We start from the raw sequence: 576,716 nt of genomic DNA on the forward strand, positions 1-576,716 counted from the left end.
ACATTTCCACACAACACATTTATCTAGGTCAAATATGACCTCAAGACCTTACATGTTCTATATCCTACTTACCCATAAACTCTGTTCATCATCACTTCTCTGGGGATGTGGATTCCCTATTAAAAATACTCACCTCATCAGTTCTGATATCCTACCATCCCTGCCCTCCAAGCATCTCGCATTTCTCTTAAAAATACCGTTTCCAGTCTAGCGATTCCCATCATTTATATATTTCACAGCCCAAGGTCCATATTTATCTATCATTTCTTCCCTCGGAGTCAAGTGGTAAGGTTCCCCACAGTTCGACTTCCTTTCCAAAGCGATTTGATTTCCCATCCTCTACGGACGAAGGACCTTGAGCTGTTCCGCAACCCTTAGAGGGCGCTTATCCCAAAGCTAGCTACACTTTGACATGATTGGGCCGGTGGGTACCTCCCCCGTCCACCTTTACCGATTTTTTTTCACTACTTGCCAGAACAATCTATGTACTGATTATAGTCCTTCAAAAAATTAGCCCGGAGATTTTCCAAACCAAATGGTTCAACCTCCCCCGCGGACTTTCCAAAGTATTCTAAAAGAAATGCTTACTGTACCACAGGGCTTCCCAAGCGTTAAGCATGATTAGACCCTATGATGGCTTGTACTACTGGAGGCAATTTTAACTGACGAACACCTAATTACACTATGATTTTTTCCAGTTACAATATAGCCAGTGTTTCCAGATTCAATTACACCGCTTACCATCCCCAGTTATTTGTTTAAACAGAGGAATGGATTCACATACATCCAGATAATTCAGTGTGATTTTAGTCTCCGTTTCCACTGATGCGATTTGCCATGCGACTTTGGACCCAAAGTCGCATTACAACTCGCAGCCCATTGATTTCAATAGCACCCATTCCAATCTATGTGGCTCAATGCTGCAGCGACCGATAAAGGTACCTGCACCATTTTGATGCGACTTCTGGATAAAAAAAAACGCATTCAAAGCCACACCACAGTCGCACTAAAGCTGCATTTCCAAATCGCACCTTGAATCAGGCCACATTGGAGTTGCACCAGTGGAAACGCAGCCCAAAAGCATAGGTGCTGACAACAACTGAAAATTAACATTTGTGAGATGGATAGGGAAGCTTTGCTCAACAAGAAAAGGCTTCATTAAGCACCTACTATGGATCTGGCCTTTATCACAGTATACAGCAACCAATACCAATAATTGGAAAAGATCTTCAAAAAGTATTGGCCCATTTTGAAAGAGCACAGAACTTTAGTAGCGGTATTGCCATCACGACCCAGACTCACCCACCGCAGAGCATCAACACCACTAACACACCCCGTCCACAATGCACTCGATCCCCCCAGGGAAGCGAATACCTGCCCAGAACCTGAAGGACTCCACGGATGCCAGAGATGCCCACCGTGCAAAACAAATAAACCGCAGCCTCGGAGAAAAACAACATTCAAGTCCCATGTACCCAATAGAGAATTCCAGATAAAATAACGTATTACTTGTAATAGCACCCATGTGACCTACGTCATAGAGTGCCGCTGCCGACTCCAGTATGTGGGCCGTATCACCAGACCCTTACGTGTAAGAACACGTGAGCACATCCAAAACATACGTAATGGATTCCCAAAACATAGTCTCTCTAGACATTTTGAGGAAAAACATCATAAGGATCCATCTTGCCTCACGTTCTATGGGGTTGACATTATTAAAGACCACTGGCGGGGGCAACAAAAAGATCCAGGTCTCACAAAATGAGACCCGTTGGATACACAGGTTGGGGTCTCTAGTTCCTAGAGGCCTCAACCTGGATATTCATTTGAACTGCTTTATTTCTAATTTTAAATGTTTTTTTTTATCACAAGTCACTTCTCTTTGCTGGCCTGCACAGGGTCCTGACTTTATTCATTCATCTATTTCTCCTACTAACGTGGAGGTTTCTTGGACACCAACTATTGGTGTCCAACAGCCAGGCTGAGCGGCGAAGAGGATCTCGGGACCAAGCGCGGGACTTTCGACGGGTCAGGTAAGTATAACAGGGGCTGGGGGGGGGGGGGCGGCATCATCAGATGTTTTTTCACCTTGATGCATAGATTGCATTAAGGTGAAAAACATTTTTGCTTTACAACTCCTTTAAGCTCTGTCAGATTGGATGGAAAGCGTCTGTGAACAGCAGTTGTTAAGCCTTGCCACAGATTCTCAATTAAATTTAGGTCTGGACTTTGACTGGGCCATTCCAACACATGAATATGCTTTGATCTAAACCAGGGGTCTCCAAACTTTCTAAACAAAGGGCCGATTTACTGTCCTTCAGACTTTAGGAGGGTCAGAGTAGAATTATTTCTGGCATCGGTAGGAGTAAACATCACCACATTTGGTATTAGATTAGAGGAATAGTGCCTCATTGTTGGTATCATAAGGAGGAATAGTGCCCTATTATTAGTGTCAGTAGGAAAAATGGTGCTCCATTGTTGGTGGTTGATGACAGAATAGTGTCTTGTATCAGTGGGAGAATCAGTGCCTCAAGAGCCGGGTAAAAGTAAGCAAAGGGCTGCATCCAGCCCCTGGGCCGCAGTTTGGAGACCCCTAATCTAAACCATTCCATGGTAGCTCTGGCTGTATGTTTAGGGTTGTTGTCCTGCTGAAAGGTGAACCTCTGTCCCAGCAGACACTAACAGGTTTTCTTCTAAGCTTGCCCTGTATTTGGCTCCTTCCATCTTCCCATCAACTCTGGGCTGTTGTTCCTCCGGCCGGGCCCCCCACCCTCTACGCCTATACCCATAGTCATAGGCATGTCAGTAAGTTACCTTAGGAATTGTTATTGCTCTCTTTCTCCCTCCTTCCCAGAACATAGATTCAGTATATCAATCTACCCTAAATCTTATTGCTTTGATATTTATAGACTTCTACCTCATATCTGCTCCTGAAGAGTGGCAGTAGCCACGAAACGCATTGAGCCAATAAGATGCCTCCTCACATACATGCTGCTACTGCATCACCTACTACCTCATACATCGATTGGAATTCACCAACCAATCACGGTCAAAACTACTATGGGGATATATTTTAAGGAAACTGGTTCTGTATAATAATTTTTACAAAATGTACCAAATATGCCTACTGTGAGCCAATAGACGCCTTTTCGCATATATATGGTAATACCATCCCTACCAACCAGTATACCAAGTGGACTGTGCCAGCATATGTAAGTTCTTCTTTTTTGCCATGGAGACACGCTTCAATAAATTGGCCTCCCCCTTTTTTACTGTTTTTATATATGAACCGAATATGTTATTACATTCTAATACCATTAATTGTTATATTTTATGTACTATTCAATTTTTGACTACTACACTAGGTATGCTATGTCATTATTGTTTCTGTTATATTTTGTATGCAATTAAAATACTGATTGCTAATTGTTGTCATGCAATGCTCTCATGTAATGTCTTTGGTTCTATCGGACTAGATGCCTGCCATATTCAATGGTTTCGTGTTTTCTCCTGGGATGCATGCTTCATTTAAAGTCCCACCCTTGTCTTTTTCTGTTCAATTATTGGGGATGGAGGTGCTCGGCTAATACCTGGCGTCTCATATAAAGTCCCAACCTTTTCGTTTTTCATATTCCCATCAACTCTGACCAGCTTCCCTGTCCCCGCTGAAGAAAAGCATACCCACAACATGAAGCTGCAAAAACCTTGTTTCACAGTGGGGAGGGTGTGTTCAGGTGATGTGCAGTGTTAGTTTTCCATCACACATAGCATTTTGCTTTTAGGCCAATAAGTTCAATTTTGATCTCATTTGACCAGAGCCCCTTCTTCCATATATTTGCTGTGTCCCCCACATGGCTTCTCGCAAACTGCAAACGGGACTTTTTATAATAGTCTTTCAACAATGGCTTTCTTCTTGCCACTCTTCCATAAAGATCAGATTTGTAGAGTGTACAACCTAAGCCCTGTACACACGATTGGACCTTTGTCCGACCAAATTCATTCTGACGGAATTCCATCGGAGGAAAAGAGAACATGTTCTCTATGTAAACTCCGATGGAATTCATCACAATTTCCAATGGCATTACTCCGATGGGGCATACACATAGTCGGAATTTCCGATGGAAAAAGTCAGTCAGAAATTCCGATCGTGTGTACGGGGCATAATAGGTGTCCTGTGGACAGATTCTCCCACCTGAGCTGTGGATCTTTGCAGGTCCTCCAGAGTTACCATGGGCTTCTCTGATTAATGCTCTCCTTGCCCAGTCAGTTTAGGTGGACAGCCATATCTTGGTAGGTTTGCAGTTGTGCCATACTCTTTACATTTTCGGATGATGGATTGAACAGTGCTTCGTAAGATGTTTAAAGCTTGGGATATTTTTTTTATAACCTAACACTTCTTCAAACTTCACCACAACTTTATTCCTGACTTGTCTTATGTGTTCCTTGGGCTTCATAATGCTGTTTGTTCAATAAAGTTCTCTAACAAACCTCTGAGGGCTTCACAGCACAGCTGTATTTATACTGAGATTAAAGGGTAAGTTTGCCTTTACAGAAAACACTCTAAGGTGAACTTACAGAGGTTCCCCCCCCCCCAGTTCCGCTGACCTGGACCGTGGCAATCTCCAGTTCTAAGCCCCGGTATATCCGCATGGAGTCTGGGGCTCAGAAATCCCCTGAGCTGCATGTCCAAAACATCTTTCTTCAGGGGGGACGTTTTGGAGCATTTTAATGGTCAGTGCCATCACACGGGCAGTGCCCACCAATCAGCTTCTTCATAGCCTGCCCTGTCAGCTATGGAGAGGATGCGTAGCTGCAGAGAGGATTTTTAACCCTGAGCTCTTGGCGTGGATATACCGGGGCTTAGAACCGGAGATTGCCATGGTCCAGATCAGCGGGACTGGGGGGGGGGGCAAGAGGGGGACCTGTGTAAGATCACCTTACAGATTTTTTTTGTAAAGGTAAACTTACACTTTAAATTACACACAGGTGAACTCTATTTACTATCTAGGTGATTTTTGAAGGCAATTCATTCCACTTGATTCTAGTTATGGGTATCAGAGTAAAGGGGGCTGAATACAAATACATGCTACACTTTTCAGATATTTATTTGTAAAAAAAAATTAAAACCATTTATCGTTCTCCTTCCACTTCACAATTATGTGCCACTTTATGTTGGTCTATCACATAAAATCCCAATAAAATACATTAAAATTTTGGGTTGTAACATGACAAAATATTGAAAATTTCAAGGGGTATGACTACTTTTTCAAGGCACTGTAACTCTCAAGCCCTGTACACACGATCGGATATCTGATGGAATCTAATCCGATGGATTTTTTCATCGGATGTCCGATGAAGCTGACTTTCATCAGTTTTGCCTACACACCATCGGTCAAGTATCCATCCGTGTTCAACACGGTGACGTAAAACACTATGACGTGCTGAGAAAAATTAAGTTCAATGCTTCCGAGCATGCGTCGACTTGATCCTGAGCATGCATGGATTTTTGACCGATGAAGTTCCACACAGACGATCATTTTTTTCTATCGTTTTTTTATCCATAGGAAAAATTTAAAACATGTTCTATTTTTTTTTCACCGATGAAAAACAAACCGTTTTCATCAGACAAACCGATCGTGTGTACAGGACTTCAGCGTGGCTAGAATTTCTCCTCTGAGTTTAAGACACTCTCTGCCATCCTGAAGTTGCAAGTCAAAGAAAGCCTTTTGGCACTTCACCAGTAAAAAGGGTGCTAGAAGGTACACCCATTGCTCTTCAGGCAGCTTCTTATGTTCAGCAACTCTCTCAAAAATGCTGAGGTAGGCTTTGACATTATGTTCTAGGGACAATTTCCATGAAGCGCTCAACACCTGTTGTTGAGATGTAGATATTGACAACTGTGCCACTATTTGCCTCTCGGGCAATTCCTGTATCTGCTGCTTCAAAGACAGGTTCACTTGCTGTTTTGCCTGTAAGGATGCCTGGTGGGCTACAGTCAGCTTTTGCATCTGTCGCACAGGAAAGTAAATCAACTCTTGCCGTAGCTGATTAGTCTGCTGCTGGTTAGTGTTTGCCAACAAAACTTGTTTTACCCCACATGCGAGCACCAAGTTGTAAGGGAGACAAACTCAACTGCTATTGGCAACGGTAAACCACACATGAGACAGGAATATCCAATTCTAGTCCAGATAGGTTTGTCCTGCACTTTTATTCAGCAAGACAGCAAACAAATACTGTTTTAGTGTGGGAGGGCTTTGTACAGCAAGTACATAGCATAAAATTTAGCATGAAAATCAGTTCCTGACTAGTGATGGCTGAATCTGATCAGGTTTGATTTGCAAAGGGTTTGGATAATTTTGCTAAAAATCTGGTGAACCCAAACTTTCCATTGAAGTCTATGGAATGATGAATTTTTTTTTTAAATACTGGCCATATCTAGGGCTGACAGGCAAATTACCAAAGGCATGGAAAATGGGAATTGTCATGAGAGACAATGTAAAATAAAAAAATATGTATATATTATACAGCTATGAGAAGGTCCTTTTATGCGGCTTTAAAGGACAACATTGAAAATACATAAATAATATAAAAAACATGGTTGGGGAATGCCTTAAAGCTGTATGTGGTATTACATAACAGTTTGATTTTGATGGATAGCCTAAGCAGCAGCCCAAATCTCATTAATTTATTAAAATTTTTAAAAGAGAAGTTTGGGATTTAAAAAAACAAACAAGTATACTCTACTCACCTAGGTGGATGCAGCATCAATCAGATGCTGTATCTGTCCCCCGAAGACTCTGCAGTGGGAACTAAGCGATCAAACACAGCTGATCACTAATTTCTCCCCCTCCACTCTGAGCAGAGAGCCATGACTGTCAGTGGATCGCTGAGAGGCTGAGCCAGGTGTTGATCAAGGGATCTGGGTGGATCCGACCATATGGGGGCCTTTTGCCCACTGTCAGCTGAAAAAGGGTCACAGGAGTGCAGAATATATAAACAACAATAACAAACAACAAAAAAGCTTTGTCTCTTTTTTTTTTGTTACTATCTTTTATTCCATTTAAAGCAGGGTTCCGGGCATTATTTTTTTATTTTTTTTGCAAGCTAAAATGAATCACATTAAATAGTCCCTAAAACATATTAATAGCTGCCCAATCATTCCAGAAATCATTGCAAATACTTGCCTTATATTCTCCAGCTCATGTTGTGGCCATATCCATCATATGTGTGGGCATGTGAAGCCCAGTTCCTTTTTCTTCCTGGTTTTCAGAGAGAGGTGCATGCTGGGCGATTTTTAGGCACAGTAATGCCCAGAGACTCCTGGGAAATGAGTGTCATAATTTCCCAGGAGGCAATGGGGTCTTAGGACAGGAAGTTGAACCACCTAGAACCAGAAACTAGGCAGATTACGAAATTTTCCTAGTAACAGCCAGATAGAACTGAGTAAAAAAAACTTTTTTTTTTTTACATTAAAGGCAAGCTGTTAATAGAAAGTTTATTTTTAGGGTGGAACTCTGTTTAAACAAAAAAAATAAAAAAAATAACACACTGTTACCAGAGCAATATAATGTTACCATTGTAACAATGTCCTACTCTGGTGAAGTGATTAGGGTTTATTTTTACACATTATTATTGCTTACAGCAGTGAATTTCAATTCATTCAGTTTGTTTTGTTGTGATTAGCTGTAATTGACCACAGCTAATCACATGGTACAGGTGAGCTGTAATTGGCTCTGTCTGTATGCCGTCCATCCGGATCAATTACATTTGACAGGTCAGTGGAAACTGGTTAAGATACTACAGGGGACACAGCAGTGTAAAACAGCCTAGCAGCAGTTTTTAAACCGGGATAATAGGCCACTGATGTATTCCTAACATTTATTTCTATCTATGGAAATAGGTTGCAGTGTTGGATGTGAACAGCACGCACCTCTCGATCTTGCACATATGCATTAACAACAAAGTGTGGCGCAATGCTACAAGTGGTGGCGGAGGTGCCTTGACTCCTGGGATTGATGACACTCATATCCTAGAAGCCAATGGACATGCGGACATGGCGTACCTCTCCACGGTGAGGGGAAATACAACCAAAAAAAAGGTATTTGCACTGCTCAAAAAGAAAAAAAATGCAATGAAAATACAGGAAGTGATCATGGGGAGCATTATACAATATCTGCAACTCTGCTTTAAGTAAAAAACAAAAAACTCACTTGTAGAGGCAACTTAAAAACATCTGTTGTTATACACACCTTTTATCAGGAATGAAAAAGCAGCTTAATAATTAGGCCCCTTTTCTAAAAAAGTTAGTGTTTCAAAATGTTTTGGGGGTATTTGTATTTATTTGCGCACCCAATGCTAATCTTTACCTACGTTGTAATTGGAATCTGATTGATGACCTTTCTTTCCTTGTACATATCGCATTCACTAAATTCACTAGTAAATCACAGATTAACTGAGCATAAAGTAATTACCCCTAATTAACATAAAGATGTTTGTATATAATGGTGCTGATAGTACCGATGTAGAACATTTGCATTCATTTAGTTAAATCATGACACCAAGGTGGATGCTTTTGCAGTTCAGACACGACTTTATGCATACCGAGGGAACAGCATTGACACTTAGGCCTTGTACTCACGGCAGGACATGTCCGATGAAAACGGTCTGCAGACCGTTTCCATCGGACATGTCTGGCCGGGGACTGCCCGGGGACTTCTGTTCGATGGCTATACACACCATCGAACAGAAGCCCGCGCGTAAACATTACGCGGGGCGTGTCCGCGGTGTCGCCGCGTCGATGACGCGGTGTCGCCGCGACAATGACGCGGCGACGTGGGCGGGCCGCCTTAAATATGCTTCCACGCATGCGTCGAAGTCATTCGACGCATGCGAGGGATGCGGGCGGCAGGACATGTACGGTAGGTCTGTACAGACGACCGTACATGTCCGGGCGGACAGGTTTCCAGCGGACTGTTTTAAAACAAGTCCGGGAAACAGTTGTCCGCTGGAAACCTGTCCGATCCGTCCCAAAATGGTCCGCTCGGGCCAACACACGGCCAAACATGTCTGCTGAAACTGGTCTGCGGACCAGTTTCAGCAGACATGTTTGGTCGTGAGTACGGGGCCTAACAATCACATACCTATTTTAAAGCTAGTTCACACAGAGCACAGTGAGTAATTCCAGTAAACTAACCAGAACAGTGGAATTTAGAGTAATAATGAGCAGCCAGCTGATTCTCTATTACAGCAAGGAGAAAACTGTTTACTTCAAAGTGTATTTAGTAATTAGAGACATTTATGTGTTATTAGATTTACATTCTAAGTTAAAACATTAGCTGTTGAGAATAACCTTTTTGTATGTATAATCATCTTTAAGTCACCTTTTATTTCAAAACTGGGCTCTGTTTTGTTTGATTTGTAAGGTGATTGTAGCCATATTGGTGCACAGTTATATAAGTACCGTATTTATCGGCGTATACCGCACACTATTTTGCCCTGAAAATCAGGGCAAAATCGTGGGTGCGCGATATACGCCGATACCCACTTTCCCGCCACGAGTTTGAATACTGCGACGACATATACCGAGCGCAGTACACTCGTGAATCTTCGGGCAGTCTCGGCGCCTCTAGCACTGACGTCCTGAGCGTACAGGACGTTGCCGAGCCTGCCCGAAGATTCACGAGTGTACTGCGCTCGGTATATGCCGGCGCAGTATTCAAACTTGTGGCGGGAAACGAGCGGGGAGGACGCGAGGACGCCGCGAGGACGCCGGACCCGCCGAAGAGGACACCCGACCCGCCGAAGAGGACACCCGACCTGCCGAAGAGGACACCCGACCCGCCGAAGAGGACACCCGACTCGCCGAAGAGGACACCCGACCCGCCGAAGACGGACGCCGGACCCGCCGAAGAGGACACCCGAAGCCGCAGAAGGACGCCGGACCCGACGAGGCCGCCGATGGACGCCGCGCAAGACACCAAAACTGTAAGTACAAAAAAACAAAAAAACTTTTTTTCCACAGGATTGGGGGCCACTTTAGGGGTGCGCGGTATACGCAGGAGCGCATTATACCGCGATAAATACGGTAATGTACATGATGCTTTTTTTATTTGTACTGACAGTTACCGTATATACTTAGGTATAAGCCGAGTTTTTCAGCACATTTTTTTGTGCTGAAAATACCCCCCCCCCGGCTTATACGTGAGTCAAATTTTTGTGCCTGATCTCCTGGACTTTGGGGACCTGGTACCCGGTCCTTGGCACACATATAGCCCCATTTCTCATCTACAAGTGTGCAAAGTTTGTTGTCTGGGGGACCTACGACTGGGGAGCACTGACTTTTCAAAGCCGGGCACCCCTTCTATAGACTCCCATGTTAAACGTCAGTCTAGTCATGGACACAGTGAGGCATGGGCATAGTGAGGCATGGGCACAGTGAGGCATGGGCATAGAGAGGTGTGGGCACAGTGAGGCATGGGCACAGTGAGGCATGGGCACAGTAAGGCATGGACACAGTGAGGCATGCACATGGACATAGTGAGGCAAAGTGAGGCATACAGATGGACACCCTAGGCTTATACTCGAGTCAATAAGTTTTCCCAGTTTTTTGTGGTAAAAAAGGGTGCCTCGGCTTACATTCGGGTCGGCTTATACTCGAGTATATACAGTAATATTTTTAGGACAATCTTTCAAGGCTTTATGACTTCTACTAGGTCAAAGACATCCTGATACTGCTCTGAGTATCAGAACTGCTTGGACCTCGAAATGGCACTTAACCAAGCAGTACTCACAGTAATACAAGAAGGGGATGGCCAATCGCACTAAAGGGCAGTCATGTCCTGCGTCAGTCCTAGGGATTAGCCCTGACCAATGCTTTACTCCAGATACCCATTCACTTTGATAAACTTGACTTATGACAGTCAGTCACAACACATTAGCTGATGCTTCAATGATCAGGCTAAATAAAGGCTCAATGGATCTCCTTTCACTCCGCTTCTCTGGAGGTGTCTCTTCTACTTGTAGCACCACTCATACTCTGAGCTCATGTGGTCCAATAACTACTGTATAGCTCATTGTTAGGGTTTGCATACACTTTAATAATATGGTGCTATGAGTAAGAAAAATTCACATCTGTACAATAAATTAATTAAAAAATCTGGTTGCTGTAGCTGGTGCATTACTGCTCTTTGCACTGAGTTCCTTTAATAAGTAATATTTTAGTTATCTGATTGTTGACGAAAAGTCCCCACTTTTTAAGGTAATTAATCTGTGCAGTCTACAGACAATCAGGCAATGTTGTTTTTCTGTGCTTGTTTTCGTCTGTTTGTGTGGATTATTTGTACTACAGGGACAGTTTCTCAAGAGGAGCAGATAAACATATTTACAAGCTGTTGGATGAATACAGAATGAAGCTTTTGTCTGAAAATGATGGAGAAAATATGCAATAACCAAATTAAGCATTTCAAATGGCTACGGATCCTCTTCAAAGGTGACTAAGATACTGACTGGCCATAGACAGAACCATTTTTAATCCAATCTGGCCAAGCTTCAACTAACCACACAAGGTATAGATGATTATAAAAGTTAACAACCACAAAAATGTTTAAGAGAAACTTCTAACCGTTCTTACCTGGTCAGATGGCTTAAAGTGGAGTTCCACCCATTTTTTTATGTTTGTCTGTGCTGCATGCTCTAATCTCATAGTGTTCAGAACGGACAATTTTATTTATTTTGTTGCTTGTAAATACCTTTATTTTGTAGTCCTTCATTACTTCCTCCTCCTTATTTGCCTAGGCTATTTGCAAGGGTTTCTGGGATAGGCATCATGTTTCCCAGTAGTCCTTGCAAACCTGACTGAAACCTATTACATTGCTTGTGCACTGAGCATGTGCGAGATATGCAAAGCTGAAATCCAGGAAGTCATGCAGTCTGGCTATATGATGCCCACACTTAAGATGGCCACGGTCTATTTCTAGATTATAAACTATCTAAATGCTGTAACAACCTAACAAAACGGACCTTAGTTTACAGACTAACTTTACTAGAATACATTAAGCTTGTGTATTACAGGGGTATTTATATTTAAAAAGTGAAATTGTGGGTGGAACTCCCCTTTAAGCTGAAATAGCATACTCATCCTCCTGGTGAATCCAGTGTTGCCCTGCTGTAACCTGCTGAAAGCCATTGCATGCTGGGTAACATACCACAATCTTCTTTGTGACAGCACCAGGAGGCTGACTGTCTCTTCCAGGTCCTAGCAGTCGACCTCCTAATGATGCTACTCTGTGCATATGCAGTGTGTTTGACACAGCCATGAAGCCTGCTGGGGTTGCGTAACATGGCTTTCCCAGGAGGCTCTTGATAAGAAGCACCTCATTATTGCTTTGTTGTACGTGCTATACCATGTACATCTGTTTATAAAAAAAACAGAGCTTGGGAATACCTGTGTTTGCAAATGACAAAAAGTAATGCCGGGTACACACGATCGGTCAAACCGATGAGAACGGTCTGATGGACCGTTTTTATCGGACCAAACCGATCGTGTGTGGGCCCCATCGGTTATTTATCCATAGGTTAAAAAAAACAATCTTGTTTTAAATTTAACCAATGGATACCTAACCGATAGAACAAAACCGATCGTTTGTAGGCACGTCCATCGGTTAAAAATCCAGGTATGCTCAGAATCAAGTCGACGCATGCTTGGAAGCATTGAACTTCGTTTTTTTCAGCACGTCGTTGTGTTTTACGTCACCGCGTTCTGACACGATCGGTTGTGTAGGCACGACTGACCATCAGTCAGCTTCATCGGTTAACCGATGAAAACGGTCCATCAGACCGTTCTCATCGGTTTGACCGATCGTGTGTACGCGGCATTATGCAGTGGAATAAAGTTCCTACAAGATGGCTTACAGTACATACTGATTTTGTGTGCTGTTCATTGGTCACCTACAAGGCAAGTAAGGTGCTGGTAGGTTAAATGAGAAGTACATCTGTAGCATATGGTTGTTACTAGTTACTAATATCCACCATATCACCCTGCTGCCAGACCTCCATATATCACTCTCAGAGACAATGCGCAGTCATTTGCTTTGTTTTGTTTTTGTTTATTTGGGGGATAGAACTTAGTTGGGGAAAAGGGATATGGGATGCCCATAGAACAGATCAATTTGCCATCATGGTTACTGAATTGGTTAAATTAATTTAGCTTTTTAAGAACTGATAGACTCTAATATTCACAGTCACTTCCCCTGCACAAACTCTTGCAAACTCTTGCGCCTCCTCTGCATGAACTCCTGCAGCCTGTTACTCCCAGGACTCCTCTCCTCCTGCACAAACTTCCCTGTGAACTATTAGCCTTTCAGTCTCATCATCTTCACTTTACACCAAGGAATACTCACTTTGTGCCTCACTCACCGACATTCTCCTGCCCTGAGTTAATGGTGAAGAACTTAACCGGACATGTGTTCCAATCACTTCTCCAGCCCTACTGTTCCAGGACACCAGGACACCTCTCCCATGACCGTGTAAGGACGAGGCTCCCTCCCAGCTCCCGGGCTCCTCCACCAAGGCGCACACCACCCCAAATGGGGATGGGCCTCTTGCTGTGATCTAGCACTCCATTTTTCACATCTCCCAGCCAACAACTCCCATCCAGTGGGCTGGACCTGAGCTTAAGTAGGAGGCCTGCCCCCTGCCAATTCAAGTTGTGGATTGGTCAGGGCTCCCTACATGAGCTCCCTGTCACTCCAGATCCCAGCCCTGCCCCTCTTCCAGAACATTCTCCTCTGGAAGCAGGGGAGGTGTCCAAGAACTGAAGCACGGGTGGTCACACCCATTGCTACACTAACCACTCCCTGCCCTAGATCAAAACAAATAGGCCTAGCCTGAAGCATAGGCCTGCCTAAATTTACCTGCCTGGCAGCTACCACACAAAAGTCCTCACTTCTAGCACCTACCTATGATAGAGGGTGCTACACATCCAAAGCTTATTTGGCTATACTTCCCCTGTGGATCACAGGAGTGCAGTGTTGGCTGACATCACAGACCCGGTCCAGGGTCGGGAAAGATTGCGACCATATGGTCGAGATCTGCCCACATGCATGGACCAGCCCCCAGTTCAGCCTCTCAGAGAGCAGCTTAGAGCATGAGCTGGCCACTCCTGTCCCCTCCACAGCCCACTGCTCAGGGAGCTCGGAGTGTTTGATCACTCAGTTCTCAGTTAGAGCCGGCAAGGGACTAGGTAAGAATGATTCTGAAATAAAGCAAATTCCCATACTTCTCTTTTAAATAGCTAAAATGGCTACCTCAGATTCTAAGCACTTTGTGTTCCCCGGGAGAAAAGTGCCACAAAATTATAAATTAAAATTAAATACATTTTGACAAATGTAAAGTACTGTATGTGCGGTCTAAAAACATGCATGTGTAATATGGGTCCACATTGGCTGGCTGTTGGCACCATGTGGCCTCTGGACCTGACCCACTTTTTCCTGCACAGGACAGTCACCAACCTGCTGTTTAGAGAAACTCTGCCATATTGTATCATCTTTTCCTGGCCTGAAGCATGCTAACACACATATTCCTGGCCTGAGGCCTGTTATCCAGAATACTTTAAAGGAGTTGTAAAGGAATTATTTTTTTTGCTGAAATGACTGGTTACAGGGTATAGAGACAGAGGGCCAGATTCACAAAAGAGATACGACAGTGTATCTCCTGATACGCCGTCGTATCTCTGTTTTAGGGGCTTCCTAACTATGCGACTGATTCATAGAATCAGTTACGCATAGTTTGCCCTAAGATCTGACAGGTGTAATTGAATTACACTGTCGGATCTTAGGATGCAATACCTCGGCCGCCGCTGGGGGGAGTTTGCGTCGTAAACCAGTGTCGGGTATGCAAATTAGTACTTACGGCGATGCACAACGGTTTTTCGCGTTCGTTACGTCGCTGCTAGTCTAGTTTCCCGTCGCAAAGTTAGTCGTCGTTTTAGCTGCCCTAACTTTACACAGCCCATGTTAAAGTATGGCCGTCGTTCCCGCGTCGAATTTAAAAGAAAAAAAATTCTTGCGTAAGACGTCCGGGAATACGAATGTATGCTACGCACGTCGCCGTTCGAAAAAATGACGTCACTTCGCTCAAAGCACGGCGGAAATTTCAAAACGGAGCATGCGCAGTAGATCCGGCGCGGGAGCGTGCCTAATTTAAATGGCTCACGCCCCTTTAAATTACGCGGGCTTACGCCGGAGGCCGCCGGCGTAAGTTTTCTCGCAAGTGCTTTGAGAATCAGGCACTTGCGATGAAAACTTGCGGCGGTGTAACGTATCTACAATACGTTACGCCGCCGAGATTCTACGTGAATCTGGCCCATAATAGTTAACTGATTCCTTTTAAAAATTATTAAAATTAGATAAAAATCAATCATATAATGTACCTGTAGTTTCAGTTTCGTTTTTGCATGTTTCCTGCTTCTCTGCTGCACAGAGCCAAAACAGGGCAGTAATGGTTTGGAAAACGAAACTGATTGGTGTTGAGGGGTTTTAGACACACAGTAATCACACCTCCTTGATTAGTGACCACAGAGAGAAAGCTCCCATGACTTTTTTCATCAGGAAACAGACAACCAGGAAGTGTTCAAAACAGAGAAGGATTAGAGCAAAAACGAACAATGAGGACATGAAACCAAGACTGCAGTAAGGTAAAGGAAGCTATTTAGCTACAATTTTTTTTTTCCTTTAGTGTCCCTTTAAGGCTCATGTACACATGACTTTTAAAAAACACCAGTGGTGCTGCCAGGCAGCTGTTGGCCATGTTTTTGATAAGCTTTTTTAGATGTTTTTTTAAAGTTTTTTGGTGTTTTTTCAGTAAAAACACTCCCTATAATGTAAAACGCCCAAATGCTTGTTACATCGTTTAGCAGCATTTTTTGTATTTACAGCTCAACAACCTCTACTACTGGACGCAAAGGCTGTCATTATTATCATCACAGTGGGCATGGTGTACAAAAAACACCCTATCGTGAAAGTTTATAAAATCTATTGTGGTTTGTATGAACCATTATTCTATCCATGGGCAAATTTTGATATTCATATACAACATCCCCGTCTTTGGGGAAGGAGGGATGAGGACATGGTAGGACCATATTAAAAGATAAGTACCACTTAGATCACAGGTGTCAAACACAAGGCCCGCGGGCCGAATCCGGCCCTCCAAGCCATTTCATGTGGCCCTCGCACCTCTCTTGCAGCTGCAGGAGAGCTCCAGCCCTCCTCTGGTCCTCCTCCAAACCCTTACTTTCTGCTTTCAAGCAATGCATCCAGCTTCTTCCCAACAGCAGCATAAGGAAAGGGGGGTGCACTGTGATGTAAGGGAGAGTAAGGGAGACTCAACTTCTGATGGTGGGGTGGCTCTTGACATCTAATGTAAGGGGAAGGGATGCACTGGACATCTAATCTTACAGATACAACCGGCCCTTTTGAGGACAATCATAATGCTGATGCCGCCCACGATGAAATTGAGTTTGACACTCCTGACTTAGATGGATAACAGTAACTATGGCACTGTTGCAGTAGGTAAAAAAAAAAAAAAACATTTGACATCATTTGACATGTATTAACAAAAGAGCTTGTCATTAAGTTGTTATTAATAACCATGCCTCTAAAATAAAATTCTGGTCTTGAGGATGACAATTGTATTTTTTTTTTATAGAATCTCTCAACTGAACTGTAATGAATGTTCCTTGCTTGTTCACATGTGTAACCTTTCCTTAGCAGCACAGCTTAGTGTTTCTTGTTCTTTCCTACTAATTTTATATTCCTCTGACCTTAACTTTCTTGTTTTTTCCCTTCTCTTCTTGTTTTTGTGATGTTAGTTGAGGTGTTTATTCCCCATCTATATGTTAAAAAGTGATGACTGCGGTTTGCTCCTTATCAACAATTAAAGATCTGCGCTCATGTATAATAGCATCAACTCTTGCAATCCAAACATTAATTCCAGTTAAAAATCAAAACAGCTTCCCAGTTGTTAAGATAAAAATGCAGCTTTTTGCAGGAATACTCACCTCCTACATGGAGCTGACCCTGGCAGAGGCACTGCTTCATCTCTCAGCATGGTCCTCTTTCAGGTTGAATGACACCTGGTGCTGTTCAACTCAATTTCTGTGAGCCCAGGGAATCATGGACACACACCTTGGGGTATATCAGCACACTGGCCTAGGCTCACAAGAAAATGATGCCACTTATGTCACTATGTGGGCACAATTCTCTGCAACATAGAATATTGCCCAACAATGCCGGAGGCACAAGAAACCCAAGGTGTCAAGTGATCAGCGAAAAGACATCGGAGAAATGGCATATATAAAAAAAACAAAAAATGGAATGTGTGGGAGGGTTTCTCCAATGAGGAAGGGGTGCTGGCCAACCTGGAGTTGAATTTTAAAGTGCTTTTGTCACTCCTACGAATTAATAGAAATAACTTTACAAATGTAGATACAGCATGGTACTGCTAGAGGCTAGAGTTGAGCGAACCCGAACTGTAAAGTTCGGGTTCGGTACGGACTTTGGGTTTTTCCCGAACCCGGACTCAAACCCGAATAATTGGAAAAAGTTTGGGTTCGGGTTCGGAGTTCGGGGAAAAAAAATGCGCGGAGGTAGCCCCAAATTCAATAACCAGACCCTTTAGGTCTGGTATGGATATTAAGGGGAACCCCGCCATCAATTTAAAAAAAAAAGAACGTGGGGTTCCCCCTAAGATCCACACCAGACCCCTTATCCAAGAACGTTGACCTGGCCGGCCGCAGAAAAGAGGGGGAGACAGAGTGCGGCCCCCCCTCTCCTGAACCGCACCAGGCCACATGCCCTTAACATTGGGAGGGTGCTTTGGGGTGCCCCCCAAAGCACCTTGTCCCCATGTTGATGGGGACAAGGGTCTCATCCCCACAACCCTTGCCCGGTGGTTGTGGGGGTATGCGGGCAGGGGGCTTATCAGAATCTGGAAGACCCCTTTAACAAAGGGGACCCCCAGATCCTGCCCCCCCTGTGTGAAATGGTAATGGGGTACACTGTACCCCTACCATTTCACGAAGGACGTGTAAATAGTAGTTTTCAGGAAAAAAAACATGCACCGTAGAACAAATTACTTTATTAATTAAACCACATAAAAATCCAGCGGTGAAAATACACGATCGATGCTGCTTCCTGCTCCAACGTTGTCCCTATCCAGTGCCAGGTGATCTCTCCAGCGACGGGTGATCGGTCCAGCGATGAGAAGATCCATCCATTCAGAGCACAGCTCAGCGAATGACGAGCCGATGCTTTGACGTTTCTTTTATAGGGGAGGCGGCCACGCGTCACGTGACCCTGTCCCCCGCTGATGCACACTCTGCTACATCACTGGGACAGCCCAGACACGCCCCTTGCGTCTGCACATTTTTTTGGGGGGGACCTCCTGAACTTTTTTTTTAAAGTTCGGGTTCGGAGAATCTGATTCTGCAGGGCACTCTGGGGACCTTTGGAACAGAATCACCTGCAGTATTGAATCTCTAAATATAGAAATTTTAAGGCTTACTTATGTCCCCAACACATCCCACAACTTCTCAGTAGAATGTTAAAGCTCCATGTTGTAATGTGGAATACATTAGGGAGATCTGCATTATGATATTGCTGGTGTACTGTACATGTGTCAGGGGCTCTAGAGATGCCATACAATATCAAATTCTCATATAAGGTACCCAAATGGTATCTAATAGAAAGCAATCTGCTTTTGTAAACATATTTCTATCAATCAAGATCAGTGCTATGAGCAATTTACTCGAGGTATTGACAGTATGAAGGATTGCACATTCCATCCATGTCTGATTTTTTTTTTTGCTCTGTAAGAGTGTAAGAGTATTTTCAATACATTATAAATGTTAAGCAGTATTTCAAAAACATGCCAAAATTGAGACCCTTCAAAGCTCCACCCATTTTGCTGACCTTTCCTAGAGAGCACAGAAACCTGCTCTGCAATATACATACAAATGAGGAGAGTTCATCACCTGCTGTACAGAGTGTCTATTATGCTATATACTGTTTACCAATGATCAGCAACAAATGTGTTTATTTTACTCTGTGCTGAATTAAAGGAATGCTGAACATCAACATGGAGACAAGGTGCTTTGGTCTTATATTGTCTTTGGTCTTATAGAAGCACCATCTTAGATGTATAGCATTTTTAGGGTGTGCACCCCAAGTACGTTTTTGTATTTTGTATAGACTCTGACCAGGTTTCTTGGGCTGGAGCACCCCTCCCCTCCTCATTACCTCCTTTTAGTGGCCACCAGTGCATTGGAGGAATCCCTTCAGTTCTCCCATATAGAGGAGTTTATCTCCCAAGGTTCTTTCATTCTATTACTTGGTTAGGACCCACTAATTCGGGGTACTTTGGTCGCAGTAAGTGGGCTTAGCACTATATGACAATATAGTGTGATCAAACACCCATATTTTTGAATATGTTCAGGTGTTTTTACCTAGCCATCTTAGATGTATAGCATTTTTAGGGTGTGTCCCTCAAGTATGTTTTTGCAGGATCATAAGTGGGTCCCCCGCAGCTGAGAAAAAGTGGGTGTGATTTTCATTGTGCTGAATACTGGCTTAACCACTTGACCAATGGGCACTTCCTAACCAGATAAATTTTCAGCTTTCGGTGCTCTCACAATTTAAATGACAATTACTCAGTCATACAACATATAAAAATGTTGTCCTTTTTTCACACAAATAGAGCTTTCTTTTGGTGGTATTTAATCACCGTTGTTTTTTTTGTTTTTTTTTGCACTATAAAAGAAAAAATATTGAAAATTCTGATAAAAAAATTAATTGTTCTGGTTTCTGTTTTAAAATTTATAAAATTAGTAATTTTTCTTCATAAATTTTGGCCAAAATGTATACTGCTACATATCTTTGGTAAACATAAGTACAAATTGATGTATACTATTTGATCTTTGTGAAAGTTATAGAGTCCACAAGCTATGGTGCCAATATCTGAAAATTGATCACACCTGAAGTACTGATCATTTCTTGAGACCCTAACATGCCAGAAAAGTACAAACACCCCCAAATGATCCCTTTTGAAAATAAGACAGTCCAAGGTATTTAGAAAAAGGCATGGTGAGTTTTTTGAAGTTGTCATTTTTTTCCCCACAATTCTTTGCAAAATCAAGATTTTTTTTCACAAAATTTTCATATTAGCAGGTTATTTCTCACACACAGCTTATGCATACCACAAATTACACCCCGAAACACATTTTGCTATTACTCCCGAGTATGGCAATACCACATGTGTGAGACTTTTACACAGCGTGCCCACATACAGAGGCCCAACATGCAGGGAGCACCTTCAGGCGTTCTGGAGCACCCAGGTCAATTCTGACATTTCTCTCCTACATTTAAAAATCATAATTTATTTGCTAGAGAATTCCAAAGAACCCCAAAACCTTATATATGCTTTTGTAGCAAAGACCCTAGAGAATACAATGGTGGTCATTACAACTTTTTATCTCGCACGGTATTTGCGCAGCAATTTTTCGAGCGTGTTTAAAACAAAAAAACAGTTTTGTGCTTAAAAAAACAAAACAGTAAAGTTAGCCCAATGTTTTTGCATAATATAAAAGATGAAGTTACACATAGTAAATAGATACCTAACATGCCACCCTTCAAAATTTCACACGCTCGTGGAATGGCGCCAAACTTCGCTACTTAAAAATCCCCATAGGGACGCTTTAAATATTTTTACTGGTTATATGTTTTGAGTTACGGAGGAGGTCTAGGACCAAAATTATTGCTCTCGCTGTAACGTTTGCAGCGATACCTCACATGTGTAGCTTGAACACCGTTTTCATATGTCGGCGGGAATTGCATATGCGTTCGCTTCTGCATGTGAGCACACGGGGACAGGGGCACTTTAAAAAATATATATAAAAATGTATTGTTCATTTTACTTTATTTATTTTAGTTTGACACTTTTTTCCCCCAAAAATACACTTTTTAATCACTTTTATTCCTATTATAAGGAATGTAAACATCACTTGTAATAGGAATATAGCATGACAGGTCCTCTTTACAGTGAGATGTGGGGTCAATAAGACCCCACATCTCACCTCTAGGCTGGGAAGCCTGAAATAAAAAAATAAAAAAATGATCCTGGCTTTGATCGTAGCCGTGAGTGGGTAGAAGCACTGGATGGTGGCGGGAGGGGGGGACGTATTGCGGGGTATTGCAGAGTATTGCACAGGGTATTGCGGAGTATTGCACAGGGTATTGCGGAGTATTGCACAGGGTATTGCGCAGTATTGCACAGGGTATTGCGGTGTATTGCACAGGGTATTGCGGAGTATTGCACAGGGTATTGCAGAGTATTGCACAGGGTATTGCAGAGTATTGCACAGGGTATTGTGGAGTATTGCACAGGGTATTGCAGAGTATTGCAGAGTATTGCACAGGGTAATGCAGAGTATTGCACAGGGTATTGCAGAGTATTGCACAGGGTATTGCAGAGTATTGCACAGGGATGGCTGAGAATGGAGGGATGGATGGCTGGATCTGTGACTGCAATTGTCACAGATCCAGCCCACAGCACTGCTGCTGCCATCCGATCACTCCCACTCTCCTATCACACTGTACCGACCGGTACAGAGAGGGAAGGGAGGAACCGGCATCATCACATGACGCCGGTTTGTTTACAAGTGATCGCTCCGTCATTTGACGGAGCGATCACGTGGTAAATGGCCGCTATTAGTGGCAATTTACCGCGATCCGTGATGCGCCGGGTCTTCTAGACCCAGGGGTTATGGATGATTCCGGGAGCGTGCCCCAGAGGGCGCACGGGAGCAAGATTCTATGAGGACGTCCATAGACGTCCTCCCAAAATAACTCGGCCGCGCTGTAGACGTATTTTGTCTACAGCGCGGTCGGCAAGTGGTTAAAGGGACACAGTGTGCAGGAGTTCAGTATAAATGACGCAAAGGTTCAGGAATAATTTCAACAAAGTTCCCAGAAGCATAACAGTAATTCCACAAATTGTCAGCTGATTGTGGTTTTCTCAATCACAGTGAAATCCCTTCTTTCTGAGATTGGTTGTGGCAACCAAACGAGTCATCTTCCTCCAGATAGTGAACAGGGCTAGCAGGACTGTAATTGGCTTTTAGTGTTGCTCACGAATATTCGTATTGCGAATATTCGGCTCGAATATGGCATATTCGAGTATTCGCGATATATTTCGAATTTCGCGGTGAATATTCGCAATTCCGAATATTCGCATTTTTTCAATTTTATTTTTAAAACAGATCACATCCCATCGACGTCTAAAAGCATTGCTGGTATGATTAGAGACCCTGGGCCGAGTAGCTAAGCTGAGGCGATCCTTTTATGTTGCCGAATTGAAAAAAAAAAAATTGCGAATTTTCGCTAATGCGAATGCGAAAATGATTGCGAATTTTCGATAACTGTGGTAGGAGAACTCTGATTGTCTCTGATGCAAAAGGGGGGGGGCTTTGTGTATGTTTCTGTTATGAATATTTGTATGTTTGATATTATTTTTTTTGTAAGAAGGAAAAAATTGCGCATACCTTAAAAAAAGGGGAGAATACAGCAGCAACTCAAAAATGTTATACAACATAAATTAATACAAGACAGAAAATGGAGTCGCTCTACAAGAATAAAAAATATGTCTAGTGACAAGACATGTGGGCAAATTATAAAATAAGCAAGCGCAAATAACTTGTGAAATACACAGTGAAACAAATATATAAAGAAATATAGTCCCAATAATAGAAAAATAATCTTTCATAAAAATGTCTTTGATATGTGAAGTGAAAAAAAGTCCAAAGCATGCAGCATGAACGTGTTCAATCTTCAAGGTGTTTGATTGACAAACGGCTGTGACAGATGGATAGAGTAAAGAATCACCACCAATGCAAAACACTTTTTATTTTCTATTGTAAAATATCAAGAATATTCTGAGCCAATCAGAGTGCTCCTTCCGCATTTGCCGAATATTCGCAATTATTTTGTATTGTAAAATATCAAGAATATTCTGAGCCAATCAGAGTGCTCCTTCCGCATTTGCCGAATATTCGCAATTATTTTGTATTGTAAAATATCAAGAATATTCTGAGCCAATCAGAGTGCTCCTTCCGCATTTGCCGAATATTCGCAATTATTTTGTATTGTAAAATATCACGAATATTCTGAGCCAATCAGAGTGCTCCTACAGCATTTGTCGAAATTGCGCAGTAAATATCGCATTCGCATTTTGCGAAATTTCGAAAAAATATCAAGAATATTCTGAGCCAATCAGAGTGCTCCTACCGCAGTTATCGAAAATTCGCAATTATTTTCGCATTCGCAATAGCGAAAATTCGCAATAATTTCATTTCGATAAAATATCACGAATATTCGAATTTAGCGAATATATCTCGAATATTCGACTATATATTCGAGATATATCGCGAAATCGAATATGGCGTATTCTGCTCAACACTATTGGCTTTAGCTGTGGTCAATTACAGTCCTCCTCCTCCTGGAAACAGGGTCTGCCCCCCTAGCAGAACTGCATCTCTTCTCCATCACAAAAGCTGATGATTGCAGCTACAGCAAAGTTAGAGAACTAAACAATGTTTCCCATCTTTTACAAGTGTGGGGGCACAGTGCCTCCCCCTCAGTGCAGGTGCAGCGTTGGGAATTCTGAAATTGGTATGCATTAGTGTCTTGCTGACATTTCCTTAAACTGCTGGGGAGGGAGTCGAGTGCCGGCAAAAGAGGCTTTGCGTGCCACTTGCGGCATCCGTGTCAGGGGTTGCCTGCCCCTGTTCTACACATAGCTTCTCAGGTAGGGGTGTTGACACACAGGCCCTGTACGATCTCCCCTTTGGTCAATGTCACCTGGCCACATCACCTGCCACAAGTTGTGGATTGTCTACTTGGCACATCACCTGCCACAAGTTGTGGATTGTCCACTGGCCACGTCGCCATGTCATCTGGCCACGTCACCTTCCACAAGTTGTGGATTGTCCACAATGCAATGCAAGCAATTACAGCTTTTTCTTATATTTTTTTAATGTTTTTTCATCATTTGCCATCATTTTTGAGATTTCTAATGTAAAAAAATAGGTCACCTTTAAAAACGCTTATAAACGAAATCGCGGCAAAACGCTGGTACAGCATTTAGCGTCTGAACCCATTTTTTTGCTTCTGGAAAAACAAGGTTAAACGCAACTGCCTAAAAACGGCAATAAATTAGACTGTGTGCATGGATACATAGGATAACATTGAATGTGTTCAACTGCCTTACATTTCATGGAGTGTGACTGAGCAAGGTTGGAAAGGAGAAAATATAAAACATCATAATCACTCTTTTAGGTTCCTTGTACTTACCAATTCAGATGTCCCTTACTTAGAAGGCATATGAGAATCCTGAAAGTGTGATGAGAAGCTCATTATAGAAGGGGCTGTGTTTGGCAGACCTCTATGTGAGTCTTTCATTTGGAGGTCATTTTCCCTCAGTAATTCAGGCACCTTTTTGTGTTGGGATGGAAAATTCTGAAGTGCGCCTATACCATTCACAAATGAGATTTATCACTATATTGATATAAAAGAAAGTAATGATGCGCTGACATCAACTTTTGCTGCTGTCAGTGTACAGTGTACAGCGTGTTCAAATGATACCAAATATACACACACAAAAAAGAGGTATCAATAAAGTAGCCAATATTATGTGCAATGTGAAGCAAATAAAATGACATAAGGCCAATATGTGAACAAGCCTGAAAAACAGTAGAAAAGGGTTTCCCTAAGCACAACGTCTCACGTAATTTTGCACTGTGTCACCAAAAAAATCCGAAAGAGTTGAAATTTTGGGCGATAGATAAGTACACACTCCATTGGAGGGGAAGTCATAAAGTCCAAGAAATAAGCAAAAGTGAATCCAGTTGGATACACGAAATGGGGACTTTAGCGCCCAATGGCCTCAACATAGATTTTGATTTAAATAGTTTTATTTCGGATTACTAATCATGGGAATTTTTATTTTATACTTTATATTTATTTTTATGTTGTATTTTATTTCAATTTTAAATCAATATGTATGATCCCACATATGTTTAATTCAACATGTAAATATGTGTGATTACAAACATTTTAAATCTGTACTGCTATTATAGTAATTTTTTATGGCTGTCTCTAATATTGCAGTATGATTGTGCCAAATGCACATAGAGAACAGTGTATGGTTGGCACTTGTTCTTTACCTGGTCTATATAATTATTGGCCACTGGAGGCAGCAACACTTCCTTGTGTTGGACAAGGGTTTATTTGCGATAGCAGATTTTTTATAATTATATAAGTAATTCAAGTTTCTTTTTCTTCTGTTTTGTATATATCTAATATGCACAGCCTGTTTTAATATTTGCCGGCAATGATGTGATAGGAGCCCCCTCCGCTGTTCTCCGTCAGTCTAGCCACTCAGCAGGCCAGATATAAGCTCAGCTGCTGCTGTCACTTGGCAACCCATGACTAAGTCACGTGCCGAGTGACGCAACGTGCAGGGGAGGAGCCTAGTGACGCGATCAATGGACACCTATCCATATGAGGAGATCGCCGCACTGAGCGGCATGAGAGGCTGCGTTTAAAGGCTGTATTTGATGAGGGGATCCGTGAGTGTATCTGCATCACTGTTATCCATGTTTCCTCTGTGACCCACAGTATTGCACCATATTCCTTTCTTTTTTCCATGAGTTGTGCCGCCCTGAAGCATTAAAGCGTCTGCCTGTGCTGTGCCATCCTGAAGCATTAAAGCGTCAGCCTGTGGTAGGAAGCAGTTGGAACTTTTCAGCATACTATAGGATTTCCTTCTCATTCCAAACTACTACTGTGAACTGGTTTGTGTGTATATGAGGGGGGGGGGGGTTCAGGTTTGTTCACATATTGGCCTTATGTCATTTTATTTGCTTCACATTGCACATATTATTGGCTATTTTATTGATACCTCTTTTTTGTGTGTGTATATTTGGTATCATTTGAACACGCTGTACACTGTACACGGACAGCAGCAAAAGTTGATATCAGCGCATTACTTTCTTTTATATCACTATATTTGGTTTTGTACACCTTTTTTTTGTATGCAGGTGTATCATTTGGACATTTTTGTTGTGCTTTTTCCTTTATAATTTTAATAGTAGTAGCGCTGTAGTACATCTTCACATATTTATCACTATATGAAATCTTTGATGTCCATGAGGACCATGTTGAATTTTAGCAACTAGATACTTGAGTTCCTTTCTCCTGAAGAAGCAAGTTTCATCCAAGAAATGCGTTAATGAAGGGAACACTGATTTATGATTATGTTCTGTTTGATATTATACTTTGTTTTATTACGTATTGCTTTTTTGACACACCCTTATAAGGGTGTTTTTTGACACACCCTTATAAGCTAGCAGTTACAATCTGTGATTTCATGGAGTATCTACAGTATATGTTCTTTATATATATATATATATATATATATATATATATATATATATATATATATATATATATATATTTATTTTTTTAATTATTGGGATAGATCCTTAAGCATAACATCTATACATTCCACAATAGTGAACTAATGAACAGTGTGAAAGATTGACTGTGGGATAGAATGTTGTCACTTAGGACAGTCACTGGAGTGAATGGAGAAATCAAGGGAGGTGTTGGAAGAAACACATTATTTCTCATTCTACTACAATTTAAACAAGGTTTTGAGTTCTGGTAGATGAAAGAGGACATGAGATTTACAGTTCCTGATGATTCCTTCCTGAAAATGACTTAAAAACAACATTGCATTTGCAACCATCACCATGCTTTTGCTAAATGAGGAATTGAAAATGTTATAACCCTCATTATTAGTCTCTGATTTAATATGCCTTATTAATATTTTTTTTTTACTAAATACCCCAAATACTTATCTGAATGTAATTATCTAATGCCCTGGTTCCTGGATATTCTTTGTCCTGGACTGCAGTGTAGACAGGTCCTTCTTCAGGTTCCCATATCATTCTGGTAGACTCCTGGTTTTTACTGCCAGGGGACTTTAATAAGCTAGTGCTCGGAACACCTGTAATAAATGATAGAGTATATGTGCCAGGACTTCCTACTAAACCAGTACCACCCTTCTACATGGTACTGCAAAGACATTTCTAGTGGTTACTAGAATATCTGCTTAATCACATGATATGCCATATGGCAAAACGAATATGCCAACACTTAAAATGCTGACATAATTCCCACCTCACAAAATGCACTGTCAATAGTAACTCCATCTTGTTGCATAATTATTCCGGATAAAGTATAAATCAAGAAAAAGGCAAGCAAAAACATAAGGCCTGCAGAGAACAAGCCTGTGGAAATTTGACATAATGTAAGCATTCCCCTCTGTTATGTTCCCTTAAACTTTCTAAACAAAGGGCCAGTTAACTGTCTTTTAGACTTTAGGGGGGCCGGACTTTGGCCAACATGAGTACAAAATGTCCCACATCAGTGGGATTAAACAATCCCACATCATTGATGTCAGTGGTAGGAATAGTGCCCCCTCATTGGTTTCACTAGGAGGAATTGTGCCACATCATTGTTGTCATTGGGCCCCAGTGTTAGTGTCATTGGTAGGAATAGTGCACCATCATTGATTTCTTTGGTAGGAATTGTGCCCCATTGTTGCTGTCATTATAAAATAAAATAAAATAGTGCCCCAAGGGCCAGATAAAAGCAAGCAAAGGGCCACATCCGGCCGCAGTTTGGAGACCACTGCCTTACACTAAACAAATATTGTACGCTTAGTATACAGGGAGGGCACACAAATTTTATTTTTATAAGTTCAGCTTTAACGCAGCAAATGCAGACTTTTGGTTAGCATGAATGCTAGAGTTAAAATCCTGTCTAAGTCTAATAATGTCACCTAATTAACATTTTATTAGAATTAACATTTTAGTAGAATTACATATTATTTTATTAGAATTACATATGCTTACATTTTTATGAGGGCGGCCCATCTTTATATTTTGCCAGAAAAGCTTACTTGGCTTTCGTTAAGATTAACAAATAGTCGCATTACACAAAATGAAACATTTTGTTGCTCTACTGTGCCATATATACAGAATGTTTAATTGCTTTAACGTGAAAAGGTTGTAGGCCATCACAGTGTGTTAAACAAGATCAAGTTAAGTATGTAACCTGGGATAATTATACATTTGTGCAGTTCTAAAGTAATTTATTTGTATTCAAAATAATATATTTTTCTTGAAGTACATATTCCTCTTGATTTATGAATACTTGTTTTCAATAAACATAATTAAACTAAGATTGTTTTTAAATGTTTGGCGTTATTGTCTTTCCAAGCACATTTGTATTTCCTTAAATTGTATCCAGGAGCCAAGATTAAAGTAAAAAAATCTGGAAAAGCGTTGGTTGTCTGCCAATAAACATGACGTACAGCAATCTGATTAAACCACTAAGAAAACATGTTGATTCCAGAGAAATTCAACTGAGAAATTAGACATTAAGTGCCAGGAGTTGTAGTGCTGGTAAAATTATAAAATCATAATTATTTAATGAGAATGTTTCTATTATTTAGTATATTGGAGGACAGCAGGGCGATCTTTGTATTTAGAACCAGTAACCCATAGGTATTTTCCACTTGGTTAAATGTCTTTCTCACTGCACAGTAGACACTCATACTACTATACAGATTTTAGATATTATCAACAATGTCAAACATAAGTCAAGTTTTATTTAAAGGTTGCCATTTACCAGAAGTCATAATTGTATTCATGGATTACGTGACCGCACAGACTCCCGACCGAGTGTTGGGGTGGGGATGTGGTTGCATAGCCTAGATACAGGCTGGAAGCAGAGCTGCTCCTGTGACAGTTCATTTTGTGTCCTCTGCTCTCTAGGCCCTAGGCGACGCCTTAACTTTGCTTACACCATCAAAAATACCTTGACTGGGAGCTCACAACAGACACACAAATATGACACACACTGCCCTTTAAAATGATTAGCAGACTGTATTGGCAGATTAAGATCACAACTATAACAAACAAAGCATAAATCAATATCAATGCACATAATTACAACAAAACAGGTACAATCCACCCAACAGGGGTACCTCTAAAACCAAACCCAGCATATACTGCAATACTAGGAGCGTAAACAGTAGCTCTTTGAACCTCAAGTGACCAAGAGGATTATAAGGAGATGTAACAGGATAAGTAACTTGAGTCCACTCAGACAAATAGGCTAGGTTTAGGCCTTGAAATTTAGCTTGATAACAGCAACCTAGTTCTGCCCCCAGGAATGCAGTGAGCTTCTGCTGGCAAAGATGGGGGCCTTTAAGCATTGGTGAACATGAACAAGGAGAGTGATGATGACTTGTCTCAGTGGGAGGAGGAGGAGACATTCAACAGTGATTTAGTGCAAAACTAGGCAAAACTAGGCTCAGTAAGTGGGCGAGATCCTTAGTTAAAAGCAGTTGGGGGGAATCAACTGTAAAGTAAATCAAGGTCAGTATCATGGGATACTGATAGCTTTGGGCTTTGTCTTTGGTGTTGATAGCTGCCGTCAAAAGATAGATGCAGCAGCAAGAGTAATAGGTATCTGGTGGCAAAGTGTTAAGGGAAAGAAAAGTGATGTGATACCATGGCAGCCAATCAATACAGTTAAAGGCTGGCACTTGGAGAAGCCAGGGAGAAAATGTCAGCACCATTGAGGGTATTCATGGAAGTCGTGTTGTTAGAACTAAGGTATTTTTTTTTTTTAATTCAATACTTTTTTTATTGTTTCCATACAAATACAAAACAGAAAATATAAATCCATATTTTACACTCAGTGCATTTTATGTGCATACAAAAAATTTATTACAAAAGCTAAAAATATCCATCAATCCCAACCCTCCCCTCCCTCCCTCCCTCCTATCTTACTTTTAAAGTGCATACACGTTTTTAATCCTGTTCTTTTCCTAAAATTGTTCTTTACCAATCTTTCCTTAATTAAAGTGAGCGGCCTATTTTACATAACCAGTGCTCCCATATTGCATTAAATTTTTTAAGGTTACCACGTCTAATCTATGTTCCCCTCTCCTTCCCTATTGTGCTGTTCATTACATTAATCCTACTGTGGGTGGATTTTGTGCTTGCCATTTTAGTGCTATCAATTTCCTCGCCTGGAACAGACATCTTATAGCTGCTTCTAATATATCCCTCTGCTCCATTCTCTCCTCAATGCATCCTAATAGGCAGACCCTGGCTTCAAGTTCCAGAGTGATTCCAAGGGTTGCATTTATAATGTCCAGAATCTTAACCCAATATCTATGCAATTTTGGGCATTTCCACATCATATGGATAAGGTCCCCTGTTTTTTGACATCTGGGACATTTATCATCTGACTTCCATCCAAATCCATATAATTTCTTGGGGGTATAATAAACCCTGTGGAGGAGGAATAAATTGGAGACCCGTTGTGACGGGGCTAGTGAAACTACTGTCCCCAGTTCCAATATCCTGTCCCATTGGTCATTCGTTATGAGGCCAATATCCTCCTCCCACCTCTGTTTGTTCCTGCTCAACTTCTCTTTTCCTATTAACTGATCACTGATCCGTTCATACAATTCTGAGATAAGACCTTTCAAGAACCCCGTCTTGATTAGTCTTTGGAGATGCGTGAGCTTTTGCCATCTTACCGGCTGTAGCTTAAATTGGGCTTGTAGTGCGTGTCTGACCTGCAAATAGGTATAAAACATGGAGTTTGGAATGCTATATTCACTACTTAGCTCCGAGAAGAGTTTTAATGTGCAACCTGTGTACAATTGTGCCACTCTGGTTATCCCACGTTTATCCCATTCTTTTAGTTTCCCCATGGCCAAAATTTATTTTAAGTTATTGTTTTCCCATAATGCAGAATATTCTGTTAGTCCTTTATAGCCCAAAGCTAATTTTTGCTTTTAGTTCCACTACAAGGATTATTGAAGCAACAAATATTGTATTCTGGTAACTATATGTGGTTAATGTCAGTAATATTAACATTGCTTGTATTTACATTTCTCTACATTTATGCGGAGATGCGGAGATGACACCTTCCAGCAAAGTTGACAGTTACAGGGTTGCTGACAACAATCAGAATTTATTCAGATGATTTCAACTTTTTTTCCCCCCCAAAAAAGAAAACTGCTGCTTTAACCGCTTGAAAATCTTAGCTGGATTTGTGCTTCAGTTTGTTTGTCACTTGCTATCAGTTATATACTACATATCCCCCAACACTTCATTCATGAAAGTGCTGGTGTCAAAAGTTTGCTTTGTAATGGCACACTTTTATGACTCTATTGACCTTGACATAAGGATAAAGTTCTTCATTTTCACCATATGACTGTACTTTTCAAATCTTATTGGACTCTGAAAATAACTGTAGCTTTATTTGAAAATGAGGGTTCTCTTTTTCCTGGTATCCTTAGCTTTGTGAATTGAACCGATTGCGGTAAATGCCCAATCATAGCAGCCCTTTACCATGTGATCAGCTGTGTCCAATCACAAACTTGCCAGTTATAGGCATTCATTTCCTCATGCATTGTCACAGCATAAGGAAAAGAGAGCAGCTGGCAAGTCTGACATGGCTTTTTACCTGGCATCCGTTTTTTTACCTGGCATCTGTTTTTTTTTTGACAGGCTCACTTTAATTGAATTAAATGGTCATACTGTTAATATTTATGTAAATATTTGTGTATTTAAAGAAATTTGTCTAGTACATTACATTGTTTCATAAATATATAGCTGTATATATATTTGTGCATTTTTTTTTCCAAAAAAATTCATTTTAGCTTACTAGCATTAAATAGTAGGTTTGACCTCAGCTCATGTTTAAGAATAAATTAATCAACGGGATGCCATCAATTCATCAATTGTCAAGTGTTCGTGAAGTATCCTAAAGCTTAAACCACAGAAAACAGACGTTATCAACAATCTCAAACAGAAAATTCTTCAAACTATGCCTTTGGAGCCAGAACCACATGTAAGATATCTAAACTTAATTTATTTAGCAAAAGTACAAATAATGTTGCTGTCCTAAGGGGTAACAACAAAGAAGTTTTTTTTTGTTTGTTTGGCTTTTTTTCTTTTTTTTTTTTTTATGTAGAGAAAGGCTACAGAAAATGTATGATCAAAAGAACAAGTTTTGATTAGATTTTCAATTTATTACACCTAACATTACCTCACCTCATCTATTTTAGCAGACCATTCAAATAACTATTAAAAGCCATGAAGCCTATCCAGGAACCATCACAAGGGGTTCTAAAAGTTTACAGTGACTACACAGGAATCATGCAATTATCCTCGTGCGAACATTACTAGTGGTGTTGTATGGGGATTCTAGCATGAAAAGGTGTACTTCAGTCAAACAAGGCATGGAAGTCCACAGAATCCATGAAGATAATCTAGAAAATCCATAAGGCATTAAACAAATCATTGTGACATAGGTCACTCCATCTGTATAAGATGGAAGACTCCTGGTGCCTTAGTATAACTGCTTTGGTGCAGAAACAATATAATGGGCCAGGGCATCCCTTTCATTAGATAATGAGCCTAGCATTATAGATAAACGAACAACATGAGGAATAATTATAATCCAGATACTTGAGATTTTTTTTTTAATCAAAACGACTTTTATTGAGCATAAGATAAAAGTAGGTAAACAATCGGGTCAGAAGTGCAACATGCACTACAGGTGCAGATATTATCCATTCGACAGTCATAAGGACATGCATAGTTGATACACATTGAAATAAGGGGATATGGGGAATTACTGTAGAGATACTATCCTAAACAGGTTTTATGCCCACACAAGTCCAGCAAGCATGGAGCAGCACAGTTCATTCTCCCTACTATAATGCCAGCATAAATTTGTGACTGAGGGGAACATCCAATGTATTGTATTTGCATCTAGACCATCTATTAAGGATTATGTAGCTCTTTTTCTGACATGAACTTGTAAGTAGGTGGATGTTACATGTTCATGTTTTTTTTAAACATTCTATTGTTTTCACTTGATGTCTATGGTTATATTTCTGTGTTGTACTGTTTAGTTGTGCTTGCCCTGTTGAGGTCATACTCCATGAGAGTCAATACTGCTGACCAGGTTTTCCTGGGCTTTTTGGGGAAGTACTGCCTTTGCTGGGTAAAACACATAAAAATGCAGGGAACCACCTCTCACGGTATGGTTCCAGGTCCCCCACTTAAGAAACAGAATGTTGCTATGGATTTGAACTACTTTTTGTACTTAACCATCCCCACCCCACAGCCCCCCATGGGACTCAAGCCCAGTCTAGTTCCAGGGGTATGGATTCATGCCACTGTTGAATGGACTTGAGGACTTAAAAGGACTTTATCACTTAGTTATGACTAGTTATGACTAACTCATGGGGCAATCGTGGGCAGACTAACTAAGAGGCACTTAACGAGAATATGTACAGGAATGTGTATTGAAGATTACATGTTTAACTGTCCATTTGTGCTAGGATTAGTTAGATGTAGTGCTGGCTCATTGTGTTCAGTGGAGCTGGGTGTGTTTTTGTTAGGTACATTTCAGCTTGCAACCAGTGTGGCTGTAATTATTGTGTTACGTAAATCTAGTGCGCTCACTGTAACCAATGCAGCTGATTAATTAGGTCAGTTCAGTGTTCTCAGCTGCTGCCAGTCTGATAGCTCCCTCTGCTTTCCAGAGAGTTAAGTACTGACCAGGTAGGTATGTTAATTTTTACTTTACTTGCACATTTAATATTAAACTTCTCAATGACCTTTATGTTTTACCAACGCATAAGTACCTATACATACTATAAGTAAGGATGAAAATCAAAAACATTATGAGATGGGGGAACAGGTGGGACGTATGTTGGCTGTGATAGCACAAGAGGGTCCGATAGCTATCGCAGCAGTTAAAGCGGAGTTCCCCCCCCCCCATTTTTTTTAAAGTTAGCAAGCTACAAATACTGCAGCTGATGACTTTTAAAATATGGACACTTACCTGTCCAGGGCGCCTGTGATGTCTGCACCCAAAGCCGATCTGTCCCTCGGCTCCTGGGTGCCGCCATCTTCAGAGTGAGTGAACTGACGTCACTATTTACTATTTTGTAACAGTAATCAGCTATGTCCAATGGTAGAAAGGAGAGTGTTTGACTAAAACAGCCAATCATCTAATAACCAGGGGGAAATGAAGAAAGAGCAATAAAGTATTGATGGGATTAAGGCAGTGTTTCTCAATTCCAGTCCTCAGGCCCCCCCAACAGGTCAGGTTTTCAGGATTTCCCTCAGATGAAAAGGCTGTGGTGATTACTAAGGCAGTGAAACTGATCAAATCACCTGTGCAAAATAATGGAAATCCTAAAAACCTGACCTGTTGGGGGGGCCTGAGGACTGGAATTGAGAAACACTGGATTAAGGGAATTAGGGGAAACCTTAATTAAAGAAGAAATATGTCTTTTTACATAGAGATTATATAGGGAAATTTGAAAAGATATGGAGAAGGTGGTCTGATATTTTGGATGGATGGCGAGATGGGAGTAGATAAATCTATGACCAATAGGGAGAGAGAAGGGGGGAACTTTGGGGTTAATTTTGGCTGGATTTTTTTTTCTGTGCGTTGTGTATTTTTAATATGTACAGTATATGGGTTGTATGTTGTGTGTATTGTTTGTGTATAAAAGCAATAAAATGATAGTCTGATTGAAAAAAAATAAGTAAGGATGAAAATGTAATGTTTATTTGAATCCCAGGGCAAGCATGGACCAACATCACACAAGAAAGGTAAAGTTCCTCCTGAAACTCTTTATGACGTTAGCATCACAGTGATATAGCATACTGTAATCACCTGTGCCATGCCAGTGCTGGTACTGAATTCATAGAGTAGTTTCCAAACTGCCCCCCTAAGCTAGCACAGAGATGGAGAAGCCTGAATAATAATGTACTTAATCCACAGAGATGTGTGCTTGCATTTGTGATGTTTCAAAATACAATTTATGCATTTTTGTTAGGTAGCAAAAATCACCAAAATACATGTGACCGTTCATTATATAGCCTAATATAATACAAAGTCATCAATGACTGTTGTGGTGGAAATGAAACGTTCTTGTTGATTCTGGCAGTCATATTATTTCAGACACATATGAATAATGCAATGTTCACTTATTACATCAACTATCCCTTAGTGAACTGTGTTGCAATAAATCTGAAGTTCCACAGCTTTTGTGAATTGTCTGGAGCTGCTTAGTCAACCAATTATTAACTAGTGGCATTACAGTGTGAACATTGTTACTTATCCAGTGACGTTGGCCTCTCATGTTTTTTCCGATGTTTGTCACTTATATGATATCTTGCCAGCAGTGTATAATCTGATCTGGAAACTATTTACCCAGTTTGTTATATCCATCTGAACAGCCAGGGATTTTGTTCAACCATTAATGGCTGTAACGTTTGTTTGGTACAGTTTCCCTTCTCTACATTTAGATAGATCTATGCCTCAGCTAGATTACTGGGTATCATTAACAATTGTCATGTTTTTGTCTTTTAAACATTGTATTGCTTTTCACCTTTGTTTAACCTTTTTTTTGTATATACAGTAAGAGCTCTTTCACACTGGGACGGAGGGGCGGTATCGGTAAAGCGCTTCTAGTTTTAGTAGCGCTGTACCGCTGTTATAGCGGCACTTTAGCACCGATATTCAGGTGGGATCAAGGCGCTTTTAACCCCCTAGAAGGAGTTAAAAGGGAGTTAAAAGCGCCTGTGTAACGCCACTGTCGAACCGATTTGAATGGACAGGGGCGGTGGTTTATACACCGCTCCTCAACTGCTCCAAATATGCTGCTTGCAGGACTTTTTCTTTATCCTTTGGTCCAAATACTAAATTGCTGCATTTGTACATTTTAATAGCCAATATAAAGGGAGAGTAAAAAAGCACTTGTGGATTTAATTAACCTTTTTTTTCTGGCTTATTCTGCTTTTAGGCCGCGTACACACGACCGGTTTATCCGATGAGAATGGTCCGACGGACCGTTTTCAACGGTCCACCGCTGAAGTGGCCTGATGGTCTGATGTGTGTACACACCATCAGTTCAAAATCCGATCGGGTCAGAACACGGTGACGTAAAACACAACGACGTGCTGAAAAAAACGAAGTTCAATGCTTCCAAGCATGCGTCGACTTGATTCTGAGCATGCGCGGGTTTTGAACCGATGCTTTTGTGTACTAACCATCGGTTTGGACCGATCGGTCAGCGGTCCATCGGTTCGATTTTAAAGCAAGTTTTAAAATTTTGGTCCGAAGGACAAAAGACCGATGGGCTGTGTACACGGTCGGTTTGGACCAATGAAACTGAACTTCGGTCCATTCTCATCGGTTTTGACCGATCGTGTGTACGCGGCCTAAGGGTGTGTGGCAGGGTGCGTGTCCTATGCCTACATATGTTTGCTAGTAGGTGTCCCTCATTCCTATCTCAAAATGTTGGGAGGTATGTGATAGTGGCAATTGAGAAACATGCTTGTGCAATATCTACATCAAGGTTTCGCTTGACACTTAAAGTGTGTTAATAAAAAAAAATCCAGCGCCGTAATCCTTCCACGAGTCCAACCTGCCGCTAAGAACGATGCCGCCTCCATAGGAGGCTCCCGGCCGAATGACAGCTCTTTTATAACCGAGGGGCAGGACCCAGGTCCCCAAACACTTTTTATGACAATAATTTGCATATTAGCATTTAAAATTAGCACTTTTGATTTTTCATGTTCGTGTTCGTGTGTTTGAACACATATTTTGCCTGTTCTCATGTTCTGCTGCAAACCGAATCGGGGGGTGTTCGGCTCATCCCTAGTTAGCAGTAAGTTACAGTAATCTACCAGGCAACATTTTTCTTGGAGACACTTGGGCCATGGGGACAAATACAAGGATGTCTGGTCATCCTGTTATAGATTTCTTTTAAATCTAAACCTTCACATTCAATGTGCATAGATATTTAGGAACAAATAAGCACAACAATTAATTAAAAGTATATAAATTTGTTGAAAAAGACGACAGTAATTATGTTTATGAACAAAAATTGCAAAGTGTATGTACTGTATCTTAAAAAAAAGTTGTAGAAATCTCACAAAATGGCTACACCCACAATGACTGAAGATTAGAGATGCTCTTGAACAAAATGCAAATCATGTATCTCTATAACAGCTTAAATCAGGGGAGGCCCGGTTAATCCCCGCTGCCACCTCCTATTCATGAATTCGGCCCCTTTCAGGATGCCAGGCGCATGAATTATAGTGGCGGGGTGTTTTTTTAAGCCCCTGATTAGAGCCAGAGGCTCTAGGTGGTTTCAAAATAGGGTGGGCTCTGGTCACAGAGCATTGTGTACGGAGCCAACACAGGTGTGTTAGAATAGCGAATGAATATTCACTATTCTAACACAGAATCGCCTCTCTGTTAATCAGAAAATGTGGTCCTGATACCCATCTCCCGATTGGCTGAAAGGACAGGCGATTCTATTGGATGCTGAGGAGGAGGGAGATGTACGGCGGAGGCTGTTGTAATGCACAGGAGGAGGAAGAAAGAAAGCTGCAGCTCGCAGAGACGCTACCCGCCCGCCCCTTCCTAGATGGGATAAGTGCGGGGCTTTGATGTCCTGACCACCCTTCCGAGGGGGAGTTGCCGCCGACCAACCGACCGGGGGGTGGTTGTTTGCCGCCCCCCCAAAAGAAAAAGACACCAGCCGCAATTGGCTTAAATATACATAAAGCTACTAGAATTTATACACTTAGGCTCGGATTCACGTAACACTTACGCCGACGTATCTCGGGATACGCCACATAAGTGTAAATGTGCGCCGTCGTATCAGAACTAGATACGCCTGAAAATAGGCTTCTTCCGACCAACGTAACTTTCCTACGCCGGCGTATCATGGACGCATATTTACGCTGGACGCATCTGGCGCTCCCATTGATTTCCTATTCAAGTATGCAAATGAGGGAGATACTGCGATTCACGAACGTATGTGCGCCCTGGTGCAGGCTACGCGCGGTGCGTGTAAGTTCAACGTCCGGCGTAAAATTATTCCACATAAAGCAGGTGTAACTCAGCACCAGACCTGCACAGGTCAGCTGGAGAGCAGCTGCAGCAGCACCGTTACGGACGAGCTGAGCAACCACACTTGCAGGACAGCACATCTGTATGCCAACATGCCAGGCAGGGCCGCCATCAGGAATTATGGGGCCCCTTACACAGCTTCAGGCATGGGCCTGGGGGGTGCTTCCGCGAATTGAGAAAGACGAACTAAAGAAAAATATATAGAAAAAAAGGAACTAAAAAGATTAAAAAAAGAAATTAAAAAATATCCAATTTTTTTTTTCTAAAAAATAAAAAAAAAGGGGGCTTGCCATCTGGGGTCCTGTGCTTACACACACCACATCCACCTCACATTGGATTAGCCCAAATCCACCATGCAGGACTTGGGAGCAGCAACACCACGCCAAGGCCCCAATGGTGTTACTGTCCATTCATACCACATTCACATGGTCGTGGGGATAACCTCTCCCCGACGACCCAGGGTGACACACCTTGCTGGCAGGCATGTCACCCACACATTCACACACCAGTCACACTGTAGCCTGCACTACTGACCGTGTGCATACAGTACAAAAAAACAAAAAGGGTTCATGCCATTGACCGACATGGCATGCCCTTACTGGAGGCCGGCACATCCCTCTGTGCACGACACTCCAAAAGAAAAAAGCTAATAACCTGAGCAAAAAAAAAAGGCACTCATTTGCCCTGTCATGGGCCACGCATGGTGCCACGGCTCCGGCTCCTCAGTTGCCTGGGGGGAGCCTCGGTTTGGTGGGCCTTTGCATCTGGAGGAGGATCATCCCCAGGTCTGCCACTCCTGGCAGGTGCTGGCTGCCTGCCCTCCAACGCCAGGGCAATGCGGGTGAGGAACGCATTAGTCTGCGCCTGCATCCGCAGCTGGCGGGTGGTGTTGTGGCGCTGGTGGCGCCTCGTCTGCCTCCCCTCCGCCTCAATGGCAGCAGTATTGGCCTTTACAGCCACTGCCAGGCTCTTTACCTCTGCCACGAGGCCTGCTGTTGTGGCCTGCAGCTCACCAACGCAGGTGACCAGAGCAGCGCAGTTACCACTGACATCCTGCAGGCTGTCATTTATCTGGGCCGAGGAGGCCAGGCTATCTGCCACACGGCACAGTTGCCCGGCTATAGCACCCATATGGCGGGTCTGGCGGGCCTGGTCCCTCGCAAGATTTTCCTGGAGGGATTCAGGAACACCCCTTGTCTTCCTTGTAGCCTTCCTGGGGGCAGGAGAGGCTTGGGGCAGTCTGTACGGGGAGGCCCTTGAGGGGGTTTCCCTGATGAGGGTGGACCCTGAGGGGGTTTCCCTGATGGAGGAGGAGGGTGAGGGGATTCCCCTGATGGAGGAGGAGGGTGAGGGGCTTCCCCTGATGGAGGAGGAGGTTTGGGAGGGTCCAGGGATGGGGATCTGCTCCTCGAGGTATACACCTTCCTGAAGGTCCACTTGCTCCTCCACAACTTCCTCTAGAGGAGAGGTGTGGGCACACTCCTCCGAGGATGGCATGGGTGGTCCAGCAGCTGACGACGGGCCCGCTCCCTCCAGCACATCTGTGGATGACACAAAGCATTCACATGTTGGTGGACCCACACACTTGTCACATGTTCCCTTGCACCCCCTCACATGCTACACACCGGATAGGGGAAAAAACACACTTACCTGTCCTCAAGGCCTGATCAATGGAGTCATAGCCCTCCAGGCCCTCCACCTGCTCACTCTCCAGGCACCTGGCAACCACCTCCTCATCGGCAGTGAGCCTGATGGTAGTGGCTGGTCCGCCTCCCGTGCCCCTGGCGTGCCTCCTCACCTTGGCCAGCTTCTCTTTGACCAGACGACGCAGGTCGTTGATCTTTTTGCAAATGTCCCTTGAGGTCCTCCGCTCATGTCCAAGGGCATTGACCTGCATGGCGATCTCCTGGAGGATCTCCTCCTTCCTGACCTTGCTGGTCGTGCCACTCTGTGCCCCATGGAGGTACACGTTGTACCTGGAGATGGCAGATATCACGATTGCCTTCTCCTCCGGGCTAAAATTATTTTTCCTCCTCTACCTCTCAGTCACAAGAGCAGACATCGCTCAAAGAAAACACAAAAAAGTCCTTAACACCAAATGCTGTTGGTGTACTTTTGCGCTCGACGGGCGGATGTCTGGGCGTATTTATGCTCTGGGCGTAGGCGGTGGGCCGGCGTATCTTAGGGGTTACGCCAGGCGTAGTTGTGAGCATGTGCAGAGGGGAGCGGGACATGCGTCCACGTCACGGCGCATGCGCCGTTTAAGATAAACCACTGCGACACGCTCGGACCATCATTTGCATGGGGTCACGCCCACTTACACTTACGCTGGCCTGCGCCTTCGAAAATACGTTACGCTGGTGCATCTTGGTAAGCAATGGCTTTCGGAATACAGTGCATGCCTCTCCGCACTGCTACGGCGTAGTGTAAAAAAGATACGCTACGGCGGCATAAATATGCGCCGATGTATGTAAATCCAGGCCGTAGATTTAAAAAAATAAGCTCTAGGAGCCCATACATTAACTAGGTTAAGAGTCCATATATAATACAAATACTGCAGCATCTTTGATTGTTTTGGATAATTCAGGTAAGCTTACAAAACTTAAGCGACCTCATCAACTATAGAAATAGAGCAATAACTTTGGCTGGTGTCACATATTTCCAATTAGACTACACTGTAGGTACTTTAATTTAGGATCTGCGGGATGGCATTGCTATTATCCTTCGGAAGAGATTATATGGCCATCCTTCATTTATTTTCCGCAGCTGATCTACTCTAGTGAAATGACTTGCAAATTACATTTCTGTTGCTTTTGTAGAGTGTAAATGTTTCTCTGAAAATTGTTGATAGTGATAACCCTGGGTACATCTACGTGTTACAATTAGGTTGTACTCTATGTTGCCATCTGTCAAACTATCAGACTAATACCTTAAAGCTGCTTAACTTATTTCTCATTCTCTTGCAAGGAAAAGCCTGAGTCACAATGGTGCCCTGGATTGGAATCTGTTTAAGACGAGATTATTATAGTGAGTCAGTACACCATTCAGATAAGGACTTCTGATCTTCTTTGGTGTGACGGTATCGGTATGATATCCCCGTCAACGTTCCCTTCTTCCCATAACGAAAATCACCCCAATATTCCACGAGGAGGGATATCCCTGGAATCGCCCAGAAAGCCACACATGAGACCAGCTTACTGCTTGAACAACACAGACTTTAATGTTATAACACACACAGCTTATATGTCATTTCCAAAACTGTTACAATGACAAATCTCCGCCCCCCTCACACTGGGGCTTCCATACAGATGACTAGGTAGACACGACGGGGCCGATGCTGAAACACATTTTCTTTAGACAATGACATCAATGACGCTGAGCACTAGCTGTACTGAATACATCAACCAGACCGCTCGACCCCGCATATAGAGAGATAATTACCACAATGAAGCAATCAGAATAATTAACACAAGCCACTTAAACCCAGCTCTCCTTCACACAACACAATAGATCAATTAACCTTTAGAAATAGTGAGGGGACATTAGCACATCAATAACCTGGCTAGCAGGGAGCAGTAAACTGAGACATATAGGTAAATGTATCACAATGGCCCCCCTTTTGCTCCCTGCTCCGGCAAACCCGGTTGGACCTTCCCTGGTCCAGTAGGGTTGACGGGTTCAGAGCTATTAGTAAGAGGTTAACTCCGTTTGGCATGACTGACCTCCCTTGGCAACTGCTTCAGACTCAGGTATGTCACCGGGTCGTCAGATCACACGCCGGTCAGTCCCCAAGTCTTTGTGCGATCTGCAAAGTCACCAGAAGTCAGTGTGAAGACAGCGAATGGGTCTGTGCGCCGCCGTCTAGGTGTCCCGCTATGGGAGGGGGCAGGTTATGGCTCTGAAGTGACAATCCCAGGAGATTCATAAAAAGAAAAAGTTATATTTGTTGAAATGCTGTAGCACTGGTGCTCAGAGTCCGGGGGGGGGGGGAGGGGAATCAGAGCCCCATAAGGTCAGCCACCCCCTGCTCCCTCCGCAGCCGCCGGTTCTCCTCTTGGAGCTTCTCCAGCTCCATCTCCAGTTCATGCTGCTGTGACCTCAGGTGGTTGTTCTCCTCCTCCATGCGGCTTATGCACTCCTCCAGCTCTATGTACTCACGGATCAGCTCCTGCTTGCTCATGTCCTGCAGGCTCTCCACATGGTCCTTCATCATCAGGAACTGGGTGGTGGTGTAAGGGGCCATCGGTGGGCCCTTGGCGAACATCTCGGCACGCATCTGGGACGCCCGCTGCGACTCCCTCTCCTCCAGTCGCTTCTTCTCCTCCCAGGTCAGCTTGTTATACGGCTTCCAGGACCTCTTCTTCTTGAAGGGTGGCCGGCGGTGCCTCTTTCTGCCCAGCTCCCTCCAGGGCCCCTCCGGCTCAGGGCTGTCGCCCATGACCAGCTGACAATGGTGTTCCCTGTTGTCCGTAATAACAGATTGTACCATGAGGGCTTCGTAAGGGGTGCCCAATGGTTCTTCCTGACCCAGCTCCTTTGGATCCCAAGTCGAGTCTACACAATGGGCTGCTGCTGGTGGGCGGTACCCAGGTTGAGACCAATTTGACCTGGTGTTGTCATTCATGGGGCAATTCTGCTTGAAGTGACCCAGCTGTTTGCACCGGAAGCAGCGTTGTTCGTTGCCCTCCTGGCGATGATAGCGAGGGCTAGATGTCACCGGTCTGTTAGGAGGTTGGTATCTAGCGGTTGGTGGGTGTGAGGGCACCGTTTGTGGTGGAGGTTGTTCCTGTGGTGTGACCTGGTTCGTCTTGCGAGTATCTGCATATTCATCCGCCAACTTCGCGGCCTCTGGTAGAGTCATGGGCCTGCGATCTCTCACCCAATCTTTGACGTCCGTCTGGATGTGATTGTAAAATTGCTCCAGGAGCATTAGTTGCAAAATGTCCTCTGCGGTGGTGGCCTGGCTGCTGTTAGCCCAGTTAGAGGCCGACCGGGACAATTGGCATGCCCATTCCGCATAAGAGTCTTTCGTGGTTTTGCGTGAGTCCCTGAACTTCTGTCGGTGGGACTCTGGGGTTACTGCATAACGAGCCAGGAGCACTTCTTTAACGCTGGCGTAGCTATGGATATCCTGATCTGGCACAGTCCGGAAAGCATCAGAAGCTTTGCCTGACAGTTTGCCTGACAATATTGCAACCCAGTCTCCTCTAGCTATTCGGTGCAGGTTACATTGTCGCTCAAAATCCGCCAGGAAGTTATCAATCTCACAGTCCTTTTCATCAAAAGCTTTAAAAGCGCTAAACGGAATCTTCCTTGCGTCTGCTGTGCTGTACTCACTGTTTGGAGAATGTGCGGCTGCTTGTTGGACTGCTGCCAGTTTTAACTGTAGTTCTGCGTCCCTTATTTGTTTATCCTTCTGTAGTTCTGCGTCCCTTATTTGTTTATCCTTCTGTAGGTCTGCGTCTCTTATTTGTTTAGCCTTCTGTAGTTCTGCGTCTCTTATTTGTTTATCCTCCTGTAGCTCTGCGTCTCTTATTTGTTTAGCCTTCTGTAGTTCTGCGTCCCTTATTTGTTTAGCCTTCTGTAGCTCCGCGTCTCTTATTTCTTTAGCCTCCTTCGCTAACAGGTCCATCACTTTCAGTACCACATCTGGCGTTGGGTTCGGGCCGAACCACGCTAGCTTCTCTCTCATTAGCTTGTTGGCTGGCGATTCCTCCTCCTGAATCACTGGTGTCTCCATCTCTTGTACTGCTGGCGTTGCTGCAATCCCGTCCTCCTGGTCTAGCTCCATTGATTCTGCTATGATGACCCGCTTGGTTTTGTTGCTAGCAATCCTTCCACGAACTTCCAGTAGTTCTTCCAGTGTCTGCTTGGAATCCGGGTGTGAAGGGGAATAGAAGGGAAAAATCCCACTGCTACCAACCAATTGTGACGGTATCGGTATGATATCCCCGTCAACGTTCCCTTCTTCCCATAACGAAAATCACCCCAATATTCCACGAGGAGGGATATCCCTGGAATCGCCCAGAAAGCCACACATGAGACCAGCTTACTGCTTGAACAACACAGACTTTAATGTTATAACACACACAGCTTATATGTCATTTCCAAAACTGTTACAATGACAAATCTCCGCCCCCCTCACACTGGGGCTTCCATACAGATGACTAGGTAGACACGACGGGGCCGATGCTGAAACACATTTTCTTTAGACAATGACATCAATGACGCTGAGCACTAGCTGTACTGAATACATCAACCAGACCGCTCGACCCCGCATATAGAGAGATAATTACCACAATGAAGCAATCAGAATAATTAACACAAGCCACTTAAACCCAGCTCTCCTTCACACAACACAATAGATCAATTAACCTTTAGAAATAGTGAGGGGACATTAGCACATCAATAACCTGGCTAGCAGGGAGCAGTAAACTGAGACATATAGGTAAATGTATCACATTTGGCAACTGTAAATATTGCACTTCTGGTTAAATTGAATGTTTGCGTGGAGCTTTAAAATTCTATGGGCCAGATTCTCAAAGGCGTTACGACGGCGCAACACCATTAGCGCCGTCGTAACACCTCATCTGGCCCCGGGTATCTATGCGACTGATTCTCAGAATCAGTTTCGCATAGGTACCCATTAGATCTGACAAGCGTAAGGCTATTACGCTGTCAGATCTTAAAAGTAATTTTTTTTCCCGCCGCTAGGTGTCGCATCGTCGCTTTTCCCCGTCGTCTATGCAAATGAGGTAAGTACGGCGATTCCCGAACATACGCGAGGTCGACGCAGCAAATTAACGTCGTTTGCGTAGCGTACCCGACGCGTAAGGTTGCCCCTGCTAATTAGCAGGCGCAACCAATGTTAACTATGGCCGTCGTTCCCGCGTCGAATTGAATAAAAATTACGTCGTTTGCGTAAGACGTACGTATACATCTAGGCAAATGACGTCGGGGCGACGTCATTTAGCGCAATGCACGTCGGGTAATTTACCCGACGGAGCATGCGCAGTACGCTCGGCGCGGGAGCGCGCCTTATTTAAATGGTGCCCGCCCCATTTGAATTGGGCGGGCTTGCGCCAAGCAATCTAACGCTACACCGCCGCAAGTTTACAGGTAAGTGTTCTGAGAATCAGGATGTAAACCTGTAGACCTGCGGCGGTGTAACGTAGAGCTCATATATTACGCTGCCCAGGAGCAGCGCGAATGTATGAGAATCTGGGCCTATATATTTATATTCTATACAAGAGTAGATTTGGTTTTGTGAATGGCAGTATCACAAAAGACTAACTATGAATTGCCAATGGGAATGTAATACACTATATTACCTGTGCAGGCCAGCCAAGTTCCTCCACCCCAAACTCGCTCATCAATGTCTTTATGGACCTTGATTTGTGCACCGGTGCGCAATCATGTTGGAACAGGAAGGGGCCATCCCCAAACTGTTCCCACAAAGTTGGGAGCATGAAATTGTCCAAAATGTCTTGGTATGCTGATGCCTTAAGAGTTCCCATCACTGGAACTAAGGGGCCAAGCCCAACCCCTGTAAAACAACCCCATACCATAATACCCCCTCACCCCCCCCCCACCAAATAATTTGTTCCAGTGCACAAAGCAAGGTCCATAAAGACACGGATGAGTGAGTTTGGGGTGGTGGAGGAACTTGACTTGCCTGCACAGAGTCCTGGCCTCAACCTGATAGAACACCTTTGTGATGAATTAGAGCAGAGACTGCAAGCCAGACCTCCTTGTCCAACATCAGTGCCTGACCTCACAAATGCGCTTCTAGAAAAATGGTCAAACATTCCCATAGACACAACCCTAAACCTCGTAGACAGCCTTCCCAGAAGAGTTGAAGCTGCTATAGCTGCCAAGCGTGGGCCAACTCAATATGAACCATACGGACTAAGACTGAGATGCCATTAAAGTTCATGTGCGTGTAAAGGCACGTGTCTCAATACTTTTTGGTAATATGGTGTAGTTAGATCCACAGCTGGAACTGCAAAGGTTTTCAGATCATGCTGGGATGGCAAAGCTTACATATCAATTGTTCATCTATTCACTTACCGTATGATTGTTGTAGTGCTGTGACTAACAGATGATTTATATGTCTCCTGGTATACAACGTGTAAAAGGCCCCTTGCACAAGGCGTTATAATTTAGTTGTTGACAGAAAGTCCCTGAGTTAAAAAAGTGTGTGTAAAGACCTTGAGTAACGTTGAGTATAGGTGCGTAAGCATATAAATGAGTAAAATTCTTCATTGCCCTTGTTGTAATACACTCATTTATACTCGCATAAACCTGCCTAAAGACCTGGAAATGCGCATATGCGCATACATTACTGTGCTGAAATGTAAAATTTTAGTTTTTTGTTTTACGGTTCTGTACTTAACATTGTATTACTGATCTTTACGCAGCTTGGTGTGTTGTTCCATAACAACAATGGGCCAGATTCAAAGAGACTTGCGCATTTATTACGGAGGCGCAGGGCAACGATTTTGCCCTGCGCCCCCGCAATTTTTTTGCTCTGCCCTCGATTCACGGAGCAGAAGCTCCGTAAATTGCGCGGGCGCGCCGGCAAAATGCCCGACGCAAGAGCACGCAATTTAAATGATCCCGTAGGGGGCGGGAATCATTTAAATTAGGCGCGTTCCCACGCCGATCGTAGAGCGCATGCTCCGTCGGGAAACTTTCCCGACGTGCATTGCGGCAAATGACGTCGCAAGGACGTCATTTGCTTCAAAGTGAACGTGAATGGCGTCCAGCGCCATTCACGATTCACTTACGCAAACTACGTAAAATTCTAATTTCTCGACGCGGGAACGACGGGTATACGTAACATGGGCTGCCCCTGCTAATAACAGGGGCAGCCTTGCGCGAAAACCGCCGTACGTAAACGACGTAAATTGCGTACGCAGGGCTCGGGCAACATTGTGAATCGGTGTTAATATGCAATTTGCATACTATACGCTGAGCACAACGAGAACGCCACCTAGCGGCCATCGCAAGAATGCAGCATAAGATATGCAGGCATAAGAGCCTTACGCCACGCAGATCTTAGGCTGCAGTCGGTGTAACGAGGTTCCTGAATCAGGAGCACTCGTTATGCCGCGGCAAGTAAGAAATTGCGCTTTGTAACCTATGGTTACACAGGCGCAATTGCTTCTTGAATCCACCCCAATGCATTTAATTTCAAATCAGTAAAAAATGTGGGCAGTATTTTCGCTGCAAATATGAGGAACTGCATGTAAAATATATTAACCACTTGGGATCCGCGCTATGGACGAAAGACGTCCACAGCGTGGCTCTCAAGTGCCGGGTGGACGTCCCTGAATGTCCTGTTGTTGTTGTTCCCCGTGCGCGCCGCTGGGGGCGCGCAGCGGGGAAACAACGTGCCCGGCGCATCGCTCGGGAGCCGATGCGTGTGCCTGGCAGGCGCGATGTCCACCAGACACCCGCGATCGTCGGTGACACAGCAGGACGTGGACCTCTGTGTGTAAACACAGAACTCCACGTGCTGTCAGGGAGAGAGGAGACCGATCTGTGTCCCTTTACATAGGGACACAGCATCGGTCACCTCCCCCAGTCAGTCCCCTCCCCCAAACAGTAAGAACACACCCAGGGAATACATTTAACCCCTTCCTTACCCCCTAGTGTTAACCCCTTCACTGCCAGTCACATTTATACAGTAATTAGTGCATTTTTATAGCACTGATCGCTGTATAAATGTGAATGGTCCCAAAATTGTGTCAAAAGTGTTCGATACGTCCGCCGCAATATCGCAGGCCTGACAAAAAAAAACGCAAATCGCCGCCATTACTAGTAAAAAAAAAAAAAAAAATCATAAATCTATCCCCTATTTTGTAGGCGCTTTTGCGCAAACCAATCAATATACGCTTATTGCGATTTTTTTTAACAAAAATATGTAGAAGAATACGTATCGCCCTAAACCGAGGGAATTTTTATTTTATTTTTTAAATTGGGGTATTATTATAACAAAAAGTAAAAAATATTGTGTTTTTTTTCAAAATTTTCTGTTTTTTTATGTTTATAGCGCAAAAAATAAAAATTGCAGAGGTGATCAAATACCACCAAAAGAAAGCTCTATTTGTGGGGAAAAAATGATAAAAATTTAATTTAGGTACAGTGTTGTATGACCGCGCAATTGTCATTCAAAATGCGTCAGCGCTGAAAGCTGAAAATTGGTCTGGGCACGAAGGGGGTTTAATTGCCCAGTAATGAAGTGCTTAACAGTGATAACTAAGGTCTCTTGCACGCAGGAGTAAAAAGTAGTATTGCTATTGGATTTAAATATATCTGATGTGATTCACTGATTAATCACTTTAAGGCTGTGCTGCACTATTTTGAGTCTTGAGTTTACTCACAACATCCAAGGAGCTGTCTGCCACTAGTGATGTCGCAAACCTAAAACTTTTGGTTCGCGAACGGCGAACTTTCGCAAATGTTCGCGAACGGGCGAACCGGGCGAACCGCCATAGACTTTAATGGGCAGGCGAATTTTAAAACCCACAGGGACTCTTTCTGGCCACAATAGTGATGGAAAAGTTGTTTCAAGGGGACTAACACCTGGACTGTGGCATGCCGGAGGGGGATCCATGGCAAAACTCCCATGGAAAATTACGTAGTTGTCGCAGAGTCCGTTTTTAATCCATAAAGGGCATAAATCACCTAACATTCATAAATTGTTTGGAATAACGTGCTTTAAAACATCAGGTATGATGTTGTATCGATCAGGTAGTGTAAGGGCTAGGGTTAGGGTTACAGACAGGGTTAGGGTTAGGGTAACAGATAGGGTTAGGGTTACAGATAGGGTTAGGGTTACAGACAGGGTTAGGGTTACAGATAGGGTTAGGGTTAGGATTACAGTCTGTAACCCTTACCCTGTCTGTAACCCTAACCCTATCTGTAACCCTAACCCTAACCCTGTCTGTAACCCTAACCCTAACCCTATCTGTAACCCTAACCCTAACCCTATCTATAACCCTAACCCTATCTGTAACCCTAACCCTGTCTGTAACAGGGTTAGGGTTAGGGTTCACAGTGACAGACCAAACTCCCCGTTTGAGTTATAGGTAGGGGGCGCTAGTTTAACAAATTAGTGTCTTAGCTAAATGACAAAAATAGTGTTAGACAATGAATCTAATCGATAAGTGATAGCAATTACAAAAATCATGTGATATCAATTAAAAAATAAACAAACACATATCAATCAAAACTAAATTGCAAAGACCTAGTTAGATCAATAGTGAAAGAAAAAAGATTCACGAGAGAACCTCTATTAAAGAGTGATGTGCTCCCAAAACCAAAAATCAAGAAAAAATTAAATCTTTTAGTGATAATGATAATGTCCATAAATTTCTGTAGTAGTGGTAAACCACTAAAAAATAAAATAGTGAATCTTGCAATGGACCAGAAAAAAAACACATGCAATCTTCTCATGAACAGCAGTGCTTCAAAATCCTTCCACCAAATCCGCAAAACGACACCCAAAAGTGTAAATAATAAATGCGCTTACCAAAGCGCTTTGACTCCTTTAGCTAAAAAGAGAGTCAAACACGCTTGTGCAGTTGTTAATGTCTGCAAACATATAGTGCGTCCTCCAGTGGTTGACACAGGCAAATCTTCTCCCAGTAATCTCAGGAATGGAATACAAAACAGAAAAACTCCATAGTGCAACCGGTTTTTATTTAAAAAATAATAAAACAAATCATGGGCCAAGTGGCCACTTACATTAAAAGGTGCCCATCCCGGGCCGGATCAGATGATGGGGGTACGCCTGGTCACGCTTTTTACTTACCCCCATCATCCGACCCTTGTGAGCTGGCGAGGCGAGAGGAGACACACGCCGCACGCAAACTGAGGTGTTACCTCCTCTATTCAAAGGCCCGCAGACCCAGTGCCGGGATGGGCACCTTTTAATGTAAGTGGCCACTTGGCCCATGATTTGTTTTATTATTTTTTAAATAAAAACCGGTTGCACTATGGAGTTTTTCTGTTTTGTATTCCATTCCTGAGATTACTGGGAGAAGATTTGCCTGTGTCAACCACTGGAGGACGCACTATATGTTTGCAGACATTAACAACTGCACAAGCGTGTTTGACTCTCTTTTTAGCTAAAGGAGTCAAAGCGCTTTGGTAAGCGCATTTATTATTTACACTTTTGGGTGTCGTTTTGCGGATTTGGTGGAAGGATTTTGAAGCACTGCTGTTCATGAGAAGATTGCATGTGTTTTTTTTCTGGTCCATTGCAAGATTCACTATTTTATTTTTTAGTGGTTTACCACTACTACAGAAATTTATGGACATTATCATTATCACTAAAAGATTAAATTTTTTCTTGATTTTTGGTTTTGGGAGCACATCACTCTTTAATAGAGGTTCTCTCGTGAATCTTTTTTCTTTCACTATTGATCTAACTAGGTCTTTGCAATTTAGTTTTGATTGATATGTGTTTGTTTATTTTTTAATTGATATCACATGATTTTTGTAATTGCTATCACTTATCGATTAGATTCATTGTCTAACACTATTTTTGTCATTTAGCTAAGACACTAATTTGTTAAACTAGCGCCCCCTACCTATCACTCATTCACTAAAATCTAACAAGGTTTTGTCCTCTTATATTTTTAGGGGAGCAGCTTTATATTATATATATTTTTTATTTTAAGTTGAGTTTATATGTTCCACACTATTTTGGCGCAAAAATTCATCCTCAAACAAACTCCCCGTTTAACGCACAGCAAACAACCGCAAACAGTCCATTTGCACAACCGCAAACTCCCCATTTACACAAGGTTGGATACCAAGCTAGCCATGTCCCGTTCCTTGTCCTCACTGACGTCGTTGAATGTCTCTTCCTCCACCCAGCCACGTACAACACCAAGGGTCCCTGAAAGGTGACAACAAGCCCCCTGGGATGCCTGCTATGGTTGGTCTTCCACTTCCTCAAAGCCACCTTCCTTCTCTGACTCCTCTTCTTCAGACTCCTCTCTCTCAGAAAGAAGATTTGCGGCCCAAGGACCTAGACTATGGAACGCTTTACCAACCAGCATTCGGTTGTAGGAGAATCACTTGGCCTTTAGGAGAAAGATCAAAACCCATCTCTTTCGAGGACAAAGGAGAAAGGGACAACGATCGCCCAGAGGCGATTCAGTTCGCATGTTGCTGCGCTGTATAAGTTTCTCACTCACTCACTGTGCGTTGCCACAGGTCCAGCAATCGACGACATCAAGGCTGCTTCTGGTGGTGATGATGAGCACAACTCTTCCTCTTCATGCTTATCTACGGCCTGATCCAGCACTCTTTGCAGGGCACACTCCAGAAAAATCGCATATGGGATGTGGTCGATGATTTTGCCTTGGGTTTGACTGACCAGGTTTGTGTCTCACTAGCTATCTCCCAGGGGCAGCAGGCCCAGGAGAACTGGAACCCTCCATGGAGATGGAGAGAACACTCAAGAAAGGCCTTTCAAACATTTATCACATCCCCAGACACCTTCTGGAAGCCTCCTTTCGGGGATTGGCTGGGGCAGCCATGATAAATATTCATACTGTTTTTTTGACTACCTGCCCTAAATTATGGAAGCTTCTCCCAGAAGCAGGTGCGAGGAATCAAGCACCCAGCTAAGAAAACCCTGACCAGACAAAACAGTAGATCAGTGATCCACTGCCTACAGTGAAGCCAAAAACTACCCTAACAAACTAATTAGAGCAGGGTAATACACAGGGGATACCAGGAGAGAGTGCCTGAGCATGAGGTACCAAGGAATTCTGGTACATGAGGATTGCATAGACCCATCATAACTCTCTATACACTTCATTGTACACCTGACATATAAATTATATACACACAGCTGCTACATACAGAGGTGATGCCAGTCCTCCTATTGTTGTAAATAAGGGGTGTCAAACTCAATTTCATTGTGGGCCGCATCAGCATTATGATTGCCCTCAAAAGGGCCGGTTGAATCTGTAAGATTAGATGTCCAGCGCATCCCCTCTCCTTTACATTAAATGTCAAGAGCCACCCCACCATCAGAAGTTGAGTCCCCCACTCTCCCTTACATCACAGTGCACCCCCCTTTCCTTATGCTGCTGCTGGGAAGCTGGATGCATTGCTTGAAAGCAGAAAGTACAGGGTCTGTGGTAGGACCAGAGGAGGGATGGAGCTCTCCAGCTGCAGGAGAGGTGCGAGGGTTTCATGAAATGGCCAGGTGTGTTTGACACCTGTGCTGTAAATTGTATGCATATGTCAATATATTCTCTGTATATATTCTGATATCTGTACATAATCTATATATATAAAACTCAACGTGTGTGTGTATGTATGTTCCAGCATCACGTCCAAACGGCTAAAGATATTAACATGAAACTTGGCACACATGTTACTTATGTGTCAGCAACAAACATAGGATAGGTGGTTTAACCCTTACCCACCCCCATTTGCCATGGTCGGGGTTTTCCTTTAAAGTCCCATTCAACTCTATGGGAAATACATGTTACTTCATAACTTCCAAACGGCTGTAGATATTTCGATAACACTTGGTCACATGTTACTTATATGTCCACTTAAACTATAGGATAGTTAATTTATCCCTTAACTACCCCCATTTGTGAGGGTCGGGGTTTTTGTTTAAAGTCCCATGCAAATCAATGGGAAATGTATGTTCCCACATAACTTCTGTATGCCTGGAGATATTTCAATAATACCTGGTACACATATTACTTATATGCCAAATAAAAATATATGACAGTTAAATTAACCCTTACCTACACCCTTATATAAAAGATGGGTATATTTATATTACTATGATTTTCCTCCCCAAAAGGTTAAGATAGGAAGACCGGGCAACGCCGGGTATTCAGCTAGTATATATATATATAGACAGGGCACAAAATTTCAAGTCCTGAGCTACTAGCCAGGCCTTAAGGGTTACTCACCACCAGTTACCACACCGACCCTGCCCTGCCCCTAATTCCACTCCTAAACACGCCCTCATAAATTATATCATGAAATTACACTTAAATGTGTTATGCAGAATTAAGTTACAAAAATAAATATTAACAACAACTTTATCAGTGCCCATCAGTGCAGCCTCACCTGTGCTCAGCAATGCAGCCTAACCTATGCCCAACAATGCAGCCTACCTGTGTCCCTCTATGCCGCTTCACCTGTGCTCACGCTCGCCAGCCCTCATTGCCCTCGCAAAATGTAAGTAGGCATGTGAAAATTTTGAGGGCTGTGTATATATATATATATATATATATATATATATATATATATATATATATATATTAGGGCTGTGCAAATTAACTTTTAATTCATCGATTAATCTTTAATTTTTTTGATCGATCAAAATCTTTTTGATCAATTAAAATTCTTTTGATTGGTACTCACCTCTCCGCCGGCTTCTGGGCCTTCAGGGAGTTCCGTCGGAGATCCAGTAACGTCACGGACACCGGCGGGGCTTGCCGTGTCCATCTGAAGGGCTCCTTTCCTGTGCCTTCATATCTGCATGCTGGCGGGACCTTACTATCTGCCACACGCAAGGGCTGTTACACTTCCCTCTATCAACCTGGGATTCTACAACCATCCACTGGGAGTTGTGATAGTTCCCTTCATGGGACATCTACATGCCGACAGACTGATGTTAACCTCTCCTCATCTGGATTCAGCAGTGGTATTGTTGTACACATTTTTATACCAGCATCATACTTAGCTACATGTTTTTATGACTGCTTTTGGTACCGTTTGGTATTACTCGCACCATTTTTACAGTTTATGTAGCTACATCGATTTTATCTCCAGTGCAATATTTATTTGGTTACCTACTTGAAGACTATAAAAGTTTTAATGCTATTCCCATCGAGCGCTGCCTTTGTGTGTTTTTTGTATCCTGCTCTCCATTTTTCCAGTTGTTGGTAGCTGCATTGGGAATCCGCCTGCAAGGAGATCAGCTAAAAGTAGTTGGATCTGTATGTGCGTTATAATTAATCGAAATTAGTCAATTAATCGATTAAAAAACAAAACGATTAATCGAACAGAAAATTTTTGATCAGTAACAGCCCTAATATATATATATATATTGGCCCGGATTCACAAAGCACTTGCGCCGACGTATCTCCAGATACGCAGCGTAAGTGCAAATATGCGCCGTCGTATCTATGCGCCGGGTCCACAAACTAAGATACGCCTAAAAACAGGCTTCATCCCACCGACGTGACTTGCCTACACCGGCATAGAGTGGGCGCATATTTACGCTGGACGCATTTGGCGCTCCCATTGATTTTCTATTCAAATATGCAAATGAGGGAGATACGGCGATTCACAAACGTACATGCGCCCAACGCAGTGCATGTAAAGTCATACGTCCGGCGTAAAGTTATGCCCCATAAAGGAGGTGTAATTCAGCAGCATCCATGCAAAGGGCTGCACCAGGGAACACAAGCCAGCGTATTTTACATAGTTTACGTTGGACGTGAATATGGCTGAGCGTAGGTTATGTTCACACCGTAGGCAGTGATCGGACGTATCTTAGGGAGTAGTTCCGACGTGATTCTGAGCATGCGCACTGGGATGTGTCCACGGGACGTATCTGTCTGGCGCCCGGCCCATCATTTGCATGGGGTCACGCCTCATTTGCAAGGCTCACGCCCACTTCCAGCTACGACGGCTTACGCCTAGGAAACCCAGGGCAGTTTTGGGAGCACTGGCTTTGTGAATTCAGTGCTTGCCTCTCTGCGCTGCGTCGGCGTAGTGTACAGGAGATATGCTACGGCGGCATAAATGTGCGCCGCTGTCTGTGAATCCGGGTCATTGTTTTTATACATCTCCCTGTAAATATTCTCCATCATGTTGGGTATCTTTTGATTAGTCTCAAATCATACCCAAGCCCTCTCCCACCTTCTCCTAGCATGTACAGCACCTGCAACTCATCTTCTCTCAGCACCCACTGTGTCTGCAATCCCCCTTATCTCACCACCTTAGCACCTGCATCCTCCCCCCCATTCTCTCATTACCGATTGTACCTGCACCCTTGCCCCCATCTCTTAGCACCCACACACTTGCAGCCCCCCCCCCCCATTCTCTCAGCACTCACTGCTTATGCAGCCTCCCTTCCCTCAGCATCCACCATGCCTGCAGCCCCCTTCCCTTAGCACCCATCACACCAGCAGTTCCCCTTCTCCAATTACTCCTGCACTCCTACTCCTATCTCCCAGCGCGCACCACACCTGCAACCCCTCTTTCTCATAGCACTCACTGTACCTGCATCTCAATATCCATCTTCACCCACCATGCAGATGGAGCCTCCTTCTCTTTGTACCCAATGTACTTACAGACCCCTTTTTCACTACCCATTGTGCCTGCAGCCCTCCTTATCTTGTCACTTAAGGTGCCTGCTGTCACCCTTCTCCCCGCAATTACCACACCTGCAGTCCTCTCAGCACTCAAGGTGTCTGAACCCCCCCCCCCCCCTTCTCCCAACACTCAACACACCTGCAGCTCTTCTCTCAGTACCCATGGTATGTACAGCTCCCTTTTTATCACCACCTATTATGCCTGCAGCTACCCCCCTTCTATCAGTACCCAAGCTACCTGTGCCTCTTTCAGTAACTATCACACCTGCCCCATACCTTCTCTCACTCACCACTGTGTCTTCACACTTTCCACTGCCACATATATACTCTTCCTCTTACCACTTCACTTAAGCATGCTTTATCCCCAATTTACCCAGGAACCTGCACAATATCAATTCTCACCTCTGTGCTTGTACAGCCTCCCACAAATGCATCTCTTATCAATGCACTACAAAAGTCTCTGCTGCTGCATCTCTTACCAATTCCAACTGCTCCTCTCCTGCTTCCACCAGCACCTACATGCTGCCCACCTTGGTCTCACCACCATGCTTTCACCCCCAGCACCAACATGCCTGCAGAAATTTCTGTATCCAATTAATCCCATACATTCCCCCACCCCGAGTTCTTATAACCATATCTGCAGGCCCCCAATTCCCCCACTATGCCTATGCCTTTTTGCTTTTACTATCATGACTGTACCCCCCTTTCACAATTGTACCTTACCCCTGCTCTCACATCATTCCTGTACAAAGCACCCCCCCCTGTTTCCACCTCCACTACCACTGTCTGACCTGACAGACCTTCCAGGCTCTGAAGAAAGGGGTGCGCCCCAGAAACGTTAGCCGTCCGCCGTTAAAGGGTACCATTGGATCCTCGGCATCATCAGGTCTTGTTGTCAGGAACCAAGAGACCGGTCTAAATGTCTGATAAAGCTGTATTCAAGCTCTCTTTGTGAGTAGGACTAATTTGCTTTTATTTTATCTAATAAAACCTCTTATGATAATGCACTAGGTCGGTGCGCCCTCCCTTTCTTTTCTCTTAGTTCTATGAACGCCCATGGTTCAGAGGAGGGCTACAAGATATGTGACTTTGTCCTAGGATTGGACTACATTACCCTATAGCAAAAACACCAGAGCGCAGGAGATTTTTGTATTATACCATCTCTCCCCTCACTCCACATTTGCACAAAGCAGCCACACACACATACACACATAACAGTGCATGGCTTCAGACGCTCTTCTCACTTTCACTGCTGTGTAACCCAATCCCTTTATTGCTCCCTTACCCAATCTGTGCACACTTCTATCCAACTCTCTCCCCATACCCCCCCTTTCATTGACACCCTGTGCCTCTCACCCTCATCCATCCTTCCAATTTTTAACACTCAGTTCTACTGATTCAAATTGATTTCATCAAGGTCCCAACTGTGGCAGATCTGGGGGGCCCAGAGCTTTTTTTCTCAGAAAATAGGTGCAGGAACTCAACCACGACCCGTTCAGATTTCACAAACAGTAGAAGGGTCTTAAAGGGGCATTAAATACCAGAATTGCATTACATACAGAGTGCAGAGTTCAGGGGGTTACAAAGCTGTCACTTGTAAACACAGAAACCAGACTTCTGTGTTTACAAGTGATTGTGGTGAACAGGCACCAAAGAGTCTGAGCCAAAGGTGGTGGAACTGAGTTCCCCCAAGTTCCCCCTGAAAAAAAGCCCTAGGGGGGCTACACCTGAAAGTATACCTGACACCCCGAGACTTTATGTAAAGGATCTAGTCCGCACAGCCTCACTGGAAGGTATCTGGAGAAAGCTGAATCGGATAGCTGCTTCCCTGGCCTCATGAGTACTGACTCTAATACAGGATCCTGGTGACTGTGTGCCATTGGGATAGTTAGACCAAGAAGTTACCCTCCTGAGGGGTCCCTACCTCTGGCCTTCCCTAGTCACTAATGAAAGAGAACTCTCATCATCACCTGTACTGAAAACTATCTTACAATCTTCACTGTGAGACTCTAGACTGTTCCAGTCTACCTGTACTTGTGCTTCTCTTACTGAGTGAGAAGTTTCCTCTGCAGACTGTTCTCTAACATTTTGGAGTATCCCAAACCATGACAAACTCTTTACTGGTACAAGTTTCTACAAGCAAATAAAGTATACAAAGACATCCCGTAGACCGTTCAATGAGCCAGAGTGAATGTATTGTTGCTGTGTGCCTCTGCAATGTGTGGGGAAATAACCTGTTACACTCAGTGGCTCCTACGGGGGGTAGTGCTACACATATTATATCTGGAGTAAATAGGGAGTAAAACATTTGATTGTCTCAGTGTTCTCCTGAATAATTAAAACATTCTACAAATCAATAAAATAACTAAAGGTAGTACACCAAGCAAGTCACAGTAACCACATGAAAAAGTCAATACACACACAGCAATGTAATTGTGCCTGAATATCAAGCAGTGCAAATATAAAAGTCTGCGAGCTACAACTCATTGGTACGTGCTTCATCACGCCCACGCAACTTTCACTGCACATTGCAGCTATATTACAATCCTTATTAACTAAGGCATTACCAAAAATCCCACTAACTCAACATAGATGATTGGTTACACACAGATTTAAAAACCCACAATTTAAATTTGTTCTTTACACCCACTTCTAGTTTATACAGGTTAAACACAATTATAGTTCAGAGGTATACTTCTTGCTTTAGCTAGACGAAGGACAGGTAATTGTATGCACCTTTTCCCTGTGGATAACTGTCCTAAAATACTAGAATTACACATGCTGGAAGAAGCTTGGGGTTACTTTCTGGCCATAGAAGAATCATATGTTATCATAACTTAAAGTGACACTAAACTCCAGTGTAAAAAAATATATTCCATTCCAGTATGTTTTCCTAAGTGCCTTTTATTGCTCTCAGCCTCCTCCATTTTCTGCATTTCTTTTACAATAATTTTTATTGAAAGTTTCAAAACTTGTGTACATGAAAAACTATATATCAATATACCGTAAACATACATTAAAGTGCAATTGGGATAAGCATATAGATATATTCCAGCAAGCAAACCTTATACATAATTTTGCTAAATAAGCTATCGCATAAGCAAAAAATGAATGACAAATAACAGGAGAATAGATATAATTTGGTTTCCCTTTTCGGTCCTTTGGATTCATAATGAAGAGGGAAGGGGAAAACACGACAGCATGATCGCGGGGTCAGCGTCTATACAGTATACCCATTAATTATGAAATTAGTGGAGGGTGAGAAATCTAGGCAATAAGTTGGAGCAACGAGAGGGGTACTGTCTCTTCTCCCTCAACACCTTAAGGGGAAGAGAGAGAAAAAAAAGTGCACTCCAAATAGTCTGAACATGTCTTGTTAATGCATCATAAGGAATCCGACAAGTAATTGATCCAGGGTTCCCAAAGATGGTCTGCTTATTAACCTCCCTGGCGGTATGATTCTGTCTGGAATTACGTACCAAAAGCAGTACATTTATTTTGCAAGGAAATTGGTGTTTAATACTGTAGGCCTGTAATTTTTAGAAATAACTCACTTAAATCTGACCAAGCAAGAGTCTTGTAGGCATCCCGGGTATGATTTTTTTTTTTAAAACAAAATTATAAATATAATAATATAATAAATAATTATAAATAATTATAACAAATAATAATATAATTATAATAAAAATTATTCAATAATGTAATCAACTCAAAATCACTGAAATTTGCAGTTGCAGAATTGTCGCTGTCATTATTTTATTTTTTTTATGACGAATTTCCCCGCAAATCGCTATCGCACAATTCTGCAAGTGATTATAATTTATTATCGCTGTTTTCTAGCTGATCTAAAACCATTTTTGACATAAAGGGACACTTTTGGACAATCTACAGTTTGCAGGCAGAAATGACATTTTTTATTATATAAAAGTACATGTAGGGCACTGGGCAGACCACTAGGGACAAGGGGGGTGTGTATTTTTTTACATACAGTACTGTAATCTATAAGATTACAGTATACTGTATGTAATGTGTTTGTTTACTTTTTTGAATTTGGCGCCGTTCTCCGTCCCCGTGCGTCGTAACGTCGCAGGGAACGGAGATCGGCGTCACACGGGGACTGTGAATCGAGCGAGGAGGTCCCGCTCGCTCACACAGCGGGTGGCATCGCTGGATCCAGGGACAAGGTGAGTAAACCAAGCCTGTGGATCCAGCGAAAGGTAAGCCCGTCCAGCCCGAGCGTGACTCGGGTTTGCCGATCCTAACATGTAAAACCAACCCCGAGTCGCGCTCGGGTTTACCGTCAGGGGGGTTAAGTAATGTTGCTGAGAGGTATTTATTAACCATGATCCACAACAATTTAGTTTTCACTAAACTGAAGGGGATCATGGGCGACTTCCAAGACCTAACTAATGTAATCCTGGCAGCCATAAAGATAAATGCTATAAGTTTCCTTGCGGGTCCCAGAGTCCATTCAGCTGGGAGTCCCAATAATGCTTGCTGTAGTAATTTTATAAGATTCATAAGATTCAGATTTTATAAGAGTCAGTGAGTAAGTATATAAAGTTATAGATGTGTATATATATTTCTATATTTTTTTATGTCCCTAATTACCTGCCCCCCACTCACAGTATCCCTGATCACAGCCACACCAGTTACAGTGTCCCTGATCATTTCCACACCAGTTACAGTATATCTAATCACCGTCACAGCAGTTACAGTGTCCTTAATCACAGCCACAGCAGTTACAGTGTCCTTAATCACAGCCACAGCAGTTACAGTGTCCCTAATCACCGCCACACTAGTTACAGTATCCCTAATCTTTTCCACATCAGTTACAGCATCCCTAAACACCGCCACACCAGTTACAGTATCCCTGGTCACCACCACACCAGTTACAGTGTCCCTAATCACCATCACATCAGTTAGTGTCCCTGATCACCACTCAGTCATGGCTGGTGAAGTTTTAGGATGGGGGGGGCAGACCCCACCCTTCCTTTTTGACCCCTCCCACTTCTCATAAGACCCACCCCTTATATATTCCACCCACTCCGTCCCCTGTATTCCACCCTGTCCCTTCTGGTCTTCAATTCTATATAACAAGTAGGGATGGGCTATCTGTTTGAGTCGAACATGAGTTTGACTCGAATATTGGCTGTTTGCTCGTTCGCCGAACAGTGAACAATTTGGGGTATTCACGGCAAATTTGAAAATCCGCGGAACACCCTTTAAAAGTCTATGGGAGAAAGTGCTAATTTTAAAGGTTAATATGCATATTAAATTGTCATAAAAAGTGTTTGGGGACCTGGGTCCTTCCCCAGGGGACATGTATCAATGCAAAAAAAGTTTTAAAAACTGATGTTTTTTTGGGAGGAGTGATTTTAATAATGCTTAAAGTGAAACAATAAAAGTTAAATATTTCTTTAAATTTCATACCCGGGGGGGGGGGGGGGTGTCTATAGTATGCCTGTAAAGTAGCGCATGTTTCCCGTGCTTAGAAAAGTCCCTGCACAAAATGTCATTTCTAAAGGAAAAAAAAGTCATTTAAAACTACTCGTGGCTATAATGAATTGTTGGGTCCCGGCAATACAGATAAAAGTCATTGGAAAAAAAAACAGCATGGGTTCCACCTTAGTCCATTACCAGGCCCTTTGTGTCTGGTATGAATATTAAGGGGAACCCCAAACCAAAATTAAAAAAAAATGCATGGGGGTCCCCCCAAATTCCATATCAGGCATTTTGGGTCTGGTATAGATATTAAGGGGAACCCTTGCACCATTTTTTTTAATGGTGTGGGGTTCCTCCCAAAAATCCATACCAGACCCTACAGGTCTGGTATGGATTTTAAGGGGAACCCCGCACCAAAATAAAAAAAATGGTGTGGGGTTCCCCCCAAAAATCCATACCAGACCCTTATCCGAGCATGCAATCTGACAGGCCGCAGGAAAAGAGGGGAAGACAAGAGAGCATCCTCCCTCCTGAACCGTACCAGGCCACATGCCCTCAACATGGGGAGGATGTGCCAATGTTGATGGGGAAAAGGGCCTCATCCCCACAACCCTTGCCCAGGGGTTGTGGGGGTCTGCAGGCGGGGGCTTATCGGAATCTGGAAGCCCCCTTTAACAAAGGGGAACTCCAGATCCTAGCCCCCCCATGTGAATTGGTAACGGGGTACATACATGTTCCCCATACATGTTCTCCTACCATTTCACAAAAAAGTGTCAAAATGTTAAAAAATGTTAAAAACCACAGGAGACAGTTTGGGACAAGTCCTTTATTAAAAAGAAAAAAAAGGTTCCAATGATGTAATCCACTCTCATGCAATACGGCGGAAAAAAAACACTGCTACAAACGATACCGCCTCATAGGAGGCGCCCGGCCAAATGACGCTCTGCCGGGTTGACAGCTCTTTTATAGCTAAGGGCGGGGCCACACGTCACGCGCGTGTGTGACCCCGCCTCCTCTCTGACACAAGGAGAAAGCTCGGGGTTACCCTTTGACATGCACGGGTGACCCCGCCCCCTCTGACACGTCACGGAAAACCCGCGTTGCGCAAGAGGGGGCAGGGTCACCCGTCATTATGTAACCCTGAGCTTTCTCCTTGCGTCAGAGAGGGGACGGGTCACCCGCGCATGTGACGTGTGTTCCCACGCTCAGCTATAAAAGAGCTGTCAACCTGGCAGAGCGTCATTCGGCCAGGCGCCTCCTATGAGGCGGTATTGTTCGTAGGGGCAGGTTTTTTTTTTCGTATCGCTCGAGAGTGGATTACATCGTTGGAACCTTTTTTTTATTTTTTATTTTTAATAAAGGACTTGTGTCACCTGTGGTTTTTAACATTTTGACACTTTTTTTGTGAAATGGTAGTGGTACATTGTACCCAATTCACATAGGGGGGCGGGATCTGGAGTTCCCCTTTGTTAAAGGGGGCTTCCAGATTCCAATAAGCCCGCAGACCCCCAAACCACCGGGCAAGGGTTGTGGGGATGAGGCCCTTGTCCCCATCAACACAGGGACATCCTCCCCATGATGAGGGCATGTGGCATGGCATGGTTCAGAAGGGGGGGCGCTCTCTTGTCCCCCCTCTTTTCCTGTGGCCTGCCAGGTTGTGTGCTCGGACAAGGGTCTGGTATGGATTTTTGGGGGAACCCCACGCCATTTTTGAAAAAAAATGGCACAAGGTTCCCCTTAATATCCATACCAGACCTGAAGGGCCTGATATGGAATTTGAGGGGGAACCCCCAAAGCTTTTTTTAAAAAAAAATTGGTTCGGGGTTCCCCTTAATAATCATATCAGACCCAAAGGGCCTGGTAATCGACTAAGGGGGGAAACCCCTCAATTACTTTTACCTGTATTGCCAGGACCCGACAATTCATTATAGCCGCGAGTAGTTTTAAATGACTTTTTTCCTTTAGAAATTAAATTTTTTGCAGGGACTTTTCTAAGCATGGGAAACATGCGCTACTTTACAGGCATACTATAGACACCCCCCAGGTATGAAATTTAAAGGAATATTTCACTTTTATTGTTTCACTTTAAGCATTATTAAAATCGCTGCTCCTGGAAAAACAGCTGTTTTTAAAACTTTTTTTGCATTGATACATGTCCCATGGGGCAGGACCCAGGTTCTCAAACACTTTTTATGACAATAACTTGCATATTAGCCTTTCAAATTAGCACTTTTGATTTTTCATGTTCGTATCCCATAGACTTTAACAGTGTTCGCATGTTCGAACAAATTTTTGCGTGTTCTGCTGCAAACCTAGCCGGGGGGGGGGGGGGGTGTTTGGATCATCCTTAAAGGAGTTGTAAAGGAAAAACATTTTTTGCCTAAAATGAATGTCTGCAAGGTAGACAGACAGACTAGTGTAAAGATTCTGCTAAAAAACGAGTAAATGCCTATTAAATTCCTTCATCTATATCACTTCCGGCATTCTAGTTTCTTTTCTCTCATTCACTTCCTGGTTTGCATCTCTCGTTCATGTAAGAACTACATTTCCCAGTATGAATTGTGGCACGCCCAGTAATTCACACCTCCTTGAAGTCTCTAAGGCCTAGTACACACGAGAGGATTTATCCGCGGATACGGTCCACCGGACCGTTTCCGCGGATAAATCCTCTCGAGGATTTAGATCCGATGGAGTGTACTCACCATCGGATCGAAATCCACGCCGAAATCCCCTCGCGATGACGTGTCGCGCCGTCGCCGCGATGATGACGCGGCGACGTGCGCGACGCTGTCATATAAGGAATTCCACGCATGCGTCAAATCATTACGACGCATGCGGGGGATTCATTCGGACGGATTGATCCGGTGAGTCTGTACAGACCAGCGGATCAATCCGTTGGGATGGATTCCAGCGGATAGATTTTAAAGCATGTCTTCAAATTTTTATCCGCTGGAAATCCATCCCAGGGGATAAAAATCCGCGGAAACAGATCCGCTGGATTGTACACACCAGGGGATCTATCCGCTGGAGCCGGTCCGCGGATCAATTCCAGCGGATGGATCCTCTCGTGTGTACGGGGCCTAACACGTAGAGAGCATCCTGACACACAGATGTAGTTCCCAGGAGGGGGTGAGCATGTTACTGACCACTGCAGTAAAGCCTCCCGTCACAGGGGTCTGTAAAATCAGACAAGCAGAAAGTGAACAGAAAAGGGAAGAAATAGAGCAACTTCTGAGCAAAAACGAACAATGAGGAAGTGAAAAGAGGAATGTCTGCAGGTAACGGATGCTTTTTATGAAAAAAATGTTTTTCCTTTACAACTCCTTTAATAACAAGCAATGGCTAGAGCCAGGTTAGGATTTAGATGGCCACTTCTGGTAGTTAGAGGTCCAGTTGAATGACAGGAAATGGAATTATTAGGGAAGGACTAAAGCGTAAATAGGCTGAATATGAGTTCCAGTGCCACATCACCATTTCTGCCAGTGAGAAGCCGCATTCCAAGCTGGTTGGACAACAGTTGGAGGCTCTCCTTATCACCACTGATCATCTCTCCAAGTCTCTGACACAAAGAAGGATGCCAAATTGTAATTATCTTCACAGGCCCCTTCAACTGAACATTGCTGCAACATTCATCTGGAGGTGTCTCTATTAATAATTACTGTATGTGCTGTATATCCAGGTACATGTGGACAATTCAACCAGGACTCCTATTGATATCTTTGCTGTTGTACCTGTGTTTACACTGGTTGTAATCACCATTATTGATATGTCGTATGTAAAGCTTGTATTATCTCCTTATTGGTGTTCATTTATATACTTATGGGTAATGTTATATGCTGGTTGTAGTAGTTCCTCTGCTTTCAATTACTTTGGTTAGATTACTGATTGAATTCCCAGGAAGGGAATCTCCTCTATTCACAGAGCCCCTGTCCTGGGTGGCAACATTGCCAACTTTATTATCAATCCCTCGCTTCTACCTAGTGAAGGTTTTGATTCTCCCATTTACTTACTGGTTTAGTGCAATATCCTGTTTGGGGAGGGCCACTTCTCATAACCCCCCCCAAAAAAGATCTGCATTTGCCATAATGTGTAAGCCATACTCGGACATTATGACAACTTACCGCTTAGTCTGTCATCCTCCAGAGATGCAAGGTTGGCACTCCATGTTGCCACTCCAGTTGAATTATCCTGGCACTTGGCTGAACTCTTGACATCTTGCAGAAACAGAGTGTTCACTACACAGCACAAATTTTGAAGGCAGCATACAATTCTGAAAAATGCTTGAACACAGTTAAAGAACTCTTTTTGGCAGGAGAGACATACAAAATGCAATTTGTATTTATCTTTTTGGGGGGGCTTCGGTTCTGCTTTAAACACTAACCCACGTATGGCTTATCCAATGAGTGCTAAGTGATTGGTCTATTGAGATGATTAAAGGTTCATTAAAAGTATGCATTTTAAGTTTAATTTTGCAAGTGTTTTCAAGTATGTTTTTGAGTGCATTTTTATAATTTTCCAAAGACAGACGGTACCTATCATAGTAAAATGTGCATTATATATGTATGTTATGACATATTTGCATACATTTCCATTAAAGCGGAGTTCCACCCTATTTTACAACTTCTTTGCATTCGTTTTTACACTGCCCCCTTAAATACATTTGGGATGTTTTATTTTTGTCTTTTAAAAACTCACGTTTTTATCTGTGAGTCTCTTATTCCCCCGCCGCGGCGGAATGGCCCCCCCCGCCGCATCCAGCGCTGCTATGCCTCCTGGGATATGTGTCTCTTCAATCCCAGGAGGCTGGGCTGAACATCGCAGCCGTGGTTATACATCTCGGGGGGCGGGAGGGAGGGAGGGCAGTGCCGCCCATAGAGGTGGTGTCCTTCCTCTTCTCCCTCTCCAACTCCTCCCCCGTCCTAGCTCCTCCACCCGTCCTAGCTCCGCCCCCGTCCTAGCTTCTCCACCCGTCCGTCACCGCCGCCCCCGTCCTCCTCCCTCCACCACCCGCCCACCTGCCATCTGTCTCCGATGCACGGAGATACAGATCATCAGGCAGAGAGAGCGAGTCTCACTCTGTCTGATAGATCTGTATGTGAGAGCACCGAGCATAGTACAGCCCCGCCTCCCTGTACAGCCCCGCCTCCCTGTACAGCCCCGCCTCCCTGTACATTGCAACAGAGCTCTGCACTGTGTGTTACAATTCTAGTGCAGGGAGGCGGGGCTGTACTATGATCACTGTACTCACATACAGATCTACACAGACAGAGATCCGCTCTGTATGCCTGATCATCTGTACTACTCCCCACTCTGCACATAATGTCACCGCACTGTCACCGCACTAACATCACCGCACTGTCACCGCACTAACATCACCGCACTAACATCACCGCACTGTCACCGCACTAACATCACCGCACTGTCACCGCACTAACATCACCGCACTGTCACCGCACTAACATCACCGCACTAACATCACCGCACTGTCACCGCACTGTCACCGCACTAACATCACCGCACTGTCACCGCACTAACATCACCGCACTGTCACCGCACTAACATCACCGCACTGTCACCGCACTAACATCACCGCACTAACATCACCGCACTGTCACCGCACTAACATCACCGCACTGTCACCGCACTAACATCACCGCACTGTCACCGCACTAACATCACCGCACTAACATCACCGCACTGTCACCGCACTAACATCACCGCACTGTCACCGCACTAACATCACCGCACTGTCACCGCACTAACATCACCGCACTAACATCACCGCACTGTCACCGCACTGTCACCGCACTAACATCACCGCACTGTCACCGCACTAACATCACCGCACTGTCACCGCACTAACATCACCGCACTAACATCACCGCACTGTCACCGCACTAACATCACCGCACTGTCACCGCACTAACATCACCGCACTGTCACCGCACTAACATCACCGCACTAACATCACCGCACTGTCACCGCACTAACATCACCGCACTGTCACCGCACTGTCACCGCACTGTCACCGCACTAACATCACCGCACTGTCACCGCACTAACATCACCGCACTGTCACCGCACTGTCACCGCACTAACATCACCGCACTGTCACCGCACTGTCACCGCACTAACATCACCGCACTGTCACCGCACTGTCACCGCACTAACATCACCGCACTGTCACCGCACTGTCACCGCACTAACATCACCGCACTGTCACCGCACTAACATCACCGCACTGTCACCGCACTAACATCACCGCACTGTCACCGCACTAACATCACCGCACTGTCACCGCACTGTCACCGCACTAACATCACCGCACTGTCACCGCACTAACATCACCGCACTAACATCACCGCACTGTCACCGCACTGTCACCGCACTGTCACCGCACTAACATCACCGCACTGTCACCGCACTAACATCACCGCACTGTCACCGCACTGTCACCGCACTGTCACCGCACTAACATCACCGCACTGTCACCGCACTGTCACCGCACTAACATCGCCGCACTGTCACCGCACTAACATCACCGCACTGTCACCGCACTAACATCACCGCACTGTCACCGCACTGTCACCGCACTAACATCACCGCACTGTCACCGCACTAACATCACCGCACTGTCACCGCACTGTCACCGCACTAACATCACCGCACTGTCACCGCACTGTCACCGCACTGTCACCGCACTAACATCACCGCACTAACATCACCGCACTGTCACCGCACTAACATCACCGCACTGTCACCGCACTAACATCACCGCACTGTCACCGCACTGTCACCGCACTAACATCACCGCACTGTCACCGCACTAACATCACCGCACTGTCACCGCACTAACATCACCGCACTGTCACCGCACTAACATCACCGCACTGTCACCGCACTAACATCACCGCACTGTCACCGCACTGTCACCGCACTAACATCACCGCACTGTCACCGCACTAACATCACCGCACTGTCACCGCACTAACATCACTGCACTGTCACCGCACTAACATCACCGCACTGTCACCGCACTGTCACCGCACTGTCACCGCACTAACATCACCGCACTGTCACCGCACTAACATCACCGCACTGTCACCGCACTGTCACCGCACTAACATCACCGCACTGTCACCGCACTGTCACCGCACTAACATCACCGCACTAACATCACCGCACTGTCACCGCACTAACATCACCGCACTGTCACCGCACTAACATCACCACACTAACATCACCGCACTAACATCACCGCACTAACATCACCGCACTAACATCACCGCACTAACATCACCACCGCACTAACATCACCACCGCACTAACATCACTGCACTAACATCACAGCACTAACATCACCACACTAACATCACCGCACTAACATCGCAGCACTAACATCACCGCACTAACATCACCGCACTAATGTCACCACACTAACATCACCGCACTAACATCACAGCACTAACATCACAGCACTAACATCACCGCACTAACATCACCGCACTAACATCGCAGCACTAACATCACCGCACTAACATCGCAGCACTAACATCACCACCGCACTAACATCACCGCACTAACGTCACAGCACTAACATCACAGCATTAACATCACAGCATTAACATCACAGCACTAACATCACCGCACTAACATCACCGCACTAACATCGCAGCACTAACATCGCAGCACTAACATCGCAGCACTAACATCACCGCACTAACATCACCGCACTAACATCACCGCACTAACATCACCACCGCACTAACGTCACCTCACTAATGTCACTGCACTAACATCACCGCACTGTCACCGCACTAACATCACCGCACTAACATCACCGCACTAACATCACCGCACTAACATCACCGCACTAACATCACCGCACTAACATCACCACCGCACTAACATCACCGCACTAATGTCACCGCACTAATGTCACCGCACTAACATCACCGCACTAACATCACCGCACTAACATCACCGCACTAACATCACCGCACTAACATCACCGCACTAACATCACCACCGCACTAACATCACCGCACTAATGTCACCGCACTAATGTCACCGCACTAACATCACCGCACTAACATCACCGCACTAACATCACCGCACTAACATCACCGCACTAACATCACCACCGCACTAACATCACCGCACTAACATCACCACCGCACTAATGTCACCGCACTAACATCACCGCACTAATGTCACCGCACTAACATCACCGCACTAACGTCACCGCACTAATGTCACCGCACTAACATCACAGCACTAACATCACAGCACTAACATCACAGCACTAACGTCACAGCACTAACGTCACAGCACTAACGTCACAGCACTAACATCACAGCACTAACATCACAGCAATAACATCACAGCACTAACATCACCGCACTAACATCGCAGCACTAACATCGCAGCACTAACATCACTGCACTAACATCACCGCACTAACATCACCGCACTAACATCACCGCACTAACATCACCGCACTAACAAAATGAATTTGACAGTGCACATGTCTGGTATATGTATACACACCACATATATAACAAGAGATATATATCATCTTGTTATGTAGATATATCTGCACAGGAACAAATTATTTCGTATATTTACTGGTTCCTGGAAGGAGGAGGGGAGGAGGGGAGGGGAGGGGAGGTTTGCATAGATAAGGGGCGGTAACTTCCTCTGACACTCCCATTGCTATTGAAAACTGATCTGAAACCATTACACTGCTTGTACAGCACTGAGCATGTGCGAGGCTGAAATCCAGGAAGTCATACAGTCTGGCTTCATGATGCCCACACTTAAGATGGCCCCAGTCAATTTCTGTTTTATAAAGTGTCTAAATGCTGCAACAACCTAACAAAACGGACCTTAGTTTACAGACTAACTGTAGTAGAATACATTCAGCTTGTGTATTACAGGGGTATTTATATTTAAAAAGTTTTTTTTTTTCAATTTGTGGCCGGAACTCCGCTTTAATCTCTATAGTAGATTTTTTTTAAAGGTAATGCAGCAGCAATATAAAGATTTGCTGAATGTAAATGTACAGATATTATTGATGCTCTAGAATATAATAGTAACGCTCTCAATATGCATTTTACTTGCAATTTTTCTATACCAAAATTGCACCAAAAGTATAAACAAGGGCCCGGATTCAAGAAGCAATTGCGCCTATGTAACTATAAGTTACATAGCGCAATTCCTTACTTGCCCCGGCGTTACGAATGCTCCTGATTCAGGAACATCGTAACGCCGACTGCAGTGTATAGTATGCAAATTGCCTACTAACACCGATTCACAATGTTGCGCGAGCCCTGCGTATGCAATTTACGCCGTTTCCGTACGGCGTGTTTAGCGTAAGGCTGCCCCTTCTAATAGCAGGGGCAGCCAATGCTAAAGTATACCCGTCGTTCCCGCGTCGCGATGTTCGAATTTTACATAATTTGCGTAGGTGATTCGTGAATGGCGCTGGACGCCATTCACGTTCACTTTGAAGCAAATGACGTCCTTGCGACGTCATTTGCCGCAATGCACGTCGGGAAAGTTTCCCGACGGAGCATGCGCTCTACGCTCGGCGCGGGAGAGCGCCTAATTTAAATGATTCCCGCCCCCTACGGGATCATTTACATTAGGCGCCCTTACGCAGGGCAAGTTTACACAGCGCACACGCAATTTACGGAGCTACTGCTCCCTGAATCACGGGTAGCGCAGGAAATTTGCAGGGCAAAAACGCTGCCCTGCGCCTCCGTAACTAAGGGGCAAATCTACCTGAATCCGGGCCAGGGCCTTTACCAAGGTTGTAGATTTTTACAAGTAAGTTAAAAGTGTTCACCAAATTGGAGTAAAAAGAAGATCAAAACCTAGAGATTTCCTGTCAGTGTATACACAGTTTACACCTCAAACACTGCGGTTTTGCTTGTTTGACTCTCAAGCATGACAGGCAAGGTGTGGGGGGGGGGGGGGCGTGCCCTGAAAGTAGGCAGCAAGGAGTATATGCTTTATCACACCAGATTTTACCCAGAATTATATTTGCTGTAAACTACTGAGATTAGAGATTTAGTGGCTGTCATTTCTTTTCACCTAGTTTTATGACGATAGCATGTTTTACTGCAAATAAATATGAAGCCAATGTGTCACACATGGTAATGCACCATGTTACTTCAGTGTCTTGCAGTGTCCCTCATTTTGAATGGCACCCCAAAGTGCTAAAGAAACACACTTCGCAATACTAGCACCTTGCAATCTTCACACAGCATTTTCCCGATTCGGTGCAGATAATTCTCTGCTCAAGCTGACAGCTGTCAAAAGAAAAGAAAAAAAAAACAGGTAGTCTGCCAAGTTTATAACAGGTGAGATAAAGATAAACATTGTAACATCTCCTTCTTTTAGATCAAAGGAATGAACTTCTGTCTGTAGATGAGGTCAGTGTAACCACTTTTAAGACAAAGGCCCAGATTCACAGAGTGTGGGCGCACATTACGCCGCCGTAGCACAAATGCTGTATGCCACGCTGGCGTAGCGAGGAGAGTCAAGCATTGAATTCAGCAAGCCAGTGCTCCTAACGCTGCGCCAGCGTGGCGTGGGTTTCGTAGGCGTACGCCGGCGTAGGTGGAAGTTGGCGTGACCCCATGCAAATGATGGTACGAGCGTGGTGCAGTTTTTTACGCCCGGCGTATCACGACCTGCGCATGCGCCGTGACATGGACACATGCACAGCATCCCTCTCGCCTGCTCACAACTATGCCAGCGCAACCGCCTAAGATACGCAGGCCCACCGCGTACGTCGAGACCATAAGTACAGCCAGCCAGACGCACATCCAGCGCAAAAGTACGCCCGCTTGCGTTCCCTGGTGCAGACGTACTTTTTTGACCTGTGTGGCAACATGTCAGATACTGAGTTTGACAGGGAGAAGAGGAAGAAGAATTTCCTTCCATCTTTGTATAAATTCTGTCAGGAATTCTGGGTCTTTGAAGGCCTCCATTATTTCTGCAAGTCCAAATTAAAAACAAAAACCTAATGTCAGTCAAGCCACTACTACTAATAAGCTTTAACACCATAGCCCACAAACTCATCCACTGATCACTAATAACGTCAAAAAATACAGTTACGTACCGTCGTATGACACGATCGTTACTTCCGCCTTCTTCCACAGACTGTGAACGCCGCTTTCACTTACGTCGTATCCCTTTATACACTGCGCACGCGTGATGCTCTGCACGTTAGCCCACCCCTGACGTTCGGTCTCGTCCTTTCCCCGCCCCTTCTCTATCGTTTAATGAGCAGCAACTATGGAGGACATGCAGGACATGCATACTATGGCAAACTCGAGCCAGGAGGCAGCCCAGGCCCAAGCAGACAGAAGAACCAGGCGGAGGTACAATGCCTCAAACATGTCCTTTCAGGAGATGGTTGAGATGGTGACCATCTTAAGGAGGGAGGACTATGATGCCAAACATGGCCCTCACAGGTATCCTAACAAAGTGAAGGCCGCAATAATGCAGAAAGTGGTCAGGAGTCTCCACGAGAAATTTGGGGAACGCCGCAGCAAAGAGCAACTCAGGAAAAGGTGGTCTGACCTGAAGTTGAGAGAGCCAGAGCAACTGGAGAGGATAAAAAGAGTCATTAGAAGAAGTAAGTAATTTTCCTGTGTAATAAATATTTTGGTTTGTTCTTTGTGGCATGTGGTTTTTCTTTCAGGTTGTACTGTATTTATGTTTGTTGGCACAATAATTGGTCGTCGGAGTCGTCTTTCATTCGATGACTTAAATAATAAAAGACGATCTTTGTGAGAAATGCCATCATGCCTAGTTCGCATGGGCAAATGGGAGTTTAGACACTGTATCAGACAAAAAGATTGTCTTTTTATTATTCCTGATGGAACGAACGACGACTCCTACGACCAATTATTGTGCCCACATACATGAAATTTGCGACATATTTTTTGTTTTATGTTAGATCAATTGTGGAATTAGTGTAGATGTGTTCCTAACTAGATTTTAATATTAAAAAATAAGTCAATATACAGTAAAAGGAGAGTCTGCTCAGCAGTTGGTTACACATGTGGACTCATTAGCACAATTGTTGGCCGCAAGAACAACCTATTTAGGGTGTCACACAGAGGTGAGGTGATCCAGTGGATACTTGGTTAGCTTCCATATACAAAACTAGACCAAAGATCCAAAGAATTTAAAGTGCTTTGGGAATGCATACAATCCTGTGTTCTGCTTAGAAGGGTTGTTAAAACCAACAATAGTCCCATCATTTGTAAAAACAATGATTTATATTTCTCTTTCAGGCCTCTAATCTATTTAAATCATGTTTACCTTTTCTTCAATCTCGTAGGGCGCAATGAAGCGGCAAGGCAGGAGGACCAAAACACACAAGCCAAACCCCCGCAGGATGTTGACAAAGGGGAACCTGCCACCACATCCGGTAAAGTATCATATACCACAGATTGGACGGATTGGACATGTATAGTGCCCAGCTGTTGATTGCAGAAGTGTTGTTCTGCAGGGCAGAGATCGAAGACATCCGTCTTGCATCAAGGGAGATTCGAGAGAAATCAAAAAGGGTGGAACAAAAACTCAAAAATTTGATCGATGTTCTGGGGAGGGTTTGAAATATGTTTTTAGAAGGTTTTATTTTTGTTTGTTTCTTAAAAATAAAAAACCTTGATTTTATATGTAAATGACCAGAAAAAAATAAAAATAATAAAAAAACTTGTTTTTATATGTAAATGACCAGAAAAAAATAAAAAAAAACTTGATTTTATATGTAAATGACCAGAAAAAAAAAAAACTTGATTTTATATGTAAATGACCAGAAAAAAAAACAAACTTGATTTTATATGTAAATGACCAGAAAAAAAATATTTAAAACCTTGATTGTATATATGTATCCGAATAAACATATTTGGATAATCAAAACTGTGTGGCTTGTTCTTATATCAATGCTGACTAATAAAATAACTCATCTTGATTTGTGGTGGTAACATTGACAATGATGGGTATTTAGTACATCCACAAAACATGGCACTATGATAACCTAGGAGAAAGCTACAATAAACACAAATTCTAAATTACTAAAATCAAACAAAAAAATTGACTGTTTCTTGCAGAAAAGAAAAGATTTTATTCAGCCAAGATCTGGCATTGGAATGGCCCCCCTCCCCATAAAATAATCAACATATGCTTGCCGCACTGCACGGGCGCTTTGGGGGGGCCAAGCCTGTATGGCTAGCCTCAGGGGCCGCCACCGGAGCTACATCAACTGCCTCATCAGGCAATGCAGTTAAATAGGTCGAAGAATGTCTTTTCAGAAAGTTATGCAAAATACAGCAACATACAATTATATGGTTCCACTTGTATTCTGCCATGTTTATGGCGGTCAAAAATAAACAAAATCGGCTGGCCATGATGCCAAAAGCGTTCTCAACCTCTGGCTCTGGCCAGCCTATAATTAAAAACCCTCCTCTCAGGGGTGAGGGCGCGTTGGGGAAATGGCCTCATGAGGTGGGTAACCAAGCCAAACGCCTCATCTGCAACAAATACGAAGGGCAGCCCCTCTTCGTTATCCTCCGCAGGTGGCAATCGAAGGTCCTCCGACTGAAGCCGTTGGGCGAACTCGGTCTGAGCAAAGACCCCGCCATCCGACATCCGGCCATTTTTTACCAACATCCAGGTACAAAAACTCATAATTGGCAGACACCACCGCCATCAGCACGACGCTGTGGAACCCTTTGTAATTAAAATAATGGGAAACCTGGAATGGGGTGGTGGCACGATGCGGACGTGCTTGCCATCAATGGCTCCTCCGCAGTTCAGAAAGTCCCAACGCTGCGAGAAGTCCGCTGCCACAGTCTGCCATTCCTGTGGCGTGATGGGGAACTGTACAGAAAAAAAACAAAGATTAAAATCAAACAAACATTGCTAACAGATTATCACAAAACATTCTTGGATCCTAAAAAAAGGAGATCATTAATTTCAAGTATTATTTTAAGAGCCAGAAATAATAAGGAATCACTAAGCAGATTAATCACCCCCTCTGATGGGCAAAAACAAAAAAAAACAGGTTATGGGGAGGGGGGGCCCGAGGTGAGTTGGTGACCTCAAAAACCACACCAAAAATAATAAAACGATGTGAATTATACATTTGAAAAAACAATCAAATTAGGGGGGGGGGGGTTGGGCATGGACTAGAATGGAGGCCAAAAAAAAGGGGGATATAGGGACATACAAAATAAAGCACTACAATGGAGGCCAAAAAAAGGGGGATATAGGGACACACAAAATAAAGCACTACAATGGAGGCCAAAAAAAGGGGGATATAGGGACACACAAAATAAAGCACTACAATGGAGGCCAAAAAAAAGGGGTATATAGGGACTAGGCTAGGTGTGTTTGGCCACAAAATAGAATGCTGGAGAGGTTGGCTATTGCAAATATGCATGTAGGCCCAAAAAAAAAAACCTTACAGCATGCATGGGGACAAAGAGAACATTCACAGCATAATACAAACAGGTTAATTAGGGACTGTTGGAAGCAAAAAAATATTAAGGCATGTAATAAATACATAGTTTGATAAATTAAAGGACACCACTTACCTTAACATAGTCCTCCTGCAGAACCTGAATTATGGCAGAACAGGTATCCGGGATTATGATGCCCAGAGCCTGGGGGGAGATGCCCGTCGAGAACTTCAAGTCCTGCAGACTTCTCCCTGTTGCAAGGTAGCGCAACGTAGCAACTAGCCGCTGCTCAGCAGTGATGGCTTCCCGCATAACAGTGTCCTGCCTGGTGATATATGGTGACACCGAAGCCAAAAGCTGCTGAAATACGGGGTCAGACATCCTCCGAAAATTCCTGAAATCATCAGGGTTGTTTTCTTGGATCTCCCGCAGCAGAGGCATATGAGAGAACTGGTCCCTGCGAAGAAACCAGTTCTTGGCCCACAAACTCATCCTCACCCTGTTCATGGACCGGAGCCGGGATACAGCACAAATCCCAACAGAAAGCACAGCACGATCTCAGCGACGAGAACGTACCCGCAACATGGCTAGAAAACAGTCGTCAAATCATAAAAAAAAACGCCCTGAAGAACAGAAAGGCCTCTGAAGAACGACCTGCAAAACAGGAACGTGCAGACAAAAACGCACTGTCAAAACAAATACGACCTGAATACAAGCACTGTAAGACAGATACGAACCCAAAAGCACAAACTGTACGATAGAAAACAAAATTTAAAGCACGAAGACTGAAAAGCGCGAAACGTCTCTCACTAAACTTTTACTTACACGCAGCAACACGATATCAACAAAAGAGGCCGTCTTCCACATGGAAATGGCCCTTTATAGTGCCGTCGTACGTGCTGTACGTAACAGCGCTTTGCTAGAGCATTTTGAAGAAAAACGATTGTTTGTGGGCAACGTTGTTTTTTAAAATGAAGTTTGAAAAACGTCGTTTTTTTCATGATAAAAAACAACATTTTTTTCCAAGACAAAAAACGACCGTGTGTACCCGGCATAAGAACATCACTTAATTTGCAGCAAGCTTTGCCTGTCTGAACATATATCTTGTGTAGAAACTTTCCATTTCTTTTAGATAAAGCTCATCAATACACCAAGTTTTTTTTCTTAACCACTTCAATACAGGGCTTTAAAACCCACCTCCATAACGGGCCTATTCTGGCACTTCTCTCCTACATGTACAAATAATCATTCTTTTGCTAGAAAGTTACTCAGAACCCCCAAACATTATATATGTTTTTTTAGCAGACAGCCTAGGGAAAAAAATGGCGGTCATTGCAACTTTTTATCTTGCACAGTATTTGCGCAATAATTTTTCAAACGCCTTTTTTTTGTAAAAAAAATGGTTTCATGAATTAAAAAATAACAAAACAGTAAAGTTAGCCCAATTTTTTTGTAAAATATGAAAGATGATGTTACGCCAAGTAAATAGATACCTAACATGTCATGCTTTAAAATTGCGCACACTCATGGAATGATGCCAAACTTTGTTTCTTAAAAATCTCCATAGGCGGCGAGGAGGTCTAGTGCTAGAATTGTTGCACACGCTCTAACGCACGCGGCGACACCTCACATGTGTGGTTTGAATGACGTTTACATACGTGGGTGGGACTTACGTGTGAGTTCTCTTCTGGGCGCGAGCTACCGGGGACAGGGGCGTTTTAATTATTTTTTTAATATTATTTTTTTTACACTTTAAAAAAATATATAAATTTGATCGCTTTTATTCCTATTACAAGGAATGTAAACATCCCCTGTAATAAGAATAATGTGTGACAGGTTCTCTTTAAGGACAGATGCAGGGTCAATAAGACCCCACATCTCTCCTCCAGGCTGGAAAGAATGAGATCGTGAAAAAAAATTCACAGATCTCATTCTTACTAGCCGCAAATGCGGCTTGTTTACTTACGGGTACCCGGGCGTGACATCATCACATCGCGCCCGGGCCTTCGACGGTCATAGAGATGACTGGTGACCATCTGGTCCGGGCCCCTGATGGCACGGGAGAGCCCGGAGAAGCGATAAGAACCTTGATATCCCCCAGCATCATTATTCCATCTATGTAGTACCCCCTTTTCCAGCGGAGATACAGTGCATGTAAACTTTTGGTTCTGTGTCCACCTCCAGCACTGCACTCACCTATACCAATCAAACAGGCAGAAGGAGGGGTCTGAGGAGGGAACATCCCTCTGGGCATTCCAAACCTTTTGGTGCAAACAGTGCTGGACAGCTGGGCTCACCATAACACCATCCACAATGCTACAATGCATTCAAGCTGCATGGGGCAGGGTCAGAACATCACTGGCGCTTCGGCCTTGCCCTTCCATGCTGGCTGTAAAATAATCGGTATGATTCTGCACAGCACGGCGCACCACTGCCAGCCTGCCTCCCCTGTGTTTCCATCACTCTTAGCGCCATCATGGGGCCCCCAATTTTGGAGCAGCGTGGGCTCACGGACCAGCTGCTTTGGAGAAAGTGCAGGGGCCCCCATGCAGTTGGGGCCCCTGGGCAGTGACCAGGTGAGCCCTCTCATTAAGACAGCCCTGGTGCTGTGTAATTTGTCCCCCTGTATCACCTCAAATACCTGGATGATCCTGCCTGTCTGGTTCCGCCGCCCCCCCTGTAAACGGACCACGGTTTATCATGGCTGCTGTGCCCTGACACTGTGTGGTCAGTTTACATGCCTCTGTCATTTGATCTCTCCTCTGTGCTCTCCTGTGTCCTCTCCCCCCTCCCCTCCCTGCCTTTCAGCTCTGTCCACTCCTCAGCTCTCCCCTCCTGCTGCAATCATAACTAAGTTATGAGCATGCCATCCCCTCTGTAAAATAACATTATGGGGTTGATTTACTAAAGGAAAATAGACTGTGCACTTTGCAAAGTGCAATTTCACTCTGCAAGTGCAGTTCCTCCAGAGCTTAGTAAATAAGGTAAAGCTTCACTTTGCAAAGAGTACCCAATCACGTGCAAGGAAAATAAAAAAAACAGCCTTTTTGCTTGCATATTATTGGATGATGGAATTCAACAGAGCTTTTCCTCATTTACTAAGCTCTGGAGCAACTGCTCTTGCAGAGTGCAACTGCATTTTGCAAAGTGCACAGTCTATTAGACATGTGCATTCGTTTTAGTCCAAATGCATTTTCGTCCGAATTTCAGGTTTTTTCGTTATCGTTTTAACAAACGATAACGAAAGCACAGAAAACTAAAACCGAAAGATCCGACATAAACAAATGCTTTATTTTCGTTTTCGTTGCGGTCGAATGTGCCTAACCTTAACTCTATTAGTCCAATATTATTCTACATAAAGAGAAAAGATTCGACATAGAGAAAAGATTCAAAATTATAGAGACATGAAGAAGAGTCGACATTGAGAGAAAAGATTTGACATAGAAAGAAAAGATTTGACATAGAGAGACATGAAGATTTGACATAGAGAGACATGAAGATTCGACATAGAGAGACATGAAGAGTTTTTTTTTTTTAAAGATTCTGTCGAATCTTCTTTTTTTTTTCTTAGAACATTCGACAGACACCATAAGCCTTCAATGGCAGATTCGACCTTAATTTGGATTTTCGGACGAATGCATTTTTTTAACGAAAAACCAAATAAATAAAAAACAAATTTCGGGAGTAACGAAATAAATTTATTTTCCGGACGAAAACGAAATTACGAAACAAAATATTTCAGTGTGCACATGTCTACAGTCTATTTTACTTTAGTAAATCAACCCCATTGTCTTCCTTCTTTTAAATAAAATAATAAATACACCCTTTTTGATTATTAAAGCCCCCCTCTGAGATTAAAATGCCCCCCTTACACCCTTTCTAGCTGATTCCTTTAATAAAAAAAAAATATCGAAACATTTGTTTATACTTGCGATTAGGGGGGCTGACCGGGACTATAGCCCCGAGTGGGCCCCCCCTAAAAAAACATGTCTGGTATTGGTTATTGACAAATATTAGCCCCGAATTCCAAGGCCTGGGGTTGGCTGAGAACTCTCCTATGATGGGTGTCACACTGTTTCAATGCTGGGACGTGTGACGTCCATCACAGGAGCCGGTCCAGGAGGCGGGACTTAGTGTGACTCTGCAGCCGTGCCGGGTAAGCGGAAGTTCCCCGCATATGCACATTAGATAACCTAGAGCTGCTTTCAGAGGCATAAAATAAAAACATTTAATTAAAAAAATGCCAAGCACCTCTAACAGCTGCATTTCTTCTGCCCATGTTCATGAAGCCTTTACTTCAATACAGGGCACTTTCACCCCCTTCCCGCCCAAGCCATTTTTCAGCTTTCAGAGCTGTCGCACTTTTAATGACAATTTTGCGATCATGCATTACTGTACCAAAATTAATATTTTATCATTTTCTTCACACAAATAGAGCTTTACAGGAAAAGGGAAATTTGGGACTTAAAATGAGGCAGGTAAGAACCAATTGAATAAAATGATGTTAGTACATTTATTGGCATAAAACATTGATAAAACATTATTTAATTCTTATCCATTTCTCGGTAAAAATAATCTTTACATGCTATGCTATCCCTACTGCACTTGTTCCACTTTCTATTAACAGTAGTGGATAGCTTCCCACATCACCTGCCTTCTTGGTCTCCTCACAGTGCCAATGGGAACCTGTCTTTCTACACTATTCCGAGGTATTAGCAACCAATTGGTCATATTTATACAGTACATGGCAATTTATTTTATAGATATTTTTGTAGCCAGTTTTTGGCACTATTACCTACCCCAATATGGTGGCCTCCATCTTTCTGGGGATAGTTATGTGTGCGCCTGATGTCCCTGCAGGTCTTACTTACCTCAGCTCAGGATAGACTTTCATGGTGGCTCTATTTTGCCGATATCGGAGATATCGGAGTAATGTAAGTTACTTCAGGTTGGATCATTTTCTCCCTCCCGACTCTCTTTTTTTTGTTTTATCATTTGGGCCTCTATTTAGATCACAATGCTGTATATACTATTTTTTTTTAAAGATTTGTTTAGCATTCGATCCTGATGAGTTGGATTGAACCAACGAAACGCGTCAAGCTATATAGGATGCAGCTCTTATTCCAGCACATGGCTCTAACTACATTATATTACAAGTTTTATCTTAATCTACGGTTCCATTACATTATGCCTAGTTTTATCACACAAATTACTTGATGATATGATACAACTTGTCTTGCATTACGGTCAAATGGTTTGTGTTATTTTTTATCCATGTACAATTCATTCATGGTGTGTCTTGCATACATGAGATGACTATTACCTATCAAATGTGTATGTACTCGTTATTACCTGCCTCATTTAAAGTCCCAAATCTCCCTTTTTCTGTAATTCTATAAATAGGGATGGAAATACATATCATACGTGGCTCATTTAAAGTCCCCATATACCCTACTTTTTTTTATTACAAATAGAGCTTTATTTTGGTGCTATTTAATCATCGCTGGGTTTTTTATTTTCTGGTAAAAAAGAAAAAATACCCAAAATGTTGAAAAAAAATAACAATAATTTTTTACTCTGAAAATTTTGTAAACAAGTATTTTTTCTCCTTCACTGATGTGTGCTGATGAGGCTGCACTGATGGGCACAGATAGGCTACACTGATGAGGCGGCATTGAAGGGCACTGATGGGGTGGCACTTATGAGGCCTAGTACACACGAGAGGATTTATCTGCGGATACGGTCCAACGGAACGTATCCGCGGATAAATCCTCTTGAGGATTTCCACGGATTTGGATCCGATGGAGTGTACTCACCATCGGATCGAAATTCGCGCCGAAATCCCCTCGCCATGACGTGTCGCGCCGTCGCCGCGATGATGACGCGGCGACGTGCGCGACGCTGTCATAAAAGGAATTCCACGCATGCGTCGAATCATTACGACGCATGCGGGGGATCCCTTCGGACGGATCGATCCGGTGAGTCTGTACAGACCACCGGATCGATCCGCGGGAGCCAATTCAAGCGGATAGATTTGTAGACATGTCTACAAATTTTTATCTGCTGGAATTGGGAAATTTCCGCGGATAAATATCCGCAGGAATGTACACACCATAGAATCTATCCGCTGAAAACGGATGGATGGATTCTATCGTGTGTACGGGGCCTAAGGAGGCACTAATACTGTATGTAGCACTGATGCACACTGGTAGTCGGCTCTCATGGGCACTGCTAGGTGGCACTGGTAGGCACGATAGGCAGCACTGATGGGCAGGCATGGATGGACACTGATGGGCAGGCATTGATTGGCACTAAAAAGCAGCACTCATTGGCATAACTGATGGGCACAGGTTGGCATCACTGATGGGCACAGGCTAGTGTCACTAATGGGCACTGTTGGGGTTGCATTGTAATTAGGGCAGATCAGTGCCCTAATTACCTTTTCACATCTTCCTTGTGAGGAGATGCAGCTGATCGGCGCTCCTCACTTCACACTCTGTCAGTGTGAGGCGGGGAGAGACAATAAATGGAAATTCCTTGTTTATATGTAATCGACTGTGATTGGATACAGCCGATCACATTGCCAAAAATCCGTGACCATTGGCTCTTTGCTGAGATCGGGGTTACGCCGTGTCCCAGGAACAAGGAGCGCCCGCGATCGTGCCTAATCTGGATGCCGTCATATGACGTTGTCCCAGAACGAGAGCCGCACCGCTGTGCCATTATTTGACAGTAGGCGGGCGATAAGTAGTTAAAGTTTGTTACCCCAGAATTTCATATTCTTGATATGTGGCTGCTGTAACATATATGAGAAAGTATCCTAGATTGTAAGCTCTAAGGAGCAAGGCCCTCTGATTCCAACTGTATTGAATTGTATTGAAACTTTACTGTCTGCCCTCATGTTGTAAAGTGCTGCGCAAACTGTTGGCGCTGTATAAATCCTGTATAATAATAAAAATAATAATCCTGTTCTCTTTGTATTGCTTCCTTTGTGTAAAATCCCTGGTATTCCTGCCAGTTCCTCTACTTTCCTATTAAGAAACTGACCACACTAGGCCGGAGAATACAATGTGGTCAGTTCTCTAGCTGTGCTGGGAACTCAGCCTGCTCTCCTCCAATAAGCATACTTGTCCTGACACCATCCCCCCCGCAGCCATTCACTGGGAAGTTCAGTGTACTGTTGCTTCTCCTCCCCCCCCCCCCCCCCCCAGGAGGGCACAGAGTGAGCAGAGGGTATGTGATCACTTATAGGAAGGGAGAAAAGATATTCATAATGTTTTTTTTTTTTTCATATCTATACACAAATGTTTTACCTTTTGTTTCAATTTTAGACTTAATGGACAGTTTTACAAGGTGATCGTTTACAATCACTTTGAAGTGGTACTACAATCTAAGGGTCAATTTACTAAAGGCAAATAGACTTTGCACTTTGCAAATACCCTTGCACTAATTTTCCCCAGAGCTCAGTGAATGTGATGAAGCTTTGCTTTCTAAAAAAATACCCAAGGAAAACAAAAATAACAGTATTTTTGCTTGCACATGATTGAATATGGAAATCAGCAGAGCTTAACCACATTTTCTAAGCTCTGGGGGAAATGAGTCAACTGCATATGCAAAGTGCACAGTCTATTTGCATTTAGTAATTCAACCTCAAAATGTTTTCATACCTTAACCCCTTCCCACTAAACTTATGCATATATGTGGCCTCAGGGAAGTGCGCTACTGTGTTTGTGTTGAGAGTGTGCTGCACAGAATTAGTGATGTTGTGAACATAAAATTTACTGTTCGCGAACAGCGAACGCGAACTTCCGCAAAACCCGGCGAACCTCATAGACTTCAATAGTCAGGCAAATTTTAAAACCCACAGGGACTCTTTCTGGCCACAATAGTGATGGAAAAGTTGATTCAAGGGGACTAACAACTGGACTGTGGCATGCCGGAGGGGGATCCATGGCAAAACTCCCATGGAAAATCACGTAGTTGACTCAGAGTCTGGTTTTAATCCATAAAGGGCATAAATCGCCTAAAATTCATAAATTGTTTGGAATAACGTGCTTTAAAACATCAGGTATGATGTTGTATCGATCAGTTAGTGTAAGGGTTACGCCCGCCTTCACAGTAACAGACCAAACTCCCCATTTACACAAGGTTGGATACCAAGCTAGCTATGTCCCGTTCCTTGTCCTCACTGACGTCATTGAACGTCTCTTCCTCCACCCAGCCACGTGCAACACCAAGGGTCCCTGAAAGGTGACAACAAGCCCCCTGGGACGCCTGCTGTGGTTGGTCTTCCACCTCCTCAAAGCCACCTTCCTCCTCTGACTCCTCTTCTTCAGACTCCTCTCTCTGCATTGCCCCTTTACATTACACAGCACCCTGAACCTCTGGACCCCTTTATATTACACAGCACCCTGCACCTCTGGACTCCTTTACATTACACAGCCCCCTGCACCTCTGGACCCCTTTACATTACACAGCAAACTGCACCTCTGGACCCCTTTATATTACACAGCACCCTACACCACTGGACCCCTTTATATTACACAGCACCCTGCACCTCTGGACCCCTTTACATTACACAGCCCCCTGTACCTCTGGACCCCTTTACATTACACAGCCCCCTACACCACTGGACCCCTTTACATTACATAGCCCCCTGTAACCTCTGGACACCTTTACATTACACAGACACCTCCACTTCTGGACCCCTTTACATTGTCAGTATACACTGTCCCCTGTCAGTATATTAGGAAGAGCGGATCTAGTCTAGCTAAACTCAATACAGTGTATAAATATATATACAAAACCTGGGATGCATATATATCCTCTACACACATTTAGCTAGATTCAGGTACCCTGTCCTAACTTTGCGGCGGCGTAGCTTAGCGTGTTTAGGCTACGCCGCCGTAAGTTAGCGAGGCAAGTACTTGATTCTCAAAGTACTTGCCTGCTAAGTTACGGCGGCGTAGCCTAAAGCGGGCGGGCGTAGGGGTGCTAATTCAAATTTGTCTAAGGGGGCGTGTCTTATGTTAATGGAGCTTGACCTGACGTTTTTGACGTTTCTTTAGAACTGCGCATGAGCCGGGCGCCTACATTTCCCAGTGTGCATTGCGGCTAAGTACACCGCACGGGCCTATTGATTTCGACGTGGACGTAAACTATGTAAATCCCTATTCACAGACGACTTACGCAAATGACGTAAAATTTTCGAATTTCGAAGCAGGAACGGCGGCCATACTTTAACATTGGCTACGCCACCTAGGGGGCATCTTTAACTTTAGGCGGCCTTTCTCTTACGTAAACGGCGTAAATGTACTGCGGCGGCCGGGCGTACGTTCGTGAATAGGCGTATCTACTGATTTGCATATTCTACGCCGACCGCAATGGAAGCGCCACCTAGCGACCAGCAGAAATATTGCAACCTAAGATAGGACGGCGCAAGCCGCCGTATCTTAGATATGTTTAAGCGTATCTCTGTTTGAGAATAGACTTAAACATAGGTCGGCGCAGATTCTGAGTTAGGTCGGCGTATCTACTGATACGCCGACCTAACTCTTTCTGAAGCTGGCTATGTAACTCTAACTGACTAGCCTGCCTGCCTGCTCTATCTAACTCCAAAAAATTACACTCTCTCTCTGTAAACCACCACAACATACATTAGATTACAGAGGAAAAAAAAAAAAAAAGCAGACTGATGGACTAGCCCTAAAAAGGACTGTTTGGGGTGCTGTCAGGACGCTGTCCTTACAGCAGAGATCAGATGAGTCTTTCAGGACTGGAGTGGACACTGAATACACTGGCCTAGCTATAGATTTCCCTATTAAATCAGCAGCAGCTACACTCTCCCTCCTCTCACTAAGACTGCAGCTTCAGAATGAATCTAAAACGGATGCTGTCCAGGAGGTGGGAGGGTCAGGGAGGGAGGATATGCTGCTGATTGGCTGGAATGTGTCTGCTGACTGTGAGGTACAGGGTCAAAGTTTGCTCAATGATGATGAATAGGGGCGGACTGAACATCGCATATGTTCGCCCACGGCGGAGAACGCGAACAAGCGATGTTCGCCGGGAACTGTTCGCCGGCAAACCGTTCTGTACATCTCTACACAGAATGCTCCCAGCAGAGAGACTGGGGCAGATTCAGTTAGAGATATGACGGCGTATCTCCTGATACGCCATCGTATCTCTGAGATCCGACGGTCGGATCTATGCGACTGATTCATAGAATCAGTTACGCATAGATCTCCCTAAGATCTGCCAGGTGTAAGTGACTTACACCGTCGGATCTTAGGCTGCATTCTCCCGCTGGCCGCTAGGTGGCGTTTCGTTTTATACACGCGACGAATATGCAAATGAGGAGATCCGCCGATTCAGAAACGAAGCCCGTCGCTTTTTTTTTACGTCGCTTGCGTTCGGCTTTTTCCGGCGGATAGTTACCCCTGATATATGCGGCGTATCCTATGTTAAGTATGGCCGTCGTTCCGCGCCGAGTTTTGAATTTTTACGTCGTTTGCGTAAGTCGTTCGTGAATACGGATGGACGTAATATACGTTCACGCCGAAACCAATGACGTCCTAGCGACGTTATTTGAAGCATGCGCACTGGTGAAAATCACGGCCGGCGCATGCACAGTACGATCGGCGCGGGGACGCGCCTGATTTAAACAATACACTCCCCCTAGCCGCGGAATTTGAATTCCGCCGGGAGATTTACGATCCACCGGCGCAACTTTAGAGGCAAGTGCTTTCTGAATACAGCACTTGCCTCAAAAACTTGCGCTGGCGGATCGTAAATAAGATAGATTACGTGGATCTAAAGAATACGCTGATCTATCTGAATCTACCCCACTGAGTCACAGACAACTGAGAGGACTAGGTACTAATTACTTGGTCGATGTGATAGCCTGTGATTGGCTATCACACTTATCAGTTGCTTTATAGCCAGCACATGTGTGTTTTTTCTTCTCATAAATGGAGAAAAATATACAGTGGTAGAGGAGAAAAGTGTAAAAAAAAGTGGGTGTAAAAAATAAAAAATAAATAGGTCAGAACACTGACCTTTCTTTGTATTGCTGGGAGGCGACAATTCATTATAGCCGCAAGTGATTTTAAATTACTTTTTTTCCTTCAGAAATGACACTTTGTGCAGGGACAGTTCTAAGCACAGGAAACAAGCGCTGCTTTACAGGCATACTATACACACACCCCAGGTACAAAATTAAAAGGAATATTTCACTTTTATTGTTTCACTTTAAAGGGGTTGTAAATGTTAGTTTTTTATTTTTTAAATAGGTTCCTTTAAGCCAGTGCATTGTTGGTTCACTTACCTTTTTCCTTCCATTTCCCTTCTAAATGTTTTTTTCTTTGTCTGAATTTCTCACTTCCTGTTTCTCCTCAGTAAGCTTGCCCCCATCATCCGAGCAGTGGATAGTCAGCCAGAACAGCTTAATGAAGAGCTTACTGAGGAGGAATAGGAAGTGAGAAATTCAGACAAAGAAAACAAAGAAAAAAAACATTTAGAAGGGAAATAGAAGGAAAAGGTAAGTGAACCAACAATGCACAAGGTTAAAGGAACCTATTTAGAAAATAAAAAACAAACCTTTACAACCCCTTTAAGCATTATTAAAATCACTGCTCCCGAAAAAAATGTCAGTTTTTAAAACTTTTTTTGCATTGATACATGTCCCCTGGGGCAGGACCCGGGTCCCCTGGGGCAGGACCCCGGGTCCCCAAACACTTTTTATGACAATAACTTGCATATAAGCCTTTAAAATTAACACTTTAGATTTTTCATGTTCAAGTCCCGTAGACTTTAACTGTGTTCGGATGTTCTAACAAATTTATTGCCTGTTCGCATGTTCTGATGCGAACCGAACTGGGGGGTGTTCGGCTCATCCCTACTGTACAGTGTGAATCAATGTTTTTTTTGTTTTTTTTGTGGCTGGAGATGTATGCAAGCAGCCTATATTACACTATGGAGACGCATATGAACAGAGGTCCTAATTTGACAGACGTGTGTGTACACATGTGTATGGCCCCCAAACACAGACAGTGGGCATTTGGGGCCACTTGCCCAAATCTGCACACTTCTCAATTTAGGACCTGCGGCTGCATTTATACAGCTGCTGCATCCTCATAGAGTAACAGGGGACTCCAGCTGCACAAACCACTCATTCACACTGTATAGTTCAAAGAACCGTGTAAATGAGCCCTTCATTTTTTTAAATATTTTTTTACTTGTTTTAAAAAATAAAATAAAAATGTTAAGATTTTTTTTTTTAACGATGTTGAACAGCATGGGTAAAATATCAGTGGTCTAAACAGACCCCTGACATATCACCTTTGAGACAGAGAAAGTAATTGAGGACACTGGTTTACTAAAGGAAAATAGACTGTGCACTTTGCAAAGTGCATATGCACTCTGTAAGTGCAGTTGCTCCAGGGCTTAGTAAATAAGGTAAATCTTCACTTTGCAAAGAATATCTAATCACATGCAAGGGAAATAAAAAAAGCAACATTTTTGCATGCACATGATTGGATGATGAAAGTCAGCAGAGCTTTCCCTCATTTAGTAATCTCTGGAGCAACTGCTCTTGAAGCGTGCAACTGCACTTTGCAAAGTGCACAGTCTATTTGCATTTAGTAAACCAACCCCATAGATTCTTCAGTCCCTTTCTCTGCAGCCTCAGTCACACTGCAGATGAATGAACAGGAGACAGAGGGGGTTGATTTACTAAAGGCAAATAAACTGTGCACTTTGCAAAGTGCAGTATTAGTCTGCAAGAACAGATGCTTCAGAGTTTAGTAAATGAGCGGAAGCTCTACTGACTTCCATCATCCAATCATGTGCAGGCAAAAATTAGCTTTTATTTTCCTTGCATGTGATTCAGTATTCTTTGTAAAGTGAAACTTTACCTTATTTACTAAGCTCTGGAGCACTCTGTACAGTAAATACACCATTCAGGCGCACAGTATAAGTCCAGTTAAATGCTGCTGCTAGAATCCATCCAACCGCATCTGCCCTATGGCATGTGCGACTCTCCATAGGGAAGATACGGATGGACGGATTCTAGCAGCAGCATTTAATCGGGCTTATGCTGGCCATACACTCTACGAAAAATCGTCCGAACGAACTTTCGAAAAAAACGAACGTTCGGCCGTGAGCGCAAACGATATTGCCATCATGTAATGACCGATAAATCGTTCAGTGGACATAAATAAAAAAAAATTGGTTAGTTTTTTTACATATGCCTAGTGCAGAAAGGTCGGACGGGAAACACATTAACCTTTCGATTTATCGTTCGTTCGGCAGAAAATTTCCAAACTTGTCCTTCGTTTTTTCGGCTCAAAAACGTCCCAACGATTATCGATTTTGTGCCCATTAACTGTTCGAAAAACAAACGTACTGTCTGAACGACCGATTTTCGGCCGATTTTTCGTATAGTGTATGGCCAGCATTATACTGTGCAGTTAATTATTAGCTACCAGCCACTCTGCATACACTGCCTGCGACTAAACATCATCCGTCCCTGCAATTTCGCTACCCTATTAGATTTTGTCTCTCATGTGACTTGAGAGTGGCACCTATATTCCCCCTCCTTTGCCGCGGGGGGCTGTTCATGAGCCTACGGTGGTCCACGGCCCTAACTGGAATTCCTCCTGAAGAAGCCGATGAACCCGTGAAACCGGTAGAGGATATTGCCACACTCCACCGCAACAGAAACTTCTCAGGGTCACCCACTAGTAGTAATTTGTTGTTCTTGGGTGGGGTTTGGCTTGTGTTTTTTAGAATGTTGAATAATTTTATATGTAATAAATAATTTTTATGATACTATATGTGTCAAGATTATCAGTACCGAGACAGTCTAATCAATCCCTTTTCTAGGTGACCACATATTGGTTTAGGCAGCATCAGCAACTGCCACCATGGGTTCACTTGGTTCAACCTCTTAATATTCAATTTGGATGATGGTACTTTTTTGAAAAATTATTATTGAGTCTTATATGAGGCTATACTCAAAATGTTGCTAATATACTGCAGCAGTTTGGCAGTGCGAATCGCCGTAGGCATACGTTGGCCACTTAAGCGCAATAGCAGCATGACACCAAAGCTGATGCGCGTAGCCAGCGGGCGCGATGTCTGCCGACCACCCGTAATCGCTTCACAGAGAGCCAGAATGGGGATCAAACAGATCCCCGTTCTGACAGGGGAGGAGAGATCTGCTGTTCCTAGTGATCAGGAACAGCAATCTCTCCCTACAGTCAGTCACCTCTGCCCACAGTAAGGCCCCTTTCACACTGATGTGTATTTTAGGCGTTTTAGCGCTAAAAATAGCGCATAAATAACGTCTGAAATACTCCTTCCCCAGCATTCTCAATGTGAAAGCCCAAGGGCTTTTTACAATGATGTGATGCGCTGGCGGGAGAAAATCACCTGCAAGCAGCATCTTTGGAGCAGTGAGAGGAGCGGTGTGTAGAGGTCTGCAAAGGCGCATTGTGGGCGGTATTAACCCTTTTTCAGCCGCTAGCGGGGGTTAATACCACACCGCTAGCGGCTGAATACCGCCGCAATTCCGCGGCAATTCTGGCGGTATAACGCACCCCCTAGTGTTAACCCCTTCCCTGCCAGTGTAATTTATACGGTAATCAGTGGCTATTTTAGGCTCTGATCGCGTCACTGGTCCCAAAAAAGTGTCAAACGTGTCCGAACAGATCACCGTCATTACTAGTAAAAACTAAGGGCCAGATCCACAACGAGCGGGCGCAACGTAACTTTTGTGATTTAAGTTACACCGCCGTCAATGGAGGTGATGAGGACATGACGCACGTGAAGGTGGGAGGTGCCGGAGCGCTCCATGGCTTGTGGTAGCGGGAGCGGGGAGCGGGGATCCGACGAATTCAGCTTCGGACCGGTGGATGCCAGTGTGAGAGGCTGACACCCCGGAGATCGAGTCGGAGACTCTGCCCTGCCCTGTCCGGCCCAACGCAGGATTCGAAACATAGACGGGACCTAGAAGGAAACCACGTGACCCGGAAGGAAGCCACGTGACCTCCCAGCATCGCGCTGGGTGCTGTCGGGGACCGGTGGACGCTGCGCTTTGGTCGGAACAGCGGGACACAGAAGGGGATGACCCATAGAGGGCAACCGAGTATCGGCAGCAACGGCAGCGGCAGCAACAGGTTGACGAGGAGGTCCTGAGGTTGGGTGAGACGCTCAGTGGAGCCGAGCAGGGTCGGGTGCCGTCCCGCCGCCCCCGCCCCCTCCTCGAGGTCCCCCCCCCCCACCCCCCCTGGTCTTGTGTGCTTAAGCTCAGGCTTTCTGTTGGATGCTCAGCCCAGGAGAGAAAAAAGAAAAGTGCAACGAGTCATTGTTGATCATGCTAGAGCTAAGACATTGCTATAGTCCCATACTACGGAGGAGCAGGATTATTCCCATTTATGTGGTGGTCATTTGTATTTACCAGTAATCACTAGCCCGGGACACGTACGTGATTAGATGGTTGTTAAGTCAAGGGCTAAAACTCTGGGCAGTGTCGCTGAGAAAACTACGCTGTAGAAATTTCACGTGTGTAAGGAGTAGGACCTGGTATTATGCTACTATGCGTAAAGTGACATATGTACCCAAAGTTTTGGGACTTGAGCTGTCCTAAACCCAGGGAAGAGACTCTGGGCAGAAATCTCATATGCTGTGGAACAGGCCCTATTCTAGCTATCTCATTTGTAAGGTGATCACATTTAAATAATTGCCTGAGACTTGAGTGGTATCCAGCCCTGGGAAGAAATTCTGCCTCAAAGTCTTATCTAATCAAGAAGCAGGACTCCTCATACATATATATATGAAGACTACACATATATAATATTTTGCGAAGTAGCAGGACCCCCCTTATATGTATGGGGGCCATATATATTTAACAACGCGGGGCATACAGGGCGACCAGCCCGGGGAAGCCAGTCAGGGCTGAGGTATCAGCTGGTTTAGGGACTCTGAGTGGAGACATATGGTTATCTGCTCTCAAGAGACACTAAAATCTCATCAGATCAAGGGGCAGGGTAACTCCTATGTGTAAGGTGGCCGTATAAATACAACACACACACACCGGGCTATATGCAGTGCATAGCCTAGCGAAGAAAATCAAAGCCTCAATAGATTAAGGAGTTGTAAAATCCCCATTCATAGGGTGGACACTGATATAAAATCTCACTGGATATCTGTGGAGTTCAACCCTGGGAAGAGACTCTGGGCTTAGAAGTGGGAGTGAACATGTTACTGTCGGCTCGGAAGTACTAAGGGATAGAGGAGTAGAAATCTATGCATGTGAAAGATGCTTATAATTATACAACCTGGCAGGATACATCTGATGTAAAAAACAAAGGCGACTGGTATATGCTAGTAAATGGTCGGAGCACATGAATAGGAGGGCAGCGAAAGGGAATACTTAGTCCATATTGATTGAATACATCTTTCTCGCGGCACCTGATTATCAGCTAATCACAGTAGTAATCTAATTGGGTATTGGACGTGCAATAGATAAGATTCAACGGGGAAACAGAGTGGAGAGGCCGCAGGGGTACCCCCACTCCGGGCTTTCCCTCTTTTTGGTGTCTCCTCCTTGTTTTTTTTTTGTCTCCTCTTTTCTTTGCTCTTTCTCCTGTTCTTTCTTGACCCCCTCTGCTCCTCATTTCTCCCCCCACAGATAGACCAGCATATTTGGCCGCTGAAGGGTTAAATACCCAAAACAGAGTACACGGTAATTAAAACGGCTGGACCTCTGAGAGCGAGGGGAAGGGGGGAGAGTGAGGAGGAAGGGAGGGGAGAGAATAGTGAGAAGGGAATAGATATTTCCGCGTGGAGGGACCCAGGCAAGGCTGAGAATAAATAAATCGCAGAGCGTAAAAATCCTTTTTCAAACTGGGGAAGAGAATCAGACCCTCCAATAAAATGAATAGATCGACGAGAGGTGTCACTATAAAACCAACTAAGAATAATTCGGGGAATAGCTCCATACAGCAATATATGACTCAAGAAGGGAGCCTTAAAAGCCCAGGACTCGCAAAAAAGACTGAAAAGAAGAACGATACAAAAAAAGGAGCAAGTAGTGTGGAGAGCTCTAAAAGTGAAACGACAATAGAAAGCGAGCAAGATCAAAATAATGCTGAAGAGCTTGCCCAAGACATACAGGACACACAACCCCCCACAAAGGCAGAGATGAACACAATGTTGCTGAGGATGGAGAATGTCATAAGGACAGAGATCAACAAGGTGAGAGCAGACCTTGGAGGGCTCCGCGAAAGAGTTGTAGAGACGGAAAGGAGATTAGAGGAACAGGACCAGGAAATAAACTTCCTGAAAGGGCAGGTAAAGGCCCTGACCGAAAGCCAAAGAGTGGTGGCTTATAGGATAGAGGACCAGGAGAATCGTAACAGGCGACAGAACCTTAGAATCAGAGCGATAGTAGAAGAAAAGGATGAAGACCTCAGGGATATCATGAACACAATTTTTAACCCCTTACTTGAGAGATCAGCAGAATCAAAGCCCCTCAAGATCGAGAGAGTGCATCGAGTGGGGAACCCCCAACAGACAGATAGATACGGACCAAGGGATGTGGTCGTTCGTTTCAGGAATTACGTCGATAAAGCAGAAATCTGGGGAAGGCTTAGGGGGAAACCCCCCCTGAGATATAGAGAGACTGAGCTACAAATATTTTCCGATCTGTCTAAAGAAACGCTGGCAAGGAGAAGACACCTGAAACCCCTCCTAGAGCTGATGCGGTCACAAAATATTAAGTATCAATGGGGTTTCCCGGCATGCCTTATAGGCATAAAGGGAGGTAAAACAGCACGACTAAGGTATCCGGAGGAACTGAATGAATTCTGCTCTAAAATGCATCTAACAACCCCTGACCTGCCGGATTGGGTAGTTTAGTTGGGTTCTGGGTCGCCTAGAATTCCGAGAGATTTGATGGGGTGGAGGCCGGGGGGGGGGGGAATGGGAGGGGGGGAGTTAATGGAGTGCCTCGAGCACCACTACGAAAGAGGAGCTGAGGGTGAAGGCGAGGAATCGCCTAACAGAGGCTCCCAGGCCAAGAATAGGCCAGGGCAGGGGAGGGAGGGGGGCTGGGATGGGGGGGGGGAATTGGGGGGGGTGGGCGGGAAACAGGAGGGGAGCTGGGGGGGGGCGGGGGAAGGGAGGGGGACCATCTGTACGACTCCACAAGAAACTTTAAACGCTTAAAAAAAAAAAAAAAAAGATATATGACAGATATTAAGTTCCTCTCATATAATGTAAAAGGGTTAAACTCTCATGTCAAGAGACATAAAATTCTCTGCGAATTAACACAATATAAAACAGATATTGCCTATCTACAAGATACCCACATTACCTTGGAGTCCAATATAAAATTATACTCACCTGAATATCCTATATGGTATTATGGGGATACAATTTCATCGCGATCTCGTGGGGTCGCTATAGGATTCGCAAGCAGAGTCCGATTCACATTGGTGGACAGACAGACAGATCCCGAGGGGAGATTCTTGTTTTTGAAAATAAAACTAGGGGGGGAGGTTTATACCCTGGAAAATGTCTATGCCCCCAATGTGAATTCGGTTAAATACATTAGTAAAATTCTAAGAAAATTAAAAGAATTTGAAGAGGGTCACGTAGTGTTGATGGGGGATTTTAATTTCTGCATGAGCCCGAGCCTCGACAGTACGTCCTATGTACAGGGGACTAACCGTGAGCATCTTAAGATACTGATAAGACAAATTTTACAAAATCAAATGGTGGATGTATGGCGAATCCTCAATCACAAGACCCGTAACTACACGTTTTTTTCACCTGTACATGGGACGTACTCGAGGATCGACTACATCCTCGTGGACCATAGACTTTTGGAGAATGTGGTCGAAGTAAGTTGTGAGATCATGACGATATCCGACCACGCCCCTATAACCATGAAAATAAGTACTTCTATACAAAAAGCTACTCCACCAGAATGAAGATTGGACGAGAGTCTGTTGGAGGACGAGGAGGTAGTTGAGAGGGTACAGAAAGAACTGGAACGCTACTTTCAGGAGAATGATAAGGAGGGTATCTCAAGAGCTTCCCTTTGGGACGCTCATAAAGCTTATATAAGAGGGATTTTTATTGTAGAAGGGGCAAAGAAAAATAAAATAAGAACGAGCAAATTAAAAACATTAAGGGAGGAGATATACAGGTTGGAACAGGAACATAAATTACAGGGACAAAAGAGGGAAATACTTCATAAGCTAACTATAATAAGACAGGACAGAGAGAGAAAGATATGTCTGGGGAAACAAACCTAGTAAAAACTTGGCCAGAATGATAAGAAAAAAGAAAACCAGGAATTTTATTGAGAAAATCAGGAATGGGAACGGTGACCTAGTATACGCGACAAATAAAATAGCAGAATCCTTTAGAAGCTATTATGAAGAATTATACGACGTTCAACAAAAGATCAGGGACCCAGGTGAAAAAATGGATAAGATCAGAGAAGTATTACAGCAAGCCAATCTCCCGAACTTAGAAGAGCATGACATAGTAGGAATGGAGGACACTATAACGGAGCAGGAAATAAGCGAGGTCTTAAAAAACATTCCTAAGGGGAAAAGTCCCGGGCCAGATGGCTTTACGTCTGCTTATATACAAAGGTTTAGCACCATCTTAATTCCTAGATTATGTCAATATTTTAATGGACTGGGAGTAGACTATGAGATGAGTAGAGAGGCATTAACAGCAACGATCACAGTGATTAAAAAAGAGGGAAAGGATAATACGATTTGCTCAGGTTTCAGACCGATCTCGCTCCTGAATGCAGACACTAAACTGTATGCAAAAATCTTGGCCGAACGAATGAAAGGAGTAATGACAGCCATTGTCCACCCAGACCAGGTTGGTTTTATACCTGGGAGGGAGGGAAAGGACAATGGGTTTAGGGCGCTCCTCCTCCTTGAGCAGATTAAAGAAAGAGGGATTGACGCTGAGAAAGCCTTCGACAGGGTAGACTGGGGGTTCCTGATACAAACATTAGAATCTATAGGAATAGGCCCAAGGATGATCAAGCGGATTAAAACCCTATATTTCCATCCCTGCGCAAGGATTAAAATTAACGGATCTTTATCCACACCCTTTGAGATGAAAAATGGGACTAGGCAGGGATGCCCCCTGTCTCCCCTCCTCTTTGTCCTTTCATTGGAACCCCTTTTGGCAATGGTTCGACAAAACCCAGAAATATACGGAGTAGAAGTAGGTGAAGATGAGCACAAACTGTCAGCCTTCGCCGACAATATTTTATTTTACATAAGCAGTCCAAGAGTTACTCTCCCGAAGTTAATAGCTACCTTAAAACAATATGGTGAGGTCTCAAACTTTAAAATGAATACAGCAAAAACGGAGATCCTGAACATTATTAATATTCATAAAGATGAAGAACTATATCTGCGGAAGAAATTTAACTTCTCTTGTCAAAGAGAGATAAAGTACCTGGGTATAAAACTGGCAAATACTCTCAAGAAATTATATAGAATAAACTTTATCCCCCTTCTTGACGAAATGAAAAGAGAAATTAAAACCATATATAATAGACCAATCTCGTGGTTTGGGAGGATAAATGTGGTAAAAATGGTCCTTATCCCTAAAATTTTATATAAATTTCAAATGGTCCCAATCTATCTGCCACCGTCTTACATCAAAATAATTAACTCCCTTATAATGAAATACATCTGGAATAATAAAAAACACAGAGTCTCTGCGCAAATTTTAAAACGGACCAAGAAAAAGGGGGGTTTGGCTGTACCCGATATCAGATTGTATTACAATGCTTCGGTCCTCTCAAGGGTTATAGAATGGGCTAAAGAGTCCCAGGACAAAAGATGGATAAGTATCGAATGCACATTAGCGAGGGCACAATTAAGGAGACTAATTTGGAACCCACCACATTATAGAACCTTACATACGTCAACACATGCAATTACACATAATGCTTTGAGGATTTGGGATAGATTACACAAACAATTAAAAACGAAATTTAACTCACCCCTTATAGACTTAAAAGAAAATGAATATTTTGCACCAGGGACAAAAGAGGTAGATGGCAATTGGATTAAAAATAGAACACAGTTAAAAGATATAACACTAAAGGGTAAAATTATGACTCTTCACGAAATTAAACTTAGGATTGAAACTGGGGCGCTCGACGAGTGGAGATATCTGCAGTTGGTGTCATTCGTCAAGTGCCTCCCACACCCTTTGCGGTCACGAGAGGAGTACACTATATTGGAACAAATGTGTAGTACCGAAAGCTCAAAAGGTAACATTTCCAAAGTATACAAATATTTGCAGAAAACGGATGAGTCGGACACGCTAAACTATATCCAAAAATGGGAGAGAGATTTAGGTGTCCCAAGGGGGAAAACGACCATAGGAAGAATTCTTAACTTGACCCACACTTCGGCGGTTGATGTAAGAACCGCCGAGATGAACTTCAAATGTCTGACGGGCTGGTACACCACCCCAGATAAAATTGGTAAATTCAGAGTAGGGGAGTCGGAGGAATGTTGGAGAGGATGTGCGGCAAGAGGAACGATGGCCCACCTGTGGTGGGACTGCATAAAAATCAAAACTTACTGGGGAAAAGTCCGGGCCCTGATAAAAGAGATAACTAAAAAAGAAGTAGAAGACAACCCATGGGTAGTCCTCTTTCATGGGGGGGAGGCGCCAGTGAACGAATATAAGGGATCACTGACCCCACATTTGCTGAATTCAGCGAAACGATTGATTCCCCTAAAATGAAAAAACTTGGAAAGTCCGCAAATATGGGAGTGGATTTACTCCGTTGAGGGTACATATAGGAGGGAGAAATTAAAATACGGTGTAGATAAGAACAAGGCAGGGAACAAGGATATTTGGGAACCATGGATTGAATTTAAAAAGTCTTGGAGTTTCGCAGAAAATCTGAGAGTGGAATAAGCACGCGGTAGTAACAAAGGGAATAAAATCACTAGGTGGAGTCGTGAGATGGTCGGGGGGGGGGGGGATGGGCCGATGGGGGGGGGTAAGGGGGGGTTTTCTATTGTGCCATGCTGTTATAATTCTTTTTATTCCGTATCCATTATGGACGATCTAGTTCCATTTAAGCAGAGAAATGTCAAATATGGAAGAAAAAAAAAAAAGGGGGAAAGAGAAAAAGAAGAAAAAAAAAAAAAGAGGGAATTATATATAAAAGCAGAACAACATGTACATAAACATGTAAAATTACCACAAATGATGCTAAACCTGAAGTAGAGACGGAATTATGAATAAAATCATGAGCAAGTCTCTTGCTGTGGTTATGTCTGAAGTGGCAAAAAAAAAAAAAAAAAAAAAAGGTACACCGCCACAAATTACACAAGTTAGTGCTCGATCCACAAAGCACTTACCTGGAAATTTGCAGCGGTGTAACTTAAATCCGTCCGGTGCAAGGCGGGCCAATTCAAATGGGGCGAGCTCCTGCGCCGGACGTACTGCGCATGCTCCCGACGCTATTATCCCGACGTGCTTTGCGTTACGTTACGTTGCGCCGAGTTTTGTGAATCGCGACGGGTAAAAAAGAGATGCGGCGGGAAAAAAAAAATGTAAAAAGAAATTTGAAAGCGACGCGGGAAAGACAGGTATACTTTTACATGGTGTACTAACTTTACACTTTGTAAAAGCAGCCCTATCTTTGCGACGGCCAACTAACACTTACGGCGACTTCACGAAGGGAAAATGCTTTGTGGATCTCCGTAAGTGCTAATTTGCATACCCGACGCTGGATTTCGACGAGAAATGCCCCCAGCGGCGGCCGCTGTACTGCATCCTAAGATCCGACAGTGTAAGTCCATTACACATGTCGGATCTTAGGGATATCTATGCGTAACTGATTCTATGAATCAGCCGCATAGATAGAAACAGGGATACGACGGCGTATCAGCAGATACGCCTGCGTATCCCTTTTGTGGATCTGGCCCTAAATTAATAATAAAAATGCCATAAATCTATCCCCTTTTTTCTAGATGCTATAACTTTTGTGCAAACCAATCAATATAGACTTATATCGGCCTAATCTGATGAAGTAATTAGTTTTTTGAAAAAAAGAAAAAAAACTGGGATATTTATTATAGCAAAATGTAAAGTTTCAAATTGTCTGTCTTTTTTCATTTAAAGCACAAAAAATAAAATCCGCAGATATGATCAAATACCACCAAAAAAGAGCTGTTTGTGGGAAAAAAGGATGTCAATTTTGTTTGGGTACAACATTGCGAACCACGCAATTGTCAGTTAAAGTGACGCAGTGGTGTAAAGCAAAAAATGGCCTGGTCAATAAGGGGGAAAATCTTTCTGGGCTGAAGTGGTTAAGCGGTCCCTCCATCACCCCCATGTGCAGGAAATTAGTGGTGATCACACCAGTGGCGGTGCGTCCATAAGATCGCATGGGCGCCATCCCCTCTCTCCAGCCACCCCCTCTATGACCAATGGATAGATTCATGAATTACAGCGGCGGGGGCATTTTTGAAGCACCTGATTAGAGCCATACGCTCTAATCACAGAGCCTTAATTACTTAGCAATAGCAATGCTAAAATTGAGTGGAGGGAGACACAGATCAGAATAAGACCGCCATCGGGCCAGAGGATCTATACTGCAGCCTGCAGCACACTATGCCCGAAGGCGGCATCCTCTCACATCTAGAATTGAGTAAATGTATGGACCGAAGACCAAGTAGCAGCCTTACAGATTTGAGCCATGGAGGCCTGGTGATGTACTGCCCATGAAGCACCAACTGCTCTAGTCGAGTGCGCTTTCACCTGAAAAGAAGGGATCTTCTTTTCTTAACCATAGGCCTGAATAATGACTTGTCGAATCCAACTTGCAATAGTGGATTTTGATGCTGCCTGGCCCTTCCTTGGGCCTTGCGGCAGAATAAACAGACAATCAGTCTTAGCTTAGCCGTAGCTAGCAGATAAATCTTTACAGCTCTTACAACATCTAGAGAGTGTAGACTCTCTTCCTCCGCAGACTGCGGATCTGAAAAAAAAGACGGTAGGACTATATCTTGATTCAGATGGAATCCTGAAACCACCTTAGGTAAGAAAGTTGGGTGGGGACGCAACATCACCCTGTCATCATGAATAATCATATACGGTTCTTTACATGAAAGAGCCGCCAATTACGATACCCTCCTTGCTGAGGATATGGCTACAAGAAAAAACTGTTTCTTTGTCAAAAGACTTAGAGAAACCTGGTGCAAAGGTTCAAAAGGTGGTTTCTGTAAAACAGATAATACCAAATTCAAATCCCATAGGCACACGGGAGACGTAACCTGCGGATTCAAACGGACCTGCCTAGGGAATGAGAGGCAAGTGGTTTTTGGAACGAATACTGACAAGGCTGAGATTTGGCCCTTGATAGTGCTCAAAGTCAACTTCATATTTAAACCCAACTGAAGAAAGGCAAGAATCCTATTAATGGCATACTTCCTAGGATGCCACCTTCTGGGTTCACACCAGGAAATATATGCCTTCCAGATTCTGTAGTAGATGAGCCTGGAGGCTGGCTTCCTAGCATTAACCAGAGTGGATGAACTGACCCTGAGAGCCCATGTTTCCTCTTACCACATGTTGAACGTGACCAACCACCTTAAACACTGGCGAAAAAAAACTGAGGTACTCTCCATTTGGGAGGGGTTATATAGTGGAGGAACTCAATTTTAATTGAGTTTGCCAGTGTCCAATCACCTGTGGTGACTACATAACCCATTAGGTAATTAAGGCTCTGTGTCCCATGGTGCATGATCAAGAAAGGTGACCTGCGAGAGCCATGCTTGGGGGGACCCTTCACTGACCAGCAATGTAAGGGTAGGATTGTGCTCAAATAAGCTACTTTGTTTATTATTTAATAATGTATCTCCTGTCATGTCATGTACCATGAGCTGTAGATATAATATTTTGCCAGTTAGGGGGGAGGGGGAGGGGTTCCAACGAGAACTAAAAATGATCTCCTGGCTCCCTCTTGGCGCTTGCAATCCACCCAGGTGTGTTAGATAAGTGAATAAATATTTGTTTTGCTAACACTGAACCGCCTCTCCGCCAATCAGGTCTTCGGGTCTGTTACCTGTCACCTGATTCGCTGAAATGACAGGCGCTGTGATTGGATGCGTGATGGGAGGAAATGCATGCAGGACACTGCTCGCCGCCGTCGTCCGCTGCCCCACCGAGACAGGGTAAGTGCTGGGCAGACGGCGAGCAGGCGGGGGATCCCACTGGCAGCATTCGATGGCACAGTGGCAGCATCCAATGGGCACAGTGACAGAATTTAATGGGCAGAGTGGCAGCATTCGATGGCACAGTGGCAACGTTTGATGGGCACAGGGGCTGCATTTGATGGGCACAGAGGCAGCGTTTGATTGGCACAGTGGCTGTGTTTGATGGGCACAGTGGCTGTGTTTGATGGCACAGTGGCAGCTTTTGATGGGCACAGTGGCTGCATTTGATGGCACCGTGGCAGCATTTGATGGCACCGTGGCATTTGATGGGCACAGTGGCTGAATTTGATGGGCACAGTGGCAGCATTTGATGGGCACAGTGGCTGTGTTTGATGGGCATAGTGGCTAAATTTGATGGGCACAGTGGCTGCATTTGATGGGCACAGTGGCGGTGTTTGGTGGGCACAGGGGCTGCATTTGATGGGCACAGAGGCAGCTTTTGATTGGCACAGTGGCTGTGTTTGATGGGCACAGTGGCTGTGTTTGATGGCACAGTGGCAGCTTTTGATGGGCACAGTGGCAGCTTTTGATGGGCACAGTGGCTGCATTTGATGGCACAGTGGCAGCATTTGATGGCACTGTGGCATTTGATGGGCACAGTGGCTGAATTTGATGGGCACAGTGGCAGCATTTGATGGGCACAGTGGCTGTGTTTGATGGGCATAGTGGCTAAATTTGATGGGCACAGTGGCTGCATTTGATGGGCACAGTGGCTGCATTTGATGTGCACAGTAGCAGCATTTGATGGGCATGGTGGCTGCATTTGATGTGCACAGTAGCAGCATTTGATGGGCACGGTGGCTGCATTTGATGTGCACAGTAGCAGCATTTGATGGGCACGGTGGCTGCAATTCATGTGTTTTTTTTCAGTGGTTTTTAGTTTGTTTGCTGATTGAGCACCAGCCGCCATTGGATCACACATCTGGTGAAGTAGAACATCCTGTGCTGGGTGACACACAGGTGCTGTGCACTCTTCGTCCTGACAGTTGTGCTCCCCATCCTTCTCCTATGTGGGCTGCTATACCGGAGATCAGCCGCTAGAGGGGGTGTGCTGAGCGGAGGGAGCGAGCGCACAGAACATAACCCCGAGCTGTCATTAGGTCCAAGGTACAGGCAGCTTATCTCCTGCGCTGTGCGCTCTGAGAGAGAGGAGAGCTCCGCTAAGAGGGAGGAGACCTGTTGTTGTGGAGTCCCAGCTCAGGCACCACTGATGTACAAGTGAAAGAGGAAGACAATCTATGATCCTAAGGATCGGAGAGGGCGGCCAGTGACCGTGCTACGTACGGCGAGGTGGAGAGGAGGAGGAGGAGGAGAGGGGAGGAAGAAGAAGAAGGAGGAAGAGGGCAGGCGAGGTATCCTCTCCACTACTCCCAGCACTAGGATCCCCGCTGTCCTCAGAGCCCACAGCCAGGGCTTCCGCCGCCGCTTCTCCTGCCTGACAGTTCGCTGCTGTGCGGCCCCCGGTACTCCGACCCTGCACCACCCCAGGAGGAAACCCGGGGCAGGAGGAGGAGGAGGAGGCATGGCTTCTACCACCTGCACCAGGTTCACCGACGAGTACCAGCTCTTTGAGGAGCTCGGCAAGTAAGACACATTCCTACACTTCTTATAATGTCTGTCTATAGAGAGGAGACTGCAAACTTACACACCCCACTATATACAATGTATACACTAGGCACTAATAATACACAATACAGTATGTAGGTCATGGATGGATCCCACCATATGCACTAATAGTAATATATATATATATACAATGTATAGACTATGCACTAATAATACGCAATACAGTATGTAGGTCATGGATCCCACCATATGCACTAATAGTAATATATATATACAATGTATTCACTAGGCACTAATAATACACCATACAGTATGTAGGTCATGGATGGATCCCACCATATGCACTAATAGTAATATATAATGTTATATGAAATATGGACCCCACTATATACACCAATAGTAATATATAATGTTATATGAAATATGGACCCCACTATATACACCAATAGTAATATATAATGTTATATGAAATATGGACCCCACTATATACACCAATAGTAATATATAATGTTATATGAAATATGGACCCCACTTTATGCACCAATAGTAATATATATATACTATATATACTACAACTCTTGACTTCTCATTGGTACGACACACCCCTCTGTATTCATAACGATATCTATACATAATAAATGACCTGCTATATCTGAGCTTCCACCGTTCCACCCGGTGGGCTATGTGTATTGCATACATGTAAGTCACCCTTTCTCAATCTTTTTAACATGGAGGGACCCTTGAAATAACTTTCGGGTCATAGGGAACCCTACGTAGTAATTGGTATAATTATAGCTCACTGTGCATTAGCATGATGGTCATGGGAAAGAATGGTCCTTACATTGGTGGCGATTGGGAGAGTCAGTGAGAGAAGGGTCCCGTTACGTTGGTGGTCACTGGGAAGAATGATCCTTGCACTGGTTTTCAGTAGGAAGAATGATCGTTACATTGGTTGCCAGTGGAAAGAATGATCCTTACACTGGCTATCAGTAGCAAGATAGATCCTTGTCTTGGTGGTAAGTGGGAAGAATGATCCTTACGTTGGTGGCCAGTGGAAAGAACGATCCTTGGATTGTTGGCCAATAGGAAGAATGATCCTTACATTTGTGGTCAGTAGAAAGAATGATACTTATGTTGGTAGCCAGTTATAAGAATGATCCTTACATTGACCATCATTGGGAGACTCAGTGAGAGAATGGCCCTGTTATGTTGGTGGTCACTGGGAAGAGTGATCCTTACACTGGCGGTCAGTAGAAAAAGCGACCCTTACATTGGTGGCCAGTGGGAAGAATAATCCTTACACTGGCTGTCATTAGCAAGATAGATCCTTGCGTTGGTTGTAAGTAGGAAGAATGATCATTCCATTGGTGGCCAGTGCAAAGAATGACCCTTCCATTGGTGGCCAGTGGGAAGAATGACCCTTCCATTGGTGGCCAGTGGGAAGAATAACCCTTCCATTGGTGGTCAGTGCGAAGAATGACCCTTCCATTGGTGGCCAGTGGGAAGAATGACCCTTCCATTGGTGGCCAGTGCAAAGAATGACCCTTCCATTGGTGGCCGGTGGGAAGAATGACCCTTCCATTGGTGGCCAGTGGGAAGAATGACCCTTCCATTGGTGGCCATTGGGAAGAATGACCCTTCCATTGGTGGCCAGTGGGAAATATGATTATTACATTGGTGGCCAGTGGGAAGTATGATTCTTGTATTGGTGGTCACTAAGAAGAATGATCCTTACACTGGTTGGTCTTTGGGAAATGTGGTGAGAAAAGGTGGTTAGTGGCAAGAAGGCTCTTTACATTGGTGGTCATGAGAAGAACTCATCCCCCCCACAGATAGCTTTTTATAGAGGGGCAGAAATTGCTTATTGCTGTAAAAACCCCTAGCAACCTCTGGAGGAACACTAGTTGAGAGGCTGATCTAAGCAGTCCCAGGCTCTCCTCAGTTTTACCACACCACCACATATTCCACCTCCTTATACCACAGCCAGGGTTCCATGGAGTCTTAGGGTTCCTCCAGAAGTTGCTAGGAGCTCATTGCGCAGAGGCAGTGCCACATTGATTTGCTGCCTTGCATTGCCTGCATAACAGCACCAATATCACTCATTAGGACAGACCTCCTACTGACCACCAATGTAAGGTGCATTCTTCCAACTGATGACCAATATAGCAGAGAATTATTTCCAAAGACGACCTCAGTTTGACAAGCAATGTAAGAGGGTTCTTCTCCCACTCACCAGCCCTTCTTTCACTGATGAGCGATAGGGAGCCTTTCACCCTCGCAACAGCATTGTAAAGGGAGCTCCTCTTCCACTGACCAGCTATGAAAGGGGGCCCTTTTCCTGCAGTTCAGGTATGCAAGGGGGGCCTGTTTCTTCACGAGAAGTAATGTATGGTAGCCTTCTCCCACTGACCAGAAATCTAAGGGAACCCCTTTTCCTATTGACCAGCTATTTTAGGTGGGCCTGTCTTTTCACTGACCAGCAATGTAAGGAGGACCCTTCTCCCATACACCAGATATGTAAGGGCTACTCGTCACTGACCAGCAATGTAAGGAGGACCCTTCTCCCATACACCAGATATGTAAGGACTACTCGTCACTTACCAGCAATGTAAGGAGGACCCTTCTCCCATACACCAGATATGTAAGGGCTACTCGTCACTGACCAGCAATGTAAGGAGGACCCTTCTCCCATACACATAGGCGTGCACAGCCTATTGCATTAGGGTGTGCACCTCAAACATTGGGGTGGAGCAAGGGGGATCCGGGCAGCAGAAAGAAGATGAACGGGGACAGAAGGGGTGGCAGCGGTGGCATTTATTGGTACTGATCCCCCTGTATTTTGCTCCTGTAGCAGCTGAATGTCGGGGAGAGGGAAAGGAGGAGAAGCCTACTTTCAACTGTTGCAGGAGGAAATTACAGATAGGTTCCACTATATCCCAGCCCTGCTTCCCTTCTTGACCAGATTCTGGGGGTCGGCAAGGAAGAATCGCGGTTTACCTGTCACCTGCCCACGATCAGCAGGTAGATCACGATTGACTGGTTGCCAACCCCAGGATTAGGGTGTGCCCAGGCACACCTGGCACACCCCTTGTGCACGCCTATGCCCATACACCAGATATGTAAGGGCTACTTGTCACTGACCAGCAATGTAAGGAGGACCCTTCTCCCATACACCAGATATGTAAGGGCTACTCGTCAATGACCAGCAATGTAAGGAGAACCCTTCTCTCATACACCAGATATGTAAGGGCTACTCGTCACTGACCAGCAATGTAAGGGGGGCCCTTCTCCCATACACCAGATATGTAAGGGCTACTCATCACTGACCAGCAATGTAAGGGGGGCCCTTCTCCCATACACCAGATATGTAAGGGCTACTCGTCACTGACCAGCAATGTAAGGGGGGCCCTTCTCCCATACACCAGATATGTAAGGGCTACTCGTCACTGACCAGCAATGTAAGGGGGGCCCTTCTCCCATACACCAGATATGTAAGGGCTACTCGTCACTGACCAGCAATGTAAGGAGGACCCTTCTCCCATACACCAGATATGTAAGGGCTACTCGTCACTGACCAGCAATCTAAGGAGGACCCTTCTCCCATACACCAGATATGTAAGGGCTACTCGTCACTGACCAGCATTGTAAGGAGGACCCTTCTCCCATACACCAGATATGTAAGGGCTACTCGTCACTGACCAGCAATGTAAGGAGGACCCTTCTCCCATACACCAGATATGTTAGGGCTACTCGCCACTGACCAGCAATATAAGGAGGACCCTTCTCCCATACACCAGATATGTTAGGGCTACTCGCCACTGACCAGCAATATAAGGAGGACCCTTCTCCCATACACCAGATATGTAAGGGCTACTCGTCACTGACCAGCAATGTAAGGGGGGCCCTTCTCCCATACACCAGATATGTAAGGGCTACTCGCCACTGACCAGCAATATAAGGAGGACCCTTCTCCCATACACCAGATATGTAAGGGCTACTCGTCACTGACCAGCAATGTAAGGAGAACCCTTCTCCCATACACCAGATATGTAAGGGCTACTCGTCACTGACCAGCAATGTAAGGAGGACCCTTCTCCCATACACCAGATATGTAAGGGCTACTCGTCACTGACCAGCAATGTAAGGGGGGCCCTTCTCCCATACACCAGATATGTAAGGGCTACTCGTCACTGACCAGCAATGTAAGGGGGGCCCTTCTCCCATACACCAGATATGTAAGGGCTACTCGTCACTGACCAGCAATGTAAGGAGGACCCTTCTCCCATACACCAGATATGTAAGGGCTACTCGTCACTGACCAGCAATGTAAGGAGGACCCTTCTCCCATACACCAGATATGTAAGGGCTACTCGTCACTGACCAGCAATGTAAGGAGGACCCTTCTCCCATACACCAGATATGTAAGGGCTACTCATCACTGACCAGCAATGTAAGGAGGACCCTTCTCCCATACACCAGATATGTAAGGGCTACTCGCCACTGACCAGCAATGTAAGGGAGGACCCTTCTCCCATACACCAGATATGTAAGGGCTACTCGCCACTGACCAGAAATGTAAGGAGGACCCTTCTCCCATACACCAGATATGTAAGGGCTACTCGCCACTGACCAGAAATGTAAGGAGGACCCTTCTCCCATACACTAGATATGTAAGGGCTACTCGCCACTGACCAGCAATGTAAGGGAGGCCCTTCTCCCACAGACAAGCTATGTAAGGAGGGCCTGTCTTTTCACTGACAATGTAAGGAGGACCCTTCTCCCATACACCAGATATGTAAGGGCTACTCGTCTCTGACCAGCAATGTAAGGAGGACCCTTCTCCCATACACCAGATATCAGTTATGTCAGGAGGGCTATTCACTGACCACTCTTCGCTGGCCAGCAATGTAAGGGGGGCCCTTCTCCCACAGACCAGCTATGTGAGGGGGGGGGGGGCTTCTCCCATAGACCGCTATGTAAGGGGGACCCTTCACTGACCAGCTATGTAAGGGGGACTCCTAACTGACCAGCAATGTAAGGGGGGCCCTTCTCCCAAAGACCAGCTATGTAAGGGGGACCCTTCACTGACCAGCAATGTTAGGGTATGGGGGCTCTTCCCCCGCTGACCAGCAAGAAATGGAAGCCTTTCTTCCACTGACCACATGTCCAAGGACACCCTTTTCCACTGACTACCAATGTAAGGTGGCATATCTCCATTGACTATCAATGCATAGGGGCACTCAGATATTTACCGCCTGCATTTCTTTTCTGACCAACATTATTACAGGATTCATTTTATGGCTATTACTAAAATAATTTTGCCTTTATAGATTAGGGAGGGTAAAAATGATTGTGCTCAAATAAGCTACTTTGTTTATTCTTTAATAATGTATCTCCTGTCATGTCATGTACCATGAGCTGTAGATATAATATGTTGCCAGTTAGGGGGGAGGGGTTCCAACGAGAACTAAAAATGATCTCCTGGCTCCCTCTGTGTTGGAAAAGGCTTCTCTAAAACGATTTTGCAGCAAGGTCTTTCTGTATATTGTTTGCAGTATCTTCCTATATATTGTTGCACGTATCACACAAGTCCAGGAAATAGGTCCTGATATGCCCAATGTTATCAGCATACGCAGAGTGTGTCTGTAATAGGAATAGCTACCAGATGAATGCAAAGTCATTTTATGGGTTTAGGCTGAAAGCACATAAGTGAACGCTTCCTGCGAAGGGAATCCCTGGCCTCAAGGTCCTCTTACAATGTGAGCAGCAGAGACACAAATAAATGTCACGGCACGTAGCTCTTATTCTCACAATCCACGACAAAGGCTGGAATGTGAACAGGTCACTTCTTGATCACAATGTAGGGAACGTAGACATTGCATTGGAGCCTTGCCTCGCTTTATCTCTACATATCGCTTTATCTCTACATATGAAATAAATCATTTCGGAGCTGCTGATTCAGTGGAAAGGAATGTAAGGCTGAGTGGAATTCTTTTCTCCTCCAGGCATTGATATTCCTCATACCTCCAGCAATATAGTCCCTGTAATTATGAGGAAGTTCCCCGCTGTCATAGGAGACGATGGCATTCATGCTGTAATCACAAGCACCTTCTTATCCTCTTACCTTTACAGGACTGTAAGAAATACCTTCCCAGATTTTAGCATTTCCCAAGGCAGCTAGGTTGTATTGGTTAATAGTCCGGGTTGTTATTAAACTGTATTGGCATAGGAATGGTAATTGCATTCCTGGGGGCAATCTACAGTCCATGTTCTGTTCATGGAGATTGTCATTCTTCCACCCCGTGTCCTGATCATAAGATTTGCTACATTGATCCCCCTCCCCTAGTTAGTATTTAGTCCACACTGATTTTGGCAGTAAGATTGTTATTATACCACACCCCTATTACAAGGGGATATCGCCAAAGGCAGCGTTTCCTTTGTTAAATAGAATTATCGAATGTTCGGTTATCAGCCGTGAACACCCATTTTAATCTTATTTTAGGCTTTTATAAAAAAAAAAATCCCCACCCCATGATTCTCCTGTGATAAGCATATCAGCGTAGACGTCTGCCAGGGATGCCTGTAGATGGGATGTAGTATAAGGGATGCCTGTAGATGGGATGTGGTATAAGGGATGCCTGTAGATGGGATTTATTATAAGGGATGCCTGTAGATGGGATGTGGTATAAGGGATGCCTGTAGATGGGATTTATTATAAGGGATGCCTGTAGATGGGATGTAGTATAAGGGATGCCTGTAGATGGGATGTGGTATAAGGGATGCCTGTAGATGGGATTTATTATAAGGGATGCCTGTAGATGGGATGTGGTATAAGGGATGCCTGTAGATGGGATTTATTATAAGGGATGCCTGTAGATGGGATGTAGTATAAGGGATGCCTGTAGATGGGATGTAGTATAAGGGATGCCTGTAGATGGGATGTGGTATAAGGAATGCCTGTAGATGGGATTTAATATAAGGAATGCCTGTAGATGGGATGTAGTATAAGGGATGCCTGTAGATGGGATGTAGTATAAGGGATGCCTGTAGATGTGATTTATTATAAGGGATGCCTGTAGATGGGATTTATTATATGGGATACCTGTAGATGGGATTTATTAAAAGGAATGCCTGTAGATGGGATGTAGTATAAGGGATGCCTGTAGATGGGATGTAGTATAAGGGATACCTGTAGATGGGATTTATTATAAGGAATACCTGTAGATGGGATGTAGTATAAGGGATGCCTGTAGATGGGATGTGGTATAAGGGATGCCTGTAGATGGGATGTAGTATAAGGGATACCTGTAGATGGGATTTATTATAAGGGATGCGTGTAGATGGGATGTAGTATAAGGGATGCCTGTAGATGGGATGTAGTATAAGGGATGCCTGTAGATGGGATGTGGTATAAGGGATGCCTGTAGATGGGATGTGGTATAAGGAATGCCTGTAGATGGGATGTGATATAAGGGATGCCTGTAGATGGGATGTGATATAAGGGATGCCTGTAGATGGGATTTATTATAAGGGGTGCCTGTAGATGGGATGTAGTATAAGGGATACCTGTAGATGGGATTTATTATAAGGGATGCCTGTAGATGGGATGTAGTATAAGGGATGCCTGTAGATGGGATTTATTATATGGGATACCTGTAGATGGGATGTGGTATAAGGAATGCCTGTAGATGGGATGTGATATAAGGAATGCCTGTAGATGGGATGTGATATAAGGGATGCCTGTAGATGGGATTTATTATAAGGGGTGCCTGAAGATAGGATTTATTATAAGGGATACTGGTAAATGGGATCCGCTCAACCAACAAATTAAATTCAAAATACTAACAATTACCTACAAAGCCATCCACAACTCTGCCCCCAGCTACATCAATGGCCTAGTTTCTAAATACCAACCTAATCTTTCTCTTCATTCTTCTCAAGACCTCCTACTCTCTAGCTCTCTCATCACCTGCTCCCATGCTCGTCTCCAGGACTTTTCCAGAGCCTCTCCAATCCTATGGAACTCCTTACCCCAATCTATCCGTCTATCTCCTTCTCTGTTAGCTTTTAGAGGATCCCTGAAAACCCTCCTCTTCAGAGAAGCCTAACCTTCCCACACCTAACAACTGTATTTTCATTTGAGTCCATCTGATCACCCCCCCACAGCTAACTACCCTTTGTTCCACTTGACCCTCCCTTCTAGATTGTAAGCTCTAACGAGCAGGGCCCTCTTATCCCTTCTGTATTGATTTGTATTGTGACTGTACTGTCTTCCCTGATGTAATCGCTGCGCAAACTGTTGGCGCTATATAAATCCTGTATAATAATAATAATAATAATAATAGATGGGATTTATTATACGGGATGCCTGTTGATGGGATTTATTATAAGGGATGCCTGTAGATGGGATTTATTATAAGGGATGCCTGTAGATTGGGATTTATTATAAGGGATGCCTGTAGGTGGGATTTATAATAAGAGATTCCGGTAGATGGGATTTAATAAAGTATATAAATACCAAAGTAAAGTGATGACATGCTATGCATAGGTTTCAGTAAGGCTTTTCCTGCTACCCTCTGATTGCAACACACTAGAATAGAAGGCTGAAGACACATTCAGAGAAAGCGCAAAGTTCACACTGAAACAGTCTCTGCAAATCGATTTATGGTAGATTGCTTTTCAGAAGGTGGCAAAGCAGGAGCTTCCTTAAAGTGGAACTAACCTGTATCCGATCACCACAAATCAAAACACTATTTAATTTATTTTTAATATTCAAAGCAAACTCCCCCATCCATCCATGTCTCCATGCTTTATTTTGCTGAGAAAATGCCCCCTACCAATTCTGGCTGTGGCCATCTTGAATAATGGCAGATGCTTCATGTAGCGTTTACTTCCCAGAATCTATCTGCCCTTAGCTCAGGCATGCAAGCAGGAGGTTGTTCTCAACTGAGAACACCACTCCTCCCCTCCAGAAGACACCTGGGTTGTATGCTATTGTTTGCCTAGGCCTGGAAACCAGGAAGTAACTGAAATGTAAACTAAATATGATAGTCTTTCCTATCTAACCTACTAATGCTAGCAGCGTAGGGGTTAAAAATTGTCATTGTTGACTGAGAGTGTAAAGTTCTGCTTTAAGAACAGGAGACAGTCCTGCCACCTCCTGAATGACTTTTTTTTTTTAACCACTTAATCACCGCCCCATAGCCGAATTACGGCTACAAGGCGGTTCCTTAACACTTGGAGGACGTCCATGGACGTCCTTCCAGAATCGCCTGGGGACTCCCCTGGGGCACGCACACGGGAGTGTCCGTGACTGCCGGGTCCCGAGGACCCGGCGCATCACGGATCGCGGTAAATTGCTGCTGATAGCGGCCGTTTACTACGTGATCGCTCCGTCCAATGACGAAGCGATCACATGTAAACAAACCGGCATCATTTGATGACGCCGGTTCCTCCCTTCTCTCTCTGTACCGATCGGTACAGTGTGAGAGGAGAGAGCAGGTGTCAGCAGCGCTGTGGGCTGGATCTGTGACTATTGCAGTCACAGATCCAGCCATCCCTGCTCAGCCATCCCTGCAATACTCTGTGCAATACTCTGCAATACCCCCTGCCCAGTACTCTGCAACACCCCCTGTGCAATACTCTGCAATACTCCCTGCGCAATACTCTGCAATAACCCTGCACAATACTCTGCAATACCCCCGCGCAATACTCTGCAATACCCCCTGCGCAATACTCTGCAATACCCCCTGCGCAATTCTCTGCAATAGCCCCTGCGCAGTACTCTGCAATACCCCCTGCGCAATACTCTGCAATATCCCCTGCGCAATACTCTGCAATACCCCGCACAATACTCTGCAATATCCCCGCACAATACTCTGCAATACCCCCTGCGCAATACTCTGCAATACCCCCTGCGCAGTACTCTGCAATACCCCCTGCGCAGTACTCTGCAATACCCCCTGCACAATACTCTGCAATACCCCCTGCGCAATACTCTGCAATACCCCCTGCGCGATACTCTGCAATACCCCCTGCGCAATACTCTGCAATACCCCCTGCACAATACTCTGCAATACCCCCGCACAATACTCTGCAATACCCCCTGCGCAATACTCTGCAATACCCCCTGCGCAATACTCTGCAATACCCCTGCTCAATACTCTGCAATACCCCCCTGCGCAGTACTCTGCAATACCCCCTGCGCAGTACTCTGCAATACCCCCGCACAATACTCTGCAATACAATTTTCAGATATTGGTACCATAGCTTGTGGACGCTATAACTTTCACAAAGACCAAATAATATACACCGATTTGGGTTATTTTTTACCAAAGATATGTAGCAGTATAAATTTTGGCCAAAATGAATGAAGAAAAATTACAAATTTGCTAATCTTTATAACAGAAACAAAGAAAAATTATTTTTTTTACAGAATTTTCAGTCTTTTTTCTTTTATAGTGCAAAAAATAAAAAACCCAACAGTGATTAAATACCACCAAAAGAAAGCTCCATTTGTGGGAAAAAAAGGACAAAAATTTCATTTGGGTACAGTGTGCAAGTTAAAGGAATGAACATACCATACCGCAAGCCAATCATTTATCTTGTGGTTAACTCAACAAGGGACACGGTCAGGATGTAAAGCATTGCAGTTGCGGCATTTTTACATCCTCTTTGATTTAAGATGGGTGGTCAGGGGTGGTAACACTCAACCATCTGTATTTGTTGGCCACTTAGGCCCCTTTCACACTGAGGAGTTTTTAGGCGGTTTAGCGCTAAAAATAGCGCCTAAATACCGCCTGAAAAACTCCTGCACTGCATTCTCAATGTGAAAGCTTGAGGGCTTTCACACTGAGGCGATGCGCTGGCGGGAGAAAAATAATCTCCTGCAAACAGCATCTTTGGAGCGGTGAAAGAAGCAGGTGTGTTTACCGCTCCTTCACCGCTCCTTCCCATTGAAAACAATGGGAAACCACGGTAATACCGCCTCTGCAGAGGCACATTACGGGCAGTTTTAACCCTTTTTCGGCCATTAGCGGCGGTTAATACCACACCACTAGCGGCCGAATTTTTAGCGGCGCTATACCGCCACCGCACGTCCTGCCTCAGTGTGAAAGGGACCTTAATCTCCCCCATCATCCATCCCCAAACCCCCCCTCGGCTGCCATGGTGAAAGAGTGCTTAGGGCTTCTTTACATGTCAGTCGTGGCATTCACTGTGCGATTCCACATGTGCAATAAGGACTCATTCACACCGTAATGCATGCATGTGGCAATGCGTTTTTTGTAATGCGTTTGCATGGGTTTTACATGCATTGGGGTTGATTTACTAAAATTGGAGAGTGCAAAATCTAACTCAGTTTCTAACTTTAGACTTTTCAATTAGGTTTTGTAGAAATCACCCCTGGAAGCTGATTGTTTTTTTATGCACAGCAGCACCAGATTTTGCACTCTCCAGTTTTAGTAAATAAACCTCTGTTTGTTTTTTGTTTTTTGGCCTTGTTTTCCTTGATGTGCCTTCCAGTGCATTGCATTTATGTGCATTTGTGCACATTTGCTTGCATTTGAATGTGTTGCACTGAAAAAAGTAGTACATGTTGTACAGTTTTTTTCAGCGCTGGGCAAATGCAATGCAGCATGCTGGTATGATTTGCATCCATTTTTTTTTCTGGTTGCCATGCATTGGGAATGTGCTCACTTACATTGTTTGTAATGCATTTGCTGTGCATTTTTGTCACATTTTTGTCACATTTGTAGTGCATTTTCTTTTCTATTCAGAACAGCATTTACATACGTTTGCAGTATGTTGTGTTGCATTTCAGTGGGAACAAATTAAGCTTTATTTAAACGCACATGACAGCACTGCAGTGGTGTAAACTGGGCTCATTGAAGGACATACATTTTTCTTCCAAAGGCATTTGTTGTGCGTTTAAAAACTCATTCAACTGTATACGGTGTAAATGAGCCCTTTAAGGAAATTCCAAGGTAATGAAGTGAGACACATGATTGACGGAAAAGATGTAAATGACATCCACCTCTATGTCCCCAACTCTCGCAAATCCTGCTGGTGTGACAGCCAGTGAGATCAAGGCACAGGCAGCTGGTTTGAAGAGTCTAGCAGACCAAAACAAGGCTAATTTAATAAACATTGTATTATTTCAAGACTGAAATTGTAACCTGATTGTGTTAGGCTGTAATTGAGAGGTCTGGAACTGCAAGCCCTTTCCTCCGCCTGCTCTCTTCTGGATGATAGTGCTTGCAGATGATGTGCATATATAGGTCAGGAGCTGAATTCAGTGCAATGCAAGCAACAGAAGGTACACAAATAAATGTGCCTAAAAATAGATCCTAAAGAGCTAGACTAGAGGTCCCCATAGACAGTAGATTATCGCCTTCTCATCCAACTAGTGACAGGCTGATCGATATGGAAGAATTGATGGTCTTTTCCCAATAGCTGTAGTTTTCCCTTGAGTCAGTGCTAGTGATACCCTATCTTTCTATTCAATATGCATAAACACGCTCTTCAAGGGATACAGGTGTGCATCTTAATGGAACGGTCCTTCTCAAAAAGGATGTTTTAGTGGTTGAGCCATGTATGTAAGTCAGATACAGTATCTCACAAAAGTGAATACACCCCTCACATTTTTGTAAAGATTTTATTATATCTTTTCATGTGACAACACTGAAGAAATTACACTTTGCTACAATGTAAAGTACAGTAGTGAGTGTACATTTTGTATAACAGTGTAAATTTGCTGTCCCCTCAAAATAACTCAACACCATTAATGTCTAAACCGCTGGCAACAAAAGTGAGTACACCCCTAAGAGAAAATGTCCAAATTGGGCCCAATTAGCCATTTTACCTCCCCGGTGTCATGTGACTCGTTGGTGTTACAAGGTCTCAGGTGTGTTAAATTTAGTCTCTCATACTGGCCACTGGAAGTTCAACATGGCACCTCATGGCAAAGAACTCTCTGAGGATCTAAAAAAAAGAATTGTTGCTCTACATAAAGATGGCATAGGCTATGATTGCCAAGACCCTGAAACTGAGCTGCCTCACGGTGGCCAAGACCATACAGCGGTTTAACAGGACAGGTTCCACTCAGAACAGGCCTCGCCATGGTCGACCAAAGAGGTTGAGAGCGCGTATTCAGCATCATGTTCAGAGGTTGTCTTTGGGAAATAGATGTATGAGTGGTGTCAGCATTGCTGCAGAGGTTGAAGGGGTGGGGGGTCTGCCTGTCAGTGCTCAGACCATATATCACACACTGCATCAAATTGGTCTGCATGGCTGTCATCCCAGAAGAAAGTCTCTTCTAAAGATGATGCACAAGAAATCCTGCAAATAGTTTGCTGAAGACAAGCAGACTAAGGACATGGATTACTGGAACATGTCCTGTGGTCTGATGAGACCAAGATAAACTTATTTGGTTCAGATGGTGTTAAGCATGTGTTGCAACAACCTGGTGAGGAGTACAAAGACAAGTGTGTCTTGCCTACAGTCAAGCATGGTGGTGGGATTGCCATGGTCTGGGGTTGCATGAGTGCTGGGGAGCTACAGTTCATTGAGGGAACCATGAATGCCAACATGTACTGTGACATACTGAAGCAGAGCATGGTCCCCTCCCTTCGGAGACTGGGCTGCAGGGCAGTATTCCAACAAGATAACGACCCAAACACACGTCCAAGACGACTACTGGCTTGCTAAAGAAGCTGAGGGTAAAGGTGATGGACCGGCCAAGCATGTCTCCAGACATCAATCCTATTGAGCATGGGTGCTCAACCTGTGGCTCTCCAGCTGTTGCAAAACTACAATTCCCATAATGCCTTAGCCTTTGGGAGACATGCTTGTACCTGTCAGCGGCTTGCAATGCCTCATGGGAATTGTAGTTCCGCAACAGCTGGAGAGCCACAGGTTGAGCACCCATGCTATTGAGCATCTGTGGGGCATTCTCAAATGGAAGGTGGAGGAGCGCAAGGTCTCTAACATCCACCAGCTCCGTGATGTCATCATGGAGGAGTGGAAGAGGAATCCAGTGGCAACCTGTGAAGCTCTGGTGAACTCCATGCCCAAGAGGGTTAAGGCAGTGCTGGAAAATAATGGTGGCCACACAAAATATTGACACTTTGGGCCCAATTTGGACATTTTTACTTAGGGGTGTACTCACTTTTGTTGCCAGCGGTTTAGACATTAATGGTGTTGAGTTATTTTGAGGGTACAGCAAATTTACACTGTTATAAAAAATGTACACTCACTACTTTACATTGCAGCAAAGTGTAATTTCTTCAGTGTTGTCACATGAAAAGATATAATAAAATATAGGGTTGTCCAGATACCGATACCAGTATCGGGACCGATACCGAGTATTTCCGGGAGTACTCGTACTCGTGCAAATACCCCCGATACCTAAATAGAATACTTCCCCCCCCTTTCCCCCCCCCCCCCCGCCGCTCCTGCCGCATCGTGCCGCCGCATCGAGGGACATGGCTAGAGGGACATTGCTGCATATGTGAGGGACATGGCTAGAGGGACATTGCTGCATATGTGAGGGACATTGCTGCATATGTGAGGGACATGGCTGCATATGTGAGGGACATGGCTAGAGGGACATGGCTGCATATGTGGGGGACATGGCTGCATATGGGGGGGACATGGCTGCATTTGGGGACACATTTAAAAAAAGTATCGGTATTCGGTATCGGCGACTACTTGAAAAAAAGTATCGGTACTTGTACTCGGTCCTAAAAAAGTGGTATCGGGACAACCCTAATAAAATATTTACAAAAATGTGAGGGGTGTACTCACTTTTGTGAGATACTGTATCTGTTTGATCTTTTTACCTAGATAGAATAACATTTCTATTTTTTTAATTTTTTTTTTGTAAGGGATTTCTTATTTAAAGATGCAGGAGCAACATACTACTGATCCTTAGATTTCTTGTCAGTGGAAGGAAACCTTTTCCCAGTGCAAGAGTTGGGGAGAGGAAGAATTCAAGATTTACCCCCCCCCCCCCCCCCCCCCATTATTCAGTGAACTGCCCATGCCTGTACAGTAGCTTTGCATAGTTTTCTATTGGGCCGTCTCTAGGTGCACTGAGGATTAGTGGCAGGATGTACACAGCCCCAGTAGCACAATTTAATGGTATGCTTCTGGGAAGGTAGGAAGGGGAGGGGGATAGATATGATTAGCAGATGGGGCAAAATGGATCAGTGCACTTTATTTGAAAGTGCACTTATTCTCTATGGAAGAGTACTGAACTGTTTACCGCTCTCAACAGGGAAGAAAGAATAGAGCAGCTGGCATGAACAGTGACGCCAACACTGCCTGCCCTGGTGAACGGCTCAGGGAAGTCTTAGGGAGCCCCTAAGAAATTGCCTGGTTTACCAACCCCAACCCCCTTACTGGCACTTAGCTCTAACCTAAGTCTTTTAATTGTCTAATGCCAACATTTCCACTGCCAACTCGGGCTCCCCATGTGACATATTAATGAAAACATCCAAGGGGCTCCATAAGAGAACAAGTCAGGGTCACTTAGGGAGCCACATACTGTAACCCCACTCTTACTACATAATAGTCCACTGTGCTGAGAGGTACTGTAGACGTGGAATCATCCTATAGCAGAGAACCAACTTATTCCACTGCAAATTATAAACCATGTGGATTGATTCACCCACTTCTAACTATGGGCAAGTGTTCTCAGAAATTCTAGGTGAAAATGATAGCTTGTTCGTGTATTACTGTACTTGTCTGGCATCTTTGATGAGTTTGGTATATCCGAATAACTATACGTCAATGTTATCTGCTGTGTCTAATGTTCAGTTGTAAAACAGGAAACCAGGATTGTCTTTACCGTCTGTCGTCATTCTAGGTCAGTACCTAAGGGATCTTACTTGAAACAGATGCAGATATTTAAGTGTCACTAAACCCTTGTAAAAAGGAAAAAAAAAAGCAGTGTACCAATTATATATTATGGGCCTGAATCACAAAGACTTACGCCGACGTATCTACTGATACGCCGTCGTAAGTCCAAATGTGCGCCGTCGTATCTATGCGCTGATTCTCTAAATCAGATACGCCTGAATTGTGGCAAGATACGACCAACGTAAGTCTCCTACGCCGTCGTATCTTGGGTGCATATTTACACTGGCCGCAAGGGGCGCTTTCGTTGATTTACACGTTGAATATGTAAATGAGTGAGATACGCCGATTCATGAACGTACTTGTGCCCGTCGCTGTAATCTACGTCGTTTACGCAAGGCGTTTTTCCGGCGTAAAGTTAAACCACCAAAAAACTGGTCTAAGTCGTGAAGGGTATAGACGTCGGAACTGCCGTCAGATTTTACGTCGTTTATGTAAGTTGTACGTGAATGGGGCTGGGCGTAAGTTACGTTCACGTCGAAAGCATTGAGCCGACGTATCTTAGGGAGTATTTGCGACGTGATTCTGAGCATGCGCGCTTATGCGCCGTTCGTTCGGCCATGCATTCACATGGGGTCACGCTTCATTATAATACTACACGCCCACTGCCTTGCTACTTTGAATTAGGCGGGCTTACGCCGGCCATTTTACGTTACGCCAGCGCAAGAAAGGTAGCAAGTGCTTTGTGAATACAGTACGAGCCTCTCTATGTTACATCGGCGTAGCGCATATCAGATGCGCTACGCTGCTCTAAAGATACGCCGATCTCTCTGAATCTGGCCCAAAATATATACCTCTACCTCCATGATTTGTTTTCTGGATCAAGCTTAAATTATGCATTAAGATTATTTGACCTGCCGCCTCAATCCTCATAGGCAATGGTCTTTAATTTCCAGTATTAGGACTCAGTGCAGGTTTGTCTCAATCTACACATCCCAGGATTACTTGTGTCAGCATTCAGCAATGCACATGTACCCCAGGCTGATTACCAGTTGGAGAAGGTTGTATGTGTCTAGCTTCGTGACTGTGCTGGTACAGTATATAAAATTGTAGACCATAACAGAAATGCATCAAGGAAGGTAGTTACGTTTTGACAATGTTGCCATTTGTCCCCGTTTTGAACGGTCTGTCCCTGGGAAACAAATGTCCCTGTCAGTGTCTCCCACAGGCAGCTAATGCAGAGGAATTAAAGTCACATCACAGATAATTTGTTTTTTCTTCAGCTCCAAAAACACTTGAACAGATACAGTGTCTTGCAAAAGTATTCACCCCTTGGCTTTTTGTCTATTTTGTTACATTACAGCCTTCAATGTTTTTTTTAATCTGAATTATATGTGATGGATCAGAACACAATAGTCTAAGTTGGTGAAGTACAATTATAAAAATATATACATAAAACTATTTTCTCTTATCGTCCATGGTCGGACACAGCTCCTTAAATCTTGACAAGTGGGTTATGTTCCTGTTCACAGGAGAGGACTAGGCAGAAACATGTTAGATAATTAAATACATGTTACTTTAACCACTTAAGCCCCGGACCATATTGCTGCTCAATGACTGGGCCCCTTTTTGCGATTCGGCACTGCGTCACTTTAACTGACAATTGCAACGTGGCTCTCAAACAAAATTGGCGTCCTTTTCCCCACCAAGCTTTCTTTTGGTGGTATTTGATCACCTCTGCGGTTTTTATTGTTTGCGCTATAAACAAGAATAGAGTGACAGTTTTGAAAAAGAAATGCATATTTTTTACTTTTTGCTGTAATAAATATATATAAAAAAATGATTTTTCCTCAGTTTAGGCCGATACGTATTCGTCTACATATTTTTCGTAAAAAAAAATCGCAATAAGTGTTTATTGATTGGTTTGCCCAAAAGTTATAGCGTCTACAAAATAGGGCATAGTGTTATGACATTTTTATTAATATTTTTTTTTTACTAGTAATGGCGGCGATCAGTGATTCTTTTCGGTACTGCGACATTATGGCGGAAACTTCAGACACCTTTGACAAATTTTTGGGACCATTGGCATTTTTATAGCGATCAGTACTATAAAAATGACACTGGCAGGGAAGGGGTTTACACTAGGGGGCGAGGAAGAGGTTAAGTATGTTCCCTGGGTGTGTTCTAACTGAAGGGGGGTGGGACTGACTGGGGAAATTACTGATCGCTGTTCATACATTGTATGAACAGAAGATCAGGCATTTCTCCTCTGACAGGACCGGGAGCTGTGTGTTTACACACACAGCTCCCGGTTCTCGCTCTCTGTAACGAGCGATCGCAGGTGCCCGGCAGGGATCGCGCACGCCGGGCTCGCGCGCCGGGATCAGGGACTTGCGGGGGGCGAGCGTGCGCGCCTCCGGCTGCGCGCTCCCCTATTGGCTGCTGGGTAGAGATGACGTATAGCTAGAGTTGAACAGCCCCGCCCTCCCTCCGGAACATAACCCTCCTCCCTGCAGCATGCAGCCTCAGTTTTTTTTGCCTAGCAAGGGAGAAGAACGTATGGGTCCCTTTGGGCCCAGCGTCCTGAGGAAATTTTTCTTTTTCTTTCATTTAATTTTTTTATTTTATTGAGAATTTTCTATCAACTGTCATGTGAGACAGGCTGGATATATAGATCCTTGTAGTCTCCTCAGTCTGGCCAGCGAGCGTGAGCACACCATTGCTAAAGAGGCTGGGTCTGCCACGACATACCCCATGACTCCTGGGGTGGCCGGTGAGCTTTTGCTCCAGGGTCCCCACATGACTGGGCTGTGGTGTAATCTCACTTACAGTGGATGGGGCCAACAGCTACTCCAACTCGGTTGTATGCCTGTCAGGAATGCGTCAGCGAGTCCTCGCATGGACGGGTAAGTACAGTCCTTCCCGCCTCGGCAGGTCGGTATGGCTGGGCATTCCTGGGGTAAGGAGGTCCTTCTATCCTCCTTTCCCTGCTCTCTGTCATGTTTCCCTCTATTGCGCTGCTGCTGCTGCCGGGGTGGACTTGTGGGGGGGCTTCTGTTCCCACCAGGGGACTGTGGGGTGTCTGGGCCTGTGTATTTCTGTGGGGGTGTGTTTGACTCAGAAAGGCCTTATTAGGCCTTCTCATACACGTCGCAACGTTTTGCCACCATTTTGGCGGCGCCAATGCCATTTTTTTGTAGTCTGCTGTTATCATTGTGAAATCCCATTGGTGGCCATTTTGTTGTGGTCGTGCTATGGCTCTATCTGGAGGTGGTTTGGACCTCTTGTGCTGGCTTCTACAGCGCGCAGCACAGATCTCCTCATGATTTTACAGCTTTACCTCACAGCTTTTTTTCCTCACACACATGCTGTGTTCTGAGGGTGGGCAGCGGCACTGAACAGTCTCCTCCTGTGGTTGGTGAGTTCCCTGGGTAACCCCCGGTCAGCACAGCAAAGAGGGTGGGCTTTATTCAGGTCTTGAATAGGTCCCTGAGAGCTGTCTGATTATGGAGTCAGTGTCTGATTCTTCTTCCCCAAACATGCCAGAGGTGGCAACTGGTGCTCCTGGTACCTGCGGTTCCCATGGGGGGTGCGTGCTGGCATAAGGGGGGTAAAAAGTGCCCCCTCTCCCCACCATTCCCTGGGGAATGCTCTGACTCAGACCGGGACCTGGCTGTGGCTCAAGTCCCTGGTTCTGTGTTGTCGGATGTAGTGGACCAGGACCTTCCTTGTGAGGGAGACTCCTCACTTGGGTCAGTACTGAACAGGGCACTTGTCAATGCGCTTGTTAATGCTGTAAGGCAGTGGTCCCCAACCTTTTTGGCACCGGGGACAGGCTGCGTGGAAGAAAATTTTGCCAAGGGGGGAGGTTGGGGATGGCATACAGGGGGTAAGCGATTTTTCGCTGGCAATTTGTCAGCGCATTATTTCTATTATTACATTGTAGTAATAAATAAAAAAGTTAAACCCACCATAATGCAGAATCAGTGGGAGCTTTGAGCGTGTCACTTGCCACACTGCCTGCCACCAGATGCGGAATGTCACTTGCCATGCTGCCTGCCACCAGATGTGGAATGTCGCTTGCCACGCTGCCTGCCACCAGATGCGGATTGTCACTTGCCATGCTGCCTGCCACCAGATGTGGTAAGGCCCCAACAGATGAAGGCAGTGCCCCCCTCCACAGATGAAGCTAGTGCCCCCCTCCACAGATGAAGTTATAGCCCCCCTCCTCCACAGATGAAAGTAGTGCCCCCACTAGGCCCTGTAGACATGTGTCCCGGTCAGTCCCTGCTCACACTCACCCTGTCACTGGTAGTGTTGTCATACTCTGGGCTCCCCCATTAACAATACTGTCCTCTGCCCCTATTTATATCATAACCCCACATTACAGTCCTCAGTCCCCCCCACACATTACAGTCCTCAGTCTCCCCCACACATTACAGTCCTCAGTCCCTCACATCACAGTCCTCAGCCTACCCCCCACATTACATTCCCACCTCCACTTTAATATCCTCAGCCCCCCTCACATGACAGTTCTTGGTCACCCCAATTTAACTTCTTCAGGCCTCCCCACACTCCAGTCCTCAGCTCCCCCCACATTACAGTCCTCAGCTCCCCCCCACATTACAGTCCTCAGTCCCCCCACTCCAGTCTCGGTCCCCCCACATTACAGTCTTGGTCCCCCCACATTACATTCCTCAGCTCCCCCCACATTACAGTCCTCAGCTCCCCCCACACTCCAGTCCTCAGTCCCCCTCCCACACTCCAGTCCTCAGTCCCCCCCCCAACACTCCAGTCCTCAGCCCCCCCCCCCACACTCCAGAGACAGATCGGAGGGAGGCACAGCATGTCTGGATAGGGACAGGAGAGGAGTTGCAGGGAGGGAGGCGGGACAGTTCTGGATGGAGGGCTGTAACGGACACATGCATGCTGCCGAGACACTTATAATCTTCGTGCAGGGGGACTACAAGGAACTGCATGGCTTGTCACAAGTGGATGTACCACAGTGTATTCTGAGCTCAAAGGGTTAATTGGACAAGTTTCTTTTCATTGTTGAATGCTAATGTTCCCTTCGCATACCTAATGAACCCTCTTTTGTGTGCAGGTAAACAGCCCCCCTGTGAGGTGTATGCTGATGGGGATTATGTGTGAGTGATAATTGTTTTAAAGGTTAATTGAATTCTATGTGCCTGGCCAGGAAATGTTAAGTGGGGTGAGGTGCCGAAGCGGCTAGAAACTGGCCAAGTGATTAATTCAAGGAGATGTCATTGTTTCAGGGGGTCTGTGTTGAAGCCCCCTACTGGGAAAAGGGGAGGGCGGAAACTGTCATTGTTCTTGTAACAGTTGTAACCAGATATAAGCAGGTGAAATATGCCAAATAAAGTCAGTCTGCTTGACCCTTCAAACGTAGCACGTCTCGTTTCTTGGAAGGGCGTTCGATGGGATATACCGGCGGTACCTGCATATCGCAGCTTGCCAGGGAAAAGGACGTCTCCAACGGCCGATACCCCTCACTACCAGTGGGTAGCCGTTACATTGGTTGGCAGTAGTGGGATGGTCCTTTTATCCAAAGAGCAAGTTCTGAATGGAGTCGCAGTACGCCAGGCTGAAAAGATCCACACTGAAAGATCTATTGGAGATTCGTGGTAGGAGCGCCAGCAACAGACCACGGAGGGAGCTGATAGCTGACCTGCTGGAGCTGGACGAAATGGATGGATCCATGGAAGGAACGGAGCCCCTTGCACCGGTCAGCGAGGAAGATGTAATTACTGGGATTGTACAGCGGAGATTATCCTTGTATCCAGAAACGTCCGTGGAACTTATCAACCAGCTGTTCCGGGAAGCAAGGGAAGAAATACAAACGAAGAGGGGACAAGAACTGGAACTGGTAAGAGCGAGACAGCCCATTACACCTGCAGTTCCTACCCCCCCACCTGCTGCTACAGGAAAGAAAATACCGTTCACTGCATTTAAAGCTTTTGTAGAAAGTGAGGAGGAAATCGATGGATATTTGGCGGACTTTGAGAGGCAGTGCTCACTACACCAGGTACCACCAGACCAATGGGTCACTATTTTGTCAGGGAAATTGTCGGGCAAAGCCAATGAAGCCTTTCGGGCTCTCGCTCCAGAGGATATTTTACAATACCAGCAAGTTAAAAAGGCGCTGCTAACCCGATACGCCGTAACGCCAGAAGCCTACCGCCGGCGCTTTCGGGAGTCCAAGAAGATGGCTGTGGACTCCCACATGGAATGGGCCAACCAGTTACAAAGGGTGGCATCCCTTTGGGTCCAAGGGTGCAAGGCCAACACCGGGGAGGAAGTATTGCAGCTGTTCCTAATGGAACATTTCTTTCAAGACCTGGCCGCAGACATACAAGACTGGGTACGAGATCGCCGGCCCGCTAACTTAAACGAGGCGGCTCGGCTAGCAGATGAGTACGCGGAGACGAGGAAAGTAAGCCAGGGTACTACACGGCTGGCTCAGAAGGTAGAACCGCGTACTCCAGCCGTCACCCCATGCCCAGAGTTTCGGGCTCCAGTCCCACCACGTCCTCAGGGGCCTAGCAACTACCCCCGGGATTCGCCTAGGGTGACGTGCCATCACTGCAGCGACACGGGACATATTGCTCGTTATTGCCCTTTGAGAGCTACAAATAACAATTGGAGACGCACAACACCCAACACAGAGGTCACTCCATCACGTCCCTCTGCGGACCACTGCCTGGAGACCGAAGGGGGCCCTGAGGAATGTCTGGGAATTTGGTATGAGGCAGACCCAATACAAGCGGCCTCTCCGGATAACCGTCAGCATCACCGTCAGGAGGTACGGGTGAATGGACAAGTAGCACAAGGCTTAAGAGATTCCGGGACTACTATCACTCTGATTCAAAAACATCTGGTAAAGCCAGAGAACGTGTCCACTCGCACAGTTGCCGTCCGGGTCGCAGGGGGTGCTGTATTTCGCGTACCCACCACCCGGGTGCACTTAGACTGGGGAGCCGGGTCAGGAAAGACCACAGTTGGTATCATGGACAACCTACCTGCCGAGGTGGTGCTGGGCAACGACATTGGCCCTCTGACTTCGGCTTATTTACCTACACCTGCTGCTGCTTGTCCCGGGACCACCCGCGTTGCTGGAATCAACCCACTTGCTGCTGAGAACCGGGTTAGACTCCCTTCCCCGACATGTACTGTAGATCCGGCACAATATCACAGTCTAAAATGGGAATGTGACAAGTTGGCCAGTGAGAAATCAGAGATGCAACGACACTATGTCATGTATTATGAGATGTCCCGTGGCTTGAACATTGAAATGCACAAACAGGCGGAAATTGTCAAGAGATTAAATGGGATTTGCATCCAGGTGGTGCCGTATCTGTCCCAAGAGCATCAGCAACAGGTTTTGGGAGCCATTGAGAGAGCAAAGCAAGTGACTGTTCCAGAATTGAATTCTATTATTCACCGTCACCATCAGCTACCGACCTGGTAAGCCAATGGGAAGGCCGACGGACTGTCCAGGCAAACGGAACTTTTACCCTAACAGCAGACCGGACATCCCCAAGTTGATCCGAAAAAGATCAATCCGGGTCTGCCGGAGTGTTCCACAAAGGGGGAGTAGTGTAACGGACACATGCATGCTGCCGAGACACTTATAATCTTCGTGCAGGGGGACTACAAGGAACTGCATGGCTTGTCACAAGTGGATGTACCACAGTGTATTCTGAGCTCAAAGGGTTAATTGAAAAGTTTCTTTTCATTGTTGAATGCTAATGTTCCCTTCGCATACCTAATGAACCCTCTTTTGTGTGCAGGTAAACAGCCCCCCTGTGAGGTGTATGCTGATGGGGATTATGTGTGAGTCATAATTGTTTTAAAGGTTAATTGAATTCTATGTGCCTGGCCAGGAAATGTTAAGTGGGGTGAGGTGCCGAAGCGGCTAGAAACTGGCCAAGTGATTAATTCAAGGAGATGTCATTGTTTCAGGGGGTCTGTGTTGAAGCCCCCTACTGGGAAAAGGGGAGGGCGGAAACTGTCATTGTTCTTGTAACAGTTGTAACCAGATATAAGCAGGTGAAATATGCCAAATAAAGTCAGTCTGCTTGACCCTCCAAACGTAGCACGTCTCGTTTCTTGGAAGGGCGTTCGATGGGATATACCGGCGGTACCTGCATATCGCAGCTTGCCAGGGAAAAGGACGTCTCCAACGGCCGATACCCCTCACTACCAGTGGGTAGCCGTTACAAGGGCCGAGGTAACAAACAGGTGATTGGCTGCTAGGATGAAGGACAGTCCTAGCAGCCAATCGCCTGTTTGATAACCTCGGTTAGCTCCGCCCTCCACCCAGAATTGTTCCGCCTCCCGCTGTTGGCTCTGTGAGGATTACAGAGCGAAGGCAGGAGGAAGAAAAGTCTCCTACATCGCGGTCCGAATGGCAGAGTGCCACGATAAGAAATGGGATGGGATATATCATTAATAAGGAATGGGATAAGCCGCAGAAGTCCTTTGTAGTTCCTCAGCGCCTGGCGGTTCGGTACCCCCCCTTTGAGGAGAGCCTCTTGAAAAGATGGGCTTCTCCTCTGGTAGTGGACCCCTCGGTTGCCTGGTTAATTAAGGTGACCACTCTCCCTATAGAAGGGACCCCTGCCTTCAAGGACCATACTGATAGGAGGTCCGAGGAACTGACCTGCTCCATGTTTACTATGCTGGGGTTTGCATTGCGGTCTATTGTGACTGCAATCCTGGTTTCTCAGACACTCACTGAATGGGCAAAGGTTTTGCACCAGACTGTAGAGGAGCACTGACTCCCTCTTGAAGTTATTAGGCTGGCGGACCAGCTGGTCCTGGGCCTTGTATATGTCTGTGATGCTACACTAAATGCGGCTCCCTTGATATCCAGAGCTTCTGTTTTCGGCGGTGGTTTTGCGCCACCTGATTTGGCTGAAATGCTGGTCTGCTGATCAAGCATCCACAAAAAGCCCTGGCAGATTTACCCTTCTAGGGTGGGAGGCTTTTTGGTACCTCACTGGACGACATTGTCAAGATTGTCACTGGGGGTAAGAGCACTCTCCTCCCTCAGTCCACCAGGGGGAAGGAGCCCCGCCATTAGCCGGGTCCTTCTTTTCCCACTCAGAAGCGGTATTTTTCATCAGTCAGGGCCCGTGGGTACATTTTTCCAGGCCGACAAAGGCTCTGCTGGGGGACAGAAACGTCCCTGGGTGTGTAAGCCGAATAAACCGGCACCAAAATCCGCCAGTGCATGAAGTCTTTCCCCCACCCGACTCTTGGGTAGGGGAACGGCTTCGCAGGTTCACAGCTCGGTGGACCTCTCTGCTCTCCGACCAGTGGGACTGCAAGGTGATCTCTTCGGGGTACAAGATAGAGTTTCTTTCCTCTCCAACAAACAGATTCATTCCCTCAAGTTTCCCTCTCCTTCCGGCTCATCGGTCTGCCCTGTTAGGGGCTGTGTAGGACTTGATAAAGTTGCTAGGTAATTTTACCCATTCTGAAGGATGAAAGGTTTCACGAATTTTATTCAAATCTGTTTGTGGTCCCGAAGAAGGACGGGGTCCGTCCAATTTTGGACCTCAAAGCCTTAAATGGCTTTGTGAGAGTACGGAGGTTCCGTATGGAATCCATTTTTTCGGTGGTAGCTGTGCTCCATCCGGAGGACTTTCTGGCGTCCTTGGACATCAAGGCATACTTGCATGTCCCAATATGCGCAATTCACCAGAGGTTCTGCGCTCCGCGATAGGGGAGGAACACTATTAGTTTGTGGCCCTTCCTTTTGGTCTAGCGTCAGCATCAAGAGTTTTCACCAGGGTGCTCGCACCGATCCTAGCTTTGCTGAGACAGCGAGGCATTGCCATTGTGGGCTACTTAGACAACCTTCTTCTGAGAGAAGATTCTGCCTCAGAATTTGGGGAAGATGTGTCTATAGCCAGCCAGACCCTCGAAGAATTCGGGTGGGTGTTAAATATTCAGAAGTCGGTCCTGGTGCCGACTCAGCGTTTGGAGTACCTAGGGTTGAATCTGGACTCCTTGGAAGCAAAGGTCTTTCTTCCCCTGAAGGAGTTGCTGATTCTTCAGTCTGCAGTGAAGATGTTGAAGATGTTGGCATCTCGCAAATGGTTGTCTCTCCGTTTTTACATGCGAGTCCTGGGCCTGATGGTTGCCTCCTTCGAGGCGGTACCGTATGCCCAGTTCCACACTCATGTTTGGCAGAAGGAGATGCTGTCCAAGTGGAACATATCTCCTTGGTCTCTGGATCATCAGATTCAGGAGAGCACCCTTGTCAGAGTCTCTCTCAATTGGTGGCTGAGATCCCCGGCTCTTCGGTCCTTTCCAGTGGACAGTGATTACGACGGACGCCAGCCTCACGGGTTGGGGGGGCGTCTGGGGGGTCTAGTCGGCCCAGGGTCGATGGACTCTAGAAGGGCACCTTCTGCCGATCAATGTCCTGGAACTCCAGGCGATCAGGCTATGCCTCTCCTCGTGGTCGAGGAGGTTGCAAGGTCACCCGATCAGGATCAGTCGGACAGCACCACGAGGGGGGCTTATGTCATCCATCAGGGGGGAACACGGAACTCGGCTGCAGCGTCTGAGGTCGCTCACATCCTAAGATGTGCGGAAAGAAGCGTGCCGACTCTGTCTGCCGTCTACATTCCGGGCATGAAAAACTGGCAGACGGACTACCTGAGTCGCCTGATGCTGGACCAGGAGGAATGGTCATTGCATCCGGAGGTGTTTCAACTCCCTTGCAGGAGGTGGGGCCCACCGGACGGGATCTCCTGGCCTCTCGTCTCAACCACAAGGTGTCGAAGTTCGTGGCCAGGTCAAGAGATCCCTGGGCAGACGCGTCAGACACGGGGTCAGTATCGGCTACTTTATGCCTTTCCCCCATTGAAGTTGCTTCCTCGGCTGCTCCGCAGAGTGAGGCCGAGGGGATTCCGATGACTCTAATCGCTCCAGATTGTCCTTGGTACACCGATCTTGTGCGCCTGGTGGCAGATGCACCCTGGAGGCTGCCAATGCGGGAGGACCTTCTGTCTCAGGGTCCCATACTTTATCCTGCTTTACAGTTGCTGGCTTTAACGTCATGGCTATTGTAAGCCAGGTATTAAGGGATCGGGGTCTTTCAGACTCGGTCATCTCAACCTTGCTGAGGGCACAGAAGTCTTCTTCTGGAAGGCCTACATCTCTTTGTGCGAAGAGATGGGGTGGCATCCACGGACGTATTCAGTTTCCAGGGTCCTGCTGTTTTTTGCAGCATGGAGTGGATCAGTAACTTGCTTTAAGCACCATTAAGGTACAGATTCCAGCCTTGGCTGGGTTCTTTCAGCGGCCTTTGGCGGGCCATTCTCTGGTGGGTACCTTTGTGCAGGGGGTTCGTCATATACTTCCCCCTTTTGTACCACCTCTTCCCCCATGGGTTTTGACTCTTGTGCTCTCGGTTCTTCAGGAACCTCCCTTTGGAAATATCAGAGAGTTTCCTCTCTTGACACTATCTCAGAAGGTGGCCTTTTTGGTGGCCATTTCTTCTGTCAGAAGGGTTTCTGAGTTGGCGGCCTTGTCTTGCAGGTCGCCATACTTTATCCTCCATAAGGATAAGGTGGTTTCGGCCTTTCGCCTGAATGGGGACATTGTTCTTCCATCCTTATGTCCTTGGCCGGCGCATCCTAGGAGGGTTGCGCTTCATTCTTTAGATGTGGTACGCGATTTGCGGGTGTACCTGTCTGCTACGGCTCTGTTTCGGAGATCTGACTCACTTTTTGTGTCGGTGTCTGGTCCACAAAAGGGCCTGGCGGTATTGTCATCTACCTGGAGCGGTGACTCCTTTCCATTGTCAGCCACCACTTCTCGGTGGATCAGGCAGACCATCATACAGGCCGATTCTCTTAGGGGGCAGGCGCATTCGACCAGGGCAATTGGTGCTTTCTGGGTTTTCCGACATCAAGCATCTGTCTCAAAGGTGAGCAAGGCCGCGACGGTCGTCCGTTCACACTTTTTCCTAATTTTAGAAGGTTAATGTGAGTGCATCTTCTCCTTCCTTTTGCAGGCCGCTATTTTAAGGTTGCAACTCCTTCGTTGAGGAGCTCTGCTTGTTTTGGGTGAAGTGAAATTGTTTTTACTGATACTGTTCCCACCCATGTTTTTTTTTACACTGCTTGGGGACGTCCCACTTGTCAAGATTTAAGGAGCTGTGTCCGTCCATGGACGCTAAGAGAAAATAGGATTGTTGTACTCGCCGTAAAATCCTTTTCTCTGTCGTCCATTGACGGACACAGCATCCCACCCCTCCTTTTTAGGTTTGTACTGCTTGTTACGAACTGAGGCTGCATACTGCGGGGACGAGGGTTATGTCCGGAGGGACCTGGGCGGGGCTGTTCAACTCTGTTAAAGTAACATGTATTTAATTATCTAACATGTTTCTGCCCAGTCCTCTCCTGAGAACAGGAACACAACCCACTTGTCAAGATTTAAGGAGCTGTGTCCATCCATGGACGACAGAGAAAAGGATTTTACGGTGAGTACAAAAAATCCTATTTTTCAGAAATAAAAAAGTAATTGGCATGTGCGTGTGTATTACATATACACACCTTTTTGAAAGGCCCCAGAGGCTGCAACTCCTAAGCAAGAGGCACCACTAACCAAACACTGCCATGAAGAACAAGGAACTCTCCAAACAAGTGAGTGAGTGAGTGAGCGAAAAACTTGTATAGCACTACACATGCGAACTGAATCGCCTGGGTTTTAATTTTTTTTCTGAAGGCCCGGTGGTTCACTTCCGTTCGGATATTGGTTGGTAATGCGTTCCACAGTCGAGGTCCTTGCACTGCAAATCTACGTTCTCCTTTGGACTTGTAGCGGGCCTTGGGTATTTGGAGTAGATTTTGGTTGGTAGAACGGAGAATGAGATTGGGGTTGTGGCATTATATTTATCACATAAATATTGGGTCACGCTTCCCTGTACACATTTGTGCGTCAGACAGAGCGCCTTAAATGTGATCCGGTCTTTTACAGGCAACCAGTGGAGGGACCTGAGGGAAGAGGTGATTGATTCCCAGGGTTTTTTTCCTGTTACAAGTCGTGCCGCCGTACTCTGGATGAGCAACCTGGTATTTTGGGAGTCTGAGGTAAAGGGCATTTGCATAGTCGAGCCTGGAGTTGATTATTGTTCCCACCACTACTGCTGTGTCTTCTTTAGGAATGAAGGGAACAAGTCTACGTAGATGGTGAGATCCGCTGACTACTGAACCTATTTGTGCATCCATTGTCATGTCGGAGTCAAATGTGACTCCGAGGCTTTTGACTTTGGTGCTCGGGGTGACGGTTTGTCCCAAGATTGGCAGGGGCGTCCATGTTATCGTAGGAAGTCTCTTTCGGTTAGCGTGGAGTTTGAGGTAACTCTCCGTCATCCAGTTCTCTATCAGAGTGAGGCATTTCTCTAGTCCGAGATAATGATTCTTTTGGCTGCTAATACGGAAGTTGGGTGTCATCAGCGTAGGAATGGTAGAGTAAATTCTGATTACTGATGATTTTGAGGAGAGGGGGGAGATAAATATTGAATAGTACAGCGACAGGGGTTACCCTTGAGGGACTCCGCATGACACGGTACGTTTTTTAGAAGTTAAAGGGCCTAGTTTCACCGTCTGGCATCGGTTTTCCAGAAAGGAGGAGAACCAGGGTAGATCTGAGTCTGCCACCCTAGCTACTTCTGCTAGGCGAGTCAGCAATATTTTGTCTACTGTATCAAAAGTCGCACTAAGGTCCAACAGTATCAGAAGACAAGATTCTCCTTTGTCTGCTGCTTCAAGAGCATCATCCCATATTTTGAGAAGTGCTGTTTCCGTCCCGTGACCTGGATGGAACCCCAGAGGTTGTTTTTTTTTAGAATGGGTTTAATTATGCCTTGTTTCAGGGAGGTCGGTACCATACCTTCCTTGAATGATAGGTTTATGAGGTGCGTGATAGCCGGTGCCAAAATATCGGCACATTCTTTCAGCAGTTTTGTGGGAATGATGTCATTAGGCGATGTACTGTCATGCAGGGTGACAATGATATTTTTGTTGGTGTCGATGGAGGTTGACTTTAGTGTACATTTAGTTGATTGAGGCATGTTTGTATTAATATCCCCTTTGAGATTTACAGGGGAGGGGCTGATGGTGTTTTTTTGCTGAATTGTTTCATAGATTTTTTCAATTTTGTTAATGAAATAATCCGATAATTAATTTAAAAAATCTTGTGACTCAAAATTCGGAGCCTCTAGGCAGACTGGATTCATGGTCCGAGCGACTAAGTTGAAGAGTTTGCGGGGACGGTTACGCGCTTTTGCGAGGATATTGGAAAAATTTTATTTTTTTGCTTTAAAGATTTCTTTGTGATATTTATTTGTAATTAATTTGTAAATGATGTGGTTTTCCTTTGTTGGGCTTCTTCTCCAGGCTGCTTCTGCTCTTCTGCGTTCTTGCTTCAACAACGTGAGACCGTCATTGAACCAACCAGAGTTGTTTTTCCAAGAATGGCAATGAGCTCTGTAGATCTGGTTTGGTGAGCGAGAGGTGAGCCTTGTAGATCACTGCTAGGCCTCCTCCTCTTTGTCCCACTCTGTTTTTGGTTAAAATACCATAATTCTCTGGCACAAGTTCTTCTAGAATGGTGTTACAGTCCAATGTTAGCCAGCTTTCTGTGATAAAGAGGCAGTCTATATGTTGTGTTGAATGATGAAATCGTGGATTTCCTGTCTGTGCTTTACTGCGGATCTTGTGTTGATCAAGGCGCATGATAATTGTTGTAGCTGAAATGGTGGGATCCTGTTTTTGACAGTCGATCGTTGATCGATTCTTAGCAGTTGTTCTTTCTGTAGTATTTTTTTGGTGGCATCCGGTAATGTTGAGGCGGTCCGGACCATTTGTGGTCCTTAGACCACAAATGGTTTTTGCTGAATATTTCATGTTAACCATGATCCCAAATGCGCCGAAGGTGATGAGATAGTTGGTGGTAATAGCGCTGGTGATAAAGATGGTGGTAACTATCTAGTGGCAAATGCTGGTGACGCTGATGGGTGACGATAGGTGGACCCCCAAACTAACCCCCCTAGTTGATCAAGAGGAAGGCGAAAAAAAAACCCGACCGAGCGAGGCCAATCTGCTACAGCGGGGGAGAAAAAATTCAGGTATTTGGTGAGTGGTGCATTACATGGCTGCATTTTTTTCTTGATACCTTCAAGGCAACTATGCATGCATATCCTGGTGGCTCCTATTTTAAATCTATTTGTTTAAACCTTGAATGTCTGCCCCCTTGTTCTAAAAGTCTGTGGTCAATTGTTTGAGGGCATATTATGAATCAAGGTTTGGTTTTGTGGGCATGATACAAATGGGTGGTTGGTGGTGGTGTGGTATTTCTGGGCGTGTTTTAAACTTTGGCATTGTCAGTAGGGTGTCCCATCTCAGGATTTTTCCTTTGAAAATCGAGTAACCTTAACATTTGTCCTACTGTAAGACCATGTAGGGCTAGAACAGTAGCCTTCAAAAGAGAAGTTCAAAGGTCTGATTTTTAAACTTATTCTATTTTTTGTTTTATAAGCCTATTGACACTTTAACATATACAGTAGTCCATTTCATAGTTTTCCAAGCTGTTGGGGTGAATTATGTATCAGGCAAACAACAAACTCCCTTTTTTTTTGTGTATGCACTTTTTTTTAGTAACCTCCAGTCATCTGCCCTCCATCTATCTATTAGAACACATGTGCTCCCACTGTGAAGACTCTCCAAATTTAGAGTTAGGGTCTGAAGGATACATGGTGCCTTGGCGGGGCCTGCAGCTTAAGCATGTATTTGCAAAAGTGTGCAACTAAACCCCTGTTTTTAATGCATACTGTTAGACAGGTTAATTTGGTTGGTCGCGGGCTGGTTGGTAAGTTGAGCTTGGAAATTCTTTGGTTGTATTTAACATGCTTTTGCCCTTCCAGTGCTCTTTGCTGAGAAGACCATTTTGTAGGTGGGGCAGTGACCTTTTTTTGTGATGTTGCATGAGAGCCTGGGCAGGGCTCCCTCCTGATACTGGCTGAGACACAGCAGTGGGCACCATTGACTCCCGCTGCTGTCAGTCAAAGTCAGTGAGCCAATGAGGAGAGAGAGGGGGTGGGGCCGAGCCGCGGCTCTGTGTCTGAATGGACACACAGAGTAGCAGCTTGGCTCGGGTGCCCCCATAGCAAGCTGTTTTGAATCCGAGTGGTGTGGCCTTGTGTGAAAGGATCTTTAGTGTCCGAAGTTTTATGTGTAAGAAGAAGCTTACTCTAGTATATTTAGTCTGACTGTTTTTATTTCCTGCAAAAATATCGGATTAAGGTTTATAATAAAAGAAGAAGCAACTCTTCATAGGTTTTTTCTTTTCTTTATTTTTTTAATATTAATAATGCTATGTGATCCACTTATTCTAAAAGTCAGCCAGTCTTCTCTGTTTTTTGTAGGTTTTCCCATTTTACATGACAACAATCCATTAAATGTCTGTTTAATAGCTAAAGTGGGCGTTAAGAATGTGAAAGATGAGATTGTTGTAATGCAGTCAAGTAAGCGAACAGAAGGCATTTTGTAGGAGAGAGTAGAATGTGTGTTGAGTAATCGGAGATTGGTTTACATTACCCTGTATCACAATTCAAGAAAGTCACCAAACAGCGTTTTGAACTAAACAAAGACCACGTGAATGGACCCTGATCACATTTTAGGTGTCGAGAAATGACTGGATAATAGTAATAAAGCAATAAAGAAAGCAATGATCATGTCACAATTCTTGTTAACGTTTTCCTCGGCAGGCAAAAAAACAAAGTTTTTCCAGACGGGATTCCTCTCAAGCCTGCCTTGCATACACGCGGTCAGGCCAAATACTGCCCGTCCAAAGCGCGGTGACGTACACCACGTACGACTGGACTATAAAGGGGAAGTTCCATTCAAACGGCGCCACCCTTTGGGCTGCTTTTGCTGATCCTCGTGTTAGTAAAAGTTTGGTGAGAGACGATTCACGCTTTTCAGTTTTCGTTACAGTGTGAGGAATGTGCTATCTCCATTCCGAACGCTAGTTTTACCAGAACGAGCGCTCCCGTCTCATACTTGATCCTGAGCATGTGCGTTTTTTTCCCCTCGGAAAAGCATACACACGAGCGGGTTTCCCAGCAGAAAAAAATGAAAACATGTTCTCTTTTTTTCCCCACAGTTTTTTCGGCGGGAAAACTGCGATGGAGACAGTTTTCCCGGCCAAAAGCTGTCATGGCAGTTTTACTGATGGAAAATTAGAAATTAGGCATTAGAGTCCAGTCTTCATCAGTTAGGAGCTGTCAGGACAAGTAAATTGGGTGACACCACTTTACACACTCATGTGTGCTTTGTTAGATGTATGGGGTATTAATACTTGTGGGACATATTAATGAGACAAGTGGTGGTGTCAGATGACTTCTGAGTAACACATTTCCTCCACAGGCCATTAATCCTAAATGCATTCTAGAGAATTGTGAAAGGCTATGAGAAACATTTCTCCATTATCAGATCAGTCAATCTTTTATTGATGAAACTATTTCAACAAACTTGTTTTTGTTTTTCAGGGGTGCGTTCTCTGTAGTGAGAAGATGTATGAAGATTACCACCGGACAAGAGTATGCAGCCAAAATTATCAACACCAAAAAGCTGTCAGCAAGAGGTATTCATAAAAATGTGCCTTATTATTGGATTTCCTTATTATTATTATTATTATTATTATTGTTGTTATTAAAGTGGATGTAAACCCTATATACACCCAGTGAAGTGAACAGCCTCAGATGTTACATAGAGATAAACCAAATCTCCCTACATAAGTTTTACATCCATATCTGCTGTCTTCACATTTATATACTGTTTAGAAAGTTCAGGTCATGTTAGGAGATTTTCTCTTCCTGGTTAACACAGAGTGTGATGTCTGGGCATACAGCCAAGATAGCTAAAATTGTTGATTGGAGGAAAGGCACACACCCCCTCTCATCATAGGCAGAGACTCTCAGGCCCCGTACACACGGTCGGACAAAACCGATGAGAATGGTCCGACGGACCGTTTTCATCGGTTCACCGCTGAAGTGGCCTGATGTGTGTACACACCATCGTTCCAAAAATCGATCGGGTCAGAACGCGGTGACGTCAAACACATGCGAGGGTTTTGAACCGATGCTTTTCTGTACTAACCATCGGTTTGGACCGATCGGGCAGCGGTCCATCGGTTCGGTTTTGAAGCATGTTTTAAAATTTTGGACCGAAGGAAAACAGATCGATGGGCTATACACACGGTCGGTTTGGACCGATGAAACTGAACCTCGGTCCATTCTCATCGGTTTTGTCCAACCGTGTGTACGGGGCGTCAGAGGTGTTTTGTAATAGGGTTAGCTCCCTGCTAATCTATTTATAGCAACCTCCCCTGACAGAAATGTCAGGCTGCTTTTATCTGATGTGTCAGAGAATTTGTCAGGAGTTATCAGGTTAATAACAGAGGAACAGTTCAGGAGAGAGCTACAGGACTTAGCTCTTTAAAGAGAGATAACAAAATACAGCAGATATACCGTATGTGCCCAGCTCAAATTTCATGAATTGGGTTTACATCCACTTTAAAGGGTCTGTTAACCAAATGTTTTATATTCCTAATGTGTATGTTGTACCATGTACATCCTGCCAGTCACCTTGCTTTCTTATTTCAAGCTGACCACACTTGGCATGGAAGTGCATCCAGAGAGTGATCGGTTTTCTTCTATGCATTCTACTTGGGAGCGCCCTCGTAGTTCATTTGCAAGCCCTGCAGCTTTCAAACTGACAGCCGATACAGATTTACGGGCTGAAAGCTGCAGGGCTTGTCTGCAGAAACCTAACATTGTACTCCTGATCCACTGATCACCATAAACCACTGATCATAATAAACGCACTGATGTCAGGATGTTTTCTACTTCCACTGGCCACAATCCCCCCTTAAAGTATGAAGGACAGTAAACTGGCCCTTTGCTGAAAAAGTTTGGAGACCCCTGCTCTAAAGGATCCCTTACAATAATTTCAGGTCTCAGGAAACCCTAACTAAATGCAATTCACAGGGGTCAATGGGAAAAATGCCTCTTACAGTAGGGTGACCAGACATCCCCGGTTTCACGGGACAGTCGCCAGATTGAGGACACTGTCCCCGGACCAAGTCTGTCCCCGGTTTTGTCCCCGGATTGGATTTGGGCTGGGACAATTTCAAAGACAGTCAGTGCAGAATAAAAAAAGAAAATTCTGAATTACACACCCCCGCTCTGCCGCTCCTACTAGCTCAGGGGGGTGCATTTTTTCCATTATCTGTGCCCCTTTCTGATGATCATGTGCTGGTCAGAGCGGAGGGAATATTTCTTCAGTTTCAGGTTCATGCTCATTCACCTCCGATCGCATGTTCTTCTGCCTTTGCCCAAGTCCCGGCCAGCCCCCTGCTTATTTCCTTGCCTTCCCTGGCGGAGTCATCTTCCTCCGCTCCCCACCCAATAGTAGCCGGGTAAGACTTGACAGGCTGTGAGGGGGGCGGCAATGGGCAGAGAGTCGCTGATTGCCACCATTACTAGTAAAAAAAATGTCCCAAGATTTCATAAAAAAATCTGGTCACCTTATCTTACAGTGTTGGTCAAAATGTTATCCTTATCACTGCTGTCAATGCTGCTGGTTTTACCAAGTAGTGTCGGCCCTGAAACTATACCGGCATCATAAAATGGGGAGTCAGTAAGCCCAGTAGTGTATTTAGGGTTTGTACTGCCCTAGGCCTGACTAAACTCGCGCACCCCCTAATTTAAATATGACACACTCCTTCCTGTTAAGGCCACACCCCTTGTTGTTTAAGACCCGCCCTGAAACATTTGAGTGGGGACACTAGTTCTGAGGGCCTGGGGGGGGTGCAATAAATTCCCTTAATTTGCATAGATTTCCTCTCACTTCCTGTTTGGCTATGAGACAGGAAGTGAAGGGAAATCTCCACAATGGGACAGGCATGGTAAAAAATAAACTGACAGGGGCTATAACCCTCCCTTACTATATCCAAAATGAAAAAAAAAAGTGTTGCCTATGGTTCTACTTTAAGCACAAATTTCGCACAAATTCTTGCAGCCAGTGTCGGCTTGGCTGGTGCGGTAATTTTACCCCGTAGGATCTTGACGCGTATATACATATATATACTGTTTACCTACCAGCATGTATTTGGAGATGACTAAGAAGATATAACCATGCCAATGGTGCAGCAGAAACATATAGCACACTGAGGAAGGTTTGTGGTCCAGAATGATAGGACAGTCAAAATTAAAAGCGGCAGCCCGGAATTCCGCCCGCCCGCTTATCAGAAACAGTGCGGCTGCTTTATGGGGGCACTAGACTTATTTGCCTAACAGTGTAGCACAGGGACTCTTTTCGTGCTGCCCCCCTGCAAAGTGCTGCCCTAGGCCTGGGCCTTGTTGACCTAGGCCAGGATACAGCATTGAGTAAGCCACAGCCCAAGCAACCTCTGGAGGAACATTAGGGTTCCATAGAAACCCTGGTGGAGGATGGCTGCTTTAATGGCTTGGACTGACAAAAAGTATTTTTCTTTGTTTTAATAACAAGGGCAGAAGAAATGGATATCTGCAATAGCAAATTAGCTGTCTCTGCCCAAGGTTAGATTAAAATGGTTGTAAACCCTTACAACACACTTTTTGCTACAGGTAAGCCTATAATAGGGTTTACCTGTAGCTACCCTGGATATCTCCTAAACCTCCACGGTTTAGGAGATATCCCCTGTATTTGCATGTGCCAATGTAATCGGCACATGCGCACTGAAGCATGCCGTGAGGTTGCTTTCAGTGACTGTGCCGTTATTGGCGGCTCCCGCGCGTATGCGCGGAAGTGATGTCATCGTGGCTCCAGCCAATCACAGCACCGGAGCCGTGATACCCGGAAGTAACTCCGGGATGTCATGTCTCCGGCTGGTGTTGTGTCAGGCACCGAAGCAGGGGCTTCGATTCCTGGTGAGTATTACATAATGAGCTAGTATGCTATGCGTACTAGCTCATTATGTCTTTGTCTTGCAGGTGTTAGTTTTTTTTTTTTTACAAAGTGGGTTTACAACTACTTTAAAGTGTCTGTAAACCCTTACGTATACCCAGTCAAGTGACTGGCCTTTAGGTGATACACAGAGATGAAACTAATTCTAAATAAGTTGTACCTGTTTTTTCTGCAGGCTTCTCTTTTCTGCATCCATTTGAAGTCCAGAATTTATGAAGCTTGTCTGAAATGTTAGAAAAAAGGGGGTGTAGAGCTGAAGTTACACTATGCAGAGCTCAGTGAGGAGAGCTCTGAGAGCTGATTGGAGGGAAGGGACGCTTCTCCCTTCACACAGCACGCAGGAACAGAACTGAGCCTGTCAATCAGCTGGAGGTCCCTCCCTGTCACCATTTTTTTCTTAGTGTCAGGAAAACCTGTGAGAAGTGACTCAGCTGATAGCAAGGAATGAAGTTTCAGAGAAAATTGACACTTAGTGCTCTTAATTGAGACAAGTTCACACTGTAGAGGGATATGCTTTGTTCAGAAACTATATTGTCAAAGTATGGGGACACCTTTACACGCACTTGAACTTTAATGGCATCTCTGTCTTAGTCTGTAGGGTTCAATATTGAGTTGGCCCACTGTTTCTGTAAAATTTATATGCTATTAAATAATTTTTTAACATACTTCCCTGGCCTGAAAGTCTGATCATCAATGTCCACTTGTTAGATATTGTTCCTCCCTAATTGAGTTGGCCCACCCTTTGCAGCTATAGCAGCTTCAACTCTTCTGGGAAGGCTGTCCACAAGGTTTAGGAGCGTGTCTATGGGGGTGTTTGACCATTCTTCCAGAAGAGTATTTGTGAGGTCAGGCACTGATGTTGGATGAGAAGGCCTGGCTCACAGTCTCCTCTCTAATTCATCCCAAAGGTGTTCTATCAGGTTGAGGTCAGGAGTCTGTACAGGCCAGTTAAGTTCCTCCACCTCAAACTCGCTCATCCATGTCTTTATGGAGCTTGATTTGTGCACTGGTCCAAATCATTTGGTAGAGGGGGGATTATGGCGTAGGGTAGTTTTTCAGGGGTTGGACCTGGCCCCTTAGTTCCAGTGAAGGGAACTCTTAGACCCCTTTCACACTGGGGCATTTTCAGGCGCTTTTGGGCTAAAAATAGCGGCTGTAAAATGCCTGAAAAACACCTCCCCTGCAGTCCAGTGTGAAAGCCAGCGTGAAAGCCTGCCCGTCCCAGTGTGAAAGCAGCCTTAAAGGGGAGTTCCAGGCTTTTTATATGTCTATTAAAAGTCAGCAGCTACAAAAAGTGTAGCTGCTGGCTTTTAATAAACAGACACTCATCTGCTCCACGGTCCATCGACACGCCGGCCGGAGCTCTGCTCCTCTCCCCCCCCCTCTCCGGCCCGGCGTCAGCTTTCGGCTTCACGGCCGGGCACTCACTGCGCATGCGCGAGCGGCGCTGCACACTGTGATTGGTCAGGCGATCGCCTGGGACCTGTCACATGTCCCAGGCGATTGCCTACAGGGAGGGGCCGCTGTAGGCGATATGACGTATCGCCTAAGCAGTCCCTGGGTGGAAGGAGGAAGTGGGACAGGAAGTCAAATGTGGCATGTAAGAGGGTAAGGAGTGGATTAAGCGGAAGTTACACTTTTGGGTGGAACTCCGCTTTAAGGAATTAGCATACCAAGACATTTTGGAAAATGTCATGCTCTCAACTTTGTGCGAACAGTTTGGGGATGTCCCCTTCCTGTTCCAATATGACTGTGCTCCAGTGCACAAAGCAAGGTCCATAAAGACATGGATGAGCGAGTTTGGGGTGGAGGAACCCCAAGCAAAGAGTCCTGACCTCAACCTGATAGAACATCTTTGGGATGAATCAGAGTGGAGACTGTGAGCCAGGTCTCCTTGTCCAACATCAGTGTCTGACCTCACAAATGCGCTTCTGGAAGAATGGTCAAACATTCCCATAGACACACTCCTAAACCTTATGAACAGCCTTCCCAGAAGAGTTGACGCTGCTATCGCTGAAAAGAGTGGGCCAACGCAATATTGAACCCTACAGACTAACGCCGCGTACAGACGGTCGTTTTTTGTGATGAAAAAAAACGTCGTTTTTGAAAACGCCATTTTAAATGACCGTGTGTGGGGAAAACGTTGTTTTATGTCTTCTGAAAAACGACTAAAAAAAACATGCTTGAATTTTTTGTGTCGTTTTTCAAAACGTCGTTTTTTGTGTCAATTAAAATGATAGTGTGTGGGCAAAACGACGTTTAAAACAACGTTTTTAAACCCGCGCATGCTCAGAAGCAAGTTATGAAGCGAGCTTCAATGGAAAAGAGTGCTGAACGTAACCGCGCTTTGCTAGAGCATTTTGAAACAATGGTGTGTAGGCAACGTCGTTTTTGAAAATGAAGTTTCAAAAACGTTGTTTTATTTCATGATTTAAAACGTCGTTTTTTTCATCACAAAAAACGACCGTCTGTACGCGGCATAAGACTGGGATGCCATTAAAGTTCATGTGCGTGTAAAGGCAGGTGTCCCAATACTTTTGACAATACAGTGTATTTCATGTCTGAGGTTTATAACCTCTTTAATGAAATACAAATGATTTAGGTAAACTTCAGGAACTATTTATAGTAATTGGGTGCAACCTACTGCAATAATACGCTTCTGATAACTCTGGTGTTGTGAACCAGGATCCAATATGCTGGAAATTGCCATCTGATTCCCAGTTGTTTTTAGCAGAGACAAACTTCCCACAGACAAGGGCCCGGATTCAGAAAGGAGTTACGACGGCGTATCTCCAGATACGCCGTCGTAACTCTGAGTGTGAGGCGTCGCATCTCTGCGCCTGATTCATAGAATCAGATACGCCTCACTGTTGCCTAGATACGAGCGGCGTAAGTCTCCTACCCCGTCGTATCTTAAGGATGCATATTTACGCTGGCCGCTAGGTGGCACTTCTGTTGATTTCCGCGTAGAATATGCAAATGAGCTAGATACGCCGATTCAGAAACGTACGTGCGCCCGGCGCATTGATTTACGTCGTTTACGCAAGGCTTTTTTCGGCGTAAAGTTACCCCTGCTATATGAGGCGTAGCCAATGTTAAGTATGGACGTCGGGCCAGCGTCGAATTTTGCGTCGTTTGCGTAAGTCGTACGCGAATAGGGCTGTGCGTAAGTTACGTTCACGTCTAAAGCATTGACTATTTGCGGCGTAATTTGGAGCATGCGCACTTGGATACTTTCACGGACGGCGTTCGTTAGGAGCGTCAATTACGTGGGGTCACGAGTCATTAGCATACAACACGCCCACTACATGCCTACTTTGAATTAGGCGGGCTTACGCCGGACCAGTTACACTACGCCGCCGTAACTTAGAGCGCAAGTTCTTTCTGAATACGGGACCTGCCACTCTAAGTTACGGCGGCGTAGTGTATCTGAGATACGCTACGCCCGCCGAAACTTACGCAATTCTATCTGAATCTGGCCCAAGCAGTTTAAAATGGGTGTGCATGTTACCAAAGAGGTGGGGAATGCATTATATGATGTTCTTAATGCTGCCATTCTGTTAATATGGATAATGGCTTATAAAGATAACCCCTTGCTCTAAATAGGAGATCCTATGACATGTTCTGTATACAGTCAGTATGTTTGTTTTACAAGCACACTGCAGCCATGCAGCCAGAAAGTACTGCTGTAGCTTAGGGCTCATTAGTGGGCAGTCGTCTGCCTGAAAGGCGTCCTGCAACATAGGAGTAAGATGCTTCTGCAGCATGTTGTGAAAAAAATAGGTCAGCGCTTAATTGAATCATATTCCTCTTCATTATTTACAAATGAACTTGCTCCATTAAGGCATGCTGTATTTAACAGTAGAGCTTCACAGAATCCTTCAGTGATAGGAGCACTCAATCAACAGCCAGTTTAATGGAGGATGTGTTCTTCTACAACAGGAATATGTTCTAGAGGCCTTGGATAGATAAGGATTTGTTCTGCTGATAACACTAACATTGTAATTTAATCCATCATGTGGTACACAATAAAAATATGCATAGTGCCAGCTGTCAGGTTAGGCCCCATGCACACGAGACGCTGGTAAATGCTGGTAAACGCGTGTTCAGAGGCAGTTTGACAGCTTTTTCAACTGCCCCTGAACACATTCAATGTTATCCTATGTGTCACAGTCTCGTTTATTGCCGTTTTTAGGCAGTTGCGTTTAACCTCGTTTTTCCAGAATCCAAAAAATGGGTTCAGACGCAAACGTTTTCCACGTTTCAGATGCAAAACGCAGCAAAACACATCGTTTATAGGCGTTTTTAAAGGTGACCTATTTTTTTACATTAAAAATCTCAAAAATGATGGCAAATGATGAAAAACCATAAAAAAAAAAAAACATAAAAAACTGTAATTGCTTGCATTGCATTGTGGACAATCCACAACTTGAGGCAGGTGACGTGGCAGGTGACGTGGCAAGTGGACAATTCACAACTTGTGGCAGTTGTCGTGGTCAGGTGACGTGGCAAGTGGACAATCCACAACTTGTGGCAGGTGACATGGCCAGTTGACGTGGCAGGTGACGTGGCCAGTGGAAATCCACAACTTATGGCAGGTGACGTGGCCAGGTGATGTGGCAGGTGACGTGGCCAGGTGACATGACAAGTGGACAATCCACAACTTGTGGCAGGTGACGTGGCCAGTGGACAATCCACAACTTGTGGCAGGTGGCGTTGCCAGGTGACGTGGCAAGTGGACAATCCACAACTTGTGGCAGGTGGTGTGGCAGGTGACATGGCAAGTGGACAATCCACAACTTGTGTCAGGTGGCGTGGCCAGGTGACGTGGCAGGTGACGTGGCAAGTGGACAATCCGCAGCTTGTGGCAGGTGATGTGGCAAGTGACACGCTAAATACAAGTACACTGCTGCTCTCTCAGCTGCTACTCACTCTGGTCTCACAAAATGGCTGAAATGGTTAAATAATACTGTTTTTTGAGCTTAGGGAGGGTCTTATGATGTTTCTTAACTAAACGTTTATAAACGCAAATGCGGTAAAACTCCGCAAAATTCGCGGCAAAACGGGCGTTTATAAACGCCGGTTTTAACGTGTGTTTAGTAGAGTTTGCACCAGCGTCCCGTGTGCATGGGGCCTAATGAACTAAGTGTGTCTGTTGTCCTAATGCATTAGAGGCGGCCTGGTGATAGGACCAAGAGATTGCAGTCTATCCACTGTCCCAGAAACCAATGACACTGGCGTGGAATAAGCATGGCATGCATGTCGTGTATATATATATATATATATATATATATATATATATATATATATATATATATATATATATATATATACTCTAAATAGGAATCCATCTTAAAAAACAGTAATGCCCTGTACACACGATCGGTCCATCCGATGAAAACGGTCTGATGGACCATTTTCATCGGTTAACCGATGAAGCTGACTGATGGTCAGTCGTGCCTACACACCATCGGTTAAAAAAACGATTGTGTCAGAACGCAGTGACGTAAAACACAACGACGTGCTGAAAAAAACGAAGTTCAATGCTTCCAAGCATGCGTCGACTTGATTCTGAGCATGCGTGGATTTTTAACCGATGGACGTGCCTACAAACGATCGGTTAGGAATCTATCGGTTACATTTAAAACAAGATTGCTTTTTTTTAACCTATGGATAAATAACCGATGGGGCCCACACACGATCGGTTTGGTCCGATGAAAACGGTCCATCAGACCGTTCTCATCGGTTTGACCGATCGTGTGTACGCGGCATAAGGCTTAAAGATCTATTTTAAAGTGGTATCCTAAGGCACTTTCTTAAAACCTGCGAGCAGGATTTCTAAATCCCTCTTGTAACATAGTTTTATTACCTGTTGATCCTGTCAGGAAGCCTGTTATTTTTCAACTTCCTTTAACAAGCTGTCCAGCAAATGTGACAATTAGGGCTCATTTACATGAGCTTCAACCTCTGTGGCAGATCGCTTTTCAGAGGGTGTTTGGCAGGCGTCGAGCAGGTGGTCTGCTACCTTTGCAGCATAAAGTGTAGTTGCTGGGGGTGGTAAAAAACATGAGACACAATCCCCTATGGAAACATAGTGGGAAGAAGAAGTGTTTCCCAAGAATCTCCTATAAAAAGGGGGTTCATGGGATTTTAATGCGCCCAGATATTATTAGTTACACAAAAAGCAGTCCATATAAAATCAATACATTTTATTTGTACAAAGCCTTAAAAACAAAAGAGGTACAAATCCTCTGAAAAGCACATTTTATTTTAGCACTTTATATCCAATACACAAGTTCTGCATAGGGGTGAATCCCAGGAAGTTTATGAATCTGGATCCAAAATTCATGGACTATTTTTTTAGTAACTATTAATATCTGGGCACATTAAAATCCCCATCTCCCATGAACCCCCTTTTTATAGGAGATTCTTGGGAAACACTTCTTCCCACTATGGTAAAAAACATGGCTCAACCACCTCTTTTTACTGCAATGCAAATTATTTAACACTGATAGGGTGCCTACAATGACCAGCTTCAAATTATTTAGGTAAAGTCTATATACCCCCCAAAAATGTTTAAAGTTAGCCCAATTTTTATATATAATATGAAAGATGATGTTACACCGAGTAAATAGATTCCTAACATGTCATGCTTCAAAATTGTGCACGCTCGTGGAATGGCGACAAACTACGGCGATGCTCTAAAATTTTTACAGGTTACAGGTTTATAGCTAGATTCAGGTAGGGGCGAGTAGCTTTAAGGCGGCGTAGCGTATCGTATTTACGCTACGCCGCTTTAAGTCAGAGAGGCAAGTACTGTATTCACAAAGCACTTGCCTTCTAACTTACGACAGCGTAGCGTAAATGGGGCCGGCGTAAGCACGCCTAATTCAAATGAGGATGGGGGGGCGTGTTTTATGTTAATGTTTGGTGACCCGACGTGATTGACATTTTTTACGAACGGCGCATGCGCCGTCCGTGTACATATCCCAGTGTGCATTACTCCAAAGTACGCCGCAAGGACATATTGGTTTTGACGTGAATGTAAATTACGTCCAGCCCCATTCATGGACGACTTACGCAAACGACATAAAAATTTCACATTTCGACGCGGGAACGACGGCCATACTTAACATTGACTAGGCCAGCTATTTGTTGGAATAACTTTACGCCGGAAAACGCCTTACGTAAACGGCGTATCTTTACTGCGACGGGCGCACGTACGTGAATCGGCGTATATAGGCTTTTACATATTCTACGCCAAACTCAACGGAAGCACCACCTAGCGGCCAGCGTAAATATTGCACCCTAAGATACGACGGCGCAGGCCGTTGTATCTTAGATAGGTTTAAGTGTATCTCAGTTTGAGAATACACTTAAACTTAGGACGGTGCAGATTTCGAGTTACGTCGGCGTATCTACTGATACGCCGGCGTAACTCTCTCTGAATCCAGCTATAAGAGTTTTAGAGGAGGCATAGCGCTAGAATTATTGCTCTTACTCTAACAATCGTGGCGATACCTCACATGTGTGGTTTAAACACCGTTAACATATGTGGGCGTGACTTACCTATGCGTTCGTTTCTGCGTGCAAGCTCAGAGGGACGGGGCACTTTAAAACATGTTTTTTATTTTTTCTTGTTTATTTTAATTTTTATTTTTATACTGTCCTTTAAAAACCGATGACCTGGAAAAATCGTTTGATCTCTTTTTGGATGAAATTTGTGTTCAAAACTGATCCAATGTGCAATTCAGATGCATTCTCATAGCAATGAGCCTAGAATTTGCATGTGAATCGCACTGCAGTGCTGAAAAAACGCACAGGACCCTTTTTAAATCCACAGCAAATTCACACTACCGCTGCACTGCATGTATGTGAACCGGCTCCACAGAAAGCCGGCTTGATTCATGTGTCATGCGACTCGGATGCCTTTCCACATATGTGAACGGAGCCTTACGTTCTACCCCATCCAGCCCCGCTGTTCTACAGACAGTCAATGCTTTAGTGATCACGGTAATATTGTACTACAGCGATTATTGATGGAGATGATGGATCTCTGTTGTTACATTGTAATTAGATGCAGCTGTTACATGCAATTAACAGGACACATTTACATCTGCTCTGCAACTTTAGCAGCAGCAATCCTGTAAAGTGAAAGTGAAAGAAAAGGTTTTTTAATTAAATTATTTTTTACTATTATGCCTAGAAACTGTAATTACACCTAATTAACTCCTTCTTCTTCTTTCTCTCGGAAGAGAAATACCATCTTATGTTCTGATAAATAGGAACGATTACAAAGTAACATTAGTCATTTTAAAATGATGACTTGTCAAACTGAAATAAAATCATTTTGATATTTTTTTTCTGTTTTGCCTCTAATGAATGCCTCTAATGAATGAAAATGCAACACACCTCACTTAATTCTGTTCAGTAAAGCCGCGTACACACGATCAGTCCATCCGATGAGAACGGACCGATATACCGTTTTCATCGGTTAACCGATGAAGCTGAATGATGGTCCGTCACGCCTACACACCATCGGTTAAAAAATCGATCGTGTCAGAACGCGGTGACGTAAAACACAACGACGTGCTGAAACACACGGTCCGTATTCATCCGATTCCCCAACCGCCGACAGCTCAGCTGGGATTTACGGATGATCCCCGCTGAGCCGATGGACACACACGGGGCGGATCAATACGGATCCGCTCCGTGTGAAAGAGCCCTTAAGGGCATTCCTATTGGACAGGATGTAGTAAGGTAGGTGGGTAGACCCCAAATCTGAAAAGTCTAGTAAAAAGACAGGGAATTAATTAAAGTGTCTGTAACCTTAACAAAATAATTCACTGTCATCCCCTCTTCTTTATCCAGTGTTAATGCTCAATGCAAGTGAAAATAGATGCCCCTAAATACCTTGTTTTTTTAGATCTTCAGGCCGGTCACGTGACTTTCCGGCCGCTTTGCTTTTCTGATCCGGGCTACAGCGGGAGGGCTGAGCTCTCCCGTTGCGGACACAGCACACACAGACACACTGGGCTAGATTCAGATAGGTGAGCGGATTTTTAGATCTGCGTAACCTATCTTATTAACATTACGCCGGCGCAAGTTTTTCAGGCAAGTGCTTTATTCACAAAGCACTTGCCTGTAAAGTTGAGCCGGCGTAACGTAAATTCCCCGGCGGAATTCAAATTCCGCGGGTAGGGGGCGTGTAACATTTAAATCAGGCGCGTCCCCGCACAGAACGAACTGCGCATGCGCCGTCCGCGACTGAATCCAAGTGCGCATGCTCCAAATGATGTGGGCAAATCGTCATGCTTTCGACGTGAATGTAAATGACGTCCATCTGTATTCGCGAACGACTTACGCAAAGAACGTAAAAAATTCAAAACTCGGCGCGGGAACGACGGCCATACTTAACATTAGCTATGCCTCATATAGCAGGGGTAACTATACGCCGGAAAAAGCCGAACGCAAACGACGTAAAAAAAAAGCGCCGGGCGGTCGTTCGTTTCTAAATCGGCGTAACTCCTCATTTGCATATTCCTTGAGTAATAATACGGAAGCGCCACCTAGCGGCCGGCCTGGAATTGCAGCCTAAGATCCGACGGTGTAAGTCACTTACACCTGTCGGATCTTAGGAAGATCAATGCGTAACCTGATTCTATGATTCAGGCGCATAGATACGCCCGTCGGAACACAGAGATACGACGGCGTATCAGGAGATACGCCGTCGTATCTCTTTCTGAATCCGGGCCACAGAGTTGACAGGCAGGGAGGGGGGGGACAGAGGAGAGCTGCAGATGATGGAGGGATGTAAACATAACACAGTGTCAGGGCTCGCAGCCGTGATATATCGTGGTCAGTTTACAGGGGGGCGGGCAGAAACTGGCAGGATCAGCCAGGTTTTTTTACAGCTTCCAGGGGGGCAGGTTAGACAGCACAAGCACTGCAGGGAACAGAATCCATTTTTTTTATTTTTTAGGGTTACAAACACTTGAAGCTTCTTTTGAGGGTCAGTTCACAACACAATTTCTGTGTTCCAAATGTCTTTCTGCATTGGCATGTTTGGTGCATTCTGGTACAATTTTACCTCCTTTTTCTTTTTTTCAATTGAGGACGTGTGTTTTTGGTGCGTTCCAGATGCATTCTATAGAGAAAAAATTAAACATGTTCTGCTTTTGTTAACTGCACTGGAACACACTGCACTGATGTGAACTACTGATGCGTCTCCATGCATTGTTTTGCCCTAACTAAGCAGATAGTTTCTGTTTCATGTCTTTGCCACCTCCTCCAGTTTCTATTTCAGAATGAAATAGAAACTAGCGCAGATCTGCCCCTAATTAACAAAGGGAATATGGCAGTTTTTCATATAGAAAACTGCTGCAGATTCCCATCAGGTGTGACTTATTGTATGAGATGTGAGCTGTCAGTAGATGGCTCACATCCTCCTCTGCTTGTGCAGTGATTACACTACATGAACAGAGCCTGCAAGGTTAGCAGCTCTCCTCTTCCTGTTATGATCCAAGCAGGGGGGCAGGGATGGTAGAGAGATCGGAGCATGCAGCTCAGACTGTGTTCTCTGTGCTGTATCTCACAGCCACAAAACAGGAAACGGATTGCTCCTAATTAACAAAGGGGTTTGCACTGCTTTTGTTAAAGCGGAGTTCCGGCCACAATTTCACTTTTTAAATATAAATACCCCTGTAACTGTAATACACAAGCTTAATGTATTCTAGTAAAGTTAGTCTGTAAACTAAGGTCTGATTTGTTAGGTTGTTACAGCATTTAGACACTTTATAAAATAGAAAATGACTGGGGCCATCTTAAGTGTGGGCATCATGAAGCCAGACTGTATGACTTCCTGGATTTCAGCCTTGCAGATCTCGCACATGCTCAGTGCTGCCCAAGCAGTGTAATACTTTAAGTATCTGTTGCATTTTTTATGTTTAGAAGAGTGGTGCACAATTCTGTTATTTCCCTCTAAGTGAGCATAGAAGCACATAGGTGAGTTTCTTGGTTATTTCATGTAATAGAAGACACTTGTGGTGCCTACATATAGACAGGACATTTAAATTGGATAGCAGCCAAGTGTTTGGCAAAGAGATGGGTATTACTCAGCCATATTTACATGATGTATTGATATCAAAGTCACATGACCTCATCCTCAGGTCAATTATGCAAAAATTGTCTGAGATACTTTGCTGAGTACAGTGTGTGGGGAACATTCCGGCCCTCACCACAGACAGGTTAGTCTGGAGGAAGAAGCGGTACATGGTGGGGTGCATGTGCAGTGTGTGTATTTCCTTTGTGGTGTGTGCAGTTCACTGCAGGTTTCCACAACTAATATGCTGCTGTTCTAGTTTTCACAGGAAACACATAGAAATATGAAAACATCTGTTATATCTTTGTGTCATATTGGGCCATTCTGCCTTTGCCTCTATTTGTTTATGAAATGTTTATGGTGCAGTGTAAATGCAGGTGTGACTATGAGAGGCATGTTGTATGTGCATCATGTAGCTAAAGGAACAGATGGGGCTCTTTTATGATATTCATATTTGAAACCTGAAGGGATTTACCCAGCGTGGGTATGTTTTGTACTTTAACCTCTTCAGTACCTGATGTAGACATTCAGGTAGCACAGTTCATACAAAAATATATACATTCATACAGCGTGTGTATATATATATATATATATATATATATATATATACAAAATATTATATATTTTTTATGTTTTTTTTTAGATCAAATTTATTTAAAGGTATCTTGTGTGGGTTGCCAGTCTCTGTAAACACTATTTAGAAAGCGTAATGATATGGAATGTCAACTGCCATTTTATTTACATGATTGGTAAATAGAAGTAAAACTACAAAATATATTTATGACCAGAGAAATTAACAAAGCTTCCTCAGCTATTATCATGGCACTAGAAACTGGTGCAAGTGGTGTGTGCCACATTAACAGTGCATATAGATCTGCTATGTGCTTCCCCCACACCAGTTGCTACTTTGTGAAAGCAAAACTGTTTTAGCCCAGGTTTAAACTGGGTACGATTTGGTAGGATTTGAGATGCGATTTCACATGTTAAATCGCATCTCAAATCTGCTGCATTTGCCGGCAATTGTCGGCAATGGCATCGTCCTAATCGGTGCGACGCCGCTGCACCGATTTCAAAAAGTAGTTCCTGTACTACTTTTTGCGATTTCAGGCCGCGATTTACATTGAACCCTGCACAGATGTCTCTTAAATCGCGGCCGAAATAGCGGCAAAATCGCGGCAAAAACGCAGCCGCGAAATCGCGGTAAAATCGCGATTTTACCGCGATTTTGAATTCGCAGCAGTGTGAACCTAGCCTGAAGCATAGAAAACTGCTGCAGATATCCATCAGATGAGACCTGACTTTAGGGGATGTGAACAGGTTGGTGGCAGACAGCTCTCATGCTTCCCTCCACCTGTGCAGTGAACACCAGTGGCAGCTGGTGGGTTCTCTTTTGGGGGGCGGGAAACAAACAACACCCACCCCCCCAGCACTGAAAGGGCACCCCCCCAACCCACGTGTGGTCCGCCACTTACCCTCTGGTGTGGCGGGGCTGTGGTGTCCTCTCCTGCTTTCCTGGAGTGCGGGCAGCAGCTGTGGCGGCTCTGTTGTCTTCTCTTCCGCCAAAGCACTGAATAACTGAATTCTGTGTTGCCTAATCAACTCCAACAAACAGTTTTGTCGAAAGATCCTATTTTCTTTAGAAAGAGCTATCGTTTTTTTAATTTTTAATTAAATTTTTTTTTAAGGGTAAGTTCACCTTTAAAAATAAAAATAAATGCACATCTTTTTTGCAGGTAAAAAATGTGCATTTATTTATTTTTTTACTTGGAGCCTGGGAAGCATTGCACTCATGCTCAGCAGATCGTCTGTGCCATGCAGGACTCCTGCAGACTCGAAGGGGGTTATCCTCAAAAGAGATACTCCGACTTAACTGCTGTTCAGTCTGTGTGTAACTTTGGAAACGACCCTCAAAAGGCTTTTTCCAAAGTTACACAGAAGATCCGGCATGTGTAATTGAATTACACTGCCTAATTTTAGGATGCAGTACCGCATCCGCCGCTGGGGGCATTTCGAGTCGAAATGCCGTTGCTAGTATGCAAATTAGCACTTAAGGCGATCCACAAAGCTTTCTAGCTTCCTTTTTGCGCCGTAAGTGTTATTTTGCAAGTGTAAAATTAGGGCTCGTTTTACAAAGTGTAAAGTTAGTCACACCTTGTAAAGGCCCATTGCAGCGACGGCATTTGGTATGCTTTCCCGAGGGAGAACTCCACGTCAATTTGTAAAAAACAAAACCGGCATGGGTTCCCCCCCAGGAGCATACCAGGCCCTTAGGTCTGGTATGGGTTGTAAGGGGACCCCCCCTACGCCGAAAAATCGACGTAGGGGGTCCCCTACAATCCATACCAGACCCGTATCCAAAGCACGCTACCCGGCCAGCCAGGAAGGGAGTGGGGACGAGCGAGCGCCCCCCCCCCTCCTGAGCCGTGCCAGGCCGCGTGCCCTCAACATGGGGGGGTTGGGTGCTCTGGGGCAGGGGGGCGCACTGCGGGCCCCCCCACCCCAGAGCACCCTGTCCCCATGTTGATGAGGACAGGACCTCTTCCCGACAACCCTTGCCATTGGTTGTCGGGGTATGCGGGCGGGGGCTTATCGGAATCTGGGAGTCCCCTTTAATAAGGGGGCCCCCAGATACCGGCCCCCCACCCTAAGTGAATGGATATGGGGTACATCGTACCCCTATCCATTCACCTGGAGGCAAAAAGTAAAAGTTAATAAACACACAACACAAGGCTTTTTAAAATATTTTATTATTCTGCTCCGGACGCCCCCCCTGTCTTCGTTATTAGCTCAATTACCAGGGGGGGCTTCTTCTTCCGCTCTCCGGGGGTCTTCTCCGCTCTCCGGGGGGGGTTTCTTCTTCCGCTCTCCGGGGGGGGCTTCTCCGGACTCCGGGGGTCTTCTTCCATCTTCTCCCCTCTTCCGCTCTTGACTCGGCGAACCCCGGTTCTTCTGCAGCTCTCCGGTGCCTTCTTCTTCAGCGCTGGCTGCCTGCTATGTTTGTGTGTTAGCTCGATTTCAAACAGGCAGCCAGCGCGGTCTTCTGTGGCGTCAGGGTCTTCTCTTCCTTTCTTCCGATGTTGCCTCGTCGCCTCTTGTCGCTGTAATGATGGAAGCGCGCCTTGCATCACATTTATATAGGCATCACCGTCCCATCATGCTCCGGCAGGTACCCACGTGGTGGGTGCACGTGGGTAGGCACCCACCACGTGGGTACCTGCCGGAGCATGATGGGACGGTGATGCCTATATAAATGGGATGCAAGGCGCGCTTCCATCATTACAGCGACAAGAGGCGACGAGTCAACATCGGAAGAAAGGAAGAGAAGACCCTGACGCCACAGAAGACCGCGCCGGCTGCCTGTTTGAAATCGAGCTAACACACAAACATAGCAGGCAGCCAGCGCTGAAGAAGAAGGCACCGGACAGCTGCAGAAGAACCGGGGTTCGCCGAGTCAAGAGCGGAAGAGGGGAGAAGATGGAAGAAGACCCCCGGAGTCCGGAGAAGCCCCCCCCGGAGAGCGGAAGAAGAAACCCCCCCCGGAGAGCGGAGAAGACCCCCGGAGAGCGGAAGAAGAAGCCCCCCCTGGTAATTGAGCTAATAACGAAGACAGGGGGGGCGTCCGGAGCAGAATAATAAAATATTTTAAAAAGCCTTGTGTTGTGTGTTTATTAACTTTTACTTTTTGCCTCCAGGTGAATGGATAGGGGTACGATGTACCCCATATCCATTCACTTAGGGTGGGGGGCCGGTATCTGGGGGCCCCCTTATTAAAGGGGACTCCCAGATTCCGATAAGCCCCCGCCCGCATACCCCGACAACCAATGGCAAGGGTTGTCGGGAAGAGGTCCTGTCCTCATCAACATGGGGACAGGGTGCTCTGGGGTGGGGGGGCCCGCAGTGCGCCCCCCTGCCCCAGAGCACCCAACCCCCCCATGTTGAGGGCATGCGGCCTGGCACGGCTCAGGAGGGGGGGGGGGCGCTCGCTCGTCCCCACTCCCTTCCTGGCTGGCCGGGTAGCGTGCTTTGGATACGGGTCTGGTATGGATTGTAGGGGGACCCCCTACGTCGATTTTTCGGCGTGGGGGGGTCTCCTTACAACCCATGCCAGACCTAAGGGCCTGGTATGCTCCTGGGGGGGGAACCCATGCCGTTTTTTTCTTTGAAAATGGGCATGGAGTTCTCCCTCAGGAATGCATGCCGCTGTCATTTTTTTTATCCCCGACGCAACTTTAAGCCGTCGCGATCCTCAAAACTCGGCGTAACGTAACTTCGCGCATGCGCAGTACGGCCGGCGCGCATGCGCAGTACGGCCGGCGCGGGAGCGCGCCTCATTTAAATGGGACTCGCCCCATTTGAATAGGAACGCCTTGCGCCGGCGGAATTTTAGTTACACAGCCTGAAATTTCTAGATAAGTGCTTTGTGGATCAGGCACTTAGGTAGAAACTTTAAGGCAGTGTAACTTAAATTGGATTTTTTAAGTTACGTCAGGTTTTTGTGGATCTGGCCCAGTGTATATAGAAAAAAATTCCAAATAGGAAAAAACACTGCGCTAAAAAATAAGTACCGGTAAGTATATGAGTGTGAAAAACTCCCACGATGATAGTGGGATATGAAGCTGCCAGTACCAAAAAACTGAAATACCAAATTTTACTACAATATATATAGCAAGATACAGCGCTAGGTGAATAAACCGCGACATACCTGATGTATGAACACAAGTGTGAATAAATAACTGAACATAAGTTGAACCAATATTACAAAATTAATCAAAATAAATATAAATAGTGAGAAAAAGTTCCAAATTTGTGAGTAAGGATGAAAAGCAAAAGGAACAAAAAAAGTCCATATGCTGTGATTCACATCGGTGCACATTAATTAAATGTGTGAAAGAGGAGTCTTCTTTCACCAATAAAACACCCGGAATAGTGATAATGTAGTCTCCTTACCAAAGGTAGATGACCGTTATCACAGCGGTCTCTCTGAGCACAGGGGTTTAAAGTCTCCCAAAAGACTCAATCCAGATGGTTGATAGGCACAGGATGGTAACTTAATGTCTCATAGGTTAAGAAACAAAAAAAGGCCCCATAGCGTAATACCGTTTAAAATTGTTTAATTCTGCTAAAATGTTGCACTTACATTTAAGCTGTTAAGATCTCGCAGTGAATACAACATGGAGGGACGCGGCGTCTCCTCGAGATTTCTCCTGTCCGTGGAGCTCCGTAGCTGTGTGTCTCCGTGTACAAAGCGTAATGACGTTGAATCGTGATTACGCTTTGTACACGGAGACACACAGCTACGGAGCTCCACGGACAGGAGAAATCTCGAGGAGACGCCACGTCCCTCCATGTTGTATAGCTAAAAATAGCCACTGATTACTGTATAAATGTCACTGGCAGGGAAGGGGATAACACTAGAGGGCGATCAAGGGGTTAAATGTGTTCCCTAGGGTGGTGTTTTTAACTGTGGTGGGAGGGGACTGACTGGGAGTAGAAAGAGATCGCTGTTCCTGATCACTAGGAACAACAGATCTTTCTCTACTCCCCTGACAGAACTAGGATATGTTTGTTTACATACACAGATCCTTGTTCTGGTTCTCTATGGAGCAATCGTGGGTGGCCAGCGGACATTGCGGCCTATTTCTCTTAAAGCAGCCGACGTACACCTACGGCAGTTTGAGCAGCCATGCCACCCTGCCGCCGTATAATGATGGTGGCTGCTCGGCAAAAGGTTAAGCATACACCTGTCCGAGTTCTGTATTTGTCTGCATAGGGATTCAGACGTGTTTCGTGCATCCCTGTGCAGGCAGTCCCATTCATGTCAATTGGGACACTGTGGCTGTACAGACACAGCCACTTCTCCCAAGTTGACATCAGGGTGGGTTCTCACACCCACAAAGATGATAAATTGGGAGAAGCGGCTGTGTCCATGTAGCTGCTGCGTCCCAATTGACATGAATGGGACTGCCTGCACTGGGATACATGGAACATCTGTGAATCCTGTGCTGGCAAACATGGCCTTGCATGGGTGTACACTTAAAGCGGAGCTCCGGTTTCCGCTCCTCCAGCTTCCTCCACCATGTCTCCTCTTCCGCCAAAGATATCCAATAGGATCGCCAATGTGTGTTAGCGCCCATTCACACTAAAACATTCAATTGAGGTGCATTAATTCACATATGTTAAATTGACTTTCATTACTAACCAGCTATAGCAGATCTTAACAAAAAGAAAATGAAAATTGAATGGGAATGTTATGTAGTTGATGTATAAATAGTCAGCCCGCATCCCATTTGAGTGGGAAGACAGAACAGCATCTCACCGTGTAACACATAACAACTTGCTAAATATGGCACTGAAAGTGCTACCTTCCTCCTTGGTTCATGAAATCACCCATTACTGTGCGTGGGGGATATGCTTCTGAACGTTGAAATGACAAACAGCATTGTCAGAAATGTGAGACAATTTGAAAGATGTCAGCGAGGCGGCAACTAATTACCACAGGCCCAATCTATGGACTGGAATATGTCTGCAGTGCTGGAGCTGAATAAGGTGCATATTTCCATGGATGGCATTCACCTCTGCATGTCGTTGGGGATTATCTCTGATTGATAAGCTCCTTACCCTGACTGTGTTTTGCCTATTTCTCCTACTGCCGCTGCTGTTCAGCGGAGTTATATTTAGAATCTGTGCAGATTGAGCAGGAGACTGCTTGCTGAGCCAGTACCTTTATGTTTTCCCCGTTCTTTTCCAGCTCCCCCGCGGCTATATATGTGTGTGTGTGTATATATATATATATATATATATATATATATATTGTTTTTTTTTTAGAACATATACCGTTTATATATATATATTATGAAAACTGTATATGCATCCTGCATGCGTATGTAGAATATATATGGCAAAATATACTTATTTATTAACATATGCATCTATTTCTATAGCAGAGAAAGAACAATTTGCATTTGATTTTGTTTGCATTTTGAATGTTCTATTCTAACCTGTTTTTCTTTTTTATATCCAGCATCACCCGTGTTTTGTGTTTGTTATACATATTTCCTATAGCGAACCTTTTTAAGCCTGAACTGCAACGCAAAATCAATGTACCGTATTCATTCCAAAGTGCCAATATATACAGAACTAGATTCTATTTGAAGAGGCACAGACACAGTGTACACAGCTAAACACATTTATTCCCCACACAACATGTACACTTACTTTAACAATTGCCACAGCACTCCAATAATACACGCATCAGCAAACCCAGTTCCCGGGCATGAGAACGGCCTGTGATTGGGCATCTTCAGTAGGCACCATCACGGCCCCCCATTGGCTCAATCCCCACCACGTATTCCACCTGCCATCCAACCTGGAGCAACTCTTCATCTCGTCCACGCCCCATCCTAGACACGGCCCCCCATTGGCTCAATCCCCACCACATGTTCCACCTGCCATCCAACCCGGAGCAACCCTTCATCTATTAGAGGCTGGCATAGCAAACTGTGTATGTGTTTTTTTTAAAACAAGCGCTGTAAATATTTGCCAGATTGTACGATTTTTGTTTAATCAGTACAGCTGTCGTTCGAAAATGCAATACAAATGCATTACAACACATGACATCACTTCCGAATTTTTATTTTGTTGTACGACAATTTTTGTGACTTTAGTATCCCACATATGTTGTTGGAAATTCCGACAACAATTGTCCGATGGAGCATACAAACAGTTGGATTATCCGACAAAAACCTGCCATCACACATTTGTTGTCGGAAAATCCGATTGTGTGTACGGGCCTTAAGAGTATATTATTAGCCAAAGCTAAGCCATCGTTTTTAATACGAAGAGTCTTCAAAAGGTTTCCGCACTTTTGTATCTTTAAAGCGGGGGTTCACCCTTAGAGGGCACTTTTCCCCCTTAGATTCCTGCTCGTTATTACTAGGGGAATCGGTTATTTATTTTAAAATATGTGCAGTACTTACCCGTTTACGAGACGCATCCTCTCCGTCGCTTCCGGGTATGGGCTTCGGGAATGGGCGTTCCTTCTTGATTGACAGGTTTCCGAGAGGCTTCCGACGGTCGCATCCATCGCGTCACGATTTTCCGAAAGAAGCCGAACGTCGGTGCGCAGGCGCAGTATAGACCCGCACCGACGTTCGGCTTCTTTCGGCTACGAGTGACGCGATGGATGCGACCGTCGGAAGCCTTTCGGAAGACTGTCAATCAAGAAGGAACGCCGGCTCCCGAAGACCCATACCCGGAAGCGACGGAAGAAGATGCAGCTCGAAAACGGGTAAGTACTGCACATATTTTAATATAAATAGCCGATTCCCCTAGACCGAACGAGCAGGAAGCTAAGGGGAGATTTTTTTATTTTTTTTAAATGGGTGAACTCCCGCTTTAATAGAGTTACAAAAAAGGGCAGAAACTTTTTGAAGAACCCTCATAGTATAGGAAACTTTTGAAACACTGGCACGATTTTATTGCTGTCTGGGTACCCAATGGAAGGGATGCAGCGTCTCTATTTATTCTGGTGAACCTTCTCAAAATGTTACAGGAACCAAGGGAAGCCAAGGGAAAATCTTTCAATGGGGACACCGGTTTAAGCAATTGAGGTTTAAGTTGGGATTTCCCCTCACTTTGCAGAGATGTCTGCTTATTTTCGTTGTTTCTACTGGACAAGAAGTTTGAGGAACTCTCTCTCAGGCCTCGTACACACGACCGAGAAACTCGACGGGCGAAACACATAGTTTTCCTCGTCGAGTTCCTTGTTAGGCTTGTCGAGGAACTTGACAAGCTTGCTTTGCGTACACACTGTCAAGCCAAAATCTCCTTGTTCTCAAACGCGGTGACATACAACACATACAACGGCAGGGGAAGTTTGATTCCACTGGCACAACTCTTGGGGCTGCTTTTGCTAATTTCATCTGTTTGCGTGTTAAATAAAAGTTTGGTAAGAGACGATTTGCACTTTTCAGTCTGTTACAGCTTTAAAAATGTGTTATCTCCATTACAAATGCTACTTTTACTCCGGTCTCAGACTTTAATCTGAGCAAGCGCGGGTTTCGTAGCATACAGATGTTCGAGTTTCTCGTTGAAAACCAGCCCGTCGAGGAACTCGACGAGCCAAATCAGACTCCCGTTGAGGAAATAGAGAACTTGCTCTCTTTTTGGCTCGTCGAGGTTCTCGACAGTTTCCTCGACGAAAATGTACACACGACCGGTTTCCTCGGCAAAAAAATATCTCCCAGCAAGGTTCTTGCTGGTTTTTGCCGAGAAACTCGGTCGTGTGTACGAGGCCTAACAGGCCACAGATAGCAAAAGAAAACCTGTCAGGGCTTCCATCCTTACCTCTTCTATTCAAAAGTAAGACAATGGCTACAGATACTCGTCTTAAAATATAGTACACATTCATAAGATTATTTACTTTATGGCAACTTCCTGTGTGTATATATAAAAAAAGGATTACTATAAAATCTCTGTACCAGGGCTGGATAATTCCCAGGAGCCAGGAAACTATTTCTTAAATTACATCTGGCACCTCGCTTTTGTTTTTCTCTTTGAGACTGTACCTTTGTTTCTATTGTTGCCAGAGAAAACAGTTTCCTGATCTGCTGGCTTCGGAGTTGTACCCAGCCTTCTCCACCCTTGCTGTAAGCACATTGGCAGCAAGTATGTTTACTATTAGAATGAGATAAGGCACAGTACAAAGGTCTGGATATTGCCTAATAGAATATCTATCTTCATGTGCATCCACTACTAGCACTGTACAGTATAAGTTATGTGCATTGCTTTTGATGAATTAAACATTGTCCTGGTCTGCTGGCTTCTAACTCATACCCAGCCTTCTTCACCCCAGGCTGTAAGCATATTGGCATCAGTCATGTTTACAATTCCTAATGAGATAAGGTAAAGTACACAGGCCTGGACTTTGTCTAATACAATATATCAAAGCATGTCTGACCACTACTGAGCTGCACCCACTAGCCCTACAAGTTGTTTTGGTTTTGATGAACAAAGGTTGTAGATGTATATTATTATTATATTATTTTACACTTTACAACTCATATCTATAGGTATGATTTAAGGATCGATGGACATACTGTAGTGAGTATGTATTCTAATTTACATGCTGCTTCCATGAAGTGGGTTAGGCAGTTCAGTATCCTTTCTCTGATCTTTTATAAATACCTCTTTTCGTTTGTTGATCTGTACAGGATTGTGCACACTGGTAATTCATGGAAGGGTTGATGTGTTGAAGAAGACTGCTGTCATTCATCTTCATTCATGCCTGCCAATTCTGTAAAGCTCTGCTGCAGTTTTTGTGCACTCACCCATACAGGTCAGCCCTATGAAAGACATGATTTCAGGAGGAATAACTTTCTACATGTTCCTGTGCATGCTTTAAAGTGGTTGTAAACCTCAGACATGAAATAGGAGCAAAGCTTATTCCTCTATAGCAGGGGTGCCCAATCAGTGCCCGGGGGCCACACGTGGCCTGTGCAGCCCTCTGATGTGGCCCGCGCAGCACTCTGATGTGGCCCGCGCAGCCCTCTGATGTGGCCCACGACACCTGCTCTGTGATGGAATAGAATACTGTTATTAAAGGCAAGTTTATTACTAAAATCACAGTGTATATATCTGGGCATATCTGTTCTGCAGTGGTTACTGGGCTGCTTTCAAACTGATCCGCAGGTGCAGAGCAGTTTACCTGCGGGTTACCTGCACTGAGCCATAGACTTCTGTTATTACCTGCGAGTTTGGTGAGCTTTCTGAAAGTGCACCAAACCTGCAGAATATAATAGAAGTCTATTGCAAAGTGCAGGAAAGCCAAAAGGTACATGGTGTTGCACCTGTGGTGTTGGTAAATCAGCCTTGGGCCCCTTTCACATGGTCAGTCCGACAGTCCGACCAATTGGACCCTCCATTCACCTCTAAGTAGTGGCAGACATAAACCAACTTGTGTCCTACCTCTAAATCCGCTAAAAATTATAGTGGGCTGTGTCCTTGTCTGCTTTACATATGCAGAGCAGACACAGACATGCCATCCACCCGCTCATTGTGGCCCGCGACTGGTTACCAAGTCGCTTAAGTGGCCCTCGCTCTTCAAAAGGTTGGGCACCCCTGCTCTATAGTGTGTACTTATATTGTGTCTCCATCCAGAGCACCAAGTGCCATTTCTGTCGGTTTCTTTGTTCCTGTGCTACCAGCATGAATCATATCTGAAAAGTTTTCTCTTGACACCAAGAGAAAAATGGTGATAGGGGAGGGATCTCCAGCTGATTGACAGCCTCAACTCTGTTCCTGTATGCTGTGTGAAGGGGGGGTGTCCCTTCCCTCCAATCAGCTCTCAGAGCTCTCCTCACTGAGCTCTGCAGTGTGTAACTTCAGCTGTCTGCCACTTTTTTTTCTATAAGCTTTATAAATTCTGGACTTTGAATAGATGTAGAGAAGAGATGACCGCAAATAAACAGAGAGCCTTGATTCTTTGAATGAGATAAGGCCACCTTGCTCATTTTGAAGATTTTTTTCCCTCAAGTTTCCAATTCACAGATTTTTAAATGTAACGTGAAATTCAATGGAAAAAAATGTATCTAAAAAAAAAAAGTTTATAAATATACAGTATTATGAAATGAAAAAAAAAGGCATTGTCTAGTAGTTTAAATATGATAGCATTTAAAGGATTCCCTTGGTGGCTTTATCAGCTAGTAAATTATTCCCTGATGCCTCATTAACATGCTGGTGAAGATCAACAAATGAGAAATGCAAGTTTGAGTTATATACAGTATTGAAATAATAACTCTCATTTGTGCTATGTATGACAACTGGATTGCTTTGTCAGTGGTGGATAATATTAGATTCAGCTGGAAAGTAATTCTTAGCTCTGAATGGGGTCTTGTCCTTTATGTAACCTCTTTAGTCCTCTCCAGCTGATTCATAAGTCATATTATGTACTAGTGATAATAGTGTTATGTAGGCTACACCAGGGTTTCTTATACTTTTTTTAATCAAGGCACCATTCAAAACTCTGCACAGTCATAAGGCATCCCATTCAAAGATGTAAAAACTCAACCAATCGTTTTACACATAGCAGCAGAATCCACACACATAGAACACCTAACATTAGAGGTGGTTCATTCTTAAGCCTGGTACACACGGGCTGAAAAAAAGAATAAAATCTCCCCGCTCAACCATTGTGGGAGACTGTCCTCCGCCAGAACACATTGGTCAATGCTCACAGACATTGGCTGCCAGTGCTGATCGGATGCCAGTTTTCCAGCATGCCCTTTCTCCAGCAGCCGGCTTCTGTTGGACAGGCTGGTGTACACACGGCTGGTGTACACACAGGCTGAATGTCAGACAGTTTCTGTTGAGCTGGCCTATATTAGGCCTGTGTGTACCAGGCTTTGCAAAGCAAATACACCTTTGCCCGGAGGGGGAGGGGCAACAAGGGTGCTGTACAGGTGCCAGAAGTCCTCCTTATCAAACGATGACATCATTTGTTAGGATGCTGGCAGCTGGCCCACGTACTGAGCAAAGTTATAATGCACACATTAGAAAAAGGGGCCTTTTGTAACAAAAAGATAGGCTTGATTCACTCACTGACTTGTTGTCAATTTCTGGGCAATTATTAGACATTTTGTCAAGGCACCCCAGGGTGCCACGGCACCCTGGTTGAAAAAAGCTTGGCTGCACTACACGTTTAAGAACAATGGTAGACAGGTTTCAAAGTGAATCTGTACTTTACCAAGGTGATACAAGCAACAGGCACACAGCACATCAAGCATCATCAGTAGCCTGATTCTACCTCCCCCACACTCCCCCGCTATTCCCTTCCATTGTCAGAGCCCCTAAAATTCCTATACAAGAATTGGCTGAAAGTCAGTACTTGTAAAGTGCCTATCACCCGCCTCACCGGATGGCACTGAGGCCAGGGGTTGGGCATTGAGTACTGATTTGTGAAAGGTGGCAGGGAAGGTCCTTCTTTGTCCCAATATCTAGAAGTTGCTAATTTTTCTCTGACCTGCAGCAGTGGATTAGGGCAGCATGAGAACCCAGGTAGGTCAAGAGCAGTTACTTCATTGTGCCTACTTTGTGGCGTGTATTTTTTTACTTATAGGCAGAGTACAGATTTGCTTTAAAAGTGAATTTCATTCTGGCATCACACAATATATGTTCAAGTCTAATAGATCACTTAAAGGGGTTGTAAAGGTACATTTTTTTTCCCTAAATAGCTTCCTTTACCTTAGTGCAGTCCTCCTTCACTTACCTCATCCTTCCATTTTGCTTTTAAATGTCCTTATTTCTTCTGAGAAATCCTCACCTGTTCTTCTGTCTGTAACTCCACACAGTAATACGAGGCTTTCTCCCTGGTGTGGAGTTTCGTGCTCGCCCCCTCCCTTGGACTACCGGAGAGTCAGGACGCCCACTAACACACAGCTCTTTTCTCTATCTGCAAAGTAGAGAGCGTCCTGACTCTCCTGTAGTCCAAGGGAGAGGGCGAGCACGACACTCCACACCAGGGAGAAAGCCTCGTATTACTGTGTGGAGTTACAGACAGAAGAACAGGAAGTGAGGAATTCTCATAAGAAATAAGGACATTTAAAAGCAAAATGGAAGGATGAGGTAAGTAAAGGAGGACTGCACTAAGGTAAAGGAAGCTATTTAGGAAAAAAAAATTGTACCTTTACAACCCCTTTAAATATACTGTACTACAGGCACTGTGCAAAAAATATGAATTTTCATTTTGGCAAACAAGAGCTAAATTGTGAAATTCATTAACACTGCAGTTTCTTTGCAATCTTTCCTCCTATCCATATGTAGGCTGCTGGTCAAGCATAGGTACATCCACTGTTTACATTATTTTACCAAGTCTGACTATCATTTTAACCTCAACCTTCCATACAACAACCTCATCTCAAACTCTGCATTGACTCTTGCCTATACTTTTGCCCTTATCCATTTAGCAACATATGAACCCCACCCTGCCAGCCTGTCCATATTTGACCCTGAAATCAGCTGCAAGGTGTCACATGACCACAAATTCATACCTGAAAATAATGTAATTATAAGTTTAGTAGTTCTAAAAAAAATAAAAATATGTTCAACAAGAGGTTGCGCTATCAGAAGGATAGTTCTAATTAAGGCTAGACTTATTTTTCAGATGTGTTAACTGTTTTTGTTTTGCAGTTCTGCTGATGACTGACATGCATTCATTTGTATGTGTTCTACTTATAGTAGCAAGGTCAGCTGGCCCTTTACAGAGAGAATTGGACTAGTTTTATTAGAGTGCCTTAACCACTTAAAGGGGTTGTAAAGACAAAAATATTTTCCTCTTAAATTAAAGTCTGGCAGTAGCTGATAAAGTAAAAAGTAATGTTTTACATTATAACTAGTTTGATACCTGTTGAAATCAAGCTGTTTTATTCACCTCCGTCACTCCTGAATCATTATTCTCACTGACTTCCTGGTTTGCGGCGCGCATTCATTCTTGCTACATCACGGCCTAATGGGAACTACAGTTCCCATTAGGCTTGGCCTCCATGCCTGTGAGGGATAAGAAAGCATTTTCACGCTGGGCTGTAGTCATAGGGAGGGGGTGAGCACATTCTGCTTTCCACCATGCAAAACGTCTCAGATGCTGGTGGAAAGCAAGAAGAGGAGAGACAGGAAATGGCATTTTCAAACCTGGATTACTGTATTTTGGAGGTCAAAAGGAAAAACCAGGTAAGTGATATTCAAATGCTCTAGCTTACAGCAATCAATTGATCTAAGAAAAAACAAACCTTTAGTGTTCCTTTAAGGACCAGACCAATATGCTGCTACATGACCCAAGGGGTTTTTACAATTCGGCACTGCGTCGCTTTAACAGACAATTGCGCGGTCGTGCGACGTGGCTCCCAAACAAAATTGGCGTCCTTTTTTTCCCACAAATAGAGCTTTCTTTTGGTGGTATTTGATCACCTCTGCGGTTTTTATTTTTTGCGCTATAAACAAAAATAGAGCGACAATTTTGAAAAAAATTCAATATTTTTTACTTTTTGCTATAATAAATATCCCCCAAAAACATAAATATAAAAAAAAAATTTCCTCAGTTTAGGCCGATACGTATTCTTCTACCTAGTTTTGGTAAAAAAAAATCGCAATAAGCGTTTATCGATTGGTTTGCGCAAAATTTATAGCGTTTACAAAATAGGGGATAGTTTTATTGCATTTTTATTATTTGTTTTTGTTTTTACTACTAATGGCGGCGATCAGCGATTTTTTTCGTGACTGCGACATTATGGCGGACACTTCGGACAATTTTGACACATTTTTGGGACCATTGTCATTTTCACAGCAAAAAATGCATTTAAATTGCATTGTTTATTGCGAAAATGACAGTTGCAGTTTGGGAGTTAAACACAGGGGGCGCTGTAGGATTTAGTGTTCACCTAGTGTGTGTTTACAACTGTAGGGGGGTGTGGCTGTAGGACTGACGTCATCGATCGAGTCTCCCTATAAAAGGGATGACTTGATCGATACGCCGCCACAGTGAAGCACGGGGAAGCCGTGTTTACATACGGCGCTCCCCGTTCTTCAGCTCCGGGGAGCGATCGCGACGGAGCGGCTATAAACCAATAGCCACGCCGTCGTCCCGGATCGCTCCCCGAGGGAATCCGACCGCCGCATGTAGCGGGGGGGGTCCCATTCGGACCCCCCACCCGCGGAAAGGCAGGGACGTACAGGTACGCCAATGTGCCTGTACGTGCCATTCTGCCGACGTATATCTACATGCGGCGGTTGGGAAGCGGTTAAAGGAGCTTGTACTGTTCCTGACAGTCCTGTAGACAAATACAAAGAAACACCAGGGCAAAAGCAGACTTCTGTACTACTTTGTAGAATGTTACTCCTTCCCTCTTCTTTACCACATTTGCAGGTTACTTTTTTTTACTTCTAACAAATACTTCTTTGTTTTGAGTAAAACTGCTGAAATGTCCGTCTTTCTCGCCTTGGTGAAAATGAAAAAGCCCCAGCTTCCCACAGCCTCCTGGGATACCCGTGCCACTGCATCCCAATAGGCTTGAGACAATCATTGCCACACTGTGCATTCACCAGGAACTAGCGTTGCACCGATACCGGTATCAATGTCGATATTTAGCATTTGCACAAGTACTTGTACATGCTCTGATACTAAAACCGATACCTTGTGCAGGGCCGGTTTCAGGGCGATTTGTAAAAAGAGTCTGAACTGAAAATCGTACCTGACTCTTTTTAAAATGGCACTGCGGCCGGCCCGCACTTATTTAAACAGGCTCCATAAAAAGACAGTTTGGTTCACATGTCATGTGAATTCAAATCGCATCCAATTCGCATATATGATTCAGGACTAAAGATAGGTATTGATAATTGTTATTGGCGAGTATTTGAGAACAAGTATCGCTACTTGTACTTGGTCTTAAAAAAACTGGTATTGGTGCATCCCTACCAGGAACTATTGTCACTCTGTGCATGCGTTGGAAATTATCTAGCATACTGTGCACATGTTGTGCAACATTATCAGGATGCCGTCGGGAAGAGGCAGCTGTCCCCCTTGTGGTGTAGAAAAGAAGATGATGGTGTGTAACCTGGTATGTGTCAGTGGAGCGATGGTATACAGCAGGCAGGGCTGGGCGATAAGACAAGATAAGATAGAATACAATATACAAAATATAAGGGGGGGGGGGGTGAAGTTCCTCTTTTTAGGTATTTCCGAGAATATCATGTTAATCATTTTACAGCCCAAAGCACTTTTGGTTTCAGTAAGGGCTAACAATAAAAGGAAGTATACAAGTCTTAGCTAGAATAAAAAAAACGGGAAATAAATAGGTCAGGGGAATAACTGAAGAGTTGTAGTAAGAGATAAAATAAGAAAGTTGTAGCATGTACGTGACCCTTCCCTCAGATGCTAAAACTGATATCCAATGTTATGCCACAAAAAGCTTTCTTAAACGGATTTTACAGGAAAATATATGTGTTGTATGTGTCTATAAAATATTTGAGTTTATGATTAAATATTCCTGTGTATAACTCTGTAAAAAAGATAATTGAATGACTGGCCTTCAACGACTGAAGCCTTGTACACACGCTCGGTTTACTCTGCAAGAACCAGCAAGAAAACTGCTGGCAGAGCTTTCTTGCCGAGTATACCGTGTGGGTGTACAAGGCTTTTAGGTTTCTCGTCAGGAAAACTGCCTAAAAGCTCGACGAGAAAAAAAGAGAACCTGCTCTATATTTTCTCGTCGTGATTCTTGGCAGTGTTTTCCTGACGAGAAACCCGAGAGTGTGTATACTTACCTGTCACCGTGCATGCTTGAAATGACTTTGACGGAGGGGCGATGAGGACGTGACGTGCGTGAGGTGGGAGGTGCCGGATAGCTCCATGGCCGTAGGAGACACCCGCCGCCTCGAGGCTCCGAAGTCTCCGATGTCATCACCGGAGGACCCGCAGACATCAGCGTGAGAGCGGGAGCTCCATCCCCGTCCAGGTCCCGACTTCACGACTTCCCCAGGGGACCAAGTTAGAGATCGAGTCCCCACGTGACACGCCAGCCAGCCAGTTGGAGAAGCCTGAATAGCTGGGTGCCCTGAGAGAGTTCCGGCTGGGAGGGTGCCAGCAATCCGAGCGGAGGTCATGCTGTGTGAGAGACAGCTGGATCCCCACAGAAACACTCTGGAGGCTCATCGGAGCTAAGCGGCCGGGCAGTGGCGTTTGGAGGAAATCTCAGGGTCTGGTGAGGCGCTCAGCAGAGCCGAGAATGATCGGGTTTCCCTCCTCCCCCCGATCCCCCCTGCTTTCCTAACACAGCCTATGTGACAATCCTCAGTGCAAACGTAGTTCATACCAATATGCAAGAGTTTTTTTTTTTTTTTTTTTGTGCAAGTGTTTTTTGTTTTTTCCCTATATAGGACTGTCTGGTGGAAAAAAAGAAAAAATATATATAACCGAACTATGTAGTCAGTAGTCAGTAGTCTGACATGCGATATATGGAGTTACTGGCGAAATAACAGGGGGGAATGATATTCATATCTATGAAGTGATTTATCTGCTCCTGCACTCCTATTTGTCTTCCTTGGCTAAAAGATATATTAATGGGACCTATCTCTCTTCTATCGCTGCTTCTTTTCTATCGATTGAAATTGAATTGAACTGAACTGTACTGAATCGCACGATTTATCTTGAATTCTTGAAATCACAGGGAAAAGAAAAAAAAAAGGGGGAGAACAAACCCAGATGTACAGGGTGAGGAAATGGGACTGTAATTTATAAGTAATTTTAGGGGCAGGTCGAACAGACTACAGGAGGTGAATTTGTACCTATGGTAGGGCCCCCCATGCCGAAGGGAAGGTACGGTAATTATATCCCCCCCCCCCAGGGGTGTGAGCGCCCTCAGCACAAAAGGGACCTCTGTGTAAAAAAAAAAAAGGGGAATTACATCCAGTTTCCGGACTACTAAGGAGGATATTACCTGTCAGAGCTGTATTGGAAGCGAAATTGAAAAGGATCTGGATATATACCTGCACTAATGTAGCAATCCGCTTAAGGCGATTTTTTTTTTTTCTTCTTTTCTGTGTTTTCTCTAGACTGCAGACGGCCTAAGATATATTAAGAGGCCGGCCCTCTGTTTCTATTGAATAGAACTATAAGAAGTAGCCCGGAGAGAAGCACACCTGTTTTGGGAGATGAACAGGGAGATAGCTTGGGTGTGGATTTGAATATTGATTTCCCGCTGATGTTTTTGCTGTGGTTGAATCTTCATTTTCCCAACAGGCCAGGGCAATGTAGCATCAGCACCTGGAGGGAAAACTCCTAGCGGTGAATGGGTTATTATTACACTAAAGATAACCCACAAGCGACGGAGAGAAGCGAGTAAAATCATAGGGCTGAAGAAAGAGGGACTGTGAAAAGAAAGATTAAGAACCTCCCTGACATAGGCAACTATCCTGCCCCAGGAACATATAGAAAAACGGGTTGAAGTAGCACAGGAGATAACTCTAGTAAATACTGAAGGCAGTATTACTATAAAAGGGTAATCTGGTAAATTTAGGAAACCGCTGCCCAAAAGCAGTAAGGGACCGTAAACTCTAAGGTTAATAGACAAGGTCGTCTAGAAAAACGGGTTTGACTGGTCGCGGGGGGTAATCTCTCTCTCGTCACTCTGCCCTTTATCCCCTCTTAGTAGCTTTATTTTCAAACTGGGGAAGAGAATTAGACCCGCCAACAAAATGAATAGATCAACGAGAGGGGGTACTACAAAACCAACTAAGAATAAACTGGGGAATAGCTCCATACAGCAATACATGACGCCGGAAGGGACCCTCAAAAGCCCAGGCTCTGCAAAAAAAAAAACTGAAAAAAAGACTGTTACAAAAAAGGGGGTAGGATCAGGTAGCGCCGAGAGCTCTAGAGGAGAAATGACACTTGAAAGTGAAGAAGAGCAATATAATGTACAGGAGATAGCCCAAGATACGCTCCCCCCGACAAAGGCAGAGATGAATGCAATGCTACTGAGGATGGAAAATTCCATGGAAAACATCATCAAGACAGAAATCAACAGGATAAGAGTAGATTTGGGGGGGCTCAGCGATAGAGTGGTAGAGACGGAAAGGAGAATTGAGGAGCAGGAACAGGAAATAAGCATCTTGAAAAAACAAGTAAAGACCCTGACTGAAAACCAGAGACTGGCGGTATATAGGATTGAGGATCAGGAAAATCGCAATAGGCGACAGAACCTTAGAATTAGAGGGATTGTAGAAGAAAAGGACGAGGACCTCAGAGACACTATGAACACAATCTTGAATCCTCTATTAGAGAAAGCAGCTGAATCTAAGTCCCTTAAGATCGAGAGAGTTCACCGAGTGGGGAATTTCCAACAGATAGAGAGATACGGTCCTAGGGATGTGGTGGTCCGTTTCAGGAACTATGTCGACAAAGCGGAAATTTGGGGAAGGCTCAGAGGAAAACCTCCCCTGAGACATAGAGATATTGAGATACAAATATTTTCAGACCTGTCTAAAGAAACGTTGGCTAGAAGAAGACATTTGAAACCCCTTTTAGACCACATGCGGGCACATAACATAAAGTATCAATGGGGTTTCCCGGCGTGCCTCATAGGCATAAAAGGGGGTAAAACAGCACGATTAAGGTTCCCGGAGGATTTGACCGAATTCTGCTCTAAAATGGACATAACAATACCTGAACTCCCAGATTGGGTGGATTAGTCGGGCATAGATTAGAAGGGGATCTGGGGGGGAGGAGACGGGGGGGGAGGTCAGGGGAGTATCTTGAGCACCACCACGATTGAGGAGCCAAGGATGAAGGCGAAGAGTCTTCTACCAGCGGCCCCTAGGCCAAGAGCGGGCCAAGGCGGGGGGGAGGGAGGGGGGGGGATATGCAGGGGGAGGGGTGGGGGAACAAGGGGGGGGGGTGAGGACGGCGGGGGAGAGGGAGGGGGGAGGGAGGGGGCCCATCTTAACGACTCCACAAGAAAATTCCTTAAAGCGCAAAAAAAAACAAGTCATATGACAGAATTGAAGTTCCTCTCTTACAATGTAAAAGGTTTAAACTCTCATAGTAAGAGATATAAAATTCTCAGTGAATTAACACAATATAAAACGGATATTGCTTATTTACAAGAGACCCATATTACATTGGAGTCTAATATAAAGTTGTATTCACTAGAATACCCTGTGTGGTATTATGGAGACACAATTTCATCTCGATCCCGCGGGGTTGCGATAGGGTTTGCTAGTAAAATTCGATTCACATTGGTGGACAGACAGACAGATCCCGAGGGGAGATTCCTGTTCTTAAAAATAAAACTAGGTGGGGAGGTATATACCTTGGCAAATGTATATGCTCCTAACGTGAATGCGGTTAAATATATAAGAAAAATTCTGAGAAAATTAAAAGAATTTGAAGAGGGCCACGTAGTATTAATGGGTGATTTCAATTTCTGCATGTGCCCAAACCTTGATAGTACGTCCGGTGTGCAGGGGACAAATCGTGAGCAGCTAAAGATATTGACAAGACAAATGACACAAAACCAAATGGTGGATGTTTGGCGAATCTTCAATCCCAAGGCTAGGGATTACACGTATTTTTCACCTGTACATGGAACGTACTCGAGGATCGATTACGCCCTCGTAGACCATAGACTCCTGGAGAGTGTGACTGAAGTAAGGTGTGAGATCATGACGATTTCTGACCACGCTCCTATAACCATGAAAATAGTTACCTCTATACCAAAAGCTGCTCCACCAGAATGGAGATTGGATGAGAGTCTGTTGGGAGACGAGGAGGTGGTCGAGAGGATACAGAAAGAGCTGGAACTCTATTTCAAGGAGAATGATAAGGAGGGTATCTCAAGAGCTTCCCTGTGGGACGCTCATAAAGCCTATATTAGAGGGATTTTTATTGCAGAAGGGATAAGGAAAAACAAAATAAGAACGAATAAATTAAAATCGTTAAGGGAGGAAAATCTCAGACTGGAACAGGAACATAAATCTCAGGGGCAAAAGAGGGAAATACTCCATAAACTAATTATAACAAGAGACGAATATAGAGCCTTGGCGGAACAAGAAACTAGGAAATATATAGACAGGACAGAGAGAGAAAGATATGTCTGGGGAAACAAACCTAGTAAAAATTTGGCTAGAATGGTTAGAAAAAAGAAAACTAGGAATTTTATTGAAAAAATCAGGAATGGAAATGGGGAATTAGTCTATGCTACAAATAAAATCGCGGAAGCCTTCCGTAGCTACTATGGAGATTTATATGGTGTCCAACAAAAGATCAGGGACCCAAGTGAAAAAAGGGATAAGACCAGGGAAGTATTACAGCAAGCCAATCTCCCGAAGCTAGAAGAGCATGAGATAGCAGGAATGGAGGAACTTATAACGGAGCAGGAAATAAGTGAGGTACTAAAAACCATTCCTAAGGGGAAAAGTCCTGGGCCTGATGGCTTTTCGTCTGCGTATCTACAGAGATTTAGCACTATTTTAGTGCCTAGACTCTGTCAATACTTTAATGGACTGGGATCAGACTATGAGATGAGTAGAGAGGCATTAACAGCAACGATTACAGTGATAAAAAAGGAGGGGAAGGATAATACGACCTGTTCAGGCTTCCGACCTATCTCGCTCCTGAACGCAGATACTAAGCTATATGCGAAAATACTGGCTGTTCGAATGAAGGGAGTGATGACAGACATGGTCCATCCCGACCAGGTCGGATTTGTCCCGGGAAGGGAGGGTAAAGATAACGGGGTCAGGGCTCTGCTCCTTCTTCAACAGCTGAGGGAAAGCGGGACCCCCGGTCTGCTCCTGTCAGTAGACGCAGAGAAAGCGTTTGACAGGGTAGACTGGGGATTCCTGATACAAACACTAGAAACTATAGGACTAGGCCCAAGGATGATTGGGTGGATAAAAACTCTTTACCAGCACCCATGTGCAAGGATAAAAATAAACGGATCCCTATCAGCCCCTTTTGAGATGAGAAATGGGACTAGGCAGGGATGCCCTTTGTCCCCCCTCCTTTTTGTGTTAACATTAGAACCCTTATTGGCAATGGTCAGACAAAACCCAGAAATATAGAGTAGAGGTAGGAGAAGAGGAGCATAAACTGGCGGCTTTTGCCGATGACGTTTTGTTTTTTATATGTAACCCAAGAGTCACCCTTCCAAACTTAATAGCCACCTTAAGACAATATGGGGAGGTCTCCAACTTCAAAATGAATACAGCGAAAACGGAAATTTTGAATGTTAATATCCACAAAGAGGAAGAACAATTCCTGCGGAAAAAATATAGCTTCTCATGGCAGACAGAGATAAAATATCTGGGCATTAAATTGGCAAATACCCTAAAACAAATTTATAGAATAAACTATATCCCTCTGCTCGACGAAATAAAAAAGGAAATTAAAAATATTTATAATAGACCTATTTCGTGGTTCGGAAGGATTAATGTTGCGAAAATGATTTTAATTCCTAAAATCTTATATAAATTTCAAATGCTTCCAATTTATTTACCCCCACCATATGTTAAAATACTTAATTCCCTTATTATGAATTATATCTGGAACAACAAAAAACACAGGATTTCGGCTCAAACCTTAAAACGGGCCAAAGATAAGGGGGGCCTAGCTGTTCCAGACATTAGAAGGTATTACAACGCTTCGGTTATCTCAAGGGTTATAGAATGGGCTAAAGAGTCACAGGATAAAAGATGGATAAGTATTGAAAGTTCACTAGCTAGAGCACAGTTAGGGAGATTGATTTGGAACCCACCACAATTTAGATATATACACATGTCAGCACACGCAATCACACACAACGCTTTGAGGATCTGGGAGAGAGTACACAAACAATTAAAAACAAAATACAGCTCGCCTTTTATAGATTTAAAAGAAAATAAATATTTTGCACCAGGGACAAGGGAAGTAGGTGGTAATTGGATAGGAAACAGAGTACAGTTAAAAGATATAACACTACAAGGTAAAATAATGACATTTCACGAAATTAAACACATGATAGATTTTAAAATGCTTGACGGGTGGAGGTACCTGCAGCTGTCATCATTCGTCAAACATCTTCCACATCCTATACGGTCACGGGAGGAGTACACCATTTTGGAACAAATGTGTAGCACTAAAAGTTCAAAAGGGAATATTTCTAAAATTTATAAATATTTGCAAAAAATGGACGAGACGGATACGTTGAAATACATTCAAAAGTGGGAAAGAGATCTTAATGTTCCAAGGGGAAAGACAACTATAGGAAGAATCTTGAATTTAACTCACACCTCGGCGATCGATGTAAGAACCGCGGAAATGAACTTTAAATGCCTGACGGGATGGTACGCCACCCCAGACAAAATGGGCAAATTCAGAGAAGGAGAGTCAGAGGAGTGCTGGAGAAGATGTGGGCACAGGGGAACAATGGCACACTTGTGGTGGAACTGCCCAAAGATAAAAATTTATTGGAAAAAAATCCTGTCCATGATAAAAATCATAACAAAAAAAGAAGTAGAAGATAACCCTTGGGTAGTTCTTTTTCATGGGGGGGAGGTCCCAGTTAAAGAATATAAAGCCTCACTGATCCCCCACTTGTTGAACGCAGCGAAACGCTTGATCCCGCTAAAATGGAGGGAGTCGGATACCCCACAAATGTGGGAGTGGATCGACTCGGTCGAGGATACATATAGGAGGGAGAAATTAAAATTTGGTACAGATAAAAACAAGCAGGAGTGCAAGGGCAGCTGGATGTCCTGGTTAGAATTCAAAAAATCTTGGAGTTTTGCAGAAAACCTGAAAGAGGATTAGAGAAACAGTCGGAATAAAGGAAATAGTCTCTTCAGGTGGAGTCGTGAGATGGTCGGGGTGGGGGGGGGGGTTGGGGAGAGGGGATGAGTATATATATATTCTTTCTTTTTTTTTTTTTTTTTTTTTTTCTGTTGTTTCTTTCTCTTTTCCTTTGTTTTCGGCCCACTGAGGATAAACACATGTAGTAACTCGGTCTGTGTGTTAAACGCTTTAGTCCTAAGTAGAGGGGCAATGAAAGGGTGGGCATAATTTGAGAAGGAGGAGAGGAGGAGAAGAGGGAAGGGAAGGGAAAGAGAGAGAAAGAAAGGAAGGAAAGAAAAAAAAAAAGGAAATAAGATATAAAAAGCAGAATAACATGCATAAAAACATGTATATAAACCACAAATGATGCAAAACCGGAAGTAGAGACAGAATTATGAATAAAATCATGAGCAAGTCTCTTGCTGGGGTTAGTCTGAAGTGGAAAAAAAGAAAAAAAAAAAAAAAAAAAAAAAAAAAGAAATGACTTTGACGCATGGGCGGTAGTTTCCTCGGCGATGACATCACAGCGTTCTTGCCATTCAAGAATCTCGTCAGGAAAAAAACGTGTGTACAGGCCTTCAGTCCACCGTCGCTTCCGTCGTTTTACTAAGTCGTTCGCGAATAGGGCTCACGTCGGCTTCATTGACGTTTTCCGTCGTGAGCTGGAGCATGCGCACTGGGCTATTTTTACGGCCGGCACATGCTCAGTTCGATCGGCGCGAGGGCGCGCTTAATTTAAATACAAGCCGCCCCCTTTGAATTGCGCGGCCTTACGCCGGGCCATTTACACTACGCCGCCGCAAATTACGGAGCAAGTGCTTTGAGAATACGGCACTTGCTCCAGTAAATTGTGGCGGCGTGGTGTAAATGGCTTACGCTACGCCGCCGCGGATTCTACGAGAATCTGGCCCCTTGAGTCTATAAAGCTGTCTACACTAGTAGAATTTTTTGTTTTAAAATATTTCATTTTAAAAAGGTTCATTCAATTTTCTAAACGTTAGGAGGGGTCAAATCAGTGTTTTTTATTGACCATAGTAATCAGAAAAATTTGAAGGAGCAAAACAGAAAACGTTTCTCGAACAAACAAATTCCTAATGCCGTGTACACGCGATTGTTTTTTCCGATGAAAAAAATCCGATGGACTTTTTTCATCGGAGAAACCGATCGTGTGGGGGCCCCATCAGACTTTTTTCCATCGGTGTAAAAATATAGAACATGTTTTACATTTTTCCGATGGAAAAAAAAAAAACGATAGTAAATTCCGATCGCCTGTGTGGAACTCCATCGGAGAAAAATCCACGCATGCTCAGAATCAAGTCGACACATGCTCGGAAGCATTGAACATTTTTTTCGACTCATCGTAGTGTTTTACGCCACCGCGTTTTGGCACGGTCGGAATTTAGTCTGATAGTGTGTAGGCAAGACTGATGAAAGTCAGTTTCATCGTGATTCAGACAAAAAATTCCATCAGATTTTATTCCATCAGAAATCCGATTGTGTGTACGCGGCATTACAGTTTTTTGTAGTTTTCATTTTGGAAATTACATTCAGTCGAAAATTGAATGTTAAAACCAAACACAATTTTGAAGTACTTTCGAACAACTCTCATCAAGTTAACAAATGTACTGAGCATTTTAGGTATGTATTTAGGGGGGCCTGCGTGGGAAGCTGCATGCAGAAGTATTTTTTACCTTACTCCAAAGACTTCAGTAGGGTAAAGTAAAACCTTCTGCCTTTTTAACCATTTTAAAGAGGTTCTAAAGCCTAAACATATTTTACCTTAATGCATTACTTGCATTATGGTAAAAAATGTTTAGGCATTAGTTTGGGCCCCTTACCTCCCCCCCCTTTTTTTTACTTACCTGAGCCCTCATTTGATCAAGCACCGTGCACATTTGCAGCTCTTCTCTCTCCTCACTTCAAAATCTCACTTGCTTTGCTGGGGAGTCATTGGCTGTCAATCAAAACCATTGACAAGGGAGCGGGGGCCGAGTCCCGCTCTCTGTGTCAATGGATGCAGCAACGGGGCTCGGGACTGAGCCCCCATGGGAAGTGAAGGAGAGTGAGGTGGGGCCAGGAGCGTCGGTGAGGGTCCTGAGAGGAGGAGGTTCAGGGCTGCTCTGTGCATTTCCATTGCACAGAGCAGGTTAGTATAGAGATGTTTGTTATTAAAAAAAACCTTTATAATCACTTTAGGGCGGATGTCAGATGAGTGATAAGGCTGGGAGCTAGGAAACAGCAAATTTTATATACCGTATTTATCGGCGTATACCGCGCACTTTTTTCCCCTTAAAATCAGGGGAAAATCGTGGGTGCGCGATATACGCCGATCCTCCTCAGAGACAGCCGATCCTCGCTGTCTCTGAGCGCCGCCGACAAAGCCCGACAAAGACCAAGCCGCACTCAGCTAGGCTCGGCCACGCTCGGCTCCGCCCACAGCCACGCGAGAGGAGCCGAACACACCGGAAATCCGGCTCTACACAGCTCGACCAAGGTGCCAAATTGAACGCTGCAACCCCCGGCAGACGGACGCAACGGACACCGACAAGGCTGGACAGACCCCGCGCAAAGCCGCAGACGGACGCCGGACAAGGCCGCCGATGGACGCCGGGCAAGACAGCAGACGGACACCGACAGGGCTGGACGGACCCCGCGCAAGGCCGCAGACGGATGCCGGACAAGGCTGAGCATCCAAAAAGTAATTTTTTTCCCTAAACTTCCCTTCTCAGGTTGCGGTGCACGATATACGCCGGTGCGCGGTATATGCCGATAAATACGGTATATAGCAAGTAAATATTAGCAAAATTGAATAATGTTGACACATACCCTTATGATTCATATCAAGTGCAGAATTTAATGATATGCCTTCTTTAAATGTTATTTAATTAGCAATCAGCATTTTAATATGATTAGCTGGCTAGTTTCTACGGTGCTATTTCATACGGATTAGCTTCCATAGGGTTGTTTTAATTGCTCAGTTTGAAATCACCTATTGTGTTTAGGATTCCTTTACAGGGTAACTACGGTTGTATCCAGCATCAGTTCTTGACCTACTTTGTGAATCATCCAATTGAAAATATTTGTATGTAGAGATTCCCTCGGGAAAATGAAGAGTAAGAGCTACCTCATTTCATCCAGCCTATTGCTAGCAGCAGTGCTAGATATATTTAGAATGTGTCACATATAGCAGTTTTGTGTTTCAGCTCAAATCAATTGGTAGGTCAGAGCTGTACTTACTAAAAAGGATGATAAATGTCTGTGAGGGTGACATACACCTTCAGGTGGAGATATCTGGTCACCAACAATGCTTCTAACATTAGCTGCACAGTTCATGGCCAGATAATCATATTGATTGATGGTGATGGTGGCTGTTTATAGTAGGTACTATACACCTACATTACAATGCATTGTATAAGTCTGAATAAAAACGTACTGTGTTTTCATCCTGATTCTGGAATGTCAGGCATCTCTGCTACAAAAATGTAACTCAGCTAGGAGAATTTAAAGCCAGCAACATAAATGGATTTGCAGGACCACTGGCTCAGCGAACTGCTTCATTTCTACAATGACTTGTGAATTTTATTAGGGTTTTATTAGGGTTTTCCACCTCATCTGATTTACGAATGTTCTATTACTATGCATAAACTTGTAGATTTAAAGTAAAATTAAATGAAGGGTTATCTATCATTTAGTCATACCGTTTTTTTTTAAATAATATAACTTACAGTGTCAGTTCACCGTACGCTGATCTCCATATTATAGGTGAAACTGATGGACCCACTGGCTTCATTTATCTTCTAAAGCCTCGTACACACGACCGAGTTTCTCGACAAAAAACAGCAAGAAACTTGCTGGGAGATATTTTTTTGCCGAGGAAACCGGTCGTGTGTAAATTTTCGTCGAGGAAACTGTCGAGAAACTCGACGAGCCAAAAAGAGAGCAAGTTCTCTATTTCCTCGACGGGAATGGAGAAACTTGCCTTGTCGAGTTCCTCGACAGCCTAACAAGGAACTCGACGAGGAAAACGATGTGTTTTGCCCATCGAGTTCCTCTGTCGTGTGTACGAGGCTTAAGACTAATAGACACTGTTATGGTTCATTCACACTGGGCTTTTAACATAATGATGCTTCTAGAGGAGTTTAGCGTTTTGCCTGTAGAAGCAGCTCAATGTTATCCTATGTGTCTATGCACATTGGGATGTTTACAGGCATATTTTAAGCCCAGCTTTTAGAGGCAAAAAAATGCTCCTAAACGCCTGTACAAAAATAGGAGCAATGTTGGAAAATGTATGTATGTAAGGCTGCGTACACACGGTCGGACAAAACCGATGAGAATGGACCGAGGTTCAGTTTCAATGGTCCAAACCGACCGTGTGTATAGCCCATCGGTCTGTTTTCCTTCGGTCCAAAATTTTAAAACATGCTTTAAAATCAAACCGATGGCCCGCTGCCCGATCGGTCCAAACCGATGGTTAGTACAGAAAGCATCGGTTCAAAACCTGCGCATGCTCAGAATCAAGTCGACGCATGCTTGGAAGCATCGAACTTCGTTTTATTCAGCACGTCGTGTGTTTGACGTCACCGCGTTCTGACCCGATCGTTTTTTGGAACGATGGTGTGTACGCACATCAGACCATCAGGCCACTTCAGCGGTGACCCGATGGAAATGGCCCGTCGGACCATTCTTATCGGTTTGGAACGACCGTGTGTACGCGGCCTAAGTAGTGCTTATCGATGGAACCATAGACAAATTCTACCCTGCTAATGCTGGTTATACACAGCTTGAATTTCGACTGATTCAAAAATCGTAGGTAGCCATGTCTGCACCACCAGTCTCAACAAACTTCAATCTAAAAATCGAAGGAGCCAGGTGGAACCCGTCGTTTTCCCTGACGAGATTCTTGGCAAGAAACTCTTGCCGCCGGAGTGTACTGACTGTCATTTCAAAAGAACCGCGGTTCTCTTGAAAGGAAAGAACGCGGTGACGTCATTGCGTATGACGAGCATGCGCTCGTCACATTCGATGCCGTGGCCGCCATCTTGCTTCTCCCTACCTATACCGTGGAAGCTTCCGCGCATGCGTCAAAGTCATTTTGAGCATGCGCGGGTTTCCGCGGCGACAGGTAAGTATACACACGCTTGGGTTTCTCGTCGGGAAATAGGCCGACAAAAATCTCGAGGAAAAAAAAGAGAGCAGGTTTTCTTTTTTTCTCGTCGAGATTCTGGCCAGATTTCCTGGCGAGAAACCTGAATGCCTCGTACACACGAACGTGAATCTCGGCAAGAATCCGTTTTCTTGCTGGTTTTTGCCAAGAAACCTGGTCGTGTGTACGAGGCCTTAGGTGCAATCACTGTTCAGATAATCTGCCAGCCGCAAGAGCAGCGCATGTCAAAGTACAAAAGCCGTCAGAAAGATAACTCCATCTATGTTGTTTAAAGTGGCTGATGGAAACTATTGATTTCTCTTGTTCAGCTCATGGGGCTGAACAAGAAAAAACTTAAGGTGTATGGTTAGCTTAAAAGGTCACTCACTCGTGACAGGTGGCTCCCAACATCACATCACTTGGGGGTTGATTTACTAAAGGCTGTGCACTTTTCAAAGTGTAGTTGTCCTCTGCAAGTACAGTTTCTCCAGAGCTTAGTAAATGAAGTAAGGCTTCACTTTGCAAAGAATATCCAATCATGTGAAAGGAAACAAAGAACAGCAGTTTTGCTTGCTTGATTGGATAATGGAAGTCAGCAGGGCTTCTTCTTATTTACTAAGCTGTGGAGCAATTGCTCTTGCAGAGTGCAACTGCACTTTGTAAAGTGCAGATTCTATTTCCGTTTAGTAAATCAACCTCATTTTCTCTTAGGTCCAGTGAGTAATACAAAAAACCTCAGCACTCAATTAAGCAAGAACATTAAATTGACCTATAAACATTTTGGTTAAAGTGGAGTTCCACCCATAAATATAACATTACATCAGTAGTTTTAAAAAAATGCCATTAGTCCTTTAAGAATTTTTTTTTTTTTTTAGATGCCTTCAAAGTGTTGTTGCTAGGCAGAATAGTTAATCTTCCCTCTTCCTGCACCTAGGTGCTTAAGCTTCACCGCACAGACTCCTGGGAATGTAGTGGGTGTAACTTTCCAGGAGTCTGTGCACTCCCCAGTCTCGAAGAATCATGTGACTTGGACAGTACAGGTGCTGAAACCTGATCTGAAAACTATTACATTGCTTGTGCAGCACTGAGCATGTGCGAGATCTACAAGGCTGAAATCCAGGAAGTCATACAGTCTGGCTTCATGATGTACACACTTAAGATGGCCCCAGTCAATTTCTATATTATAAAGTGTCTAAATGCTGTAACAACCTAACAAAACAGACCTTAGTTTACAGACTAACTTTACTAGAATACATTAAGCTTGTGTATTACAGGGGTATTTATATTTAAAAAGTGAAATTGTGGCCGGAACTCCGCTTTAAAAAGGAAATATTCTGATATATCGTATTCATATTAAAAAATGTGTAAAGCTACGTCACCATGATGAGACCCCTTTCTAAAGTTTCATTTATGGCAGCACCCAAGTTAGGAAGACATTAGGGAAATGAAATGAGAGCAGGCTTGCTGGAAGGTAGCTCCAACTACAGCAATACAAAAAAATGTCCAGACCCTCACAAGGCAATTGAAGACCCCAAGTGTGTGTCCACATATACGGTATTTAGAGGTGAACCGAAGAGAAAAACAAAACAAGGAAGAAGATACCTCAGTTTGTAAAATTTGACATTTTTTTTAGGCCCCGTTCACACTTGTGCAAGTTGATAACGAATGTGATGCGTTAAAAAAAGCCTAGATTTGCATGTCATCTGAAAGTCATTGTTTTCAAGACGGCTGTTCACATCTATGCATTGTGATTCCTCTACGAATGCGATGCGATAATAAAAGGGTCTTGTGCGAGTTTACAGCATTGCATTGCGAATTTAGTCTCCATAGACATCAATTTAAATCGTTCTAGAATCGCATTGTTGGTTCAGATGTGTGTAAATTCCACCACACTACTCTCCACAAAACCCAGGAAGTTAACACTTTTTTTTTTTTTACATTAGACATTAACATGATTCCATTGGCTAGAACATCAATTGCAGCCGTGTCCAACTCCTGAAATTCACGGTAAATTTGCGGTAAAATCACACCTCACACAGGACAAAAAAACTGAACAATTTTGCAACATATCACAACGCAGCAGTGTGAAACGAGCCTTAATTGCTTGCCGACCAGCCGCCGCTGTTTTACGGCCGGACGAGATCACGTAGATCTATGTCATCTCTCCCTGCAGCCAATAAGGGCGCGCGCGTGCCCCCGCTCACTCCTGACTCCAGCGCGCGTGCCCGGCGGTCGCGATCACCGCCGGGCACCCGCGATCGCTTGTTACAGAGCGAGAACCGGGAGCTGTGTGTGTAAACACACAGCTCCCGTTCCTGTCAGGGGAGAAATGCCTGACCGTCTGTTCATACAATGTAATTTCCCCTAGTGAGTCCACCCCCCATACAGCTAGAACACACCCAGGGAACATACTTAACCCCTTCCCCGCCCCCTAGTGTTAACCCCTTCACTGCATTTTTATAGTAATCAATGCATTTTTATAGCACTGATCGCTATAAAAATGCCAATGGTCCCAAAAATGTGTCAAAAGTGTCCGAAGTGTCCGCCATAATGTCGCAAAACTGAAAAAAAATCGCTGATCGCCGCCATTGCTAGTAAAAAAAAAAATATTAATAAAAATGCCATAAAACTACCCCCTGTTTTGTAAACGCTATAACTTTTGCGCAAACCAATCAATAAACGTTTATTGCAATTTTTTTTTACGAAAAATATGTCGATGAATACGTATCAGCCTAAACTGAGGAAAAAAAAGTTTTTTTATATATTTTTGGGGGGATATTTATTATGGTAAAAAGTAAAAAGTATTCATTTTTTTCCAAATTGTCGCTCTATTTTTGTTTATAGCGCAAAAACTTAAAACTGCAGAGGTGATCAAATACCACCAAAAGAAAGCTCTATTTGTGGGGAAAAAAGGACGCCAATTTTGTTTGGGAGCCACGTCGCAATTGTCAGTTAAAGCGACGCAGTGCCGAATCGCAAAAAGTGCTCTGGTCTTTGACCAGCAATATGGTCCGGGGCTTAAGTGGTTAATGATTTCCTGTACACTGGCCCATGAGTGCCCTTATGGTAAATACAACCTTGTGTGTGTCTGTGTTACTTACAGGCAAAGGTTTTGTTACCCCACCATCTAATTAAATATTTATTTAGGGTAGGTAGTCCTGCAATAGTAAATTGTATTCTACTATATGTCTCATGTGACACAGTGTTTTAATTTCATACCTTATACTAGGCATGTGAAACAAGTGTCCTAATTGAATGGTATTAAAAAAGGTCATATCTACTTAAAGTGCCCCTGATGCTATAAAAATAAAAATAAAAACTGCAGCAAGGCATACCTGTGAAAGAAGTAATCATTCCTCTATCCTGCTGTTAATTTTTCCAAATTCTGCTGCAATCCTGAGAAGTCTTCTGCTAATGTCTGCAGGAAAATCAGCACTTCGGGGAATTGTCAATCTCTTGGGTCCTCCACAGCTCACATTCATTTCTCCTGCTGACTAGTGTTGAGCAGAATACGCCATATTCGATTTCGCGATATATCACGAATATATAGCCGAATATTCGAGAAATATTCGCTAAATTCGAATATTCGGGATATTTTATCGAAATGAAATGTTTGCGAAATTTCGCTATTGCGAATGCGAAAATAATTGCGAAATTTCGACAACTGCGGTAGGAGCACTCTGATTGGCTCAGAATATTTGTGATATTTTATCGAAATTTCGCAAAATGCGAATGCGATATTTACTGCGGAATTTCGACAACTGCTGTAGGAGCACTCTGATTGGCTCAGAATATTCGTGATATTTTATCGAAATTTCGCAAAATGCGAATGCGATATTTATTGCGGAATTTCGACTATTGCTGTAGGAGCACTCTGATTGGCTCTGATGCAGAAGAAGGGCGAAGAAAATAATCGCACAATATTCCTATTGCCGAATAATCGCATTGCGAATTTTCAGCAAATGATCGCTTCAGCTACTCGGCCCAAGCTCTCTAATCATACCAGCAATGCTTTTAGACGTCGATGGAGATCTCTAGGATGTGATCTGTTCTAAAAATAAAATTGAAAAAATCCGAATATTCGGAATAGCGAATATTGACCGCGAAATTCGAGATATTCGTGAATACTCGAATATGCCATATTCGAGCCGAATATTCGCAATACGAATATTCGTGAGCAACACTACTGCTGACCTCCACTTCTCTACAGATGTTGGTGGTAAGTAGGAGGAACCAGTGAGGGCTGCAGGGGACCCAGAAGATTTACACTTCCTGAAGTGTTGGTTTCCCTGTCATTTTCAGCAGGAAATATCTCAGGACCGAACTGGTGTTCATACCCAATGGTAGCAGGAAATGTGTGCATTTATCTCCTTACACTATGCTTTAGTTGCTTTTGTATAGTGTCAGAGTTACACTATTTCAGAAACTGATTATAGCAATTTCATATGTACCATCGTAGTAATGATTTTAATCGTTTATCTCTGGAAAAGAGGCCTTAAAACATTTTCTGAAGATCTGAGCTACAAAATTACATAAGGACATGCTGCTATTATCAACTGGGGATTGCCACAAAGAAGGCGTGAGACAACTACATTCCATATTTTTACTTATTTAGTATATGACAATTAATAAAGATAGTAACGGTTATTAAAGGAGAAGTACAGCCAAAGCTTGTTTGAATGTACTTCTCCTGTGGATCATCGTTCTGCACTCCTGTGACCTTTTTTCAGCAGACAGTGGGCTGAAGTCTGCTGTCTGCTGACATCACAGAGCCAGGAGTCAGGATCCGCCCACATGCCTGGACCGCCATCCAGCTCAGCCTCTCAGCGAGCTGATGAGAGCCTAAATCGGCCTCTTCCGCACTCTCCACAGCCTAGTGCTCCAGTGAGCGAGGAGGAGGCAGAGCAGAGAGCGGTGACTGACAGTCAGCAGCTCTCTGTTCAGGGAGCACTGAGAACGTAGCGATCTGCGGTGTTAGATCGCTCGATTGTCAGTGTTATAGCTGTTGTGGAACAGATGCAGCATTGGACTGATGCTGCATCCTCCTAGATAAGTATAAATCTGCAAAAACCACATACTTCTCTTTTATTGAATGTGAGGTAAATATTTGTTTAATCAGTCATGCATATCTAAAACTTTAAGATGAGAGAGAATGCAAATGTTCACAATGTTTGTTGCATGCTTATTCAAACCTAATGAAATTGCCAAGTTAAAAGGAAATTATAAATTTGTATTATATTATTATTGTTTTTGCTATATAATTACTATTATTTATTGTATTATTGGATTATAGGTCCATTTAATAATCATTAAATGTTTATCCAGAACTTGGTGTTTATTTTTTAATGATGCTTTTTATAAACCTCTGCCAGCATTTTTTTTTTAAATGTAATTAGTTTTCTAGTGATTTGTGCCTATTTGCTTCCACCTCAGTAAAATACAAAAGATGTGCCAAAAGGGAGTCAAGCTTTTCTGTTGCCTGACAACAGCAAAGCAAACATGACCTGGGTTTTTCCCTGGGCTCATTTGTATTATTAAAATAGTACCAGCACTTGTCATGTGGAAGGTGAAGAAAATACAATGCAGATAAACCCCATGGTGGCTCCCTGATGAGTTTAATAGTGCTTTGTGTTTGTGACGAGTCAGCAGCCTGATCTTATTGATTTATGATATTCATCACTTTATTTATTGGTGAAATAGCCCAATAAAAGTTCCCGAAAATTGCCCCAATCCTTGCACACATAATATGTTGGTCTGTGTCTCTTAGAACAACGGTTCTCAACCTCAGTCCTCAAGTACCCCCAACGGGCCATGTTTTGGGAACTTCCCTTAGATAAAATAGCTCTTATCAATACCACGTCATTATTATTGATTTAAAGTGGTTGTAAACTCACATCGCAAAAAACAAAAAAACTAAGACCTGCAAGACAAAGGCATAATGAGCTAGTATGCATAGCATACTAGCTTATTATGTAATACTCACCTGAGATCGAAGCCCCTGTTGTGGTGCCCGACACAGGACAGCTGTGATGACGTCACTCCCGTGCATGTGCAAGGGGGCCACCGGTAATGGCACACTCACTGAAGCAACGGCACTTACGCGCCGTTGCCTCAGTGCGCATGTGCCGATTACGTCGGCACATGCAGATACAGGGGATATCTCCTAAACAGGTTTAGGAGATATCCTGGGTAACTACAGGTAAGCCTATAAAAAGTGGATTGTAAGAGTTTACAACCACTTTAAAGCAGCTGTGCAGAGTAAGGCTGCTTTCACATTGGGCAGCGGAGGTGGGGTGACGGTATAGCCACGCTATTTTTAGCGCCGCTATACCGTCGTATTTACCGCGATATTCGGGCGCTAGCGGTGAGGTTTTAACCCCCGCTAGCGGCCGAAAAAGGGTTAATACCGCCCGCATTGCGGGCGGTATTACCGCGGTTTCCCATTGATTTCAATGGGAAGGCGCCCCACTGGTACCCCACTCCTATACCGCTCCGCTCCTGCTACCGCACCGCTTCAGTGTGAAAGCCTTCGGGCTTTCACATTGAAGCCTGCAGGGCATGATTTTTTCATGCGGTATAGCAGCGCTATTTTTAGCATTGTACCGCATGAAAAATGCCTCAATGTGAAAGGGGCCTTAAGGAAAACCTGAAAACATGGGCCGTTGGGGGTACTTGAGGACTAAGGTTGAGAACCACTCTCTTGGAACAGAGTGAGGTTGATATACCAAAACTGGAGAGTGCAAAATCTGGTGCAGTGGTGCATGGTAGCCAATCAGCTTCTAACTTCAGCTTATTCGGTTAAAGCGGTGGTAAACCGCTGAAAAACAAAACAAAAACCCCTGCAATACAATAGCATAATGTGCTAGCATGCATTACATGCTAGCATAATATGAAATGCTTACCTTAGAACGAAGCCCCCGCAGCAGTACCCGGTCACCGCTGAGGGGGCTGATATGTCCCCCAGCTTGTCTTCCGGGTTCACGTGCACCAGGGTGGGGTGAATATCTCCTAAACTTTGCAGGTTTAGGAGATATTAATTTTACCTACTGGTAAGCCTTATATAGGCTTACCTGTAGGTAAAAATCACCAAGCGGGTTTACAACCGCTTTAAGCTTTTACAACAAAAAACTTGAAGCTGGTTGGCTACCATGCACAGCTGCACCAGATTTTGCACTCTACAGTTTTAGTAAATCAATCCCAATGCTATTAATAAATTATCAAAATGTTTTACCTGCTGCAGGTAACTTTGTCTACCCCACAAAAGTACCTAGAAATGCTGTAAGAGGGGTGAAAGGAAATGATGGAGGTAATTTATTTTTCAAAGGTGTTTAAAGATATAACCAGTTTGGGAGTGTTATGAAGACATGCTGTGGTCTGCTGATTGGTGGATGCTTTTAGGAGGGATTGCTGCATGCAGCAGGCATCTTTTTGGGCCAGTCCAAATTTTTGCAGGCAGAGAATCTGTGATAAAGAAACTGCTTTCAGGTGTCAGGTGGTTCTTTCCTGTTCTCTCTCTCTCTCAAACCACCTGGAACTGAGGAGATAGCAAACTGCACATGCGCAGGGATTTGAATTGAAGAGAGGGAGCGCCTGTGATGGTGGGGGTGAGCAGTAGTGATTGGGAACATCATGACAACATCATAGAAATAAGGCAGGATGCCACTGCTATATAAACATAGGCGGGGTCTCCAGGGGGCATTATTGACCTCATATGGAAATGGTCATTATGCTTGCATAAATGTTAAAGTGGTTCTAAAGGCTGAATTTATTTTACCTTCATGCATTCTATGCATGAATGTAAGAAAACTTCTGTATTCAGCACCCCCTCAAAGCCCCTTTTTACGCCCCATCATGATCTAGCGATGTGCACGAGAGCAGCGGATCTCTCTGCTCTGTCCCTCCTCAATGGGCAGATCTATAGCAGAGGGAGCCATTGGCTCCTGCTGCTGTCAATCAAATTATGTGATAAGGGAGCAGGGGGCAGGGCTGATTCACCCCCTCATTCCGTCTATGTATAGCTAGCTTTAGTGTATAATAAGCGTTGTTTTTAGGTACAAAAATACACATTTTTATCTGTGTTTTGTCTGAAATATGATTTAATAGACCTTGTTGCCTAAACAATTGTTTTCTTTAAAAATTGTACTTTTAATGCAGATCTGTTTAAACAGTGGTGATTTAGTTATGTAGTCCCAGATACTGAATCTGTCTTTGGTAGGGCCTGTGGTTCACTAGTTGATCACATTCCATAGCTGTTTGCAGGACTATATATGGTATAGCCCAAGGTGGTCCAGCTGGTTCGCCAGATGTGACCCTTATGGGCATATATTACTCAAAGTGATAATGTGTTGTCATTTAAGGGAAAAGAACAGACCAGATGTTGATATGTTCATGTTTAGAGACCTATATAAGCGTGGAATACACATAACATATATAATAAATACCCTATGCTAAAGCTTCATACTCACACGGTTTAGTATGTGTGTGTATATAAAATATATATATATATATATATATTACATTTTTTACCATTCCTTGTGATGTCCATGAGGATTTTACTGTTAGCAAACAATGTACGGTTTATGCTGTTAGCAAACAATGTAAGACTTTACAGAAATTATTTAACAAATTATGAAAAGCTGAAACTACTTTGATTCATTCTAACATAATTTGATCATTGTAAGAAACAGTGGCCCGGATTCATGTAGAATGGCGTATCTTTGTGCGGGCGTAACGTATCCTATTTACGTTACGCCTCCGCAACTTTTACAGACAAGTGCCTTATTCTCAAAGGGAAGTTGCGGCGGCGTAGCGTAAATAGGCCGGCGTAAGCCCGCCTAATTCAAATTGTGAAGAGGTGGGCATGTGTTATGTAAAATAACCATGACCCGACGTGATTGACGTTTTTCCGAACGGCGCATGCGCCATCCGTGGACATATCCCAGTGTGCATTGCTCCAAAGTACGCCGCAAGGACGTATTGGTTTCGACGTAAACGTAAATTACGTCCAGCCTCATTTACGGACTACTTACGCAAACAACGTAAAATTTACAAATTTTGACGCGGGAACGACGGCCGTACTTAACATTGGTACGCCGCATATAGCAGGGGTAACTTTACGCCGGGAAAAGCCTAACGTAAACGGCGTATCTGTACTGTGTCGGCCGGGCGTACGTTCGTGAATTCGCGTATCTAGCTGATTTACATATTTCTAGGTGTAAATCAGCGTACACACCCCTAGCGGCCAGCGTAAATATGCAGTTAAGATCCGATGGTGTAAGAGACTTACGCCGGTCGGATCTAATACAAATCTATGCGTAACTGATTCGAAGAATCAGGCGCATAGATACGGCGGCTCAGACTCAGAGATACGACGGCGTATCTGGAGATACGCCGTCGTATCTCCTTTGAGAATCTGGGCCTTTATCTCCAATCGGCTGTCATCCTGACCTTGGCTATAGCCAGCTTACAATTGTAAAATAGAAGGGACGAGGGCCATATTGGGCACGGTTTTCAGGTGCCATAATAAAATAGTTGATATGTGAATGTCTCTTTGGAATTTTTTTCAATAAATAGGTATAAAGAACCCCTCTGTCATAGGCATTTTTTCCGAGCAAACAGGACAATATAACATAATCAATGAGTATTTTATAAAATCCAAATCTTTCTGTGAAGAGTTTTATATGAATGCCAATACCAACAACTGTCCAGAACTTTGTTGAAGTTGAAAGTGTGGATATCATGTATGATTACTTACTCATCAGGCTATCATATCTGAAGAGTTGTGAATGAAACTAGGTTCTCCATAAGGTAAGGCTGTCCATACACGGAGCTACTTTCTTTTGGTTGCACGAAAGAAATTCACTTGATTCCCTCATCAACACAGTCAGTGTTGATGCAGAATCCTTCCTGCCGAGCACCTGTCTTCTCCTAGCGGGGAACGACCCCCCAACCCCCCCGCTGGAAGAAGACAATGGCTTGGCAGGAGGGATTCCCAACAGTGATTATTGCTATCGGATATAGCAGCTATAGCAACTGCTAGCGATAATTGCAGGTAATACCCGGCATGCTGGTAGTACCCAAGTTGAATCGATTAACGTGGTACATTCAGCCTGCCCATACATGGTTCGAATCTTATGCTGTTCCTACTGAATCAGCTGAAATTTGAACCGTGTGTCGCCTGTCTAATGCTAGCTTTTCTAGTTGTAAAGATGAACATACAAAGGGGAATTGGATAAGTAGTTGATAAATACTTGACTTTTAAGCATCCTTACACACCTTCTATTTATATATTATATATATATCTATATATATATATATATATATATATATATATACAGTAAAACCTTGGTTTGCAAGCATAATTTGTTCCAGAAACATGCTTGTAATCCAAAGCACTTGTATATAAAAGCATTTTTTTTACAGGGTATAAAAGAGAAGAGAGGCACCTCTAAGTATAGCAATAAGTTGCTAAATGTACCTTCATTAAATGTAACCAAATTGCTACACTTAGGCCCCGTACACACGTCCGAGAAACTCGACGGGCAAAACACATCGTTTTGCTCGTCGAGTTCTTTGTGAAGTTGCCGAGGATCTCGGCGAGCCAAGTTTCCCCATTGACTAACGAGGAAATAGAGAACATTGTCTCTATTTGGCTCGAAGAGTTCCTCGTCGGTTTCCTCGGCCAAAAGTGTACACACGACCGGTTTCCTCGATCGAGTTTCTGGCTGAATTCTGCCGAGGAACTCGGTCGTGTGTACGGGGCCTCAGAGGCTCCTCTCTTCTTTTTTATACTTATACTTAATGCTCTCAAACCAATGTTTTACTGTATATATATATATATATGTGTATATATATATATATATATATATATATATATATATATATATATATATATATATATATATATATATATATATAGTGAAACCAGTTCAGGTTCCCAATCCATAACTAAAAAATAAATAAATTGTGCAGTAAGTTTCTAGAAAAGCAGATTTTAAAATTGCCTAACGTTAAAGGGTACAATTTATCAAAAGCAAACATAAGTCCAGTAAGAACCAGCCCTCACAAATGTAGATAAAAGCCAATACATTGTTAGCCTACTGTGTGCACCTTGTGGAGATCTGTTATCTTGTGAAGGCCAGAAGTCTCAGTGACAAGGATTTAGCCAAATCCAACCTTTGTCCCTGTCTTACAGGGATTGATACTTATTTAGCTGTTTACTCACTGAAATGTACATAGAAACTCACTGAATTAATAGAAAAGATTAGTCATGTGATGTGTTTGTTAAAGATTTTCAGGTTTTTGTGGAGTCAAGATTTTGTCTTTTGAAGTAATGTGATATATATATATATATGTATGTATATATATATATATATATATATATATATATATATATATATATATATATATATATATATACAGTGGATATAAAAAGTCTACATACACCTGTTAAAATGTCACGTTTCTGCGATATTAAAATAAATTGACAAAAATAAATAATTTCAGAACTTTTTACACCTTTAATGCGATCTATAAACTGTACCTCTCTTTAAAATTTTTAAGGTGGAGGGAAGTACAAATAAAATAATATGGTTGCATAAGTGTGCACACCCTTAAGCTAATACTTTGTTGAAGCACCTTTTGATTTTATTACAATACTCAGCATCCCATCAGCATGGCACATCTTGACTTGGCAATATTTGCCCACTCTTCTTTGTAAAAACACACCAAATCTGTCAGATTGCGTGGGCATCTCCTGTGCACAGCCCTCTTCAGATCACCCCACAGATTTTTAATTGGATTTAGGTCTGGGTTCTGGCTGAGCCATTCCAAAACTTTAATCTTCTTCTGGTGAAGCCATTCCTTTGTTGATTTGAATGTATGCTTTGGATAGTTAGAAAACAACAAAAAAGTCTGGCGCCAGAAGACAAAATTTTGTGTGACAAAGGGAGAGACACTGGAAGTCCTGCAAGAACCCAAATGAGCAGCTATATGGGAGAACACATCAGGAGGGATGTGATAACAACATATGCAAACAAGAACAACCATATGAAAAGCGCTGTAATGGGGTCAAGTCTATAGTGGACAAGGATTAAAAGACAATCAAATAATTAAAATGTCAATTTAATAGTGCCATAAAATCATATGTTAACCTCCCTGGCGGTAAACCCGAGCGTGACTCGGGGTTGGTTTTTCATGTTAGGATCGGTAACCCCGAGTCACGCTCGGGGTGGATGTGCAGAGTGTGCAGCGGCGCGCCTTACCTTCTCGCTGGATCCACAGGCAAGTTACTTACCTTGTCCCTGGATCCAGCGATGCCACCCGCTGTGTGAGCGAGCGGGACCTCCGCGCTCGATTCACAGTCTCCCCGTGTGCCGCCGATCTCCGTTCCCTGCGACGTTACGACGCACGGGAGTGGAGAACGGCGCCAAATTCAAAAAAGTAAACAAACACTTTACATACAGTATACTGTAATCTTATAGATTACAGTACTGTATGTAAAAAATACACACACCCCTTGTCCCTAGTGGTCTGCCCAGTGCCCTACATGTACTTTTATAAAAATAAAAAATGTCATTTCTGCCTAAAAACTGTAGATTGTGCAAAAGTGTCCCTTTATGTCAAAAATGGTTTTAGATCAGCTAGAAAACAGTGATAATAAATTATAATCACTTGCAGAATTGTGCGATAGCGATTTGCGGGGAAATTCGTCATAAAAAAAAAAAAATAATGACAGCGACAATTCTGCAACTGAGCACATTTCAGTGATTTTGAGTTGATTACATTATTGAATAATTTTTATTATAATTATATTATTATTTGTTATAATTATTTATAATTATTTATTATATTATAATTTATAATTTTGTTTTAAAAAAAAAATCATACCCGGGATGCCTACAAGACTCTTGCTTGGTCAGATTTAAGTGAGTTATTTCTAAAAATTACAGGCCAACAGTATAAAACTCCAAATTTCCTTGCAAAATAATTGTACCGCTTTTGGTACGTAATTCCAGACAGAATCATACCGCCAGGGAGGTTAAAACAAAAACAGTCCTCTGTTGCATGGATGGTAAAACAACACTCAGCTTGCTTAGCAATATGATGGTGATACCTTTGCAGGTGTGCAGCACACCAAGTGGCGAGAAGGTATGCTGCAGTGGATGGAAGCCTTGTGGATCCTCTGTAATGTGCCCACAGTTGAAACGAGGGGGGAACACATCCAAATGGATTGTGCGGAGGAAAAGCCAAATGAAACTGATGGGTGGCCTGTGAATCAGTCGGCTAGCCCTGGGGGAAGAAATCACACCCCGACCGACACTGTGAGCTTGCTCTGATGTTTAGCGAAAACTTCCCGGGCGTGACGTCAGATGACAAGCTGAGTGTTGTTTTACCATCCATGCAATGGAGGACTGTTTTTGTTTTAACATATGATTTTATGGCAATATTAAATTTACATTTTAATTATTTGATAGCCTTTTAATCCTTGTCCACTATAGACTTGACCCCATTACAGCGCTTTTCATATGGTTGTTCTTGTTTGCATATGCTTTGGATAGTTGCTATGCTGAAAGATGAAGTCCCTCTTCATGCACAGCTTTCTAGCAGAAGTCTGACGGTTTTGTGCCAATATTGACTGGTATTTGAAACTGTTCATAATTCCCTCTACCTTGACTAAGGTCCCTGTTCCAGCTGAGGAAAAATAGCCACAAAGCATGATGCTGCCACTACCATGCTTCACTGTAGGTATGGCGTTCTTTTGGTGATGTGCAGTGTTGTTTTCGCGCCAAACATATCTTTTTAGGAACTATGGCCAAAAAGTTCAACCTTGGTTTCATCAGACCATAACACATTTTCCCACATGCTTTTGGGAGACTTCAGACGTGTTTTTGCAAAATTTAGCCAGGCTTGGATGTTTTTCTTTGTAAGAAAAGTATTCTGTCTTGCCACTTTACCACATAACCCTGACATATGAAGAATGTGGGAGGTTGTTGTCATATGTACCACACAGCCAGTACTTGCCAGATATTTCTGCAGCTCCTTTAATGTTGCTGTAGGCCTCTTGGCAGCCTCCCTGACCAGTTTTCTTCTCATCTTTTCATACATTTTGGAGGGACGTCCAGTTCTTGGTAATGTCACTGTTGTGCCATATTTTCTCCACTTGATGACTGACTTCACTGTGTTCCTTGGTTTATCTAATGCCTTGGAAATTCTTTTGTACCCTTCTCCTGACTGATTCCTCTTAACAATGAGATCCCTCTGATGCTTTGGAAGCTGTCTGTGGACCATGGCTTTTGCTGTAGGATGCGACTAAGAAAATATCAGGAAAGACCTACTAGAACAGCTGAACTTTATTTGGGGTTAATCAAAGGCACTCTAAATAATGGAAGGTGTGTACTGACTCATATTTAACATGAGTTTGAATGTGATTGCCTAATTCTGAACACAGCTGCATCCCCCGTTATAAGAGGGTGTGCACACTTATGCAACCACATTATTTTATTTTTTTATTTTTACTTGCCCCTGCTAAAAGATTTCAGTTTATTTTTTAATTGAGTTGTACAGTTTATAGGTCACATTAAAAGTGGAAGGTTCTGAAATTATTTTTCTTTGTCTCATTTTTTTACATCACAGAAACCTGACATTTTGTGTAGACTTTTTATATCCACTGTATATAGTAAATACATGTGGATCATTTTCTAGGAGTATTTATTCAAGAAGTATCCATATAAGCAGATAAAAAATGGCAAAATATAAGGCTACCCTAAGGCCTTTGTCACACTAATGACCCTGTTGCTGGTGATATTGTGACTGTTACTTTATAACCATTAATGGTTTATTGGGAAATGTTTATTTGTCTGTAAACATTGCAATAAAAAGTATGTGAACCCTTTTGGAATGATATGGATTTCTGCACAAATTGGTCATAAATTCTGATCTGATCACAACAATAGACAATCACAGTCTGCTGAAACTAATAACACACAAATAATTAAATGTTACCATGTTTTTATTGAACACACCATGTAAACATTCACAGTGCAGGTGGAAAAGGTATGTGAACCCTTGGATTTAATAACTGGTTGAACCTCCTTTGGCAGCAATAACTTCAACCAAACGTTTTCTGTAGTTGCAGATCAGACGTGCACAACGGTCAGGAGAAAGTTCATGACCATTCCTCTTTACAGAACCGTTTCAGTTCAGCAATATTCTTGGGATGTCTGGTGTGAATCGCTTTCTTGAGGTCATCCCACAGCATCTTAATTGGGTTGAGGTCAGGACTCTGGGCCACTCCAGAAGGCGTATTTAAGCCATTCTGTTGTTTATTTACTTCTATGCTTTGGGTTGTCCTGTTGCAACACCCATCTTCTGTTGAGCTTCAGCTGGTGGACAGATGGCCTTAAGTTCTCCTGCAAAATGTCTTGATAAACTTGGGAATTCATTTTTCCTTCGATGATAGCAATCCGTCCAGGCCCTGACGCAGCAAAGCAGCCCCAAACCATGATGCCCCCACCGCCATAATTCACAGCTGGCATGAGGTTTTGATGTTGGTGTACTGTGCCTCTTTTTCTCCACACAGGTGGTTATTTACAAAAGGAAAATCCACTTTGCACTGCAAGTGCAGTCGCTGTAGATCCGAGGGGGACATGCAAGGAAAATAAAAAACAGCATTTTAGCTTGCACATGATTGGATGATAAAATCAGCAGAGCTTCTCCTCATTTCAGATCTTCCCCTCAGATCTACAGCGACTGCACTCCCAAGTGCACTTGTAGTGCAAAGTGGATTTGCCTTTAGTAAATAACCCCCATAGTGTTGTGTGTTTCTTCCAAACAACTCAACTTTGGTTTCATCTGTCCACAGAATATTTTGACAGTACTGCTGTGGAACATCCAGGTGCTCTTGTGCAAACTGTAAACGTGCAGCAATGTTTTTTTTTTGCACAGCAGTGGCTTCCTCTGTGGTATCCTCCCATGAAATCCATTCTTGTTTAGTGTTTTACGTATCGTAGATTCGCTAACAGGGATGGTAGCATATGCCAGAGACTTTTGTAAGTCTTTAGCTGACACTCTAGGATTCTTCTTCCCCTCATTGAGCAGTCTGCACTGTGCTCTTGCAGTCATTTTTACAGGACGGCCACTCCTAGGGAGAGTAGCAGCGGTGCTGAACTTTCTCCATTTATAGACAATTTGTCTTAGCGTGGACTGATGAACAGCAAGGCTTTTGGATATACTTGTATAACCCATTCCAGCATTATGCAAGTCAACAATTCTTAATCGTAGGTCTTCTGAGAGCTCTTTTGTGCGAGGCATCATTCACATCAGGCAATACTTCTTGTGAAAAGCAAACCCAGAACTGGTGTGTGTTTTTTTATAGGGCAGCTTTAACCAACACTTCCAATCTCATCTCATTGATTGAACTCCAGTTGGCTGACACCTCACTCCAATTAGCTCTTGGAGATGTCATTAGTCTATGGGTTCACATACTTTTTCCACGTGTACTGTGAATGTTTACATGGTGTGTTCAATAAAACATGGTAACATTTAATTATTTGTATGTTATTAGTTTAAGCAGACTGTGTTTGTCTATTGTTGTGACTTAGATGAAGATCAGATCACATTTTATGACCCATTTGTGCAGAAATCCATATCATTCCAAAGGGTTCACATATTTTTTTATTGCAACTGTATACCTGGATGACTGATCTTGGGATTAGGAGGTGGGGAGAAAACCTTGAATTAATCATACACATTATCAAAATGATAGCACAAATGTATGAGAAGCTCTAATGTAAGACACATCCCTTTATTGTCAAATCTTGGATAACCATATAATTACCAACGATTATGCAAAATGAAAAGCTCTCCCATATAAAAAATGGAAAAAAAAAAATCATGATTGTTAAAGTGGTTGTAAACCCTTGTATATCCAGTGAAGTGACTGGCCTCAGGTGATACACTGAGATGAAACAAATCCTCCTACATACATTTTACCTGTTTATCTGGAGCCATCTTTTGTCTACAGTTGTTCAAAGTGCAGAATGTATAAAACTTGTCTGAGGGTTCAGAAAGTAGGGATTGGAGAGCTGAAATTACACTCTGCAGAGCTCAGTGACGAGAGCTTGAAGAGCTGATTGGAGGGAAGAGACACACCCTCCTCCACACAGGAACAGAGATGAGGTTGTCAAGCAGCTGGAGGTCCCTCCCCTGTCACCTTTTTTTCTCTTGGTGTCAGGAAAACTTGTCAGAAGTGACTTGTGCTGATAGCAGAGGATTGAAACAGCAGACAGAAATTACACTTAGGGGGTTATTTACGAAGGCACATCCACTTTGCACTACAAGTGCAAACAACAAGTTCAAAGTTCACTTGAAATTGCACTAAAAGTGCACTTGGAAGTGCTGTCGCTGTAAATCTGAGGGGTAGATCTGAAATGAGGGGAAGCTCTGCTGATTTTATTATTTAATCATGTGCAAGCTAAAATGCTGTTTTTTATTTTACCTTGCATGTCCCCCTCGGATCTACAGCGACTGCACTTCCAAGTGCAATTTCAAGTGCACTTTGCACTTGTAGTTTGCACTTGTAGTGCAAAGTGAATTTGCCTTTAGTAAATAACCCCCTAAATTATCTTCTTTGAGAGAAGTACATGCTATAGATGCTTTGTTCATATTCCATGTCTGAGGTTTACCACCACTTTAAATCTTGGATCGCTTATTATGTTTATAGCTAGCCCTTGACATTAAGTGAATATGCTTCAGTCCTGCTACAGTAATGGTTCAAGATATGTTCATTTGTCTTCTGCGACCTCTTGTAGGCACAGGTCAGCCTATCTAAGGGACAAATCAGTCACCTAAAATGAATTTTCTCAGATGATCAACGTTGCTCCTATGAGATAAGAAGTTGCTAGGAGGGTCTGTTCTGTGCATAGGCATGAACAATGATATGGTTGTGCTTACCATCCTCTCATATCAGTGGTGACATTGGGTATAGTACATGGTAGTTTTGGGGCACAATGAAATACCAGAGAGAACATGGAAATGTGCTCTGCATGGGTCTTTTTTTGTACCTGGCCAAAGCATTCCTTCAACATTTTACATGGATTGGTAAAAAGATGAGGGATGGACAGCCGCACTCCAAACCAAACAGGTTGTCTTTATTCAAATCAACAGCAAGAACACAGCAGATCACAGCAATAGGAACAGGAGAATACCGACGTTTCGCACTGGCTTCAGTGCTTATTCATGGCTTCTTGCTGTTGATTTGAATAAAGACAACCTGTTTGGTTTGGAGTGCGGCTGTCCATCCCTCATCTTTTTACCAATATTTGCCTTAGTGCATTGCCTGCACCCTTGGAGTCCTATATTTTTGAAACGACCCTACAATAGACCTACCTTGAGCGGTGATCTTCTCTCTCATTTTACATGGATTGCTGCATTTCCAAACAATATGTATCCAACAGAAATAATAAATGATTTCTTTTGTGCTACCATGGTGATGAAATTAAAAGAAACTTTTGTCCTGTTAAAACAATAACATTTGGGGGGTTATTTACAAAAGACAAATCCACTTTGCATTACAAGTGCAAACTATAAGTGCAAAGTGCCCTTGAAATTGCACTGAAAGTGCACTTGGAAGTGCAGTCGCTGTAAATCCGAGGGGGACGTGCAAGGAAAATAAAAAAACAGCATTTTAGCTTGCACATGATTGGATAATAAAATCAGCAGAGCTTCCCCTCATTTCAGATCTTCCCCTCAGATTTACAGCGACTGCACTTCCAAGTGCACTTTCAGTGCAATTTCAGGTGTACTTTGCCCTTGTAGTTTGCACTTGTAGTGCAAAGTGGATTTGTCTTTCGTAAATAACCCCCTTGGTTAGTGTCACGATCTATTAATAATGATTAAAGCGGAGTTCCATCCAAAAAAAACTTTGCAGAAATCAACAGCATTATGCATCAGCAAAAACATTTGGATTTTTTTTTTTTTTACTCACCCCTTCAGCGCTGTTGATGTGGGGTCCTTTGTATTCTGCCACTTCCTCTCTGTGGCACCTTACATCATTTTGCTCAGCGCCTGTGCTCCTGGGAGATGTGTGTCATCAATTCCCAGGAGTCAGTGGGCAGCACCGAGGGCTTCATTGCCATTACAATGGGGCGGGCACTTCCGGCGACGATGCCTGTTGCGACGGCAACGTCTGAAGTGTATGGCGCTGCACGCCGTAAATACTGCGCACGCGCGAGAATGGGCAGTGCATACTGGTTATTCAGCAGCACCGCAGCCCAGAAGTTTATGCTAGTGGGCTTTGCCTGCCCACAAGCAAGATGGGAACGCCCGAGCATAAGGGATATAAGGTGAGTTTTTAATTTAAACATTAACTAATGCACTGCTGTTTACAAAACAAGCCAATGTAAAAACAATATCATATGATAGTAAATGATATATTTAAAAACGATAAAAAATTGTGTTTGGTAACACAGCGTCAGGCCTCGTACACACGACCGAGTTTCTCGGCAAAAACCAGCAAGAAACTTGCTGGGAGATATTTTTTTGCAGAGGAAACCGGTCGTGTGTACATTTCCGTTGAGGAAACTGTCGAGAAACTCGACGAGCCAAAAATAAAGCATGTTCTCTATTTCCTTGACGGGAATGGAGAAAATTGGCTTGTCGAGTTTCTCGACGGCTTCACAAGGAACTCGACTAGCAAAACGATGTGTTTCGCCCGTCGAGTTTCTCGGTCGTGTGTACGAGGCCTAACTGTTAATGGGCAAACTATAGTCCATCATGTATAACCACTAAAATATTGTGTATTATACAGTAGGTGTTTGTGATATTGTGCTTTTAGCACGACAGCGTCGCGCTGATACTCGGCGACATGGTGCCGAGATCTCGCACTCACTGGAATAGTGACAGCACATCCCAGCAAGCGCGTCATAGAAGCGACGGGAGATCCGACTTGGATTCCCGCCAATTCTACACGTGTGCGGCGTTTATGAATCCTGAAGGGGAAGTCCCCGCCGGATTTTAAATAAAAATCCGGCATGGGTCCCCCCTCAGGAGCATACCGGGCCCTTAGGTCTGTTATGGGTTGTAAGGATAGCCCCCCTACGCCGAAAAAACGGCGTAGGGGGTCCCCCTACAATCCATACCAGACCCGTATCCAAAGCACGCTACCCGGCCAGCCAGGAAGGGAGTGGGGACGAGCGAGCGCCCCCCCCCCCCTCCTGAGCCGTACCAGGCTGCATGCCCTCAACATGGGGGGGTTGGGTGCTCTGGGGCAGGGGGGCGCACTGCGGCCCCCCCACCTCAGAGCACCCTGTCCCCATGTTGATGAGGACAGGGCCCCTTCCCGACAACCCTGGCCGTTGGTTGTCGGGGTATGCGGGCGGGAGGCTTATCGGAATCTGGGAGCCCCCTTTAATAAGGGGGCCCCCAGATACCGGCCCCCCACCCTAAGTGAATGAGTATGGGGTACATCGTACCCCTACCCATTCACCTGCAAGAAAAGTGGTAAAAACACAAATAAACCACACAGTGTATTAAAATATTTTATTTTTCTGCTCCGGAGGCCGCCCCCTGTCTTCTTTATTAGCTCTTTTACCAGGGGGAGCTTCTTCTTTGACGTCTTCGGGTGGGTGGGGGCCGCCGTCTGGTTCTCTTCCACCGCCGGGGGGGGGGGTGGCTTTTAAAAAAGCCCCCACCCCCCCGGCGGGTTTCCTCCGGCGTCTTCGGCGGGGCTCTTCTTCTTCCGCTATCCCGACGGGTCTTCTCCGCTATCCGGGGGGTCTCGCCGCTCTCCGCTGTTGACTCGGCGCACCCCGGTTCTTCGTCTCGCAGTCCGGTCCCTTCTTCCGTGCTGTACGTCTTCTTCCGTGCTGTGAGTTCTTCTTCCGCGCTGTGACGTCATGTTCTTCACTTCTCTTCTTCTCCCGATGTTGACACGCCGGTCCTCCTCGCTGAAATGACGGATGCGCGCCTTGCATCGGACCTATATAGGCCTCACAGTCCCATCATGCTCTGTACCTACCCATGTGATACTACGTGGGTAGGTATCACATGGGTAGGTACAGAGCATGATGGGACTGTGAGGCCTATATAGGTCCGATGCAAGGCGCGCATCCGTCATTTCAGCGAGGAGGACCGGCGTGTCAACATCGGGAGAAGAAGAGAAGTGAAGAACATGACGTCACAGCGCGGAAGAAGAACTCACAGCACGGAAGAAGACGTACAGCACGGAAGAAGGGACCGGACTGCGAGACGAAGAACCGGGGTGCGCCGAGTCAACAGCGGAGAGCGGCGAGACCCCCCGGATAGCGGAGAAGACCCGTCGGGATAGCGGAAGAAGAAGAGCCCCGCCGAAGACGCCGGAGGAAACCCGCCGGGGGGGTGGGGGCTTTTTTAAAAGCCACCCCCCCCCCCCGGCGGTGGAAGAGAACCAGACGGCGGCCCCCACCCACCCGAAGACGTCAAAGAAGAAGCTCCCCCTGGTAAAAGAGCTAATAAAGAAGACAGGGGGCGGCCTCCGGAGCAGAAAAATAAAATATTTTAATACACTGTGTGGTTTATTTGTGTTTTTAACACTTTTCTTGCAGGTGAATGGGTAGGGGTACGATGTACCCCATACTCATTCACTTAGGGTGGGGGGCCGGTATCTGGGGGCCCCCTTATTAAAGGGGGCTCCCAGATTCCGATAAGCCTCCCGCCCGCATACCCCGACAACCAACGGCCAGGGTTGTCGGGAAGGGGCCCTGTCCTCATCAACATGGGGACAGGGTGCTCTGAGGTGGGGGGGCCGCAGTGCGCCCCCCTGCCCCAGAGCACCCAACCCCCCCATGTTGAGGGCATGCAGCCTGGTACGGCTCAGGAGGGGGGGGGGGGCGCTCGCTCGTCCCCACTCCCTTCCTGGCTGGCCGGGTAGCGTGCTTTGGATACGGGTCTGGTATGGATTGTAGGGGGACCCCCTACGCCGTTTTTTCGGCGTAGGGGGGCTCTCCTTACAACCCATAACAGACCTAAGGGCCCGGTATGCTCCTGAGGGGGGACCCATGCCGGATTTTTATTTAAAATCCGGCGGGGACTTCCCCTTCAGGATTCATAAACGCCGCACACGTGTAGAATTGGCGGGAATCCAAGTCGGATCTCCCGTCGCTTCTATGACGGCTCTGTCTCCATCGCGGCAAGCCAGCTCGGCGCTGGCTCCCGCGATGGGGCTCGTAGGTGCTCAATCTCGCCGAGAAAGAGAGCGAGATTGACACAAAATCGGGTTCACCTACTGTACTTGCAGACAGTTCTTAGCTGTAAATCATTTTGCACGTATTTTGTTGCTGTGTTGCAGACTACAGTATTTGTTTAAATCTGTGGAGCTAATCTGTATCTTAACCCCCCTGGCGGTATCCCCGAGTGTGACTCGGGGTGGATTTTTTTTGCTATAATCGGTATCCCTGAGTCACGCTCGGGGTAGATATGCAGAGCCTGCAGCGTGCGCTGGCTTACCTTGTCCTGGATCCAGCGATGTCACCCCGCTGTGTGAGCGAGCGGGACCTCGCTCGATTCACACAGCGTCCTCCTGTGCCGCCGATCTCCGTTCCCTGCGACGTTACGACACTCGGAGGCGGAGATCGCGCCAAATTCAAAAACGTAAACAAACACTATACATACAGTATACTGTAATCTTATAGATTACAGTACTGTATGTAAAAAATACACACCCCCTTGTCCCTAGTGGTCTGCCCAGTGCCCTACATGTACTTTTATTTAATAAAAACGGTTCTTTCTGCCTGAAAACTGTAGATTGTCCATAGCAACCAAAAGTGTCCCTTTATGTCAAAAATGGTTTTAGATCAGCTAGAAAACAGCGATAATAAATTATAATCACTTGCAGAATTGTGCGATAGCGATTTGTGGGGAAATTCGTCATAAAAAAAAAAAATAATGACAGCGACAATTCTGCAACTGAGAAAATTTCAGTGATTTTGATTTGATTACATTTTTATTAGATTTATTATTATTTTTATAATTATATTATTATTTTTTATAATTATTTATTATATTATAATTTATAATTTTGTTTTTAAAAAAATGTCATACCCGGGATGCCTATTAGAAGCTTGTTTGGTCAGATTTAAGTGAGTTATTCCTAAGAATTACAGACCTACAGTATTAAATGCCAAATTTCCTTGCAAATAATTGTACCGCTTTTGGTACGTAATTCCAGACAGAATCATACCGCCAGGGAGGTTAATAAAAATGACACTCTGACATGCTAGGCCTTCTCTGCCATTTTGGCAATTGAAATGATAAGCCAGTGTGATTTTTCCACTAAGGCCTCATGCAGATGTGCTTTTTCACTGTGTTCCTATAATCTAATGCCCTCTTAACCCACATTACCACACACATTAGTTCATGTATAACAGCTCCCATTCACCTGTATGCTAATAACAGTTGGTGTTAAGCAGCAACCTCTTAGATTTAATATATAGCACTAACTTTATATTAGTAGCGCAGAAGTACATTTCTTTTCACCTGTATGGAGTGTAGGCTGTGCTGCCCAGTGTTGCACTGATAAGATATATTAAAATCAAATATATGCAATAGTCCTCCACAAGGGATTATAAAGTTGATCCGAGAGCCTTGTGTTTTTTGAGGTACAGTCATGACTTGCCAGCCATACACAGAGCGAATTTAATTTTAGTTCATCTGGAAGCAGACAAAATTCTCTCATTGAGTTGCACTGTCAGCCGTTTCCTACCTGATGTCCTTCAATTGAAAAATTGGAGTAGTTGGGCAGAAAAAAACTGTCAGATCAACAGTGCTTGCAACCAATCAGATGCTGGCAATGTCTAGGTATTTGACAGTTGATGGGGCCAACTAGTAGAACACAATAGCCGCAGGGGGAGATTCATTATTTTGTGCTGTGTAGCCCTAGTCCTGAAAAATAGTAATTGTATGTATACATTGATATATTTGTGCATCATACTTGTATCGCTTCCTCTCCACCTGCTCTATCCCATTGATGGCCGCACCAGGGCATTGCAACAAGTTGCAATGCTGAAGCAGGAATGGTAGCTGAAGCTTGTACGATCACTTTGAGATGTGATTGATACATATAAAAAGCGGCCCGGAGTTTGTAATGCTGTGGATGGGCAGAGAAAGACGTGTTCCGTGAATGACCAGTGCCTGGAGCAGAGAGAGAGAGCCAGTGAGAGGAATTGTGCCCCATTGCTGGTATAAATGGGAGAAATAGTGACCCATTATTGGTATCGATGGGAGGAACTATGCTCCACTGTTGCTGACAAAAAAGGAATTTCCTGAAGACATACGATCAAGAATAGCTGTAGCCCTTGTTCACACCGGGCCTATTTGACATGTCAAATCGCATGTCAAATCGGAGCCTATTGCCGGCAACGGCACCATCCGAATTGATGCAATGCCGCTTCCTGCACTACTTTTGGCGACTTCAGGGGGGAATTTTAATGACTCTCAAAACGTCATCTGAAGGAATGCCGCGCACATACGATCGGAAATTCCGATGGAATAAAATCTGATGGAATTTTTTGTCGGAATTCCGATGAAGCTGACTTCCATCAGTCTTACCTACACACTGTGGGCCGGATTCAGATACCTTTCCTCCGGCGTAACCTATCTCCGATACGTTACGCCGCTGTAACTTTGGGCACAAGTTCTGTATTCAGAAAGAACTTGCGCCCTTTTTTACGGCGGCGTAACGTAACGTAATTCAAATGGGGATGTTGGGGGCGTGTTGTATTTAAATTTGACTTGACCCCGCGTTTTTCACGTTTTTTTTAACGGCGCATGCGCTGTCTGTAAAATATCCCAGTGTGCATTGCGCCAAAGTACGCCGCAAGGACGTATTGGAATCGACGTGAACGTAAATGACGTCCAGCCCTATTCGCAAACGACTTACGCAAACGACGTAAAATTTAGAAAATTCGACGCGGGAACGACGGCCATACTTAACATAGGATACGCCGCACATATCCCTCATATAGCAGGGGTAACTTTACGCCGGAAAAAGCTGAACGCAAACGACGTAAAAAAAAGCGCCGGGCGGTCGTTCGTTTCTGAAATATACTAATATACTAATTTGCATATTCCTTGCGTAAACATACGGAAGCGCCACCTAGCGGCCAGCCCGAAAATGCAGCCTAAGATACGACGGTGAAAGACACTTACACCTGTCGGATCTTAGGTATATCTATGCGTAACTGATTCTCTGAATCAGGTGCATAGATACCACCTCCCGCACTCAGAGATACGACGAGAAAAATGAAGTTCAATGCTTCCGAGCATGCGTCGACTTGATTCTGAGTATGCGTGGATTTTTCTCAGACGGAATTCCACACAGACAATCGGGATTTCCCATTGGATTGTTTTCAATCGGAAGAATTTAAAACATGTTCTATTTTTTTTTTACTCGGATGGAAAAAAGTCAGATGGGGCTCACACAAGATCAGAATTTCCGATGAAACAAGTCCATCGGAAAATCCGATCATGTGTACATGGCATTAGACTGAAATGCCAGTTTGAAATCGTGCAAGTACAGCTGAACAATTTCAAACCCGCACTATAAAGACAGCAGTTATGTTGTGTAGGTGAGATTTAAACAGCCTTAAAGCTCTCTTTATCAACATTAACTAGTAAGTACCTCCCATATTTTCAAATGTTAGCAGCTACAGTTTCTATAGCTGTTGACTTTTATTTCATTTTTTAATTTATTTTTAAGGGTGAAGTTCCTGCTTAAAGCGGAGGTTCACCCTAAAAACATGTATATAACATTACATTCTGCATACTTCCAACATTTACAGTATGCTGTTTGTTTTTTTTTGCTGTACATACCATATTATTGCTATTTTCCACCCGGCTTCTGGGTACACTCTCCCGCGGGAGTAGGCGTTTTTCATATGCAGAGGCGCAGTGTCATGTGGGACTTCGCCCAGATATTTGACGTCTTGAGAAAAACTTCCCCTCGGCGGATAAGGCGCGTCATGAGTTTCCGAAAGTAGCCAAACTGCGAGTCGGCTATATACGGCGCCTGCGCAGTCAGCTCTACACGGCTCCTAGTTGGTGCGCAGGCGCCGTATAGAGCCAGATCGCAGTTCGGCTACTTTTGGAAACTCGTGACGCACCTTATCCGCCGAGGGGAAGTTTTTCTCAAGATGTCAATCATCTGGGCGAAGTCCCACATGACACTGCGCCTCTGCATAGGAACGCCTACTCCCGCGGGAGTGTGTACCCGGAAGCCAGGTGGAAAATAGCAATAATACGGTATGTACAGCAAAAAAAACAAAACAAACAGCATACTGTAAATGTTGGAAGTATGCAGAACATAATGTTATATACATGTTTTTAGGGTGAACCTCCGCTTTAAGTAACCGGTTAATGTTACGGGTATTTTCATGTTCTCAGAGAGCAGTCATTCCTATGTTGTTATAATAGTATTGCAGCTTAAGGGTATTTACATGCAGTTATAGGAAAAGCAATAGTGTGACTGGTATTTCAAGTGACAGTTACTCTATCCTTAATTACAGGGTTAAGTGAAAGCAATTGCTGCTAAGCTCATCATGATTCTAGAAGAGCTCACCAGATTCACAGTTGTTCTGTTCTTTGACACTCCTAGGACTCTAGGCCTTCACTAAAAAGCCTAATAACATAATTAGCACCTCTCTCATTTTCTAAACCAGCGAGACATTTCTGTTTAACGGTAGTAGTTAAATGACTAGGAAAAACATATACCACAAATTCAGCATTAAACCACATTCAGATTTATTAAAGCAAAAACATGTAATATATTGCAGCTTCAGCCCTGGTTCACACTGGGTACGATTTGGAACGATTTGAGATGCGATTTGACATGTCAAATCGCATCTCAAATCGGCGGCAATTGTCGGCAATGGCACTGTCCTAATCAGTGCGACGCCGCATCTGCGATTTAAAAAAATAGTTCCTGTACTACTTTTTGCGATTTCGGGACGATTTACATTAAATTGCGATTTACATTAAATTGCGGCCGAAATCGCGGCAAAATCGCAGCCGCAAAATCGCGGTAAAATCGCGCATTTTACCGCGATTTTGAATTCGCAGCAGTGTGAACCTAGGCTTACAGTCCATAGATGTGGTAACTGCATTCATTTTTTTACAGGCTTCTGTTCATTTATTTTCTCCTAGTGATCCTGCCAGTAAATGACGTCCTGTCCTAGTGTAACAACACTTGCTGTACTGTATCTATGAAGCAGAAGTGTTATCACCCCAGGAGAGGAAGTGTGATAGGACTCTGATCACCCCCCCCACCCTTTTCCTCTCCTAATGTCTGTAACATAGGGGGGGGTGCTCTATAGTTCCTAGAGTTAGGAACAATGGCAACTGATAATAGTGCAGCACAGAAAGTTATCATCTTAAACGATTTCTGGCAGGATCAACAGGTATTTTGTTGAACTTATCAAACATATAGTATACAACAAAAGCCATTTAAAGTGGTTGCAAACCCTAAAGTCCTGTACACACGGCCAGGACTCTCGTCAGGAAAACAAAAATTCCTGATGAGATTCCTGGCAGGATTTTCTTGCTGGCCGAGTGTACACACGTTCTTTTGAATAGCACGAACGTGGTGACGTCATCGCCTACGACGAGCATGCGCTCGTCACATTCGATGTTGTCGTCACCATCTTGCTTTACCCTACCTATGCCTTGGAAGCTACCGCGCATGCGTCAAAGTCATTTAGAGCATGCGTGGGTTTCCATGGAGGCAGGTAAGTATACACACGCTCGTGTTTCCCAGCAGGAAAACACTGCCAAGAATCACAGCGAGAAAATAGAGAGCATGTTCTCTATTTTTCTCGTCGAGATTCTGGGCAGTTTTCTTGACGAGAAACCTCAAAGCCTCGTACACACGCTCGGTATACTCTGCAAGAAAGCTCTGCCAGCAGTTTTCTTGCTGTTTCTGGCCGAGAAAACCGTGCGTGTGTACAAGGCTTGACATATACCCAGTGAAGTGACTGGCCCCAGGTGATACACAGAGATGAAACAAATTCTCCTACATAAGTTGTACCTGCCTATCTGCAGTCTTTTTCTCTCTACAGCCATTCAAAGTGCAGAATTTATACAGCTTGTCTGAGTTCCAGAAATCGGGGCGGAGAGCTGAAGTTACACTCTGCAGTGAGGAGAGCTCTGATAGCTGGTTGGAGGGAAGGGACACACCCCCTACACAAAGCACAGAGCTTAGACTGTCTATCAGATAGAGGCCCCTCCCTGTCACCATTTTTCTCTCAGGCCTCGTACACACGACCAGTGGCGGTTGGTGCTCAACATTTTTGGGGGGGCGCAAAAAACGAAAAAAATTATAATAATTGCAGCCTCACTGTGCCCATCACATGCAGCCACTGTGCCATCAAACGCAGCCACTGTGCCATGCCACCAAATGCAGCCACTGTGCCATCTATTGTCACCACTGTGCCATGCAACACAGCAACTGTGCCATCAATTGTCACCACTGTGCCATGCCATCAAATGCAGTCACTGTGCCATCAATTGTCACCACCGTGCCATGCTATAAAACAGCAACTGTGCCATCAATTGTCACCACTGTGCCATGCCATCAAACGCAGCCACTGTGCCATCAATTGTCACCACTGTGCCATGCCACCAAATGCAGCCACTGTGCCATCAATTGTCACCACTGTGCCATGCCATCAAACGCAGCCACTGTGCCATCAATTGTCACCACTGTGCCATGCCATCAAATGCAGTCACTGTGCCATCAATGGTCACCACTCTGCCATGCAACACAGCAACTGTGCCATCAATTGTCACCACTGTGCCATGCCACCAAATGCAGCCACTGTGCCATCAATTGTCACCACTGTGCCATGCCATCAAATGCAGTCACTGTGCCATCAATTGTCACCACTGTGCCATGCAACACAGCAACTGTGCCATCAATTGTCACCACTGTGCCATGCCATCAAATGCAGTCACTGTGCCATCAATTGTCACCACTGTGCCATGCCATCAAACAGCAACTGTGCCATCAATTGTCACCACTGTGCCATGCAACACAGCAACTGTGCCATCAATTGTCACCACTGTGCCATGCCATCAAACGCAGCTACTGTGCCATCAAACGCAGCCACTGTGCCATCAATTGTCACCACTGTGCCATGCCATCAAACACAGCCACTGTTCCATCAATTGTCACCACTGTGCCATGCCATCAAACGCAGCCACTGTGCCCCTCAATTGTTGCCACTGTGCCAATTGTCACCACTGTGCCCCATGATGCCACTGTGCCCCATGATGCCACTGTGCCCATTGTCACCACTGTGCCCCATGATGCCACTGTGCCCATTGTCACTCACCACTGTGCCCCATGATGCCACTGTGCCAATTGTCACCTCTGTGCCCTTTGTCACCACTGTGCCCCATGATGCCACTGTGCCAATTGTCACCTCTGTGCCCTTTGTCACCACTGTGCCCCATGATGCCACTGTGTCCATTGTCACTCACCACTGTGCCCCATGATGCCACTGTGCCCATTGTCACCACTGTGCCCCATGATGCCACTGTGCCCATTGTCACCACTGTGCCCCATGATGCCACTGTGCCAATTGTCACCTCTGTGCCCTTTGTCACCACTGTGCCCCATGATGTCACTGTGCCCCTTTCCCTGTAAAAAGCACTTACCTGAGGATTCCATGTCCTCCCTCAATGTCCTCTGCTGCTGTGGTGAAGCTTCAGCCAATCAGGTTCCTGATAACCAGAATCCGGGAACCTGATTGGCTGAAACGGCGCTTGTCTTATGCAAGGAGCGCAGATTGCCTGCGCTCCGAGTATAGACATCTGAGAGCCGGAGAAAAGCCTATCAGAGCCGCTGGCTTTGATAGGCAGTTCCCCTCAGCCAACCAGCTGCCGCTATTCGGGTAACCGGCGTCCCACGTCCGGTTATTGAATAGACAAGGCAGCTGGCAACCAACCAATAACATACATTTGTAATTTTTTTATTTTTTTTGTGACTGTGGGAGGGGGGGCGGCGCCCGTGCGTCCCTATGGACGGGCCGCCACTGCACACGACCGTTTTCCTGGACAAAATCCTTTAAGAAACGTGTATGTTTTTCGTCGAGAAAACTGTCATGGATCTCGACGAGTAAACCAGCCCGACAAGAAACACAACGAGGAAATGGAGACTCCTGACGAGAAAAAAAGAGAACTTGTTCTCTTTTTTTCTCGTCACGATCCACGACAGTTTTCTCGACGAAAAACATACACACGACCGTTTTCCTCGGCAAAAAAAGCTCTGCCACCAAGTTTCTTGTTGTTTTTTTTCGAGAAAAACGGCCGTGTGTATGCTTAGAAACCCGCGCATGCTCAGAATAAAGTATGAGACGGGAGCGCACCTTCGGGAAAAGTAGCGTTCGTAATGGAGATAGCACATTCGTCACGCTGTAACAGACTGAAAAGCGCGAATCGTCTCTCACCAAACTTTTACTTAACACGCAGTAACATGAGATTAGCAAAAGCAGCCCCAAGGGTGGCGCCAGTGGAATTAAACTTCCCCTTTATAGTGCCATCGTACGTGTTGTACGTCACCGCGTTTGAGAACGACAAGATTTTGTCTTGACAGTGTGTACACAAAGAAAGCTTGACAAGATTCTCGACAAGCCTGACAAGGAACTCGTCGAGGAAAACGATGTTTCTTTTACGACGAGTTTCTCGGTCGTGTGTACGAGGCCTCAGTGTCAGGAAAACTTGTCCGAAGTGATTCATGCTGATAGCAGGGGATTGAAGCAGCAGACAGGAATGATATATATAGTGCTCTAGATAGAAACAAGTACACACAAGGGATATAGTTTGTTCGTATTTTATGTCTGAGGTTTACACTCACTTTGATGGTATGATGGGAGAAGCAAATAAGAGAAAAGTAAATTAGAGATTCTCATTGTTAAGAGTTTATATACACCTCATATTTCCATTGGACATGGGATGTGGAAACGTCACACAATGGCCCTGCTATCTTTCCTTAAAGTGAACCTTTCTATTCACCAAGCATGTGCCTAGTTTTAGCTATAGGCGAGACAGCATCTAAGTGTAGGATTTGTCAGTCGTGATGAGTTTTGTCATTGCTGTCTATACCAAATGAATACTTCAAGGAAGTAGAGAAGTTACGGTTGCAGTACTCACTACATGGAGCATTGTTTCAACAGGCGTCCTTCATGAAGATGAGGTGATTTGCTAGCAGGTGACACATGGACATTGTGCTGGAACAGACGCTAGCCTGGAGTCTGGTGAAATGAGAATATTTATCCAGGCATCTTGCCATGTATGAAGGGGATTTGCAGCCAGCTACCTTATTAAAGCAGGTGGATAGATAGTAAACAGATGTCAGGGTTGGTTAGATCATTGTGCTAGGTTTCCAGGATGTCTCTGAAAAGTAAATAGGAAACATTTACTTTTGCTCTGGGAACTCGGGGTTAAAGACCCTAACTCACTTCAGCAAATTGATGGTGTTACAGTGACACTGAGGCAGCAAGGCATGTGCAACTAAGTAAAGCAAAGCAGCTTGTGGAGGTGCCTGTTGGTGCCAGAGAACATACCATACATCTGTGGTCAGACAGGAGGATTAACATCTGCTTGGCGCTTCATCACTCTGCTTTCTTTAGTTTGCCCACTTGGCATTAGCTGCTATTTACTTATTTTTCATCCAGTAATTCTTGCTGTCCAGATCTTTTATTTACAGTCTAAAATGTCCCTGCATGCCAATAATTGAAACCGTACCGTATATTCAATGTGATGTCTCTACATTTTATATTTTTCACTGTATTTGGAGGCATTTTTTATGAAATCAGTACAGTAAAACCTTGGATTACAAGCATATATCATTCCGGAAATATGCTTGTAATTCAGAGCACTCATATATATAAAAGAAAATTTCTCCATAAGTAATAATGTAAACTCAGATGATTCGTTTCACAACCATTTATTCATAGGTCTTTCAGTTTATAGTAGGGTTGTCCCAACACCACTTTTTTAACACTGAGTACAAGTACTGATACTTTTTTTCAAGTACTCGCCAATACCGATTACAGATACTTTTTTTAATGGCATGTGACGCACTGATAGATGGCACTGGCTGATGGGCACTAAAAGGTGGCACTGACTGATGGCTGGCAGTCTCACTGATGGATGGGCACTGATAGGTGGCACTGATTATGCAGCACTGATAGGTGGCATGCACTGATGGCTGGCTCTGATAGCTGGCACTGAAAGATGGCACCGATACGTGGAACGGATGGCTGGCACTGAAAGATGGCGCTGATAGGTGGCATGCACTGAAAGATGGCACTGTTAGGTGACATGCACTGAAAGATGGCACTGATAGGTGGCACGCACTGATGGCTGGCACTGATAGGTGGCACACACTGAAGGATGGCACTGGTAGGTGGCATGCACTGATGTCTGGCACTGAAAGATGGCACAGATAGTTGGCAATGATGGGCACAGATGAAGTGCCACTTATAAGGCTACACTGATGTGCGATACTGATAGGCAGCAATGATGGGCACATATAGGTGGCAATGATGGGCACAGATTAAGTGGCACTTATAGGGCTGCACTGATGTGTGACACAGATAGGCGGCAATGATGGACACAGATAGGTGGCACTGATAAGGGGGGCATTAATATAAGGTGGGCTGTGAGCTAATGGGGGTCTCCAAGGGGGGTGCTGCTGATCTAATGGTTGGTTACCACACATTATATCAGCAGTCAGTACCCCCTCTTAGAGACCCCCATTAGCTCAAAGCCCCCCCCCTTCCTTAGATACTTCCAGAGATCAGAGAGCCCCCCCCTTATAACAGCAGGCCCTGCCCTCTTTAAGACATCATTCATGTCTCACCAGCGTGACCCAGGAGCCACTGCAAGGAGGGAAGTGTAAGAGTTGAGCTGGGGGGGGGAAGGGTTGCTCTTGGGCTCCTCGCACTATGCAGACAGTGTGTGTAAACAGATCGGCAGATTATTACTCACATGCACACCGTTCCCCTGCAGCGCCGGCAGCACTTTCGCCTCCTCTTCTATCCCGCCTCCCAAACCGCTGAATGATGTTATGACGGGGCCGGCACTAGAAGGCATCTTTCTGGTGGAGCTCATTCCACCTGACAGGGAAGAGAATATGCCGGGTGCAGGAGGAGTGCACACCACAGCCATCTCTGTACGGTGAGGGATTTCCCCTGCGCGCCCACTGACTTCCTGTTGTACGCTGCCTCTCTCTCCCATCCCAGGTATCAGGTGAAGCATCGGGAGCATTAGCGCGAGTACAAGTACTCATGCAAAGGCTCGGTATCGGTTCCGATACTAGTATTGGTATCGGGACAACCCTAGTTTATAGTCATATATAATAAGATTATAGCAATGTGATAGGTTGTGTAACCATAAAATGTCCATCCACAAATAGAAGCCTCCACAAGGGGATTAGAAGCAAAATCCAGCAGGAGCTACAGAGTATAAAAGAGAAGAGAGGCGCCTCGAAGTGTAGCAATATGGTTACATTTAATGAAGATGTAACATTTAGCAACTCACATGGTTGATGATTAAAACAGACACATCTATGTATGCTTCCAGGGTAAAGCTGTCCACATAGACCATCCTCCACTCTGACGGCTCTCACCCCTGTCAGTCTGCAGTTGTGCCCGGGAAGACTACCCTGCAGTAGAGCGATCTGAAAGCGAGGCTTGAAGCACAGCATAGAAGGGACGACGTCAGTGGAAGGCAGTCTATGTGGACAGCTTTACCCCAGATCCCTGAGTACTTAGATATGCCTGTTTTAATGATCAACCATGTGAGTTGCTAAATTCCTTGTATATCAAGACATTGCTTGTTTATGAAGTCATTATTTATTGAAACATTTTGCTTGTCTTGCAAAACGCTCTCAAACTAAGTTACTCTCAAACTAAGTTACTCCCAATCCAAGGTTTTACTGTATATCATTTCTGTGTCAATCTGTTTTTTCTAGTTTATACCTATTGTTTGTGTTCACATCTAATTTTGGTAGAATCAAGTTATGAAATATGTGCATACATTAAGGTTATCCTTGTAGAATTGAACTAAAATACATTAAACATGTACAGTATCTCAGTATAAACTGCAGACTTAGGGAGGTATTAAGTCAGAAGCTTCAGACGGAATGCCAGAAGAATGTTTTTCATTAAACAGAATCAGATTAAAGAGACCCTGCTAAATGAAAATAGCTTGAGCTCTCCAAGTAGACAACTAGTGGAATGATTATAAAACAAAACTGTTTCTCATGGCAAACAATCAAACTTCAAGGCTAAATTCACCTTTGTTAAAAAAAAATGCACACATTTTCGCAGGTAAAAAAATGTGCATTTATAAAACACTAATTTAAAACAGGAACCAGCAAACCTTTGCACCTACAATTAGTGGATCGGGGTGCAATGTCAGGCTCCTGCAGACACTTCCTACAGTTCTCTGCCATACCTCCATACAGGCTGTCCTCTACTGAGCTGCAGGAAATATCAATAGATTACGATGGAACTGATCAGCATCCTCATAGTCAGGCCAGGTTCACACCTATGCGAATTGAGCGCGGGTTAATCCGCATCCAATTCGCAGGACATTTTAAAATACATTGTTTTCAATGAGGCTGGTTCACATATGTGCGATGCATTCGCACTGCGCATTGCCTCCAAACCGTGTGCGGTTTTTATGTCTTGCGGCTCAGGTGCGAATTCAGTCCCATTATCTTCTATGGGTACGCAGCTGAATTCGCAGATGTGTTAATTTCTCTTCAGTATTTGTCTCATTCAACTCAATACACTTCCCCCCTCCCCCTCCCCTCTCCCAGGTCTCCAAATTCACACCTGATCTGCAGCTAAAACGCAGTTGATCTGCAGAACACCTTATAGAGAATTTCGCAAAGACAACGGAGCTCCAAAACGCAACGCACTAGTGTGATTCAGGCCTCAATTGAGAACAACAAGTCCATCAAGTCCATGGTGGCAGACAGGACTTGCGGTTTATTTATTCACAGGCCACTGTGAATAAATGATTTGGCTGTGTGGTTGGAGCTCCGCACAGCCACGCCAATTTTAAATGTGACAGTGGCTGTGGGAGAGAGGCACCCCCCCTCCTGCTGTCACGGGGGGCACTCAGGGTGTGCTGGGGTCTGGTGCATAGCAGAATGTTACATTTTGCACCCTGAATACTGATGTAAAATGTTGCTAAAGGTAAACCTGTTCTTTCAGCTCTCTGTGCCAGTTAGGCCTCGTACACACGGCCGAGGAACTCGACGGGCGAAACACATAGTTTTCCTCGTCGAGTTCCTTGTCAGGCTGTCGAGAAACTCGACAAGCCAAGTTTCTCCATTCCCGTCGAGGAAATAGAGAACTTGCTCTCTTTTTGGCTCGTCGAGTTTCTCGACAGTTTCCTCGACGAAAATGTACACACGACCGGTTTCCTCAGCAAAAAAATATCTCTCAGCAAGTTTCTTACTGTTTTTTGCCGAGAAACTCGGTCGTGTGTACGAGGCCATAGACTCATGAGAGCTGCAATCTACAGTAAGGTGTACGTTTAATAAACCGTGATAAGCGGAGATCATGATGATCACGGCTGATCACTGCTTATCACAGAGCATTGCCGGTTTAATAAACTGTGATAAGGAGCAGAGAACACATTCTTCACTTCACATCACTTCACATCACAGCACATGGATGTTTTGTCACAAACGGCCAGTTTAATAAACCGTGATCTGAAGATTTCATAGCTCTTCACCTGAAATATCTCCCTTCCAGATTCACCAGCTCAGAGGTGGAGAATCTGGGAGAGAAGCTGGTGTGATAAGAGGAAGAAGGCTTATTTCTCCCTAATTTCAACACCAGTGGGTTAAAAATGAATATTAACAACAATATACGTGTGTGTGTATATGTGTGTATGTGTATATATATATATATATATATATATATATATATATATATATACACATACAGTATCTATATAACACGTGTGTGTATATATATATATATATATATATATATATATATATACACACACACATATATACCGTATTTATCGGCGTATACGCGCACTTTTTTTCCCTTAAAATCAGGGCAAAATTGTGGGTGCGCGATATACGCCGATACTTGCTTCCCGCACTGTGTTTGAACTTTGCAGCCGATCCCTGCTTCCCGCGCTGTGTTTGAACGCTGCCGCAGACATATACCGAGCGCAGTATACTCGGGTACAGTCGGCCAGGCTCGGCTCCCTTCTAGGTTATGCGAGAGGAGCCGAGCGTGCCCGAGTGTACTGTGCTCGGTATATGTCGGCGGCGGCGGCGTTCAAACACAGCGCGGGAAGCAGGGATCGGCTCAGAGACAGCGCAGGAGCAGCGGGGAGGACACCACGAAGGTCGCAGACGGACGCCAGACCGGACAAGGCCGCCGATGGACGCCAGGCAAGACACCAAAACTGTAAGTAATAAAAAATAAATAAAATTCAGGAATTTCACGTCCAGAGTAGGGGTGCGCACTATACGCGGGTGCGCACAATAGGCTGATAAATACGGTATATATATATATGTGTATATATATATATATATATATATATATATATATATATACACACACATATATACACACACATACATATACATACAGTATTTATATATATATGTCATTTTATATATATATATATATATATATATATATATATATGTTATCACATGTCTGAAAACATTAATTACATGTTCTTTTAAACGTTAGTTTCACTGTTTGAATTCGGCTGCACCATAATCTCACAATATCTCACGAGATTACAGGCAGTCCACCCACTTTTACACAGATCTCGGCTGTTTTCAGAGAAAAAACTTCACCTCTGTTCACCATCTGAGAACTGAAGTTCTCTGTTTATTAAACCGGCTGCAGAGGAGATAATTCTCCTCATGAGAACTGCCGTGAACTGCTGTGAACTGAACGGAGAAAAAACTTCACAGTTTATTAAACGGACACCTAAATGCTCAAGAAAAACGCACTGTGACTTATTTTATAAGTGTTATCTTAGTGAAAAGTGACATGCAATATGGTGTTTTATGAGAACCCTTCCCCTCACTCTGCATCAGGTACCTACTGTGGATGGAGATTTCCTTGTTCAAAATGTTTGATTTTCATCAGCAATTGGGTTACAGAGAACACTTGATCAGCCAGTTACAAAGACACAATACAGCATGGTGAGGCAATGAATGTTGGTTCTGGATTAACAAGTAATGAGGATCTCAAACCAGTTAGAGAAACAAAAGTGATTCTAAAGGTTACATTTTTTATTTATTTTTTAAACAACAAACATGCTATACTTACCCGCTTTGTGCAATGGTTTTGCACAGAGTAGTCCCGATCCTCTTCTTTTTGGGTCCCCCGCCGGCAGTCCTGGCTCCTTCCCCCTGCTGAGTGCCCCCAATAGAAAGCCTCTTGCTATGGGGGCACTCATGCAGACTTGTCTGACATTGTCTATTCACACACACAGCATGGCTCGGCCCTGCCCCAACTCTCTCCTCATTTAGCTAACTTGCTGTGATTGACAGCAGCAGGAGCCAATTGCTCAAGTTGTTGTGTGGGCCACGGAGAAGAGAGAGTCCTGGGAGAGCCACTGCTCTCGTGCACATCGCTGGATCGAGATGGGGCTCAGGTAAGTATAAGGGGGGGGGGAGCTGCACCCAAAAGGTTTATTTACATTTTTATTCAAGGTAAAAAACCTTTTGCTTTTAGAACCACTTAAGGACAACAGACTTTGTTAAGTCCCGCTAGGGTAACGAAGTCACATGAGATGAATAGTAGGACAAGAATAACAGCAGTCTGAATAAATCAAGCTTCCAAGTGTTGGTTTAGTAAAATAATTGGGGGAGGGTAAGGACCCTTTCACACCAGCAGCGGAGTCCGCCAGCTCAACGGGAGATCTCTCCGTAGATCTCCGGCTGATCCGGCGGATGACAGGTCACTTGCTGCTTACTAAGCGGGCAGGGGCTTGTCCATCACCGCTGTCTCCTATGGAGAAATCTGATGAAAATGGACAGCATGTCCATTTTCATCAGATCTCACCCGAGCCGATCCGCCATGGACGAATGGTGAGGTATCGCCATCTGTCTGATTTTAGCAGATCGGATCAAGTCGGATGTCAGTGGACATGTCACCGCTGACATAGAGAAGAATGAAAAAGGGGGCATCATCAGTGCCCACTACATGGGATTGTGCCTATCATAATAGTTAATTTAAAATTGGGTTATAGTTTAAAAAAATAAATATAAAAAAAAAAACTGGGTTTCAGTGAACACAAAATTGTGAGGTAGGAAAACAGGATTTGGGCGGGATTTGCATGTGTTTTTGAGCGGGAAGGTCGTGTGAGTTCAGGCGGGAAAAACACGTGTATTGATACACGTGAGGCAGAGGGGTATATAAAGCCCACAGGTGTGAGGGTCAGGGCACAATTTTTTTTTACCTCGTCAGGTTAAGAGCTCCCCATCCCCCCCACCCTTGTCGCTGCACCTTTTATGTGGTCTGTCACCCTTGAATCAAGGGGGGACTTGGTTGATATTTTATTTATGGCAATCACTTGAGTCTTATGACTGAGTGAGAATGTTTTGAAAGATTTGGAAAATATCTTTGAAATTAAATATTTATTTATTGAGATTTTAATAAAGATAATTATTTAAATAGATTTAATGTTTGTATTATAAATTATACCAATAAAGGTGCCGCGGCCAATTTATCACCATCTTTGATGGTCTTTGTTTGGTCTATTATTTATTATTATTGATAACATTGTATAGCCTACATTCCCATGGAGCGGCCGTTCAGGTCCGCTGAAAAAACTGACAGGCGGACCCAAACGGCTCGACAGTGTGAAAGGGGCCTAAGGGTGGAGGGGTAAAGGAAAGGGTTCCTGGAGGTCTACTGGAAAATAGTTTGGAGAGAAAAAAGAAATCAAGCTCAAAATGTAGACAACACAGGAGCAGAAAGGAGATGTAAAAATGTGGGCGAAGTAGAGGTCTACCTGCAGCTGCCGGATTTTAGCATCATTTGTGACTGCCTCCTTCAACTTTAGCATGGACCATAGATTGGGCAACCCTATTTTTGGTCTCTAATACGTTAAAGAAGTTGTAAACCCCTGTGGAAAAAAAACCCTGCAAGACAAAGGCACGATGAGCTAGTATGCATCAAATATGTAACTTGTGAACATGTAACCTGTGTGTATCCCTGCTCCCATGCAGCAGCCGCTCACTGACACCGGGAAGTTTGAGCAGCTTGATCACTTAACCGGAGCAAATTAAAAAAAGGGAAAATATACACAGATCTTTTTTGTACAGGGTATGCAGAATAGATAGGGATGAGTGTTGGGGGGGGGGGGGGGGGGAGAAAACATTTTTAACATTTAAAGTGTTACTAAACCCAGGACCCTGCATTCACTATATCTGGTCTCCTTCAGTACACAGAACATGGAAATGCAAATATTTTATTAAATATACACTGCTAAATACCTTTTCTCATCAGCATTATATAGAAGTCTTATGATTTCTATTAGTGTCTTGTTAAAGCTTGTAGGAGGAGTTTTCATTCTCCTCTGACTGTCAGATGAGGCTGTATGACACCTGACCCTCTGTCTGCACAGTGCTAATTGGCCCTGTGCTGATCACATGCACCCTCCCAAAAAAAAAAAAAACAACTCTAGCAATACACCGCCAAGGCTTTGTTCTATCAGGAGATGGGTTGGGGACAGTGGATCAGAGAAGACAGGATAAAACAACCTTTTTACACGATGCACAGGATTAACCCCTTAGGATCCACAGTGAGTATAACAAATATGCTTTACTGCATATACAGACTGATTTTACTGTTGTGACACTTTGGGCCAGATTCACAAAAGAGATACGACAATCGTATCTCCTGATACGCCGTCGTATCTCTGAGATACGATTGTCGTATCTATGCGCCTGATTCATAGAATCAGGTTACGCATAGATAGCCCTAAGATCCGACAGGTGTAAGTGACTTAAACCGTCGGATCTTAGTCTGCAATTCTAGGCCGGCCGCTAGGTGGTGAGTCCATTGCGGTCGGCATAGAATATGCAAATGACTAGTTACGCCGATTCACGAACGTCCGTTTTGCCCGTCGCTGTAATTTTACGTTGTTTCCGTAGAGATACGCGGCGTAAAACTAAGCATGCCCTCTAGGTGGTCTAACCAATGTTAAGTATGGCCGTCGTTCCCGCGTTGAATTTTAAAATTTCACGTCGTTTGCGTAAGTCGTCCGTGAATGGCGCTGGACGGCATTTACGTTAACGTCAAAACCAATGACGTCCTTGCGACGTCATTTAGCGCAATGCACGTCGGGAAATTTTAGGGACGGAGCATGCGCAGTACGTTCAGCGCGGGAACGCGCCTAATTTAAATGGTCCCCGCCCCATTTGAATTAGGCGGGCTTGCGCCGGGCGGATTTACGCTACGCCGCCGCAAGTTTACAGGTAAGTGCTTTGTGAATCAAGCACTTACGCTGTAAACTTGCGGCGGTGTAACGTAAATGGGATACGTTACGCCGCCGCAGCGTAACGCATTTGTATGTGAATCTGGCCCTTTAAGTATAGTGAGTATAGTGGCTTTTCTTCTGCATTAAATGAAACTATGGATATGTCTTTTTATATTCAAACAGTGGGCCACATATCTTGTTTTTATGTTTGTATTTTTCTGTGTATAGCCAGCGTTAGCTAGATATTCTTATATATTGCATTTGAGAGGGTCATATATAACTAAGCCTATTTAGCGGTATTGTACAAGAACCAACAAAGCGCGGTAACAAAGTGCCTCACAATCTTGGTACCTCATTGAGAATCCCCGTCCTCTTAATACGATAGCAATTATACAGAGATCAATATACAGTATGTCCAGGGCATTGTAAAGTGTGTTCTATTTTCTATACCTCCCATGCTATCTATTCTTATTACTGTACTCTCACTTTTCATTACTCAAAGGCAATTGTTCTGAGTCATTTGAAGTATGATTTCCTTTTGCAGTGTTTAGTAGTATTCTCCGGCACGCAGTGTCACGTCATGTTCCGGGTGTGAAATAACAGAACCTGCGCACACTACGAGTAGAAATATTATTAAATCATTTCCTTCTATAATCCCAGTGGCCTATCTCTAGTGCTGATATTTCATTATTTGCTGGCAATTCCTATTATTATGTTGTTCCCTAAAGCTATGGGAATTTTTCTGATCCCACTAAAATGAAATATTTTGCAGCAGCTGTAGTTAAATGTTATGGGAAGATCAAAGTGTTGTAAAGCATTTGGAAATGGTACAAAGATTGTCTTGATTTGTTTTACATTTATTGCTGGGTAGTTGGTTTTGGAAAATATAGTAGATAATGAATTATCTGTCTAAACTGTTCAGCAGAGAGCTCCACGGGCTTGCAATCTCTGGACGATGCCCCGTGCTGAATATTGCAGACAGTTACGTGATATTGTTGGACTCAAATAATTTAAAGGGAAGTATGGAAGAGCAAGTAAATAAACAATATACTCCAGGGCTCGACAAATCCCGGTCGCCAGGTTGCCATGGCGACTAGAAATAGTGAGCTGGCGCCATCTGGTGGTGAGCCATTGGTATTACAAGTTATTACCACCAGATGTGAGCTGGCACCATCTGGTGGTGGCCGTTGGTATTACAAGTTAAAGCGGTGGTTCACCCTAAAAACTACATTTTCTTATTCCACTGCCCCCCCACATTACAATCCGATTAAGGCTCTTATTATTTTTTTCATGCTGTACATACCTTAGTACAGCATATTCACCCGTGCATCCGGGTTGCGAGCTCCCCCCCCGTCGCGTAAGCCGCGTCACAATTGGCGAAAGGAGCCGAACGGCGATGCGCATGCGCAGTATAGCGCCGACTCGCCGTTCGGCTCCTTTCGCCAACCGTGACGCGGCTTACGCGACGGGGGGGAGCTCGTTTTTGGGCAAAATGTCAATCACACACATGTGAGGAACGCCCACTCCCACGGGACTCGCAACCCAGATGCACGGGTGAATATGCTGTACTAAGGTATGTACAGCATGAAAAAAATAATAAGAGCCTTAATCGTGATTGTAATGTGGGGGGGCAGTGGAATAAGAAAATGTCGTTTTTAGGGTGAACCACCCCTTTAAGCATTACAAGTTAAACAGCAATTCTAATGTACTTTTTCACTATTTTTGCAAAAAAATTACACTTTTTTTAATAAAAAAATAAGACAACAGTAAAGTTATCCCCATTTTTTTAATATTATGAAAGATAATGTTACGCCGAGTAAATTCATACCCAACATGTCACGCTTCAAAATTGCGTCCGCTCGTGGAATGCCGACAAACTTTTACCCTTTAAAATCTTCATAGGCGACGTTTAAAAAAATCTACAGGTTGCATGTTTTGAGTTACAGAGAAGGTCTAGGGCTAGAATTATTGCTCTCGCTCTACCAATCCCGGCGATACCTCACATGTGTGGTTTGAACACCGTTTACATATGCGGGCGCTGCTCACGTATGTGTTCGCTTCTGCGCGCAAGCTCGTCGGGACAGGGTGCGTTTTCTGGCTCCTAACTTTTTTAGCTGGCTCCTAGATTCCAAGCAAATTTGTCAAACTCTGATATACTCTCCTAGGTGGCTGCAGCATTGGGCCGATGCTGAAGCTGTCACCCGTTGCTTATAAGACTTTGAACTGAGCGATCACATGACTGCTGATCGCTCGGTTCTTGGTCTTCAGAGAGCTGGTGACTGTCAGTCATTAGCTTTCTGCTCTCCTCCATCTGCGCTCCCTGGAGAGCTGGGCTGTGGAGGGGGCGAGAGCTGCTGGCTCAGACTCTCAGCGGCTCGCTGAGAGGCTGAATGAGTTGCTGGTCAGGCATCTTGGTGGATCCCGACATTAAAGTCGGGATCCTCCAGAGTCTGGACTGGCTCAGTGATGTCAGCTGTGACCGAGAAAAATGTATGTGTGCCGCTCAGGCTCAGTAAGGAAGGGGTATGTAGCCGGTGGATGCGCAGCTGCTGTTAGAGTGCTAACAGGGGATGGAGCCCGTCTCCTGCGAGAGTTCTAGGAAAAAAGGGGTGGCCCCTGGAAGTCGCACACCTAAGGTATCCTAAAGAGGTGAATGGATAGGCAACCTCAGCCTGGACTCCGACCAAGCCACAACTCCAATGCGTTTCACTCTGCAGCCCGGAGCTTAGTCATGGTGCTGATGTCAGCTGACAGTGTGCTTTAACCCTCTCTCCTTTGAAGTGCACTCCTGTGACCCACAGGGGAAGTATGGCGAAAAGAGCTTTGTCCTACTTCTCCTTTAATATTCGGGTTTACCAATCTGGACACTGACCAGTCTGATGCTGGTGCATTCTTTATCTGTTTATTAAATAATTTGGTGACATAAACCTTTAAGGCCCAGTTCACACTGATGCGAGTTCATAACGAATGTGATGCGTCAAAAACATTCTAAATTCGCATTTCATCCATAAAGTCATTGGCCCAGATCCACAAAGAAATTACGCCGGCGTATCTATTGATACACCGCGTAATTTCTAAGATGCCCCGTCGTATCTTTGTTTTGTATCCACAAAACCAGATACGACTGAATGTGGGCTCGATCCGACTGGCGTACGTCTTAGTACGCCGTCGGATCTTAGGTGCATATTTACGCTGGCCGCTAGGTGGTGCTTCCGTCGATTTCCACGTCGAGTATGCAAATTAGCTAGATACGCCAATCCACAAACGTACGTCCGCCCGACGCTTTTTTTTACGTCGTTTACGTAAGGCTTTTTTCAGCGTAACGTTACCCCTGCTCTATGAGGCGTACGCAATGTTAAGTATGGACGTCGGGCCAGTGTAGAATTTTCCGTCGTGTACGTCGTTTGCGTAAAACGTTCGCGAATAGGGCTTTGCGTAAATTACATTCACGTCGTCTAGGCATTGAGCAGGCGTAATTTTATTTGAAAATCCGACGTGATACTGAGCATGCGTGCGCATGCGCCGTACGAAATAAGCATAATTTGCGTGGGGTCAAGCTTGTTTTACATAAAACACGCCCCCCTGTTCATCATTTGAATTCCGCACCCTTACTCCGGGAGATTTACGATACGCCGCCGTAACTTTAGAGGCAAGTGCTTTGTGAATACAGCACTTGCCTCTCAAAGTAGCGGCGGCGTAGCGTAACTACGATACGCTACGCCTGCCTAAAAATACGCCGCCCTACGTGGATCTGGCCCATTGTTTTTAATGACAGTCGTTCACATACATGCTTTGCGATTCCTCTACGAATGCGATAAAAAAGGGACTTGTGCGTGTTTACAGCGTTGCGTTGCGAATTTAGTCTCCATAGACATCAATGTAAATCGTTCTGGAATCGCATTGATGGTTCACATATGTGCGAATTCCACCACACTACTCTCCACAAAAAAACAGGAAGTTAACACCTTTTTTTTTACATTATGATTCCATTGGCTAGAACATCAATCACAGAATATCCAACTCCTGAAATTCGCGGTACAATAGCGGTAAATTTGTGGTAAAATCGCGGTATATTCGCACCTCACACAGGACAAAAAATGAACAAATTCGCAGCGCAGCTGTGTGAACTCAGCCCCCAAAAGCAAACAGTTATTATCCTATTTACCTTCCCCCGCCGTAACCATGTGATTGCTCCATTGAATTTTGTTTTTACTCCTCAATAAACATTTGTCATTGCATCAATTTTGGGAGTGCAGCCATCCTATTTTCATTCTTCCATTTGCCTTTAGCATTGACAGGGCGTGCACCCCATCAGATGCGAGTTCATTTGCAGCCTAGCAATTTCACCTGGAGCAGTTTTTTCATTTGTTAAAACATTTATTATATTGCAGCTTACCAATTCTGATGCTGCGTACACACGGACGTTTTTCATGAGGAGAAAAATGCAATTTTTTTAATTGGTCATCAAAAACGGGCTCCAGAGCATTTTTCTCGACGAGAAGAATTGCCATTAAAAATTTTGAACATGCTCTATTTTTTCTCTTAGTTTTTCTCATCGTAAAAAACGCTCGTGTGTAGGCTTTAACGACAGGGAAAAATGTGCATGCTCAGAAGCAAGGGAAATTTGCATAATCAGCCCAAAGAGTGGCGCCATTCGAATGGAACTTCACCCTTATAGTGCCGTTGTACGTCACTGCTTATTTTTTTTCACGATCGTGTGTATGCAAGGCAGGCTTGACAAGAATCACGTCGAGAAAAACGTATTTTTTTTCCATGACATGCAAAACGGTCTTGTGTACGTGGCATTAGCTGTGATGACTTCATTTGTTTTCTTTTTTAGGCTTTCTTTCTTTTCATCTAGCGATCCAGCCAGTAAGTCTGTTGTTTTTCAAAAGCATAAGCTCTCCAGCAGAATGTATCAGGGAGATATGACAAACCATTTAACACTGGGGTAGGGGAGCTTAGAATGATCAGCATTTATTTATTTCTGTAAAACCTTTGTCCCAAATGAAAAAAAAGCTTGTTAGCCATGGGATTGGCAAGTTTCATGATAAATGTTATGTCATGGTTGCGAGATGTTTTTCTTGTGGAATTTGAACATTGTTTCTTTGAAAATAAAGAATTTATAAAAAAAAAAAAAAAAAAGCCTTAACTACTTACTTATAAAGTATTATTAGCTAGAGTTTGTATTATTAGCTAGAGTTTGGTGTCAGTTTCTAGGTAACACCTTGCTTCCTCCAAACTGACTAAACTGTTGTCCACAGATACCCCATGTGCTCCTTCATCCAGAGTGGGGGGCACTCTAATAAAGGAGGTGTGTTACTGGCCATACCTTAGGAAGGCCATACACGTGGCTGCATGAATGTCGCTCCATTCCCCCATCAACACAACCATCCCTGGGAGCTAATATTTTCTCCTTGCAGGGAAGGGGGTGCCTCAGGGAAAGCTGTCCCCCACTGGGAGAACACAGTGATTACTGCTAGCAGCTATAATAAAATCTGACAGGCTTGTTGTACCCCAGTTGATCAATAGATCAACTTGGTTCATTCAGTTTGCCCATACATGGATCGAATCCCGCCCGGTCCCTGCTTAAAGCGGATGTGCCACTAAAAAAATATATTAAAAGCCAGCAGATACAAATACTGCAGCTGCTGACTTTTAATATAAGGACACTTACCTGTCCTGGAGTCCAGCGATGTCCGCAGCAGATGACGAGCGATCGCTCGTCACCCTGCTGCTCCCCCCTCCATCCACGGTGAGGGAACCATGAAGTGAAGCGCTCCGGCTTCACTGCCCGGTTCCCTACGGCGCATGCGCGAGTCGCGCTGCGCCCGCCGATTGGCTCCCGCTGTGTGCTGGGAGCCGAGTGTTCCCAGCATACAACGGGGGACAGACGGGAAACAAGGAAAAAACCCGTCTTTTGCCCGTATCGTAGACAGGTATCTGCACCCCCCTCCCCCCTGAAAGGTATCAAATGTGACACCGGAGGGGGGAGGGTGCCGATCAGCGCGACTTCACTTTAGAGTGGAGATCCGCTTTAACTGCCTGAGATGCGAACTATCTATTGTTGGTCTTTGGAAGAGAAAAATAATTCAGCCGCGACATCTAATGATTGGTAAGCTCCAATATATTACATTTTCGGTTTTGGGTCCCTGAAATCAAATCTGGACGCTGCCATTCTCAACTTGTTCTAGAGGTGAAGGCTCCAGGTCTGTCATCCTTATATGTGCTTTATACTTGAGTGAATCACTGACTTGGAACATGTATGAAGGTTGTATAGTCTGACTTCAATGGCTGCATGCTTGCTCCAGTCACTCACTAAGGGTAGTGAAGCAAAAATGGCACCACTAACAATACAGCCTTTATTAGTTAGACTTAAATATACCTATAGACGTAGGTAGTCTATAGATGTAGCGCCCTCTACCATAGGTAGGTGTTATAGATGAGTTTTTTTTTATGGTAGCTGCAAGGCAGGTACATTTAGGCAGGCCTATGCTGCATGCTAGGCCTGCTTGTTTTGATCTGGGGGGCAGGGAGTGGTTAGTGTAGCAGTGGGTGTGACCACCTGTCCTTCAGTTCTTGGGGGCCACCCCTGCTTCCAGGGAGAATGTTCTGGAAGAGGGGCAGTGCTAGAAATTTGAGTGACAGGGAGCTCATGTGAGGAGCCCTGACCAATCCCCATTTGGAGATGGCAGGGGGAAGGCCTCCTACATAAGCTCAGGTCCAGCCCACTGGATGGGAATTGTCGGCTGGGTGAAGTGGAGAATGGAGTGTTAGACTGCAGCAGGAGGCCCATCCCCATCTGGGTGTGTGCGCGCCTCGGCGGAGGAGCTCGGTGAGCTCAGAGGAAGCCTCTCTCCTTACACAGTCATGGAGGAGGAGTTCTGGAACAGAGGAGCTGGAGAAGCAGTCGGTACGCATGTCCGGGTAAATTCTTCACCAAGGACTCAGGGCAAGAGAAGATCGGTGAGTGAGGCACAGTGGATATCTGAAAGGCATGCCAGGGGAGCTGGGTGCAAGGCCAGAGGAGAGACTGTGTGGTTTTGTGTCAAATCGATGTGGCCTGTGGGCACAGGATTTGCAAGTCAGACTATCATTTGTTCTAAATGCAACTGATTCAACAATCCTTTAATGATGATGGCAAAAGTGATCTGTTCTATGTGTATCCATACCCCTTCTCCAACCAAGTTATAACCCCCCAAGTAAACAACAACAAAAGCAAATGACTGCTCATTGTCTACTGGAGAGTGATGTATAAAAGTCTGGCTGCAGGGTGAACATGGTGGATGTTAGTAACTAGTAGAAACCATCCGCTGCATACATATAAGATATTTCTTATATATATTTCTTAGCTTGCTGACGATTTGTTAAAGCAAAACAAAACTTTCTCAATCGGCATTAAAGCGGGGGTCACCCAAAAAAAAAAATTTAACATGACATTCAGCCGAGTTGTTTTTTTTTTTTTTTTTTAGTGCCATACATACCGTATTTTCACCGCCGCTTCCGGGTATGTAATGTGCGGGACTGGGCGTTCCTAATTGATTGACATCCTTCCGACCGGCGCATACAGTGCGTCACGAGTTGCCGAAAGAAGCCGGACTGCAAGTCGGCTCTATACGGCGCCTGCCCACCGACGTTCGACTTCTTTCGGCAACTCGTGACGCGCTGTATGCGCAGTGAGGCATGGACACAGTGAGGCATGGACACGGTGAGGCATGGGCACAGTGAGGCATGGACACGGTGAGGCATGGGCACAGTGAGGCATGGGCACAGTGAGGCATGGACACAGTGAGGCATGGACACAGTGAGGCATGGACACAGTGAGGCAAAGTGAGGCACACTGAGGCATGCAGATGGACACCCTAGGCTTATACTCGAGTCAATACGTTTTCCCATTTTTTTTGTGGTAAAATAAGGTGCCACGGCTTATATTTGGGTCGGCATATACTCGAGTATATACGGTATGTTTTATAGCATGAAGTAAATTTTGTTTATAGCGCAAAAAATAAAAACCGCAGAGGTGGTCAAATACCACCAAAAGAAAGCTCTATTTGTTGGGAAAAAAACATAAAATGTCATTTGTGTACATTGTCGCACAACCACACAATTGTCAATTAAAGTAACGCAGTGCCATATTGCAAAAAATATTTTTTAGTTCCACTTTAACTATAAGGCCCCGTACACACGGTCGGACAAAACCGATGAGAATGGACCGAGGTTCATTTTAATCTGTCCAAACCGACCGTGTGTATAGCCCATCGGTCTGTTTTCCTTCGCTCCAAAATTTTAAAACATGTTTCAATACCGAACCGATGGACCGATGCCCGATCAGACCAAACCGATGGTTAGTACAGAAAAGCATCGGTTCAAATCCTGTGCATGCTCCGAATCAAGTCGACGCATGCTTGGAAGCATTGAAATTTGTTTTATTCAGCACGTCGTGTGTTTGACGTCACCGCGTTCTGACCCGATCGGATTTTGGAACGATGGCGTGTACACACATCAGGCCACTTCAGTGGTGAACCGATGAAAATGGTCCGTCGGACCATTCTCATCGGTTTTGTCCGACTGTGTGTACGGGGCCTGAGAAAAGACAACTGAAGATTTCTTTGCTAAACATTTGTAGGATTTGTTTTTTTTAGGGCCAATTGTTTCTTGGGGCCGCTATGTGCCTATTCTCACACCCCCCTGAGTCCTGGACCCCTGTAATCTCCTATCTTTTGGTGTACATAGGCTGAGTGCATTCAATATCCCATGTAAAAGAAAGAGTAGTATTAATTCACAGAGAGAATTACTCTTTGCTGTGCTTACAATTTGATTCCCCAAAGGGAATGAAAAGCAGGGCAGAAAATATGCCAGTCCCTGTCTGATTGTATATCTGTTCTCATGAAGATTGAATTGGGGGAATGACAGATGGACATGCAGGAAAGTATACAGAGATTCTATAGTGACTCATAATGGCCTATGGTCAGAAGTTCAGTGCAGTTGTGTGGAAGATTGTGATCTGTGGCAATCTGTCATAGTTTTATTTTTAACACGTCACAACAACAGATGGCGATTAGAACAATTCATTCATAACATTTCATTCACAAAAGGGATTATTGCCTCTTCCAATGCGTGCTCGCAGGCTTTAACAAAATCCCACCAATGTTTGTATTCGTTAAGAGCGGAAGCATTTGCGGCATTGACCTTAATGAACCTCTTGAGTTCCACATTAAATTCCAGTAAGTGTTTGTCCTTTCATTGAAGAGTAGGATCAGAGAAAAGGAAATAAATGCTTAGAAATAGGGATTCATATTTCCAGGGACACTACACTTGTCCCTGGACGGAGGGACACGGATTGTGGACGGAGGGACACAGATTTCCAGATACAATGAGCTGGGCAACTGCCAAGTCAGGGAAAGGAGGGAGAGATATTTCTAAGGACATGATATCAGATTGATAGTGCCTTGAAAAAGTATTCATACCCCTTGAAATTTTCCATGTTTTGTCGGGTTACAACTAAAAACATAAATATATTTTATGTGATAGACCAACACAAAGTGGCACATAATTGTGAAGTGGAAGGAATGTGATTAATGGTTTACAAATAAATATGTGAAAAGTGTGGCGTGCATTTGTAGTCAGCCCCCCTGAGGCAATACTTTGTAGAACCACCTAAGTCTTTTTGGGGATGTCTCTACCAGCTTTACACATCTAGAGAGTGACATTTTTGCCTATTCTTATTTGCAAAATAGCTCAAGCTCTGTCAGATTGGATGGAGAGTGTCTGTGAACAGCAATTTTCACGTCTTGCCACAGATTCTTAATTGGATTTAGGTCTGGACTTTGACTGGGCCATTCTAACACATGAATATTCTTTGATTTAAACCATTCCATTGTAGCTCTGGCTGTATGTTTAGGGTTGTTGTCCTCCTGGAAGGTGAGCCTCCGCTCCAGTCTCAAGTCTTTTGCAGATTCTAACAGGTTTTCTTCTAAGATTGCCCTGTATTTGGCTCCATCTATCTTTCCATCAACTCTGACCAGCTTCCCTGTCCCTGCTGAAGAAAAGCATCCCCACAACATGATGCTGCCACCACTATGTTTTTACGGTGGGGATGATGTGTTCAGGGTGATGTGCAGTGTTAGTTTTCAACCACAGATAGCGTTTCGCTTTTAGGCCAAAAAGTTAAATTTTGGTCTCATCTGACGAGAACACCTTCTTTCACGTGTTTGCTGTGTCCTCCACATGGCTTCTCGCAAACTGCAAACAGGACTTTTTTTTTTAACAATGACTTTCTTCTTGCCACTCTTCCATAAAGGCCAGATTTGTGAAATGTACCTCTAATAGTTGTCCTGTGGAAAGATTCTCCCATCTGAGCTGTGGATCTCTGCACCTCCTCCAGAGTTACCACGGGTCTCTTGGCTGCTTCTCTGATTAATGTTCTCCTGGAAAAAATTGGTTCAACTCTGGTGCAGTGTTGCCAACTGTCTGTATTTTTGCTGACAGTTCGTAAAAACGGGCACTTTTCCCCCCGTTCGTAAATGTCCGTGGTTACGGGAATGTGCCAGTAAAAATAGCCGAGATCGGTTCTGCTTTGAACTGCGCATGAAGATTGGAGGCAGGGGGTGATTGGAGGCAGGGGGTGATGGTGGTTGTGGTGGCAACACAGAGGGGGATGGAGGCAGAGGGCAATGAAGCTAGGGGGAGATTGGAGGCAGGGGGAGATTGGAGGCACTGCAGAGGGGGATGGTGGCACCGCAGAGGGGGATGGTGGCACCGCAGAGGGTGGGGGAAGGAGACAGGGGTTGTTGGTGGCACAGCAGAGGGGGGTGGAGGCAGGGGACAATGAAGGTAGGGGGCCTGGGGGAGATTGGAGGCAGGGGGAGATTGTGGCACCGCAGAGGGGTGTGAAGGCAGGGGGTGTTGGTGGCAGAGGGGGGTGGAGCCAGGGGGTGAGGTGACTAAATAATTTGCCCTTATTATATCGAAAATAACAAAAATAAGTTTTTTTACCTTAATACTTACCTTAAATCACATTGCTATTTGCCTAGCGTACTTGTTTGTAGCCTAAATACTGAAATTTGCACCTAAAAATTTAATTTAGTAACTTTTGTGAAATGCCAGTAAAAACGTGGCTGTGCCAGTAAATTTCGGGTGTCGTGCCAGTAAATTTCAATCTGGTAGGTTGGCAACACTGCTCTGGTGGGGTGTAAGAGAATCTGCCCACATCCCTAAATAGCCATAGAACAAACAGAGACCCTCAAATGGGACTTTTTAGGGCAGAAACTCCAAGTGAGCATAGGACAATAGGGTATGATAAAATATATATTTTTAATATCCCAAAATATAAAGGGACACAGACTAGACCGTGTCAGGTACAATACATTTAAATAGATGCAAGATAAGCAACATATCCACATGCCGACCGTGCCATAGCCGAAAGACGGCTACAGCCTGGTCGAGTTATTCTGGGAGGACGTCCATGGATGTCCTCTCGTGCATCTCGTGCGCCCCCTGTTGCGTGCTCGCAAATGTGTCCGCGCTCGCCGGGTTCACGGAACCCCGCGCAACACGGATCATGGTAAAGGGGCAATGATAGCGGCCCTTTACCACGTGATCGCTCCATCAAATGACGGAGCGATCACTTGTAAACAAACCGGTGTCATGTGATGATCGGTACATTGTTGGAGGAGAGGGGAGAGAGCGGATGGCAGCAGCGCTGCTCTGGGACAATTGAAGTCACAGCTACAGCCATCCCTGCCCATACCCTTCCCATACTCTGCCATACCCTGCCCATACTCTGCCATACCCTGCCCATACTCTGCCAAACCCTGGCCATACTCTGCCAAACCCTGGCCATACTCCGCAATTCCCTGCAATACTCTGTAATACCCTGCAATGCTCCGCAATACCCTGCAATACTCCGCAATACCCTGTGCAATACTCCGCAATACCCTGCAATACTCTGCAATACCCTGCAATACTCCGCAATACCCCGCAATACCCTGCAATACTCCGCAATACCCCGCAATTCTCCACAATACCCCGTAATACTCCGCAATACCCTGCAATACTCCGCAATACCTTGCAATACTCCGCAATGCATACATTTTAACCACTTCCCGCCCGCTGGCCATCATATGACATCTTTGACTTTGTGCGGGGATATTTGAATGAAGCTACAGGCATCATTCAGATATCAGCTTTTTCAGCCAACGATTCCCTACACCATAAGAATGATCCTAGGGGCTGTTCCACTGTTTGATCGTTCTTACGGAAGGCGAGAGGGGACGTCCCCCCCCCCCCTTCCGCTGCCCTCCGGTGCTTCTACTGATTCACCGCTACGATCGAAGCCAATATAGTTTTTTTCAATTATTTCGGGCTTCCTAGCCTAGAGGTGAGATGTGGGGTTTTATTGACCCCATATCTCATTGTAAAGAGGACCTGTCATGCCATATTCCTATTACAAGGGATGTTTACATTCCTTGTAATAGGAATAAAAGTGATCAAAAAATGTATTTTTGAGAAAAAAAGTGTCAAAGTAAAATTAACAATATTTTTTTTAACGTGCCCCTGTCCCCGTGTGCTCGCATGCAGAAGTGAACGCATACTTAAGTCCCGCCCACATATAAAAACAGTGTTAAAACCACAAATGTGAGGTATCACTGCGAACGTTAGACCGAGAACAATAATGTTGGCCCTAAACCTCCTCTGTAACTCAAAACATGTAACCAGTAAAAAAAATTAAAGCGTCGCCTATGGGGATTTTTAAGTAGCAAAGTTTGGCGCCATTCCACGAGTGTGTGTAATTTTTAAGGGTGACATGTTGGGTATCTATTTACTCGGTGTAACTTAATCTTTCACATTATGTAAAAACATTGGGCTAACTTTACCGTTTTTTTTTTTTAGCACAAAACTGTCCCCCCCCCCCCCCCAAAAACGCGTTAGAAAAATTGCTGCCCAAATACCATGTGAGATAAAAAGTAGCAACAACCGCCATTGTATTCTGTAGGGTCTTTGCTAAAAAAAACATATATATATATATATATATATAATGTTTTGGGGTTCTATGTAATTTTCTAGCAAACAAATTATAATTTTTACAGAAATTTCAGAACGCCTGAAGGTGCTCCCTGCATGTTGGGCCTCTGTATGTGGCCACGCTGTGTAAAAGTCTCACACATATCGCCATACTCGGGAGGAATAGCGAAATGTGTTTTGGGGTGTAATTTGTGGTATACATATGCTCTGTGTGAGAAATAACCTGCTAATATGAACATTTTGTGAAAAATAAAAAAAAATCTTTGCAAAGAATTGCAGGAAAAAATGACATCTTCAAAAAACTCACCATGCCTCTTTCTAAATACCTTGGAATGTCTTCTTTCTAAAAAGGGTCGTTTGGGGGGGTATTTGTACTTTTCAGGCATCTTAGGGTCTCAAGAAATGAGATAGGCCGTCAGTACATCAGGTGTGATCAATTTTCAGATATTGGCACCATAGCTTGTGGACTCTATAAGGGTCCTTTCACACGAGCGGACCGTTCGTCCGTTCATTACAAGTCCGTTAACGGACTTGTAATGAATCCCTATGGGAACGCGTCCGTTAGCGGATGGAGCATCCGCTAGCGTCCGCGTCAGTCGGGATCCGGTTTTCCGAACGGAAGAAACCCTATTTTTCGGCGGAATGGACCGGATGCAGACGGACAGGCGGTCCGTCTGCATCCGGTCCCCCATAGGGGACAGCGGAGCAGAGACAGGGCGGTCCCTGCACAGTTTTCGGGGACCGCTCCATTCCCCCAACAGCTCAGCGGGGATTCCCGCTGAGCTTTGGCGGACACACGGAGCGGACCCAGAAACGGTCCGCTCCGTGTGAAAGAGCCCTAACTGTCTGCTGAAAACGGGTCACAGGAGTGCAGAACGAACTACACTACTGTGATCCACAGGAAAAGTACAAACGAGCTTTGGCTGTACTTCTCCTTTAATTTTTCTATTCATAGAAAATCCAGCCAGCCTTGATCTCCCTCAAAAAAAGGCCCTTTTTAATAAAATTGCCCCCAAACCATTATAGTTTTACTGTAAAGCCTTTCATGTAACACAGTGAAGTAAAAATAATAGTTTGGAGAAGTTGTATAGGTCTTTATATTACCCACAACATCAAATTTAGAATTTGTACCCTGTTGTGTTTTACATTGTTAGATGGTTGAGAATAAGTATCAATTTTAAGATTATGGCAGCTGTACAAGTTGCATACCTAGTGCAGCAAAAGAAGAGACTTGCAGACCCGTGTCAGGCTTGTATTGTTGGCTTTGTTTCCTTGTGAAAGCAAAGGCTTTTATTTGCAACTCGATTTTTGCTTGTCTTGTATAGTGATTATTTTATCCTTTCAAAATAATGACGGCGTATTATGCTATTAAGTTGTTTATCTTGTGGCCAATGCCTAAGCTGCTATGAAAAATGCTGGTGGTCTGGCATTATATGCAGTTTAGCTTGTCTTGACCTGCCAGTTCTTTTTTGTGGGATCCATTGAAAAGGTATAATGGAGAAAAGCTCCTTTTTGGTTTATTAAAGAAAACTTTAACTATAGAATACCCCCTTATCACCCACAGACATGGAAATGATTGAAATGAACCATTTTAGTCACTTTACAATTCTTTCCCGTACCACCTTTATCACCCAGGCTTTATGTGATCTTATTACACAAATGCCCCGTACACACGATCGGGTTTCCCATTGAAAAAAATCAGATGAGAGCTTTTGGTCGGGAATCCCGATCGTGTGTATGCTCCTTCAGACTTTTTCCAACAGAAAAACTGCTGGAAAAAGATAGAGAGCAGGTTCTCTTTTTTTCCGTCACGAAAAAATCCGCTCAGAATTTCCTATCGTGTGTACGAATTCCGACGCATGCTGGGGAAAAAAATCGACGCATGCTCAGAAGCATAGAACTTAATTTTCTTGGCTCCTCGTAGTCTTTTATGTCACCACGTTCTTGGCATTTAAAAGTTCACCAAACTTTTGTGTGACCGCGTGTATGCAAAAAAAAATCCAACTTCTTTCCGACGGGAATTCCGCTTGTGTGTACAGGGCAATAGACTAGGTTAGCTTTGGCTTCCTGTGGGCAGATGGTACAGGACACCTTCCTTTACACGTACATGAACTTTAATGACATTGCAGTCTTAGTCTGTAGGATTCAATATTGAGTTGGCCCACTCTTTGCAGCTATAACAGCTTCAACACTTCTAGGAAGGCTGTCCACAAGGTTTAGGAGTGTGTCTATGGGAATGTTTGACCATTCTTCCAGAAGCGCATTTGTGAGGTCAGGCACTGATGTGAACAAGAAGGCCTGGTTCGCAGTCTCCACTCAAATTCATCCCAAAGGTGTTCTATCGGGTTGAGGTCAGGCCAGTCAAGTTTCTCCACCCCAAACTCACTCATCCATGTCTTTATGGACCTTGCTCTGTGCACTGGTGCGCAGTCATGTTGGAACAGAAAGGAGCCATCCCCAAACTGTTCCCGCAAAGTTCGGAGCCTGAAATTGTCCAAAATGTTTTGGTATGTTTTGGTATGCTGAAGCCTTAAAGCAGAAGTAAAGTCTGCTATATATTTTTTACTTCAAGGCCCCCCCAGGTGGGTTATGCCATAATGTACTAGTATGCATAGCATATGGTGTCCTCCCGACATAGCCCTGGGAGCGATCCGGTAGGCCCCCAGCCCTTCCATCTTCGCGTCTTCCTGCAAGGTTCCGTGCCTTCGGGACAGCTGACAGAGGAGACCAATAGGGTCTCTTCAGTCAGAAAATACCCTGCTTCTCAGAGGATTTTAAGTACAAAGAGTTTACTTCCTCTTTAAGAGTTCCCATCATTGGAACTAAGGGGCCAAGCACAACCCCTGAAAAACAACCCCACAACATAATCCCCCCCCCCCCCAAAGGATTTGGATCAGTGCACAAAGCAAGGTCCATAAAGACATGGATAAGCGCGTTTGGGGTGGAGGAACTTCACTGGCCTGCACAAAGTCCTGACCTCAACAGGATAGAACACCTTTGCGATGAATTAGAGCAGGGATTGCAAGCCAGGCCTTATCATCCAACATCAGTGCCTGACCTCACAAATTCGCTTCTGGAAAAGTGGTCAAACATTCCCATAGACACACTCCTAAACCTTGTGGGCAGCCTTCCCAGAAGAGTTAAAGCTGTTATACAGCAGCTGCATGGACCAACTCAATATTGAACCCTACCGTCTAAGACTGGGATGCCATTAAAGTTCATGGCCGTGTAATGGCAGGTGTCCCAACTATTTTGGTAACATATTGTATATATACCAGAACTAGTGCCTGCAAGCAGTTGACAGTATAGTGGAGGTTCCTTGCTGGTTTGGGGCTGCATTTCTGCAAATGGAGTTGGAGAGTTTAGCAGAGGTAATGATTTTCTTAAAGGGGTTGTAAAGGAAACATATATATTTTTTAAAATAACAAACTTGTTATACTTACCTCCACTGTGCAGTTCATTTTGCACAGAGTGGCCCCTATCCACATCTTCTGGGGTCCCTCGACGGCTGTCTCTGGTCCTCCCTGCAAGAACTCCACACATTCATGCGAGCTCCCTCGCATTGTGTGGAATCCTTGCGGGCGTGCTCCCGTGCTACAGCGAGCGGCCATAGCAGCTCACTGTATCACTCAGCCCCGCCCCTCTGTGCGCCGCATCATTGGATGTGATTGACAGTAGCGCCCGCCAATGGCTGCGCTGCTTTCAATCCATCCACTCTAGCCAATCAATGGCCAGGCTGAGCGGCGAAGAGGATGTCGGGCCGAGCGGGGGACTTTGGAGGGGTCAGGTAAGTATAACGCAGGTAGAATGCAAAAAACGTTTTCCTTTACAACCCCTTTAATGCTAAAAAGTACAGACACTTATCCATCATGCATTACCATTATGTGTACTTCTGATAAGTCCCAAATTGATTCTTCAGCAGACCAACGGCCCCAAACATACAGCAAGTCAATAAAAACTATCTTTTAGTGAAAAACAAGAACAAGGAGTCCTGGGGGAGTATAGTTCCTTTAGAGCCCTTATCCCAACATAACTGGGCCTGTCTGAGATTTCATAAGAAGACAAAAACAACTGAGATAGCTTAAGGCCTCCTTCACACGTGTGTTTACCCAAATACACCGGATTCCAGTGGTGAGAATCAGTGGATTCTTGTGGCTAGAATGACGTGCTTGTGAATGCCAGTGGCTGCCTAGCCTGTAGAAAGTAATGACAGGCTGACAGCAGCCAATACTGTTCGTTTGTTGCCAAACACCAAGCGGTTAGGTGTCCAAGCCTGGATGCAGTCAAATGCAGTCATCTTATATTTGTAGATATCTTTAGTCTGCTTAGATAGGTTAGTTGGAAATGTAATCTCAATCTAATTAGAAAGTTTCAGTTTTTGGGAATATTAAATGTGTATAAAGTCAATTTCAGTAGGTTCATTTCTAGCTGTTTCTAGTTGTGTATTGTCTCTTTCTATGGCTTGTTTTATCTATGCTAGAAAAAGTTGAGATAAGATGGTGGGCATTATGTGTGGGAGAAGAGTGTGGAGGGTACAACACCAAGCAGTATATGCAAGCGAGAAATTTGGAGGATATGGCACCAGGCACCATTTGCAGGGAAATAATTCAGAAGGTATGATGGTGGGCAGTATACACAGGGGAGGATTGAGGAGGGTATGACAGTGGGCAGTATGTACAAGGGAGGAGTACAGAGGGTATGGGGAGGGGCGTGGAGGCTATGATGTTGGACAGTATATGTGTGAAAGGTTTGATGGCAGGCAATATGTGCAGAGAGGAGTGTAAAGAGTATGGCAGTGGGCAGTGCACCCAATAGTTTGTAAAGGTAGTGGTGAAAGAATGTCATGGCAGTGCACACAGTTAGGTTATAGAAGGTTGGTAGGGTAAGTCACACTTTTACTAGTTTATTACTTTTTTTTTTTAACGTTGAAGTTTTATTAGACCCCTGATGCCTCCCCTGTGTCTGTCAGATAAATATATGGGACAGGAAGTGTGTATTCTGGCTGTGTTGTGTGATTGCATATGTGGTCTATCTGCTGTGCTTTACCCATGAATGCTCGTATGGTGTCTTACCCAAACAAGAAAGCAGTGTGTATTAATTTGACCAGATTTTTAAAATGAAATCCGGGGACATATTTTTTCTTTACTAGTAATGGCAACAATCAGTGACTCTCTGCCTGTCGCCGCCCCCCTCTCAGCCTACTCTTCGGGCCCGGCTACTGCTGGATGGGGAGCGGAGGAAGATCAATCCGCCAGGGAAGGCAAGGAGATAGGCAGGTGGCTGGCCAGGATTTGAGCCAAGGCAGAAGAACATGCGAGCAATGCTAAACGGTCATGCGTCCGAAACTGAGGAAATATTCCATCCGCTCCAACCAGCACATGATCATCAGAAAGGGGCACAGATAATGGGAAAAATACAACCCCCCTATGCTAGTAGGCACGGCGGAGCGGGGGGGTGTAATTCAAATTTTTTAACTGATTGTCTTTGAAATTGCCCCTGCCCCCTATTAAATCCAATCTGGGGACAAAACCCAGGACAGACTTGGTCCGGGGACAGTGTCCTCAATCAGGAGACTGTCCCCTGAAACTGGGGAGGCCTGGTCACCCTAGTGTGTATGGGAAATAAGCTATTTGTGCATGCATAGGCCATTGATGTGTGTAAAGCCATTCACTTGTATGGGCTGCTTTGAAACCTCCACGTGCATAAGGCCTCAAGCCCTGTACACACAACCGGAATTACCGGCGGTAAAAAGTCAGCTGGGAATCCCGGGGGGAAAACCGAGAACCTGCTTGGTAACTTTCCCCCTGTACACACCAGAGGTTTTCCGGCTGGGAAAACTGTCATGAGAGCTTTGGCCGGGAATCCCGGCCGTGTGTATGCTCCACCACAGTGTTTCGAATAGGAAAACTGCCGGGTTAAAAACCGACAGGAATCCCAGCGGGAAAAAAGAGAACCAGATCTCTTTTTTCCCGCCGCCATTCGCTGCAGTTTTCCTGTCAGGAATACTGCCATGGAGTATACACACGGCCAGTTTTCCCAGCCAATAGCTGTCACGGCAGTTTTCCCAATGGGAAAACTGTCCGTGTGTATGAGGCATTAGAGTGCAAATTTCTCCCTGTGGAGGAAGCTGACAATAAACATGAGGTAATCTGGAAAGGAGAGCTTGGATGGGGAGTGAACACTGACAAGAAGTACAGACAGGCAGATAGGAGTATATTTAATACAGGTTTAATGCTGTTTAATGTGCCTGTAACCCCAAGTGTTCAATGGATTTTCTAAAATACAGGATATGCAGTATGAAGGTTAGCTCTGTGTAATGAAAGAGCCATCTCACTGCTGCCATAGATGCTGGATGTGAGGTGTGTGCTGGGCCAGGACACCAATGGGTAGTGTAGCTAAATTCAAGAAGAAAGGCAGAATTCTCCACTAACAAAGTTAAAGTGGAACTTAGACATTATATTATGTAGGGTGTTAATAGGATGGGCAATTACATAGACTAAAAAGTGTTTAACAATTATTTCTTCAGCAGATACTTGTGTATCAAGAGGCTTTGCTTCATAGGGAGCGATGTGCTTTCATCAGCTATTTGCTTTTATGTAAGAATTGCATTTTGCCTGTTTGCGGTTGTCTGAAGAGGAGGGGCAGTCACTAAAATGATCAAAACTAAAACCCATGAGAGATGAATACAGATTTGTTTCTGTAGTCTACTGTGTTCATATTTTCTATCCTTATTGAATGGCTGTACATCTTTAAAATGTTAATTCAAATTTTCCTTGTCAAAAAAGTTTTATTGATTGCACAATAACATGAAAGTACATTGTTACATATACAAGTATATATATAAGCTCTTTTGTTAAACAACAAAACAATAAAAATAATGTATGTAGGTAACATAGTATGTTTTGTTTGTGTTCAACTTCATCACACGCAATTAAAGAGGTTGCGCCCCCCCCCCCCCCCCCCCCAAGGCCCCCGTTTACTTACCTAACCCCTCAAAAGTTCCATGCCATGCACGCGCAGACTTCTCAGCCGGCTTCTCGGCTCATTCATTGGTTGATTGAAAGCAGCGCAGCCATTGGCACACGCTGCTGTCAATCACTTTCAATGATGCGCGGCGCTGGGGGGCGGGGCCAAGTGATACAGTGAGCGGCTATAGCCGCCGGCTGTATCACTGGAGCACGCCCGCAAGAACTAACCATCATGCGAGGGAGGAGCCAAAACAGCCGCCGAGGGACCGCAGAAGAACAGGTTCAGGGCCATTCTGTGCAAAACGAGCTGCACAGTGGAGGTAAGTATAACATGTTTGTTATTTTTTATTATCTTTAGTGTTCCTTTAATTAATTGCTCTATGTTACTTTATCATGTTAGTATGAATATTAGTATATTAATTGTAACTATTAATACCTAAAAACTTTGTATATATGTAAATCTATCATGTATTGATATAGAGCTGAATGATATAGATAAACAAATGTTATACATTAACTTAAAAAGAAAATAAAAAATAAAAAAGTTAAAGCGGTAGTATAGCCGCTGCTGTTTTTTTTTTTTCATACCTGAAAAGCAAAAGCCATAATGAGCTGGTATGCACCGCATACTAGCTCATTATGAAATACTTACCTTGAAACAAGGTTAGGGGAACTTACCTGGTCCACGCCGAGGGAGATGTCATCTTGTTTTGGTGTGTCTTCCGGGTATCGCCGCTCCAGCGCTGTGATTGGCTGGAGCGGCGATGACATCACTCCCGCGCAGACTTCTGTCTGGCAAGGTCCGGTGGTTGCCGGGCCTTTAGCCGAAGATCCCCGCTGCACATGCGCCGCTGCAGTCAGCGGCACATTGCGAGGGGAATATCTCCTAAACCGTACAGGTTTAGGAGATATTCTTTATACTTACAGGTAAAACTTATTATAGGCTTACCTGTAAGTGAAAGTGGTAGTACAGAGTTTACTACCACTTTAAGAGAAAAAGGGGGGGAAAGAAAGAATAGTGAGAGAGTAAGTTCACAATGTCGGTCCAGGTACCAGGGCGTGGTTCAGTATAGTTATTCGATTTAGAAATAGAAGTGTGGTTACACGGTTTTGTTAAATAATCAGTTACCATGGCTGAAAGACTGAATCATTAAAATTTGGGGGTAAATGAGTCTTTATCCATGGGTTCCACATTTTCTTGAATTCCGGAATATTGTTACCTTCAATAGCTGACATTTTAGCATTGGACATTGCAGAATTCATTCTGTTCTTAGTTTTGGTAATTTCCATGCTTTCGCCATTGTTTGCTTAGCAGCGGTTGAAAGTTGAACAAAAAGCTTAAATTGGGAGAATGTTAGATGATCTGGTTTCAGATCAAGTAATGCTATGGCAGGGTCTGGTGCTAGCGGCTTTTGGAACATTTTGGAGGCTAGTTCAAAGATTTTCCCTCAAAAGGATTGTGCTATTGGACATGTCCACCATATATGCATGTGTGTTCCTGGATCTGTGCAGCCCCTGAAAAACAGAAGGCTGAATGATTGGGAGTGTATTTAGCCACTCTGGCAGGTACAAGATACCAGCGTGTTAGGACTTTATAATTTGCTTCCATTGCCGTAACATTGGGCAAGGAAAATTTAGTAGTTAACCATATTCCGGTTAGTTCCAATTATCAAACAGAATGAAGGTGAACTCTTACCCTATACCAGGGGTAGGGAACCCCCGACACAGGTGCCTCAAGCAGCACACAAAACCTCTTTTGCCAGCACTCCAGCACAGGAAGAAAACTGTCCCTACTCGGATGGAGGGGCTCTCATGCTTAGCATGGTCAGTTTGAAATAAGAGAGAAAACGAACTAGCAGGATCACCAGGTATTTCATCCTTAGTAAGCAATACAAAGAGAACAGGATAGAAGTAATGGTACAACATACACATATCAGGAATATGAAATGTTGTGGTAATTTATTCTTTAACCACTAGAGTACCGTGCCATCGTCAAATGACGGCTCCATGGTGACTCTGAATATTCAACAGGACGTCATATGACGTCCTGTATTCCCTCGGCCACTGGGGGGCGCGCGAGCGTGCCGGCGGCGGCGCGCGCGCGCCCGGCGCGACCCTGAGATGCTGATGCGCGTGCCTGGCGGTCGCGATGTCCGCCAGGTACCCGCGATCAGTAACGACAGAGCAGGGACGTGGAGCTCTGTGTGTAAACACAGAGCTCCACGTCCTGTCAGGGGAGAGAGGAGACCGATCTGTGTCCCTTGTACATAGGGACATAGATCGGTCACCTCCCCCAGTCACCCCCCTTCCCCCACAGTTAGAACACAATACAGGTATACATATTAACCCCTCCCTCACCCCCTAGTGTTAACCCCTTGAATGCCAGTCACATTTATACAGTAATTAGTGCATTTTTATCGCATTAATCGCTGTATAAATGTGAATGGCGCCAAAAACGTGTCAAAAGTGTCCGATGTGTTTGCCGCAATGTCACGGTGACAGTAAAAAAATCGCAAATCGCCGCCAATACTAGTAAAAAAATTAATAAAATAAAAATGCCATAAATCTATCAGCTATTTTGTAAACGCTATAACTTTTGCGCAAACCAATCAATATATGATCATTGCGATTTTTTTTACTAAAAATATGTAGAAGAATACGTATCGGCCTAAACTGAGGGGAAAAAAAAGTTTTTTTAAAAAAAATTGTGATATTTATTAAATAAAAAAGTAAAAAATAGTGTTTTTTTTTTTAAATTGTCACTCTTTTTTTGTTTATAGCGCAAAAAATAAAAACCGCAGAGGTGATCAAATACCACCAAAAGAAAGCTCTATTTGTGGGAACAAAATGATAAAAAAAATGTTTGATTACAGTGTAGCACGACCGCGCAATTGTCATTCAAAGTGCGACAGTGCTGAAAGCTGAAAATTGGCTTGGGCAGGAAGGGGCGTAAGTGCCCGGTATGGAAGTGGTTAATTGAAGAAATTGCAAACTGGTCAAAATTCTAAGTATGCACTTTAGGTGAGCAAATCTTTACAATTTTTTTTATTTTTTGATAAAATGACCCCCAAAGATACCTGACATACATATTGATTAAGATGACTTAAAGAAGAAGGCAGCAAGCATGTAGGCTTATTGCTGTATTAATATGTGAGCCTGTGTGCCCCTTATTGTGATACAAAAAAAAAAAAAAGAGGATCCGTCTCTTTCAGGTCTGCGATGTGCAGAACAGTATGTTACAGTTGGTTGGTGTTTTGAGCGCGAGACCTTGTTTTTTTGTAAACTATATTGGCTGGTGTCATCAGTGCAGAAGCCCCTAAAAAATACCTTTACTGTATACTTGGTGTGCTGTACTGAAACATCTTAAGCTGGGTATACATGCATAGATTATTTTCACTCTACCCATAGGCTGCACAATATAATCTAACAGATTCCCCCATTCATGCTATAGAATCTCCTGCAATGACTGTTGTATCAGTTACTGTTCAGCCAGCAATTCCCACCCGGCTCCTTCGATTTTTCTAATCAAAGGATGCTGGGAGGGAGGTGGTTCACCAGGGCACGCACATGGCAAATTTTGGTTGGTTTGTTGCTCAGAAACCGGTCGAAATGTGTAGGGTGTGTACCCAGATTTAGAGGTACACACACTAGGGGAGAGCTTTGCTTATTTTTATTTAATAAAAAAAAAAAAACTCATATTAGGTCCCACAGATCAGGTGTTATATGTGGCTAGCTACACATCCGTTTTCTCACTTTAAGTGTCCGGTAATAGTAAAATGCCTCTCTCTCTTAAATTGTTTATTTTTTCATTGACAGATCACCAGAAATTGGAGCGTGAAGCAAGAATCTGTCGTCTCCTGAAGCATCCTAATATTGGTAAATAATGTTCAGTCTTGTAAACCATTCATTTAATTTGGAATTGTGACTAATGTGGTCATATATGGCTCAATCCTTCCCAATTCTGGTGTAAAGTAATCTGTGCCATGTTAGCTAATAATCTTGGCTATCTCTAAACACTCATTTTCCCTGTCATATCCTCCTTGTGGCCAGAGCCCAAAGCAGTAGTATTTTAGATGTGTTTCAGACAAATATGTTTTACAGTGGTTACATTCTACTTCCTTTCATGCAACATTCCCTTTTTTAATACAGTCTGGGATTTTGTTGGCCTTTTCATCAATGACTGCTAGTATTTAAAGTGGTTTCAAACCCTTACATATACCCAATGAAGTGACTGGCCTCAGGTGATACACAGAGATTAAACAAATCATCCTACATAAGTTGTACCTTTTTAGCTGCAGTGTTCTCTTCTTTACATCTGTTCAAAGTGCAGAATTTATAAAGCATGTCTGAGCTGTCAGAAACAGGGCCAGAGAGTTGAAAATACACACTGCAGAGCTCAGTATGCAGAGCTCTGAGAAATGATTAGCGGGAAGGGACACAGCCCCCCTTACAGGACACACAGGAACGAGCTGAGGCTGCCAATCATAGGCTGTGTGCTGGAGCTCCCTCCCCTGGTGTCAGAAGTGACCACGCTGATAGCAAAGTAATGAGAGAGCAGACAGAAATTACACTCGGTGCTCTTAATTTAGATAAATGCACAGTATAGAGCAATATACTTTGTTCATATATTATGTCGGAGGTTTACAATCACTTTAAGCCTTTTACGCCAGCCCTTTAAGAGGTTTTAGATACCAGGAGGTGGGGCAGGGTTTATGAACATGTGACTGTGGTGATTGGCTGTCACAGCAGCAATTAGGAGCTTTTTGTTAGTCGTCGCAGGGTGCGTGCTCTCGGCACAGCTCTGTTGGCTAATTGGTATTCAAATATGCGGCCACTCAGCTCCAAGGACCACCCGCCGCATATTTGAGTACTGTTGGTACCTGGGGGGTAAGCTGATTTGTGTTCTCAGCTCTTATTAAGTTGTAGCCATGGGTCCTGGAACCCAAAACTTTATAGAGCTTTCGTGCTATAATACCTTCAATCATAGGACCACATCTAATCTGGTAGCTAGACCTCAATAATTAGTTGGCTGTACTCAGGCATTTTTATACCGTATATGAACTGACCTTTGATAAGGGTTCTCTCACTCTCTGAGCCTGCGTCTCACAGAACACTTTGGGGTTTATTTGCTATAGCTCAGTGTTTCTCAATTCCAGTCCTCAGGCCCCCCCAACAGGTCAGGATTTTCAGGATTTCCCTCAGATGAAAAGGCTGTGGTGATTACTAAGGCAGTGAAACTGATCAAATCACCTGTGCAAAATAATGGAAATCCTGAAAACCTGACCTGTTGGGGGGCCTGAGGACTGGAATTGAGAAACACTGCTATAGCTGGAGAGTGCAAAATGAGGCTCACTTCTGCAGAGAAACAAATCAGCTTCCAGGTTATATTGCCAAAGTTTTATTGAACAAATTGATGTTAGAAGCTGATTGGCTACCATGCACAGCTTCACCAGATTGTGAGCTCTCCAGTTTTAGTAAATCTCCCCCTATGTGTGGTTAACTCTATTATTGGGCTATGGAGTCTTTCTGCTGCCGGCTGCAGTCAATCACAAGAGAGGAGGACCAGATGTGGAACCAGTTTCTCAGAATTCCCCATCAGGCTCCTCCCACCCCACAACAAACTTTTTGGCCAATTCGCCTGTCTGTGTGACAGGCACACTGACAAATCAGGGATAGCAGAGATGGGCTGTCCCCATTTCTACAACATTAGCACACCAAAGAATGGCACCAAAATGTAAACAAAGATCGGACATCATGGGCACAATTGCAAGGTAAGTATGCATTTGGGGGGCAAAAGGGGGGATAGATTAGCATTGTGGAGGAGGATAAAGAAACTTTGTATGAAAGTGCTTTTAGAACACAAATTGAAATAACTTTAAAATGTATAAACTTAATCCCAACTCCAGGCTCCCGTTAAATCTACCCTCCAACATTGCATGAATTAAATTCTTGTTTAGCTTTTCTCCATTCCTCTGGCTGCCAACACCACAGTCTGAGGCCTCGTACACACGGCCGAGGAACTCGACGTGCCAAACACATCGAGTTCCTCGGCCAGTTCAGCACTGAAGCCGCCGAGGAGCTCGGCGGGGCGAGAGCTCCCATAGAACAACGAGGAAATAGAGAACACGGCAGAATTCAGCCAGAAACTCGGTCGGAAGCTGAATTCTGCCGAGGAAACTGGTCGTGTGTACGGGGCCTGACACTTCGGAATGTGGGCAGGCCCTTGCTGTTGTCCTGTAAAGGGCATGACTTCTGTTCCTGCATTGTACATGAATATGTCAGAGTTGGTTTCAGTTTGATGTTTTCAAGCCATTACTAACTTGTAAAGTATCTGATCAAACCAATCTCAGTTTGATCAGATGCTTTTGAGGGCAGAGCAGAGATATGGGGTCTAATAGACTCCAGATTTCCCAGTAAAAAGTCACTATCACAAGGTATGTTCGTCATCCCTTTTAATAGCAATAAAGTTGAACAAATAGAATAAAATGCAAAGGCAGTGTAAAAAAAAATGCAAATAAAATAAATGAAAAAACATATTTTAAAGTGCCCCCCGCTCGCGTGCAAATGCAAACGCATACATAGGTCTCACAAGCATATGTAAACGAGGTATCACAATGAATGCCAGAGTGAGAACAATAATTCTAGCACCTGACCTGCCTGTTTAACTCTAAACTGGTAACCTTTAAATGTTTTTAAAGCGTTGCCTCTGGGGATTTATAGGTGCTATCGTTTATTACCATTCCACCACCGTGCGCAAATTTAAAACATGACATGTTGGGTATCTATTTACTCGACATAACATCATCTTTTTATATTTTACCCAATTTTTTTAATTTTTTGGGGTTTGTGTTCACTAAAATTCTTTAACCACTTTCCTACCGGCTGGCGCCGTTATACGTCGGCAGAATGGCACGGCTGGGCAGATCAACGTGTATATATACGTTGCCCTTTTAGACGCAGAATTGTGGGCGCACAAGCTCCGTGAGTGTGACCACGGGTCCCGTGGACTCGATGTCCGCCGGGAGTCCCGTGATCATCTCACAGGGAGGAAGAACGAGGAAATGCTGATGTAAACAAGCATTTCCCCATTCTTCCTAGTGACAAGGACACTGATCATCGCTCCCTTTAATCAAAAAGGGAGCGGTGATCAGTGTTGTGTTACATGTAGCCCATCCCCCCTACAGTTAGAACACATCCCTAGGACACACTTAACCCCTTCAGCGCCCCCTACTGGTTAATCCCTTCACTGCCAGTCATTTTTACAGTAATCAGTGCATTTTTATAGCACTGATAGCTGTATAAATGACAATGGTCCCAAAATGGCGTCAAAAGTGTCCGAGGTGTCCGCCATAATGTCGCAGTCACGATAAAAATATTATTAGTAAAAAACTAAATATTAATAAAAATGCCATAACACTATCCCCTATTTTGTAAACGCTATAAATTTTGCGCAAGCCAATCAATAGACGCTTATTGCGATTTTTTTCAGCAAAAATATGTAGAAGAATACATATCGGCCTAAACTGAGAGAATTTTTTTTTTATATATATATATATAGTTTTGGGGATATTTATTATAGCAAAAAGTAAAAAATATTGCTTATTTTTTTTTTTAAATTGTTGCTCTTTTTTTTGTTTATAGTTTAAAAAATAAAAACCGCAGAGGTGATCAAATACCACCAAAAGAAAGCTCTATTTGTGGGGAAAAAAAGGATGTAAATTTTTTTCTTTGGGGTCTCTGTTTTCAAAAATATATAATGTTTGGGGGTCCTAAGTACTGTATTTATTTAGCAAATAACACTTACTTTTTAACCCTGCAAATCGGTTGCAAAAAATGTGTGCGTGTTATACGCCTATACTGCAATTTGGGCTGCCTCGGAGAGAATAGGAACGAGCACCGTCAGAGGGGGGCGGAACGAGCACCGTCAGATTACATACAGCGAAAATCTCCTGTTTACTCTGCAGCCTCTGTAAAGGAAGTCCCGTCTCCTGGGCTGGTGTCTTGTCGAGCTAGTTCCCCTATCGATATAGTTCCCTGCTTGACTGCGCAGGTGCAGACAAAGCCCACGGAAATCTCCGAACCTGAACAGCTGCGTGGCTCAGGCGGAATCCAGGCTCATTCCTTACCATCCCTGTGGATTGGAGGATGTTAAAAAAAGAGCCAGGAGGCCGAGCGAGCGCAGCGAGGACGTGAGGCCGACTGGCCACTTACAGCAAATTCCACGTTGCCTGAACCTGTTGCTACAGCTGATCAGGTTCAGTGATTTCCGTCGCCTTTGTCTGTGCAGTCAAGCACGGAACCATATCGATGGGAGGAACCATATCGGCAGATCACCGGCATTGGACCAGTGTTCTGTCTATCATAGAAGCCGGTCCAGGAGGCGGGACTTTGTATTAAAGAGGCCGTCGCGTAAACAGGAGATTCTCGCTGTATGTAATCTGACGGCATGGCAATGGGGAGGCTGCAGATGGGCATTAATCAAGCTGCATTGATGGGCAATGATGAGGCTGTGTATGGGCATTAATCAAGCTGCATTGATGAGCAATTATGAGGCTGTGGATGGGCATTGATCAAGCTGCATTGATGGGCAATTTTGAGACTGCAGATGGGCACTGACCCTTAGGGCTCTTTCACACGGAGCAGACCGTTTCTGGGTCCGCTCCATGTGTCTCCGTCGGCTCAGCGGGGATCCCCGCTGAGCTCTCGGCGGATAGGGCGGTCCCCGCACACAGTGCAGGGACCTCCCTGTCTCAGCTCCGCTGTCCCCTATGGGGAACCGGATGAAGACGGACCGTCTGTCCGTCTGCATCAGTTCCGTTCCGCCGGACGGAAGAAAAATAGGGTTTTCTTCCGTCCGAAAACCGGATCCCGACGGACGCGGACGCTAGCGGATGCTCCATCCGCTAACGGACGCGTTCCCATAGGGATTCATTACAAGTCCGTTAACGGACTTGTAATGAACGGACAGGCGGAACGGACGTCTGAAAGGGGCCTTATTTTGCTTCAAATTTGTTTATTTAAAATGTAAGTTTTTTTCCCCTGAAACTTCCCTCTTAAAATGAAGGTTATATGCCTGTGCATGTTATATGCCGATAAATACGGTAATTCTATAGCAAAAAATGCTTATTTTAACATGTGAGAAATGTCAGAATTGGCCTGGTTTTGAATGTCAGTTCATTTGGTATTTCAAGTTTCTTTCTTTTATACAGTCCCAAGATTTTTACTAACTCACACAGCAGGTGAGTTAAAGATAGCTGTGATGAGCCTGGTTAACACTCTCTCTATATTTAGAATATGTAGAGCCGTGTGAACATGCACATGTTCAGTTTTCCTCCTTCATGTTCTTGCTTTTTAATGTCTTTCTGACAATTACATTTTCTTCCCTTTGGACTGCCAGTGTTTGTGCCTATTAGACAATCAGACAATGTGAGTATTTGGCTACATCATTAGAGGAATCTGGCTGCAAAGCCACAACTCTGCCATTTGCAATGCCAGTTTACACTGGCCCACAGCACTGGGTGTAGCTGCCATCTGCCCTATCATCTTTAGAAGCTCCAATTTGCATAGAGCTGTAACTGTATGTTTCATGTGGTGAAAGAACTTCTGATTTCGTTGCCAGCTATGTCGGGAAAAGTGTAGCATCTTTTTTTCCAGAGGCGTAAAGCCAACTTTTTCTAAAGCTAGTCAGTGATTTTGACATGTTGTATAAAAGGGAATACCTTTCAAAGTGTAAAACAAATAATAAGAAAGTAACAAATCTAAAGAAAATATACCATATAATTCACTTTTTCTGGTTGCTGCTAAATCCGTTTGTCTAGGGCAATTACTTAGGAACCTTTTTATCCACTGTAAGAAACAGAAAGTGATGATTTGTCCTTCAAAATGAATCATAAATCATTCATGAGCAATAAATAAGCTTTGATACAAGCCCTTACTGACCTCCGTAGCTGCAGATAGTCTGGAGCAACTCATCCTCAAGAGCTGCTATGAAGTCCTTTAAGTTGCGTCTCAGCATTCTGATTTTCCACTCTATTTGTGCATCTACCTGCTCTGTGTTGTCCTTAGACTGGCCAATCACGATTCAAACCATTAACCTCCTGGGCTCTTAAGAGGTTTATAACGCGGGGGGGGGGGGGGGTATGGGCTTAAGCCGTGATTAACTGTCACATCGGTCACATGGTCCAAAAACTTGTTGCGATCAGGAGCTTTCTGTTAGTCGATGGTAACTGTGATGGGAGCGTGCAGCAATTAACACAAATATGACGCTCCTCAGCGCTAAGGACCAGGCGTCGAGTGGCTGTATATTTACGTATGCCCGGCACAAGGGGTTAGTGGGCAGGATGAATGTATAAAGTTGATCGATCAATCAACTTGGGTACATCCAGCCTGCTGGATTCGCTTGCGATTATCACAAGCGGCTGCTATAGCCACTAGTGATAATCACTGTCTTTGCCCCACCAGCAGGAGGAGACAACTGCTCGGCAGGAGGGATACCTCTGTCAACACTGCGTGTGTTGATGGGGGAATCATGCACATTTCTTTTCTAGCAGGCTGCCAACTCACTTCTGGCAAGAGATTTTTTTTTTTTTGCGCTGTGAAGATTTATGATGAATTACCCCACAGAACTTAAACCTACAGAGATCAATGGGTACTAATTTTAAAGCATATTTAAAGTGATTGTAAAGTCTATTTCTCTTGTTGTCCATGGACGGACACAGCCTCTTAATTCTTGACAAGTGGGTTATGTTCCCTGTTTACAGGAGAGGACTAGGCAGAAACATGTTAGATATTCATATACATGTCATTTTAAACAGAGCTGAATAGCCCCGCCCAGGGATCGGTCCCTCCGGACATAACCCTCCTCCCTGCAGTATGCAGCCTCAGTTTCGTTCTGCCTAGCAAAGGAAAAGGACGTATGGCTCCCTTTGGGCCCAGCACCCTGAGGAAAAGATTTTATTTTATTTTATTTTTATTTTTGTTTCTTCTATCAACTGTCGGCTGAGAGACAGGCTGGATATTATAGATCCTTGTAGTCTTCTCAGTTCGGCCAGCGAGCGTGAGCACACCTTTGCAAAGAGGCTGGGTCTGCCATGACATGCCCCATGACTCCTAGGGTGGCCAGTGAGCTTTGCACATGACTGAGCTGTGGTGTTGTCTCACTCACAGTGGACCGGGTCGACGGCTACCTCCATTGCGGTCGTACGCCTGTCTGGAATGCGTCAGTGAGTCGTCCCGTGGATTGGTAAGTACAGTCCCTCCCTCTTAGGTGGGGTGGTACAGCTGAGCATTCCTGGTGTTTCGGTATCCTCCCTTTCCTGCGCCCTTTTTTCCCTCTGCTGTTCTACATGCTGTCGGGGTGGGGGGGGCGCCTGGTTGAGGGGACTGTGCGCCTGGCCTATGTGGTACTTCCGGGAGTCCTCTTTTCTGGACGTTTTGGGATGCTGAGCAGCCTTTCTAGGCTTTCACCTTTTTAAATGTTGTGTTTTGCCGCCGTTCTGGCGGCGCTGGTGATTTTTTTTTGGGGGATTTTCAGTTTCTATTGAAAATTCCATTGGCGGCCATTTTGTTGTAGCCGCGCCAGGCTCCATATGGGCGCTCGGCGGCCATCTTGCCTAAGTCCTCGGCCTATAGTGTTGACTCCTACGGCGCACAGCGCCGTTCTCCTCACACAGCACTCCACGGCTACCACATGTTTTACCTCACGGCTTCTCCTCACACACGCAGCGGTGTGCGGGAGTCAGTATCTGGTCCTCCTTCCCCCAGCATGGCAGAGGCAGCAGCTGGTACTTCTGTTTCTGCACTCACAATAGACTCTTTGTCGGCAGTCCTGGAGACATTTGTTGCCAGGGTGGAAGCGGCGTGCGGCGGTAAGGGGGGTAAAAAGCGGGGGCAAAGGTTTTGCGCCAGAGCGCGGAGGAGCACCAACTCCTGCCTGAAGTTATTAGACTGGCTGACCAGCTGGTCCAGGGCCTTGTCTATGTTTGTGATGCTTCACTAGATGCAACACCCTTGATATCCAGAGCTTCTGTTTCGGCGGTGGTTTTACGCTGCCTGCTTTGGCTGAAATGCTGGTCTGCGGACCAGGCCTCTAAGAAAGCCCTGGCGGATTTACCCTTCAAGGGTGGGAGGCTTTTTGGGTCTTCACTGGATGACATTATCAAGGATGTCATGGGAGGGAAGAGCACTCTTCTCCCTCAGTCCTCCAAGGGGAAGGGACCCCCCTGTAAGCCGGGTCCTTCTTTTCCCACACAGAAGCGGTATTTTCGTCAGTCAGGGCCCGCGGGTAAACCCTCCCAGACCGACAAGGCCTCAACTGGGGGACAGAGACGTCCCTGGGTGCGGAAGCCAAACAAGCCGGCACCCAAGCCTGCAACTGCATGAAGGCCTGCCCCTGCCCGACTCATGGGTGGGGGGACGGCTTTGCAGGTTCACGACTCTCTGCACTCCGACCAATGGGTCTGCGAAGTGGTCTCTTCGGGGTACAAGATAGAGTTTCTTTCCTATCCCCCAAACAGATTCTTTCCCTCAAGTCTCCCTCTCCTACCGGCTCGTCGGGCTGCCCTGTTGGGGGCAGTAAGGGACTTGCTAGGTTGCGGAGTAATTTTACCCGTTCCGCAGGACGAGAGGTTTCAGGGTTTTTATTCTAATCTGTTTGTGGTCCCGAAGGACGGGGTCCGCCCGATCCTGGACCTCAAGGCTCTGAATGTCTTTGTGAAAGTAAGGAAGTTCCGCATGGAATCGATTCGCTCGGTGGTAGCTGCGCTCAATCCGGGGGACTTTCTGACGTCCTTGGACATCAAGGACGCATACTTGCATGTCCCAATCTGCGCAAGTCATCAGAGGTTTCTGCGTTTTGCGATCGGGGAGGATCACTATCAGTTTGTGGCCCTCCCTTTTCTTCTGGCGTCAGCACCAAGAGTTTTCACCAAGGTGCTCGCGCCGATCATAGCTTTGCTGAGACAGCGAGGCATTCCCATCGTGGGCTACTTAGGCGATCTTCTGTACCGTACTCCCAGTTCCACACTCGAGTACTACAGAGGGAGATCCTTCCCAAGTGGAACAGATCCCCATCGTCGCTGGATTGTCAGATTCAGGTCAGCCATCTGGTCAGGGATTCTCTGAATTGGTGGCTGAGATCCCCGGCTCATCGGGCAGGGAAGTCCTTTCTCCCCTTTCAGTGGCCGGTGGTTACGATGGACGCCAGCCACTCGGGCTGGGGGGGGCATCTGGGGGGTCCAGTCGGCCCAAGGTCGTTGGACTCTAGAAGAGTCCTGTCTGCCGATCAAGGTCTTGGAACTTCGGGCGATCAGGCTATGCCTCTCCTCGTGGTCAAGGAGGTTTCAAGGCCGCCCGATCAGGATCCAGTCGGACAACGCCACGGCTGTGGCTTATATCAACCATCAGGGGGGAGTACGGAGCTCGGCTGCAGCGTCCGAGGTCGCTCACATCCTAAGGTGGGCAGAAAGAAGCGTGCCAGCTCTGTCGGCCGTCTACATTCCAGGCCTGGAGAACTGGCAGGCAGACTACCTGAGTCGCCAGATGCTGGACCAGGGAGAATGGTCATTGCATCAGGAGGTGTTTCAACTCCTTTGCAGGAGATGGGGAACACTGGATGTGGATCTCCTGGCCTCTCGCCTCAACCGCAAGGTGTCAAGGTTCGTGGCCAGGTCCAGGGATCCCTGGGCGGACGCGTCAGACGCGTTGGTAGCCCCGTGGGGTCAGTATCGATTAATCTATGCCTTTCCCCCACTGAAGTTGCTGCCTCGACTACTCCGCAGAGTGGAGGCTGAGGGGATCCCGATGATTCTAATCGCCCTGGATTGGCCCCGGCGTCCTTGGTACGCCAATCTCGTGCGCCAAGTGGCGGATGCGCCTTGGCGGCTGCCAATGCGGGAGGACCTTCTGTCCCAAGGTCCTATACTCCATCCTGCTTTAACGGCATGGCTATTGAAAGCCAGCTTCTAATGCCGCGTACACACCATCACTTTATGTGATGAAAAAAAATGACGTTTTTAAAAACGTCACTTTAATTGACCGTGTGTGGGGGAAAACGTTGTTTTATGTCTTCTAAAAAACGACCAAAAAAAATTGAAGCATGCTTCAATTTTATGTGTCGTTTTTCAAAACGTCAACTTTTACTTCACAGAAATTGACCGTGTGTAGCAAAAAACTTCGTTTAAAACAAAGTTTTTTCACCCGCGCATGCCCAGAAGCTACTTATGAAGCGAGCTTCAATGGAAAAACGTGGTGGAACGTAACCTCGCTTTGCTAGAACATTGTGAGAAAAACGATGGTGTGTAGGCAACTTTGTCTTTGAAAATTGAAGTTTCAAAAATGTCATTTTTTACTTCACAGAAAATGTCGTTTTTTTTCATCACATAAAGTGATGGTGTGTACGGGGCATAAGGGACCGAGGTCTTTCCGACTCTGTCATTCCAACTATGCTGCGGGCTCGGAAGTCTTCTTCGAGGAAGATTTACCATCGCACTTGGAAGGCCTACATCTCTATGTGCGAAGAGATGGGTTGGGGTCCACGGACGTATTTTGTATCCAGAATCCTGCTGTTTTTACAGCGTGGCGTGGATCAGAAGCTTGCCTTAAGCACCATTAAGGGTCAGATTTCAGCCTTGGCTGTGTTCTTTCAGCAGCCTTTGGTGGCCCATTCTCTGGTGGGTACCTTTGTGCAGGGGGTTCATCATATACTTCCCCCTCTTAGACCACCTCTTCCCCCATGGGATTTGAATCTGGTGCTCTCGGTTCTTCAGAAACCTCCCTTCGAGGACATCAGAGAGATTCCCCTCGTGACGCTTTCTCAAAAGGAGGCCTTCTTGGTGGCCATTACGTCTGTCAGAAGGGTTTCTGAGCTGGCGGCCTTGTCCTGCAAGTCGCCATACTTGGTCCTCCATAAGGATAAGGCGGTGTTACGCCCGCGACCTTCCTTTCTTTGGAAGGTGGTTTCATTGTTTCATCTTAACGAGGACATTGTGCTTCTGTCCTTGTGTCCTCGGCCATTGCATGCTAGGGAGGTCTCACTTCATTTCTTAGACGTGATACGTGCTCTGCGGGTGTACCTGTCAGCTACGGCTCCGTTTCGGAGGTCTGACTCACTTTTTGTGTCGGTATCTGGTCCACAAAGGGGCCTGGCGGACTCGTCAGCCACCATCTCTAGGTGGATCAGACAGACCGTCATACAGGCTTATGCTCTTAGGGGGCGGGCGCCCCCTTTCCGGTCACGGCACATTCGACCAGGGCAATTGGTGCTTCCTGGGCTTTGCATTTTCTTAATGGATGCAAAGAATTTTTTAATTGGACAAGTTTTGGAGAGCATGAGTAGACTGGCAGGAACACCAGGGGTTTCACACAAAGGAAGCAATACAAAGAACAGGATACCTTTAAACACAAGTACAGTGGAACCAGGAAAATGCTCGTAAGCCAAAGTACTCGCATATCAAAGCGAGTTTCCTCATTGAAGTCAATGGAAACGAAAATAATTGGTTCCACATTGACTTCAATGGCATGCAAAACGGCATGTGGCCAGAGGTGGGAGGGGTGCCGGAGAACCTTGGAAACATCTGGAAAGGGCTGAGAACACTTCGGCTGAACTCAGAAAGGCTCGGGAACGGAGTATTTCCGAGATTTTTAGAGCAGCTCCAAACGGTGCAGTTCAGCTCTGCTCGGCTCAGGCCCCTGCCCCCTCAGGCCAAACGCGGTATTGCACACTGCTTTGGCTTAAATCCTGCTCGTTTTGCGAGAAAACATTTGCAAACCCAGTCAGGATTTTTTTAAATGCAGTGCTCGTATTGCGAAACGCTTGTTAGCGGCGTTACATATAAAATATAGATGCGCTAATATTAACTTAAAAGGTGATAAAACGTACAAAGAAAAACTAATCAGGGAGAATACTCCATAAACTGTGAATTACTAATATGTCCTTAATTAGTGCACAGTGATTAGCAGGATTCCATGCAGGGAAAAAATCACTCTCTTCAATCTGAATGCTAATCCAGCCCTCCACCGCTGTGATCAGATGATACAGGCACTCACAGACAGGGATTGCATGAAAGAAAAGAGAAAAAATCTCATTGCGCAATATTCGATGACAGATCAAAAAATGTAATCAGAGCATTGACATATGCACTCACGAATCCCGGCTTTCAGTAAAGCATGAAAACGCCACTCAGTATGTTGTTTCCTCAGCTCGATCCGATGCACTCGGATTCGATCGCAGGCTCCTCCCTACGCATTACGTCACAGGCACGCGACTTACTCATGGGTTCATACGTTATGAGAATGGCTTGGGGTTTAGATAGCCTTCTCATTGACAGCGTTTACATTAGTGTGAGCAACCAAAGGGAAAGACAAACATCATTGCGGCAAAACTTTACTCACATAGCTGAATTCTAGTGAGATCAAATGTCGATGCATAGACACACATAATTTTAATAAACAAATTTAAAAAAATGTAATTGATATAAAACTTTAAAAACATTCTATGTTGTTTGCTATGCGGATGGTGCATTTGCATTTGCATTTGCATATGCAATCTACTGCCCTCTTGTGGCCAGATATACAACAAGCATAGAATAAGTAGATGAACATTTAAAAATACAATTAAATAGATGCATCAACACTATTCAATATTATCAATAAAACATATAAAACCATCAAAAATATGTAATAAAAATTGTACTAAAGAGTTAAAAGATTATTACTATAATAACAGTAATAAAAACCATCATAATGAATAAAAATCAATATATATTAATAAAATTAATTATTAATACAAAACCAAGAGTATGTTTACGAATTGGAAATGAAGCAATTTAAATCAAATTCGATATTAAGGCCATTGGGAGATAGAGTCTGCATCTCATGTATCCAGCGAGACTCAGTTTTACTTAATTCCCTTACTTTATGACTGCCCCTCCAGTGTGGAGTGTATTTGGCAATGGCCCAAAATTTCATTTCCTTGGGATTGTTGTGGTGGCATAGATCAAAGTGCCGAGACACATTGTGTTTGGGGAAGGCTTTTTGGATATTTTGGACATGTTCTCTGATGCGCTTCCACATTGGGCGCTTCGTGCGTCCAACATATTGGAGTGAGCAAGAGCACTCCAATACATATACTACCCCTTCAGTCCTACACGTGATCAGATCCTTTATGTTGTATTCCTTCTGAGTCACTGTAGATTTGAATTTAGAACATTTTTGTCCATTGAAATTGGTTTGCCTACACGCAAAACATCGTTTACATGGAAAAAAACCTTTTCCTTGGTAAAAAGTGAGTAAATTGTTTCTCATTGGTGGGTCAGGAATATTTTTTGCCACCAAATCCCTTAAAGTTGGTGCTCTTCTGTACACCACCCGTGGGTAACTCGGTAAAATTCCCTGTAGCTGTCTGTCTGCTTTCAAAATTGGCCAGTGTTTCTTTATAATAGCTTCAAGTTGCTTGTGTTGGGTGTTATAATTTAGAATTATGGGTAATTCAGTTTCCAGCCTTTTTGTCTTGATTTTGTCTTGTGTTAGAGAGGTACGTGGAGTTTCATACACCTTTTGTATTTGTTCCATTATAAAGTCCTTGTTATACCCTTTATCAATAAATTTTTTTCCGATCGTTTTAGCTTGATCCAAAAATACCTCAGGGTCTGAGCAATTCCTGCGAATCCTTAGCATTTGACCCTTTGGTATATTGATTAGCCACGGGTCATGGTGGCAGCTATCCACAGGGATATAGCTGTTCCTCTGGACCGGCTTAAAGTGTGTTCTAGTTTTTAGTTGTTGATTGTCTATAGTAATCTCTAAATCAAGGAACTGAATAGTGGTGTTGCTCAAAGTGTAGGTGAGTTTTATGTTCTTCTGGTTATCATTTAATTTCTCAAAAAACTGAGTTAGGGTATTCTCATCCCCCTTCCAAATGATGATACAGTCGTCTATAAATCTTCTGTAGAGTATGAGCTGCTCCGGCATACCTTCATATATGGACGACTCCTCCCACTCAGACATGTACACGTTGGCTACACTCGGTGCATATTTAGCACCCATTCCTATACCATTCAGTTGCCGGTAATACTCTGATTTATGCCAGAAGTAGTTGTGCTGTAGCCCATATGCAAGACATCTCAAAATAAACCTTTTTTGTTTTGATATGAGATGACCAAAACTGTTCAATGCCCATTTTGTGGCCCCAATGGCTTCTTCATGGTTTATCACAGTATACAATGAGGCCACATCAGCTGTGGCCAACAAGTAACCACAATTAGGTTCCAGTACTGTGCTCTCAAGGATCTGTATTAAATGCTTTGTGTCCCTGAGGTAAGCCCTAGTTTGGGGCACTAACGGCTGAATAAATCTATCCACATACTCCCCTAGGCGTGAGTTGATGGATTGAATCCCATTGATAATGGGACGTCCAGGGGGTTTCTCAGGATCCTTGTGGACTTTGGGAACAGTATATATAATGGGTACTCGGCACACCTCAGGTATTAGGTATTTAGCTTCTCTTTTGTTCAGCACTCCTTTTTCTTTTCCTCTATAGATCAAGTCAACTAGCTCCTCCTTGTATTCTCCTGTCGGATTGGAGCGTAATTTGATATAGGTATTGGTGTCCTCGAGTTGCTTGGCCAATTCTTCATAGTAATAGTCTTTGGCGAGGACCACAATGGCTCCACCCTTATCGGCTGGTCTTATTATAACCTCTTTGTTTTCTTCCAACATCTTAATACCCTTATGTATGGCCATGGGGTTCGGTAACTTCTTCACTTTAAGTTGGTCCAAATCTTTCAGTACCATCTTTGAAAAGACCTCAATATGTTGATTATTTACAACTTGCGGGTTGAACAGTGATTTGTTTCTCAACTGACTATGTTCAACCCTTCCTGGCATATTAGGTACAGCCTGATACGTTATTGGCTGTGTTAGCATGTATTTCTTGATGTTTAGTTTGCGTGTAAACTTTTTGATGTCTACATAAGTATCAAATTTGCTCAAATTCCGCTTAGGGGCAAACTTGAGACCCTTATCAAGTGTTATCAATTCTGTTGGGCTTAGGTCTATCCCACTTAGATTGATAATGCCTTCTCCTATTCTAGTTTTCTTCTTTTTGTGTCCCCCTCTGCATCCCCTCTTCGATTTGGGCTTCGGCACTCCCTTTGACGCGTGGGTGAGGACCTCTCCTCCCGGCGATACTCTAAAAAAGATGAGGAACGAGGATCCACATCCTCTCTATAACTAGATAGAGGCTCATATTGGTTGTGAGTCGGTACTGGACTTCTTCTCACATCATATTGGTGATGTTCATAATTTGGTGGTCCCCTTTGATAGTAGGCATGCGGCTGTCCCCCTGTATGATGGTATTGTGGGGGTGCATGATAATCTCTTGGATCTCTTCTATCCTGATTGTGATAGTAAGGATCATGGTGGTATCCTTGTGTGTTCCCACCCTGAGATCCCTGTTGATTTTTAGGGGGGTTAGATGGTTTTTGGTTCCCCTTATTCTTCCAATTAGGCTTTCTTGGAGATTTTGATCGGGGTTTACCATTGTTTTTATTTTTCCACCATTGTTTTGGTGTTCTTGGTTCATTATGTTCATCTCTTGGTGGTCTTGGTGGGTTAATGTGGTGATCCCTTGGATGTCTACTATGGTCATCCTCATACGATCTCCCAGGTTCAGGTGTTCTATATCTCAAATCCCTCTCAGGTGAGATAATCCGTACTTCCCTATCAGGTGAAGAGGATACTGAACCATCCCCACCTTGTTTTAAATTAAGTTGCCATTTAAATGTTTGATGTAGACGATAGTCATTAGTATCTCTAAGGTATTTCCTCCTTTTTCGTTGCTTTATTTCAAGGTCATTTTGTTCCAAGACCTTATTAAGTTGGCTCGTAAGTGTTGCAAAGGATGGAGTGTCTTTATGACTCTCCAAAGAAGTTTTGCACTCTGCTATTAATTTGTTCATATTAGCAATTTTCCGTTGTTTCCTTTTAATGAGGAATTGCAAAGCTTCCAGCCCTTTTTCATTGAAGAATTTATACCATTCCTCAATGGAATCATTATCCATTAACCCATCATTAATAGGAATATCCCATCTCAGTCTTCTTGGGACTATTCCTTCTTTAATATATTGCTCATGTGTTGTGAGATCCCACCAAGCACTAACTTTCTTCTCCATCAGGTGCCCGAATTTCCTAAAATTAGTATCCAGGTCACCCGTTTGAGAGATAGTTTTGGTGGTAAAAACTTCTTTCAGATCAATAGTACGATTTTCCATGAAATTAAAAATATCCATAATTGCTGCTAATAGTGATTGTAGGTGAAATAAACAAGTAATGTGAAAAATATACTACAGCGCTAATTAAATAATCAATTCCACGTGCACCTAAATAAAAAAACAAATAATATAGCTGCTATCTTGAGTGATACCAAATCCAAACAGTGAAACATATAAAATATAGATGCGCTAATATTAACTTAAAAGGTGATAAAACGTACAAAGAAAAACTAATCAGGGAGAATACTCCATAAACTGTGAATTTTTCACATTACTTGTTAGCGGCGTTACTCGCAATCAGAGCTTCCACTGTACATGGTACAGCATGCACATATCAGGAATATGAAATGTTGGGGTAACATATTCTTTAAATCCAAAAGAAAACCATATTATATTGAAGTTTACCAGTTCTTAGATGTGGTTTCTGTATTGGCTTTCTTTTTTAGGTTATTTGTTCAAGTGCACTTTGCACTTGTAGTGCAAAGTGGTTTTGCCTTTAGTAAATAACCCCCAATGTTACCATAGTAACATTGTACTACTCTGGGAAAATGGTCGGGATTTTTTATTTTTTTTTGCATTACATTTCTATAAGCAAAACATTGTACTGAAATAAACTGATTCATTCTGTTTGTTTTGTTCTGATTAGCTGTGGTCAAACCACATGGTACAGATGGGCTATGATTGCCCCTGTCTGTACCATGTGATCAAATTGACCAAACACAGCTATCAACACAATTGCACTTGATTAGCACTTGGGTGCTCACTCAGTACCAGCACATGCTAAGCAGCAAATCAAGCTCTGGTGTCCACCTGCCAGGTACCCGGAACTACGTGTCCCAGGCGTCAGGCCATATGATTTGCACATCCCTGTACACAACAGAATGTTTGCGCTTCACACTATGGCCCGGATTCACATACAGCGGTGCATAGTTATGCCAGATTAGCGTATCGAATATACGCTACGCTGACGTAGCGCAGAGCGGCGAGCACAGTATTCACAAAGCACTTGCTCCCAAATCTATGCTGGGTTCCCTCGGCGTAACTCGTCGTAAGTGGCAGTGGGCGTGAGCCATGCTAATGAGGCGTGACCCCATGTAAATGATGGACTGAGTGTCATAAAGATACGATTAACATCCCAGTGCGCATGCTCAGAATCACGTCGAAACATCTCCCTAATTTATGTCGTATCACTGCCTACGACTTGAACGTAACCTACGCCCAGCCCTATTCACGTACTACTACGTAAACAACGTAAAATACGACGGCTGTTCCCTGGTCCATACCTTTGCATGAGTCGCGCCTCATAAATGGGGAATAACTTTACGCCGGACGTACGACTTACGTAAACTGCGTATATTAATGCGCCGGGCACAAGTACGTTCGTGAATCGGCGTATCTCACTCATTTGCATATTCGAAGCGTAAATCAATGGGAGCGCCCCTTGCGGCCAGCGTAAATATGCGCCCACGATACGACGGCGTAGGAAATTTATGTTCGGTCGGATGAATCCTATTTTCAGGCGTATCTTGCTTTCAGAGTCAGGCGCATAGATACGACGGCGCATATGTGCACTTACGTGGCGTATCTCGAGATACGTCGGCGTAAGTGCTACGTGAATCCGGGCCTATGTATTTAACCATATCAGGTAGAGGAGAATGCTAAGAGTGTTTTCTTCCCTCTATCACACATTTTAGTCACATGCTGCCACCGCAGTGTCTTCATACTAAATGGCATACTGACAATGTGTTTATTTTCTCTCAATGTAGGGAACATTTGCAACGTCTCTGATTGAATGCTAAATGTGCTGCTAGGAGAAAGCTACCGTGTCTATTTTCTGAGTTGCACAAATTGTTCCTCATTGAATTCCTGCTGCGAGCTTAACTTTCAATACAGAATGTGGCACATATATATAATACAGAGCCAGGCAAAAGCGTTCGCTAAGTAGGGCAAAAATTACTCCACTCTAGGTCTTCCATATTAATAATTGATATGTGTTTTTTTTTTTTTCTTCTGCTGTAACAGTCTCTGGATTGTGTCAGAAAATAGGGGTCAGAGCTTGTTATTGCATATTGCATGAATCATCACTTAAAAACCCTGCAAAATACTAACGATACAAAGAATAATGTGTGCTGCGAATTGGATATGGGGATCATTTCTGACAGTCTGTGTATCCAATCACAAGCAATGGATGTAATGTTGTCAGTCATGATATTAGTATGTTGTCATGCACACAGAAATCATTTCAAATAGAACCATGGCTGTGGACATTCAAGTGTTTTCATATCTGAAAGCAGTGATAAACCTCTGTGTGTTTTTTTTTGTGTTTTTCTTCCTGGCACCTGCAAGGTAAAGCCATAATGTGTTAGTATGCATTGCATACTAGCACATTATTGGAAACGTACATTAAAACGAAGCCCGTCCAGCTGCAAGCTGTAACTGCTGAAAAGGCCTCCATCTTCACCCATCTTCCTTCCAGTTCGCGGACTCTGGCTGTGTAAGGCACCTTCCACACGGGGACGGATCCATTGGGGAAATCTCTTCGCTGAGCTGGCAGATGACAGGTCCCTCTCTGCTAACTGAGCGGGGAGGGGCTTGTTAAGTGCTGCTGCTTGTCTATGGAGAGATCAGACGAAAGCGGACAGCATGTCCGTTTTCATCAGATCTCACCCAATCCGCCAGGACGGATGGCGACGTATCGCCATCCGTCAGATTTTAGCAGATCGGATGTCAGCGAACATGGTCACCGCTGACATCTGATGGTCCATAGACAAGCATGGAGCGCCTGAACGGTCCGCCCGTGTGAAAGGGGCCTATGTGGCTGGAGCCGCAATGCGATCATCCCACGCATGTACATGGGAGCGGCAGTTTATGGCACAGGACTCTGAATGTAACTTCAGAGCGCATGCGCCGGTGACGTCATCGGAAACATGTACAGTAAATATCTCCTAAACTCTGCACATTTAGGAGATATTTACGGTACCTTAAGGTCTGTCCTTTTTTCAGGCAGACCCGATCGGACTACCCATTCTCTATGGATCGGTAAATGTCAGGGGAGATGTGAGTAGGTGGATCCGCTTGACGGAAGAGCATCCGTCTGAAAGGGGCCTTGCATTGACCTCAATTAAACCCTGATCTAGCCAACTTATCTTTATTTTTATAACTTTTTTATTTTATTTTATTTTTAACGCACACTTTTCTTTGTTTATACTTTTCTCCTCTAGCAAGGAGAAAAAGATACAATGCATATTTTTCTCCATTCAGGAGGAGAATACAAGAGGGGCAGGCTATAACATCAATCAGATGATTGCGAACAGGACCTTCTGGTTCACGACCGGTCATTCAAGGCCCAGTACTCTCAGTGAGAACTCTGGCCCATATTCTCTCTAAAAATCTGCGGGCTGCGCTTAAGGCACTTACACTCCGCTGTCCCAACTTACAGGAGCAAGTGTTGTATTCCCCAAACACGTGCTCCATAAGTTGGGACGGCGGAGTGTAAATGCCCCGGCGTAGCCTGGCGGATCTCCAAGGGGGCGGCTTGTATTCAAATTAAGCGCGCCCCCGATTCTAATGAACTGCGCATGCGCCGGGCTTCAAAAAGCCCAGTGCGCATGCTCCAGTTCTCGGCGGAAAACGTCAATGATGCCGACGTGTGCGTCATTGACGTAAAGTCGTATTCAAGAACGACTTACGGAAACGACGTACCCGACGAAAAAACACGACGCGGACCCGACGCCATCCGTAACATGGCCTACGTGGGACTTGCGGAAATTTACTCCTCATATAGCAGGACTAAATTTCCGCTTACGCAAACGACGTTATCGACGGTTACGCGACGCGAACTCGTTCGGGAATCGGCGTAGAAGGATCATTTGCATACGCAAATGAGTCCTTCACGTAAATGCCATCTAGCGGCGGCCGGCGTCATTACATTTAAGATCCGCCAGTGTAAGTGACTTACAGATGGCGGATCTTAAGTGTATCTATGCGAAAATGATTCTAAGAATCAGTCGCATAGATACACGGGCCAAAAAAGGGAGATACGATGGAGTATCCTGAGATACTCCATCGTAACTTCTATGAGAATATGGCCCTCTGTGCTGGGAGAATGCTGTGCAGCGTACCCTTAGTGGAAACACAGCGGTTCATATATGTGGCCCAGTGAATAAGGGCCCACTTTCATGAGGCCGCATACAGGTTTTCTGCACCCCTTGAATATTTTTTTTAGATATTCATGTTAAAAGAATACATATTTTTAGAAAAATCTGTAGTTTGTATTCTAAAGTATATGTATGTGGAATTGGCCAAATGTTGTCATTACTTGTGAAGACTCTGCTACACCGTAGTTGTGTGTTCACTGCTCTTTCTGAGAGTCTGCAAGTCTATGGTATTGACTTACTAAAGGCAAATAGGCTATGCAAGGGAATTTTTCCTTTAGTTTAACGAATGTGGAAAACAATACCCAAAAGGGAAAAAATATTATTTTACATTACAGGACACGATGTTCGTTTTAAATGATTGAGTTATGCAGCTACCATCAGGTGACTGGACACTAGCAAACAAATCTTTAAGGACAGCCCCAGCATAACCGTCCAGTGTATTAGGGCTTTAATGTTTTACTAAACCCAGGACCCTACATTGACTATATCTGGTCTCCCACAGTACACAGAACATGAAAATGCAATTAGTTTAGTAAATATAAACTGCTAAATACCCTTTCTTATCAGCAGTATATAGCATGCTTATAACTTCTATCAGTGTCTGGTTAAAGCTTGTAGGAGGAGTTTTCATTCTCCTCTGACTGTCCTATGTCCTGACTGTCCTATAAAGCTGCATGACCCCTGACTTTCTGTCAAGGAGAGTTCTGATTGGCCCTATGTTGATCACATGCACCCTCACCAAAAATAATGGGATTGCAGGCCCCACCCGCCCAAACCTACCTTCCCGGATACCAATGAAATTAGTACACTTGACAACTTTTAAGTGGCAAAAACTTGGCCGCGACACCTTTATTGATTTACCAATAGATTTCCATAAACTTTAATAAATCATTCAAAAACATAAATCATCATATACCAACGTAGCTGAAACACCTGCTCAGTTCTGAAAACTCGAGCAGTACTCCAAAAATTTTCTTTTATTTACAAAATAAAGTCCCCCCTGGATACCAGGGTGACCCATCACATAAAGTAGTCGCGACTGGGGTGGGAGGGAGGGAGTCCACGCTGCTTGCTTCAAACAGGGCCAGAGGAAGACCGCCGGAAGCTGCTGGTCCTTAAATAGCCTCCAGGCTCTTCCAGCAGCTTCCACAGCACCCTATTGGCTGATACCACCCGGCCTGCCGAGCTCCTTAGCAGGCCAGGTGCTGACATTAACCACATTTACCCTTACCACCTACTTAGCAGGGCTGAGGGAGCCGCAATCCCAAGAAAGTGGGCCCATATTGTGCCCCCTTTATTCATGGGATTGCAGGCCCCACCCGCCCAAACCTACCTTCCCGGATACCAATGAAATTAGTACACTTGACAACTTTTAAGTGGCAAAAACTTGGCCGCGACACCTTTATTGATTTACCAATAGATTTCCATAAACTTTAATAAATCATTCAAAAACATAAATCATCATATACCAACGTAGCTGAAACACCTGCTCAGTTCTGAAAACTCGAGCAGTACTCCAAAAAATTTCTTTTATTTACAAAATAAAGTCCCCACCAGGCGGGCTTGACCCCCAAGCCCGCCCCCCCCCCAAGCGTCGCGGCCTTCTCAATCATATTCTGTAACCCTAAATTAAAAATGTCCAAACCAACCTCCGACAAGTGGATCCCATCCCTCCTGTACAAACCTGGGTAGCCACCCTCTAAATCCACATGACGATAGGAGAAGCCCCCTAACTGTGGCATGAACTTCTCCAACGCCCTGTTAACCCTTTTCCTCATTTTCTCCATGACCCTCCTCTGTTCAGAGGAGAGCCATGTGAGCCGAGGGACTATCTCGGAAAATACCACTATCGTATCCGGGAAGGCTGCGCTGAAACGCTGCAAATCACCCTTTATTGCAAAAATTAAATCCAGCGTTTTGACTTTCCCTAAGTCATTTCCACCCAGGTGAATCAATAACACAGATGGCTGTGGCCATAACTGGCAAAGTTTAGAGAGTTGAAAATTCAATTGGGCCCATTGCAGACCTCTTATACCTCTCCATGAAACACTGAAATTGTCCGGGTGTAGCGACAAATTGGACGAGTAAACACGCTGATTCGCTCTTTTCTGAGCCCAATATACAAAGGAGTGCCCCAGAATCCACACTGTGAGCTGGGTACCTAAAATTAAATGAACAAATTAGGGCGAACATATAACTGATAACATTTTGATCTCCACCCACCCAATGCTTTAATGTCAACTTCCGGGACGCCGGACCGTGCGGCCTCCGAGGCTGCCCCAATTCTAAAAGAGTGGGATGAAAATTTGAAATCCTCCAAACCCAAGTTAGTCAAACACCTTTTCAGGATTGAATCAAATTGATATTTGGTAAGGGGAAGAGAATCAACATGAGTCAGGAAATACTCCCCCCCGGGCGGTCTAATCCCCAAGAAGTGTTTCACCACCGCTACTGGGCAAATAGACGACTCATCCTGCATTTTTAAATTTACCCATCTACCTTTTCCCACCTGGTCCGTCTTGGAGTGCTGTAGCCATATACGCACACCAAATTGTTCCACCATCACCTGTTCCGGACGTAACCCAGAACCACCATTTTTGCTGGCCGGTATCAGTTCCGAAACACGGAAGGCACCAAAAAAGGCCAGCACAAACGCTGTCTTGAAAAGTAATGCCTCGTATCTCGAAAAACACACCGCCTCCGTAGCCTTACACAGCCCTCTTAGGATTTCAAGCGAGATTGGCCTCCTCCCATCCGCCACCAGATTGGATCTTCTGTACCCCTTTAGGGCCTGCTTTACTGAAAAATAATAAGAACACGGCTTCAAACCTAGTAAACGGAAATGAAAAGAAATGCCGGCCAACACTTTAGTAATGTGACTGCTGGACAGATGTTGCCGCATTAAACTTGACAAAAATGCTAGGATCGCGCCCTCAGAAGGCTGACTAAACAAATGACCCTCTTGGCCTGCAAAAGCTATCCAGCTGTTCCAGGCTGCAGTGTAACAAGCCCACGTTTTGGGTGCCAGAGACCTCCTAATTGCAGCCGACACTTCCTCTAGATCATCTCCCACAGGTAGGCCGGGCATGGGAAACCGAGCGCATCCGCCTCCGGAAAAAGACTCCGAAAACGCTCCTCCTGCAGGCGAGACAGAGAATCGGCCAGATTATTCAACACCGCTGGGACATACTTAGCCTTCAGCCAGATGTTGAACTTGAGGCATCTGAAAACAACTTGCCGTAGGATCCTTATAACTGGCAAAGACTTTGATGACAAGCAGTTGACCGCATAAAGTACCCCTTTGTTGTCTGTCTCAACTAGTATGCGCCTGTTTGCGAATTCAGTTCCTCATAACTCCAACGCCACTAATATTGGAAATAATTCCAAAAGGACCTAGTTTTTAGTCGCTCCTGAAATCACCCATGACTCCGGCCATACTGCGCAACACCAGTGTGTTTTCCATATTGCACCGAAACCTTTTGAACCCGCCGCATCTGTAAACAAATGGAATTCGCTGGCGACGACAAAATCTGCTTGAAAGAAGGACCTGCCGTTGTAGCAGTCCAAAAATCTTGCCCACACTAGCAAGTCCTCTTTCAAGGGGATGGTCACCCTAATATGATCAAATGGCGATTTCTTTCCTGCAATGGAGAGATGCAAACGTCGAGAAAAAACTCTGCCAACCGGCATTATCCTGCACGCAAATGCCAGAACGCCTAGCAACGATTGCATCTCTTTCAGGCGCACCTTTCTCTTCCGGAGCACCGACGCAATCAATCCTTTCAACTTTTGTACTTTCGCAATCGGCAAACGGCACTCCATGCTTTCGGTGTCTAATTCGATGCCCAAAAAATCAAGCGACGTACTGGGCCGGCACGTTTTGTCCTCAGCGAGCGGAAAACCAAAAACCCGAGACATCGACTGAAATTTTAACAAAAGCTCCGCGCATAAAAAGGAATCGGAAGGTCCTATGAACAAAAAATCATCCAGGTAGTGGACTATACTGTCCGCTCCTGACTGCACACTGAGTACCCAGTGAAGAAAAGTTGCAAATGCCTCGAAATATGCGCATGACAGAGAGCACCCCATTGGAAGGCACCTGTCGAAAAAATACTGCCCTTCAAAATAAAAACCGAGAGAGTCGAAAGCTCTTGGCGAGACTGGCAATAATCTGAAGGCCGCCTTTATGTCCGCCTTTGCCAGTAGCGCCCCTGGGCCATGCAACTTTATTTTTGAAATCGCGTCTTCTAAAGTAGCGTAAGATACCCTACATACCTCATCAGCAATATCGTCGTTCAACGAATCTCCTTTGGGAAAGGACAAATGATGAATTATCCTATATTCGTTAGGTTCCCGCTTCGGTACTACGCCTAACGGTGAGACCCTAAAATTCCGAAAGGGGGGTTGCTCAAAAGGCCCAGCTATTCTACCTTCTTTCAATTCTTTGCACAGCTTGTCCCTTACTACCTGAGGGAATCGCTCCACTGACTTTAAATTACCCACTAACCTGCAACCCTCACCTGAAAAAGCGGGTAGCGGAAACCCCTGGGCAAAGCCCTCCTTAAGTAAACATGCCTTCTCCCTGTCTGGGTACCTGTCCAGCCACGGGCGCAGACTTTCCAGCCTCACAGGTGTGCAGGCTTTTTGGAAAAATATGCTGCGCCTGTGAAGGAACGGCCACAGCATTTTTCTTAAAGCATTTTACCGCTGGGTGCCCGCCAGCGCATATAGAGCATTCGTGCCTATACTTGCAAGCACTGTTCCAGCGGCATTGACTCTCATTAAAAGCAAAACAGCAGCCTTTTCTGAGAGCCGCTGCGGGAGTAGCTCCCGGGGGCTGCCTAGGAGCAGGCGGCTTCTGAGGTGCCATCAAATTCAGCCACAGGCCTACATCTTTCATACCCCACCTAAGGGACGGGTGGATTGATAATTTTTGACGGTAGGACTCATCATAAAAGAACCAACCCAGGCCACCGAAATTTTTGTAAGCTTCCAACACGTGGTCTAGGTGCTGGAAAAGCCCACCACACTGCTCCGGGTGTTTTTCTCCTAGCACACCTGCAAATATGCAAAAGGCCTGGAGCCAGTTGTTGAAGGACCTAGGTATCGACCTGCGCCTCTCATCTTCTCTTTCCTCCCGTTTGCTAACCGCCACTTCCTTGTTTGCAGGTAGTAATGAAAGTAAGTCTACATAATCACCTTTCCAGATCTTTTCTTTCAAGGCCAGGCTCAGATGGTACCCCAAAGGAGACACCTCACAAGGCAATGCCTCCTTCATAAACCTCTCTGGTACGCAGCCTCTAGGAGTCTCCTTGAAACCTTCAGCAGAGCCTATACCACTAGCAGTAGTTAACTGAGGAGTAACCACAGGAGCAACAACCGGATTAACAACAGAGTTAACTGATATGTTGTGAGGGGTTAACATTTCATTCTGACTAACAGGCATTTTGGCATTTAAAGATTGAATCAGTACTGATAATGAACCCACAAGCCCAGATAATAAAGTTAACTGGCTCAACTCACCCACTGCTGGGGGCTGGATCCCCTGCTGCTGAGCCGCTTGCTCCAGCAGCGCTGCAGGGCCTTGCTGTCTCCCTTGCGACCCAGGTGCCTGTTGTGGCGCCCCCGGGTGCTGAGCGCTTGCCTGTAGCGGACCTTGTTGCTGCCTGAGGGCCTGCGCCGCCGGCTGTCTACCTCTGCTGGCCTGTGGAACTGTCTTCTTTGCTTGACCCCGACGACCCCCCTTCTTCGCGGGGGACTGTGAAGCCGCGCGCTTCTTCTTTCTTCCACCCGAGCTCCTGGTCGCCACGCCCCCGGCCTCGTCCTCCGGCTGCTGCGGTGACATCTCTGCTTCAGCCACTGGCGGGGCACTCTCTCTCTCCGGCGGGGAGCTTCGTCTTGAACGAGGGAATGGGGCGGGAGCGGGCGGTACCTGTTCCGAGCCATCCATCACCATTAGCTCACCGCCCCATGACACGCCTTCTTCTTCCTCTTCAAAGCGCCGCGCCTCCTTCTCTGGACCAGCCGACAGGCATTGGCGTAGTCACGCTTCACCTCCGGCTCCGCCTGCCTTCTCGACGAGCTGTCTCAACAGGTCTTCCATCTTGCAGCAGGTAAGACGCCGAATCTTCAAGCAGGAGTCCGCGCTGCTTGCTTCAAACAGGGCCAGAGGAAGACCGCCGGAAGCTGCTGGTCCTTAAATAGCCTCCAGGCTCTTCCAGCAGCTTCCACAGCACCCTATTGGCTGATCCCACCCGGCCTGCCGAGCTCCTTAGCAGGCCAGGTGCTGACATTAACCACATTAACCCTTACCACCTACTTAGCAGGGCTGAGGGAGCCGCAATCCCAAGAAAGTGGGCCCATATTGTGCCCCCTTTATTCATTCTAGCGATACACACACCAAACTGAGCATGTGCAGAGTGCCTCCAAGGCTCTGTTCTATCATCTGATGAATTGGGGACAGTAAAATAATGGAAGGATCTGACAGCCTTTCTACACAATGTGCAGGATTAACCCCTTAGGTTCCACGGTGAGTAAAACAACCATGCTTTACTGCATATTCAGACAGTAAACACACCTAAAGCAGTAATGTCTAAATTAGGGTTGTCCCGATACCACTTTTTTAGGACCGAGTACAAGTACCGATACTTTTTTTCAAGTAGTCGCCGATACCGAATACCGATACTTTTTTTAAATGTGTCCCCAAATGCAGCCATGTCCCCCCCATATGCAGCCATGTCCCCCACATATGCAGCCATGTCCCTCTAGCCATGTCCCTCACATATGCAGCCATGTTCCTCTAGCCATGTCCCTCACATATGCAGCCATGTCCCTCTAGCCATGTCCCTCACATATGCAGCCATGTCCCTCACATATGCAGCCATGTCCCTCTAGCCATGTCCCTCACATATGTAGCCATGTCCCTCACATATGCAGCAATGTCCCTCTAGCCATGTCCATCACATATGCAGCCATGTCCCTCACATATGCAGCCATGTCCCTCACATATGCAGCAATGTCCCTCTAGCCATGTCCATCACATATGCAGCCATGTCCCTCACATATGCAGCAATGTCCCTCTAGCCATGTCCCTCACATATGCAGCAATGTCCCTCTAGCCATGTCCCTCGATGCGGCGGCGCGATGCGGCGGCAGCGGCGGGGGGGAAAGTATTCTATTTAGGTATCGGGGGAATTTGCACGAGTACGAGTACTCCCGCAAATACTCGGTATCGGTCCCGATACCGATACTGGTATCGGTATCTGGACAACCCTAGTCTAAATGCAGGAAAAAGTGATCTGGGAGGCATAAAAGTTGATTATGCTTCCCAGATCTCTTCTCTTGCTTTTAGAAAAGCTAAATGCAGGTGTGCCAGAGAGCCTTAGGGCCCTTTCACATGGGGCTGTCAGTGTGTGGGCTCTGCTTTGAGCAGGCAGATGATAGGTCTAATTCTGCACACTATGCAGGGACCGACCTGTCAGGCCTCGTACACACGACAGAGAAACTCGACGTGCTTGGCACGTCGAGTTCCTCGTCGAGTTTTGGGATGAAGCCGCCGAGGAGCTCGGCGGGCCGCCTTCTCCCATAGAACAACGAGAAAATAGAGAACATGTTCTCTATTTTCTCGTTGAGTTCCTCGGCGGCTCCATCGAGCCAAAACTGTACAGACGACAGAGTTTCTCGGCAGAATCCGGGTTTTGACCGAGTTTCTCGGTGAATTCTACCGAGAAACTCTGTCGTGTGTACGAGGCCTCAGAGCACCGCTCTCTCCTATGAGGGATCAGATGACGACAGACCGTAGAGTTCATTGTCATCCGATCTGCAAGACGGATCGAAAAGTAAGATTTTCCTCCGGCACACTTTGGCGGGTCGGATGTCAGCGGGCATGTCACCGCTGACATCCGTGGCTCCATAGAGGTGCACGGAGCGCCCATTCAGGTCTGCCTAAAAAACTAAGAGGCAGACCTGTACGGTCCGCCCGTGTGAAAGGGCCCTTAGACTGTGTCCTGTAATGTACAATTACAAACTTAGACCCAGATTCACGTAAAGCGGCGTATATTTGTGCGGGCGTAGCGCATCTCATATGCGCTATGCCGACGTAACATTGAGAGGCAAGAACAGTATTCACAAAGCACTCGCTCCTAAGGTTGCGCCGGCGTAACGTAAATTGTCCGGCGTAAGCCCGCCTAATTCAAAGTAGGAAGGAAGTGGGCGTGATCCATTTAAATGAGGCTTAACCCCATGCAAATGATGGGCCGAACGAATGGCGCATGCGCAGAATCACGTCGAATATACTCCCTAAGATACGACGGCTCAATGGCTACGACGTGAATGTAACCTACGCCCAGCCCCATTCACGTACGACTTAGGTAAATGACGTAAAATACGACGGCTGTTCCGTCGTCCATACCTTTGCATGGCGTGCGCCTCCTATATGGTGGAATAACTTTACACCGGACGTACGCCTTACGTAAACGGCGTAGATTACAGTGACGGGCGCAAGTACGTTCGTGAATCGGCGTATCTCGGTCATTTGCATATTCGACGCGTAAATCAATGGAAGCGCCCCTTGCGGCCAGCGTAAATATGCGCACAGGCTCCGACGGCGTAGGAAACTTACGTCGGTCGGATGAAGCCAAATTTCAGGCGTATCTTGTCTTAAGAATCAGGCGCATAGATACGACGACGAATCCGTGTACTTACGCGGCGCATCAGTAGATACGTCGGCGTAAGTGCTTTAAGAATCCGGGCCATCGTTTTTTTGAGTTACTTAAAAAATCTTTTTCTTGGGTGACATTACAGAATATAGTTCCTTATGAAGCCTCGTACACACGACCGAGGAACTCGTCGGGCGAAACACATCGTTTTCCTCATCGAGTTCCTTGTTAGGCAGTCGAGGAACTCGACAAGGCAAGTTTCTCCATTCCCGTCGAGGAAATAGAGAACTTGCTCTCTTTTTGGCTCGTCGAATTTCTCGACAGTTTCCTCGACGAAAATGTACACACGACCGGTTTCCTCGGCAAAAAAATATCTCCCAGCAAGTTTCTTGCTGGTTTTTGTCGAGAAACTCGGTCGTGTGTACGAGGCCTGAGTCACTCCTTATTGCTTGCTACAAAACTAAGGGCTGAAATTGCACTACACCACACCAATAGTGCATGCGCTACTTTAAAACACACTATAATCAGATCACATGGTATTTCTGTACCATGTGATCCGGTGCGGGCAAATGCACTGCGCTTGCGACCTGCGTTTGGGGTCTCGTTATCATTGCATTGACAGCTGCTGCAGATTGCAAGGGCAGTGTGTTTTGAAAGTGGTGTGGGAAACGCACACGAAACAAGGGTTTCCAACACCACCTTCTAGTGTGAAAAGGCCCCTGAGCCTTGCTTGGAGTGGGAGGGGTTATGCAAGGGCTGTCTTCACAGATTTATTTGCCAGTATTCATTTACCTGATGTAGCTGTAAAACCTAAAATGGTCTAAGACCAAGGCTGGCCATACATAGTGCAAATTTCTTTCCTGCAACCCATGGGAATTCTCATGATTCCCCCATCATCACAGACAGTGCTGTCAGGGGAATCTGCAATTGTCTTGATTATCGCTAGTGGCTTTAGCAGCCGCTAGCGATAATCGCCAGAGAATCCAACACGCTGGTTGTACCCAAGTTGGTCAACCTGGTAGATTTTAGCCTGTCCATCAACAGTTCCTGCTGAATCGGACAAAATTCAAACTGTCCATGGCCGGCCTTAGATACTGGGGTGGATTTACTAAGGACAAATAGACTGTGCACCTTGAAAATGCAGTTGCACTCATTTTCTTTAGAGATTAGTAAATGTGGTAAAGCTCTGCTGATTTCCATCATCCAATCATGTGCAGGCAAAAAATGCTTTTATTTTTATTTTATTTGCACCTGATTGGATGTGCTTTACAAAATGAAGCTGCACCATATTTACATTTACTAAGAAAGATGAGTGCAACTGCACTTGGAAAGTATAGAGTCTATTCAACTTTTAGTAAATCCACCACACTGTGTCTTGTAATGTAGTCCAAAGACAAAACTCCCATTTTTGCTTGCATATGATTGGATGGTGGAAGTCAGCAGAGCTTCATCTCATTGGCTAAGCTCTGGGGATAATTCCTGTACAAAATGAACAACTTACTTGCTTTTAGAAAAACCAACCCAAATGAGCAGTGAACTCTCATAGCCTGTTGCAGCTTTCGGTCCCCTTTCTTGCACGTGATTGGGTATTCTGTGCAAATTGGAGCTTTACCTCATTTACAAATTACTCTGGGGTAAATGCACTTGCAAAGTGCACAGTCTATTTGCCTTTAGTAAATCCACCCCGATGTGTTTTAGTTTATTATGTAATAAAATATTTTTAGAAGCAGTGTGATGTGTTTCTTTGATGTGACAGTAAGCCCTTTTGTGCATGAAGCTGCAGGTCAGTACAGCAGGAGGTCAAATGAGGGCACTTTTGGAAACTGTTAGACTTGTAACGATCTCATAAATTATTAACTCTGAGTGCATGCAGTATTTAAGAATGATATCATTAAATGCTTTTAGCAAGTCTCACAAACAATTCAGACCAAATGAGGGATGTGTCTGGCCAGTTAAAGGAAATGCTTTCCACTAGACCATCTGAAAGTCATTAAAACCCATTTCTCAAGGTACTGGTGTAGCTTTTACCAACTGTAAGAGCTGTTTATTAAAGTGTGTGGCCATAACTGTTATGCTAGGATCCATGGAAACCAATACAAACACTTTCAGTTAGAATGGTGAAGATAAACAAATGAGAATAAATGCTTTTCCCTTTTTTATTATTACATGTGCAGATGCCGCTACCTTGCCTACATTTTTGCTGTAATTTTTTTTTGTGGCTTTCTGTACAGAGAATTTCTGCCCACCGCCCCAAACCATCTTGCCCGCATGTTGATGGGGACAAGGGCTGCTTGCCGACAGCCCTGGGCTGTGGTTGTCGGGGTCTGCGAGTGGGGGCTTATCGATATCTGGAAGTCCCCTTTAACAGGGGGGCCCCCATATCCCATCCCCTCCACTCTATGTGAATAAGTATGGGTTGCATTGTACCCCTACCCATTCACCCAAAAAAAGTGTCAATAAGAAATAAAACCAGCACACAGGTTTTTGACAACCAATTAAAGCAGCTCCAGAATCTCTTCTCCCTCCGATTTCTCCTCCCTCCCGTGAAGTCTTCATCCTCCGGTTCTTCTCGCTGTGCTGATATCTTCTTCCTCTGGTTCTTCCTCTGGGTCTTCTCGCTGCACTGATATCTTCTTTCTCTGCCGGTTCTTTCTCCGTTCCTCTGGTTCTTTTCTCTCCACTGTCTTCTTCCTCCATTTCTTCTCCCGACGCTAGCTACCGCTGTAAATGTTAGCTCCGTCGTGTGCCATGACTTATACAGACATGGGGCGTGGCCAACCGGTGATGTCATCCGGGGACCCCATCTCCTTGTGCACTCACTGCCCCATCATGCCCCAAAGGAAAGGTTATTCCACCATGAGAGTCAGTGCTTGTTGGGGCCTATCAGCAACAAGCTTCTGTTTAATTTTGTAAGGCTTCTGTCTGGTTTTCTCTTCACATGTTTGCTAAGTTCTACCAGGTAGTTGTTGACAAGTCTGCGGACATCTGCTGTAGGTAAAAGGATCACGCCAGCGATGTCAGTTCGAGCAGCGGTTCAGCCTGTCCAAGCTTGCAGCTCAGACCTCTCCTACCATCAGAACAGCATGCTGCTGGTCAGGATAGCCAGCACGAGTGACAGCAGCAACCTTACAGAGACGGAACAGCAGAGCTTCCACGCACCGGATTGTAAAGATGTGCCTATTTTATACTACTACCATGTGTGTTTTACATGTGCGTTTTACTCCTTTTACCTCAATAAATGTTATATGCAGTCTACACGTAGAGCCGCCTGTATTTCTCTTTTTTTTTCTACATATTTTGGAGATCGCTTCTGCTCCCACCCAAGGCCAGACCTGAAAGACTGTAAACTGTTAGGCCTCGTACACACGACCGGTTTCCTCGGCAGAATCCATCAAGAAACTTGGTGGGAGAGATTTTTTGCCGAGGAAACCGGTCGTGTGTACATTTTTCATCGAGGAAACTGTCGAGGAACTCGTCGAGCCAAAAAGAGAGCATGTTCTCTTTTTCCTCGACGGGAATGGAGAAAATTGGCTCGTCGAGTTCCTCGACAAGCCTAACAAGAACTCGACGAGCAAAACGATGTGTTTCGCCCGCCGAGTTCCTCAGTCGTGTGTACGAGGCCTTACACTCTAATATTGAGTCCTAGAAATCTTAGGATCATGAAAGGAAGTTGCATGGACTTATAATGCTTTTCAGCATGCGCTACTACCATTGTATTTGTAATGCCGCGTACACACGATTTCGACAACAAATGTTCGATGGAAGCTTGTTGTCGGAAATTCCGACCGTGTGTAGGCTCCATCTGACATTTGCTGTCGGAATTTCCAACAACAAAAATTTGAGAGCCGGTTCTCAAATTTTCCGACAACAAGTTTTGTTGTCGGAAATTTTTATCGTGTGTACACAATTCTGACGCACAAAATTCCACGCATGCTTGGAATCAAGCAGAAGAGCCACATTGCCTATTGAACTTCATTTTTCTCAGCTCGTCGTACGTCTTGTATGTCACCGCGTTCTTGGCGTTTGGAATTTCTGACAACATTTGTGTGACCGTGTGTATGCAAGACATGTTTGAGCGAACATCCGTCCGAAAAAAAAACATGGTTTGATTTTCGGAATGTCCGGTCATCTGTACACGGCATTAATGTACAATTCTTCGCCTATAATGTATTTCCATTGCCTTTACTTTATATTTACAAACTTGTAACTATAACACCAAGTTTCAATTAGCAAATTTTCAGCACTTCAACAGATTGCATTACAGAATTAAAGTGTGTTGAATTGATTTTCAAAACCATATCTGGGAAAGCCATCTGGAATGTTTATTCCACAACTTTTTTTTCCAGGACTTTGAAAACGGCCTTTTTGCATCTGAACTATTTTGATTTTGACGAGCAGTGTACGAGAACTTGAACTTATTATGAAATGATTACGTTTCTGTAGTGGAATTCCCTCATTCCAGACCTCTGACCTCGAGAAAAGGATGAAATTTTTTTGTAGTTAAGGGAGTTTTGTAGGTTAGATATGTACACTTCAGTATGTTGGTACTGAATACAAAGTTATTCTAACTTTTTTTCTTTCAACCATCAAGCTGAAGGGGAAAAAAGATCACATTCCCCAATCCACAATTTGGAGGTGGATGGAATCCTCCCTGCTGTTCTATTGTGTTCCAATGGCAGGGAGACCACTGTCACAGAAACCTTTTCTAAAATCGCATGGATGTAAATGAGCACAATTGAAAATAATGGGCTGGATTCAAGAAGCAATTGCGCCTGTGTAACCATAAGTTACACAGCGCAATTGCTTACTTGCCCCGGCGTAACGAATGCTCCTGATTCAGGAACCTCGTTACACCGACTGCAGCCTAAGATATGCGCGGCATAAGGCTCTTATGCCCGCATATCTTAGGCTGCATTCTTGCGATGGCCGCTAGGTGGCGTTCCCGTTGTGCTCAGCGTATAGTATGCAAATTGCATACTAAAGCCGATTCACAACGTTGCGCGAGCCCTGCGTACGAAATTTACTTCGTTTCCGTACGGCGTTTTTTGCGTAAGGCTGCCCCTGCTATTAGCAAGGGCAGCCAATGTTACGTATACCCGTCGTTCCCGCGTCGCGAAATTAGAAATTTACGTAGTTTGCGTAAGTGATTCGTGAATGGCGCTGGACGCCATTCACGTTCACTTTGAAGCAAATGACGTCCTTGGGACGTCATTTGCCGCAATGCACGTCGGGAAAGCTTCCCGAAGGAGCATGCGCTCTACGATCGGCGCGGGAACGCGCCTAATTTAAATGATTCCCGCCCCCTACGGGATCATTTAAATTGCGCGCGCTTACGCCAGGCATTTTGCCGGCGCGCCCACGCAATTTACTGCTCCGTGAATCAAGGGCAGCGCAGTAAATTTGCGGGGGCACAGGGCAAAAACGTTGCCCTGCGCCTCCGTAAAAAAAGCGCAATTCTACTTGAATCCAGCCCAATGTGATTTCATGTCATGGGATCCTTTGCAACTCATGTCGCATCTGAAATCGGACTGGTATGAACCAGGCCCCAAAGGGAATTTAAAACAAGCTCTGTGCTAGCAATTTTTTTTTCATTCTCCAAGATCCTTAAAAATCACAACAAAGATTCCAAGGTCCCCATTCACACCTGAGCATTTTGTAGTTTGAAGCGCTCAACTATAAAACTCACTGCAACCAAAATCCAATGCTTAGCATTTGTCCCTGTTCACATTTTCATGTTCAGGCTTCTGTAGCTCAACACCTGAAGCTTGAAAAGGTACATGAGCTACTTTTGAAGCAGACTGGGGAATTTTTGATCCCATTGACTTTCATAGGAGCACATGAAAAAACAAGCAAAAACACTATATGCACTTTTTTAGATACTGTCGTAATAGGTCACTTCTATTGTAAGCCAACGCAACTGCCACTAGGATTGATTTTACTTAGTAGAGCTTCACCGAGTCAAAACAATACTGGTGTCATGGCTGACAGCTGCAGCCATACCCCTAGGTTAACCCCGGTATAACCACTTGCAGTCAACAACATACATGTACATTGGCGGCAGGTGGTTGAAAGGTGTTTCTGCATGTGGGACAATCACATCAGTCCCCATTAAAAGTTTACCCAATAACCAATGGCACATAAACTAATACAGCCTTTTTAACTTGCATGATTTGGACTGTGGAAATCTCACGTGGGAGTAGGCATGTGCAATTTTTTAAGTTACAAATACGTTTTCCGTAATTTTTCGTTATTTTAGTTGATTCGTTAACATACGAATGAACGAATGGTTTAGCGCAATTAATAACGAATAACGATATTTTCAAAATAACGAATATGGAATACAACAAAGATACGAAAGAAGAAAGAAACGAAAACATAGAAACAACGAAAATACCGAACCCAAAAAAAAAAAATAATTACGAAAAACAAAATGAACGAAAATGCAAACTTACTAATATTCGAAGACCGAAAAGAAAACGAAATGCCGAACAAAGACTAAAAAACGAAAATCAAAACTAACGAAAAATAAATTACGGATCTTCGGAAAACTGAAATGAAAACAACGAAAATGCAAAATAATGTAAATTAGCTTTCGTTAGTACTGAAATATTTCTGGACATTGACCAATAGCAACTGAGCGCTGTCCCTTTCCTCTGAAGAGGTTTGTTCCTTCCCCCAATGAGCTTCTTTCTCATTACCTCCTGGCTCATTGTGTCTTTTTCTGTGTTAGACTGCAGTGCATCTAATTTCTAGATTTGTATTTGTAATATCTGACATATTTTAGTTTTCTTCTACGTCAGACTTCATTCTAGACAGGGTGTGTGTGCTAACTAAGACAGTCAAGTCAATCACAGTAAAATCCGAATTACAAAATTACGACGAGTAGTGTGTCGAATAAACGTAAAATGTATTCTAACAGAATTACGAATGCAATAAAATCTACAAAAGTACGTTTTTACAATCAAAGGAAATTAGACATGAAAATACGAATGATCATAAAGCAACGAAAATATATTTCTTTACGAAAATACGAATGCGGCATGATGGAAAATATAATGTAAATACGAATAACAAAACAACGAAAATTAAACTAACGTAAAAACGAAGGAACAAATAAAATCATTTTAAAAATACGAACGCGGCAGAATACAAAATATAACGAAAATACGAATCTCGATTCAACGAAAAATAAACTAACAGAAAAAAACGGAAACGAAAAAAAGAGTGTTACGAAAATACTAAAGAGTACGAATACGATAACTAACGTCTTACGAAATTACGACTCGTTACGAATCACGATAAACGAACAGAAACGAAACAGAAATAAACGAAAATTTTTGCTGTGCACATGTCTACGTGGGAGCACCTTCAAGAAAACCCATACCGCAAAACATTAATCTAAAGTGAGTCTTGGACCTGCAGCTGAATAAAAAACATAACTGAATGCCATTTAGTTTGCTACAAAATGTGCATTTAAGCAATTGTCATGTTTTCTTTTTTTCTTATCAAATACAGTTTTCATCTTTTTTTTTCATCCTTTGCAGCAGCGTGGTGCTGATCTGCTGCTTCACTTCCTGTCTACATGCATGTACTCCAGCAATGACTGAATTGGGTTTCTTGGAATGAGGGTGTGGGGGTTCTGGATGGTGTCAACAATGGGCCATGTGCAATGTGTTTTGCCACGTCTACTTTTAGTCTACAAAAGTTTTCCTCGACCTTTTTACCTGGCAAATCGTGGTACTTTAGCCATGCCACATTGGTGGTCAGTGGGAAGAATGCCATGATATACTGGTGGTCAGTGTAGTGCTCCTAATAGTAGGCAGACATTGAGGATAATAGTTCTTACATTGGTTTTCAGTGGAATGGATGCTTTTAAAAATGATGGTTGTAGCAAAGAATTGCCCTTTACATGATCATCGGTGTCAGTGGTTACTTACCTAAGAATAGAGTCCCATGCTGTTGACTCTACCAATTGCCATTGGTGCCGGGCATTATCAGATGAGAGTTCAACCCACCTCCACTCAAGGAACCCCTAGCAACATCTGGAGGAACCCTAGATTTCCACAGAACCCTGCTTGAGAAAGGTTGGTCTACAGAGTGTATGCATGTTTAAAAATGTTAAAAGCTAGGCCCCTTTCACACAGGCTTTTCGATCAGGTCCGCCTGTCTATTTTTTCAGGTGGACTTAATCGGAAGCTCCTTGCAGGTCTATGGTTAGGTCTACCTCTGAGTACATCCAGGTATGGAAGCAGAGCATGCCCATGTAAAAGAATACATACCTTTTTAATTAAATTATCATATTAAAGGGTATATGATTCTTTATTGATTGAGTTTCCCTACCCTTCAGTTGTATGAGGTCAATGCAGAATTTAAATGGAAGTAAATGGAAGTTAGAGACAATGTAAACACTGCACCGGCCCTGTGTAGACTAGACACAAGTAGGGAAATTTGCCATGTTGCTGCCGCAGTACCACCACCTCAGCTCCCCCCGGGGATCATGCTTTCCACAGTGCTCTCAGATGCCAACATTGGTTGGTTATAATCTATCTAATGGTTTATCTACCTATAGGTAAGAGGGTTGGGACTCTACTCTATGTCCCCTCCTTGGATTATATATGTACTAAATTACCATTTAGCGCATTTTATTTCATTATATTTACAGATATACCCAGGCTATACTTGCTCCTGATGAGTGGAAGTTTATCCACGAAACACGTCAAGCTTTATACTGCTGTTCTGTCACAGTAACTATATCACACCATATGTGGTTTACCTCTGAGAATTAGGAATCAATGAATTTATACCCTGAAAACCAATATCATGTTTATCATGTTTTTAGACAATTATGTCTTAATGTATTGCTATTTTTTACTATATACAATAATTTGGATACAGCGATGCATATTATGTTATACCATAGGTACATTTACGTTTTATGTTATTTATCATATGATTTACCAATCATGCCTGTTATTATTTGTACAGTATCTATTGTTATAAATGTTCATTGCTCGGTATGCTCCGGTGTATCCAATAAATGTTATTTTAATTCATTAATTGATTCATTATATTCCAGTGGTGTGTTTCATTTTAAAGTCCCACAATTCCTATTTCCCCGCCCTTCCTCATTTCTCCCTTCCTTCCCCCTTTGTTCCCTTCCCCACTGATGCTCCCCTTCCTCCTACAAGTAATAGGGCTAGAGACTATGGCTTAGCTCACTAACCACTGTCTCACCTATAGTCCCATGGCTACTTTGTTATTCAGTTTTTACACACGTCCTATCCTTTTCCCTTCACGTTTTCCTTCTCCTCCCCTTTTATATAAGAGTCATAAGTAGAAGCCAGCAGGTGGTCTAACTCCCCTGGTGGCTTTCCAAACGTATACTTGTGGCTGTTCTTTAAATAGTTGGTATGTACAAGTTCCTGGCACCCCAGTCTGCTCCTTTAATACAAATATGCTCTTGACATGGTCATGCAGCTAAGATGGTATCTAGTTGTGTCTAGAAATATGCTTTTTGCACACAGGCAGCCTGCTTTTTCTAATAATTAGTTCTTGTACACTGAATGAGCATTTTAGGTGGAAACAAATAACTTATGGTTCATGCATACAGACAGTATAGCCATTTTTCATGCCTAGTGTACATTTCTCTATGCTTTCCCACACTCTGGGAGCCACTTGCCCCATGCACAGCCTGACATAAGTGGCCTTAGGCCCCGTACACACGACCGAGTTTCTCGGCAGAATTCAGCCAGAAACTCGATCGGAGCTGGATTCTGCCAAGAAACTCGGTCGTGTGTACACTTTTCAGCGAGGAAGCCGACGAGGAACTCGTCGGGCCGAATAGAGAACATGTTCTCTATTTCCTCGTTGTTCAATGAGGAAAGTCGGCCCGCCGAGATCCTCGGCGGCTTCAACACTGAACTTGACGAGGAACTCGATGTGTTTGGCACGTCGAGTTCCTCTGACGTGTGTACGGGGCCTCACTCTTGTAAACACAGATACTTTATTGCATCGTTTACCCATGCATGCATGTGTGACATCACATTCAGGAAATTCATCGGATGTGCATTCACAGGTAATCACTGATGAAAAGAAATATCTGTGTTTACAAGAGTACATGGAACAAGGGACCTGTAGAGTGTGGTAAAAGTATAGGGAAATGTACACTAGTCATGAAAAATGGCTATACATGGCTAAAAATAATGTACAGTAGCCATTAATGATCTTGCCTGAATTTGTCAGTTGATATATATCTAATCTAAAAAAAAAATTCACTGAATAGAGTGCTCTGTAGAAGTGTTGGAATGGCCTGCATGCCGACATTCCCTGCAGTGAGCTGATAATTGCTTATTTTAATTAAAACCAATTTCATTTACCACAAACAACCCTCCGGTGGTGTGTATGTAATTAGTTCATTATTGCTTTTATATCTTTAAGCAAAACCTGGCAGTGTAGTAATACTGAATATGTTATTGTCTTTATCTATGGTCTGCTAATGGCAGTATTATGCCGCGTATACACGACCGTTTTTCATGACGAGAAAAATGCAGTTTTTTAAATTGGTCATTAAAAACTATCATGTGTGGGCTCCATAGCATTTTTCTCAATGAGAAAAATGGGCATTAAAAATTTAGAACCTGCTCTATTTTTTCTCGCCGCTTTTCATGTTGTCGTTTTTCTCGTCGTGAAAAATGGTGGTGTGTAGGCTTTAACGACGTGGAAAAAAACGTGCATGCTCAGAAGCAAGTTATGAGAAGGGAAATTTGCATAATTAGCCCAAAGGGTGGCGCCATTCGAATGGAACTTCCCCTTTATAGTGCTGTCGTACGTGTTGTACGTCACCGCGCTTTGCTCCTGCCTTTGCTCGAGCAAGGCAGGCTGGACAAGAATCACGTCAAGAAAAACTTTGTTTTTTTCCATGACATTAAAAACGGTTGTGTGTACGCGGCATTAGACTCTTTAAATGTGATGACTATTTAGTGGCTTTGAAAATGTACTGCAAAACTGCTCTGTGACTTCAAAGTGTTTCTTCCTCATGTGTGTTTGCCTAGCTCTCCTGATTGCCTATCACCTGGCAGAAGAAAATCGTCATCAAAACACGCATAAAGCTGCATTTATGCAAACGCGATTAGGCGTTAATGTGTGTTTACACATGTTTAGGTGCATCAAGCATTTTTTCTGCCAAAATTCTGCTGCTCCCCAACGTGCAGGTAGTGTTTTTTTTCTGCCTCTAAACGTCTGTGTGGCATGGGCACATAGACTAACATTGATGGGTGTTTAGAGGCAGAAAAAGAAAATGTCAAACGCTCCTAAAAGTGGCATTTTTAATGCCCTGTGTGCATGAGGCCTTTTAATCATATACTAGTTGTATAAGATAATCTAGCATACTGGAAGATCGCTGTCTGTCTGTCATTATTGCCTTTTGACAAGTACTGCAAAGCGTTGTGATAGCTTTCCATTGTAATTTCAATTGTTTGGTCACTCGAAACTGGAAAATGCATTAAACCATAATTAACTGATGGAAATCTTCAGAATCACCAACAAATATCTAGCATAACAGCTAAGTGGTAGTCCAGTATGATTACATTAAAACATACCTGTCATATCTTATGAAGCAAAATGGTCCTGCAGATTACAAATCTGAACATCATTTGCAAATACTAAACAGTGAAGAGGGGGGGAGAATACAAAAAAAAAATAAGTGGGGGAGGGAGCTCTTGTCCAAGGTCTATAATAGAGCTTTAGATTATTGAGGTTTTTTGGTACTATTTATTAGAGTAGTTTGTGGGTTTTTTCCTGGGGGTCCTCAAAAGTTTGATCAAATATACTGTTGATGTTTAACAAAGGAGTAAGGGATTGTAATCAGGAGTGTATGTAGGGGGTGCAAAAATGGGGAACAAGGTTCATTTTCAAAATACTGTCTTTCTCAGATTTAAATGATTTGTTCAAGGCAGGTGTTATCCAGGTCCCTAAGTATTTGAGTGAGCTGTTTGTCCATTGCAGTAGAAATGATGCCTTTATTTACAGTGTCTAGTTTGTTTGGGGGCAAGGTAATGTTTAAAGCTACTGGGCTAGATCCACATAGCGAGTATGCCGGCGTATCTACTGATACGCCGGCTTACTTTCAAATTACCCTCGTTGTATCTTTAGTTTGAATCCTCAAACCAAGATACAACGGTATCTGGGTTCGATCCGACAGGCGTACGGCTTTGTGCGCCTTCGGATCGTAGGTGCAATACTTTGGGCCCGCTGGGTGGAGTTTGCGTCGTTTTCCGCGTCGGGTATGCAAATTCGCTTTTTCCGACGATCCACGAACGTACGCGCGGCCGTCGCATTCTCTTACGTCGTCTCTAGTCGGCTTTTTCCGGCGTATAGTTAAAGCTGATATTTTGCGGCGTATAGATAGACTTGCCATGGTAAAGAATGGCCGTCGTTTCCGCGTCGAAATTAGAATTTTTTTTTTGCGTAAGTCGTCCGTGAATAGGGATGGACGTAAGTCACTTCTAAGTTCAAAAAATGACGTCGTTGCGACGTCATTTCGCGCAAATCACGGCGGGAAATTTTCGAAACGGAGCATGCGCAGTTCAATCGGCGCGGGGACGCGCTTCATTTAAATGAATCACGCCCCCTACCCGCCAATTTGGAATCCGCCGTCAGAAATACACTACGCCACCGTAACTTACGGCGCAAAATCTTCCTGGATTTGACTTAAAGCCAGGTAAGATACAGCGGCGTAGCGTATCTCTGATACGCTGCGCGGGTGCAGATCTATGTGGATCTGCCCCTATGATTATATTCCAAGTTCAGTTTATAAATTTGATGAGCCAGTTTGGTATTGTTATTTCTACTCATGAAATAAAAAACAGTAAGGGCTCTTTCGCACTGGCAAACTCTGCCAGCGGATCCACCTGCTCAGCGAGGGATCTCTGCTGATCCCCGCTGAGCAGGCAGGTGACAGTTCTATGTCTGCTCCACTTATGCAGAGCGGACATGGACACAGCCTGCTTTCCTCTATGAGTCAGATGTAAACAGACCTCCTGTTCATTTTACATCGATCCAATCTGCCAGATGGATGCGCAATGGGACCCCCCATCCATCTGTTTTCAGCAGATAGGATCAGATCAGATTTTAGTGGGTGTAAATGGATCCTCTGTTCCATAGAGGGCAATGGATGGTCCAATCAGGTCCACCTAAACAACTGACAGACGGACCCAATCGGTTTGTCTGTGTGAAGGAAATAAAGTGTTTGACCCCTCTTTGCAAAACATGACTTAGGACTTGGTGGCAAAACCCTTGTTTGCAATTACAGAGGTCAGACTTTTCTTGTAGTTTTGCCACCAGGTTTGCACACATCTCAGGAGGAATTTTGTCCCACTCCTCTTTGCAGATCCTCTCCAAGTCATTAAGGTTTTGAGGCTGATGTTTGGTCACTCGAACCTTCAGCTCCCTCCACATATTTCCTATGGGATTAAGGACTGGAGCCACTCTTTTGTTGCCGTGTGTTTTGGGTCATTGTCATGCTGGAAGACCCATCCACAACCCATTTTCAATGCCCTGGTTGTGGAAGGAGGTTCTCACCCAAGATTTGACAGTACATGGCCCCGTCCATCGTCTCTTTGATGCAGTGAAATTGTCCTGTCCACTTAGCAGAAAAACATCCCCAAAGCATAATGTTTCCATCTCTATGTTTGACGGTGGGGATGGTATTCTTGGGGTCATAGGCAGCATTCCTCCTCCTCCAAACATGGCGAGATGAGTTGATGACAAAGAGCTTGATTTTGGTCTCATCTGACCACAACACTTTCACCCAATTCTCCTCTGAATCATTAAGATGTTCATTAGCAAACTTCAGACGGGCCGGTACGTGTGCTTTCTTGAGCAGGGGGACCTTGCGAGCGCTGCAGGATTTCAGTCCTTCACGGCGTAGTGTATTACCAATTGTTTTTTGGTGACTATGGTCCCAGCTGCCTTGAGATTATTGGCAAGATTCTCTCATGTAGTTCTGGGCTTATTCCTCACAATTCCCATGATATATGAAACTCCATGAGGTGAAATCTTGTATGGAGCCCCAGCCCGAGGGAGATTGACAGTTATTTTGTGTTTCTTCCATTTGTGAATAATCACACCAACTGCACCCTCTCACCAAGCTGCTTAGCGATGGTCTTGTAGCCCATTCCAGCCTTGTGTAGGTTTGCACTCTTGTCCCTGACATCCTTGGACAGCTCTTTGGTCTTGACCATGGTGGAGAGATTGGAATCTGATTGATTGCTTCTGTGTTTAGGTGTCTTTTATACAGGTAACACGCTGAGATTCGGAGTCCGAATCTCAGCTCGTTACCTGTATAGAAGACACCTCAGAGTCAGAAATCTTGCTGATTGATAGGGGATCGAATACTTATTTCACTCATTAAAATGCAAACCAATTTATAACTTTTTTGAAATGCGTTTTTGTGGATGTTTTTGTTGTTACTCTGTCTCTCAGTGTTAAAATACACCTACTATTAAAATTATAGACTGATCACTTCTTTGTCAGCAGGCAAATGTACAAAATCAGCAGGGGATCAAATACTTTTTGCCCTCACTGTAGATAGCAGCCTTTCCTGAGCAATGTTTGGAAGTTGCTATGACTAAAATTAAACCAAATTCAAAAATGGTAAGGAAGATTTGATCAGCCTGCCCTGAACTCATCCATCAGGAAAATGTCACCATTACATAGAAACGTGTACAATAATAGAAGCTATCTGAATGTGCCATCAAAGCACAGTAGAATACCTAAGTACTATTTTATTACTTTATAAAATCATATGCACCTGGAGTGTCAGTTTTATTTCAGATGCTTTTGTTATCTATTTTTAGTGGGTTTTTCTTTTCAGTATTCCGATATAGCGGTGCTTTGTGTTTCAACTTATCACCCTTGTTTAATGTGCAAGGACCTGTAAAATACTTAAGTGAGGAATGTTTACCCCAAGAACATTCCATGGATGACAGAGATATCTCTGTGATAAGTGGACTTGCTGAGATCTGCTTTCCCGCTATGCTATTATTCAGTTATGACAGTCTCGATTTGTTTAGTAATGACTACCTGCAGCAAAGACATGGGCAAAAAAACATTATCAGGCTGGGGGCTCCTGGATGCTATTTATTCAGAAAATAGATCTAGCTTGTAAATGCCATTTTACCTTTTTAGTACAACCAGCATCTTTTTATATATCCCTTTTCAATTTCTTTTTTTATCTTTAGCATATATTTTATATAACTTTTATAATGAATTCAGCATCATAAAATGCTGACAGTTTACAGTGTTCTGTACCCAGATTTGTAGACAGTAAAAACACAACCAGCAAGGTTAAATATGTGAAAAAATTATATAAAGAAATGCTCAAGAATAATACAATTTTGTATCAATGTAGAGAGACACTGTGCGGCTGATTTACTAGAAGCAAAAAAAAACAAAAATCTGAATTTTCCCTTAACTTACTGAATGTGATAAAAATTCCCTTTGCAAAGAAGATTTAAAAAAAAACTGTATTTTTGCTTGCACATAATTGGATGATGGAAGTCTTTTGAGCCTAACTTTAATTACTAAACTAAGGAAAAATTCCCTTGCAAAGTGAAAATAAATTTTTAAAGGGAACAGCCTATTCGCCTTCAGTAAATCAAGCCCTGTGTGTACATTTTTAAGTCACCTTTGTGATTTTTTAAATACATTTTTTATTTAAAAAAAAAACAGCATTACCATTCCACAGAACAACAGATAGCTCACGATCATGACAGAACACACACTACAAAGTGATTTAACATACCACGTCCCTAAGTGTACGTCTGTACCTTAGTAACATCAACATATATAATATTACATAGGACCTATGACGTGATCATCAGCGAGCAACACTGTTTCTAATATTTGTAATATATTTAACATAACAGAACTCAAGGGCATATCTAGGTCCAAGTGATAGAAAGTTGAAAGAAGGTAGAGATGAATGTGGGAAAGAGGGGGGAGGGGAATACGAATAAAAAAAGAGGGGCAGAGAGGAAAAAGGGACAGGGAGAAGACCCACTCGTCCCCCAAGACTTGTAGGATGATCTCTGTGAATCAAGTTGATGGAGATATTACTGCTGAGAGGCTTGGGGGGGTCTGTTCTTTTTAAAATAATGAAGGAGTCCAGACTTTCCAGTATTTCTCATTTGGCTCTTTCCACACCATAGCATAGTGCTGGAATCCTTTTTGAATTGTATTGTTCTGAGAACTTCCCTACCCATGTGCATCCTACAGTACTGAGGCTAGGTATAAACTAATCTGAGTGGCAGCCATTTTTTTTCTATCTCTCAGCTCACAAGTCGTAGCATGACCGGAAGCAGAAGTAATGAATAAAGTCTTCTGTGTTCTCTTTGTCACTGGGCAGACCCTGGACTGGAGAGGGGTTTGAAACTTTCAGATTAGGTCTTGATTGCCACCGGGCTGAGGTCTAAAAAATTAGCAGCCCTCAGGCTGGACAGATGGCAAAGACGGGAAGGACCTGTCACCATCTTAAGCCTCATACACACGGTCGGACTTCAAATAAACTTTTCCGTGGATTTTTGTTTGAAGGGCGTTGGCCGTGAACTTGGTATGCATACACACGGCAGGCCTTTTTAAACAAACTTTCCCCAAATCACATGTTTTTTCAGCTTTTTTCTGCTCTTTACTGCCACCCTTTGGTCAACTTCTGCTATTGTTGGTTGATTTTAACATTGGTTCTGAGCATGCATGCTTGTACTTTGCACTAAAGTCCGATGGATTTCTGTACACATTTCTGTACACACGATAGGACTTTGCACCGTTAGGCCGCGTACACACGGTCGGTACAAACCGAGGAAAACGGCCTGAAGTCCAGTTTCATCGGTCCAAACCGACCGTGTGTACCGCCCATGGGTCCGTTGTCCTGCGGTCAAAAATTTTAGAACTTGCTTTAAAATCGAACCAATGGACCACTGCCCGATAGGTCCAAACCGATGGTTAGTACACAAAAGCATCGGTTCAAAACCTGCGCATGCTCAGAATCAAGTCGACGCATGCTTGGAAGCATTGAACTTCGTTTTTTTCAGCACGTCGTTTGTTTTACGTCACCGTGTTCTGACCGTTTTTTGAACTGATGGTGTGTACACACATCAGACCATCAGGCCACTTCGGACCATTCTCATCTGTTTGGATCGACCGTGTGTACGCAGCCTAAGACTTTTGTTGCAGAAAAGTTTGTCTGTTTGTAGAGCGAACCTTTGTCCGATGAAAACCCCAAAAGTTTGTCCGATGGAGCGTACACATGGTCGGATTTTTTTTAAAACTTGCTCATTTTGAAGTTTGTTGTCAAAAAATCATACCGAGTGTGTGGGGCTTAACTCTAGTTATTTGTGCAGAAGGTGGTGCCACCTGTGTCTGGAACCCTACCACATGCTTTATAGTAGGATACGCTGACTTCCTATTACATGCACATACTGTGCATGTTTTATGAGCCACTGATCATCAGCATGTTTTACTCAATTAATCAACTGAACAAATGTCTGTAAAACATTATTTTTATTGTGCAAAATAATAAATATTATTAAAAACAGAAAATTAGCGACCCTCATTTGGCAGTTTACAGGTACCATGCTGTATCAGCCTGACCAGTAATATATTGGACAGGTAGTAACAATAACAATGTTTAAACCAGTTTATCAACTTGGGCAAAATACTGCAAGGATCATTTCCCAGCATCTTAATCAATAAAAAAAAAACATTTTCAGCTGCTGTACTCATGCAAAGACTCTGGTTGGCACAGTGGTATTTTCCACAATGCCGGGATACATGCCTTTGCGTCAGTTAAAATATGTTTTAAGAGTGAGTTTTTTTATTTTTTGATAGACATGCCTGTGATTGTTTTAATGGTTCACTTTCATGATTTTCTGTGACATGTGTGTTTTTTTATTGTTGCGTATAAAGAAAAATCAAATGAAGGTTCTCTGAAAATGATTGTAATTTAGATTGAATCAAAAAGAACTGCAACAGGTTTGGATTTAATGCATGGCAAATGTGCAGTGGACAGATTTCTAGAGGAAATAACGAAATACCCTCCATCACAGGAGCAAACGAGGATCAGTAAATCATGACGGATACAAATGATGGCCAATGATTATAACTTGAGCAATCTACATCCCAGCAGATACATGGGGATGAAGCAGTTGAAATGTGGCCAATGCTTGCTTTCACCCTTTTCAAAATAGATCTATATTGATGGTTACAATTCATTCCACCAAGCAGTGTCGATAACAGAGATAGGATATTTTTTTAGCATTCTTTTATAGAGGCCTACAGGGGGTGGTGACCTATCCATATTGCTACATACTGTAAAGGCCCCCTGAAAGGCAGATCAATTATTCTCCTAGTTTGTAGAATACATTTTTTGTGTAATACCCAAAATCCTGTTAAAAGCCTTGACACTTCCATTAGGTGCGCAGGATATAATAATAAATAATGAGGATTGAATCTTAATCTATTTTGTATCCATTTGAAAATCCATTGTCTAAGTTTAACAACATGTGAGAAGTAAATCAATATCACATTTTTAGAAATGATGTTCCAATTGATTACTTTAAGAAGAAAGCCTACTGTGTCTGGTTTGGAACAAGCAGTTGATTCACTGTGCAGTTTTCCTTGTGTTTTAACTGAAGTAATTGGAACCCTTACCCACACGATTCAGGTCTTCCAATTTTTAATTTTCCTATGTCCTTTTAAACATTTATTATTGGCCAAATGACCTATCTATGAATTAAAGTCTGGGGTTGCTCTGCTGTTTGCCTACACCTATTTAAGCAACACTGCATCCTTTAAATAAGACCAATATACATACTCTTTTTGCCTGGTGTCTTTGGTGTATTAATATTATAATATAGGGTTTATATAGCGCCAACAGTTTGCACAGTGCTTTACTTACCATCATCTTACTCTGAATAAAACAGTTTGAAAAAAAATAAAAATGTTGGTAATATTTTGAATTCGAGAGTCAGTGGAGGGATTGGCAGAGTGTGGTGGCAGACACTGAGTGTTTGGTAAGGTAGATAAGTTTGGCAGAGGACATACAGTAGTGATGTCACATATCTTCTTCACTCTGTTCTTTATCAACTGGTAAGCTGATCTTAAAAGGGGCACTCTTTTCAGAATTCTCCTGGGAGTCCAGTGTGGGGGTGGCTATGATGCCCTGAATCTACAGGAAGTTTTCTTAACCACTTCCTGCCGGCCGTACGACTTTGTACGGCCGCAGTGTGGATCTCAATTGCCGGGAGGCCATCCCGCCGCATCACTGAGATGCCGATGCGCGTGTCTCTCGGCCGCGATGTCCGCCAGGCACCCGCGATCGGCGGTTACCCAGACAAGGACGTGGATCTGTGTGTGTAAACACACAGATCCACGTCCTGTCAGGGAGAGAGGAGACCGATGCTGTGTCCCTTGTACATAGGGACACAGATCGGTCACCTCCCCCAGTCAGTCCCCTCCCCCTACAGTTAGAAAATTCTACACATTTAACCCCTTCCTCGCCCCTAGTGTTAACCCCTTCCCTGCCAGTCACATTTATACAGTAATTAGTGCATATTTATAGCACTGATCGCTGTATAAATGTGAATGGTGCCAAAAATGTGTCAAAAGTGTCCGACGTGTCCGCCATAATGTCGGAGTCCCAATAAAAATCACAGATCGCTGCCATTATTAGTAAAAAAATAATAATAATTCTGTCCCATATTTCGCAGGAGGGCAGGAGGGGGATATATGTGCCCAGTAAGCAAGTGGTTAAATAACACCAGGCTTTATTCAACCCAAAAGAGGAGGACTGGTAACCAGGTTAGTCTTTGGAGGACAACACTGCATGAGTACAGCAGCTGAAAATGTTTTTTTATTGATTGAGATGCTAGGAAATGATCCTTGCAGTTTTTTGCCTAAGTTGATAAACTGGTTTGAACATGGTTATTGTTGCTTCATGTCCAATATATTCTAGTCAGGCTGATACAGCATGGTACCTGTAAACTTTATGTCCCAAATGAGGGTCGCCAATTCTTCTGTTTTTAATAATATTTATTATTTTGCACAATAAAAATAATCTTTTACAGACATGTGTCCAGTTGTAATTGAGTAATTGAGTAAAACATGCTGATGATCAGTGGCTCATAAAACATACACAGTATGTGCATGTACTAGGAAGTCAGCATATCCTACTATAAGGCATGTGGTAGGGTTCCAGACACAGGTGGCACAAGTAACTAGGGTAAGATGGTGACAGGTCCTTCCCATCTTTGCCATCTGGAGTCCGGCCTGAGGGGTGCTAATTTTTTAGACCTCAGCCTGGTGGCAATTAAGACCTAATCTGAAAGTTTCAAACTCCTCACCAGTCCAGGGTCTACGCAGTGACAAAGAGAACACAGAAGACTTTATTCATTACTTCTGCTTCCGGTCATGCTACAACTTGTGGGCTGAGAGATAGAAAAAAAATGGCTGTCAGATCAGTTTATACCTAGCATCAGTACTGTAGGATGCACATGGGCAAGGAAGTTCTCAGAACAACACAATTCAAAAAGGATTGCAGCACAGTAAACAAAAGTCTAAATTTCTCAAAAATGAATGTAAAAAAATAAAATAAATGTTACATACATTTCCTTGTCAATCAAGGATAGAAGGCTTCTGCACCAATCGGGTGTAAAATTGTCTTGGTGTCAGTCTTTGGTATTAGGGGGAGGAATAGTGCCCCATCTTTGGTGTCAGTGGGAGTAATAGTGCTCCATCAATTTTTGTCAGTGGGGGGGGGGGGGGGGGGGTATAGCGCACCATCATTGGTGTCAGTGGGAGGAAAAGTGCCCCATTGTTGGTGTCAGTGGGAGGAAAAGTTTCAAGACCACTGCTCCAGACCAGTGTTTCTCAAATCCAGTCCTCAAGGCGCCCCAACAGGTCATGTTTTCAGGCTTGCCATTATTTTGCACATGTGATTTGATGAGTTTCACTGCCTTAGGGCCCTTTCACACGCACGGACAAACGGTCCGTTTATTACAAGTCCGTTTACGGACTTGTAATGTATCCCTATGGGATTGCAGACGTTAGTGGATGATGCACCCGCTAACGTCCGCAACCATCCGCCTCCGCAAAGATCAGCTTTTGCGGACGTAAGAAAACCCTATTTTTCTTCCGTCCGGCGGAACGGATCGGATGAATACGGACACACGGTCTGTATTCATCCGATTCCCCATAGGGGAGAGCAGAGGAGAGACAGGGCGGTCTCTGCACTGTGTGCGGGGACCGCCCTGTCCGCCGACAGCTCAGCGGGGATTAACGGAGGAATCCCCGCTGAGCCAAACGGGCTAACAGAGCGGATCAATACGGATCCGCTCCGTGTGAAAGAGCCCTTTGTGATTACAACAGCCGTTTCATCTGTGGAAAATCCTGAAAACATGGCCTGTTGAGGCACCTTGAGGACTGGAGTTGAGAAACACTGTTTTAGGTCATTAGCTGTAGTATTTTATTTTTTAAAGCAAATTTGAACATTAAATCAATATACATTTGACATGGTTCATACTTGTTTCACGGAGAATTATGTGCAACCTGGCCTTCTGCTGGTCATTTAGACATAAGATCATTTTGGTGAATGGCTGTATTCTAAATTTATCAAATGTATTTTCTTTTCAATATTTCACATTTTTGTATAGCCAAGGACAGATGGACATATTGGTAACGTCGGCCAGAAATCTAGGAGATGAACACATTTCCTTGAAGCCGCAAGCTGCAAATAGCACAGCACCAAAATAAAAAATAAATAAAAAAAAGTTGGCTGCCATGGCAAATGAATTCTTTCAGTTTAGCAACATTTCACATGTCCATGGTTAAATAACAACTGACAGTTTTATAATGCTACACAGCAGTACCTAAGATTGATACTTTAGCTCCAGTTTTGTTACAAAACAAAACAACAATCTTCTTCAGGAGAACTATACTCTATAGATTGAATGATCTTTGTAGACCCCTTTCACACTGCTGTGACTTGAAAGTCGCTGTATTTTGCAACAATTTTACCACTGGGATTTTACGCCCGCCATTTTGCTGCAATTTCGGGGAATGCCTGTGTAAGCTTAAGTTCTATGGACCTCAACTCACATCAAAGTCAGACCAAAATAATACAGGGTCTACTTTTGAAGTCAGTGCGACTTGAAGTTGCACAGATATGAATGGTACTTTGGAAATCATGGGGTATGACTTGTCATGCGACTTTGCAGTCCCAAGTTGCATAAGTGTGAAAGGGACCAATTTTTTGTCAGATTCAAACCCCTCCCTTGTCGGTTTTACCATGTTCTTTCTCAAACTGACTTGTACCTGGGAGGGTCTGCCAAACCACATGAGCAGTCTTGTGTTTAATGAGAAAATCTGCAGTGTCTGTATTTCTTTAGAAGGGGCCAGCCTCACAGTTTGAAAACCAATGCTCTGCATCAGTGTTTAAGGTCCGTACACACGATCGGATATTCCAACAACAATTGTCCGATGGATGTGTTTTGTCGGATAATTGACCCTCTGTATGCTCCACCGGAATTGTCGGAATTTCCGACAACAAATGTTGGATGGTCATGCTCTCAAATTGTCCGACAACAAATGTGTCCCGTTGGATTATCCGATCGTGTGTACACGGACTAAAATCCAAAGTACAAACACGCATGCTCTAAACCAATGCTAACCTTCAGACAACATTAGCAGAAGTTGCCCAAAGGGTGGCGCTAAAGAGCAGAAAAAACACGTAGTTTCGTGAATGTTGGCTGAAAAAGTTCTACCGTCTGTATGCAGAACAAGTTCACGGCCAACGGCCTTCGGACAAAAATCCACGGAAAATCTGATGGTGTGTATGAGGCTTTAGACTGATACCCAGGGATTAAACCAAGTGGTCCCCATGTATAGTGTTTGCTGCTTTGGTGTCCCTTGACTGTGACATAGCATCAGTTATTCTGTTGTATGTGTACATTACGTTTCAGAAGCTTTAAAATTCATGGTCATTAAACCTCACTTTTTTTTTTAACCAAAATGTTACAAATCAAGTCGCTTGAAATTACTGATTACATTCAGGATTCTACACACCAGATTAGGATTTAATTTGACAAGTCCTTTGTGGTGTATCCTAGTTTCTTGAAATTGGGTATTATTCTCTGTAGATCTTCCCCCGTAGGGGTTGCTGGTAACTGGCTCTCCTACTCTTGCACAGCCAGGCAACATGCAGTCTCTGCTTGCATCCAAACACAGGAAGTCAGTCCCTTGGTTTTGTTTTTATGTTTTATTAGGGGTAACAACTTGGATGGGGTGAAGGGATATATGGGATGCTCAACTTGAATACCGATATTAAAGTCTTGTTTTTTTGTTTTTTGTTAAAAATAACAAACATGTAGTACGTACCTGCACTGTTGCAGTGGATCCTCCTCTTCTCGGGTATCTCTTCGGTGCTCCTGGCCCCTCCCTCCTGCCCCCACAGCAAGCAGCTTGCTATGGGGGCACCCAAGCCAAAGCTCTGTGTGTTCATTCAGACATGGAGCTGCAGCCCGGCCCCGCCCCCTCTCTCTCCTCATTTGCTCACTGAATTTGATTGACAGCAGAAGGAGCCAGTGGAGCTTCACTGTTGTCTTAGCCAATGAGGAGGGAGCGTCCTAGACAGCCAAGTCTCTCATGCAATATCGCTGGATCGAGATGGGGCTCAGGTAAATATTAGGGGGGCTGAGGAGGGCTGCTGCACACAGAATTATTTTTATCCTAATGCATAGAATGCAATGAGATAAAAAAAACCTTTATAACCACTTTAACCACTTGAGTGACCGTAAGGATTTGCCCCTTAATGACAGGCCATTTTTTCAATACGGCACTGTGTTATTTTAACTGTCAATTGCGCAGTTGTGTGATGTTGTTCCCAAACAAAATGTATGTCCTTTTTTTTCCCACAAATAGAGCTTTATTTTGGTGGTATTTGATCACCTCTGCGTTTTTTATTTTTTGCAATATGAACAAAAAAAGCAACAATTTTGAAAAAGAATCCTTATATTTTTTATTTTTTTGCTATAATAAATACCCCAAGATTTAAAAAAAAAAATATGTCTTCATCAGTTGAGGCCAATATGTATTCTTCTACATATTTTTGATAAAAAAAAAATCGCAATAAGTGTATATTGATTGGTTTGCGCAAAGTTATAGCTACAAAATAGGGGATAGATTTATGGCATTTTTATTATTTTGTTTATTTTTTTATTATTTTGTTTATTTTTTACTAGTAATGGCAGCGATCTGTAATTTTTAGCAGTACTGCGACATTGTAGTAGACAGATCAGACACTTTTTTGGGACCAAACATTTATACAGTGATTAGAGATAAAAATAAAAAAAAACACTGATTACTGTATACATGTCACTTCCAGGGTTAACACTAGGGGGGATCAAGCGGTTAAGTGTTCCCTAGGGTTTTTTTTGTAACTGTGGGGGGAGTGTACTGACTGGAGTAGAGAGAGATCCCTGTTCCTGATCCCTATGAACAGCAGATCTCTATCTACTTGCCTGTCAGAACGAGGATCTGTTTGTTTACATACACAGATCCCTGTTCTGGCTGTCTGTGGAGCGATCGCGGCTGCTGGCCAATGTGCATCGGCTCCTGCGTCACGCTGTGGGTCCCCTATTGCTATTAAAGCGAACCGATGTACACCTACGGCGATTCGCGCAGCTGTGCCAACCTACTGCAATATAATGACAGTGGCTGGTTGGCAAGCGGTTAAAGATCAAAAACCAGGGACAACGTCCTTTCTTTGTACAAGGTCTTGAACTGTCCCGACACTGACACTAATAATAATAAAAAAAACTATTTAAGAACTAGGAACTCTTGAGTCCCTTAGCAGTATCACAAAGTGTTGTAGGTTGCATACAGAAATATCTCCACTGTAGACACTGATCCCAGTTCTACTGACTGCAGGAACTACCAGCCCACCTGACCACCTCTTCACCAGCCCACCTGGCTGCTACCGAAGATCTCCCAGGGCAAGGGAAAGGAAAGATTTAAGCACAATCCGGTCTTCCAGAAAGGCTTGCTACATGTGGCAATATTTCCCTTTGTAAGTCCCTGTCTGTGCTGATGTACTCACACTGTCCTCCTTGCTCCCGCTGCTTCTTAGGTAAGATTAATTTCAAACTGCACTGCTGTCAGGATCATCACAAAGCCACTCCTGGCAGGGCCACCAACAGTTTCCTTAGCAATCCATCTTCCACCCAACTCCCGACGTCTGACTCATCCATATTTAAGGGCCGGCTCAGCCGCCAGGCCATGCCCACTGTCTGACAATTGGTCAAGTTCCCCTAAGTATGCAAATCAACCCTCCTGGCCTCCGCCCACTAGCTGGTGTAAGCATACACTAATGCATCAAGCATAGGAAGGAACAGGCATCATCATCCAACCGACTGATATTTTCTGCAGGTATAATTTTAAACACTCGAGCCGATCCCACTAATGCGTCCAGTGGATCCACTTATAACCTCATAATAATGATGTTAAAAGAGCAGAAAGGAGAAATCTCCAATAGCGTTAAACCATTTATTAGCAACCATGGAGATTAAAATTGCACTTACAATTTTCTAAAAAGGGTGTGCATATGAATGTAAAGAAGTAGGAAACGCTGCCTGTTCACCCAGTGTGCGTTCCACCGAAACCAGAAGTGACTTAACAGAAGTCCTGCTCTGCGTGTTTCGCCATCAGTTTGCAGCATCCTCAGGTTTCCTGCTTCTAAAGACCTTGCACATTGATGGCAAAACACATAGGGTAGGACTTCCATTACGTCACTTCCGGTTTTCGGTGGAATGCGCGTTGCATGAGCGGCGGCATTTCCTACTTTACAGTCATATGCACCTAATTTTTATAAAGTTATAAGAGCAACTTTAATCTTTATGATTGCTAATAAATGACTGTACACTATGGTAGATTTGTTATACTGTAAGTGGATGTACTGGAGGCATTAAAGGGATCGCCTTGAGTGTTGAAAGTGATACCCCCAGAACATAATTTAATCAACCATCCATATTCAGGTTAATACATGATAATAAAATATTAAACCAAGAGAGCACATTAGTACATTCTTAGTTGCTGCTCCTATATTCCAATAATCAAACATTTTTTGATCTCACGTCGCTTCAGGCAAGATAAAGTAGATCTATTTTTTTCCCACAAAGAAATTGTCAATACTCTTCTATTTCCAAATGTCACCTGGCAGGTCCAATACAGATAGGGTAATCAGGCATTACAATGAAATCAGAGTACACTTACTCATGAAGCACTTTCTACCATTTATTTGGATAATGCCATAAATATATATAGACGTACAATTCTACTGATTGACAGGAAATGAACACAAGGCATACTTTTTCAGCATTAATTTCCTATGGCAAAACGTGCTTCACAAGGCCAGGCTGCTCTGTCTTATTTGTTATGTTCCAGTAATAGTGGAGGTCATGCAGGCAGGTAATGTAGCATAACAAATGGCTGCGTTTTCCCCAGTTAGACATTGGCTGTGTGGATATAAAAGGTGCATTTACGTCTGTGCTATAACCAGCTCCTAAAATGCTTGAATTTTATGATTTATTTTTTATGTGGGAAATAAAACGTACTTATAAACCCATTAATTTGTAGATAGGGCAGCTGTATGTAAGCTCATGAGGTCAGGAGGCCAAACATAACCATTACTGTTGTACATTCTTCAGAATAAGGCCTCTTGCACACAGGTGAAAAAAAAACACTTTAATTGAAACGTGTACATTTGTGACGTAAAATGTTTTATTTTAGAATAACAGATAACAACAGTTACAGTATTACAGATGACATCAAATAAAAATGAGATATATCATTGAAATACAAATTAATGCAATAATAATTGTACTTTTATAGGAGTTGAAGTATTTTACCATAGTAATAAGAGGGAAGACTAGTGGTACACCATATATTATTTAGAGGCATTATAGTCTTAAGTGTCTACCTATATGTAATTAATAGTTGAGACAAAAAGGGAAAGGTGAATTGGTACTTCAAATAACTATGAATAACATGGGTCAATTGATATGAAGATATGTTCTAATACAGGGGTCTCCAAACTGCGGCCCCAGGGCCAGATGCGGCCCTTTGCTTGCCTTTATCCGGCCCTTGGGGCACAATCCCTCCCACTGATACGAGACCCTATTCTACCATCTGACACCGACAATGGAGCACCATTTCTCCCACTGACACCACTAATGGGGCACTATTCATCCCTATGATACCAGCAATGGGTCACTATCCCTCCCCCTAATACCAGATGTTTACTCCCACTGATGCCAGGAAAATTTCCACTCCTGCTGGCCAAAGTCCGGCCCTCCAAGAGTCTAAAGCACAATAAACCGGCCCTTTGTTTAGAATGTTTGGAGACCCCTGGTCTAATCTAACCAAAATTGTCAATTCAATCCTATCTAAAAAAAAAACATATACTGTAATGTATAACCAAGTGAGTTAAAATGGATTAGGATTCTAGAAAAATAATGTTCTAGAAAAATAATATTTTAAAAATAATAAAAATAAATACTAATAAATAAAACTGGGAACTAATGGTGGGAGGGAGGAGGGTTGTGACATTTCTAGGTAGATTCGACATATTTTATTTCACTAGTATCCATGAAAAGGCATCAATACCAAGAATTTGAGTCAAAAGTATCTGGCGTATAGTATACGGTCCAAGGTTTCCATACGCTGTCGAATTTCTTCAACTCATTTTTGTCTAGCGCTTCTAATTTAGCATGTATAAATGAATGATTCATTCTCTTTTTCGGTTTCTGGCAACAGTACTACAGGTGATTTCCATGCCCTAGCTATCTTAAACAAAATAAATAATTTATGTTTTAATCCTGAGAAAGGGATTCTGATTTAATGTTAAAGCGAAGCTCCACCCTCCGCCTCCACTCCCGCTCGTCGGAACCCTCCCCCCCTCTGGTGTCATATTTGACACCTTTCAGAGGGAGGGGGACCCACTTCCGGCCACACAGTCTGCGGGTAGACTGCGGGCAGGACGGCAGATCCCGTCCCCCCGTTGTGTTCTGGGAAACACTCGGCTCCCAGAACACAGCGGGAGCCAGTCAGCACGGCGCAGCGCGACTTGCGCATGCACCGTAGGGAACCGGGCAGTGAAGCCGGAGCGCTTCACTTCCTGGTTCCCTCACCGAGGATGGCGGTGGAGGGCAGCAGAGTGACGAGCGATCGCTCGTCCTCTGCTGCAGACGGCGCTGGACTCCAGGACAGGTAAGCGTGCTGATATTAAAATTGCAGTATTTGTAGCTGCTGGCTTTTAAACATTTTTTCAGGGGGACATCCGCTTTAAGTAGGGCCGCCCTTGGATCTGGTAAAATAGTACAGTCAAAAATTTTAGAAGCGATCCTGAAAATCCCTTCCCAGAATTTCCGTACAAGTGGATATTGCCACCAGATATGGATATATGGATATATGTTCCTTTGTCTGGACAACCACGGAAACAGAGATCAGCGGGAAAGCACTTTATATGACGTCTCCATTGCCAACACATTTATAGATGAAGAGCTAGTGTTAGACCATATGCTTGTCCAGGTTTCATTGTCAATTTTACAATCTAGATCCGATTCCCATTTAGCAATATAAGAGGGTAAGATAGTATTCGATTTAGTAATCAGTTGGGAATAAACTGTTGAAGTTCGACCTTTGGCATGTGGATCTTTGAGGCATATCCTTTCAAATTGGGTAATATTATGTAAATTATCACTAAGGTTGAGGAAAGGACCATAAAAGTTCTTGATTTGTAGGTATCTGAAAATGTATGTAGTGGGGAGTAGTGTTGAGCGGAATACGCCATATTCGATTTCGCGATATATCACAAATATATAGCCGAATATTCGTGAAATATTTGCTAAAATCGAATATTCGTGATATTTTATCAAAAAAAAATTTTTGCGAAATTTCGCTAATGCGAATGCGAAACTGATTGCGAAATTTTGAAACATTCAATTTCACCTGCCCTTTGTAAAAAGTGTGGTTTTACTTAAAGGAACACTAAAGGTTCGTTTTTTATTAGATCAATTGATTGCTGTAAGCGAGAGCATTTAAATATCACTTACCTCGTTTTTCCTTTTGACCTCCAAAATACAGTAATCCAGGTTTGAAAATGCCATTTCCTGTCTCTCCTCTTCTTGCTTTCCACCAGCATCTGAGCCGTTTTGGTGGAAAGCAGAATGTGCTCACCCCCTACCTATGACTACAGCCCTGTGTGAAGGCGCTCTCTTATCCCTCTTAGGCATGGAGGCTAAGCCTAATGGGAACTGTAGTTCCCATTAGGCCGTGATGTAGCAAGAATGAATGCGCACCGCAAACCAGGAAGTCAGTGAGAATAATGATTCAGGAGTGCTGGAGGTGAATAAAACAGCTCAATTTCAACAGGTATCAAACTAGTTATAATGCAAAACATTACTTTTTACTTTATCAGCTACTGTCAGACTTTAATTTAAGAGAAAAATATTTTTGTCTTTACAACCCCTTTAATGGGCCCTGCGACTAACAAGGTATTAATAAAATGAATTCATTATTATATAGATTTGAGGGTTTACTTTGACCAATTTGTATATTGATTAGTTTAATAAATATTGAATAACCATAGATTTGGAAAATACAAGTAAACCGTTTACGTTGACATCTCTTAAATGTCTTTATGTTAAACAGTTATTATTCTCATTAAAGAGGTGAAATGCAAATGATGATGACACGGGACAAAAGATGGAAAATTCTTTGAAGATGTGATACACTGGAAAAACGCACAGAAACACTCCACTCTCTCCTATGACAACTGTGGTAGGAGAACTCTGATTGGCTCTGATGCAAAAGAAGGGCGGAGAAAGTATTCGCGAATATTCGGAAATCGAATATTCGCGATTGCGAATATTCGGCAACATAAAAGGATCGCCTCAGCTTAGCTACTCGGCCCAGGGTCTCTAATCATACCAGCAATGCTTTTAGACGTCGATGGAGATCACTAGGATGTGATCTGTTTTAAAAATAAAATTTAAAAAATACGAATATTCGGAATAGCGAATATTGGCCGCAAAATTCGAGTTATTCACGAATATTCGAATATGCCATATTCGTAACGAATATTCGCAATGCGAATATTCGTGAGCAACACTAGTGGGGAGGCCAAAAGTCTCACATAGTGGAAAAGGTCGAATTGTAGTTGTTAATGCTATGTGATATAAACACATAATACCAGCCTTAGTCCAAGCCTTAAAAGTTCTCGGAAATATCCATGCTGGATAAAAGGTCGGGTTTGTATAAAAGGAAAGAAGCGGGATATGTGGGGATTGCAAGCCGTGGGAGCTTTTTTTTTACCTATCTCATAGTGACAAAGAGTTTTTAGAGATTGGGTTCATCAATTTTCTATGGTCTGGAAGACTCAGCCATACGATATTGCTAGTAGGGAATGGGTTAAGAAACGTGTACATTTTATATACCGTATTTATCGGCCTATAACGCGCGCCGGCGTATAACACGCACCCCAATTTTAAGAGGGAATTTTCTGTAAAAACAAATTTTTTAAGATAAGCAACAATGTACAGTACCTTAGGGCTTCTAAGCAGGCTAGTAAATTACGTGAAATATATGCAATATTAAATAGGATGCATACCAAATAATTCATGCAATAGTGTGCACCAAGTGAATATATGACAAGTGCTCCTCCACAACAATGAATAAAATAAAATAGGTCCAATCACATTCGCAAATGAAAAAAAATGTACAGTACCTTAGGGCTTCTAAGCAGGCTTTAGCAGTCTGTGGTGAAGGGGAGGGTGAGGAAACCCTTAAACGCGGGCAGCGCTGTAGCGCTGGCCGAGACTGTAGCATGGCTTGGGGCTTCAGCAGGCTTCAGCAGTCTGTGGTGAAGGGGAGAGTGAGAAAACCCTTAAACGCGGGCAGCGATGTAGCGCTGGCCAAGGCTGTAGCGCTGGCTGAGACTGTAGCGTAGTAGCGTACCTATGGCATACCTCGGAGGGGAAGGAGGGGGACGAGCGCACGCCGGAAATCACCGCTGGAAATCACTGAGCCGTCATCTCCACTCGGCTCTCACTCGGCTGTCACGTCACACAGGCACAGTCCCGCCTCCGCCATCGGCATTGGACCATCTCATGTGACAGACAGAACACTGGTCCAATGCTGGTGGCGGAGGCGGGACTGTGCATGTGTGACGTGACAGCCGAGTGAGAGCCAAGAGGAGATGACAGCTCGATGATTTCCGGCAGGCGCTCGTCCCCCTCCGAGGTATGCTATTGGCGTATAGTGCGTACCCGTGATTTTCCCCCTATTTTCTGGGGAAAAAAGTGTGCGGTATACGCCGATACATACGGTAGATCTGAACACAGGTGCATTAATGTCTATAGGAAAATGCAAAAAACTGTGTGAGGATCTGTAATGCAGTGATGGTTCAGAGCCATAAAAAATAGAACATTTTACAATTTAAGTGTATTAAAGGGGTTGTAAAGGTTTTTTTTTTTTTTTTTCTAAATAGGTTCCTTTAAGCTAGTGCATTGTTGGTTCACTTACCTTTTCCTTCGATTTCCCTTCTAAATGTTTTTTTTTCTTTGTCTGAATTTCTCACTTCCTGTTTCTCCTCAGTAAGCTTGCCCCCATCATCCGAGCCGTTTTGGCTGGTGGTTAGTCAGCCAGAACAGCTTTTTATTTAGGATCTTTCTGCCAGTCTCTGCCAAAACATCCTAAATATCAGTAAATTATTACATCCATGGGCAAGAGGTTTTGGGCTTCCTGCTCACAGCCGTAAGAATTGTACTAATCATATAGGCATGGTTTTAGTGGCCCACGTTTTCCTGCATAAAGGATCAGCCAAAGGGGGGGCTGGTAAAACTAGGGCTGAGCCCCCCAACTGTTAGTGTGAACAAGCCCTAATGCACAGGTTTTACCCCCTTCACGACCTGGCCATTTTTTGCGATACTGCACTGCGTTGCTTTAACTGACAATTGCATGGGTGCGTAACACTGTACCCTAATAAAATTGATATCCTTCTTTTCCCACACATTTTTTGGTGGTATTTGATCATCTCTGCAGCTTTTATTTTTTTGCTTTGTAGACAAAAAACGACCAACAATTTTGAAAAAAAAACACCAATATTTTTTACTCTATTATAAAACACGTCCGATAAAAATATGTAAAAAATCTAATTTCTTCATCAATTTAGGCCAATATGTACTAAAAAATCCCAATAGGCGTGTATTGATTGGTTATAGCATCTACAAACTATGGGATAGATTTATGGACTTTTTTATGTTTTTACCAGTAATGGCAGCAATCAGTGATTTTTAGTAGGACTGCGACACTGCGGTGAACAAATCTGACACCAAGTGACACTTTTTTGGATACCAATGACACCAATACAGTGATCAGTGCTAACAAAAATGCACTGTCACTGTATAAATTACACTGGCAGGGAAGGGGTTAACATCAGGGGCAATCAAAGGGTTAACTGTATTCCCTTTGAGTGTTTTCTAACTGCGGAGGGATGTGTTTAACTGAACTGCTTAGCAGAAACACAAGATATCTGTCTTTCTTACTAGCAGAACAGTGGTCTGCCTAGTTTACATAGGCAGACCGCCGTTTTGCCCCTCTACGAATGATCGCCGAGATTCCAGCAGACATCGTGTCTGCCAGACCCGCTGATTGGCTCCTGCTGTGATCATGTGCGCATGCCCCAGACCCGGAGGAAGGAATCATGTACAGCTCGGTGATTTTGCTCTCAAGGGCCGCCCTGCCGCAGTAAATGAAAAGTTGTTCAGGAGGGGGCAGTAGTGCCTCCTAAAAGCCTGTCAACCGATGCTTTGCTATCCTCTGAAAAAGAGTCAAAGATCACTTTTCAGAGTGTAGTAAACAGTACCACCATTAGGTAAATGTAAGGCCTTATGGGTTGCATTAAAGGTTTAGTTAGTTGTGGTAACCGAAGTGTTCAGTTTAATGTATCATTTTAAGATTTTAAGGAGAGGATGGGCTGCTGTGATAGGACTAGGTCATATTTTGGGGTAGGGGCATTTTTTATAGTGAAATTGTTGGCACAAAGGGTTCTCTACCCAAATATGCTGTGCCAGGCTTCTAAATGTAACATCCTGTCCCTTTCTGTTTTATTTTTTTAACATTTGCAGACTTGCAGAAGAAACAAGCTGTCATTTGACATTCTTATATAAAAAAAAGCAACAATGGAAATGGTGACTTTGCGCATTGACTGGATCTTGTCGGTGGGTCTTTATTTTTCAAAACAGGTTTTCAAAACTGATAAGTAACAGGAAGAAAGTACAAAAATGCCAGTGTTGCTGGGCCAACTTTTGTCGCTAGTATTCTCTGCAGAGCTAAAAGTTTGTTCACCATACTAACTGGAAGGTTACATTTCATTATTATAGAATGGTCTGTCACCAGGCCTACAGCAAACACTCATCAGCGAGACTGGCACTTAGGAACTGTAATTTGGTTCTTGGAAGGAGCTAGCATTTACGGTACTTTGAAGTGAATTTGTTTGCTGGGACTTCTTCTGTAAACTGATCTCCTTCTCACCTTTGGAAGTGAGTTTATCATTTGTTCAAGTGTGATAAGCCAGTAATGGCCCGCTCTGATGGTAACGATATCATGGGGCTACAGAGTTCCTTCTGAGGTGAAATTATTTGTTTCCACCTTGTACTGTTCTCTCCAACAAATTTCAGAGCAGGTTTTACCTGACAGTTGTATTCTTATTTGCTTTGGTTTTCCCGTAGTGTAATTGTTATTGTGCTAAGAATTATTACTGTTCTCATTTTAATTGCTTATATGACAACTTCACTTTTGTACTCAAAAGTACAAATGTGACAATCTCTTATTGACAGTTTATAAGCCCCTCCAAAAAGAAAGAGGACTCCCGGTTAATTTTTTTGCATGCCAACTGATGCACACTACTTTTCTGGCTTACTGGACTGCATATTGTACCAGGCTTAAATGGTGACCACAACTAACTCCCATGTTTTTATGTTTATTATTATATTGGGAATAGGGGTAACAAAGAGCGTGGCTGCAACATTTGGCCAATAAGGCAATATAGAAACGACAACGTACAGTTTGGTAGTATACTTTGAAGATGAAATAGGAATACTGAGTGTTAGGGTAGACATTACAGAACATTTGGATGGACGGCTGTCGGTAATAGTTGGCAGGGGCCTTCCACTATCAATTGTGAAGTGTGTCATGAATCAGTAGAAGGTAGGACGTCAATTGGAGGGTCGCTGATTAATAGTCTGGATTGATACCATGAGATGTATTGAAAACATTATACAATAGACTGTTGGGTAAGAAGAGGCAAAGTGTTAATAAAAGATTCCCAGACATCAAAGGCCTCGTACACACGGGCGAAACACATCGTTTTCCTCGTCAAGTTCCTTGTTAGGCTTGTCGAGGAACTCGACAAGCTTGCTTTGCGTACACACAGTCAAGCCAAAATCTCCTCGTTCTCAAATGCGGTGACATACAACACATACAACGGCAGGGGAAGTTCGATTCCACTGGCTAAACTCTTGGGGCTGCTTTTGCTAATTTCATGTGTTTGTGTGTTAAATAAAAGTTTGGTAAGAGACGATTTGCACTTTTCAGTCTGTTACAGCTTTAAAAATCTCCATTACAAATGCTACTTTTACTCCCGTCTCATATTTTAATCTGAGCAAGCGCGGGTTTCGTAGCATACAGACGTCCGAGTTTCTCGTTGAAAACCAGTCCGACCAGAAACTCGACGAGCAAAATCAGACTCCCGTCGAGAAAATAGAGAACTTGCTCTCTTTTTGGCTCGTCGAGGTTCTCAACAGTTTCCTTGACGAAAATGTACACACGACCGGTTTATTCGGCAAAAAAATATCTCCCAGCAAGGTTCTTGCTGGTTTTTGCCGAGAAACTTGGTCGTATGTACGAGGCCAAAGAGTTTTTGGACCTGTGATTCATTATGCAAGGAGGCCTCCATCCATTCCATACAAAAAAACATAAGATAGCTTGTCTAAAAACAAATAGATAGTGTAGGGTTCTGCATAGATCTATTTATGCAATATGGTTTTTCGTGCTACCAAGGATATGATGGAAAGAAGTTAACTGACTCCCCTTTAGACACATCTAGTGGCTCACAGCACCTTGTAAATCAGTTTTCCTTGCCACAAGCTGAATGAAACAATGGGATAGATTTACTAAAGACAAATACAGTAGCTGATTTGCAAGGGAATCTTCCCTAGAGCTTAGTGAATATAGTGCAATTCCACTTTGCAAAGAATACCCAATCATTTGCAAGAAAAAGAAAAAAGAACAGCATTTTTGCTTGCACAATATTTGGATGATGGAAGTCCACAGAGCTTCGCTAAATTTACAAAACTCTGGAAAAAGATTCCCTTGCAAAGTGCAACTTATTTTATTTATCTTGCACAGTATTTGCGCAATAATTTTTGAAACACTTAAAAAAATAAACATGAATTAAAAAAATGGCAAAACAGTAAAGTTAGCCCAATTTTTTGGTATAATGTGAAAGATGATGTTACGCCCAGTAAATCGATACCGAACATGTCATGCTTTAAAATTGTGCACACTCATGGAATGGCACGAAACTTCGGTACTTAAAAATCTCCATAGGCGACGCTTTAATTTTTTTTACAGGTTACCAGTTTATAGTTATAGAGGAGGTCTAGTGCTAGTATTGTTTCTCACGCTTTAACACATGTGTGGTTTGAACGGCGTTTACATATGTAGGCGGGACTTATGTGTGTGTTCGCTTCTTAACGCGAGCTACCTGGGACAGGGGCGTTTTAATTATTTTTTTATTTCATTTTTTATTTTACTTAATTTTTTTTATTTTTACACTTTTTTTACATTTTAATATTTTTCATCCATTTATTCCTATTACAAGGAATGTAAACATCCCTTGTAATAGGAATCTATTGTGACAGGTCCTCTTTATGGAGAGATGCGGGGTCAATAAGACAAAAAGTTCACTGATCTCATGTTGACAACCGCGATCGCGGCTTTGTATACATCCAGGAACCTGGGTGTGACATCATAACATTGCGCCCATGCCTCCAACGGTCATAGAGATGACTGTGACCATCTGGTCACCGGAAATCTCTATTGTCATCCGGTGCTGGCTGATTCTTTCTCCGGGTCCCCGATGGCACGGGAGAGCACGGAGAAGCACCGGATGGCGTCACCTATAAGAATGATCAAGCGGCGGAACTTCCACTATAATCATTTTTATGGTGCACAGGATCACCAGCTGGAAATAATGATATGTGAATGATGCCTGTAGCTACAGGCATCATTCAGATATCCCCACTGAAAGTCCAGGACGTCATATGACGTCCTTGGGTTGGAAGTGGTTTTAAAGGCTAAGTTCACCTTTCTGAACATGTTACTCTCGTATCTAGGGTGTGTAGGGTGTATTTAGGGCGACACGCTGTCACAATTTGAAAACCATGCTTCCGTGTGGGGCTCCTGCGAATAAATAGACTACAAGTACCGTCAGCTATTGCAGCTGACTTCTTGAAGGTCTTGATGAACTACGAGGGCTCTGGTGAATATTCTCCTAGTTAAAGCGGTTGTATACCCGCTGACACTTTTTTTTTGTTCATTTACCTGTAAGGCAAAAGGCATAATGAGCTAGTATGCACCGCATACTAGCTCATTATGAAATACTTACCTTAGAACGAGACCTCAGTATCCCAGCCAGTCCACGCTGAGGGAGATTAAATGTTCCCTCTGCGTGTCTTCCGGGTATCGCGGCTCCAGCGCTGTGAGTGCACGCGGGAGGCTTCTTTCCGTCAAGGTCCGGCGTCTGCCGGGCTTTCAGCCGAGAATTCCTGATGCGCATGCGCCACTGAGGTCAGCGGCTCATTGCAAGGGGAATATCTTATAAACCATACAGGTTCAGGAGATATTCTTTTTACCTACAGGTAAGCCTTATTATAGCCTTACCTGTAGGTAAAAGTTATAAAAATGACTATACAACCGATTTAACTGATCTTCTTGCTCGCAAGTAACTGCCTGCCCATATTGGAGGTACAGCTATCCTAAGAGTCTGCAGGAGACTGAGATTGCAACCATGACCTGCTGATTGCAGGTGCAGTGCTCTGCAGGCTCCTTAGAAAAAAGAAGCACATACCAAACAAACATATAGGGGCATTTTTTCAAAATTGACTGCACAAGTTTGTTTTAACGTGACATGGTAATAAACTTTATTTAAAGGACATTTTGCTACAGTTGTTAACATTTTTGTTCTATTTTGTTTTTATTTTTCCTACAGTTCGACTCCATGAGAGCATATCAGAAGAAGGGTTCCATTACTTAGTCTTTGACTTGTAAGTATACCATTTAACAGGGTTGCTATTTAAATATATATATATTATATTTTTTGTTTTGTACACAGCTCAAAAGAGAAGCATCAGACCACCAGGCCTAGCTGCCATCATTGAACCTACCTAGCTAATCAACCTGTACACACATACATACACACACCCCTTTGGGTTATTTGAAATTGGCTTAGGTTCATGTGTTGCTAGGAGTATTTTCATAGTTAAACTTGAACCAAAACAACTTCAACCAAAACGTGTAATTTTTTTTTTTTTTAGGATAGAGCATAAGGGGCCTTTCACATGGACGGATAGAATGGTGCTTTTAGCTGCGGAATTTACCGCAGCTAGAAGCACACAATGCTTTCCTATGACATCATTCACACACTACGGTTACCTGCGGTGTTTGTTCCCCACGGTTTTGTGCGGATAGAAAAAATAGAACTGGATGCGTCCAGCTGTGAAATCCCGCAGCTATCGGCACATAAACGCAGGTAACCGCAGTGCACTTTGGTCAGCTGCGTTTGGTATGAATCTTGAGGGGGAACTCCACGCCAAATTTCAAATAAAAAAACAGCATGGGTTCCCCCTACAGGAGCATACCAGGCCCTTGGATCTGCTATGGATTTTAAGGAGACACCCCGTACGCCGAAAAAACAGCGTGGGGTTCCCCCCAAAATCCATACCAGACCCGTATCCGAGCAGCAGCCCGGCCGGTCAGGAAAGGGGTGGGGATGAGCAAGCGGCCCCCTCCTTAACTGTGCCAGGCCGCATGCCCTCAACATGGGGGGGTTGGTGCTTTGGGGCAGGGGGGCGCACTGTGGGCCCCCCACCCCAAAGCACCTGTCCCCATGTTGATGCGGACAGGGCCTCTTCCCGACAACTCTGGCCGTTGGATGTCGTGGGTCTGCGAGAGGGGAGCTTATCGGAATCCGGGAGCCCCCTTCTTTAGCTCTTTTACAGCGGCCCCCTCCCGGGCTTCTCATTCGACGTCTTCGGCAGGGGGGGGGATGTGAAGGTCTTCACCGCCATCTGGTTCTCTTCCGCCGGGGGGGGGGGGCGCTTTCTTCTTTAGCTCTTTTACATCGGCCCCCTCCCGGGCTTCTCATTCGACGTCTTTGGCGGGGGGTGCCCGGGCTTCTGTCGCCTACTGCCTTCTTCTTTTTCTTCTCTTCTTCTTCTATGTTGACACATCGCTTCCTCCCGCTGCAATGCCATGTGCGTGGCTCACACCGATTTATATAGGCCTCTTATGACGTTACAGTCCCATCATGCTCCGGGCGCCCGTTGAAACCAAGGACGTCACGTTGAAACCAATGACGTCCTTGCGACGTCATTTAGAGCACTGCACACTGGGATATTTTACGTACGGCGCATGCGCAGTTCAACTAAAACGAAAAAAACGCGGGGTCAACATAAATTTAAATAAAACACGCCCCCTACATCCCCATTTGAATTACGCGGCCTTACGCCGCAACACATACGTTATGCCGCCATAACTAAGGACGCAAGTTCTTTCTGAATAAAGAACTCGCGCCCAAAGTTAGAGCGGCGTAACGTATCGGAGATACGTTACGCCGGCCGGACAGATACGCTGAGGTATCTGAATCTGGCCCACAATGTTATAGACACTTTCTAATCCACTTATAATTGTTCAGGCATCCTAACTGCTTTTGCTTAGTTTCAGAAATGATATTTCTTACCTTTTTTTACAAGGTTAAAGGGTTTTGTCATGTGACCATCGTGATAGTGGGGGGTGGGTTGCAGGACACTGTGCAGACATACAGTGGGCAAGGTACAGGTTCTGCTTGAGCAGGGGACGTGTACAAGAGGCAGGCTTTGATTGGAAGGGGTGTGTGTATGTGCCAGGGGAAGGCTGCGATTGGTTGAGGTTGTGATGGCTGATCAAACTACCCAATATAGGCATGCTGTGTGTCTCAACGGTGTCCTGTACCTCTGAATGACCAGAGAAAGCATGTAAACTGACCACGTGTGGTCAGCTTACAAAAAAATAGGAATGGTAACTGGCAGGATCAACAAGATACTTCAGATGGAAGAAGTACAAAAAAGGGATTTATAAAATACACATATGTGAACACAGTAGGTGACCGCGATATTGTGTCAATCTCGCTCCTTTTCTCTGCGAGATTGACCACCTACGAGCCCCGTCACAGGAGCCAGTGCAGAGCCGGCTCGCTGCGATTAGGAAAAGCCGACATAGAAGCGACGTGGATCTGACTTGGATTCACGCCAATTCTAGCCGCGGCATTTGGTATGAATCATGAGGGGGAACTCCACGTAAAATTTTAAATAAAAAAACAGCATGGGTTCCCCTCCAGGAGCATACCAGGCCCTTAGGTCTGGTATGGATTGTAAGGAGAACCCCCCTACGCCGAAAAAATGACGTGGGGCTTCCCCCACAATCCATACCAGACCCGTATCCCCACACACAGCATACCAGGCAGCATGCCCTCAACATGGGGGGGGGGTTGGGTGCTCTGGGTCAGGGGGGTGCCCTGCGGCCCCCCCCCCCACCCCAAAGCACCCTGTCCCCATGTTTTTAAGGACAGGGCCTCTTCCCGACAACCCTGTCCGTTGGTTGTCGAGGTCTGCGGGCGGGGGGCTTATCGGAATCTGAGAACCCCCTTTAATAAGAGGGCCCCCCACCCTAGGTGAATGAGTACGGGGTACATCATACCCCTACCCATTCACCTGGAGGAAAAGTGTCAATAAAATAAACACACAACACAGGTTTTTAAAATAATTTATTAGTCAGCTCCGGGGGTCTTCTCCGCTCTCCGGGGGGTCTTCTTCTGACTTCGGGGGTCTTCTTTCGTCTTCTCCGTTCTCCGGTGTCGTCTCAGCACTCCCCGGTTCTTCTCCCGCTCGCTCTCCGGTGCCTTCTTCGGGGCTGGCCGCCGCTATCTTCTTTGAAGCTCTTTTACTCCACTCCTCTTTTACTCCACTCCTTTCCTGACCGGCCGGGCGGCGTGCTTGGATGTGGGTCTGGTATGGATTGTGGAGGAACCCCCCATGCCGTTTTTTCGGTGTAGGGGGGTTCTCCTTACAATCCATACCAGACCTAAGGGCCTGGTATGCTCCTGCAGGGGAACCCATGCGGTTTTTTTATTTAAAATGTGGCGTGATTCATACCAAACGCCGTAGCTAGAATTGGCGGGAATCCAAGTCGGATCCCCGCCGCTTCTATGTCGCGCTCGCTGGAATGTACCTTTCCTATTCCAGCGAGTGCGAGATGTCGGCACCCTGTCGCTGAGAATCAGCGCGATGCTGTCGTGCTGGAAATACATTCTCGCAGACATGTACTGTAGTTCTGTTTGGAAATGAAATTAAGACAAATCTAATACTATGGGGTTAATTTACTAAAGGCAAATCCACTTTGCACTACAAGTGCAATTGCTTTAGATCTGATCGGAAGATCTGAAATAAAGGGAAGCTCTGCTGATTTTATCATCCACTATTTTCCTTGCACCCCCTCGGATCTACAATGACTGCACTTCCAAGGGCACTTGTAGTGCAAAGTAGATGTGCCTTTAGTAAATAACCCCCCCCCCCCCGTGTATTCAGCAATGTGAAATCTAAGCTGACATGAGCTCAGATTTAAAACCCTTCTTTATACCTATATGGATCTTTTTCCCCAGAAATTATTTGAAGTATGATGAGCATATTGTTCTGGTTGGCATAGTAACACATTTTTCTAAGATGTTTTAAAGGTAGTGTGGCATTTTCCTGTCTGTAAATCGTTTTCTCAGCAATTTCCATGCTTTTCCTTGCTACGTTCCGAAGTTGCTAAAAAGGAAAATACATAAAAGAGAGTTGCTTAGAAGAAAACGGTGTTAAATTATGCTTGGAATGTGAGATTGGGACGCTGGTCCTGTTTAATTACTGTCCACCTGCGTCCTTAGAGGTTCTCAGGAATTAGAGCAGTTCTGGATCAACACCTTTACAAAGACAAATGTGCGAATTGTTAGCACAGGGGTGTCAAACTCTTTTTTATTGTGGACCGCATGAGCATTATGATTGTCCTCAAAAGGGCCGGTTGTATCTGTAAGATTAGATGTCCAGCGCATTCCCTCCCCTTACATTAGATGTCAAGAGCCACCCCACCAACAGAAGTTGAGTCCCCCACTCTCCCTTACATCACAGTGCACCCCCCTTTCCTTATGCTGCTGCTGGGAAGAAGATGGATGCATTTCTTGAAAGCAGAAAGTACAGGGTCTGGAAGAGGACTAGAGGAGGGCTTCAGCTCTCCTGCAGCTGCAGAAGAGGTGCGAGGGCCACATGAAATGGCCTGGAGGGCCGGATTCGGCCCACGGGCCTTGTGTTTGACACCTGTGTGTTAGCAGTATGTGAGTCATTTAGATGTTTACAAATAAGAATCAAAGCAGAACTTCACTAAACTGTCTTTGTATCTGAATGATCACATAAAGTAACTCTGCATGTACATGCTGAAACAGCATTGAATGCCATTCCGAGCAAGTCAGAACCAGGAAAAAAGTTTTCATGATTGAATGGGAATTCTTTCTTTGCTTAGAGTAAATTTTTATCAGTCAGGCCTCGTACACACGACCGAGGAACTCGTCGGAAAAGACACATCGTTTTCCTCGACGAGTTCCTTGTTAGGCTTGTCGAGGAACTCGACAAGCTTGCTTTGCGTACACATGGTCAAGACAAAATCTCCTCATTCTCAAACGTGGTGACGTACAACACATACAAGGGCAGGGGAAGTTCGATTCCACTAGCACAACCCTTGGGGCTGCTTTTGCTAATCTCATGTTACTGCGTGTTAAAGCGGGGGTTCACCCTATCGACAGGAAAAAAAAAAAAAAATTTTCTTTTACCTTTAAATCAGGCACTGTAGCGCGAGCTACAGTATGCCTGTCCCGAATTTTTTCCCCCCATACTCACCTTGTAGTCGTCCATCGAAGATACCGGGGAATGGGCGTGCCTCTGGAGACGGAGGATGATTGACGGCCGGCTCTGGCGCGTCACGCTTCTCCGGAAATAGCCGAAATAGGCTTGGTCTTCACGACGCGTGCGCATAGCCTGTGCGCACGCGCCGTGAAGAGCCGAGACCTACTCCGGCTGTCTTCGGGGAGAGTGACGTGCCAGGGCCGGCCGTCAATCATCCTCCCTCTCCATAGGCACGCCCATTCCCCGCGGGAGCCGGAATCTACGATGGACGACTACGAGGTGAGTACGGGGTTAAAAAAATCGGGACAGGCATACTGTAGCTCGCGCTACAATGCCTGTCTCGATGGTAACATCATGGGATTGTGGGTGAACTACCGCTTTAAGTAAAAGTTTGGTAAGAGACAATTTGCACTTTTCAGTCTGTTACAGCTTGACAAATGTGTTATCTCCATTACAAATGCTACTTTTACTCCCGTCTCATACTTTATTCTGAGCATGCAAGGGTTTCTTAGCATACACACCATCGTGTTTCTCGTCGAAAACCAGCCCGACGAGGAACACGACGAGGAAATTGAGACTCCCGTCGAGGAAAAAGAGAACTTTTTTTTTCCTCGTCAAGTTCCTCAATGGTTTCCTCGATGAAAAACGTACACACGGCGGTTTCCTCTGCAAAATAGCTCTCCCACCAAGTTTCTTGATGGATTCTGTCGAGTTTCTCGGTCGTGTGTACGAGGCCTCACCCTTACATAGGAGAGTGTGGGCATATATATGCCCTAACATTTGGAAAGGTATCATGTGCTGCACAGAAAAGGCTCCTACACACAACTATGTTTATGGGGTACAACTCAAGTTTTCTGCTCTCTTTACCCTAAAGTAGCGTACGGGTACTTTCTCAGTCAGTGCTTCAGCTAAATGTTTTGCAGCCGTTGTAGTTAGATTTTGATAAATTTTTCACAGTAAATGTTGCAGATAATCCATTCCTATGTATTATGCTCTCTGTACCCACCACATCTTCTAATTGGCGACAAAATGACAAACCAGGGAGAACACATTTTAGCCATCCTGTATCTCATGCCGCGTACACACGATCATTTTTCGGCATGAAAAAAAATGCAGTTTTTGGCATGTAGAAAAAACAACGTTTTTCCAACTTCATCATTAAAACTACGTTGTCCACACACCATCGTTTTTAAAAAATGCTCTAGCAAAGCGCGGTGACGTACAACACGTACGACGGCACTATAAAGGGGAAGTTCCATGCAGATGACGCCACCCTTGGGGCTGCTTTAGCTGATTCCGTGTTAGTAAAAGACGATTCACGCTTTTCTGTCTGTTACAGCGTGATGAATGTGCTAACTCCATTACGAATGGTAGTTTTACCAGAACGAGCGCTCCCGTCTCATAACTTGCTTCTGAGCATGTGCAGGTTTTTAACGTCATTTTAGCCCACACACGATCATTTTTTACAACCCGAAAAACGACATTGTTTAAAACGTCGTTAAAAAATGCAGCATGCTCGAAAAAAATTGTTGTCGTTTTTCAGAAGCCGAAAAATTATGTGTAGCCCACACACCATCATTTTAAATTACATTTTTTTAAAACAATTTTTTTTCATGCCGAAAAATGATCGTGTGTATGTGGCATTAGAGTCATGCAACAGTCAGGCAAAAAAGTTTTGGGGGACTTTAAATTAGGCACATAGGACCATGTGCCTCCATCCCAGGATATATTAAAAAGAAAAAGGGGCAGAAAGGGGTCCCACCAAACACCCCCCCCCCTTTTCTTTCTTGGGTACACACTAGAAGTTATTTTTGTTCAACCCAGCAGGCTGAACAAAAAAAAAAACTGAGCTCACAGATCACAATACTAAAATAAGCAATGTTAATCACAATCTCCCAAGCTGTGCTTTTGTGTTTTGAAAGGGGACTGTTCGCCCCGCCAGAACACACTGATCAGCGCTGGCAGCCATTGGCTGCTAGCACTGATTGGGTGCTGGTTTTTCAGCATGCCCATTCAACAGAAGCTGGTCTGACAACTGTACACATGGGCTGATATTTGGCCCTTGTGTACTAGGCTTTATTCGCAGAAGTATGTCACGTTCTGTTCTGTCGCTTGGTGAATGCAATAAAAATAACAATATGAGCAGAAACTTGGATCTTCAGCTATTATTATTGTATGTAAGAATATATAATGCACAAAATAAATGTATAGGTTTTTCTTTTTAACCTGGAAATTACAATGTAAAACCACTTGTTCAATTAATGAGAAAAAGTGTTTACTTTGAAAAGGTGATTATGTAAAGCAAGCATCATAATTTTCAATTGCCTCTCTGACATGTTGCAGTAATTGTAAAACATGTCTGAGGTTACTGTGCTAATACCTCTACGCTTGATAAAAGCCATTTACAGCCGTGTGTGAGCGATGCCACCATCTGATAAGAGCCCATCATACTTTTAAGCATTGTTCATCTCATTAATTCATTGCTTATGAACAAGCCGCCCGCAGTGCTTATTTTAATGATAATGCATGACAGTGCCGTATTGCTGCCATTCCACCCCCACACAACTGTTTCTGACTTAATGGTTACTTTTAGTAGCTGTGGGAATTAACCATGTAATAGTATCTTGTGATAGCATCCCACACTGAAATGAGGGGACCTTTAATTATGAATAGATAAACTCCACCAATAGACTCTGACTGCTATGGAATTAGTGTCAGCGATAATTGTTTTGTGCTTTAAATGACGACACTTGCCTCATTTGTGTGCTGCCCAAGTGCTGCTGCTTTGCTTTCATTTGCACATCCATGAATATTTAATGCTTAATCATTTATTAGAATATTATTTCTTCTGCTTTCCCCCCTTTTTCCCCTTACGTTGTCATAGCTCAGATGTGCATTATATTGCTACCAGTAAGGCCTTGTACTCACGGCAGGACATGTCCGATGAAAACGGTCTGCAGACCGTTTCCATCGTACATGTCTGGCCGGGGACTGCCCGGGGACTTCTGTTCGATGGCTATACACACCATCGAACAGAAGTCCGCGCGTAAACAATACGCGGGGCGTGTCCACGGTGTCGCCGCGTCGATGACGCAGTGTCGCCGCGATAATGACGCGGCGACGTGGGCGGCCCGCCTTTAAAATGCTTCCACGCATGCGTCGAAGTCAATCGACGCATGCGAGGGATAGCGGGCGGCAGGACATGTACGGTAGGTCTGTACAGACGACCGTACATGTCCGGGCGGACAGGTTTCCAGCGGACTGTTTTAAAGCAAGTCCAGGAAACAGTTGTCCGCTGGAAACCTGTCCGATCGGCCCGAAAATGGTCCGCTCGGGCCAACACACGGCCAAACATGTCTGCTGAAACTGGTCTGCGGACCAGTTTCAACAGACATGTTTGGTCGTGAGTACGGGGCCTCAGTGTTATCTTGAAATGGCAATGAACTTCTACACTCTTGCCCTGTGCACAGATTACATATACGTATAATAAACGTCTTTATTCATTGCAGAGTATGCTAACCATGCCAAACCCTTGTATTCCTCATCTAGAGTGGGTCACCAAGACTGTAGGCCTCCCTAGTGGTGTGCAGGGTGAATTTGAATCATCTTAGTGTAACTTCTATGTGGTGAATTCTGTATAATCCAATATTTTTTTAAAGCAAATTGGTCACAATTCATCAGGGTTGAATAAACTCATAAATTTGTATAAATACATACATCAAAGTGATTGTAAAGTCTATTTTTTTTTAATAAAGAAAATAACAAACATTTCTAAACTTACCTGCTCTGTGCAGTGGATTTGTAGAGGGCAGTCTGGATCCTCGTCTTCTTGGGTCCCTCTTCGCTACTCCTTGCCCCTCCCTCCTGTCAAGTGCCCCCACAGCAAGCAGCTCCGTGTGGCCATTCAGACACCTGACCCCCTGCTTCTCCTGATTGGCTAACTGACTTTGATTGACAGCCGTGGGAGCCAATAACGCTGCTGCTGTGTCTCAGCCAATCAAAAAGGAGAGTCCTGGACGGCCAAGGGGCTTGTGAACATCGCTGGACAGAGAGGAGGCTCAGGTAAGTATTAGGGGGTTCTGGGGAGGCTGCTACACACAGAAGGCTTTTTATCTTAAAGCATAGAATGCATTAAGATAAAAAAAAAAAAAAAATCACACCTTTTTTTATCCTTTTGGAGCTCAGTGGCTTGTGTCTTCTTATCTGTCTCAATAAAGGGGAGCTACTTATCCACACATGTTAATTTATATGACATGACCTACAAGTGCTGACTGATATTTCACTTTAATCACCCAAAATCTGTGTGTATTATCTGTTTACTATTTTAGACATCTAAGCTCTTATGGAAGGACCACACAGTGTCCATTAGCCACCCAACCATCCTACAAAGCCAATAAATCTTTTGACTCTATCCAACTAGAGACCTAAACTATTTGTTTGATATTTTTCACCTCCATAGTATAGTTATTTTGTTCTGTAGTACTTTTTTTGTAATATCATGTACGTACCATGTCTAGTACGAGGTTTTCCATCTGTTTTATATCCTCTATTCTATGCATCCACAATGATATTGAGTAAGTCGAGGAATTTCTCCATGATAAAGGGATGCAAGTTTGGCGGCATTCAAAACGAAGGATAAACTTCTTATAAATTTTAGTGGGCATGCTTTGATTTTGTCAAAGGAAGAAGACCAGGTCATTCCGTATATGATAATCTATATGATAAACTATCTGGAAAAGTTCTGACCATACTTCAAAAGGGTTTAAGTTTGAAGCAGGACCAAAAAATGTGGAGGATCTTCTTTCAAGCTGCAACAGTCAGCAATTATTTGAGGTATTTAGGTAGCATGTGTGAATGACTGTCAGTCTGTACTAGGGTTGTCCCGATACCACTTTTTTAAGACTTTTTTTTCCCAAGTACTCGCCGATACCGATTACCGATACTTTTTTTATGCCATGTGACAGTGGCACGTGTGTCAGTATTTTTTTTTATTTTTTTTTTTACAGTTTTAATATTTTTTGTTGTTTTTTTTTTTACAGTGCTTTCTTCCTTTTTTTTTTTTTTTTTTGGGGGGGGGGGGGATTGTGTCAGTGTGTTTTTTATTTACATTTTTATTATTTTTACAATTCAGAGAAAGGGACCAAGGACAGATTTCCCAGTCCCTTTCTCTGCAGCCTCAGTTAAAATGAATGGACAGAAGCTCCTCTCCATTCATAAACTGAAGCTTCATAAACACAGATTACGATGTTTGAGTTATGTGAATGAACAGAGTCAGTGATCACTGACTCTGTACATTCAGAAAAGGTAGGAGCCGGATTTAGCGGTGTTCATCAGGTATGTGACCCACCAAACGCCCTGCAATGCACTGCTCGCTGCACAGTGCATTATGCACCATGATTGGGCAAACCTTTGCCCAATCAGGGTGTAGTATAAGCTAGTTGTTAAGGAGCGGGCCAAGGAAGCCAGCCACGGCGTCCGAACAATCGAGTCATCCGCTGTCAATGGACTTCCACACTGACAGCTGAATAAAAAAAAATTGCCACGCCAAATAAAAATATAAAAAACAGTGTTGGGTCCCCCCCAAATCCATGCCAGACCCTTATCCGAGCATGCAGCCTGTCAGGTTAGGAAAGGGATGTGAGCGAGCACCCCCCCCTCCTAAATAATACCAGGCCCAAAGCATTTTGTCCCCATGTTGAAGGGGAGAAGGGCTTCCTCCCAGGTGCTTGTGGGGGGGGGGGTTTATTGGGAGTCTGGAAGCGCCCTTTTAACAAATCCAGATCCCGCCCCCCCATGTGAATGAGTATGGGGTACATAGTACCCCTACCATTCACCAAAAGAGTGTCAAAAAGTAATAAAAACACACACACACACACACAGTGTTTGTGCATGCACCAGTCTGTGATGTCCAAAGGGGGGCAGTTCCACCAGGTGACATCACTAGGTGGCCCTGCCCCTCCCTTTATATGAATTGTCAAACAGTGGAGCCTGCAGCAGGTGGGCAGCCAGGAGCATTTTCTTTTTCGCATGCGGAGTGACTGGCAGGGGGAAGGGAAGGGGGCTTCCAGATTCCGATAAGCACCCTGCCCGCAGACCCCCACAACCACCAATTATGGTTGTGGGAATGAGGCCCTTGTCCCTTATTAACATAGGGGGGACAAGAGCCCTCCCCGCCCCAAAGCACCCACCCCCCCCATGTTGAGGGTATGTGGCCTGATATGGTTCGGGGGGAGGGGCTCTCATTTGACTTTGACTGCACAGCTGGATAAGGGCCTGATATTGATTTAGGAGGGGCATGCCAATTTTTTTTTATTATTTTGGCGTCGGGGTTCCCCTAAAAATCCATACCAAACACTTTTTTTTATTTTTTTTACTAATTTCTTTAGAAATTTAATTTTTGCTACAGCATGTTCTATGCATGCTATAGATGTGCCACTTTTCAGGCAGACTAAGGGGTCCCCCCCGATTACTATATTTAAAGGAAGTTTTCGTTTTTTTTTGTTGCACTTCTGCTACTTTCTTGTGGCGTTTTGAGGAAAGTTGATAGGGCTGCAAGTGTCCAATTTGCACAGTTTGTTCAGCTATTATATATTAGCTCTTGAAGGTTTTGTTTGCAGGCAGTGTGATCAGGCCCTTAGGGATTAATCACTTGTATTTAATTAGTACCAGGCGGCAGCTCTAAATTAAAGCAAAATTATGCCCTGGCCAAAAAAAAAAAAAATTGAGTGGGGCTCCTTATGCTAAAGTTTTATAGGGGTAGAATCGATATCTCTATATATTATTTTTTGCTTTTTCCAAGCGGAACTTCACCCAAAAGGGGAACATTTAGGACATAATTTATTTGGGGGGGGGGGGTTCAGTGGGTACCTGGTTTTGATGCAGCGCCCCCCCCTCCTTCCCCTGTAGCCTTCTAGGACTTGAACATGAACAGTGGGCACCCAGCTGAGAAGCCACAAGCAGTCACAGCCGGCTTCCCATAGTTAGTATGCCAGCGCCATCGGGTGAGGACAGCGCTGAATTCTGGGACAGGTTCTGGGACAGGTAAGTGTACTAATATTAAAAGTCAACAGCTACAGTTTTTGTAGCTGCTGATTTTTTATTTTTGAACAGATGACTAGACAACCGCTTTAAGTGATAATTTATTTGACTGCTGGTAAATTGCCTATGAGCAGGTAGTATTCCGTTTTTGTGCAGCTTAGTATATTATTTAATAGTGCTTTTATGGGGTTCTTCCTGAATGAGCACCCTAATACTGTTAGGATTAATTGGTATGTATGAAACCAGAACTGCTACCCTTTGGGACAGTTCTACCATACTGTATGTATTCTGGAGGTTATTGAATTGGAAAAATAGGTAACATTTTTCAGGGAATAAGATTTAGATGTTTTTACTTTATTAAAGCGGTGGTTCACCCTGTTTAATAACATCCTCTCTATGCAAATGCGCTGCAAATACAAAGACTAAACGATTTTTTTTTTTTTTTTGAGTCCTACTTACCCGTTTCCAGGTCGTATTTACGACCTGTCAATCAAAATCCCCCGCGGGGAATGGGCGTGTAAGTCCATTCTCCCCCGTCCTGTCACTCGAATTGTGGCACTCCTCTGTCGACGCGCTGTACTCTAATCGCGCGACATCTCGGCACAACGGGGCGTGAACTTCTTATGCCGGCCGTTATTATGGCAACCATGCAGTGTTGACGGCGACGCTCGCCGTCAACACTGCACAATGCACGGGAGCGAGCGGTGAATGCTGGGAGGCCAGCATTCGCCCTCTCCCGGAAGAAGACCCTGTCGGCTTCAGTATGCCCACAGGTAAGATGGAAACGTCCATCGCCTCGGGATCAAAAATATAATATAAAGAAAAACAGCGCATAGCACGGCTTAAGGAGTGGGACACCCTGTTAGTGCAGGCTTAAAGGTAAGAGCTGGGGATTAGACCAGAAAAAAAAAAACAATATCCCGCGGAACCACCGCTTTAAAGCCAACTGCCACCATGTAAAACTTCTGGTCTCATGTTGAGAAGAATAGTGGACTGCTTTGGATGGAAGACAGGGTTAGCAGTATGCTAGGGTATTTGGTATTGTCCTATGTTTTTAAGGACTGAGAAAAGGTTGGAGAGAAACTGAATATGAGCCGGTGGAGGCCAGAGTATATTGTTAATAGAGATAGATGCTGTAAGCTTTGCCTGTAATAGGGCTGCCTGGATTTTGGGATATAGGGTTGCCTGGTATTTTTGGGGTATAGGGTTGCTTGGGATTTTTGGACTGCATGAGAAATGTGGAACTCCCAGATCTTCAATGGGTTTCATCTGATTCATGAAGGGTCATACAAAACCAGCACTTCTAGGAGTATTGATCTGCTGTGTCCTCCTCTGTGCTCAGTGGTTCCTCCTACAGACCTCCACATTACTACAGGACACAGTAATAATGCGAAGGCCAGCAGGAAAAAACACTGAGCTCTGCAGAAGATGAAGCAGATCAACATTTCTAAAAGTGTCAGGTTTTTTTAGGACACTTTGGTCAGAGGATTTCTCTTCAGTGGTTCAGCATTCAGATGTGCAGGCAGCAAAGGAAGGTAGTCTTTATTTTATTATTTTACAGTGTAACCATTGTTCAGAAAGTTTGGGTCAATGACAGAGAACCAATATAATTGCCAAAAAATTAGGAGCTGTTTTCAGCCACATGGACTACCTGGCGCTTGGCCCCAGTTTGTTTCTTCACTGGTGGAAAAAGCATTTCCTGTGTGATTTGCATGTTCATGTGAAAAACAAGCTTGATATATTTAGTTTGTGAAATTGTGTCTCGACGGTGATTAAAACAGCTTGCATTCCCCTTACAGCTTCTTCTAAATGTCTATAATTGTTCTTCGAAACTTCCTACTCCCTCTGTGTACCTAATCAGGGTACACCTTGTCACTGACAATGGAAAACATACTTTGGCAGTCTATTGTCTGTCAGCACTTACAGCACCAGCATGTCATTCTCTTGTATTAACTTGGCCAAAATGCTTACAGGCTAAATCTAATGTGCATGCTGAAGAACACAGGCACAATTACATCACTATTAAAATAAATAGCAGAAAAATATGAACTCTCCTTTCGGTCATTTATAGATCATACAAGATACAGTATCAGTTAACCTTTGCTTATTTTGTGATTATGATGTGCCATGAAAGCCATTCCTATTGATATAGGTAGGAAATATACATTTTTAACTATACAAATTGATATTTTGTCATAATGTAAAGCTAGGGGTAATTTGTTTGCAGAAATCTATTTCTAGGGTTATTTATGAAAGGAAAATCCATGTGCAAGCTAAAATGCTGTTTTTTATTTTCCTTGCATGTCCCCCTCGGATCTACAGTGACTGCACTTCCAAGTGCACTTTCAGTGCAATTTTAAGTGCACCGGCTGCACTGTATAGCTTGCACTGCATAGTTTGCACTTGTAGTGCAGAGTGGATTTGCCTTTAGTAAATAACCCACACTGTTACTAAGCTTATAGCCTAGCTGAAGTCACAGAAATAGGTTTGCAGTCCAATAGATATTGTTCAAACAACATTTGTTTGCATTGGGAACTGCATTTGAATTGCACAGGATCTCACTATGTGCTCCTGTGCGATTCACATGCAGGTCTTTGCAGTGCATGCACTACTTTTGGAAATCCACAGAAACGGAATTGCATGATACATTTTCACTATGCGGTCCAGAGCAGACAAACGCACTGCGTTTGGGGTGTCATTATTTTTGTACTTATTTAAGTGTATACCAAAACAGTGCTGCGCAATATACAAACATAATATTACGGTATGTGGCACTGTTTTGGTATATCTACTTGTTTTAAGTGTGGGTGAGAGCACTCATAGGGGTTGATTTACTAAAAACACATAGGCCCGGATTCACAAAGCACTTGCGCCACGTAAGTGCAAATATGCGCCGTCGTATCTGTGGGCCGTACCCACAAACTAAGATACGCCTAAAAACAGGCTTCATCCGACCGACGTAACTTGCCTACGCCGGCGTAGAGTGGGCGCATATTTACGCTGGACGCATTTGGCGCTCTCATTGATTTTCTATTCAAATATGCAAATGAGGGAGATACGCCGATTCACGATCGTACATGCGCCCGAACGCAGGCTACGACTGGTGTGCGTAAGTTGTACGTCCGCGTAAAGTTAAGCCCCATAAAGCAGGTGTAACTCAGCAGCAGACATGGAAAGGTCTGCACCAGGGAACTCAAGCCCGCGTATTTTACGTAGTTTACGAATATAACTAGGCGTAGGTTACGTTCACGTCATAGGCAGTGATCCGGCGTATCTTAGGCAGTTGTTCCGACATGATTGTGAGCATGCGCACTGGGATGCGTCCACGGGACGGCGCATGCACTGTTCGTTATACGTATTTGTCTGGCGCTTGGCCCTTCATTTGCATGGGGTCACGCCTTCATACAGTTACCATATTTGCATACTTGTTTATGATTGTTAACTTTAAAAAAAGTTGGAATACAGAGAATGCTTCATATTTATGTAATTAACCCTATCCTTGGAAAGATGTTGTAGCTTAAGATCTATATATGTATGGTACAAAAGGCTCACAAATTTGTTCTGCAAGGGACTTTTATTTTGCTTCAGTGTTTATCCACCAGAGATGGAGCTCTGACGGAGTCCTGAAACATTTTGCTGCAATCAAAGACTTTACCAGCTGCACTTTTTTATGCTGGGTTCACACTGGTATGACATACGCTCCGACTTTGGAAGCACATGTTGCATGACGTGTGTAAATCCATGATTCCCTATGAGAGTCGTCATAACTGGTCCAACACAAGTCATTCCGACTTTAAAAAAGGTTCCTGCACTACTTTGGTCAGACTTTGATCCTACTTCAGCCCATTGAATATCATTGAATTCGGATCAAAGTAGGATTCTTGTCCTAACCATCCGACTTGTGACATCCGACATGGTAAATACAGCACTAGTAAAAGGAATTTGTTACTCTAGAATTGTTTTTATTGGTCAAAAGACAAGTCACAAAGTAGCAGCAAAATCTTATCTTGTTCATTGAAGTCTGATGGAAGTAGGACCTACCGATGTAGGATCGATGTTGCAGGGCAAAGTAGGATGACAGTCGTTTAACAGTCATGTGACTGGCCGGAGCCAAGCTAATGTCACTCCTGCGCACGTGTAAGGGAACCGTCATTCACAGCACAGGATTCTGAAGGAACAGAATGGGTGCCCGTTCCTTCAGAACTATGCATTGGACTTTACTTTCTCTTCTAAATAAGGGTTTGGTTTATTTACAAATAGGAATTAAAATAAGGTAAGGGGAGCAAGGGTGATGTGGCAGGGAATGGGGAAATGTGTCTACTGTCTAGGCTAGCATATCCATTCTTACTAATACACACACTTGGCTATATTGGAACACTTTCCTCAGGTGGGTCCCAGAATTATAGCATCCATGTTTGTGGAATTAATGAGGACTTGCCTTATAGAGGATGCAAAGGCTCATCATGGTCTTTTGTCCCAGGCTCAGAGTTTTAGTCAGATGATTAAACAGGATGAGAATTATGCAATCCTAACATTCGTGCCCCAAACAAGATTGCAGCATGTGTGGGAGAAAAATTCCACCATACTAGCTAATGTGCTAATGACCTTTAAGTATTTATCCTATTAATCTGTGTCACTGCTCAGCAAGCCTTCATTTGTTGTTTTATGGTCTTCATCTTCCTTTTAATCTGCTTTTCAAGGCTCGAGGCATGTGTTAAATAAATGTTGCATAAATATAAATGTTATCAGTTCCTACAAACTACAGCCACATTTTTTTTTTGTTTTGCCAAGCCTGATTTACCTCACTTCCAGTCCCAAAGACACAACATGTGAAAAAGGATCCCCCTCAAACAAGTAGAAATCTTTCCCTTTCACAGCTGTTACCAGAACAGATTTCACATTCGGGAGGTTTCCTCTCACCTTTTATTTTAAAAACTGTTTTCACTGGAACTAAAATGGAGAAGGGATCTCCCCAATGAGCACACAGCACCACAACATACTGGTAGAGGTTCTAAATCGAATGTGAAATCTGTTTCTGTTGTTCAGGGGTTAGGTGGCCGCTTTTCTTTTTCTGTAGAAAAGTAACTTCTATAGGTAACTTACAGTGGAAGGGGAGTTTGTATAAAAGGTTGTTCTTTCCAAAGGACATTAACCTCCCTGGCGGTATAATTCTTTCAGAAAAAAGGTGCTGAAAGCGGTACCATTATTTGCAAGGAAATTTGGCGTTTTATATTCTAGGCCTGTAATTTTTAAAAATAACTCACTTAAATCTGACCAAACAAGATTCTAATAGGCATCCCGGGTATGACATTTTTTTAAAAACAAAATTATAAATTATAATATAATAAATAATTATAAATAATTATAACAAATAATAATATAATTATAATAAAAATTATTCAATAATGTAATCAAATCAAAATCACTGAAATTTGCTCAGTTGCAGAATTGTCGCTGTCATTATTTATTTATTTTTATGACGAATTTCCCCACAAATCGCTATCGCACAATTCTGCAAGTGATTATAATTTATTATCGCTGTTTTTTAGCTGCTCTAAAACAATTTTTGACATAAAGGGACCCTTTTGGTTGCTATGGACAATCTACAGTTTGCAGGCAGAAAGAAAAGTTTTTATTATATAAAAGTATATGCAGGACACTGGGCAGACCACTAGGGACAATGGGGGTGTGTTTTTTTTTACATACAGTACTGTAATCTATAAGATTACAGTATACTGTATGTAATGTGTTTGTTTACGTTTTTGAATTTGGTGCCGTTCTCCGCTCCCGTGCGTCGTAACGTCGCAGGGAACGGAGATCGGCGGCACAGGAGGACGCTGTGTGAATCGAGCGAGGTACCGCTCGCTCACACAGCGCGGTGGCATCGCTGGATCCAGGGACAAGGTAAGTAAACAGTGCCTGTGGATCCAGCGGGGCAAGCCCGAGTCTGACTCGGGGTTACCGCTCGCAGCATGAAAATCTAACCCCGAGTCAGACTCGGGAATACCGCCAGGGGGGTTAAAACAGCATAGAGCAGGGGTGTCAAACTAAAAAATTTTCGTGGGCCGCATCAGCATTATGATTGCCCTCAAAAGGGCCAATTGTATCTGTAAGATTAGATGTCCGGTGCATCCCCCTCCCCTTTACATTAGATGTCAAGAGCCACCCCACCATCAGAGGTTGAGTCCCCCACTCCCCCTTACATCACAGTGCACCCCTTTTCCTTATGCTGCTGCTGGGAAGAAGCTGGATATATTGCTTAAAAGCGGAAAGTAAGGGTCTGGAGTAAGACTGCAGCTGCAGGAGAGGTGCGAGGGCCACATGAAATGGCCTAAAGGGCCGGATTCGGCCTGTGGGCCTTGTGTTTGACACCTGTGGCATAGAGGGTGGGTAAAGTCTCTGTCGGTTGGAAGTAATTTCACTTGAGGTGCAGTAAGATCTTTCCACCCTGCTAGGGCTATAAAGTAGACCTCTCGGCAAAGTCCTTGTTTGACCCAGGTGCAATTGTTAAAGTAAATTAAACCTAACCTTCTCCTGTTTTATGAAAACTTACAGAAATGCTAAGGGTTCAAATACCTACATTTTTCAGATGGCTTTTATCACTTTGTATTCAGTGGCTATCACTCCAAATAGTTTGTTGGAAGAATGCCTGTGTGTACTGTACTTAGATATCTGGTGTCAGGCTGAAAAGAACATACCTACTGACGTCACATGCTAATTAATTGTTCCTTTATATACTGCATTACATGAAACCTGTTTGCAATACAGTGTTAGTGCCTGCAGAAAATCTAAATTGCTGAATGTTGATTGTTTTCTATAGCAATTACACCAACGCATTGCAATTGCAGTATGTAAAATGAATACATAAAACCATTTCTAGATTGCAAGCTCTAAGGCCTTGTACACACGGTCGGACAAAACCGATGAGAATGGTCCGACAGGCCTTTTTCATCGGTTCACCGCTGAAGTGGCCTGATGGTCTGATGTGTGTACACACCATCAGTTCAAAATCCGATCAGGTCAGAATGCGGGGGACGTAAAACACACGACGTGCTGAAAAAACTGAAGTTCAATGCTTCCAAGCATGCGTCGACTTGATTCTGAGCATGCGCGGGTTTTGAACCGATGCTTTTCTGTACTAACCATTGGTTTGGTCTGATGGGGCAGCGGTCCATCGGTTCGGTTTTGAAGCATGTTTTAAAATTTTGGACCGAAGGAAAACAGACCGATAGCCTATACACACAATCGGTTTGGTCCGATGAAAATGAACTTCGGTTCATTCTCATCGGACCAAACCGACCGTGTGTACGGGGCCTAAAAAGCAGGGCCCTCTGATCCCTCCTGTATTGATTTGTATTGTGACTGTAATGTCTTCCCTGATGTAAAGCGCTGCACAAACTGTTGGCGCTATATAAATCCTGTATAATAATAATAATTTGCAAGATAAAGAAATTTGGAATGTATTTACAATGCACTGCAGTGAGTTTTTTGGCGTTAAGATCAATAACTAGTAATAAAAACATATGCGTTACTAAAACTTTATATTCTGTTTGAGTTCTGGTTTCTTTTTTTTTTTTTTTTTAGGTGGCTTAAATTGCATTGGTAAAAATTGTGATTGTCAATCATATAATCAGAAGCAGATGATCAGAGAATATGTTTAGACAGCCCGTGAATCATTTACCACCATGCTATGCAAGATTAAATAACTCCCATTGAGTGTGCCTATTTCAAGAGAAAAATCAATGTCTAAATAGGAGATAAAAGCTTTGTTCAAAGGCCCTTTTAACCTTTGACAACCAGACAAAAGACATTACTTTGAAGCATTGCAAAGAAATAGAACGACTGCAGTGTAAAAAAATCCATTATAAATATAAAAATCTATGCAGCAGGATATCCATTTCTTCATAGTAGCACATGCTTCCAGTTGAGTTTTAGCATTGTAAGAAGAGAATGCTAGGTATAAGTACAACTTTGCAGCTTCAAAAATGGGAAAGAAATGAGTTACATCACATGTGCTTATTAGTTTTATTTAGATATATACAGTATTTAAAGAAGCATTAAACCCAAAAGCAAACATTTATTATATTGCAGTTTACAAATTCTTAGAAGTAATAGCTGCATTTGTTTTCTTTTTTAGGCTTCCTTTATTCTCACATAGTGATCTGGTCAGTAGGTCTTATTTTTCAAAAGAACAAATTATTTTGCAGATGTATTAGTTACAGGGACAGGACAAACCATTTATCACTGACTGGAGTGCTTAGAATGATTTGCTTTTATTTATTTATTTATGATAAAAAACTTTATCCCAAAAGCAAAATAACTGTTTGCTGTAACTGCCTATAAAGTGTTATCTGGACTTCAGCTTCAATTTGTTACTGCATTAAAATCTGCTAGTACACCTGCTAGTACACCTAGCATTCCCCTCCCCCCAGATTAACAATGCTGCTGTCCAATTGTAACCCCTGTGTTCCTTAGTGCAGTGGAGGCACTCTAATACCAGAGGAATGTTACTGGCTGGATCACCAGATAAAAACACAGAGGAAAAAGTCTAAAAAAAGAAAACCAATGCAGCCACCTTTTGGTTTTTGGTTTAATACTGCTTTAATTTCCAATATTTGTTATCCCTCTATAAATTTAACCACTTGTCGACGTGCCACAGTACATATACTGCGGCAGGGCAGCATGTGCAGACACAAACATGTACATGATGTGCTTGCACCAGATTTAGGAGCAAGCTGCGTACCCAGCGGATTGCGGTTTCTAGTACTCTGAGCTATGCGATCACGTTGTTAACTTTGCTATAATGAATTAAATAATTTATAACAGCTGTGTTGCCTATGCTGGGATTGGCTATCAGCTATCACATGGTACCTGGGCCAATCACAGCACCCTGCACCATGTGATTAGCTGTAGCCAAGCACAGATCACTAGTTTTGTGAATGGTTAACCTTTTCAAGACAGTTGTAAACGTTGCTGTTACAATGATCTTCATTGTAACAACAAACAAAATGTAAAAAAAAACTCTGCTTTCCAAAATTTCCAAATTCCAAAAAAAGTTTTCTTTTGGAGGTAATTTGTACTGTCCTAGTATTTTAGGGCCTCAAGAAATGAGATACGCCGCCAGTACATTAGAATTGATCAGTTTTCAAATATATATCAGAAAATCTAAAATTGTGTTGCACTATCAATACAAAGTGCATAAAGTCATGATAGCAATCATCTAATCAAGTGAAGAAGGTATATATATATATATATATATATATATATATATATATATATATATATATATACTGTATATACACGTACCATAGTTTGTTACTATAAGTTTCACACAAACCAAATAATATACACTTATTGATTTTTTTTTTTTTTTTTATCAAAGATATGTAGCAGAATACACAAGATACATGGTGCAGCTCAGGGCAATGCACCATGTATAGTTTGTCGGAACTATTGTCTGAGATGTTTACTTAGTGACAGCTGGTGTTTTTTTTTCAGGAGGCGCAGCACCTCCTCCCACCCGCTCGCTGTCAGAGGGTCAGTCCGGCACTTACCTCATCTAGGTGGCGGGCATCGGGCAGCGGCTCCTGTGTCCTCTCCCCCATCACAGCATTCGTCTCTGTAACGGAACCCCAAATGGGACAGGGGTTAACGCCATTTACGATATTCCATTCCACCAACCGACGACAGCTTATCTACACTCCACAATCCAGCAGACGAACACGACCCATAGGATTCCCCAGAAACGAGACACACACAGCTCTGTTCTCTGGTTCAAAACGAATAGCTTCTTTAATGGTAAACTCAGGCTCTTTATATACAGTCAGCAACCAAATATGAACAATGACTCAACTCCACCCACAACATTATACAATGCTTCCTAACGAGCCTCCAATACACATTTTGGGTAGACTTTCTGGCGCCAGGTCTGACACAATCCACATGAGCTAGTTAGCTGCAGCTGACAAGTCAGGCATCATGACTCCAGCTCTTCTCACCTGCTATACAATACACATTTATCATCAATAGAAATTCACACAATACAGTGTTAATTAGCATCACACAATGGAAGGTCTTTAGAAGCCAGACTAAGGTTAGTTTACATGACAGTAGCAGACTTAATTACCCCCTTAACTGTCTGTGTTCCCACATGAATGAGTCACTCTTCTATTGACCTGTTGGGTTCAGAATCAACAACCTGTAATTAGTTCTTGCAGACATTCTTGAATATATTGTGGATTTGTGGATTACATTACTGCCCCATCTCATGTAGTCCAAGATATCATTTCTCAGTCATCCTATGCCCCTAGTGGACATAGGATAACTTTAGACACAAGAGTCATCGTGAAGCTAAAACAGGTGTACCCCACAGCCTGCAAGAGCCTCTGGGTCCCACGGGCCCTCCCGTTACAGTCTCCTTCCCTCCTCCTAGGTGTCCAATAGGATCACCTGTCCTTTCAGCCAATCGCTTCCTGATTGGCCTGGGAGGAGGATCATTGTTACAATAGCAAATATTCATTCACTATTGTAACACACCTGGGTGGACTCAGTTCACAGTGCTTGCGCCCCAAGACCATCCTATTTTGAAGCCTATTAGATCCTCTGGCTCTAATCAGGTGCTTTAACCCCTCCCATGAAATCCATGCATCCGGTGTCCTGCAAGGGGCCAGACACATGGATAGGGGGGGCCTCTTAATAGACAGGCCACTCCTGCATTTACTTATAGACCTGTATTTCTGCCTGTGTGCAATAATGAGCACTTCCAATGGTAAAGCGCTAATTATTGCCTTCTATAATATTCCTTTATTACTTGACCCAAACCTCATCACTTCAAACCGTGCTCAAATTAGACCCATTCCTTATTGAAATCAACGAATGGCCACCTTAAGCTAGAAAATACTCTGATATCAGATAAATATTAAAACGCTTGTGCTATCCCGTGGTAACTGTATCTTGTATCAAATGAGCTTTGTTGTCTGTTTAAAATGCCGTCTTAGGATCAGCAGAACCAGGAAAGTGCCAGATGCATCTTGTCAAAGTGGATAATAAATTTAATAGAACCAAAAATGTGATGTTATTCGCAGCTTGTTCCAGAGTGAACCGTAATCACAAAATTACATGCTTGTTAATAGATGAGCATAGTGGAAATAGGATTGGTCATGGCTATTATTGTGTGCACTCTGTAAAGCATTGCCAATTTAAAAATAATGATGTAGGAGGAGATAACATACTGTTCTTTTAATCTGTATTTGTAAACTATGTGTAAAAAAAAGTATAAAATCTTTTTAAATCTATTTGTTTAAGAAAAATAGTGGCAGCACCAATCTTTGAGAAACCAAACTCATTATTCTGATGCATTGACTACATGCTTTACATTTAAACATATTCCTACTATCTTTAAACTGTGCTTATTAATACCAGTATCATTTACCAAGATCTGCCCTTAACTTTCTACAAACACTTGGACCAAAAAAATCAGTGGAAGATTAGGTAGCAGACTAAAAGGTTTCTCAGGATTGTCCCTTAAAGCGGAGTTCCGACAAATACTGCAGCTTCTGACTTTTATTAATCGGACACTCACCTGTCCCACGGTCCAGGGATGCGGGGGAACGAAGACCCGCTCGTCTCCCCCTCCTCTCCACGGTGCCAGCATTGTCACTGTGGGCGCCTGGCAGTGGCTTCAGAGCCAGGCACACACTGTGCATGTGCGAGCCGCACTGCGCACTGTGACTGGCCGGGCAATCATCTGGGACCTGTGACATGTTCCAGATGATTGCCGAGTGGGAGGGGGGAGAGGTTAACTTCCTTCCAGTGCAGCAGTGCCCCGGAAGGATGTGGGAGCTGGAACCCTCTAAAAAGAGGGTTTCTGCTCTCAGCCCCAAAAAATGATGTCAGGGGGGTCACCTTCCCTTAAAGCAGAACGGAATTTTTGGGTGAAACTGTGCTTTAAGGCTGGGTTCACACTGATATGACACGACTGTTGTACGGCTATCATCCTACTTTGCCCTGCTACATCTGACCTACATCGGTCCTACTTCCATCCTACTTAAATGGACAAGATAAGATTTTGCTCCGACTTTGACATAGTACGACTTGTCCTTTGACCAATCAAAACAATCCTAGAGTGACATAAATTATTTTACTGCTGCTGTAATCATCACGTCGGAGCATTTGTCATACCAGTGTGAACTCAGCCTTGGCCAGCCATTAATGGATCAAAATTTGGCCGGTTCAGCAGGGACCAGACAAATTTACATCCACGTATGGACAGGCTGGTTTTACAGAAGTTGATCTACCGATCAACTTCTGTACAGCTAGCCTATTGGGTTTTTACTGATTGATCAGGGGCACCGCCTATAGCCGGCATCACAGATCATTGTATTCTGACGGGGGGGGGGAAGTCTCCCCGCTGTTAGAACACAATAGCACAGAGGAGAAGATTCCCCCATCCACATTGATGTGTGGATAGGGGGAATCTGTTATTTTTTTTCCTTTCAACCAGTGGGTTCTAAAAAAAAATGATGCACACAGGCCGAATGTTGGGTGGCATGGGCCGGTTCAATAGACCCCAGCCAACATTCGGCCTGTGTGTACTGCAGCAGGTCCAGCTCGGCTTCTGTCAATGAGGCATGACGAAGAAGATCTGCTGATGGTCTCCCGATAAACGCTCTCAACCAATGGCTGAGAGCGTTGACCGGTGTGTTTTCGCGGGGCGATACAATACCACAGCACGGGAAGATCGCTGTACTAACATCGGATTTTCCAGCCCTGCTGGGTTGAAAGAAAATAAACTACTAGTGTGTACTAGGTTTTTTTAGGCACTGGGAGCTGCAATGTTGATGATTAGGCAGTTTAAAGGAGGTGAAGTACAAAGGATGGATCATGCAATGTTTTAGTAAGGGATCTAGTTATTTGTATGGTATACCTTAGTATTATAACACACGCATGTGATGCTTGCCTATATTTTTTTGTGTTTGCTTTTGGCACTTATGAATATATGAAAATGAAAAATGTAAATGAATTCTAATGAATCTGAAAATTGTAATATTGTTTTTTCATTATAACCAAATACAATTTTTGACACTAAATGCAGTGATCAGAAAATAAATGATCACTGCAATCAGTGACACTGTCACAGTGGGCTAGGGGGGTGATCTGGGGGGGTTATGTGACTGTGTGTACTGTGTTAGTGTGCTGTTGGTGCAACTCACTGTACTGATGTCTTCTCTCCTCTGGCTCCGGACGAAAAAGAGCGCCAGAGGAGAGATGACATCACTTCCTCCTTGCCTGTGTTTACAGTTCAGGCAGAGGAGGAAGCTGATTCGCTGGGAGCGATCGCGAGGGGGTGGCTAGAAACGAATAGCCGCCCTCATCCCGGATCGCTCCCACATAAGAACCGACCGCTGCATGTACCGGGGGGGGGGTCGCGATCGGACCCCCGGACCCGCGAAAAGGCAGGGACGTACATGTACGCCCATCTGCCTGTACGTGCCATTCTGTGGACGTATATGTACATGCGGCGGTCATTAAGTTGTTAATGAAAGTTAACTCATGTAAGCTCACTCTAAAAAGCTTTTTCTACTCTTTAATTATACTATAGAAATGCACTGTTTTTTTTTCAAATTTAGTTTAATTTAGGTTAGGTTTAGATTATGGAAAAAGTTAAACCATCTGTTTAGGTTTTCATCGTTACCTGTGACCCCATTGGAGAGATCTGCTCATGCTTTCTGGCTTAGCGTCAACATTGCAAGTAATATGAGAAATCTCTAATGGGAGGAGACAAACAGTAGTCAATAACTGAAGAACATTCTTGCCTTTCCCAGCCGTACACAAAATATGTTTCAAATATTGTTGCTGCAGAGATTTGCACCCACTGAGCCTTAAAGTGGTTCTAAAGGCAGAAGTTTTTTTTTACCTTGACCACTTAACCTCCAGAAGCTTTTACCTCTTTCATGACCAGAGCATTTTTTGCTATTCGGCACTGTGCTAATTTGACTGCCAATTGTGCGTTCATGCAACACTGTATGCAAATAAAATTGTTATCATTTTTTTCACACCAATAGAGATATCTTTTGTTGGCATTTAATCACCAAAATCAAATTTCTTCATAAGTTTAGGACAAAATGTATTCTGCTAAATGTCTTTGGGACTGTTGTAGTGTTGTGGAAATATGACACTAGCTGAAGCTGGCTGGGTGGTACACTAACTAACACTGACATCAGACATCAGTGACACTAATACAGTGATCAGTGCTAATACTATACACTGGCACTGTACTAATGACACTGGTTGAGAAGGGGTTAACATCTAGGGGTGATCAAGGGGTTGTGCCTAACAAAGTTTACTGTGTGTGTTATGTGCTTCTACTAAGCGATCATGCTGTTTTTATCCCTGCTTTGCAGGGAAAATCTCTGACAACACAGACAGCAGTAAAACCTGATAGAGGTTCCAACCCTTCCCACTTTATTCAAAGATAGGACACATGTTTTTTAAGGGAGAACATGGTAAAACAATTATTTAGCTGCTTATGTTTCTATTTCTCAACAGAGTTACTGGTGGAGAATTATTTGAAGATATAGTAGCAAGAGAATACTATAGTGAAGCAGATGCCAGGTAAGTTTACAGGTATTTAAGTCTTCCCTATTCTGTGCATGCATTGAAAGATGTTCCACTGAAAAGTAAGGAGTCCCCAAGTGTTGTAGTACCATTGTTTAAAGCACATAGGGCCAGATTCAGAGAGAACTTACGCCGACGTATCTGTTGATACGCCGCGTAAGTTCTAGGATGCGCCGTGATATCTATGTGCCGTATTCACAGTACAAGATACGCCTGAATTTTGGCTTCCTACGACCGACGTAAGTCTCCTACGCCGTCGTATCTTGGGTGCATATTTACGCTGGCCGCTAGGGGCGCTTCCATTGATTTACGCGTCGAATATGTAAATGAGCAAGATACGCCGATTCACGTACGTACTTACGCCCGTCGCAGGAATCTATGTCGTTTACATAAGGCGTACGTCCAGGGGAAGTTTACCCCTTATAAAGCAGGGGTAAGTCATGTTAAGGTATGGACGTCGGAACAGCCGTCGTATTTTAGGTAGTTTACGTAAGTCGTACGTGAATGGGGCTGTGCGTAAGTTACGTTCATGTTGTATGCATTGAGCCGTTGTATCTTAGGGAGTATATGCGACGTGATTCTGAGCATGCGCTGTTCGTACGGCCATGCATTTACATGGGGTCACGATTCATTTTAATACAACACGCCCACTACCTGCCTACTTTGAATTAGGTGGCCTTACGCCAGCCTATTTACGTTACGCTGGCGTAAATATGGGAGCAAGTGCTTTGTGAATACTCAGCTTGCCTCTCAATGTTAGGTCGGCGTAGCGCATATGAGATGCGCTACACCGGCACAAAGATACGACAATGTACCTGAATCTGGCCCTTGGTTTATATATTATAGGCCTTTTTGGTGATATGGAGGATAAAAAGGACAATACTTACCTTGTTACTATTAGCCTATTGATCTCTCATTTCAAAGGCTTTTAATGTGAAGCTTTGTGGATAGATTTACAGCCCCATTCACACCTGAGTAATTTTAAAGCATGATTTGAAGATTTAAATCACTGTACTGTACATGAGCTTCTTTTGAGTCAGTGCCATGTGTTTTGGCCCCAATATACTTTAGTGGGAGAAACACACAAAACATGTTTTTTGCACATTTTCTTGATTGGTAACTAGGTTTTTATTGGCTTAAAATAATTAAAAAAAACATACAAGCCTAAAATGAAGGTGAAAAAGCTAAAAAATGTCTGTATGTGGGCTAAAAAGAAAAATACCTGAAAAATGACCTAGACAGACATACAGTGGAACCTCAGATTACGAGCATAATCCGATCCAGGAGAATGCTTGTAATCCAAAGTACTTGCATATCAATGAGAGTTTAACCATAGAAGTCAATGGAAACGAAAATAATTAGTTCCGCATTGACTTCCATGGCATGCAATACCGCATGTGGCCAGAGGTGAGGGGGCGCCGGAGAGCCTCGGAAACACACAGAAAGGCCCGAGGATAGCTCGCCTGAACTCGTAAAACATCAAAAAGGCTCGACAACTAAGTATTTCCAAGGTTTTCCGTGCATTTTCGAAATACCGTTCGAAAATGCATTGAAAACCTTGGAAATACTCTGTTGCCGAGCCTTTCTGATGTTTTCCGAGCTCTGCTCTGGCTCCCCCCACCTCATGGCCAAACGCGATACTGAACACCGCTTTGGCTTGAATCCTGCTCATTTTGCGAGACAACGCTTGCAAACTGAGTCAAGATTTTTAAAAATACAGAGCTCGTATTGCGAAACGCTCGTAAACCGCGTTACTCGCAATCCGAGGTTCCACTGTAGTTCCTTAATTTTGGACCTGTTTACACCAGATATTGTGTGGCTACCTAGGCAGCTATTTCCAGCAAAGCCCCAACATATAGACAAGGGAAAGTTGCTTTCTGCAGTGTCAGTTAACACCACAGTGTTGCTTTGTAGAAAGTAAACTGTGCAATGCACTGTGCACTGGAATCATCAGATTGGCACTATGCCGCACAGTTCACACTGGCTATCAAGCATTCAGTGTAGCTCATTAGTGTAAGCAGCATTTTAAAGAAAAATATATGCCAACATCTAATTTGTAACTATGTTAAGAGTTGTCCTTTCCCTCAAGTTTAAAGTGGTTGTAAAGTCAGAAGGTTTTTTATCTTAATGCATTCTATGCAGCCGCCCCAGCGCCCCTTAATACTTTCCTGCGCCCTATCTCTGTCCAACAATGTCCACAAGTGTCTCAACCATCCGGGACTCTCCTTCCCCATTGACTGAGACACAGCAGTGGCGCCATTGGCTCCCGTGGCTGTCAATCAAAGTAAGTTTGCCAATCTGGAGAGAGAGTGGGGTAATCGCGGCTCCGTGTCTGAATTGACACACAGAGCTGCAGCTTGGCTCAGGTGCCCCATAGCAAGCTGCTTGCTGTGGGGGCACTCAACAGGAGGGAGGAGCCATGAGCACAGAAGGGGGACCCAAGAAGAGGAGGATCTGGGCTGCTCTGTGCAAATCCACTACAACAGAGCAGGTAAGTATGACATGTTTGTTATTTTCATAGAAAAAAAAACGAAACTTTACAATCACCTTAACATGGAAGGGACAACACTTAAAGGAACACTAAAGGCAAATTTTTAAATAACAAACATGTTATACTTACCTCCACTGTGCAGCTCGTTTTGCACAGAGTGTCCCCTAACCCTGTCTTCTGGGGTCCCTCGGCGTCTGTCTCGGCTCCTCCTCGCAAAAGCTTTCCACCTTCATGCGAGCGAGCCTATACACAAATGGTATAACAGTTCTAATAATTGCAATCTGGATTCTTTTGTAATTCAGGGTATCTCTGATGCTACAGACAAATATACTGGTGTGACTGCCATAGTGGAACTATCACACTGAAATGTCACCTTGTAAGCCTTGCATAGCTGTGCCAATAACACTGCAAAGCATCTATCCATTTTTTCCCTTTTTTTTCACTGTGATCAGGTACTGATATCACATTATGACATACATTGTTTTGTTTTTTGCTGCCTCTATCCATTCTGGAAGAATTCCCACCTACTTGTTGCTGGAAATGTTGCCACAGTGACAGAGATTGAGGGACAATCACCAATGGGGACAGCAAAAAATAAAATGATAAGGGTTCTGACATTCCTTGTGCTATCCCGACCTGAAAAAAAAGTTTTGGCTGCGCTTTTACTTTAAGTTTATTAAAAAACAAGCAGTTCCATGTCCACCCACCCTGTTTCTGTAGTTTTGCATTTTCTAACAGGAGCTAAGTATGGTCATGAATTTTCTTCTCTCAGCCATGGAGTTCTCTACTCATGACTTTGGTTATCTGTTAAGTGCATTAGAACGCAGTAGTCATTGATGTGACAATGATTCTTCAATCCATATGCATATATGGTACCTGTTACTTACAAGAATGTGTGTTTGTTATGTACATATATGTATATGTAATGATGATAATGTACCTGCCTCAGTAAAATACAAGGCTATTAGAGGTACCATATAAATATAATGCATAACACTGCTTTTCCGAGAGGGATTACATAGGCCTTGGCTCTAAAATCTTCTTATTTTACAGGAAGTACATTATCCCATATATTACACAAGTTTCCCTTTAAAGTGGAGAACAATTATTATATTCACTGGTGTATGTTTAGATATTTTCTTTACTTTATTCATTCTTTCATGAAATACATTCAGAGTTATGAGAAATGATTTGTACCCCATTCATTGATAACATTCATTTTTTTTTTTTAAATATCTGTTACAGGAGCATACTTTTCTTCTTATAAAACTTTTATTATATGGAAATCGCATCCTTATATTTGGTATTAAATTGGCTTGGCTATCGTCAAAATGTATTATTGTACCATATTTTACATATGTTCATAAAACTTGTGTAATATATGTATGAACATTTATCATATGCATATATCTATAATGTTAACATTACCTTGTAATCCTGTGCCCAATATGTGTTTTAGATCCCAAGCACTACTTGGTACGCCCAAGTTTTTTTTTTTACACGCGCCTGCTTCCAATCTATCTGGTCAACCATAAACAGAGGTCTAGTGGATAAAAGCAGACAGAGAACAGCGGGCTGTTTCCGTGTCCGCTCTGCTTAGTGGAGCGGACTCAGACCTGTCATCCGTCTGCTCAGCAGGAATCAGCAGACAGATCCCCTGCTGAGCAGGCGGATCCGCTTAATGGAGTCCACTTCAAGTGAAAGGGTCCTTAAACTTAGGCCTTGTACAGACGAGCAGAGATGTCCGATGAAAACGGTCCGCGGACTGTTTTCATCGGACATGTCTGCTGGGAGGTTTTGGTCTGATGTGTGTACACACCATCAGACCAAAATCCCCGCGGACAGAGAACGCGGTGACGTAGAAGACACCGACGTTCTCTGACACGGAAGGTCAATGCTTCCACGCATGCGTCGAATCAATTTGACGCATGCGCGGGATTTCGGGCCAGCGGACATGTCCGATGAGTTGTACTAACCATCGGACATTTCCGACAGACAGGTTTCCACCGGACAAGTTTCTTAGCATGCTAAGAAACTTTTGTCCGCTGGAAACCTGTCCGCTAGGCCAGGAATCCGGTCCGCTAGGCCGTACACACGGTCGGACATGTCCGCGGAAACTGGTCCGCGGACCAGTTTCAGCAGACATGTTCGGTCGTGTGTACGAGGCCTTAGAAGCTGATTGGTTACTATGCACAGCTAGCTGCACCAGATTCTGTGTGCACCAGTTTTAGTAAATCTCCACCATATTATCATTAGAAATTGTAATAGATTTAGTGAAATTATATTATATTTAAAAAAAAAAGTTCTTAAATGAGCAGTTTAATTAAAACGTTCATTTAATCAGACCAAAATGATTGGCCTTCATGGAAAATGTAATCAAATGCAGGTGCATAATTCTTTTCAGTTATTGTAACAATCATTTACACTCATAGAAAACACAAGGTTGGGTATAAACTGGCAGATCTTGCAGTTACATCCTGCTGTGGACTTGTTGTACCATAGCAATTATCGCCATGTGTTATCTTAATAAGCAATAAAATAATCACTTTTTATGTTTTCATGGGAAAGGCATTTGTCAGGCTCAGTACTTGAAACATTTGGACAGTGCCGGGACAAGATCATCCAGTGCCCAGGGCAAAGATGCCAAATTACACCCCTCTTCATTAGGTACAAGCTTATAAGGGGGAGGGGAAGAAAGAGCACAGCCTGCACCTCCTCCCGACTCTCTCCTACTTTCCTTGCCACTTCCAGTGCTGAGCTGACAGTGATGCTGCTGTCACTTTTTCTGTCAGCCTTACAGTAGAAGGAACTTGTGGTGCCCCCCATCCCTATAATACATGATATGCCCAGGGCAGCCGTCCCTTCTGCCCACCCCTTCTCCCGGCTCTGCACTTGGATCACTAATGCAAAATGTGCTGTACATGGTCTGGCTAGTCAGAGTATATATCAAAATGATTTAGGGTCCACGCACACTAGAGGTGTTGAGCGTTTAGCCTGTAGAAGCAGCTCAATGTTAACCTATATGTCCATGCACATTAGGACAGATTACAGGCATATTTTAGGCTCTGCATTTAGAGCCAGTCAAAAAAAAAAAAAAAATTCTGGTTTGCGTTTTTGAGAGGAATTTTCTTGCAGAAAAAAATGCTAAATCGAACTCCCATGTGTTTAGTGTTCAGTATTTCATGGGAATCACTGTATATATCCAGACTCCATTGCTGTCTCTTGTTCAGATACACAACGCAGCCTCAGTAGACCAAGACTGCCTTGTATTCTATATAAGCCATCATTGTTGTATAATGCTGAGCTATACCATCCTCACAGACCATTTTCACAGGTTTTCTGTATTGGTTTGTGAGCATAAATACTCTGCATTTGACATCAAACAAAGCACTCATTAACTCTATCAAGATTTAAAGGGGAGTTCCAGGCATTTTTAATGTTTATTAAAAGTCAGCAGCTACAAAAAGTGTAGCTGCTGGCTTTTTAATAAACATGCACTCACCTGCTCCACGGTCCAGCGACGCACCGGCCGGAGCTCCGCTCCCCCCCCCTCTCCGGCCGGCGTCCTCATTGTTAGTGTAGGCACCCGGCCGTGACAGCTTTCGGCTTCATGGCCGGGCACTCACTGTGCATGCGCGAGCGACGCTGTGCCCTGTGATTGGTCAGGCCTGGGATCTGTAACGTGTCCCAGGCGATCGCCTACAGGGAGGGGCCGCCAAAAGACGAGATGACGTATCGCCTTATCGGTCCCTGGGCGGAAGGAGGAAATGGGACAGGATGTCCCACTCCTCCTGAAGCCCCCAAATGTGGCATGTAAGGGGGCAAGGAGTGGATTAAGCGGAAGTTACACTTTTGGGTGGAACTCTGCTTTAAGGTTGTAATTCTGCAGTCTTTTATTTATGTATTTTTTTAATCTTTTAGAAGATTAAAATAGTTCCTCTGTTCATTTTTTTTCTGATGTTTCTCACAAAGTTCACATTTCCATAACCCTACTGTGATCAACCCTTGATTAACTGTGAAAATTGTTATTTTATTTAAAAAAAAACACACAACAGTGTTGGAAATGTACTTATTACTCATTAGCCCCTTTTTTTTACTAAGCATGGAATGTGCATGTTAAATTTCCTGTATGTAATTCCATGTATAGATAATAAGTACAATTTCATGTATTTCCTGATCACATGATAAATGACAGCACTGTTATATGTCTGATGTGTGCATGTTCTGTCCAAATACAATGTTATTCAATTCTGCCTGATACATGCAAATGTCTTTGTGTATGTTTTCTGTTGAATGTACATTGTTAATATTTTGCCTTTAATGTTTCCCCTTCCGTTCTGCCCTTGTATCTTCACAGTCATTGTATACAGCAGATTCTAGAAAGTGTAAATCATTGTCATCTTAATGGCATAGTTCACAGAGACCTAAAGGTCAGTATCTGGTGCTAAGAAGTTGCCTAATGCTGTGCTTAGGGTGGAAATGGCTGAATTGTATCTCTTTCTGCCTGTTCTTACTCTTCCTCTCTTAAAATGTTACATCAAGGTACGTGCATGACGTCTGCAGGCTCCATATTCATCATGGCTAGCAGTATAATTCGCTAATAGTTATTATAATTGGTTGGTGTTAATATATTGTGCATGATGTATTTTAAGAGTTAAGGTTTGCCATGACATTTTATGCAGTCTGCAGACTTCACCCCCACTTCTGTCCTCAGACATTGGGTTTATGATTGCAAAACAACTGGCAATATTTAAGAACTGGTTATTTCAATAAATAAAGCGACATTTGAAGTTATTGAAGTAATGTACTAAAAATACACCATTGTTAAATACAAAGCCATTTAAATACGCTTGCGGGTTTGCTTTGGCATTGTTCACATAATGTCCATTATTTTTATATATGTGTATATATATATATATATATATATATATATATATATATATATATATATATATATATATATATATATATATTATTTTATATATATATATATATATATATATATATATATATATATATATATATATATATATATATATAAAATACATTTTATTTTTATTTTTTATATAGCACAGATAAATTGAGGGTAATTTTAAAGAATGCCAGTTGTTTGCTTGTTGTAAATTTGGACCCATTCTTCTGAGTGTACAGACAGTGGGTGTAAGCTTGAAACTAACACACACCCCCTGGTGTTTGCATGCAGTCATTGCATTCAGCAGATCTTGGAAGCTGTGCTGCACTGTCATCAGATGGGCGTAGTCCATCGAGATTTAAAGGTAAGTGACCGCTTTATGAAATGTTATCTTTGATGGAATGGCAATGTTTGGCTACTGTTCAGCATGTGTGACTCTGCATTGTGTATCATTATTTTAGCTTTAGCTTTTCTGATTTGCTAAATTTGTGGAAGCATTGACTATAGTGTAACATATTTTTTAAACCACTTGAGTACTAACTTAGCCTGTGTAGGCCTCTTTATTACAGGCCATTTTTCACTTGTCAGCTCTTTGACAATTATTTGGTCATGTAACACTGTGCCCAATTGAATTTTATAATTTTTTTTGTGAGAATGAGCCTGACTTTGGTGATTTTTAATAACTTTTGGATTTACTACATAAAGGAAAAAAGACTGAACATTTTAAAAATAAATTTGATGTTTTGGCTGACTATCACCCTAAAATGCCAGGACATGGCAACAAAAAAATACCATTTTTTCGAAAGTAGATACCCCAAAGTCTATTTTTACCCCACACATTTTTGGAAATGAAAAAAAAAAAAAAAACATGCTGATATTCAGGTGGTGAAAAGTTGCCCACTAATGCCAAGTAGTAGCAGTAAATAATCCTGCTCTGAAATCTTTGTGGTCAGTGGCATTTTTAAACCCATACCCCAATCATTGGTGGCCAGTTCCACTTTGAAATCCAACATACATGATTCAGCAGGATGTAATCCTTCTTCCACAATTGTGAAACGAGGGAGATGACTCTCAAATATAAATACAGGCAGTGTTTACTTTTGTAGGTGCTGTGATTGGCCAACCCAGTGATCAAAAGGCACAGAGTCACTCTGATTGGTTGTATGCATTTTGCTTATGACCTTCACTGTCTAATGACTTCACAGGCATCACTGGTCACTCGTGCCTTTGCAAATAGGGTGCCACAAAACTGAGTCTGCCTACCTCTAATTATTGTATAGTAGAACTAAAGACAAAACTTAAAAAAAAAAATTGTATAGTATAAAGCCAGCCATAGACAGAGAAAAAATATTTCCTGCAACCACGAACAGTGCTGACGGAGGAATCCCTCCCACAGAGCCATTGTGTTCTCCCAGCGGGGGGGGGGGGGTGGAGGAAGCCATCCCCACCGGGAGAACACAGTGATTATTGCTAGTGTTTATAACAGTAAATAGCAATAATCACATGTAAAATCCAGCAGGCTGGTTGTACTAAAGTTGATGGATCGATCAACTTAGTACATTCAGGTACCTGCTGATCTGGCTGATATTCAAACTGTCTATGGGCAGCTTAAGGGAGGGTTATAAACCCTGTAAGGTTCATTTTTGCCAGCTGTGTGCCATTGGGCAGAATTCCCTTCACGTGCTGTCCCAAAGCCAAAACAGGAAGTGAGAGAAAATTCCTCTAAAGTGAGGCAATCCCTGGTTGTCACCAGTGTCATCAGAACTAGGGTCCCCATTGAAAGATATCTGGGGACAACCAATATTTGGGATTCCCTTTTACTTTCATTGATAATGCTAAACAGCACAGATAGAGAGGGTGATTCTCCCTAACAGGTACAGACAGCATTCTGACAGGTGTTCTAATCCAGTGGTTCTCAACCTCAGTCCTCAAGTACCCTCAACAGGCCATGTTTTGGGAATTTCTCTTAGATAAAATAGCTCTCCAAAATACCAAGCCATTGACTCTGATTTAAAGGGGTTGTAAAGGTTTGTTTTTTTTATTTTCTAAATAGGTTCCTTTAAGCTAGTGCATTGTTGGTTCACTTAACGTTTCCTTCAATTTCCCTTCTAAATGTTTTTTTTCTTTGCTTTGCCTGAATTTTTCACTTCCTGTTCCTCCTCAGTAAGGTGTTCAGTAAGCTGTTCTAAATGACTTTCCACCGCTCGGATGATGGTGGAAAGCTTACTGAGGAGAAACAGGAAGTGAGAAATTCAAACAAAGAAAAAAAAACATTTAGAAGGGAAATCGAAGGAAAAGGTAAGTAAACCAACAATGCACTAGCTTAAAGAAACCTATTTAGAAAATAAAAAACGAACCTTTACAACCCATTTAAAGCACCTGTGCAAGATAAAGGAAAAACTGCAAACATGGCCTGTCGGGGGTACTTGAGGATGACTGAGGTCAAGAACCACTGTTCTAATCTATCTCCAGTCTATCCAAAACTAAACAAAAGGTTTTGCCTTCAGTTATATTCTAAAATACAGTGGTAGTAATGTGGAAAAGGTGTCATTTTAATCCTATGTGCTTTCATAACACATTACGGTGTAATTTAATTATAACAAAAATGGCAAATGCACAGTTCAATAGTTTATACAAAATTAAGAATCCTTCTTACTTACCGTAGTTTTAGGATTTAATTAATATAAAGTCAAGTCTAGTGCTGTACAGCTAATCCTCAGATATATTTGAAATGTGTGATTCTGTTAATGGTTCCAGCTAGTAGTTTCTTTAATAGAATAATTTAAAACTGGAAAACTATTGAGATAAAGTTGTTTTAATAGGATTCTGAATGCTTGAAGGCATGTATACATGGTCGTACATAAATGCATACCTTGTCCAAAGCTCTGTTATTATAGTTACTGAAAGATAGGTAATGCGGTATGTCAGGGTGCCCATCTCTTATCTGATACATAGCACTGCCTATACTTGTACACTTTATATTATGGTTTCCTTACCTGAGGAGTGTGTCAATTCAGTTAACATATATAACAGACTTGAAAGACATGTTTGATGTCCATATATAGATGTAAAAAGCAGTAAGAAAGGAGGGTCATGGGTATTACATTACTAATCAAATTGCAAATTAAACTATTCTTAAAGTGTTAGTTCACCAGAAAAAATGCTAAGGTAAACTAACACGGTACACCCTCCCCACCCACGGCACTTTCTCCGTATTGCTGAAGTGGCTGCGCTGGCACTGACTGCTCATTATCGCCGGAGGTAAGTACAATGAGAATCAGGGGTTGAGGGATGGGTAGCCTGTACTGTTACTTCACCTTTGCATTTTTTTCAGAAAGTGTGAAAAAATACTTGAAATTAGCTAAAGTTTTGAGGTATACTATTTAAAACATAACTAAACCCCAAAACAACAATATATTGTAGTCTACCAGTCCTTAGAAGTTGTAGCTGCATTCATTTTCTTTCATCATACTTTCTGTTATTATCACCTTGTGATTTTGTCAGTAATACACTTTCAGTCCTACATGTTCACCCTTCTCTATCAGGACAACAGAGACCAGATAAAACTATGAAGCCTCTCCTGTTGTCCATAACATAGAAAGGCATGGTTCTTTAGCCCTCTAAAAACAATCTAAGGCCTTGTACAGACGAGCGAACATGTCCGGTGAAAACGGTCCGCGGACCGTTTTCATCGGACATGTCCGCTCTGAGATTTTGGTGTGATGGTTGTACACACCATCAAACCAAAATCCCTGCGGACAGACAGCGCGGTGACGTTGACGCCGCCACGTCTGCAAACCCGGAAGTTCAATGCTTCCACGCATGCGTCTAATCACTTTGACGCCATGCGCGGGTTCTCGGGCCAGCGGACATGTCCGATGAGTCGGACTGACCATCGGACATGTCCGACGGTCAGGCTTCCAGCGGACAAGTTTCTTAGCATGCTAAGAAACTTTTGTCCGCTGGAAACCTGTCCGCTAGGCCGGAAAATTGTCCGGTCGGCCCTACACACATGTTTCAGCAGACATGTTCGGTCGTGTGTACGAGGCCTAAGAGTCAGCACAGGCAGAGAGTACTGGAAGTTGTCAGTTCACAAAATTTCAGCACTCTACTTCTCCACCTTTTCCAATCAGGGAACGCTTTTAATTTATTCAGAAGATGCAAAGCATTCTCTGAACAGTGCCTGTGCGGAGAAGCCGCCTTCCTGTGTTAAGCATGGGACGAGTAAGCAAATGGAAAGTAGTGATGTGTACTTTAGTGATTTTTAGCTTTGAGGTGCATCAGCCAGGTATGGTATATGCATTTGGGTTAAGCTGAAACTCTCCATTTAGTATGGGGCAGTGCATGTTTTAGAAGGGCGGAGAAGATGCTAGCAAAGACATTTTAGTGGTTGTAAAGTCAAGATGTTTTTTACAATTTAAATAAAAAAATAGGTTTATATAAACCTGCTCTGTACAGTGGTATTGCACAGAGCATGGCCTCTTAATTCCTTGTGTGGGTGCTGTCTGCTCCTCCCCCCCTGTGTGTGCCCCCATATTAATATGTGTGCTAGTGATGTTGGACATAGAATGCATTAAGTTAGAAAATCCTTTTGACTTTATAACCACTGTAAAGACATGAGTTAGAGAATAGAGAAAGAGGATTACAATGGTGTCCAGGGGGCAGCTGGTTAGGTGGGTGTCACTGACATGTAACAAGTATGCAGAAGAGATGTTTGACTTCACTGGATACAAGCTTATTCCAGAACAGTTAAAGTAAACTAGTATCCCTGTACACCATCACAATTGCAAAATTGTAAGTATATGGGTGCATGTTTAGCAGGGATTAGCTCAGAATTTTATCATGTTTCCTGGGTCATGTATGTTGTTTGGAAAGGAGATTCTAACCTGGTACAACTGAGTTCTGAATCATGTTTGTAAATTGAAAGGAAGGATTGACAATTTCCTTGTTAATCCTGGAACCCTATACCTCCCTCTGAATCTTTCTCACCCCATACCTTCCCCCAAATTCCCTACCACCAAATACCTTCCATTGAGTTCATACCACCCTTTGAATTCCTTACCACCACATACCTATCTCTAAATCCCTATCACCCCATAATTATTTTTGAATCCCTACCACACAATACTTCCCTTTGAATTCCTTGCCACTTCATACAACTCTTTACATCCCTATCATCTCTCCATACCTTGCTTTAACCACTTAAGGACCTTGCCTTACAGTAAATGGATGTGACCTGACACACACTAAATAAAACACATGGCGGCCTCCATCCCTGATTTGGTATATAGAAAAGAGGGGTTTGTGGGACTTTAAATGAGGGAGCGCCATGTCAAAGGGAATAATAACATAACGATTAAGTTGAAGTACATGATTTATTTATTACAATCTTAAATATATGTCAGATATTTTGTATCAAATAGATAGGTAGTCACAAGGCTTACTCTAAATATGCTGCTCATAGCATGCAATACAAAAATAGAAAACAGACATGGCAGATATACATGGTAAAATGAATCAATTAAAAAACATATGAAATATAGACAGGTGACTGTTGGCATCTAGTGGCACTCTACGTGTTTCCTGGCATTTCAGCCATTCATCAGGAGTGTTTTAAAGCAGTATACTGGAAATAAAAATAAACAAATATAAATAATAATGCCTTATGAATAGGGAAGGACAGGGACTATGTCCCAACAGGATAGAAATAGTTGGGAGACTTACTATACAACCTCAAGACCTGGTCCGGTATCTGCAAAGGAAAAGGGGGGGTTTGGGCATGATGTCTCCCCCCGGGCTGAGACAGGGAAACCCTCCAAGGACGGGGAACAGTGCCCGGAGCATAACACGGTGGTCACAGCTTGATCCAAAATACTATGTGTGCACATTGAGTGCATAGTGTTCCTAAAACAAGTGTATGAAAAAAATATAAATTAAAAAATGTGAAAATGGGGTAGCAAGATATCAATGTGTGTCCCATAAGGGGAGTGCATGGGGAAATGTGTAAGGAACAAAGCCAAACAAGGGAGGAAAAACATACCAAAAGATGGTGACTAAGCTCCCAGCAATGAGGGTGCCCTGTGTGTAGGATCAGGTGTGTGGTTCCTTGTGATTGAGTCAAGCGAATGCACCTATAGGTGGCACTGATAGATGGCTCTGATAGGCAGCACTGATGAGTAGGCACTGGCAGGCATTACTGATGGGCACTGATTGGCACCTCTCGTGGGCATTGACTGGCACCTCTATTGGGCACTGATTGGCATACTTGGTGGTCCTGTGTGGGCATTCCTGGGGGTCCTGGGTGGGCATCCCTGAAGGGCACAGGTGAGCATCCTTTGGGGGTGCTGCACTGATAATCAATCAGCGCAGACCCCCTTTGTCAGGAGAGCAGCTGATCGGCTCTCCTCCACTTGCGTCTGTCAGTGCGAGTGGAGGTAAAGCCCATACACGGCTCTTTCTATTTATGTTGTGATCAGCTGCGTCAGAGGTTCTTTACCGAGATCGTTGATGCCGTGTGTCAGACTGACACACCGCACCAACAATCACTGCGCTGCGTGCCCCCCTTGGCGTGCAATCACGGCTTAACCTGTTGGACGTTACATGTCGTCCAGTCAGGATAACTTAACCACTTTGCGCACGTCATATTTCTAAAAAGGTTCCAGTTGTTGACCAAATCTTTGCTTAATTTTATTTTTTGGGGTGATGAATGATTGCTACTTAAAGAACGTTGGTGTGTAGAAAAAGACAGTGAAGTCTAAGACTAAGAGAGAGTGGACTTTGTAGGCACCGGACTTAAGAAATATAAATATTTTAATTTGGACAATACAAAACACAGATATACAGGACAATTGCTCAAAAAAATAATAAGAAAAAAGGAAAAGGAAATAAACAATGGAATACACAAAAGAGCTCAATTCCTATCACTTTCTAAAGACACCGCTGATAGCCACAGGGCTGGATGTATGAAATACACTATAAGCACTGGGTGGCGTTGTAACTTCGAAAGATGGTACAGGATGAGTTCTGATTAAAATGGGGTTCAGCTCGACATGTTTCGCGACGTCGTCGCTTCTTCGGGAGCGATAGCCGGTGTTTAATGAGATTGGAGAATGCTCAGCAGCGTCCAAGATGCAAAAATGTGATCAGACCATTTACCTTTTGAAGGTGGAGTCAGATACTATAGGTCATACCCACATTCACCATACACCATTGGGCAAATTAGAACTAGTTGGGGTATCTTATAAAAGGTATAATGGCCTGGGCATGAATGGAACAATTCCAGGGGCCGAAAAAACGCACAATTGTAGAGGCAATATTAGGACAACAGATGGCAAAGTGTCCACAAAAGTCCACTCCTAGCTTGGTTGGAAAATAAGTTTCAGGGGCCGAAAAAACGCACAATTGTAGAGGCAATATTAGGACAACAGATGGCAAAGTGTCCACAAAAGTCCACTCCTAGCTTGGTTGGAAAATAAGTTTGGAGACTGGAATACGGGTTTACTCAAAGACTGCCACTAGATGGCACTGCGGCAGTGATGAGGCTTATACTGAAGCTGTGCTCACATACAGAGGAGTCTTAGGCTGTGTGACGGCGTGCGGCCACGCTGGACGTCCGCCCTGGCTAGCATTCAACAAGAGCACCTGTTGAATGCTAGCCAGGGCGGACGTCCAGCGTGGCCGCACGCCGTCACACAGCCTAAGACTCCTCTGTATGTGAGCACAGCTTCAGTATAAGCCTCATCACTGCCGCAGTGCCATCTAGTGGCAGTCTTTGAGTAAACCCGTATTCCAGTCTTCAAACTTATTTTCCAACCAAGCTAGGAGTGGACTTTTGTGGACACTTTGCCATCTGTTGTCCTAATATTGCCTCTACAATTGTGCGTTTTTTCGGCCCCTGGAATTGTTCCATTCATGCCCAGGCCATTATACCTTTTATAAGATACCCCAACTAGTTCTAATTTGCCCAATGGTGTATGGTGAATGTGGGTATGACCTATAGTATCTGACTCCACCTTCAAAAGGTAAATGGTCTGATCACATTTTTGCATCTTGGACGCTGCTGAGCATTCTCCAATCTCATTAAACACCGGCTATCGCTCCCGAAGAAGCGACGACGTCGCGAAACATGTCGAGCTGAACCCCATTTTAATCAGAACTCATCCTGTACCATCTTTCGAAGTTACAACGCCACCCAGTGCTTATAGTGTATTTCATACATCCAGCCCTGTGGCTATCAGCGGTGTCTTTAGAAAGTGATAGGAATTGAGCTCTTTTGTGTATTCCATTGTTTATTTCCTTTTCCTTTTTTCTTATTATTTTTTTGAGCAATTGTCCTGTATATCTGTGTTTTGTATTGTCCAAATTAAAATATTTATATTTCTTAAGTCCGGTGCCTGCAAAGTCCACTCTCTCTTAGTCTTAGACTTCACTGTCTTTTTCTACACACCCACATTATTAAGGATGTGGCACCTTCATATTAAGGGGTGTTTGATTACCACCCCAGGGCAATCGTAATTCTAAAAATAACTTAAAGAACGTTGGCTATAATTCTCCTATGGATCACAGGAGTGCAGTTTGTCCTGCACCCCTGCCATCTGTCTTCAGCTAACAGCGGGCTAAAGCCCAATATCAGCTGTCATCACTCAACCAGTCCAGGCCCAGGATAGATTTTGATTTTACAGTCGAGATCCACCCAGAGGCCAGAGAGCCTGATTTAGCCCTTCCCACTTCCTCCAAAGTCCAGCGCTCCAGTGAGTGCTGGAGGGGCAGAACAGAAAATCCCTTACTTTCTAAAATAACTTTTTTTTGTTTCTTGTTGCGGTCTGCCACCCTTATCGGGGATTTTCCTAAAGCCTAGTACACACCATCAAAAAATATGATAAAAAAAACAGTGTTTAAAGCGATTGTAAGATAATCTGATCATTAGTACACAGCTTTCGAGAGCTGATAGCTGATAACGACAGTTCATGCAAAATTATTCAAAGGGACAAACCCAAAAAATCTGAAGACCAAAACCACACATGTTTGGAAACAAAAGAATACAGTACATTACAATACATTACATTACTTTCCAAGTTGTATTCTGTCATATGACAATTTTTGTAACTTTAGTAACTTCTTCCTTTTCTTTTAATCATTCTTTATTTGATTTTAAACAGCGAAAAACAGAAATTCACAGAAACCTACGAGGCATTCCTCTGGTTTAGCCCTCTCAATTCACCTGTAACAGGGATAACAACATAAAATTCACAACAACTCAAAAACATTTCCCCATCGTATAATTCTCCATATATAAACGAGGAAAAGAGAATACATCGTAATACATTTTAGATATTCTTATCTTATCCTAATTTCCTTCCCCTCTACCCGTCATCCAAGGTCATCTCTCTACTCTAATAACACCATCTTTGCCGTGATGCTATTTTTGTCCCTTTCCCAGCGGGATCCTCATGTCCTGCCCGAGTTGGGGCAATTAAACTGTCTCTCTCTGTTTCGCTTTATTTTACCTCCCTTATACCCCCGATCCATAACATAACCTATCAAAAAAAAAAAAAGAAAAGAAAAGGGGAAACCCCCCCTTCTGTTTGTCTCCCCCCCCGGACCCCACAGCGACCGCCCCCTCTTCAGTCCACATCCATCAGGGCCTTCCTACCTCTTCTGCCTTGAAGTCCATACTAAATCCTCCATTCTATTCAGGTCTTCCACTCTAATAAGCCACATCCTTACAGATGGGGCCCGTGTCTGCTTCCACAACCCTGGGATACAAGCCCGGGCCGCGTTTAACAGATGGCATACTACTGATTTCCTGTACCGCCTCACTGGCATCTCCACATCCTGCAGTATAAAGAAAGACCACTCATCTGGTAATTTTTCCTCACTAAATCTTTGAGTTATTTCCCGGACCTTTCTCCAGTAGCTTAGAATCTTAGGACATGCCCAAAAGATGTGCATTAGGGTTCCTCCTTTCTTTCCACATCTCCAGCATCGGTCTGTTGTTTCTGGGAAACATTTATTCAATATCTCCGGGGTCCGATACCACTGAGATAATATTTTATAATTCATCTCTTGTGTCTTTATACACATGGATGTTTCGAAAATATTCCTTATTATCTTAGTCTTTTGACCTTCTGTAAAGGGTCTTCCCAATTCCCGTTCCCACTTATTGAAGAAGGGCACCTGAGAATCCTCTATTGGGGTGTTTAATAGTTCACTAATTCTTGATAGGGGGTGCCTTAGGATCCCTCCCCCACTACAGTATCTCTCGAACATTGTCAATCTTCGGCCATATCTAGCTGGTGGTTTTAGAGAATCCAAGAAATGATATAACTGTAAAGATCTCCAGAAATCCAAATGGTAAGGCAAGTCTTCCTTTTCCATCTCCCGCCTGGTAATCCATATACCCTCCCTCAAAAAGTGCGATGCTTGGAACCACCCTTGTTCTATCAATTTACTAAAGGGTCCATTCATCAACCCTGGTTCAAACTGCGGGTTTCCCAGAATTGGAAAGAGCGGTGAGTCCTCCGTGGACAATACCCCCCTCACAAATAACTTATGTGCCACCCGCAGAGTGGGGCCTATCAACGGATGGCTCTTGGTATCTGATGGGAGCCCCCGATAACACCATGCCACTCGCTGTAAAATCCTGCCGCATTGGTCCTGCTCCAGGCCTGGTCATAACTTTTCTCCAGCATGCCGACTCCAATCAATAAGTCGGCACAATAATGCCGCTTGATAATATCTATAGATATCTGGGGCCGCTATTCCTCCGTCCCGTTTAGCCAATGAAATTATGCGGGCCTTAATTCTTGGGCGTTTGTTTGCCCATATGAACCCATTAATAAGAGACTGTGCCTGCCTAAAGAAAGATCTAGGTATTTCAATCAGGAGGGTCTGAAAAAGGTACAGAAATTTAGGTAATATACTCATTTTGATGCTAGATCTCCCAAGCCACGAATGGAACCCCCTCTGCCAACCATCCAGGAGGGCCCGCGTTTTGGACAATAAAGGCAGAAAATTAAGTTTAAAAACTTGTGTTAGGTCCGCCGGGATGGAAGTTCCCAAGTATGTAAGGGCAGTGTCAGACCATTTAAATCTAAATTTTGATTTCAATATCCTTAATTCTCTCCCCGGAATCGCCACTCCCATCGTCTCCGATTTATCATAGTTAATCTTGAAATTTGACAACTCTCCGTACACACTTAGTTCTTGTTCCAGATTGGGAAGGGATTCCATCGGGCTGGTCACACTAAACATCATGTCATCAGCATAAGCTGAGATTTTATATTCTGTACCCTTCAGAGACACCCCCTTAATACCAGGATTCAGCCGAATCCGACTCAGCAGTGGTTCGACAGTCAAGGCAAACAAGAGCGGTGATAGGGGGCAGCCCTGCCTTGTCCCGTTTGATAGTTTGAAGGGTGGTGATAATATTCCATTCACTCTAACCTGAGCCGTTGGTTGTGTGTAATTACTTGCAATCCATTGCAACATCTTTCTCCCGAACCCCATGTGTCTTAACACCGCAAACATAAATTGCCAGTTAATCCGGTCAAATGCTTTCTCTGCATCTGTTCCTAAAAAGACACATGGGGTTTGGGTGGTACCCACCAGATGAATCAGGTTCATAGTCTTAACCGTATTGTCACGGGCTTCCCGCGTCTGGACAAATCCCACCTGATCTTTAAGGACAAGTCCCGATATATTCTGCTGTATCCACCCTGCCAAAATCTTGGCAAAGAGCTTCAGATCTTCATTCAGTAAAGAGATTGGTCTGTAACTCCCACATTGGGAGGGATCCTTTCCTTCCTTAGGAATCACGGCTTTCACCGCCTTTAATGACTCGTTATGTAAAGTACCAGAATCTCCTAGACCGTTAAACAGTTTTACCATAAATGAGCCCAATTCGGGCATAAAAGATCTGTAATAATGGATGGTATAGCCATCCGGCCCAGGTGCTTTCCCTCCCTTCCCCTTTTTCACTACCTGCTGTAGTTCTTCTATCGTGATAGGTTTTTCCATTTCCTGGCTCATTTCTGACGTTAAGCTAGGGGTGCCTGAGGTTGCTATGTTATTACCTATTTCCACCTGGTCTTGAGAGCTTGTTTGTAGGTTATATAGGGAACCGTAAAAATCCCCAAATCTCCCTGCTATCTCTCTAGGCAACACAATTTTCTCCCCCTCTATACCCTGAATCACCGGGATATATGTTTTGGTCTGTTGTTCCTTTAGCGCACTGGCCAGTTGTTTCCCACTTTTATTGCCAAATTCGTAATTCTGTCTTCTACCGTTTTGTATTGCCCATTTGGCCCTCTGTAAGAGTAATTCTGTGATTTGTCTACGTGCTGCCCGTAAATCCCGTTCCAACACAGGGTCAGGGTTCTGTTTATGTTTTGTCTCCAGATTTGCAATTTCTGTGATAAGGGTTGTTACCTTTGTCTCCCTCTCCCTCTTTATCCTCGCCCCATGCTTCATCAGGACCCCCCTTATCACCGCCTTGTGGGCCTCCCACACCACTCCCAGATTACAATTTGGGGTCACATTAGCCTCGAAGTACCACTTTAATTCCTTCGTACCTCTTCTAGTACAGCCTCCTCCTGCAATAGACTTTCATTTAATCTCCAGGGCCCAACACCCGGTGGCCGCTAGTCCCCTAGAGCATATTTTAGAAGGATTGGGGCATGATCTGTCCACGTGATCTCTCCAATTACGACCTCCTTTACAGAATGTAATTGATTATGTGGAATAAAATAATAGTCTATACGCGAATAGCTTTTATGTGGAATGGAATAAAAGGAGTAGTCTCGTTCCCCTGGGTGCATCAGTCTCCATATATCTATTAACCTCGCCCGTTGCAACATCTGCTGAATTCTCTTCTGGGTTCCCCCCGCCACTGATGATCCACCAGAAGAAGTGTCCAACTTTGGATCCAGTGGCATATTTAGATCTCCTCCCATTATCAACTGTCCTTCCTGGAAATCTGACAGTTTATCTAGAAATCTTCTCAGGAAGCGATCTTGGTATGTATTAAGGGAATAAAAAGTGGCAAGGGTTGTCATCGTACCACCTATGGTCCCTTTCAGGGCCAAGTATTGACCCCCAGGGTCAACCAAAGACTCTGTCAGTGACCATGGGGTATTATTTGAAATTAAGATGGACACTCCCCCCTTTCTAGCCTCTGGATTCGTCGCATGATATGCCAACGGGAAGGGTCTGCCTGCAAGAAAGGAAGGGCCCCCCGTCCTAAAATGGGTCTCTTGTACCAAAGCAATGTTACATCCCCTTTTCTTCAGGTCCTGCACTAAGATCCTCCTTTTTTCGGGTATGTTTAGACCCTTAGCATTAATTGATATCACTACCAGTGGGTCCATCTCTGAGACCAGTAGAGTACCCGCAAGGGGTCCCTCAATATTCCAGAACCAACAGGGTCAGATCGAAGCACAACTGTAGGATCAGCGGGGAAGACAACACACAAAAAAAAAACCCCTCCCAAAAAACACACACAAAAAAAAAAAGAAGAACAAACCCCTATTCTAAACTGATATCGCCGAGCGGCAGGAGGGAGATCGTATACCCCCCCCCCTCAGGGATACCACCAAGCCAAAGCTTTGAACACTCTCAACCCCTGCACCCTATAAGTGTTGGCCTAACAGGGGAAGATTACACCCCGGTGAGGAATCCTCCTCGTCCCCCTATCCAGCTCCTTCCATCCACTCCTTCTAATATTGGGAAATGTAATCCCCCCAGAAATTATAGCCTTCCTCCCTGGAGGAGGCAGGGGAGAAGGAAAAAAAAAGGAGGGGAGGAGGGGAGAGAGGGGGAAACCCCCACCCCCCGATCAAGAAAAAAATAAGGCTGCCACCTCTGGTATCTCCTATAGTAATCACCATCACAAACTTTGCTTTGTGATGTCTGCCAAAAAAAAGGAAAGTAAATAAAGAACAAGGGGACAAAACGTTGTATCCCCTTATAGTGCCCCCCCACCCCAAGTGCCCCCTTCCCCTAAGTTCGTCTTTTACGCCTTATGTTTAGTCTTTAAACTTTAAACTAAGATCCCCTTCTTCCTTTTCAATATGAAACTAGCATGCAAAAAAACAAAAAAATAGACAATCATTCGTTTGATATTCTCATCGTGTGTACGAGGCTAAAGATTTTCTGTCCAGACAGAAAGTGAGGGATAGACCACAAATAAAAATTTGACAGAGATTTATGCAATCCAACTCTTGCCAAGTCAAAAAAATTGAACGTTTTGGCTGAATTTTGGCTTTACCTGCTGTGAAGCAGCAGCAATATTGAGTTTTTGTTAACCTCTGCTTTATACTGCTCACATTGCTATGCTAGTCAGTATTAGACAAGACTCCATATAGAATTTACCAGTGTGAGCTGTGATGGAAGTACATTTACTGAAAACCGCACACTTGCAAAGTGACACTCCTTAGGCAAATATGATAGTATCATCATTCAACTGAATAGAGTTTTGAGTAATGTTTTAATTGATTTTTTGTTATTGAAGACAAGTCACTAAAGCTGGCCATACATTGATCATAATTCGACCAGTTCAGCACGGACTGGTACATGTATGGCCACATGTGGATGGACAGAAGTCAGTCTAGCGGTCGACATCTGTTCAACCACCCTGTTGGAAAAAATCTGCTTAACCAGCGCAGCAGGCTATAGACTGCAGTGCTGATCTATGTATTCTGACGGCACGGAAGTCTCCCCGCTTGTCAGAATACGACACAGCTGGGAGGAATAATTAATCTACTTTGAATTTTTTAACAAAAAACGGACCCATGTATGCACAACATATTCATATTAAGGCTTACTTTTCCCCATGCTATTGTGTGTTGTGTAAAATGTATGTGAGCATGACTGTACTTAGAGTAGATTGCATAATTTGCCATATTGTAAATATTACCAAAATTAATGTAGCCAGCCTGGGGGGTAAATTAACATGCACAAAAACCTGTTCTCATTTAAGGTATACGTTCTACTAAGCTTGAATTAAATTATTTATTGGCTTCAACATATTGTGTGTATTTAGTAGCTATATATCAATTTATAACCTGTATTGAGTAGTCAAAAAATAATTATAACACAAAACAACAGAAAAATGGATTGTCAAAAAAATTTACTTTGAGCACAGTGGTGTTCACAGCTGTACTTCATAAATAATACATTTTATTTCCAAATGCTCTAAACTTTACATCAGTTCAAATAGCATACAGTCAGAAATCAACTTACTTTATCTGACTGCAATAACAGAAATCTGATGGGCTGCTATGGGTAAAATGTTTTTCATATGTCTTCACTGATATTTGCATTACATTATTGAATAAGCCCCCTTGAGATCTACTCTATTTTAGGTTTGGTTTATGCATGCAATTCTAGTTATTGTGATTATTTTATAGAATGTAATAAGCAAACTAAATATTTTTTTAGGGAATTATAATTAACTGTAGAAATCGCCAACAAATTTAAGTGTGAAGAACATTACATTCCCGTTGAAACCACATATCGTACATGACATTTACAGTAATAGATACATGTATTGATCTGTATGGATTCTTTTCTCTAATAACATTTTTTACTCCCATTTCTTTTTAAATTAAAGCCTGAAAATTTGCTCTTAGCTAGCAAATCAAAAGGTGCAGCAGTAAAACTTGCAGACTTTGGTCTAGCTATTGAAGTTCAAGGAGACCAGCAAGCATGGTTTGGTGAGTATTTGCATTTTGTTTTACTGATTCAAGTTCAGTCAATATTTTTTGTCTGTTGAGCTGCCCACAGGCCATAACCAAATTAAAGGGTGGGAATAACGCAGACACTTGGGTATGAGAAATATGCTTGGTTATGTGGTCAAGTAGTAGCCTGACTCATCCAGGACCCAGTGACATATGATGTTTTAAAAGAGAAAGCGATATATACATTAAAACCACATTCTTTTACTAAAGATCTTCTTGTGCAGACGGCATATTTTTGTTTGTTTTTCTTTATTAGCAAATGCTTTTAGAAGTGTGGTAATCATTTGGAGACTGTGGTTTTGGAGGCATCTATCAAAGCACATTGACCCTAAATGTCCAAATACCTCTTATCCATCCAGACCTACTTGTCAGCCTGCTGCTCTCGTAAAGGAAATGACAACCAGATTCTAATATGTTCTGCATCATGTGATATGTATATACTTAATTGCATGAGGCAGAGTGCAGAAGAATGTGCATAATGTTTTCCCAAAAATGTAAATGAGGTACCACGCTGACAAATAGGTCTAAGTATGGATTCTGTATTACGTCAAATTCATATTTATTTTATATATATATGCCTTGGATGCTTAGGTAAAAAGGCTCCAGAGTCTGAGGCCCCGTACACACGACAGAGGAACTCGACGTGCTTGGAGTTCCTCGTCGAGTTTTGGGATGAAGCCGCCGAGGAGCTCGGCGGGCCGCCTTCTCCTAGAGGACAACGAGAAAATAGAGAACATGTTCTCTATTTTCTCGTCGAGTTCCTCGGCGGCTCCATCGAGCCAAAACTGTACAGACGACAGAGATTCTCGGCAGAATCCGGGTTTTGACCGAGTTTCTCTGTGAATTCTGCCGAGAAACTCTGTCGTGTGTACGAGGCCTGAAACTACACTACTGGCAATGCATGTGAAATTGCTTTTAGGGTCCATATACACTGGGTACTTCTAGAGGTGTTTAGCATTTTTTTAAATGTCTTTAGAAGCAGCTAATGTTATCCTATGTGTTCATGCATATTAGGTAGTCTAGAGGCATTTTTAACCTCCCTGGCCATATGATTATGTCATATTTTTGATGCTCAAAGCGGTACAATTGTTTTACATGGAAATTTGGCGTTTTATATTGTAGGCTTGTAATTCTTAGGAATAACTCACTTAGGAATAACTCACTTAAATATGTCCAAACAAGAGTTTAGTAGACATCCCGGGTATGATAAAATTTGAAACACAACATCATAAATTATAATATAATAAATAACTATAAATAATTATAACAAATAATAATATAATAATAATAAAATGTATTCAATAATGTAATCAAAAACACTAAAATTTGCTCAGTTGCTGAACTGGCGCTGTCGTCACTTGCAGTGTTTGATAACGAATTTCCCACGAATCGCTATCGCTCTATTCTGCAAGCGATTCTAATTTATTATCGCTGTTTTTTAGCTGGTCTAAAACCACTTTTGACGTAAAGGGATACTTTTTGTTTGCTATGGACAATCTCCAGTTTCCAGGCAGAAAGAACAGTATTTTTAATATAAAAGTGCATGCAGGGCATTGGACAAAGCATTAGGGACAAAAGGGATGTGAAATGATTTCATACAGTAATGTAATCTGTAAGATTACAGTGTACTGTATGTGTTATGTGTTTTTAACTTTTTGAATTTGGCACCGTGCTCCGTCCCTGTGCGTCGCGACGCTCGCAGGGAACGGAGCTCGCCACTGTGATAGATCGAGTGGAGGAGACAGCCTGCACACACAGGGGGACATCGCAGGATCCTGGGGACAAGGTAAGTAACTTTGCCTGGATCCTGCGATGCAATCGCGAGTGATGGCTCTGGGTTACCGCTTTTGGTACTGAAAATTCATCCCGAGCCACACTTGGGAATACTGCTAAGGAGGTTAAGCTCAGCGTTTAGAGGCAGAAAAAAATACTTTGGTTTACATTTTTGAAAGCATTTTTTTCTGACAGAAAAAAACTCTAAGGCCCAGATTCACAGAGAGCAAGGCACACATTACGCTGCCGTAGAGTAACCAATGTACGCTACGCCAACACAGCGCAGAGAGGCAAGCATTGCATTCAGCAAGCTATTGCTCCCAACACTGCATCAGCGTGGCGTAGGTTTCGAGGGCGCAGGCCGGCGTAGGTGGAAGTAGGCGTGACCCATGCAAATGAGGCGTGACCCCATGCAAATGATGGGCCGAGCACCAGAGAGAGATGTATAATGAACTGCGCATGCACCGTGACGTGGATGCATCCCCCTGCCCCTGCTCACAACCACATCGGAACTACTGCCTAAACTACGCTGGATCACTGCGTACGGCGTGAACGTAACCTACGCCCAGCCAGACACACATCCAACATAAAATACGCCGGCTTGTGTTCCCTGGTGCAGACCTTTGCATGTCTGCTGCTGGGTTGCACCTCCTTTATGGGGAATAACTTTATGCCGAACGTACAACTTACGCGCACCTCGCGTAGACTGCGTCGGGCGCACGCAGGTTCGTGAATCGCCGTATTTCCCTCATTTGCATGTTTGAATGGCTAATCAATGGGAGAGGCACCATGCTCCCAGCCTAAATGTACGCCCACCCTACGCCGGCGTAAGCAAGATACGTCGGCGGGGTGTAGCCTGGTTTTAGGTGCATATCTGTTTGTGGGTCGGGCGCACAGATACAACGGCGCACATTTGCACTTACGTCGGTGTAACTTGTTATACGTCGGCGTAAGTGCTTTGTGAATCTAGGCCTATATACGCCTAATGTCTCCTAATGTTTTGTTGTAAAAGCGCTTATAATGCTCCTAAAAGCTGATCAACAAGGGCACAAAAATTCAAAATATGAGCTTTTTTTATACAGCGTTTTCTGGCAAGGTGACTGGCATTTTATTTTTTTAAGCCTATTATGACATTACAGTGCCCTTTAGTATGTGCTAGCTTATTTTATGCAGCTGTGGAATAATGACATAGCTGTAGCTGAAAAATCCCTTTTAACTGAGATAGGCAGTCTCCACAATCTCTCCCTATCCTCTGTTCCTTGCATGCTGGTTGTAAGCCAGAAGCCAATGAGTCATCTTGTGTGCATATTTACCATTCAGCAAACTCATTTGGCAGGCAGCACTTTACAAACTTTGCCTGAATATGAATTGAATGATCTCGGTATTGTTACATTCAAAAGTACTTTTTATCCCTTTACCACTGACATCTGTATACTTTTCTAAAACGTGGTAGATAGAAATAATGCATAACAATACAATATGGCTGTACTATATATGTTGTGTATTGTATTGTGTAAAGTGAAAAAATACAGATACCCAGTATATTGACTATACTAGGAAGGCAACCCAATTATAAGCATTAGTTGTGTTCATCTCCCTCCCCCGATCTACATTTTTCTCTTAGGCCTCATGCACTGGACGTTTTTTACAGTTACTATTAGGGCCATTTTCCTGCCTCTAAACTCCCCTGCATGTTAGCCTATGTGTCCATGCACACCTAGGCCCGCATTCACGTAGAATGGCGTATCTTTGTGCGGGCGTAACGTATCCTATTTACGCTACGCCTCCGCAACTTTGACAGGAAAGTGCCGTATTCTCAAACCAAAGTTGCGGCGACGTAGCGTAAATAGGCCGGCGTAAGCCCGCCTAATTCAAATGTGGTAGATGTGGGCGTGTGTTATGTAAATTTACTGTGACCCCACGTAAATGACGCTTTTTACGAACAGCGCATGCGCCGTCCGTGAAAGTATCCCAGTGCGCATGCTCCAAATTAACCCGCAAGAAGCCAATGCTTTCGACGTGAACGTAAATGACGCCCAGCCCTATTCGCGAACGACTTACGCAAACAACGTAAAATTTTCAAAATTTGACGCGGGAACGACGTCCATACTTAACATTGGTACGCCGCATCTACGCCTCATATAGCAGGGGTAACTTTACGCCGAGAAAAGCCTAACGTAAACGGCATATCTGTACTGCGTCGGCTGGGCGTACGTTCGTGAATTAGCATATCTAGCTGATTTATATATTTCTAGGCGTAAATCAGCGTACACGCCCCTAGCGGCCAGCGTAAATATGCAGTTAAGATACGACGGCGTAAGAGACTTACGCCGGTGGGATCTAATACAAATCTATGCGTAACTGATTCTAAGAATCAGGCGCATAGATACGACGGCTCAGACTCAGAGTTACGACGGCTTATCTGGAGATACGCCGGCGTAACTCGTTGGAGAATCCGGGCCCTAGACTTTTAGCTGCATTTAGTGGCAGGAGGATTGAGGAAGAACAAAAAAACACTACCAGAGCGTCCAAGAGCAGCACAGTTTTGGCAGAAAAAAGGCGTCTGCGTCTGAACGTGACTAAACACGTTTAAACGCTCTATGCATTTAACACTTCAGTATTTATTTATTTTAATAGTCAGAATAAATTCAAATTCTGGCCAATGGAATAAACGGCCAAAGGCTGCCTGACTCTGCTAAACTGGTTTAAAAAAACACAGCTTTTTACAATATATCAGTGCATGAGGCCTTATAAGCAACCTGTAAAAATTGTTTTCTTTATGACCTATTCTCACTGCCAGTACATTGTGGATTTTTGACAATCTCCCTATAGAATGCAGAAGCTATACTAGATAAATAGATGATTTACTAGCTAGCTGTCCATTAAAAACCCACACGATCTTTCAAAAAATCCCTTAAATTCATAGAAAACCTGTTCAGTAGATGGAACCATTTGAGCTCTCAAAAACACTAAGATCCCTTTCACACTGGAGGCGCTTTGCGGGCAATTTTAACCCTTGTTTGGCCGATAGTGGGGGTGAAAGTGCCCCGCTAGCTGTCAAAAAGTGCAGCGAAAACTACGGTAAAGCGTTGCTAAAAATAGCGGCGCTTTACCGCCGACGCCTGGTCGCTGGAGTGTGAAAGCACTCTAAAACATTTTAAATACACTCTCATAATTACTAACTGACCACACCAACATAAACAAGTCTTACAAATCCTAGCCATCTTCACATAATCTGTATATAATCTCATAGACATACTTTTTACACATGTACATGTCCAGTAAGTTACATACCTAGCGATGTACTGTATCTGTTTCCAGGTGCAATATACAGTTCATTAATGCAGACCTAAACAGATAATAAAAGATATTAGGGTGGTTAAGGGCCCTTTCACACGTACGGATCCCGTGAGGATCCGTTCCTTTAACATCAGCGGGGATCGATTCGTTGATCCCCGCTGAGCTGGCCGATGACAGGGCGGTCCCTACACATTGTCCAGGGACCACCCTGTCAGATCTCCGCTCTCCTCTATGGGGGGATCAGATGAACACGGACCGTCTGTCCGTGTTCATCTGATCCGATACGCAGTCCATCTGCAGAAACTGAGCATAGCGGAGACTGATGAGATCGGATGTCAGCAGAAGTTTATCTGCTGACATCCACAATCCCATAGGGATACATGTATGTCCGTTTTTTATCTGAAAACGGATGGATGAAACACGGACATATGGTCCGCATGTGTAAAAGGGCCATAAGAGTTAAATGTAAAGTTAAGTGTTGGGGATTACATGTTAATGTGGAAGTAAAGTCTAAGACCAACTATACTTAAAAATGTTCCCTATTTCTCCTCCTACCTATCCTGCATACAAAAAGCTGTGTACTTGCCTCTTTTTAATCCACTCTCGTGATCCTGCAGCTCCGGCTCCCCTGTGTTAGTGAACATCTGCTGCAGGGGAGAGGAGGAAGTGCCAACAATGGCTGGGTCATTGGAGCCCGTCATGGCTTCCAGAATTCACAGCTGCTGTTGACCACTTCCTTACACAGGGGAGCCAGAGCTGTGGGACCAGGTCACCAGACTGGACAAAATAAAAAAAAGGTAAGTTTGCAGATCTTTTTTAAACAGGGTATGCAGGGTAATGGGTAGGAGGAGAGGGAAGGGAATGTTTTTGAGAATAGTTAGTGTTAGACTTTTTTATTTTCAAGGGTAGCTTAGGAATATGTTTCATGGTAGGGGTGTGGTTTAGGGTTAGCTGTAGGAGGTAAGTTAAGATCACGCCAAACACAAGTATTTGGTCTGATGTCCACAAAGTTTAATTTTGATCTCATCAGATCTTAGAACTTTTATCTTGATAACTTCCAAGTTTCCCAGTTGGCCTCTAGAAAACCATAGGCAATATGTTATGTGAGCTTTAGTTAACAGTGAATTCCTTTTGTAACTCTTTCTTACAATTTGTCCTTTCCACGTTGGCACCTGATGGCTACTCTTCATTTATTTTGCCTTGAAAGAGTTTTTCATTTGTATTGTTTCATAGGCTTTGCTGGAACTCCAGGTTACCTGTCTCCAGAAGTTTTACGAAAAGACCCATATGGGAAACCTGTGGATATGTGGGCATGTGGTAAGCCATTATTTGTTGCAAGATTGTTTGTTGCATGTATCCTTACCTGTCAAATGTTTCCCCTCTGTCTGTTATAAGAACGGAAAAACTGCAGATTCTGTGGGTGGATCTGTTGTCTGGATCTCTGTGGGTGGAGTCATGAAGTCAGTAGACTCCCCGCCCTCCTCTACACTCCCCTTGTCAACATGCATTTGCCCTATATCAGGGAACAGACGATCAGTGACATTGCCACTGTGAAGAACGGGGAAGGTGTGTTTACACACACCTCTCTCCGTTCTTCAGCTCCTGTGACCGATCGTGGGACCCCGGCGGTGATCGGGTCCCGCAGTCACGGCTGGGCACTTAAAGGGGACGTACAGGTACGTGCCTGTGCCCAGCTGTGCCATTCTGCCAACGTAAATGTGCAGGAGGCGGTCCTTAAGTGGTTAATAGAGTAAATAAGGGGTTCTTGAGAGAGGTCTACCAAAAATATTACTCTCTCAGGTCTGATAAACTCAACAATTAGTTCCTCATACTGGGCACCTTCCGCTAGGGTCTTCTGATGCCCTTACAATTACTAATGCACGTGACAGTGATGCCCCCTCTTCCCCGTGACCTTTGCCAAACATATGAGATCTAATCCCAATATTTGTGGATGATGCCATCCTGATGCTCACTAACCCTTATGATTCTCTGTACACTATACAATCTAAATTTAGTGAGGACTGTTACTACAAACTCAATGCAAATAAGTCTCAGGTACTAGGCCTCTGTCTGGGCTAGTGAAGCTATTACGTTGTTTTGTATAGAGCATCTCTCCTCAGCTTTGCAGATATTTGATCTTAACTACAGAAAAGTTCTATCCCCTTTACCCCCAAGAACTTCATAGCTTACAATATTGTGAACAGTCTAGAGCTGGCAGAATAATGACTTTCAAAATGATCAAAACTCCCCAAATTGCTCTATTTATTTAGAACAATTTTATTCCTTTACCAGCCTAATTTTCTCTTCATAACAAGGAACAATCAACCCTTATGCCGCATACACACCATCACTTTATGTGATGGAAAAAAACGACACTTTCTGTGAAGTAAAAAATGACGTTTTTGAAACTTCAATTTTCAAAGACGAAGTTGCCTACACACCATCGTTTTCTCACAATGTTCTAGCAAAGTGAGGTTACGTTCCACCACGTTTTACCATTGAAGCTCACTTCATAAGTAGCTTCTGGGCATGCGTGGATGAAAAAACGTCTTAGAAAACGACGTTTTTTGCTACACACGGTCAATTTCTGTGAAGTAAAAAGTGCACTTTTGAAAAACGACACATAAAATTGAAGCATGCTTCAATTTTTTTTGGTCGTTTTTTACAAGACATAAAACGACGTTTTCCCCCACACACAGTCAATTAAAGTGACGTTTTTAAAAACGTCATTTTTTTTCATCACATAAAGTGATGGTGTGTACGCGGCATTACATTTGGAGTTGTAACTGACCTAGGTGTCCCTTTTCCACCAAATATAAATAAAGGATGGGACTCTCCATCTACTACATAGCTTCAACCTTAGGTCAAATACAATGCTGGTGAAACCCTTCTAGTGGTAAATCTGGCCACGTACAGAATTCTCCTTAATTCGTGAACATGATCCTCAACTACTTCTCATCATTAAACAAGGTTTTCCCATTACCCATACATCAAAGCAACTCTCAGAGTGTGGGATGACACACACATTTGCAACCATCTATCCCAATTATTATGCGTGTCTATTCAATGAACCACCTCTTTATCCCCAGTCTTGGTTTAACTTCCTGTAAACTTCATGATATCACCACAATCAAACTACTTCCCTCTCAAGGTGTTAAATATTTTGATCCTCTCCACAGAGAATTTTCAGTCCCTGCTTCTGGCTACTTAGATCAATTCTTCTCTAAATGCACACTGGACCATTGTCTGTTTCCTGTGTGTGTACACTTGGTTGTTGTTATTGGATATGCTGAAGACTTTGGCAATGATGTCTCTTATAAGTATGGGATGTGCTGTGTGTAATCTGGATTTTTATAGTCCCTGTTGGACATGTGCCTGAATTGAAGAAAAACATAAGCTGGACCATGACATTTTTTATGATCAACACAATATACACATTCTTCTCTAGCCCCAAGCGGATTTCTCTGTTCTATAATATACTTAACAACAGCTGTTTGATCTAAAAATCACATTGATTAAATGAGAAAATTAGCTGGATCTTGAATATACAGTATGATCAACCTTGGAAACTAGCAATATCCTGCACTTGTAGAGCATCTTGATGAACAAACCATTGGGAAGTTTAAAAACATAATACATACTGTACATGGCACCTTTTACAAAATCTCCAAATTCAATCACTCATGTCCCTCTAAAGCAGGGGTCTCAAACTGATGGTCCTCAAACTGTTGCAGAACTAAAATTCCCATGATGCACTGCAAGGCTGACAGTTACAAGCATGACTCCCATAGGCAAAGACATGCTGGAAGGCCGACAGTTTGAGACCCCTGCTCTAAGGGCTGGAGAAAGTACAGAGAGATGTGTTTTCTCTACCATATCTTCTGGTTCTGCAAATCCCTTTGCTCTTACTGGAACAAAATTGTATCCATGGACTCTGATATTACAGCTACTCCTGAGAAAGTTTCTTCGGCACTTGCCTTGCTACATTTGGGAATTTATAATTTTCCCTCTTCGTCCAGAACTTTTGTAACTCACCTCTTACTAGCTGCTAAACTGAATAACGCTAGATTATAGGATTCTACACAACAACCAAGCTTCCTCAACACCTTTAAAGATATAAACCTCAGATTTTCAATCAAACAAATGATTGCACTGATAAATCACTCATACAAGCATTTTACCACTTTCTGGTGCACCTGGCTAAACAATTGTTTTATACTCACATTAACTCCCCAATTAGGCATACTAGTCTTATTGTTTTCTCTGTGTTTATTGTGCATTAGTTACCCCTGTTCTTCTCCTAAAATTCCTGTTTGGACTGCAATCCTGATGTCACCCTTACTATTTAACACACCATTGTACATCTCAGTGTTCTTGACACACGCTTGATACCACTTGTTAACACTGCATGTCTACTCGGTCTGCACCATGTAACCTGTGATTTGTTTATTATATTTCTGTACCTGCAGTCGCATTATCTTGTATTATTAACCTTAACCTTATGATACCTTTTTGTGACCTCTAATATCCACTTGCCGACCTCCTCACGTATGTCAGCAGAATGGCACGGACAGGCACATCAACGTACCTGTACGTGCTCTGCTTGATGTGGGTGGGGGGTCTGATCGGGACCCCCCCCCCCCCCGCTACATGCGGCGGTCGGTAAGCCTCGCGGAGCGATCCGGGACGATGGCACGGCTATTCGTTTATAGCCGCTCCGTCGCGATCGCTCCCCGGAGCTGAAGAACGGGGAGAGCCGTGTGTAAACACGGCTTCCCGTGCTTCACTATGGCGGCGCATCGATCGAGTGATCGCTTTTATAGGGAAGACTCGATCGATGATGTCAGTCCTACAGCCACACCCCCCTACAGTAGTAAACACACACACAGTGAACACTAAATGTTACAGCGACCCTGTGTTTAACTCCCAAACTGCAACTGTCATTTTAACAATAAAGAATGCAATTTAAATGCATTTTTTGCTGTGAAATGACAATGCTGTCAAAAATGTGTCAAAATTGTCCGAAGTGTCCGCCATAATGTCGCAGTCACAAAAAAAAATCGCTGATCGCCGCCATTAGTAGTAAAAAAATAAAAATGCAATAAAACTATCCCCTATTTTGTAAACGCTATAAATTTTGCGCAAACCAACCGATAAACGATTATTGAGATTTTTTTTACCAAAAATAGGTAGAAGAATACGTATCGGCCTAAACTGAGGGAAAAAAATGTGTATATGTTTTTGGGGGATATTTATTATAGCAAAAAGTAAAAAATATTGCATTTTTTTCAAAATTGTCGCTCTATTTTTGTTTATAGCGAAAAAAATAAAAACCGCAGAGGTCATCAAATACCACCAAAAGAAAGCTCTATTTGTGGGGAAAAAAGGACGCCAATTTTGTTTGGGAGCCACGTCGCACGACCACGCAATTGTCTGTTAAAGCGACGCAGTCCCGAACTGTAAAAACCCCTTGGGTCTTTAGGCAGCATATTGGTCCGGGGGTTAAGTGGATATAGAACAAGTAAACTATAAAAAAAAAGCAGGAGAGTGAAAAGATAAAGGTGGACATAGAACCCCCTTATTACTGACCCAATCCTGGCAAAAAAATAGTTCCTGCAGAGTGGAATGATTACTTCCTTTCCCTTAGATAGAATCACCACCATTATCACCTCCCACCAATGCTAAGAAGTAGTAATAGAACAGACCTTGTAAGATGGCATATGGATAACATAAAATATGGATGAGGCAGAAGGTAACAGTTCTGCAAGTATGCACAAATTTAAATATGCAATTTCAGAGTGTTTGCATACAAATAAATAAATAAAAAATAAAGATACTTTAGTTCTGCCTTAAAGAAACAGGTTATTATATTCTATGCAGCATGTAACAGACTTGTTTTGCTTTTCTTGGTATTAGAGATGCTCAACTATTTCTATTATATTCATAAAGAGAATTAACCTGAAGGCCTGTTCATACAGAAATTATTGTTTCAAGAGCATATGATATAGCATTAATGCTAAAATCCTGCCTCAAATTTTCATAGTGAAAGCAAAAAAATCATAAGAGGATATGTAGTTTATTTAAAGATCAGCTTGCTTCCTACTACGCAAACACTGAAATACAAATAACTGTTCTTAGGCATTTCAGTTAATAAAGAGTAAAATATCACATGGATTTGTGTGTTGATGTTATAACCAATATGTTGGTCTTACTGACAATATCCTTTCATTATTCTTTCATGTATACCTAAATTAATTAATGTAGTGAAAAGCATATTTTATAATGAAGAATAGATTTGAGATAATGTCAGATAGACTTTGCTAAAGCCATAGTACAACAGTGGATTTTTTATTTGATTTCACTGTAAGCAATATTTATGTTATTTTTTATGTAAAATATACTTTTCTTAATCATACATCACAAGAGACAGAGGTCTTAATATGCATGACCACTTGGTTATGCTGCCACCTTCAGGTAAAGGGACACGTGTTATATAAAGACAGGAATCCCTGCCCAGGCATACCTTCCAGTTCCACTAAGCCACTGTTTTTTTTCTAGTGTCCTTAGATGATGGATGTGTCTCCCTTTGTCTCTCTGAAGATCTCTGTAGTAGACTTTGTTCCTGTAAACTCTGGCCTGTTCCTTACACACCTTGTGGTGCTTAATCCAGATGAATCCAGATCAGCACTATGGCCAGCAGGCCAAGAGGGATTGTACCTGGACCCCACATACAGGAATGGGGGCAGCCTACAATATGTGCTGGCCAGTGCAGTGTATCTGTTGACTTCACTAGCAGGGTGCTCTACATGTCTAGGGAAGTGATCCCCTTGGAAGGTAGACAAGTCCCTGGGTGCACTCGCCATGATGGATGAAGATTTTCATGGTATTTGTGCACATTGATGTCCTTATAGGTGTCTCCATGGGTGCCAATTTCTCCGGTCCCTGAACACAGTTCATTTAAAATGGAGCTCCTGAGCTACAGATTCCTGATGGCTCCGTAGTCTACTATATCGGCACATTCTGGCAACAGTTCTGCCACTTCTTCATCCAGACACAGGAAGTATATTGACATTGTCTACTGAGGGTGAGTGCCCTGTAGATGTTCTGGCTTAGGCTGACACCTTATGAATTATTATGAATCCTTTCATCAGATGAATTGTAAGGTCTTGATAATAGATGCCAACTGAGAAGGTGTACTGGAGAAACTCTTAGTTCAAAGAATGTTGTTAGTTCAGAGGAGCTGAAGAGCTGATCGACGTCTTGAAACTTGAGTGATGTGGCTGGCTCTTCCACACTGGTCTTTCCCCATTTGGGGTCTTCTCATAAGAATAGGCCATTCACCCAGAAGTTTTCACAGTATTGATGCAGCAGGGACTCCAGATGTGAATCTCTTGGTGTCCAGATTCAACAACAAACTTGACAGGTTTATATCCTCAACCAGAGATCACCAATTGTTTGTGGTAGATGTCCTGGTGATTCCTTGAGATCAGTTTTTCCTGATCTGTGTCTTATCTCCATCACAGCCTCTTGCCCAAGATAAAGGTAGAAGGCATTCCAGTGATTCTGATTACACACATCAGACATCATTCTGATTACAGACATCTTAAATCTCTTGGAAGAGGAGCCATTGGCTCTTCCAGATTGATCGTATTTGCGGTGACATCTTCCATTATGCTTTTTACAGTCACTGGCTTTATGACATGACTGCTAAAGCCCATGTCCTGAAAGACAGGAGAGTTTCTGACTTTGTCATTTCTACACTCCTCAGGGCTAGAAATTGATCTAGAGGGATTTTGCCTGGTGTGGGGCTTGCAGGTGTCATCCTCAACAATATGTCATGGGCTGCATTTTAGCCCTTTTCCAGTCTGGTGTCAAGATGACCCTCATTAAAGGAGAAGTCCAGCCTAAGCTTTTTAGGCTGTGCTTCTCCTATGAGTCACTGGAGTGCAATTCATTTCCAATCCTATGACCTGTTTTCAGAGGAGAGAGGTGTGAAGTCCGCTCTCCGCTGATGTCACTGCAATCAGTCGAGGCACCGCGTCATCCCGACTTCAGAAGTCTGGATCCGCTAGGTGCCTTGACTGATGGCAGTCTCAGCGAGCAGCTGAGATGGCTGCTCCCTGCCCCTTCACAGCTCAGCACTCCAATTAGCGTGGAGGAACAGAGCAGGAGAGATGCTGACTGACAGTCAGCAGCTCTCTGCTTGGGGAGGAGTGAGAACCGAGCCCTCTGCAAAGTTTGGTGGCTCGGTTCTCAGTGCAGAGATGCCGGGGGGACAGCTGCAACATTGGTACGATGCTGCATCCACCTAGGTTAATATGAATCTAAAAAAAAAAAAAACATACTTCTCTTTTAAGTATGGCATTAAGTATCCTCAAGGCACATATTATGGCCTGGGACGTTGTGTTTTCAGAGATTTTATGGCGTGTCATTCCCTAGTTAAAGCAGAACTAAACCCTTCTATAATTTTCAGCCAAGCAATCTGCTATTTTGGCCTCTGTTTGATCTTCAATTGCCATAATGCTGCACAAGTGATCACTTATGACACCAGCCATTTGATGGTTTGACAGTTTGGTTGAGAGCAAAACCAATGTGACAGTTACATTCAAGTCATTTGTCGGGAATGTAACTGTTTTTTTAAACTAAAAAATCAATGGGTTTAATTTGGCTTTAAAGTTTTTGTGCAGGATGTAAAACTTTTGTTGACAATTATCCTGAATTGCAGGGTCTCCGAGTTGGCTGCATATTCCACCAGGGAATTATTTCCTGGTTCTGTACTAGGATAAGCTGGAATGGAGGCCTCGGTCCTTATTTCTACCTAAGGTGGTTTATACCTGAGTCATGGCATTGTGTTGCCATCTTATTTCCAAAACCTAGATATCCTAAGGAAAAATGCTTCACACTTTGGATATTGTTTGAGCTGTTTAAGTTTATCTGAAATCTACAGCTTTTTTTCAACAGTCTGGTCCTCACTTTGTTCTTTCCGAGGGTTATTGTAAGTATCAGACTGCTTCTCAATCCACTATTTCTAATGGATTCCTCAGCTAATTTCAGGGACAAGTCCACCAGGAGTGTCAGTGATTCCTGGGTGTTTCAGCATCAAGCTTCTATTATTCAAGTTGTCTTCTTTCACACATTTATATGTTCTTTCAGGCAGATGTTCAATCCTCCATGGAACACAGTTTTAGGTGGAAGGACCTGCAGGCTGTTTGTAGGGGGTTCTCCCTGTTCTGGTTTTAAGAGTGTTGGCATTGTTGCTATGTTGCACACCCTTAATGCTCAGTGCTTTGAGACATCCCAAGTAGTCATGAACATCAATTCCTCTGTGTCCTGTGATGTACAATTGGGAAATTAGGATTTTTTTTTCACCTGTAAAATCCTATTCTTGGAGTATATCACAGGAGATTCCCCCAGTCTTGTGTCTGCTTTTTTTCTACAAAACTTGAGGATTAGTAGAGTTGGGACAGGTTATGTGTGGGTGGGAACTCTTGCCTTTTTTTGGGCCATTCACCTGAAGCAGCATAACTAAATAGTCATGAATATCAAGTCATCTGTGTCCTGTGATGTACTCCAAGAAAATGATTTTACAGATAAAGCAAAAATGTTAATATTCTGTGCCAGATATGTGAAGCTTTGTTAAAGAATGGCCAAATTATGTAATATAGTCAGGGCCGCCATCAGGGGGGTACAGGCAGTACACCTGTAAGGGGCCCGGATGGCAACCCCCCTTTATTTTTGTTTATATATATTTATTTTTTATGTTTTTTTTTTTATATATATATATCTTTTTTTTAATTAAATGGCCCAGAGGTTTGTTTTTTATTATTATTATTATTATTATTATTATTATTATTATTATTATTATTATTATTATTATTATTATTATTAAAGGGCCCACAGGTCCCCGATGGCAACCCCCCTTTTTTGTAATTAAAAAAAAAAAAAAAAAAAAAACGAATTTGTAAGTATATATATATTTGGCTACCCCCCCCCCTTCTTTATATATATTTTTCTTTATTTCTTATTTTTTTTGTAAGGTCCCGTCCCCCCCCGCTTCTCAATTCGCAGCATTACATAAACTTACATATACTTATATACATAGCCAAAACACCTTTACTAGGCTAATGTTTATAAAGGGGTTCTCCTTTTTCTGTTGCGTGAGAGGCCCCTTTATGAAGCATTTTTTTTTGGGCTAAAGGGTATCAGTACTCCTAATTAACCTAGTAGACAGGGCCAACATTATATATATATATATATATATATATATATATATATATATATATATATATATATATATATATATATATATATATATATAATTTGCTGTGAGGGTAGCAGGTCTGACCAAAAGTTAGACTTTGGGCATTGCCCCAACCTCCATACCACAGTACTATAGTAAGCCCCCAAAGACATACTAACAGTTCTGACCTTTGCCAAATGAAATGCATTAGCCTACTTTCACAGTATAGTTGTTCAACTTTCACAACGGCTTTCTTTGCATAGGAAATGCAGGGGGCTTGGACATCTGCTACCAGCTGCTCTTGGCTCTTGTATACATGCAAGCATTTATGCATACTTTTTTGTCTGGCATGTCATCTAGATAATAATTGAATGTATGACCACCACTCAGTTTACCTTCTGATAATTAATATACCCCATTTACATTGCAGTAGTAAACCCTCAGTGTTTTATTTGAGGCATACATTGATCACAATGTATGCTTCTAGCCAATCTGTTAGCTTGAAGATGGGATGGGGGAGGAGTATGGAGGAGCAGAGGACTGCCCTGACATCCTAGGCCAGGGGTGCCCAACCAGTGGCCCACAGAGCCCTCTGATGTGGCCAACGACCTCCTGCTCTGGGATGGCTGGTTGGCAAACCCAGATTGCAGGTTGCCAACCTGCCATCCCAGAGCATCAGTGTTGTGAATGAAGCCCGCCATAGAAGAAGCAAGCGACTTTTCAGAAAGTGCACCACACTTGCAGGATATAATAGACGTCTATGGCAAAGTGCAGCTAACTGCCGGGAAAGCCTCAGGTACACTGCGCCGCACCCACAGTGTGGGTAGACCGCAGACCATCAGTGTAAAAGCAGTCTTAGGCCCCTTTCACACGATTGGTCCAACCCAGTCAGACCCCCTATTCTATGGAGCAGAAGATGTAAGCAGACTTTTGTCCTTTTACACCCGCCTACCTCCAATCCGATTTGAAAAAAAAAACAGAAGTGAATCCCTCCCCTTCCATCTGTTTGGATCAGAGGACCCATAGAGTGTCTGTTTTGCATATGCAGACTGGATACAGACCTGTCATCTGCCCACTTCGATCATTGTGGCCCACAACTGGTTACTAAGTCGCTTAAAGGAACACTAAAAGCTAACTTTTTTTTTTTTTTAAATTACAAACATGTTATACTTACCTCCACTGTGCAGCTCGTTTTGCACAGAGTGTCCCCTATCCCTGTCTTCTTGGGTCCCTCGGCGGCTGTTTCGGCTCCTCCTCGCAAAAGCTTTCCACCTTCATGTGAGCGAGCTTGCATGGTGGAAAGCTTTTGCGCCGACTGTATCACTCGGCCCCGCCACCCGGCGCGCCGCATCATCCGCTGTGATTGACAGCAGCACCAACCTATGGCTGCGCTGCTATCAATCAATCCGTCCAGCCTAGCCAATCAACGGCCATCCTGGGAGCCGAAGAGGATCACGTGGACGTGTGCGGGACTTTTGAGGGGTCAGGTAAGTAAAACGGGGGTGCGGGGGGGGGGGACGGTGCCTTCGGATGTTTTTTCACCTTAATGCATAGGATGCATTAAGGTGAAAAAACATTTACCTTTACAACCCCTTTAAGTGGCCCTCTGCCTTCAAAAGGTTGGGCACCCCTGTCCTAGGCTATGGGACTGTATTATAGGAAGTATCACTTGTATTTAGAGAATACCACTTATATCAATTACTAATAGAACCAAAAATAATAAGGTGTAAAAAAGAAAAATTGTGGATAAATAAAAGCCTCTGCCAGCTGTTGTTAGAACAGTTAGAACAGTACCTCCTATTGGCACTCTAATGCCCCGTACACACAATCGGAATTTCCATTGAGATAAACTCAGACGGATTTTTCTGACGGAATTCCGTTCAAGCTGTCTTGCATACACACTGTCACACCAAATTCCGATCGTCCAAAACGCGGTGAAGTACAACACTACGACGAGCCGAGAAAAATTAAGTTCAATGCTTCCAAGCATGCGTCGACTTGATTCTGAGCATGCATTTTTTTTCTCCGTCGGAGTTCCATACAGACAAACTAAATTTCCGATATAATTTTTTTTCATCTGAAAAAAAGAAAACATGTTCTCTTTCTAAGTCTGTCGGAATTTCCGATGGAAAAACTCTGATGGGGCGCACACAAAAAATTCGGTCTGACTTTTTCCATCGGAAATTCCGATCGTGTGTACTCTTGCACATGATACTCCTGTTTGAGCATCTACTTTTTCAGAGTTTTTTTGGATGTATTTGCGCATATTTACATGCATTTTTGCGTTCGCGTAACACATCATTTACTGACAGCTTTTTTTTTCTACTGAAGAATGCACGGTGCTTTTCAGTCTGTTACAGCGTGACGAATGTGCTATCTCCATTACAAACCCTACTTTTACCGAAGGCACGCTCCCATCTCATACTTTATTCTGAGCATGCGCGGGTTTCTAAGCATACACACGAACGTGTTTCTCGATGTAAACCAGCCCGACGAGAAACACGACAAGAAAATTGAGACTCCCGACGAGGAAAAAGAGAACTTGTTCTCTTTTTTTCTCGTCGAGTTCCACGACAGTTTTCTCGATGAAAAACATGCACTGGCCGTTTTCCTCGGCAAAAAAGCTCTGCCACCAAGTTTCTTGATGGATTCTGTCAAGGAAAACGGTCGTGTGTACGAGGCCTAAGCTATATAAAGTGCTGACCCCTAGTGCAAATAATACAAAGTGATGAATAAATATAGTGCAAAGTCTACTAATTATTAAAGTTCAATCAATTTATATATATCATGCATATTTTATAAATCTTGTTTAACCGCTTGCCAACCAGCCGCCGTAGTTTTACGGCGGCAGGTCGGCTCGGCTGCGCAAAATCACGTAATATTACGAGATTTTGCATTTCAGCCACTAGGGGCGTGTGCACGCCCCCTGCTCGCCTCTGGTGGGCGCGAGTACCGCCGGTCACCTGCGATCACTCGTTTTAGAGCGTGAACCGGGAGCTGTGTGTGTAAACACACAGCTCCCAGTCCTGTCAGGGGGAGAAATGACTGTTCGTCTGTTCATACAATGTATGAACAGCGATCTGTCATTTCCCCTAGTCAGTCCCACCCCCCCTTCAGTTAGAACACACCTAGGGAACATAATTAACCCCCCCTAGTGTTAACCCCTTCCCTGCCAGTGACATTTTTACAGTAACCAATGCATTTGTATAGCACTGATCGCTATAAAAATGCCAATGGTCCCAAAAATGTGTCCAAAGTGTCCGACATAAGGTCGCAGTACCGATAAAAATCGCTGATCGCCGCCATTACTAGTAAAAAAACATATATTAATAAAAATGCCATAAAACTATCCCCTATTTTGTAGACGCTATAACTTTTGCGCAAACCAATCAATAAATGCGTATTGTGATTTTTTTTACGTAAAAAATGTAGAAGAATACGTATAGGCCTAAACTGAGGAAAAAAAATGTTTTTTTATATATATTTTTGGGGGATATTTATTATAGCAAAAAGTAAAAAATATATAATTTTTTTTTCAAAATTGTCGCTCTATTTTTGTTTATAGTGCAAAAAATTAAAACTGCAGAGGTGATCAAATACCACCAAAAGAAAGCTCTATTTGTGGGAAAAAAAGGACGCCAATTTTGTTTGGGATCCACGTCGCACGACCGTGCAATTGTCAGTTAAAGCAACGCAGTGCCGAATCGCAAAACGTGGCCCAGTCATTACCCGGCAAAATGGTCCGGGGCTGAACTGGTTAAATAAATCATGTAAAATCACCTTCCTTCGCTGTGCAGTTTATAAAGAAATGCATGTCAATAAGCTAAAAATCAATATTTCATATCACAATTATAAAGTGCTCCAATAAACATATCATTCTCTCAAATGTTAAGCCCGTTAAATTCCTTGTATATAAAGTGCAAATGTAGTGCCACACAATCAAATAGCAGTGCCAATTGTCAGTGCTTTGGTGCTCCACTAGGATAAAAGACTCACTGGAAGTATGATTTCTTAATTTTAGGAAGGTCAATGAGCACTTTGTAGATAATGCCATTCTTCACATATACATGGGTTACTTGTTTCTCCAAAATTGATTGATCATTCTTATACAGGTCACCTTATTTGGAATTCAAAATTCCTTATATTCTCCTGTCCACTTCACTAGGTTCTGTATGCAAAACACAGACCAACAGGGGACCTCATAGTGTAAAATTGTTTATTGAAATTTAAACATAGAGAGGATTAAAAAATTAAAAAGCTGAATACTCAGTACGTGATTAAATCGGCTGCAAAAAATCAATCTGTTACCCGTTTATTATATTTAAGATTTAATATCTCAAAGATATGATGTGGGTTAAATGAGAGTTCTTTGACCAAGAGTGAAAGCTTTAACACAATAACAACATTTATTGGTAAATAGTTGAAAGATTATCTAATACACAGCCATCTATCTATAGTCTACACCAAGGGAGAAAATATTAGGTTAAAATAAAAGAATTACATGAAGGAATACCGAGTTTATTTCTTAAAACATTAATCTACAAACATATTCAGTTACAAGCAAAAGGCAGACCTTTCCCATGATTACCCATTGCACCAAAATTCCATTCTGATGGCTGCTCTCCCATAACACTGAAGTTCAAATATCACTTTCAGGATACACTTAAGTGTAGCAATGATATACAATGGCTTTACTTAGAAAATTTACATCTGTTTTACAAATATTTTATTGTTGTCCTTATGCAGGTGTGATCCTTTACATTCTTCTGGTGGGTTATCCTCCCTTCTGGGATGAGGACCAACACAGACTGTACCAGCAGATAAAGGCTGGTGCTTATGATGTAAGTTTTTATTAGTTTCTGCCTTTGTGTGTTATTTGAGAAACTCCACAATTCACTTATCATCCAGGTGGTGGGATTTCACCCTTTGCATCTTCCAAATAGCTGTTTTTGCATTGGGCCACCAAGCAATTCTATCACAACTGTCAGCCTCTGGTCTTCCTCTAGACAACTTATCCCAGCCTTGAAAACCTATTGTTTTTCTTTGATAAAAATCTTACATATATTTATGTGTTTGGATGTATATATATATATATATATATATATATATATATATAAATATATATATATATATATATATATATATATATATAAAATGTGTGTGTGTGTGTGTGTATATATAATATATAATTTATTTTTTCCATGGTCATTTAGTTTCCATCACCAGAATGGGACACGGTGACTCCTGAAGCCAAAGATCTGATTAATAAAATGCTTACCATCAATCCAGCCAAACGAATCACTGCAACAGAAGCTCTGAAACATCCATGGATCTGTGTAAGCATATCATAAAAATAAACAACTAATAATGTATTTGTATTTTGTTATATATAACAATAGCTAAACTCAACCATAAAACTATAGGTGATATATTCTGTTAAGTCCAACAACATTCAAGACTATGGGCCAGATTCACAAAGAGATAACACGGTGTATCTCCTGATACACCGTCGTATCTCTGACTTAGGCCCGTTGTATCTATGCGACTGATTCATAGAATCAGTTACGCTTAGATATGCCTAAGATCCGACAGGTGTAACTGTGTTACACCGTCGGATCTTAACTGCAATTTAAAAATGGCCGCGGGGGCGTTCTCGCTGATTTACGTTGAGAAATATGTAAATCAGCGAGATACGCCAATTCACGAACGTACGCGGGCCCGACGCAGTGTTGTTACGACGTTTACGTAGCGGTTTTCCCGGCGTATACTTACCCCTGCTTCTATGAGGCGCAGCCAATGTTAAGTATAGCCGTCGTTTGCGTACGCCGATTCTCTAACCCGCTCGTCGCAAGTTACGCTCACGCCGAAACCACTGACGTCCTAGCGACGTCAGTGGGAGCAATGCACGCCGGGAAAAATCGTGGACGGCGCATGCGCATTTAAATCGGCGCGGGGACGCGCCTGATTTAAATAGTACACTCCCCCTAGCCGCGGAATTTGAATTTACGATCCACCGCCACAAGTTTGGAGGTAAGTGTTTTGTGAATTACCCACTTGCCTCTCAAACTTGTGGCAGCGGATCTTAAGTCACATAGATCACGCGGATCTAAAGATCCGCTGATCTATGTGAATCTAGCCCTATAAATATAAATTGATACAGCATTGTTGTGACACACTGCATAATTGTTATTAAAGTGGTTCTAAAGGCAGACGTTTTTTTTAACTTAACACATTCTATGCAATAAGGTAAAAAACCTTCTGCAAGCAGCTTCACCCAGCTTAGATGGGTGGGACTCCTCACACGAATGTGTATTAGAAAATATGAAGAAAATGGCTGCACACTGATATAACGAAAATCCTAGGTTAGTAAGCACAATGTAGTTGTGTGAAATGCGTAAACCTCTGTACCGGCTACTGTTCTTGTGGTGTGTGTCATGCATTTTAATGCAATTGCACAATAAAAGGACTTTTGTTATATCGGTGTGCAGCCATTTTCTTCATATATTATATTATTATATTTATAATTACCTGAGCCCGATCTCAATCAAGCAATGTGCACAAGAGGAAAGGCTCTCTCTCTCTTTATTGGCTTAGACACAACAGTGGGAGCCATTGACTCCTGCTGCTGTCAATCACAGCCAGTGAGGAGGGAGTGGAGAGGAGGGCCAAGCCATGCTCTGGAAGCAGGGACACACAAGTGCACCCATAGCAAGCACAATAGTAAAAATGTAAATGGTAGACTAAAGTGATGAGTCCATGAGGTGGAATATACCTTGCTGACTTAACATATATTAATCCAGCATATTTTAGAAAAAGATTGGATACAATTTGAGTAGATTACTGTGTAGGACTCTACTACATTGTTTTGGTAGATCTAGGAGAGGAGGCCGGACAGAGATTACACATTCAAGAAAATGTCTATACGTGCAATAATATGTACATTTTTTTTTCTGCTTCCTTATAGTCATGTGATGTGTTTATTTTATTTTTTTCCAGCAACGTTCTACTGTTGCCTCCATGATGCACAGACAGGAAACTGTAGACTGTTTGAAGAAGTTTAATGCTCGGAGGAAGCTGAAGGTAAGCACCATTCTTGTAGTGGTTCTAAAGCCTAAACAATATTTACCTTAATGCATTCCCTGCAAAAATTGTATCACGTGATCCAGCGCTGTGCCCATCTGTAGCGGCTCCCCCCGTTCTCAAAGACTTTGCTGAGGCAGCAGGAGACATTCGTTCCTGCTGCTGTCAGTCAAACTCTGTAGCAGCGAGCGGGGCTGAGCCACGCTGTCTGTCTATGTACGTAGGCAGTGTGACTCAGGAGCGAGCCTGCAGGTGTGACCCCCATTGCAAGCGGCTTGCTATGGGGGCACACAACAAGAGGAGGAGCCAGAAGCACCAGTGGGTAAACCCAAAAGAGGAGGATCAGGGATGCAGGAGGTAAAAAAACCTGTTTGTTATTTTTGTATTATTAGTTTACAACCAGTTTACAATTATTATTTTTTTTATAGGGCCAGCAGTTTTGACCAACAAGACTATGCTTTCCTTTTTACATTACTTGTATATATTACAACTTCATGAATTTCAAATCTATAGCCTTTAAACTACCAAAATAGTCACACATAAAGATGTAATTTTCCCAAACTTAAAGTGGAAAAGCTTGCAAATTTCAATGGTATAGACCAGGGATCTCCAAACTACGGCCCTCCAGCTGCTGCCAAACTACACATCCCATTAGGCATTTAAAATCTGACATTTACAGACATGACTAGGCATGATGGGAATTGTAGTTCCGGGGACCCCTTGTATAGACTGACTGGTTCGCCAGTGTAATGTCCCTTATAAATATGTATGCATTAATGAGCAATAGTTAAAATTTCATTTTTTTTTTCCATTTTAAATGGCTCAGTCATACAAAAATAAAAGTAAAGGAGTATGGGTCACGTGACCCATACTGGATCAATGGTGATGTGGTCTTTGGCAAACAGTTTTCCAGACTGAAATTCAAGTAGAGCCAGCCAACCACTGGTTCTGTTTCAACAGTATTCCTTGCTGTTGACAGATGCTAAAGCTCAGAGCCATGTGTGAAAGAAATCACTGTTAGTATAGAAGATATGTGAAGTTGGTGGTTGATACTGTCTACCTTAGTAAATGCATAATTGCAAAAAAAAATTTGAGTGGGCTGATACTTTAATTAGCTAATTGCTGATTTAAAAAAATTCTGTATTGCCGTGGAAAGAAAAATATTATTGTAGCAAAAATGCCATTTTCCTTTGTTACTTCATATGTGGAAACCTAAGAAGAAGAATTACCAAAGGTTTTATTTAATACTATAGTGTAAAAAAAAAATCTGTTTCTCCTCACTTAAAGCTGCAGTTTAGGTGTGTTTTTTTTCCATAGATACATTGGTCCGGCTTAGACCAGTGTAAGCATGTACATCTCCTACCTGACTGATCCCTGTTTAACTTGCATAACACTGTAGTATAAAAATTCTAATAGTGGAGCGCTTTCAATCTCTCCTTAAAGTGACATATATAATTTATAAAGTGACACATGCAAAGATCAAAATACAAAAAAAAAAAAATAACATAAAAAATATATATATGAAATGTGTAGTCCAAACATATGAAGTGTCCCATACACCATCCAATCCTTGTGCAATTGGTAGACGATTTCCAAGTACTTGCCACCAAAATTTTAAATTGTTCCACGTTAGTGAACACCCAAGTGTCCTTCACCACACCTTATGGGTATCTTCTCACCTGGTAATGGGGACCCCACTGATAAAAAAGGGTCAATTGCGCTCCTGCTGAAACTCAATGACAAACGGTCTCCCAGGAGTAGATGGACCAAAAAGGAAGCATAAAGAACCAAATAGTGCAGACTGCTATATCATTTTTATTTTAAAAAACTCACATTGCACTCACATGTTTAGAGATTTCACAGGCATGTCATAAAGTACAGGCAAACTCAATTTCTCAATAAAGGTGCCTAAACTCCGCCCAGCGTGATGATGTCATCGCCTGATGCGATGAGCCCGGATTGGCTTTTTCAAAGGCCATTTAGAAAGCCAATCTGGCACAGCGTGTCAGTAGGGGCAGTGACATCATTAGGCAGGGCAAAGTTTGGATGCCATTATTGGAAAATTAATATGATCTAGCAGTCTGCACTATTTGGTTCTTTATGCTTCTTTTTTCATCCATCTACTCCTGGGAGACAGTTTGTCGCTGAGTTTCAGGACATGGAAAGCAGTGGGAGTCTATATATGTTAAGAATTGAGTGCAATTGACCCTTTTTATCAATGGGGTCCCCATTATCAGATGAGACAACACATTTCATATATATATAGATCTATATAGATATTGATCTATATAGATCTATATATTTATTTATTTATTTATTTATTTATTTATTTATTTATGTTGTTTTTGATGCAAAAGGTGTCACAGAGTGTGATTTGAGATATATTATTGAGGAGAAAGTTTTGAATTTTGACCTTTGCATATGTAACTTTATAATTATATATGCCACTTTAAGAAAAGGGGAGGGGGAGCAGAGTAATTAGAAGATTACAGAAGTTATCTAAGAAGGAAGATATTCTTCAGTACAGCTCACTGGAATTGACAAGACACTCCATTTCTGGCAAGCTCAACAGGTGTTTTCTGTGTTTGCCCAAAATGTTCCTAACTTGAATAAAAAAAGAAAAACTAAAGCAGGCAGCACATCTGACTGCTACAATTTAAATATATTACCGTCTTTGTTCTTAGGTTGGTTAGTCTTTAATGCCTTAATCAGTCATCTGCTTTACTTTGCTAAGTAAAGAATGTGTGCATGCCTTCACCTAATTTTTTGTTGAGAAGGTCATTTGTTTAAATATCACCTTGTACCCTTATGTTGCTTAGTCTATGTAAGTATTAATACAAAATGCTTGCTTGTTATATTGACATATTCCATTGCCTGTTTTAAGGGTGCAATACTGACCACCATGCTGGCTACCAGAAACTTTTCAGGTATGTTATTAGTAGCTTTAAAACTTAATTTTGTATAATTGTAAATAAACCTTTCTTTATTGTGTGCACAAATGTTAAATTTTTCAATCAAATATTTTTGATACCGCATCCACTTAATACACTAGAAGACTGTTTAAAACTGGAGAAAGGAAAATGAGCACAATGGGCGCTTCCAGAGAAAGAGAGACCAAATAGGTCAGGGCCCGACACTGCAAAGAGATCTCGTAATTTCTGTGATTCTCTGAAAAACCTCTAGGAGAGCCAGGTTTAATGACATTGGTCATAAGTTCTCAAGTCCTGTGCCTGACTTATATGGTCTATCTTCAGTCTCTGATTTTCATCCTAGTTCTTGTACTTAGTACATAGTTTAAAGTTAGAATAGAAAACAGATCAGACCACGGCAGGAATTAGTATTTTCACTTAAATAATACTGATCCCAGGCTGAAAGTCTAAACTGGGGATTTATGTGCTGGAAGTGAAAGATTACCTCATTACATTGAATTTAGCAGTAGTGTAATAAAAGGGTGAGAGGAGTTTTCCCATTATTCCAACTCCCCAAAACTTGCTAAAACAAAGTCTTGAGTAATCATAGTTACATAGTTAGTCAGGTTGAAAAAAGACACAAGTCCATCTAGTTCAACAAAACAAAAAAAAAACCCCCAGCGTGATCCAATTTGCTACAGAAGGGTAAAATGTCCTTCCTGATCCCCTGAGAGGCAATCGGATATTCCCTGGATCAACTTTACCTATAATGTTAGTACAGTACCCAGATACTAATAATAGTCCTTATTTAAATTACTAATATTTTAACTGGCCTATTGGAGATTGATATAATAATTCTAACATTTCCATGGCTCTGCAGAAAGCTCATTATTTTTTTTTATTTTTTTTTTACATTAATGCAACAGTTATAACCTGGACCTTGTTGAATAAAATCTATGTAATTATAAAAATCTTTTTGTGCTTCTGTTAAAAAAGGTGTGTTGTTATTCTGACTTTCCTCATATGTCTAAATGGCAAATTGTGCGCAATGTATATTCAGCCTGCCTTTAATTTTTGTAAGATTTGGATTTGTTATTTGTTGTTAGTTGTATTTCACACAAGAGACCTATTTAGTATTTAAAATCCTAATCAAAGAAGACAGATTTGGATATCTTATTATTCCTCAACAATAATTGTATTCATGCATTTAATTTCCATTATTACCATCAGTTCTATGATATGTTTATATAACTATAGTGTCCACAAATGAGCTTTCAGTTTGAAGATGCACACTCTCCCTTTGAGCTGTCACAACCACATATCATGTTTGATGATATGTCAATTGATTTTTAAATGGATTGTGTTATCTTATTCAAAGCTTCTTAGTGGTAGTAATAGGTTATTTACTAGGAATGTGGAAGGATCCTGGGATTTGAAGCTTCATTATGGTGGTAGTAGTTAATTTTCTAGGCATGTTGAAGAATCCTGGTATTTGAAGAACCCTTTTTTAAAAAAAAAAGGGGTACTTGCTGTGTGTCTAGTGTTTTTGAAGACTAGACTTTGCCTGCATTTGAGTCAGTGTTTGTATGGTGCTGAGCATAGGGCCATTTAAGCCATCTGTTAGCATATACATTGGTCCCGAGTAGTCGGTAACTCATGGGGAGCTGCTGCTCAATAGTGAAGACAGTAGCTGTGGAGAGCAAGGTATGGAATCCATAAGAACTCCGGTATAGATGTAAAATGTCATATGTTTCCTAGATTTTGCTAGGGTGTACAGCCTGCAGAGAATTCTCAATAGCAAATGATTTAAATGATGCAGAGAGCTCTGGGATTATACCTAGGTTTTCTGTGGCATCACTAATGCCATGTTAGTAAGGTAGGAAAATAATATTTGCCTTGTTTTTATGATCTTCAGGCTTCCTTGAGTTGTGACTGAGTAACGTTTGTTATATATTTGTACTATTTTTCCAATGAAAAGGAACTTTATTTGTCTTAATTTATTTTTTATACATAATTACATATCTTATCGGTATTGAACATATGATGTACATTTGGAATATTAGTAGGCATAAAACTAAAAAGGAGAATAGGCAAGCTTTGAACAGTAAGTCAATTGTGATAAATCATTGTAGATGGTTACAAAAATACTCAATAATCTTAAAAGACAAATGCTGATCTTAATTAAACTTCTTTCCCTAACATAAAGCCTCAGCCAGGGTTTGCAGAAAGTACTCTCCCTAACTCACCTTCCAAGGTTGAATCCCATATTAGTGAGGTAAAGAGACACTCTTTTTATAAAAAAAAAATATATATATATAGAGGCGGTTTAGGAGAAAGGTGCACTAAGCCTTTTTACTTTTTTTTTGCTGAGTGAAAATCAATTAATTTCAGAAGGAAGAAAATTAATTCCTCAATTTGTAATAAAATATGTTCCTCTTTGATGATGCAAATTTAATATTACAGCCTAATTTGCCACTCCTAGTAGTTTAACAGCATGAGGAAACTGACCTGTACAGAAACGATACCTAGCCTTTGATACTGTTTTCTTGCGGACATCTAGTACATCAAAGTAAGTAGGTGTCATAGATAACAGTGGGTTTGATTTACTAGCTGGAGAGTGCAAAATCTGGTGTAGCTCTGCATAGAAACCAATCAGCTTCTAGGTTGTTTTGTCAAAGCTTAATTGAACAAGCTGAAATTAGAAGCTGATTGGCTACCATGCACAACTGCGCCAGATTTTGCACTCTCCAGTTTTAGTAAATCAACCCCAATGTGTAATCTTCTGCACTTATAAAACAGTTGTTTTAACATGGATAATCATGAAGACATTTGTCTAGGGAAAAGAGAAAGATAACATTTAATTTCTTCACACATTTTTTTGTTCTGTGGATACAGTGTAAAAGCATTGAAACATTTGTCAGGTTTTTTTATGGCTGGTCATCTTGATTTTGGAGATCCTCCCCCCACCTTCTGTGAAACCACAGGATGCGAAAAAACAGCATCCAATTGGGGAAGTTCTCACCATTATCTACTCAGTCCAAAACAGCACAAAATGCACTGGGCCAGATTCATGTAGAAATCCGGCGGCGTGACGTATCCCATTTACGTTACACCACCGCAAGTTTTCAGCGTAAGTGCTTGATTCACAAAGCACTTGCCTGTAAACTTGCGGCGGCGTAGCGTAAAGCCGTCCGGCGCAAGCCCGCCCAATTCAAATGGGGCGTGTACCATTTAAATTAGGCGCGTTCCCGCGCCGAACGTACTGCGCATGCTCCGTTTTGAAATTTCCCGCCGTGATTTGCGCGAAATGACGTCGCCCCGACACAATGTTTTGAACGGCGACGTGCGTTACGTCCTTTCGTATTCCCGGACGACTTACCGAAATTTTTTTTTGAAATTCCGACACGGGAACGACGGTCATACTTTAACATGGGCTGTCTAATTTTACACCACCTAAATAGCAATCGCAACTTTACGCCGGGGAAAAGCCGACTAGCGACGACGTAAGAGAATGCGACGAACGCGCGTACCTTCGTGGATCGCCGTAAACAGCTAATTAGCATACCCGACGCGGAAAACGACGCGAACTCCACCCAGCGGTCGCCGAAGTATTGCATCCTAAGATCCGAAGGCGTAGCCAAATGCCGTCGTATCTTTGTTTGAGAATTCCAAATAAAGATACGACGCAGCAAATTTGAAAGTACGCCGGAGTATCAGCAGATACTCCGGCGTACTTTTTATGTGAATCTGGCCCACTGAGTCCACTTAAACTATCCAAGGACAACCTGTCATTTAGCTTCCACATTAGATATTTTTCTCTAAGGTGTACTTTATTATTTTTTTATTTCATGGTACTTGTCTTCCAAATCATTTTGCTTTCACTGTAATACAGCACACAAAACAAAGTACTAAGTCAGGATTTGCAGGAAGTTCCTTTTAAAAAAGGACGTAATAATTCCTACCTACACTCATATTCAATAGCGCCCTTTCTTTTACCTCATTCTGTGCTGGAGTTAGATTTACTAATGGGTATACAACCATTATATCCACATGTCTTTGTTTTTCTGAAATTGCAGTTTCTGCAGTCTGAGTGAATAGTAATTTAATAATGTTTTTTCATTGTTAGATATCAAAACTAAGTCAAAAACGTTTTAGAAATTATAGAGATGCACATTTTCTAGCTTCTTCTCTCTACTATCCTTTTAGAAACATGCCAGCAAGTTCAATCAATTTGTTTCAAAATAAGGCAATGACAACTTAGTAAATCTATCTCCTTCATGTCATCAGAATTCATGTAACTTTAAACAAACTTTTACTAATCCTATAGAGCATAAGACATATTAGTCTACTATATAAAGAATTTATTGTCAATATTTAGGTGATATTTGTTCAACATACATTTTATGTTCACTTTGGATGTATTAAATGGAAAGCACATGGGTCTTACAAGGTTAATTTACAGTTGCATCTCATTAAATTAGAATACAATTAGAACAAAATAGAATTTCCTGGTACAGGGCTGCACTGACTTTGGACTTGATAAAACACAGTGGACCAACACCAGCAGATAACATAGCTCCCCAAATCATTACTTGAAATGATATTCTAATTTTATGAGATGCACCTGTATATACTGAATTAACTTCTCATGGGTGTACCTTTATGATAGTTAGCGAAACCTGTGTTTAAAAAATAAATAAATAAATTCAAGTACTTGATTTTGTAATGGTGCCTTTTTGGCATAGTTACTGGTCCATCAGAAGCATACAAATGCAACTGAACATATTGGTGCCCCTCCAGTTTTTCCCCCAAAAATCCAATTTGCAGTGAAATAAGTTGCATGTTCCGCAGAGGAGAAACTTGCTTTTACTTTGAATTAACATATTCTTTTTAATAGCAAAACAAATGAAAATGGCATGGACAAACACTATATTGATTTGTGTCAGTTTCAGCTTATTTTACAACAAATTTGGATTCAGTAAGTAATTATAATGCAGGATCAATATATTGGCCATGGCTTTACATATTTTCTCATAATACCCCCATAAAACCAAACTAAAGTCGGCTGTACTTACATCCCCTCCAGTAATGCAACATCAGCAAACGCCCTTGCCTCCCCTGATGTCATTGCCAATCTTCCTTGAGGTACATTGTCTTCAGCCTTTGTGGCTGGCTGACCCTGGTTAACATAACTCATGAATTCTGGCATCAAGGCATTCTGAGTATGTGTGTGCATTTAGAAGCAGAGGAGCAGGAAGACAGAGGAGACGTTTAAGGGTTAAATTACTAAAAGAAAATAGAATGGTCACTTTACAAGGGAAAGTGCAGTGTGCAAGAGAACTTTCCCTAGAGCTTAGTGAATACGGTCAAACAAAACATGTTTTTTTTGTGCAAACAAAAAATACAGTTTACTGTATTTTCCTTGCATGTGATTGGGTATTTTTTTGCAAAGTGAAATTGCACCACATTAACTAAACTTTGTGGAAAATTTCCTTGCACAGTCCACCAAACCTTGTAATGTGAACAGCCTATTTGCCTTTATTAAATCAACTTCACAGAGTATCTTCTGCAAGAAAAAAATGTTCCTGCCAGCAATTTTTCTCAGTAATGCCGCGTACACACGGCCGTTTTTCGCGATGTGAAAAATGACATTTTTTTTTAATGTCATTAAAAACGACTGTGTGTGGGCTCCAGAGCATTTTTTGCGCCATTAAAAATGGCCATTAAAAATTTAAAACATGCTCTAAATTTTCAAATAACACACATGCTCAGAAGCAAGTTATGAGACGGGAGCGCTCGTTCTGGTAAAACTAGCGTTTCTAATGGAGACAGCACATTTGTCACGCTGTAACAGACTGAAAAGCGTGAATCGTCTCTCACCAACCTTTTACTAACACGAAATCAGCAAGGGTGGCGCCATCCGAATGGAACTTCCCCTTTATAGTGCCGTCGTACGTGTTGTACGTCACCGCGCTTTGCTAGAGCATTTTTTTTTCTAGACCATTAAAAATGGTTGTGTGTACGCAGCATAAGGCTTAAGTTTGCAGGCCAACTCTAGTTGCCAGATTGCACATTTGCCTGATCTCTCCCATGCCTCTCTCTTGCACATACTGTACACAAATATGTGGCGAAATCTTTCGCATCTTACACTTTTTTTAAAACCAGTTAAAATGTTGTTATGTTTTCATTCGAAATTCATGACCAGTGTTTGAGAACATTTAAATCTCCCAAGTCACACATATTGCATTACATCAAAGCATAATTTGGACATTGGCATGCTCAGTGGAAACTCTCGTTTGAACTGCTGCAACTCCAAGTGCTCTTTTATTTGTGACAGGTTACCTTTGAGGTATCAATTAATTTGGATAGACATTTCTTCTAGTGAGACCCAACTTTCCATTCAATGCATCATATCTGTTTGTAAGGCATGACATTTACATCAGCTGCTCATAGTTCTGTAGTTCTAAATGTGTTTTTTTAATTTTCCTTTTTCTAATTTTCCTTTTATGTGGAATGTGTTTCATGTGAGGTAAGATTTCAATAAATTGCTGTTTTTCCACCTTTCTTCATTTTATTCTGCACCTGATAAAGCTTTTTATTATTTTTAATAAGTAATAGGATATTTCCTTATACTTTCCGCTTCAATACTAACATACTTTATTTCTTCAATTAATTGTTAACCTTCTGCCACCTATGCTTTCAAATTGGTGGGATTTGTTTCTAAAATTAATTTGTAATAAACTGTAATAGTCCATCACAGAAGCTCCTTGGAAATACAAGAAAAAAAAGCAGAAAGTTTTTATTATTTTAATCAAAGTGTTTGTAAACTCTCCCGTGTACCCACTGAAGTGACTGGCATCAGGTTATTCAGAGGGATGAAACAAATCCTCCTACATAAGAGTTGTAGCTGTGTTTCTGCAGCTCCCTCCCATCACCATTTTAATTTGTGCTAATAACAGAGGAACCAGGCATCGGAGAGAAGTGACACTCAGAGCTTTGGAAAGAGACACATACACAGTATGAATGGATATGCTTTTTTTCATATTTCATGTTTGAGGTTTACAACCACTTTAAGATTTGAAAATCATCTGAACATTTGTAAATTATTATGACCATTCAAAATTTAGAACATGCTCTAAAAAATGGTCGTTTGTAGGCTTTACCGACGTGAAAAAAACGTGCATGCTCAGAAGCAAGTTATGAGACACTCGTTCTGGTAAAACTAACGTTTGTAATGGAGATAGCACATTCATCACGCTGTAACAGACTGAAAAGCACGAATCGTCTCTCACCAAACTTTTACTAACACGAAATCAACAAAAGCAGCCCCAAGGGTGGCGCTATTCGAATAGAACCCTTTATAGTGCCCTTGTACGTGTTGTACGTCACCGCGCTTTGCTAGAGCATTTTTTTTCACGATCGTGTGTAGGCAAGGCAGGCTTAACAATAATCGGGTTGAATAAAACATTGTTTTTTCTAGACCATTAAAAATGGTCTTGTGTATGTGGCATAAGGCCCTGTTCACACAGGCATACTATAGCCTACACCCATGTGAGGGCCATGTCTCATTCATGTCAGTTGGGATGCAGCTGCTGCATGGACACAGCCACTGCTGCCAATTCGACAGCCACTCAACTGCACATAACTTCACAGTGATAAAAGTTATGCCATTTTTTTGTCCTAAAAATCTCTACAGTATATGCATGTTGGTAATGTTTCTACTATGTATCAACACTAAATATAGCTTGTGTAATACTTGCAACTCTAAAAATGACAATTGGTTTTAATCAGAAACACTATGGCCCGGATTCACATACATTGGCGCATCATTATGCCGCCGTAGCGTATCTCATATACGCTACGCCGATGTAGCGCAGAGAGGCAAGCACTGGATTCACAGCCAGTGCTGCCAAATCTGCGCTGGGTTTCCTATGCATAAGTCGTCGTAAGTGGAAGTGGGCGTGAGCCATGCAAATGAGGCGTGACCCCATGCAAATGATGGGCCAAGCGCCATAAAGATACAAATAACGAACGGCGCATGTGCCATCCCGTGGACGCATCCCACTGCGCATGCTCAGAATCACGTCGGAACTACTCTCTAAGATACGACGGATCACTGCCTACGACGTGAACGTAACCTACACCTAGTCATATTCACGTACAACGTAAACGACATAAGATACGACGGCTTGTGTTCCCTGGTCCATACCTTTGCATGGGTTGCGCCTCCTATATGGGGAATAACTTTACGCCGGACGTACAACTTACGCAAACCGCGTATATTATAAGTACATTCGTGAATCAGCGTATCTCCCTCATTCCAATATTTGAATAGGAAATTAATGGGAGCGCCAAATGCGTCCAGCGTAAATATGCGCCCACGATACGCCGGCGTAGGCAAGTTACGTCGGTCGGATGAAGCCTATTTTTAGGCGTATCTCGGTTTGTGAGCACGGCGCATAGATACAACGGCGCATATTTGCACTTACGTGGCATATCTCGAGATACGTCGGCGTAAGTGCTTTGTGAATCCGGGCCATTGTTGCTGTATGGGCATTCACAGGATGAGAGTAGTATAATAGAAGATGTTCACAAGTGCACCCAGGTTTAGTCCTGCTATGTGTCACTTTCATTCAATTTTATGTGTCCATTGTTTCCTGAAAGAATATTGTTGTTTTGGCCGTTACCTGAATAATTCTTATACCTCGCTAAGATTTGATGTATAACCCATAATTTTTTGAGCTTCTACTTTACAGTTACAACTGATCACATTAAAGTTAGATTTTTAATCCACAGAAACAGGGACCCTGATAGGTGTAAAATGGTAAACCAGCAACCCCATTAAAGAAATCACAGGTGGTAAGCTAAATCTTACGCGTTTAGGTGTGTTGGATTGCATGTCTCCTGCTGAGCTCAATGGTCTCACAATCCTGTGGGCAGGGTCTACTGCACCCATGCATGTGGGGTGACACTCTGCACAGAGCATGCTCATTAATGCTCGGGACCAGGAGGAGACTACAGCAATATGAAATATCAAGCATTAAGGCAGTTTCCCATCACCATTTTAATTTGTGCTAATAACAGAGGAACCAGGCATCGGAGAGAAGTGACACTCAGAGCTTTGGAAAGAGACACATACACAGTATGAATGGATATGCTTTTTTTCATATTTCATGTTTGAGGTTTACAACCACTTTAAGATTTGAAAATCATCTGAAAATTTGTAAATTATTATGACCATTCAAAATTTAGAACATGCTCTAAAAAATGGTCGTTTGTAGGCTTTACCGACGTGAAAAAAACGTGCATGCTCAGAAGCAAGTTATGAGACACTCGTTCTGGTAAAACTAACGTTCGTAATGGAGATAGCACATTCATCACGCTGTAACAGACTGAAAAGCACGAATCGTCTCTCACCAAACTTTTACTAACACGAAATCAACAAAAGCAGCCCCAAGGGTGGCGCTATCCGAATGGAACCCTTTATAGTGCCCTTGTACGTGTTGTACGTCACCGCGCTTTGCTAGAGCATTTTTTTTCACGATCGTGTGTAGGCAAGGCAGGCTTAACAATAATCGGGTTGAATAAAACATTGTTTTTTCTAGACCATTAAAAATGGTCTTGTGTATGTGGCATAAGGCCCTGTTCACACAGGCATACTATAGCCTACACCCATGTGAGGGCCATGTCTCATTCATGTCAGTTGGGATGCAGCTGCTGCATGGACACAGCCACTGCTGCCAATTCGACAGCCACTCAACTGCACATAACTTCACAGTGATAAAAGTTATGCCATTTTTTTGTCCTAAAAATCTCTACAGTATATGCATGTTGGTAATGTTTCTACTATGTATCAACACTAAATATAGCTTGTGTAATACTTGCAACTCTAAAAATGACAATTGGTTTTAATCAGAAACACTATGGCCCGGATTCACATACATTGGCGCATCATTATGCCGCCGTAGCGTATCTCATATACGCTACGCCGATGTAGCGCAGAGAGGCAAGCACTGGATTCACAGCCAGTGCTGCCAAATCTGCGCTGGGTTTCCTATGCATAAGTCGTCGTAAGTGGAAGTGGGCGTGAGCCATGCAAATGAGGCGTGACCCCATGCAAATGATGGGCCAAGCGCCATAAAGATACAAATAACGAACGGCGCATGTGCCGTCCCGTGGACGCATCCCACTGCGCATGCTCAGAATCACGTCGGAACTACTCTCTAAGATACGACGGATCACTACCTACGACGTGAACGTAACCTACACCTAGTCATATTCACGTACAACGTAAACGACATAAGATACGACGGCTTGTGTTCCCTGGTCCATACCTTTGCATGGGTTGCGCCTCCTATATGGGGAATAACTTTACGCCGGACGTACAACTTACGCAAACCGCGTATATTATAAGTACATTCGTGAATCAGCGTATCTCCCTCATTCCAATATTTGAATAGGAAATTAATGGGAGCGCCAAATGCGTCCAGCGTAAATATGCGCCCACGATACGCCGGCGTAGGCAAGTTACGTCGGTCGGATGAAGCCTATTTTTAGGCGTATCTCGGTTTGTGAGCACGGCGCATAGATACAACGGCGCATATTTGCACTTACGTGGCATATCTCGAGATACGTCGGCGTAAGTGCTTTGTGAATCCGGGCCATTGTTGCTGTATGGGCATTCACAGGATGAGAGTAGTATAATAGAAGATGTTCACAAGTGCACCCAGGTTTAGTCCTGCTATGTGTCACTTTCATTCAATTTTATGTGTCCATTGTTTCCTGAAAGAATATTGTTGTTTTGGCCGTTACAGTAGGTGTTTGTGATATTGTGCTTTTAGCACGACAGCGTCGCGCTGATACTCGGCGACAGGGTGCCGAGATCTCGCCGACATCTCACACTCACTGGAATAGTGACAGCACATCCCAGCAAGCGCGTCATAGAAGCGACGGGAGATCCGACTTGGATTCCCGCCAATTCTACACGTGTGCGGCGTTTGTTATGAATCCTGAGGGGGGAAGTCCCCGCCGGATTTTAAATAAAAATCCGGCATGGGTCCCCCCCTCAGGAGCATACCGGGCCCTTAGGTCTGTTATGGGTTTTAAGGAGAGCCCCCCTACGCCGAAAAAAACGGCGTAGGGGGTCCCCCTACAATCCATACCAGACCCGTATCCAAAGCACGCTACCCGGCCAGCCAGGAAGGGAGTGGGGACGAGCGAGCGCCCACCCCCCTCCTGAGCCGTACCAGGCTGCATGCCCTCAACATGGGGGGGTTGGGTGCTCTGGGGCAGGGGGGCGCACTGCGGCCCCCCCCACCTCAGAGCACCCTGTCCCCATGTTGATGAGGACAGGGCCCCTTCCCGACAACCCTGGCCGTTGGTTGTCGGGGTATGCGGGCGGGAGGCTTATCGGAATCTGGGAGCCCCCTTTAATAAGGGGGCCCCCAGATACCGGCCCCCCCACCCTAAGTGAATGAGTATGGGGTACATCGTACCCCTACCCATTCACCTGCAAGAAAAGTGGTAAAAACACAAATAAACCACACAGTGTATTAAAATATTTTATTTTTCTGCTCCGGAGGCCGCCCCCTGTCTTCTTTATTAGCTCTTTTACCAGGGGGGGCTTCTTCTTTGACGTCTTCGGGTGGGTGGGGGCCGCCGTCTGGTTCTCTTCCACCGCCGGGGGGGTGGCTTTTAAAAAAGCCCCCACCCCCCGGCGGGTTTCCTCCGGCGTCTTCGGCGGGGCTCTTCTTCCGCTATCCCGACGGGTCTTCTCAACTCTCCGGGGTTCTCCTTCTGTCTTCGCCGCTCTCCGTTGTTGACTCGGCGCACCCCGGTTCTTCGTCTCGCTGTCCGGTGTCTTCTTCCGTGCTGTACGTCTTCTCCTTCCGTGCTGTGATGAGTTCTTCTTCCGTGCTGTGACGTCATGTTCTTCACTTCTCTCCTTCTCCCGATGTTGACACGCCGGTCCTCCTCGCTGAAATGACGGATGCGCGCCTTGCATCGGACCTATATAGGCCTCACAGTCCCATCATGCTCTGTACCTACCCATGTGATACCTACCCACGTGGTAGGTATCACATGGGTAGGTACAGAGCATGATGGGACTGTGAGGCCTATATAGGTCCGATGCAAGGCGCGCATCCGTCATTTCAGCGAGGAGGACCGGCGTGTCAACATCGGGAGAAGGAGAGAAGTGAAGAACATGACGTCACAGCACGGAAGAAGAACTCATCACAGCACGGAAGGAGAAGACGTACAGCACGGAAGAAGACACCGGACAGCGAGACGAAGAACCGGGGTGCGCCGAGTCAACAACGGAGAGCGGCGAAGACAGAAGGAGAACCCCGGAGAGTTGAGAAGACCCGTCGGGATAGCGGAAGAAGAAGAGCCCCGCCGAAGACGCCGGAGGAAACCCGCCGGGGGGGTGGGGGCTTTTTTAAAAGCCACCCCCCCCCCCGGCGGTGGAAGAGAACCAGACGGCGGCCCCCACCCACCCGAAGACGTCAAAGAAGAAGCCCCCCCTGGTAAAAGAGCTAATAAAGAAGACAGGGGGCGGCCTCCGGAGCAGAAAAATAAAATATTTTAATACACTGTGTGGTTTATTTGTGTTTTTACCACTTTTCTTGCAGGTGAATGGGTAGGGGTACGATGTACCCCATACTCATTCACTTAGGGTGGGGGGGCCGGTATCTGGGGGCCCCCTTATTAAAGGGGGCTCCCAGATTCCGATAAGCCTCCCGCCCGCATACCCCGACAACCAACGGCCAGGGTTGTCGGGAAGGGGCCCTGTCCTCATCAACATGGGGACAGGGTGCTCTGAGGTGGGGGGGCCGCAGTGCGCCCCCCTGCCCCAGAGCACCCAATCCCACCATGTTGAGGGCATGCAGCCTGGTACGGCTCAGGAGGGGGGTGGGCGCTCGCTCGTCCCCACTCCCTTCCTGGCTGGCCGGGTAGCGTGCTTTGGATACGGGTCTGGTATGGATTGTAGGGGGACCCCCTACGCCGTTTTTTTCGGCGTAGGGGGGCTCTCCTTACAACCCATAACAGACCTAAGGGCCCGGTATGCTCCTGAGGGGGGGACCCATGCCGGATTTTTATTTAAAATCCGGCGGGGACTTCCCCCTCAGGATTCATAACAAACGCCGCACACGTGTAGAATTGGCGGGAATCCAAGTCGGATCTCCCGTCGCTTCTATGACGGCTCTGTCTCCATCGCGGCAAGCCAGCTCGGCGCTGGCTCCCGCGATGGGGCTCGTAGGTGCTCAATCTCGCCGAGAAAGAGAGCGAGATTGACACAAAATCGGGTTCACCTACTGTACCTGAATAATTCTTATACCTCGCTAAGATTTGATGTATAACCCATAATTTTTTGAGCTTCTACTTTACAGTTACAACTGATCACATTAAAGTTAGATTTTTAATCCACAGAAACAGGGACCCTGATAGGTGTAAAATGGTAAACCAGCAACCCCATTAAAGAAATCACAGGTGGTAAGCTAAATCTTACGCGTTTAGGTGTGTTGGATTGCATGTCTCCTGCTGAGCTCAATGGTCTCACAATCCTGTGGGCAGGGTCTACTGCACCCATGCATGTGGGGTGACACTCTGCACAGAGCATGCTCATTAATGCTCGGGACCAGGAGGAGACTACAGCAATATGAAATATCAAGCATTAAGGCAGTTTCCTGACATAGAAAGGAGCTTTCACTGTGTGCAGCAAATAAAGTGCAGAGTTCCTTTGAAAAGCAACTTGTCCCATGTCACTACACGCTCTAACTTATATGTTGCATTAGTAGGGATGTGCTGAGCCTGCGCCCACTCCTCCAGTCCAGTGTACCTCGGTTACCTCACTCACAATAGCAGAATGGGGTGCCACCAAGCACCTAACGGTGGTGTTACTACATACTCCATAGTGCAATTACAGACCCAGGTCCTTTGGAATATACCACACCATGCACCCTTTTGAAAAACTTCAGACTAGACTTAGAGCAGGTAATATAACTTTTGTGGTTGCATTGGAGCATGGCAGTACTATAACTGAAAAACATCCTATCCTTGAACCTAAGTAAAATAGCGTAGTGGCCCCGACATACCTCCGTGAAGTGGGAGTCCATAGTGGCATTGTCCATGACTTGGATGCTGTCCGTAACTCCTGGTATCTTTAGCGCCGACCTTGATGGGTCTCCATACCCCCTGCTCCAAATTTTCCAGGGCTTGGTGGCCCTGGTCTTAGTGGACCGCCAAAACCTAAGCCCAGGAAACTGAGCCGATAATGTTTAACCCCTTCCACAGCCTGGGCCGGCTGCTGGAACTAATTACATGCGTTTTAATCCGCTATGTCACTACAAGTCTCAGTAGTGATGTTGTGGTCACAGACAGGGTAAATTTAAGAGCCTTTTCACTCTGAGGTGCTGCAAAAACACCTTTAGCGTTATTACCGTTTTTAGGGCGCTAGCGCTGCGGGCGTTTTAACAGCGTTTTTCCTGCGTTATTGAAGCATGAGCAATTCAGTCCTGCTGTTGTAGATTCTCTTTTTTTTGCTTGCATGTTTACATTTTTGGGAGATCATGTGACTTTTCTACAGCAATGAAAGAAAGAAAGTTACAGGTGGATTGTGTTAGGATGATCAGTGTAGTCTCAGGAGATCAAGGGTGCTGGTAATGCACAAGGCAACAAATGGAAAAAGAAAATATGGACAGCCGCACTCCAAAAAACCTTGATGGCTGTCTTTATTTAAAAAAGGAACTACAAGTCACAGCACACTACATGGGAGTAAAACAGCTACTCCCGTGTAGTGTGCTGTGACTTTTAGTGCATTTTTCCTTTTTTAAATAAAGACAACCATCAAGGTTTTTTGGAGTGCGGCTGTCCATATTTTCTTTTTCCATTTGTTGACTTTTCTACAGCTCAGAGCTGCTATTCAGGCGTTTTTACAGCGCTTTCAATTCATTTCAATGAAGAGGGGCGTTCTTGGAGCGTTTTTTTCAGCGCCCAAAAGCTGCTCCAAAGATGCTGTTTGCAGAACTTTTCTCAATGCCCTGCCAGCACAATGCCTCAGTGTGAAAGGGTCCATTGAGATGCATGGAGAGCATTTTATGAGCGTTTTAAGAGCGCTATTTTTAACGCTAAAACACTGTAAAAATGCTCCAGTGTGAAAGGGGTCTTAAGCTGTTCATTGAGTCTTATGTGAATGTAATGTAGCTGCTTCAAACCCTGGCAGCTCTTGGCAGTTTGTCACCCTGCTCTAGTGCAAATGATAGGGTTAAAAGCCCAATTCTAATAATATGCCTGTATGTTGGTTTGCGTGAAGAAAAATAAGAATGCATTTTTTATAAAGTTGCCATTAGGTGTGAATGGCCTTTTGTGAAATCCAGAGCTGTTGAATTATTTAAGACAGCCTTTATTGCAAGGAATATATTACATAAATGGCAAGATTTATCAAATGGCATATGTTCATGCAGTTTCAGTGTGACATTTAAAATGCAGCATTTTAAACAGAAATTGCTGGTCATGCAAATTTCTGGTGATATAGGACTAAATTAGGTGTGCAGTACAAGAGAGGGGCCTCCCAGAAGTTTATTGGTCTACTGGAATTTCAGTTCAATGTACAACTCAACTGATTGTAGTATGAACAGTTTGATGAGAAACCTATTGTGAGAAAATCTAATGCCTTGTACACACACAAGCAGAATTTCTGACGGAAAGCCTAGGTTCACACTGCTGCAAATTTAAAATCGCGGTAAAATGCGATTTTGCCGCGATTTCGGCCGCAATTTAATGTAAATCGCGGCCCGAAATCGCAAAAAGTAGTACAGGAACTACTTTTTGAAATCGCAGATGCGGCGTCGCACTGATTAGGACAGTGCCATTGCCGACAATTGCCGCCGATTTGAGATGCGATTTGACATGTCAAATCGCATCTCAAATCGTTCCAAATCGTACCCAGTGTGAACCAGGGCAAAAGGTCAGACGGGAGCTTTTCATCAGAGATTCCGTCCATGTCTATGCCCCATCTGACTTTTCCGTCGGAAATTCAGACGGAATTAGATGGACATTAGATTGGAAATTCCGATCGTCTGTGTGCTTTTCCGACGGAATAAACACCACGCAATGCTCGGAAGCATAGAACTTAATTTTCTCAGCTCGTCATAATTTTTGACAGTCGGATTTTAGTGTGATCATGTGTATGCAAGACAGCTGGAGCGGAATTCCGTTGGAAAAACCATCGCATTTTATTCCGACAGGAAAACCGTCCGTTTGTACAAGGCATAATAATAATAAATGCAGTTAGGTAATGCTTCTATTTTAGACAATGTGAACTAATGTCCTCGTAGCACTGTGAGTTACACATGTATATTTGTGGGTTGACTTAAAGTGGTTCTAAACACGATTGTTTTTTTTACCTTAATGCATTTTATGCATTAAGGTAAAAAAATACTTGCTCTGCCTGTTCCTCTCACCCCCCCAACAGTTACCCTTTATCAATCCAGTGCTGTGCCCAACTGCTGGTCTTCTCTTCCCTCTCCTGGTCTTACAGGTTTTGCTGATAGCAGTATGAGCCACGTGCTCCCTCTGCTGTCAATGAAACCCAGATAGCAGGGGGCAGGGCTGAGCAGCACTGTGTGTGTCAGTGGGCGCACACAACCCAGCTTAAGAGCGAACCCACACGTCTATTGCAATGGGGGGCAGACCAAGAAGAGGAAAAGCCATGATCGCCAGCGGGGTACCCCAGAAAAAGAGGTTCAGGTGAATATAAACCTGTTTATTATTTTAATTTTAAAAACATGGTTTTACAATCACTCTAAATACTTTACTCTATTTTTTTTATATATATCTGCAATTTATGAAATATATGGCTATAATTGTATCTTTAAAATGATCAGTTCAGCTTTTCATATACGGTGGTATTCACTTTCTTCTCAAGTCACAGTACATTATTTTGTGTCTGTAAAAAAACGCAAGAGCCTATAAAAAAAAACATATTTCCTAATCTTTTTAATACAGCTTATTTCTGTTTGAATTTTTTGTAATATAATTACTTTTTTCCATTTACAGCAGCACGAAGTTTACTGAAGAAACCTGATGGAGTCAAGGTATGTTTGGATGAACTGAACCATTCTCTAATTATTTGCAGGACATTTTTCATATTGCAGCAGCCTGGGTACTACGAAGGTGCTAGGTTTCACACTAGACCAATACATTCTGACAAGATGGTATTTCACCTGCTACATCTATTCTTTGATATTTCAAGATTTACAGATATTGTAGTAGAAAGTGAATGGCGTCCATACAAGTAAGGCTGTTATAGTTTTGTCTAGTTGTGCAAGTTCACTGCACTACTGAAAAAAATGAAATAATCAACGTTTGCTTGTCTTTAAAATTGAAATAGCTCTTTGATATTTTTTTGATGTCCTAATGTTTTTAAACCAGCCAAAGAAACTTTAAAACAGAACTATAGACAGCTCAAAAACCCAAATCTGATCCAGTTTGGTGATTATTAAAATCATTAAATGTATACAAATGTTGTCAATCTATATTCACATCAACCTTCAGTATCCCCCTGTGCTACAGTAGAAGCAGAAGGTGCACTATGTAAGTAATTTAGGCTTCACAGTTAAGGATAAGGAGGTCCTTGACCGAGCTGTGTTAATTTGGAAAGAGTAAAGTCAGTGGTCTGGCTATGCTACCTGGCTCAAGATTGGATGAACAGAGGGCCAGATCCACGTAGCCCGGGCGCAGCGTAACGTAACCGATTTAGGTTACACCACCGCAAATTTTCTGTCTAAGTGCCCGATCCACAAAGCACTTACCTGGAAATTTGCGGCGGTGTATCCTAAATCCGTCCGGCGCAAAGCGGGCCAATTCAAATGGGGCGGGTACCATTTAAATTAGGCGCGCTCCCGCGCCGGACGTACTGCGCATGCTCCCGACGCAAATTTCCCGACGTGCTTTGCGCGAAATTATGACGCGCCAACGTTTTGTGAATCGCAACGTGAAAAAAAGACTTGCGCCGGGAATTTTTTTTCTTTTTTTAAAAAAATTCTAAAGCGACGCGGGAAAGACGGGTATACTTTTACATGGTGTAGTAATTTTACACTTTGTTAAAGGTGCCCTATCTTTGCGACGGCAAACTAACACTTGCGGCGACGTAACGACGGGAAAACGTTTCGTGGATCACAGTAACTGCTAATTTGCATACCCGACGCTGGTTTACGACGCAAACTCCCCCCAGCGGCGGCTGCGGTACTGCATCCTAAGATCCGACAGTGTAAAACTATTACACCTGTCGGATCTTAGGGATATCTATGCGTAACTGATTCTATGAATCAGTCGCATAGATAGAAACAGGGATACAACGGCGTATCAGCAGATACACCGTCATATCCCTTTTTGTGAATCTGGCCCAGAATTACACACTCACACTTACATTTCACCTATGTATTTGGATGCTTGCCTATAGTTTTGCCTAAAATACATTCCTTCCATAATTTTCAAGTTTTTTTTCTGTTTGCTAACCTCAGTAAATGTAGGTAGCTTTTTTATCAGCTATGCTAACATTCATTAAAATCTATTCACTTCTTCTGATCCCAGTAATGTGATTAGTCCTTATTAAATTTCCAGACCTATTATTAGCTATGTATACAAAATACTTAACTTTAGTTTGTATTTGTATATTTTATGTTTATTTATTGAAACTGTTGAACCATAAAGCAATGTTGTTGATGGGAGAGTATATATTATTTTACATAGTCAGTGGATACTTTTCATTACATATATAGGATCAGTAAGTATTAAACATATTATGACTCTCTTTAGAGATGTGGTATTTAACTTTGGTCTAGCTCTAAAACTGCACTATTGTGTTATACTAAATATATCAAGTACAAACAATAAATGTATATGTGATAATATATAAAATAAGGAACATATGAATCTAATCATTACTGCAAAAAAGTTAAAAAGAATATATATATAAATATACATTTGGTAGTATCTTGTTACAACTAATGTGTAATATTACTTAGAAGGCCTCTTGCACATGATACTCCTGTTTGAGCATCTACTTTTTCAGAGTTTTTTTATGTATTTGCGCATATTTACATGCATTTTTGCATTCGCGTAACACATAATTTACTGACAGCTTTTTTTTTTCTACTGAAGAATGCACAGCGCTTGTTTACGCACATAAGTGCATATACACATTACAATAAATGTATTTTAGCTCAGTAAAAAGAAGCTGTACTGAGCTTTTGCAAGCTGCAGTGTGCAAGAGGCCGAATAGTATGAAGTGTTTATATATATTCTTCAAATAGTCCACATTGGATAACACAGCTGTACAAGTAAATCCATTTTGCACTGACCCCTAACAAAACCATTGATATCAACTTCTTCATGTAAATACTCAATTGTGTCAATTCCAAATCACAGTGAATGTGGTCTTTACCACGTGCCTGCTTGAGGCAACACACCATAAAAGATGTAACCTTATAAATATAAAGGTAATTTGCACTTTTTTCTACCATATTTGGGGTCCTGATGGATAAACCCACATGTCTCCTCAATTATTGCTTCAACCCAATATCATGGTATATCCAAGAAACAGAAGAAAATCAACAAATCAGGTAAAACTGATTTTTTTTGTTGTTTTTTTTTTAGAACTATTTTAAGATATTAATGGTGCTACACATGCCCAAAAAAAATAATTATAGAACATAAGGATGCATGTAGCACATTCAGTCCTTCTGCCCTACTGCCGGGATCCCCCTTCCCAATACACAGCAATTCTCGGCTCTGATTAATCCTAGCCAGAGTTGCTGTGCACACAGAGCAGTTCTGGCAGCTGTCAAAATCTCCACTAACAGATGTAAATACCATTGTAATTATGAATATATTTTAGTTTGAGTTTGATCAACGCGAGGGAGCATTATGTCTTCTAATGTCTACTTTCTGAAGATGGAGTGTAATTGTTTGCAAGAAGAATATTCTGTTAATAACTACTGTATGTGAGAAGACAATTCCTTCAAACTATTTACCAGCAATCTTCTGTCATGTTAAAGCTTTCACTCATGGTCAAGAACTCTCATTTCTAAATTATATCACACAAGATACTGAATCTCATAATATATAGATTTGGGTACCAGGGAAAAAGAAAGGTACAAATTAATATTGTTACTTTTGTATCAATTCTGTTTAATTCACAACAAACTACAACAAAGGAGTGAACTTCAATCTGCACATTATGTCAGTTAGGTGTCCTTTCATGAAAGTGCGGTAAAATACCTCTATTCAGTTTTTAGGCATTCTCAGGGGAGATCGCTCTCCTCTGAGTGCCTGTTTATGAAGCTTTGTAGATTGGTTCTCATGCTGAGATGAGGAGCGATCTACAAATGGCTGGAAACTCCTGAGAACTGCTTCTCTCACTATAATCTCGCGTGATGTAGCGGGATTACAGTATGAGGAAGTGAAAAATACAAAAGTTGAACACGAATCAGCACACATTATACACCACATATTAATAAAATAATAAAGTTACATTCCCACCAAACAATATACATTAACCTAATTATTAAAAAACATTGTTTTTATCAATATTTAAAGCTCATATATGTGCCTATTTAAATGTGAATGGTGTATAGTAAATGAATGGCGTGCGCGCCTTCCCGTTGTGCATGAGTGCGTGCCGTTGGCGCATGCGCGCACGCATTGGACGCACGGCGGCGCGCAGTTACAGGTGAGCGCTGTTGTCTCAACCGAATGGTCGTCCGCCGGGATTGAGAGGTAAGTCCCTGACACAGACCCTCCGAGAATTCGGTTGGGTATTAAACATCCAAAAGTCGGTCCTGGTGCTGATTCAGCGTTTGTAATACCTCGGGTTGATTCTGGACCCCTTGGAGGCGAAGGTCTTCCTTCCCTTGGAGAAATTGCAGACTCTCCAGTCTGTGGTGAAGCTGTTGGCATCCAGAAAATGGTCGTCTCTCTGTTTTTTGCATGCGAGTCCTGGGCCTCATGGTAGCCCCCTTCTAGGCGGTACCTTATGCCCAGTTCCACACTAGTGTTTTGCAGACTGAGATATTGTCCAAATGGAATAAATCTCCTTTGTCTCTGGATCGTCAGATTCAGTTAAGCCACCTAGTCAGAGTCTCTCTGAATTGGTGGCTAAGATCCCTGTCTCTTTGGTCCGGGAAGTCGTTTCTTCACTTCCAGTGGACGGTGATTACAACGGACGCCAGCCTCATGGCTTGGGGGGTTCAGTCAGCCCAGGGTCGATGTACTCTAGTGGAATCCCATCTGCCGTTCGATGTCCTAGAACTCTGGCCAATCAGGCTACGCCTCCCGTGATCGTGGAGGTTGTAATGTCACCCGGTCGGGATTTAGTCGGACAACGCCACGGCTGTGGCTTATGTCAACCATCAGGAAAACTGGCAGGCGGACTACCTGAGTCGCCAGATGCTGGACCAGGGCAACTGGTCTTTGCACTCGGAGGTGTTTCAACTTCCTTGCAGGAGGTGAGTTTTACAGGGCTTGGATCTCCTGGCCTCTCATCTCAACCGCAAGGTGTCGGGTTTGTGGCAAGGTCTAGAGATCCCTGTGCAGATGCGTCAGTCGCCTTGGTGGCCCTGCGGGGTCAGTATCGGCTACTTTCTGCCTTTCCCCCATTGCAGTTGCTTCCTCCACAGTCTGGTGCAAAACCTTGCCCATTCTTCGGCTGCTCTGCAGAGTGGAGGCCGAGGGGACCCGATGATTCTAATCGCTCCGGATTGTCCTCGGCGTCCTTGGTACGCCAATCGTGTGCGCCTGGTGGCGGATGTACCCTGGCAGTTGCCAATGCGGGAGGACCTTCTGTCTCAAGGTCCTATACTTCATCCTGCTTTAACAGTCGCTGGTTTTATCGGTATGGTTATTGAAGGCCAGGTCTTCAGAGACCGGGGTCTTTCCTGCTCGGTCATCTCAACCAAGCTGAGGGTACAGAAGTCTTCTTCCACGAAGATCTACCATTGCACCTGGAAGGCCCACATCTCTTTGTGTGAAAAGATGGGGTGGCGTTCATGAACATATTCAGTGTCCAGGGTCCTGCTGTTTTTACAGCTTGGAGCGGATTAAAAACTTGCCTTACGCACCGTTCAGGGGCAGTTTTCAGCCTTGGCTGTGCTCTTTCAGTGGCCTTTGGCAGCCCATTCTTTGGTGGGTACCTTCGTGCAGGGGGTTCGTCATATACGTTTCCATCTTAAACCACCACTTCCTCCGTGGGATTTGAATCTGGTACTCTCGGTTTATCAGGAACCTCCCTTTGAAAACATCAGAGAGACTTCCTCTCTTGACGCTATCTCAGTGGGTGGCCTTTTTGGTGGCTATTACTTCTGTCAGATGGGTTTCTGAGTTGGCGGCCTTGTCTTACAAGTCGCCATACTTAATACTCCATAAGGATAAGGCGGTGTTTCGCCCACAACCTTCCTTTCTTCCGAAGGTGGTTTAGGCTTTTCGCCTGAATGAGGACATTGTACTTCCCTCCTTATGTCCTCGGCCGGTGCACCCTAAGGAGTTGAGCTTCTTACTTTAGATGTGGTACACGCAATGTGGGTATACCTGTCTGCTATGGCTCCATTTCGGAGATCTGACTCACTTTTTTGTGTGGTGGTTGGTCCACAAGAGCCTGGCGGTCTCGTTAGCCACCGTCAGGGCCGGACTGGGAGTAAAAACCAGCCCTGGAAAACATTTCATACCAGCCCCATAGCATTATTATACCAGCCCAACATCATAACGTCATTATTTTCTTGTTTGTAAAAGAGAAAACCATACATTTTAAAGAAGCATTTAAAGAGCGTATTATATAAAGATAAGACAGATATGAAAGCACATAGGGCTAGGGATATATATATATATATATATATATATATATATATATATATATTACAGTGGAACCTCGGATTACGAGCATAATCCGTCCTAGGAGAATGCTCGTAATCCAAAGTACTCACATATCAAAGTGAGTTTCTCCATTGAAGTTAATGGAAACGAAAATAATTTGTTCCACATTGACTTCAATTGCATGCAATACCGCATGTGGCCAGAGGTGGGGGGCACCGGAGAGCATCGGAGACACTCGGAAATGTCACTTGCCACTTGTCCCTTGTCACCAGGTTCAGCATGTCACGACAGCAGGGAACTGGGTGACAGAGGACTGGGTGACAGAGAACTGGGCAACAGCAGGGGACTGGGCGACAGAGGACTTGGCGACAGCAGGGGACTGGGCGACAGAGGACTTGGCGACAGCAGGGGACTCGGTGACAGAGGGATTGGCGACAGCAGGGGACTGAATGACAGAGGACTTGGCGACAGCAGGGGACTGGGTGACAGAGGACTTGGCAACTGGGTGACAGAGGACTTGGCGACAGCAGGGGACTGGGTGACAGAGGACTTGGCGACAGAGAACTTGGCGCCAGCAGGGGACTGGGTGACAGAGGACTGGGTGACAGAGGACTGGGTGACGGAGGGCTGGGTGACAGGGGACTGGGTGACAGCAGGGGACTGGGTGACAGGGGACTGGGTGACAGAGGACTGGGTGATAGGGGACTGGGTGACAGAGGGCTGAGTGACAGAGGGCTGGGTGACAGAGGGCTGGGTGACAGCAGAAGACTGGGTGACAGCAGGGGACTGGGTGACAGAGGACTGGGTGACAGCAGGGGACTGGGTGACACAGGGGACTGGGTGACACAGGGCTGGGTGACACAGGGGACTGGGTGACAGAGGGCTGGGTGGCAGCAGGGGGCTGGGTGACACAGAGGACTGGGTGACACAGGGGACTGGGTGACACAGAGGACTGGGTGACAGAGGACTGGGTGACAGCAGGGGACTGGGTGACAGCAGGGGACTGGGTGACAGCAGGGTACTGGATGACACAGGGGACTGGGTGACACAGGGCTGGGCGACACAGGAGACTGGGTGACACAGAGGGCTGGGTGACACAGGGGACTGGGTGACACAGGGGACTGGGTGACAGCAGGGGACTGGGTGACACAGGGCTGGGTGACACAGGGGACTGGGTGAAACAGGGGGCTGGGTGACACAGGGGGCTGGGTGACACAGGGCTGGGTGACACAGGGGACTGGGTGACACAGGGCTGGGTGACACAGGGGATTTGGTGACTCAGGGAACTGGGTGACACAGGGCTGGGTGACACAGGGGACTGGGTGACACAGGGCTGGGAGACACAGGGCTGGTGACACAGGGCTGAGTGGCACAGGGCTGGGTGACACAGGGCTGGGGGACACAGGGGACTGGGTGACAGCAAGGGGCTGGGTGACACAGGGGACTGGGTGACAGAGGACTGGGTGACAGAGGACTTGGTGACAGTGGACTGGGTGGCAGCAGGGGACTGAGTGACAGCAGGGGACTGGGTGACACAGGGGACTGGGTGACACAGGGCTGGGTGACAGTAGGGGACTGGGTGACACAGGGCTGGGTGACACAGGGCTGGGTGACACAGGGGACTGGGTGACAGAGGGCTGGGTGACAGCAGGGGGCTGGGTGACAGCAGGGGACTGGGTGACACAGGGCTGGGTGACAGCACGGGGCTGGGTGACAGCAGGGGACTGGGTGACACAGAGCTGGGTGACACAGGGATGGGTGACACAGGGGACTGGGTGACACAGGGCTGGGTGACACAGGGGACTGGGTGACACAGGGCTGGGTGACAGCAGGGGACTGGGTGACACAGGAGACTGGGTGACACAGAGGGCTGGGTGACAGCAGGGGACTGGGTGACAGCAGGGGACTGGGTGACACAGGGGACTGGGTGACAGCAGGGGACTGGGTGACACAGGGCTGGGTGACACAGGGGACTGGGTGACACAGGGCTGGGTGACACAGGGGGCTGGGTGACACAGGGGACTGGGTGACACAGGTCTGGGTGACAGGGGTTTTTGTGACACAGGGGACTGGGTGACACAGGGCTGGGTGACACAGGGCTGGTGACACAGGGCTGAGTGACACAGGGCTGGGTGACACAGGGGACTGGGTGACAGCAAGGGGCTGGGTGACACAGGGGACTGGGTGACACAGGGGACTGGGTGACACAGAGGACTTGGTGACAGAGGACTGGGTGACAGCAGGGGACTGGGTGACAGCAGGGGACTGGGTGACACGGGGGACTGGGTGACACAGGGCTGGGTGACAGCAGGGGACTGGGTGACAGCAGGGGACTGGGTGACACAGGGCTGGGTGACACAGGGCTGGGTGACACAGGGGACTGGTTGACACAGGGGACTGGGTGACACAGGGTTGGGTGACAGCAGGGGACTGGGTGACACAGGGAAATGGGTGACACAGGGGACTGGGTGACACAGGGGACTGGGTGACAGCAAGGGGCTGGGTGACAGCAGGGGACTGGGTGACACAGAGCTGGGTGACACAGGGCTGGGTGACACAGGGGACTGGGTGACACAGGGGACTGGGTGACACAGGGGACTGGGTGACACAGGGCTGGGTGACACAGGGCTGGGTGACACAGGGGACCGGGTGACAGAGGGCTGGGTGACAGCAGGGGGCCGTAACAGGTGGGGCCACACCCCCTCACGAGTCCCGACCATTGTAAGTGAGGGAGGCGGGCCAGCTCCTAAGCATCAGAGCCCTGAGCCGCCGAATGGCTCAGCAGCTGGAGGAGCCGGGGGAGGGAACTGTCAGTGTACTGCATGCGATAGTTCCCTCCCCGCGCCCCCGCACAATCCACAGCAGACATTCCCTTCCCTCTCCACCTCCGGTACACACTGCTGTAGGTGCGCCCTGGATATAAATCGAGCTGGTCTAGGAGGGCGGGACTTTTCTCACAGCAGCGCGGCAAAAGTTTAACACTCGCTGCCCGCTGATTGTGTGTGACATCATGTAGTGGAGGGAAAGGAGGAGGAGGGTGCGGATCTCTGCGCTGCAGCCACAGCTTAGCCCAAAGCGGCCCAGGGCAGGCAGCCTGCTGGGAAATTTCCCGGTATCCCGGGAGGCCAGTCCGGCCCTGGCCACCGTCACATAACAGCTACTACAACCAACCCAGACGCGTTTCATTGGTCATCGACATCATCTAAGTAAATAAGTAGTAAAATAAAAATGTAATTAGTTAATTAGTAAAAAATAAAAAGTTAATCAGGAAAAAATAAAAAATCCAGCAGTGATTAAATACCACCAAAAGAAATCTCTATTTGTGTGAAGAAAATGCAAAAAATGTCATTTGGGTACAGTGTAGCATGACCGCGCTATTGTCATTCAAAGTGTGACAGCGCCGAAAGCTGAAAAATGGCATGGGCAGGAAGGGAGGTGTAAGTGTCCTGGTTTCAGCAAAATGGACTAGCTTTCTGCATAATTTTTTCACTTTGGTTTTCGGGGTGTCTTTGAATTCAGCCCTCTGCAGGTGGATAATTTTCAATTCCATCAAATGATGTGCCATCCTTTCATTCCTAACACATTACCCAGTCCATATCAGTATAGATATCCAGCATGAGATTTTTGCCCGTTGAGATCTGATATGTTTTCAACGTGTTCCTTTAATTTTTTTGAGCATTGTTTGTATATCACTTTCAGGTTTAATTTGAGGGTATGTACATCCAAATCGGAGGAAGGGTTCAGGAATTAAAGCCCTTAAGAATAGCCACTCCCCCCCTTTCAAGGGCCCAAAAGTAATTGAACAATTTAATGAAAAGCTGTTTCATGGCCAGGTGTGGGCTACTCCTTCATTATTTCTTCATCAATTAAGCAGGTTAAAGGTCTGGAGTTGATTCTAAGACCCCATGCACAGCATTAGATTTTCTGCAGATTTTTGTCTTCAGATTTACCAACACCATGTAGTGCATGGGCCTGCCTGATTGCATTCAAATTAAAACTCTTAGGGTTTGACCTCATATTATATGGTTTTTGTAAATCTGAAGACAAAAATCTGCAGAAAATCCAATAGTGTGTATGGGGTCTAAGTGTGGTATTTGCATTTGGAATCTATTGCTGTGAACCTACATCATGCGTTCAAAGGCGCTGTCCATGCAAGTGAAACAGGCCATTGTAAGGCTTCAAAAACGAAACAAATTCATCAGAGAGATAGCAGCAACATTAGTAGTGACCAAATTAACAGTTTTGTACATTCTGAGGAAAGAAGAATGCACTGGTGAGCTCAGCAACATAAAATGGCCTGGACGTCCACAGAAGACAACAGCGGTGGATGATCGCAGGATCCTCTCTATGGTCAAGAAAAACCTATTCACAACATTGAAACAAGTGAAGGACACTCTCCAGGAGGTGGGCGTATCATTGTCAAAGTCTACAATCAAGAGAAGACTTCACAAGAGCAAATACACAGGGTTCACCACAAGGTGCAAACCATTCATAAGCCTGAAGATTAGAAAAGCAAGATTAGAGTTTGCCAAAAAAATCTAATAAAGCCAGAACAGTTCTGGAAAAGCATTCTTTGGACGGATGAACCTAAGATTAATATGTACCAGAATGATGGGAAGAAAGAAGAGAAGGTTTGGAACAGCTCATGATCCAAAGCATACAATGTCATCTGTAAAACATGGTGGAGGCAGTGTGATGGCATGGGCATGCATGGCTTCAAGTGGCACTGAGGCATTGATGTTTATTGATGATGTGACAGAAGACAGAAGCAGCCAGATGAATTCCGCAGTGTTTAGAGATATACTGTCAGCCCAGATTCATCCAATGATTGGATGGCGCTAAACAGTACAATGATCCAAAACACACTCCAAAAGCAACCCAGGAGTTTTTGTAGGAAAATAAGTGGAATATTCTGCAATGACGAGTCAATCACAGGCTCTCAACCTAATTGAGCATTTCACTTGCTGAAGGAAAAACTAAAGGCAGAAAGACCCACAAACAAAGAGCAACTGGAGACAGCTGCAGTTAGAGCCTGGCAAAGCATCAGAAAGGAGGAAACCCAGTCTTTGGTAATGTCAATGGGTTCCAGGCTTAAGGCAGTCAATGCAAGTAAAGGATTCTCAAAAAAATATAAAAAATTAACATTTTATTTATGATTATATTCATTTGTCCAATTACATTTGAGCCCTGAAAATGGGGGGACTTTGTATAAAAATTATTGCAGGTCCTATAATTTGTACTTCATATTTATGTTCAACCCCTTGAATTAAATCTGAAAGTCTGCACTTCAAAATTTATTTGGATTGTTTAATTTAAATTTTATTCTGGTGGCACACAGAGCCAAAAGTATGAAGATTGGAACTAACTGTTAAATAAGGGACCTTTAATAAGACCTTAAATAAGGCACCTTACTTCCCTACATTACCTACATGCCTAATTATCACTTTCATCCTGTGAATAGGAAATGTAGGGTAGTAAGGTGCCAGTGACTTTGGACCCTACTTGCCTAGTTATCACTTCCATCCTGTGAGTAGCCATTTGGCTTATTTTTTTACAATAAATGGTTAAACCTACGCTACACTTAGTCTGGTACACCTTGTATCCTTTCTACCTGTTTTCCCAGACTCTGCTTCAACTCCCAAGGGAGCTGCTGCTGGTGTAACGAACTGACCCCTTGTATCTACTGTTGGGACTTTTAGTTTCACTATCACATTGCATCTATTGTTGTTATTACTGACATATTACTCAGCTGGTTCTTGCGCCATCTTCTCCTTTTCGTTTTGATTAATTTAAACTGATAGACATTCACTGGGATTTTTTATCCACAACTTCTTCGTAGCTGGTTTTAGTAGAGTTAAAATTGTTCTTTTTCACGTAAAACAGTGCTTAAAATTAAACTGCTCTAATATGGGTATATGAGGCATCAGTTTAGTTGGTTTCTCCCCTTATTACAGACATCCTTGTAAGAATTTTCCTGTGACTTCAGTTTATATCCTTGTACATGAAACTAGGCCTGCTTATCGCATACCTATGTCTTTTAGGTACTTATACTGCACATTTCAATCTGTTATTGTGTTCCTTTTTTAATTTTTATTTGCCCCGGACTTGAATTTAGAAAAGGAAGTCAAATTCCTGTGTTCAGATGACGGTGAGGAAATTTACCGAATGCATCCTCTTAGAGCTTACAATAGACTCACTGTGCTTGAGCCTTTATTACGGATATACTTGGCCTTTTCTGCATTGTATAGATAGTGTCATCTTGTTTCCTTTATTGAAAATCAGGCAATTCCATCTTGCTTCAAATCGTATCTCTTTTTGGAGAGGGGGATTTAGCATTGTTTATGGTGTAAGCTACTTTTACTACTGCTGCTTTTAACGTAAAACTAAAGTTGGATTTATGAAAAAATCCTAGCAGTTAGGCGTTGTTGCAATAGAGAATTTGAGGTTAATTTACTAATGGCAAATAGGCTGCTAACTTTGAATGGGAATTTTCACTTTGGTGAAAATTCACTTTGCAAAGAATGCTATATATGTAAAGAAACATTCAAATATTGTTTCAAAGATTCCATTTACTTAAGAATTGAAATGGCCTTCCTTGTAATGCTTGCATGTTTTTATGCAAAATATACAGAGACTGGATGTGCCACATCAGCCAACTAAATGTTTTTATATTCTGATAATAGAAGCAGAGACTGTTCCTTTCTCCTTCTTTTTCACATTATAAGATGATGAATAGTAGATAAATAAATGGTTTGTGACTTCAGACAACCATGTCAATATTAACTGGTACTACTTTTGTGGTCATTAGATAGTAAAAATGTAATTCTGCCCTTTACTCTTTAAAATTATCGAATAAGTAAACATGTATTTTGCCTAACAAATTCATTCAAAAATAAATACACTCCAATGAAAGTCTTAGGAGCAAAGCTAAATTTTAGACAACAAAATCCTAAATAACAAGAATTCAACTACAGGTGAGTTTAAATATTCATTAAAAAGGTGTCCAGCAGACAGTTGATTTTAAAAGGGCATTACTTAACAAAGAAAACCCCCTTCCCATTTAATGCTGTCGACAATGGCACCACATGGAAAAGAAATGTCATAAGGCCTGAGAAAGAAAATAGTTTCTTTACAAAAGAAGGGTAAAGGCTAGAAGAAGATCAGCAAATCTTTACTTATCAGTCAGAATACTGTAGCAAAAGTGATACAAAAATTTAACAAGATGGAACTGCAACCAGCTCACAGAGACGTCCAGTCCGTCCATGGAAATTAACACCTCGTCAGGATTGTTTTCTTATGAGAAGGGTTGAAGAAAATCACCATGCAAGTTCACTGCAGTTAGCTAAAGAAGTATCCAATAAAACAAAAGAAAAAAAACGATGCAACGGCTACATCCAAATTAGCAAGACTAAATAGGGGATTGATTGGAAGTTTAAATACCGTATTTATCGGCATATATCGCGCACTTTTTTGCCCTGAAAATCAGGGCAAAATCGTGGGTGCGCGATATACGCCGATACCCGCGCCGTCTTTGAATGCCTGCGCCGACATATACCGAGCGCAGTACACTCGGGTACATTCGGCCAGGCTCGGCTTCACGCGTAGTCACAACTGAGCGCGGGAAGCGGGGATTCGACATGAAGACAGCGCGGGAAAAGCCGGGAGGACACCACGAGGCCGCAGACGGACGATGGACCGGACGAGGCCGCCGATGGACGCCAGGCAAGACACCAAAACTGTAAGTAGTAAAATGTAATAAAACATTTTTTACAGGAAAAACGGGTCAAAATTAGGGGTGCGCACTATACGCCGGAGCGCGCAATACCCCGATAAATACGGTAATCCCTGTTATAGTCATTGCATACTGTCACCCCTGGGATTAAAGAGTAATCAACCATACAAAGTAATTCAAGCATACAAAATAGAAAGGGGAAGAAGATTCCCCCCCAAAAAATTCAAGAAGGAACTGCCAGTATTATGAAGTAAAAATCTTTATTGAAAATTACATATGACACTGACAACTAATAGATACATAAATACCAACCTCCACCACAAACATCTAAAATAGACAGTTGTCTTAGGGAAACAGGTGGCCACCACAACCACACATACATGCCTCTCAAAAATCATGCATAAATTGTTCTCATTATTTAGTCCTGACTTGAACGTAGTTAAATAAAGATGGAGAGCAATGCACTCAGTATACCAGACTGGGTAAATCTTGAGGTAAACAGTTCATGCATTTAGCTCCAATGGGATAGACTTGAAATTAGTAATGCACACCTGACACACGAGAAATTGTTCCCAATGATACAGACTACGTGAAATAAACACAAAATTAGTATTAGTGGTTCCCCCAGGAGTATAGGGATATGAGATAACTGTCCGCTTATCAATGACAGCTGGGAATGAGCTAGTGGGTAGGTGAGTGTGTATGAATATATACACCTTCCAGCTGGAGATAAGAATCAATACAGCTCACCACTTCACCACAAATCCGATAGCTGTCTAGTCCAGGTCCTCAGTGCGGAGCCGACATTCCACCCACATCTAGGCTAAGTCTAGGCCACTGAGGGTAAGGGGATGCCTTCATCCTACATTCCCAGTGAACAAACAGTGCCATGAATTTTCACAATAATACAGCTTGGATATATACGGAACTCTCATGTGTGATTACGGAGTCTCCCGGAAGATGCAAAGAGATACATGGGAAGTTGTCTGATGGATAGTCCGTGCCCTCACAACAGAGAGCGTGATGGTGCTGATGCATTTCACTTGTGACCCGAGTTTCTTCAGAGCATGCGCGGACGTCTGATACATGTCTTTAAATAGCTCAGGTTCAATCCAACAATTGGAATTACCGCTGGTTTCCACAAGACGTCCACTTCTGGTTACTCATTCACACAGTAAACAGTAATACAGGGGAACTTCACACAGTAAACAGTAATACAGGGGAATGACCCTGGAGTGCACACGGGCCACAAACAAACCAATTACATATTATTAATTAAAGAAAAACAAAGGAAAACTTAACTACATTACCTGTCGCCGAGAATGTGTTTCCAGCACGATGGCATCGCGCTGATTCTCGACGACATGGTGCCGACATCTCGCACTCGCTGGAATAGAAAAAGCACATTCCAGCGAGCGTGTCATAGAAGCGACGGGGATACGACTTGGATTCCCGCCAATTCTAGCCGCAGCGTTTGGTATGAATCATGAGGGGGAACTCCACGCCAAATTTTAAATAAAAAAACGGCATGGGTTTTCCCCCCAGGGGCACACCAGGCCCTTATGTCTGGTATGGATTGTAAGGAGAACCCCCTACGCCGAAAAAACGGTGTGGGGGTCCCCCCACAATCCATTTCAGACCCGTATCCAAGCACGCCGCCTGGCCAGTCAGGAAAGGAGTGGGGACGAACGAGCGAGGGCCCTCCTCCTGAGCCGTACCAGGCCGCATGCCCTCAACATGGGGGGGTTGGGTGCTCTGGGGCAGGGGGGGCGCCCCCCACCCCAAAGTACCCTGTCCCCATGTTGATAAGGACAGGGGGCCAAATTCTCAAAAGAGATACGCAGGCGGAACTGCTGTCAGATCTTAGGATGCAGTACCGCATCCGCCGCTGGGGGCATTTCTCATTGAAATGCAGCTTTGCGTATGCACCACGTGGGTACCTACCGGAGCATGATGGGACGGTGATGCCTATATAAATGGGATGCAAGGCGCGCTTCCATCATTGCAGTGAGAAGAGGCGTCGAGTCAACATCGGAAGAAGGGAGAAGAGAAGAGAAGAACATGACGTCACAGAAGACCGCGCTGGCTGCCTGCTAGTAATTGAGCTAACACACGAAGATAGCAGGCAGCCAGCGCTGAAGGAGAAGGCACCGGACAGCTGGAGAAGAACCGGGGTGCGCCGAGTCAACAGCGGAGAGCGGCGAAGATAGAAGAAGACCCCCGGAGAGCGGAGAAGACCCCCCCGGAGAGCGGAGAAGACCCCCGGAGAGCGGAGAAGACCCCCCCCCCGGAGAGTGGAAGAAGAAGCCCCCCCTGGTATTAGAGCTAAAGAAGACAGAGGGGCCTCCGGAGCAGACTAATAAATGATTTTAAAAACCCTTGTGTTGTGTGTTTAATAACTATCACTTTGCCTCCAGGTGAATGGGTAGGGGTACGATGTACCCCATATCCATTCACTTAGGGTGGGGGGCCGGTATCTGGGGGCCCCCTTATTTGAGGGGACTCCCAGATTCCGATAAGCACCCCGCCCGCAGACCCCGACAACCAACGGCCAGGGTTGTCGGGAAGAGGTCCTGTCCTCATCAACATGGGGACAGGGTGCTCTGGGGTGGGGGGGCCCGGAGTGCGCCCCCCTGCCCCAGAGCACCCAACCCCCCCATGTTGAGGGCATGCGGCCTGGCACGGCTTAGGAGGGGGGGGCGCTCGCTCGTCCCCTCTCCCATTCCTGGTCGGCCGGGTAGCGTGCTTTGGATACGGGTCTGGTATGGATTGTAGGGGGACCCCCTACGTCTATTTTTCGGCGTAGGGGGGGTCTCCTTACAACCCATACCAGACCTAAGGGCCTGGTATGCCCCTGGGGGGGGGACCCATGCCGGTTTTTTATTTGAAAATTGGCATGGAGTTCTCCCTCTCAGGAATGCATGCCGAGCGACGCTGTCATTTTTTTATTTTTTTTCCCGGCGCGTAGTTTTTTTTTCACCCGTCGCAACTTTATTGTCCCGTCGCAATCCACAAAGCCCGGTGTAAATTACGTTCGCGCGCTGCACGTCGGGAAAATTACGTCACACGCATGCGCAGTACGGCCGGCGCGGGAATTGTAAACGCCCCCCGGAGAGGAGGACCGCCTTGCGACGGAGGCACTTAAGTTACACGGCGTGTAATTTCTAGGTAAGTGCTTTGAAGATCGGGCACTTAGGTAGAAATTTAACGCCTATGTAACTTAACTGCTGAAAGTTAAGTTAGGCAGCTTTTTTGAGAATTTGGCCCAGGGCCTCTTCCCGACAACCCTGGCCGTTGGTTGTCGGGGTCTGCGGACGGGGGGCTTATCGGAATCTGGAAGCCCTCTTTAATAAGGGGGCCCCCAGATACCAGCCCCCCACCCTAGGTGAATGAGTATGGGGTACATCGTACCCCTACCCATTCACCTGGAGGCAAAGTGTCAATAAAATAAACACACAACACAGGGTTTTAAAATAATTTATTAGTCAGCTCTGGGGGGGTCTTCTCCAACATAACAGTGATCGAAAACACCAAAGAAGAACAGGTTGAAAATGATTCAGTGGCCAAGTATGTCTCCTGATCTGAACCCAATCGAGCACCTATGGGGAATTCTGAAGAGACAAGTTGAGCATCACTTTACAAAAAGCATCCAGGCTCTAAAAGAGGTCTGGGAAAAGATAGATGTTGCAAAATGTCGCCAACTTGTTCATTCAATGCCTAGACGACTTGGTGCTGTCCTTACAATCATGCAGGTCATACAAAATACTAGATGTAGTAGTGTTTGTTCTGGGGTGTATTCATTTTTGCATCAACTAATTTGAGTAAAACTAACGATTTTGTAATCTAAATTATATTATTAAAGAGGAAGTAAACCCTCTCTTTAAAAAAAAAACCTGCAAGACAAAGGCATAATGAGTTAGTATGCCTAGCATACTAGCTCATCATGAATTACTTATCTGAAAATGAAGTCCCCGCAGCGGTCCTCGGACACCTCCTCCGTCGCCACCATGATACCCGGAGTGACTTCCAGGTATCGATGCTTTGGCGTTGTGACTGGCTGGAACAGCGATGACGTCACTGCGCGAGAGCCAGCAGTGACAGCATGATCGCCTTCACTAGCGGCACACTCAGTGCGCCTGTGCCGTTGTCTACGGTGCACATGCGCCATAGACATTGGTGCTGTCTTTCTTGCAAATATCTCCTTAACCGTGTAGGTTAAGGAGATATTTCTTGCACCTACAGGTAAGCCCTAATCTAGGCTTACCTGAAGGTCAAAGTGGTCTGTAAGGGTTTACAACCACTTTAACCTTACTTTCATGTAATGAGCTAAACAAATCTTCTATAAAACTCAGTTTTGTCAAATTTTTGGAAATTGTTCTTGCGTTCATTGAGATATTGATTCAAATCTTATGCCTCGTACACACGTTTCCGTCTGACTTTTTCTGAAATTCCGACCGTGTGTATGCCCCATTGGACTTTTTTTACTCCGATGGAATTCCGTCGGTATTCCGATGTTAATTTGGCCATGCAAAAGCCTGATCGTGTGTACGGGGCATTATTTTTCAAAAAGGGGTGTACTAATTTATGCTGAGCACTGTAATTTATTTTATAAAATATAACATTAAATTGGTTTGGGCTGTGACAAATAAAAAAAAAATCTGATCTTCAGTTGCTATTGCTTGGATGGGAAGAAGCAGGTACAGGGACATGATGATTTCTACTCATAAGGAATTAAGGAAGAGGTCATGCAAGTTCATTGCATGCATGTTTACAGGGTATGCTTATTTATTATGACTTGCATGTTATATTATTCCTGCTCACTGGGACATTATACTGTACTGGGAAAGGAGGATAATTCCAACAATAATCACTGCAACAATAACATTTAGTTAGCCTCTTCTATGAGTGAGTTGTATGCCATTTATTTGCATTGGTACACTCCTAGAACAAGTATAATTAAGTGGGTGTTGGATATTTTCAGCTTACTATGATTTCCGGATGAAATTGTTTTATTGAGAAAGCTGCTCAGCCCAAAATAGTGTAAGTTTATTTTGCTGCTTATCCAAGTCTTTGAATATCATATTAAGGCTATTCTTTTGTAGTCTCTGACTCACTAGCATTTGTGGATTTACGAATCCTAATACAATGAGTCTGATTTACTAAAGCAGTTGAGAATCTCCACTTAGTAAATTGTAGATGTGCTTAATTTGAATACCTGATTGTTCGAAGCTTCTTAACTCCTTTAGTAAATCAGCCTCAATCTGTCAGCATTAGACTGCAATTGCATGACAGACTGCATCTTCTGAATAGCCCAGCAGCGGGGGGGAAGGAGGAGGGGGACCGAACTTCAGAGTGATCTTGCTATGCTGATATCTCTCAGAAGTGGGGACAGGTACCTGTCAAAAACAGGTACCCACTCCCCTCCCCCCCTCAAAGGTGCCAAATGTGGCATCAGAGTGGAGGAGTAGGCATATAAGCTGAGCTTCCACTTTTGAGTGGAACTCTGCTTTAATGGTTTAGCATATCATATGCTGAGAGGTTGATCTCCCATTTTCCTATTATTTGTTAATTTGTTTCACTGTGCATATACTTGATTACATTATTCTGATGGTAGCACAGCTCTTTATTCTATGATATGTACAATAATGTCAGTATCCAAAAAGGTCTGAAATAACAAATGAAAATGTTAGTATCAAAAATAGTGCCAATTTAGAACACTCTTGTATCAATCCATCATATAAGTATACAGTATCTCCCATACTCCCTATTAGATATGATTACATGTCATTTTCACATAAAAGGACAACATGCGCAGCCCAGTGTTCAAGACCTCCAGAAATGTGGCCTGGGGCATCCTCTGGTCCCCTAACTCAGCACCATATTGAAGAAACAGTGCTAATGCCCTGCTGCCTCCTGCTCCCAAAAGCCAGTGGCACCATATTGCTCTATGGTGGAATGCACAGGGAGGTTTTGCACAAACAGAAGATTACACCATCACATGGAGGTATCATTTGAAGCCACACCCCCACGAGAGAGGATGCAGCAAGCAACCAGGATGCCAGGATGGCTTCAACCCCCGCAGACAGCCCTTGAATCCATCAGCTGGACACAGTGACGGGGAGGCAAAAGGGAGGGGGCCGTTTCCATGTTTTTGTTCCCTTCCTCCCTCCCCTTTGTTATATATGAATATTGTTATTATAGATACATATATTTGAATTTTGTACTTATTTACTTATTTAATATGTATAGTGAGAATGATTTCTGTTTTTGGCAAGGTCCCCCTACCACACACACACACCACAAAACAACACAAAAACACTGAGGCCTCGTACACACGACAGAGTTTCTCGGCAGAATTCGGCGAGAAACTCGGTCAGAGCGGGATTCTGCCGAGAAACTCTGTCGTCTGTACACTTTTGGCCGCCAAGGAACTCGTCGAGAAAATAGAGAACATGTTCTCTATTTTCTCGTTGTTCTATGGGAGAAGGCGGCCCACCGAGCTCCTCGGCGGCTTCATCCCTGAACTCGACGAGGAACTCGACGTGTTTGGCACGTCGAGTTCCTCGGCCGTGTGTACGGGGCCTCACACGCATACAACCTTTTTTTTTTATTAATTATTAAGCCACCCTGAAATCCATGTGTAAAAAGATGAAGGCTTGATTAACAGGGATTACATTGCTGGATAACATGACTGACATGTATTACCTCACTGGATGCCATGATTGACCTGGAATAACTTGTTGGACACTGTGATTAGTGCCGATTTACTTCAAGGGACGTTCATAAACTTTATTTTAAGAACTACAGACAGAAGTAAAAACAAACCTAGTGCTCATAGACACAGCATAACCCCTTTTTAGGACAGATCAGGTGAGTTTTTAAAAAGTATTGTTTATTAGAAACACAATCTATACAGTAGAAAAAAGTAAGATCAATTGCAGTACAAAAATACAGGCATGAATGTCAACCCCCCTGGTATCAAGGGCCATTGCACGTAGCTGTAGGAGATGACGTCTGACATGTTTCAGACCCCTAGGTCCTTCTTCATAGGCTGAATGTCATCTAAAGCATACATGCATCTATAAAATGAAAATATTTGGACATTAGTATAATAGTACAATTTTAACATTGATAAACCTATTCCATGGAATAGAACATCCATGCAAGTACAACAAATAGGCATGGAAGACTGATACTCACTTGCATGGGCCGATCACCAATGAACCATGAGGGGGACCTGGCAGGGATAGAATTGGCCTGCACTGTAGTTGTTACATGGTGAGACAGATGGTAAGCTCTGAGATAACAAGGCACCAAACAACAAAGGGCAGGAGCTGGATGTGCTCAGTGTGACTGCGAGAACTCCCGCTGATAGGAGTGACCACTCCTATCAGTATAGGGTCGGCTAGGAAGTACAAGATACCTTAGACTAATGGCTTCCTGTCTGTGGAAGACAAAAACGATAGAAAGGTGATAGTAAATATGTAGTAGTAAAGTTCAAAAAAAGAGAGAGCTACAGTGAAGGGATCAAATCAACCTACCATGTAAAGGAGTAATCACAAGTCTGTTGATCCTATCAGCCAGACACCAGTGGTGTGATTGCTGGTGCTGACAGGAAGTTTAAATAGCCTGTATGGCTAATTAGAGCAGCTGAGAAGGAGCTTGAAAGCAACCCTGCTCAGTTATGGTCGATGAGGTAGAGCATTGCGCCATATTGGCTGCAACCATCTTCCTCAAAGTTCCCTGATGGGATGGTGTGCGGCGTCAGTCCTGCCTCCCGCCATCACCTCATGTGTAGCCCATCCCACTATAAAAAATAACTGTTTTGATTTAATGACATTAATGATTTTTTCAATTAATGCTTGTAGGTAACTGTATTAATAGGTGCCTAATATATTTGTCTGGAGCTATTTTTATGGTTTTCATGATAACGTTTCATACTTAAATTTATAGATGCTTTTGGTCACAGATATCTGTATGCCAAATAGTACAGTACTAACAAAACCCTTTCTCTATGTGAGGCTCAAATAGTTTAATACATATAGTAAAATTTTAACTAAAATCTTTGCTGGGAAAACCGAATAACCTAAGCTTTCTTGACATTCTGTGCAAGTATTGTATGAACGTATTAAAGACATTACTTGTCATCAGTGAAAAAGATATACCGGTACCTATAGAACTGCTTTGCATGTGAAGATATATTTTTATATACATGAAAAAAAGATTGTTGATGCATGAAATTAGGGGGGTTGTTTAGGTCACTTGACCTAAAAAATTACTAAACTTTTTGCCTGTGTTTTTTTTTAAATGCTTTTTATACCAGAACTCTTACAGTATGAAAATAATACTTGTTAATGCCACATAAATGAACAGTTTGACAACTTGAATGATATAGTATTTAAAGAGTAGAAACAGAAAAAAGCATTTGACACAGTTCCCCATAAACGTTTACTGTACAAAATATGGTCCATTTGCATGGATCATAGGGTAAGTACATGGATTGAAAACTGGCTACAAGGGCGAGTTCAGATGGTGGTAATAAATGGGGAGTACTCATAATGGTCAGGGGTGAGTAGTGGGGTCCCTCAGGCTTCTGTGCTGGACCATTCCTGTTTAATTTGTTCATAAAAAACCTGGAGGATGGGGTTAGTGGTGCAATCTCTGTATTTGAGGACAATACTAAGCTAAGCAGGGCAATATTTTCTCTGCAGGATGTGGAAACCTTGCAAAGAGATCTGAACAAATTAATGGGGTGGTCACTACATGGCAAATGAGGTTCAATGTAGAAAAATGTAAAATGATGCATTTGGGTGGCAAAAAATAGGAATGCAATCTATACACTATGAGGAGAACCTCTGGGGGAATCTAGGATGGAGTAGGACCTAGGGGTCCTAGTAGATGATAGGCTTAGCAATGGCAGGCAGAGCAAACAGAATATTGGCATGCATTAAAAAGGGTATTAACCATTTCTGGGCACCAGTCCTCAGGAAGGATGTACTGGAAATGGAGGGAGTACAAAGAAGGGCAACAAAGCTAATAAAGGGTCTGGATGATATTAGTTATGAGGAAAGGTTGCAAGCACTGAATTGGGGATATGATTGCAATTTACAAATACCATACTGGTGACCCCACAATAGGGATAAAACTTTTTCAAGGAAGGGAGTTTAACAAGACACGTGGCCACTCATTAAAATTAGAAGAAAATATGTTTAACCTTAAACTTCGTAGAGGGTTCTTTACTGTAAAGCCTCGTACACACGATCAGTCCATCCGATGAGAACGGTCTGATGGACCGTTTTTGTCGGTTAACCGATGAAGCTGACTAATGGTCCGTCGTGCCTACACACCATCGGTTAAAAAAAACGATCGTGTCAGAACGCGGTGACATAAAAACAAAAAGCTGCGCTAATCCACACTTAAGCTAGAAAATCGGAGGCTGCAGCAGACGTGCGATACACAACATAGCAAAGGAAAAAACAAACAAAGCTGCGCCACATTAATCACAATTGATAAGAAAATAACATTTATATTTAAATAAATAATAACGATTGAGGTAAATTGGTCAGTCCATAAATGAATATTATCAGCATCAAAACAGTCAGTATGGATCATCTAGTGGATACACTCATGCAGGTAATTCATGAAAAGCCACACCACCACAGTGACAGGTAAAAATTGACTGAAGTGATCCCTCCACCAATAAATGAGGCCGCTTACCAGAGGGCAAGCAAACTGAGCGTTTGGCTATAACCCAGCCACGGCCTTTAATCCACAGGATCCCAGGGGAGAAGCAGCTCTCAGAACCTCGATGGGTAACACTCTCTCCATTCAATGTCTTTTCTTATCACACACCCCAAACACTAGAGGTCTAAGGAGGTTTGAACACAACCAAGTGCTAAAAAAACGAGGTTCAATGCTTCCAAGCATGCGTCGACTTGATTCTTAGCATGCGTGGATTTTTAACCGATGGATGTGCCTACTAACGATCGTTTTTTTCCCATCGGTTAGGAATCCATCGGTTAAATTTAAAGCAAGTTGGCTTTTTTTAACCGATGGTTAAATAACCTATGGGGCCCACACAAGATCGGTTTTGACCGATGAAACCGGTCTATCAGACCGTTGTCCTCTGGTTAACCTATCGTGTGTACGAGGCCTAAGAGCGGCAAAGATGTGGAATTCCCTTCCACAGGCGGTGGTCTCAGTGGGGGGCATCGATTGCTTCAAGAAACTATTAGAAAAGCACCTGAACGACCACAACATACAGGGATATACAATGTAATACTGTTATATATTCACACACATAGGTTAGACTTGTGTCTTTTTTCAACCTCACCTACTATGTAACTTTGTTAATGTTGATTTAAAGTGAACTTTTATTGAAATTCAGAGCATAGGCATGTCTCTACTGTCATACTATGAGGACTGTGCACTCTTTTGTGAGATATGAATTGGAGAGTGTATCATTTTCTGACTTTAAGAAGAGAACAGTATGTGTCTCCCACCAGGCTATGCTCCTAACGTGTTTTACTCCATTCCCAGAGCTTAATCATGGGGGTGGAGCAAAGCACAAGGGCATGGCCTGACATTGTTCTAGACTGAGACTGCCACTCACCACTACACAGCGAGTCTGTCTAGATGTGCGGCTTTCTGCCCACTTTGGATGTTTGCTACAATTGTTTGGAGAATAAACCTTCCTGACCGGCACAGTGGTGGGCACAGGATTAGTGTTCATGCATAGCCTGAGCTGCTCACATTCGCATCTTTTGGTTTGCAATGTTATACTGTAATACTTTTATTTGTGTAAATTCACCACCAACACCAACATTTCTTTACTTTTGTTTAAACAAGCTCTGGGTTCAATGTAGATAACTTTAAAAGTGACGGTGTCTTCCTCTTGTCTATATCATATAAATGATTGCACATTTTAGAGTGTACAGCCAATTACATTTAGCTGATAAATGCTCTAGGTACAAATATGTTTTTCTTTCACACATACCTAGTGTTTAAGACCAGAATAACCGATTTAAAATGTACTAACAAAATAGGTCAACTCTGGTTTTAGTTTAGAAAAAATGCAAAATGACATCATCGTGCACATGCCCATTTTTGTATCTATATTTTTGAACTTGTGTCTAAAAAGATATATGTGATACAGGAAGATATCCGTGTATGGCCATGTATCAGGGGTTTTGTTATCTCTGTGGAAACATTTTAGCAATGTGATGTATTTTTGAGTAAACCCAATCACTAATTGTATCTCTCACAGTCAATTAAACATACAATATTCAAAAGTATGTGCAGCACTACACTGAGGCCGGGTTACATTGGTATGACAAACGCTACGATATTGGAAGCTCATGTCGCTTGACGTGTGTAAATAGTTTTGGGAGCTGTCTTAACTGGTCCAACACAAGTCGGTCCGCCTTTCAAAATGCTCCCTGCACTACTTTGGTCTGACTTTGGTCCTACTTCAGCCCAAAGTAGGATCCTTGTCCTAACCATCCGACTTGTGACATCTGACATGGTGATTATAGCAGCATTAAAAGGAATTTCTCTCACACTGGGATTGTTTTGATTGGTCAAAAGACAAGTCAGACTATCTCAAAGTCAAAGTCAAGTTGGATGGAAGTAGAACCAAAGTAAGACCAATTTAGGACAGATGTCGCAGGGCAAAGTAGGATGACAGTGTACAACAGTCATGTTGTATCAGTGTGAACCCAGCCTTAAGCTGTGTTTATAAATGTACAATACATTGATAAATACAGGTGCAATTTAAAATCTGTTAGACACCACTCGCCTCCTCCAAGTGCTTAAGCATGGTCATTGTCACTGCACAAACTCTGCCATTACACATTGGGGGTTATTTACGAAAGGTAAATCCACTTTGCACTATAAGTGCACTGCAAGTACACTTGAAAGTGCAATTGCTGTAGATCGCTATAGACAGGGGGGAAGCTCTGCTGATTTTATCATCCAATCATGTGCAAGCTAAAATGCTGTTTTTTATTTTCCTTGCATGTCCCCTTCAGATCTACAGTGACTGAACATCCAAGTGCACTTTCAGTGCACTTGTAGTGCAAAGTAGAGTTGCCTTTCATAAATAACCCCCATTGCGTCCCTAGGAGGGGACTCTCCCTCTGTTTCCACTTTTGTTGGAAAAATCACTATTTCACATTGTGCACTATCTATTGAAGATAAAGGGACTTGTTTATATTTTTGTAGTTAATAATTTGTGGACTTATTCTTTATTTCATCATTGTTGGACTGTATTATTTAATTCACAATTTAAATGTTGTTCATTTTTTAAGAAACATTGATAAATACAGGTTAAGTGTAGCACTGCACATCATTTTGAATATTGTATAATCTTCTGATGGAGACTACAAAGGGGTCATCCTGGCACACCTTTAACAGACATATTCCACAGTTGTCACTATCAGGAAACCTGCTTGAGAAATTGCACGCAGCCATTGCTGGAGTGCATTTTGACAGTAAGTGCCTGTAAACAAGCTTCAGAAGATCAGAAGCACTAAAATGCAATAAAGGATGAAAAAAGTATGTTAAAAATGTCAGTTTATCAAATACAGTCTTTTAGCAAGCAAATTGGCATCCATTTAGGGGTAACATCTACTTCAAAGCAAACCTCTCATATTGGTAAAAAAAAAAAAAGGTTGTGTAAGCACAGTAAAAAAAAACGGAATACTTACCTTTTCTGTTGGGTGCATAGCTGAACTCCATAGCTGAGAAATGGTCCCTTGAAGTCTACTGGTAACAGACACTACCAGGTGTGTCTATCTCCTGGATTTATTGGAGCATTTCATTGGTTCTTCCTGCTATTCTCCGCATCACTACTGTCTCCTGTAATGAAACAAAGACACCAGTGAGAGTGCAGGGGACACGTGATCGATACTCCTGGAAGTGTCTCACCAATTACAGTTTACAAACTTTTGCTCTCTGTATTCATTTTGTTTGCAGAATTTTTTTTTGTTTCTGTAAAAAGAAAATATACTGCACATTTTCAGATTCTTTTTTTAAACTACACAGTTGCTGAGTGGTATGTTGTAACCACTGAGCATCTCTGCTGCTCAGATTTTTTTGAGGCTAGACAGTACTAGAATGACACAGCTGTGCTAGTATCCTGAACATGCTTTGCATCTTCAATAAAAGTCCCATGTGAAGTACCCCTATCAATCAGCAGCAAGGTTTTCCATATCTTTATGGAGGAGTAAACTTTCTTTAAATTACATTTTTTGTAAAATGTAAAGCTGAATTGCAGGAATTCAGCCACTTTGTAACAGGTGAAGGCTAACTATGAGATAAGTCAAAGAAGTTGCATGACACCTCCTGGGGTTATCTCTATATTTTGTATCTGACAGGTTTATTGCTCTTTCTGGAATTACACTCAACCCACTTGGAGCTCTGAGAGAGGAAAAAGGCACACATAACAACTATTCACACCCCTCCCCCCCTTTCTGCTGCCTATTCAAAGAAGCCTTTGCATTTTGTAAATGTGTTCACATGATACAAAGGCTTCTGTGAATGGTCAGGAGTAGGGGAGGGGCACAGCTGCAGTGACTCTGCTGTTAAAAATGCATAGCTCAGAAGGATCAGCATCGGGCTCCCAGAACTACAGCAATAGCTGTCTTCCAGGGGAACTATAAAGCTGCCAGATACAAATAATAGAGCTAAGCCAAGGAGGTGTCATGCACCTCGCTGGACTTAACACATAGTGTGCCTTCTTTTTTACAAAGGAGCTGAATTCCTGGAAATTGGGGAAAAGTAAAAAAAAAAAAAAAAGAGATGTTACTTGTTTGACCCCATAGAATGTTTGTTTTGTTTTTCAAAATGTGATTTAGGTAAAATTAAACATAATTTATTGTCCCTGCTTCTTTTCTCTTCTTTAGTATCCGTAGTTCTTTCCATTGGCTGGAAATCATTATTGGCCATCAGCTAACTACTAAACACTGCGATGTGTTGAAAATATTTTGTGATCCTACATGTGCTTTAGCTTCTTCACTATATACCTTTCTTTCTATTTTCTGCATATCCACAGATAAACAACAAAACCAACGTAATAACAAGTCCTAAAGATCCCAACCCACCTCTGGTATAATTAGCTTTTCCTCCCCCACATATCTTTTCAGATTTTTTTTTGTTTTTGTTGTATTCTCTTTTGCTGTTATGTTAATTTTGCATTTGAAGGTCTAAAATCGTCGCATTTTTGTTGTGGTTTTGTGGCCAATTGCCTTGCATAAGCAGTGTGTTTTCCAATAAGCTTCCACAGCTGGGCATTAGAGTTAGTCAAAAGCTCATACAAATGCATGTGTTGTCCCAATGTGAGTGAAGTGTGCTTTGTGTTGCCACTAGCTCTACTTTTGGTCAATATATCTTAATGTCCTAAAGTAAAAAGTATACTTATCTTTACATAAGCTTGGACATCAAGGAGATCTAGCAAAAGTATCACTAGGCAACAACAAAATGACCTTATTCAGATATTGTTCTAGACACAGCAAGTGTTACCAAATTGGCTGAAACATGGCTACCTTATTGGAATTTAAACATGTATACTGTCCACAATATTGCTTATAGCTGTACACACTGACCACATATGAATTTAGAATATTTAGTTCAATACACTATTGTTTTTACTTCCCATGTACTATAAAATCACACATTACAGGAAACCATGCTTCTTATTAAATCATCAGAAGATTGGAAATCTAGGTGGCTTTTTTAAGCTGTTTCTGTAGTCAGGGTCAGAGGTTGTGATACTGTGACCTGTTAGCTCTCTACTGAAGTAATGGCAGGAGTGATCTTTGCTCCTTCTTCACACCAATCCTGAATAAGGTCTTTGCATGCTGCTCTGGCAGGTAACCTTTTTTTTTCTTCATCCAGGCAAAAGTCCTGGTTCATTCATTGGCAGCATTTCACCTGTATCCAATGCTGCCAGCAACATTCCAACATAGGTGTCTTTCTTTCTATGCAACTGTACTTACCTATAGGTACTTTTTTTCTCTCTGTTCTTACTCAGGAGCCCCAAACTACCGTAATCCACAATCCTGCTGATGGAAATAAGGTATTCAGAAAGAATCAACTCCATCTTGCTTTCTGGCTTGCATACCTCATCAACAAAAACATTTGACAAGTCTCTTCCATTGTCCAAAGGAGGAGTTCAATAAACATGAATACTTCACACATTTTTTTTAACAGAAACATGTTTAATGAATACCTCCCATACACAAGTATTTATTTGTCCTTTAAGCACATATATTTAATTTTAATGAGCGTCCTTTTTGTAAACTAGCCAAACTTACAAAAAAAAGCTTTAGAGATATTTTTTTTTCATTGTTCGAATGTGTTAAATTCCATCTCTCCTGTTTCCATGTTGTTTCTTATTTTTAGCTGTGTTCTATATGTTCTGCATGAACACAGAACTTTTCGATCCATTTTTTCCTTTTATAACTAAAAGTGGACCAGTTTGTACATATATTAAAATCGTTTTACCCTTTGAGCTCAATAAGCTGTGTACATAAAATGAAAGGGCTGCATCAAAAAAGAAAGGGCTGCACATTCACTGGATGTTTCATGGATCTGCCACAGCTCTGGCTGATGGCTGTAATTTCCTTATAATGTTCCTTAACTTTTTACATATTGGGTTCTTTAAGTTAGCATCAGCACCTGATTGAAGCAAGGAAAGTGATTTTAGCTAAGTAGAGGACTGATTAGGACACCCCAGAAAAAAAAAAAAAACTTATTTTCATACAATTTTTATACATATATACCTTATTTTAAACGCACCTTTTGACTTTCATACATTTAATATTGTTTTATCTTCATTCTTACATTTTGAATTTTGACACATGATATCTTGTTGGAGTTTTTCAAACAGCCATTTTGTTATTTCCACATAAAGAGTGTTTGCAATCAGATTTCCCTCTCCTTCCCATACATTTTAACTTAGGTGGACTCATAAAGAGGTCTCTAAGCAATAATTAGAAAGATGCACAGCAAACACATCACAAGAAAAACATACAAAAGGCAGAGATTGAGCTTAAGGTCACATGCATATAAGAAATTAAATACACAATATAATAATACAATTATAATGGGTTATATTTATATTTTTATGTTTTTATATGTATTTATAAAATAGCTTCAATGTACATTTCCATGCCATATGCACAATTGTTTATCTTATAAACCAATATTTTACTTCATTGTGTGCTTTTTATGTGTAAATGTGTTCTATTGAAACACATGTTGACACACATACTTCTTTAATAAACGGTTCTCAATTGCAAAGGGATGTTGATAAGTCCCCATTCAGTGCAGCCTAATGCTATAGGAGACAGAGAGGAAAATTGTACATAGCTTCATTGGATAATATGAGCATCTTCCCTTGGCTATTTTTGAGTGTTTGGAAATACACAAAGAACAGATGAATACACCTAGTGTCATTTTAGTGGATCCAAAAATATATGCTAATGAGGTAAGTAGAATTGGTTTGAAGCTTACTTTTTTGAACTCTTGTCAGAAATAAAAGAACTTCATGGCATTGAATTTAATTGCTGATTAAACTGCTACTAATGTTAGCTAATTTTAAATAGATTCAGTACAAGGCTGTTGGGAATAGAAACAAACATCAGAACTGCTATAATGAGAAGTAGAGAAAGATTCTGGCAGCTTTTTTGAATATAATTTTCAAAGACTGTTGAAAAAATTAGTTTTTAATGTAATTCTGTAAGCAATTCCTCAGCAATAGAATTTACAAAATTTGTAAAAGAAATATTATACATGGAAAGAACCCTTTATAGCAATATAATTGTGAGGGATAAGGATGAGCTTCGGCGTGTTCGCACAGTTCACATGCAGAGCCCACGAGGAAGTCGGCACAGTGCTGCGCTAATCACAGGCAGGGAGACATTGTCCCAATGCTCAACTGCAGAGATCGGGAAATGTCTCCCTGCCTGTGATTAGCGCAGTGCCCACTTCCTGGTGGGCTCTGCGCGTGGACTGTGTGAACATGCCGGAGCTCATCCTTAGTGAGGAACAACTAACACAATATAGATTGATGAACTATAGGAATGAGTGAAATAAGCCACAAGATTTAGATGCGGCACATCAGACATAAGGATAGGTGTCACCACAGCAAGGGAGAAGTGACTGTGCTGCTCATCTTCTATGTTTCTATCTCCCTGTACATACCGTTCAGCATTTGTGGATACTTTTAAAAGAGGTGTCCTCTTTCAGACCCCAGGCTGGGTTGGAACTTATGTGCATCTTACCTACTACTGTAAACAGACAAAGGGCCACAGTTAGGACAGGTATTTACAATAAGGTTTATAGAAAATATTAAAGCGGTGGTTCACCCTCCTTCACATCATTAGACCATTACATTCGGCATCGTAGCGCGAGCTACGGTATGCCGGTCTTAAATTTTTAATCCCCGTACTCACTGTGCTATCGATGATTGAAGAATCCGACTCCCGCGGGGAATGGGCGTGCCTATGGAGAGGGAGGATGATTGACGGCCGGCCCTGGCACGTCACTCTCCCCGAAGACAGCCGGAGTAGGTCTCGGCTATTCACGGCGCCTGCGCCCAGGCTATGCGCAGGCGCCGTGAATAGCCAAGCCTATTTCGGCTATTTCCGGAGAAGCGTGACGTGCCAGGGCCGGCCGTCAATCACCTTCTCTCACCATAGGAACGCCCATTCCCCGGATTCTTCAATCATCGATAGCACAGTGAGTACGGGGATAAAAAATGTAAGACCGGCATACCGTAGCTCGCGCTACGATGCCGAATGTAATGGTCTAATAAAAAAAAAAACATTTTTTTTTTTTTTAACAGGGTGAACCCCCGCTTTAAGGTCCTATTCATATTTAGCATTGACACAATTTATGCTATTTCTTGTTTAATTTCATAGTATGCCATTTCACGTTGTATTATTTATAGATTATAACTGCTATAGTATTCATCTACTACAGTAGTTCATCTAGTGCCCTACCGAAAAGTGTTATACTATTTGGAACAGTTGGTACACCAAATTGAGAATACACTAGTTCAGCTGCATCAAATGTCTTGAAATAAAATAGTATTGTGTAAACCCTTGTTAATTTAGTTTTGTTTTCTTTTTGTTAACTGATATAACTCCAATACAAGAGCTTTTATATTATGTTTCTTAAAAGAAACAATCATAAAGGCAGTGGAACATATGGTGCATACATTTTTTCTTCAATCATTTGAACTAACAAAATATGCTTTTACAAGCACATGAACAAAATTGTAAGACAACTTTAAAGTTACTTGATTGGCAATGCAAATTAGTGAAGTCGCTCTTTAGCCCTGCATTGACATAGCCCATATTAATTTTAAAGTGTTTCTAAAGCCAAACATGTTTTTCTTGGCTTAGATAGAGTAGTGAATATTTAAAATCACTGTCCGTTTTTATATATGTCTATTTTCTAGGAGAGGAACATTTCCTATACTTTATGTCCTATAGACACAACAGGAGGTAAGGAGAGATCTCTTCTAAGCAAGGGTATTGCCCTTCTAAAGTGGTTGTTACCAGAACAGGTTGCCCCAATTGGAAGATTTTTTTCCACCCCCCAGCCCGCCCGCCTTTTCTTTCCTGTGAAAGCTCAGCATTTCCTATCCCATGGATTTCCCATCAATTTTCTTTACTAGAAACAATGATCACCAGGACCGATAGTGATCCCTTGGGCCACCTGACAGGGGTTCTAATGGCATCAAAGAAAGCTCTGGCTTTACATACACTTTAAGGCTAGTCATAAACGGATTAATAAAATATATTGATATTCTCTTTTTCAATTATCTGGCTACCTCTATTGTGTACTGTACGTCCTTTTGCATCCACATGCCTGTGTGAAAGGGCCCCTACTCATGTTTCCAGCAGAGGTCTGTGTTTCATCTTTCATCACAAATCATACTGAGCTTTCAGTTGATTAACAGAAAATGTAAAGCAATGAATACGTGAACCATTTTATACTATTTGGTCAAGTCATTTCTGTTTCAAGATTTGCAATCTGCTGTATTGTGCATGTATGTGTGTGAATAATATACTGTATGCATGTATATATTATATATTATATATACACATGCAATATATGTGCATGTGTGTGTGTTTTTTTTGTTTGTTTTTTTAACATTTTACAACATATGACCACAGTTCTGTAAAAAAAAAATACGTTTTTTTTTCCAGAGTTGTTATATGCAGTGAAATATTATGTGTAAACTCTACATTCCATGGATCTGTTACTTTTGTTTTTTTACTGAGGCTTCCTACTAAGAAACGAATGCTGGCCATACATTACATAATTCTCATGATCTGAATCTTCCTTTCAATAGTTAGGTGTTGTAGGGGTGAAGGGAACAGTGATCATAAAGATTGTGTGGCATGTTACTTCAGGTTTGTGCTGACAGGAATTTTGTACACACATAGGGGAAGATCCACAAAAGAATTACGCCGGCGTATCTATTGTTTTGTATCTTCAAAACAAGATACGACGGCATCTCTGGTCGTTCCGACAGGCGTACGTCTTAGTACGCCGTCGGATCTAAGATGCGCATTTTTTTACGTCGTTTGCGTTCGGCTTTTTCCGGCGTATAGTTAAAGCTACTGTTATGAGGCGTACTCAATGTTAAGTATGGCCGTCGTTCCCGCATAGAAATTTGAAATTTTTATGTCGTTTGCGTAAGTCGTTCGCGAATAGGGATTTGCGTAGGATGACGTCACCGTCGGAAGCATTGGCTTGTTCCGGGTTAATTTCGAGCATGCGCACTGGGATAGCCCCACGGACGGCGCATGCGCAGTTAAAAAAAACATTGTTTACATCGGGTCACGACGTATTTACATAAAACACGCCCCCATCACAGAGATTTGAATGCCGTGCCATTACGCCGCCAAAGATACACTACGCCGCCGTAACTTACGGCGCGGATTCTTTGTGGATTTGAAAAAAAAAGTAAGTTACGGCTGCGTAGTGTATCTAAGGTACGCTACGCCCGGCGGAATAATGCGCCGCTGACTGTGGATCTTCCCCATAGTATTCTTTCTTGTGGCTTTGCTTATTTGTGCTACGAAATGCAGATTCCATCTCTTTAAAACCCAGTTAAATAGTGTAATGTATAATGTTTCAAACAATGCTGGCATTTGAGTGTGGTTCTGTGCATAACCTGCCCCATGAAAAATGTAAACCACTGTAATAATTTTTTTTTTAAAAGTACTATAAAAAGGGGCGTTACTCATTTATTCCTATGTAAACTGTAACGGTTGTAGGCCAAGATTTATGTAAGGCAAATACAGTATGTAACAGTTTTGCAATGTCACCATGATGGAAGTGATTAAAGTGAGCTAAATCTAAAAATCATTTAGCACAGCTCTCCAATACATACACACTTCACCCTTGTATATAATTGTACAAATGCTGCATGTACTAAGAATACCTGAAGATCCTGCCAAAAATGCAATCAGTCACTAGCTTCCTTTAGTGGATAGATAATGCTGCTTCGGCTGCACTGAAATAGCATCCGGGGCAGAACAATAGGCAGTTAGTATGAAAATGGAGGGGATGCTGAGACTGTAAAAAAGGAAGGGTTATGGCAAGGAGGGGAGGGGAATTTGCTATAGCCCAGCAGGAGAGCCGACAACACTACTTGTTAGGAGCGGACTGCATTTCTGGCAGGACCTTTAGGATTTACTTGCAGTGTTTTTAAAAAGACATATAAGTAAAACAGGTAAATGTTTGTGAGTAAAAAATTTGGTAATACTGCGCTGTCAATAAACAAAATATTGGAGATGCTGCAACTTTAAATGTGAGACTTTTTTCTAAAACTGGTGCACTCAAAATCTGATGCAGCTGTGCATGGTAGCCAATCAGCTTCTAATCTCAGCTTATTCAATTATACTTTGGTAATAAATAAATGCAGTCGCATCATGGCAGCATTGATTTGAATTTAAATATTTTAAATCTTGTGTCTGAATTCTCAGTGGTTTATAGAAATAAAAGCTCTAAATTAGGGAGCGCCCAAAGTTTAGAAAGCTGTGTCTACTAATATTAGACTTCTGCACTACATAAATGACATACAAAAAGACAAACCTAGTAAGCTTGTCTGGCTGTAAAATCCTCTATAATAAGCGTATACCATTATACATTATTTCAGTGTTTTTTTATATGTATCAGCTAGGCTATCCCTTGTGCTAATAACCCCAGGGATAGTCAATTTTTATTTGTGGTTCATTGCATTATTGTTTATAGGTTTGAAATAACACATTTCTTCAACACAAACATGATTCTTGACTAGCTATTTTAAGCCATTTGGGCCCTGTAGCAAAAGCTCATAAAAAAAGAGCAAAGAACAAAAAAATCAACTAAAGTTGCATCTCTTCTTTTCTAATGAATATGCCATCTTTGTTATCTGAAATTCAATAATTTACCTATGGTGGAAACAAATTCACTTACATGAATGTTTTATGGTTTTGTTGTCTTTTGTCAATTGTGTTAAATCTAAAAATTGTGTTTGTGTTATTAGGCTATATTGCCATGTGTACTTTCATTTATTTTGTGTGTAAATGTTGTTTGAGCTAATTTTTTAATTCTGGATTGTCTGTTTCAGTTGGTTTGAATGTTGCTTTACTCAGCGAGCTAATTTTTGCTAGGATACCCTATAAATGACAGGTAGCCATGCAGGCAAGGTATAGCCACCAGAATTTGTTTTGCAATTCTTTTTGTAATTGTCCATACTTGGATTGCCTGAAAATGTGTATTGAGTGTATATATATGAGTGTAAAAAAGGTTGGGTAGAGAATGGCACCAGATTATTTTCTTGAAAACAACAAAAGGCTGGGAAAACCCAAACTCAGATAACTTCTGTCTTTAAGATAATTTTTCCTTATGGTTTTCTGAGGACTCATTGCACCTATACGTATATTGTACAATTGTGTTTTGATTTGACCATAACCAGTTTCATCAGGGAATGTTTGTCATTTGGTTTTGCCATCTTCAGCTCTGTAATCTAGAAATGTAATGGTAAAACTAGGAATCGGCTAGAGGTTGTCTATTAGCTTCCCAGTGTAGTCACAATATGTTGGCAGTTCCCAGAGTCTCCATGTCACTGTATGGTTTCTGTAGCTTCACTGAGTTCTCTTGTCCTCATTGCTTGTTTGCTTTTCTGCAGGAGTCAACAGAGAGTTCAAATACCACCATTGAAGATGAAGATGTAAAAGGTAAGGCATAAATAGAAGGTATAACATATACTTTACACTGCAGAGAGAGGCTGTATTGTTCTGAAAAGGTAACCAGAAGTCTGAAATGCATTGCAAAGGTCATGATGGGTGTTCCGTCCATCTTGTTAAAGTAACACTAAACGATATCATTGTTTTCCAAAAATAATTCATCCACATCCATCACTTAATGGTCCTGTAATAATTTTTTCTAAAATTGTTTCTTACTGCGTCTTTCTGCCTCCTTGTAATGTACTCTGTAAGCTCCCGAACCTCTCCTTTCCAATGATGTGCAGTGCCCTATGCACACTACACATGCCATAGTCCATCTAGGAAACAAGCAATAGTGGGTGGCTGCATTCCTACATACAGTGGGACCATGGAGGATGAATGTAGCCACCCTCTACCAAGAATTCAGATCACAGCATGGAAAGGGGAATTTGGAGATCTTTAGGAATCTAAGAGCAATAGATGGTAAATTTAGAGTTATGAATAAACATAGAATTATTTTTTGGTGTCACTTTAATTTTGTAGAAGGAAAAGCATTTTAAAAACTTTCCTTACTTCCTTAACAATGCATTTATTAAGGACAAAGAAGCATGTCTGCATTAATCAATATGTCAGTTCTATTTCACATACTAATTTACTCAGCTGTTAATTTCTGTAAATTGAAAAATTGTCTGAAGGCCTGATGTGGATTTTATGATGTTGTATGTGCACTGAAGTTTGGTATAGCTTGCAAGCCTGTTTGTGTTTAATGCCTTATACATGAGAGTTGTAGCCTTGCTTTTAATACTAACTGCTAGCTTTTTATAAAAAAAAACACAGTTCTAGCTTTATTTCTTACAATTAGACTACATTGGATCAGCGAACTAACATTATATTGTTAATATCAGTATTATGTTTTAACAAGCACAAAATACATGTTCACAAAATGGCATTGGTAATTTTATAAACTTCTGTTCCGATGCCTGTGTCATTTTCCAGCTATTCCAAATAAGCTTTGCTTTTCCGTAGAGAAGTTTTATATTTACTATTTCATTTTTTGATTATGTGTCCAGAAAGTTTTTGGGAAAAAAAACATAAACACAATCATACCATTTCATGCAAATTATTTATCATATAGAAAAACATATCAGAATTAAAGGTAACAGTTTACTCATAATTCAGTTTAGTTGGAAGCAAATTAAACAAAAAGGCAGATAGTTATTTGTTTTATAAATATTTCAAAATGCAAAGCAATAGTTCATGCATACATTAATATTCGGTGGAAATTGTTTTGTGGGTTTGTCAGGAACGACTCTACTAAACAGCATCACAAAGTATGTGAGAAATATAATCTGTTGCAGTACATGTGCAAGCCTCTGAAGTCTGATCATTTATTTTCTATAACATACATATAACAATATTTTTTTTTTTTATCAACTATCGCATAAATATGTCACTTATTTATGTATTTGGAAAATAAAAAATTAAAGAGGTCTGTTGTGGATCAGTTTGAAAACTCATGGCAGATAGTGGTTCTGTAGCCACAAATAGAGTGTGTTCCCAACACATATACAACATATCGAATCTTGGTCTCTGCCTCTAACTGGAAATACGCAGTTCCCAAGTTACATATTATTTGTCTAGCCCTGTTTGCACTCTGCACCATACCGTCGTGAGGGCATTTTTTTTGCAGACCCAAAGAGAAAACAACATTGGCATCTGCTTGATTGGTTCTGTGTCATGATTGCCAGACATCATAGAGTGCATCCGGGAGGTATTCACAGTGCTTCACTTTTTCTAAATTTTTGTTATGTTACAGGCCTTCTTTTCAAAATTGATTAGCAATATCCCATAATGACAACGTAAAATATATTTTTTTTAAATCTTTGCAAATTTAATAAAAAATAAAAAATGGAAAAAATCACATAAGACTGTCGGTTTATTATCTGCTACTCTGTAGCAATTATATTCATTGCCTCTTTTAATATGAAAATCTAACAAAGCTATCAAACTTAAAGTACTTAATACTTCCACTATTTAAAAAATGTAGGTGCATTATGTTCTTTAATTGTGCATACTCTTCCATAGATTCCAAGATCTCCTTATACCTACCAAAGAAAAGCAGTAATTACTTTAAAAGCAATTGTAATATTTTTAATGTTAACTGAAGTTAACAAGTTCATAAGAAAGTATAGGTAAACCATATTAACTCAATAATACAGTCCCATATCATCAGTCCTATTCTTCCTTTACATAGTTCTTTTAATTTCTCATAAATTCTTGTGACCCTTAATTCATGTGAGGGCCAAATAAAGCTTTTTATCGCAATCCCTGCGTCCGTGTATACTGGGATCTTCCCCTCCAGAATTTATATAAAAAAAACAGAACCATAGTGTAGTATGTTTTGTTTTTCTTTTTCGGTGTTCCATTATATGTCTTTGTTTTTGTCATTTTTTTGTATGTAACTTCTGGAGGGGAAGAGCACAGTGTGAAAGGAAGAAAACATGGACACCTGGATTGCGATAAAAAGCTTTATTTGTCCCTCACATGCATTAAGGGTAACAAGGTTCAGTGAGAATTTTAGAGAACTTTGAAAAATTAGTATAGGACTGATGATATGGGACTGTATTATTGAGTTAATATTGAAGCACTGGTTTACCTTTTCTTACTATTAGCATACCCACCCTGGGTGTGCCGAGTAGTTCCAGCTGCTGGGGTAATTTTATAGTTTTAGCTGAATATCAATCTAATATATTGTAATTTCATTTAAAAAAAACACAATTTTTTAAAACCAAATCTAATGCCGCGTACACCTGATCGGTCAAACCGATGAGAACGGTCTGATGGACCGTTTCCATCGGACCAAACCGATCGTGTGTGGGCCCCATCGGCTATTTATCCATAGGTTAAAAAAAAGCAATCTTGTTTTAAATTTAACCGATGGATACCTAACCGATAGAAAAAAAACGATTGTTTGTAGGCACGTCCATCGGTTAAAGATTCAGGCATGCTCAGAATCAAGTCGACGCATGCTTGGAAGCACTGAACTTAATTTTTTTCAGCACGTCGTTGTGTTTTATGTCACCGCGTTCTGACACAATCTTTTTTTTTAACCGATCGTGTGTAGGCACGACTGACCATCAGGCCCCATACACACCATAGAATCTATCCGCAGATAAATCCCATCAAATGGGTTTCTGCGGATAGATCCTATGGTGTGTACACGCCAACGGATATTTATCCGCAGATAAATCTCCCCTGGAATGGATTTCCAGCAGATAAATATTTGTCGACATGCACAGAATATCTATCTGCTGGAATCCATTCCAACGGATGGATCCGCTCGTCTGTACAGACTTACCGGATCCATCCGTCCAAAGGGATTCCCCGCACGCGCCGTAATGAATAGACGCATGCGTGGAATTCCTTATATGACAGCGTCGCGCCCGTCGCCGCGTCATAATAGCGGCGACGGCGCGACACGTCATCGGCAGAGGATTTCAGCGCGGATTTCAATGCGATGGTGTGTACACGCCATCGCATTGAAATCCTCTGAAATCTTAGAGAGGATTTATCCGCGGATACGGTCCGCTGAACCGTATCTGCGGATAAATTCTATCGTGTGTATGGGGCCTCAGTCAGCTTCATTGGTTAACCAATGAAAACGGTCCATCAGACTGTTCTCATCGGTTTGACCGATTGTGTGTACGCGGCATAAGACAAATCTACCAAATTCTGCATCCTACAGCATATTTGAAAAACTCATTCCATTGCCTAGTTTTAATTTTTTTTATAAAAGTCCTTAAAACAAAAACTTTTTTTAAAATAGGAATTTTGGTCAATTTTATTAAATTATTTATGTAACCTTTTAAATTAGTTATTTTTATAACTTGTACTCAATTCTCATCGTATGAGTAAGCATTTAATACTAGGTCATTACTTGCTGCAGTGTACATTGTATGCAGGTCATACTGGTAAGAAAGTGTAGCTCTGTACTTGTTGATGATTCTGACAGACTGAAGAACCAGGTCAGCTATGTGTAACCTACTATAAGTCCATCAGAAAGGGCTCACTCAAAGCACAGCACTCATTAGCACATGCAGTGCTGGTGTGCATTTTAACCAATTAAGCCCCGTGATTCGGCACTGCATCTCTTTAACTGACAATTGCGCGGTCGTGCGACATGGCTCCCAAACAAAATTGACGTCCTATTTTTCCAACAAATAGAGCTTTCTTTTGGTGTTATTTGATCACCTGCGCATTTTTTATGTTTTGCACTCTAAACAAAAATAGAGCGACAATTATAAAAAAAATCAATATTTTTTTACTTTTTGCTATAATAAATAGCCCCAAAAAATATATAAAAAAAAGTTTTTTTTCCTCAGTTTAAAAATCGCAATAAGAGTTTATTGGTTTGCGCAAAAGTTATAGCATTTACAAAATAGGGGATAGTTTTATGGCATTTTTATTAATTTTTTTTTTTACTAGTAATGTCGATTGGTGATTTTTTTTCGTGACTGTGACATTATGGCGGACACTTGGACACTTTTGACACATTTTTGGGACCATTGTCATTTTCACAGCGAAAAGTGCTATAAAAATGCACTGATTACTGTAAAAATGACACTGGCAGTGAATGGGTTAACCAGGAGGTGGCGCTGTAGGGGTTAAGTGTGCCCTAAGGGAGTGTTCTTACTGTGGGGGGGGGGGGGGGAATGGCTGTGTGTGTGACTTTACTGATCATCGTTCCCTAACACAGGGAACGGACGATCAGTGACAGCCTCACTAGGAAGCACGGGGAAAGGTTTGTTTACACTTACCTCTCCCCGTTCTTTCTCTCTGTGAACCGATCGCGAGACACCGGCGGCGATCGGGTCCGCGGGTCACGGAGGACAGGACCGGGTTGCGAGCGCGCTCGCGACCCACGGCTGTGCTTCTTGTACGTCCATATGCCCAGTCGTGCCATTCTGCCGACGTAAATAGTCGTGCGGCGGTCCTTAAGGCTTAAGTCCTTAAGTCCTTAAGGCTTCAATGCAGGTTGCTCCAACACACATTGCAATGCATTTTTATAAATTGACTTCAGTGTTATTACACTCTGCAAAAATGCCACATTGTTGTGTGAACTGAAGTCTTAGTACAGGGGGCTATTTGCCTTGTCCTTGGGATGGGAATGAATTGAGCTCACCTTCCACACCTGCTAGTTACAAAGAGGAAATTATTAAATATTTATATGCACAATTTTTTTATATTTACATATCGTAAATATGTTTTAGATTCTAAATATATTATGTAAAGAATTTAATGAAAAAACAGTGTACATTGTTTTTAACGTGCATCTAAACTCTAGAAGAAAATATTTACTAGACCTAGATGCAGTGACTGCTTTAGTTTTATTTTCATTTTTTTTTCACTTGGTATTCTTGCAAATAACACATCTTGCCATTGGGTGCCAGCACTCATTTACTGTCTGTGAAGAATGCAGTGTTGTCACCCTAGTACAGGAATCGTGTTAGGACTAGAGAACTTCCCCTTGCCTCCTCTCTTCTTCTCCATAACATGGAGGGGGTAGGAAGTGATCTGTAGTTCACAAAGTAAGCTGGGAACTGTTCCTATAAGTAGCAGTAAACAGGGGCAGAGAGCATTTATGGCAGGATCAACAAGTATTTTATTGTAGTTATCAAACAGATATAGCAAAATGCTCATTGGTATATTTACTAGACCAGACAGAGCAAATACGAAGTTCAGTGTAGGGTTTACATATACTGTACTATCTTGCAAGAAATACATATAATATATAATTTGTGCCAACAGGTCCTAATTTACATGATGCATCTTTGTTCTAAGCCTGTGACAGTAAGGCCCCTTTCACATATGCGGATCATTTGGCCGTTTTTTATCCACCCATCCGATAGTTGAAAAAATCGATGCATCTCTATGGAAAAACGGAAATCCTCCATTTACATCCTTTTACATCCGCTTCCGTCAACATTCATTTTTTTGAACAGATCAAACTGATGACAAACTGATGTAAACTTTATCTGTTTTTTTTTCTTTGAAAAAACATGTCTGAACTGATGAAACAAACAATCCACATGTGTGAAAGGGGCCTAAGTATTGAGGCAGCCAAGCAAATATAATTTTTTTTTTAGAAGTGGGTATCTTTGGCAATCCATATATTTCTGATATGATGAGAAAGAGTGGCACACCAAATGAAGATAGTTGATACAAAGTGCAGAAACTCATCACCAAACCATCCAATAACATCTGGTCCCAATGAATAGGGGATTTCCTCCAAAAGCTTGCTGTGCATGCATCTCCAGTAAATAAGGAGACCCCCTGCCTCCAGTCCAAGAAAAGCCTACATATTTCTCTCATGACAACTTTGTTAAATAAAAATATCCCAATAAGTGTTTCTAGAAAAATATATAGGAAGTGCTAAAATAGATGATGTTTAAACAGAACTAATATGCTGCTCTTAGAACTATTATTATCCCCTTTAGCAAAAAGTGTACATATCTGACTGCCGCTTCACAAATACATTTATACTAATTATGGATGCAGATATGTAACTGTGAAGCAAAGTAAAAATCCTTTGGTAGATGGATCACTTCTCAACTTTGCCTATATGCCATCACCCTCAAATGAAATCTGCTTAAGGCTTCATTTCAATGGACGTTTTTACAGCCACTTTTTTTAGTCTTTTTTACAGCTTAAAAACGCCTGTCCATGTTTTTTTTTTTCTTTTTTTGAGCTCGAGCTCAAAAACGCTGCGGTAGCGTTTTTCGCGTTTATTGAGCGTTTTTGAGCGTTTTTTAACATCTGGCATTTTTACAGCTCTAAGGCTGGAGCTTCAGAACGCACTGGTCCTGTTTTTTTTTGCAGCTTAAAAACGGCTCAGCCATCTACAGCTCAAAAACGTCATGGTGGGCATGAGGCCATAGACCAGTGGTTCTCAACCTTTCTAGTGCCGTGACCCCTTGATAAAATTTCCCAAGTTGTGGGGACCCCAACAGTAAAATAATTTCCGTAGCTTGGGTTGTCAGCACCCAAGACAAGACAAGCAATTTGCGCCCCTAACCCACGGAAATTTAGCCTTTCCTGAGTCCCCTCCACTCGTACAGTATTAAAACCTGATATGGTACATTTTAGGATGTGCCACTCTATCTCTCTATCCTAATTTCTTGTCCCCCCCCCCCCCATCTCACTCTCTAGCTGGCTTTCTTGTTCTTTCTCTAATTCTTTCTCTTCCTTTTTCTCTCCTCCTACCCCTCTTTTCCTCTCTCTTCCATGTATTCTCTATTTTTATTCCTTCTTTTACTTTTTGGTGAGGGGATGGGATGAGTGGCAATGCTGGGGGGAGTTCTGATCTGCCAACTTAGGTGCTCTTGATTAAGGGCATCTGCTGGTCTGAGAACTGTAGTGGAGACCGCAAAAAGGGTGGGAGAGTGGTGCAGGCTTCAGGAACAGCCCAGGATTTGGTGACCCCTGGCAAATCATCATTTGACCCCCAAGGGGGTCCCGACCCCCAGGTTGAGAACCACTGCCATAGACTAACATGGAGAGCCGTTTTTAAGCTGCAAAAAAAGTTCAGAAAAGTGGTTGTAAAAACGTCCCAAAACATCCATGGAAATGAAGCCTTACAATTATGATTTTTAAACACAGGCCGCACACTGCTGGCACCATTCAGACGAGAAAACTAAATATTTCCAGCAGCACTGAAAAACAAATGCATTACACGTTCCATTTTTCATACTACTTCAGTTTCAGTTCATCTTGGACAGTCTGTCTGTTTTAAGTGAACATTTTTTAGAACCTCTATTTCCTGGCATCTTAATTCTGCCACTTAGCTTGGACTCAGGACAAGTTACTTTATATGGTCTTTTTACATTTTTCTGTCAAATATTATGTACTAAGAACAGATGTTCCTAAGTAAATACTTTTTTACAGCGAGACATTGGATTTCTTATAAATATGATTTAAGGCTCCATGCACACTAGTGTTTTTTTTTTTTTTTAAGCTAAAAAAAGCTGGATAGAAAATGCTGGTAATAGCTTTTTGTAGTAGCGTTTTCACAGTTCTTTTTAAAAAAGAAAAAAAAATGCTCAAAAAATTATATTAGTAGTATCTAGTAGTGTAAGCTCCAAAAACTCTACAAAACCTTTTATTCTGCTCATTGATGCTGAAGTTCAAAAAACGCTAATTGCTAAATATCGTGTTCATGGACACATAGCATATCACTATTTAGCTTCTAGGAGCAAGAACAATTATAATAGCAGCTTCTAGAAACTTAAAAAAACGCTAGTGTGCATGGAGCCTTAGTGACTGTCCAGCTGCCAGATAACTTCATTAATGTGCCATTGCAACCTGGGCACAATTGCTTTAGAAGGGTACACTAGTGACATTAAGGGTCTAATAGAGCTCTGATATCTCCTTAAAGTAAAAATGCTTTCGATTTTATTTAACTACCCTTAGGATCAAGTGCACTTGGTCCTATTTTGATTTGTGGCAGTATTGTCCTTAATGTGATTGTATACCCCTTTAGCATATTTTTACCTACAAGTAAGCCTATAATAAGGCTTACCTGTAGGTAAAATTAATATCTCCTAAACCTGTACGATTTAGGAGATATTCACCTTGCATGCAGCCACTGACATGACCTCTGAAGGTTTGGCAGGAGCTGCTGAAAATCAGAGCTCCGTGCAGGAGCCGGAAGAAACGCGGAGGGGAAATGTCAGCTGTCAGCTCCCTTGGTGGTGACCGGGATGCGATGCCGACGCTTGGTTCTAAGGTAAGTAGTTAATAATGAGCTAGTATGCGGTGCATACTAGCTCATTATGCCTTTGCCTTTCAGGGTTTTTTTTGTGGCTATACAACCACTTTAAAGTGCACTTCTGTATGCTGGCTGTAGCTCCAATCTTTTTTGAAGCCTAAATTATGTGCATTCCTGTGGGGGGAGGTACAGCCAGTACAGAACTCCTCCCACTCTTTAGGCTAAATGATCTGTCACTATCATGAATGAACAATCAGCTCTGCTTGGTTGAAGCTGTGGTTCTGTGTAAAGTATCTGCCGATTCCCTGTATGAAGTAAAAGTAATGGCATATACGTATTATGGGCTGCAGCTCTGAATGATCTTTTTACTGTTGTTACAAGCAGTGCTGATCATTTATTCATAACAGCGATAGATCACTGAGCACTGTGGCTCTGTGTATATATTAGCAACTTGATTTTACACATAAAAGCTGACCACACAGCTTTGCAGCACTGTGTGAGCTTTCCCTTTTATGATTGAACATGTAAAAGTGAAAGATCACTCACGTTTTTTTTTACTGGTAAATGTAAACATAAACAAAAAAAGCAAGAAAAGAGTAATTATGACTAATTAGTGTAAAATGTTAATTAGGACCTAAATAGAAATATTAAATTTTTTACATTGTCTTAACTGCTGTGCAGATCTCATGCAATCTCTATGCGATGCAAATTCCGCCATTCAGATTGTATGGCTGAATTCACATCGCATTCGAACCAAAATTGTGCATGACCATTTTTTTTCCGCACCAGAATCGGATCGCAACATTACCGTTTTAACTTTCAATAATATAGCATGGGATTAGCACTGACATCTGAACAGAAGCTTTGTTACTTTGTTTATCTTTCTGTCTATGCATTTTAATTCTGCTTGCCATGTTCTTGTTTCATACATTTGTTTTGTCTTTCATATTATTTGTTCTTTTTCTTTTTCATTCTTGCATGCCTAAAGTACAGCCTACACAGTGGAGGGTAGCAGGAAGAGCTTCTTTTCAGCTAATCAGTTTTCCCGCTGCTGCTCCTCCTCTTCTTTGTCTACTGTACCTTCCTCTTCATCATCTTGCTGGTCGCCATCCTTAGAGTGCCCAGGTGGCCGCACCTGCTGCCAGTACTTGCTGAAGATTCTGGTTTCTCTATACATCTTCATTTTCATTTGTTCATATGTTGTGTTTCTTTCCATCAATTCAGCGTCAAAGTGCACAGAAAACACAAACTCAAAGAGTCACTCGAATGAATCTGAGCCTTTTCAGGGCAACCTTTCATCTGTGCAGTGTAAGTTAAGGAGACAGGAATGCAAGCTGCACTTTGAACAATGCAAAAGACTAAAGTGCTTTACAAGTTGTTATCTAGGTAGAGATTGAAATAAGTGTACAATGTAAACCTTTGAGTGTGAGAAATAAAGCCTCATTTCATGCTTTTGAAAACAGACCTGGACCAAGCTCAACTAATTACCCACACTGTGTTCAGCAGAACTGGGACTTCCTGTTCCACTCCTGAAACATAATTGAATAAGGATGAGTGCTGCTCAGTCATTTACAGGAAGCTTTATAGTGTCTAAATAAACACAATGCTAAGGCTGAGAGGTGGGCGTCACAATCTCCATTTCAGCCAGTTAGAGGAAGCTTTGTATTCATTCATAAAATACAAAGCTTCCTGTAAATGGCTGAGCAGCGCTCAGCCAGATTCTGCTTTATTCCAGGAGCAAGAAGACGGATAGTCTACATTCAATTGCCAGGACACAGTGCTTTACAGCATATGTAGCTGAGGCTACATACAATTCACACAGCCGTTGCATGTGTTAGTGCAGGACATAGTCCATTTGGACCAAGTTGGTCCAAACAAACTATTTAAAGTTTTCTAAATCATGGAGTAAAGCCTTGTACACATGGTACAATTGTTGGCCAACCGAGCGTCTGATTTTTGTCAAATGGGTATGATCCAGGATCTTGTCTTGCATACCAATGGTACACAATTGTCGTGCCACAAACACGAACATATTGACGTACTAAGAGAAATTTCAGCTCTTGAGTGTTTGGTGAGCATTGATTACAAACATGCGTTTATACTAACGGTAAGATTTTAGGACAACAGTCTGTCAACAGACAATCCCCTGCCAACAATCGTATCGTGTGTACGAGGCTTTAGGCTTTAAGAAATGAGCAGAGTTTTGCAAGAATACCATGCTACTGACATTGATGAGGGAATCTTCTGATATACCCCTAGAATCGAGTGGGGAGAGCTTGTCATGAATGTGGTTTGTATGGAGCTTTAAAAGTCACATGCCTTAATCCCCATCCATACACACTATTAGATTTTCTGCAGATTTTTGTCTTCAGATTTACCAAAATCATGTAGTGCAAAGGTCTGCCCGATTGCATACAAATTTAAACTCCTAAGATTTGACCTTAATATTATTTGGTTTTGGTAATTCTGAAGAAAAAAATCTCTAGAAAATCTAATAGTGTGTATGGGGCTTTAAGCCTAAACATTGTGTTGTGTTAAAACTTTTCTAACCTGGTACACCTCCTTCTTTGATTAGTAAAGGCATTAAAGGGTCACTAAAGGAAAAACATTTTTTTTTGCTGAAATGACTGTTTACAGGGTATAGAGACATAAAAGTTAACTGATTCCTTTTAAAAATGATTACAAATAGATAAAAAATCAATCATATAATGTGCCTGTAGGTTAGTTTCACTTTTAAACTGGTTTTATGTTCCTGTGAACTAAAGAGACACACAGAACAAATACAAACAAATCCAGGGCAGTGTTTTGTTTTTAAAATGAATCTGATTGGTTCTGTTAAGTTTTAGACACACAGTAATGACAGCTTAGACCTACAGTGAAAAGCTCCCAGTACCATGGTTATAAGGAAAAAGACAACCAAGAAGTGTGGAGATCAGAGCAGAATTACAGCCACTTCAAAGCAAAAACGAACAATAAGGACATGAAACCAGTACTGCAGTAAGGTAAAGGAAGCTATTTAGCTAAAAAAAAAATTCCTTTAGTGATCCTTTAAAGACCTTGGGCCAAATCCTCAAAAGAGATACGCAGGCGGAACTGCTGTTCAGCCTGCGTATCCCTGTGCCTATCTTTGGAACTGATCCACAGAAGGATTTTTCCAAAGATAGGCATAAGATCTGACATCTGTTAGACACTTACACTGTCAGATCTTAAGATGCAGTACCGCATCCGCCGCTGGGGGCATTTCGAGTCGAAATGCCGCTTTGCGTATGCAAATGAGTACTTAGGCAGATCCACAAAGCTTTTTAGCTTTGTGTTTTCTGCGTAAGTTACGTTTTGCATGCGTAAAATTAGGGATGCTTTTACAAGGTGTAAACTGTTTACACCTTGTAAAAACATACCTTTTTTTCGATCGCCGCTATTTTTTTTAAATGTCAAATTTTATTTTTCGCCGCGTAACTTTTTTTTTCCCCGACGCAACTTTATTGTCCCGTCGCAATCCACAAAGCCCGACGTAACGTAATTTCGCGCGCTGCCCGTCAGGAAAAATGATGTCACACGCATGCGCAGAAGGTCCGGCGCGGGAGCGCGCCTCATTTAAATTGTCATCGCCCCCTGGATGAGAAGACCGCCTTGCGACGGAGGCACTTAAGTTACACAGCCGAAAATTTCTAGGTAAGTGCTTTGTGGATCGGGCACTTAGGTAGAAATTTTCCGCCAGTGTAACTTAACTGCTAAAAGTTAAGTTAGGCAGGTTTTTTGTGGATTTGCCCCCTTGTTCACATCTATGCATTGTGATAATCCACTCATTGCCACACCACATGGAAATGCAACATACACTCATTAATGCATTGTTGTACTATTCATTTTTAACCACTTCAATACAGGGCACTTTCACCCCCTTCCTGCCCAAGCCATTTTTTAGCTTTCAGTGCTGTCACACCTTGAATGACAATTGCGCGGTCATGCAACACTGTACCCAAATGATATTTTTATCATTATTTCCCCACAAATAGAGTTTTCTTTTGGTGGTATTTGATCACCTCTGCGGTTTTTATTTCTTTAGCTATAAACAAAAGAAGAGGGACAAGTTTTCCAAAAACGCAATATTTTTTACATTTGCTATAATAAATATCCAATTTAAAAAAAAAAAAAAAAATGTTTTCCTCACTTTAGGCCGATATGTATTCTTCTACCTATTTTTGATAAAAAAAAATCACAATAAGCGTATATTGATTGATTTGCGCAAAAGTTATAGTGGCTACAAAATAGGGGATAGATTTATAGCATTTTTATTATTTTAATGTTTTTACTAGTAATGGCAGCGATCTGCAATTTTTACCGTGACTGCGATATTGCAGCGGCACATCGGACCCTTTTGACATTTTTTGAGAGCATTCAAATTTATACAGCGATCCGTGCTATAAAAATGCATTGATTACTGTATAAATGTGACTGGCAGGGAAGGGGTTAACACTAGCGGGCAATCAAGGGGTTAAATGTGTTCCCTAGGGAGTGATTTTAACTGTGGGAGTGTCCCTATGTACAAGGGACACACCATCGGTCTCCTCTCCCTGACAGGACATGGATATGTGTGTTTACACACACATATCCACGGTACTGCTCAGTAACTGGGCAATCACGGGTGCCGGGCACACACATCAGCAACCCAGTGATGAGGCGCACGCCGCCTAGTGGCTCGGGAAGGCGAAGACGTACACAAGCGCTTACGGACACACCGAGGCGGATCATTACTGATCTGCCCCGTGTGAAAGGGCCCTTAGACGACAAATAAAATAACAAACAACATGACCAAAAACAAAAACACTTGTATGAACACTGTACATTAAAAGTAAATAATCTACATTAAAAATAATATAAATAATAAAAAATACAAATTAAATGAGGCTAGTTGGGGTTAACAATGCCATAAAAATAGCCATCTGTTCGGTCTGAGTATTACAATAGCATGTATCTAGAATGTGTTATGCCCTGTACACACGGTCAGAATTTCCGATGAAAAAATTCCCCCATGGCTCTAACAACAGCTAGGAAAAGATTGATACATCATAACAGAAGCGTCTCCGAGATCAGAGCACTTTCCCCAGACAAGAAGAATGCAAAGGGAAAGGTGGGTATCAGTCTGTTGTCTCTCTGCATTCCTCTTGCCACACCTTGTCTGGGGAAAGTGCTCTGAGCCAAGGCAAGATGCCATTATGATGGGTCTATCTCCTTTGTAGCTGTTGTTAAATGTGCCACGGGGGAGGGGAAGAGTGCAGGTTTGATCTCATATCTAGACTAAAGAAGCACCTAGCTACATAGGACAAAGTACTACAAATATTACATTACTGAAATAGATGTGCTGTTTTGAGAGTTGCCCAAGGATAAGTGATGAAAAAGGCATCCAACTGTGTTATTTCCCAGGAGCGTTCTTGGAAACAGGAGTTAAAGTGTAACTAAAGGCAAAACTTTTTAGTTTTGAATTTTATGGAGAGGGATTAGAACACCTGACAGTTTTTATTGCTGTTTGTACCCGCATTAGGAAGATTCAAAAATTTTGGGCTGGCATCAGACCACTAATAGATGGGAAATCCTCCAATGGGGACACCAGTTCTGGTGACACAGGTGACACACCAAGATTCCCTCACTTTGGAGGGATTTCCTCTCACTTCCTGTTTTGGCTATGGGACAGGATGTGTAGAAAACACCACCCAATGGGTCACACATGAAAAAATATGACAGGGGTTATAACCCAACCTTATTCTATCCAAAATGTTAAGAAAAAATATTTGCAGTTAGGTACACTTTAAGTGGAGAGTTGGTAACCTCAATGTGTGGACCTATTGTGTAATTTCCACATCCTGTGCAATTAAGTACCCTGAAATGGCAATTTCATCGTCTTGGTTCATTTATTTGACATTGACAATAATTGGATGACATCTAGAACATCATTGAACTGCTGTTTGTGCCATGGTTATATGCAGATAAAAAAACACCTGTAATGTTTTACACATTTTTCTCATACTTATATATACAAAGATAATTTTCAAAGGATTTCAACCTAGTTGCACAGGCCTACTGGCCTAATATATGAATGTGACATTTATAAATAAAGTTCTTGTCAATAATGTGTATTGCGTTTTTCTACTGTAATACATATTTTTTCCTAGGGCACTCATACTTGTAGTATCACATTGTTTCATTGGGTGACAGGATTTTTAGAAAAGGGAGCTTGCAGTGCAAGAGGCAGCCATGTTAACTGTGCCCACCCATAGAAGTCAGTCAGAATTAGGATGTCTTTTGCCATATAACTTAAAAGAAAGACCTGATTGGTTTATTGGCTTATTGCAGTTTGCACTTCCCCATTGTTCTTTGCATGGTCTTAGTTCAGATGGTCACATTCAGTACTGTTAGTATCGCAAAGTACAAATCAGTGTGGCAATCCATATTAATCAGATTTTGGGTAACTGAAGTCAGATAAATTCTGATTTGTTTCTTTGGGTTTGCTTTGCCTGATTCAGTCTGATCCCTGCTTTTATAAATCTAGAACATTAAATCTAGAACATTAGCTAAATTCAGTTTTTTCCCTACTGCACTATAGCCAAAAGACGGCTACAGCAGTGTTCTCCAGTTCTGGGATGACGTCCTTCCACGTCCCCCCATCGGGCATGATCTGTGACCACTGCATCCTTTGGACACAGCTAATCACAGATCAGGGTAAAAGGCCAATTACATTGGCTCTTTACCATGTGATCAGCTAGTCGCATGTAAACAGAATTTTCAGTTACCGGCATTCCTCTACTCACATGCTGTCTCTGTGTGAGCAAAGGAGAGCCGATAACCAGCAAGCCTGACAGGGCACATTAAGTACATTGTTTACACTGATAATCAGGACACTGATCATCAGTGCCCATCATTGCTACCTATACATGCCCATTAGTGCATAATAGTGTATAAAATAGATATAGCATGTGTCCCTACTAATAGTAGTAGTTTTGGTTGAATAAAGATGTAAATAGCAATGTAGCTTCAATAGCTGGTATTCACTAGACATCTTACAGCAATCCAGATATATTTAGCTGTAGTTTCTGCATTAAATATATAGTTGGACAAACCCCATGTGAATCACATGTCAGGCAGTGATATTCTAGGTGAGAAGATGGTAACGGAAATGTAAACAGGATTGTATGAAGTCAAAATAGCTCATTCATGAGCATTAAACTTCTTAAAGTCAGAAAGTTCATACCAAGGGCAGTTTTATCTTGGTGAAAAAATGGGGGATGGTAAATTAGATGCATCCAGTAGTTCTAGGGCAATATCTATAATTTGCCTGGTGAAAGGCAGCATATGCCTGTTGGTAGTGAAAGGCAAAAACAGACAGATTTGGGAAAGAGCATGAAGCAGATATTGCACATTCGCAAATGTTGATTCTACCTCTGAAGTTGTCTATGTATTGCTCAGCCTACTTCATAAAATCCATGTCTCCAGTGTTTGAAACTGTGAAATACCAGCTATATGCAACATGAGTGTAGATATATTTAGAAGGGAGCAAAGTAAGTATAAACAGAGCTGCAAGATTGCAAAGATTGATATCACGATTGAGTGATGTAGTTTACTTACTGCTCTACCTTCTACATGTAATTCAGGTTTCCAGTCCTTCTTGGACAGCTAGCTATACCACTTATAGCTATAGTTATGCCAAAGTGGAGCACCTGCAGGTCTTTCTGATGTCTCTGTCCCGATCGCTGAGATGCCCTCACATATTGCAGATTACTAAGAAAGCCAGCCGGCTATTCAGTATGCTGTTTGCGTGTGTATCAGCATGGCCTGGTTCCGCATCCAGGTGTGATGACTTCACTCCGTTGACGCTTGCACTTCATCCACCGATCCGCAGACTTCCTCAGAGCAGGGAGGGATAAGTTGAATGTTTCTTATATACCCATTCGGTACAAGTAAATGAAGTGTTGAAAAATCATCACTTCAGTAAATAAAAGAATACATATAAACAGGATTTTGTGCTTTGAAAACATCCTCATTTTCTTGTTGCTTCTAACTCCATCCAGTGGTCACTCCATCCACTACACTTCAGTGATAGCTAATTAGAGAATGTCAGATTGAATGTCTGTTCTTTCCCGATCCTCTCAAGAAGCTTACTGTGGCATTTATTCAGGATAGGTCAAGAAGGTATCAAGTCGGCACTACCAGAGAAACGTCAATCAATACTATCCAGATGAACTGGGAATATATTGCAAGAAATATTTTGGGTGACTGTAGGGATTTAAAAAAATAATTGATATTAAAATACATAGATTTCCTAGATTACATTGGGGTTATCAATAGATGAAAAATTAAACCTGATGAAACATCTTAAGATTTATTTCTATATTTAGGCCCTTTGGAATCAGGGTATCGAAGTTATATATCCAATATTTTTCTTTACATAAGAGAACTCTGTCAGAATCCCCTCTTCTAGGGAAAAGATTTAGAGCATAGATTCCCTCAAAAAACATCGTTTTTTCCTGCATGGAAATACGTAAAAAGTTGAGCTAGGGGATTCTCTTTAGCTTTTCCTTTTTCTTGTTCAGTTTTTCCAGATAGTTTTTAATATCCCTCAGATGTTCACCAATCTGGAGTCTGAGGCCCCGTACACACGGTTGGACAAAACCGATGAGAATGGACCGAAGTTCAGTTTTATCGGTCCAAACCGACCGTGTGTATAGGCCATCGGTCTGTTTTCCTTTGGTCCAAAATTTTAAAACATGCTTCAAAACCGAACCGATGGACCGCTGCCCAATCGGTCCAAACCGATGGTTAGTACAGAAAGCATCGGTTCAAAACCCGCGCATGCTCAGAATCAAGTCGACGCATGCTTGGAAGCATTGAACTTTGTTTTATTCAGCAGGTCGTGTGTTTGACGTCACCGCGTTCTGACCGGATCGGTTTTTGGAACGATGGTGTGTACACACATCAGACCATCAGACCACTTCAGCGGTGAACCGATGAAAACGGTCCGTCGGATCATTCTCATCGGTTTTGTCCGACCGTGTGTACGGGGCCTAAGTCGTTGCTTAGTCTTCCCAATGTATATTTTATTACAGGGGTATCCAATCATATATATCACCTTGCTCGAAGACCAGTTAATGAATTTTTTTGATTTTGAAAGTGTTAGTCTGATCCGAATTGGTGAACATCCGAGTTTTATCTACAAAAGGACATATTTGGCAATGGCCACAAGGATACATTCCATTTATCTTGGACAGGTCAGTGAGCCAATTGCCTGGTGTAAACCATCTTATGTTCCGAATGAACCAAAATATCACTCAGATTAGGAGCTCTACATGCCACCATGGGCGGTCTAGGGCCCACTATTTGTGATATAGCGGGATTGGGAAGTATATATGCCAATGGTTTTGTAGGATTGTTTGAATGTTGCCATATTGTCATCCATATTTGGTTATAAATCTAGTGTGGTTAGTGTTTTTTTTTTTTTTTTGTTCACCTCCTAATAGTTTTCTTCGATCAATATCAATTGCTCTCTTTTTGGCTCTCCTTAGGACTTTATGTGAGTAGCCCTTTTCACAGAAACATTTGTACATTTGGAATACTTCTTGCGGGAATTGTTCCAAGTTGGTACAGTTCCTTGGTATAGTTCCTTCTAATACAAAGGAATTGGCCTATCGGAATGCCGTTTTTTTAGGGGTTTTGGATGATTCTGCATACAACAAAGTGTTTGCTGCTGTTTCTTTTTGAAAGGTTCTTGTACTTAGGTGATTCCCTGTTTTCGAGCTATTTAGGCCCAGAAAAGGGATCTCTTTAGTGTCCAATGTAAATCTTAGTTTAATGTTTCTATCATTATTGTTTAGTTCTGTTATGAATTCTTTAAGCTGAGCTTCCGTGCCGTTCCAGAGTACCAAAATGTCATCAATGTATCTCAGCCAATGTAAAATGACCTTTCCTTCCTCCTACTGTTTGCATTGCACATGGTTGGGCACCATTAGTACTCCATGCACAACAATTATTTTTCTAAATGATTACTTGATAAATGTATGATGTGATAGTAGCTAAATGTAGATTATTTGTAGGCTTCAAAGTTAACACTGTGTAAATCTATACTGTTGTCATGTTAGTTATCTATACTATTTAACTATGAAACCTTTCATATTTTACAGCTCGCAAGCAGGAAATCATCAAGGTTACAGAACAACTAATTGAAGCAATTAATAATGGAGATTTTGAGGCCTATACGTAAGTGACATAATGCACAAAACTTTTCAAGGATATTTGGATTTATTCTATAAAGATTTATTGTTCTTATGTGTAACTAAAGGCAAAACTTGTTCTTTTTTTGGGAAAGTGTAAGAGAGGGTTGTAACCCCCGTAATTTTTTTGTCATCTGTGTCCAATTGGGGAGATTTCCCTTCATTTCCTGTCCCATATACAAAACAAGAAGTGAGAGGAAATCCCTCCAAAGTGAGGGAATCCAGGTGGGTCACCAGAACTCGTTGGAAGATATTCCCTCTACTAGTGTTCTGATGTCAAGTCGATGTCTGATGTGAAGTTTTTCCCTTTAGTTATACTACAAAAGTTATTTCATAAATGCATCAACCCACAGTATATTCAACCCAATACAAATAATTAGCACCTAAAATGCACCCACTTTCAGGCAGTCTCAACCCCTCAAACATGAGAAATTGTGAATGATCTAGCAGGCATGAATATATTAGGCATTTTGTGTCTGCTGTTACTACAAGGAGTCATAGAATTTATTTATAAATTACAGGTACTTATATAGTGCCATCAATTTATGCTGCACCTCACATGATGGCTTTACTCTCCACACAGTATCTTTCCTACAAATTCCAGAGAAAATAAAGATATAATTTGCCCACAAAGCCTTTCAGGGGCTTTTTTACATTCATCATTGGTATCTTCAGGAAATATATGGAGACCATAATTACCACTGAAAAGGACATGTTACAGACTGAATCACATTACATTTTGAGTTTTTTTTTATAGTTTCCCAGCAGAATGGTACAGCAAAATTAAACATTAGCTAAGGATCCTTTTGTTTAGTTTGGTTGTATTGTAACCATCTATACCATTTTTGTATTTTTCAGTATTTTGTACTGTAAATTCTTGCTTATCTTAAAGGGGTGGTAAAGGTAAAAAAAAATTTTTCCTAAATAGCTTCCTTTACCTTAGTGCAGTCCTCCTTCACTTACCTCATCCTTCGATTTTGCTTTTAAATGTCCTTATTTCTTCTGAGAAATCCTTACTTCCTGTTCTTCTGTCTGTAACTCCACACATGTGAGGCTTTCCCCCTGGTGTGGAGTGTCGCGCTCGCCCCCTGCCTTGGACTACAGGAGAGTCAGGACGCTCTCTACGTTGCAGATAGAGAAATGAGGCTTGTGTTAGTGGGCGTCCGGACTCTCCTGTAGTCCAAGGGAGGGGGCTAGCACGACACTCCACACCAGGGAGAAAGCCTTGCATTACTGTGTAGAGTTACAAACAGGAGAACAGGAAGTGAGGATTTCTCAGAAGAAATGAAGACATTTAAAAGAAAAATCGAAGGATGAGGTAAGTGAATGAGGACTGCACTAAGGTAAAGGAAGCTATTTAGGGAAATACAATTGTACCTTTACAACCCCTTTAAGTAAACTTTTTGCCTTTTCGGTAAAAAAAAAGAGAAAACATTAGCTAGGGATGGCCATGCATATTTTGTCCTTTTTTGTTCATGATTGAGTATTCTTTGCAATTTCTTGCAAAGTATTACATTTATTTTCATATTTGCCTTTTCAGTTTTTTTCAGATCTCTTTAAGAAGAGAGTTAATTCAATTATTTTAAGTTAAAGGCCAGCTGCATGATACCTAACTATTTGATCCCCTAAGTAGGAAAAAAAAAGGAAATCCCTCTTACCTGAAGCCATGCTCATGCAACATTGCTGGCCCAAGTCTTTTCCTCTAATGTTTACTTACTAGAAGGGGCCATCTTTGGGTGTTTATGTTACTGTCTGTAAGATGTGAACACTCCTGATTTGATGGCTGTTGGCGGGGGTTCTCCCAGGACAGAGACAAGACCAGTGGTCTCAGGGGGTGGTTGTGCTGGCATCTTAGATGGTAGCACTGGATTAGGGGTTCCCCACACCATAACCAGCAGCAGTAAGCGACTTGAATAGGGTATTTAGGTCAGTATATTTGCCTTCATCTGGTAAAGGGAGGGGTAGATTAGAGAGGGGTGAGAGGGAGTTACTGTAAAAAAAAATGTTTTGCCTGGAGTGGCACTTTAAAACACGCTGCTTCGGCTCACTTACCAGCCAGAGCTTGAGCAGCTCTTAAACCAACCAAATAATTGTGAATTGATGTCTAAAAATTTAAAAATACGGACAGTATATAACAACTAATGTGTTTTATCAACCGATAGTTATTAAATTTGAACTTTTTCACAAATTTATTACACTCCAGCTAAATTGCATAAATTGGGATTGTTTTCACGTTTGTGTTCAATAAGTGAATTTGTTTCACTCTTTATGGTCTTGTCTGATGTGCACAGTGGTTTTGGATGGAGGTCAACTTTTTTGCTAAAGATATTCTCAAACTTTCTAATATATATAACCCAAAAAACCTGTCATACGTAGTCTCAAAAATATAGTTTTGGAAATGTGCTAAAATCCCTCCACGCACATTGCATTTTATACAAAAAAAATCCTCCTTACCTGGAGGATGGTTCCTCCCTTGTCTGTCGGAATTCAGGAACTTGATAAAATGTGAGCTTTCCCGTTTATATATTAGCTATGGACTTAGTCGTAAACCACAAGACTTTTAACCACTTCACCCCCTGCACTGTCATTTCCCCCTTCTCTTGTGTGTTGTATTTCTATAATATGCTGTTGTAACTTATTTTATACAAATGATAATGTAAGATTGTAATTTGAGATACATTAAGTGTTCCTGTATTATAAGAAAAAATACTTAAAACACCATTTTTTATAAACTGACCATTTAATTTGTAGGATATTATTTTGCTATGTGTTTATAGTTAACAGAAAGTCAACACTTCAGTTCAAATATAATACTTATACATTGTGGAATATGTCCAGTAACATATTAATATATTTACAGGAAGATTTGTGACCCTGGCCTTACTTCATTTGAGCCAGAAGCTCTAGGAAACCTTGTAGAAGGAATGGATTTCCATCGGTTTTACTTTGAAAACGGTAGGATATATTTTAGGGTTTATCTACACTTCATTCACATGGTTTAAAAGAAAATATTGCTGCATCTGCTAAAGCACAACAGCAGTGTTAGTTGGACTTCATGTAAATGTGGAGTCTAATAAAAAGAATGGGAAGTTAATTATAAAAAAAAGGAATTGACGTGGTAAATACTGTCATTTACTACTCAAATTAATGTGGTGACACTATGATTGGTGAAATCTCGCTTAAATTGTAGGTATAGGTAAAACCCTATTATGAAGAAAAAATAAGCAACCTGCTATCGTTCATATACCGGTATGTTATGTTCATTTATAAAATACATTTTGAAAATGTAAAACATTTTTTTTTTTTTTATATTTGATTTGCTATAATTATAGTAGATAAGCATGGGAAGGAATGTTGTTGGAATGTTTATAGTCTTATAAAATTAACTTTGGCTGGTATTTTTTATAAAAAGGCAAGTATAACACCTTGCGTTTTGCAGCTTTCAAAATCCAGCTTCTATTATGTTCTGCAAGCTCTGAATGCATAAAAAAACACTTGTCATGATAACACCTAGCTAGACACTTGAGTATCATTCACAGCATAAATAGGTGACCTTCAGCATTCTCCCTCTGAGTTCATCAGTCATGGCTGAGCATGAAGACACTGAGCATCAAAAATGTGCTGTACCTAAATATCTGAATCTCATATTGTAAACAATTAAACAGGTCTTCAGCTATGTGTTATTTTAAAAAATGTTCTTATGTGTTTTTGTTCTTTTCTCTACCCTTAGCTTTATCCAAGAGCAATAAACCTATCCATACTATAATACTTAACCCTCATGTCCATTTGATCGGGGAAGATGCTGCTTGTATAGCCTATATCCGTCTGACACAGTACATGGATTCCACAGGATTGCCAAAGACTATGCAGTCTGAAGAGACCAGAGTGTGGCATCGCCGTGATGGAAAGTGGCAGAATGTACATTTTCACCGTTCTGGATCACCTACAATACCCAAGTAAGGCAGTTTACAGTTTAGTGTATTCATTTAATAAGTGTGCTGCTAGGACATACTGTAGCTGATAAAAGCATTAGACATCACAACCGATGACAGATTTTGTAAGTTTCTTACACATCCAACAATTTATCTTCTATTCTTTGCCTAAAGCTCATATTTAGCACATCAAATGAAATGTGCTTTATAACAGATGGTGCTTATGCTTGCATATTTTTCATTTTTGTTTTTAGATTACTTTTGTGTTCTGTAGTTTTATCATTTATATCGGTATTTTTTTATTTGGAGGTTGTCTTGCATGTTTAATGTCAGGGTAGTGATAATGCTAAAACTGCAATACAACTTGGTCAGTTTTCAGTTAACGCAAGTAATATCATTGTAGGATGAATTGTCCCTGATTGTCATAAGCTCCACAATTACAAGACCTGTAGATCCTTTGATAAAGAAACATGTATGATTTATATAGTTTAGTTACTGGAGTTGACTTAGTAGTTGATGTCTATAAAATAAAACTGCAGACTTTTTTTGCCATCTGTATCTAGGTATTTATGATATGCATATAATTCTCACCAACACAAAATGTTTTTTACAACCCCAATTCCAAAAAAGCCCATACTTTATTCACAATTGAAAATAGAAAACATATCAAATCTAAAATTAATTGGCAAAAGGGCAGTAACATGACACTGTCTGTGAACATCCAAAAATGCAAGTTAAAAAAAATGCAAGTTAAAGCTCTGTCATGCAAAGAAGCCATATCTGAACATGATTCATAAATGCCTTCTCTGGGCCAAAGCTCCTTGAAAATGGTCTGTTGCAAAGCGGAAAACTGTTCTGTGGTTACTCAAATCAAAATTTGACATTCTTTGTGGCAACCGTAGGTGCCATGTGCTCCAGACTGAAGAGGAGATTGACCTTCCAGCTTGTTATCAGCACTCAGCCTACATCTCTGATGGTATAGGGGTGCATTAATGCATATGGAATGGGCAGCTTGCACATCTGGAAATGCACCATCAATGTTGAAAGAGATTGTAACGACACCCCATGTATGAAAGCGGTTAACGTTGTTTAGGATATTCCATTCATATTTCTTGAGAGATATTGTTAATGAATATTACTGTCCCATTTTAAGTAGTCCAAGATATAATTTCTCAGTCACCCTATGCCGCTAATAGACATAGGGTGATTTAGACATAATAGGTGCATGGGGAGCTGAAGCATGGGTATCTGATACTTTCTAAGGGATTCTGGGTTGCATGGGCCCTCCCGTTACAGAGATATTCAGGTTTTAGAGCAGCATATGCTTCCATCTAGTTAATGTCTTTTTCAGGGAAGGCGTTGCATATTTCAGCAGGATAATGCTAAACCGCATACTGCATCTATGACAACAGCACAGCTTCATAGTAGAAGAGTACAGTTACTAAACTGGCCTGCTGGCAGTCCAAGCCTTTCATCATTTGGAAATATTTGGTGCTTCTTAACAAGTAGAAGACCAAGCATTTTCTGTCACTTTTTGTATACATGTGAAAATCTGGGGGTATGTTAGAACCCCCAAACATTATATAAATATTTTTTAAGCAGAGGCCATAGAAAATAAATTGGTGGGTTTTGCAATTTTTGTCACACGGTATTTGTGCAGTGGTTTTTCAAACGCAGTTTTTGGGGGGGGGGGGAATAGAAAAAAAATACACTTTTAAAAAAATGTTAATACATAAAATACATAACCCAATTTTTTTGTTAAAATATAAAAGATGATGTCACGTCGAGTAAATAGATACCAAAAATGTCACACTTTAAAATTGTGAACGCCCACATAACGGCGACAAACTAATATTATGCTTTTTATTTTTACACTGTTGCTTTAATATATATATATATATATATATATATATATATATATATATATATATATATATATATATATATATTTATATATATATATATATTTATATATATATATATATATATATATATATATATATACATATATATTAATCACTTTTATTATTAATAATAGGCATGTGACAGGTATTCTTATTGAGGGGTCTGGAGTCTAGAAGACCCAAAATGCCTCCTTTGCACTTATAAGCATTCACAATGTCAAGATCAGCGTTTCTGAATACGGATACAGATTTTTTAAAACTGGCGCCTTTAGGACTCCAGGATTCTGGAAGTGATGTCATGAGGTTACTACATCCCAGACCCGATCAAAGCCGATTTGCACGGGTCTCCTGGTGGGATGGGAAAGCCCAGGCAAGAAGCAAAAGGATGTCCCCTCCCGCTGCAGGTAATAACAATCGAGCGACTGCTAAGCCGCATCGGTTGTTTTTACAGGAGAGCCGACCGTCGGCTCTAAACAGCACACAAACACTTAAAGTCAAATGACGGACAAGTACGTAATTTGCTGGTAAGTGGTTAAAATGAAAAATAGGATAACGAAGACTGAGGACTGTTGAGCAGTTAGAATCTTATACCAGGCAAGAATAGAATAACTTTCCTCTCCCAAAACTCCAGCAACTGGTCTCCTCAGTTCCCAGACGTTTGCAGAGTGTTGATAAAAAAAAGCGGGATGCTACACCATGTTAAACATGGCCCTCTCCCAACTTTTTTTTTTTTTTGAGATGTGTTGCTGTCATCAATTTCAAAAATACCTTATTGTATTCTTAGAATGGTAAATTTTATCATTTTAAACTTTCGATATAGTTTCTATTGTGAATAAAATATGGGTTTATGCAATTTGCAACTTGATGCATTCTGTTTTTATGTGGATAATACACAGTGCCCCAACTTTTTTGGATTTGGGTTTGCATCTTTGCATATAAAATAAGAGTTTTTTGAACATGCATAAACTCTGCCAGTTAAAATCATACATAGAAGACCCATTACAATCTCATGATTTCATGCCATCCATTGTAGAGTACATGCTTGTGCATATGGTGGTTTTCATTCAACGAAGATCATAGAACAAAGCCCAACTAGTATACAAATAGCAGCTGTGCAATGTATAATATTCAACCCACAAATGCAAACCTCATGTGATGGGTCTTGGATAAACCATTAATAGAACATCTCTGGCCATTGGTAAAATATTGCAAAATCATTCATTAAGAGACAACAGAAATGAGGAACCACTAAAATAAAGAGATAAAACAAGATGGTAAGAAAATCTTGTTATTGGCAATATTCTTACAAATTTCCCATCACTTCCTGACCTAAAAATTCAGCAGGAAATTAGAAGATAATATTCCAGTATGAGGAAAATTCCCTCTGGAACAAGTGTATGCATTATTGGTAGATCAAAGTTTTGTATTTACCTTCACTTTCATTCCCGGTGAGATTAGTGATCAGTGAAATCAAAGAGAGTGAATCTTGCTAATGGGGACATAGGCACCAATGGAAGCCTGACAGTATTCCTAACTTCTCACCACAATATTTTCTTTTGTTATACTTGACAATACATAAGATGTTCTCCAGTCTTAATCACACGCAACAAAACAAAAACCCCACAGGTAAAGCCATGGAATTTATATTATATTAGCTGCATTTCACTTGTTAAACAACACTACAAAGGCAACCCTAAAAAAAACAGGGGGCCAAATTCTCAAAAAAGCTGCCTAACTTAACTTTCAGCAGTTAAGTTACACTGACTTAAAATCTCTACCTAAGTGCCCGATCTTCAAAGCACTTACCTAGAAATTTCAGGCCGTGTAACTTAAGTACCGCCGTCGCAAGGCGGTCCTCCTCTCCTGGGGGCGTTTAAAATTTAAATGAGGCGCGCTCCCGCGCCGGCCGTACTGCGCATGCGTGTGACGTCATTTTCCCGACGTGCAGCGCGCGAACGTAATTAACGCCGGGCGGCTTTGAGAATTTCGACGGGACACTAAAGTTGCGACGGGTGAAAAAAAAAGACGCGCCGGGAAAACAAATAATTATAAAAAAAAATGACAGCGTCGCTCAGCATGCATTCCTGAGAGGGAGAACTCCATGCCAATTTTCAAAGAAAAAACCGGCATGGGTTCCCCCCCCCCAGGAGCATACCAGGCCCTTAGGTCTGGTTTGGGTTGTAAGGAGACCCCCCCCTACGCCGAAAAATCGACGTAGGGGGTCCCCCTACAATCCATACCAGACCCGTATCCAAAGCACGCTACCCGGCCGGTCAGGAAGGGAGTGGGGACGAGCGAGCGCCCCCCCCCCTCCTGAGCCGTGCCAGGCCGCATGCCCTCAACATGGGGGGGTTGGGTGCTCTGGGGCAGGGGGCGCACTGCGGGCCCCCCACCCCAGAGCACCCTGTCCCCATGTTGATGAGGACAGGACCTCTTCCCGACAACCCTTGCCGTTGGTTGTCGGGGTCTGCGGGCGGGGGCTTATCGGAATCTGGGAGTCCCCTTTAATAAGGGGGCCCCCAGATACCGGCCCCCCACCCTAAGTGAATGGATATGGGGTACATCGTACCCCTATCCATTCACCTGGAGGCAAAAAGTAAAAGTTAGTAAACACACAACACAAGGGTTTTTAAAATAATTTATTATTCTGCTCCGGATGCCCCCCCTGTCTTCTTTATTAGCTCTATTACCAGGGGGGGCTTCTTCTTCCACTCTTCGGGGGTCTTATTCTTCTTCCACTCTCCGGGGGTCTTCTTCCACTCTCCGGGGGGGGTTTCTTCTTCCGCTCTCCGGGGGGGGCTTCTCCGCTCTCCGGGGGTCTTCTTCCATCTTCTCCCCTCTTCCGCTGTTGACTCGGCGAACCCCGGTTCTTCTGCAGCTGTCCGGTGCCTTCTTCTTCAGCGCTGGCTGCCTGCTATCTTTGTGTGTTAGCTCAATTTCTAACAGGCAGCCGGCGCAGTCTTCTGTGACGTCAGGTTCTTCTTCTCCCCTCTTCCGATGTTGCCTCGTCGCTGTAATGATGGAAGCGCGCCTTGCATCCCATTTATATAGGCATCACCGTCCCATCATGCTCCGGCAGGTAACCACGTGGTGGGTGCCTACCCACGTGCACCCACCACGTGGGTACCTACCGGAGCATGATGGGACGGTGATGCCTATATAAATGGGATGCAAGGCGCGCTTCCATCATTACAGCGACAAGAGGCGACGAGGCAACATCGGAAGAGGGGAGAAGAACAGAAGAGAAGACCCTGATGTCACAGAAGACCGCGCCGGCTGCCTGTTAGAAATTGAGCTAACACACAAAGATAGCAGGCAGCCAGTGCTGAAGAAGAAGGCACCGGACATCTGCAGAAGAACCGGGGTTCGCCGAGTCAACAGCGGAAGAGGGGAGAAGATGGAAGAAGACCCCCGGAGAGCGGAGAAGCCCCCCCCGGAGAGCGGAAGAAGAAACCCCCCCGGAGAGTGGAAGAAGACCCCCGGAGAGTGGAAGAAGACCCCCGGAGAGTGGAAGAAGAAGCCCCCCTGGTAATAGAGCTAATAAAGAAGACAGGGGGGGCATCCGGAGCAGAATAATAAATTATTTTAAAAACCCTTGTGTTGTGTGTTTACTAACTTTTACCTTTTGCCTCCAGGTGAATGGATAGGGGTACGATGTACCCCATATCCATTCACTTAGGGTGGGGGGCCGGTATCTGGGGGCCCCCTTATTAAAGGGGACTCCCAGATTCCGATAAGCCCCCGCCCGCAGACCCCGACAACCAACGGCAAGGGTTGTCGGGAAGAGGTCCTGTCCTCATCAACATGGGGACAGGGTGCTCTGGGGTGGGGGGGCCCGCAGTGCGCCCCCTGCCCCAGAGCACCCAACCCCCCCATGTTGAGGGCATGCGGCCTGGCACGGCTCAGGAGGGGGGGGGCGCTCGCTCGTCCCCACTCCCTTCCTGACCGGCCGGGTAGCGTGCTTTGGATACGGGTGTTCACTTTGCGAATGTGTTTGCACTTTACATGGGAATCTTCCCTTCACTTAGTGGATGTAAAAAAAATCACTTTGCAAAGAATACCCAAACACATTATTGTTGCTTGCACATAATTAAATGATGAGTTTTGCCTCATTCACCAATCCAAGGTAAATTCCTTTATAAACTGCAAATTCCCTATTTGCTTTTAGTATTTACTTTTAGTAAATCAAACTCAAATAGATGATACATGGAATATCTGATTTCTAATCATTCCCTAAGTCCATGTGGAGCCCCTTGAGTACTAGGCCCAGGCTGTACACATGGTTCCTTAAGCTGAAATGGAAAGAAAACTACCATTTACTGGAACTAGGCCCTGCCACTCTCATTAGCTGTCTAATTCAGAGCCTCTACTACCTATACTGGATCTTTACTAGGTGAGAATGCATTATCTTTAAAGACCAGTACGTGTGTGGTTTCCCACTTTATCGGTAGTATTTATACACTTTGGTGGGCCTGACAGGTTTATTTTGCCTTTGAAAACATATATGAACCCTTAAACTGTTATACATAGTAAAAGTAATACATGCTGTATGTAGTAAACTTGTATAGTTTCTGTATACCACCATTGTGTTTCTTCAGAATTGATTTTCACAAATGCATAATGGTACTAATTAATACTAAATACATTCATGCTTTGCTTTTCCTTTAAACAGAAACTTGATTTGAATTGCCTATCCTGTATAGCTGTGGTGCAGAGGTATATTTGAAAATGCATATTATATAATTTACGTGTATAAAAATACTCACATTCAGGGAATTAGCATTCATATATGTGTAGAATGTATTGTGACATGGGGTGATATTAGTCCCAGTGGTAGATGTGTTTTTTAGTGAAGTCCATGCCAGTCCAAACTGTGTTTTAGAGGCCTGATAGCCAACTTTTATCAAACAGATTAATGTAAAGTTTATAAGCTTGCCCAGCTTGACCTCGGGCTTTCACACTGGAGTTTCTCTTTGAGGGCACTTTGCAGGCGCTATTTTTAGCGATATAGCGTCTACAAAGTGCCTAAGTGTGAAAGTCGCCTTAGTCACACAGACTCTCTTAGTCCCATGGGCATGGACTCTCTCCCACTTGGAGTACTGTCTCTCGAGTAGATTGCTTCTGTCTCTAGACAGGAACACACACCTGTATTCAGAGACACGCACACCTCCCTCTGGCTGGAGCCCTCAACTAATTCCTAGTCCTTCATTATAAAGGCTGTGTGTACCTGGACACACCCTGATGGTCTTCAATAAAACCTAGACATGAAGTTGGAGATTTCTTCCCACCCAAAGCACTTTAAAATCTCCAAACTACGGAGCCTAATCCAGGAATAGCAAAATCCAGAGAAAGCTGTAAAAAGTGTATTTTCCCCATGGCAGTGCCTAGCACTGTCACAGCATGTGCAGAAGCAAGGATGGGACAATGTGCACCAAATTAATAAACTATTATTTTATTTGAGAGAATAAGCACGACTCCTGCACCAAATTAAGTACTTTGACTAGTGTGTCAATTTTTAAAAGCGCTGTGTCTTTTGAACCAAATTAGCAAAAGTTATTTGTTCAAACTCTATAGCAGAAACTGATGTACAGAAATTAGAAATTGAGAGTTCCAGCTGTGTGTGCAATGTTGTAAAGGTGTACCATTTTTCTAAGGGCTTTATATTGTCAAATGTTCACAATTTTATTTTTAAAAAAATGAAATGAAATAAATATTGAATAAAGAAGCTCAATCTGAATGTTGAAAATGATAAAGATGCAAATGTTACATGTAAATGAAAACAACGTTATATAATTAAAGTGCATGTTAAGCCACTCTGACATTACTACATTATCCCCTCTGTCTCCCAAACTTTTGTCCCCCTGTTTGTGCGATTTATAAAGAAAAAAAACAAGTTATACCTATTTCAGAGCGGCGCTCTGTGATCACGTAAACAGGCAGCGCTCTCCTTTCTCTGTCTGACAGCTGCAGTGGACGGGGCCAATATTCCCCCACTGACATCAGCTGGGAGGGGAGGAGGGGTGAGCCAGTCGGTCACGTGATCACCAAACAATGCTCTGAAATGGGGTTTCTTTTTTATAAATCACACACACAGGGGGACACAGGATTGAGAGACAGCGAGGATAGTATGGTAATGTAAATGTTATTCCAGCAGCGGGAAGGGGTGGGGTGGCCCTGGTACGAGCTGACAGGCAAGGAGGGGGAGGAGGGCACAAGGGATGCAGATAGCAGAGCTGCGGATGACAGAGGCAGGTAAACAGGTGTAAGGGCTCAGCAGCCATAATAAACCGTGGTCAGTTTACAGGGGGAGGGCAGAACCAGGCAGGATCAGCCAAATACTTCATGTGATTCAGGGGACCAAATTACACAGCACAAGCACTGTGCTGTATATTATGCTTTAAAGGGACAAGATCCATTTATTGTATTTTATTTAGGTTAACAAACACTTTAAGGTAAATTTAAGATTGAAAGTAAATTATAAAAGTAAGGACTAAAATATGTGTAAATCATTTTTGACAGATGGTAATGTGAGTAAACTATTCTTTATTTTCACCATATCTGTTATCGTTATCTCACTAATGCCTATACAGTAAAACCTTGGATTGAGAATAACTTGGTCTGAGAGTGTTTTGCAAGACAAGCTATTTTTTTAATACATTTTGACTTGATAATTGAGGGATGTCTTGATATACAAGTAGCATCATGTCACAACTGAATATAAAAGAGAAGAGAGGCACCACTAAGTGTAGCAATATGGTTACATTTAATGAAGGTATAACATTTAGCTACTTACATGGTTGATGAATAAATCAGGCACATCTATTTATGCAGGCACTCAGGGTAAAGCCGTCCACATAGACCATCCTCAACACCGCCATCGAAGTCATCCCTTCCACGTTGTGCTCCACGAGTGCTTCAAGCCTCGCTTTGCGGGGTAGTCTTCCCTGTCATGATTGCAGACTGACAGCGGTGAGAGTCGGCAGTGCAGAGGATGGTTTTACCCCAGATGCCTGCATACTTAGATGGGCCTCTTTTAATCATCAACCATGTGAGTTGCTAAATGTTGTACCTTCATTAAATGTAACCATATTGCTACAATTAGGGGCGCCTCTCTTCTCTTTTTTATACTCTATAGCTCCTGCTGAATTGTAGAGGCTGCCAATTGTGGATGGACATTTTATGGTTACACAACCTACTGAAGGACATATGAATAAATGGTTGTGGAACAAATCATCTCAGTTTCCGTTATTTCTTATGGGGAAATTTGCTTTAATATACAAGTGCTTTGGATTACAAGCATGTTTCTGGAACGAATTATGCTCACAATCCAAGGTTTTACTGTATTTATATCTCTAACCTCTATGGGTTTCTTTTCGAAAAATTGTGGTACATATGACAAATATGCACATTTAGCACCATCTATATATTTTGTCCACAAATAACACACATATATTTTGCAACAAAATGCAATTTTCACACCACCTTTTTTCTCACACAAGCATATTTGGGTGCTATATATTGACTATTACTACATTGCTCCTAAAAACCTTTTTACACACCACATTTTTTTCTTCTAAGTCTCTATTCTGTGTTTATATTTTCCTGTGTGCTAAATTAACAAACTACTTACACTACATTTATTGATTTTACACCTTTTGCTTAGGAATATATTCATTTTAGAAACTGGAGGACTTTTCCACGTGTTTCAGTCCCAGTTTTTAATTCCTCCCAGTGTTTGAATACTTAGAAGATGTAAAGTGATTGTAAAGCTTATTTTTTATTTTAATAAAATAACTAATATGTTATAAATAATGGTAACAAAGATGAATCCGCCTTTTCTGTGTTCCCACCACTGCGCTTATGAACATATAATGTTAATCAAATTGGCAAAAGAGTGAAGCAGCTACTTTGAAAGAAATCAAACTGTGAAAAACATATTCTAAAACCCCAAAAATGTGTGTAATAAAATATAAGCAGCGCTGTAAACAATGTAAGATGAAATATCCGTTTTCACAGGTATTCAAAAATAATGCTAATGTCCATAAACATCACCATGTGAAAAAAGTGAATAGTGCACAAATTTAAAAAAATATGTAAATGTCTTTAAAAATAATTAAATATATGTCCATATAACACATCAAGTAGGTTTGTGAAAAAATAATGATAATAGCTTCCAATCTTCCACCACACCCGGTGTCAGTGAATCCTCTCCCTTCAGATGCAAAACTCACCAACTCAAATTGCCTTACACTCTCGTGTTTGGCGTGTAAACGTGTACAAAAAGACCTCCCTGGTAGGTATAGCAGATAAACCCAGTTCCAACCAATTCACTGCCAGAAAGCTCCGCATGTAAATAAAATAAGTGCTCAAAATAGCGTGATACCGTAAAATCAGTTTAATACCACACTTAAATCTTCAAATATAGCACTCACATGAATCTCAAAAAATAGAGCAATACACTACACAGCAAACACTCGTTCGGAGATGAACCGAAAGCCGAGTATATTGGTCACAGCAGATCCAAGGTGTCAACTGATCGCTCACCACCTCCCCTCTGTTCCTTCCTGGATCTCTGCTTCCTTGATCGGCCTTGATACGTCACACGTTCACTTCAGATGGTTCCCGCACAGCCACGTCCTGACATGTTTCGTCATAAAAGACTTAGTCATGGGATTTGTGCACTATTCACATGGTGATGTTTATGGACATTAGCATTATTTTTGAATACCTGTGAAAACGGATATTTCATCTTACATTGTTTACAGCGCTGCTTATATTTTATTACACACATTTTTGGGGTTTTAGAATATGTTTTTCGCAACTAATATGTTATACTTACCTGCTTCGTGCAATGGTTTTGCACAGAGCAGTCCTAATCCTCCTCTTTTGGGGTCCCCCATTTGCACTACTGGAACCCCCCCCCCCCCACGAGTACCCCCATAGCAAGCCACTTGCTATGGGGACACTCGAACATGTTAGTTTCCAAGCCCTGCTGTGTGTCGATAAGGCACACAATGCGGGCCATAACCCTGCCTCTATTCCTCTTGTCACTGGCTCTGATTGACAACAGTGGAAGGAAATTCTTCTGCATCGTTGTATCGAGATCAGGCTCAGGTTTTAATTAGGGGGAGGGGCTGTGGGAGGAGCTGCATGCAGATGTTTGTTTTACATTACTGCATAGAATGCAGTACGGCATAAAATCTGACTTTACAACTACTTTACGGGACCTTTTAACCTGCAGCGTGCCCTGCCTGCATAAGATGCTGGAGCCCATAGGAAATTTCCCACAATCAGGCAGAGGAATCTTGCCAACATGCAGTAGCCTATAGCAATAACATGTCAGAAATCAGCCCCTCCCCTCTATCCATCCTTTACAGAAAATCATCAGTCTTTTCCAAGTAAAGTTCCTATTTACATGATGCACAAAATAATTGCTAGTTATTCTGATGGATTTCTCTGCTTTTTTTTATAGCTAACGATAAGCCTTGCAAGCCTTTAACTGTAAACACTCAAGACAACTGGATGGTATCTCTTAGACAAGCTGCATCCTTCCTTTGTGTCCCAATCACAAGTGTTTATTTGAGCACAGAATGTCTCTATGTGTAATGCTTTTGTGTGGTATATATTTCATACTTTCATCTCAGCCACACCTGAAGATCTATTAAAAGACAATTTCACTTACACAGAAGACAATATGACATTTCCTTTCTAATTTTACTGTTTGATATGTCTAAATTTGCCAAGCTATATTAATTCAAATGTAAACTTTTATATTTTTTATGTTTTACTAGTTCGGTATATTATTGGTGGTAGACAACCCAGACAAAAATGATTTCTTTAATAATTTAGTCCTGGTTTATTTAGATTAGTTTCAAAGTTATTTTAGAGTTTTTAGCTTAGGGCCATTTAAATTTGAATAATACTTTATCTAAAATGCAGTTATCCCTTAATTACTATCACTTCAGTATGCTGTTTGCTGACTGGGGATAGTAACTTGGAACTACTGTATTAAGTTAGAAACAGTTGTGCAAATTTGTAGTATTCAGTAGTTGTTAGGTATTTTATATTTACCAAGGATATCTGTCAAATTATGTATGGTTAAATATGAATGGGTGATAGGTGGTTTTTAATAAATGGCAAAGAAAAATGCAAAGTCAAATTATAAAATCAGGGTAATTTTCACAAAATCTGTATTTTATGTGTAGTCCTAAAGTGAGATAGAAATTGTGTACTGTATGTGATAAAAGTTTGAACTTTAATGGTCAGGTAGCACATATTAAATACCAAGGTATGTTGGAAGAATTAAAACTATTCTCATTGCTTTAATTTTACACAAGAAAAAAATTCTGTTAATGTTACTTTTTATCACTGTTTTCTATTTTTTTCACTTGAAGTTGCAACTCTATCATGTACCATCTTATAGTAAGAAAAACATATAGCTATATAAATGAAAAAAGGCTTTTGCTTGCTATCTGCACAGAACACTTTGTTACCTGCTAAAGGGCCACTAAACCTGAACACGGGTTGTTTTGCATTTGGAAGCTAGTAATAACATTCACAAATGTGTTTATGTAAATATTCTTTACCTTAGCAGAATTTGTAATGTATCATATGGTGCAAACATATGCTGTGAATTTTTTTTTTATGTAATGTCTGTTTAAGGCTGAACAGGTTAAATGCAAAGTCTTTTGTTAAAATGATTTGACAGAAAGTTAACTATGTCTTGAAAAACAATTCTCCTTCATTTTTTTTTTGTTCTAATTTGTCCCAGTAATTCATATATTTACCCATTAATGTTACTAATAGCTCTGTTATGTAGGTCTACTTAGGTTTTAGGTTTACTGGCCCTTTAAAGTTTGTGAATAGAAATATTGTGATTGATTTTTTTTCCTACGGATTATATTCTGTAACAGTATAAATATATTCTTACAGCCATATACGCAATAGCTTTTATTCTTTAGTTTAAATCTTTAAGCTGTTTACGTCAGTGCTATGCATGCATGAAGAAATGGACTGTTTTCTTTTTCTTGGTCTGTCACACCATGAACAGACTTTTTGAAATTGTATTATTCCACTTTTGTGAATTATCAAACCAACTTTAAATGTTACTAAATTGTGGATGTACATTGATTAATGCAGGTATATGACTAAGCAGTTAATTTTCTACAAATAGAAAAAAAAAAAAAAAATGCGTTGAGCCATGCCAATTAAATCCTGTGAAACATGATTTTTTTATTTTTTCTGTATATCTTTATTCTAAAAGTGATCCAGTTGTTCGCATCTAGTTATTATGTAATGATGTAATGTCCTGATTTGCTTTTTTATTAATTAAATATAGTATGGAATGCTGACATAGTACTGTAGACCAAATCTGTCTTCCACACAACCATATGACGTTAAAAATAACATTAACAGACTGCACCATGGTGTCTTTATTTTCTCATCTTTTGAAATGTTGCAATATAAAAAAAAAAAACACCATGTACATATCCCTTGCCATTAAATAATTCATATAAAAAAATATATATATATATATAAAAAATAAATTTGTGTTTTCTGTTGAAATTGTAGTATTTTCATTTTGTTACCAACATATTTATAGTGTGTGTATGTATGTATGTACGTATGTATGTATATGTGTATACAGTATGTATTTGTGTGTACAGTATGTATACTAATGTATTTAGTAAATATATTAGGCAGCCAAAATTGTTAAAGCAAATATAAAGCAAAATAAATCAACTGTTGATTTCTAGAAGTCTGGTGGTGAAAGAAAGCCCCTCCCAAGATGCTTGTTTCTATCCCAGAACATGGTCCTCTGAAGGCTCAGGCAAGCCATACACATTAACCCTCCTGGCGGTGTTCCCGAGTCTGACTCGGGGTTAGATTTCTGTGCTGCGATCGGTAACCCCGAGTCAGACTCGGGCTTGCCTCGTTGGATCCACAGACTGTGTTTACTTACCTTGTCCCTGGATCCAGCGATGCCACCGCGCTGTGTGAGCGAGCAGGACCTCGCTCGATTCACACAGCGTCCTCCTGTGCCACCGATCTCCGTTCCCTGCGACGTTACGACGCACGGGAGCGGAGAACGGCGCCAAATTCAAAAACGTAAACAAACACAATACACACAGTATACTGTAATCTTATAGATTACAGTACTGTATGTAAAAAATACACACCCCCCTTGTCCCTAGTGGTCTGCCCTGTGCCCTACATGTACTTTTATATAATAAAAACTGTTCTTTCTGCCTGCAAACTGTAGATTGTCCATAGCAACCAAAAGTGTCCCTTTATGTCAAAAATGGTTTTAGATGAGCTAGAAAACAGCGATAATAAATTATATACACTTGCAGAATTGTGAAATAGCGATTTGTGGGGAAATTCGTCATAAAAAAATAAAAGTAATGACAGCGACAATTCTGCAACTGAGCAAATTTCAGTGATTTTGAGTTGATTAAATTATTGAATAATTTTTATTATAATTATATTATTATTTGTTATAATTATTTATAATTATTTATTATATTATAATTTATAATTTTGTTTTTAAAAAAAATGTCATACCCGGGATCCCTACAATACTCTTGTTTGGTCAGATTTAAGTGAGTTATTCCTAAAAATTACAGGCCTACAGTATAAAACGCCAAATTTCCTTGCAAATAATGGTACCGCTTTCAGCACCTTTTTTCTGAAAGAATCATACCGCCAGGGAGGTTAAAGGGTTTGTAAAGGAATTTTTTTTTATCTTAATAGCTTCCTTTACCTTAATGCAGTGCTGTTTTCATGTCCTCATTGTTCGTTTTTGCTCTCAAGTTGCTGTAATTCTTCTCTGATCTCCACACTTCCTGGTTGTCTGTTTCCTGATAACCACAGTACTGGGAGCTTTCTCTCTGTGGTCACTAATCAAGGAGGTGTGATTACTGTGGGCCAGATCCAGAGAGAGAGTACGCTGGCGTATCTACAGATACGCCGGCGTACTTTCAAATTACCCGCGTCGTATCTTTAGTTTGAATCCTCAAACCAAGATACGACGGCATCTGGGTTTGATCCGACAGGCGTACGGCTTCGTATGCCTTCGGATCGTAGATGCAATACTTTGGCGTCCGCTGGGTGGAGTTTGCGTCGTTTTCCGCGTTGGGTATGCAAATGAGCTTTTTCCGACGATCCACGAACGTACGCGCGGCCGTAGCATTCTCTTACGTCGTCTCTAGTCTGCTTTTTCCGGCGTATAGTTAAAGCTGGTATTTTGCGGCGTATAGTTAGATTTGCCATGTTAAGTATGGCCGTCATTCCCGCGTCTAAATTAGATTTTTTTTTTTTTGCGTAAGTCGTCCGTGAATCGGGATGGACGTAAGTCACGTCTAAGTTTAAAAAATGATGTCGTTGCGATGTCATTTCGCGCAATGCACGGCAGGAAATTTCGAAACGGAGCATGTGCAGTTCATTCGGCGCGGGGACGCACTTCATTTAAATGAATCACGCCCCCTAATCGCCGATTTGAATTCCGCCGCCAGAAATACACTACGCCGCCGTAACTTACGGCGCAAACATATCTAAGATACGACGGCTTGCGCGTCCTATCTTAGACTGCAATATTTTGGATGGCCGCTAGGTGGCGCTTCCATTGCGGTCGGCGTAGAATATGTAAATGAGGAGATACGCCGATTCACGAACGTACGCCCGGCCGACGCAGTACTTTTACGCCGTTTACGTAAGAAATAGGCCGCATAAAGTTAGAGCTAGGCCCTATTGGAATAGTAATGTCAAGTATGGCCGCCGTTCCCGCGTCGAAATTCAAATTTTTTACGTCGTTTGCGTAAGTCGTCCGTGAATCGGGATTTACGTTGTTTACGTCCACATCTAAATCAATAGGCCCGTGCGGCGTACTTAGCCGCAATGCACACTGGGAAATGTAGGCGCCCGGCGCATGCGCAGTAAAAAAAACGTAAAAAACGTGAGGTCAAGCGCCATTAGCATAAAACATGCCCCCCTCAAACACATTTGAATTAGGCGCCCTTACGCCCGCCGATTTAGGCTACGCCGATGTAACTTAGCAAGCAAGTACATTGTGAAACATGTACTTGCCTCGCTAACTTACGGCGGCGTAGCTTAAATTCCTTAAGCTACGCCGCCGCAAAGTTACGCCAACGTACCTGAATCTACCTACTAGTCTCTATACCCTGTAAACAGTCATTTCATCAAAAAAAAATGTTTTATTTACAACTCCTTCAAGATTTCTCTCATTCAACCTGCAAATTTTTCCCTTATCCACTCTAAAGCTGGCTGCACATTATACAATTTTCTTGTCCAATTTTCCTTTAGATTTACCAAAACCATATAATATGAGGTCAAACCTAAACACTTGCAGGTAAATCTAAAGGAAAGTGGACAAGAAAATTGTACAATGTGTGGCCAGCTTTAGCAGCATGAATAGAGGACCCCCCCCCCCCCGCCAGCTAATGTATTCTGAAAGCCACTGCTCTTGCAGCTAGCAGGATACCCGAACAGTGACTGCACCTGATCATTTGACTGGCTACATTTACTGTCAACCATGAACTTTCTGTTCAGCTAATTCAATTTCAGATCAGATGTGTTGCTTTCAGGGCTACCTAAGGCTTAAATTTCTGCAAAATCAGCCAAAATTTGAACCGTGAAATCTTTCCCTCTCGTGTCCTGTTCTCTCTGTTACCTGTGGTAAAGGAGTCTCTACTTTACTCATATCTGAAACTTTTCCTCGGTTGGGGGAACAGTAAATGAGGTGGGGGGGTTCTGGAAAACCCTGCTCTGGGACATGGTAGGGAACCCAGTGTTTTACTCTAGCTCTGCTCTAATGACAGAGCACTTGATAAATGGTTTGCGGGTTAAATGTGTCCACAACTTCAAAGGCCAAAATAAAGGCTTAACCCAGCAATGTGTTTAATGTGCATGTAAAGCCAAAATAGTTTTTCTTTGTTTAATGTATAATTTTTATCATAGGTGTATTTTAAATGATAGAGGCAGAATATCAACCAAAAATCATGATAAACACAATACAAATGTTATAAATTGATTTGCAGTTAAGTGAGTAAAAAAGTATTTGATCCCCAAGCAAAACTTGACTTAGTGCTTTGTTGGCAAGCACAGAGGTAAGACGTTTCTTGTAGTTGGTTACCAGGTTTGCACACATCTTAGTAGGGATTTTGGTCCACTCTACTTTTCAGATCTGCTCTAAATTCTTAAAGTTTCTTGGCTGTCGCTTGGCAACTCAAAGTTGTAGCTCTCTCCATACATTTTCCATAGGATTAAGGTCTGGAGACTGGCTAGGCCACTCCAGGACTTAATGTGCTTCTCCTTAAACCACTACTTTGTTGCCTTGGCCGTTATGTTTTGGGTCATTGTCATGCTGGAAGACCCATCCATGACCCATCTTTAGTGTTCTGACTGAGGGAAGAAGGTTCTCATCCAATACATGGCCCCAGGGGCCAAGTCCTAGGAAAACAAGTGTGGAAACTCACCCAAGATTCCCTACCCCCCTTCCCACATAAAAAAAAAGTGTGTGTGTATATATTTAACAAATAAAGTGCAATATTTACTAAGTGACAGTTTATGAGGATACTTCCAAAATAAATATAGATACAGATGTAACAACAAAATAATTTAACCTGTATGCTATACTAACAAAAAACCACCTCACTGTGTGATAATGGTTCCCTTGCAGGGAATTTCTAAAACAAGTTGCAATGACTGAGGGCCCCCTCTGCAGTATGTCTCTATGCAGGATCTTTCTGAGGTCTGGGGGCCCCTCTTGCACTATGTTTCTTTGCAGGCTCCAATATGTGGGGCCCCTCCTGCCCCAAGGTGTCCGCACACATGTGAGGCCGGAAGTGCTAAGTGTGCCAGCCTGGGGCCTGAAGTGCTAAGTGTGCCAGCCTGGGGCCCGAAGTGCTAAGTGTGCCAGCCTGGGGCCTGAAGTGCTAAGTGTGCCAGCCTGGGGCCCGACTTGTGTCCAGCAGTGCAGCCTGATCCCTGTCCAGAAATGCATCCTGACCTGTGCCCAGCAGTGCAGCCTAATCAGTGTCCAGCAATGGAGCCTGAACTGTGTCCAGAAATGCAGCCTGATACTGTAAGTGCCCAGCAATGCAGCCCAATCAGTGCCTATCAATGCAGCATGACCTGTGTCCAGCAATGCAGCCTGATCAGTGCCCTGCAATGCAGCCTGAACAGTGTCCAGCAATGCAGCCTGATCAGTGCCCAACAATGAAGCCTGATCAGTGTCCAGCTTGATCGGTATCCAGCAATCAGTGTCCAGAAATACAGCCTGATCAGTGCCCAGCAATGCAGCCTGATCAGTGCCCAGAAATGCAGCCTGATCAGTGTTCAGCAATGCAGCCTGATCAGTGCCCAGCAATAAATCCTGACCTGTGTCCAACAATGCAGCCTGATCTGTGCCCAGCAATGCAGCCTGACCGGTTTCCAGCAGTGCAGCCTGATCAGTGCCCAGCAATGCAGCCTGATCAGTATCCAGCAATGCAGCCTGATCAGTGTTCAGCAATGCAGCCTGATCAGTGGCCAGCAATGCAGCCTGATCAGTATCCAGCAATGCAGCCTGATCAGTATCCAGCAATGCAGCCTGATCAGTATCCAGCAATGCAGCCTGATCAGTGCCCAGCAATGCATCCTCACCTGTGTCCAGCAGTGCAGCCTGATCAGTGTCCAGCAATGCAGCCTGACCTGTGTCCAGGGCAGGGTGGTGGGGGCCCCTGGGCTTGAGTCACTTTCGGGCCCTACCTTCTATGCATTACTTTAAATAGAACAAAATGATGCATACACAAGCTATGTATTAGAGCTACACAATTCTGCATAAACTGAGAATAAAAATCGCGATTCTGAACTAAACCCCGGACGATTTTTGCAGTTTTTCAATTATTACGTTTTAACAGCTCATCCCAATGCAATACATATATATATATACATATATATCACCCAAAAACGAGGCCTGCAAATACCTTTTTTAGGATTATTTCGCTCTGTATTTCCGGGTATCTCAAATGCTATTCGTACTGCTGTTATGTGATTCAAATTATGACGTCGCTTCCGCTCTTACTGTGTCCCTGTCGGTAATCTTGTGCATGTGCTGTTGCGCCGTAACCATTTATTGCTGTGTCTGCGGCTGCTGTTTTCTTTCACTCCCCTTTTGTGACGTCTTCTTTAGTCACACGGGGGAGTATCAGGAAGAGTGGAAGGAGCTAAACACCGCAAGACTTCTCTGTGCCGAACAGAGGGGAAGTTCTCACAGGCTACATTCCGGCAAGCTTTAAATGCCAGTTTAGAGGGGTTAAGGTGCGCGAGCGCGGTGATGTCCTGCAAATGATCAGCTGCCTGTGTTATGGGCTATTTTTGAAGACAATGTTGTGTCCGGAGGTTTACATTACAACCACTTTAAATGACCAGCTACGAGTAAGCATCTTACGATGTGAAACATGTCAGCCATCCTTTTCCTTTTGTCCACTTCTTCTTTTTGCCTGCATTGTTTTTGGTTGTTTTTTGTTTTTTGAACTTCATTTGCTAAATAAAGACATTGGCCCAGATTCAGAGAGCAATTGCGCCTGCGTAACCATAGTTACGCAGCGCAATTGCTGACTTGCTCCGGCGTTACGAATGCTCCTGATTCAGGAACATCGTAACGCCGACTGCAGGCTAAAATCTGCGTGGCATAAGGCTCTTATGCCACGCAGATTTTAGGCTGCATTCTTGCGATGACCGCTAGGGGGCGCTCCCATTGTGCTCAGTGTATAGTATGCAAATTGCATACTAACACCGATTCACAATGTTGCGCGGGCCCTGCGTACGCAAGTTACGGAGTTTCCGTACGGCGTCTTTAGCGTAAGGCTGCCCCTTCTAATAGTAGGGGCAGCCAATGCTAAAGTATACCCGCCGTTCCCGCGTCGTGAAATTTGAATTTCACGTCGTTTGCGTAAGTGATTCGTGAATGGCACTGGACGCCATTCACGTTCACTTGGAAGCAAATGACGTCCTTGCGACGTCATTTGGTGCAATGCACGTCGGGAAAGTTTCCCGACGGAGCATGCGCTCGGCGCGGGAGCGCGCCTAATTTAAATGATTTCTGCCCCCTACGGGATTATTTACATTAGGCGCCCTTACGCAGGGCAATTTTAAAGAGCGCACACGCAATTTACGGAGCTACTGCTCCGTGAATCGCGCGCAGCGCAGATAATTTGCGGGGGCGCAGGGCAAAAACGCTGCCCTGTGCCTCCGTAAAAAAGGGGCAAATTCTACCTGAATCTGGGCCATTGTTTCAAGGAGTGCGGCGGTCCAGGACCTTTTCTATCCACTTTAAATGACCGGCATATTATTAAAAAAAACATGGGCAGGATCCATGGACTTGAGCCCAGTCAGGCCCAATGGTAAGTCCAGCCCTGCCTGTGTCCAGCAATGCAGCCTAGTCAGTGCCCAGCAATGCAGCCTGATTAGTGCCCAGCAATGCAGCCTGATCAGTGTCCAGCAATGCAGTCTGATCAGTGCCCAGCAATGCAGCCTGATTAGTGCCCAGCAATGCAGCCTGATCAGTGTCCAGCAATGCAGCCGGATCAGTGTCCAGCAATGCATCCTGACCTGTGTCCAGCAGTGCAGCCTGATCAGTGTCCAGCAATGCAACCTGACCTGTTTCCAGAAATGCAGCCTTATCAGTGCCCAGCAGTGCAGCCTGACCTGTTTTCAGCAATGCATCCTGATCAGTGCCCAGCAATGCAGCCTGATCAGTGCCCATCAATGCAGCCTGACCTGTGTCCAGCAATGCAGCATGGCCTGTGTCCAGCAATTAAGCCTGATCAGTGCCCAGCAATGCAGTCTGATCAGTGCCCAGTAATGAAGTCTAATTAGTGCTCAGCCATACAACCTGGTCATTGTCCAGCAATGCAGCCTGGTTAGTGCCCAGCAATGAAGCCTGGCCTGTGTCCAGCATATAAGCCTGATTAGTGTCCAGCAATGCAGCCTGATCAGTGTCCAGCAATGCACCCTGATCAGCAATGCAGCCTGACTGTACTGTATACATATACTGTTCATGGTTTTGCTTTGTTTAAGTAGTGAAGGGTTAAAACCCCTGCGTATATTTTTTTTTTTTTTTACATATATACATTTTCTGTGTTCTGCCAGGGAGATTAATACAAACATGGCAAAAGGTCTAACCTTACCTCACCCTATCCAAAACAAAATAAAGGTTGTCTTTAACCACTTCCTGCCCCCACACGTCATATGATGTCGTCGGGTTTGAGCGGTGATATGTGAATGATGCCTGCAGCTACAGACATCATTCAGATATCTTCTTTTAGCGCCTGAGATTTCCTGCACCATAAGAATGATCATAGCGGCTCATGAGCCGCTTGATCATTTTTACAGGTGGCAAGAGGGGTCGTCCCCCTCCCCTGCTGCCCTCTGGTGCTTCTACCGACTCACCCCTGCCAGCGGTGAGCCTGAGAAGGGAACCACTGGCGCCGGATGCTGACGATAGAGGTTTTTGGCGGACCAGATGTTTGCCAGAGTCTCTATGATTGTTCAGAGGCCGGGAACAATGTTATGACATCGCGCCTGGCCCCTGCATTTGAAAAAATGTCGCCGCCTCGGCTGGGAAGCTGAGATTGTTTTTTTTTTTCAGTCATCCCAGCCTAGAGGTGAGATCTGGGGACTTATTGACCCCAGATCTCACTGTAAAGAGGACCTGTCATGCTATATTCCTATTACAAGGGTTGTTTACATTCCGTGTCATCGGAATAAAAGTGATCAGAAATGAAATGTAAAAAGAAAGTGTCAAACTTGAAAAATAAAAGTAAAATTAACAATAAAATATATATTTTTTAAAGCGCCCCTGTCCCCCTGTGCTCGCACGCAGAAGCGAACGCGCCTTGCGCCCACATATGTCAACGGTGTTCAAACCACACATGTGAGGTATCGCTGCTTTCATTAGAGTGAAAGCAGTAATTCTAGCCCTGGACCTCCTCATTAACTCAAAACATGTAACCAGTAAAACATTTTAAAGTGTTGCCTATTGAGGATTTTTAAGTACCGAAGTTTGGCGCCATTACATGAGCATGTGCAATTTTGAAGCGTGACATGTTAGATAACTGAGGTTTACTCTGCGTAACATCATCTTTCACATTATGCAAAAAAATTAGAATAACTTTCCTGTTTTTTTGCTTTTTCAATACATGAAACATTTTTTTTTGCCCCAAAAACGTGTTTGAAAAATTGCTGCTCAAATACTGTGTGAGATAAAAAGTTTCAACGACTGCCATTTTATTCTCTAGGGCAGGGGTAGACAATCTCTGCCCTCCAGCTGTGATGAAACTACAAGTCCCATGAGACATTGCAAGACCCTCACAATCACAGGTATGACTCCTAGAGGGATAGGCATGATGGGATTTGTAGTTTTAAAACAGCTAGAGTGCCGAGGTTGCTTACCCTATGCTCTAGAGCAGGGATAAGCAATTAGCGGACCTCCAGCTGTTGCCAAACTACAAGTCCCATCATGCCTCTGCCTCTGGGTGTCATACTTGATGCTGTCAGAGTCTCGCTATGCCTCATGGGACTTGTAGTTTGGCAACAGCTGGAGGTCCGCTAACTGCATATCCCTGCTCTAGAGTCTCTGCTAAAAAAAAAAACATATATAATCTTTGGGGGTTCTATGTAAATTTTCTAGCAAAGAAATTATGATTTTTACACGTAGGAGAGAAATGTCAGAAATGGCCTGGTAGCCAAGTGGTTAATTACAGTTTCTGTAAACCTGAAAGATACAGTCTGGCCCATGTATGGCTTTTGTCAGAAGTATCAAGCAAAAATTTAGGTATATCTAAACTACCATAAATTGGAAAAAGATAATACAAAGTTTTTGCCAGAGCATTGAAGAACATTCATAGTTCCATAGGCCAGTTACAGTTTGGATAATGAGATTTGAAATAGGCTTTTTCTTTGTTCTTGCTCTTCTATCTTGACAAGCCATTTATTTTTTGAAAGATCAATAGCTATCCAAGACACAGCTATCATCTAGCAAGCTGCAGATAACATACACGAGAGAGAATTTTTAACTTGATTGAAATAGCATTGTATTTGATAACTTAATAAAACTGGTTAGTATCACATAAGTGTAAGCTTATTGAAAATGGGAACTTCTATTTCATTCCAGAAATTAATGGCAGAAGGGCAAGTCCAACCTACGAGAAAGAGGTCACCTATGGCCCCACAATTACAGAATCAATAAGAAGAAGCAAAGGAATACAGTTTAGGAATCACTAAGGATTTATGATCCCACCTTAGCATGAGCTTGTAAGGCCGCGTACACCCGATCAGTCCATCCGATGAAGCTGACTGATGGTCTGATGTGCCTACACACCATCAGTTAAAAAACGGATCGAGTTCAACGCGGTGACGTAAAACACAACGATGTGCTGAGAAAAATGAAGTTCAATGCTTCCAAGCAGGCGTCGACCTGATTCTGAGCATGCGTGGGTTTTTAACCGATGCTTTTGCATACTAACTGTCGGGTTTGACCTATCGGTTAGGCGTCCATCGGTTCAATTTTAAAGCAAGTTCTAAAATTTTGGACTGAAGGATAACTGACCAATGGGGCCCACACACCATCTGTTTGGACCGATAAAACGGTCCTTCAGTCCGTTTCCATCGGTTTTGATCGACCGTGTGTGCGCGGCCTCATGCCCCGTACACACCATCACTTTATGTGATGAAAAAAAATGACGTTTTTAAAAACGTCACTTTAATTGACTATGTGTGGGGGAAAACGTTGTTTTATGTCTTGTAAAAAACGACCAAAAAAAATTGAAGCATGCTTCAATTTTATGTGTCGTTTTTCAAAAGTGCACTTTTTACTTCACAAAAATTGACCGTGTGTAGCAAAAAACGTCGTTTTGTAAGACGTTTTTTCATCCACGCATGCCCAGAAGCTACTTCAATGGTAAAACGTGGTGGAACGTAACCTCACTTTGCAAGAACATTGTGAGAAAAACGATGGTGTGTAGGCAACTTCGTCTTTGAAAATTGAAGTTTCAAAAACGTCATTTTTTACTTCACAGAAAGTGTCGTTTTTTTTCATCACATAAAGTGATGGTGTGTATGCGGCATAAGAGTTCTTTATCCTTGAGGATCAAGAAATGTTCCTTGTGGCTGTTATTCCAAGATGTATCTTCTTTAGGAGCCTTACTGTTGAATCACAGTTGTTGGAGTACAGTATATTTTTTGTTATAAATTAGTGCATAGAATTTAAAAACAGCCTTTAGGAGGAAGTTTTTGGGTGTTTTTTAAGAGCATTGCCACTTCAATGATAATATAACCTTCTGTGGTGTCTTGAGCACTCTTTTTTCATCATATTTTGTCTTCACAGTCATAGACATATTGTAAACTTGGAAAGCAGATGGAAAATAGCGCCCGGTGTCCAGTAAATGTGAGTTTGAAAATAAGTTTTATTGAGGGTAGCAACAAATAAAATCAAGCCAACGTGTTTTGGGGGGGACAGAGGCTCCCCCTTCTTCAGGGCTGTTGCTGCATGCTATTGGAGAAGGATCCTTATCAGGTATGCCTGTGGCACAAGGTTTAGACACATTTTTATCCGAGTGACGGTTGTGACTGCAGAGGCAGCATATGGTAAACTTGAGTTTTCTATGAAATGCCAGCAATTTGTTTTAGGAGCTTTGTGAAATTTTTCAAATATCTTTCTTTGTGAACTGTTGTAAACAAGCATTTTATTAAATAACCCCACACATATATAGCACTGCCTGTGTCTAATGCAGCACCACATATATTAGTTTGTTTTGGCCTTGCTGGACATTGAACAGTATGCAACACACAGTTGCTACGGATTTGTCGACTGCACGTCCATAATGTGAATCTCTCAATCCACTACATCCCAAAGGTTCTCTATTGGATTGAGATCTGGTGACTGTGGAGGCCATTGGAGTACAGTGAATTAATTGTCATGTTCAAGAAACCAGTGGTGAGATGATTTGAGCTTTGTGACATGGTGCATTATCCTGCTGGAAGGAGCCATCAGAAGAGGGGTACGCTGTAGTCATAAAGGGATGGACATGGTCAGGAACAATACTCAGGTAGGCTGTGGCATTTAAACAATGTTCAATTCATACTAAAGGGCCCAAAGTGTGCCAAGAAAATATCCCCCACACCATTACACCACCACTACCAGCCTGAACCGTTGACATAAGGCAGGATGGATCCATGCTTTCATGTTGTTTACGCCAAGTTCTGACCCTACCATCTCGCAACTGAAATCGAGACTCATCAGACCAGGCAACGTTTTTCCAATCTTCTTTTGCCCAATTTTCGTGAGCCTGTGCGAATTTTAGTCTCGGTTTCTTGTTTTCTTGTTTTTAGCTGACAGGAGTGGCACTCAGTGTGGTCTTCTGCTGCTGTAGCCCATCTGTTTAAAGGTTTGATGTGTTGTGCATTCAGAGATGGTATTCTGCATACCATTATTTGTAATGAATACTTATTTGAGTTATTGTTGCTTTTCTATCATCTCAAACCAGTCTGCCAATTCTCCTCTGACCCCTAACGTGGCATTTTTGACCACACAACTGCCGCTCACTGGATATTTCTCTCATTTTCAGACCATTCTCTGTAAACTCTAGAGATGGTTGTGTGTGAAAATCCCAGAAGATCAGCAGTTTATTGAAATACTCAGACCAGCCCATCTGGCACCAATACCCATGCCACCTTCAAAGTCACCTAAACCCCCCTTACTTCCCCATTCTGATGCTTGGTTTGAACTTCAGCAAGTTGTCTTCACCACTGCCTAAATGCATTGAGTTGCTGCCTTGTGATTGACTGGTTAACAACTTGTGTTACCAGGCAATTAAAGAGTTATACCTAATAAAATGACCAGTGAGTGCCTATTCAGGCACGTGCAGGTATTCATTTATAAAACAATATGTATACTACATTTATATACTGTATACAGAAAAAAATCTGTGGTGACAGTCTCAAGAATTACAGTGAGAGATTGGGTTTCTGATGCACACGACCGTTTTTCATGACGAGAAAATTGAATTTTTTTAATTGGTCATTAAAAACGACCGTGTGTAGGCTACAGAGCATTTTTGGACGTGAAAAATGGCCATTAAAAATTTAGAACATGCTCTATTCTTTCACGTCGTGAAAAAGGTCGTGTGTAGGCTTTAACGACGGGGGAAAAAACGTGCATGTTCAGAAGCAGGTTATGAGAAGGGAAATTTGCATAGTCAGCCCAAAGAGTGGCACCAATCGAATAGAACTTCCCCTTTATAGTGCCGTTGTACGTCACTGCGCTTTGCTCGAGCATTTTTTTTTTCACGATCGTGTGTATGCAAGGCAGGCTTGACAAGAATCACGTCGAGAAAAACTTTTTTCAATGACATGAAAAATGGTCGTGTGTACGCGGCTTTACTCTTGCTGTTTTGCGTTGTTTTCATCCTTGGTATATGTGGACAAAGTATACACTTTGGGGTTTATTTACTAAAACTTTAGTGTTTAAAATCAGGTGCAGCTCTGCATAGAAACCAATCAGCTTCCAGATTATTATTTTTTTTTTTTTGTGTCAAAGCTTAATTGAACAAGCTGAAGTTAGAAGCTGATTGGTTACTATGCACAGCTCCACCAGATTTTGCACTCTCCAGTTTTAGTAAATCAATGCCATTATCTATAGACACAGGCCCGGATTCAGAAAGGAGATACGACGGTGTATCTCCGGATACACCGTCGTATCTCTATGGCCCCGTACACACGGTCGGACAAAACCGATGAGAATGGACCGAGTTTCAGTTTCATCGGTCCAAACCGACCGTGTGTATAGCCCATTGGTCTGTTTTCCTTCGGAATCCGAACCGATGGACCGCTGCCCGGTCGGTCCAAACCGATGGCTAGTACAGAAAGCATCGGTTCAAAACCCGCGCATGCTCAAAATCAAGTCGATGCATGCTTGGAAGCATTGAACTTTGTTTTATTCAGCACGTTGTGTGTTTGACGTCACCACGTTCTGACCCAATCGGTTTTTGGAACGATGGTGTGTACACACATCAGACCATCAGGCCACTTCAGCGGTGAACCGATGAAAACGGTCTGTCGGACCATTCTCATCGGTTTGGTCCGACCGTGTGTACAAGGCCTGAGTGTTCGTGGTCGTAACTATGCGACTGATTCAGAGAATCAGTTACGCATAGATTTCCCTAAGATCCGACCGGCGTAAGTGTCTTACACCGTCGTATCTTAGGCTGCATATTTACGCTGGCCGCTAGGTGGCGCTTCCGTATAGTTACGCAATTAATATGTTAATTATGTAGATACGCCGATTCAGAAATGTACGTCCGGCCGGCGCATCTTTTTACGTCGTTTACGTTAGGCTTTTTTCGGCGTAAAGTTACCCCTGCTATATGAGGCGTAGCCAATGTTAAGTATGGACGTCGTTCCCGCGTCGAGTTTTGAACATTTTACGTTGTTTGCGTAAGTCGTTCGTGAATAGTAAGTTACGCTCACGTCTAAAGCAATGACGACTTGCGGCGGAATTTCGAGTCACAATGAATTAACATTAAACACGCCCACATCATCCCCATTTGAATTAGGCGGGCTTACGCCGATACACATATGTTACGCTGCCGTAACTAAGGGCGCAAGTTCTTTCTGCATACGGAACTTGCGCCCTAAGTTAGGGCGGCATACCGTATCTGCGATACGTTACGCCCGCCGATAGATAGACAAATCTATCTGAATCTGGGCCACAGAATGTGGGCCTAATAGAAAAATACATGTGCTATCTTCCTAGATGGTTAATAAGGGCATAGTCCAGTCATTTAAGGCCCATAAATACAGAGGATAACAGAGTAAAATAATGTATTCACAATTGCACATGATCCAGAGGGATTCATAAAATGATTCAAGGTCTACATTCACTTGCACTAAACCAAAGAAATGCTTTATGTGTGAACCAACCACAAAGAATACCTGTATATTTTTATTTTCTCTTAAAACTCCTTAAGTTGGCCATGGATGGATCGATTTTTCAGCCTGATGGCTGAAAAAAAAAACAACATATATTCCTCTATCCACACATTCGAGGTGTTTAGAGGAATTCTCTATCCTCTGTTCAGCAATTCAGCCAGCTACTGTAGCTGCAGTGCTGATATAAGGACAATTTTACAACATTCCCATAGATGGTTAAAAAATTGACTGGTCCTTTCTGAATGGGCCAATGTTCAATCGATCTATAGCCTGCTTTGCTGTATAGGTTTGCTACAATCCATGTCACCTGGGACTTTCTCATAATGCATGGTAACAAAAGAGAGGCTGATTCTGTTTGTGCAGGTATACACTATCATAACTCCATTATTGTTGCTTAACCATCTATTTTGGACAGTGAAGAAGAAAGGTGAAAAAAAGAAGAAAGGGTGGAAAAAAAACCCACAGATTCTGACAAACTCCAAGCACTGATTATGCAAGAATGGCCTGCCATCAGTCAGAAGTTGATTGACCGCATGCCAGGGTGAATTGCAGAGGTCTTGAAAAAGAAGGGTCAACACTGCAAATATTAAATCTTTGCATAAACTTAATGTAATTGTCAATAAAAGTCTTTGACGCTTACAGTAAGAAATGATTGTAATTATACTTTAGTATACCAAAGCAACATCTGACAAAAAGATCTAAGAACACTGAAGCAGCAGACTTTCTAAAAAATTTTATTTATGTCAAACTTTTGGCCACACTGTATATGTATATATCTATATCTATTTATATATATATATCTATATATATATATATATATATATATATATATATATATATATATATATAAATATATATATATATATATATATATATATATATATATATATATATATATATATATATATATATATATATATGTTTTTGATACTCTGTTGCAAACATTACATTTTTTATGCAATCTATGCAAGGGAAAATGCTGTTGTATAGTGCTGTTGTAGTTAAAAATTATACAGTTTACAAACTATAATTAGTCCCTAATTATATCTTAAAAGACCTGTTGGTATGAGTCACTCCAGATATATTTAGGTTATTTCTAATTTTACATAATAGCAGCTCCCGTGAGAGAACAAAGATCAGGGGCGACATCGTGCACCCTTGCCGAGTGCCATGTTTTAATCACAAAGCATCAGATAGAGTCCTGTTAGCTTTAACTTTAGCAGTAGGGGCAGTGTACAGTGCTGGTATGCATGGTGGCAGAGGCTTTTCTTATAATGGAGATCAGGTATTATCCTCTTCTCTCCATTGTCTTCTGATTGGTATACAAGCTAGGGCCCCCACATTATTAGATCTGTACAGACAGCATTATATGGAGATTTCTCTGCCTAACAATGTACAAAGAGCTCTGCGGTTGTTGTGGAGCTGGTCATGTGACTTTAACAAGTTATTACTTGACTCTCCTAGTGTTTTTTTTTTGGGGGGGGGGGATTTCAATAAAAAAATATCCACTCATTTCCATTGTTCTGTACCAACTTTAAAACTCCCAAAGCGAGTGGAGTGCAATGCACATTTGAAAAGCACATTGCTGTGGTTTTTAAATTTGCAGTCTTTTTGTGTAAAAAAAAAGAGAATGTAAATTCGAAAGTCATTTCAATGAATACATGCATTGATGCCCGTAAGCAGGCTGCAAAGAGGCTAATGCCGGGTACACACGGTCGGAATTTCCAACAGCAAATGTTCGATGTTAGCTTTTGTTCGGATACTCCAACCTTGTGTATGCTCCATTGGACAATTGCTGTCCGAATTTCCGACAACAAATGTTTGAGAGCTGGTTCTCAATTTTTCCGACAATAAAAGTTCTTGTCGAAAATTCCGATTGTATGCAATTCCGACGCACAAAAAACCTATGCATTCTCTAAATCAATTTGACACATGCTCGGAATCATTGAACTTAATTTTTCTCGGCTTGTCGTAGTGTTGTACGTGACCACGTTCTTGACATTCGGAATTTCCGACAACATTTGTGTGACCGTGTGTATGCAAGACAAGTTTGAGCGAACAATTCGTTGGAAAAAAATCCACGGTTTCGTTGTCGGAATGTCCGATCGTGTGTACGCGGCATAAGCCTGGGTTCACGCTTGAGCGATGTAGGCAGTGCATGTAATTCGCACAGGAATGTGATTCCTGTGCACATCACATGCGATGTCTGTGCGGTGAGATTTCGGCCATTCATTTTGTATGGCTGAAACCGTGTCGCATCCGCAGCAAAATGGTGCAGCAACCTTTTTTCCCCCTGCACCTTAATCGCGTTGCATGGGGTCTGGCAATCACACTGCATTTTGCAATTTGTTTCGGGGTGTCGTTAAAATAACATTTACACCCACAGCAGATCGCAACAGGATTCACTGCGTGTCCTGCATTGCATAAGTGTAAACCAGGGCTGAAGGTAGCAATAAAGCATGACATTTTTTTTTTTTTTTTTAAAGGATTTTTAAACTGATGTATTACAGCTGTTTTAATTTTTTTTTATGTATATCCTTTTTGTTTTGCAAACATTAATTAAGTACATGAGAAAAGTTTTCCAAAGTACCATCATGATTATATAAAGAGAAAGCACAGCAAAATCAGGCACCTTTATAGCCGGCTTTGGCTGAAGCTTGGTACTGAGCTGTGTAATAAAGGATTAATTACAGTGTATAAACTAAAGCTTGAGTTATAGAGCTCTGTAAACAACAGGCTTTTCTCTTTTGCTAATAAACACCACAATAAAGGAAAACACCCATTTGTTCCATTTAGGGTAAAAACTATTACCGTATTTATCGGCGTATACCGCGCACTTTTTTGCCCTGAATATCAGGGCAAAATCGTGGGTGCACGATATATGCCGATACCCACTTCCCACGCTTTGTTCGAACCACTGCGCCAACATATACCGAGCGCAGTACACTCGGGTATAGTCGGGCAGGCTCGGCTCCTCTCACGTTCACGTCGTGTGCGTCCTGTACGTCGTTTACGCAAGAGGAGCCGAGCCCGCCCGACTATACCTGAGTGTACTCCGCTCGGTATATGTTGGCGCAGTGGTTCGAACACAGCGCGGGGATGGCCGCAGAAGGACACCGGACCGGACGAGGCAGCCGATGGACGCGCTGGACGACGGGCAGGATGCGATGGACGCCGGGCAAGACACCGACGAGGGGAATCCAAACTGTAAGTATTTTTTTTTTGCAGGAATCTTCCTTCAAGTTCGGAGGTGCGCGCTATACGCCGGGGCGCGTTATAGCCCGATAAATACGGTAGGTTTAAAGCAGTGATCTGGTTGCTTAGTTGTCTGGCTGTGAAGGACTTTAACATATCTAATTCACAGACCCAAAACAAGTATGCAGCCTGTCAAGAAAAATCAATTATTTTTCTCTAAATTTGTCCTGACGTGGGGGTTATTTACTAAAGGCAAATCCCCTTTGCACTACAAGTGCAAAGTGCACTTGAAATTGCACTGAAAGTGCACTTGGAAGTTTAGTCACTGTAGATCCGAGGGGGACATGCAAGGAAAATTAAAAACAGCATTTTAGCTTGCACATGATTGGATAATAAAATCAGCAGAGCTTCCCCTCATTTCAGATCAACCCCTCAGATTTACAGCGACTACACTTCCAAGTGCACTTTCAGTGCAATTTCAAGTGCACTTTGCACTTGTAGTTTGCACTTGTAGTGCAAAGTGGAGTTGCCTTTTTGTAAATAACACCCCTTGTGTCTCAGACAGGTTTATAGCCAAAGCAATAGCATGACATCAGGACAGTTCACATTTTTAATGAGAGGTCAGCAATGGCAGCATACTTATTTCTTTGATGTCAGATAGTAAATGCATAGTGGTTTTGTATATTTTTTTACAAAACCACTGCACTTGTAGCCCATTGATACTTCCTCAAGCTCAGTAACTGACATTCCATACCTCAGTATGGACCTGTGGTGTGAAGAAATAGTCTGCAGGAGCCAGAGCACATATAGGTAGATTCACAAAGAGTTAGGCCGGCTTATCAGTAGATAAGCCAACCTAACTCTGAATCTACGCCGCTGTATGTTTAAGCGTATGCTCAAACAGAGATACGCTTAAACAAAGCTAAGATAGGACGGCTTGCGCCATCCTATCTTAGATTGCAATTTTTCGGATGGCCGCTAGGTGGCGCTTCCATTGCGGCCGGCGTAGATTATGTAAATGAGCTTGTACGCCGATTCCCGAACGTACGCCAGCCCGCCGCAGTCGAATTACGTAGTTTCCGTAAGGCCTTAGGCGGCCTAAAGTTATTCCACCTATGAGGTGGAATAACAATGTTAAAGTATGGCCGCCGTTCCCGCCGCGAGGTTCGAATTTTTTACGTTGTTTGCGTAAGTCGTCCGTGAATCGTGAGTTACGTCGTTTACGTGCACGTCGAAATCAATAGGCCCGTACGGCGTACTTAGCCGCAATGCGCACTGGGAAATGTAGGCGCCCGGAGCATGCGTAGTAGCAAAAAACGTCAAAAAACGTGAGGTCAAGCCTCATTTCCATACAACACGCCCCCCTCCAACCAATTTGAATTAGGCGCCCTTACGCCCGCTCGTTTTAGGCTACGCCGCTGTAGATTAGCAGGTAAGTTGATTTAGAATCATTACTAGCCTAGCTAAGTTACGGCGGCGTAGCCTAAAAAGGCTAAGCTACGCCGCCGCAAGTTTAATCCTATCCTACCTGAATCTACCTAATAGACTCCAAGGCAGAAAAAAAATCACAATATGGGTGCATTTATTACTTTTTTTTTTTTGCAAAACGTGGACTTAGATTTTATGTATTTAAAAGGCCTTGTTTACATGAACTTCACAAGAAGAAGTTTTTTAGATTTAGCTATACTAACCAATGCCTTCCCCTGTCGTTATCACTATTGTGAACGAATTAGTACACATAGGAGGCATATTTCTCTCTGCATCATACTAAAACTACATTGCTTGCACCATTTTCTACATGGCATTGGTTGTAAACACTTTTTATAGGGTTTGAAGTTAAAACCTAGTAGGTGAAAAGATTTTGCATGATTAAATATTAATGTATTAGTGAATATAGGGAGCATGGCATTGCAATAACGCAGAAAAGCGGAGCTAGACCAAAGCAGAAGCTGCTATTTTTAGTTCAAAAAAAGCAATTAAGGATTCCTATTTATTGCCTAGCTTCAATCAGGAGCAAGCTGCAGCTGTTTCCTTTGTGTGGGGAAAGAAACGATCTGCAATCCTATTTTCACTTTAGCAGTCTACAGTCACTATTGTAGTGTATAGAGCATATATTTGCTCTTTTCTTTGCCTTGCTATTTATTTTGCCGAAACAAATAATGCCCAAATATGATAAAATACTACAAACCTGCCAGAATTTCCTTTGTCACGGTGCCTTCTGCACATTTCTTATATGCAGAGAGAGTTATATAAACACATCCAGACATTGGTGAATCTCTTTAAAATAGAAAAATAGATCAGCAAACAATTGTGATTAAGTGCATTATACATTACACATCAATGAAGATATATTGGCTTAAAGCGGAGTTTCACCCAAAAGTGGAGGCTCTGCTTATCTGCCTCCTCCCTTCCTCCGGTGCCACATTTGGCACCTTTTGGGGGGGAAAGGGGAGCAGATGCTGTTTTTGACAGGTATCCATCCCCACCTTTGAGAGACCTTGCCGCTGCAAGATCACTCAGAAGTTCCGCCCCCCTCCTCCTTCCCCCATCACTGGGCCATTCAGAAAGCGAGGTACGCTTCATGCATGCAAAATAGGGAACCGGCTGTTAAGCCGCAAGCCTTTACTGACGATTTCCTTTATAGGCAATGCTGGTGGCAGCTCCCGATAGCCAATGGAAACATCAGCTGGGGTGCTAACATTGTTGGATTCCAGGACTGGTAAATGTCCTAATATTAAAAGTAAGACTTTGTATTATTATTTTTTTGGCGGTGGGGACTCCGGTTTATTCTGATATGTGGCCCTTTTTTTCTAACGTCCTGTCAGTAAACCCAATTTTGTAATCACATAATTGACGTTATTGAGAGGAAAATTTCTGTGCTCATTCCATTTTTTTTTTCTTCAAGTTCACACGGACAGTAAACAAGGCTACTTGACAAGCGTTTCTGCATTCACTGAGCATTGCATTGTCCCTCTTGGTACAAGGCATTCATTTCAAGAGCTTGAAGCAATATTAGGGTGTCCCAGGCACTAGTTGATACATGGGGCCAAATCCTCAGCCAGGCGGCGTAACTTAACTTTCAGCAGTTAAGTTACACTGACTTAAAGTTTTTACCTAAGTGCCTGATCCTCAAAGCACTTACGTAAAAATTTCAAGCAGTGTAAGTTAAGTGCCGCCGTCGTAAGGCGTTCCTCCTCTCCGGGGGGCGTTTACAATTTAAATGAGGCGCGCTCCCGCGCCGGCCGTACTGCGCATGCGCGTGACGTCATTTTCCCGACGTGCATCGCGCGAACGTAATTGACGCCGGGCGGCTTTGTGGATTGCGACGGGACACTAAAGTTACGACGGGTGAAAAAAAGACGCGCCGGGAAAACAAATAATTTTAAAAAAAAATGACAGCGTCGCTCGGCATGCATTCCTGAGGGAGAACTCCATGCCAATTTTCAATGAAAAAAACGGCATGGGTTCCCCCTCAGGAGCATACCAGGCCCTTAGGTCTGGTATGGGTTGTAAGGAGACCCCCCTCCGCCGCAAAATTGACGTAGGGGGTCCCCCTACAATCCATACCAGACCCGTATCCAAAGCACGCTACCCGGCCAGCCAGGAAGGGAGTGGGGACGAGCGAGCGCCCCCCCCCCCCTCCTGAGCCGTGCCAGGCCGCATGCCCTCAACATGGGGGGGTTGGGTGCTCTGGGGCAGGGGGGCGCACTGCGGGCCCCCCCACCCCAGAGCACCCTGTCCCCATGTTGATGAGGACAGGACCTCTTCCCGACAACCCTTGCCATTGGTTGTCGGGGTATGCGGGCGGAGGCTTATCGGAATCTGGGAGTCCCCTCAAATAAGGGGGCCCCCAGATACCGGCCCCCCACCCTAAGTGAATGGATATGGGGTACATCGTACCCCTATCCATTCACCTGTAGGCAAAAAGTAAAAGTTAATAAACACACAACACAAGGCTTTTTAAAATATTTTATTATTCTGCTCCGGACGCCCCCCCTGTCTTCGTTATTAGCTCAATTACCAGGGGGGGCTTCTTCTTCCACTCTCCGGGGGTCTTCTCCGCTCTCCGGGGGTGTTCCGCTCTCCGGGGGGGGCTTCTCCGGACTCCGGGGGGCTTCTTCCATCTTCTCCCCTCTTCCGCTCTTGACTCGGCGAACCCCGGTTCTTCTGCAGCTCTCCGGTGCCTTCTTCTTCAGCGCTGGCTGCCTGCTATGTTTGTGTGTTAGCTCGATTTCAAACAGGCAGCCGGCGCGGTCTTCTGTGGCGTCAGGGTCTTCTGTTCTTCCTATGTTGCCTCGTCGCCTCTTGTCGCTGTAATGATGGAAGCGCGCCTTGCATCACATTTATATAGGCATCGCCGTCCCATCATGCTCCGGTAGGTACCCACGTGGTGGGTGCCTACCCACGTGCACCCACCACGTGGGTACCTACCGGAGCATGATGGGACGGTGATGCCTATATAAATGTGATGCAAGGCGCGCTTCCATCATTACAGCGACAACCGGCGACGAGGCAACATAGGAAGAACAGAAGACCAGAAGACCCTGACGTCACAGAAGACCGCGCCGGCTGCCTGTTTGAAATCGAGCTAACACACAAACATAGCAGGCAGCCAGCGCTGAAGAAGAAGGCACCGGAGAGCTGCAGAAGAACCGGGGTTCGCCGAGTCAAGAGCGGAAGAGGGGAGAAGATGGAAGAAGCCCCCCGGAGTCCGGAGAAGCCCCCCCGGAGAGCGGAGAAGACCCCCGGAGAGCGGAAGAAGAAGCCCCCCCTGGAAATAGAGCTAATAACGAAGACAGGGGGGGCATCCGGAGCAGAATAATAAAATATTTTAAAAAGCCTTGTGTTGTGTGTTTACTACATTTTACTTTTTGCCTACAGGTGAATGGATAGGGGTACGATGTACCCCATATCCATTCACTTAGGGTGGGGGCCGGTATCTGGGGGCCCCCTTATTTGAGGGGACTCCCAGATTCCGATAAGCCTCCGCCCGCAGACCCCGACAACCAATGGCAAGGGTTGTCGGGAAGAGGTCCTGTCCTCATCAACATGGGGACAGGGTGCTCTGGGGTGGGGGGGCCCGCAGTGCGCCCCCCTGCCCCAGAGCACCCAACCCCCCCATGTTGAGGGCATGCGGCCTGGCACGGCTCAGGAGGGGGGGGGACGCTCGCTCGTCCCCACTCCCATTCCTGGCCGGCCGGGTAGCGTGCTTTGGATACGGGTCTGGTATGGATTGTAGGGGGACCCCCTACGTCAATTTTGCGGCGGAGGGGGGTCTCCTTACAACCCATACCAGACCTAAGGGCCTGGTATGCTCCTGAGGGGGAACCCATGCCGTTTTTTTCATTGAAAATTGGCATGGAGTTCTCCCTCGGGAATGCATACCAAATGCCGTCGCTTGAATGGGCCTTTACAAGGTGTGACTAACTTTACACTTTGTAAAAGCAGCCCTAGTTTTACACCAGGCAAACTAACACTTACGGCGTAAAAACTAGGTACAAAAGCTTTGAGGATCGCCCTAAGTGCTAATTTGCATACTAACAGAGGCATTTCGACTCGAAATGCCCCCAGTGGCGGATGCGGTACTGCATCCTAAGATCCGGCAGTGTAAGTCCCTTACAGATGTCGGATCTTCTGCCTAACTTAGGAAAACTGCTTCTGAGGATCAGTTCCAAAGTTAGAACCAGAGATACGACGGCTTACGCCGGAGTATCTCTTTTGTGGATTTGCCCCATGCTCTTTTCATCGAGTATCTTTCTGAATGCTTAAAATGTATCTAAAATGTCTTAAAATGTATATAAACTCAAAAACAAAACTTTTTTATATAGCTGTTTGCCAGTCCATAGATCTGGTGGCTGCATTGTTTTTGTATTGTATTGTATTGTATTCTTTTTTTAGGTTCACAATTCAGATATACCTAGTGATCCTGCCAGTAAGATAATTTTTGTCCTAGAGCAGTGATGGCAAACCTTGGCACCCCAGATGTTTTGGAACTACATTTCCGATGATGCTTAGCTACTCTGCAGAGTGCATGAACATCATGGGAAATGTAGTTCCAAAACATCTGGTGTGCCAAGGTTTGCCATCACTGTCCTAGAGTGACAGTGTTCACTCACTGTACTGTATCTACAAAGGAGCAGCATTGTCAGCCATGGACAGAACCCCCCCCCCCCCCCCAATCATTCTGATCTCCAAAACATATGGAGAGGTGTTCTATATAACACAGAGGTCAACCAGGTACAGCTTATAATACTACCTGAGACAACACTGCAGAGAGCACAGAAATTTACAAGCTCTCTGAATTTCTGGTAGGATCAAAGGTTATTGTTTTCACTTATCAAGCACATATAACAAAATGCTTATCAGTTGGATGATATACAGCCATGGCCAAAAGTTTTGAGAATGACACAAATACCAGTACTTATTTTCACAAAGTCTGCTGCCTCAGTTTTTGAGATGGGAAATTGCATATACTCCAGAATGTTATGAAGAGTGATCAGACGAATTGCAATTAATTGCAAAGTTCCTCTTTGCCATGAAAATGAACTTAATCCCATAAAAAAATTCCACTGCATTTGTGAAGAAGGCTTCAGGGTGCCCAAGAAAGTCCAGCAAGCGCCAGGACCGTCTCCTAAAGAGGATTCAGCTGTGGGATCGGAGTGCCACCAGTGCAGAGCTTGCTCAGGAATGGCAGCAGGCAGGTGTGAGCGCATCTGCACGCACAGTGAGGCGAAGACTTTTGGAAGATGGCCTTGTGTCAAGAAGGGCAGCAAAGAAGCCACTTCTCTCCAAAAAAAAACATCAGGGACAGATTGATCTTCTGCAGAAAATATGGTGAATGGACTGCTGAGGACTGGGGCAAAGTCATATTCTCCAATGAAGCCTCTTTCCGATTGTTTGGGGCATCAGGAAAAAGGCTTGTCTGGAGAAGAAAAGGTGAGCACTACCATCAGTCCTGTGTCATGCCAACAGTAAAGCATGCTGAGAGCATTCATGTGTGGGGTTGCTTCTCATCCAAGGGAGTGGGCTCACTCACAATTTTTCCTAAAAACACAGCCATGAATAAAGAATGGTACCAAAACACCCTCCAACAGCAACTTCTTCCAACAATCCAACGACAGTTTGGTGAAGAACAATGCATTTTCCAGCACGATGGAGCACCGTGCCATAAGGCAAAAGTGATAACTAAGTGGCTCGGGGACCAAAACGTTGACATTTTGGGTCCATGGCCTGGAAACTCCCCAGATCTTAATCCCATTGAGAACTTGTGGTCAATCCTCAAGAGGCGGGTGGACAAACAAAAACCCACTAATTCTGACAAACTCCAAGAAGTGATTATGAAAGAATGGGTTGCTATCAGTCAGGAATTGGCCCAGAAGTTGATTGAGAGCATGCCCAGTCGAATTACAGAGGTCCTGAAAAAGAAGGGCCAACACTGCAAATACTGACTCTTTGCATAAATGTCATGTAATTGTCGATAAAAGCCTTTGAAACGTATGAAGTGCGTGTAATTATATTTTACTACATCACAGAAACAACTGAAACAAAGATCTAAAAGCAGTTTAGCAGCAAACTTTGTGAAAACTAATATTTGTGTCATTCTCAAAACTTTTGGCCACAACTGTACATAGCGCAGGGGTCAGGTGCGTGTAATGTGCATAGTTTAGGGTTTAAAAGTATATAAAACCCAGCGCACAGCACCCCCTGTGATTCTTTTCATCCCTACCTCCTCATATATAGCACAGCAGTACCACATACTGTATGTACATATATACATACAAATTCCATACTACATACATACACATACATGCACATACATGCAACATACATATGCACTGAATACAACATACATACACATTGCTTACAAACTACATACAAAATCAAACACTTACCTCCCCGGTGGCATCTTCAGTTCTGCTGTGTCCCCACTCCTGCCAGCTAAATTTGTTTCCACCCTGGGGGCAGCTCACATCCCGATCCACAGGCACAGCTTCAGCCTCAGCTCCTCCTCCTCCCTCGTCAGACGGTCTTTACTGACAATTACCGGCATGGCACAGCTTTCATGACTCAGAAATCTCTGGAATAGAAATTCTGCAGGTGTTAGCAATCCGGTAATTCTGATATTGCCAGGTTAATTCCAGCAAGTTACCATGTTGATGATATGAAAAGTACAGAAGTAGGGATTTACTGTACACAGGAGCTTCCTGCTCTCCTTCTTCTGACCCTGAATGCAGATGACCAAGCTTTAGGGCCCATTCACAGCTGAGCATTTTCAGCTCGTAAAACGTTCATCTCAAAAGTTACAAAATGTTCAAGACGCAAAATCACATTAATTTAAATGGCCTCTGTTCACATCTGAGGCCCCATACACACCATAGAATCTATCCGCAGATAAATCCCATCAAATGGGTTTCTGCGGATAGATCCTATGGTGTGTACACGCCAACGGATATTTATCCGCGGATAAATCTCCCCTGGGATGGATTTCCAGCAGATGGATATTTGCTGACATGCTCAACAAATCCATCTGCTGGAATCCATTCCAACGGATGGATCCGCTTGTCTGTACAGACTTACCGGATCCATCCGTCTAAAGGGATTCCCCGCACGCGTCGTAATGATTTGACGCATGCGTGGAATTCCTTATATGACAGCGTCGCGCCCGTCGCTGCGTCATAATAGCGGCGACGGCGCGACACGTCATCGGCAGAGGATTTAAGCGCGGATTTCAATGCGATGGTGTGTACACGCCATCGCATAGAAATCCTCTGAAATCCTCGAGAGGATTTATCCGCGGATACGGTCCGCTGGACCGTATCTGCGGATAAATCCTCTCGTGTGTATGGGGCCTGAGCGTTCTGTCGCCTGAAGCAAAATGCCTGTAGCTCAAAAAAGTACATGAGCTTCTTTTTAGGTAGATTACAGATTTACATTGGTTATCTTTTTATCTGTACAAAATTGTGGCAAAATCGCGTGGCTTTCCGCCTGAAAACTATACGCTCAGTTGGGAATGCAGCCTTACTGTTTTTCAGGGCTCCATTACTAATGAAAAGTATTCTTAACCACTACAATAACAGGCACTTTTCCCCCTTCCTGCCCAGGCCAATTTTCAGCTTTCAGCGCTGTTACACTTTGACTAACAATTGCGCAGTTTTGCAACGCTGTACCCAAACTAAATTTTTATCATTTTCTTCACACAAATAGAGCTTTCTTTTGGTGGTATTTGATCACCACTGTTTTTTTTTTGCTAAACAAAGTAAACAAAAGCACATTTTTGAAAAAAAAACGAATTGTTCTTAGTTTCTGTTATACAATTTTGTTTTCTCCTTCACTCATGGGCACTGATGAGGCTGCACTAAAGGGCACTGATGAGGCGACACTGATGGGCACTGATGAGGTGGCACTGATGGGCACTGACAAGGAAGCAATAATATGCGGCACTGATATGCAGAACTGATGGGCACTGATACTTGGCACTTATGGGCACTGACATGTGGCACTGATGGGCACTAATAGGTGGCTCTGGTGAGCACTGATAGGCTCTTTTCCACAATCAGAGATGCACTGTGTCAGCGCAACACACACCACCACCGATCGCCGCACACGAGCGTCTTATCCTGCTTGACGCCATATGATGTCCAGTCAGGATAACGGAGCTACATTGAGGATGTCAATCCACAATAGGGCAGGCGGGAAGTGGTTATTCTATCTCTGATGCTGTCCGAAGGTCCTCTTAGTTTCAGCAGAAGTCAAAATTCTTTTCTTTAGTAAAGTAAAGTAAAGTAAAGTATTGAAAGGCTAGAACCTCTTTTCAGATTTTTCTGTCTGTGTCCCTTTTGCAGATGTTCTTTTATCCAGTCTGATGAAACCATTGTCAATAGGACAAATTGAGAGTAAAACACTCTAACAGCGACTAACAGTAAGGATCTAAAAGTTCTAATTCTTCATCACTCTATAGAAAGCTAGAAAAAAAAGTTTTTGGCTTACCATACACATCATGGTGCATTAAGTTAACATTCTAACTTCGAGCGTATCTATGGTCAAAATGTAAACTCATAGGCCCGGATTCACAAAGGAGTTACGACGGCGTATCTCCAGATACGGCGTCGTAACTCTGAGTCTGAGGCGTCGCATATCTGCGCCTGATTCATAGAATCAGATACGCCTCACTGTTGCCTCGATACGAGCGGCGTAAGTCTCTTACGCCGTCGTATCTTGGGGTGCATATTTACGCTGGCCGCTAGGGGCGCTTCCGTATATTTCTGCATTGAATATGCAAATGAGCTAGATACACCGATTCACAAATGTACGTGCGCCGGGCGTATCAAGATATGTCGTTTACGTAAGGCGTCGGACCGGCGTAAAGTTACCCCTCATAAAGCAGGGGTATGTCATGTTAGGTATGGATGTCGGAAACGTATTTTACGTCGTTTGCGTAAGTCGTCCGTGAATGGGGCTGGGTGTAGGTTACGTTCACGTCGACTAAGCATTGAGCGGGCGTAATTTACTTTGAAAATTCAACGTGATACTGAGCATGCCTACCAGCCTAGTTTGAATTACACTACGCCGCCGTAACGGGACCTGCCGCTCTAAGTTACGGCGGCGTAGTGTATCTGAGATACGCTACGCCCGCCTAAAGATAGGCGCTTCTTTGAGAATCTGGGTCATAGATTTATTTCCCCTATTGTATTCCAATTATTTCTAACCCACGCTTATTACTTTGAATAATGTAGACATTTGTAAACGTACTTTCTGAAACTCCTCACTTTAAATTTTCTGAAACATATTCACTATGCCCTGTAAGTAGACATTGCTGTGTCACACATTTCACAGAGCCTTCCTTCTGAACTGAGAACAAAGAAGACCATTATCATAAAAAAAGTAAAGGCTGGTCTAGTCTGAGGACCTAGATCTAATCCAAAGTAAGCAAATAAATCCAAATGAATATTGCTCTTCTAATGGGTAACAACAGGCTGATGAACAAGACATCCACTGGAGACATACATCCTCTCAAATGTAAGAATGGATAACCTTACCGCAATGTCAGCGACAGCGGATCATATGAACTTGGATAGCCGAATCGATGCGTGGCCAAGATGATGGAGGAAACACAGGATCTCCAGTGGACACTCCAAAGGACCTTGTGGCACTCCAACAATTTCAAAGCAGCCGGTTGAAAAAAGAACCCCTCTCAAACTTAGATCCCACAACGGTATATGGAAAAAGGGGGGACGGGGCTCCAATAGTGTAGGTTAAAACAATGAGTAGGTTTAATAAAACCAACAAGCATTAATAATAAAAGTGATCACATAAAAAACAGCAATGTGAGGAGTGATGAACCTGCCCTACGCGTTTCGTCCTCAAGAACATCTACAGGGACATCTAACGTTAGACCTTTATCCCAGTATCCCAGTATCATATAGAAAAAGAGATACCCTCCTTGTTAAGGGACTATAAGGGCAAGTGTCTTTGATTGCAATGAATAGGTGAATATTTTTTTTTAGAATTAACAATGTTTATTAGGTTTCAACATATGCCATACAGTGGTTTAAAACATAAACAGAAGAGAATAAAGGAATAAAAGGGAAATAGTAGTCACAAACAGGCATAGAGGTCTACATACAAAATTAACACACAATCCACAGACATAGGTCAAAAAGGAACAGCACTATGTATCAGGGAGAGGTAGCGCTGAAGTAATTACAGTGCAGGCTTCTGTAACAAACAGACCATCAGTAGGGTTCGTGATTTATATTTGCATGGCCCGCTATTCCAGAGAAGAAGGAGGAGAGGAGGAAGGGAAGAATAATAAAAAGAAGAAGAGAGAGAAGAAAGGGGGGAGAGGAGAAGAGCAAGGAAAAGGTATAAGAAAGTCCCAAACAGAAGGGCATGCCTCTCCTGGGCTTCAAGCGATTGTATTGTTCAGAATAGAGGGGGGTCATGGGCGGTCTATTCGTTGATGCCACGGTTCCCATGTCGCTGTATATCAGTCCATCCGGTCAGGGCCATCTTAATAGCATCATGGGCCCCTGGGCAAAGTAATTCTCTGGCCCCTCTACGCCCTACATATCCCACCAGCAATCTGACCCCTCTACACCCCAGATATCCCACAGCACTCTGACCCCTCTACACCCCAGATATCCCCCCCAGCACTCTGACCCCTCTACACCCCAGATATCCCCCAGCACTCTGACCCCTCTACACCCCTGATATCCCCCAAGCACTCTGACCCCTCTACACCCCAGATATCCCCCCAGCACTCTGACCCCTCTACACCCTAGATATTCCCCCAGCACTCTGACCCCTCTACACCCCAGATATCCCCCAGCACTCTGACCCCTCTACACCCCTGATATCCCCCTAGCACTCTGACCCCTCTACACCCCAGATATCCCCCCAGCACTCTGACCGCTCTACACCCTAGATATTCCCCCAGCACTCTGACCCCTCTACACCCTAGTTATTCCCCCCAGCACTGTAACCATATACCATAAGATACCCATTGTATTGTGACACCACTACATCCATGATACCCCCCACACTGTGGCCTCTCTACATCCCTGATACCTCAAGCACTATAGCCACCGAAGCTACCCCAAGCATTACTATCCCCTATACACCCCAGGTTCCCCCTCAGCATTGTTTTCCCCATACATCCCTGATATCACCCAGCACCATTATTCCATCCATGTAGTACCCCCTTTTCCAGTGGAGATACAATGCATGTAAACTTTTGGCTCTGTGCCCACCTCCAACACTGCACTCACCTATACCAATCAAGCAGGCAGAAGGAGCGGTGGAGGAGGGAACATCCCTCTGGGCATTTCAAGCCTTTCAATGCAAACAGTGCTGGACCACTTGGCTCACCATGACACCATCCACAATGCTACTTCCGCAGGTGGAATCTCAGTCCTGCCAACTCAGCAGCTCCCACACCAGCTCCTACCCCGCAGCCTTCGAGTCCCAAGCATTGAAGCTGCATGGGGCGGGGTCAGAGCATCACTGGCGCTCCGGCACTGCCCCTCCCTGCTGGCTGTGAAATAATAGATATCGTTCTGCACAGAACAGCGCAACGCTGCCAGCCTGCCTCCCCTGTGTATCCATCACTCTAGGCACTGTGGACTCGAGGATCAGCTGCTTTGGGGAAAGTGCAGGGGCCCCCATGCAGCTAGGGCCCCTGGGCAGTGCCCAGGTGTACCCTTTCATTAAGACAGCCCTGCATCCGGTCCGCTAGCCTAGCCATCATGAACTCCATGACCTCCACATCCTTAATTCTTGAATAAAGATCAGATAGAGACGGAGGGTTTTGTTGTTTCCAGTAGTGGGCTACTAGACACCTAGCTGCTGTTAAACTTTGTGTGGCCAACTTTTTGGCTAGTGTGGAAATTTTACAGAGGGGAGACCTAGTAAAAAAAAAATTTAAGATCTCTCCACAGGTGTTCAATGGGATTTAGATCTGGACTCATTGCTGGCCACTTTAGAACTCTCCAGCGCTTTGTTGCCATCCATTTCTGGGTGCTTTTTGACGTATGTTTGGGGTCATTGTCCTGCTGGAAGACTCAAGATCTCGGACGCAAACCCAACTTTCTGACATTGGGCTCTACAGTGTGACCCAAAATCCTTTGGTAATCCTCAGATTTCATGATGCCTTGCACACATTCAAGGCAATCAGTGCCAGAGAAAGCAAAACAACCCCAAAACATCATTGAACCTCCGCCATATTTCACTGTAGGTACTGGCCCGGATTCAGATACATTATCGTATCTATCGGCGGGCGTAGCATATCTCAGATACACTACGCCGCCGTAACTTAGGGCGCAAGTTCCGTATTCAGAAAGAACTTGCGCCTTAAATTACGGCGGCGCAGTGTAAATGGGTCGGCGTAAGCCTGCCTAATTCAAATGTGGATGATGTGGGCGTGTTTTATTTAAATTGTGACCCCACGTAATTGAGGTTTCTTACGAACGGCGCATGCGCCGTCCGTGAACGTTTCCAAATTACGCCGCAAACTGTCAATGCTTTTGACGTGAACGTAACTTACGAACAGCCCTATTCGCGAACGACTTACGCAAACAACGTAAAATACAACACTGTTCGTTCGTTTCCGACGTCCATACCTAACATGACTTACCCCTGCTTTATGAGGGGTAACTTTATGCCGGAAAAAGCCTTACGTAAACGACATAAAAAAATGCGCCGGGCGGACGTACGTTTCTGAATCGGCGTACCTACCTAATTTACATATTCTACGTGTAAATATACGGAAGCGCCACCTAGCGTCCAGCGTAAATATGCAACTAATGCCCCGTACAGACGAGCAAACATGTACGATGAAAACGGTCCGCCGGACCGTTTTCAGCGTACATGTCTGCCCGGAGATTTCTGTATGATAGCTGTACACACCATCATACAGAAATCCGCGCGTACTCGATACGCGGCGTCGAGGCCGCGCCGTCGCCACGACGTTGACGCGGCGACGTGCGCGGCCCTGGCAGTTCAATGCTTCCACGCATTGCGTCGAAGTCATTCGACGTATGCGAGGGATGGCGGCCGCTCGGACATGTACGGTAGGTCTGTAAAGACGACCGAACATGTCCGACGGACAGGATTCCAGTGGGCATGTTTCTAAACATGTTTAGAAATATTTGCCCGCTCGAAAAAGGCCCGGCGGGCAAATGTACGGTGGAATCCTGTCCGCTCGGCTGTACAGACGACCGAACATGTCTGCTGAAACTGGTCCGCGGACCAGTTTCAGCAGACATGTTCGGTCGTCTGTACGGGGCCTAAGATACGGTCGGATCTTAGAGAAATCTATGCGTAACTGATTCTAAGAATCAGGCGCATAGATATGACCCCGCACACTCAGAGTTACGACGGCGTATCTGGAGTTACGCCGTCGTAACTCGTATCTGAATCCGGGCCACTGTTTTCTTTTCTTTGTAGGCCTCTTTCCGTTTTCAGTAGAATGATGTGCTTTACCAAAAAGCTCTATCTTGGTCTCTTCTGTCCACAAGACATTTTCCCAGAAGGATTTTGGCTTACTCATTTTGGCAAACTGTAGTCTTGTTTTTTATGTCTCTGTGTCAGCAGTGAGGTCCTCCTGGGTCTCCTGCCATAGCGTTTAATTTCATTTAAATGTCGACGGATAGTTGGCGCTGACACTGATGCTCCCTGATCCTGCAGGACAGCTTGAATTTCTTTGGAACTTGTTTGGGGCTGCTTATCCACCATCCGGACTATCCTGCGTTGCAACCTTTCATCAATTTTTCTCTTCCGTCCACGCCCAGAGAGATTAGCTACAGTGCCATGGGTTGCAAACTTCTTGATAATGTTGCGCACTGTGGACAAAAGCAAATCTAGATCTCTGGAGATGGACTTGTAAACTTGGGATTGTTGATATTTTTCCACAATTTTGGTTCTCAAGTCCTCAGACAGTTCTCTTCTCCTCTATCTGTTGTCCATGATTAGTGTGGCACACACAGACACACAATGCAAAAACTATGTGAACTTCTCTCCTTTTTATCTGCTTTCAGGTGTGAATTTTTTATTGCCCATTCCTGTTACTTGCCCCAGGTGAGTTTAAAGGAGCATTACATGCTTGAAACAATCTTATTTATTCACAATTTTGAAAGGGTGCCAAGAATTTTGACCAGCCCCTTTTTGGAGTTTTGTGTGATATTATGTCCAATTTGCTTTTTTTCCTCCCTTTTTTTGTTTTGTTCCAATACACTCAAAGGGAATAAACATGTGTATAGCAAAAATTATGGGCCAGATTCACAGAGCAGATACGACGGCGTATCTCCTGATACGCCGTCGTATCTGTTGTTCTATCTATGCGACTGATTCATAGAATGAGTTACGCATAGATAGCCAGAAGATCCGACAGGTGTAATTGTTTTACACTGTCGGATCTTAGGATGCAATACCGCGGCCGCCGCTGGGGGGAGTTCGCGGCGTAATACAGTGTCGGATATGCAAATTAGGAGTTACGGCGATCCACGAAGATTTTTCCCGTTGTTACGTCGTCGCGAGTGTTAGATTTCCGTCGCAAAGATAGGGCACCTTTAACATTGTGTAAAAGTACTCCACCATGTTAAAGTATGCCCGTCTTTCCCGCGTCGCTTTTGAATTTTTTTTAAATTTGTTCTTTTTCCCGGCGCAAGTCTTTTTTTCACGTTGCGATTCACAAAACGTCGGCGCGCCGTAATTTTGCGCAAAGCACGTCGGGAAATTTGCGACGGGAGCATGCGCAGTACGTCCGGCGCGGGAGCGCGCCTAATTTAAATGGTACCCGCCCCATTTGAATTGGGCCGCCTTGCGCCGGACCTGTTTACGATACACCGCCGCAAATTTTCAGGTAAGTGCTTTGTGGATCGGGCACTAAATCGGAAAATTTGCGGCGGTGTAACGTAAATGGGTTACGTTACGCTGCTCCGCCGGACTGTGAATCTGGCCCTGTTACTGCAATACTTTTCTGTGATTTCTGTGAAATCTGTGATTTTCTGGAAAAAAAACTGGGGTGCCAACAATTTCAGCCATGACTGTATTTTATATGGGAACAAATATTGTTATTTAGAAAAAAAAACAATCTTATTTATTCACAATTTTGAAAGGGTGCCAAGAATTTTGACCAGCCCCTTTTTGGAGTTTTGTGTGATATTATGTCCAATTTGCTTTTTTTCCTCCCTTTTTTTGTTTTGTTCCAATACACTCAAAGGGAATAAACATGTGTATAGCAAAAATTATGGGCCAGATTCACAAAGCAGATACGACGGCGTATCTCCTGATACGCCGTCGTATCTGTTGTTCTATCTATGCGACTGATTCATAGAATGAGTTACGCATAGATAGCCAGAAGATCCGACAGGTGTAATTGTTTTACACTGTCGGATCTTAGGATGCAATACCGCGGCCGCCGCTGGGGGGAGTTTGCGGCGTAATACAGTGTCGGATATGCAAATTAGGAGTTACGGCGATCCACGAAGATTTTTCCCGTTGTTACGTCGTCGCGAGTGTTAGATTTCCGTCGCAAAGATAGGGCACCTTTAACATTGTGTAAAAGTACTCCACCATGTTAAAGTATGCCCGTCTTTCCCGCGTCGCTTTTGAATTTTTTTTAAATTTGTTCTTTTTCCCGGCGCAAGTCTTTTTTTCACGTTGCGATTCACAAAACGTCGGCGCGTCGTAATTTCGCGCAAAGCACGTCGGGAAATTTGCGACGGGAGCATGCGCAGTACGTCCGGCGCGGGAGCGCGCCTAATTTAAATGGTACCCGCCCCATTTGAATTGGGCCGCCTTGCGCCGGACCTGTTTACGATACACCGCCGCAAATTTTCAGGTAAGTGCTTTGTGGATCGGGCACTAAATCGGAAAATTTGCGGCGGTGTAACGTAAATGGGTTACGTTACGCTGCTCCGCCGGACTGTGAATCTGGCCCTGTTACTGCAATACTTTTCTGTGATTTCTGTGAAATCTGTGATTTTCTGGAAAAAAAACTGGGGTGCCAACAATTTCAGCCATGACTGTATTTTATATGGGAACAAATATTGTTATTTAGAAAAAAAAAACAATCTTATTTATTCACAATTTTGAAAGGGTGCCAAGAATTTTGACCAGCCCCTTTTTGGAGTTTTGTGTGATATTATGTCCAATTTGCTTTTTTTCCTCCCTTTTTTTGTTTTGTTCCAATACACTCAAAGGGAATAAACATGTGTATAGCAAAAATTATGGGCCAGATTCACAAAGCAGATACGACGGCGTATCTCCTGATACGCCGTCGTATCTGTTGTTCTATCTATGCGACTGATTCATAGAATGAGTTACGCATAGATAGCCAGAAGATCCGACAGGTGTAATTGTTTTACACTGTCGGATCTTAGGATGCAATACCGCGGGCCGCCGCTGGGGGGAGTTTGCGGCGTAATACAGTGTCGGATATGCAAATTAGGAGTTACGGCGATCCACGAAGATTTTTCCCGTTGTTACGTCGTCGCGAGTGTTAGATTTCCGTCGCAAAGATAGGGCACCTTTAACATTGTGTAAAAGTACTCCACCATGTTAAAGTATGCCCGTCTTTCCCGCGTCGCTTTTGAATTTTTTTTAAATTTGTTCTTTTTCCCGGCGCAAGTCTTTTTTTCACGTTGCGATTCACAAAACGTCGGCGCGTCGTAATTTCGCGCAAAGCACGTCGGGAAATTTGCGACGGGAGCATGCGCAGTACGTCCGGCGCGGGAGCGCGCCTAATTTAAATGGTACCCGCCCCATTTGAATTGGGCCGCCTTGCGCCGGACCTGTTTACGATACACCGCCGCAAATTTTCAGGTAAGTGCTTTGTGGATCGGGCACTAAATCGGAAAATTTGCGGCGGTGTAACGTAAATGGGTTACGTTACGCTGCTCCGCCGGACTGTGAATCTGGCCCTGTTACTGCAATACTTTTCTGTGATTTCTGTGAAATCTGTGATTTTCTGGAAAAAAAACTGGGGTGCCAACAATTTCAGCCATGACTGTATTTTATATGGGAACAAATATTGTTATTTAGAAAAAAAAATATCATTTTTTTCTCAAATTGCCTTTAAAATCCCAATTAATTGGTTTATTCCAATATTCAATTACAGGGATGATGGAAATTACACACATAGCCAGATACGTCTTTAATTTTCACTTTATGCTCCAGGAACATTACCGGCACTGATCTTCCAGCAGTGAAAATGACCAATTTACAAGTATGGGAAGAATCTGATGTCATGTGTGGCCATGCTTTTTCTATTTTGCAAACATTCAGTAGCTATGAGTTGCTAGCAGTTGTCAATTTGCATGCTTTCCATATACATCAGTACTAGTAGGAAAAACAAATATATGTACTATTAATTTTATACTTGCACAATGCTTTTGTCTGTATCTGCTTTAATTGATTCTAACCAAAGCAGAAAAATCCACATAAAAAAATCCACATAAATATTTTCAGAAAATATTTATATTTACATTCCTCATAATAATAAAACTTGATAATAAGAAGGGGTAATGAACAGCTAAGACTTGGGGGAACCTGTTTTGATTAAATGTGTAATCTCCGTACAGCTTAAGGGTCCTCAGTTTGCAGCTATGTTGAATCGTACTACTCATTCCCAGTGTTTCCAGGTTTATATTTAATGCAGATGTAAACACATTATCATTTATTTTGTGGCTGTGCCTGGAAGCGAGTACTGACTAGGGATTGTAAAATTCATTATCAGCTACCGCCAAAAAAAGTTTGTAAGCAATCCATTTATTCCACCTCCGGCACATCATCAAACTGCAATCTATAGAGAAGCAATGTAATTTGGATCCTATCCCAGTGTGACATTTTGATGAATAATGAGAGATTGTTAAAAATGCATTTTGTCAGCTGTCATATTAACAGCTGATAGAACTTAACTAGTAGTCTTTTCACATTGCCACTATGCTTTGAAATGTATCACTTTTAATTTGTTAATTATGTGTTTACTAAACTGGGTAAAGGCCACTCAAAAGGCACACGGCTTTACAGTGCTGCGGGCAAGCTGGCATTCAAACATACATTTTACAGGTTAGTTACTTGTGAAAAATGTTGCCATGTTTTTTTTTTTTTTTTTTTAACCATTATACATTTCACCGCTTATATTTATCTGCTCTCTCAGGAGCTTCCATAATAATCCATTCATAATCATTTCATCAAATACTAAAAAAATGTATACATTAATTTCTCCCCTTAACCCCTTTGTTCTATTGGTGTGGTTTGCCCTATCTCCTTACCCTCTTATCCTGACGCCGTCATGGGATTTTCTATCCAACTTGCCCATACTCTCTCGTATTTCTCTCCATATCCTCTATTACAGTATGTCTCCCTATACAATGGCAGATTGCTATTTACTAGGGGCCATATTCTCATAGAAGTTACGATGGAGTATCTCAGGATACTCCATCGTATCTCCCTTTTTTGGCCCGTGTATCTATGCGACTGATTCTTAGAATCATTTTCGCATTGATACACTTAAGATCCGCCATCTGTAAGTCACTTACACTGGCGGATCTTAAATGTAATGCCGCCGGCCGCCGCTAGATGGCATTTACGTGAAGGACTCATTTGCGTATGCAAATGATCCTTCTACGCCGATTCCCGAACGAGTTCGCGTCGCGTAACCGTCGCTAACGTCGTTTGCGTAAGCGGAAACTTACTCCTGCTATATGAGGAGTAAGTTTCCGCAAGTCCCACGTAGGCCATGTTACGGATGGCGTCGGGTCCGTGTCGTGTTTTTTCGTCGGGTACGTCGTTTCCGTAAGTCGTTCTTGAATACGACTTTACGTCAATGACGCACACGTCGGCGTCATTGACGTTTTCCGCCGAGAACTGGAGCATGCGCACTGGGCTTTTTGAAGCCCGGCGCATGCGCAGTTCATTAGAATCGGGGGCGCGCTTAATTTGAATACAAGCCGCCCCCTTGGAGATCCGCCAGGCTACGCCGGGGCATTTACACTCCGCCGTCCCAACTTACGGAGCAAGTGTTTGGGGAATACAACACTTGCTCCTGTAAGTTGGGACAGCGGAGTGTAAGTGCCTTAAGCGCAGCCCGCGGATTTTTAGAGAGAATATGGGCCAAGGTTTTTCCAATGTACCAACGATGGGGCTTCCACCTTATTCTAGTTCAACACTGTTGTCTTTCTTGCATAAAAGAGCAACAGGCCCACCTGTGTTCTCTTTCCTATAGAGGTGATATTATTCCCTACTAGTTATAATAGGAAGATCTCTGCCTCTTGATCTAAAGAAACTTATTTTACTATGGCGATTACTCTCAAAACCTCCCTCCAGAATACCACTATCTTCGGACAAGACCAAAATATATGGATAAAATTACCCGGAATATCTTCATCTCCAGCAATTTTGAGAATTCATTGGAAATATTTTATGTAGTTTGTATGGTGTATAATAACTCCTATGTGTTATCTTAAATTGTATTCATTTGTCTCAAAGTAATACTAATATCTGAAATGGAAATCTCCAGATCTCCTCCCAGTTCTCTTCTGCTAATTTTGGGACATCCTTTGTCCAACATTTACATAATTTGCTTATGTCTGACAATGTAGTCCTTGATAGATAACTATATAAAGTTGAAATTGACTTCTTTTCAGTTTTTTTCCTTACCTATTCCAGAAGCTGAAAACATGTCAATGACAGGAACTGTGCCCTTCAGCTTTGGGGAGGAGGGTCATTTATTGAATAGGTGGAGTTTTAATAAAAAGCATGGTTTAAATACTAATACTCCTAGACCTTATGCCACAACTGAGTTGGAAAAAAAATCACTACCCGACCCTTCAATGGGTCAATGGGAGGTGGACGTACTGACGTCGTCACCAAGAGACAGGCGTCTGTTGGCCGACCGGCTTTTTTATGGGGGAGGTGGACATACTGACGTCATCACCAAGAGACAGGCGTCAGCAGGCCGGCTGGCTTTTTTATGGGGGGGGGGGGGGACGTACTGATGTCATCACCAAAAGTCAGGCGTCTGCAGGCCGGTCAGCTTCTTTATGGGGGAGGTGGACATACTGACGTCATCACCAAGAGACAGGCGTCTGCAGGCCGGCTGGCTTTTTTTATGGGGGAGGTGGACGTACTGACGTCACTGGCATCACTATAGGGGGCGGGGGTGCAGTCCGCACCCGTGTGACACCCGCTAGAGGGGTGACACCAGGGCTCTTTCTGCTGAAACTTAGAGAAAGAGAGTTCTGCCAACTCTGTCACTGCCTTGTGCTTTCCACTCACTACTGTCACTTCTAAATACAGAAGCCATGCTTCTGTATTTAGAAGTGACACAGCGCTCCTGTCCGGACAGATTCTCGGCACCCGTCCGCACTCCTGCAGCATCACTCACCGCTTCCTGTCACATGCCACCAAGGGGAAGCTTTTGTAGGCGGCTGCTCCCCTGCTCTGACGTGTCATACAGGTCATGAGAGGAGCTTAGGAGGAGGGGCATCTCTCTCACTCGATTGAGCCGCGATGTATCTGAGGTCTGTGTTCAGAGGGGAGAGCTAATTGTACAGTAAAGGGGATGTGTCTCTGTGCTGGGAGGGGGAAGGCAGTGCTGTCCAGGATGGCGATTTGGTGGTGGAACTCTGCACCCTGTACTTAACTGCATCCTCCTGTACCTAACTGCACCCTGTACCTACCTGCACCCAACTGCACCCTCCTGTACCTAACTGTACCCTGTACCTACCTGCACCCTCCTGCACCCTGTAACTAACTGCACCCTTCTGTACCTAACTGCACCCTCCTGTACTTAACTGTACCTAACTGCACCCTGTACCTACCTGCACCCTCCTGTGCCTAACTGTACCCTGTACCTACCTGCATACTCCTGCACCCTGTAACTAACTGCACCCTTCTGTACCTAACTGCAGCCTCCTGTACTTAACTGTACGTAACTGCAACCTGTACCTATCTGCACCCTCCTGTACCTAACTGTACCCTGTACCTACCTGCACCATCCTGCATCCTCCTGTACCTAACTGCACCCTCCTGTACCTAACTGCACCCTCCTGTATCTAACTGTACCATGTACCTACCTGCACCCTCCTGCACCCTACTTTACCTAACTGCACCCTCCTGTATCTAACTGTACCTAACTGCACCCTCCTGTACCTAACTACACCCTCCTGTACCTAACTGCACCCTCCTGTACCTAACTGCACCCTGTACCTACCTGCACCATGTACCTAACTGCACCCCCCTGTACCTAACTGCACCCTCCTGTACCTAACTGTACCCTGTGCCTACCTGCGCCCTCCTGCACCCTCCTGTACGTAACTGTACCCAACTGCATCCTCCTGTATTTAACTGCACCTAACTGTATCCTCCTGTACCTAACTGCACCCTCCTGTACCTAACTGTACCCAACTGCACCCTGTACCTACCTGCACCCTCCTGCACCCTGTACCTAACTGCACCCTCCTGTACCTAACTGCACCCTCCTGTACCTAACTGCACCCTGTACCTACCTGCAACCTGCAGAGTTCAGGTGGGTGCAGGATGCAGGTTGGTGCAGTTAGGTACAGGGTGCAGGTAGGTACATGGTACAGGTAGGTACAGGAGGGTACTCCTCCTGTACCTAACTTTACCTACCCACACTCTGTACCTACATGCACCCTGTACCTAACTGCACCCTCCTGCACCCTGTATCCTCTTGCACCCCGTACCTAACTGCACCCTCCTGCATCCTGTATCCTCCTGCACCCTGTACCTAACTGCACCCTCCTGTACCTAACTGCACCCTGTACCTACCTACACCCACCTGAACCCACCTGAACTCTGCACCCACCTGAAGTCTTCACACTGTATGTAGCACCCTTATGGTATTTAATGACCCCCCCACACCCAGTTGCTGTAGCACGCTCAACCCCCCGCCCCCCTACTTGGAGAAAGGTGTGGAGTGTGGTTGAGCTCCTGCACCTTTTCTATGAGAATAATGCCCTGGGTGACACTATCAATTAGAAATGCGGCAGTTTGGGGGCGGTGGTTGGGGGTGGCGTGAGAGGTGCATGATGCGCTAGCCTGCTTAGTGCCCTACTGCCTGTCCTGCCAAGGGGGGGTGACACCATGTTTTTCCGCACCGGGTGACACCAACCCTAGTGACGCCACTGACTGACAACATCACCAAGAGACAGGCGTCTGCAGTCCGTCCGGCTTTTTTGTGGGGGAGGTGGACGTACTGACGTCATCACCAAGAGACAGGCGTCTGCAGGCCGGCCAGCTTTTTTATGGAAATGATTATCGTTTTTGTCGGAAGTGCGATATATATTTTTTAGATAAAAACTTTTTGTACTGTATTACACTACATTTTGGGACTTTCTGGGAGTCTAATTTATGCACCTATTTCCATCTAATTGGATCTTGCATATCCGTTGGAGGGTTACAGACTTCATGATAGGCTTGACATCCTCTTGCCTCTGGTAAACGGTTTATTCAGATGGTGGTGGTGCACGGGTGTTTGCATGATCACTTTGAGTTTCAATCCCTCAATATCTTCATCCTCACCTATTTTCATCACGGATTTCTTTTATTTTGAGTATTGGGACTGTTTTAAATTTTTCCATCATTTGGATGTGATTATATATTCCTAGCTTCTTTTTTTATTGATATCATGGCTTTTCAATATATTTTTAAAGTGCATCTATTCTGATCTTAATATCAATTATTTGTTTATGGTCACATGCTTCAGTATTGTTATTTGCACTTGGTGACATGATGGACTGATCACAGTATTGGTCCCTTACGTTGTAGCGCAGCTTTTTACTGTTTTCGTTCTCCTAAACATCACCATTGAGGGTTCTTTCTGGGGAGCAACATTTTCCTGAGTTCACAGTGTGCTGTTACTCTAACATCTGATTCACTATTGTGATTGAATTAGTTAACAGTATCAGTAAAGAAGAGAACTCAACTCTAATGACTGCTGAATGCTTGATTAAAGACTTGCATCTTTTGGGTAAACTTTTCTTCAATTCACTGAACAACATATCAAAGTAATGACATCTTATGTCAAAATCTTTAAAGATCTGCTGGTACATAAAATACTAACATGATAGCCTGTGAAAATTACAATACTGTATGTAGCTGGATGGTTGCACCATCACCTCCTTCTTGGTAATGGAAAAAGTCAAGCAGAATCTATTCCTTATTCATACTGTTATGTACAGCTTTGTTGATGCCGCTATACTTAATTTTTACTATAGATCATAAGCAAATCTGAGAAATTAAGAATGATGATCATAATTTCAGAAGATTACCATTTGCATCAACAGAAAGATCATAGGATAAAGCTAATTGCATCTGTTCGAAAATCTGAGCTCTAAGAAGAGGAAGGAGGCAATAATAAAGATTTGGATTATAGCAAACCTGGTAAATAACACACTCAAGGCAGGCAGATTTTTTTTTTATTTATAACATTGTCTATGATTTGCGTTGTTTTTTATTTAGGGCAGAATTGTTATTTAACTGTAATAAAACAAAAATGGAGTTAGCTGTAAAGACTTGTTTTATAGAGATATATTCTGTTACTTCACAAACAGCTGAAAATTGAAGAATTATGAAATACTAAAGAAATAAATGCTTTCTGGTTCAAACAAATTGGTAGATACTCTCAGAAAGCCAAGATTTGGGTCTCGTACAGTTGTAATTTTGACCAAGATGAAAGCATAGTGAAGATAAAAGACAAATAAGATTAAAGAACCCTGTGGAAGCCCAGTACAGAAAACAATATGTGCTCTGAATACACATTTACTCAAACACTGATACAACTTCTAATTTAATTCATTTATTAGCAGCTGCAATATTTATGCAAATGAATGAGGTATGTACTTATGAAGAAGAAAAAATGTAATTTTGAAAAGTAATTTGCCTCAATCTATATATCCTCTACATTATAGAAAAGATTCATATATAAAGTCCTATAACTGCACTGCCAAAATTGATTTTACAGTTGTATTGTTGTTGTTCAAGGAGTAAAATTGTGGCAGGTGCATATTATTTTCACAGAGGGGGCCTTCTTTAAACTTGTTCTACTCATAGTCAGCATGTGTTTGGTCCACTGCCAACTTCTGACGCCAAGAAGAATCCACCTAGGGCAGGCATATCCAAATACCGGCCCGTGTTACGGTTTTGAACGCCCCGCCTGTTCATTTGGACATATACATCTTTTGTGGCCCCCAACAATCTCCCAGCGCCAGGTCCACAAAAGATATATATGCTGGCTGCCTTGGAGGTGAAAGTGAGGAGGCGGGATGAGTGCTGTACATACAGGAGGAGAATTTCCTGTTTACAGGCGGCCTCTGTAATAGAAAGTCCCATTGGACAACTGTTCTGTCCATCATAGGAGGCGGGACTTTGTATTAAAGAGGCCGCCGTATAAACAGGAGTTTCTCCTGTATGTAATCTTTTGGTGCTTGTCCCGCCCCCTCCAAGGCTGCAGATGGATGGGCATCAATCAGGCTGCACTGATGGCACTGGTGAGTGTTGCATTCCTGGCAATGGTGGGTGTTGCATTCCTGGCAATGGTGGGTGCTGCAAATTATGGCAATGGTGAGGCTGCATTAATGGCAATGGTGGGTGCTGCATTCCTGGCAATGGGGGTGCTGCATTCCTGGCAATGGGGTGCTGCATTCCTGGCAATGGTATGTGCTGCATTCCTGGCAAAGGTGGGTGCTGCATTCATGGCAATGGTGGGTGATGCATTCCTTGCAATGGGGGTGCTGCACTGATGGCAATGGTGGTTCCTGCATTCATGGCAATGGTGGGTCTGGAGATGGCCACTTTTGAGGCTGCAGATGGGAACTGATCCTTATTTTGCTTCACAGTTCTATATTTAAAATGTAAGGGTTTTTCCTGAAACTTCCCTCTTAAAATGAAGATGCGTGTTATACGCCAATAAATACGGTATATCCAAATAACACCCCAAGCTCATCTCTTCACCGCACACAAAGACAAGAGAATTCTTGTTGGGCAGTGCATTAGTGCTCAAATGAACACACTTAGACCTAATTTTAATGGTTCACAGAATGTCAGGCAAAATGGTCGGCCCTCACGAATGTTCACTTCATCAAATCTGGCCCTCTTTGAAAAAAGTTTGGACACCCATGACCTAGGGTATTTGGTTCATGGTAACGGTCAAAGTATACATGTTCAAGAGGGTGTAGTGAAATAGATCTGAGCTCTGAAGTCAACATTATGTGTGTGCCACATTTGTTGAGCCTTTCTAAATAGACCAGAGTAGTGATGGATTTAATCATATTCGCATAAAAAAGACCTTTAGGTGTCCACACAAGCCATAAATATTGCTTTAGGTTCTGACAGTCTTGCAGATCTACGTAGCAAGAATTTGCGTCTGCTGTCTAGATTTGTCACATGTGTGACATCAATAGGTGTGGGAAACAATTTAATTGTAGGCAAGGCCTAAAAATATAGGATTTGACTATATGGCAGATATTGGCACAACACAGTTTGCTAAATCTGAGTATATAATGTATTGAGGGTTTATATCTAACTATCTGATATAAAGTTTCTCTTCACAATTTTTGAAAAACATTGTGAATGTAAGTGAGTGTTTATGTCCCTAAGGAGGGACATGTACACTCAAGGAAAGCCCATCCCACACTGCACTACAGAACAAGAAGATGTCAGACCTGGCCTGCCACATGCTAACAAATATTTCTTAAAGTTATTGCATAGTAAGCTAGAGGAGGTTGGGGTAAAATTCAATTGGGGGAGGGGGGAGGGGAGCCTGGAGATCAGCTAAAAGCAGTAGCATTATATGAAAATAATAAGAAGAATAAGAAAATTTGCCCAACTACACTAATGATTTTGTAAGTAAGTATAACAAGGGTGAGCAGCTGCATCCCTCAAGCTGTTGTGGAACTATATGTCCCATGAGGCATTGCAAAACTGACAGATACATGACTCCCAGAGGCAGAGGCCTGATGGAACTTGTAGCTCTACAACAGCTGGAGAGATGCAATAGGCCACCTCTGAAGTAGAACAACTGTCAAGTCTGATTGATTTTCAACCACCACCAAAATTGTTATTTTTATAGTTAAAATAATGAAAAGGAAAATAATCTGCAAATTCAGCAGAACATATGTACATACACGTGATATACACTGTGACAGGACCGTTGTGAAGATAATATATATATATCTCTATCAGTTTGTATGGTTTCCAATCTTCGGAAACATACCTGAACCTGGGACACACCGGCCCGCATTCACATACATCGGCGCATATTTATGCCACTGTAGCGTATCATTTTTACACTACGCCGGCGCAGCGCGAAGAGGCATGCACTGCATTCACAAAGCCAGTGCTCACCAAGATGAGCCAGCGTAGCGTATTTTCCAAGGCGCAGGCCAGCGTAAGTGTAAGTGGGCGTGACCCCATGCAAATGATGGTCCGAGCCTGGCGCAGTGGTTTACGTCCAGCGTATCTCAAACGGCACATGTGCCGTGACATGGACGCATGTCCCGTACCCCTCTGTGCATGCTCACAACTACGCCCGGCGTAACCGCTAAGATACGCCGGCCCACCACCTACGCCCAGAGCATAAATACGCCCAGACATGCGCCCACCGAGCGCAAAAGTACACCAGAAACTTGTCTTCCGTGGTGCAGGTACTTTTGCAATCTGAGCGATGTCTGCTCCTGAGACTGAGAGGGAGAGGAGGAAAAAAAAATTCAGCTAAGGAGAGGGCCATCCTGATCTCTGCCATTTCTAGGTACGATGTGTAACTCCATGGCACACAGAGTCGCATGACCAGCAAGGTCAGGAAAGAAGAGATCCTCCAGGAGGTCACCCTGGAGGTCAATGCCCACGGACATGAGCGAAGGACCTCTAAGGACATTGGTAAAAAAATCAATGACCTGCGTCGTCAGGTCAGAGAGAAGCTGGCCAGGGTGAAGAGCCACGCCAGAGGCACGGGAGGCAGACCAGCCAGTACTATCATGCTCACTGCCGATGAGGAGGTGATCGCCAGATGTCTGGAGCGGGAGCAATTGGAGGGCCTGGAGGGCTTTGACTCCGGTGATCAGGCCTTGAGGACAGGTAAGCGTGTTTTATCCCCCATCCGGTGTGTAGCATGTGAGGGGGTGCAAGGGAACATGTGACAAGTGTGTGGGTCCAGAAACATGTGAATGCTTTGTGTCATCCACAGATGTGCTGGAGGGAGCGGGACTATCGTCAGCTGCTGGACGACCCACGCCATCCCCGGAGGAGAGTGCCCACACCTCTCTAGAGGTAGTTGAGAAGGAGCATGTGGATCTTGAGGAATGTGTCTACCTCGAGGAGGGTAACATCATCCCTGGACCCCCCCAAACCTCCCCCCCATCAGGGGAAGCCCCTCAACCTCCCCCCATCAGGGGAAGCCCCTCAGGGTCCACCCCCATCAGGGAAAGCCCCTCAAGGGCCTCCCCGTACAGACGGGCCCAAGCCTCTCCAGCCCCCAGGAAGGCTTTGCGGAAGACAAGGGGTGTACCCGAATCCCTACAACAAGGGCTTGCAAGTGAACAGGCCCGCCAGACGCGCCACATGGGTGCTATTGCCTGTGACCTGCGCCGTGTGGCAGACAGCCTGGCCACTTCAGCCAAGACCCAGGCTGAATGCACAGTGGAAATGCAGGGCACCACAGTCACTGTGCAGCAGTGCCTCACACAGCAGGCTGAGCAGAGCACCTCAATCTCTGACAGCCTGCAGGATGTGAGTGCTAACTGCGCTGGTATGGTGACCTGCATTGGGGAGCTGCAGGCCACAACAGCAGGCCTCGTGGCAGAGGTGAAGAGCCTGGGAGTGGCTATACAGGCCAACACTGCTGCCATCGAGGCAGAGGGAAGGCAGACCAGGCGCCACCAGCGGCACACCACCACCCGCCAGCTGCACACCACCCGCTCACGCGCATTGCCCTTGCGTTGGAGGGCAGGCAGCCAGCATCTGCCAGGAGTGACAGACCAGGGGATAATCCTCCTCCTGATGCCCCACCCCCCCACCCGAGGCTCCCCCGACAACTGAGGAGCCGGAGCCGTGGCACCAGGCCTGGCCCACGACAGGGCAAATGAGTGCTATTTTTTTGGGTTTTCTCAGATTATGAGCTTTTTTTTTTGGAGAGACGTGCATAGATGTATGTGCCGTCCTCCAGTAAGGGCATGCCATGTCGGCCAATGGCATGATCCCTTTTATTTTTTTTGTAGTGACTGCACACGGTCAATAGTGCAGGCTACAGTGTGACTGGTGTGTGAATGTGGGTGACATTCCTGCCAGCAAGGCATGTCACCTTGGGTTGTCAGGGAGAGGTTATCTTCACGACCGTGTGAATGTGGTATGAATGGACAGCAACACCATTGGGGCCTTGGCGTGGCGTTGCTGCTTCCAAGTCCTGCATGGTGGACTTGGGCTAAACCAATGTGAAGTGGATGTGGTGTGTGTGAGCACAAGACCCCAGATGGCAAGTCACCTTTTTTTTTTTTTTTTTTTTAGAAAAAAATATATGTTTTTGATATTTTTTAATTTCTTTTTTTATTCTTTTTAGTTCCTTTTTTATATATATTTATCTTTATTTCGTCTTTCGCAATTCGCGGCAGCACCCCCCCAGGCCCATGCCTGAAGCTGTGTAAGGGGCCCCATAATTCCTGATGGCGGCCCTGCCTGGCATGTTGGCATACAGATGTGTTGTCCTGCAAGTGTGGTTGCTCAGCTCGTCCGTAACGGTGCTGCTGCAGCTGCTGTCCAGCTGACCTGTGCACGTCTGGTGCTGAGTTACACCTGCTTGATGGGGAATAACTTTAGGCCGGACGTTGAACTTACACGCACCGCGCGTAGCCTGCGCCGGGTGCACGTACGTTCATGAATCACTGTATCTCCCTCATTTACATATTTTAATACAAAATCAATGGGAGCGCCACATGCGTTCAGCGTAAATATGCGCCCACAATACGCCGGCGTAGACAAGTTATGTCGGTCGGATGAAGCCTATTTTCAGGCGTATCTAGTTTTGTGGGCACGGCGCATAGATATGATGGCGCATATTTACACTTACGCGGTGTATCTCGAGATACGTCGGTGTAAGTGCTTTGTGAATCCAGGCCACCATATTCACACCAGGGAGTTTTATAAAAAAAAAGTGGGACAGGCATTAGGAGTGTACTGTGCTTTCAATGTTTTACCTAGGCAGTATTAATAGACGTGTGTCTGATGCAGAGTGTGACAGACCTAGCTGCAACAGAGGCTTTTGGAGAGGACTGAATGCGAGCCTCTTGCCTTCTGATTATGGGCCAGGGCCTCAAAACAGGAAGGCGGATGGGTCATCCCGGCAGACAGACCTGGAACCTAAAGACTACTTTTCCAACATCCTCGAGTTGACCCGTTCGGGGTCCCACTGTGGCTGTTGGACTGTTTCCCGGGGGGAGTATTGTCATGGACTTTGGAATGCTGAAGTATATATCATGGAAATCTGTTACACAGTGGGGGGTCTTCTGCCCTGTCTTAAGGCTAACCCCCCCCCCCTCCAGACGTCTCCATGGTCTGGAGGAAAAGCATTGTTCTGTGTCTGGCTGTTTGTGTACATTGATTGCCCCCTGGGGCTTCTGTCTCATTACACATAGCAGTCCTTCTATTCAAGCTATTGGACCAATCCCTGCTGACCCTGTTTCAAGTCCTCATTTGCATGGCTAAGAGGACCTAATGGAGAACTACAATGTACTTTACAATTGACCAATAGGAAAGCGGTTGTTGGGGGCGGGGTGTTCGAAATGCTGTATAAAAGTGTGTTGTGTGCATCCAAATAAAGAGTCTCCTGTTTAAACTTACATACAGCCTGCCTGGTGTTTGTTCTGATGGATTTCGAATGGCACATAGCTGTAGTTCGAATCCCAGAGCATGGGATGGCCGAACCATCAGACGTTGCCATCCGCAATCTGATCCCATAGTAGCAGAGAAGTGTCAGGAGAGCGGAACCGAGCGAGCAAGGGTCTCGTTACATTGGTTGGCAGCGGTGGGATTTGCTCTCCAGTTACTGGGACACTCCAAACCACCACAGTCAATGACCAGCTATGCAGCCTGCAGGAGAACCAAGCTGAAAGACTAACTTGAGAGCCGTGGAGGGACCGATGGGACAAAGAACAAGGCCACCCTGATCAGTGAGCTAGACGAGATGGATCAGAGGGATGGTGATGCAGGACCCTGGTCAGTTGAAGACTTGTTTCAGCAACGAGTTCGAGAGCAGTTGGCATTATATGGTGCTAACCCATCAGAGACCGCTATACAGAATGCCATTAGAGACATCCAACAGCAGGATGAGCGACAAGAGAGAGAACGAGAGCGGAAACATGAGCGGAGAATGGCGGAAATACAACAATCGGTGACAACGCCTAAAGAAGCAGCACCAAATGAAAGGAGAGGAGAGGTACAGATAACAGTCACCATGGAAGATGAATTCAGAAAGAGGTTGCGAGAGAAGCAGATACAGCACAGAGGGACAGTATCAGAGGAGGTCCTGCTGGGATGGTCGGATTCGATCCGCTGCGAACTCTGGAAGTAACACCCGGGAAAAGTTTTCCCCTCCATCCATGTAAGGTACTGGTCACAGTATGAAGTACGAATGCTGTTATTGGGGGAACAACCGAAGCAGGAGTGGACAGCTGAGTTAAGCAGGCTGATCCGGGCAGAGATGCGGTTGGATGAGAGCTACAGAGCCCTCTGGTGGTATGTAGCCCAAGAGTGCCCGTGGTCAGCGGATGACAGCCCCACGGAAGGCTATGACTATGATGGCCTGGAATTGTTGTATTGGAGGATGTCCAGTGATCCTGACTTTGGGAGTGATCGGGAGTGGCGCTTGGAGGAAATAATGGAGCACAGAGAGAAAAAATTTAATGTCTCGGAAGGGCACTGGGCACAGGAAGATTTGGAGTTTCTGGCCGTTCAGGAATAGGAGCTGGAGATCGCCTACAGACAGCTGCTAGACTCTGCTTAGCAGCAGGGTGGGGCTCCCTTTGCCTGGGACTATGAGGAAATTTCAGATGACAACTCTGAAATCCTGGCTGATGAATCGGCAGTGGAAAATCGGAAGATTGCCATCCCTAAAGTCGAAGCGCATGATGTGGTGTTCCAGGGGGCTAGGGCAGTTGGCTCATCTCCCCAGCCACAGATTACAGAATGTATGGACTTAATGGACCATTCAGAGGATGTTACGGTTTATGCATCCCCAGTAGAAGTGCTGGCAACAGGGCAGAGTGCTACCAATCTCTGCCCAGCACCGAAACCAACTGTGGAGTTCCAGGGAGCCGGGCGGTTGGCCCCTCTCTCCAGCAACAAGCTGAGGTTGTAAAGCTTTTACTCCCAGCTGAATCACTGGCAGCTGGGCAGGATGCTACTGGCCGCTGCACACAACTGCAGCTCGAGCTGATATCGGTGGATGGGACTGTGGTCTCCACTCACAGCAACCCAGCAAAAGAGCTGGCAACAGAGCAGAGTGCCACGGGCCTCTGCTCTCAACTAACAGAAGAGGGAGTTCCTGTGGTAGTGGATGGGACTTCGGTATTCACTGACACAACCCCAGAAAATGGTGCGGCACTGAGACAGGAGGATGTCAGCCTTGCTTTGCAAGCACCGGGGGATTTTCACCTACCACAAGTGGATGGGACTTCAGTCTCCACTTGTATACCCCAGGGATGGGGGCAGTTGGCCCAGATCCCCAACAGTACGATAAACTGAGCCCAGTCACCCTATCTTCTCTCCAGCGGCTGAAAGGACTCCAGGGAGAAGGGCCAGTCCAGGCCTCTCCCCAGCGGCAGGCATGTTCTCTGAGAAAGGCAGAGGTTGGCTGGGTGAGTAATGCTCTGTTTGGAGCAATTTATTTGGGGTACTGTGTGGATACCGGCATTGAGGGACTGGAACTATTGACTAACTTCAGAGTCGACCCGTCTGGGGTCTCCTCCAGTGTTAGTCTCCTGCCGAAAGGGGAGATATGTGACAGACCTAGCTGCAACAGAGGATTTTGGAGAGGACTGAATGCGAGCCTCTTGCCTTCCGATTATGGGCCAGGGCCTCAAAACAGGAAGGCGGATGGGTTATCCCGGCAGACAGACCTGGAACCTTAAGACTACTTTTCCAACATCTTTGAGTTGACCCGTACGGGGTCCCACTGTGGCTGTTGGACTGTTTCCCAGGGGGGAGTATTGTCATGGACTTTGGAATGCTGAAGTGTATCTCATGGAAATCTGTGGGGGGTCTTCTGCCCTGCCTTACAACGTACTTTACAATTGACCAATAGGAAAGCGGTTGTTGGGGGCGGGGTGTTCAAACTGCTGTATAAAAGTGTGTTGAGTGCATCCAAATAAAGAGTTTCCTGTTTAATACAGCCTGCCTGGTGTTTGTTCTGATGGATTTCGAACGGCACATAGCTGTAGTTCGAATCCCGGAGCCTTGGATGACCGAACCATCAGACGTTGCGATCTGCAATCTGATTCAATAGCAGCAGAGAGTGGAACCGAGCGAGCAAGGGTCTCATTACACAGAGAAATGAAGATATGTATATATTTAGTGTTACTGGGTATAAATGACTGGGTAATAGTAATGGAGTGTGTCCAGGGCAACAGGCAGAAACATCAGGTGATTTATATATATATATATATATATATATATATATATATATATATATATATATATATATATATATACACACTGTATTACCCAAAAGTATTGGGACGCTTGCCTTTACACGCACATGAACTTTAATGGCATCCCAGTCTTAGTCCGGAGGGTTCAATATTCAGTTGGCTCACCCTTTGCAGCTATAACAGCTTTAACCCTTCTAGGGAGGCTGTCCACAACGTTTAGGAGAGTTTATATGGAAATGTTTGACCATTCTTCCAGAAGCGCATTTGTGAGGTCAGGCACTGATGTTGGATGATTTAGATTAGAGCGACTCAAGCATGGGAACATGTGGTTGCCACCATCCCTTACGGAATTAAGAATTGTATAAAAACCTCTAATATTGGGATTTTATTGGCAACAAACAACAATATATATAGAAAAAATATATTTATTGTACATAAAAATCATATTATATATCACAAATATCATGTCGAGACATTAAAAAAAACATGAAGTTAATCAAAGAAATAGAAACGAATGATACAGTAGCCGAAATTCAAAACCTCCAGGTCAACCGGAGACAGAAAAAAATCAGCTTAGCCAACGCGTTTCAAACAGTTAAAAACATTTCTTCTTCAGGGATATTTGTTTGTATCTTTGTCTATAATAAATCAAAACAATAATTTAGTCACAACAAATATTGATTCACATCCCCAACGGTGTAGGTAAAATGTGACTCACTTCTATAAATTCTTCAAATAACAAATGCATTTCCCATGGTGGTTGCAGTGCAGGTATGGGTTTCCCTTATTGCTCCCTTATTGCTTCCTCTGTGTGTCTCAGACCCCTCACTTCCTATAGGAGAACCGGATAACTATCCAATCCCATGTCACTTAAACAATGGATTTGGTTGGCTAAACCAAAACATAAGAGGAAACTGATATGATACCTGTAACGGAACGTTCCACACTCCGTTTGAGTGCTTCCGTCATATACCGCTTTCTATCAGTCTGGATATAGATATCAGATATTCCAGCTGCTCTCAAGCACACAACAAGACAAGACTTGTTTGTCTGCTGAACATGAAGGGCCAGATTCTCGTACATCCGCGCAATTTTGTGCGGGCATAACGTATCTGATTTACGTTAGGCCTCCGCAACTTAGACGGGCAAGTGCTGTATTCTCAAAGCACTTGCTCCGTAAGTTGTGGCGGCGTAGCGTAAATCGGCCGGCGTAAGCCCGCCTAATTAAAATTTGGATCAGGGGGGCGTGTTTTATGTAAATCTACTGTGACCCGACGTGATTGACGTTTTTCCTGAACGGCGCATGCGTGGAATTTCCCAGTGTGCATTGCTCCAAAGTGCGCCGCAAGGACGTCATTGGTTTCGACGTGAACGTAAATGCCGTCCATCCCCATTCATGGACGACTTACGCAAACCACGTAACTTTTTCAAATTTCGACGCGGGAACGGCGGCCATACTTAACATTGGTACGCGGCACTTATGCCTCATATAGCAGGGGCAACTATACGCCGGGAAAAGCCTAACGTAAACGTCGTAACTTTACTGCGTCGGTAGGGCGTACGTTCGTGAATTTGCGTATCTAGCTGATTTACATATTTCAACGCGTAAATCAGCTTACACGCCCCTAGCGGTCAGCGGAAAAATGCAGTTACGATCCGACGGCGTAAGAGACTTACGCCTGTCGGATCTAATGGATATCTATGCGTAACTGATTCTAAGAATCAGTCGCATAGATACGATGGTTCGGATTAGGACTTACAACGGCGTACATGGCGCTGCGCCGTCGTAAGTCCTTTCAGAATCTGGCCCGAAGTGTTTAATAGAACCAATAATACAACCTTATATACAGTTTAAAGAAGAGGTAACCACATAAATTAACATGAGCTAATTAACTAATCATTTACCCAGACTAGGCGACTCATAGATATGACCTTTCAGGGTAGACGTCACGTCTCCTCGCTCACCTGCTATACAATACACATTATCATAAGTGTAAACACAGGACACATTCACACAAAAGCAGGGTCAATTAGCACAGAGAAGAGAGAGATGGCTGGATGTGAGGGCATTAGCATATAACAGTATGTGTCCCAACATTATGAATGAGTCACTCTTACAATTAACCCGTTGAGTTCAGAATCAACAAACAGTAAATAGTTCTTTACAGATATCCTGGAATATATTGTGGATAATAGTTACATAATAATCCCATCTCATGTAGTCCAAGATATCATTCCTCAGTCATCCTATGCCCCTAGTGGTCATAGGATGATTTTAGACATAAGAGGGTGCGGGGATGTCCCGGGTGAGTCAGTCAACTTTTGATGGGGGAGAAATGTGACAAACGAGGTCCTAGACCTCCACCTGGTCTGTACATGCGTTAGTCGGACAAAGTGAACTCACATAGTCTGTCCGCATGACCTCCAATCTTGGCTGCAAGGAGTAGTTGACACCAGTAGGTGTGGGGCAGAGGTCACTGACTCTCTGTCTGGCTGCCAGCGCTCCAGCTGGGTGTTTTTTAACATTCCGGGGCTTGGTATGCTGCTGGGCAGAGGTGCCGACCGCCCCAGCTTCCTGAAGCTGTAGAGACACTGTATGTGCTAGGCAGGGGCCAGCGGCGCTCTGCCCTTTTGCCAGCACTTCTGCTGGGGACTCAACATCATCCGCCCTGGCTAACCGTTGGGGAAGGAGGCTGGATTCCTCCACACCCAAACTGTGTAGCTGCCATTGGGGAGGTGAGCTGGCTGCTTCCTTTTCCGTTCCCTCATCTGGCTGCTGCGACAACATGTCTGTGGTACTGTCTCCCAGATGTACGGATCTTTGCTAGGGAGGAAAGACCACATTCTCCACCCTGGCCAACTGTTGGGGAGGGACGATGAACACCTCCTCTCCCTTCTCCCACTGTATCGGCTGCTGGGAAGTGATCGCCACCTTCTCACCCTGAGCCTCCGGAACTGCCACAGGGGTGGGGCAGAGGTCTTGAACCCTCTGTCCGGTGACCAGCGCTTTAGCTGGGGAAGTTCCTTGCAACTCCACAGATACTGCTGTTGTTGATAGGCAGAGCATAGTGAATTTTGGCCCTGATACCAGCTCTTTTGCTGGAGGCTCATCAAGTTGTTCTTCCTCAGCAGAAAAGTCTATCAAATCCCCTGTCTCTGCAACTGGTGTCTAGGGATAGAGGTTCACCATCTCCTGTCTGTGGAACCCAGAAGTTGCTATCAGTGCTGGACAGAGGTTAGCAGTACTCTGCCCTGCTGTCAGCACTTCTTCTTTGGGGATAGCAATATCCAGATTTTCCACTGCTGATTCTCTGGCATACTGCTGGACAGGCACATTCCTCCATCCAAGATCATCCCATGCAGAAACAGGATCATCAAGGTCAGTCAGCACTTGCTGCATCTGCCATAAGACCTCCGCGTCCATAGCTGCAGGGGCAGGTTGGCAAAGCGCACTGTTACTCTGCCACATTGCCGACTCTTCAGTCAGAATTTCAGAGTTATCCACTTGTATTTCCTGATAGTCCCAGGCAAAGGCGCTGAGCAGAGTCTAGCAGCCGTCTGTAGGCAATCTCCAGCTCCCATTACTGAACGCCCAGAAACTCTATATCTTCCAGTGCCCAGTGCACTTCTGAGACGTTCAGTAGCCCTTCTCTGAAATCCATGATTCTGTCAACCGCCACTCCAAATCACTCCCAAAATTAGAGTCCTCTGTCAGCTTCACATACAACAGTCCCAGGCCGCTGTAGCTTAAGCTTTCCGTTGGGCTGTCATTCGCTATCCAGGGACATGCTTGGGATACATGCCACCGAAGGGCTCTGTAGCTCTCATCCAGCTGCATCTCTGCCCAGACCAGCCTGCTTAATTCAGCTGTCTGTTTCTTTTTTTTTTCATTCAAATTTAAGTTTATTTTCAATAAAATTACATACATTTGTAGTATAACAGCAGTATACAAGTCAGTAATACACAGAAAATAATAAATCAAATGTATTGCTTTACATATTAGATGGTCCTGTCGTAGAAACTGTCCATCATATACAGCCATATCATATGCTCATCACCATACGGTGAGAGTATAACAATTTGTAATAGCTAAGAAGAAAAGCTAGGTTTAACCAATAATTTATAATTAAATAAATAAAAGGATATTTCCATATACTATATAATTCCTTAGGGTTATTGTTGTCACACAATAAAAAACCCCATGTGTGTACTGGATCTAATTTCATGGAACGAATAAAGGATAGGATTTCTGGAGAACAATGACCTCTCTGACACCCCCACTGGGAACTGTCTGTGTCCAAGAGGTTAAGCAAACCTTTCAATCCCCCCTCCCTCCCTCCAATAATTATCACTAATACCCACCGGTATCTGTAAATATATATTCTCAAAACCCTTAACATACCTAATATCCCCAAAAGTTTGGTGGAATCTTTTAACAACCTAAACATAGGCTAATACAAATGTTTATATATATCATTTTTTTTCTTTTTCTAAACATAACACTCTGAGAATGAGAAATAACAAGGATTTTATCCTCGTATAAAAGACAAAAATATCAAATCAAAGAACAATCAATGAAAAGAAGAGAGAAAAAAAAAAAGACAGAAGACAGAAAGAGGAGCAAAAAAGAAAGTACGAAGAAGATCAGGGGAAAGTAAAAGGGAAAAGAAATGGCAGCCTGCCTGCCAACGAACAACATCGTTCTAAGGATATAAATATCATCACAGCCTTTACGGGTTAAAAGATATTCCCATAAATTTCATCCACGGTTCCCATATTTCATGGAAAAGAGTAGACATATCCAACATGGAACAGACCCTCTTTTCTTGTTCCATAATCCATGTAACCTTTTGTTTCATATACCGGATGGAGACAGTAGACTTTTTCCACGCAGCTGCGATTGTGATCCTGGCACCTGTTAGAATGTATAGGATGAGTTTTCTAGTAACCTTGGAGGTTTGGGGTAACATCCCGTGAAGTAAAGCAATAGTGGGGGATTGATGCAAATTACAGCCTGTGACACGTCTTATTATGTTGAACACCTTATTCCAGTATCCACGTATTTTGGGACATTCCCACCATATATGTACCATAGACCCCAATCCCTGACAACCTCTGAAGCATAGGGGCGAAGTTGACGGATACATGGAAGCCAGTTTAACGGGAACTAAATACCACCTAGTATAAATTTTTACATTAGCCTCTACAAGGGATATATTCACATATCCTTTAATGGATCTAGTATAATTACTACACCAGTCAGATAAATCCCAATTGTTATTAAGTTCCCTTTCCCAGGCCAGCATATGAGGTAATTTGGTGTAGTTATTAGCAAGCGATTGATATATGATTGAAATATTCCCCTTCCTGATCAAACCCTGATCACAATTACTTTCATAAGGTGTCAATAGTCCAGAGATCGAGTCACTATCCCATAGGCTTTGTGCATAGTCATGTAGTTGAGAAAATCTTATTTTTTCTGAGACAGGAAGACCTAGCTTGTCAATGAAGTGTTGTTCAGGAAGTGGACCCGAACGTGAAAAAAAGCGGCCTATACGATACAACCCTTTGTCATGCCACCATTTAAAAGAATCTATTTCAATTTTAGAAACAAAGAGTGGGTCTAGAAAAACACTCGATAAAGGTCTGCCTTTAGAAATTAGAGAGGGATTGTTTTTAAGTGAATCCCATAAAACTAAGGTTTGAGAAAGAGTCGGAGATAAAATAGAAGGCCTATTCTTGGTAGGACTCCACATTAACTCCTCTATCGTTAGATTCGGGGTCGCCTGCTCTTCTATATCTAACCAGTCAGGGCGTTCATGTTTAAGAAAAGTTTCCGATAACTGTGCCAATCTTGCTGATTGATAGTACCATAATAAGTTGGGTACCCCCAGACCACCCTGTTCAGGCAAGTTATAGAGAGTGCGAGATGGAAGGCGTGGACCCTTATTGTTCCAAATAAACTTGATAATCTTTCCTTGAAAAGATTTTAGATGACTTTTAATTATCGGTATGGGTAATGATCTAAAAAGATACAAAAGCCTAGGGAGAAGAGTCATCTTAACCGAGTTAATTCTACCAATCCAACCTATATTCTGAGTCCCCCAATCTTTCAAATCTTTCTCAAGTTTTCTATACATAGGTGGATAATTGGCCAAATACAAATTTTGGATGTTGGGGGTCAAATAGATACCCAGGTATTTGATATAAGAGGTGTCCCATTTGAATCCATAATTTTCCTTCAGTAGAGAAACCGTGGATTCAGAGAGAGAAACATTGAGGGCCCTAGACTTGGCCATATTCACAGTTAGACCTGAAACTATAGAAAATTTGTCTAAAAGAGAATATAATTCCGGTAGGGATGAATCTGGAGCGGTCAAAAACAGTAAAAGGTCATCTGCAAATAAGGCACATTTATGCTCCATTTTGGCACATCTAACTCCCCTGATGTTTGTGTTTTCACGAATAGCTATAGCCAGGGATTCCATAACTATTGCAAACACCAGGGGAGACAGAGGACAACCCTGCCTAGTACCCCTATGAATCTCAATAGGTTCCAAAAAAATACCCTGAAAGCGTATATTAGCCTTAGGATGAGAGTAAAGTGCAGATAAGACTCCAAGAAATTTCGTGCCAAACCCCCAACGTTTCATCACTTCGAACATGAATGGCCATGATACTGAGTCAAATGCTTTCTGAAGATCAATAGAAAGAAGCATTCCCCTTTGATTAGTATCACCAGTCCAACCCGAGTTCAAAATAGAGATCAGATCCACAGCCCTCCTAACCTGATCAGGACCTTGCCTTCCAACGATGAAGCCTACTTGATCTTTACTAACATACTGGCCAATGAAAGAGGACATTCTATTGGCCATTATCTTAGTGAGTATCTTTAGATCGTTATTAATGAGAGATATAGGTCTATAGTTTTCCACCAGGCTATGGTCTTTTTCTGGCTTCGGGATAACCGAAATATAAGCCAAATTAAGTTGCCTGTCTATGGGAACTCCACCGGTCATGTGGTTGAAAAATCCAACCATGTAGGGTGTTAAAATGCTCGAATATGTTTTATAATAAGCACTTGAAAACCCATCAGGGCCCGGGGCTTTATCTAATTTTAGGTTTTTAATTACTAACAATACTTCTTCAGCTGATATGGGAGCCTCCATCATTTCTCTATGTATTTCAGTCAATTGAGGAAGATTCAAATTGTCCAGAAAATCATCCATTCCCTCTGAAGAAGAATCATCAGTGGATGCATAAAGCTTAGAAAAAAAATCATGAAAGGCCTCCATTATCTTCCTAGGATTCGGGGTAAGAGAACCATCAGTCATCCTTATTTTAGGGAGAGACCGTGATTGCAATCTAGGTGAGAGTTTATGAGCTAGCATCGGGCCTATTTTATCTTTAAATTTATAGAAATTAGCTCCAGTCCATTTCATGTCTTCCCCTGCTTTAGTGGTAAGTACCAAGTTTAGGGCAGATCTAGCTGCATCAAGTGCCTGAGTAGGAAAGTTAAGAGGATCAGATTTATGCTTTTTACGGAGCTCTAGATAGTTGTTTTCCAGCTTTCTTATGTCTATGTTTCTTTGTTTCTTGAGGCCAGCGGCCACTTGTATAATTTTGCCTCTAATAGAAGCCTTGTGGGCAGCCCACAGAGTTTCAGGGGACACATCTCCTGTATCATTATGCTTAAAGTATTCTAGAAGAGATCGCTCAATATCCTTCATTAGGACAGGGTCCTTCAAAATAGACTTATTTAGTGTCCAATGAGACACTTTAGGAGAAGTGTCTTCTCTCTTCAGTGACAATATAACCATCGAGTGATCTGACCAAGAAACATCAACTATATGAGACTTAATGGCAGCTGGGACGTGATGGTTAGAGATTAATAAATGATCTATACGAGAATAAGAGTGGTGAGGGTTAGAGTAGTGAGTATAGTCCTTAATTTTGGGGTTCAACTCCCTCCAGATGTCAGTTAATCTAGACTGATGTAGAATGCGTGCTACTTGCAGACTAAGTTTAGTCGGTCTGACGATTCCATTGACAGAAGGTTTGGACTTATCCAATCCCGTGTCAAAAGCTAGGTTAGAGTCTCCACCCATAAGAATGATCCCCTTCATAAATGGTCGGAGGGTATCAAGCATCTGTGAGAAAAACTTTTTCTGACCTCTGTTAGGAGCATAGTAAGAAATAAATGTGTACAGTCTGCCATCAAGGGTACCTTGTAACAATAGAAACCTACCTTCCGGATCTCCAAATTCTTTAGTCAGGTTAAAATTACAATACCTAGAAAACAAAATGGCCACACCCTTAGTTTTGTTTTCTGCTTTAGCTAGGTAAAACAATGGAAAGTGGGCATGCATAAGGGAAGGGTTGTATCGTCTAGGAAAGTGGGTTTCTTGAAGGAAAACCACATCTACACGGAGAGACTTGTATACTTGAAAGGCTTTGCGCCTCTTAACAGGAGAATTCAACCCCTGAGTGTTGTGAGTAACAACACTAAGGGGTTTAGAAACATCATTCGATCCAGCCATAAGTCTTGTCAACATCTATGAACATGCAGGACCGTACAGATATCACCAATAGTCTCGCAAATACGAACAATGGCAGGCAGGCTGAAGAAAAGTAGAGAGTATGAAGAAGAAAGAAAAAGAAATGAAAAGGAGAGATAAAAAGAGAAAAATAAAAAAACATATAGCACAATAAACTATTAGATCGTGCAAGGTCAATTCATGACCCAGAATGGGGGAAGAGAATGATTCTCCTTCCCTCATTCAAACAAGAAATTTTTGCATAGTCCCAGAAAAGGACTATATTCTTACCCATTGGGTCGACAAAGTGTCGACACAAGAGGTAAGTTGAGGTTCAATACCTCACCGTCGTCAGTTGCCGACAGATTAAACATTACACCTTAAAATAAATTTAAGAAAAAAGGCATGTGAATCATAGGATGACCAAAAAACAATAGGAGAATAATCTAAAGAAAAACGGCATTAAACTAGACATGCAATCCCGGAGTCTTCTTTTTTAAAAAGCTTCCGGGATAAAAATTCATCTGAATTAAAGATTAAGAGATACGTCCTGGGTAAGTCTATTCAATATCAGGGTGCTTGGTCACCTCCAATTTTCCTGTATTTGACCTTGTTCCAAGGATTTTGAGTCGGACTAGTAGGTGTGTTCCTCTTGGCAGATGGTAGTTGAGGCGGATTAGTGTCCATGACAGGATCAAGAGATATAATTTTCAGATCAGACAGAAGTCGTTCACCTTCTTGGAAACTATGTATTATATGGTTTCTACCATTATAATTGAATTTTAAGGCGAAGGGGAAAGCCCATTTATACTTGATGTCTTTGTTGATGAGGGCAGACAATAACGGTTTCATTGCTCTTCTTTTCTGAATGGTATATGGTGAAATGTCAGAAAATATTTGTATTTTAGTACCTTGGTATTGAAGATTCTCCTGTTGTCTGGACCGTTTCATAATGTCCTCTTTGGTGGAGAAATAATGAGGCTTGACCACCACATCCCTGGGCAAACCATCTCTTCTCAGTGGACCTAATGATCTATGAGCCCTATCAATTTCCAATTTTATATCAGGTACAGATGGAAGGAGGATTCTCATAATGTCTCGTATTGCTGAATGAACGTCCATAATGGACTCAGGAAGACCCCTAACCCTGAAGTTTTCTCTTCTTGACCTGTTTTCCAAATCGTCAATCTTAGCCTGAGCGGCCTCCAGTTGTTCTTGTAGGAAATGGATATGATCATCATGTTGTTCAGTTTTAGAAACGTTAGTGTCCAATTTATGCTCAACTGAATCAATCCTGTTGCCAAGACATTGGAAGTCTGCCCTAATATCTTTAGTAATTTTCTCAGCCGTGTGAGCTAAACCCCTTTCTAGCATTTCAGATATCCTGTTATAGAGATCAGCAACATTGAAAGAAACTTCTGGGGCAGTTTCAACGTTAGCAGTTACTTGTATAGGGTCATGTGAGGGAGAAACCATAGGAATCCCGTGATCAGCCATTGTAGGTATTATTCCCTCCCTTACTACAAATGAAAATAAAGCTGAAGATGTAGTAGAACCTAAGGGAGGAGGTGATGAGGAGGGTGTCACATGAGACGAGAAATGTTCAGTAAACTTAGGATCCACCACAGGCACCTGAGGGCTTGTATGAGGAGGGGTGTCCATATCAAAAAGACTCTCCTTGATAATTGAGTTCTTATTTTTTTTGCCCTGTTTCCCCTTCATATATAATAAGTGTTATAGTGAATTCTTATCAGCAGGGGTAGAGTTGCTCTATATTGTAAAATCAACAGTTCACTCCTATATCAGCTCCTATAGGCATAACAGTCTTATAACCACCATCATACAGTGGGTATTACTTATGTGAACAGACCAAGCCCAGATTTGAGCCTTTACAGTAAGTATTGTGAAAAGATCAGCATCATAAAAATGCCTCAAATTACATATCATGCAGGTGTTATATTAGCGGATTGGTTTGTAGCTTTTGTCGACTAACATCGGACGGTGTGTAGGAACACCTCAGCAAGTTTCCATAGCAGGGACAATCATAGGATAATTCCACACTGTAAAACACAGACCCTGGGCATCGTATTCAGTTGGTAACCAACCTTCGACTACTGTTATTAGATTATCATTGCAGTCAGGTAGCCAGTGAACTAAGAATTACCTCAGTTTAGAGAAAAAATAAATATAATAAGAACTCCAAATAGTATGATACAGTGGATTATGTATGTTTCAGGATGTCACGGTGACCTGTGCATAAAATTCATCCATATACTATCAGATCCTTATAGAAATTCCACAGTATAATGGTCACAAGTCACTACACTCTGAGTTTAAATCACTGAGGCGGAATATGAGAGAAAAGTGGTTATTTGCAGTAGTTTTTGCAACAGAAAAGTGTCTATAATATTTTCAAATTAGTAAGAAATATGCAGGCTGTTAGATGGCGGCTTGCATTATATAATCTCAATGCCTTTTACAGGAGTGAGGTAATATAGAAATTGCAGAGTCCAGGATGTGCTTGGGACCATGAGGAGAAGGCCTATTGAGATACTGTCAGGCCTTTGTAAATTTTCAGTCACTCAACTAGCCTTCTATATATCCCTCTCTTAACGTTATTTTCCAGAGGATGATTTAATGTGTAAAAAGGACAATTCCAGCAGTATATGTCACAGTATATGATTCCTACTGTAATAGACCTGCAGGCCACAAGATGGCGGTGTCACCTCTGCAGATGTATTACATTACATACTGCGTCAGAGGGCCTCCGGTAATGAGGACGGGCGCCTCTTCTAATCACCTGACGGAGGTTTGCTCCGGGCACCCTCAGCAGGGCTTAGTGTAGCAGGCGGGAGTGAGTCAGCGACCGATTCGTCCGCCCTCCCTGTCCCACTCGATCGCGGCGTCTTCCGCGGCTTCCCAGGCCTCAAGATGGCGTCGGAGTCCCAGTGCTGGATTAGGCCTCGGTTCACACCTCAGAGAAGGTAGACACCCCGGACATCCAAAAAGGTAAGGAGCCGTACAGGGAGAGTCCCGGGTACCGGATGATAGATTTGGGGCACTGTAACGTTAGAATAGAAATCAGATGGCTACCGATTCTATTAGGTCAGACGGAGCTCATCTTAAGAACGTCCTGCGCCATCCTGATCCAGCCACGCCCCTCAGCTGTCTGTTTCTTGTGCGGTTTTTCTCCCAACAACAGTACCCACAATCCATACTGTGACCAGTACCTTTCCCGGTTGGAGGGGAGAACTTTTCCCTGGTGTCGCTTCTCATGGGCTAGCGCTTCCTTCCAGAGTTCGCAGCGAATATATTCAAACCATCCCAGCAGGACCTGCTCTGATACTGGTCCTCTGTGCTGTATCTGCTTCTCTCGCAACCTCCTTTCCGAATTCCTCTTCCATGGCAGCTGGTATCTGTACCTCTCCTCTCCTCTTCTGCTATCCGAACCTTGGATCCAGGTGGAGGTTGGATGTCCCTGACTGCAGGAAGTATCCCACTGCTGATCACCAATGTAACGGAACGTCCCACACTCCGCTTGAGTGCTTCCGTCATATACCGCTTCCTATCAGTCTGGATATAGATATCAGATATTCCAGCTGCTCTCAAGCACACAACGAGACAAGACTTGTTTGTCTGCTAAACATGGAGTGTTTAATAGACCCAAAAATACAACCTTATATACAGTTTAAAGAGGAGGTAACCACATAAATTAACATAAGTTAATTAACTAATCATTTACCCAGACTAGGCGACTCATAGATATGACCTTTCAGGGTAGACGTCACGTCTCCTCGCTCACCTGCTATACAATACACATTATCATAAGTGTAAACACAGGACATCTTAACACACTATCAGGGTCAATTAGCACAGAGAACAGAGAGATGGCTGGAGGTGAGGGCATTAGCATATAACAGTATGTGTCCCAACATTATGAATGAGTCACTTACAATTAACCCGTTGAGTTCAGAATCAACAAACAGTAAATAGTTCTTTGCAGATATCCTGGAATATATTGTGGATAATAATTACATAATAATCCCATCTCAGGTAGTCCAATATATCATTTCTCAGTCATCCTATGCCCCTAGTGGACATAGGATGATAAAATTTAGACATAGGAGGGTGCAGGGATGTCCCGGGTGAGTCTGTCACATTTCTCCCCCATCAAAAGTTGACTAACAAGGTCCCAGACCTCCACCTGGTCTGTACATGCGTTAGTCGGACAAAGTAAACTCACATAGTCTGTCCGCATGACCTCCAATCTTGGCTGCAAGGAGTAGTTGACACCAGTAGGTGTGGGGCAGAGGTCACTGACTCTCTGTCTGGCTGCCAGTGCTTCAGCTGGGTGTTTTTTAACATTACAGGGCTCGGTCTGCTACTGGGCAGAGGGAGATCGGGAAGCCTGGGAAGCAGCTTAGGAGTGTATTGCAGAGCCGGCTTGATCCCCGTGATAGGGATCCTACGGATCTAGAAAGCAGCCATTCCTTACATTGTTTTGTGGAAATTCACGGAGGAAGACTCCTGCACCTTCATCTACTCGGGGAATATATCCATATTGGAGTTCCTGTGTATTTTTGTGTTTATTGAAAAGGACACTATACACATATATATATATAAATATATATATATATATATATATATATATATATATATATATATATATATATATATATATATATATATATATTCTGTGGAATCCATTTAGGACATTTATATGCAATTTTACTTGTTTTTATTTGGTTGAGCATTTTTTTCATTTTTTTCACTTGTTTTAAGCCGAATATTTAGGCTTTTGTATTTAATTGCAGCACCATCACGTATTATTCAATTCATTATATTTTCACTAGTGCACTTTGGAATAGAGGGGGTAGCGCGGATTGTCCACGCCACATAATAATCCCATCTCAGGTAGTCTAAGATATAATTTCTCAGTCATCCTATGCCCCTAGTGGACATAGGATGATTTTAGACATAAGAGGGTCCGGGGATGTCCCAGGTGAGTCTGTCACAATACCAATAATAGCCCTCAATATTAATAAATATAAACTAGGTCTGTAGCTAGAAAAACTTACCCATACAATTATATAAAGGGTTAATTTGACTGCTAAATCAAGGGGACAAGTTCCCACAGCTTCTGGAGAAATTCTCAAAATAGCGTCCCAAAAGTTCCACCTATAAAGTTTGCATACCAAACGATACTCCTAACAGTAATCAGGTTATGGAGAGGGAATGACGCCATGTATTCCCCTTGGCGTCCTTTTAAACCCCTCCAAAACCCCATTGGTCTATTTGAGTCACGTGACATCCTCAGCTGACAGCAGTGGCGTGTCACGGACATGCGTCATCACAGGACCAACAAGCATGACACGGCTCGCTCCAGGATTGGCCACGCTTCACACGTGACGACACGGGACATGCCCAAAGGCAGGCCGGGTCATCACATCTAGCGCCACGTTACCCTCCAGAAAACGAGCACAAGCCATACATCACCATGCCACATCACATGACCTGGATATACATATCCAGGACATGCGGGCACCACCATGATGGAAAAGGGCAAAGGATATTATAGCCCAAAAGGGGCCCAGTACTATGGATATAATCCATGGAAATTTTGTGGTGATGCGGGCTGAAAGAGGGGGACAAGGGTAAATGAGAAAGTGGAACAGGTCATGAAGGCCTGGTCACTCTCAGGTTAAGATCCATAATCCCTCATAGATGGTATATATAGATGGACATACAAATGGACCAGGGACAAATACCACCGGTACCTAAACCTCCCGCCTGTTTTTTTTTTTTTTTTTCTTAGGGGTTGGGCTTGACCCCTTAGTTCAAGTAAAGGGAAAATCCTAAGGCGTCAGCATACTAAGACATTTTGGACAATTTAATGCTCCCAATTTTGTGTTTGGGGATGGCCCCTTATTTTTCCAACATGACTGCACACCAGTGCTACAAACAAGGTCCATAAAGGCCCATAAAAGCCCAGGATGAGCACATTTGGGTTGGACAAAATTGACTGGCCTGCACAGAGTCCTGACCTCAACCCCAAAGAACACCTTTGGGATAAATTAGTGCACAGACTGCAAGACAGGCCTTCTCTTCCACATGAATGCCTGACCTCACAAATGTGCTTCTGGAAGAATGGTCAAACATTACCATAGACACACTCCTAAACCTTGCAAACAGCCTTCTCAAAGAGTTGAAGCTGTTATAGTTGCAAAGGGTGTGCCAACTCAATGTGGAACCCTACAGACTAAGACAGGGATGCCATTAAAGTTATATAGTGCCAACAGTTTGTGCAGCATTTTACATCATGGGGGCAAGCAGTACAGTTACAATACAATTCAATACAGGAGGGATCAGAGGGCCCTGCTCGTTAGAGCTTACAATCTATTATATAGTGTATATATATATTTATTTTTATTTTATTTAACCTGTTTTTGCTAAGACTAGTGTCTATTTCACAAGCACTCCAACACAGTTGCCAAGCAACCAAAAAGCTAGGTTAGAATATAAGTGCTTTGTAACGGAGGTTTACTGTAATGATATAGCTGTGAACCACCATGTTAGGATTAAAGTAAATTTTAGCTAAAACTTTTTCTAGTTTTGAAAAAGCATCAGCAGCTTGGGTCCTTTACGACAGTGGTCGTCAACCCCCGGGCCGCGGCCCACTACCGGGCCGTAGCGCCTCTGCAGCCGGGCCGCATGACATTGTAAGTTGGGCAGGTGGATCAGACCTGTGGATCAGACAGGCGGTTGCCGGCCTGACACCCCCCCTCCCCGCCTAGCCACTACTTCGGGCTCTCTGTCTGTGGTGTGTGTCTCTGTGCAATGTGTCCAGCCTCATCACACCACAATTGTCACTTTCTGCACTGTAAGGGGGCCTGTACTGTAGCGGGGGTCTGCACTGTAAGGGGGCCTGTACTGTAGCGGGGGTCTGCACTGTAAGGGGGCCTGTACAGTAGTGGGGGTCTGCACTGTAAGGGGGCCTGTACTGTAGTGGGGGTCTGCACCGTAAGGGGGCCTGTACTGTAGCGGGGGTCTGCACTGTAGCCTTGAAAGGTGATGTGGCAAGTGGCATTCATCTGGTGGCACATGCAGGTGACGTGGCATTCCTCATCTGGTGGCACTGGCAGGTGACGTGGCAAGTGGCATTTCTCATCTGGTGGCACAGGCAGGTGACGTGGCATTCCTCATCTGGTGGCACTGGCAGGTGACGTGGCAAGTGGAATTTCTCATCTGGTGGCACTGGCAGGTAACGTGGCATTCCTCATCTGGTGGCACTGGCAAGTGACGTGGCAAGTGGCATTCCTCATCTGGTGGCACATGCAGGTGATGTGGCATTCCTCATCTGGTGGCACAGGCAAAGTCCGAAATGAAATGAGAGAGTGGGTAACCGCTCAAAGAGAACCAGGTAATCTGATTCCTGTGGTCCGAGCCAAGGGTGCAGGCAGTGCAATCAAAATGCAGGTTAGGATGAAGGAAAAAAAGCTGGGACAGCCGCACTCCAAAAAAACTCCTCCTTTAATTAAAAATCACAAAATACATGCCACAGCAAAAAACAGCACAACAAAAGAAAAGCTGACGTTTCGCACTATGCCTTAGTGCTTCTTCATAGCTATGAATATGAGTGTAGCAAATGTATTCAGATGGCCAATGGTAACTGTGTATGTGTGTAATTAGGTTGGGTTACTGCTTGATGATTTGTCTCATCACGAACGGACGGCTCCATTCGATGCTGAGAGGAAACTGGCAGTAGTAGGAAGATTGGGATACGAGTCCGGCGCTCGTGGAGATAGGCACACGCCCCTTATACATCATTGTATGCACCACGTTTGAAACAAGCAAATATCCTTTTAAAATCAGCTGGTATACTGACTGACCTGAGTATATATGTGAGTAGAGAGGTAAGCCTTTTGATTCACTATTGGTGAAGGGTGCACGATGTGTGGACCCACTTGATCACACACCATAACTCACTGGAGTTTGGCATTTATTATACTCAACCACTCACCTACCTATCAGTCAAATCTCCATTTCTTTGCTTGTTTTTGGAATTGTTTTTTCACCATTGTTCACCAGACTTTCATCACTTTTATTTTGAGCCTGCTCATTTTATATGTTGATTTTCTACACTCACCTTAAAAGTTTATGTGTTTGAAATATTCACTTAGTAGTGACAAGTGTTTTTTATGTGTTTCTTGCCACACCTTTCTAGCCAGACCACACCCATTTCTTTTCATTGTGGGTCACCTCTACTGTGTTTACACATCCATTATCCCACCGACCCACGGACTTCCGTCCACTCACCCCTCCCTTGCCCCTTCCCTAGTCTAGGTTTCCTACAGCGCAGACACCTTCACATTTTACACATTACTTAATTGATGATAAACTCAGGGGTAAACATTTCTGCCGGATGAATGCAATCTATGAACAGAATAAAAACAGACCACATGCTCACCTTCCAATGTTTCAACGGCCAAGAGAATGGCTGCCGTATGAGCAGCTGCCTTTATTTTTAGCATACAAGCACAAAATGCATTTTCATTGGTTCACAATTAAACAGAAACACCCACCAATCCTCAATACCACCCACTGATTACTCCCATTCAGTCTCTTTTTACACTATTCAGAGTTCCTTCAATAATCCCAAAGCAAGGATTTCCTTCATCGTGTCTGAGTGCGGAGGAGGGGAAGACAGGAAATGGCCAACTTCCTCTTGAAAATCCACGTGACATAAACGTTCTCTCATTAAAGCAGACCAGTTTACATAGAATTTCTTTTGGGGTCTGTAAAGACAGGAGCATGGGGGGAAGGGTATTTCCTTTGAAAAGTCCAGGAATGCAGGGGAGTGAATAGAGACACACATGTAATGGAGGATAGCAGGATCTGTTCTTGTATAATGCTGGATTCATAACTTTAGGACAAAATCGGAAGAACCATCTCAAGGAAAATATACACTTCATTTCAGTGGTTCTAATCATAACACAATAAAATATTCATTTTATTTCATATCTAACACAGTCCATCACAGTATGTTATGCCTTGTTGCTGTATGTTGCCGCAACAGAGGACCTGCCCCTGCATGGGCAAATGTTTGGCCCCTGCATGGGCTAATTTTGTATGCTAATGAAAGCCTTAATAAAAAATATTTTGAAAAAAAAAAATTAAAGGAAGACAAACTACCCTTTAACAGATACAATACCAAATCCAGCTTGTGAAGACATGACTACAGCTGGAGGTCCTATGCTTATGGATTTTGAAGAGGGTTGTAATGAACATTGTCAGGGTCACTATTTATGGTCCTTGACAACTATGCAAACCATACATACAGTAAGCCAGTTGATTAACTGATGAAATGATGGATAGGTACATTTGATTTGAGAACATCTGAGAGTTCCCAAGGCAAGTCAGAAGGTGTAGTGAGTGCAGTGGTTAGGTTTGACACTCCACTTAGGCCTCTGACCATTTCCAGTGAAGTAGTGTCCAACTTACTGTACAGATTTTTTACCTTTCTGCAGTATTTGGGATAAGCTCAGAATTATCATGCTCAAAGAGGCAAACTAATAGTTCTGATTCCAGTTAACACTCATTCCTAGTGCTTGTTTGAGGAGATGTCAATTTGCATGCATTCAGTGGAGGTCTCTGCTGTCACGAGAGATTGGTGCAGGACCAACCGTTCGCGCAAACATTTAGAACCCCATTGACGTCTATGGGACTCAAACGTTCGAATTCAAAAGTGCTAATTTTAAAGCCTAATATGCAAGTTATTGTCGTAAAACGTCTTTAACCAGTTCCCGACCACCGCATGTACATATACGTCCACAATATGGCACGTACAGGCACATGGGCGTATAGGTACGTCCCCGCCTTACCTCGGTTCGGGGGTCCGATCGGGACCCCCTCCGGTACATGCGGCGGCCGGGAACGGTGTACGGGAGGTCCGGGAGGAGGGGGCGGCTATTGGTTTCCAGCCGTCCCCTCTCGATCTCCCTCGGCGAATCGGATTGCAGCAGAGCCCTCCCTGCCTGTGTAACTGTAAACACAGGCAGGGAGGAAGTGACGTTTTCTCCCCTCTGGCGGTCTTTTCGTTTGATTCCAGAGGAGAGAAGACGTCAGTACTGTGAGTTGCACCAACAGCACACTGACACAGCACACATAGGCACATAACCCCCCCCGATCACCCCCCCAGCACCCCCAGATCACCCCCTGTCACAGTGTCACTGATTGCAGTGATCATTTATTTTCTGATCACTGCTTTTAGTGTCAGTGTGACAGAAAAAAGTGTCAGGGCAGTTAGGTTTAGGCCCCTTTAGGTCCAGGGTAGCCCCCTACCCCCCCCCAATAAAGGTTTAACCCCTGATTGCCCCTAAAGTTAACCCTTTCACCCCTATTGCCAGTGTCACTAAGCGATCGGTTTCTGATCGCTGTATTAGTGTCACTGTTGCCGCTAGGCAGTTAGTTTTTTTTGAGGTTCGCCGCCAGGTTTATATAGCGTTAGGTACCCCCATAAATAAAGGTTTTAACCCCTGATTGCCCCTAGAGTTAACCCTTTCACCCCTATTGCCAGTGTCACTAAGCGATCGGTTTCTGATCGCTGTATTAGTGTCACTGTTGCCGCTAGGCAGTTAGTTTTTTTTGAGGTTCGCCGCCAGGTTTATATAGCGTTAGGTACCCCCATAAATAAAGGTTTTAACCCCTGATTGCCCCTAGAGTTAACCCTTTCACCCCTATTGCCAGTGTCACTAAGCGATCGGTTTCTGATCGCTGTATTAGTGTCACTGTTGCCGCTAGGCAGTTAGTTTTTTTTGAGGTTCGCCGCCAGGTTTATATAGCGTTAGGTACCCCCATAAATAAAGGTTTTAACCCCTGATTGCCCCTAGAGTTAACCCTTTCACCACTGATCACTGTATAAGTGTCACTGGTGACGTGGTTAGCCAGTTAGTTATTTAGTTATTTTAGGTTCGCCACCAGGTTTTTAGAAAGCGTTAGGTACCCCCATATATTACCGAATAAAGGTTTTAACCCCCTGATTGCCCCCTAGTTAACCCTTTCACCAGTGATCACCGTATAAGTGTTACGGTTGACGCTGGTTGGTTAGTTTGCTGTTTATAGCATCAGAGCACCCGCCGTATATAACCCAATAGGTTTAACCCCCTGATCACCCGGCGGGTGATATAAATTTAATTTTAGCGCCAGTCAGGGTCTGCGTCACCCCAGGCAGCGTTAGGTTAGAGCCAGTACCGCTTACACCCACTCGCTAAGCATACACCCCCCTTAGTGGTATAGGATCTGAACGGATCGATACCTGATCTGATCAGATCTATACTAGCGTACCCAGCAGTTTAGGGTACCCAAAAACGCATTGTTAGCGGAATCAGCCCAGATACCCGCTAGCACCTGCGTTTTCCCCCTCTGCCCAGCCCAACCCACCCAAGTGCAGTATCGATCGATCACTGTCACTTACAAAACACAAGACACATAACTGCAGCGTTCGCAGAGACAGGCCTGATCCCTGCGATCGCTTACAGTTTTTTTTTAAGCGTTTTCTACATTTGCTTTTCTATAGTCAGGTGCTTTTTTTACCTGTGAATCCTTACCATTGTACCACTAAATTTAGAGTCCAAAATGGAAAACCGAAGGTACAATGATAAGCAGGCCTTGGAGTTCATGTGCATGTCAGATAGTGAAGAGGAGGAGGTCACGCATCTGACAGATTCTGGCTCAGAATATGAACCCATTTACGACAGCGGCTCCATGTCAGATAGCTCGCACGACGAAGTTGAGGTCCCTGCTAAGGCCAGGCGTACCCGATCCCATTCTGATGTTGTTGAGCAGCAAGAACCGCAGGACCCTCGTATGGAGCAGAGATCCAGTACTAGCGCCGCTATTCCTTCTGGTGAATTGGCAAGCACCAGCGGCCTAGTACACCCTGGTCGTTTATCCAGCACTGCAGTAACACTTGGTGACGTGGCGAGTCCCATAAGTGCAGATGAAGCTGGCGATGTGGCAAGCACAAGTAGTGTCCCGCTGCCACCAAGAAAAAGACAGAGACAGGCCCGTCGTGCCCATAGTGCCCTTCCTGTAGAATTTGCCTATCCTGATTGGGTCCCCACCACTTCTACAGCACCTGTACTTCCCCCATTCACTGGCCAACCCGGTATTCAGGTGGATACAGCGAACTTTATGTCACTTGATTTTTATTCGCTGTATTTCACGGAAGATCTCTATAGATCTATTGTGGACCAGACTAATTTATATGCTGGTACTTACATCGCCGCTAACCCCCAGTCTCGCCTTGCCAAAGAATGGAAACCTCTCGAGGTTTCCGAATTTAAGACCTTTCTGGGCCTTACCCTCAACATGGGCATACACAAATTTCCGTCATTGCGGATGTATTGGTCCACACATCCCATTGACCATATGTACATTTTCTCTGCTCACATGGCCAGGAGACGATACGAGGCGATCCTGCGGTTCCTGCATTTCAGTGACAATGCACTTTGTCGTCCACGTGGAGACCCTGAATTTGACCGGCTCTACAAAATTCGGCCCCTCGTAAACCATTTCAACGAACGTTTTGCAGCCTTGTTTAATCCCCAGCAGGTTGTATGCGTTGATGAGTCCCTGATTAAATTTGCTGGCCGCTTGTCTTTCAAACAGTTCCTTCCCAGCAAGCGTGCCAGATACGGGGTCAAGCTCTATAAGCTCTGTGACAGGGCCACAGGCTACACATGGAGCTTTAGGGTTTACGAGGGAAAAGATAGTCAGGTAGAGCCGGAAGGATGCCCAGATTACATGGGGAGCGCTGGCAAGATTGTTTGGGACTTGGTGTCACCCTTATTCGGAAAGGGGTACCATTTGTATGTGGACAATTTTTACAGCAGCGTGCCACTTTTTAGCCACTTATTTGATCAACAGATTGGAGCATGTGGCACCGTGCGACCTAATCGCCGGGGCTTCCCCCAGCGGCTTGTAGATGCCCGTGTTAGGCCGGGGGCGAGAGCCTGCTGCAGATGTAAAAATTTGCTCGCTGTGAAGTGGCGGGACAATAGGAATGTTTTCGTTCTTACCACCCTTCACGCAGACACGACAGTCCAAATTCGTACGGCGACTGGTGTTGTGGAGAAACCCCTCTGTGTCCACGAATATAACCTTAATATGGGAGGGGTGGACCTCAACGACCAGTTGATGGCGCCGTATCATATTGCCCGTAAGACGAGACGCTGGTACAAAAAAGTGTCTCTACATTTATTTCAATTGGCTCTACTGAATGCTCATGTCGTATACAGAGCTTCAGGACGGAATGAATCCTTCCTTCAATTCCAGAGGGATATCATCACAGAACTCCTGTATCCAGGCGGTATTGTACCTCACCATCTCCTACCAAATGCAGTAAGCCGACTGCATGAGAGGCATTTTTCTTATGTCCTCCCGAGTACCCCTACCCAACGAGCCCCCCAAAGAAAATGTCGTGTCTGTACCAAGCGCGGATTTAGGCGTGACACCCGTTATTTTTGTCCCAAATGTCCTGGCAATCCTGGTCTTTGTATTGGTGAATGTTTTGAACGCTTCCACACACACGTTAATTATTAGTGTAGGGTGAAACATTTCACAGGCTAGGCACACTCACACAGGGTCTCCCAAGATGCCATCGCATTTTGAGAGACCCAAACCTGGAACCGAAAAGTTGAAGTTACAGTTCACAGTTACAAAAAAAAGTGTTAAAAAAAAAAAAAAAAAAGTAAAAAATAAAAACACACAAAAAAATATAAAATAAAAAAACCAAAAATAGTTGTCGTTTTATTGTTCTCTCCCTCTCTATTCTCTCTCTATTGTTCTGCTCTTTTTTACTGTATTCTATTCTGCAAAGTTTTATTGTTGTTATGTTTTTTCATGCTTGCTTTTCAGGTATGTAATTTATTTTACTGTTTTCAGGTACGCCATTCAGCTGTTGCGCGGACTTATTTATCTTGACAGCAACAGCGTTTGCTCCCACGATATATAAAGCCGCGACTCCAGTGCTGTAGGAGGTGATTTCACCACCACAGTTAAAAAAAAGAGCATATATGCCGAAGCATGCGGGCAGCAGGGGCGGAGGAGCGATTTTGCTCCTAATGCCGCGTACATACGGTTGACATTCCTACGGAGGCTTTCCCGTGGAAAAGTCTGACCATGTGTACACGGCATAGAAAAGTCCGACCGTGTGTACGCGGCATAGAAAAGTCCGACCGTACGCGGCATAACTTTTTTGCGGGAGGATGCCCCCATGCTTTGGCATATATATATATTTTAGGCACAGGTTGCGTTAAAAAATGTTTTATTTTTTACTATGTTTTTTTATAGGTATTTGCTTTGCAGGTATGGTATGATCTTACTGTTATACTGGAATGTTACTTTGTTTTAATGTTAACCATCATTTGCTTAGCAGGTACGCCATTCAGTTGCAGTGCGGATTTATTTAGCGTGACAGCAACAGCGTTTGCTCCCACGATATATAAAGCCGCGACTCCAATGCTGTAGGAGGTGATTTCACCACTACAGTTCAAAAAAGAGCATATATGCCGGAGCATGGGGGCATTAGGGGCGGAGGAGCGATTTTGCTCCTAATGCCGCGTACATACGGTTGACATTCCTACGGAGGCTTTCCTGTGGAAAAGTCTGACCATGTGTACACGGCATAGAAAAGTCCGACCGTGTGTACGCGGCATAGAAAAGTCCGACCGTACGCGGCATAACTTTTTTGCGGGAGGATGCCCCCATGCTTCGGCATATATAAATGGTGCATGTATGCCCATCATTAGAAGTGGGTGGATGAAGGGAGGTATTCTAATGGTGGGCATACCCACCGATCAATCTTTTTTTTGTTCAGCCAACAGACTGCATGAAAAAAAAAAATATTACAATACATGTCCAACAAGAACCATCAACGTACTGGTATGTTGCAGGACTTTGAATGGTTATACCAGAATGATGCCTGCGGGTTTAGGCATCATCTTGGTATCATTCTTTTCAGCCAGCGGTCGGCTTTCATGTAAAAGCAGTCCTAGCGGCTAATTAGCCTCTAGACTGCTTTTACATTCAGTGGGAGGGAATGTCCCCCCCCCCAGATATAAACGGCGCCATTGAGAATATGGGAAAGCATTTTATCACACCGATCTTGGTGTGGTCAGATGCTTTGAGGGCAGAGGAAAGATCTAGGGTCTAATAGACCCCATTTAAAAAAAAAAAAGAGTACCTGTCACTAACTATTGCTATCATAAGGGATATTTACATTCCCTGAGATAACAATAAAAATGGTAAAAAAATAAATAAATGGAAGGAACAGTTAACAAATAAAATAAAAAAAGCGAAATAAATATATAAAAAAATAAAAAAATAAAAAAAAGCATCCCTGTCCCCCCCTGCTCTTGCGCAAAGACGAACGCAAGCGTCGGTCTGGAGTCATATGTAAACAGCAATTGCACCATGCATGTGAGGTATCACCGCGAAGGGCAGATCGAGGGCAGTCATTTTAGCAGTAGACCTACTCTGTAAATCGAATGTGGTAACCTGTAAAGGCTTTTAAAGGCTTTTAAAAATGTATGTAGTTTGTCGCCACTGCGCGTTTGTGCGCAATTTTAAAGTATGTCGTGTTTGGTATCCATGTACTCGGCCTAAGATCATAATTTTTATTTCATCAATAATTTGGGCAATATAGTGTGTTTTAGTGCTTTAAAATAAAAAAAGTGTATTTTTTCCCCAAAAAATGCGTTTGAAAAAACGCTGCGCAAATACTGTGTGGAAATTTTTTTTGCAACACCTACCATTTTAATCTGTAGGGCCTTTGCTTTAAAAAAATATATAATGTTTGGGGGTTCAACTTTACTTTCTTGCAAAAAAATAATATGTTTTTATGTAAACAAACAGTGTCAGAAAGGGCTTTTTCTTCAAGTGGTTAGAAGAGTGGGTGATGTGTGACATAAGCTTCTAATTGTTGTGCATAAAATGCCAGGACAATTGAAAACCCCCCCAAATGACCCCATTTTGGAAAGTAGACACCCCAAGCTATTTGCTGAGAGGCATCTTAAGTCCATGGAATATTTTAGATTTTGACCCAAGTTGCGGGAAATATAAATATATATATATATATATATATTTTTTTGCGCAAAGTTGTCACTAAATGATATATTGCTCAAACATGCCATGGGCATATGTGGAATTACACCCCAAAATGCATTCTGCTGCTTCTCCTGAGTACGGGGATACCACATGTGTGAGACTTTTTGGGAGCCTAGCCGCGTACGGGACCCCAAAAACCAATCACCGCCTTCAGGCTTTCTAAGGGTGTAAATTTTTGATTTCACTCCTCACTACCTATCACAGTTTCGAAGGCCATAAAATGCCAAAATAGCACAAAAAAAACCCAAATGACCCCATTTTGGAAAGAAGACACCCCAAGGAAACTGCTGAGAGGCATGTTGAGTCCATTGATTTTTTTTTTTTTTGTCCAAAGTGATTGAATAATGAGAAAAAAAAAAAAAAAAAGAAAAATGTGTCACTAAATGATATATTGCTCACACATGCCATGGTTATATGTGGAGTTGCACCCTAAAATACATTCTGCTGCTTCTCCTGAGTACGGGGATACCACATGTTTGGGACTTTTTGGGAGCCTAGCCGCGTACGGGACCACGAAAACCAAGCACCGCCTTCAGCATTTCTAAGGGCGCAAATTTTTGATTTCACTCCTCACTACCTATCACAGTTTCGAAGGCCATAAAATGCCAAAATAGCACAAAAAACCCCCAAATGACCCCATTTTGGAAAGTAGACACCCCAAGCTATTTGCTGAGAGGCATGTTGAGTCCATGGAATATTTAATTTTTTTGCCCCAAGTGATTGAATCATGACCAAAAAAAATTAAAATAAAAAAATGTACAAAACATTGTCACTAAATGATATATTTCTCACACATGCCATGGTTATATGTGGAATTGCACCCCAAAATACATTCTGCTACTTCTCCTGAGTACGGGGATACCACATGTGTGGGACTTTTTGGGAGCCTAGCCGCGTATGAGACCCCGAAAACCAAGCACCGCCTTCAAGATTTCTAAGGACATAAATTTTTGATTTCACTCACACAAATCTTGAAGGCAGTGCTTGGTTTTCGGGGCCCCGTACGCGGCTAGGCTCCCAAAAAGTCCCACACATGTGGTATCCCCGTACTCAGGAGAAGCAGCAGAATGTATTTTGGGGTGCAATTCCACATATAACCGTGGCATGTGTGAGAAATATATCATTTAGTGACAACGTTTTGTATTTTTTTTTTTTTGGTCATTATTCAGTGACTTGGGGCAAAAAAATTAAATATTCCATGGACTCAACATGCCTCTCAGCAAATAGCTTGGGGTGTCTACTTTCCAAAATGGGGTCATTTGGGGGGGGTTTTGTGCTGTTTTGGCATTTTATTGCCTTCGAAACTGTGATAGGTAGTGAGGAGTGAAATCAAAAATTTATGCCCTTAGAAATCCTGAAGGCGGTGATTGGTTTTCGGGGTCCCGTACGCGGCTAGGCTCCCAAAAAGTCCCACACATGTGGTATCCCCGTACTCAGGAGAAGCAGCAGAATGTATTTTGGGGTGCAATTCCACATATAACCGTGGCATGTGTGAGAAATATATCATTTAGTGACAACGTTTTGTATTTTTTTTTTTTGGTCATTATTCAGTGACTTGGGGCAAAAAAATTAAATATTCCATGGACTCAACATGCCTCTCAGCAAATAGCTTGGGGTGTCTACTTTCCAAAATGGGGTCATTTGGGGGGGTTTTGTGCTGTTTTGGCATTTTATTGCCTTCGAAACTGTGATAGGTAGTGAGGAGTGAAATCAAAAATTTATGCCCTTAGAAATCCTGAAGGCGGTGATTGGTTTTCGGGGTCCCGTACGCGGCTAGGCTCCCAAAAAGTCCCACACATGTGGTATCCCCGTACTCAGGAGAAGCAGCAGAATGTATTTTGGGGTGCAATTCCACATATGCCCATGGCATATGTGAGAAATATATCATTTAGTGACAACGTTTTGTAAAAATTTTTTTTTTTTTTTTTTTGGTCATTATTCAATCACTTGGGGCCATAAAATTAAATATTCCATGGACTCAACATGCCTCTCAGCAAATAGCTTGGGGTGTCTTCTTTCCAAAATGGGGTCATTTGGGGGGGTTGTGTGACATCTTGGCATTTTATGGCCTTCAAAACTGTGATAGGTAGTGATAGGTAGTGAGGAGTGAAATCAAAAATGTATGCCCTTAGAAATCTTGAAGGCGGTGCTTTGTTTTCGGGGCCCCGTACGTGGCTAGGCTCACAAAAAGTCCCACATATGTGGTATCCCCGTACTCGGGAGAAGCAGCAGAATGTCTTTTGGGGTGCAATTCCACATATAACTATGGCATGTGTGAGCAATATATCATTTAGTGACAACTTTGTGCAAAAAAAAATCAGTTTGTCATATTCCCGCAACTTGTGTCAAAATATAAAATATTCCATGGACTCGACATGCCTCTCAGCAAATAGCTTAGGGTGTCTACTTTCCAAAATGGGGTCATTTGGTTTTTTTTTTTGCTATTTTGGCATTTTATGGCCTTCGAAACCTTGATAGGTAGTGAGGAGTGAAATCAAAAATTTGTGCCCTTAGAAATGCTGAAGGCGGTGCTTGGGTTTTGGGGCCCCGTATGCGGCTAGGCTCCCAAAAAGTCCCACACATGTGGTATCCCCGTACTCAGGAGAAGCAGCAGAATGTATTTTGGGGTGCAATTCCACATATAACCATGGCATGTGTGAGAAATATATCATTTAGTGACAACTTTTTGTAAACATTTTTTTTTTTTTTTTTTTTTCGTCATTATTCAATCACTTGGGACAAAAAAATTAAATATTCAATGGACTCAACATGCCTCTCAGCAGTTTCCTTGGGGTGTCTACTTTCCAAAATGGGGTCATTTGGGGGGGTTTTGTACTGCCTTGCCATTTTAGCACCTCAAGAAATGAGATAGGCAGTCATAAAATAAAAGCTGTGTAAATTCCAGAAAATGTACCCTAGTTTGTAGACGCTATAACTTTTGCGAAAACCAATAAATATACGCTTATTGCGATTTTTTTTACTAAAGACATGTGGCTGAATACATTTTGGCCTAAATGTTTGACTAAAATTTAGTTTATTCGATTTTTTTTACTTTTTGTTATAAGAAAAATCATTTTTTTTCAAAATTTACGGTCTTTTTGCGTTTATATCGCAAAAAATAAAAATCCCAGAGGCGATCAAATACCATCAAAATAAAGCTCTATTTGTGGGAAGAAAAGGACGCAAGTTTCGTTTCGGTACAACATTGCATGACCGCGCAATTACCAGTTAAAGCAGCGCATTGCCAAATTGTAAAAACACCTCTGGTCTTTAGACAGCGTATTGGTCCGGAGCTTAAGTGGTTAAGAACCCGGGTCTTGCCCCAGGGAACATGCATCAATGGGAAAAAAAAGTTTTAAAAACGGTCGTTTTTTCTGGAGCAGTGATTTTAATGATGCTTAAAGTAAAAAAAAAAAAATGAAAAATTCCTTTAAATTGTGTACCTGCTGGGTGTCTATAGTATGCCTGTGAAGTGGCACGTGTTTAGAACTGTCCCTGAACAAAATGAGATTACTATAAGAAAAAAGTAATTTAAAACTGCTTGCGGCTTTAATGTAATGTCTCGTCCCTGCAATATGGATGAAAATCATTGAGAAAAATAGCACAGACACAGACAGTACACACACCACGTAGCTTTAGGTGCACACTGCAGAGGACACGGGTAGTACACACCAAGTAGCTTTAGGTGCACACTGCAGAGGACACAGGCAGTACACACACCACGTAGCTTTAGGTGCACACTGCAGAGGACACGGGTAGTACACACAGCACATAGCTTTAGGTACACACTGCAGAGGACACAGGCAGTACACACCACGTAGCTTTAGGTGCACACTGCAGAGGACACAGGCAGCACACACCACATAGCTTTAGGTGCACACTGCAGAGGACACAGGCAGTACACACCACATAGTTTTAGGTGCACACTGCAGAGGACACAGGCAGTACACACCACGTAGCTTTAGGTGCACACTGCAGAGGACATAGGCAGTGCACACACCACATAGCTTTAGGTGCACACTGCAGAGGACACAGGCAGTACACCACGTGAGAATACTGCAGCTAGCACAATCACCTGCCTGCCTGTCAGTAAATTAGGAAGAGCGGATCTAGCTAAACTTTACAGTGTATAAATATATATACAACACCTGGGATGCATATATATATCCTCTACACCAGGGATATGCAATTTGCGGACCTCCAGCTGTTGCAGAACTACAAGTCACATGAGGCATAGCAAGATTCTGACAGCTACAAGCATGGCACCCAGAGACAGAGGCATGATGGGACTTGTAGTTTTACAACAGCTGGAGGTCCGCTAATTGCATATCCCTGCTCTACACACTGTAACTTTAACTGACTAGCCTGCCTGCCTGCTCTATCTACCTACTAAAAATGACACTCTCTCTCTGTCTTCTCTCTCTTAATGACCGCAAAACACAATACACAAGGCCGACCTGCAGGTGGCCTTTATAGTGTGGGGCGTGTACTAAACCCCCTGAGCCATAATTGGCCAAAGCCACCCTGGCTTTGGCCAATTATGGCTGTCTGTTTTTTGCAAGCTGTGATTGGCCAATCTCGAGATACGTCCGCTTAAGTGCTTTGTGAATCCAGGCCCTGGAGTCTATAGATGTGTTCCTTTTCTTTTCTTTTTTCTGTAGCACCACCCCCAATTTGTTATGTGAATTATGTAAAATTATGTAAATGTCCAAAACCTGGACATACAGTAGTTAAGACATACAGGTACAATGCAGATGGTAACGTTCACTGAGCACTTTTTTTTTCGCCTTCTTGTCATTTTTACATATTCTGGTAAAAATGGGTGTTAATCTGAAAAAAAAAAAATCAGGTCATTTTTAATCAACACTTTTGGCAACAGTGCCTACTTGTATATATTATACATACATTTTTTTTAATCTAAACCAACTTGTAGGTTTTTCTTTTTGCAGAATAATAAAGCTTGGAAATTGCCAATAAAGAAATCAGCCTTTGCACTATGTTAAGCTCTTTTTCAGGCTGAAATATATCATTCTATTTTGCTGTAATATATATTCATTTATAGTACAGTGATTCTAAGTATCGACAGCTAAATGAATGTTTTCAATAACTTAAGCAGTCAGTGGAACAAAGGGATAAATAATTTACATAGAGGTGATTCGTCTCTGCCTTTTAGTATTTATGTCTCTGTCATAGGTGACCTTCTTCAAATTTGATTCCATCTTATGTGTGTGATGGTAGCAGTATTTTAGGTGTTTTATTAACTGTGGCCTTAAACATTGGCACACAGATGTTGGATGAGCTCATCATTTGAGTGACAAGTATGGAATGGATGCCAATTAATTAAAATGACCAGAGCTTCAGAATGCAGGAAAATAATGGTTGTCATGTTTTAATAAAATACCTAAGGAAAGTAATGTCAGGGCTTTACTGAAACCAAAACCAATTTATTTTACATCAACATAATAGCATTTAAAATGCTATAATTTTTACAATGATGAATGAATAGATAAGTTGTTCCTTTAATATTTTCCTAGAAAAAATTGCCTTGAGTGCCCGTAGAATGTACTATTCTTCCTTCACTGCGCCCTACCTTATAAACATACAAAAAAATTCCCACAGTGATCCACATATCACCTATTCTACAGGCTATTTGTACAGACCTTACCAGTTATGTTATGGAGCAGTACTGGAGTGAAAAGCTTCCAACTGTCCTTCATTTGGAGGGACTGGCCACCTTTTGAAACCAAATCTCTCTGTCTCTTGTGCAGTCTCAGTTGTCCCTCTTTTTTTGGTCTGATGTGAATACAATTCAAAGTGCTAACAATCAACAACTTTTCCACCAGCTACATCTCTAGCCTGATTGTAAAACATCAACCAAGCTGTTCTCTTCGGTCCTCCCAAGACCTCCTGCTCTCTAGCTCCCTTGTGACCACCCCCAATGATTGCCTCCAGAATTTCTCCAGAGCTTCTCCTATCCTTTGGAATTCCCTACCCCAATCTGTCCGACTGTCTCCTAATCTATCAGACGATCCCTGAAAACCCTTCTCTTTAAAGAAGCCTATCTCTTCTAAAACCCTGTACACACGATCGGTTTGTCTGATGAAAACGGACCGATGGACTGTTTTCATTGGACAAACCGATCGTGTGTGGGGCACATCGGTTTGTTTTCCATCGGTGAAAAAAATAGAACATGTTTTAAAATGTTCCTATGATTAAAAAAACGATAGAAAAAATGATCGTCTGTGTGGAAGTCCATCGGTCAAAAATCCATGCATGCTCAGAAGCAAGCCGACGCATGCTCGGAAGCATTGAACTTAATTTTTCTCAGAACGTCCTAGGATTTTTGACCGATGGTGTGTAGGCAAGACTGATGAAAGTCAGCTTCATCGGATATCCGATGAAAAAATCCATCGGATTAGATTCCATCAGATATCCGATCGTGTGTACAGGGCATAACAGATACACTGTTTCTTACTTTCTCCATCAGCTCATCCCCCACAGCTATTACCTTTTGTATCAATGGACCCTCCCTCTTAGATTGTAAGCTCTAATGAGCAGGGCCCTCTGATTCCTCTTGTACCAAATGGTATTGTAACTGTAATGTCTGCCTTCATTTTGTAAAGCGCTGAGCAAACTGTTGGCGCTATATAAATCCTGTATTATAATAATGCTAATATCTCTATACATAACGTATACATAATGTACTATTATACTACCAAAATAATACTGCACTAGTTGTTTTCAAAATAATGTTTGATGGGAGATGCCAGAGGGACCTGTTGTACCTTCTCGTTGTTGAATACTTGGATTACATTATGTCTTGGTTAAACATAGGAATTTGCTGCTGGTTGAACTGGGAAGAGGGTTTGTACTAGGGGGGGGGGTGTTCTGTACTGAAACAGCTGGAGGTCTGTACTGAGGGGTTAGCTGGGAGGAGGGTCTGTACTGAAGGTTGGGGTGGGAAGGTAAGTCTGTTCTGAGGGTGGTTTAGTGTCGTGGGGGGGGGGGGGGAATCTGTATTGGTGAGGAATTGGGGCTGTTGGGGAGTTCTGTACTCTGGGCTTTGCACTCCTAAGCTTTTCGCTCTGTTTTATGTACTCCTGAGCTTCACTCAATATACAGTTCTGACCCCTGCACTCTATGTGTTATGCACTCCTTACCCCTACACTCTTTGCATTATGCACTCTTGGCTCCTGCACTCTATGAGTTACATAGTCCTAGCCCCTGCACTCTATGTGATAGGCACCCTTGAGCCCTGAACTCTGTATGGTATGTGCATCATGTCTCCTGACGCCTGAACTCTTTACTCCGTCCATTACTCAATCTTGACCTATGCACTCTGTGTGATATTAATTTCTGCCAGCCAGTGGATTTGTGAGAGAGCTGCAGCACCTAGGACAAGATAACTTTTCATATAGACTTTCATATAGACTGTAATTGGTGTAGAAGTATGTATGGCGACAGCGCTGTTTTTGTTTTTTTGTATGTTTACACAGTGTGAGACACACTTCTGATCCCAGCACTGTGTGTGTTATGCACTCTTAAGCAATACATTGTATGTTACACACTCCTTAGCATTGTACTGTAATCTGAATTATGCACTCCTAGCCTTTATACCCTATGCATCACGTACTCCAGGACCTGTGACTCTCTGAATTATGCACTCCCAGCCCCTGATCTTTCGGCATTATCCCCTCCTGGCCCCTGCTTTCTTTGTGTTACATACTCCTGAAAGTCTGCACTGTGTGAGATACACACTCCTGAGCACTTGTCCTCCTGAGCCCTTCCCTCTCTGTGTTACGCATTTCTAAGACCTGTGTTCTGTGTGACTGACTCCTGAATTCCATGCATTACTTATCCCTGGCCTTGCACTCCCTGGGATATGCATTCCTGACCTCTGTACAGAGTATTATGCACTCCTGAGCCCTGTACTCTGTCAGTTATACACTCCTGAGCTTTAAGTTCCCTTCAATATAAACTTTGGACCCTCGTAATTATGCACTCCTGGCTCCCCCACTCTCTGCATTTCACACTCCTAGGCCACTGCACTCTGAGTGAGTGAGTGAGTGAATAACTTATATAGCGCTACAAATGAGAATTAAATCGCCTCAAGGCGCTTGTTTCCATCCGGTGTCATCCTGATCCTTTAGAAGAGGTGGGTTTTAATTTTTTTCCTAAAAGCCCGATGGTTTTCCTCCATTCGGATGTTACTCACTCATGTTACTTACTCCTGTGAGTTACTCACTCCTGAGCCCTGTAATCTGTGTTTAATGCACTCCTGACCCCTGAACGTTGTGGTTTACACTTTCCTGACTTCTGCACTCTGTGCGATATCCACTCCTGACCCCTTTACTCGGTTAATTTCTCGTTCCTAAACCCGACACGCTTGTGATATGCACTACTGGCCCCTGCACACTTGAGCCCTTCCACTCTGTGCATTATGCACTTCTGAGCCATGCAATCTATGTGTTACGCACTCCTGGCCCTTGCACTCTGTTTAATAGGACTCATGAGCCCTGCACTCTTTGTGTGTTACACACTCCTGAGCCCTACACCCTGTGTTATGCACACCTAAGCCTTGCACGTTGTATGTTACATTCTGTGTGTTATGCACTTCAGACCCCTGCACTATGCACTCTGGTCCTTGCACGTCCTGTGCTATGCACTCCTGGATCCAGGGCAGGTACTAGGCAGGGGTGGGGCAGGCAGCTGCCCTGGGCGGAATGATTTAGCGCAGGAGGAGGGCGCAGTTTGCCGGGTTCAATCATGTCCAGCACAGAACAGGCTGACAAATGTAACATAGCAGACAGAGAGCAGCTTTGTGCCTGCATGTTGGCTAGATCGTAGAGCCCGTCCCCTGTCTGCACTGTGCACTATACTAGTACCTGAGTGATAGAGTGTAGCATCGGCTATCAGTGCTTTCCCTCTCCTTTCACTTTCACTTTCACAATGTCCCAGATGTCTGTCAGTGGGACATCACCAGCTCTGCCCCCTAACCTCTTGGTTTTATCTCTCTCTTGGAGCCCATTCCTCCTCTGTGTAGTGCCCACTCCTCCTGTGTCCTTTTCCTTGGACCCCCTCCTCTCTAGCTGATCGGCCAAGCTGAGTGATGTCTCTGTGCTGCTGGGCTACCTCTAACTATTCAGCTAACAGGTAACTAACATACTTTCAGGCTTCATATCACTGTTAAAGGGGTTGTAAACACTCTTGTTTTTTTTCACCTTAATGCATCCTATGCATTAAGGTGAAAAAACTTCTGTCACTGACCAGCCCCCCAGCCCCCGCGTTTTACTGACCTGAGCCCATTTGTTCCCGTGCCAGAGACATGCAAACCCTCTCTGGCCGGGGGCTCGGCTCTTCATTGTATAGATTGATAGCAGCGCAGCCATTGGCTCCTGCTGCTGTCAATCAAACCCAATGATGCAGGCGCCGGGGTGGGGCTGAGTCTGGCACTCTGTGTTTTTTCACGCAAATGCTGGACTCAGGAGCGCGCACATGGTAAACCCCCAGGGAGAGCGCTTCTCCTAGGGCGTTTTCCACTGCGGGAAGGAACCGCGAGCGCCATTGACGGCGATCAGGGTCACTCTGTGCAAAACTAACTGCATAGATGTTGTGTGTATCACCATGCCAGCACCCCATTCTTATCTACTGGGACGTGAGGCTGCATGGACACAGTCACCGTATCCTAACATGACATACAGGTGCGGGTCCCAATAGAAGTGAATGGAACACTGGCATAGATCTGCTCAGTTTTCTGTGATCAGACATAAAGACCGATTAAAAAATAAAATAAATACAGATTCATTTATGGGCAGCCTCCAGCTTACAATACACCATACAATCTGATTGTACAATATCTTTTGGATCTACCACCGACTATGTAGTACAAAGGCCTGCCTGATTGGATACTAGTTAAATTATTTGTTTAGGTTTGTCCATATATTAAACAAGAAACACGCTGCGCTGCAATTACAAAATTTAAATATTGACTTGTGCATTGGTTGGTGCTCAGTGATATTAGTATTGAAACTACCATACACACCACAAACATTAGTTGAATGAACAACACCAAACTTATCATAAATCAAAAAAACAAAACAATAAAAAAAAATTGCAAAAAATATTGGAAGAAGACACAAAACTGATTACCAATGATGGATTCTCAATTGATGAAAAGTAGCGACTGCAAATGTGATAAATAATTGAATAAATATAAAACAAATGGTTCACAAAATAGTGGGAAACATAGTTCATAAGGTGATAAAAAACATAGGCCCAGATTCACAAAGGACTTTCGATGGCGTATCTCCTTTCGACGGCGTACGCCTCACTGTTGCCAAGATACGAGCGGCGTAAGTCTCCTACGCCGTCGTATCTTGGGTATATCTTGCGAATATGCAAATGAGCTAGATACGCCGATTCACGAACGTACTTGCGCCCGGCGTATTAATATACGCTGTTTACGTAAGGCGTATGACCGGCGTAACTTTACCCCTCATAAAGCAGTGGTAAGTCATGTTAAGGTATGGACGTCGGAAACGTCGGAACAGCGTCGTATTTTACGTTGTTTGCGTAAGTCGTACGTGAATGGGGATGGACGTAGGTTACGTTCACGTCGACTAAGCATTGAGCCGGCGTAATTTAGGGAGAAAATTTGACGTGATACTGAGCATGCGCGCGCATGCGCCTTTCGTTAGGTGCATCATTTACGTGGGGTCACGATTCATTTCCATACAACACGCCCCCTACCAGCCTACTTTGACTTACGCGCGCTTACGCCGGCCAATTTACGGAGCAAGTGCTTTGTGAATGCTGCACTTGCCTGTCTAAGTTGCAGCGGCGTAGCGTAAATAGGATACGCTATGCCCGCACATACGTACAACTATGGGCCGTACAACTATGGGCCAGATACGTGAATCTGGCCCATAGTTCATAAAGGTGACTGGTCTTCTTAAAGAAATTCACGGTGACTCTGAACCATACACCAAAGAAAAAGTGTGGCAATAAGATAGATAGAAGATCCTCCACCTGAGATATCAATGCAGCTTACTGACAGGTCTGATCTCTTTTTAGGGAGATTGTATCCGCATATGGCTGATTACCCAGCTCTAGGTCTCAATGGAAAGCAGCAAACACTCCTGAATCGCTTTTAGGTCATTCACCATGAAATTAAGGTAGATAAAAAGCGCATCAATTAAATCTCGAGCCGGCCGACTCTCGCTATCCGCCTGTAACTCTTGGGACCTTTGCGTTCGTTGTTGGTGATGTCAGCACGCCACTCCTCCCTACGCCGTTTCGTCAAAACTGACGTTGTCCAGGGGCACGGACGACGCGTGCCCCTGGACGACTGAATTTTTTTTTTTATTGTTTTTTGTTTTTTTATGATAAGTTTGGTGTTGTTCATTCAACTAACGTTTGTGGTGTGTATGGTAGTTTCAATACTATTATCACTGAGCACCAAACAATGCACAAGTCAATATTTATATTTTGTAATTGCAGCGCAGCTCGTTTTTTGTTTATAGGTTCTGGTGTGTGTATCTCACATTAGAGTTGCAGCAGCATATTTTATTATTTTTTTGCACATTATTTCACATCCTTTGGGTCTAAATAGTTGTTCAATAGTGTACACTCTTTGGGTGTCACAGACAGCGCAGTAATTTATTGTCCATATATTACAATATTTTGGTAAATCTAACAGAGATTGCATAGAGATTGTACAATCAGATTTGAGAAAGTCACATGACGAAACGCGTCAGTAGACCGCTACACAAGCACGTCCGTACGTATGCTCGCTCGCACGCCAATCATCCCAGCTGCTACCGGCCAAACACCAGAGACCGCTCAGGAGACTAATGGTGGTGTTAGCTGCTATCACCCACAGCACGCACGGGACAGGCGGCCAGCGTAATTTATCTCTGCTCATAATTTTTTGTTTTTGTTTTTATTTGATGGGATCCATCCCTATTTGGAACCATTCCTAGGATTTTTTTTTAATACATTTTTATTTTAATAAATCACTCTTTGGAGCCTTTTACATACATATTACGCTATGTGGATCCTCTTTTTTGTTTGAGTGACACAACGCACTACCACCAGAAAACATCCTCCTTCTTTCTGCTCCTGGGAAACTGCACGTAATACAGAGATCGTTTGGGACCCAACAGAGAACACTGCGCAGCAAGAAGAAGTCAGGTACCATCACCAACTGCCTTCTACCCCAGCTGGGGTGCCTCCATCTGGTGAGTGGGGACGTAAGGGGGGAGCACAAAAGTCACCAACTATTGGATTGCGGAGGACTTGCACTAAGTCACTTTCTTATCATTTGTTATACATCTACTGGTGATTGCACCTGTGTAATTTGACATTTGACTCAATCATTCCTGCCAGCTGCATCACTAGGGGCCAAATTCTCAAAAAAGCTGCCTAACTTAACTTTCAGCAGTTAAGTTACACTGACTTAAAATTTCTACCTAAGTGCCTGATCGTCAAAGCACTTACCTAGAAATTTCAGGCCGTGTAACTTAAGTGCCGCCGTCGTAAGGCGGTCCTCCTCTCCTGGGGGCGTTTAAAATTTAAATGAGGCGCGCTCCCGCGCCGGCCGTACTGCGCATGCGTGTGACGTCATTTTCCCGACGTGCAGCGCGCGAACGTAATTAACGCCGGGCGGCTTTGAGAATTTCGACGGGACACTAAAGTTGCGACGGGTGAAAAAAAAAAGACGCGCCGGGAAAACAAATAATTATAAAAAAAAATGACAGCGTCGCTCAGCATGCATTCCTGAGAGGGAGAACTCCATGCCAATTTTCAAAGAAAAAACCGGCATGGGTTCCCCCCCCAGGAGCATACCAGGCCCTTAGGTCTGGTATGGGTTGTAAGGAGACCCCCCCACGCCGAAAAATCGACGTAGGGGGTCCCCCTACAATCCATACCAGACCCGTATCCAAAGCACGCTACCCGGCCGGTCAGGAAGGGAGTGGGGACGAGCGAGCGCCCCCCCTCCTGAGCCGTGCCAGGCCGCATGCCCTCAACAAGGGGGGGTTGGGTGCTCTGGGGCAGGGGGGCGCACTGCGGGCCCCCCCACCCCAGAGCACCCTGTCCCCATGTTGATGAGGACAGGACCTCTTCCCGACAACCCTTGCCGTTGGTTGTCGGGGTCTGCGGGCGGGGGCTTATCGGAATCTGGGAGTCCCCTCAAATAAGGGGGCCCCCAGATACCGGCCCCCCACCCTAAGTGAATGGATATGGGGTACATCGTACCCCTATCCATTCACCTGGAGGCAAAAAGTAAGTTAGTAAACACACAACACAAGGCTTTTTAAAATAATTTATTATTCTGCTCCGGATGCCCCCCCTGTCTTCTTTATTAGCTCTATTACCAGGGGGGGCTTCTTCTTCCACTCTCCGGGGGTCTTCTTCCACTCTCCGGGGGGGGTTTCTTCTTCCGCTCTCCGGGGGGGGCTTCTCCGCTCTCCGGGGGTCTTCTTCCATCTTCTCCCCTCTTCCGCTGTTGACTCGGCGAACCCCGGTTCTTCTGCAGATGTCCGGTGCCTTCTTCTTCAGCGCTGGCTGCCTGCTATCTTTGTGTGTTAGCTCAATTAGTAACAAGCAGCCGGCGCGGTCTTCTGTGACGTCAGGGTCTTCTCTTCTGTTCTTCTCCCCTCTTCCGATGTTGCCTCGTCGCCTCTTGTCGCTGTAATGATGGAAGCGCGCCTTGCATCCCATTTATATAGGCATCAACGTCCCATCATGCTCCGGTAGGTACCCACGTGGTGGGTGCACGTGGGTAGGCACCCACCACGTGGGTACCTGCCGGAGCATGATGGGACGGTGATGCCTATATAAATGGGATGCAAGGCGCGCTTCCATCATTACAGTGACAAGATGCGACGAGGCAACATCGGAAGAGGGGAGAAGAAGAACCTGACGTCACAGAAGACCGCGCCGGCTGCCTGCTAGAAATTGAGCTAACACACAAAGATAGCAGGCAGCCAGCGCTGAAGAAGAAGGCACCGGACATCTGCAGAAGAACCGGGGTTCGCCGAGTCAACAGCGGAAGAGGGGAGAAGAGAGAAGCCCCCCCCCGGAGAGCGGAGAAGCCCCCCCCCCGGAGAGCGGAAGAAGAAACCCCCCCCGGAGAGTGGAAGAAGACCCCCGGAGAGTGGAAGAAGAAGCCCCCCCTGGTAATAGAGCTAATAAAGAAGACAGGGGGGGCATCCGGAGCAGAATAATAAATTATTTTAAAAAGCCTTGTGTTGTGTGTTTACTAACTTACTTTTTGCCTCCAGGTGAATGGATAGGGGTACGATGGGGTATCTCTTTTGAGAATCAGGCCCTAGATTACTTAAGATCAGTGGGACCCATTGTGTATATATATTTCACTGTCGGCATAGTTGTGGACCACCAGTCCGTTCAGGGTGGAGACTAGACCTTCTCCTCTTTATTTGTGTCAATATCTGGAATATTTATTTACAGAATTAGCAGTTAACCACTATTACATATTTATCATTTCCTGTGGTTGTTAGCATTTCAACGCTGGAATATACATTGCTTACACTTATAAGACCTTGCAATTTACTATTAGCATATCAGGTGTTTGACACTTAGCATTTACTTTCTTTGCAACACCATCCAGCCACCTGCTGGTCTGCACAGTATCCTAATTCTGCACTAACTAACACTTTATAGTATTTTTTGTTTTGAAACAGTATATTCACTTTGCACCAGACACTTTGAGATCTACGGAGGGTGTTTCAGACCCAGTATATTTGGTCATCTTTCACTTATTGTATATATCATTTTTGTGGTATCACATTACCTTTACTTCAGAATATGCCATTCGGCATTTGGGGGACAACAGAAGTTTAAAGTTTTTAGTCACAGTAAGGTGTTTATTACACCACAGTCACAGTTATATCCAGCCATTTTGCTGGCCACATTGACTTTCCTATTTTTCTTTTTTTCTTTTTCATTTTTTCCCTTCACTGCACATGGTACCTGGATACCAGCGGAGGCTGGTAGTCCTGGTTTAGCCACCTTTTTTGGCATACTTACCTATCGCTCTCTACTAATAGGGTAACCTATACACACCCCAGTCATTTTTAGGGTGTGCGCACAGGGTGTTCACTTATCATTGGACAAACCCCTATCCTAGGTCACCCGACAAACTACCATTGGTACAGGGCACCCACATTCAGTTCACTGAATTTTTGACTGACACTAGCAGCGCCACTTCCCAACTTTTGTTTACCATTTCTGTAGTCCCTTTTGGGACTTCGCAGGGAGGCAGCAGCTTAATACCACTAACCTTAGCGCAGATTTTTACATATACACTTTAGATTGTATAGTATATGCTCGCCTACAGAATAGTGTTCTTGTGCATGAGTAATAACAATGACAAATGTTTTCATGTTTTCCCTGTTATCTTTATTCTCATCTTTGCAGATTTTTTTGCCTAGGAGCCTTGTCTTTGAGTCCATTAAACACCCGGACACATTGTCTAAAGATGGGTATCCACTGTGGTTGCGCCAATACCTGTTTTGTACTGGCAATTACGAGTACCGATACTTGTGCTCAAGTACTCACTGATACCAGTAACTGATACCTTTGTGGTGAGATTTGAGCCCATACAAAAGGAATGGGTTCATATCACACTGCAAAGAATCGCATGTGATTTGAACAGGAATGCAGTGCGATTTCTGTCCAAAGCACATGCGATTTCCTGCACCACTCCTTTGTGAATCCAGGCTGAAGTCACTATGACAAGGCATGTGATTCGGACAGGAATCGCACCGTATTCCTGTTCATATCACATGCAATTCTTTGCAGTGGGATATGAGCCCAATAATTGTGTATGAGCTCAAATTACACTATAAAATATTGATTTTAGGTATCGGAGCATTTGCATGAGTACAAGTACTTGTGCAAATGCTTAGTATCAGCTGCGATAGCGGTATCAGTACAACCCTAGTACACGCTATTTTTTTCCAGCAGGCTGAACAGATTCTTGCCTCCACTCAAAATGATGGATGGAGGAATCCCCCTACTGTGCTTTTGTACTCCGACAGCAGGACTCCTCCACTGTCAGAATACAATGATCAGCGCTGCCCATAGATCGAAAGAGGTTTTTGAGCAGGACCAAGATCAGGTTTAGTTTGTTCTAGAGCATCATTTATAATCTTCAGAAATCACCCTCGGGCAGCCAAGTTACTCATTATTGGCTGCGAACCCCATCAAAGCGAAGCGGTGTACTTTGTGATCATTGTGATTACCAATCACAAATTTAAATAGGAATAATGGTGCACTCCGCAACCATTATATATGTTTTTTTATGCTGCAAATGCTGCTTCTAGCTCCAGCCCCTGCTCTGCGAGGGGGACGCATTTTGGCATCCTCGCCCTGGGCACTGAAATACCTTGTCCCGCCACTTCCTGGATCCTACACTCTCTGCATTACACACCCCTGGCCCCTGCACTCTCTGCATTGCTGCAGAGCCCTGCACTCTGTGCATTATACGCTCCTGATCCCTGTACTCTGTATGCTGGGCTTTATATGACATACTCCCAACCACTGCACTCTGTGTATAGTATATGCTTGCCCCCTGTACTGTATATTTTGTTGTATAATATACTCCTGGCTGTATTCACTACGTTGAAAATTATACTCCTGAAACCTGTACTGTATCTACTATGCTGTGCATGCTTTAAAAGAACAGATACTGAGAGTTATATATACTGTAGCTTATTGAACAAGAGAAATGCTTACTGTGCAATGTTCAATATATGCAGGAAAAGAACAGATACTGAGAGTTACACCCAGCATACAGAACAAGGGAAATTGTACTGTGCAGCATCTACAAATGCAGACTAGAAACAGATACTGAGAATTGCACCCAAGGTACAGAACAAGAAAAGTGGTAATGTGATACAAAGTTGTACTGTGCATGACTGTTGTATAACAGATGGAACCACTATCCCCATTAACCCCTTATACTCCCACTCTTACCATTAACTATAGTAACCGAGACCACACCAGTGTTGGAGTTATAAACAGGTCGTAGCAGACCGATTTATTAAAACAATTATATAAAATAAATAACTCTGTATAAAATAGAATAATAACATAAATAACAAGAATACCATAAAATAACATAAAACTCAATATGAACCATAATCTAACTTGGTGTTGGTCTCAGCAGGGACTCAATACCCCTAGAGGGGAAAAAACATAATGCACTGACGGTACTTAACAGTATATGATAGGCCTCTTGCCGCAAAACTGGCCCGGAGACAGCCACAGACCGCAGTGCCCCATTATCACTTCCCAGCTAACCTCCGTTAGCTGGAAACCATTATCGGGACCCATAGCAACGATGGGTCCCCAAAAGTCCTCCTTCTGCCATATCTTTCCTTTCCTGCCAAGACCAACACCCGACACTGCCATGACATCAAAAAGGATCCCGAGAACATGTGAAAATGAAGCAGAAAAAACACACAAACAAGAGCACAAGCAAAAAACATACCCCATCAAATAAGGGAGGGTGGGCGGGAAAATTTCCCCCGGGAAGTGCTTGCTAGGATAGGGAGGGGCCAGCTTTTATATGCCTCTCAACCCCTCCCACTGAATTCATTTCAGAAACTCCTCTAACTTTTCACTTCCCCTGTTAACCCCGTCATGTCCGCCCTGCGCATTCCATTGCATTCTATTGCTCCGGGCTTTTCTTACATGCATACATGCATACATGCACATCAAGATCCACCTCTAAGCCTAATAGCAATTACAGGCAAGAGCCACCAATACTCTGGGGTGCTTCCATATTCTTTTTTTTTTTTAGAAAACTCCTATATTATGAGCTGGATATCACTTCAGTTCCATGTACATTCTGAAACTGTAGCATCAACTTTTCTGACATAGCTTTCCCCTATTACATTGATAGAATCCTAGCTGACACTAATGATGGTATAATTAGACAGTGGGATGGCAAATTGGTAGAGAGGAGGTGGGAGTTAAAGATTGCATCTCAGATCTAGGGGATTAGAAGGAGAGTTGATGAAAAATGTACTCCTCTTCAAAACCGCAAAATTCTAAGTAGGCACCTGGTAATATCTGATACTAAAGTTCAGGGTTAATGTTGTGGGGTGTTGCTGTGGTAAATTATAGCATTCATTTGTAGCTTGTACAGCTCTAAAGCTGGCCATACGTGGATAAAAATTTGTCTGGTTCAGCAGGGACCGTCCGAGATTCAATCAACTTGGGTACAGCCAGCCTGTCTGATTTTTTTTCTCACATAATTTTTATTGGATTTTTTTTACATATACAGCATGATGCCCCAAAGGGGGGGGGCATGATAACAATATAGCATAAATTAAGTAGTACAAAAGTCACAAATATGAGATCATATAATATCCAGCTAGTGTGTAGTCAAAGCAGATTAGCATAGAAAGGTACAGAAATTGTTAGTATTAATAATGATAGGCATTGTTGGTGAGAAGTGGTGTTTTAAGGATAGGCCATCGTGACATAGCCTAGGGTCAATAGAGAAGAGTAGAGGGTCGCTGCAAGACCCAGTATCAGCAACAGGGCATGCTCCTAATGAGACGACGGATGGTGTCCTGGGGTATTTCCTCCTAGATCTGGACTAGAGCATCACTGAGCTCCTGAACAGACTGAGGTGCAACCTGGCGGCACCGGATGGACCGAAACATAATGTCCCAGAGGTGTTCTTTTGGATTTAGATCAGGTGAGTGTGGGGGCCATTCAATGGCATCAATTTCTTCATCCTCCAGGAACTGGCTGCATGCTCTCGCCACATGAGGCCGGGCATGGTCGTACACCAGGAGAAACCCAGGACCCACTGCACCAGCGTAGAGTCTAACAATGGGTCCAAGGATTTCATCCCGATACCCAATGGCAGTCAGGGTGCCATTGTGTAGCCTGTAGAGGTCTGTGCGTCCCTCCATGGATATGCCTTCCCAGACCATCACTGACCCACCACCATACCAGTCATGCTGAATGATGTTACAGGCAGCATAAAGTTCTCCGCAGCTTTTCCAGACCCTTTTACGTCTGTCACATATGCTCAGGGTGAACCTGCTCTCATCTGTGAAAAGCATGGGGCACCAGTGGAAGACCTTCCAATTCTGGTGTTCAATGAAAAATGCCAATCAAGCTCCACAGTGTCTGGCAGTGAGCACAGAGCACACTAGAGGACGTCTGGCCCTCAGGCCACCCCCATGAGGTCTGTTTCTGATTGTTTGGTCAGAGACATTCACACCAGTGGCCTGCTATATGTCATTTTGTAGGGCTCTGGTAGTGCTCATCCAGTTCCTCCTTGCACAAAGGAGCAGATACCGATCCTGCTGATGGGTTAAGGACCTTCTACGGCTCTGTCCAGCTCTCCTAGAGTAACTGCCTGTCTCCTGGAATCTCCTCCATGCTCTTGAGACTGTGCTGGGAGACACGGCAAACCTTCTGGCAATGACACATATTGATGTGCCATTCTGGAGGAGTTGGACTGCCTGTGCAACCTTTATAGCATGGGTCTTCAAACTATGGCCCTCCAGTTGTTCAGGAACTACAATTCCCATCATGCCTAGTCATGTCTGTAAATGTCAGAGTTTTACAATGCCTCATGGGATGTGTAGTTCCGCAACAGCTGGAGGGCCGTAGTTTGAGGATCCCTGCTATATTGGGGCCAAGTATCGTCTCGTGCTACAAGTAGTGACACTGACCCTAGCCAAATTCAAAACTAGTGAAAAACAGTCAGAAAAGATGAATAGGGAAAAAAAATGTCAGACACTTCCACCTGAAAAAACATTCCTGTTTTGGAGGTCGTCTCATTGTTGCCCATCTAGTGCACCCGTTGTTAATTTTAATTAACAGCAAAGCAGCTGAAACTGATTAACAACCCCCTCTGTATACACCCCTCCCCCTCTGCTACTTAACTGACCAGATCAATATCCCAGGAGTTCTGATTCAAAAGTGTTCCTTACATTTTTTTGAGCAGTGTATATATAGGTAATGTGGGTTATGTGATGGTGGGACTCTGTGCTATGTGAAAGATTGCTGGTTTACGCCAGGTTTTGGAGAGAAAGACACATTAATTGCACAGCTGTGTCTTGGGCTTTTTAGTTTTGACCTGACATTGCTCAGAGCCCCACCCAACAGACAGGAAGTCTGTTCCTGGGAATCAGGTGGATTCCCAATCCCTCTGAGAGGAGTCAGAGACGCTGCATGGGTGCAGCTAGAGCATGCATGTCTGCAGGAGGCAGATTAGTCGTTTGATGATTGAGCAGCAAGACGCTTATCAGGAGAAAGCTAGGTTTGAGCGTATCCCTAGGAAACTGTTTGTTCTGAGGAACAGAACTTAGGCCTAGGCTAAAGGCCTGAAACAGTCGGATGGCAAGTATGAAAGCCAGGAGGCTAAACTGTTGAGTATGCAAGATGCAGAAATACTGTTGTATTTGTGAACTTTTGTGCTTTTAAATAAAAGTGGGCTACCAGGCCCTTAAAAACTCAGTTCTGGACTGGTGTACTCACTGGAAAACGCACCTACCACTGGAGTCTGATCACCCCAATCTTACATATGGTGGAGGTATTGCATTGGGCAGTTTTGGAAGAGTTCCAGATCCTTGCATACCAAAAACAGTGAGTAGAAAGAAACTGTGTGTTTTGCAGCAATGCTGTGATGAGCAGCCAATGTGAACTGAAAGTCAAAGTTTTCTACTGTGAACGGCTGTTAGCTGTGTGTGGCAGCCAGGCGAACTGCATTGCACAGGAGTTAAAGTGATGGACTGTGTTGCATACAGGTGGTGTACCTGTAGAAGGGAGCTCAGCGTGGCCTGAGAAGATGTATCCACTTGGGAAGGCCCAGTGAGTGGATGGTTCAAGCGGAATCGCAAGGAGTGAAGTCTGCATGTGAAAGTGTGCCGTTTGCAAGTCTTGGAGACAGTACGCCAACATTTTCCTGTGTTTAAAAGGAACTGTGTTAAAAAACATTGGCCTGTTCGCAGCGATGGGGAGGTCAAAATGCAAAAAGGAAGCAATGATTGCAGAAATGAGAGACAGAACCTTGTGGCTGGAGGGGTTGCTACCGACAGAACAAGCCCCAGACTGGTGCAAAATGCACTTGGCTGCACTGAATCAAGTCAAAGTGCATGCTGTTGCCCCTGGCAACGCTGGTGTAGGCTGGCCAGCTATCAATGTGAAAGGTGTTGAGAGCCAGGTGCGCTGTTTGCGGTGCAGTGAGTGGGGGCATGAAGTTTCCAAATGCCCTTTGTCCCAGGCTTCAGCAAAGCAAAGGTATGAGAAGCCTTCTCTGAGTGTAAAGAGTGAACAGATGGGTGCAGTTGCCCATAGCAAAGCCTGTGATGTCAGGTCAGTGGACAAACAAGGATATTGCCTACAGAGGGTCGTGGAAAGTTTAAAGCAACGCCGATTCATGGAGAGAGAAGTCTACATGTGTGGGAGAGCCAGCAACGTGCATCTGGGAGAGCACCGTTTCCGTTGGCAACAGGAGAAAATGTGTCAATGGGAAGGAGGAGCTACAGGGAAGAGGTATATCACCATCCCCATAAAGATGCCAGTGAAATTCTGCGTGTTGGGAGAGTGCCATCTCCCTTAGCAACAGGAGAAAGTCGCCAAACACCATGCCTGGAATGTGGTCAGCTGGGGCACGGCATATTTTCTTGCCCTAGATTCTGGGGTGCAGCTGGAGGTAATGTTGCTGAGCAGAACTCTTTATCGATGGGCCAAGATTCCTTTTCAGATATGTTTGCAGTCACCCCTGGCAACAAGGAGTTTTCGGTTGTGTCTGCAGAGGGTGCTAAACAGTGGGAGATGCCTGCTGTGATTTCATCCTGTGGCCACCAGGGGGAGTTGGCCAGTAAATATGCAACTGAGAGACAGCGCACTCAAATGAAGACAGAGTTACCTGCTACAGGATATGGTAAGACTGTTGCAGTTTGTGATCCAAGTGAAGTAGCAGTGTGTCCGGTGAGGAGATCTGCAGAAGGTGTAAAAATGGACTTGCTGCAGTGTGCTACCCAGATCAGTGAGGAGACACAGGTTAAATCCCTGCTTGCAGCAAGGTCAAAGACTGAAAAGGACATATGGACTCTGGGTGCACCTAAAGTAATCCAGCAGAGTGCTAGGAGAGATGTGCTAGGGGTGACCAAAGCAGTTGATGTGCCATGTTCCCTAGTGACAGAGACAGGTGCTGCAGAGTTGCCAAGGGAAACCGCCAAGGAGCCTGTAATGGTGAGGCAAGTGGTTTCCCAGGACAACTGTGAAGCCGCCCTAGTGGGCAAAATAATTCCTTTGGAGAGGAAGGGTGATGTGCTGAGTGGCATGCAGGGTGCCATGCATTCTGACAAAAGACAATCTGATAGAGATTATAAAACTGCTATGTTTATGAATGCTGATCATGAAGATATTGCTGATGATACTTGTACTTATGGTGATGTGCTGCTTACTGAGGTAGGGGTGATCGCTAAGCAGGATATGCGATTCCCCTTAGCAACCGTATATAAAGCTGCGGAGGTGTCCTTAGAAACCTCCAGGAAGCTCTGTGTGTTGAAGCCAGAGGTTGACTGGGACAACTGTGGTGCCGCTCCTATGGATAAGAGGGTACTTGACCTTGGTGATGAGAAAAATGGTAAAACTCAAATGTTTGAAATTACTTGTAGTGATAATGGGGTACTGTGGTCTGTCACTGCTGGCAGAAAAAGTCCTCATGAGTTTAATGAAGCGCCATCTGAGCAAAGTGGTGAAGTTATGTTATTGCAGCCTGCTGTGTTTAAAAATGTGTTTGCAGTGGGTAACAGTGGAGTGGACACAAGTTCTGATATGCAAAATGGAGAGACTGCAGGGCCGGTAGACACAGGTGCGCTGGCTTTTGCAGAAGTTAACCCTCTCCAGTTGGAAGGATCTGAAAAGGGCACATACATAGCAGAGGTTTTGTCCAAAGCAAAAGAGATGAGGAATGTTGAGCTTCAGGGTGATGGGGTAATGGATAGCGATTTGGAATCGCTCAGTGTTGCTGAAAGTGAGAGGATGAGTGTGACACATGCGATTTGCAGTGCTCAGGGGAAGCGATAAGTTTTGTCAGTTTCCTCTAAGGTAGAGGTCTCTTTAAGTGACTCAGACTCTCATGCCTTAGGCAAATGAGCCCCTCCACATCATTAGTAAAGGAAAAGTTCCTAGAGTTCTGTGTTTAGATGCGGCATGTCTAGAAATAACTGAGATGTTGTTGGAATTGGTGAAAATCTTTCCAATGTACACCTGCATGTATCCACAGCAGAGACGCCACAGGGAAGTGTTGGTGGAAACATACCCGGAAAAAATGGGCCTATGCAGCCAATGGCTGGCACAGAGGTGTCCCAGTTGTGAAGATGGGTCTATGTGTTCCTCCCTCCGGTTCGAAACAGGGGGGGGGAGGATATGTGATGGTGAGACTCTGTGAAAGATTGCTGGTTTACGCCAGGTTTTGGAGAGAAAGACACATTAATTGCACAGCTGTGTCTTGGGCTTTTTAGTTTTGACCTGACATTGCTCAGAGCCCCACCCAACAGACAGGAAGTCTGTTCCTGGGAATCAGGTGGATTCCCAATCCCTCTGAGAGGAGTCAGAGACGCTGCATGGGTGCAGCTAGAGCATGCATGTCTGCAGGAGGCAGATTAGTCGTTTGATGATTGAGCAGCAAGACGCTTATCAGGAGAAAGCTGGGTTTGAGCTCATCCCTAGGAAACTGTTTGTTCTGAGGAACAGAACTTAGGCCTAGGCTAAAGGCCTGAAACAGCCGGATGGCAAGTATGAAAGTCAGGAGGCTAAACTGTTGAGTATGCAAGATGCAGAAATACTGTTGTATTTGTGAACTTTTGTGCTTTTAAATAAAAGTGGGCTACCAGGCCCTTAAAAACTCAGTTCTGGACTGGCGTACTCACTGGAAAACGCACCTACCGCTGGAGTCTGATCACCCCAATCTTACAGTTAGGATAATAGGAGTGACATCAATGCAATGTCAGGAGGCCACACCTGGGGGGGCACCTTACAGGCAGGTGGTATACATAAGTGATATGACTGACCTTGTATCTATTATCTAAACTCATTGTATAACAGTTCAGCATTTGGTTAAGTTCGAGATTGTGAGGGTCCTGGTTACCAGGATGATGAGGCCAGTTTAGGGTAGAGGGTTACTTATTTTATCTTTAAGCCAAGGTTCCCAGTGACTGAAGAATCTTGGTGTCAGTAGATGTGCTTTGGCGAACATGTATTCCATTAGGCATTGGTCGTTGAGCAGGGAAATTACTAATTGGATGGTGGGTGAAGTAGGACTTTTCCAGTTATGGGCAATTGAAAGTCTTGCAGATATAAGGATGTGGGTAACTAGGAACTGTAGTGTGGTTGGCCATTCTGTTAACCCTATCCTCAACAGCGCCATCTGTGGGGGATCTGTAATATTCAGGCTGGTTGATTTGCATTCCCATTCCCTAAGCTCTAGAGCAGTGGTCTCAAAGTACCGGCCTGCGGGCCATTTGCGGCCCGCGGACCAGTTATAAATGGCCCTCAGGCATTTGTGAGCTGGTGCTATCTGGTGGTGAGCCGTTGGTATTACAAGTTATTACCACCAGATGTGAGCTGGCGCCATCTGGTGGTGGCCGTTGGTATTACAAGTTAAGCATTACAAGTTAAACAGCAATTCTAATGTAATTTTTCACTATTTTCACTGCCATCTTCTTCCCTCTAATTAGAACCCCCAAACATTATATACATTTTTTATCCTAACACCCTAGAGAATAAAATGGCGATCATTGCAATACTTTCTGTTACGCCGTATTTGCGCAGCGGTCTTACAAGCGCACTTTTTTCGAAAAAAATTACACTTTTTTTCATTAAGAAATAAGACAACAGTAAAGTTATCCCCATTTTTTTTTAATATTATGAAAGATAATGTTATGCCGAGTAAATTCATACCCAACATGTCACGCTTCAAAATTGCGTCCGCTTGTGGAATGCCGACAAACTTTTTTACCCTTTAAAAATCTTCATAGGTGACGTTTAAAAAAATCTACAGGTTGCATGTTTTAAGTTACAGAGGAG

The 576,716-nt window shown here is 43.5% G+C and overlaps 1 protein-coding gene across 10 annotated transcripts; it reads left to right on the forward strand.

Moving 5' to 3' along the window:
- The first annotated feature begins 101,845 nt into the window (after nucleotides 1-101,845).
- CAMK2D (calcium/calmodulin dependent protein kinase II delta) lies at nucleotides 101,846-474,982 on the forward strand. Of its 10 annotated transcripts, none has more exons than XM_040328594.1 (21): nucleotides 101,852-102,347; nucleotides 135,781-135,875; nucleotides 244,168-244,227; nucleotides 310,811-310,865; nucleotides 337,374-337,439; nucleotides 345,137-345,209; nucleotides 360,456-360,558; nucleotides 366,889-366,972; nucleotides 380,642-380,736; nucleotides 381,109-381,231; nucleotides 382,892-382,975; nucleotides 385,860-385,902; nucleotides 402,943-402,980; nucleotides 430,539-430,592; nucleotides 431,517-431,561; nucleotides 438,681-438,729; nucleotides 457,651-457,726; nucleotides 460,601-460,695; nucleotides 461,471-461,696; nucleotides 468,249-468,292; nucleotides 473,049-474,982. In XM_040328594.1, exons 1-20 carry the CDS (start codon nucleotides 102,286-102,288, stop codon nucleotides 468,259-468,261), a joined length of 1,539 nt encoding a protein of 512 aa, XP_040184528.1. In that variant the 5' UTR covers nucleotides 101,852-102,285; the 3' UTR covers nucleotides 468,262-468,292; nucleotides 473,049-474,982. The 10 variants fall into 10 exon arrangements, with proteins under 10 accessions (XP_040184598.1, XP_040184528.1, XP_040184545.1 ...); XM_040328611.1 differs by having other exon boundaries at nucleotides 402,946-402,980; XM_040328586.1 differs by lacking the exon at nucleotides 345,137-345,209 and adding an exon at nucleotides 344,291-344,363 and having other exon boundaries at nucleotides 101,853-102,347.
- The last annotated feature ends 101,734 nt before the right edge of the window (nucleotides 474,983-576,716 follow it).

Source organism: Rana temporaria, chromosome 1, assembly GCF_905171775.1.
Source record: "Rana temporaria chromosome 1, aRanTem1.1, whole genome shotgun sequence".
NCBI lineage: Eukaryota > Metazoa > Chordata > Amphibia > Anura > Ranidae > Rana > Rana temporaria.

What these genes read in the sequence shown, in the direction of transcription:
- CAMK2D (XM_040328594.1), top strand. Translation starts at nt 102,286, where the DNA reads ATGGCTTCTACCACCTGCACCAGGTTCACCGACGAGTACCAGCTCTTT. An exon ending in GGCTACCAGAAACTTTTCAG is followed by an intron (nt 385,903 to 402,942) that starts GTATGTTATTAG and finishes TTCCATTTACAG; the next exon opens with CAGCACGAAGTTTACTGAAG. An exon ending in ATCCTGCTGATGGAAATAAG is followed by an intron (nt 431,562 to 438,680) that starts GTATTCAGAAAG and finishes GCTTTTCTGCAG; the next exon opens with GAGTCAACAGAGAGTTCAAA.